Below are 467802 nucleotides of genomic sequence, written 5' to 3'. Positions count from 1 at the left end.
GTGGTGTGTGGAAGTAAAATAAGCATTTCATTTTGCGTTGTCAAGGCAGAATTATGTCCTCCCTCGCGGAATTAAACACCCGTGTTGATGTCGCCCGACGAGGCAGGCCCTGCACGGAACACTGTTCGCGTGTGAGGCGTCGCACCCACGACCTCCCCCCGAGAAAGAGACCACCTTACAGGAGCGGACCCCGGGGCACTCGTTTCATCCCCAAAACGACCGTCTGAAGTGAACACTCTTTTGTTCCTCTACTTCTGATGAGCAGACCGAGATATAAGGAGGTCTGGAGAATTATCTAAGTTCCCAGAGCTAATTTGGGGTAAAACGGGGATTTGAACCCAGGAAATCTAATTCCTTTTATTTTTTTAAGATATTATTTATTTTTAGAGATGGGAAGGGAGGGAGGGAGGGAGAGAGACATCAACGTGTAGTTGTCTCTTGAACACTGGGCACCTGACCCACCACCCAGGCGTGTGCCCTAGGCTGGGGACCGACCCTTTGCTTTGCAGGCTGGCACTCAATCCACGGAGCCGCACCAGCCAGGGCTGATTCTCGAGTTATGCTCTTATCACCAGTGACTCTGTATCTCCTCTAACACTCAAGGGTTAGTACATTAAGTGTAAACCTGTAACTGATGATGGTTAACACTAACCATAAATTATATATTAAACCTTGTACATATTTTACAAAGTTTTTGCCAAAAATTCCTCCCTGTAGATCCAAAGTTGCCATGACATTTTGCCCATGTTTCTCTCTCTTTTTTTTTTTTTTGGATAAGAAAGTAGAAATAACTAATAGTAACTCTAACTTCAAAATATTGCAATCATGTAAGCGTTCCATGTTCTCATGAAAAAACTCTTTGTCCTGCCTCGTGCCCGTTTTCTGTCTGACGCTGCCGGTAAAGAACAGAGGAGGAGCTGCCCACGAGGTCATCTACCCGCAGACGAAACGGCGGGGTTATGAATGGACCTCTTCACAGCCAATTATTTTTGCCCCAAGAAGAAGGTCCTCACTTCCTCGTCCTTGGAAGCAGATACTTGTCGGTGGCAAAATTTGCTATGTCTGCACAAATGCATTTCCAAAACGTAAATGCGGGACATCCACGTCTGTCTGCACACAGACTGGGGGCGGGAGAGGTAAAGATAGATGACCTCACACACAGATGCTAGACCCATGGTGAGGATGACACTGGAGAATGTGTCACTGATTGCACCACCTGGAGTGACGACTGAGTTCAGGGACACCCCCGTCACGGTTCAGCAAAGCCCCCTGGGTCTTCCTGCCTTTTCGTGCCCTACACACACATGTCTGTTAAGAGAGAAGCTGGAAGTCAGAACAGTGTTGACCTTATGTTGGGATGGCCTAAATTCAGAACATCTGCTGCAGCGTAGGGACGTGGTTCTTATCCTTTTAAAGGAAACTGTGATGTTTTAAAATACAAACATTGTAAGACATGGCTGATAAAACTGATGAAGAAAAATATGTAATGTATTTTAAAGTTGATATGCTTTCTTCCATAAGCATACAAATGTATTTCAAGTAGTATATAATCACACCCAAATATCTAGCAAATGCAATATATTCAAAGCATAGCTTAAAATATACCTCAGTTTTAGCTAATCCTCACCTTAATTTCTAAAATATTGAGCATATTCTCTTTTTTATTAGCAAGACAAACGTATTTAACCTTATGATGAAAATTATACATGTCAATTGAAATATGTGCAAAGAAACACGTATTTTTCAAAGTTTTTGTATAATGTTCACAGACACAAAGTTTTAAGATCACCACTCTACAAAATCAAATCCTTGCTCCATAGCAATGACTTTCAAAACCTTGTGTAATCTGACCCCCAACTATCTTTCCAATTTCGGTCTGTGGTAATATCTCGGTGTGAGTTTTTAAGAATCCTAAGCCAGATGAATAAAATTTAAAAATCATACTTACACATATAGTGCTACTGCAGAACAGAACAGTGAAACAGATCTTAGAAGATGGAGAGAAAAAAAAAAACCATTATCTTCAAAGGAATGACTTACCAGTCAAAGCAGATGCCAGAAAATTGTAAAATATTATCTTTAATGGGTTGAGAGAAAATAAGCAAACTAAAACTGTAGAGCCAGCAAAAAAGTATCTTTGAAGAATTGGGAGAGTTTGCCAATTAACTGAAGGAAATTCTAAAACAAATAATAATAAAGAAAGAACATACTTTGAAAAACAAAAAAAAGAATATACTTCAAGTAGATGTAACATAATCCACAATGGAAACTCTGAGATGCAAGAAGAGATGAGGAGAAATAAGTGGTAAGTATGTGAGTAAACATAAACAAATCTAACCTATATAAAATAACAATACCTCAGCAGATAAAAATCAATACAGAATAAAGACACATGTACAATAACAGCATTTAAGTCAAAAAGTGATGACATCTAGAATGTTCAGAGAGTCTTGTTTTGAGAGAAAAGTGAAGGTATCGATAAATGTTAGGCTCCCACAAGTTAAATATTCAGGCCAAACTTTCTTGCACAGCTGTGAGAAAAGCGGGAATACAGTGTATGATTTCCAAACTCTCATGGGGAAAGGCAAATGGAATGAAGAAAGGTATTCAATCTGTCCAAAAGAAGGCAAGAAAAGACAGAAAACCAGAACAGAAAAAGATAAAACAAAGCAGGACGCGGTACGTCTTTGGTGCTTACGTGTGTGAACTGCAAACCACCCTTATTTCCAGCACCTGCTTTTGTTGTGGATCTGCTTTTGAACCAGTTGGACAGCAATGACACAGTATATTGTTGTTTCTGACAGGAGGGATAAACGTAACAGAAGAAGTGCATGACATACCAAAAAATTGTTTTTAAGTTTATTGAAATGGAAATAGAGGCCATATCGTGTTGGAGGTCTCAATTTCATAGGCAGACAAGTTCTCCCCAAATTGTCCTATAAATTCAAGGCAATTTTTAATCAAAGTTACAACAGAGGTTTTGTTTTCCATTTTGGGGATTTGATGAGCTAGTTTAAAACACATGTGTGAAGCAGGATGCCAAGAATAGCTTGGGGAGGGCAAGGTCGAAGGTGGGCCGCAGATTAATCATCTCACATTTCTGAAACAGGAAGTCCAACCTCCTGGCATCTCTGGGCCACACTGGGAGAAGAAGAGTTGACTTGGGCCACACATTGAATACATTGCAACATGTAATCACCAAAAAAAGTCTCATAGTGTTTTAGGTAAACTTATGATTTTGTGTTGGGCCGCATTCACAGCCATCCTGGGCTGCATGCGGCCTGTGGGGGGCGGGGTGGACACCCCTGAAAGATATGGAGACTGAACATAAGCTGTGGTAACTAAGAGTGTGGTGTTAGTTCAGGAATAGCCGAATGACCAACAAAACAGAATCAAGAACTTATAACAGACCCCAGCGATGTGAAAACTTGAATTAGGTCTGTACTGTCAGCACAGGTCGTAGGAAAAGGATCAGCAAGGGGTGCTGGGACAATGGGTTATCCATAGAGAAACAATGAATTTGGATGTCTATCATAGATCATACCCCCTAAATCAATTTTCAAGTGGATTAAATGCATAAGGGTATAAGGCCAAACTATAAAACTTTTACAAAACAACACAGAAGAATATTTTTAGGACCCAAGGGCAAGGAATGATTTCTTGAACAAGATAAAAAAAAAATCCCCAAAGAAAAAGATGAATATATTTAACAGTCTTAAAATACAACCTGGTCATGAAAGACAAACCACAAACTTGGAGAAGATATATGTAAACTATAACTGGCAAACAATTTATAATTAGATATAAAATAATTCCTTCAAAGCAAATAAGAAACACACAGCTCAACAGAAAAATCAGGAAAACATATGGAAGGACGCTCAAACTCATTAGTAATCAGGAAGATGCAAATTAAGATCATAAGCTGACAAGTACCTGGAGCAATAGGAAGGAACTCTCAAATGCAACTGATAGGCATGTGAATTGGTACAATAATGTTTGAAGACTATCGGGATTATCTAGTCAAACTGAAGAGGCACAAAGCCCATAACCCAGCAATTCCATGCTAGTTAGCACCTCAGAGAGACACACGTGCTCCAGGGACACAGAATGACCAGCGTAACATGACTTTCAAAAGCCAAAACCAGGAAGTAGCCTCCACATTTACCAATAATAGTAAATGGATAAATAAATAGCGACGTCTATCAAATAATGAAATAGCGTATGGTGGTAAAAATCAATGAGTCGCCAAAATATGAATGAATCTTAGAAACATAACGTTTAGCAAGGGAGCAGGTCACACCTAGTGACTCCATTTGTGTAAAGATCAGACATCTGCAAAACTAACCAATGTAGTGTTTAGGGAGAAAAGTATAAAGGAAAACAAAGAATGCTGTTTGCATCATTCAGGACACTGCTTATCTCCGAGGGGGAGGGCAGGGCACTGTGTGGGGAGGAAGGCACAGGGTGACTGTTCCAGCGAGGTCGGTGTGCTCACTTTGGCAGCACCAGACTAACACCAGAACAATACAGAGAAGATGACCACGGCCGCTGCATGAGTGACACGCAAATTCATGAGGCATTCTGTATTTTAAATAAATAAATAGTAAATTTAAAAAAAAACTTCAAGTTTGAATACTTGATATGTATCTGTGTGTCTATAACGTGTACTTGATATGCATCCATATATGTATATATTTACACACAACACATGCATGTATATACATCTATAACGTATATTATATATTAACATATTATTCTTTTCAATGTACTCAATAGTTAGGAAAGACTTTGTCAAGTTCTCAGAAATACCACATTTAATCGGGATGATCTCAGGAGGTCAATTTTTAAAGCTGACAGATACTGCACACACAAAATCTTGATTAAAAAATGACATCTGTCTAAATTAACTGCCTAAAACACTTCTATAATTCTATTTTTCCTGTGTTTTAAAATTTGGATAATCTCTATAGAAACAATGTTGCCTTATCACTTTATATAGAGAGAACAGGAAGATAATTCATTCTTCTGGCTTGACCAACAAATTTTTCTTTAATATTGCTAACGGGGGTGCACCAAGTATTCAAATTCCTATACAGATGTATTCGTAGTTTATAACTACTACCATACCCATACAGGTTCTGATGTGTTCCATTTGGGCCTACTTCCATCAAAAAAGGGAAAAAATGTGCGACATGTTTATCACTGAATGCACTGCATAATTCATTATATTCCAGATGGGAAAAACTTTCATTAGGCATGAAAGAGAACTGAATTTTCTAGTTAGAATTTCATATGTGTGAAAACGAAGACATTTCCATGAATGTGCTTCTGACTGAATATTTCAGTCCTTCGTTCTCTTTCAACCGCCATGTACTTTTAAAAAACATATTTTATTGATTATGCTATTACATAATCATATGCCATATTACATATTACATATGCCATTACCCTCCCTTCATTCTCCTCCACCCTGCATGCCCTCTCCCACCCACATTCCCCCCTTTAGTTCATGGCCATGTGTCATAAGTTCTTTAGCTCCTACATTTCCCATACTAATCTTACCACCCCCCTATCTATTTTCTACCTACCATCTATGCTACTTATTCTCTGTACCTTTTACCCTTCTCTCCTCCTCTGATTGTCCTGTCGCTAACCCTCCATGGGATCTCCATTTCTGTGGTTCTGTTCCTGTTCTAGTTGTTTGCTTTTGTTTTTGTTTTAGGTGTGGTTGTTAATAATTGTGAGTTTGCTGTCATTTTACTGTACATGTTTTTTATCTTCTTTTTCTTAGATAAGTCCCTTTCACATTTCATATAATAAGGGCTTGGTGGTAGTGAACTCCTTTAACTTGACCTTATCTGAGAAGCACTTATCTGCCCTTCCATTCTAAATGAAAGCTTTGCTGGATAGAGCAATCTGGGATGTAGGTCCTTGCCTTTCATGACTTGAAATACTACTTTCCAGCTCCCTCCCGCCTGCAAGCTCTCTTTGCCACATACTTTTGATGCAATAGGTCTCTTCTGTCTCATCGCTGGGCGAGCAGGCTCAGTGGGCTGCGGGAGCACTCCCAAAGCTGCTCTGATGTCGGAAAGCCAGCAACGACTTCACTATTCACAGAAGTGATGGCGAGCTACTAATCCCACACAAGATGTATCCCTAAGTCAGCTTCCCCTTTGCCAGATTCCCAAACTGCCTGTGGCAACTCCACTGCCACCCAGCTCAAGAGGGAGTGTGGCTGAGGTGACACAGAGAGATGAAGTCTTAACTGATTCCATTTTCAACACCTATAAAATAAAGTACCTATTTTTGCAAATTTTACAAAAGCATATGAATGTGTAAAGGTATTATGAAGGCCCCTCCCACAGTCTTGAGAGGAGCCAGAAAACTTCCTTTTTAATAGCTTTATAGCAAATCTGTTGGCAGGCTTGCAAAATGTTTGCTGAATGAATAAATGAACCGAATACAAGACACTGCATTCTAGGACTCTCTCTTGTGAATCAGGAATTGTCCTCCTTATCCTGTATGCATCAGGGCTAGGACATGATATCTTTTGTGACTCCATTCTCATCAAATTTTTGGATAAAAAATTTCTGCAGGGGACATGGTGCCTACCTACACATAGCAGCCTTCTGGTTCCGGAGAATACATTTCCCGTCGCAAACAGAGAAGCTGCTAATCTGATTAGACATCCGTCTCTTGGGAGTTTGATTTGTGTAGCAGGGTCCTGAGAACCTGACACCTCCGAGCACCAACAAAACTGAGTCTCAGAACACAGCAAGGTGGCACCCCGCTGTCGTGCCATTCGCAAAGCCTTGTCACAGCAGCATGGTGATAGATGCGGTTTAGGATATTATTTTTAGGCCTATGAAACTCAGAACCGAGTGTCACAGAGGCTGCGCAGGGAGACGCCTAGTGAGCAGCCGCTGTCCCAGATCGTCTGTCCGAGCGGGGGCAGACCCCCCACCTCGGCCAAATTAACAGCTGGTAGCAGTTGGAGGCAACTGTCAGTTCTGAGGATTTTGAGCTTGCAAAAATCTTGCAGTTAATGATATTAGGGAACGGTCGCTCCTCCTGGTCCCATCCATCACCCTTTGGAAGGTGACTGGGCCCGCCAGCTGTCACGTACAGACGTATTCCCAGCTCGAGCAAAAAACTGGAGTTGCATGGAAGAGAAAACCAATGTCACCCAATGTCACCCAATGGCAAACTGGCCTGTGAAAGAGAGTCCTCAAGGGAGGCCAGCCTTGTCCCCCCTAAGAAGAGATAGGAAAGAGAAAGTGTGGCAAAACAAGATAAAATGTCTCAGCTACGCGTCTCCGGGGAAAACATACGACAGTCAGAAAATGATAATCAAATATCTCTGGAAGGATGACTAAGGAAGGGAACGTTGTCTCCCAGGAGGGGAACCAAGTGTTGGGGTTTTAGGTGTAGGAGGGACTTTTCATTGTGTAACCTTCTGTGCATCTAGGCTCTGGAATTATGTGAATTTTTAATCTATTGTTTAAAGAACCATTCGATTTTTAAAAAGACAGTAAGAGAAGCTTTCTTGAAATGATAGCGGTTTGCTAAAGGTCCGAGCCGCTGGGTAGAAGGCAGCCCTCCCCGGGCCTCTGTGGGGGCCCAGGCAGCGTGGCCAGGGCTGTGGCCCGTGAGCCCGGGGAAGGAGCAGCTGCCGCCGGCACTGGCACGGCTTTCTAACAGAACACACGTCCCTCATTCTTTTGCAGTGTTTCTTGCTGTAACTCCTAGATACCTCCCTGAAACGAAATATCTCCTTTTTTGGAGAAGGATTAAGTATAGGCAGAACCTCGTTTTAACAGCCATCATCACGCTGTCTAGTTTAACATAACTAAGGTCCTGTCCTGGCCGACAGCCATACGAGCAGGGTTTTGCTCAGATATTCGTATGTATGAAGGCAATAGTAAGAATTTTACACACATGTGTGCATATATGTAGGTGTATATATACTATTTTTCTTTAAAATTATATATGTGTGTATACATATGTGTGTATAGATTATATGCATACACACATACATGTAATTTTTAAAGAACGATATTTCAGAAACACAGCATTGTAAGAAATCAGGTCCACAGAGGATGGCGTCGAGTAGGATATGAAGTGATGGGTGCAGCGCGTGAGGATGTAGCGACAGAGACAGGTGTGCGGCACTGAAACACACAGCGCTCAAGAGGCCGTAGAGACAGCACAGCGACGCCAAGCATGGATGGGCCCCGGAGCCGGGCGACTCAGGAATCCAGCGTCACCAAGGGACAATGCAGCGTTTACGGAGATGCTCTGAATCCTAACTCGGTCTCAGGTTCAGACATAACACCACATGGCCGCTGAGGCTCACGGGAGGCCTCCGTGGCCGTCACCGGGCCGCACCCATCTAAAGAGAGTAGCAGGGTTTGTTCTGGGGGCCTGGGAGGGCAGCCACTGGCACCCTGGAGTGTGTCCACAGGAAGGCAGCCACGGGAAAGAGCCGTCTCACACGTGTCAGTTGGGATATTTTTAGTCACGAGTTACAGAACTGGGCTAAGCAAAAAAAAGAAAGAAAAAAGATCTTATTGGCTCATGTAACTGAAACCACATAATTCGGAAGAACTGCCTTCAGACAAGGCGTGTCTGGGGGTTTGCACGAGGCCAGTGGGACTCAGATCTCTCCTCTCTCCCCCAGCTTTTTGGATAGTAGTGCCATTTTCAGGAAGGCTCTTCTTTTTACAGCCCGAGTTTCCAAGCATCCTCAACCCATCCTGCACCTTAGAACCAATGGGCTGAAGCCCTGAGATTTACTCTGATTGGACAGGCTGACATCAAGTACCCACACCTCACGTCATCCCAGTGGCCAGGAGAGCGGAGTACTAGCCCTGGTCATGTATTTACACTTGGAGCGGGAGTCAGCTTCTCCAGAACCACAGGGGGTCCCACTTGGACATTAGGGATGTTGGGAAAAGAGAGCAATGGATGCCGCAGAGGTAACAACAGACAGACACTTCATCACGTGAGGGGCGTTGAAAGGAATAGGGGTTCTTAGCTTGCAGAAGAGCAGACATAAAAGGAGCGAGGTAGGTGCCTCTGAAGATTTGAAAGGAACGTGTGGTTGGCACTGGGGGTCAGAGGGGCTCTTGGGCCCTCCAGTCCGTAGTCAGTCTTACACAGGGAGGAGCGGGCTGTGGCTGTGTGCGGGGGCGGGGGACAGTCTTGCGGGACTGAGCTCCTACCCTGTGCAAGCTGCTGCTCCCTCCGGGGAGATAGTGTCAGAATGGAGTTGAACTCTTGTATGCCCTGCGAATGTCTCAGCATCGTTTTTAATGTGGGGGCGCCGCTCAACACATGGGAGCCGGGTCCGGAACCCAGTGCCATTGCTCCTAGAAACAAACACATGTGCACAGGGGCAGAGGTCATTTGCAAAGAAATACGCACGCCCGTGGGATTTCCAGAGAAGCCTCTACGTTCTTTGGTGCTTAGGTGTGTGAGCTGCAAAATAGCCTTCATTTCCCCCTGCTGTTGTGGGCTTGTTTCTAAATGAGCTGGGCAGCAATGACACATCTGATTGCTATTTCCCAGGCTGTGTGCTGAAGCCCTGTGAGCTGTGTGGTTCCTATGGTCACACATTTTTCCTTGATGACTGTTCCACAATGTGTTTTCGCCCCAAAACTCGTGAGGGAGCGCGACCTCATTTAACCAGCAGGCCTTACTTCTCAGAAAATGTTCTTTCTTTTTACGCTAAGCTAGGCGTTCCATTTCCTAGTTTCCCTTTCAATTAGGCAAATCTGCACCTGCTCAGCCTCTATGCTGAGGCCTGTGAGGGTTTCATAAAGAAGACACGGGGGGCTGGGTGAGTTTTATATCATTAGCTCTTCAGAGGGGCCGCCCTTCCTCACACCCACCCTCATTATCCAGTTATCGTGGCACCCTGTTTATTTCCTCTCACAACCTGTGGCTGTTTTGTTGATCTACCTGGGTATCCACGGTCGTGCCCGTAGGATATAAGTTCTAGAGGCAGGCACACCTTTCCGTCTTCCACACTGTTGTGGCCCCAGCAACACAGCAAGGTGCCTGGCAGAGGGGGCTCTGAACAAACGCTTGCTGATTGACTCAGTGAATGAGGTTATCTCCAGAACCCAGCAGTGTCTACCCCATGCCAGGTGCCCCCTGAATCTTTCTTCATCGTGAACGAGCCAGGCCGGAAGTAGTTAAGGACGGAGGCAGGGTTTGATCTGGGTCTACAGGGGGACGTTCAATATTTTGCCTGTTCAGAACTGGCATTATTTTGGGAGATGCTCCTTAAACCACATGGGGGCCACTACTACTAATCACGCAGCGCTTTGAGGAAAGGCTCTCGGCCCACGCTGAGTTCGTCACTGTCCGCCACGCCCCTGGGCACACGGGTCAGTCCCTGGGCAGGCACAAGGCCCAGCCAGGTCAGTCTCTGTCCTTTCACTAATATTTGTCAAGCTTGAGCTAAAGAGAGATGGTCCTTTTGTCTTTGGTCATATGGCTGGAAGGGTGTGCGCCCAAGGTGGCAACCTCTCCTGCTCTCACGGAGGAAGCTGGTCTGAGAGGGTGACGCCAACAGGCTGAGATTCGCAGGCAGGAGACGGCCAGCGAGCCCCAGCGGCCAGGGTCCCCCTGACATGTCCTTTCCAAGGCTTAACTGTTCAGCCTCAGATCTGCGAGCCAATCCAAAGTTTTCTCGTAAGTAATCCCCCTCAAACAAAAAACACTGAGCCGCCGGGCTGAGTCTGAGACGCCCAATGAAGACAAGTGTGAGTAAGTGGACAGGGATAGGGAGGGACTTCTGGACAAACACGCAGAGAGTGGATTAAACAGGGTTGTTAGGAAAGCTCAAAACTAAACACTTACATGATGGATATTTACGACCTGCAGCCAGTGCATATTTCTGCTCTCTCTAGTATGATCCTCGTCTGTAGTTACTGTGCGCCATTAAGATGGTAAATGAGGTGTGAATACACGAGGAAATACGAAGAATATAAAGCTAAGTGGTAAGAGGTGGATGTGAATAAATATACAGCAGCACGACAACTCTCAAGCACAGCGATGCAGTGAAACCGCACAAACTTCAGAGTCACGCACTTGGACTTGAATTCAGTTGATTTACCAGGAGCATGACCTCGGGCACATCGCTTTACACTTTGAGCCTTGGGTTTTCTCATCTGTAAATCAGGGGTAATGTTGCTCAGGGTTGTTGACAGATTAAATAATGAAAAGTATGTGGCTGGTGTCTCTCTCTACACCACGCCCCTCTCCTTTCTTGGAGAGTGAATAAAAACTTTACTCTCTAAAAAATAAATAAATAAATAAATAAATAAATAACAAAAATATGTAAACCCCTTAGATAGTGCCTGGCATTTAATACATGATACCTTTTCCCTTTTATGTTAAAAATAAAACTCACTGCATTAACATTTTAAAAATACTAGAGAAAGCATATCTAACATAATGTTAACGGTACTTGTGTTTGACTTCATTGATTTAGTCAATGAATATTTATTGAATGTTGATAATGGACAGGGACTGGCATACGACCATGAACAAAATGGAAAACGTCCTTGACCTTGTGGCGCTCAAATTCTTCTGGCAGGATATAGACGACACAGAAATAAATACATTAAAGCGTGGGTCACGTGGCCTGAGGTGCCGTGGATGTGGAATGTCTGGTGTTTGTGCGAGTGGTTGGCGGGGGTGGGGCGTGGGGGAGTGGGGGAGGTCGTGCAACAATTGGCAACCAGTTTGAATCCAGTGTCCCAAAAGCCTCATGGAGCGGTGATATTTGAGCAAAGACTTGAAGGTGTCAACTTTTGCAATTTTTCCAATGAGTATCTGCACATTGATTTAAAAAAATAAACTAATTATCTAATAGTGTTTGGCTTTAAAATACATTCTTTCTTATCATTTATTCTCAAAACACCATAACACCATGAAAGGGCAAGTAATATTTTTATCTTTGTTTTACAAATTGAAAATGAACTTCTGAGAGGTCATACAATGAGTGCTAGTATGGATTCCTGGAATTCAGATTCTTATGCTCCAGATCCCGTGTTCTCTGATAAGTTCATATTTCTTACAGTCGGCATATGCAGCATCATCGGTCTTTTCCTGAAGTTTACTTCCTCGCCTGTGCCTTCAGAAGCCCTGCTGGATACCTGCTAACAATTCAACAGTTGTTCCTCGTGGTTGCTGGGGTGGGGATGCAGCAGCTAAATGGTCCTTACACCTAGGAGACTGTATGCAGATTGAGTGCGGTTGTGTTGTTGAATAATACGTGTGTTATTTAGTCTGGTGCTTTTTAAATGTCCTTCTAATTTTTTTCTAAATTGTTTTGTCTAGAATAAAAATCATCAATGACGTACTGCTAACATCATGTCAAGGTCATGTTCTGGAATAATTTGTGTATAGCCATTGTGCTCATTGACAATTTTATACTAAAAATGGAGTTGGAAAAGGTGCCTTGAGCTTATGAGGGGTGAGGGGGTGAGCTGAATAGTTCTCTCTTCTGAGAGCCTTATCCCGGTCAATAGTTCCCCACCCTGACCTCCTCTGCAAACTTTCTGCACACTTTTGTGACAATTTTAGCTCAAACTCAGCATTTTTATTGCAATTCAGAATCAAAACATGCAATTAAACTAAAAACAGTAGCGATGGTCTAACTGAAATGTATAGTTATCATGAAATACAGTTATTAAAAATGTTGGCTTAGAGTTTGATATAATTAACTTTATAGTCTTTCAACAAAGACATGCTATTGCTATTTATTAAAAGGCTGAAAAATGTCTCTGAGTCTTAGAAGCAGTAGATTAAAACAAAGTAGAAATGGCTCTTCTTCCCATAATTCAAAAAAGAGAGCAAAGGGGAGAGAAAATGACTTAGCTGAGAACCAAATCGTTTCTTTCAGAAGTACCACGATTTTCGAACCCATGTAGAGAGATGTGGATGTGGTATAAGTTAAAGGAGATAAACTGTGTAAAAACACTTAAATAGTACAAAGTAAGTGCCCAGTATCCGTCCGTTGCTTCTTCATCTGAACCTACATTTGCACAAATAGCAGAAGATCTGTGACTGATGGCACTCATCACTGCTGCCTTTTACAAACTCTCTTTTATCACTGTTTCCACAATTATATTACCTCACCGACATAGGTGTTAGATTCAGTGTAATGTTTTTTAAATTGGGCACCCAGTGTATCCCTCACATCGTGTGTATTTTTAGAAGGCTTGCATTAATGAGCATCCCTTTGCATTTTTCTCTCGCTCCCAAACCTCAGAGAAGAGTCAGGGCTGGGGCGGAGGCCGTTCCAGGTAGGGTTCGACTCAAGAAAGGCGTGGTGTCGCTAAACGCACGCCAGAGTCACAACCTGTACCCAAGTGCTCACGTACTGAAAAGGCAAACTAGACAGTTGGAAGGGCAGAGAAAAACTGCTCTGATCCAGAATGATTTTACTGTTTGCAGGTTCTGCCTTGTTTGTATGTATTCATTTATCTGTGGATCGCAAAGCATTTTGTGAACAGGGAGTGCTTGAGTAGGCAGAAAACCCCCAGTGGAGATGATTAATGTAGCTCCACCGCCCCCTGCTCATACTCTGTCTCAGACCGCCCCTGAGCTGCGCTCGATAGACCCATCGCTGGCGGGAGGAACTCTTCACCTCGGCTGGACGGAAACCTGAGAACCGCAGGGAATGCACTGCCCTTCGAGGGGGCGGTTCCTAAGCGCCCCGTTGCCACAACACCCCAGCACCCAGCCCAAGATGACTGACGGAGGAATACTTGTACAACACGCAGACGAATTCCTCCCCCTCCCCGCGCCTTTCCCTGGGGGAAATGTGGAAGACCAAATTATTCTCTCATTATTTTTAGAATCTGAGGACTCCGCTTTTGAGCTCTCCGGCGAGAGTGGGGGTGCATGGGGAGGAGGTATGGTGGGAAAGGTTATAACCAAGAGGGCTGCTATTCTTCGTCACCCCCACCGCCCCCCGAAAAACTAAAAACTTGAGTCAAGGAGCTCCGAACCTGATTGCTCCTCCATCAGTTCTGAGGATGAGGAGCTGGTCTGGGCTGACTGGCAGATCTCCTGAGAGAAGAGCAACAGAGGTATTTCAAATACAGCAGCAATGTCAGAAGACGTTTCTAAAACTGTTTCTGTGTGTGGCAAAATACATCTAACACAAAATTCACTGCTTTAACCAATTTCAGAGGTACAAGTCAGTGGCATTAGTACGTTAATTACATTCATGAACAAGTTCATTCATTCATTCATTCATTCAACAAGTCTTAATTGAATGCATACTATGGGGTGGGCACCACGGCTGGGAACACAGCGGAAATCTGGCTGCACAGAAGTTTCCCTCAGTCGAGCAGAGAGAGGCAGAGAACAAGCAGCGAAGAAAATAAACAAATAGACCGTGGGCGTGGTGGACGGTAGTCAGGGGTGTGGCTCGCTGCCAGGTCACGGCGCTCCCAAGCATCCGAAGTCTCTGTGTTCTTCAAGCAGCGCAGAGACCTCTGCTCACCTGTCTCTTCCCCCCCTGCGGTGATTGCTCCTGATCTGGGGGTGTCCACTGGCTACCAGGTGGGGTAATTAATAAAAGGGATGTGTTCATTCGAACTGATCATTTAATCAACACAACGGACTCTGATGTCAGCTGGGCTGTCGATAAAAAAGGGTCAAGGTCTCTGCTGCACATGAACACCGCGGGTTCCCCAGCAGACACTCTCCACTTTGAGAAGACGCGTCGAGGCACAGGATTCAAACAGGAAGGCGTTCTTTCTTCAGTAACGTGATGATTTTTTTTAAGAGGGCGTTGTGTGGAAACATGTGCATTTCGAAAAGCTTTTCTCCTCAGAAACCTGAAGGTGGCCAAGGAGGGAAGGGGTGAGGAGTACAGTTGTTTATTATGGTTGGTAATGACAATGGAAATGGGATCCTGAAATGCTTTGCCAAGTGCCAGCATGTCGCCAGATGTTCCCTATGGAATGTGTACGTCCCACTAAGGTTTTCAGGTTGCAAGGAGCACTTACACATATACAGTGACCGAAGCTTACTTGAAGAGGATATGTGGGGAGGAAAGTAGTAAGCGCATTATTGTAATGCTGGACCAAACCTTGACCATGATCAAAACTAACATACCCCTGGGGGTCAGGGGGAGCCCTGCGCCTCCACGTGCAATGCTCCAGAAGGACGCCCCATCACTAATGTGGTGTTCCAGCCAGAAACGCCAACCCTGGGACGACATCGGATAGAATCAAACTGAGGGGCATGCTATGAAATGACTAAGCTGGCTCCTTTAAAAATGGCAATGAAAGACCAAGAAAGGGTGAGGAACTGTTACAGATCAAAGGGGAGTAAAGAGTAGGGTGACTGACTGTCCCTATTTGCCCAGGAACGAATGGTTCCCCAGGGCACAGAACTCTCAGTGCAAAAACTGCCGAAGTCCAGGTAAACAGGGTTGAGTGAGTCCTTACGTCCCACACAAGGAGACAGAATAATTAAATGTGGCATGTGAAATGCATGGTCCTAGACTGTAGGGGCACGTGCTACGAGAGACATTATTGGGACCATTCACGCAATTTGAACACAAGCTTAAAAATTGTGGTAAAATAGACATAACATAAAATTGATCATTTTGACTATTTTTAGGTGCATAGTTCAGTGGCCTTACGTACGTGCACACTGTTGTGCAACCACCACCACCGCCTATTTCCAGGATGTTTTCATCTTTCCAAACAGAAGCTCTGGACGCATCAGACACCGGCCGCCTGCTTTTCCCTCCCCAGCCCCTGGTAGCTGCCATTCTGTCTCCGTCTCTACAGATTTGACTATTCTGGGTACCTCACATAGTGGAATCATACAGTATTTTTCCTCTTGTAATGGGTGCATTTCATTTAACATGTCCTCAAGTTTCATCCATTTCATAGCATATATAAATCAGAATTTCATTCCTTTTTAAGGCCGAAAAATATTCCATTGTCCGCACATACCACATTGTGCTCGTCCATTCAACTATTGGTGAATATTTGGGTTTTTCCTACCACTTGGCTATTGTAAATAATGCTGCTAAGGACATCGATGTAGAAGCTGGGACTTTTAAACTAAAGTATAACATCAGTGTAAAATTTCCTGAATTTGTTATCTGGACTGTGGTTGCGTGAGAAAGCATCCCATCTAGGACAACACACACTGCAATATTAGGAGGCAGAGCGGTGTGAGATGTGTATCCTAGTCTCAAATGCTTCAGAAAAAAAAGAGACAAAGGAAATGTGGAAAAATGTTAAAAATGGGTGAATCTAGATAAAGAGTATGTGGGTTCTCTAAAAGGTTCTTGCGATCATTCCATAACTTAAGAATTTTAAAAACACACAGGAAAGTGAGGGAGAGCTATTTCGTGACGGCACCCAGGCCTTGCGCAGAAAGCAGAGCCGGAGACAAGCCGGACCTCCCAGAGCCCGGGATGTAACAAGGGGCTCAGAAGGCAAGTCGGGATGCATCACAGCGTCACGGGGAACCTTGTCCCTCCGAGCAGAGGCTGTTCTGGTTTCTCAGCAACTAACTCCCCGCTTCTTCAGCTGCCCCTGTCCCTACCGACCAGTTTCTCCATCACGTCCCCTCTTCCCCTTGCCCTCAGCTTGCTCAGAGCTTCTGCCTCCTCGTGGCCTCTACTTCCTCTTCTCTGTGCGGGTGTTGCTGCTGCTGTCATCTGCTTCTGGTCCCAGCAGCTGTGGTGGGTCAAGCGGTACTGAGAATGTGACGGTCTCCGCACAGAGAGAGCAGCAGCTGTGCCCTGTGAACGCCCTGCCCAGCCAGCGTGGCCCGGCTTAAAGGACCGTGAGGCCTAGGGTGTTGGCATTGGGGGTGTGGTGGGGAGGAAAAACAAATCGTCACATCTCACCCCAGGCATTGTGATTCATGCTTGATTCGTCTTGAAGATGTGTGAGAGAAAGACAATCTGTAAAAGTTCAAGAGAACTGGAGAAAGACAAGATGTCGTTGCAGTCTTGGGGAGAGTTAAGATCGACCATCAGAAAGCCAACCTTTTTCCTTCCTTTTTTTGCTTCCTTCCTTCTTTCCTTCCTTCCACAAAAATTCATTACGTGGAAGGCATTAGAGTTGATGACGTGGGGATCTAAATTGCGTAAGAAGTGGCCCCTGCCACAAGAGGCTGACAGCCTAGGACAACACGTTTTAAACTGAAGTTTGCAACCCGGGGGTGTGCATCCGACCTGCCTCAAAAAATTTAAAATAAAAGGGGAGATTATTATGTTCCATCAGACTTAGCAGTGGCAAATGTTGTTTACTGAATTTTTATATGTGTATGTGTGCACAGGATTGTAATATAAAATGTATTTCTGCTGTGCATTATAGAAAATCTGCCTGCAAACCATCGGTCTGGTAGAATTGAACGTACAGCTTTGGTGGTCACCTTCATTGTGATCCCTCTCTCCCGCCTAGAACTCGGTCCTGAGCTCTAGACAAGGCTATCGCACGGCCAGCTGGACACCTCCAACTCAGTGTGCCCGGCACTGCCCATGTCGTCTTCCTGCCCCAAACCTGCCCTTTCCCCACATTATCTGTTGGTTAGTAATATCAATATTGACCTGGCTGGTGTAGCTCAGTAGTGGAGTGAGCGCGGGCTGCGAACCAAATGATCACTGGTTCAATTCCCAGTCAGGGCACGTGCCTGGGTTGCAGGCCAGGTCCCAGTGGGGGCCACGTGAGAGGCAACCACACATTGATGTTTCTCTCCCTCTCTTTCTCCCTCCTTTCCCTTCTCTCTAAAAATAAATAAATAAAACCTTTAAAAAACTAATACCAACGTTGAACCTGGTAAGTCAGGCCAGCAGCCTGACAGTTTTCTGAGGTGTCTCCTTCTCCACTCACTCCTCCCATTCCACTGGCCCCGCTGCCCGCGGTGTGTGTGCCCCTTCCCCTCTGCCCTCCCTGACGCTCGCGCCTCTGTGTAATTTCTCACCCGGTTTCTTGCCCTGCCTTCTGAACCACCAGTCTGGTTTCCCGACACCTCCCCCACAAGTCTGTATATCATATTGCTTCCCAAGTGATCTTCCAAAGATGCTAACACGGTATTTTTGCTCCTGGCTAAAAACCCTTTGATGGTCCCCCACTGCTTCCGAATTAATGTCCCATCATAGTAATTAGAGTCTTTCTGAATCTGTCCCTGCTGCTTCTGCAGCCTCCGCTGCTGATCCTCGCAGACTGCAGGGCAGCAGCTCGCCCGGGTTCCCAGCAGCTCGGGCACTCTCGGAGTTCAGTAACCGCTACTCCCGTCTCCAGGCACTTTCCTTGTTCGGCCACCTGTGTCGGAATCCTACCCCTTTTTCTGGACGCAGGTCCAGTGTCACCTGGTCTTGGGACCCTTTCTGACTGCCCTGCAAGCCTTCCCTGTCATCCTGTCATCCTGGTCACGTGGCTCTTCCAGCACTGGCCAAGCTGCACGTCATTGCCATTTGGGCTGCTTGACTGTGCGCTGGTGAGCAGCGAGGACTCTGCTTTGCTCATCCCTGCGAAACAGGCCGACTAGCCCGAGGCCTGACGTGCTCAGCATTGGCCACGCATTTGTGGAAGTCACGAATGAAGGTGATATCTTTTCCCGGCCATTCCTGCTTATAGTGCTACTATAGTGACAATGTTAAATAATTTTTGCAAATACCATGCTTTTTCACAAGTCATTAGAACTAGAGTTTTACTGATTGGCCAGATGTGCTTTGTTTAATTCTGACTCAATCATTCCCTTTTCCGTCGCCCCCTTCTCTGTCTGGTTCCTATAACACGAGAATCAGAGAACATTGCCATCTGCTTGTGGAAGCTTCCAGGAATTCTCCCACCAAATTATCTGTTTTGTTTTGTTTTTTAGCAAAAAGGAAAAAGAAAGAAGGGAGGGAGGCAGAGAGGAAGGGAGGAAAAGAGGAAGGAGGGAAGAAGGAAGGGAGGGAAGGGACTACAGAGGAAGGTGGCTGGCACTGGGGGCCATGCCGATGTCATGGAAGACCTCTCTCTCTCTCTGCTTGCCTTACTGCCCGTCTGAGCTCCTGCTCAGGTCACAGGGAGGGAGGCCAGGTCCTTGCTGTTTACTCGGGATGTGAACCTCCTTGGAGGCAGGGCGCCTGGCCCAGCGTGACTCTCGAGGAAACTTCCAGTCCACTCTGTACCGCGAGGGCCCAAAGCCAGCACGAGGATACATTTGTCCCCATAGAACCGTTTCATTTCCTTTTTATCTCAGGCCCCGGGGATAGAGTGACAAAGCAGATGTGGCCCCGTCTGCAGGAGGAAAGGGAAAATTGTCCTTGCTGCTATACACATTCTTTTGTTGCTCTGGACTTTTGTGGGTTGTTGTTTTTGTTTTTTTGAGCGGGGGAGGTGACATAAGTGAGATTTAGCCATTTCTAAACAATTTTGTCTCGAAGTGTTTTGCTTCTACGCCATTAGGCAGAGCTATTCTTAATGCAAAGCTTTGAAGCCCAGAAAGGGGCTCTCCAGGAGTCAATATGTTATTTATTCAAAACAGACAGACCACAGAGGCAGAGCGTTCTCCGAGGGTCGCTTTCTCCTACGTAGCACGAGCGTGATGGGGCCGCCCTCCCATGGGAGGGTTCTCGGAGCTGTAAACTCTGTGAAGTGCCCAGCGGGGAGGCAGCACCCGAGGATGCAGCACCCACTAGATGCCCTTCTCACGCATCAGAAAACAGAGGGGGCCCGAGAGGGGGAAGAGGGAGGCACGGCTCCCTGGGACCGCCGCCCGTGTGATGCTGTGCTGTGTGGCACAGTAAAGGCACAACAAAGGGGCTTTTTTTTTTTTGAAGAGCAGTAAATGGCCGAGTTACAAGCTTGCAAATAAATGCTGAAGCGTTCTTTAAAGGGTTGCTGTGGTGATATATATCATGTGCCTTTGTCATCTTTGAGGGGAGGTGGAAGCTGGGAACTATGACAGGTTTTACCACCTAATTAGCCGCTTGATCTTAATAGAAAAACGACTGGATCCCTGGGGCTTCGCTGCACTCATCTAGGTCATTTCCAGCTTTTTCTCACACCAAGTCAATTCTGCACCACTGGGACCATCGGCAACATCTGGAATGACTGTGATTTCTCCAAAGGTCAGCGTGTGCATCCTGAGAGCAAGGCTACAATACATCACTTCGGATCACACCAAACAGCATTTTTTTTGTGGTTTTTAAGGCAGCTACCATAAAATTAGGGAGGGATTCACTTGAAATTCTGCGGTGGTCATTTTTTTGGTCATTAAAAATCTGCCACATTCTCCACAGTATCTCCGAGGTGTTTTCAGGAAGCCCCCGAGTCCCGTGCCTTCACACAAGGTCCCATACGTCCTGGATTCTAGAGCGACAATTAGTTCCTCCCTGACAGCCGAGTCCTGGGAGGTTCTCCAGGCGGGGCCCGTTCCCAGATTTCTGCCGTGACCTCTGACTTTCCCAGACACATCCCAAGAGCAAAGGGCCTTCCTCCTGGGAGTGTTACCCTGGACTTCAGGCGAGATCTGCTTGAAGACCTTTCTGTCTTTTCCCAAAGGTTTGCCTGAGTAGTGTTCCGGTGGCGGAAATATCCTTTATGCCCAGTTTCCGCCACTACCTCACGCCACCCTTGTCATTGACACCTTACCACCCGCGTGGAAGAAGTCACGTCCCCATCAAGTACGTCTTCTGTGTGACACATTCAACAGTGGCTCTGGCCGAGCCCTTTCCTACGTGTTCGACTTCTGTCTCCTTTTGTGTCTGTCAGGACAGTTTCCTTTTATTGGCCCCCAACTACCACGGCCATATCCGGGCTTTGCTGAGGCTGTGGTCCTACCCTTCTCTTCTTTTTCCATCTGTCCGAATCCTCCCAGCCTTTCAAGGCCCAGATCGACTCTGGTTTTATTGTTGTTGTTGTTTTATGTATTCTAATACTATTCCCCAAACTCCTTTAGTATTAACAGTTGATGTTCATTCATCACTCACTCACTCATTCATTCATTCATTCATTCACTCTTGCCACAAATATTTTCCATTCTAGAACTGACAATGGTGAGTAGGACAACGTCTTGCCCTCCAGAAGCCCTTATTCCCACGTGGAAGACGGACAGTAAGCAGGTAAATAAGCAAGTGCACAGGGTAAATTCTGACTGAGATACATGTTACAAGAAAAATAAAAAATAAAAAGGCAGGGTAGGGGCCGGAGATGACCACGGGAGTGGAGGCTGTTTTCTACACCGTGACCAGGGAAGGCCTCTTTGAGGGGGAGGCATTGGATATTTGAGAAAAAAATCAGCGATGAGCCAACCCAAGAGAAGAGCGCGCTCGGCAAACGGAACAGGAAATGAAGGCCAGGAGGCAGGAATGTTCTAGAAGGATGAGGGGTGTTTTAGAACAGCAACAAGACACAGGTGGGGCAGAGTGTAGTATGAGCTGAGGATGAAGAGGACGCAGAGGTGGGAATCCGTGGGACTTTGAGGGGGAGAAGACAGAGGTGACCCCTTCATGGGACGTCTGTGTATCTGACAGGGAAAGCCCGGGGGAGGAGGTGAACGCAGATTTGAGCAGGGGAGCTGTTCGACGTGTAAATATGTTCCTTTTTAGACGTGCTACGTTTGAGACCTCTTAGGCATCCCAGCGTAGACGCCGAGTAGGCACTTGGATACATACAAATCTGAAACCCAGTGAAGCTCAGGCTGCAGGTGTAAGAAGTCAGAGGCCTGGGTGAAACCACCTGGGACCTGAGTGGAGCCTGAGGAGAGGCCAGAGCCCCAGGGCCCACCAGCTGTTAGAAATCACAAAGGAGGAGCCAGAAAGGAGACCCTGAACTTGTGTGGCCGTCGGAGCTTCCCGCATATCCAAACACACCCACGGTGCTGTGCGGTGCGCTCACAGATGGCGAACTTCTTGTGACCCCTCAGGTCTCCCCCCCTGAGGAGTGGGGGTTAAGGCCCAGAGTGTTTTATCTGCGCCTACAGTCTTTATGCACCACGCATTTCTTAACCGTTCCAAACTTTCTCAAGGAGCAGGCTCCTGGGGAACACGTAGCCACGTCCTTTCTCAAGGACTGGATCTGTGAGTTGGTTAAGAATTCTTTCACCAGCAGCAAACTGACGCACGGAGATGACCTAATGGGTCAGCAGCCCACACTGAGTCGGCAGCTGGCCTGAGGCCACGCTGCAATCCGTGTTCAGTCAAGTGTGGACTGGACCTGCGGTGCGGGCTTTAAAAAAATTGCTAACACACAGGGGTTGTCTACTAAGAGCTTGACAGACAGCAACTGTTGATCCTTACACCTCCATGCGACAGGCAGCATTGTCCCCATTGTCCAGGTGTGGAAACTGAGGCCCGAGAGAGTTCCACAGGTAGTAAAGGGGCAGGTTCGTCTGGCCCCTGAATCCAGGCTCAGCACTGCAGGGTGCTGAAACAGATTCTGAAACAGAATCGCTGGGAATGGCACCCAAGCATAGTCTGTACTTGGCAAAACCTCTGGGACACTTCTATGTATTTGGAAGTTTGAGAACACATGGTTCATGGGATCTCAAGTTTGCTCTTTGGAGCTCAGACACATCTTAATATTTGCTCTTCTAAGTTGCTCTTTTTAACACTGCTACATATACACATTTAACTTTTTAGAGTCTCACAAACTAGTGTGCGCAGCCCTCTGCTGCGTGCGGGCAGCAGCATACCACACAATCTGTCATCCCCAGCGAGGCCAAGCCCGGGACTGGGCCTGGGACCAGCTCGGCGTCTGATATGCTGACAATGTCACCTGACCATGGACAGCCTCGCGCCATGGACCCCGACACAGCCTCCTCTCAGCACAGACAATGTGTCTTTTCCCCTGTACTTATGACTCCACACGTCTGCCCACGCAGACCCACGGACAATAGCGGAATAAAGCAATCTCGTGGCCGGCGCAGTGGCATGCATGGCTCCATGGCGTGTCTGAGAAGAGACGGTGGTGACAGAAAGCCTGTGAGTATGGAATGGCCCAGGGCCCCCAGAGACCTCCTTCCAGGGAGTATTCTCTCTGGCGGCCTCAGCGGGTGGGATCGGCTTCTGGCGTGAAAGGAAAATGAAGTCATAGGAATATTAAAAAAGGAAACAAATCCAGTTCTCAGGTGAAAAAAAAAGAAACACGTTGAGTACGCCAGGCCTGCAGGTCACAGGAGATGACACGTAGTCAACTCATTTCTGTTGACAAGGAGTTGTGTTTTACTGTCACGGGCCTCCACCCACCTTGACCCTGAGTTTGCTTCGTTTGTACAGTGAGACTGGTTTCGCCTGTTTGCAACTGTGAACTATTAGTCACCCATTCAGAGGGTGCGTGAGCCGGTTTCCCCAGCCGCTGATCCTGTACGCGCTCTTTCTCCCACAAAAGAAACCGACGAGGGTTTCCCTGCCTGCTGTAGTTGTCAAAGGAGACAAAAACAAAAATAAATGGGGATAGAAATGAAGCCATTCCAATAGGGAGCGCTGAAATCTGGACCTTGTATCTGAAAAGGACGGAAGAAAACAGACGGGATGGCGGATGGGGAAGGGGTGGGAGGGGGATCGGGACAGACTTCCGAGGTTTATGTCTTACGCGTAGGGCTGCTAGATTATTTCAAAAAGGGAAAGAGAAAGAGAGAAAACTATAAGATGCTAAAATAAACTCAAATTTCAGATAAGCAGTGGATAATTTTTACTCTAAGTCTGTCCCATGTAACTTCTGAGACATACCAGTACGAAAGTATTATTTGCTGTTTATCTGAATTTCCAGTGTAGTTCAGTGTCCTGTATTTTATCTGTCAGCCCTACTTGAGTAGTGCCTTTTAATCTCAGTTTGAAAAAAAATCCTTTTAGAAAACAGATGTCTTCAGAGAACTAGGTCATGGATTCAACAGCATAAATACTTGCTAATTGTGCTGTGCAGTGTGATGGGGTACATATTTAATTAATATACATAAACTAGTCATAGTAAGGACTGAAACTTAGTTATTTCCATTAAAACCCCATCCATGTTATTTAACTATTGGTGTGAGTAAGAATGAACTAAAAACAGACAGCACCAATTCTAAGACTTTTAGAAAAGAAAAGGTCCATCCATTTTACTCATTTACACATTCTCAGCTTCTCCTTTATCCGTACAAGTTCTTTCAGTATGCATGTTTTATTGAATTTTATTTTAACGATCAAAATAATTACCATATAAGGGACTCCCTGACCTAGTTTCTTAAATAATTCTGCATGGTGATAAGTGAAATGTAAAGAGGTAATAGCCCCAGCCTCAGACAAAACAAAGCCCCTCCCGCTGCCCCCAGAAAGAGCCAGTGCCACCTCCTTGCGACTGTGGCGATCTGTCCAATTCCAGTTTGTCCGGCAATAAACTAGCACAATAAACACACCCAGAGGTTGAAACAATAGAGGCTTAGAGTTGGCTGCTAAGACTGGGAGACGCAGTCTGAAGAAGACACAGAGTGTCAGTAAAACAAGTCCCGAAGTGCCCAAGTGCCCGGCGGAGAGGGGGTGGCGGAGGGATGCGGGGGGGGCGGGTGAGGGCAGGAGGTCTGCCCCAGAGCAGCAGCAAGGACAGGGAAGGACGGCAGAGATGGCGGGGAGGATGACGCGTCTGTTGGTTGCCCAATATCAGGAGGGATGTCAAATGAGAGAAAATTGATTTTGTCTAGCTCCAGAGCATAAAACCAAGGCCAATAACTAGACGCAGTAGGAAAACAGATGTTGATACCACTGAGGCAAGAGCTCTCTGAGCATCAGTGCTCACTGCAATGGAAATGGGAAGGGGGCCGGCTGGGCGGCGGCCAGGCCTGGGGCGGAGAGCACTCTGTCTCCGACGAGGAGTGGACCAGCTGCCCACCGCGGTGCATGCTCCAGCCCCTCGGGGCCCGCGCCTCTTACTGATTGCTATGTCCTCGGTGTCTTGAACAGTAGTTGGCACGCAGTAGGGTCTCAGGACATCTGCAGGGTCACAGGGGGACTGCTTTTCAGAGGAGGTGGTACCATTCTGGGCCTTGGTCTTGACATGATGGGGAAAGGGAAATTAGCTTACATCACGTTAACACACAATGAGCATCATCTACATGTGCAGGGGGAGGCTAAAAGGCTACAGTGTGTGCAAGCTACAACTACATACATAACCCGTGTTCCCCCATTCCCTACCAGCCTGGACAGAAAAGTGAGAATAAAATCATATTCAAAAGCAAAACTTCTCTGCTTCCCCCAGGGCCCTAATGTCACATGGCTCGTTCGCCCTTAAGCTGCATCCCACACAAAACCGAGGGGAGGGTATATTTTATTAGGCAAAGAAAATTATGTCAAGAGAAGGGACACAGCAAATTGCGCCCAGGCTGGCGGCTGTAAAGAGGTAAGCCAGAGAGGATTCTTCTGGGATTTCTCAGTGGTTGCTTTTTCCTGGGCTTGATAACCACAGTACTCCAGAGCTGGGGAATCCGAGATAGTGGCGGACTCAGAGGCTGTGTGAACAAATAAAAGACTGTGGCTCCCTTTAAGCAGAGGCAGTAAATTGCCAGGAAAGGTGCCCTGTGCCCGGTTTCACCTCCTCCTGCCAGTACTGCAGCCCCACAGGGTCCTCTGCCCCCCCGGGTGATGGCGCCGTGCAGACACAAGCCGGAACCCGAGCGCTGTGAGAGCGTGGGGGTGCCAGCAAGCCGCAGGCCCCTGACCCCTGCACTGCCTTCCCAGGGGTGGGTGGAGAGGCACCCTGGGCATTAAAGCCACCTGGACGTTCCAGGTAAGCCCCAGGTGTGCTCTGGAGGGGGGGTACAGCGCAGCTGGGGCGTCCCGTGGGGGGTGGCCACCGCAGTGCCAACCAAGAGAACCACGCTCATGCCCACAGAGCAGCTGGCCCTGCACATGCCGGTGGCAGGGGGTGGGGTCAAAGCAGTTCTGATGGCGACACTGGGACCCCTTCTGGTGCTCTGCGGTCGGTCCTGTGGGCCACTGGGCCTTTAACTCGCGACAGTTTTGTGAGGCGCTTTCTACAACAGGCAACATTTACACTTAAACAGTTCCTCTCTTTCCCCCAGGACGGATCTGCAGGCATGACTTGCAGAGAACTTGACGCTGCCCAGGAGTGACAAGGTGTCAACACGCAGGAATGGGTGGAGGTCCTGCCAGGGTGTGTGTTGCTGTGGGGAAGTGACTTGCGGGGTGGCCGTGAAGGCCCTCGGCTTGCCGTAAATGTATAGGGGGTCGTTTGGGAGTGAAGATGTTTCTAACTTGATCTCGGCATTGAACAGTTGGGGCTCTCCATTCCTCCTCCCACCTCAAAGGAATGTGAATCTTAACTGAAGTTATCATTTGCCTTTTTCTTTAGGAGGAAGAGGGGATGGAGGTCTGGGCAGCTTTAATAGAGCATTTACAGTAGCTATTGCATCATGGAATGAGCATCTTAAAATTGCTTTGCCCTCATAGAGAAAACCAGCAGAGAGAGAGGTGCTTGGGTGCGCTCGCGCAGGTGCTACACACAGACGCCTGTGCTTCTGTGTCCCTGTCACGCGTGCTAATGGGAAAGATTTCTAAGATCAAAGAACTATAACCCCATTCTGCGTGGACAAGCAGGGCTAACAGCTTAAATAGTCTTGAAATTTTAGATACATAATCCCACGGACGATCCAGAAACTACTTCCCATCAAAGGAGAGGGCACATACACATTCCCTGGGGAAACAGGTTCCCCGGGGGAGGGATGAGATACACGCCTGCAAGGGGGTGCAGCCGCCGCCCTCAGAGACAAGATGCAAACCGTCAAAGGTGGCAGCGGCCCGGGGCGCGCCTGCGGTGGGGAGCGAGACGTCTTCCTCGCAGGCAGACCAGAAGCCAGGTGATTTACCCAGCTCCCCGTGAGGGCGCGCCTGTCCCTCCCTGAAATCCGATTTTCTTACCATCTGTTCCTTCACGTCAGCCTCGGCTGTAAACAAAGTTCATGCTCAGCAATGCACCAGGGTCCCGGGCAGCTCCCCTTGCTCCCTGAACACAGAGCCAGCCCTGGCCTGAGAGGCCCTGCACCTTGCTGCTATCCATGTGCCCTAACAGTGCAGACTGTGCGAGGGTTGGACGTACCTTTAGGGATGGGGTTTTTAACTTCATCTGGCAAACGTGCTACGATGTAACCACTGGCTTTGAGAATTCGGTGAAGATGCACATCTACATGCGTCGGGATGACTTAGCACACAGCAGAAGCTTTCTCTGCCCTCTAGAACAGTAAGGACATTGTGGGGGGCAGTCCCTACCCCACAGGAAATGGGTCAGGGAGAAGCTGACAGGCAGCTGCGCCCAGAACACACTGCCTCCAAGGTTGCCACTGGCGTAGGGGAGGGGGCGGACTTGGGGGGGGAGGGGGCGGAGAGCGGGAGGAGGGGAGGATCCCTTAAAGATGTGTATCTAGGATGTGAGCCTGTGGCTCTGAGAATGTGCTGGAAGCGCCAACCCCTTGGCAGCTGCGGGGAGGGGTCCGTGACCTCTGGCCCCCGGCTTGGGTTTTCACAGCTCTGCAATATTTATAATGCATTCTTCCCGGGAGAAGCTTGGAGCGCTCCACGGCCCTGAATGGATCCGGGCCATCCTTTGACCGTCCCATGAGTAATGAGAGACGCAAAGCGAAGCCAACAAGGGGAAGAAAAAATTCCACGTTGAAAGAGGTCGCAGCCATGGCAAAGGAGAAAACAACATTCGCTCGGCTAAGTGACAACAGGGAAAGTAAACCTTGTGACTTGTCGCTGAGTCGGAGCCCAGGCAGCAACAAGAGTGGGCAGAATTCACTAAAAAGGTATTCATTCTGGCCATTGTCGATTCAAAGTCCCCTCATGGCAGAGAAAGGGATTTGCCTGTTGCGGGGGCCCACGCTGAGGGGACACGCTTTTGCTCAGTGGCAGCTGCAAGACGGGTGACATGCAGGGAGGACCGAGGAAGTGAGCAAGTGCACTGGGAATTTCTCGCTGTCAGCAGGGGATGATGAGAACGTGGAGAAAGAAAGGCCGGAATAAACCCTGTAATGTCAGATGGGAAGGGGCATAAATGACGCAGCCACAGACAGCCAGAGGCAAAAATATCTTGGTAGCAATAAACACCTACCTTACAAGACTTGGCTTCTAAATATCAGTTATTCTCCATGTAAAGGATGCAGGGTTTCTTAGAGAAAAGCTAGACTCTAGCGAGGGCTGCAGCAGGGAACATAGAAAATAAGACAGGACCGTCTTGTCCTACAAAGTAAAGACGCTCAAAGAATAATGGGGACACGTCAGAGACACAAAGGCTGCCTTAAACGAGCTGCCCCTGGCCAGGCCTGGGACAAACCGAGTACCACAATAAATGACAGTTACTGAGTTTTAACCCTCCAAGTAAAGTTGGAAGTGAGGAGTCCACAATGACCAAACTTAAAAGAACAATGGAAGACAAAGGAGAGCTCCATCAGAAGTCTCCAGGCATCTCCGCACAGAACCCCCAGGCCGGATGCAGGGAGGATCCTGTAAGACGCTCTCTGTGCCACAAGTCACAGAAAGCCAGGAGTGGGCCCGAGGGTGTCACGCGCTTCCCGAGACAATGGGATGAGAGCGGGGCGTGACTTCTGAGGCGTCCCCGCTACAGACGCATGAGTCACGGGAAACATCAGACAAACCCCAACTGCAGGGCATTCTACAAAGTCACCCCGTGCTTTGAAAAATGTCAAGGTCATGGTACAGAAGGAAACACAGAGTACTTTTCCAAAACGAAGCAGATTAAAGAGAAACGAGAGCGATAAAGGACACAGAGCCATACGAGATATCATAGGGACAACAGGTGAGGTTGGAACGGGATGTGTGGGTTACAGGGTGCACGGTGGGCCAAGGCTAGTGTTCTAAGTCCCGCGGTTGCATTGTGTAAGCGAATATCCTTGTTTACAGGAAATACAAATATGTGCACCTAGAGGGTTAGGGGGTGTGGGGGCGTCGTGTCTGCCACTTTTTCTCAAATGGTTCAGCACACAACTTCAGCGTGTGTGTGTGTAAAGAATGAAGCAGATGTAATAAAATGATAACAACTGGTAAACTGAATGAGAGGTGTTTCGAGTACGACGGTTACAATGTCTACAACTTTTCCATAAATTTTAAATGTCAACATAAAAACATAAGAACAGGGGGAAAGGCCTGCTCTGGGCCTCTACGTACACAGGCTGCAGGGAGTCAGACAGAGGGGGTCAATTCAAGTGGAAGGATGATGCTGCTTAGGGCGCTGCACTCCCCGACAGAGACCCCGTCCTCGCCCTCCGTGGGCCCCCCGGGAGAACTCCAGATGCAGGGGAGTTAATGGGGCTGGAAAGGGGGTTTGGGGGCGTGCAAGATACAGGGCACCAATAGTCAAACTGCTACGTGAATTCAGAGGACTGGGAAGCTTCGCGGAGGAGGTGGTCTTGCATGAAGAGGCCCCCGAAGGCAGTGCGGGTGGGGCGTGGGGGTGCGGCGTAGCATCTCATCTTGGCAGTACGGAGAGTTCCGAATGTTTTCTTTCTGATCGCCCTGCGCGCTGATCTGTTTCTTACCTCCACACACTTGCTCCCAGCGCTGCTCCTGCCCAGCACGGGGGCCGTGTATCAATGTGGAGGAGCCGGCCCACCCGTTTTTCGGGATTCAACTCACAGCCCTTCCCTGACCTTTCCTGACAGGCTTGCTCCCCTGCAGACAGAAAAGTCCTTTGCTCTCTGGGCCTCTGCTGTTGTCAGGACATGTGTCACAGCCCATGTGGCCCCCCTGGGCACTTGTCCACCCATCTGTCCGTCCCTCCCAGCCTGCAGTCTCCTGGACGGCCTTGCGTCTCTGAATCTCCAGTCTGGCCATAGCGGGGCCTCGGTCACTGTCAAAATAGTCACACCAACCTGAGACTTCTCCAAACTGAATGTTTTTCCCACCTTTCCATTTTTACCCCTAGGCTAACTGAAGGCTCTGTATTCAGTGGAAACGTGTGCTGGACTTTTCGGTTTCAAGCAGAACGAACCCAAACTCGAGGGCCAACAGTTCCTTCTCTACCCCGAGACCAGCAGCGACAAGCCCTGCCACACCAGTGGCTTCAGTTCTCGTTGCTGACCCAGCCACTAGCCCACACAGGAATACGTGAGCCACTCCTTGGGGCTCTACAGGGGAGGTGCCCTAATGACCATAGCTGACCAGGAGCCAACCTAAACTGTGTCAACCACGGACGCCCGGGAGCCTCTCCCATCAAAGCGGAGTATTTACACGAGCTGCCGTCTGCTGCAGGCCCGCGGACTGCCCGGCCACAGTGTGCCTGCAACAATAATTACCACCCGCCAACATTCCTCTGAGCGCTCCTCAGCCAGGCACCCTCCGCACCCAATGCACGTCACGGACCGCGCTCACAGGTGTCCGGACCAGTCTGCAGGCCGAGACCGAGGCGGCTGCTCCCCCTGGCCTGGCTGTGCTTGAACCCAGACTTGAGTTTTGTTCCTGAAGTTCCCCGTGACAGGGCCCCGCCCCTCCTCCCCTCCTCCATGGTAACTGCCGTTGGAGGTTTGAAAGGACATCTCTGGGAGTCGATTCATGTTCCGTCCCTCGCTGTCTACCGTGTATGAGGTTGCTGCCTCGAGAGTGGGGCGTCATCCACCTGCTGCGGAAGGCGGGGTGCGGGGTTTCTGCCTGGAAGCTGAAGTCCACCTGCGTGCGAGTGCTGAGGCTCTCCTTGGTCGGCCATCGTCGCCCGTTTTAAAGATTTGTTGGCGGGAGCCTTGCTTCACCCGTGAGGGAGCAGCGCCCCCCCACGCCCCGCCCCACCCCCCCTGCCGCTCCCCTGCCAAGGCGAGCTAGCAGCTGTCGGGGGGATTCTCAGCACTCGATTATTCTAAGTCATCTGCAAAGTGTGTGAAAACTAACGCCCGTGAACAATTCTTAAAATGAATGTCTCTAAAGAAACAAATCAGAACAACGGCCAAGCCCTGCAGAACATCTGGCTCCTCGAACACTTAGAATGTCTCCCAGTGCCCGGGCCCGCTGGCCAGGTTCCACCCGGGGAACAGTGCCGCGGGCCACGCTTCGCCAGGAGTAGCACGCAGCGCCAGTTTTCACGTGCCACTCAGCACAGCGACAGCTGACCAAGAGCAGGGCAGCGAAGGGACTGCCGTCGTGGCCGCTTCTAGCGGCAGCGACTTTGCACCGAAACGGTAAAATGAGAAAGCTCGTTGGTACAGGTTATATAATTTTTAAATGTGTGCACTTAGTAGCAAACGCCAGCTTGATTTCAGGGCTTGGAGATAGGGCCTGAAGGCGAACTAGAAAAACAAAACAGTGTTTGTTCCTACACATTTCTCTGCCTAATGGTCCCATCCACCGGCACTGCTCCATACGGAGCCAAAGCACACGGAGAAGCTCACACTTACGGCTGCGGGGTCTGCGGGGCGGCTCCGAGTCAGCCCACCGGAGGGCTGCGTCACCACCCGCTATCTGCAGGGAGGACGTGCAAGGCCTGGGGAAGACGCAAGGCCGCCCGTCCTACGCCGCCGCTCCACGGTCCTCAGTGGAGCCCATCAGGTTGACATCTCCCCTGGCTGGGGATTACGGTTTTAAAAATGATCGCTCCTGCAGCAGTTCATTATTATGAATACTGCCACAGCCCACGAGGAGAGAACAAGAAAACCAGGGCCAGCCACAAGTGCATGACGGCTTGAATTCTCACCAGCTGGAGTCACTGGCCCCGGGCCAGGCTGCCGTCTGACCTTCACGCCGGCCAACCGCGTGGGCGTTTCTTATCAGCCCCCAGAACCCAAACGGCCCTGGGACAGTTTACAGACACAGAAGTCCCTCCGGGAGGGAGCGATACAGATGCCACGTGTTTCAAAACAGACGTTATTTCTCCTTGGACATGGCTCTGAGGGTGGGAAGAACCAGTGCCACTAACTATTTGTTGCGTACGACGTCCTCATGGGTCTAGCCCCGCATACAGGTTTTACGGGGAATGAGGAAACTAAACGTTCAGACACAGTTTCAGGCTCGATGGTTCTCTGTCGGGTCCTGGAGACGGTGAACGTGTGAGATGCAGCCCGAGCCGCGTTGGCAAACTGCAGCCCACGGGGCCACCCCAGAGCCCGCTGCCTGTTCTGAACGGAGCACGAGCTGGAAATGGTTTCCCCCTTTTTCCACGGGTGGGAAAAAGTTAAGAAGAACAATCATCTCCATGTCTGTCAATCAGATTCCACTGGACGCGCTCACTTGCTCGCGCCTCTTCTGTGGCTGCTTTTGCGCTCCAGTGGGCAGCAGAGTTGACTGGTTGTGACAGGGGCCATATGGGCTGCAAACCCTAAAATAGGCTCTGTCTTGTCCTTGACGGAAAGCGTCTGCTGGCCTCGAGGCAGATAATACTCCGGGGGTGCTAAGGGGGGGAGCTGGAGCCGGCTGAAGAACCAGAGGACTTCCGTGAGGGGACAGATGTCTTGGGTGGCAGTGAGATTTCAAGGAGGAAGGGCCTTCCGGTGGAGCTTGGAGGATAAAGACACCGAGCGTGGTGGCAAGGGGGACAGGCCAGCCGGCTGCGGCTGTCAGCTGGGCCGCGTCACCGACAGCGACGGGACCTTGGGAGGTTCTCTGCCTTCTGTACCTCGGTTTCCTCAGCTGGTAAACGGAAGTGGGGACACTCACCTCCCAGGACGGCTGTCGCGGCCACAGTGAGATCGCATTCACAGTTAGCGGGCCGCCTGGCACGGACCGGGTGCCTGTAAATGTCAGCGGTCAGCATCCGTGGCAGTGCCGGCCGCGAGTGCTCACGCTTGCGCACCTGTGAATGAAAACAAGTCCAACTCCACCTGAAAATCAAGCCTTTCAGAGGTGATCGGTGAACAAGCTTTTAAAATCTCAGAAGATAAATTTGAACAATGGAATCTGATGGAGCTGGTAACGATGGCATCATTAACGACTCAGAGCACAGGAAATTGGTCCCGAAGTGTTCTGTGGAAATAAGCTCTACGAGCCCCTACATTTTATTTCGCCAGAGCATCCGGACCGGAAACTGGGCAGGAAAACCTCGTGAAAGCTATCGACCCCTCTCCTTGATGAATGTGCGCCGCACACGCACGCACACGCATTTGCATGCCGTCTCGGTGCTTAATGGATCCCTGGAAGTTCATCCTCGGTTTTCAGCTCGGAACTCCTGTTCCAGCTGCTCACTCATACTTACAAAACCCACGGGATAATTGCTGTGTGAACCAGAATGCCGGATGATTAATTTATGAAGAAGAAGTAATGTCCAGTGGGCTAAAGCCCTGGCATTGGCCGATTAGCTCATTATCTTGCTACACAAAAGCTGCGTGCACAGCCAGGGCACAATTAAAAGCGAGTATGGAATCAGAGCACAGGGAATTCAAGATCGGTCTTAATGGCTCCTGTCGCCAAGCCCGAGAGTCTGATGCATCCGTTTCTGCTGCAGAGGTGCCCTGCCAGGGCTGCTGGGAGAACAGCCAGTGCAGGCCTCTCCCCTGGGCCGGTGTCGCTGCCTGCACTCGCTGCCTGCAGGCGCAGCGAAGGCTGAGCTCCCCCTGGAATCGCTCTCGCCGAATGGGGGTGCAGGACAAGCCGTGAGACCCTACATTCCGACGTGCTGATTTTCTCGCCCTACCCCTGGTCCTTCTCTGTGTGGAATATGTAGGCACACATGTCCCCACCTACAGATTCCAGTTTAGGGTAGGTTTGTTGTGCCGATTTTTCATAATTTCATTTTCATGAAGAATCTTTGTCTTCAAATTTAGGAGGTTCCTTACCGTACCCCGCACCTTCCCCAGCCCTCGTGCATGCTGTCTACAGGAGAAGGGGGCCCTTTGGTTATCCTTCCTCCCTTCCTTCCTCCCTTTCTTTTCTCCCTTCTTACCTTCCTCTTCTTTGCCTCCCTCCCTCCCTTCCTTCCTTTCCTCCTTCCTTCTTAAATAAATTTTTATTTGGAAATAGTTTAAGACTGGCTAGAAATTTCAGAAGTAGTAGAGAGCTCCCCTGTACTTTCCACCCAGCTCCCCCCGGTGAAAACACCTTCCTTACATAACCACAGTACAGGTGGAAACCAGGGAATTACCTGGGTGCAACACTATTAACTCAGGTACAGGCCTCACTCAGATTTCGCCAGTTTGTACGTGCACTCGGTGTGTGTGCGCATGCGCGCAGGTCTATGCTATTTCAGCACACGTGTAGATTGAGAAAGCGAGACCACAATCAGAATGCCACCAAGAAACTCCCTCATGCTACCCGTCAACAGCCAGTGACTTCCTATTACACATACGGGTGACCCTTGAACAACACGGCTGGGACTGTGCGAGTCCTCTTCTACGAGGGTGTTTTCCATCTTGTAAAGAGACAGCACAAACATCTGGTATCGATAAATAGAGCACAGTCCTATAAAGGTATTCTTTCTTCCTTATGAAGCCCTTACTAACGTTTTCTTTTCTCTATGGTAAGAGGACAGTGTCAAATACATATAACATACAAAACAGATGTTAACCAACTCTTCACGCTGTCAGTAAGGCTTCTGAGTCAACAGGAGCCCATTGGTGGTTAAGTCGTGGGGGAGTCAAAAAGTACATGTGGATTTTGCTGTGCGGGATGGGGTAGGGGTTTTGTTGACTGCGGCGGGTGGTGGGGGGGGTGGTCTCTGGTGCCCCTCACTCCCTGTGTCCTTCTTTGTTTTCAGTGTCAGGGATCTTAGTCCAGCAGACTTCTGCTCGCTCAGCACCTGAAGTTCTAAGGCAAATGGCCGCAGGGGACAAGAGCTGTGACCCTGGGTGGGGAGATGCGGTCACTATTACCAAGGCCTCGGTGGCAAGGTTTACACTCAAATTGTCTTGAGTTTTATTTCTAAATCTCTGAGTATTTTCTGTCATCGAGCAAACTTTTTGAATGTATACTCTCGGCTATTGTGTAGAAACAGTCTACTAGGCTTTTAGAAAAAGTTAGAACTTCTGCCCATAATTCCTTTGACTATAATGTCACAACAAAAAATTTCTTAACGTCTGTGGGTTGTGTTGGTACGTACCTTCACACAACCCGGAATTTGTTTTTTTCCCTCCCTTAACCTGTTCCCTCTGGTCTCTGAGTTTTCTCCTACTTACGTCCCTCACGTCAGCTTTTTGCCTGAGTGAGTTTCATTTGGACAAGTTCAGGGCCAATGTACTCTGCTAGAAGACGCCACCTTGGGTTAGACTCTTCTGAAATCCACTTTCAGGGGGTTCAATTTCCCAGCGAGAGGTTATCAGAGCTACCCCCGGCTCACCGCTTTGGCTTCCCAACCCCAGCTTCATCCGGTACCATGAGGGTCAGGCACACACGCATGTGGGCCCCTCCCCCCACACCCCAGACTGCATATCTAGGCTTCCTCCCAGCAGCAGCCCACAACCATTGCCCAGCAATCCCCTTCGGGTGTGTCCCCCAGCTGTGAGGTCCACCTTCAGGATGAACCTAGGAGGAGGGCCTTCTGGGGTCTTAGGCACCCAGACTATGGTCCAGAAGGGGAGTCATGGGGTCTGGTGGGCACATCCCTTTGGTCCGAGGGTTGTATTTCTTGGAAGGAGAGCCCAGTCAAAAGGGAGGTCACAAGGGAGCCCATAAAACATGAGGCTGGCCCCTTGCACCCAGAACAGCCGTGGTCATGGAAACGCAGGGAAAATAACCAAGGCCGGGGGTGGGGAGGCAGGGTCAGGGAGGCTTCCTGGAGGAGGAAGTGCCTGGGCCCAATATTTCTCTGCGGAGGAAGCATCTGCTGCAAAAGTGAGGTGCACGGCCTAATAAATCTAATGTTCCTCGGTCAAACGTGAAATACTGTAGCCAGGTGGCAGATGTTTTAGCTCTGGTTAGGAAGCCGTTTCTCCTTCAACCCCTTTATGGGGCAGGATTAAAATGGCAATTTCGGCTGAGGGGTCTTCCTCCGCGAGGCTCCGACCTGGCTTAGGAGGGCGCCCTTCGAGGGCTGTGCACTCACGTCTGAGTTGTCAGCCAGGGGGTGGGAAAGATTCTTCTATTTAAGTGCTTAAGTACGGAAACTGTTCACGTGACTCATACGTCAGACTGAACCGCGGCCCTCGGTGTGGAATGTGCCAGGAGGCCGAGGGTGGGACTACGGCGGAGGGAACGCAGGTGCGGAGGCAGAAGCGTGAGCATCGGTTCGGTGGGATGCTGACCCGCGCGGCCGCGAGCCCACCCTTCACCCGCATCCCACCCTCACCCCCACGGTCAAGATGGTGGTCCTTTACTTTTATAAGTATTACTTTATATATATATATTTTAAACTTTATTGTTCAAGTACAGTTTACATCCAATACTATTTTGTATTGGTTTTAGGCAACCAGCGTAGTGGTTAGGCAGCCGTCCACTTTACAAAGCGGTCCCTCCCACGTTTCCAGTGCCCACGCGGCACTGCAGGTCGGTACTGCACACTATGGACTCTGCTCCCTAGGCCGTCCTGCACGTATGTCCCCCGACCACTCCGTGACTGCCGATTTGTACTTCTCGGTCCCTCCGCCTTAGTCCCCAGCCCCGCTCCCCACTGTCAGCCATCAGCTCTCTGCATCTGGGAGTCCCTTTTGTTCGCTCACTTGTTTTGTTCCTTCGATTCCACATGTAGGTGACATCACGAGGGATTTGTCTTCCTCTGACTCACTCCACGTAACGTAATGCCCTCTAGGTCCAGGCGGTCCTGTATATCTTAGCGCTAGAATACTTCACAGGTGGAAGGATTTGTGCTAGTGTGTGTGTGTGTTACTGTGCAAAGGAGAACTGTGCATTTGTTTGTGGAAGTCCAGGGAGGGAAAAGTAAGCTATTGTGGAAGATGAAATGCACTGAAGAGAGAGCCAGGAAGCCCTGTATTTTAAAATATAACAATCTCAGTCATTTGACCCCGGGGGGAACAGCAACGTCAGGAATGGACTGCTAATTACCAGCAATGTCCCAGAGGAGAGCCGGGGAGAGTCCGTGCTGGGAGGGGCGAGGGGCAAAGGTGTGCGACCCGTCAGCCGAGTCTCCTCAGCAGCCCTGTCCAAGGGCCTTGGCAAGAAAAGGCCGGCCTCCCAGGGAAGTTTTCTCTAGCTCTAATGGCCCGATCCAAGTCCCATCAAGAAAGGAGTAATTTAAAGCTAGATGAGCCAAAATATTTGGAATGGAGAGAAAGGGGAAAGAGGGAAAACATGAACTCCAGCACTACCAATTTGGAAGATTGGGGGGGAAAGGCAAATGATACTGAGTTATTTAAGGAGAGTTTGTTTATTATTATTATTATTACTATTATTATCATTATCATTATTATAGGGTTATCAATGATGAATTTTTACTGAGGGCTTACTGTGTGCCCAGCAGTGCTCAAGTTTACAAGTATTGGCTATGCAAGGAACATACACACTCTACAAGGAAAGTGCTGTTATTATCCCATTTTACAGATGGAGACAAAGAGGCTTAAAGAGGTCAGGTTCAGGAGAGGAGGGAAGACAATGGATTTGCTTTGGGCAGAGTGGATTTCAGGTGACACTAGTTCTAAAAAGGGGTCCCCAGGTTTGTCAAAAATCAGAAATTGAAGCCGGAGGGGGGACAGTCAGGGGAAGGAGAGAAATGGGCATGTGGAGTTCTACTGTACACATTTTTGTCTCATTTGAGTTTTGGAGCATATGAATGTGTTATCCATTCAATATATTTAAAAGTATATAAAAGCCAAAAAATCAGACACTGGAATTGAGGAAGGGTCCGGACTGAACAAGTAGCTTTGAGAGTCAGGCGCTGTTGAAGACCAGGGAGTGGACGGGAGTGCGCAACCTCTGGGGACTCCAGCCATCGGCAAACTGAAATGGGAGAGGTTTTTGTTTGTTTGTTTTTAATCAGCCAATCAGAAGCCAACTCAATACTCTCTTGGGTCGCAGCTTAGACTCAACAGACAAGAGCCAACACTGGGCTTGGGGAAGCATTTAGAAGGAACTAGAAGGGATCCTTACCACCTGGTCAATCCAAGAAACATTTATCCCAGAGAGAAGGCTGAGGTCAACTTTTCTATAGCTAGTCATAGAGTCTCTCAGAAATGATCTGCAGTCCCGTTCCTTCTAGAAGCAACTGGCTCCAGCATTTTAGTAAGAGGCCAAGGCAGATAAGCCTCTGTGCGGAACTTAATTATGCATTGCCTGGTTTCTGTAATGTTTCCTGACCTAAGTAGGATTATTAAATGTTTTACGTTTAATCTGTACCTATTGCAAGCAGAGGCTGGGTCTGAATGCCTCGGAGAACCATTTCCCCAAACTTCCGGTACTTCCACATCCCTTAAAAGCCCTTTGTCAGCACCAACTAAATGATGAATGAACAGGGAGAGGGGAGGTGCCCTCTTTGAGAAAGGGTTGTCCTCAGTAGGAGAGGCACATGACAGCCACAGAACGTTAAAGCTGGCAGAGTCTCCGAGATGCGCCAGGGCGAGCTTCTCAAACCTGCGCTCGCACCAGAATCTCATGGAGGGTGAGTCTGTACACAGACTCCATCCCCAGAGCTTCCGAGTTGGGCCTGGGGTGGGGCCTGGTGAATCTGCGTTTCTAACAACTTCCCAGAAGAGCTATTTTAGGGACCACACTTGGAGTACCACTGATCTATCGCAGCTTCGTCATCGTACAAATATGAAACCAAGGCCCAGAGGGTTTAAATAACTTGTCCTAGGTCCCTAGGCTAATGGCAGAGCTGGAACAAGACTCTCCATCTCTCTCGCTTTCCCTCGTCTCTAAATATTTCAGCACGTATTTCCTGAGAGAACACTCTTTCATCACCACAGTAGAGTTATAACACCAGTGCTCTCCATGGTCAAGTTAGCATTCTTCTTCTTTGTAATTAATAAGTGTCTTGTGAGGAGATACCTTAAGACCAGGTAGGGATACTTCTCATCACACTTCACACAGTAGTTTTATCACAAATAAATGATTCTTACCTGAAACAACCATCAGTGTGGTGGCTGCCAAGTGGTCATTTTCTAGTTTTATCCTTTTTCCTACATTTGTTCATTGGAACCCTACTGTAATAAAAACTTTCCCTTTCCCATTCATTCATTCATTCATTCATTCATGTATGTCAGTATGAACTCACTCATGGGTTCTTTCTTTCATTCTCGAATCCACCTCTTTTGCCACTTAAGTTGGTTGTCTTCCCACAACGTGGCCCTGCTGCTTATAATGCTGTTACTTTGGAGATGATTTTTTAGTGTGTCCCCCTTGGTTCAAACACCCAACTGAAGTTTTCTTCAGGCCATACACTTGGTGACAGTTCTCCCCTTTCTTGCCAGCACAGGTTCCAAGCTGGTGCCAAGGGGCACCAGTAGTGCAAGGGGAGCGAGAGCTGTTGCTCTGGGCCGCAGTTTCTAGAGCCATAACAACGATTTTCAAAATGCTGCCTTCAAGCCAAAGCCTGTGCCCTTTCCCGCCCACCCTGATTCCTCTTAGGCCGGGGGTGCGGCGAGTCTGAGCGTGTTCGTGCCATGGCCCTGGAGCTAAAGGAGAACCCCACCCTCACGCTCAGATAGCAGGAGAGGGGCGGACAGAGGTGGCCCTGGCCAGACCCAGGTTTTGGTGAAGAAACACAACAACCTTCGTTGACAAGCTCTGTCTTCTGTCACCCTCTCACTCCACTGTCCCCGGGGTGGCGCTGGTACTGGGCTGCAGGGGTCCAAAGGAGAACGCCAGCTCACAAGTGTGTAAATATTTGCCGTTTTGGACGACTAATTATGTTGCACAGGGAGGGACAAAAGTAGGTTTACAGTTGTGAGTGTGCAAAACAAAGATTATTCTTGTGTGATTATTTACCAGTTACTGCATTATCTTCTATATGAACAGCTGTAAACCTACTTTCACCCCCCCCACCCGCCGTACGACGAAAAAGAAATAAACATTTCCCATGTCCTTGATTTCACCACATGCTGTTGTGCAAGGAAAATAAGTCAGCTGTTTAGTGGAAGCAAGATGTGACTCTGGCACGGTCCAAACACATTTTGTTTTAGAAACGAAGGGAGCTGGCTCAGAATCATAAAGAAATAAAAACGTCGTTTTGGGTTCCACACACCTCTGTCCTTCGAGACGTGTTCCAAGGGAAATTCCTCCGGGGGTTTAGCCACTGATAAGCACTGTCAGAAGTCTCTAGCAACAAGACGCCACACTGAACCAGGCTGCATTGGAGTGTCTAATGCGGTGGCTCTCAAACCGAGGCGATACTGCCCCCGCATGAGGCCCCCGGTGGGGCGCGGGTGTGTTTTTATGGATGCCAGGATCAGAAGGGTGGGGGTGCTACTGGCGTTTCATGGGTGCAGGTTAGCAGTGCAACCTCCCTCCGTGCACGGGCAGCACCATGCAGCACGAATCTTCTGGTCCAAAATGCCAACGATGTCCCGGAGAGACAATCAAAGAGGTTTCCCAGGAACGTGAACGAGGCGAAGACTCCAACCGACCGGCGATGGCTGAGACGAGCGGATGCCAAGCCTGGGTCCTCGCCCACCTGTGCCAGAGGGAGCTGGGCCTTGTGCGCCCTGGTCGTAGCAGGGAGTGGGAGGGCTGCCCAAGCTCTCGGTCTCTTGCAACTCTAAAATCGCTGAGAAATAAAATGTTTCGTGGTGCAGGTAGAACTCCGAGCCACTTTTCCAGGTGTGCGTGTAACTTTCTGAGGCTGAGTCGCAGTCTTGGCCCCTACGCCACTCTGCAGTGCGCTCGTGAAATGCCACAGAGGCCCACTCTCGGGTCCTCGAATCGGTCCCGTGCTCCTGCCTCTGAGCACCTGCTGTTGCTGCTCCCTCTGCCCGGGGCGCTTCCCTCCCACACTCTGCAAGGCTGGTGATTCCTACCGCTCGGGCCTCAGCTGAAATGTCATCTCCCGAGAAGTCTTCTGTGACGGCTAATCGCAGGGGCGTCAGACTCATTTTCACCGGGGGCCGCGTCAGCCTTGCGGTTGCCTTCAAAGGGCCGAATGTAATTTTAGGATCGTACAAATGTAACTACTCCTTAACTAGGGGCCAGGAGCCCCTGGAAACGAGGTGCCGGGCCGGATTAAACCAGGTGGAGGGCCGGATTCCGCCGCCGGCCTTGTGTTCGCCACCTGCGGCCTCCAGGAAGCCCGTCCCCCAGGCTGACACTCTCCATGACATGGTCCTGTTTGTGTCTGCGCAGTGCTCATCACACACACCGTGACCCGTGTCCTGCCTTACTACCGCCCTCTGCGCCCAGGCTCCAGGCTCCACGGGGGCTTGGAATTGTCTGCAATCGTGGGCGTGCAACCCATGGCCTACAGGCCGCACGCGGCCCAGGACCGCTATGAATGCGGCCCAACACAAAACCATCAATTTACTTAAAACATTATGAGATTTTTTTTTGTTTTTTGTTAATGTTTATGCATTTAATGTGTAGCCTAAGACAAATCTTCTTCTTCCAGTGTGGCCCAGAGACGCCACAACGTTGGACACCCCTGGACTCTATGAATATATGAACTCTATGAATTTCACTGTATGAATATCTTCACCATACGTAAATATCTTCAGGACAAGACTTCCAGGGATCCATATAAATCTTTTTCTAAAATAGAAAAGGCTGCCTCTTCCTCGAAGGCCGAGCCCCATGCCGGACGCCCGGCTTAGTGAGTCCCGCATGGTCTGGACCTCAGCTGCCCCTTGGCTACGTTCCCCGTCCAGTGAACAGCACCTACAACGGCGCGCACCCTTCCTGGCCAGCCCCATGCAAGGTGTGGGCAGAAACGCAATATTAGTCGGGCAAATGAATCAACTTTGTTGAGGCTTCCATTTACTTCCATTAAAATGCACCATTTTAAGGGTTCAGGCCAATGAATTTTGACAGATACACATACCCGGTAACCACCACCACAATCAAGATACAGGAATTCCCTCATCCCCCGAAGTTCCTGCGTGTCCTGCTGCAGCTGGCCCTCCTCCCACTCACTCCCCACCAAACCTCCAGCAATCGTTGAAGCTTCATTTTATTCTCACCTCTGCGAAAGAATTTAAAATGGCCCTTAAATGGATAAAATATCAAAATCAATGAAAGAGGGAGAATCAAGAGGAGAAAGCAAGGTTGAGAGGAGCGAGGCGAGACGTCCCACTGTGAGGGCCAACGGAGCTCCGGGACTGAGCTGGAGTGAAGGCTGCGGCTGGGCTGCAGCCTCCTGAGAGCTGAGGCAAAGAGGGACACGCGGTTCTCCAGTTATCGCCTGAGCGGGAGACGCATCCCATTTCCCCGGGGAAACGCAGCTCTGCTGGCACGATCTGAGGGAGCCCTGGTGTGAGTCACCAGAGAGAAGTTTCTGGAGGATGCTCTGAATGGTGCCTCTAGTGAGAAGTTCACAGCAGAGGTAGCAGGAATATTGACTTGGGGATTTTATCTAAACAATCTTCTACCCCCATTCCTGTAGCAAATGTTAATGTAGCTAAATAAAGGATCTCCCGGGGGCTTTTTCAGAAAGGTGGGGTCGAAAGCAATTCAAAATTATCCTCCCTAGCAAGGCCCTGGACTCGGAAACTCTTTGCTCGGAAAACCTTCCAGGCAGAGAGACGCATTTGCTTGGAAACCCGGGTAGGCAGGTGGGAGGGTTAGGGCTCCGTTGTGAAACTTAAAAGAGCCTGGCTGGGAGCCCTGTCTACATCAAAGGCCTCCCCATCTCTGCCTGGAGCTGGGCCGTGGGGGTGGGGCCTGTGTCTCAGGAAAAGCCGGGATTTTCTTAGGGAATCAGGCTTGGAGCTGGGCCTGCTGAGATGCCAAATGTCTACACACCAGCCGGCTCAAAGTAACACGAAACCATTGTGGGCAGGTGTTGACAGCTGCTCGCCACAGCCACAGACGCTTCCTGGCGGTGACCCCGGAAGGCTGGGTTCTGAGCCGCACGGCCCTTGCCTGTTGATGGGTTACAAAAGCCCTGGAGGTCCCTCTTCCCCGCCGGCTTCTGAATCAGTTGAGAAATAAGACCAATGAGTCAGGCAAGTGGGAGCAAAACCAAATCTATTGTTGGGAAAAGTGTCCGGTGTCCGTGGGCAAGTGAGTGTTTGGGGGTCTGGGCCCCAGGATTAGACAGCCTTTTCCACCCATCATAGGCAACACCTGGCCAGCACAGGTTTCCGTGAGAAGTGGGACAAGGAGGACCTGAGAACGCCTGGTCCCCAATGGGAACTTGCTCCAAACTGGGGGTCAGGGCTCAGGGGGAAGGTGCCCAGTTTAACTTTCTAAACTCACCAGTCAGGTGAGTTGCTCCCCGTCCACTGGGCTACCAGGAAATTCCCTCCCTGTGCATCTGTCTGTCGGGACAAATCAGCCACAAAAGCACACTGAAGGGCTTGAAGGTACATTGTGGGCTACATTGTGGGTTTGTTTGATTTTGGCCATTTAAATGCGGGTGGCTGCCTGGTCCACACCATGAGCGTTGCAAGGTACCTTTCACGGCTGAGGTTAAGCACATCTTTTTGAAACCAGTAGATACCAGCACTATTCACTTCTCTCTACTTTTCTACAAGACTGTAACAGCTGTTAACTTTGGCAAGCGGTGTATCTATGTTCATCTAAAAACGGTATCAGCCACTAGTATCGATACTAAAAGAAAGAGGAAGAGGGAGGGTCCCAATGCACCTTCGTTTTGCACTACTAAACACTCACTCGGTCTTTCGGGGTTATTTTTGCTGCACCTCGACTCAGGGGGTCGTTTTATAGAAATGACTTTGCCAGAGCATCAAGGACGGTGACCTGACGTGCTCGCATCGCCCGGCCTGCACTTGGCCGTGGCCAACACGTGTGAAAAGGGCTCTCTGACGTGAAGACGTCCTGATGGACCATGTGTTCTGATTCCCAGCTCCTGTGGGGTAAATACTTCCTCTGTGGATGATTTCTTAGCTGCCACCAAATACAGAGCCGGGCAGGGGGACACAGCAGCACAACACACACTTTGTGGTACCACCAGCAAACAGATACAACAGGCCTAAGTAATCTCAAAAGAATATATTACAGATTAGTAAAAGGTTAGTAAATAAAATATCGGTAAATTAATCAGGGTACACTTTGAGTATTGATTACATTTTTAATATAGTTTAAGAAAAGAAGATCACTAAAATATAACCTAAAAAAAAGAAAGTGTGGTGTATCTGTGTGTGCAATGGAGTAAGGTTCGGCCATAGGAAAGAATAAAACCTTGCCCTTTGCGACACTGTGGATGGGCCTGGAGGTGGCTGTGCTGAGTGAAATCAGTCAGAGAAAGACAATGACATATGATTTCACTCACATGTGGCATCTAAAAAAAACCCCAACAAAACAAGTGAATAAACAAAACAAAACAGAAACAGACCCACAGACACAGAGAACGTGCTGATGGTTGCCAAAAAAGAAGGGCATGGAGGGATGGGAATTTTTTAATAAGGAAGTTGATAGAAGCATAAAAAGTATGGCAAACTGCCCCCTTTCTACATGTGTTCCCTATTTTCTTTATACCGCTATTTTTTTTCTTATTTACCCATAGTAAGTTCACCATCTACCATGCAACATGATTTACTTACTTATAAAAAGGAAAGATAAATCTCCTTCACGCCTGTCTTCCAGGTCCTCCTCCTGAACGCTTTATCTATGCTTCCACCTAAACGCCAGCCCTGAGCTCTCCCTGCACGGGTGAGGCCCCACGTCTCACCAGAGAGCATCTCCGTCCTGCGCTTTGGCCCTCACAGAGGACGCCTGGGGTGGTTTGTTTCTCCCTAGGGTCTCCAAATCAAAGCAAGGCAAGCAAACCACAAAGATCCCAAATCCTAGCAGGCTGTCTATCCCTTAATGTGGTGGACGACCCCCAACAGTGACCTGGGGTTCCCCATCAGTTTGGTCTGTTTGCTGAGTTCAAGGTCATTTCAGGTTCAGCAGTATGTCATGCTGTTTTTCCTATCTCTTCGTCGGCAAAAGAATGCAAAGCCCATTTTGCAGACAGCTTCTAAACACATAGGGTTCCAAGATAAATCCAATACATATGTTCTGATTCATTCACATTTTACTCACTAAATAACTATGTGACATCTAAGAAGACTTCAGAGCAGTAATGAAAAATCCCTTCAAAGTGTTCTTGCCTTTGAACCCAGCAGTCATATTTTCCTAAGAACTAATAATGGCCCATAGGGCTGTGGGTGTTTGAAATACCGCCAAGATGCCTCTTCTCTCAACCTCGGGGTTCCTTCAGAATACCTCATGTACACAATCATAGTTTTTTTTAAAGAAACTCGTATATGTGTGGTGTGCCGGAAACTGTGGTAGACACTCTACAGAGATTGTCACTAACATTTACCACAATGTCTAAAGGTTGTCCGTTTCCAGATGCCGGAGCTCAGGCCCAGAAGGTTTTACGACTTGCCCGAGGCCAGGGCTGCCAAGCCACATGCCGAGATTCTATTGAACTCTCTCTCAGAGTCTTTTTAGTTCGTTTTGTTCAATTCAGCAAATATTTATTAAGTGCCTCTATGTGCCAGGTGCTGTTGCAAGCTCCCAGTGAAGGGGGCAGGTAGATGGGGAGGGAGGTTTATGAGGTTGTATCAATTAGTTTGTAGTCGATTATAATGAACGGGAAACCCAACTCAAACCGTCTTAAACAACACGGAGGATACACTGTAGCTGAGAATGCTAGTTACTCCCTAATATCCATTTTCTCCTTCTACCAAGAGCAGAACCCCCAATTTTTAGCCAGGCATATGTCCTCCCAGAACCGGGGAGAGAATTGGTTGTTCCACTTATTTATGCATTCACTGGTTGATTCTTATATGTGCCTGACCCAGGATTGAACCTGCAACCTTGGCGTATCCAGATGCTGCTCTAACCAACTGAGCTACGCAGCTGGGGCAAGTCATGTGATTTTTAATGCACTCTAGCGTCTGAGCATATTGATTCCTAGAGAGTGCCGGTAATGCTACCTTCCAGTTTACCGGGTTGTGCTTTACAAAGACCTGCGTACAACACCTCGCTTGGGCCTTCCCAGCGGCCTCGGGGAAGAACGCCAGAGCAGGTACCAGCTCTGTTTCCTGAAGGAGATGCCTTCAGCTCACTCGCGTGAGGTCGCACGCTCAAAAACGGGGCAGCCTTGTAACTTGGGTCTCAACGCCTGCTCCTGACACTGCCCGAAGGGTGACAACACTGACACTGACTACATGTTTTCTCCCCCGTCTTGGGCCACTGACGGGGGAGAAGACAGGCCTAGTCTGAGCAGCCACAGGAAGAGCATCCTTCGTGGACAGAGAAAATAAAACTATAAAAACTTAGAAGATGTCCATAACCAGCATACACCATCATCGTTAATGATCTGATCAAAATGTTATATTTCTTCAAACTGCAGGTATAATAAAAAATTACTTATATTATTTATTGAGGTCTAGCCCGGCTGACTCAATTAACTGGTCGGAAATTACCAAGTTTCTATGATAGTGGGCCACATGCTCAGAAATGCAATTAAGTGAATGCTAGTACGTTCATTCACTTTTAATGATAACGCTGTTGAAGGAAAGGCATGGAACTCGAACGTGAATCGAGGACAGACCAGGAGTTGTTCTTGCCTACCTTCCTTTTCTCAGCAATCCACAATGTCCCCATTTCATTCTGAAATTTAGTGGAATTAACCCGAGGAATTAAATGCTTTATATCGTGACCTGCAGTTTGATTTAGTTACACGTACCAGCCAATCCAAGCCTGCTGCTGAGACCCAGGTTGACAATGCGCTCTCACAGCCGTAGCGCCGGGCACGTGAGTAATCCCTGCTGCGTCCCTGCATACTTGTGCGATGGTGCATCTTAGGTGCCAACCTGACTGAGCCCAGGGATGACCTGGTACGTAGTTAAACATTATCTCTAGGTGTGTCTAGGTGTTGCTGGAAGAGATTTGCATTTGAATTAGCAGACAGAGTAAAGCAGATCACCCTCCCTAAAGTGGGTCGGCATCATCCAATCTGTTGAGGAATTACATGGAACAACAGGGTGGAGGAAGGGCAAATTCCCTCTCTGCGTGACTGCCTGCTGGGACCTGGGTCCTCTCCTGCACCAGAACTGGGACTCACGTTATTCCCTGCCCTGGTTCTCAGGACTTTGGGTTTGGACTGGAAATGGGTTGGTATTTCTGGGTCTCCGACTGGCAGATGACAGACAGTGGGATTCTCAGCCTCCGTCGTCGTATGGGCCAATTCCTCATTAAATCTCTCTCTCTCTCTGTCTCTCTCTCTCTCTCTCTCACACACACACACACACACACACACACAGAACAAAATTTCAACCGAGTAAATGTAAAGATGTAATTGGTGTGTTGAATAGTTTTTGAATCAGGCAGCATCTCCATCCAGTAAATTAAAAAGTGCACCAGAAAGTTAAAAGAGTGGATTATTTAAGGTCAGGCAGCTTCCCTCCAGGCAAGGCAGAGGGCCTTATCAGGCAGAGGACCTCGGCAGAGCCAGCCAGGACATTCCGGACTGATTGGTTCAAAATGTCTCTCCTGGGTGCGGGGGAGGAGACTGCAGTCAGGTTAGGTATTAAGTCTTGGTGGGGCTCAGCACAACTGACTCCATTTGGGGGTCCTTTCATTTTAGCTCTCCCTTCTAGATCTATAGTTATACCTTCCTGTTGGTTCTGCTTCTCTGGAGAATCCTGACTAATATACCATGTAAACTTTTTTTTTTAAAAACCTCACAATCTCAGTGGCCCAACTGTGGGGGCCAGAGGGGTCACATTTAGCCTTGACCCCTTGCCGAAGGGATGAATGCCAGAGGAGGTACTCTCCCAGGCCCCACTGGGACTGCTGGCTCGGCTCCGTTTCACGGCCTCGGGCTTGGCTCTGCCTCCTGCCCTGGGGCGTGAGTGAGTGCAGGAAGACGGTTCCTGCCAGTCGGAACGGCCAGCCCCGCCCAGCCCCGTCAAGCACTGCTTTGGAACGAAACCTCTGGCAAGACACTGCCCACGCTGAACAAGTCCTCTGCTAACTTGCACTCTGCATGAGTTGTTTTTTTTTTAAGATTTTATTTATTTTTAGACAGAGGGGAAGGGAGGGAGAAAGGGAGAGAAACATCAATGTGTGGTTGCCCCTTGCACACCCCCAACTGGGGGCCTGGCCCACAACCGAGGCATGTGCCCTGACTGGGAATCGAACCAGCGACCTTCTGCTTTGCAGTATGGTGCTCAATCCACTGAGCCACACCAGCCAGGGCAGCACTCTGCATGAGTTTTTATGTCACACGTACTGCAAGATGCACCTGACACTACCAGGCTACACCCCCATCATTGAGAGACATGTTGCAGACAGTCAGGTACGGCTAATTATTGTTGATCCTGCGTTAGGATAGACCCAGACCATTTGGGGGCAGTCTGAGGACAATATGTGATTGCATGTCTCTAAGTGCTGGTCAAGCCCCATACCTTCCCATGACTCCTCTAATGGTCTCTGTTTTCCATTGTTATTGTTTTGATACCCAAATCCCAGAAATGCATCTGTTTTCTGGCCCTGGCATAGTATAGGAGCTTGTTTTCTAGTTTCCAAAATGGTTTGCGGTTGTCGTTGAACAACCCTCTGAGGCTCCCGGGTTTATCAACGTGTGCAAGGCGTGGAATGGGTCTACGCTGTTGTGCCGCATGCGAGGTGCAAAGAATACTGTTTCCTTTTTCCCGCTCAGGATCGAGTCCAGAGCGCAGCAGTAATTATCCAGGGAGGGGTCCCGCTTTCCCTCCCGCTCCCTGGGCTGTGCCTGACCCGTAGGGCTCTTCCAGCCCGGGAAGCGGGGAGAGGCCTCTGGCACTCACCCCGCCGGTTACCTGCATAGAGGTGCTGCTTGCCCGAGCCTACTCCGGCCATTGGGCAGCTGGTCGGTTCGGCAGCTGCGCCTTCTCCTCACCAGGCCAGCCAGCATGGCGGCAGCTCCCAGACTGAGGAGCTCAGTGTCTCTGGCCTTGACGACATCCTTGCACCCACACCCCACTCCAGGTCCCGTCACCTCCTGGGTGCTGCGTGCTCCCCTCTCCTAGGGGACCCTCAAACCGGAGAAGCAACCACTCTTTGCCTGGCATCAAGCCTCTCCCCAACTCTAGACATCTTCTGTCCCCACCCCCCCCAACGCACACCCATCTCCTCCTGCCTGGGAACCAGCGCTCCCAAAACAAGGTTGGTTTCCTTGGCAACCAGGAACACAGGTTGCTTGGCTGCCACTTCTGAGAGGGGTAAGGGGGAAATTCCCTTCGGTCTTTGCTGGTGAGTCCACAGCAGGAAAAAAAAAAAGGCTCCGCAAAACCATAAACCATGCAGACAGGCAAGGCACCAGATACTTTCTCAGGAAGTCACTCTACGTATGACAGATATGTGTGTATAATCATTCCCGTTTTCCTCCAGTTTGCGTAAATCACGTCTCTCCACTTGTCTTCCCTTCCTGCCTCCAAATATTTCGTCCCTGAAGCCGTTGAATCTATTTCTAGAATATCCAGTTTATTCAGTTAGGGATTGTCCTCTCTCCCTGCTTTGACGTCAGCGCCATACAATTTTCATAAAGACTTAGTAATGTTTCAAAGCCTTGATGCATCAATAAACTTAAAAAAACGTTCTGTTACTCTCGACTGCTCTTTCTTTTGGACTAATTTGACGTGATTTGCCAAGCTGTAAAAAACAGCACCTCAGGGGAACTTGAACTGTATCCCATTCACATACTAATCTAAGATGCAGTATCTTGACTGTCCTCTTCACTGGAAGCAAGTTAGAGTCTGCCTTCCTGGTCGCCCTTTCTTTTTCCTATTATGGTGTTTTACATTTCTTTCAATAAGATAATTTTTTTTTCACTCCAAGTTGAGTCAATACTTAAGAATTTGGGGTGGGGTTTTTTTTTTTTTGCTACTCTTGTATAATGGAATCTCTTTCTCTATGGGTATCACCAGTATAAAGCACAGCACCCAATCTGTGGGTTTGCAGCGTGCGCCACTGATCTCTGTCACCTCTCCCTTCCTGGGTCTCATCGTAGAGAATAATGTCGTCGCCCACAGACACTTCGGTTCCCCCTTCCCTGCGCAGGGGCCCCCGTTTCCTGCCCTCCCCAGAACGCTGGTGTCGGGGCTCGACGTGCGCTGAGTGTGGTGACCGCAGGGTGTCCCCTGACGTTGCTTGCGCTTCCAAGGCCTTCCCCGTCTTACAGAATGTTGGCTCACGGCTTTGGTTTCTTCAAGAAAGGGCCTTTACTACAGAAACCCTTCTCGTTCAAAAGTGTGGCATTTTCTAAAGGAATAAAAGTTGACTTCTTGACAGCTATTGAGATGATAAAGTCGTTTTACAAATTTTTCTGATTAAGAGCATGACGATTTAAAACCTGTCTTCGAACGGATATGTGGACAAGGCAGTGTCGTCTGGACCCAGCTCACAACTCCAGGCTGAGACACAAAGGAGCAAGCAAGGAAACCAACCCACCCACCCACCCACCCAGCAGCTCAGAAAGACCCAGGCTTCTTTAAGAAAGAAGTTCAATGTATTGGGGGGCGGGGGGTGTACTCCCAGGAGGCCCAGCACCGGCAGCCGCAGACCACTTCTCAGCTCCTCCTGCCCCTCAGTGTCCTGATACATAGGTCCGGGGACCAGCGAGCACTCAGAGCAGCGGGGGGCCACTCTGCAAAGGACGTGATTTCCTAATCACATGGCTGCACATCTGAAACTAATACAGAAAACTACCAAGTGTAAGCTGGAACTGAAAAAACAAAAAAGCCAGCCTTACGTACATACATCACGATGGTCTTGTGCAGATTAGATGAGGTCTCACGGGCGAAGTGGTCTTTGAACTGTCAGGTCTGGTCAGAGTCTACCCGTAGCCCTGCTCGCTGCTGCCCCCGACCTGCGAGAGTGTGCAGGAGCGCACCCCAGCTGCAGCCCTCCGGCCTGCGAGAGTAAGCAGGAGCGCACCCCCAGCTGCAGCCCCCGACCTGCGAGAGTGAGAAGGAGCTCGCCCCCGGGGCAGGGGCACCAGGCTCCTCCGGTGCCCAAAGACTCTCACGCCTCGTCTCCAGCCCCATCCGTGCACCCCACCAGGCTGGCCCAGGGGGGGTCTCCTCTGCGCACTTTCACGTGGAAACATACATTCTGGGCACCTCGTTCATGTTGCCTTCACCTGTTCTAGGTCCTAGAACACCCTTTCTTCACCCCGGCGCCTGGCGAGACCCTACGCAAGGCCCTGGTGCAGTGCCGACTTTTCTGTGAAGCCTGCCCTGACGACCAAGGCAGAGACGATGGCTTCCTCCTCTGGCCCAGCCGTCGCTGATTGGTCCCCACTCGCCATGTGGTTTGAGAACCTCCTAACGCTTGTGGCAGAACTATCGCCTTTGGGACGTGGGCCCATCTCAAGACTCAATCCCACTTTTTTTGAAGACTTGCCTTCTCATGCTGCAGCCCTATGTAGCCATAGCTGGTTAGAATGGGTGGGGGCGGGAATCCTTGGTCCAGTGCGACTCTTTTCTGGGACTTCGGACCTGACCTTCGGGGTGCTGGTCAGGGTTGGGGCAAGTGAGAACATGTCCCTGCCTTTGCTAAGGGGCCATTTTTGGGCCTTCTGGGCACACAGAAGGGGAGAAGGTTGTTGGCTAAGGAGATCCAAAGGTAATGAACGGGGACCAGAGGCCAGCCAACTGGCATGAGTGACAGAGTGAAGGAGAGACTGAGAGGAGGTGCCCCGGCCCCAGGCAGCTTTCCCACTCGGGGCTCCTGTGCTCCAGAGCCCCAGCTGTGCTTACGGCTACTTTGCTACTTTGCCCTCCTCCGTTTGCCCTTTCGCGTCTGAAGACGCACGCGTAAATCACCACCAAGTACGAGCTGTTCAGGAATCGAGACACGCCCAACGTTCTATGCGCACCAGGGAGGGAGGGAAGGTGCTGCGGCGGGTCGTTGGGAGTGGGAGCTGGGACCTGTCAGTCCCCCGGGAGGGGGGGGTGTCTTCTGCCAGCCGGCCGTGGGAACAGCCTGAGCCGTGGCGAGCAGGTGGGAACCACAGCCGTCCAGTGCTGCTGGAGCAGAAAGGAAGGGAGAGGCCAGGGGCGAGGCTGGCTGGCGGGACAGGTGGGCAGGGGCCCAGGCAGGGAGAGTGTTGGGTGCCTTGGAAGGAGCTTGGACTTCCCCCTGTAAGTCAGTGGTTCTCATTAGAGTTTGCACACCGGAGTTTCCTAGGGAGTTTAAAAGTATGATGTCTTCTCCGTATTAAATCAGTCCAAGCAAACCAGAACCTCTGAGCAGAGAAGCTGGTCACTGAAATTGTTTAAAAAGCTGCCCAGGTGATTCTAGGCTGCAGACAGCGGGGTGGGTCTGGCAGGAAACCTTGAAGGGTTTTAAGCTGGCGGCAGACAGGTTTCAGGAAAGTGGTCCCGGTACTTCAAGTGCATGGTGGCGGGGGTGGGGAGAGCCCGTGGGCACTCGCACTGTGGCCTGTGCAGGTGAGGGCAGAAGAGCGCCTGTGTCGGACAGAGGTCGTGGGAATGACAGAAGCTGATGAACACCTATTTAGGAGATAAACTAGTGTTGGTTTTAAGAGTTGGTGATTGGAGAGGAAGGGGGGTGATCGAGATCGCCCCTGGCTCCTGTGTGGGTGACTGGAGGTGGGCAGACAGGGGTGGACAGACAGGAGGGCAGGGTTTGGAGGCAGCGGGTGAACTCCGCTTGGACCAGTGGGCGTGAGGGGGTACTTGGCTGTCCGGGCGGGGAAAAGGCAGCTGCACAGAGCCGTCTAGGGCTTCGGGGCCAGACCAGGTGGAAACGGCACAGCCGTTTGATGAGGGTTGCTGTTTTGTTTTGATCATTTACCGAGAGTAGCCTTCCCCCAGAGTCACTTTTCTAGCTCACAGAGGTGTTAGGGGTGGTAAAAGCTAGGAGTGGGCCCCACCCCAGAATGCCTCCTGAGATAGGCTGTGAGGAGCATCTCCAAAGTGCCTTGAAGTCAGGTGGCTTCTCGGAGTTCTCCAGTTAGCGGAGCAGCTGTGCTTGGTGGGCGGGGGGGGGGTGGGGGGGTGGGGGGTGGGGGTGTGTGTGTGTGTGTGTGTGTGTGTGTGTGTGTAGGCCAGGGATCCAGCACAAATCTGGTTCTTTGAAGAATTCCCCAGGAGGAGCTGCATGTCACACCAGCGAGCTCTAAGGGGATGGAAAATGTCTTCTGGTGCCAGGTGGATGAAAAAGAATGGGGAGGGGATTCCTCGAAAGGAGCCTCGTGAGAGGATGATTTCTCAAGAAAGTTCACTGTTGGGAACCACCCTGCCTGGTTTCAGAAGCTGTAACCCCCGCCAAGGCTAAGGCCGGAAGAGTGACCTTGGGACCTTAAGCCACTAAGGAGACAAAGCTTATCTCCCTGGCAGAAGCACCACTTCTGCTCCTTTTACTTCATCCATAACTGGCCCCCAATGCTTGGTCGGTTAGACAATGACAGGTAAGATTCTCTAAGGGGGGAACAACCTGAGACAGGCACGATCACGTGGGAGGCCCCCAAGGAAGGACTTTGGGGGCTACAGCAAAAGGGGGTGAGGGACCCTCACACCTCGGCTTTGACAAAGCCTGAGTCCTCATTGTCTGTGAGAAATCTCCTAGTGTCTTGGCTGCCTTACTTCCCTTGCTCCACCTAAGCCTGAAGAAATGACAGAGGGTGGTGCAGCCCTGTGCTGGAAAGGGCAGGTTCCCTGGGTGATCAGGCCTAAGAAAGATTATGTAAAATCCTGTGAAACCTGCTTTGTTTAGAATGCTCTCAATGAAATGATAAGGGTCCAAGCAAGAAGTAAGTTTGTTCCTCAAAGTTTTACAGCTCTTTAGCTATGTGACCCTGACTCAAAATAGGCCCTCAGAGTTCTTTGTTATCTATTGTTTGATCCTTACTTCCTGGCAATGATTAATGAGCTTTACCTGAATTCCTATGCAAACTGAACCCAATAAAAGCCCATTGAGGAAAAGGCTCTTGGCCCTTCTCCTTTGACAGATCGGCCAGCTTTCCTCCCCAAGCAGATCATGTCTTGGTAGACTTATTCTCATCCGTGGCGAACGGGGGACGCCCTGCGGGCAGAGCCCACCCACAGTTCACTATAGAAAAGACATCCCGAAAAGACAGGTGAGGAGGCGGTTCACATGGGCGTGGGGGTCGGGGGTCAGAATCGGGTCCGAAACTGGACACTTGCTGTGGGGCGGGGCGCAGAGGGGCCCCGCGTGGACGCTTCCTGGTGGTGCTCCCCACTCCGGGTGGCTCGACTTGGCGGCCAGATCAGCGCCCTGCCGCCCACCAGAGGGGTGGGGGGGAGGACCAGGATGTAGAAGGAGGAATCTTTCCAGTGCGTATTTTTATTTAAAAAGCATTTATATACATATCAAATTTCAAGACAGACAAATGGCTGGGGAGGAGGCTGGAAGGGGGAGGAGAGTAAACAATGGAAGATTTCGCTGTGGCTGCGTCCTGCCAGGCTCTCCCCTCCTTCAGCTTCTGTTTGCAGGCCCTCACTCAGGTGGGGGAGGGGGACTGGGAAAATCGAGGGCGGCCAGGTGGCAGACACGCTGCCGACTGAAGAATGAGTTGGTGACAGGCTACCGGGTCACTGTACATGCAGCAGCGCCATTGCTGTAGCACGTTTCCACAGGGATGCTTTTTCTACGACACCGCCATAAGCCCAGATAATCCGCAGGATTAAAGAAGGCGTATCTATCGACGGGGCCATTGGGTGAATGCCCTTGATCTGCACAAGGAATCCCCATTTTCTGTCCAAAGAGGCCCCCCGCCATCTCCGTGACTACCGTGGGCACAAGGACACCCAGAGGGGCCGTGAAAGGGATGAGACAGGTGGAATTTGGCCGGAGCAGCGCCCAAGGACGGAGACGGAGGACTTCCCGGCCAGGGAGCCCCGATGTGCGTTGCCCCAGGCCCAGCTGCATCTGCACCCCAGACACTTCCTCTGCTTGGAATGCTCTCTTTGTGATCGTGCTGTGCTTCCTTGGGCATCCTGGGGTGGATTTAAGGTGGAGGGGGGCTTCCATAGCCAGGAGGGCAAGAGAGCAGCAACATCCCCTATGAGGAGGGGCGGAGCCCCAGCTGGGATGAAGACCAGGGGCTGCGGGTGGGGAGGGGGGCCCCTCGGGCTGAGGACTCTGGACAGAGAAAGCAGGAGGTGGGGGGCTGACACTGCCATACGACGCCTTTGGGAAAACACTAACTTCCGTCTTGGTTTTTCTTAATTTGGTTGAATGTTCAACGTTCAGCCCATTTACTTTACTTTTGTAGCTGACGAGGGCCTTTGTCATTCCCACCCGGCGGCTGGGACACCACTGGGCCCGGCGCTCTGTGTCTCCCCGTCATGTCTGATGAGGTGGGCCTGGCACCCCAAACCCAGGGCCCAGGCCTTGGAACCAGGGGTCTCCCCTGGCTCCCCTTCTCCACCCCCTCCGCCCCGACTCTGGGCCTTGGCGGCTTCTCCCTGCTGCCTCCCGGCGAAGGCCTCCGCCCCCTCTTCATCGGCTCTGAGGGGGTGAATGAGCTTCTACGAGAAATGGTTTGGTGTCTAGAACCTGAAGTATCTGTGAGTCTCGCGTTCTCAACTCTGAAGAAAAGAAAGTGGAACAGTTAAAAATCCCGCAGATTCCAAGGGGACAGCTCGGGAATCCTCGAAGGGAGGACAGCGGGCAGGAACATGGGGGTAAGAGGCTGCCAAGGCCCCGCATGGCCGTGGCCCCCCCCCACTGGTGAACGCGGTGGGCACATCGACACAGCGTCTCCCCGCCCAGGAGGGCGCTCCGTCATCACAAAGTGAAGGGTCGTGGTGATCGTGACCATAAGGCGGGCTGTTAGTAAAGGGCTGATGTAGACAGATTTTTTTTTTAAATCCATAGCTGCTCTACAAGGTGCCGTGTGGGGGACAGAGACAGCAGCACGGGTTTCCATCTCCTGCGAGGGGAGCGTTCTCTCTGATCCGAGCCCACCCAGCCGTCCTTGGGCTCGGAGACGCGCCCATTCTCCAGACGTGAGCCAAGCCAGGGGGCCACGCACATGGGCCTCAGTCTGCGGGTGACCGGACGCAGGTCTGGCTGCCTGCCGCTGCCAAAGCCGGTACTGGAGAGGCAGGGGAGAAGGAGAGGGAAGTGCAGGTGCCGGCCATCTGGAAGGGGGGGGTCTCACATCTCAAAGCCCACCTCCACCCCTCAGTGGAGGCAGAGGGTTTTCTAAGCGGGGAGAAGGGAACGGGGAGAAGGGAACGGGGAGAAGGGAACGGAACAGAACGAAGAGGTCAAGGGAGCGAGCTGGACGTTCTCCAAGTGCGGACGAGCGCAGTCCGCTCTGACAAGGCGAGTGACGGTCCGCTGTGTGTCATCCCGGCTTTTCGTCACCCTGGCTCCAAGCTCAAAGATCAGCCAGTCTGCCAGAGCTGAGAGGCCTGAAGGTCGGGGCCTGCGTCTTTTGAAGTGAGTTCCCAGGTTCTCATTCAAACATGCCGTTCGTCTACAAGCTGCATATTAGTCAGAGTCAGCACCCACAGAAACCCTGTCAAAGCAATGGCGGGGGGCTGGGGGGTGGGGGCAGGGTTACAATATCCCGCCGATACAGTTTCCCACTGTTGCACGCCTGAGAAAGTCGCACCGTTCCGGAGGCAGTGTGAGCACTTCACAGAGGCTCTGGGGGTGATAATCCCGGACTCGGACTGCTTTGTGCGGACAGCGAGACCCAGGGCGGCCTTTGAGCTGTGCCGCTCCCGGCGCTCACGCCAGCTTCTCTGGCTGGGCCGGGGTCCCTGCCTGCAGTTCCTCCTTGATCTAAACAGGGATGCACCTTCCCTGTCTGCCCTGGAAAGGCATACGGTCTCCTAGCAGAGTCCTCTGATGGTAAAGGCCCCGGAAGGAGAAAGCCATCCATGATGTTTCCTTTCCACGGTCTAACTCTTTTGGGTAAGACGATGTCCCGTTTGACTTGGCTCCTGTGGGTTAGCTCCAGGGGAAGACGATGGCGGAACCCCTCAGGCCCTCGGCTGAGAGGCCTGGGGCGGGGGCTGGGAACGCAGTGCACAGCCTCGTCCGGGGAGCAGACAGGGGAGTCTCGGGCTCTGAGCTGGGAGGGATGCTGGAGATCACCCGGGGGAGCCAGTCTCTCTGACACCCCCCAGAGAGCCCTGCCTCCTGGTATTCTCTCCCCGGTGTTCTCCCCTCCCTCGGGTGTGGGCTGGATTAGTGAGTCAGTTTGAAGGGCCAGGATACAGCACAAGTGACAGATGTCACAGAGACTGATTTCTGTCTTACTTGCCCTCTCTCTCTCTCTCTTTTTTTTTTTTACCAGTCCTCACCAGAGGATATGTGTACTGATTTTAGAGAGAGAGGAAGGGAGAGAGAAACAGAGAAACACTGATCCATCCCTTCCTGTACGCACCTTAACCAGGGATCAAACCCACAGCCTAGGTATGTGCCCTGAGCGGGAATCGAGCCTGCAACCCTCTGGTGCACGGGACGATGCTCCAGTCCACTGAGCCACCTGGCCAGGGCTTACGCGCCCTGTCTTGCTCCTGCTGAAGATAGCCAGTGGGTCGTGAGCTGCTCTATGCAGAGACCCCGCCCTGTGTCTCCCGCGGGAGGCAGGCCTCCAGCCAACAGCCAGCGAGGAACGGAGGCTCTTATTGCCGCCGAGACCCTTCATCTGCAGACGACCCCCTGAGTGAGCTGGAAAGCAGGCCCTCTCCACGCCGAACCCTGCGACGACCGCCCCTCAGAGACCCGAGTCCGAGGACTTGGCTGCGCGAGAGCCCGGGTTCCTGGCCCACCGAATCCGCGAGATATGAAAGTCTGTGCTGCCTGCCTGCAGCTCAGGTCCGAGTGAACTTGCCACATCACCTCAGGTGACTAATACTTCATCCAACCCAGCCTCGGCATTCTCGGTGAGTTGGCGAACACCTGAGCTTCCCACAGGCTCGAACCAGCCAGAAGCCAGGCCCCTGAGCTCCCAGACAGGGGCCTCTCACCAACGTACCAGGCCCGCCTGCCATGCGGCGTTATAAAAACCTGCCTGGCGTGGCCTCGTTTAAACCCCCTCTACACTCGGCAGCACCCTTTCCTGGTAGGATGTCTCCATTTCCAGCCGGCCGGGAAGGGGACAGGCCGGTCCGGAGGGCTGATCTGGGAGCCAGTCTGCCCACCCTTGGCCCCCGCAGGGCTCCCCTCCCAGCTGCACCCCACTGCAGGCCCTGGGTGCGAGCAGTGGCGTGAGGGTCAGACCCGGACGGAGCGGCAGGAGGACCTGGGAGTCTGGGAGGCGGGACAGCCACCGTGGCATCAGAAAGGCAGGGCCGGGCAGCGGATCGGGAACCAAGGCCTCAATGCAGGTATTGGCGTCACGCAGACAGTGGCGATACTTGATGCCAGACCTTGACACTGAAACAGCTGTCCGCCCACGAGGCCCCTCGGCTCCCGCCCACAGCAGGCACCGACCCCGGGGCAGGGACGTCCTCCCCCTCGGGCGACTCCCCTCCTCACTTCCAGCGCCCTCCCACTCAGAGAAAGGAGGCAGCTGGGGCAGCCTGTTTGCCTTCCACGCTCCACAGACTGGCCCCCCAGGGGCCCTGGGGGGAGGGCGGGGAGCCAGGCAGGGCCGCTGATGGCCGTGGTGTGGCGCCCCATCTCCCTGCGTGTCTGTGTCCAGCGACGACAGAGAACAGCGATGAGGAGAGCGTGTCCTCAGGGCTGGGCTGTGTTAGGGATTCGGGAGCAGGGCTTGGTGAAAGCAAGAGGACAGCTGCTCCCTGAGGTTCCAGATAAACCCACAGAAATCTTCTTAGCCTCCCAAGAGGGCAGCCTGCAGGCGTGGTCGAGTACTTCTTCCTGCTGGACGCTCCACCTGCTGGACGCTCCAGCTGGTTTCAGACCCTTTTACTGAAATGACCCTTGTCTGGCGTGGAGCAGGGGTCACCAAACGGCAGCCCTCTGGATCCTGCCCTCCAATACATTTTATTTGATCAGCCCAATATTTAATTTGTTTTAGATAGAGCCACTTAAAAAAATCAGGATACTTCACTCCAGTCCAGAATTTTCTGGCTTCTCTGGCCACTTCGGGTCTCACTGCCCTTGGGGGATCAGGACGCGGAGGCAGGTGGTGGCCTCCTGCAGACGGGTCACACACGATGGGCACAAACCCTTGAACCCTTGGACCCTTGGACCCTGCCCGTTTCCCTCCTGTACCTGACCTTCCTGGGCCCCGCAGGCATTCGAAACTTTACCCCCTCGAACAGAAGGATCAGCCTGGCCCAGGAGGAGACACAGGCCTCTAACACAAAGACGGACATTCCTAGGCTTCAAATACAATTTGCATACCTGGGGAAGGATTTTAGTAATGTCCCTAATCACAAGGCTGCTCCATTCCATTCTTTCTTCTGTGCTGTGTTTTCAAGAGCTCTCATAATAGAAATCGTCTGAAAGAGCCAACTGCACTTACATAATCAGCGTAACGATATTAGTCAAGATTAATAAGCTTTGCACAAACATGAAACGAACAGAGAGAACCCTTTCTCGTTAACCGGAAGAGGCCACATGGTGTAGATCACACCCAGAGACGCTAGTTTGGTCGAAGCTCATCTGCTCTGGTATAAACAGGAATACCGTAGCGGAATCGTAACAGCGGAGAGGCTGCTAGGCTCACTGCTGATTGCACCAGGAGACCAGGGAGGGGGCAACGAACGGTGATTTCTGCGCCTCAGCCAAGGGGAGGCACCGTGGAGTAATTCCTCTATCTAGTGCACATGGGCAGCTGTTCCAATGAATGTTCCTTGTTAGACCGGATACGTTGGATGGCTTCCTTCTGGTCCACGCTGTTTGTTCCACGCGCACCTTATATGATCGTGCGTAACCTGCCCTACGCAGAACGAATCCCTGCACGCAGCTGCTCAGTGTGTTCCAGTTCACTCTGCAAAAGGGTTTCTCACAAAGACCACTTGGGACCCGTGGATGCCAGTTTCTAGTTGGGCTGGATTGCTGTCTAGCTGTGCAGTCTTGAACAGCTGGTTTCCGTCCTGCGCTCCTGTTCTCCAGGCCCCTCCCTCTCTGGGGAGCACAGGCACGGGGGCCTGAGCCCTGGGTCTGCCACGGAGAACTTTTTCAAATGCGGACGGAGACACGGGAAGAGAGGTCACTTGAGCACGTGGCCCACAAGACCCTCCAAAGGTGCGGAGCTACCCCACTCACGCCGGCCCTCAGAGTACTCTCCTGGCTGTCCCAGGGGGTGTGGGCTTTGGAGGAGCAGCCGAGGAGAGGTAGTTCACTTTAAAAACCCAAGGAATCTTTAAAGTAACCATGTGTATCGAAGTAGAAGCAAAGAACATCGACCAACACGGTGGTTCTAATTAGAATGAGGAACTCGGTTAAGACAGGATTTCATTGTGAAACTGGAACTCATGTTGTTGTTACTCACACATACCCACGGTAGCGTCCCTGTGGGCATGGAAATTTAAGGGGTGCCAGCAACACGACTGTCTCTAAGGAAAGGAGCCGGGTCCGTTTCCACCTGCCGTCCGGGTGCCCTGCGTCCATTCAACCAGCAGACGTGAGGCGCCTCCTGCAGGGCAGGGGTCCTGCCTAGGAGGCGTCGATACCCGGACAGTGACTCGCTCTCAGGTTGGAGTTTCCTCCACGTCATGCCTCTCCTACCCGCCTACCGTAGGGACTGAGGTCTCCCCAACGATGCCCTGCAAGCTGCACGTGTGTGAGAAGGACACGCGCCCGGAAAACAAAACGGTGCCCGAGTCCAGCCCGCCGCACCGAAGCTAAGGTGTGCGTGGCCACGCGACCGCGAACGTCACACTCTCGCTTCGCTGGTGCGCAAGAACTCGCTGCCTACCCTCACCCCAGTCATCTGCTTTCTACCTGGGCTCTGTCTTCAGTGTGAGGGGAACGCAAGGGTTTTCTCCTCCTCCTTCAGAAGACACCAGGGGGTCCATGTGCGCGCCGCGGGGTGTGGGAGACGTGGACGCCTTCCTGGGTTCCCCTGCAGTTTGCCATTTTCTCCTACTCCGAGCATGAACATGACCTCGAACTGAGCCAAAGGTGAAATGCTCAGCACTTTGAGTTCTTTTAAATAATTCATACTTGGTGAGATAGATGGACCGTGTCTGGTTGTGGGGCGGGGGGGGCACCCTCAAGTAAACAAGGGGAAGGCTGATTTTTTTATAGGCTTCCTAGTGGGGGTGATCACGCTGGTGCGGGCAGGACTGAGGTTTGGGGGGATCCCCCCTGGATCACTGCCCAACGTCCATTAGCCCGCCTTGCCCGTGGGAGCCAAGTGCAGAGGCCAGTCCTCACCGCAGCCAAAAAGGATATTTCTTCTGCTCCCTCTGCCTTCTTTCCTTCTTAAAACAACCTCTTCCCGGCTCACTCAGAGGGGGTGGGGCATGCCCTCCCTCTTCTGCTTCGAAAAACACGCACACTCTGCACCTCCAGCTGCGCCATCCGGGCTCATCGCGTCCTCCCTTATCTGCCTCTCTGGCTCGGGGAAGAGTCCCACATTCCAGCCTGATCCCGTTTCTGGGGCACGCCGCCCCACCCGCCGGTCTTGGCGGGGACAGCCCCCTTCCTGAAAAACACGGGCTCTCAGATGCTGCTGAGCCCCCAAGACCAGCTCTCCGTCGCTCTGGGAGCATTTGTTTGAATGCCATCCAGCCTCTCGGATTCCCATGTCCCAAGAAGCTGCTTTCTGTCCCATGGAACATTCTGTTGCTGTTCGCTGGGAGCCAGGCTTATTTTGTTCCTTTCATTAGGAAATGTTCCCGTCGGGGGCCTGGGAGTTGAAAAGGCTCCCCGCTCGGAAAGAGGGTGGCTTTGTCTCGTCCCCTTCCATGACCTCGGTTGGGAGTTCTCCCAAGGCTCCAGACAGACATAACGGGGAGAGATGCTGCACTCATAAAATTTGGGGATTTGCAAGGAAACTGCTAGCCAGGCTGCCTGGCTATACCAAAATGTCATCTCTGTATTTTGGACGTGACTAGCTTGTTGAGTTGATGCTAAGAGGGAAGAACAGAGTTTGTTCTCAAGGGAGAGCGGCAGCAGGAGACAAGAGGCACGTGAGCAGCCAACAGTGTTCCAGCCACTTTGTCGCAAAGAGCCCAATCCACCGTTACCGGGTTTTAAAACCACTGGTGGATCCGAGGTCTCCTGGAGTAACGGTGGGCGCCAGCAGAGGCAGCCCACGGCCCTCATCCTGTGAATGGACCACTAAGCTCTCTGCTCGGTTAACTCAGGCTCTTAGGACTGGCGGGCAGCGGGTCTTCACACATTTGTCACCGACTATGTGCCAGGCACTCTTGGCCTGGTGCTTTTGTGTATGCAGCTTAATTTGATCACAGCAACCTGCAAAACTGGTGTTATTGCTACTGTGCACCCATGAATGTATTTGATTTGCTTTTACTTGTACTCACATCACTCACATCCTCACTCAGCGGGACCACAGCACAAATGTCTCCTCTGACCAGCCTTTCCTGAGCTCCATCCACAACCGTAGCCCTGGCCTCCACTGTCCTGTTTGTGTGACCCCTTTAAAGCTGTGACCTCGAACCCCTCCCATTCCGATTTGTTAGTTCTCTCTTTAACTACGGTTAGAATCTATCCTACTGAGTGTTTTTCTTAAATCTCAGTGGTCCTACTTTTCTTTTTTTTTTTCTTTAAAGATTTCATTTATTTATTTTTACAGAGAGGGGAAGGGAAGGAGAAAGAGAGGGAGAGAAACATTAGTGTGTGGTTGCCTCTTGCACGCTCCATGCTGGAGACCTGGCCTACAACCCAGGTATGTGCCCTGGCTGGGATTTGAACTTGTGACCCTTTGGTTCACAGTCCAGCATTCAATTCACTAAGCCACACCACCCAGGGCTGATCCTACTTTTCTTTGTAATTTCTCATTTCATACCCACCTGTGCTTATTTCATTTCTCTCTGTTTTAGTGGCATCATAGATCGGTGGCCTGTATCTTTTTTAAGGATGCAATGACTGCATTTATCTCTTCAAGGATTCTAAATATACCCATTTCCAAGTTTGTTTTATTTGTATTCCTGGAAAAACTCATATTCCCACTATTAACTGTATTGGCTGTCTCTCTTGGTATAAGGTTTCTTCACGCATTTCAATGCTGGGTTTGTAGGACCGTCATATGTGGGAGGTCTCCCCCGTCTTCCTTGTTCCCTGTCTGTGCATTCCCTGTCTGTCTGAGCCTGGTTCTCGAGGCACCGAGCTACACCCCAGGCAGCGGTCAGTGAGTAGCAGCCTCTCCAGTGTCCTGTCCTGACCCAGGGAAGCCCTGGCCTGGCCTCTGGGTGTGGGCGTGACTCTGGCTCGTGTCCTCCCTGGGAGCCCTTCCCCCCGAGGTGGGCTTTTACCTGACACCCTACTTCCAGACCCGGAGCCTGGTGGGCCCTCAGACCAGTCTCTTCGGTTCCATTCACGCTTTGATTCTATTCTAGGACAAGGGACATGTGTATCTCCCTTTTGAGTGTGGCTACGACTTTTAAAGTTCTCTTTTATATGTTATCTATCATTGGTCTGTGTTGGAGCAGAGGGGGCTTCGAAGAACTCCTTTATAATGCCATGGAATCTGGTGAGCAGGAGCAGGAACTGGGGAACACACGTGTCGTGGGACAGAGCAGGGAGGTGAAAAATGGGCGATTACGTGCAGGTGGGAGAGTCGAGAACCTGAAGAAATGAGGAGTGCATGTGCAGGTGAGCTGATGTGCAGGGACCCCCACTATTCGAATAGAAAGAAAAGCCATCAAGTTTAGGGGCTGGGTCGAATGGCCATGACCTCCCAGGTCCTCCCTCCCTCTCCTTCCTTCTTCCCAGCCCCCTGTCCCTCAGCTCCTTTCTCGTAGGTGACATCCCCTAGGTGACCACCCATCTTGGCTTCCCTAGGGCTGTCCTGGTTTCAGCACCGGAAGCCCTGCTTGCGAGGAAAGCTCAGTCCTGTGCCATCTGGGGTGGTTGGCTGCCTGAACTCCCTACCGTTCGCCCTGTGAGCCCCAGTGGAAGACATTCAACACCAAAATGAACTTTACTAAGGGATGAGCTTAAGAGACAAAAATGGGAGGGGAAGAAACAGGAGTGGGCCAGGGCCCCCTAGAAAGTGCTTACGTTCTAGGCACAGCTGCTGAGTTCTGGAGAGAAATTACACGACGCTCCCCTGAGTCGGTGAAGGAGGCAGGGACCACACCGGGCAAACCACCGCACGTCTCCTGCAGCTCTGCACGTTCGACGCGAGACCCCGAGAAAACCCAGCCTTCTTCAGAAGACCCGCTTCTCCTAGCTTGCGTGGAAGCGCCGGAAGGTACCCAGGAAGAGAGGTAAGGTCGCGAGCTGCAGCCTCAGTCTCGCCAGCACGCAGCCCTTGGGCTGAGCCGTGAGCTCTCTGAGGACCCAGGTGAATGTTCGCACCAGCTCAGGGACACGTCGGGGAAGCTCGCGCACCACTTCCGACGCTGACAACTGTCGCTCAGTCCTGGCCACCGCCACCTCCTCTGAATGGAGCCAGCACACTCAGAACCTCTGAGCTCCTCTTCCTCACCTCCAAGGAAACACCGCTGCACAGTAGAAGGGTGCAGGGGGAAGGGGACAGTCATTCCTCGACCCACTCAGCTCTTCCTACAGGACCTGCCTCTGTGGCCACACTGACGGGCCTACGGGTGGGAATGGGCCATGAGTGGGCCAGTTGCAGAGCACCTGGGCGCAGCACTGGCAAGGGACAGCATGTGACCCAACGGGGCCGCCTGCAGCGTGCCTTTGGGCATGATGGCCTGGAGCACAGCGCTCCCTTTCTGGGTGGGGTGGAGACCAGCGGCCCTGGACTCATCGACACAGTGTCTCCCGTCAGGCAGGAAGCTGGCCTGCCCTGGGAGGAAGGTGCCGACACCCAGAGACTCGCAGGGCCAGGCCCACCTCCAGTCGTCCCCGAGGTGCGGCCACACCTTGACCTTCCTGCAGTCACACGAGCCTTCCAGACACACTTTTGCCTTTGAGTCCAAATGAGTTTCAAGCAGCTTTTGACATTTACAGCAAAACAGTAACGACAAAACCAAACATTGACTTGTATTGTATTATACCCTTTACGTGCTTTGGTTCCCAAAAGAAAAATTTTTTCCTGATTGTAAGACTTGATACTCAGAAAAATTCAAACAGTATTGAAAAGGATAATGCATAAAATTAAAATGAGTATAATTCTACCATTCAGACATAACCACTGCCTTATAATATTCTTCCAGGTATTTCCTTCTTTCGAAAGATAGTTTTATGAGATTGCACTTTCCTAACACACCGTCTTACCTAAAATTATGTGTTGACTATTCTATTTTTAGTGAGCAGTAACTCTAAATCTGCATTTTGAAAACAGGTGCACAGTATTTTATGATACGAAATCACTTTGTTAACATACCCAGTCTCCTTCCTTGGGCATTTAGGTTATTTCAGAAGTTTCACTATTATAGAAAGCACAGCAATGAAGATCTTGGACATACACTTTGCAGCATTTATTACTAAGTCAGGACACATTCCTCCCTTCTCGGATTCTGACGCTGCCTATTGCCCTGTGGGACCCGACTCTCCCTGGGGCCTGCCCGTCAGTTCCGTTGACCCCCTCGTGACTTAGTCCACGCTCGTTCACACTGCCCACGGCCATCCACGGAGAGCATGCTCTGTGCCAGGCGCTGCACTGGACTCTGTGGGTGAGTTGGTTTTTGTCCTTAAGGACGAAGAAGAAACTGGCATCTGTGAAGCTAAGTCTGAGTCAGGCACTGTACGGAACCCTTTATCTTCATTATTCATTCTTCACTGGAAACAACTGCACACCAGTCCCATGCAGTAGTTAGTATTTGTTTATATACACGAGGAAAAAGAAGATCGGAGAGTGTGAGCAGCTTGTCCAAGATCAGGCAGTCAGTCAGTGCAAAGCTGGAACATGAACCCAGGTCTGTCTGGTGTGTCACTCACAGTTTAAGGACAGACATGTGAACACAGATGACAGAGCCAAGCTGTGCGTGCCCTGTAAAGTCTGAACCAAACGGGGTATGCGTATCCGTCCATCAGCTGTGGTGGTCGGCAGATGAGTCTTTTATCTGCAGAGGGACTTTTTCAACACTCGAGGTTTGGGGGGGCAAAGCCCGAACCGAAATGACCCGCCGCACTCCACACGGCTCCAGGAGGCCCCCGGTGGGCGAGCCAGCGTGTCGTCTGCCAGCTGGGAGGCCGGGGGAGTGTGGGAGGCTGTTTCTACACGGTTCCTGTTCAGACACGCTGACACCAGCAGGTGCCATGCAGGGCTCTGGAAGATCAGAGCAGCGGGTGGGGAGCAGACAGGGCCCTTTGAGAGAACAGCGCGGAGGAAGGGCACACACTCTTGGGAGGCCGCAGGGCTCAGGCTGGTGGAGGTGACACCCTGAACAGCCTTGCACCCCCGTCCCAGCCCACCCTTGGGATAAGCACGCAGGTCCCTGGAGGCTGGGTGTGGAGGAGCCGCAGGAGCTGATTGAGCTGGGACACTTCCCTGGGTGATCACGGGGCGCAGCCACCCTAACTGGGACCAGACAGGGTGATCTACTTACTTCTACGGTTTCCAAACAAAAATGGTCATTTTGAAGGTAAACTTTCTCCAATTTTTCTCCCTTCCGTGTTGTTATTCTTGGGTCGCCTTCTCTGCTTTTCTCTGAAGACAGACCCACTCCGTGTCTGTCTCCCGCCCTCGGTCCCAGTGTCTTCCGTGGCTCCTCGTGTGCCAGCTGGTTTTGTCGCTTAGATTGATGACTGTCGGGGAATTCCATCTTAGCAGGAATGACAAGGTCGTTTTCTGCCCTTCTCTAAGCGTACCCCAGGTCCACACAAAGTCAAACGCCAAGTCTCTCCTCCCGGTCGGACCAGAGAAACCGTCACTTCGGATGGTTCCGCCGCTGCTGCTGCACCGCTCGCGGTGCAAGCTCGGCTGAGACCTCAGGGATGAAGGTGGTGCAGGTGGGGACAGCGGCCTATCCGGGGGCTTCACCACAGGGACCCACGTCAGTTCTCAAAGTCATGGGCTTCCTTAGACGGCGGGCTTGACCGGGAGGGTGGCTCGGTCGGTCATGGTGCCCACGCTGCGCTCAGCCGCCCCCGGCCCCTCTCACTGCCCACACTGCCCGGGCGTCTGCTGCAGGTCACCACAGGGTAGGATCTGAGACCGACTTGGGCAATGTGGGTGGAAGCTCCACGTTCCCAGACCGTCACCAGCTGTTGACCAAAGGCACAGGGGTGCGGGGGTTGCGTTTAATTGCATAGACTTTGTTTTCTGGGCAGGAACCAGCTGATATCACTGTGATTTCTACGGGCAGAGCGGCTTCAGGCCCACGGCATCAGTGGCCAGGCCCTCAGTGCGCCAGCTCTCCCGAGGGGCCTGTGGTCCGGATGAGCCCTATGGGCAGGCTAGCAATTGGATTTCAAACAAGGACGATAATTCAGCCCCACATGCCGTCCACCAGCGGAGCTTAAAATAGCAGCTGCTCACTCAGAAGCATTCACTTCCCCCTTTGCACCTGTTTTGACATTTCCTCCAGGTGCCGAGCCCTCTCGACCTCAGTGGAGCCGCAGAGATGCTCTCCGGAAGTGCGCAGCCCTCGTTGCATTTCATTCCGAGCGGCAGGGCCCAGGGAAGACGGGGCGGGGGGTGAATAAGGTGAAAGGAGAGAGGCCACTGGCAGAGAGTCCCAGCCCTGGGATTCCTGGCAGCAAGATCCTCCCCCCTTGCCAAAGGGGCACTGGGGGCTGGCCCGGTGTGGGCCCCTCCCCTGCTCAGGTCTGCTCTCTGATGTCCCACTAAAAGGTGGCCATGCTTGGGCAAGACTGAAGACTCTGGTGTTCCTCCAGAGCTCGACGTAGGAGAGACACTTCTCCACCTCCTTCAGTTTCTCCACTCCTGGGGCCCGTCCCTGTGTCTTTCTGTAGAGACGAGAAGACGTCACACCTCCTCCTGGTAGCTGCTGCCCCGTCCTCTCCACTGGCTGGGCTTCCTGTCCTCCAGCCTGCAGGCACGTGGGTGGTCGCCCAGTGGCCTGGGTCCCAGAGGGGTGTCCTGACCCCCGGGCCCACCAGCCTGCAAGCTGCAGACCGGAGAACTCACAGGTATCAAATGTGTTTTGTGCCTACCCCCAAATTTAACTCAGATCTCAGGCTACGCATCACGGAGGAGCGGGAGAGTGTACGGGAACACTGACATCTCGATTGGTTAACCGGTTTTAACTTCCTTCCCACCAGACCTTTTACCGGAGCTATTCATTTCCTCACTTTCCTCCTTTCATTCTCTCTGTCCAACCTTGTTTAGCGAGCTAATCCTCCAGGACAGAACAGAAGGCTGCAGCCCGAGGGAAGAGGAAATGAGGAGCCTGGGTCACCTGCACACCAAACCACAGACTCCTGAGCTGATCACAGGACCACACACCCCATCTCACAGGGGCGGGGCGAGCCCTTCACCGCGCAGCCCTCCTCCTGGAGGCCCCTCCGCCCACAGGGCCCACCCATCCAGGCGGAAGTGCAGAAAGTGCTGCACTGCTTCTGGGGCGGGGAGGGGAGGAAAGAGCTGGCTGTTGCCAAGGAAACAAGGAGTCCTGTCTAGGATGGTCGCACCCGCAGGACTGGCCAGCAGGCTCTGGGGCATGCAAATGCCCACAGGTGCAGGACGTGAGGCAGAAGCGGCCCTGGGCGAGGCTGATGGGGCCGCTGGCCCCCCACTTTGCATGAGCTCGCAGGAGGCTAAAGCTGGGTTGTGGCTCGCACTGGGTGGAGGGGCCACACTCAGCTGCTCCCCACCAGGCAAGCGCTGGTGGCCTGCCTTTCAGAGACATCCCTGTGTCGGGCAGAGTCAGGGAAAAATCCCAGCTCCTCCTTCCGGTCCCCGGCTGACAAGGACCCGAAGAACTGTGGTGTCTCGCCCAGTCACCGGGATGCCGTCAAGCCCGTCCCCCTGTGCCCTGCTCCAGGCCTGGCGCCTCGCTGGGTCCCGGCCTGGCAGAGCTCCAGCGCTTCACCTGAACCGGTCCCGCGCACCTGCCGTGTCCAGCCTTAGGGGCTGTGCTCGCCCTTCCAAACTCAGACCCCATTATGGGTTCTCCTTTCTGTGGCCTGGCCTCGCCCTGACACCCAATGCTCAGCTTCTCTGGCTTTTGGTTTTGCTTTCTTCCTTAGCCACAGTCTCATTCCACTGCTGTGAGCTGTCCTGAGCCTCGCAGGCCTCCAGGTGTGCCGGGCCCAAGCACCTGGAGGGGGGCAACCACTTCAAAGGCCAAAGGAGGAGGAGGCGTGTCAACCAGAGAGCCCACGGGGGCAGGAAGTTTGTGGGTGGCAGGCATCTCGCCAGCTGCCTTGTGTCTGTGGCTGTCAGCGATGGACGAGGGCTTGCTGGCTGTGGTCTGCGTGACCCCCTGTGGGAGCGCAGTGGGGGAGGGGTGGGACGGGGCAGACACTGGGGGCGGTGCTCAGGCCCCTGCCCCTGCTCCTCCCCAGGGAGCCTGTCCAGACGTCCACATCCGGTCAGTATTCCCTTTATTGGTCTGCGAGGTTAGGGGCTGTTCTCTTGTCAGGAAAAAGCTATAGATTCCCATACTTCCAAAGCCAAGAGGCTGGTTGGGACTGGATTCTGGTCACTAGAACAAGGGCTGGACGAGAGGAGCAGCTGGAGAGGACAGCGGGCATGTTTAGGAAACATCACCCGCAATCCCACTTGGCCCACTTTTTTCTGGTCCTTGTCTGAGGATGCGCTTACTGATTTTAGAGAGGGAGGAAGGGAGAGAAACATCGATCGGTTGCCTCCCATACATGATTCAGCTGGGGACTGAACCCACCACCCAGGCACGTGCCCTGATCAGGAACCGAACCCACGACTTTTTGGTTTACAGGACGACGCTCCAACCAACTGAGCCACACCGGTCATCTGGCCCATTTTTGAACATGGTGTCTTCTCATCGACAGTGCTGCCTACCCGCAGAGCAGACCACGGCGGAGCACGCAGGGCCGTGTACCGCCGCCGACAAATAGCACAGAGGTGCCTGTTCACGGGGAGTTCGGTGTCTCGTGGGGGAGAGGAGCTAGAACCCAGGAACACGCGGCAGGATGTCCGTGAACAAAGACGGAATTACGTCGGGATAGACAGCGAGAGGACAGATGCTTCCCAGAGGCCATCGAGGCCCAGAGACAAGCCCGACTAGGTGGCCCCTTCGGTCGGAGTTCAGTTGGATTCCTCGGCTCCCTGAAACCACCCTGTCCGCTGAAGCGCTCGCTGATGTTTCTGTTCAAACACTGTTTCCAACAGTTTGCTCCGGAAGAGACCCCTCTGGGAACCACTTTGGAGCCCATCCCCTCCGAGACCAACCCCGAGCCTCAGGCGTCGGGTCCCTGCAGAGCAAAACCACTGCATGGGTGGTGGTGGGACAGGTCCTGAGAGAGCAGGGCTGGGAGTGAGCTCGCTTCAAAAAACAGCCCAACGGCCGACCCCCTCCTCCAAACCTCCACTCCTAAATCAAGCCAGTCATGCGCCTGACTGTGTGCGTGTGCTGTGTGGAAGGAAACAGGTGCTGGGTAAGGTTAAGTTACAGAAGCAAACCCCGCCTTGCTCCGATTAACTGGGAGCTGACACGGAGAAGACTTTCTTGTTACGGAAGTTGCAGCCGTCGAGCGCAGACCCAGGCTCTGTCAGCCTGGGCACCGTGGGTGTTGTGGCCTGGGCAGGTCCCTGTCATGGGGGGGGGGCCGCCGTCCTGGGAACTGAAGGATGTTCAGCAGCCTCCCTGGCCTCTACTGACCAGCCCCCACCCCGAGTCATGACAACAGCAAACGTCCCCTGGAGCAAGACTGCCTGTAGCCGAGAGTCACCGCACAGAGGAGAGGGGTCGGGTCCAGGCATGCACACTGCTGCTTGCTTTGGAAAGTGCTTGACTTCCCAAACAAAAGCAGCATTGCAGGAGGGTCAGGGCAGGTCACGGGGGCAGTGTGGCTCATATTCGAATGACGTGTGGTGCCTTCTTCCCAAGGAAACAATTTTTGAGGATTTCCAGTGTTGACGTAAATTCCTTTGTAATGTTGTTAAATACGAGCGAACCTGGGCACGCATCCCACAGGCCTGTGACTTGCACAGCCACAGAATCAAAGCAAGTGCGTGATTTTGACAAGGAAGCATAAAACCAGTACGACTCAAGCTCACAACACTAACTGAATGAGACAGATGATGTGACCAGTCACTGGCGTGACCAGTCCCTTCTTTGGGCCGGGCACTGTCCCGTGACGGCAATCTCACGACATTGTCCTTCAAATTCCTGCGAAAACTTTGGGTGTGAACCTCTCGTGAGGTCACTTAGCGAACACAGACCTGACTCATGAAGGTCACCCGTGTCTTCCTCTCACTGGCTTGAGGCAGGGGAAGGAGCATGCCGGGCCCCACAGTGATCGGGGTGATGGGGGGGCACCCAGGGCCCTGCTGGCACCACGAGCTCCAGGGGGGCATGCGGGGGCCCCGGGAGTGCTCACATTCTTTAGACTGTGGGTGTCAAATGGAGAGAATTTCTTACTAAAAGCCTTTTAAGTCCTCACAGAGACTCCCAAAATACATCAGGAGACGCTCAGAGGAGGTCTGATCCTCTTGACTGAAGAGGGGCGAGGCCCGGAGAACTGCCCCAGGGAAGCAGCTGCAGAGGGTGGGGGCTGGCGGACACCCCCCCGCCCCCGCCCCCCCTCCCCCCCGCTCCCCCCCGCTGCTCAGGGCAGCTAGTGCCTCCTCCTCTCCTCCGCACCCGCCTTCCTGCACGGCACCGTCGCGTTCCGATGTGGAGCTGTGCAAAAGGTTTGGCTTACTGTTTTAAACGTTCATTCAACCCTTGAAGGTCACTTTTCAATCACACTAAATTCAACCAGGGAGGTGTTTTTTTTTTCCTACATCCTGACCTTTTAGTATTGAATACAATGGGTGGAAAGCACTTGGCTCACATGCATGTAAAACACACACAGGTGCCTGCAGTGCATCAAACACCAACGCCCAGTGCAGGGAATGCCTGCAACGGGAAACCACGTGAACCCGCAGGCCGGCCAGGAGCAGAATTTCTCCGGGGCGCGGAGTGTTCGTTCCCTTTGATCACAAGCCTTCCTTTCCTCTAAGAGCAACCACCCGCCCCGACTTTCACTGTGACGGGTTCCCGTTCTTCTTCACTGCTACCATCTCCACGCGCACCCTAAGCAGCAGAGCTCTGCTGCGCCCCCTTGGGAGCTGTCTGTCGCCGGGCCTGGCTCCGCATCTGCGTCTTGCTCACCCCGCTGCTGTGCATGGACCCAGTTCTCACGCAGCCTTCCTGCTCGGGGGCGGGCGGACCTTTGGGCTGTTCCCAGCTCAGGGTGCGGGACGGTGCTGCCACGCACCTTCCTGCGCAGGCGCTGGCCGCAGGGCCTGCCTGCGGGCATTCCCCCCGAGGGGCATTCACTCCTTCAACCGCGAGTAGGGTGTGTGAGACCTCGCCCTCAGCGGGAAGGGCCACGGTTTCCCGAGACGGTTGCTTCAACGTGGTCGCCAAGCGGTAGTGGTTCCCACTCTGTGCCACCCTCGTTAGTGCTTGTTACTGCCCCGCTTTAAAATTTCAACTGATACCGCTCTATGAGTTTAATTTGCATTTCCCTGGTTACTAATAAACTGAAACCCCCTCTACCACAGGCATGGGCCACGTGAACTTCCTCATACATTACGTGCTAGTTCAGGTCCTTTGCCATCTTTCTCCGGTCAGATTTAAATGTTCTTTTACAACGGATCTTATCTCACTCCGGAGGTCCCACGTGACAGAAAAGCGTGCCCCTTTTCCAAGGAGCCTCCGCTCCCCTGAGAACCACGCACAGCTAAAGGCAAACTGGTTAAAATCTGTAAGCTTAGAAGTGATTGTTTGCAACTCTAAGTCGCTGAAAACATAAATTAGAGGGTCACAGAAAAACGCCCAGTCTCCCAGTCTGCTCCCCGCTTATCTCCGTTTTTCAAATCCAACACTATTTTACTGCACTTCGCCCCACCCGCCCCGTCGCTTCCTTACATTTTCATAGAGAACGAACGCACCCTGTACATCGCGGTCCTTTGTTAAAATCCCCAGCGCAGACCAGGGCGTTTATTCCTCTGGTCTGTGCTTCTCGGCGCCGTGTGTGGAATGCATTATCATGAGTTAGCTGACTGTCCGTGGTCAAGTGCTGCCTGTCTTGTACACGTGAGGTCTGCAGCCGAGAGACCTAAAAGCGTAGACATGGCTGGAATTGTTACACTCGCCTAACCAAAAGGTAAACAGCTCGCCCGGGCCTGAGCTCCGGCTCGTGCCAGCGTTCCTCCTTCAGTCACTCCATGTGAGCTCGCTGGCAGAGTGCGGCACGTATAATCCGCCATTAAATAAATTATTCAGTAATCTGTGATGTCCTTGTAACACGAGCATGCCCTATTAAAAAACTAAATGGCTGCACTGCCTACGGGGGGCATGTGCCTGCTATTTATAGTCTCTGCGGAAGGTGCACCACCAGCAGCGAGCGTGCCCGGGCAGGACGCCCCGGTGACGACGCCTGGAGCTGCGGTTTGTCGCAGGGCTTTTACGCTACGTTGTTTGCTGCATGCATCCGTGTGGGCGCGTGATGCGCACACACCCCCGGAGGCCGGCAGGGATGAGCTATTCCTTAGAGCTGTCTCATTCTCCCCGGAATGCCCTGGACGCTCAGAAAGGGACAAAGTGACCACGGGTCACTGCAGATTCAATGCGTGCCCTGACTGTAACCAGGCAACGGGGTCGCTCCTTTTTCTCAAAGTAAACATTTTAGTCATCTGCTAAAAAAAAAAGTTGGATTTCCCTCCCGGAGGAAGAGCAAGCAGCCTGGGAGACGGAGCCTGCCCGCCTACCTCGCCTTCCCCTCGGGCGCGGGCACCGAGACCCAAAACCGGGCTGGGTGGCCACGCAGCGTGGAATCGGGGAGGCAGCTTACACGGATTCTCCTCTGCAAAGGCCGGAAGAGAAACAGACAGGTGTTGACTTCTCTGGGTTTAGTTTCTTCGACGAGAAAAGTATGTGATGATTACAGAAACATGTAACTGGTGTGTGGACAAAGCACTGAGTTCCCTTTATGACAGGCCCACGAAGGACAGAACGGTCAGTTAACTGCATTATTCATACAGGTGTGACTAACTACACCATTCACACGGTCCATGCCACGTCAGCTTTGGGGCTGACAGCTGCTCAAAAGGTTTCGAAATCGTGCATCAAGCCAGCTCTCAAAAGCGGGCGTTGACAGAATTCTTGGCGTGTTGAAAACGCGTGTGGCCTGATGAGTGAGGCGGAATCACGTGAGGTCAGATTTAATTTTTCTAACACTTCACCCATTGTTCAGTGGCACAGAAGCTTCTGAAGACTAGAACACGTAGATGCAGCACAAATGATCAGAAACAATTCAGAGTTGAGATATTTTAAAAATTAAGTTAGTGCAGCGAGATTTCACTGCCGTCTGTCAGAATGACTAAAATAAAACAACAACAGAGGCAGCATCCGTTGCTGACAGGGGTGCAGAGAAACTGGATCGGGTCATCCAGATGTCTGTCCTTCGGGGGTTAACAGTCCAATCAGCATGATGCACCCACGCCCGGGAGCACTGCTCTGCAAAGGAGCCGGCCACCGACACCTGTAAAACCTGGGTGGATCGCAAGGGAACGGGGCTGAGTGGAAACAGCCATCCCCGAAGGCTGCGTATGCGGTGATTTCATTTGCATGGAGTTCGTGGAACAGCAGACACACAGCGATGGGGAGCAGACTGGGGGCGGCCAGGGGCGAGGGCTGGGGTCCGAGGGACGAGGAGTATGTATGAGGAAGACGGGTGGGGTCGGACGAGGGGAACGTAAGAGTTGGTGACTGATACACAAACAACCACATGTGGTGCAATAACAGAACTGAATGAACATGCACACACAAGTGAGTCCATGTAAGACGGGGAAATCTGACAAGACCTGGGGACTGTACCAACGTCAGTACCGGTGCGGGCAGCGGGGTGGGCTCTGTATCATTGTTTTGCAAGATGTTCCTGCTGGTAAAAATCGGGCAAAGAGCACATGGTATCTCCTTGTATTCTTTCTCACCCCTGCATGTGGATCTATAACTATTTAAAAATAAAGTGTTTAATTAAATTTTAAAAGCGAAATGAAACCTGGTATTCTCATGACAGACATCTGTTTACTTTCTGGGGAAACCGGAAAAGAAGTTCAAAGTGAAGGAACAGAGGCAGAGGCTGGAGCTGTTCTTGCACCTGTGTGTGTGCACGCACGGGCGTGCATGAGTGTGTGTGCACACGTGTGCCTGCCTGCCTGTCTGCCTGCACACGCTTCTGCGTGGAAGAAAGGCATCCGCAGAGGTGATTTCGGGGGCACCAGGGCCGGGTGGGGAGGCAGCTCCTGGCAAAGGGGCTCTGCCGTGGGCAGGTGAGGAGGCTCCTAGAGCCGAAGGAAGGGGCAGAGGGCAGCTCCCCGTGGGGCTCAAGGTCCAGCCACAAGCTGTTAACTTCAGGAGCCCAAATGTACACCATTGGATAGAGCTAGAATGACTCCAGCTGCTGGAGTCAAATCTTTTTTTTTTCTTTCTTTTTTTTACAGATTCAAACCACGGAAAACAGAGGATTATCTTTGGGTGGCTGAGAATGGGGCTGCAGCAGTCACCCCCAATTCAGCCGTGCTTCTGTTCGGCCACTGAGCTGCAGTCCCTCAGACACCCTTGGTGAGCGTCCCCCGTGCGAGCACTGTGGGAAGGGGCCCTGCTCGAACTGGGAACCAGCCCTGAATTTGCAATTACAACACGGCCTTCCTCCTTCGGGGCTCAATGAGCTCAGCTTTAGGACAACCCAAGGCGAAGAAAAGTAGAGTTGACGAAGAAAGAAAAAAATTGGTGAGTCAGGGTGGGCACTGGAGTCTTCCCTTAGATCTTGGGTCACCACGATAGACTCTTACCACCTCAGCTCACCGCGGGCCTCAGCCCACCCCAGGGCCAGGTGTGAGGAGAATGGGTTCACAAAGCCTTCTGACGGGGTGGCGGGGGCCTGGGAGTCCAGGACATGAGTGGGAAAATCAAAACAAAATGCACTTAGCTTTCTGTTCAGGACTACAACTTTCAATACTGATTTCTTTTTTTATTTTATTTTATTTATTTTTAGAGAGAGGGGAAGGTAGGGAGAAAGAGAGGGAAAGAAACAGCAATGTGTGGTTGCCTCTCACATGCCCCCTACTGGGGACCTAGCCCGCAACCCATGCATGTGCCTTGACTGGGAATTGAACCAGCAACCATTTGGTTTGCAGGCCGGTGCTCAAGCCACTGAGCTACACCAGCCAGGTCAATACTGATTTCTTAATGGCAAATCATAACTGCACCTTATTGGTTCCATAATCCCACTTCAGAAAGTAAGCAAGTTTCACTGTGTTTGTTTCTCAATGGCTCTATTTTTTAGAAGGTTTTAATTTTTAGACAGAGGGGAAGGGAGGGAGAAAGAGAGGGAGAGAAACATCAGTCGGTTGCCCCTTGACGCCCCTCGCACACTCCCATCCAGGGACCTGGCCCACAACCCAGGCATGTGTCCTGACTGGGAATCGAACCAGAGACCTTTTGGTTGGCAGGTTGGCACTCAACCCACTGAGCCACACCAGCCAGGGCTCAATGGCTCCGTTTCTAGTAATCTATCATCATGGTTCATGTGCCGTCCTGCGTTAAAGGACACACAAGGTGCTTTATTTAGGAATCTTAATGGATCTGTCCAGGGCATTTTCAGCTTGAACAGTAAGATCTGCATTTTTGTGGCGTACCACAGTGAGGCAGATGGTTGAGACAGACAACGGAAAAAGGATGATCTCTGGGGCCAGACAGATCTGCACTTGGCAACTATGTGAACTCATCAAGTTATTTAATGTCTTTGAATCTGAACAGCAAAGTGGTTGGGAGCACAGGCTTTAGGGCCGGCCCTCCCGATTGGAACCCTAGCGCCCCTGCACACTGCCTGGTGTCCTGGATACGACCCTGAACGTCTCCAAACCTCGGTTCATTCCCTGTCAAATGCAGGTGGCAGAGCAGCTGGTTTTCCTCCTTCCTTAGTAATGAGCCCTTGGTTTTTAGCTAGACACATGACCTCCTAAATAAAGACCAAGTTTTTCAACCTCCCCTGTAGCTAGGTGTGGCTATGTGACTACGTTCTGAAATATGTGCACTTGCTGGGAAGTCCTTCAGTGAAGGGTGTGCGTGCTTCGTCACCTCTTCCTCCACCTTGTTTCCCGGAATGCAGACATGATAGCTGGCAACTTGGAAGCTACCTTAGACCATAATGGTGTGTGGCACATTCTAGGGATGATGGAGCTAAAAGCTACAAGAAGCTGATGTCTCTGAACACCCTACACTTTTTGAACTTGCTTTAAAATCTATATGAGAAAGCAGAACTAGTGTGCTTAAGCCACTGTTAATTCAGGTGTTTTTGTCACATGTGGATGATCTTAATCCTAACTGATACAATGGGGATAACAGCTACCAAATGACATGTGTGAAAGAGGCAGAGTCAGGACCCCCCCCAAAATTTCCCTCCCCCAAGGCAATGGTGAGGAAACTGGTGGACGTTGTGGGCATCAACTTTTTCGAAACTATGGAAATGAACCGTAAGCCTTTTTGTTAGCTTCTTTATTTGGTCAGTAGACATTTATTCAAGAAAACTGTTGGGAACCGCCCTGCCTGGTTTCAGAAGCTGTGACCCCCGCCAAGGCTAAGGCTGAGAGAACGACCTTGGACTGTAAGCCCCCAAGGAGACAAAAGCTTATCTCCCTGGCAGGAGCACTGCTTCTGCTCCTTTTACTTCATCCATAACTGGCCCCCAATGCTTGGTCGGTTAGTCAATGACAGGTAAGATTCCCCAAGGGGGGGAACAATCTAAGACAGGCACGATCACGTGGGAGGCCCCCAAGGAAGGACTTTGGGGGCTACAGCAAAAGGGGGTGATGGACCCTCACACCTCGGCTTTGACAAAGCCTGAGTCCTCATTGTCTGTGAGAAAATCTCCTAATCTCTTGGCAGCCTTACTTCCCTTGCTCCACCTAAGCCTGAAACAATGACAGAGGGTGGTGCAGCCCTGTGCTGGAAAGGGCGGGTTCCCTGGGCAATCAGGCCTAAGAAAGATTATGTCAAATCCTGTGAAACCTGCTTTGTTTAGAATGCTCTCAATGAAATGATAAGGGTCCAAGCAAGAAGTAAGTTTGTTCCTCAAAGTTTTACAGCTCTTTAGCTATCTGACCCTGACTCAAAATAGGCCCTCAGAGTTCTTTGTTATCTATTGTTTGATCCTTACTGCCTGGCAATGATTAATGAGCTTTACCTGAATTCCTATGCAAACTGAACCCAATAAAAGCCCATAGAGGAACAGGCTCCTGGCCCTTCTCCTTTGACAGATCGGCCAGCTTTCCTCCCCAAGCAGATCATGTCTTGGTAGACTTATTCTCATCCGTGGTGGCCAAGGGGGGTCTGCGGGTGGAGCCCACAGAAAAACACTGAGTCTCAGCAAGAACAGCAAACTTTGTGGCATTTTCACATGACCCCTCCCCAGCTCCGTGGTGGCCTTATAAACTGGCAGTCCTGGACCGTAGAGAAAACTGGAAAGTAGTCGGCCGCCGGAGGGGGCGGGGCAGGGTTGGTGCACCTTCAGAAGCCCCCTCCCTGGGGCCCATGACTTGGCCTGCCCGGGCACTTCCTCAGAGACCCCACTGGCCAGTCTGTCTTTGCTGAGCCTGTCTCAGCGCTCACCCAGTGCACATGGCCATCTGCCCTGGGGAGCTGGTTGGTAAAAATTAGAAGTGCTGTTTAACTTTACAGCCATTGGCGGTGAAACAATGGGCTAACCCAAAAGTTAAAAGGAAAAGCTGTAGAATAAAATATTTATAAGGGCTTTGAAAACCTCAAACACATTCCTGGGAATCTACAAGGCCACAGGCACATGCAGGGCTGGGTGCATTCCCAGGGCTGTGCACATGTTCAGGAAAGACCCGAGAAGACCAAAAGGTCTCCTCTTTGGCTGACCTGGAGGCTCCGGAAAAGAAGGAGGTAAAGGCTGAGGCAGGGTTGCCAGCTGCCTGGCTTGGTGCTGCAGGTGCGCTCCGCCGCTCGCACCGAGTCCTCGGCAACCCCAGGAGACTTACCCGTTCTGGGCGTTTAAAGAAACCTCTGTGCAATCATCCACTTTCCACAAAGCCACCTAAGCAGACGCTTCAGCGGCCATACACAAGAAAGAAAAAGGACTCAGTTCAGAAAAGCCACTGAACGAACAAACAACAACAAAAACCAGCAACTGCAGAACAAACCTGGGGAGAGTAGAAATTTTGATTTCCAGAGTTACCATGTTATACTATTTAAAATACCAAATTTTCAACAACAAAAAAATCACCAGACCAGCAAGTAAACAAGAAAGCAGGGCTCACGCACAAAAGGACAATCAATAGCAACTGTCCCTGAAAAAGCCCAGCTACTGGATGTACTAGACTTATTAGACAAAGACTTTAAATCAACTGTTTTAAATATATGTAGAGAACCAAAAGGTATCATGTCTACAAAATTAAAGTATGAGAATCACATAGCGCCAGACAGAAATTAGTTTTAAAGAACCAAGTAGGAATTCCGGTGTTGAAATGAAGATTTTGCGAGGGGAGCACAGCAGCAGATGCGAGCGGGGAAGACAGAATTAGATGACCGGAAGGGAGGGCGGGTCAAACGGCCCAGTCTCAGGGACAGACGGAAGGAAGACTGCGTTGCTCAGGGCCCCAGAGGCCCGTGTGATGCACCGTCAAGGGCACCGGCATGTGCAAAACGGAAGTTCCAGGAGGACACAGAAAGGCAAAGGGCAAAAGAAAATGTGAAGAAATAATGGCTGAAAATGTCCCAAATTTGGTGAAAAACATAAATCTCCACACCCAAGAAGCTCAACAAACTCCAAAGTAGTGTAAGCCCAAAAGATTCCCACCTGGACATAGCAAAATCAAAGTGTCAAAAGCCAAAGGCAAAAGAGAATCTCGGAAACAGTGGCAGAGAAGGAACCCAACAGATGCAGGGAATCCTCCGTGAAATGAGCGACTCAGCACTCCAGTTACAAGGCAGGCTTTGGTACAATGGGCGAAAAAGAAACCAACACAATACAACTATATGCTCTCTATTAAGAGAGACATTCTAGATCCAAAGACACAAATAGGTTAAGAGTAAAACAGTAAAAAAAGATATACCACGTACGCAGAGCTGGGGTAGCCATACTGATTCAGATAAAGCACTGTCCCGGGGCTATCATCAGGAAGTCAGCCGGGCCTCCCGGAGGATGAGATGCTGCCTGGAGAAGGCAGACACCCCGGCCGACAGGCACCCCAGCCGACAGGCACCCCGGCCGACAGACACACCGACCAGCAGGCACGTGAATCTAGGACGTTTTAGCCCAGTCGGTCCTCCAACCCAGTGCAGCTGTGTAAGGAAACCCCCGGCAAAACCAGCCAAGCAGCGGCCCAGCCTAGTCACCAAAAGCACGAGACAATACGCTATGTTATTAAAAGCACAATTCGAGGTGGTTTATTTTACAGGAACCAGTAACTGCAACACCTGCCTGCTCGGATCACTGTGGCCCCGGGACTTGCGTTTGCAGATGAAATACGACACACGTAATTTCCAGGGGGGGGACATGTTTCTTTGCTCTCCCTTGCTCCTCCCCAGCGGTGGCAGTCAGGGGAGGGGGAGCGCGTGCTGACGAGGAAGAGCTGTAAGATGAAATGCTGAATCGACGCGTGAGGGTGACTGCCCTGGAGCACTGCCCGCAGCTACAGCAGATAGGTGTGAGCGACAACCTTCTGTTGCGTAATCCTATGATCTGGGGGCTGTCGGTCGCCACAGCAGATCTAGCCTATCCTGCCCACCTATCCAGTGGGAATAGCAGGACCGGAGATTTAAACAGGCATTGTCTACGCAGGACATTTGTCCCACTCTCCCAAGAATCTCTAGATTGATCTGGGAGAAAGAATTTAGACTGATAGCTCAGGGAGGAGTTGGCTGCCTAGAGGAAGGACACACACTAACCGGCCTCCTTGAATCTATTCATTCTGTGCTCATTGGGTGGTGTCTTTACCCGCTAATTGTACAAAAGACGTTCTCGGACCACCCTGGCGCTAATCTGATAGTCTTCGGAGAACAAAGAGGTGATCCCGAACCAGGTCAGGAGGTATAGCATGCCGGGGGAACAGAACACCGGTCAGCTGACCGTGCTGTCTTTGCTGAGCTGTGTCCCATTATCGCAGTCAAGTTCACCTTACAGCTCAACTGGCTTGCAACAATTTTCTCATGTGTCAAGTGAAATGAGAAGTCAAATGTGCCCTGAAATCTAAATGGTTGCTGATTTAAAAAAAAATAAAAAGCCATGGTCCCTTAAAACAGACACCAGATTATTGTAATGTAAGACCTAGTTATGCCTTCCCTACCTCTGATATGTAAATGTGCAATGCATGCATATATATGAAGAGGAATAAATATTTGCATCTTCATTTTTTTAAAACCCACACACACAACCGAGTTACTTCTAAAGGTGGGGTCCTGCATGGAAGCAGACACTGGATAGGTCTGCAGATTGCAGTGCTGCCATAGTCTGAATGTTTGTGTCCTCCCCCACCCCCCAAATCCATGTGAAATCCTGTGCCCAGTGTGGCAGTATTAGGAGGCAGGGCCTCTTCGAGGGGTTGAGGTCGTGAGAGCCGAGCCCTTGTGAATGGGACTGGTGCCCTTACAATAAAAGAGGCGCCAGAGAGCTCCCTAGCCTCTTCCCTCCTGTGAGGACACGGGGAGGGGCCTGTGACCTGGGAGAGGGCCCTCCCCCAACCCTGTCGGCGCCCGGTCTCAGACTTCCAGCCTCCTGAGCTGGGAGAAATAAATTTCTGTTGTGTATAAGCTGCCTCGTCTGTGGTATTTTGTTATAATATCTGAACGGACTGAGACAAGCACTTGACGTGTTTTAGCACAAAACACCCTGAGCTTTCCCAGGTGGGTGTGGACAGCAGGACCAGTAAAATGGCATTGGTCCCCTCGAGAGAACATAAAGTCTATAAAACAAAGTGGAGTCACTCATGTCAACCAAGATGGCTGCCAGCCAGCCAGGACACTTTGGTTCAAGAGGGAAACTACCTAGGGCAGAGCAGACGCAGCTGGCAAGGAGACACACCTGAGATATCTGCACACGTGATCAGCACAGCCGTGTCTGCAGGGCGGGATCACCCGCAGACAAGCTCCTGGGGAAATCCCCCACTTGGCATCAGGAGCACCAAGACACTTATCAAGAGATCCAGAAGGGTGGAGTCCACCACCTGCAAGGTATAATTGAGGCAGCTCCAGACCACTGCGGAGACAGCCGAGCTCTGCACCCCAGAGCACTGCTCCATGCCACGCTGATCTCCCTCGGCATCGGCTGCCGGAGGCTCTGCCCTGCTGGACAGAGGACTTTGTCTGCCCTGCTGCCCACCTGGCTCCGGAGACCCTTCCCTGCAGGACGCTGATGGCTCCCTCGCCCACCCCGCTGTCTCCCGGACCTGCAGCCTGAGACCCTGGGACTCGGGTTCTTATCCCCCCATTGACTGCTCTGCTGTGATTGGTGTGTGTTATGCTTCCCTTAGACTGTTAGACTGTTAGACTGTGAGTAGGATATGAATGCATGTTGCTGGTCTACTCTGAGTGAACCTGCATTCAGTAAAAGCTGAGTGAACGGCACAGTTCCTGTGTGTGACTCTTGCCTGTCCCTTGGTGCCGGGCTGCTCGACAGCCAGGTTCCCGGCTGACTTATGGGAAAGACGGTGTCACGAGCACATGCTCCGGACAGCGGGGCTGTGATAATGAGCAGAACGGTTCCCACTGCTGGGGAGGCAGGCGAGGTCTGGCCGTCAGACACAGAGATGGGAGACGGACTTCCATGTGAGACAGGATGGGGCTGAGGGGGCTGAACCGTGGTTGATGAGTGTTGCATACATCCGAACCCACGGTGAGTGCCGCCATCCAGATGGCGGTCCACATTACTGGCTGCTTCTGATGGGCGTCAATCCACGTGAGAACTTAAACCACTGGAAGAATCAGATACTTCTGACTTACTCTAGAATGTATTTCACCCGGTGGGAATTCACTCTCTTTTCTGCAGAACAGGAATAGCCCCTCCCTGTGGCTGCAGTCCCGGCCTCTGTACCCGTGTAATTCATTTCCCAGAACTGCTTGGTCCACAGTTTCCGTCGACGCTGGCCACGTGATTCTTCCCCAGCTACGCCACGCTCCACAGTTCTGGATTCTGTGGGTCAGAGGTGCAGCTGGAGCCTGACCAGAAGAAAATGGACTTGAGCTGGAGTTAAAAGAAGAATGATTTGGAGCAGATGTAAAGGAGAAATTCTTGATAAACATTTATCTGCAGATTCGGGGACCAGCGCTCCTATGATGTGAGCCAGCAATAGGCCGCCTCTGTCCGGTGAAATCTCCAGTTTGTGACTGGCACAGGACTGCCCCCATTGTCCCCTTGTGCCCAACTAGTCCCACCCCACTTCTGCCCCCACCCCCGCCACCAACTCCAAAAGCACCACATAGTGACATAAATGTGACCGCTGCTTTCATGGGGACACGAAGGAGAACACGCAGCACATCACCCAGCCACACTCTACCCTCTTGTTATCTCTGCTCCTTCTCCCAAGTCCCTCTCCCAGACTCATTTTCTGCCCCTCTAGTCCCTGCTGACTCTACTCCCACCCCCCAGGTCCACTCGCAAAATGCCACCGCCTACCTGCATAGGCCCCCGCAGAAAGACAGAAACCAGCAGAGCAACATTTAGCACAATCAAAGACCTGGAGTTACCCGGTCTGGCCATCACGCCTCTGGGCACAGAGGTGGAGGGTGCAATTCAGGCACCCCCACCCAGGGAGGTCCCCAAACAGGAGGCTGAGTTGGGAGAGACCCTGGACTTCTGCTCTGAACTCTGGGGCAGGTCAAGGGGCAACCCAAGGATCCCTCCCTCGACCAGCTAGGAACCATTGGTTTAGGGCTCCCCTGAGCCTGCGGCTGGAGGCTGGCCACGTGGTCTCGGTGGGCCGCATGGCCTCGGTGGGCCCCTAGGGGCTGCCTGGCCCCATGACTGGCCTTCTTGGTGAGTTAAAGCACCTGTGTTACCAAGAGCTCAAGCACCTGTCAGAAGCCAGGCCGCTGTCCCTGGAGATACAGGTTCTTGTGTGTGCATGTGTGCAGGTGTGTGCCCGTGTATGTACATAAGTGTGCATGTGCATCTATTAAGAAATGACAGCGGTGTTTACCAGGAAATACTGGGAACTGGAAGACCGTTCCCCATCTTGCTGGCCTCACACTGGCCCTTCTGGGCCTTGGGCAAACCGCTCAGCTGTCCCGAACCTCCGCCTTCACTGTGAAGTGGACGTGGCCGCCCTGGCCGGTGTGGCTCAGTCGGTTGGAGCGTCGTCCCATAAACCGAAAGGCTGTGGGTTCGATTCCTGCTCAGAGCACACATCTCGGTTGTGGGTTTGGTCCCGGCAGGGAACACACAAGAGGCAACTGACCAATGTTTTCTCCCACATCGATGTTCCTCTCCTTCCCTTCCCCTCTCTCCAAAGTCAACGAGTGTGTCCCTGGGTGAGGATTTTGTAAAGAAGGATATGGCCTTCCCACTTCATAGGGGTTGAGGCCATGCCTTGGAAAGGGTGTTGGGGTGGGGATGGAGGTGGGAGGAAGCTTAGCAATGAAACGAACAGGCCGACCTGCCTTTCTCTTCAGCCCAAATGCAGAGACTCCACTCCAGCAGCAGCAGCCGTTCCCAGGCCAGCTCTCGTGCTCCCCACACGCTGGTGCTTGCGAGAGCTCACTCGTTGTTTCCAAAGCAAGCTTTTTTTTTTTTCCAAATTGTCTGGGACGGCGCAGCCCCAGCAAACCAGGGTTCCCGAGGTGGAGGCCAGCACTCCCCCCAGTGGAGAGCCAAGGGGAGCGTGTTTCCAGGGGCGGAGGAGCCTGAAGAAGCGAAGGCGTCGGGGCGAGGACTGGAAGGACGCTTGCTACACACACAGCGGGGACCAAGCCCAGGAAGGTCCAAGAAAGCAGCCAGAGGGTCTCAAGAGGAATGGCGGGTGGGCGGTGCTCAGGAAGACGAGGGGAGTAATACGCCCCCCGCCCCGTACGGCGCAGGGTTTTAAAAGTGCTCACACGGTCCCTGTGCCACGACTTCCCAAGGAACGCTGCGTTACGTTACACTGAGGTCGTGCGATTGCCCGCTGGGCTCAGAGAGGTGGAGTGCTTTCACTCGGCCACACAGCGACCGTTACAGACGGCAGAGGGACGAGGTGGTGGAGTTTGTAAAGTGAGCACCTTTGGATTTGCGGCCCCTCGGCGCCTCCACCAGAACAGACGCGAGTCTAGGGGGAGGAGACCTCGTAAACCACATCGGAGATCTGGCCGGGCGCTGCTCTCGTGAGCTCGTGAGCAGGCAAAGGGCACCTTCCCCTGCCAAACCCCTGACTCCCCGTGCCCCGACCCGAGCCCCGCCCCCCACGTGTCTCCCGGTCTGCCGGACTTGCCTGCCCCGCCTGTCCCCGCCCCGGCTGCTGCTCCCAGCAGCCCCGGGGGAACGCGGCGCTGCTGACCCCGGGCCAAACCTTAAAAAATGAAACGTGGGCACAGGGTCTGGCGTCCCCAGTGACCACCTGGAGAGGCGGGGCGACACCGCTCAGGACCGTGAGGGGATGAGCCCTCGGGGAGAGGACTCAGACCGTGGAAGACAGAGGTGGACAGAACGCAGATAAATTCCCGCACTTGCTCCCCCATTCTGAAGGGTGGCCGGGCCACCTGGTCCCCCCGGAAGGCACCCAGCGTGACCCAGACAAAGGCTGCGGTGTTCTCCCCAGGAGCAGGAGCTGGCTTGTGCTTGCTGCCCCCCTCCCTGCCCCCGCCCCCGCCCCGCCCCCACCCCCGCCACCCCACAGGCTTGCTGCCTGGATATTACACGTCCCAGTTAAGCCCGACCCAAACTCGGCCGCGCGTACTTCTTTCTGGGGAGCTAAGAGAATCACTTTGACCCAAATTCCCACTTCCTACCTCGTCGGTGGAAGGATCCCGCGATCTCTGGGCAGTGTGTGGCCGGCAGGCCCAGGCGACAGGCCCCTCCCCTCGGTGACGCCCGACCGGGGGTGAGAAGGAGCGGGCTTGGGCCGGTCCGTCCTCTGGACCCCGCCCTGCGCCACGTGCACCCCGTGAACTCGACGCCGGCAGGGGGCACTGCAATCCTCAGGTGAGGCTCTCTGGGCGCGGTGGTTTGCTGAGGCCCACGGGTCCCACGTGCAGGGGTGTGGCCCTCATTAACACCAAAGGAGGGATCCGTAAGGGAAGAGCAGCTTCCAGTCCGAGTCTGTGAAATCAGCGAGCCGTTCGGACCCAGAAACAATCCGCGTCCAGAGAATGAGAGGGGCGCTCTCCCTGCTGAACACCAAACGGGTGAAAAAGAAAAGTAACGTTCTCACTTCTAACTGACAGCCCATGGATGGCGCATGTCACTGAAACTTAAAGAAGAGCCCCGGGGTCCCAAGCCAGGTGGCCGAGCAGCTGAACGCCCCGGAGGAGGGCGCTCTGGCCACGGCGGCTGCAGGTGTTGGCACCAAGTGGATCCGGGGCCCAGAATACCACCCCTGGGATCAGCGGTGGCTTCCTGTCCCTGTCCTCCTCCCCCAGGAACCTGTCACACATCACATTTGGTGACTTCATCAGGCAGGGGCCAAGGAGAGGCCGTGTTTGAGGCCAGGGCGCAGCTGTAACCCGAGTGCTCGCAGGGAGTGGCCCCGGCTCGTCCAGGCCGAGGGCCGCTGTCAGGGCAGCAGGGCCAGCTGGAGCCGGCAGGAGGCAGGCAGCCCAGGACCCCTGCCTGGACGTGGGAGAGCCCACGTGCCCCTGGAGAAGCCTGGATGCAGACCTCCCCCACCCCCTTCCTCCCTCCCTCCCTCCCCCAGCCAGCCACGCCCCCCTTGAACCCTGCTCCCCTCTCCGTCCCTGGAGCCCACCATCTCCTCTCCCTCTCTCTGGGGGTGCCACCAGGCCTCTGGCTTCTGTCACACACGACACGAGCCCACACCGATCTCCTGGCCCCCAGCTTTGCTTCCCTGGAAACCAGTCGTCTACATGGTCTGAAATCAAGGCACCGGAATCATGGGGGTGGGGTGGGATAGGCTCAGAGTGCAGATTCTCAGGCCTCAGCCTGGCCTGGTCTGGGGAAGGAGCCAACCCGGGATGGGCTCAGGGGTCTGTATGTTCTAATCAGGGCTCCAGGCGACTCCGCTGCAGGTCAAGTCCTCCTGCCCTTGGCTGCCCGTCTAATCATATTCAAAGTCGACCTTGCTCATCTGTCCCCCTTGGTTTAGGCACTGGGACGGGGGTGGGTGGGTGTGTCTAGGTTTGCCAGACGCTCTGCTCCGCCACTCTCGTCACGCCCCTCCTTCCTCTCCTCTCCCTAGAGCCCAGGCTCGCCGGACCCGGCAGAGTAGTATCTGACACATGAACACCCATGCCACCTCTGCCCTACTTCAGGTCTCCCAGCGACTTCCCGCTCCACGTGGAAGAGAATCCAAGAGTCTGGCCACGGCCTGGAGGCCACGTGACCTGGCCTCTGAGACTCCTGCACCCGCACCTGTTGCTCCCTGCAGTCAGCTGTACTGGCCCCGTCGTGCTCATCCTCACATCCACCGAGCTCCTTCCTGCCCCAGGGCCTTTGCACTGGCTCCACCTGGAGCCCTCTCCCCCCACCACCCGGCGCTTCCCGGAGCTGGCCCTTTCCCTGCTAACGTGTCACCTCAGAGAGGCCTTCTCTAATCACCTGTTTAAACAGCCCTCCTGTCCCCCCGGCACCCTCAGTCCCCTTCCTTGCTTCATGTTCTACAGCAAGATCGCCATTTGCCCTTGCACAATTACTTGTCTGCTTCCTTACAGACCGTCTCCTCGGACCAGAATGTCAGCTCTGCAGGCCAGGGACCTGCTCTCCTGGTTCCCGGGCGTGTCCCCTGACTCAGCCCGGCGCCCGACACATAATTAGTGCTGCAGAAACGCTGACTGTGAACAAATGAAACCGGACCTCGAGGAGAGGTGGCTCAGGAGGTGGGCCATGGGGGTGGCACACCCACCGGCGGGCGCTCGGGCGCAGGAGATAACCAGGCCTCAGGGCTCAGGCGGCCGAGCAGGCCTCCTGATAGAGGTGTGCGTGTCAGTCACCAACAGGGGGCGTTCCCCTCGCCCCCCTTCCTAGCCCCTCTGTTTCCTCCGAGCGTCCCGCGGACTCCCTTCTCTGTGTCGTCCAGGTCCCTTCTCGTGCAAACCTGCTCTCTCGCCTTCCTGGCGTCCTACTGCCTGTCTTGTGGATCAGAGTGTGCCCACGCTGCATGTGGAGTCCAGAGGGCCAGATCTTAACCCGCCCGCGGGTACTCAGAGAGAGTGTTCCTCCGTCATTATCAAAAGTTCGAGGTGCTTTTTCTTTTTTGGCTATTTATGAGCCCAGCACAGGTACTATTCAAATGAACTGGGCATTAAAAATCTTATTAAGTGATACAATATATTTATATAATTCCTTGGTTGAACAGCTCTCACACCCTGTCCGACGGAAGGAGGGTCAAAGGGAAATAAGCTGCCACTTAGATACCTCAGCAGTTTTTTTTCTGAGTTTAAAATTCATGCTTGTCTGCAAAATTAAGAACGTCTCCAACTTGCCATTCCTCAGCACCAGACTCTTAATTAAACGAATGCCATTACTACAGGCTGATGAATCAAACGAGCGTTTCCACATGAATGGAAAGTGCCGACTTGTTAATAGCCTCCCCGAGGTTCTGTTATGAAATCATCAGTGTTTTGTCATTGCCGATAAATACCGCCTCCCAGTCTGGAAATGAGCATGCTCCCCAGGCAGGCAGGTCCCCCAGGGCGGCCTGCAGACCCGCCAGCGCCCTCCCCTCGTTCCCATGACAACACAGGACAGCAAATTGTTCAGAAAAATCTCACATGGTTCAATGTTAGTGGAACTCACCGAACTCGGGTCAGCCGGAAGATGAAGCTGGCCTTGAACTGATTCAAACCAGACAACTGACAACATTAAAAATATGCCAGACAGTCAACTTCTTAAAGGCAGGGAGTCTGGTGTGCCTGTCTTTCTTTCCCAAGTGGCAGCCCCAGTGCCTCAGTCTTCTCATCTGTAAAATGGCCACGATCCCCATACCCGACACCTCACGGGCCTGCTGGGAGGGCTGAAGGCTTGGGAAGCACCCAGCCAAGGGCCCCGCGTGCAGTGGACACGCCGCAGATGTAACCTGTTGTTAGGCTTAAAAGGTCCCCCCGCAATTACTACTTGGTGATGACGAGATGCAATTTGCTTCCTTTCAACTCCTCAGAGCGTCCCTCCAAGAAGAGAGCCTGTTCCGCCTCCTTCGAAGAATGTGCAGCTTGTTTATAACCCACAGCGCCGTCCGCACGCCGACAATTATTGCGCTGACGTCCTTTTTAGAGCCAATTTCTTCATTAACCTTAACATCCCCTTACACCGGTGTTTGTCCCCTGAACTTTCTTAGTAAGGCTGTTCAGCGACGCCCACCCTCACCCCTTTGCCCACACTTCACATCAGGGGCGTCTGAAAGAGCGGAGTTCGCTGTGGTTTGAATTTGCACGACAACAACGTGTGGGACGGTTACTACGAAGAGAGCTTGTTTCTGAGATGGACCCTCTGATGATCTCAGTCCCAAGGGGGCTGCCTGCCGCCCCCCTCCCCGCCCCCCCCTACCCCCCCTGCCCCCGCCCACCGCTGCCGGAAGCGCCCTGGTTAACATTATTTCCATCCTGGAACAGAGTCTCTGGATGCATCACACAGACCCGCAGTTTCCACTCCGGTTTTCATCACTTGTTTGTTTAGAAGGTCCCCATGGTTTTGCTTTCCAGCTGAGGCATTCCATTGTTTTGGTGACTTGTCTCTCGGCTCCGGGCAGGTGGCAGCAGACGAGAGGTAAACAGAGCTCTCGGCGGGGCTGAGCTGCCTGGAGGTACCTGGGCCGCCTCAGCCGTGTGTGGGGCCAGAGGGAGGGACTGACGGACGCCCACACTCCCCACGCGGGGACCCTCCCTCGCCCCTCCCGCTGCAAGCCCGGCCACCGGGGCCCATAAGGTGCCCCTCGCAGCTCATTGTCTTTCACGTTCCTCAGAGCGGCAGCAGGCTGGGCAGCCCATTGCAAATGCAGAGTCCCCGGCCCCCTTGGAACTCCGTTCTAGTACGTGGTGGCCACAGGGGGATGGTCCTGCTGCCCGGCCTCAGCCCAGCCCCCTTCTCTTCCCACCAGGAGAAGTCTCACGTGCAGGCACGCGGACACCCAGCCTTGTGTCCAAACCCTCAGACGCCCTGCAAAGAGTTGCCCCTTGGCCATTCCGTGAACTGGCAACATGGTCCTCCTGGGGAGGACAGACCTACGTGGTGCAGGGTATCTGGAGAATGTTCTAGAAGGTGGGATGTGGGTGTATGCTGTGGAAGTGCTGCACTGGGGCCGGAATTCCCCTTGCCTGGATCGAGAGGCGCTCTCATCAGGCACCATCGTTGTTCTGGCTGGAGACGCAGCCCCGGACCCCAACCTGGGTGTCAGAGAAAGAAGCTCGGTCACAGGTAAGAGCGGGCCAGCACGAGTGTTTTCATGGAACACCCCTCTGGCGAGACCTCACTTTCCCTCCCATCTCACTTTGCGTGGCCCTCATCATGAAGACAGCTCAGTACGCGCCGCGCCCCCCACGACCTGCCGTCACTGTGTGCAGGAAAAACGGTTCCCGAAACGTGCGGATGCACCAGCGCTACCACATTCCAGGGCCACGGAGGCTCCCGCAGTCCCAGAAGCAGCAGCTTGTGTCCCGAAAAGGCCGCAGTGGTCATGTCTGCACCACACAGACGCTGCCCGCCCGGCCGTCCCGGAAGGGGCCGGAGCTTCCCCGAGTCATTTGCGCGGTGCTGTGACAAGTAACAAGCCAGGGAGACGACGTCTTACTCTTCTCTATCTCCCAAGTCCCACTCGGGGACTCAGGAAGTGGTCCCCGAGCTCCGTGGGGCTGTCCTGGCGGAGGCAGGCCTGGCCTTGCCCATGGCCAGAGCTTGTCCTCTGCGCCGCTGGGTCCATAGCTGCAGAGTCTGCTCTGTGGTTTGGGCGTGGACTGGTCGTTGGCTTTACGCAGCCCCGGAGTCAAGGCAGAGAGGATGGAGACACAGATTTCTTGGGTCTCCCATGACAAGGCTGAAGATCACTGTCTCGGCTTTTCGAAGGCGGAAGCTGGGAGGAGTGGAAAGAGTTTGGACGGGGACACACAGCCAGTCTGGGTCGCGGAGCCCCCCCGCCCCTGCCGCCCTTCATTGCACACGCACTTCCTGCAGGTGCCAATGCCCGGGGCCCCCCCGGACACCACCCAGCGAGTGGCCCGCCTTGGGTGAGGGCCAGTCTGCTGACCCCCTCACCTCACCGCCCCCCACTGTGCACGGGCAAGGACACACACACACACTTCCCAGGGGTGACAGGCATTCTGAAAGTGGAGACGGCACCACCGGTGCTCGGGTGGTCGAATGAGTCTCGAGGAGTTCGTGCCCTGGGCCCAGGGCTGCGCTCCTGCTCCGGTCCCTTTTGTGCAGCCCTCACGCGGGGACCTGCCCAGCTGGTGGGGCCCCCGGAGAGCCCACAGCTGCCCCAGAGAGGGCTCTCTGCGGTGAGCAACCACGGCACAGAGGATCCCAGCCAGCAAGCTGAGCCCCGTCTGACAGAGAAATGGACCATCTCTCTCCTGAAGCGCCATTAAATACTAGGGGAGGGGAGTTACCACATTTAACTCTAAAATATAATTGGTAGAAAGTGACTAAAGTGTACCCCTCCCAGACTTCTAGAGGGTTCTAGAAGCATCTGGAGGTCGGTGATGACCCTCTCCAAGTTCTCGCACCTCGCACCAAACCCGGCTGCCCTCACGGAGTTGGCGTCTCTCGAGGGGAGTAATGAGGCAGCCAGTGTGGGGACACGAAGTCCGAGGAGGTTCTGGGCGGGACCGTGTTCACCGGGAAGGTGAAGAGACCACTCTCCCTCTCCCGCCTCTGTCTCCAGCGCACAAACCCGGGGCCTGCCAGGCAGCGGCTGCCGTCTGTCTCAGAAGGGCTGCGGCGCCAGCTCTGAGCCGTCTGCCTCGTTAATGCCCCTGCTGATCGCCTCCTGGGGCCGTGTCCCTCCCCCGGGGTGATGAGAGGGCAGATGGCAGCAGGGAAGGTGGTGCTGACGGGCGGGCGCTCCCAAACAACACCGTCCCTGGACTCTCGGAGCAATCCTGAAACACTGCCCTTCCAAACGCGGCAATAAAACACCCAGCCGAGGACTCCGTGTGATGGGCCTATTTTTAGGAGGGAAGGCGGCTTCTGAGGAAAAAACAAACCCCAAGGAAGCACACTTTAAGTCCCAGTAGATAAAGACATTTAGGCCTTTTCTAATGTTCTCCTTCAATCCCTCCCCACCAAAACTGGCCCCCCTGACTCCGTGAGGGATCTAAAAAAGCAAAGACATTGTGAGCGACAGCTCTGAGCTCTGAGCTCAGGAGGCTCAGCGGACCGGGCCTGGGCCTGGTGGGCCTGGTGGGTGTGGCCTAGACTCAGATCTAAACTTCTGCATTTAAGAGAAAAACAAAGGGGTTGGAGAATGCGGGTTCTATAGGAGTGGCTGGAAAACAAAAATTTCATGCCTTTCAGAATTTGTCCAATGCTGCACAACGGTCAAAAGGCTCCTGAAGTCCAGACTCCTAAAACTGAGGAAGGGCTCACCTCCTGCCAGCATCCCAGAGAACCAGGGGGAAAACACACAGGCAGAGACACGCAGACACACACAAACACACATATAAACACACAGACACACAAAACACAGACACACACAGACACACACAAATACACAGGCACACAAACACAGAGAGACACACAAACACACAGGTACACACAAACACACAGGCACACAAACACACAGAGACACACAGACACATAGACACAGGCATACAAACACATACAGACATACAAATACACATAGACATACAAACACACAGGCACATAGGTACACACAGGTACCCAAACACAGAGAGACACATAGGCACACAGAGACACACAGACACACACACAGGCAGAGACATACAGACACACACCAACACACATAAATACACAGGCACACAAAACACAGAGACACACACATACAAACACCCACAGGTACATACACAAACACACAGGCAGAGACACACACACAAGCACACAAACACACACAGGCACACAAGAGACACACACAGGCACACAAACACACAGGCACACACAGGCACACAGAGACACACACAGGCACACAGGCACACAGGGACACACACAGGCACACACAGGCACACACAATCGCACACACAGGCACACAAAGGCACACACACAGGCACACACAGGCACACACAGGCGCACACAGGCGCACACACAGGCACACAGCACACACAGGCGCACAACAGGCACATCACAGGCACACACAGGCACACACAGGCGCACACAGGCACATACACAGGCGCACACAGGCACACAGGCGCACACACAGGCACACACAGGCGCACACAGGCACACACAGGCGCACACAGGCACATACACAGGCGCACACAGGCACACACAGGCACACACAGTCACACACAGGCACGCACAGGCACGGGAAAACTGAAGGGCCGAGGGCAGGGACAAAGTGCCGCAGGAAGCCCGAGGCCACCGGGAGCCGAGGCACTGGTGCGACAGCCGAGTCCCCGCAGCTCCCCACCGCACGGTGGCCCCTGAGAGCTCCGGCTTCTCCAAGGGCGGCCCACTCACCACACCCCAGGATCATCGGGGTTGGGGGTGTGTTAAAAACTCCTGGGCCCCCCACCCTATCTCCCTGAGTCCGGGCCTGGAGGGAGAAGGCGGACTCTGCACGCCGCCCGGGGGCGCAGCATTCGGACGCTGCTCCCCGAGTCCTCTCTCTCGGTCAGACAGTAACCCTGTACTAGGAGCCTGCTGCGTGCACTGGGGCGGTGTGGACGTGCCGGACAGGCAGCCGACAGTTTGCACCCCGAGGGGTCGGGCCCACCCCCAGCTTCCCCTGTAAAGGTTCACAGCGAGCGCCGGTGCCTCGGCTGCCCGCGTCTTCCCACAGGGAGGGAGCCGCACGCACACTGGCTAAACGGCTCCCTGCCCGGGCCTGGGAGGAGGGTCGACTCAGACGTACAGGGAGAGGGCTGGTTCCCACCGGAACCTGAGAAACTCGGAAGATGACAACAAGATGCCCTAGACGGGAGAGGAAAGGGTGGCGAGGGAAGGGGGCGAGCAAGGGCCCCCACTCTGTTGCAGCTGGGCTGCACCCCACCTGACTTCCTGTCTCTGCTGCTCCACCCCTGGCTCCGCCCTTGATTCCCCCACCGGGCAGAGCCCCGCGTCACACCTCCTGTTCTCACCCCACTATCAGCACAAGAACCCCAAGATCAGGACGCAGCAGGCTGGTTAACTGTTAAACCCAGACGGCCGACCATAAGCCTGGCCTGGACCACAGATCACCCTGTGCCTCGTCGCTGCACTCAGAAAGCGCCTCTTTCTCCCCCAAGCCTACCCACTCCACCCCCATTCCAGTCCATCCGTTGCTAAGCCCATGGCTTTGAGCCTGCTCTGTGAGGTGCGAATCCCCCAGTTGCTGGAAAACAGAGGGAAGGCCCTTGTGAACCGAGCAGGGGTGAGGCTGCAGAGCCCCGGGGCTCCTGGGTTTGTGGGCTAGGTTTGCAGGTCAGCCCCGCGGCCTGTGGCCCCAGGCTCGGGGCAAAGTGCTGCGCCTGCGCCCCCCAGTGGGCGCCGCGGGAACTGCACGTCCCTGCGGTCCCGGCTGCCTCCCACCACTCGGGGCTGATCAGCAGACAATTAAGAACAATGCCTGGCGCCTAGTCAATGCCGGTGTAAGGTTGCTATCATTCCGCTGCCGGGAAGGAACGAAGCCACTTTTAGCAAAAGAAGAAGCCGGAATGGTAGTAGAACCTGTAGTGCGGACGAAGACGGCAACATCTACTATTTCAGCGGCGCGTTAAATTTCCTTGAGCGCCCACGTGCGGGTGGACAGCCCGAGGCAGCGGCCAGAGTCTGCAGCGCCGCTACCAGGCCGTGTCTGGGGGTCCTGGGTTAAACGTTACTTAGAAGCACCCATGTATCCACGCAGCTGCCCTTGACCTTCCTGATACTTCAGTCCCTGAAACCTGCAAATGTAGCTCTCCACAAAACCCCTCCTGCGGTCCTGTGGGTCTCGGTGCCCTGCTCTCCGCCTCCAAAAAGCACGCCAAGGAACATTTTCCGCTGGTAACTCCCCCGACCTGCGGAGCACGCAGAGGCCGCGGGAGGCTTCAGAGAAGCGGGGGGGTGGTGTGCGGTTCCCCTGCCCTCCCCGAGGCCGCTGCTTCCAGCCAGCCGCCAGCGGAACGCCTGAGCCCACCGGCTGTCCAGCTGCCCACCAGCTCCTGGCGCTGCGCCCTGGCTGAGGTGACACAGGAAGGGGCGTGACACTGGAAGGTGGCGCTGGGATCTGCGTCCCCATACACCTGAGGCTACCTCACAGCTGTGGCCACCTCCCTGCAGAGGTGTAGGAGCCTCACTGAGCACCAGCAACAGGAAACCAGGTCCCTGTGGGGGAGCATCTGTCGTTTTCGTTCGCGCCCCCACGCCAGGGGGTCCTATGGCTGTGTCCACGTGTCCCCCCCCTCAGAGGGGTTTCCCCTCACCGCCCTAGGCCAACGGCCCCATCCCACCTCCTCGATTCTGGCATTATTATTCTAGGCAGAGGGGACAGCGAGGGTGAGGGAGGGGATCAAGCGACATTCAGAGCCAAGGAGGGAAGGGAACCGGTGGGTGACGAGGGGTGAGCCGTGCACAAGGACCGGGACAGGGAGGGTTCTGTCGGCCGCAGGAAGGGATGTGACTTCCGTGCTGAGCCTGAGGAGGGTGGACATGACCTGACATTTTAAAAAGACCACCACGGCGGCCACTCAGAGAACCGATGTGGGGGGGGACGGGCCTCACAGAAGCAGGGGACCGCTCGGGAGCCACCGGAGGTGACCATGTGGCTTGGAGTCAGCAGCAGCAGTGGAGGTGGAGAGAGGAGGTCGGATGTGGGGCAAGCATCAGGGAGTGGGGTGGACAGGGTCGCTGATGGGTTGGGATGTGGTGTGTGAAGGCAAGAGCAAGACAGCAACGTGGGACGAGCTCAGAGCGTCTGGCGGCTTTGCTAGGAATAAGTGACAGAGATTTATTCAAGGGCCTTAAGAATTTGCAAACTGGGAACACGGCGAGGCAAAACCCCAGAAGTGTTCCAAAAGAGAAAGGAGAGGTAAAAGCCCTTGTAGTAAAAAGAACATTCTTGAGAGTGAACAGTCCTGCAGCCGCAGCCCCAGGGCAGGTCCGGCACGTTTATCAGTCGGAGGTCAGGCAGGCAGGAGGCGGACACCAGGAGGTGTGGTCGCGGCCTGTGGTCTGAGTAATGGACGTCAGGCGGATGTCCACAGGAGCCCCTCGGGGGACTTGGGGGGTTATCTGGGGGTCCAGATGCATATGCAGGAATCGACGCAGGGCCCGAATCTTCACAACAAACTCACGTTCCCAGGCTAGTTAGAACAAGAACGGGCTTTTTCCTCAAGCCTCACCCTGTATAATGTTAACACTTCTAGCAGCTTGGCTACGGTGACTCCATTTAATGGATTCCCTGTCTTCACTCCCCCCTTAGGATCGCTCTCCGCATGTGTCCTGAGCAGCAGGGGGGATGATGACAGCGAATATTCACTGCTGGCTGGGCGCTGTTTTAAAGCCCTGACGTATTTTAGAGCTGCTTAAATTTTGCAGCACTTTCATGAACAAGGTGTTGTTATTGCCCCCATTTTCTAGAGAAGGAAACCGAGGCACAGAGAGTTCGTCCATTGGTGCCAAGTCACACAGCGAGCAAGCGGAGAAGCGGGATGTGCACTCGGTGCGCAGGTCTCCCTCCTGACGGAAAGGAACGTCACTCACTGCAAACGGGATGCTGGGGGAGGACGGGGCTCTGGGAGGGGCCGAATCAGTTCTGGCTTGGCCGCGTGCAGGGAGAGGCCTCTGAACCACCTACGTGAGGGGATGGCTCTGGCTGAGGGAGCCGTGGGGGCTGGACGGTCACCATCGCAAGGAGTGAGGGGCCAGCAGAAGGCTGGAAGGTGGGATTAAAGCCTGCCTCGGATGGAAGGGGATGGGAATCAACCATCCGGGGCATCCCATCGGGCCTTGGGAGCGTCGGGAGAGCGTGGGGAAACACTGTGGCAGGGCAGCGCCTGCTTTCATCCCAGGGTCCCAGGAGGGCCCTGACCTCGCTCCGGAAGAGCGTCGTGTGCACACACGCAACGTTTTCCACACGGTCTCAGGGTGCCCCTGGGCCTCGGGAGACTTCACGGGCCGTGCAGGTGTCCCCGTCACGCTCCTCAGCCTCAGCAACAAGCAGGTGTCTCCACACCCCTGAGGCCCGACACAGCTGCCCGGGGTCCCAGCACTGTCCCTGTCGGCACGAGGTGGGAACTACACCATCCGCGAAGCCTGCTCTCTGCAAGGCGGGAAATGAGTCGTTTTGGAATGCCTGTGTGGAACACAGCTCCCCGCTCACCTGCCCGCCCCCGCAGGTGCTGCGTCGGTGAATGTTCACTTTGGACGGGGCCCGTGTGGAAGAGGGGGCGTATCCACACAAGGTCTTGCCCTTTTATCCGTCTCCAGGTGATGTCTCTAATCTACGTGGTTTCTCAATGTAAAGGCAAGACTAGCTCATCCTACTGTTTCCATCAAGGAACTTGCCTTTCAGGCCTATAACAGGCATTTGTTACTGTGGCTTTGTCTATCGTGGCTGCCCCGTTTCTAGTGCCCTGCTCTTCCGGGGAAGTCCCCCACCTGAGTTTTGAGTTTGGGCAGTGGGTGGTGGGGGGGTGCTGGTGTCGGTCCATTGGGCCCTGCGGGTGCTGAAGGCACCTGGTGCTCCCACTTCTCCCCCTTTCAGAGCTTTCCAGCTTCCTCTCCTGGCCCCGCCCCCTGGGGGGCTCTGGCCTGGGAGGGGAAACGTGTGGGGACAGAGAGAACTTACTTTTGGCCTAGTGTTCCAGAGGCCATGTGCTTGGCTGAGAGGTTACAGACCCCTGCCCGTTGTCCCTGGCAGCAGGGAACTGAGGCTAGGACCTCCGGGGCCAGGGCCGGAGGGGAGAAGGTCCCAGGAAGGCCGGGTCCCAGCTGGGAGGGCTGCCTGAGAAGGGAAGTTCTGGAAAGAGGCCAAGCCGGAAGGCCACCCAGAGCTAGGCAGCCATGAGCAACGCTGAGTAGGTCAGTGGTCAGAGCAGGGAAACTCAGGAGGGGCCAAAGCAAAGGGAAGGTCCAAGGGCGGGGTCCCCCCACCCCGGGAGCAGAATGAGGCGGAGCAGAAGGATGGGATGCTAGGAGGGCAGCTTAGTCACAACCCTGGGGTGGCTGGGGGGGGGGTCGGTGGAGGTAGAAGCCTTCCCTCTAGGCCAAGATGGGCCCAAATGAGACAGACTCCTGCTGGACCAGCACAGAGGCCCAGCAGCACCCACAGCGGCCAGGGAGATGTCCACCCACCTCCGCTTGACAGGCAGCGGCAGGAGGGGGCCCTGCTCTGTGCCACAGCTACTACCGGAGAATGGAATTTCGGAAGCCTGAATCACGTTTTCCCATCATGCGTCATGACTGCTTAGAAACTGCCCTTCCCCCGCCCCCACCACCAGGGATCGGTGGCTCCTGACACATTTGCTTTAAATCCCTCTGTTCCCCGTCAATTAGCCAGTTCAGCTTTCCACTGTGGCACTGATGAAAGTCACTATTCAGAGCTGCACCCAGATCCCGAGGGGAGGGACTCGGTTTCCGTGGAGATGGAGCTGGGCTTGGCGCTGCTGGGGCTGACTCACAGCCTGGCACTTGGCAGGAGGCCAGTCCCCCCCACCCCCGGCTGCGTCCAGACCGCGGCTTCTGCCGACCAGCTGCTCACCGGCGGTACTTGATCTGCGCTGTGGGCACCTGCCGCCCTAGGAGCCGGCACAGCTGAGCCCATGGGAGCCGACCTCCGGCCTACTGGGACCTTAGCCACACCCCAGAGACCCACAGAGAAGTGACTCAGGTTGGACACAGTGGCTCCACATGACCTCAAGTGACTCAGCAAACAGAAGAAAGTTGACACCCCAAATCTCACCTGTCAACTCAGTTTGTCATTGACCTGGCAGCAGCTGCCACCGTTTCCCAGCGCGCTCACGAAGCTGTATTTAAATGCGGGCAGACCCGCTGAAATCCCGACTCTGCCTGCCTAACACCAAGAGCCTCACTCTGACTTCCTGTGGGTCGCATCCCCTGGGAACCCTGGCCACCCTGGTGCCCGCCAAAGCCCCGGGGGACTGGCAGGGTGGTGGTTTCATTGGTCGGGGGTGGGCCCGGGCCCGAGTTCCCAGAGCTCCCCAGGTGGTTCCCGTGTGCAGCTGGGGTGGGGCCCACGGCTCTCACACTCGATTCTGTTAGAGCGAAGGATGCGGACCAAATGCACCGGTCCCACCCCCACGCGGAGGTGAGCAAACGCATCTGCAGCCTGGCTCAGCCTGCAGGCGGCAGGCTTGGGGCCCCCAGCTGCTGCCCCCGAGCGGCTGCCGCGCATCTAACGAGCTCCCAAGGGACGCAGTGACGCAGTGACGCTGGCCCACAGGCCACAGCGAACGGCCAGGCTTTACAAGCAATAAGCGAGCGGGGCGTTGACGTTGAATGCCAAAGGAGCCCAGGACGTGGTGAGGGAGCCTTCCTAGAGGAGGTGGCTTTTTGCTAGGACAGTGGCAGGGAATTTTTTTTAAAAAACCAGAAGCCAGAGTAACAGGAGTGGCACCTTCACTTTAAAAAAATTATTAAGATATACACAGAGCAAAGGGCACACATCATACGGGTACGGATTGACCAATTTTTTGAGGCATAATTCACCGTAAAATAACCATGCAATTCACCCTTTTAAAACATACAATTCAGTTTCAGTTTGGTCACAGAGCCGCACAGCCATCAGCCACGGTCTCATTCCAGAACGCTGTCATCACCCCACAAAGAAACCCCGTGTCCATGAGCTGTCACTCCGCATTGTCCCCTCCCCCAGCCTCCGGCAATCACTCTTTCCTATCTGTGTGGATTTGCCTATTTTGGACTTTTCATAGGAATGAAACCCTACGATACGCAGGCTTTTGCGACTGGCATAATGTTTCCCGAGTTCACCCACGTTGTGGCCGCCGGTGTCCGCCCCGCATCCCTTTTCATGGCGGAGGAATGTTCGTTTGCAGGGGCAGGCCGCCTTTTGCTGGTCCCTTCACCGCCGGCGGACGGGCATTCGGGTTGTCTCCGCCTCTTTGGCTGCCGTGACTAATGCAGCTATGCACGTGCCGTGCACGTGTTTGGGCAGACGCGCTCTTCAGCGGACATCCCTAGGAGGGCAGGACCTTGTCAGAGAACTCTCCCCCGCCAGCCCCCCACCGTAAAGGCGGCCATTAGTTCGACTTCTGTCACCACTGGGGCTGGGACTTGAGTGGGAGGACGCGAAGTCAGGATGGCGTTAGCAAAGGCGCAGTGACCCAGGCCGGGCCATCCCAGCGGGAAAGGCCTCTGCGTGGACAGGGGCCCAGATTTCCCGTTCCCACACCAAGGCCCGGGGGACAAGCCGCCCCTTTCGGAGAAATCACGAGCTGGTGGACTTGTCCACTGAGTCCCCCGGGAGGCCGAGGACGTGCCCGTGCTCACCCGAGGGACCACTCGACTTGGGCTCATCCGAGTGCCGCCGTTACGCCCGCTCCGGGCTGCAATGAAGGGGTCTGCCTAGTTAAGGACCCCGCCACAAGGGTCCCACCCATGGCACACCGTTTCCCCCGCCCCTCTAGCCCGCACTCATCTCGCACGGGTGGGCACTGGAGCGGAGAGTGCTCCCAGACCTCAGGTGGGCCCGGGCCCCGCCCCCAAGCAGGACGTTCCGCGCAGGTTCTGCAGCAGCTGAGAGCTGGAACTGCGCATGCACAGGGGCCACACCGCGCCTGCGTCCTGTAGCGCTCCACGCGGCAGGGCTACAGGGCCGGCTCAGCGAGGGTGGGCTTCCAGATGGTGGCCCTTGTAGAGTCAGGCCTGCAGGTGGCACAGCGAGGCCCCCCACACCTGGAGGCCCTTTCTCCGGCCTCAGCAGTTCTCCAACAGCCAGCCCTTCAATGCATCCTTTTCCCCTGAAGTACCCTTCTCCCTCTGGCCTCGTCCACACAGAATTACACACACGAAGTCGCTGTCACACCCAAGACCGCTCACAGATAGGACCTGCAAATCCTTCACTTGACAATGACCCCAGAAATCCCTCCCGCCAGCTCCTCTAAGAGACTGCGTGAAAGCCCCCTGGCAGGGCTCAGGCTTAGCCCCCCCCCCCCGCCCCACACACAAACAGCCTGAAATTGTCATGTTTCTCCAGCCCACCGTCTGGGAATTGTTCAATCAGAGATGACTTTGGGTACTCTTTCAAGGATGCAACATTTCTGGGGGGGGGGCAGTCTGTCACGCATCAGGGCGCATTAGTCTGATGTCCTACCAACACTGAGCTAAGAAGGGCAGCTGCGGGCACGGGGGTGTAGCCGGGAGTGGAGAAGAGAAAGCCCGTTTCTGGTGGCCACGCGGGCAGGGCAGGCTGTCCTGTGCTGCCGGAGTTCTGGGCATGCCCCGTGAGCTCCCGATTCTCTGCAGAGAGGAGTTCCAACCAGGGTCCGGAAATGGCAATGGGAAGATGCCAAAGACAGCCTTGACTGTTCAGTACTTTACATACAGAGGGCAGGGGTTGGAATCCAACTTCCCTTCTTCTTCCCCAGGGCCTCGTTACTCCTCCTCCTCCGTTCTCGTCCTCCTGCTCTTCTCACACTCTCTCGCCTCTTTACACAGGCCTTTCCCTATGTCTTTTCTCTGACCCCAGGACAGCAAATGGTCTCATTGGTTCATTTTTCTCGTATTAAAGCGTTAAAAGGTTTCTGGGTCCTAGCCTCCAAACCTATGGTTGTAGTATCACTGTATGGGAAAATGCACAAGCTAGCCCTGGGCCTGGTCACAGCAGATGCTCCACAAAGGCTGGTGAAGCAAACAAAGGAGTGAATGAAAGTCATGTCATTGTGAGTTCCAAATATGGATTTGGGGGTGTCCTTTTGGAATGGATCACTCTGTGGGAGACTACTGGCTTTCCTGTGGGCATAAATCAGGGGTGTCCTGAGCTCCCACAAAATTCAAAGATGAAGCCAGGGTGGGACCCAGGGTGGCTCCAGCCTCCTCTGACATCCTTTCTTTCGGGGAATTTTTTTTTTTTTCCCCCTCCACCTTTTCCTTCTGGAGAGGTCAGTGGGCAGAGAATGATGGGGGCCCAGCGCCCTCTGCTGGTGTGTTTTTATAAGCAGCTTTTGCACTTGGGTGAGATCAGGAAGGAGGGTTTCTGGTTTCACGCCAGGTCCATTCCTCATAAATGTCAAGTTGGAAAATAGCTCCCAGTGATAAAAGATGGGTGTCAGAGTGGGCTCCCAGGCATTAATAAGTGACTTGAAAGTAGGTTTTGTTGTGTGTTTTAACACTCCCCCCTCGTCCAAGTACTTAAGTGTCCGGTAGAAAAAGCTTTTACTCCAGGCCCAGCGCAGCATCTCCGGCGCCAGTGGGTCTTCTCACGTGCTCTGGAGAGGGATGGGTCTGGTTTTGCCCGAGCGAACTGAGAGACTTTCCTCTGAGAGCGAGAAGCAACCCTGTCCACGAAGGCCTGTTCCCTGGGCAGAGGCTGGCACCGAGCTTTCAGTGATCAGCGGGACACTCTGGTGCCCCCAGAGGCCCGCGGGGCAGCTGATTTGGGAAGCCAAAGGCCAGACCCTCTCCAGCACCCCTCCAGCGTGTCCACAGCAGGTACAGAAGAGCTCCTGGGTGTGGGGGGAGTGGGCAGGGGAACAACCCATACGGGGTACACAATTCAAGTTCTGGGTCAATTCATGACCCAGACTGTGGGCAGCCCCCTGTTTGGAGTGAGGCTCCTCACGCCCCACCTACATAGCCCAGGGCACTGCTTCTCAGACCTCGGTGGGTGCCGGGGTCACCTGGAGTCTTGCTAAAATGCCGACCGTGGTTCAGCAAGTCTGGGATATAGCCTGAGAATCTGCATTTCTAGCAAGCTCCCAGATAGTGCTGACGCTGCTGGTCTGGGCAACCACATCGTGAGAAGCAAGAATGTAGAGGAAATCGGTTCTGAAGTCAGAATGCTGAGGTTCAAGTTCCAACTCTGTCACTTACTCTGTGACCTTGGACAGATGACTCATTACCTCCTGTCTCCCAGCCCGTTTCATCCTATTCGAGACAGGATGGTTTGAATGAGTTCATAGAATAACAGACAGAAAGGCTTCACAGGTTGTTATAAGAATAAAGTGAAACAACACAGGCAAAGCTCTTAGCACGGAGTGTGCAGTGCCCATCACATGGTCAATATCTGCATATTCAAGCGTCCTTTCAGGAAATGTCCATCTGTCCCCTGCTACACGCCTGGCACTGCCCTGGTCTCTGACACAGAGCAGTGACAGAAACAAAACATCTGTTCCCAGGGAGTTCACACTGCAGCAGAAACAGATGACAAGTAAAATACATGGTATGTAAATTGGTGATAAGTGTGCCGGAGCGAACACTAAGGCAGAGGAAAGATGAGCAGGAATGCTGGGTGGGGGTATTGTTGTGTGTATAGAACACTAGGGAAAGCCACTGAGGGGGTGATTTTGAGGTGAGGGAGCTGGTGGCGTGCAGAGCGGAGGACATGGGAGGGAACACGGTAAGTGCAAAGGCCCTGGGGCAAGCGTGTACCTGGTCCGTGTGAAGACGGGCAGAGAACCAGTGCGGCTGAAGCCCAGAGAGTGCGGGGGAGATAGTGTGTGTTGGGGCGGGTGGCAGGGGCAGGGTAGATCCTGCAGGTCTGTGCAACCCCCTGATTTTGTATTTTGCTCTCACAGAAACGGGAAATCACTGGAAAGTTCTACGTGAGACTGATATGACCTCACGTTTTAATAGGACAGCTTTGGCTTCTTGAGGACAGACTGTGGGGGACTCCGACTACACTCCGAGGCGAGGCCATTGTAACAGCCCAGGAGAGGGTGTGGGTGGCAGAGATGCTGGTAGAAGTGGTGGGAAGGTGCATACTGAATCAGTATCACTCATGGCTGTAAACACACAGCCATTTTCATTGTGTGTCCTATCGTCCTTTCAGCTGGGTTAATTCGCGCCTTCCTCTGGATGATACTTGAACACAGCACGACTTCACTGGTCACCCCCAGGACACAGAAAGGTCGAAGGTGCTTTCCATCAGGAAATATTCCAGGAGATCTCAACTGACTCTGTCTCCGTTCTGCAGGGTCCTTCCTGGGCCACCCATCTCTTTTTTTTAAAACAGCCTAATTGCTTTTATTTTTTAATTTTTATTTATTTATTTGTAGAAAGAGGGGAAGGGAGGGAGAAAGAGAGGGAGAGAAACATTAGTGTGTGGCTGCCTCTCGCAAGCCCCACACTGGGGACCTGGCTGCAACCCAGGCGTGTGCCCTGACTGGGAATTGAACCAGCGACCCTTTGGTTCGCACTAAGCCACACCAGCCAGGGCCTTAATTGCTTTTTATGATACAAATAAGACCTGTCCACTGTAGCAGCATTACAAGTGATAGCCAAGCACGAAGAATGACAGGAAAAGCATTTAACTGCTGCTCTCGTCCTTGTGTTTTCTCCAGGGCTTTGCAGCTCACGTGTGGCTCTGCGCTCATCCCCCACACCTTTCTACCAGAAGTCGGTCAGATTCTAATGCTGTTTTATCATTTGTTTTTTTTTCCTGTTTAACTAATTATATCAACATCTCTTGATGGGGTGAAATACAGTTAGATAAGATACCACTCTTACTGTCAATGGAGCATTCCATTTTAGGGGTGCCCCCCAAGTTACTTAGTCCATTAGCATCCACTTTCATCGTTCCTGGTTTTTCAGCGTCTATTACCAACAACGCGACGCCGAATGCCCTTGCGGTGGACACCTGGCAGCCACCTGCAGTCCGCCCACCCTCTTCAGGCGTCTGGGGCGTCTCACAAGGGCCCTCTCAAGCACTGGGCCAAGTGGGCTCATCCCAGAGCCGCCCATCACCCCACAGAGTCATAGCTCATCAGACAACAAAACAGAGCCCTGGTGCTGGTGTGGCTCAGTGGCCTGAGCACCAGCCTGTGAACCAAAGGGTCGCTGGTTTGATTCCCAGTCAGGGCATACGCCTGGGTTGCAGCCAGGTCCCCAGTGTGGGGCGTGCGAGAGGCAACGACACATGGATGTTTCTTTCCCTTTCTCCCTCCCTTCCCCTCTGTCTAAAAATAAATAAATAAATAAATAGTCTTAAAAAACAAAAAACAGAACCCTCGTTTGCCATCACTTTTGGAAGCTGATATAAATATTAAACATTTCAAATGCACAGAGCCCGACCCCTCGTTCCGTGCTGTCACCCGCTGAGGGTGCTTCTCCACCCTCAGGTCCTCCGCCGTGACAGCTGGGCTTTTGGGCTGGCTGTTTGGTCTCAGACCTGGAGACGGAGCTCACTCTGGCTGCATTTTAATACAAACAGAAGCTGCGAAGGTCACCTTGACCACACAGATAGGAGGATGAATCACCTTTGAAATGCTGAAGCCACGGAATGGAAAGGCAATCAGCATGCCCCCCCCCCCCCCCGCCTTAGGGAGGTGGGTGAGGCGCTCCTTGTCATGGGGAGCGGGTGTGATCAGACCTGTTGAGTCAGAGAGAGACTGGTCTGGGGTCCCCACCAGGAGGGGTGCCAGATGCCTGAGCTCGTGCTCGCCCACCATCGGGGGCTGCTGGTGGCCTGGGACCCAGGGGAATGGAAGCCAGAGCCATGACAAATGGATGACACAGCCTGGCCTCCTGGGGGACCAGCCCTGCCCTCCAGATTGTGGCCGAATGACTCACCTCCCCACACCGCCCCCCATCCCACCGGTGACTGCTGGGGTCAGGGCCTGGGCCGCAGCACCTGTCACCCGTGGGTGGGCTGGGGAGAGCCACCTGCCACTCGAGCTGTGGGAGTCGGGCGCTGAGGTTACAGGAGTGAGATGCTGTGTCACGAGGGACCCGTTCTGTCCCCTAGAACAGCCATCCCAATCCCCACCCATTTGTGTATTTTCCTGTTGTTTGATTTCCTTCCTACACACCCTTCTTCCTGTCAGAGCAGCTATAGGTCATGTGTTTGTTTCTTAATTAAAGTAGAGCAACGTCCCTGCAGCGCATGCCTGGCTGTGGCCGGGGTTGGTCAGGGTGTCAGGACATTGCCATTGAGAACTGGAGGCCTTTTAATCAAGGGAAGGCCATTCTGACCTCGTTGTCATTGTCGTTGCCATGGCATTTCAAAGAACCGAACTCCGCTGCACGGACGCTCGTTCGGCCCTCACAACCCAGGGTGGATGCGGGGTTATATCCCCAGATGGAAACTCGCGGTCTCAGGGAGGTGCAGTGATTCCTGCAGCTGCACCACGGACTTGCCCCAGACCCGGCCCACCGAGTGCTGTGCCCCTGCCTCCCCCCGCACCCCCGCCCCAGGCTGTGCCACCGGCCCAGAGAGCCACAGAGCAAAGGGGGCAAAGGGCGCAGGGCAGAAACAGCGCCTTTGGCAGAAGAGACAGGGCCGAGTAAAATTCTGTTCCCCAGGAGGGGACATTGAGGCCTCCAGAAAAAGCACAGGCTCACTCACTGGACTCCGTAGCGCCATCCGTGACACGTCCCCTCGGTGACTCTCGGGACCTTTCCTGGAAGAGCTGAGGACGAGAGAAGAAGAGGGGCGGTCCTTACCGGCAGAGACCTCGCAGAGTTCATGGACCGCCCACCACCGACGCCTGGCGCCTGCGCGGCTGCAGGGCTGACGCCCCCGTCTCTGGCGTGGGTACCACGCAGGCACTCAACTTGGACATCTTCTCTGTCCCTCTCAGGCAACCGAGCTGCCAATTCCCACGCATCCTTATAACATTCCGGTGCCCGTTCCTGACCCCCAGTTTCCACACACACCCTGACCCGGACTCTCAGCATCGGGATCCCGAACCCCTTGTGACAGCTTCTGACCCACTTCCCTCCACTCCTGCGGTTTCTCCTCCCCCCGCCCCTCGGAGCCCACCGGGCACGCCCCCTCCAGGCGCTTGGCCCTTAATCGCTGCTTTCCACTCCAACTCCCTCCCTTGCTCGAAAATCTTACCCAGCGCCTGCTGCTTATGGGATCCCCACCAAACTCCTCAGCCTGCTAGTCAAGGCCTTGCGCGTCAGATCTGATCTCAGATTTCCCGTGTTTCCTCCCCTGCCCGTTTGTAAACCTGCATTCCAAGGTCCCAGACGTGCCCTGCACATCCCCACGCCCTTGCCTTTGCCCACGGCATTCCCTCACCTCCCTGACGCCCCTATCGCCCCAGCTGGACCGCCGCCTGCCTCCACACAAGTCTTTAAGGGCTGGGCCGCTTGGTCATTCAGAGAAGTTCCCCAGCTCCTTCCTCAGCAGGTGCCACCTGCACGTGTCTGTCCTCTCCATGCAGCTTGTCGGTCCCTAGGGGCGGGACTTATGTTGTCTTCATCTTCCTCCTCAGCGTGGGGGTCCGAGCCCTGGCCTTGGCGGGCACTCAAGAAGTGTTTGTTGCCTGAACATTTGCCACCTTCCCTGTTGGCCCTCCCGACCCCTCAGGACTTGTGGCCTCAGCGCCGTGGACATGCCTAAAGGGTCCCAGGGAGTCAGGAGGGGACTCCTCCCACGTGGGTCCCTCCAGGACCAAGCAGGCGTCGGGGAGGGTGGGGGGATGCTCCCAAGTAAACTCCCCCCCGACCATCCGGATTTCCATGCCGGATGCTGTCTGCAAATGCGCACACCGGCTGTGACCTGTGTGCAGGCTGGCTCATGGGATGAGGGAGACCTGACCAGGGTGGCTCTGGGGACTTGATGTCGTGGCCACCTTGCCCCCCGAGCGTTTCCAGACCTGAGCAGCTGCCCGTTTGAAGAACTAAGGCATGGTCACCAGGGACCCAGAGCTGCCAGGATGCGCTGAGCCGCTGCTGCATCTTCTTTGTGCAAATGACCCTGCGTTGCTCGTCAAGCCCTAGGACTGGTGGCAGTGGTCTCGGCTGTCCCCGTCTCTGGCCCCCTCCCAAGCTCCCCTGTGCCTGAGCTCCACACCATGCAACTCAGAGGGAACAGAAGGACAAGTGCGTGTGTGCATGCGTGTGTGTCGAGGGGACAGGTCTGCCTGGCTGTCAAACCGCTGTCGTCCTCGGGGATGGACCTTCGGGAAGCCACCGCCCGTCACTCCAGCTGATGCTGCACACGCGCCAGCTTTGCTGGCGAGCTTGTGCTTTTTCCTGTAGGTCTCAAGGTCACCTCACCTGGAGTGGAATTACACTTCCTCTTGTCTCTTCCGCCAAAGATGCCATTTCTGTCCTGGGTACAGAGACTCTTGGGGGGCTTCTCCCCAACCTGCACCCCACTTCTTCGTGCCACAGAGCCCAGCTGATCAGACCAGGGTGGACACCCAGCCCAACCTGCCTAGTTAGACTTCCTTTTGGAATGAGTGTCTGAGAGAGAGCAAGACGGGAAGCCACCGCGTCTTAGCTAACCTAGTCATGGGAGCCACACGCCGTCACTTCTGCCATGCGCTGCTCGTCAGAAGCAGGTCAGCGTGTCTCTCGCTCAAGGGGAGCGGACTGAGGCTCTTCTTGAAAGAGCATCAAGTAGTTTGGGGGGCTATTAGAAAACACCACAGCACAGAACTGAGCAATGAGGTGTCCCCAAGTGTTGGGGGGTGTGGTAGGCAAGGGCCAGCGCCTGGGGAGTCCCTTGCGATAGGCAGAAAAGGAGCCCCTGACGATGTCATGTTTTAGAACCTGTGCATATGTCGTGTTAGGCAGCAAAGGGAAAGACGTGTGCTCAGCAACTGACCTTAACACACGGAGAGTCCCTGGTGCTACCAGGGCGGGCCCGGCGCAACCACAAGGGGCCTCAGACGTGGGCGCAGGCGGCCGGGGAAGACCAGCGTCAGAGACGCGGAACGAGCAAGGCTGGCCGGCCATTGCGGGCTCTGAGGGCGGAAGGGGCCTGGGAAGGGGCCGGAAGGAGCCGGAAGGAACCGGAAGGAGCGCAGGCGGCTTCCGGGAGCCGAAAAGGCGAGGACACCGACTCTCCCCAGGGCCTCCCGGAGGCTCGCCGGCGGCCGACGTCTGGGTTTCGGCCCAGAGAGGCCCCTTCCGAGTCGTCCTCGGCCATCAGATGTGCGGCCCCCCGTGACAGCAGCAGGGAGATGACCCAGGCCGCACCCCGCCCCTCTCTTTCCCGCTCCTGCCCACCTCTGCTCTCACCGCGTGTTTGTGATCATTGCGGTTATTTACTTACGGTCCGCATCTTTAATGTACACGTAGACCATCTCCTTTGAAACTATGAGCTCCTTGAGGGCGAGGCCTACGCTTTCTTTTGGTTTTTGTTTGTTTTTTCAACGTATGTCTGAAGCACCCAGTACACCCCTCATCACTAGGTAGCCGTGAAATACTCGATCAGTTATTGACTGCATTGTCTAGAGGCCGAAGCGGCCAGCGTGGCAAAGGGATGAAACAAGCAAGAGCCGCTGTGAAATAAAGTATGAAATCCCATGAATTCCTCCTCCATCGGACGGGGCCAAGAATCACACCCGTGGCAGGATGGTTCACCGAAATCCTGTTTCCTCTGCATCTTTCTGGACTCTCGCTTCAAGCTAGCAGCCAGGCCTCCTCTGCCCAGGACGTGGGGCAAGGACAGAGTGCGCCATGGGAGGTCAAGGGCTCTCCCCCGCCCTTGCAGAGGCCTAAGGCCTCTGAGGGCATCTGCATCCCTTTGGTGGGGGAGGAGGGAGGAAGCCTGCCAGAGGGTAAGGAGGGTGGATCCTCAGAGCCCAAGGGGACCCGTGAGCACCAGGTCCTGAGCCCTCCTGCAAGCTAGACCCTGGGTCTGTGGCTTCCCCACACTGCCCCAAAGTCTCGGGTCTCCCCCCAGCCCACACAATGTAGGAGCCAAGGACATGGAGGGAGGAGGGGGACAGGGCAGCAGGGGTGTCTCCTGTCACCGCACAGAAAGGCGTCTGACGTATTCAGGGCCTCCCCTCTCTTCTGCCCTGGGGCCTTTGCAGAGCCAGGTGGAGTTGAGAGGGAGAGAGCGTTTTGAGGGGAATGACCTCCAAGGACAACTAGGAAGAGGGGCTGGAATCTAAACTACACTGATATAGAATAAGAAAGTAACACCCTTTGTATACTCAAGGTTGGTGACATCCCCTTTGGATTTCGATGAAGCTTTTAATCTGGGTGGAGGGAGGCCTGGGCAGGTGGGAGGGAAGGGGCCACAGCGACAGCCTGTGCTGTGCAGCTCAAGGAGCGGGGAGAGGGCCAACTGGAGCTCTGGCAGGCTCGGCGGCGGTGGCCCTAAGTGGGAAGCATGTCCTCCTCGGTCACGGAGAGGTTGAAGTACATATATATCAGGAAGCAGCTCCAGATGCCGAGGGTGAGAAGGATGCCCAGGCCTGGCGTGAAGGTGTCCTGCTAGAGGGGCAGACGGGCAGACAGCCGAGGCGAGGGCAGGTCAGCCGCTGGCAAGGCACCTGCCCCTCCACGGGGACCTCCAGGCTGGACTGCCCAGCCCTCCGTTCCTGGGGCCGAGCCTCCCCGGAGACTGCATGGAGGTGGTGGGGGTGGGGGGCAGAGTCTGCAGGGGCACAGGTGAGGCCTGATGCGAACGCAGCCTGAGCGCACTGACTGCCTTGGGGACGACGGGACACCCGACTGAGACAAGGCACCTCTCGTCTGGCTCCACCTACCCCTGATTGTAGCTGTTCTTTAGGGCACACAACAAACATTTCTCTTGTAGAGGACAGAAACGGCACAAGAAAGGTCATTTTTCCCTGGTCCAAGATGGCCAGACTGCTGGGCACCCCGTCAGGTTTTGCTACAGGAAAGGACAGAACAATACAGTGGCACTTGGGGGCAGGCACATCCAGAGTTGAGTCCTGCTTGCTCATGACTTGGGGATGTCCCAGGCCTAGAGGGCAAGACCCCAGAGAGGGCTCAGGCTGCAGGGGCCTCCCGGGCCTGCAGAGCGTTGCAGCCACTTCCCTTGCAGCTAGAGGTGCCGGCGTGAGCGCAGAGGCCGAGGGGAGGGGAGGGAGGAGCAGGGGCCCAGGGAGGAGCAGGGGCCCAGCGTGCAGCTCCCGAGCAGGGAGGGGCAGGCATCACTCACACAGCAGGTCCCACATTGATGGAGGGACTCCAGCGGGTCTCTTTTGGGCTTCTGCAGTGCCATATGCTTCTTGTAAACAGCCAGCGATGCTCCGTCAGCTCCCTCCAGTTTCCTGGGCCGGAGATGTGAGTCCATGTCAGGCTTTCCCATCAGCCTGAGGTCTTGATGCTCCTTTGGTCCTCTTCTAAGCAGACTGGGCAGTCGGGGAGGGGCCGAGATGGGGAGACAATTTCCAACATGACAAGGAGATCGCGACAGCACAGGTGGCCGTGGACGGCCCTCACTCCAAGCCACTGGGGCCAGAGACAGCAAGACAGCTCTGTGAAGGGTCTGAGAGTCCTTGAATCCCAAGGACACTTAGTTAAGTGAAGGGGAAGGTTCTTTAGGGACAAGGAGAGAGGGTGCAGGTTATACTTACAGCTTGTTGTTCTTCTGTATATTTATTAAAACTTCCATCTTCTCATCCATATCCTTCTGCATTTCCTTCAAGAGAGAATTCAAAGCGAGAAGCCACATCTTGAAGGGCCTTTGGAGCCCCCTTCCCCCTGCCACTCGGAGATCACACCTCAGCACCTTACTTCCGCAGAATGCCCACTGGCCTCGAGTATGGTGGCTTCTGGGGTGTCCCTGACATGGGCCGCCTCCCCGTTTCCAAGATGGGGCTGAGCAACAGGCAGAGTCACTAGGGGCTTGTCCCAAGTCCCCAGGTGAGTCAGAGACCAGGAGTTGTTGCTTCACCTGAACTCACTCACACTCGGATGAAACCACTATCTGCCTTGGTCCAAGGCCTATGCAATGACAGAACCAAAACGGGAAACTGTACGACACGCTCCCCACCCAATCCCTGCAAAAGACACTTTGATGCCAACGTGTTGACCCCCGCCACACACCCAGATCCCGTGTATTTGTTCGCTCCATCTTTTACCCAGGTGGTGGCAGAAAGGGTCAACACACAATAAAACTGGCAGCAGCTCAAGTGGGCCCTCACGTGTACTATTTACTAGAAACTGAAAGAACAGTAAAATCTTCTTGACAGAGTTGAGGCCTATACATTTGACCTGGGGAAACTGGGTAGGAACAGTGGTCCCTAAAGAGATTCGAAGACAGCAGATGCGATCCTAGACTGTAATGGGCACAACAGGGTTGGAGCAACTATTATAACATATAGACTGAAAATAATTTGCTTCCAGGAAAATAATTGGAATAAAAAAATCAAAGTTGTGGAAACAGTTTACTGAACTGTGGTAAAAACTTGATCAGAAAATTATACTGTCTGGGAGGAGATGATTTCAAAACATACCTTCTTGAGAAGCAGTTTAAAATGCTAGTTTACATTTTGAAGAACATATTTATATTCAGAAGTGGAGTCGAAATATGCCTGAAGTCAAAATTTCTCCTAAGTCCAAAAGAACCAGAGTGGAAACATCCCATAGTCTCACAAGTCTGGCCATCATTTCTAACTCCTTGTGTCCCAGAGTGACCCCCTCGTGGTCTCTTCAAAATTAGTTCTATTTCCCAGCTACCCTCGTCATTGTCACCACTGTCTTCTAATCACACAGACTCAAGCTTTGGAGCCCTCACAGCTGCTGGCCTGTCTTTTGTTCTCCGTATGGAACTGGCCCCCAGCACGCTGTTGTCCCTACACCTGGTCCGGTTTTCTCCACCCTGAGCCGGATGCGGCTGCCTGTCTGATATTTTTGCTCCAGACGACCCCCACCTGCCCCCTGGGGCGCCCAGGCCACGGAGCCAGCAGCTGCCGGGCAGCTTTCTGAAATGCTGCTCCCGGCGTGTTCTTGGATGAGGACTCTCCCGAGGCCCCCGGCTGCTTCCCCCGCCAGGCCCCGGCCCGTCTGCCTGCCTTTCAACAGCCTCCCGGCCCCGCGGCCTCGGTGCGCCGTCCGTCCACTGCGCTTCTCACCGTTTCCCCAGATGACCCCACTTGGAAGACGGGGTCCCCACTGACGGCGATACACCTCGCGTCCCTCCCGCCTCCACGCTGCGCGCAAGCTGTGCCCGCGCCCAAAATAGCCTCCTCCGTGCCTAGTGGCCCTGCCCCCCAGCGAACAAACACCGGAGTCTGCACTTCACTGCCAAAATAGCACCTGCCCTTGCAGAAGCTCTGGGTAACGCGGAGGGACACAAAGGAGAAAATCGTCGCCACCTAGAAACAGCAATAACCCTTTTGGTCTATCTCTTTCCAGTCTTTTTCTCCATGTTCACGCACCTATTTTTTCCCACGGAAGTGAGATCAGCTTGTATGTGTTACTCGTATCTTGCTTTTTTTTTACTTCTCATTATAAGCATTCTTTTTAAACACTGTCTAATAGGTCCTGATTTTCATTTTATGGATGTATCGTCATTTGTTTTTTTTTCTCTACTGTTAAAATTGTGGTTATTTCCAAGTTTTTGCTACTCCGTGTGTGTGTGTGTGTGTATGTGTGTGTGTGTGTGTGTGTGTGTGTGAATATAGGATATATAATATATATATATCCATCCCTCCATGCTGGCACTTCTGATCTTTTAGAGGTTAAATTCTGAGAAGTGGAATTGAAGAATCAAGGGGGTTCAATACTTTTAAAAAAAGATTTTATTTACTTATTTTTAGAGAGAGGGGAAGGGAGGGAGAAAGAGAGGGAGAGCAACACTGACGTGAGAGAGAAACATTGATCGGTTGCCCCTCATACATGCCCAGCTGGGCCCCATCTCGGTCAGGGGGACAGAACCTGCAGCTCAGCATGTGCCCTGACCAGGAATCGAACCGGCGACCTTTTGCTTTGTGGGATGATGCCTAACCCACTGAGCCATGCTGGTCGGGGCTCCTTTTCAGTATTTTACAAGCTCGAACTCTGACCATCAGTACCGAGCGTTCCTCTCTTGTTCCGTAGTCGTCCTAGATTAAAACCGAGTATTCGAATGCGACACTCACCTAATTATCGTTTTCATTGGCATTCATTGGATTACTCATGAGTAAACTCTTTTAATGTTTACTGCTTTTTAGTTATATTCTCCCTGTGGATTTTCCGTTCCCACCCTTCCCCATTTTTCTGTTTGGTTCTCACCAATTTGTGTGAGCTCTACGTGTTACAGATAAAAAATCTGGTGTCTGTGTCTATCCTGTTTGTGGAAAAATTGTTTCTCCAAAACTGTTGTTTGCTTTTAATTGTTTATGGAGCTGTTCTGTTGTAATTTCAATTTTTTAAAAATTGTTCAATATACCAGTATTTCCTTTGTGATTTCTTCCATTGTATTTTTGCTTAGAACCTCTGGTTAAATACTTATGTACACTTTCTTCTTATTCGTTTTTAGCATTTAAATTCACGTGGTAGACTATTCCAGCTTACAGAATTTACTGAATTAAGTTTTCTCTTCATGTATGCAAACAATGTTAATGTTATTACATAACACTTTCCTTCTCACTGGTCTTTAAAAAACCATCTTTCTCCTATTTTAAATGTTATAGAGCCGAGGTTCCCAAACTACAGCATACAATGGAATCACAAGGGGATCTTGAAAAACCACTGACCCTGGACCTCACCCCGAGAGGTTCTGGTGTGGTGCCAGGGCGCAGCCTGGGTACAGGGAGGTCAGAGTGCAGGCGGCTCCCGGGCGCAGCCGCGGTGAGTAACCGCTGCAGCAGCGCTGAGGGCCTGGCTGTCCCCAGCGGCAAGCGTCACAGTCGCTCGAGTGTGAAGCGTCTGCACCCTCCCTGTCCCTCTGGGCCTGGGCCTGGGCCTGGGAGCATGAGTCTTACAAAGCCTCACAGGTATTCTCACTGCATCCCCGGCAGAGAGGCTGTTCCAGGGTTATCTCTGCTGGTTATCCCTGGGCTGAGCCACATTGATTCGATTACTGTGGCTTCTGGATGAGTTTTAATACCTCGTAGATGTAGCTACAACTTGTGAAATGTTCTAGGTATCTGCTTTTAAGCCTTTTATGCTTCCACATTGGTGGCTCTCAAACTTTCACCTGGAGACCGTGAGAAAAACCCAAGGCTACAAGACCTATCTAAAATGGGACCTGGGCTTGCCCTGGCCAGGGGGCTCAGTTGGTTGGAGCGTTGTCCCTCACACCAAAAGATCTGCAGGTTCGATTCCCGTTTGGAGCGTGGACAGGAGGCAACTGATCGATGTTTCACTCTCACATTGATGTCTCTCTCTCCTTCCTCCTCTCTCTCTAAAATGAATAAATATACATCCTCAGGTGAAGATTAAATAATAGTAATAATAAAATTAAATTCAAAATACAAATAAATAAATAAAACTTTAAAATAAGATAAAATAAATGTATAGGACCTGGGCTCTGTTTTCTTTATTTGTGCTGGTGATTCTGAAACACAGCAAAGTGTGAGAACCACGACCCCAGAATCCGATGGTCCTCTCAGTGCCGCTGAGTTTAGAAATAATCTGACTGGGCTTTTGGTTACATTCGCATTAAGCTTCCAAAGCAGTCTTCAAGGCTTACCTGGAGACTCCCTCTCTGGATGGGAACTTTTCTGGCTACCCCAGCCCACGTTCCTCCCTCACTGCTCTAAACTCCACATTAACTGACATCCTGTTATCAACCAGGCCGTCACTCACGTGGTCATTCTTTCCTGCAATAGAGTTTGGGGCATGGTCTGGGATCTCTTTCCACAAATCCTAGTATGGCGCTGGCCCCTGGAAGGCACTCTGTCAATGCTTACCTTCATAATCTCCACAAATTCCTGGAGTTTATCGAAATCCTTGTCCATTACATCTTTTATCTAATGAGGAAGAAAGGCACAGGGCACATCACTGACTGTGGAGTCATTTTGGAGGCATGTTAGCAAAGGGCAGCAGCTGCCTGCTGGGGTGAGCTGGATGAAGCTCATGGAATAGACTAGTCATGGCCCCTTGAAGCCACGTTCTCCCCAAGGGGCCAAAGAAGGGACCAGGGGTGCAGGTACCAGAAAGTGACCACCGCCACTGGCCTCGGCCCAACTCGGACCTGCCCCAGGCTTCTGGCGGAGCTCCGACCACAACGTCAATTACGCCTTCTCGCTGGAGCCTCCCTTGCTCCCTGAGGGTGCTCCGGGCAGTGCCATCGAGCAGGCAGGAAGAGAGGTGCTGCCCTGCGCTTGCTCAGGGCAGGTGAGGAGAATAACTGAACTGGTGTCTGGCCGCCCCTGAGTTCCAATCAGCCCCTATGTGTCTCCCCAACCTCATCCATAAGACCCCTTAGAGAGTCCTTAGCATTCAAACACTGGGTTTACGCATCAGACAAGTAAGAAATGGATACCCTAAGTTGCCTGACATGCAGGGATTTGGGCTGAGTTCATTTGAGAGATTTTTCTATGAAATTCCTGATTTCTGTCACTGTTCAAAGTAAGGATTGCACTTTCCTGGAAGATGCCCTTTACCTCCAACTTCTGATAAGTCTCATCCTGTTACCTGTTTTATCTCCTCCATCTTTTCCTTGAGCTCTTCCTTCACCTCCCTGAGTTCATTCTGAGGAAATGAAAGAGGGAAGAGAAGGAGTCAAGAATGTCTCAGAAGGAAGGGACACTGCCAGAGGAGGAAAGGAAAGGTCCCGGGGTGTGGACAGGGGAGGGGCAGAGAGACACACCCCACTCGGGAGGACAGAAAAGGAGCTGTTAAGAAAACAGGATGGAGGGACACGCAGACGTCGTGTGACTCTGACACTTCTGTGAGGTGACAGTCAAAACTGCACAGGCAGTGCAAATTGAGGATCATTCTACAAAGTGAACGGTCCACGGTCCTCAAAAATGTCACTGTCCCGAGAGACAGAGGGGACGAACTGTTCCACATGTCAGGAGGCGGAAGAGACCGGGAACCTGGATGCACCTGTGATCCCAGGTTGGGTCCCAGATAAAAAAAAGCTGTTTTTTTCTGTTGTCACAAAAGACACCAGTGGATCATTGTGGAAATTAGCATAAGGGCTGTAGAGGAGGATAGTGCCGATGCTAATTTCCTGATTTTAATATTTTGAGAATTTGGCTGTGGCCATGTAAGAGAGTGCCCTTGTTTTTAGGCAACTCACGCTGAAGTTTGAGAAGAAGCGTGCCCTCACCCGGTTCAGGAAACACTGTGTGTGTGTGTGTGTGTGTGTGTGTGTGTGTGTGTGTATGAGGGGTGGGGGAGGACTGTGATAAAATGCCAACAGTTGGGGAATCTGGGTGACAGGACACTACAATTCATTGTGCCATTTTTGAAACTTTTCTGTAAGTCCGAAATTATTTCAAAATAACGAGTTAAACAACCAAAAAGAGCCCGAGGGAATGAAGTCACAGGGCCCAAAGCCCAACCATTGACACCCATGGTTTTTCCCAGTGGGAGCTGTTTTGCTGCACCCCGCCCCAACCCCCCCTCACCAGGGCTGATCCCACCCTGCACCCCCTTTCCGAGGGCTGATCCCACCCTACTGCCTGGGTCCACACACCTACCTTTAGCTCCCGAGTCACTCCCGTTTTGGTAAATGGCCCTTCTGGTTTAATTCCTTTGTAGTCACATGTCTGTTGGTTGAAACCAGAAGCACAGAGTGCTGGAAATCACGGCTGTGGGGTAGGTAGGGCGGGAGGGATCACCCCAGTCTCCGTGTCTCCCTCTGGGCCAGGGCAGACAGGTGACAGCTGGTGGTCCCACTCCACCCTTCAATTCTCTCTGAGCTCCTCCACCCCACTGCCCCCCGCCCCCCCCCCCCCGGGCTTCAGCCCTGGGCCCCAGCCCCCTGCACAGCTGCGTCCTCCGCCCCCTGTGCCTCCAAGTGGCTGGCGTCTCGTCCTCCAGCTCTCGGCTCAAAGGAAGGCCTTTCCTGACCCCTTACCTGCGGCAGCCTTCCTGTCAGGTCTCCCTGTTTTACTTCTCTGCACAGCAGTGACAGTGCTGAATGTTTTCTTATTCATGTATGTATCTGATTAGTTATTAGTGTGATGTTCTAGGTGAGCGGGGAGCTTGTCTGTCTCTCAGCGTACCCCAGCACCTGGGGCAGGCCTTGGCCACCAGCAACAGAGAATGACCCCTGACTCCAAGTCACCTCCCCAGGGCTCTCAGGCCTGGCTGCCAGCACGGCCCCAAAACGGCTTCTTACTTTGATCGGCTCAGGCTTCAATTCCAGGCAAACGGCCTTGTAGTTCTTACTCTGCAGAGGAGGGTGGTGGGGATTCCACCCGTCAGGCATCTGGGCTGGGAGGCTTCCCCGCCCCCGCTTGCAGGAGGAGCCCTCGCCTGGCCCTGCCTGGCCAGCTGTGCTAGAACTCAGGCCTGACTGTCCCCCAGGCCCCGGTCAAGACAACTCGAATTCCATTGTGCATTACGCATCTCAAGGAGCATGTGCCTGTCCCCGCCACCACCACTGCCTCTGCCCCACCACCCCCAGGGCTGCCTGGGCGGGGAAGCACTTCCAGGGAGCTGTAGGGAGGCCATGCAAGCACTGCTTCAGGGGCACAGACTCCGGTTCTAATCTCAGCTGCACCCCCTACAGACTGGTGGGCAAGTTTAGCCTCTCTGGCCTCCACTCCCCCTCTGTAAAGTGGGGGTGATTCCGTGATGAAGTTATGGTACACCCGAGACAGGCCAGGAGGTGTGGGCCTGGCGTGGGGTCACGCCCCCAGAGTGGCCGGGCTGTGGCTCGGTGTCCCGCGTCCTCGTCCCAGAGGGAGTCCTCGGGGGGCCCCTCTCCGTCCCGCCCCAAGGCAAGGGGTCGCCCCACCCTGCTTCCAGGCCGAGAGGCCGCTTCATGCTCAGGACAGATGAAACAAGCCAAGGGGGAGTCATCAGGTGGACTCTGCACGCCCCCCCATCCCCACTCAGTGGGCGCCCAGGGGTGTCTCCTTTACCGGGTTTGTTTTCTTCAGTTCTGCCCTCTTGGCCGACATGGTGGAGGAGGCCAGAGTGTTCTTTTCCCAACCTCCCCACGACGGGCCTGTGACCAGGCCACTGTCCTGTGCCGACTACAGGCCAAGGAGGGGGAGGGACGGCTGCCTCTGTGTGTGGCACAGCTGAGGTCACAATGCCCGGGACCCCCATGCCGGCCTGGGGTGTCACTGCAGCTCTGAGCCTGGGGTGCCTTGGCCCCTGAGGTGAGGGACTCGGGTTGGGTCCCACAGTCCCCCCGGGGACCAAGCCAGCTGTGGCCGAAGCACAGGGCACACCTCCTGAGAAGCAGGAATCGCTGGCTCCTCCCCAGCAGGACCTCCCCGCTGAACAGACCGGGAGGAGGGGTCTGCCCCCCACCCCCCTCACCCGGACTGACTTCTGGGAGCCCGCACACAGTGCCCGCTGCCATGCACTCCCGATGGGGGTGGACCCTTCCTCGGGCTGGAGCTGCCTGGGGCCGAGAAGCCTCTCTGGGTCAAGGTGCACACACCGTGCTGATTCTCTGCACCGCGGGGCCCCAGGGGGTGGGGCGCCAGTCTCAGCCCGAGGATCTCTGATTCCCTGTCTGCATGGCTGGCCCTGTCCCTTCCCCCTGCCGCCCAGTCCCATCTCCTGCTTCTTCTGTCACCCTGGAAGAGGGCGTGACAAGCCGCCACAGGGGCGCGGTGCTAGAGGGGAGAAGCCTCTGGGGGTGCGCGGGCGGGGAGGGGGGCGCTAAAGACAAGGCCATCCTGAGAGTAGCTGTAGTTCGCGCTTGATAAAGAGTCAGAGGAGCACAGCCTCCCGCAGGGACTGAAATCGCTCGGGATCTGGGTGCGAAGCCCAAGTGCTCCTAGTTTGTCCCTGGGCCGCCCACCTTCTCCTTCCGCCTCACTTCAGGCCCAAGTTGCTACCGGAAAGGCCAACTCGGAAACTGAGAACAGGATGGCACAGCGTACAGGAACCAATGCCACCCGCGTGTGAAATTGTGCCCACACCCCCGTGACTCCTCACCCCTCCCTGCGGTCCAGCCCCGCGTGCGCCTGCCCTCCCCCTGCCCGGGCCCCGGGCTCTCCTGGGGAGCCACCTGCAGCCTTCCTGGAGCATTTCCTGGCCGGTCGTCCCATCTCTCAGCCTGGTGACAGCCCTCGATCTCACGGTGTCACAGCCAAAGGGGAATGTGACCGTCACTCCGTTCAGCGTGTGTGGTGGGGCAGAGGGTGGTGGTGAGCGTCCCAGCCCCCTCCCCCCTCCCCATGGTTTCTAGACCCCCTGTAGCCCTGAGCTCGAAACCCCGGTGAAAGGGGCTGACTCCATCTCAACAGTGACCAGCCCCGTGAACCTGGGCACCGTGTCCCCGTCCCGGCCGCCGGCCTGCCTGGACCTGCCGCCCGTTTCCTTTGCTCGGCTACGTGGCTGTCGGGTGAGCCTCCTTCCGGCCGAGCAGGTCGCAGGAGCCCAGGGGCCTGTATATCAGGAACCTGGGTCTTGCAAGAAATCAGGGTCTCCCTGTAAAACGGCTTCACAAATTATACACACATAATGATCCTGGTTTGGACAGAAATGTAACAACACCCGCAGCTCCAGGCTGGTGCCTTCTCACGGCACCGACTCTCGACGTCCCCAGCAGCTCACTGGTGTCTCGGACACGCTCTGGGAGGGCCGAGGACATCCGTGGGCCGACCCCAGACCGGAGCCTCGCGGGGTTTCCTTCTCTACGATTTCCCAATGGGGCGGAGTGCTAGGCCGACACTGATATTGGGGTGTCCCTGCGGGCTGAAGGCTGTTCTTCCCACACAGAGTCAGCCCTGCTCTTCCCAGCCCCCGTCCCAGAGATGTCCAGTGGGAGCGGGGCCAGGGGCACACAGCCCACGCAGGTTCCACGGGAGTCTGGGGGAAAGCAACGCTCACGACTGAGAGGAAGAAGCAACCGAGTGTCTCTCTTCTCCACCTTGACGTCGTTTGGGTTTCCTTTTCCTCACCGGCGTCCTGGTTTCTCAGTTTTGTGAAGACCATGCTGGGATCCCAGCGGGGCAGAATCCCGGGATCTGGCCTGAGACACAGCCCAGAGAACTCGGAGAGAGCGTCTCCCATGCTGAGCACCGGCGTGGGCACCGGCGACCCGGCGTCCCAAAGGCCTCGGACTGGGGCGCAGTGTCTCCTGAAGGCTCCCAGGATCCTGGTGGCTGTGGGCTCCGGTCAGCCTCGGACTGCCCTGACCTAAGTGACTGGCTCTTACCGCATGCTGGCAGTTGGGGTGCTGCCCTGCAGCTCAGGGTCCCCTGGTTCCTGGCCCCAGGGAACCCGCCACACGTCGTACGTCTTTAAGAGACTTAACGTGATGGTGCAGGCACGGCCCTGCTTGACTGATTGGCAGGCGCCTCCCGAATGTCCCCCTTGCTCTCTGACGCGCCGGGGCCCCTGCGCTTTCTGATCGTTTCTATAAATAGAGTGTCCAACCTTGGCTGGAATCGTAATCCTATTATATTGTTCCTATGGAAAAACTGCCCCGTTTCTATCAGGGGAACTCCTAGGACCTCTATTTTAGGAACAAAAGACAATATTCTGGACACATCAATGCAAGCCTCCAGCGAGTTCAGCACGGCCAACGGCAAGCGAAGAGTCGGGGCGAATGTATTGTGTGAGGGTCGCGGGCTCTTTCCTCCCGTGCGTTCCCGTGACAGGGGCGCGTTTGCCAGGGCGCCCCCGCAGCCCCCAGCCATGGGGCAGCCGGCCGCGCGAGATAAAGGGACGCCGACAACCAGAGGCTCCGGCGCGGCTGCCGAATACGGCCCCGGGGCTGCCGCGCCTGACTGCTGTCCCCCTTCCTCCCTGGGTGGCGTCCGGGTGGGGGACGGCGGTCATACTCCTCCTGGCTCTTTCGGCCGCTGCTCCGAGCCTGTCCACAACCTGTCCACAGGCTGTCCACCCTCATCCCTCACAGCCCCCTCCCTGGCGCGGACGCCTCCAGGCCCCCACTTGTCATGGAAGCAATGACCCTGAGCGGCGACCTCTGTGGGTGGCCCTCCTCGTCGGGGATTATAGTTGCTCAACACGGGTTCAAACCGGGGTCACTTCCATGCAGATTTTGTCAATAAATATGCACAATACTGTAAATGCATTTTCCTTGTGATTTTCCTAACATTTTCTTTTGTCTAGTTTTATTATAAGAGCACAGTGTGTAATACAAATACATGCAAAACATTTGTGAACCTACTGTTTACGTTACCGGTAAAGTTTCCTGCTGGCAGCAGACTGTTAGTCTTAGTTTGGGGGGTCAAAAGTGGACTGAAAACTGCACGGGGGTCGGCACCGTGACCCCTACGGCTGAGCTGGCCCTCAACGGTGTTTTCTGCTTGGTGGTCACGGAGGGTCACAGGGAGGATCCCAGTGTTTATCCAGGGAGCAGCCAGCCTCGCCCCCACTTCTGTGGCTAGAACACGACCACCAGGCCACACCTGGCTGCAAAGGAGGCTGGGACCTATGGCCAAGCCTCTCCCAAGAATGAGAGGACATGGGTTTAAGGAGCAGGTGGCCCATCTCCACCACCCCTTCCTAGTGCTTCACACCTGTCTTATCATGAGTGCCCTGGTAAGAACACTTGATTGAGCGTTCTCCGGTGTTCAGTGTGAGGAGGAGACAGCCAAGAAGGTCCACGAGGCAAGGTTACTATGGTGGACACTGGGGCTGGGATTAAACCTCTTTGCAGATGGGAGCTCCAGTTGGAGATTGACCTCTTTGTCCCATGGGTGACCGATGGGCTGGGACGGGAGGCAAGTTGTAATAATGATCCTGTTTGCCCCAAGGTTTATAATCCCACAGTCCCAGCCTCTCCCAGGCCCCTCTGCAGAAGGCCCTGCAGGGCCTCCCTTTCCCGCGGCAGGCACCAGGCCCTGTGACAGAAGGGCCCACGGGGGCCCTGGGCTCCGCCTGAAGCGGAGAGGGGAGGCGCCGTGACATCCCTCCTCTGGCTGGCAAAGCACGTGTGCAAACCGCTCCCTGGGGCGGGACCACTGGCCATGACTCAAACACCGAAGCAAGCCACATGCACGTGCTGCGCCCCCTGAAGCAAGCGTTACTTTATTTGTGTCTAATTAGTGATTAAACAAAAGTGACTCCCTGCTGGTGCCCTTCCTCCTCTAAACGCGGTGACGATGACAGCCCAACCCGGCAGCCGTGAGGCCTGGGCCTGCCTGGTTCCCAGACCCACGCCTCACTGCCGGCCGCCTCGCCCAGGCTCAGGGCTGGGTCTGCACTCAGCACCGGGCCCAGGGTCCCTCTGCAGGGGACCCCACAGTGAGTCCCCTGTGGGTTCAGGACACGTTTACCGAACACTCTGCACGGCCCCGGCCCCTGGAAACCCGCCACTGACGGGCCGACAGCAGTGACAACACAACCACACGAGCCACACGGTGAGAGGGCCCGGCGTGCGGAGGAGGCCCCAGGGAGGGCAGGGCCCAGCTCTGGGAGCAGGCTCTCTGCCAGGTTCCTCCGGGCCCCATTCCCGGCCTTGGGAGCTTCCCAGGACCCTAGTGCTCTAGACCCAGGCTCCTCTCTGATCCCCAGCACAGAGCCAGGCAGGGCCACGAGGTCACCACATGCAGACTTTCCCAGCGCCAACGGCTGCCCGGGCCTCTGAAGAGGACACGCTCCTCCCCTGGTCAGTGACCGAATACTGACCTGTCCCCAGCAGATGGAGGGGGTCTTCCCTGCAGCACAGCCCCCAGCCTTCCCAGCAGGAGCACTGCACCCCCAGTGAGCTTGCTCGGCTCCATCCGGCCCACGTTCGCCCTCACCCGGCCATGCACGGTTCACAATGGTTCGGCCCGGGCTCAGATCTGCACGTCCTCTGAGCTGTGTGCATGTCGAGCTGACACTTCCCACGTCGGAGTGGCTGCAGGTGACACGATCCTGTCCTCTGAGGTCCTGTGGGTTCCTGCCTCAGGAAGTACAGGCACGCCTCGCTTTACAGCGCTTTACAGCGCTTTACAGATGTTGCGTTTTTCACAAACAGAGGGCAAGGCCCTCCTCTGCAAACTTCAAGGAGGTCTGGAACTGAACCCGCAGTATCTCTGAGGGGGACCTGTCACGGGATATTCACAACTGTCCCTGCCCTTGGGGTTTGTGCACAGAGGTACCTCGGCTTTCGGGGCTCAGAGATTGAGGACGAGGGGCCCCCAAGCCCGCAGGGAGGAGAGGCGGTGCCAGTGGGGTCGGTCATGTTCATCGGGGACCCCACTCGCTCACCTCCCCCAGCTTCCTTCCCGCCAGGCCTCTGGAGCGTTCCACAGACCTTCGGTTTCTCCTTCCACTCGGTGCCCTGCGTCAGGGCTCTTCGGAGAGACAACCAACAGGAGATCTGCCTGTCTACCTCTCTCTAAGGAGACTGATTGCAAGGGGCTGACTCACGGGACTGTGGAGTCCCACAGTCTGCCATCGGTGGGCTGGGGACCCGGGAAGGACAATGGTGTAAGTCCCAGTCCAAGGAAAAGGGACCCATGTCCCAGCTCTAACACACACACACACACACACACACACACACACACAGAATTCCTTCTTCTTCAACCTTTAACTCGACTCACAATCTGCACAGACTGGATGGGGCCCGCCCACACCAGGGAGGGCGATCCGCTTTGCTCCGTCTGCCTGTTCGAAGGTTCATCTCACCCAGCAACACCCTCCCAGACACACGAGAATGATCTTCAGCCAGATATCTGGGCACCTGGTGGCTTAGTCCAGTTGACACATACAATGAACTGTGTCACCATGACCTGTCTCTCCTGCCTTCTCGACCCATCGCATCATCTCTGGGCCACAACTCGCTTCCCCCCACCCCCCGTCGGTCTCCCTCAGCTTCTAGAACAACGAAAGCGAGTTGTAAGCCTTTTGCTGGTGGGGGGTCTTGCCTTCAATCTAAAAAATGCAACATCTGTGAAGCACAGCAAAGCAACGCCCAGTCACACAAGGTTTGACTCACAGGTTTGCCTGTGAGTGTTTGCACCTCCTGTTCTTCCGGGAGGGAAGCCCTGTGTTTCAGATTCCCTGGGCACAGCCTTGACCGCCACGGCTCTCCCGTCCCCACCCCCGCTGAGCTCGTTCTCAGACCTGCTCTCAAGAGTGCAGACCCCACTCGAGCCTACCCCGCCCCCCTTGCCACTGCCCAGAGCCTGTTCGCAGCTTGGTTTACACCACACGGGCGTGCGGGCTGCCCGGGCTACGTGGCTTCCTTTCCCTGTGGCAGAACGGGGCGGCCCAGGCACAAGGAGACGCTGGGCTGTCCCCTCGCTGAGGAGGGACTTTGTTCAACCCTGGAGAGGGGTGCTGGGCCCGTGGACCTCGATTCTCGGGGTCAGTGATTTCCTGGAGACCCTGCCAGACTGGCTTACAGGTTGAACTCCGGCGAGGGTTCACCTACGGGGATATGGGAAATGACTGCAATAAAACAGTGCCTTCCCCAAGCATTCGGAATGTTTGTTTAATCCACACAACTACCCTAAGAGGGAGGCGCTATCATTACTCCTGTTTTGTAGGCGAGGACGCGGGGTGACTCAGAGCCGAGCTGTCCCGGAGTCGCGGGGCCTGGCGCGGCAGCTGTGACGGTGGCCCCGGCAGGCCGGCTGCCCAGCCGCACGTTCGGCCTCCTCCCCAGAGCCCCGCAGTCTCGGGACAAGGGCCACCACCTTCCCTGCGGAGGGAGTGCAGGCGTGGCCCACCCCAAACACGCAGCCCGCGTGCCACGTTCGCACTTCCCACCCGACACTTGTAAAATCAGGGTAACAGACACAGGTCCGCGTGAGGCCCCCTGCACACTGCAGAGGGGGCTCCGTCCCTCCCCCTCTGACTCAGTGGCCCCGAGGAGAGGCCTCAGATAGCAGCCTCGGGGGACACAGGCCCACCGGTGGGGGGCCTGCCGTGCAGGGGTCACAGAACCTTCCCCTCGGGCAGAAACGGCCCTGTGACGAGGCCCCTCGGACTTCAACAGGTCGTGCCCCCATCAGGAGGTCCACGACGGTAAATGAGAGGTTCACTTATTCGATACATCTGGGCCAACTGCCCGCTGGACTTGGGCTTGCCCGTGGCCACAGGGCACGTCTCTACCAAGGACCCCAGACAGCCCTGGGCCACCCCTTCACGGAAAGCCCCCGCCTGCCCTGACAGAGCCAGAGTGGGAAGGGCGGCTTCCCCTTGGGGCCCTGGCCGGTCTGAGGGGGAAGGTCTGTCAGGAGCTGGGCGAGTGCGCCTGGTAGACCTGCGCCCGAGGGTGCTGGGTGGGGTGGGGGTGGGGAGGATGCTGCTGAGCTTCCACGAGCCCCTTTGCTTCCCGTGGCTCATGCAAACCCTGTGTTTGTTCCTGGGCCACCGAGGGGCCGCTGCTTCCTCCCCCCTCCGTCCGGTACCTGCGGGGGCTTCCTGACACGACACAGTGACACTCACGTCCTGGAAAGCAGGGCTGCCTTCCTCCCCTCCTCGCCCACCTGTGGCCCCCACCCCCGACCCCCTGCCCCCGACCCCCTGCCCGGCATCAGGATGGCTGGGCACCAGACAGGCTCCTGGGTGGGAGTGGGACCCAGAGAGAAAAATCACGGAAAGTTCTCCTAACACGAACCCTAACGCCGCCCCTGCACCCAGAGGTTGGGCCGTCCTTGGCGCCGGGCCAGTGTTTTGTGTCTAAGGCGCGGCCCCTGCTCTCACGGAGCTCACGGCCTAGAGGCCGGGCCGGCCCCCAGGGCGGCAGAGCCCCTACGCCATGCCGGGGTGCCCCGCGGGACCCTTAAGGCAAGAGAGGTGAGGACACCTGGGTGAACGGCCGAGTGGCCGAGTGACAGGGTCCTGGCAGGGGTGGTGTTTTCCAGGCCGGGACCGCGGGTGCTCTTCTGTCCCCGGCGGCGAGCGGCCCTCAGAGGCCCGGGCACAAGGGGCGGAGCTGCAGGATGAAGTCATCCGAGGCCATCAATGCACAAGAGTATTCTGGCCGGGTGCTGCCGCCGTGGAAGCATGGGTCATTCTTTTCCCTCCCTCTGCCTTTTCAGAGAGCCGCATGCCCTTTCCTGCGGGAAGGGTGTGAAGGGCGAAGGGCAGAACGGAGTCTTCCAGGCTTGGGTTTCCAAAAGCTTAGCCCCTGGGGGATGGAGGGAGCTCTGTGCATAAACAGGATATTGGGGGCAGGGAGGGTGGGAGGGGAGGAGGACGAGGGGGGACGCCTGGGCCTCTGGTCTGTGCCCGTCAGGGAGCACAGCCTGGACCTGTATGTGTGTGTGTGGGGGGGGTGGCTCTGGTCTCCCTGAGGTGGGGCCTGCAGCGCCACTCCCCCCACCCCCACCTTGTGCCTCTCCGTGACCTGAGCTGGAATTGACGCCCTGCTCCTTCCCACCATGCCTTCAGCAAGTTGTTCCACTTCTCCGGGCCCCGGCCTTCTCCCCTGTTGGGCGGGAGCCACGCTGGCCTGCCCCAGTGGGCGATGAGGCTGCCATGAGGGCGGCCGGGGCGGGTCGGGGGGGTAGACTCTGGCCCAGCCTGCCCCTCTGCCCCCGAGGACCCCAGAGGCCTCACCTGGCCTGCCCTCTGCCACCCACTGCCCGCTGCGGCGGCCAGCCCCCAGGGCGCGGCTCCCCTCCCCTGGCTCCGCCCCTCCGTTTCCTGACCCCTGCTGCCTTCCCTGCCCCTTGCAGGGGGACAGGCACCTTTTCTGCTCTCTTCTGGCTGCACCCCCAGCCCCTCGCCCAGTGGCTGGCGGGCAGTAGGCACTGAACACGTATTTGTCTAGTAAAATCTGTCAGTGGGGGTCGGAAAGGGGAGGGAAGCGGAGAGCAGAGGGACCAGAAGAGCAGGTGCAGCCCGCACAGAGGTGAGGAGCCTTTCCACCAGCCGCCTGCCCTGTGCTGCAGCCATGGTGGCCCCGGGGCTGCGAGTGTCCCTCTGCGCAGCTGGTAAGACCCCCCGACCCCCACTACACGCGCGTCTGTGTGCACACCGGGCTCCAAGCACGCCCAGGGCTCCAGTCTGAGGCAAGGGGGCCTTTCCTGAGGTTCCCAGATTTGGAGGCTGACAGGGGAACAAAGCAGAAAGCAATGTTTTCGGCCGTGAGCCCAGGCCCGGTGACGAGCCCTCAGCCCAGGCTGGTGGGCCCAGGCGCTGGCTGCTCCCCTCGCCCTCCCCTCCAGAGTCCTCAGGCCCAGGGTCCAGGGTGCACAGCCTGGGGCCTGCTGTTCTGCGTCTCGGTTCACTCACTCACTCACTCACTCACGTCCTCACTAACCAGCAGGTATTGGTGCTAAGCGTCTGGCAGGTGCCTGGCTTCGCCCGGCTGCCATTCGGCGAGGAGACAGTAAATACAATCACTGCGGAATGTGGCCAGGGAGGGCGGTGAAGGAAATAAGTGGGGCGACCAGAAGGAATATCTTAGAAAGGTCCTACTGGCCGCAGGGGTCGGGGCAGCACAGAGGGACCCGCTGGGGCTGGGGCTGGGGCTGGGGCTGGGGCTGGGGCTGGGGCTGGGGCTGGGAGTCCCAGAGAGAGGCCAGGGACTTGGGCCAGGGCGGCAGCGGGCCTGGAAAGAAGTGGAAAATTCAAGGAGGTTCGAGAGACATGTCGGCTGCAGAACTGGCCACGTTTGCTGTGGGACAGGATGTCAAGAATGAGAGAAAGGGAGGGACCCACGGCGACTCCTGGGTTGGGGCCGGAGATGCCGGAGCGAGGGGTGCCACTCACTGCACTGGGTGGGGGGGGGACCGGACAGAGCAGCCGGGAGGGTGATTCTATGCGTACGGACAGAATGACAGCCGGAGGGACGCACGCGTGGGGCTCAGTGGCAGAGGGCGGAATCTGGAAGGCCTCCGGACGCCGAGTGGCACCGGGAAGCCAGCAGGGGCTCGGGTGTCTCGCTGGAACCCGAAATCCATCGCCTTGGGGGCCACAGCCAGTGATTTTAAACAGTCAAACGGTATGGGATAGAAATGTCAACGTGAACCACACACCATAAGAAAGAGTAATTTTTGTTTCCATTCCGTTTCTCTGACACAGTGATTCTCCAATTCTCCTTGGCGACAGGAAGCCTCTGGAACTCTGGTGGGTGTGAGGGCTCCGTTCCTTTCGGCAGGCGCCTTCCCGGTCCTTCCCCCTGTCCTCCCCGACTCCGTGCACGCCGGACACTCCGTGTGCACAGTTCTTCTGTCTGACTTTCCTCTCCGAGGGCCTCTGGCTGGAGGCCGGTTCCTTAGGGCCCAGGACCCCCAGCACCCCAGCCCCGGGCCCTCATCCCCCTGGACCCCTCGCCCAGGGCACCTGAGCAAAGCAGAGCAGCCCCGAGCAGTTCTGTTCGCTGGGATGCTGGCAAGGGCGTGGAGTCGGGAAGGAAGGAAGGGAACGTGCAGGTCACGGGGTTGGTTTCCAGAAGTTTGATTCGCTCAGTAGTTTGCTCGTTCATTCATCCATTCATTCGTTTTCAGCACATCGAGCCCTTCTAAAGTACTGGGAGCTGGGAATGTAGGAGATGAATACGTGGCTTGTGCTTTGCTCCCACGTTGCCTGGACCTGGTGGTGGTGACACATAAGCAAAAAGGTCCTTTGCCCGGGGCTTTTTAAACGTTCCGATGCGGGTCCCGGAAAACCCAGGCCCTGGCTCAGCGTGGCCCGAGCATCAGCGTGTTTGAAAGGCTCCCCAGGCGATCCTGCGGTGCAGCCCCGATTCCGAGCCCCTGTAACCTACGTCTGGGCAGTTCCTCGGGGTGACTCAGGCTGTGGGCCTGGAGCCACCACACCCGCAGTCCCTGGGTCTGGGCTCTAACCCTTCCCACTGGGTGGTCCTGGCTGAGTCACTTAACTCTGGTCCTGCTTTCCTCAGGTGTCAAACAGGCACAGTGCCACTAGCCTAGGGTGTTGTCAGAAGGATTCAAGGAGCTAAGGGCACATCACTGGTGCTCAGTAAGCACGATCTGTTGTTACTCAGCATGGACTGGGGGGCGCTGCGGCGCATAGGTAGGGCACCTACCCACCCAGAATGGGGTAGAGGGGTAAGGAGTTAGCTGGGCAAAAGGAAGGGGGAGATGAGGGGATTGAGGGAGCACATGGGGGTGGCCAGTCCTTCCAGACCCACCCAGAGAGTAGCTTGTGCAAAGGCCTGGAGACAGAGCCGCGGGCTCCTGGAGGGCCAGCGGCCTGGGGGAGGGGGGTGGGGGGAGAGGAGGCTGGAGAGGGCTGCCTGGGGCCCGGCCGAAAGGTCTCTGGGGACTAGGAGCGGGGTGGACGTGGCCATTGGGTGACAGCCTCTCCCGCACCAGTCAAGCAGCTGGTGAGCAATGACAAGACCTTCTCGCGGGTGGAGGAGGAGCTGAGCTGGCTGGACGCCCTGCAGCACTGCCGGACGCACTACACGGACCTGGCCGACCTGCAGAGCGCGAACAGCCTGGAAGGAATAATGACTCTCTACAGCCTGGCCAAGGGCACCTCGGCGTGGATCGGCCTCTTCTTCGACATGAGCCTCGGCAGCCTGAGGTGGTCCAGCGGCTCCGTCTTCACCACCCCCGTGTGGAGCCCACTGCCCGTCTTCAAGGAGGGCCTCTGTGCCACGCTGTACTCCGTGGCCCTTGTCCCCAGCCTGGGCGCCGCCTCGTGCACAACTCAGAAGCCCTTCATCTGCTACTACGGTGTGTTCCCGGCCGTGCTCCAGGCTGCTCGTCAAGAGCAGACGAAAGCGAGGGAGCTCGGGGCTTTCTGAGGATAACCATTACCTTAGCTCCATCTGCCACCTTCCTCTCTGCGGCCTGACTTTCTATCCCTTCTGAGAAACATTTACCAGTCAGGGCAGAGAAAAAGTAGAATCTGGGAAGTCCCACTTTGTCCCCTTCTTCTGACAATAAAGGGTTTAGGGGAAGAGAAAAAAGAAAGGGAGGAGAAAGGCAAAGACAGTTTGGGGGGGGTCATTTGCACCCATGCAGAAAGGAGGGAATCCAAGGTCTGTCACCTTCTCACCAATCACAGGGTGCTTTTGTCTCACGGGGGTGGGGGAGTGTGGGACAGCCACTCTCTGGGGGACCCCTGCTTCTGGGAAGTAGGTGGGTGCAGCCGGCTCTGGGGGTGTCTCTGCGGGAAATCCACCATCAGCAACTCAGTGCACAAGGTGCTGGTCCCCGTGCCCCCGGCTGGCCCTGCCGCCCAGGCGGCCCACTGCACTGACCGCTGTCTGAGGTCACAGCGGGGGGCGGCGGTAGACCAGGGAGCACTTTCCTGGTGAGAACTGCCAGTCTCTGCTTTTCGCAGTCAGTCACGGCCCAGCTCAACACCATAGCGCCCCAACCCCTCCCACAGAGGCACAGAGGACCGAAGTGATGAGTCCCGTCTCTCCACCGCGCCTGCCCGGGGCCTTGAACTGTCGCCCGCGGTGGCGGCCCAGGTTTAAGTGAGGGTTCCGAATGCAGTGGGAGTGGCAGGCGAGGATGGGAGCCCCCCCCCCCCCCCCCCCCCGCAAGGAAGGGTGTGCGAGGCACTTCCCCACACTCCCTCTGGTGTCCTTGGGCTTCACCCAGACGTCCGACTCCGCCCTCGTCTCCCCTCTCTGCCCAAACGATGAACTCGCAAACATGGAAGCCAGACAGACCACTCCGCTTAGACCCACACATAGGTCCCTTAGAGTCACGCCCCTTTGGTAGCCACCAGGCCCTGCCTGATCTCTGTGGCCTCATCTCCTACTTCTCTCCCTGGCCGCGCTGGTCGCTTGCCGCTTCCCGAACCCTCAGGGCCCCTTCCCGCCTTAGGACCTGGCCCCGGCCTGGCCGGGGTCTCCCTTCCCCGCTCCCGCGCAAGGCGCGTCCTTCCCGAGTTCTCTCTGACCGCAGAGACGCCGCTTGTCTCCTTTCTGCCATTTTTCTCGGGCCTAGAACAGCGTCTGCCACACGACAGAAGCGCCATAGATACATATTCACTAACTACACGTAAATAGGGACACAGGGGCCTGTCTGACCCGAGGTGGGCTTCCCCCAGCTTCAAGGTGGCAGCTCCCAGTGCCCGCGGAGGATCCCTCCCGGGCAGCCCTCTGCTGCCCAGGAACTCGAGCTGTTTCTGTTTTCCAGACCCTGACAAAGGGCACGGCAGCGTCATGGAGTCCGCTCTCAGCCTGACCACCTCTCCAAAGCCAGGTGCGCCCCAGGAGCCCCGCCTTCCCCCGGGCCCACCCACCAGGGCCTGTGGGCGGCCCCCCCCCCCGCCTGGCTGAGGGATCCCCTCCCTGCTTTGCTGCCCCCAGGCTGACGCCCCTGGAGGGAGTCAGTGCCTTTACTATTCAATGGACCCAGAGCGGGAGGTGACTCGATCGAGGCCTCCAGCTAGACTGTGGCCCGGCTCAGGCTGCCTCCCAGCAGTTCGGATGCCCCCCCACCCTACCTTGCTGGCTTGGGGGTGAGGGCGTGGGTGCCACCTCCTCACAGCCCAGGCCCTTCCGTCTGGTGAGGGGGGCTTCCCCTCTGGATGTCACCGCCCTGGTGTTTAAAGATGTTCCCCTCCCTCTCTGGGGTAGAGAAATTCCACGACAAAGGAAATGCACTCCCACTCAGCCCATGCTGTGGAGTCGGTTTTCTGAGTGTTACGGGCCGGGGGGCTGTAGTGCGGAAGTGACCGTTGTCCAAGGCAGGCACACCTGCGTGAGACGCTCACCTTGCCGCGTAACGAGGCCTGAGCTGGGGCCAGTCGCCACCTCCGGGGGCTTTCTTCTCTCCCCTGTAACGTGAGGTCGGTAGGACCCACTTCTCAGGTGATAGTGAGGATTCAAAGGGGATGTGTCCACATGCATCGCTCAGGGCCGGTGAGCAGTAGGTGCTGAATGACGGCTAGCTTTCAGCGCCAGTTTAGAGAGGGAAAGCGAGGGACCGGCAGGCAAAGCCTGATGGGCTCCGGGAAATGGGTTTGGGTCGGAGAGTTGGGGGAGGGGGGACCCATGTGAATCTGAGGACGTGACTCCCAATTCTGCAGACAGAGGTGTTTCCTCTCTCGGGTCTCCGGGATCAACGGCTCAGGCGGTGCCAGAGCACGCCCTCTCCAAACCTCCGCCGCGGGGCATCACAGCTGAGCGGTCTCTCTGTTCTTGGCCCCCAGCGGTGGTCCAGATCGGCCAGCGGACCTTCCGGCGGTATGACCAAGGAGTGACGTGGCTGGCGGCCCTGCTGCGCTGCCGTGCCCACCACACGGACCTGGCCGACCTGCAAGCGGTGACGGAGGAGGACGCCAAGGGGGCCCTGAGGTCCGTCACCAGTGAGACGGAGGCCTGGATCGGCCTCTACTTCGACGCAGCCTCTGGGTCTCTGAACTGGTCCAGCGGCCTGGGCGCCAGCATCCCCGAATGGCTGCGGGTGCCCCAGTTCGGGATGGGGCTGTGTGCGGGGCTCGGCACCTACTACAGCTACGCCCCCAGAGTGCGCTCACAGGCCTGCTCTTCCCTGCGGCCGTTCATCTGCTTCTACGGTGCGTGGGGGTCCGCCCCACTGGCCCTCGGCCCGCCAGGGCCGCACGGGGATGGGGAATGGGCTTGCCCGGCAGCAGGAGACGCTGAGGGTGGACCTAAGGAGGCCCTTCCAGTCTGAGGGTGACGGAGTCCCGGAGCAGTGTGTATGTGAATTCTGGGAGCTCCTTAAAGAGTGGCCTGGGGCCCCCTGCGGCCTCAGGGCATCAGCGGTTAGCGACAGGACTTAGGCATCGGCGACGAGGTAGCTGGAAGCCCGGCTTTGGTCTCACTCACACGGACTGTGCCGCCTGCTAGAAGTAGGTGGGCAGCGGCTCCCAGCCTCCCCTTCCTCCTCCGGAGAACAGATTCCACAAAAGGGACCGAGGACCCACTTCCCCGGGCCCCTCCGAAGCCAGGTGAGGACGTCTGTGCAGACCTGGCAGAGCCCCTGGCACCGAGGAGGCCCCCGCCAGACATCAGGGGCTGTCGTTGCTGTCACCGCGACTGCATGGAGCTGGCCGTGACCCTGCTTCCCCCCCACCCCGCCCCCACCCCGGTCCTTCTGGGTCTGTGTGCAGGATGTCTCCTCAGCAGCAGGCCTCGCACCCTCATCTTTTCTCTCTTTTTTATTTTTCCTCCCGCCCTTCCTTGTAACAGCCTTTTGGGGGTGTGATATAACTAATGAACACACCTTAAAATTCACTCTTTGGAAGTGTCCGGTTCAGTGGGTTTCAGCACAGTCCCAGGATTGTCCAATTAGCACTACCTAATTTTACACATTTTTTTATCAGCCCCAAAGAAACCCCTTCCTCTGTAAAACAAGAACACTGTGTCCTCCCTGGGGGAGCCGTTGTGAGGATTAAAGACGTGAAAGTCCCTCTCCCTCGGTGGGTGCAGGTCGGAGTGCGGTGACACAGGCGCCCTCCTGGGCGTGGTTGCTGTGGCGGAGGCTGGCCCCCCGGCAGTGCCCCTGCCAGGCCTGGCGGGTGTGTCCGACCTGGGGGAGCCGCAGGCCCCTCACACTCCTGTTGGTCTTTGCTTGCAGACCCCGCCATCGGACACCGGGTGTCGGCGGCGCTGCCCCAGCTTAGCTACATCCCCTCCTCAGAAGAGACCGTGGGGACGACGTCCAGGCCAGGTACGCTCCCCGGTGTTCTGCTCTGTAGGGGCGCTGGCCCAGGTCTTGGCTGGGTCCCGGGGTGTCCAGGGCCCGGGAAGAGGAGAGGGTGGTGTGTAGGCAGCAGCGCCCGGTGGGTCCCACAGGTGCTCCCAGAGGGACTGGGGAGAGGCTGGAACAGAGGTGAGCCAAGGGCCACTCACACAGAGAGGGATTTCCCTGTGCCCCCCACCCGGCTGGCGAGCTGGGGTGGGCACAGGGAGGCCTCGGTCACCGTCAACCTCCCCCCATGAACTGGGCCACGGAACGTGCAGTTCCGGGACCAGGGGACCCACGACAGGCAGGGCAGTCTCTCAGGTGAGGGCACCAGGGCCTGAGACAAGAGCAGAAAAATCATCAGAGGCCCCCGAGGCCGGGTGCCCAGAGAGAGGCAGTGAGAGAGGGGCCGCTGGGACCCCTTCCAGTGTCGGGCTCATCTTCTCAGACGGGGGCCGAGCTGTGGGGACGCTGCGCTGGCGACATGGCTGGGGATGACAGCGACGGCATGCTCCTTGAGCGTTTTTTAAATTCCTGCAACGTCTTCACGGCTATTGCCCCGCTTTGCTTCCCCTGGAGTCGAAGCCAAGTAGGATCACTGAGGGCAAACACACAGTTGTCCTGGCTGGCTTCTTCCCAGATTCCTGCCCCAGACAAAAGTGTTACTGCCTTTTTGGAGGACACGGAGAAACCAAGGGGACATGCTCACATCCTGGGGACGCAGGGAGAAGGCAGGGCCCGTTCTGAAGGAGATGACAGCCGCTGGGGAGGCAGTGGTGAAAGGCGGTGTTGCTTGTGTAGTCTCAGGCATGACGGGGACACAGAAGGGACGGGCCCAGCCCTTGGAGGTACCAGGGGATTTCCCTCCCAGAGTGGGTGGTTTTGAACGCAGAGGCGTTAGCTTCCAGTGGGGAGTGGAGGTCGGTTCGGTGGAGCTTGCAGGTAGGAGCTGCAGGTGGACCGGGGCGCTGACGGGAGGCCCAGATCCTGCAGGCGCCACCTTCTCTGAGCGGTCCTTCACCCCGCAGGCCACAGCGCCAGGGGCGTCTGCGGTCAGATTTGGTTCAGGAGCACGGAAGAGCCGTCTTCTGCTCTCCATGTAAGGAAGGTCTCAGCTGACTCCCGGCGGCCCCAGGCCCGCTGGCCACCCAGGCAGGCGGACCCAGCAGGTTTAGGGGGTCCTCCCTCCTCACCTGTCACAGTGGGTGTGTAGGGCCGGGCACCCGGAGCCATAGGGCTGCTGCTAGGCCCTGGGGGCCACAGCCCTGTGTGTGGTTCTTCCCTCCTGTCTGCGCCCTGTGTGTCTCTTCCCCAGCTACGACTGCTGGGCGACCCCGCCGGTATTCACGGAAGCCCCTCTCCGGCCGCAGAGACCAGCGCCCACCCCGAGGCTCCCGCAGCCCGCCCCAGAGCTCTTGCCTCCGAGGTCCCTGCTGCTCCCCGGAAGCCAGGAGCTGTGGCCCCGTGGGACGCCTCTGTCCCCAAGGACGGACCCTAGACCACGCTGCTCACTGCCCAGAGCGTGACCTCGCACACCCACGGGACCCTGTGACCAACTGCAAACCCGTGACTCCGTGGGAGGCAGCGACAGGCCCCTAGCTCAGCTCCCCACCCTTCCCAGTGGTGCCTCAGTTTCTCCCAGGGCAGCGGTACCCCTGCGTCAGCCACGTACCTCCAGCGGGTCACGCGCCCCTGGGCCACCTGGGAGATTTCTGGGGCCTTCCGGTTCAGGGGATCCTGCTGGGCTGGACAGCCCCCTGCGCGCCTCACGCGCGGGGACTGCTGGGAGCTGGCCAGGGCCGCGCCAAGTGCCCTCCCGCATGCAAAACTGGGTCTTACCAACCCCACGTGGCCCGGCCCCAGAGCCGGGCTCCTGTTTTGGGAGCCCCAGCCCTCGCCTCCCTGCCCAGGTGCGGCTGGTTGAGACCCGGCAGGTGGGGGTGTGCCGCGCCACAGGCTCCCGCCCTGGGCTGCACTCCCGTCCACTCTCCAGGGTACTCCGACTGCCAGGGTCCCCACTCACCCTCCCAAACCCCCTGATAATTGTTTAGGGTGGGTGATCTGGGGGAGAAGCAACCTACGTGGCTGCAGGAGAGGGAATGTGGGAATGTCAGCTGTACTGCTCACTGCGTGGCCTCGGTCCAGTTCCCCAACCTCTCGGAACTGCGTCTTCCTCATCTTTGAACTGAAGACAATTACCGTCGCCCAGAGGCATCTTTCAGTGCCTGCCATCTGGCAGATACTCAATGGTAGTCATTACCACTTGAATCTCAATTCACTGGTGAGATGATCAGTGATTCATTCATCTCCTCTGTCCTTACCTTATTGGACAGACAGGGCTGGCCTCGTTCTCGTCTTATTAATTATAAATGATTACGAATGGTTGCAATCACGAATCAGGGAGACTGCGGAGTCTCAGAGGCAGGGACCACGTTACACCCCTCTTGCGTGTTTCCCAAGCCCAGCACAGTGTTTTGCGCGTTGGTAGGTGATTTAATTCAACGATCATTTCCCGAGGGTCTGTTCTGACTGAACAAGGCATTGAGCTGTGGCTACCACGACCACCAGGACCTCTCCCCGTGTTTAAAAGTGCTTAGGCTACCAGGGGCCGACAGAGACCGCCGGGCCGCCTGGGGGCGCTGCACTGTCATTCTGCCCCAAGAAGGGGGTGCGGCAGTCCCCCTGCCCCCCACCCCCATCCAGGCTTTCACCGCCCTGAGTTTGTTAGCTGTGGTCAACCCACGGCTCAAAATAAGCATTCGATGGAAAATTATAGAAATAAACAATTCGGAAGTTTTACATTGTGCCACGGTGCTCTGAGCGGCAGGATGAAATCTCGGGCCGCCCCCCTCTGCCCACACCGGACAGCAGCGGTTATCACCAGGGGCGCCACGAGAATGTTTACAACGTGTGACACCGGGCTGTTCAGTCGGGGCACCCACCCCTTTTCCCTTCGGCTAGCCAAAAAAAAAAAAGAAAAAAAAAAGACAACAGCCAACACAACAATAGCTGTCTGGTGTGAATGAATCAAACTTCTACCCATCTTTTTTGTCAGATTGGCAACATATATATTTTTTGGTGTGCTGCAGAATTTTAGTAATTAGTTCGTGTGCCACGAGATGAAAAAGGTGGGAAATCGCTGAGACAGAAAAGACCGCATCCACAGAACTTTTATGATACTGTATAGTTACAACCGTTTTATTTTCCTAGTTACTGTTGTTAATCAATCTCTTTGCTTAATTTACAAATTAAACTTTATCATAGGTGTGCACATATAGGAGAAACAGCGTGTGTTAGGGTCTGGTCCTCTCCCCGGGTTCAGGCGTCCACAGAGGCAACGGGAGCAACACGTGTTCCCCAGGGATACGGGGGGCCGCCGTCACCGGATGAAAGTTAGCGGGGGACTTCCTCGGGCAGCAAGGAGTAGAGGGGTCCTTCCTGGCAGAGCGATCGGCAGGGACAAAGGCAGGTGGATGGAGGCTGTGTGGTTTGCGAATGGCAGGCAGCCTGGTGTGAGCGGATGTGGGTCAGATTTGGGGGAAGGGCGGGGAAGGGGTGAGTGGAAAGAGGTAGCCTGGGGCCGGATCCCAAGGGCCTGAGCCTGCTGCAGCCCGCACTGGGGCCTTCGGAGGCGCCTGGCCAGTGTGCAGAACGCTCCGATCTGCAGGTAACAGAAGCCGGGGGGAGTCATGGTGACCTGGGACGAAGGACCGTGTTGAGATGCCGGAGAAAGAAGCATGACTCACCCTCCCACAGGCAACACGGTCACAACAGTGATGGAGGGGATATCCGTGGACTGAAAGGACATGTGGGACAGTGTTCACGGTGGTTATATTCGGGCGATGCGATGTGAGTGTTTCCAGACTTCACAGATAATTCATTTAGCCAGAGGCACTCACGGTGCTCGGGCGGGGAAAGAGGAGGTGGCCCGGGCGGAGGTAGGGCTGTCTGTGTGGGACAGACTGACAGATGCGGCTGGCGGTGGGGGGGGTGGGTGGGACCGGGCCAGGTCGGGAGTGGCAGCAGGGGAGGGCACACGAGGGGCCAGATTTCCCGCCGTGTACGAGTGACGGTCACTGAAGCAATGTATATGCAAACACGTTTAGAGAGAAATGCCCGGCTTTGTTCGCTTTATCACAGAAATGCAAATGAAGAGCAAGAGGCATTTTTCCCCGTAACTTTTTTCTACTTACCTGTTCGGCAAAGATTTAAAAGGGCGATAAAGCCGAGGAGAACGTGGGAGAACTGGCGCTCTCAGACACTGGCGAGGGGAGGGGCTGGCGCCGCCACCCCCGCAGCGCGAGTCCGCTCCGGGAGGCGCGCACCCTTCCGCGCAGGAACGCTGCCCGTGGGCCCGTATTCAGGACACGTGTACCAGGAGCACACGTGTCCACGCACTCTCCACACACAGCTTGCTGGGGCAGCCTTGTTTATCACACTGGACAACTGGAGGCAATCTAAGGCCCACTGAAAGCAAACTGGTTAAATGAGTTTGGGTACATTCAATGAAATGCTGCGCGGCCTTGAAGGAGAATAAGGTAAATCTTGCTGCAGTCAAAGGAAAAAAGTTCAAGTTAACAGTGGCTCTCCCTGGGCCGGGGGGAAAAGTACCTTACATACTTAACAACAATATACCCTAAAAGCAAATGGTTATTTCTATACTTTAAATAAAAAGACATCTGCAAGGCACTGACAGGACTTTGGCGGCTGAGCCTGAGAGCCAGTGACCGGGGTGAGGGAGCAGCCGAGGGTGCCCGGTGTCGCTGGCCGGGGCCTCAGCAGATGGGCAGCCACACAGGGCAGAGGAGGCTGCTGGGGGGAGGCTGAGCTTGGCTCTGGAACACTCTGAGTTTGAGGTGCTGCACCTTGATGGAGATGTTGGGGGCCCCTGGGTGCTAGCTATGGTGGGGCAGCAGCATAAGGGCTGGTTCCCCCGCCCCGGGGAGCACGTCAGGACTGGAAGGTTCCTGTCTGCAGCACCTGTGCAGCCCGTGCCCGTCTCCCAGCACGGGGTGGTCACCGACCTCAGACTGCCCTGCTCCCCAAGATCTTTGCCATGACTCCTTTATTCCCCAACCCCCCCGCAGCCGTGAAGCCCAGCGGCAAGCCCAGTGAAGGAGGTGGCACTGGTGTAACAGACACAGCCACGGCCACTCAGGCCCAGCACGTGAGCACATCCAACCACCCGAAGTCGCAAGAAAAAGCTACAGCATCAGAATCAGGTAACGGCTTCTAGTCACCAAGTTCCTACTCTTGTCAACCGAGCAGTTCAGACAGCCACCCTATTTAGCGCAGAGTACCCGAGACCTTGCTTTGAAAGACAGCGTGACACGTTGGGAGGGTTGCGAACAGCTATTAACAGGGGGAACGGGACCAGGGCCCTGACTATGGTGACAACACAGGGAGCATCTTCCTCCCTTCGGAATCTCCCGCTTCTCACCTGCAAAAGGGGACAGCAGGCACCACCCTGCCTACATCCCAGGGCGGCTGCAAACACCCAGGGAGGCGATTACGTGCTTTGTAAACTATCAGCGGCTGGACAAATACACAGCAGTCTGGGGTTGTGGGCCGGTGGTTCCTGGGATGACTTCCAGTGTGGCTCACAGCCCAAGGCCGAGCTTGGTCACAGGCTCAGAGGACTCCGAGCTTCCTGGGGCAGAGTGGCCCTTACAGACGCGGGCCCGGGGAGCGGCGCATACTTCCAGCGCGGCGTGCGGCACCTACTTTCACTCGAGTTATCAAAGGGGAGGGGGAACACACAGAAGGGAAGACTGCTGCCTGGTGGGGGAGGGGGCCAGCATCACCCACGATGTAAGACTCTCCTTCTCGCCACTGGCCAGTCGGTCCCAATCGGGGCTGAGCCTTCCCCTGCTCAGCAGCTTCCCTTGTCCCCCTCGTTGCAACCCTGAATCACCAGGCACCAACTACGGTGCCCAGTGTGTGCTCCCGATGGCCGAGAACTTGACCTTTTCAAGCGGCAAGAAGGTAACTTCCCCCGATCCAGGCAGCACGTGCTTTTCCAGGGCGGACCTTCGGGATCCTGAAGGCAGACTTCGCCCTCCCAGCTACGGCAGACCCAGAGGACATGAAGGAGCAGTTTCTGAGTGAGGTGAGCCTTCTGCCCGCTTCTGATGGGGACCAGTCAGGCCGCTGAACAGGGTGAGGCAATGCTGTCGAAACCCAGACAGTGAGAGTGGGGGGAGGCTCTGCAAAAGGAGCCCGTCTGTCCCCGCCGCCACCACTGTGGCTCAAGGTGAAAGACGGGATCGTGTGCCGAGATCTTTTCAGGCCTTTTTCTTACTCTCGCCCCCAATTTCCCTGAGCTCACAAACGAGCAAACAAATGCAGCATAGTCAGAAGGACCTGAACTGGGGTCTTGCCCTTCCACTTACCAGTTAGTTGAGTGACCTTGGGCGAGTAATGCCATCTTTCTGAGTCTCGGTTTGCCCATGAATTAGGAACGACAGTCCCTAACTCATATGGTTGGTGCTATGATTCAGTGAACTATTCCAAGTGCTTAGCAAACGGGCACGCGGTACGTGCTGAAGAAACATAAACATTGGCTCTAATAATCGTTATCGACATCATTCCCGTTCATGACATGCGTTTCTTCCAGGCTTTTTTCCCCGTTTTTTTGTTTTTTTTTTTTTAAGTATATGAGATAGATTGTCAAGAGGAAGAATTATTCATCAATATTGTGACAAAAACCTCAAGCTGATTTCAAATACGGCCTCAGGGCACACATTTCAGTTACATCAGAGAACCATGTAATATCAGAGCCAGAGCTCCTTGAGGGTCATCCAGCCCAAACCGTAATTTTATGAAGGAGGAAACGGATTGGCATGTATCTGGTCGCTCACGGCACTGTCCTCACGGGCCACAGAGAGACACCCGGACCGTGTATTCTAGAGCCTCACGAACTCGAGATGCTGGAGGGAGCGGCGGGGTGCCGGTGCATGCCCAGCAGGGAACAGGGCGGGGAACTGGAGCGCTCTCACTGCCTTCTGCTCTTGAAGGGAGGACAGGTGCTGGAGATGCAATTCAGCATCTGATACTTTTTCTTTTTTCTTTTTTTTTTGAAAAAGTGCAAGTAATAAGACTGCAGTGCTGAGTACAGGTCTATAAAAGTCAAGGACTTTCTGGGGGAGGGGTGGGAGGACCACACCAGAAGCCATGTACCGTCTGTTTTAATTCAAAGCCAATCACAGGAAGATCGGGGCCAAAACGGGTGATTCTGCCTCCTGGTCACCTTCATTGGACTGCACCTATCCCTTGTTCATGGAGAGAATCTCTACCTCGTAGATTTAAAGAACGGAACTGGTGGGGACCAGGTGGGTGGAGGGGAAGGTGTATCACCAGTTTCAGCAGCATTTTAACATTCCAAACAGAAGGCAAGTACCGGTGGCCAATTGACTGCAGTTCCAGGGACCGGGACAGAGAAATGTTGTCACACACACACACACTTGCGCGTGCTCGCACTCAGGGTGCTCAGAGCCCCACGGGGACGAGTGGCTGTAAACCCTGGCTGAGGCTGGACCCCGCCCCCTGGGGACGCCCACCGGAAGCTTGGCTGCAGCCCCCGCCGCTACTTTCTAACAATTCCGAAGTGACTCTGACGACCAGTCCCGACTGAGAAGCACCGACCGATCGAGTCCTTCGCTGTAGCCTCCTTTGTCATCAGGCTTTCTCATTTTGGCGGGGGTGGGGGCGGGGAGGGCTTGGTGGTGGAGATGACGAGGTCACAGGGAGTAGTAACAGTTTTTCTCCTTTTGGTGTTTCAGATCCAAGAAGTCCTAAAGCTGACGCTGGGTCACCAGCGGTTCAGGCTGACGTGGGTCGGCCACGAAAGAGACAAAAAGTAGCTCACGCCTGCTGATCCGCGGTCTCCTTCTCACGCGGTCTTGTCTGGGTTTGAGTGAATCTGCGTTCTCTTAATGTCAAGCACCTCAGAATGAGAAGGAACCCCAGAGCCCCGGAGAGGCCAGGCTAAGGGTGGACCTTAGATCTCCTCCCGGCTCCAAAGAAAACCACACCCGCAACCTGCACCCTTGGGACTTTGTAGAACTCGGCAGGGGAACCAGAGGAGGGGTTTGGGAACACTAACTTTGAGAACGACACGCAAACAAGAGCAGAAAAACAGAAACTCTGAAACCAACCCCATGGACCTGGGGGACTAGGACAGGACAGTGGTGGCCTGGGACACTAATGGGGCCACGCTTCCAAACACAGTGGGTCCCTTCTTCCCCGGCGACAATCGACTAAAGGGGTTTCAAATTCTCCAGGACGAGGAGCTCTCTAGGGCGTTAGCACAATACCACACCAGATGTTCCTGCTATCTGTCCCGAATCTAAATATTTCTTACCTGTAAGTCGGGGAATTCTGAGGCATTGTTCTTAATGTTAAAATATACCTTCAGAAGAATGATCCTGCGAACACTGTTTTTTTCTGGTTTCTCGCCAAGGGTCCTAATCCCCCAGACGTGCACGAAGTAAGAGAGTAATATGTCACATACCACGGCAATGTTAGTCTGAAATGTTTAAAGTTTATTCATATTCTTTGTAGGATTATCAATAAAAGACCGCAAACGCATCGATATCTGTACATGTACAAGAACCATCAAAATTTATTCACAGAACAAAAATAAATCTTCTTTAGAACAAACCCAGGTAATGAAATGCGGGTATGGGTCTCACATAGGGAGCGGTCTAAGTGCTACCAGCACAAAAATATGGCTTTGAAAAGAAAATAAAACCTTGGCTTTTGTTTTTCTAAGGTGTATATCTCTCTCAAAATAAAAAATAAATTATTTAGAGCTATCGTTGTAAAATAGTTCTGTGTACCAACACACTTTTATTAAGGCCCTGGAGACGAGAAGGGAAAGCGAATTTAGGAGGTGACTTCCTCGCAGGTGTGACTGCGGAGCACCGTGCTGCTGTCCGCTGGGGCCAGTCTCAGGGTGACTGGGGGCTGCCTCAGCACCCACCGCTCGGCGTTCCGGCTCTCCTGTCTGTTTTAGCTTTTCTGCGGGGTGGCGGTCACGGGATTGATGAGCATTTAAAGCTTTGGGTGAACCGGGAACTGAAATCGGCCCCTTGGGAGCTCAGAAACGATGCGGGTGTGATCCTTATACACGCACAGGGGTGCCCCCGGGCAGCTAGCTGCTGGAGGCCTCTACGACACAGCGTCTGTGGGACTCGCTCCAACAACGGGGAAAGCGGGGTTAGGGCCCCAAACTAAAAAACTCCCCGGGGAAAAATGACGGCATCTGAATGGAAAATACGAACCGGGTAAGAAATTAAAATGCATGATGAAATGTGGGCAGAAACCACTATTTTGCGTTTCTTGGGTGGCGTCCTGCATTTGCCAGGTCCGGCCGGGTGACGCCTGAGGATTAACTGATCAGGAACCCGAACCCCACGGGGTTCGGCTGTCTTTCTAGGACTCCCCAGGGTGTCCGTAAGGAGATCTAGGGTTCTTGAGACAAAGTCAGGCCCAATCAACTTCAAGTTACTTTAACTTCTATGTGTACATACAGCACGTACGGTACATTTGGAAAGAGAGAGAACCGCTGTCACCAAACCTAACAAGTGAGAGACGACATTCTGAACCGCCCGAGAAAGTTGGGCATCGCCGCTCCGGGAGGCGGATTAACATCCAAGGAAGGAGGGGCCCTCGGGAGGGCGTGTATCGTGGGTGTGCCCGTGCTGCCATGGAAACCGCCTGTCCACAAACCTGCGTGTTTCAGGAGCAGGCAAAGCTGCCAACCCTCCTGCTCCCTCAAGCCCTTGGGCCCCCGAGAAAGAAGGCCGCTGGGCGGTGTGCCCTTGGGGGTCCCACCGTGTCCCTCAGGCTCTCTTGGGCCTCACAAGAGAATGCCCCTATCTCACGCAGATTTCACCACTTCTGCCTTTTCCTAAACTCGAGAGCTTCCAACGGGGTCCTGACCGTGCGTGGATGTTTCTAGAACTAATACCAATCACTTAAAGGTAAAGAGATTCTATGTAAAAATTCAACACCCCCAATATAGCTTGCTTTAAAAAAACTAATAAAATAGATCCTTTCAAGGGACATACCAATGGAAACATAGTACCCCGGATTCTTGGCCCCCAGGCAGGGGCGGGAAGGTCAGAGGTTACTGCTGGGGCAGGCGGGAGCGTCCCCACCAGCCAGAGGCGGGAAGGGCGGGGAGGAGAAGGCCCTTCCCGAAGTCTGTGGGAGGAGGCGGCCTCTGCAGGGGTGGCCCGGAGTCCAGTGGGGCTGTGGCCTGGGCCCCAGGGTTGCCGGGTCAGGCCCAGCGCCGAGTCCAGGCTGGTGCCAGGCCTGGGGCTCAGGGCCAGGCGGGACTCGGGACCCTGAGCGGGGTGCTGTCCCCAAGCCCAGCCCCACACCCAGCCTTCGTGGGACCTCCCGGCTGGAGACGACTGGAACCGAACTGTGGTGGGACTTCGGAGAAAGGTCCGCGCCCAATGCGTGTGCCTCCGAGGACAGCGCGTGTGCCGGGGGCCACAGATCTACACGTGCACAGAGGCCACGGGCAGAGGAAGACGCGAGAAGCTTGACTTCTTAAGTCAAGCCCGTTCCCAAGGGCGCCCAGCAGACATGCACAGAAAATCCCGCTCCCCCCTGCGCTGTCCCACAGCGGGCGGCACAGGGAGAGGTGGAAGCAGACCCTCGAGAGCCGGCTCTGCCCAGCTCGACACCAGGCGGGAAAAGCCCACGGCTGCAGCCGCACGCACCCCGCCCCCCCGCGGGACGTGGCCCCGGACCCCCAGGCAGTGCTCGGGTGTCTGCCACAGCTGCCTCGTTGGAAGCTCCCCTGTCAGGGCCCGCATGGCACAGACTCCGGGAATGTGTAACCTGATGGGAATCTAACTCTTTTCGCTGCATTGGCCCAGAGAGCGTATTGCTCCAGTGACAGACATGAAGCTCTTTCCCTGAACCCCACCAGCACTGTCCTTGGGAACGGCCACGTCTGGTGGTCGGCTGGCCAAGCACCCAGCCAGCGTGTCCCCTCACCTCCAGATTCCACAGCACCCTGGCGTCTGCTGCGCCCCGCGGTGCGGCGACGTGCTGGGTAGAGGAAGGGCAAGGCCCGGCCATCGGAACCCACCGCTCCTCCGCCAGGCGCCTCCTCCCAGCAGCCCGGAGGCCGGCACCCACCTGGGCCGAGGGGCAGCCAGCTCAGCAACACCGCCACAGAGAGGCGGCTGCTGCGGCCTCCTTTCTCCCACACGTAAGGGGAAAAAGCCTTTTAGCATAAGCTCTGTGGACTGCAGCGTTCTCTACAGAAAAAGCCAGAGAAATATTTGGATAGAAACAGGCTCAGAGGATAACCTAAAATTTAACATCTGGCAACAATGCTGGACTTGCAGCTTACCTTTATGGTTTTTTTACTCTCCTCATTCGAGATAACCTGACGGTAGAGGGCTGCCCAATCCATCCAAACATTTGGGCAGCTTCTAATCTCCCCAAGCAGGCAGCTCCCAGGAGCTCCCTCCCACATGCCAGCGAGATAAACTGCATCCACCAAAAACACAGTCCAGGTTCTGTGCCTCCCCCAGCCCCGCAGCGCAGGTGAGGTCATCGGCTCTCTGTAACCCACAGCCAACCCCCGAGAGCTTCCAAACCTCACGCAAGGCCGCACCAGGTTACACACTTAGGCCCTTGAGAACTGGTGGACCTGTGGTTGCACTCCACCCTCCCAACGACGGGCACTGCTGCAGAATTGGTTACTTCTTTTCCCCATTAAAGTAAGTGATTTCACCAGTGTGCCCTCGGCGTGGCAGGGAGAGACGAGAGTATGTAAAATAACTACCCAGGGTCCAGAGGGCACGGGGGCACTGGGCCCGTGGGCACAATGCCTGCAGGTCAGACACCCGCCACGGGAAACCCGTGTTAGGTGTCTGCCAGGCACCGGTGGGAGTGTGCCGGAGGGGAGTGCTTTCAAGGGCCGTGGGTCGGGCCGTGGGGAGGTGGTGGAGACGCAGGGGTCCGGCGCAAAGACCCACTGCGGGAGGGCGGGGCGAAGGCGTCAGAAGGCGGGCTGGGGCACAGTGGAGGGGACGCCCGGTGCCGCTGCCTGGGCTCCGCCAGGAAGAGGCCCCGACGGCCACCTGCCCTCTGCTCCCTCCCGCACTCCCGTCCCGCAGAAACACCCACTCCACGCCCGCGGCTCCCTCGGGTCGTGCTATTTCCTCCTCTCCTTTTCCTTTTAAAACACTTCCTTACAGCTTATGATTTAAAACAAACATCAATAGCTTATTTGAGAAGTGTTCTTTCTCAATAGAAACTGCTTAGATCTTGCCTAAAGACATTCGAAACCCTTTTAACGTCGTACCTCACAGCACGCAGGGCATGGACGTTTCCTGTCTGTGCGGTTACACGCACACGCGTGTGGCTAGATAGGTAGGCACGTCTGCATTTGTAATGGCTAACAGGTACCACTCCGTGCTTCCGACCATCCGGCGTGCGTTCAGGATGACATTGCGCACACCTTCGGAAAAGAGGAAACCGGTAACTGGCCTCCGTGACCGTTTCTGTCCCGCGATAAAGCCGATGACAGCCGGCGACAGGGGCATTGCTGACATGCCCACTGAGAGCATGGGGACGCGCTGCACCCCTAAAAGGAACTTCTGGGGTTCTTTTTTTACAGAAGTGATCCTCCCTTTTCAGAGAGTGACACCTCAGGTTTCGATTTCCTTTCCAAATTCTACTGCGGGGACTAGAGAAAGAAGCATTTTAAAAGTTAAAGGTTGAGATCAGGTTACCCTGCCTAGAGATACGCTTAATACAATGAACAAACTCTTTATCCCAAATAAAAATTATAATTCACACATAGAAATTTCCTTAAAATAGCAAATACCCCGAGATTCCTGCTACGGTGTGGTTAGCCCTTTTCTGCGTGGAAGAAAGGGGGCCCGTTTGGGAGGGCCCGCGGCCAGCGGGGCAGCGGAGCCTGGCCGCGGAGAGCAGGCCCCGTGGGCGGCGCTGGGCCGCCATGCGGGCGAGGGAAGGGCTGTGGGTCGGGGAAGGTGACGGTGGTGTGTAGACACACAAACGTTTATAGTTCTGTAAACTCTAAAGGAGAAAAAGAACACCCTTTATTAAAACTGGGGTGAAAAAGAGCCCCCCCGTCTGAAGGGGGCCTTCCCCGGCGGCTGCAGACGGAAGGGAATGAGCGTCACCGGGAGTTCGGCGGCCGCGGCTCGGCCGGTCCAGTCTGGGCGCAGGTCTGGGTTCGAAGCAGCGCCTCCCAAATCGGAGTGGCTGTCCGTCCAGAGCCGGTCTTGGCCGATCGGTGGGGTAAAACGTTCTGTTTGGGTCTTAGTTACTTTCATGTTTCCCTAAGGACGAGGGGGTGGGGGTGGGGTTTTTAACTGGCAGATGAATCCCTGAAAAACTCATCCTGACAATGTCCTATTGCACGCTGTGCACCTCTACCAGGCAGACGGACAGAGAGACGGGGAGACAGACACTGGGTTTCTACCTACTAAACCTCGGGGCTCACTTCTCACTCACACACGGTTCCTACCTGCCTTCTCTTCGCAACTGCAGTGCTTTCAACGAGAGGAAAACAATAATAAAAATAGCAATAATTAAAAAGGTAATCTACATTATTAACTTCCAGTGGGTGGGTATATTACAGGGGGGGTTTGCTGTACACGGCCCAGAACTCAGTCCCCTATGTACACGGAGGCATGGGGGAGAGCGGCCACCTCGGAAGTCTTAGCCTCCTGCCCTGGGAGCCAAGGTTCCTCCTTCATCTGGGAGCTTCTCGCCGCACACACGGCTGTTCTGGATGAAGTGGCGACATTCCGGAAACCCGGGCGGGCTGGGTGCAGGCCGGGTGCAGGGCTGGGCGCAGGAGCGTGGGCATGCTTCCCCCCGTCTCCCCCCACGGCCTGGCTGGCCCCCGAGGCCGTCAGCAGCTGCTGTTTTTGAATTCACCATTCTCCGTGATGGAAAGCTTGGTGGGGTGGGTGGGCGAGATGCCATTGCGGACCTGCATGCTGTAGCGCTCCTTCACCTGCGTCAGCGCGCTCATCAGCCTGGTGTTGGCCGAGTCCAGGGACACGATCCGTTTTTCCTGCAACACACCGATCACGGCTTTACTCGGGCTGCACTCGGGGGACCACGCGGACTCGCGCTCTCTGGGGGGACTGTTCTAACGCTCGCTACCACACAGCCGCACGCAGGACGCTTTCCAGGCAAATGGAACGTCTCTGCCTCTTTCTGCACGTGAGTCAGGTTCAGCTGCCCCTGAGCCCGACGGGTCTGTGTTCATTTTCTCTTTTCTTTTTCTCCTTCAGCACAGCGGGGTTTGTTACCAACAACCCCTCGGGACGCTGGGGTACCACATAAAAATGACACCACGCGTTACCTCAGACCACGCGACACAGGGGTCAAGCTGCCTGACTGCGGTAAGGGCTTTTGGTCGGAATGAAAACGTGGAAATTAGGCGGCAAAGAAAGAAGCACCAGAGGTTTCATTTCACGGAGGAGAAGTGCAAGTGATCCGTGGGCTCCGAGCCCCCAGCGCGGGTGGCACGTCAGTCACATTTGCAGAGGACTCACACTGTGCTCAAAATTAAAAACAGGACATGGTGGCAGCCGATAGTCACCGACAAAGTGAGGATGCAACACGCAAGAGGGGGGGAAGCAGCCAGAAGCTCAGACCGGGGAGTTACTCGGATACGGGGAGGGAGATGTGGCCGCAGGGGTCGCCGTCGACGTGACACAGGAAAACAGACAGAGACACACGCTCCTGGACTCATTCCAGCTCAGAGCCACTCCAGGAAAGCCGCCCGACGCGGGGACGGCTTTTCCCTTTAGTTTCGAGTCTCTGAAAAAACAGAAGCTTTAGAACCATATTTTGGAACCAGAGGTTGTTGAACATGCACACACGAAAAATAAAACTGAGGGAAAAAAGGGCCCCAAAAAAGTGTGTGTGGGGAGGGTGCAATCTCAAGAAAAGTAGCCCCATCTAAATGAAAGACGGAAAAAAATCACCCCATCGAAGTATTATCCGCCTCACAAAGATCAGGAGAGAAACCCTAACCCTAGCTTCGGCAGCTAGGTGAGTCATTCCAGGAGGTAACACGGGAAAGCGCTGGCTCTGCCTATGGCCCTGCCTATGGCCCTGAAACTAAAAAGGGAACAGCAGGACGGACCAAGTCTCCTAAGCCCGAGGGCGCTTTCCTCCCCGGGAGTGCCTGCACCCACAGGGCTGGGGCGTGGGGAGGGGAGTCCCTGCCAGGCTCCCGAGGACACAGGACTTCCTGCTGCTCCTCGAAGTTGCAGCAGCAGCCACATAGGGCCCTCGGGGCGTCCTCGGTGGGGACCTTGCTGCAGGGGGTGCAGAGTAAAGACTGCCACCTGGCGGGGGGGTGGTAGGTAAAAGCACCTCCAACAGCAGCCAGTGACGCCTCCCTGCTGTGGGGCGGGGCAGGGTCCGCACACAGCAGTGTGGTCCTCAGTTTCAAAGGTATAAAAAAACCCCAGCTCATGCTATTATCATTAAAAAAAAATTCCTCCTTCCCCTGATGCAGAACTCAGGGAGTCAGGTACCCCAAATCAGCATTATTAAATAACCAATAATCTAGACTAACATGCATTTGACTTTGGGAAGGTGAGTACCTCATTGTAAGGACAAAACTCAAAGAAAGGAAGATCTGTAAGGCTCTTAAAAATAATAATGAAAAAATCACAGCCGACGGAATTTACTGGGATAATAAGTATAGAACGTTTCTGGTCAGCGGGTAAGGACAGGCCAGGGGTTCCCGGAAAACCCGGGGCGGGAGCCACATCTGATGTTTCGGCCTGTGGTTGGGAATGATCCCCACACAGAAAAAAATGTTACTTCTGGAAATGATGAAAAAAGCTATTTCAGCATTAGGATAATCTAGAAGGACCCAATACTAAGGAATGCAGGACTTTCCAGGTCTATCCAAAAAAAAAAAAAACGAGGCGTTCATTAAAAGTTATGTGATTCCTCAGGAGTCACGAAGGAGGCTGGGGTGACTGCCATCCGTTACTGCCTGCGAGGGGAGCGACGGAAGTCCGGCAGCCCCCGCACGGTGGGACATTGCCGAGGGCAGACAGTCCCTCTGTAGTTCCCCTCACTGCCAACCTCTCACGGTGAAACAAAACGGAAAAGGAGAAAAATCGAATGGGGACTTTTGAAAGTCAAGGTACATAGGCAAAAGAGGCTGCGACAGTGCGACTCCGGCCGGACGGGAGGGCAGGGCCCCCCAGTCCGGGCCGCCAGGAGGGCGTGGAGGAGGGGCGCGCGGAGCTGGAATGGGCAGGAGGCGGTGCACCGGGCCGGGGCGGGCTGCTCGGCTGGAGCGCGACAGGGTTTACTTGCCTGGTTGGATAATCTCATCTCCATTTAGGACCTGTAATTTAACACAGTGGAGGTGTCACTTGCCAACAGTAACTAGGCAGCTGCTTGCTTCTCAGAGGAGGGAGCCCTCTCCGTTCTCCACCTGAGCCGCACGGACAGATCCCGGGCGGGGAGGGCGTGAAAGGCGGCGTGGTCCCTGGTCTGACGTTTAAGAAACAGTCCCTTAGTGCCGCCGCCAGGATGCCCGCGGCCGGGCCACGGGATCCAGGACAGGGGGCCTGCCCTCCCTGGCGGAGAGCGCATCCTCTCTGCCCAGTAAGAAAGCCGCTAGCCCAGGCTGCCCTTGCGGCATGGCCTGGCCCTGAGAGGTGGAGAGGCGGCCTTCAGGCACCCGCCAGCCCAGTCAGGGCAGGGCCACCGAGAGAGATGCAAACCACTTCACCGGGCACGGCCTCGGGGTTTCGGGAAATGCCGGGCCCAACTCCAGGGTAAGGGGAGACACTGCACCCGTTTCAGAACTAGTTTTCCCACTAGTGGCCGCACCGAGGCAGCAGTCAGGGACACGGAAGCCTGGGTTCCCTCGCTGGGAAGCTTTCTCCCCCACGAGGGGTTCCTGCTCACCAAGGAAAGGACCTGATGTAAAATGCCATTCGTTACAAAGGGTGCTAAAGGCTGTTCATGGCCTTTCACTATAAAAGAGATTTTAATGTATCAGTACGACAACAGCTAGAACCAGGAAACCTGCCTTTTAAAGCCAGTATAATTAAAAAACAAAACAAAACTGGCTTCAGTGTGTTTGACCTGTGCTGCGCATGGTACAGCGGTTTTCAAATGTGGTCTGGTGAGTTTTCCTCCTATTCTTTAGGGGCCCACAGCGGGCTTCTGGGTGAAGATTTACTGCACAGCAATGCCTATGCTGGGATCGGGAACTGACTGTGCCCAGCCAACTCTGGTGTGATGTGACCTATTATCTGAGAGTGGTTCTTGGTGCTGAGTGGTCAGTAGGAGCTGCTGGGATCTGCTCTCTGGAAGGCGCCCCTGGTTTCACCCAAGTCGTCCATGGAATGGAGCCACCTGGAAAGCATGGCCTCGGGGGACGGACACAGAGCGTCACCCAGCTGAGCTAGAGCACAGGCCTGCTGCTCTGAGGGCGCTGCTGCTCCCGGTGCGGAACAGCCCCGCACGCCCACCTGGTTAACCGAGAGAAGGTCCTCGTTTTCCAGAGCTTTCAAGTCCTGATAAATCTGACGCCTTCTCTTGTTTTCACCTTCTCTGCCTAGGCCCCCTGTTGATACCCTGCCATCTTGCCCTAGGTGCCGAAATAGGAGGTGTGGTGGACCCCCAAGGGAGCTGTCTCAGTAAACGACGGAGAAAAGGAAAATCCTGGGTGCGGAGCCGTGACCACGGCCCCCCCGAGCTCCCTCCGCAGGCTGCGGACCCAGCTGCAGGCCAGCCGGAGCCGGAGCACAGCGGAACCCTCCTGGCTTCAGGGTGTCAACAGAAAATCCCAGGTGCAACGCACCCACTGGCCTTCCGGACCACGCTGCCCTCCTCCTTCTCCAGGCTGTTCCTCTGAAGCCCCGGGGACGGGTTTTCAGGGTACAGACAGCGAGATGGCCTTGCCTCTGCTGCTGCCCTTCCCGCACCCGCCCCAGGGGCGCCTGGCAAGGTGTTTTGTTTAAACAAAGGCCCATGTAAGACAATCACAACAGAGCTTTCTTCTAATACGAAGCAGGTCTAAATATCAGAAACTCTTGAAACGACAGCGTTCAAGAGTCCAGAACACTCTGGGCGCCAAGCTGATGCGAGCGCATGACCACCTGCTCGGCTTCCAGGCCGGGCGTGTGTGGGGGCTGGGCCACGCAGCACCCTCCCCGGGGCGCTGCCTCCAGGCTCACCCCGGTGCCTCCGGAGGACACGCCCACCCCAGGGACCCAGATGGCGGGGGCAGTGCTCGCTCAGGGACCCCGTGCAGGGAAGAGAGCAGGACACGCAGTCCGTGCTCCTGTTTTCACTTCCCTGCTTAGGGGTGTGGCATGCGTTGGAGGGTGACCAACTTGAGCCTGGCTGGGCTGTCTTCAGGGAACGGACACATTTAGTGGGTAGACCAGACATTCTCAAGACCGTCCCTGCCTTTTGCTACTTGTTTTGCTCTAAGAAATGTGACCTTATTTTGTGCCGATAAAATGAAAAGGAATGAGAAGCAATTTCAGCCTGCTGGATTTTGCTCTGACCATTGATGTGTCCCCGGGAGGTGCTCTGGGCGGCCGTCACGCCGTTCCTGGGGCAGGTATGCCCTACGGAGAGCGGAGGCCCGGACTCTGGTTCCCGCCACCGGAAGGGGCTCTGCACGCAGAGCCGACGAAGAAGGGCGACCAAGCAAACCCCGAGCGTCAATGCCGAGCCCAGAACCAAGGGAAGAAGAAGCCCGGAACCAAAGGAGTAACGAGGAAAGGGTCTTCTCCAACCCTGCCTGACCCCTGCGGTCCCATCGCTGTCTGGGGCTGGAGGTCGGTAGCACAGTGGACGTGACTGACAAGACCGTGAACATCGCAGCCAAGCAATGGTCGGTGGAGGTCACAAGCCAGACACATGCAGTGTACTTTTCACAGCTGCCCCCCCAGAGAGCGCCCCGCTTCCCGTCCGGAAGGACGTAAACCCCATCATGCACTGGGCCGGGACTTGTCAAGCAGCTGCGCTGAGAGCACGCTAACACTTCGCTGGGTCAGCAGGCTCGTCACCAGTTGGACAAAGGAGAAGTCAGAGGTCACATGGAAGCTCTTTGTCTTCAAAAGGTAACGCAGAGGACGTTCCCGTGACCCGTTTTCCCAGCACATGCCCGGCGTTTGCAAGGGGCAGGGGGCGTCAGAAAACAGCAGCGATTAGGAACAAGAGCCGACCACCACACTCCGGGCCCGCTTACCTGGGCGTCGATTATTTTCTGCTTTGCGTCGATGACTGCCTGCATCTCAGCGTGGTCCTTCTTCAACTCCTCTTCCACAGCCATTAGCCTAGAAGGGGGCAGGAAGGACCCTTCAGCGTCTTCAGAGAGGGGGCAAGACTGTGTGCGCAGAGGACTCGAACCCCCAGCTCGTCACAGCGCAGTCCTTCCACCCCTTCCCAACCGGAGGTCTGCCACCGTGCGCTCTCCCTTCTCTCCTGCCTCGGGAGACCGCCAGCGATGACTTCTCCGCCCGGGACTCGGTCCCGTACACTTCCTCTGGGACAGTATTCCCACCATCACATCCTCCCTCGGGCCCCTCAGCACCCCTTATTTCATCTTAAAACATCAAACCAGTCAACACAAGCCCAACGACTTCTAATCTCCAGTTACCCTGCGACGGCCGTCCTTTCTTCTCCCTTGCACAGCTGGGTCCTCAGAGAGGACTCTCCACGGAGCGGCTCTAATTTCTTCCTCCTCCGCCACGGACACCTTCCCCTCTGATGCTTAAATCCCACCCAACTGCTCTCGGTGAGACCCCGGACAGCTGACACAACAACCCTCTTCCGTCGTCCATTTATTGACCTGCCCGCAGCCTCTGACAAGACGGATGGAAGCTCGGGGGGTTCTGAGCACAGACTCTGGGGCTTGGCGGCCTGGCCTCAAATCCTGCTCGCACTGCTGGGTGACCTTGGGCACGTGACTTAATCCACCTGCTGCCTGTCTCTTCATTTGTAATATGGGGATGGCAATAATGCCTACCTCAGAGGTTGGCATTAAACAAGTTATTACTACCAGGCTAAACAAATGATCTGTAAAGGACCTGGAAAAGAGCCTGGCCTGTCAGGGCTGCGTGAGCGCTGGGTGCAGCTGGCGCTCACCCCGCACTCCCCTGAGCCACAGGGCACCCTCTCTCAGCCCTTGGCCCTACCGAAGGCCAGTGAAACTCCCCTCCATGTCTTTGGACTTGTTCGTGAGTACTGAGGGTTTTAAAACCCAGTTCCCCTCTAAGGCCTCCCAAGTGCATCACTGAGTGTTTATTTTTTCTAATTGTTGTGATGGAAGGAAACAGACTACCTCTATCTTCAAAGGCAGTGCACGAAGGTCTCACATTTGGAAAACACTGAGACATGGTTGGTCACTGCCCTGCACTAATGAGACCAGGGAGCACGTGCGGAGGTGAGCACGTGCGGAGGTGAGAGCGGCCTTGCTGCTGCGCCTAGAGGAGTCTCCGGCTCCTCTTCCCGCCTCTCGTGCACCTGGCCAGCCCACTCCCAGAGCCGGGGCCCCTCCCACCTGCTGATGATGCTCTTCATCTGGCTGTCCTTCTCCTCCTGCTGCCGGCGCAGCCGCTCCTCGCTGTCCTCCAGCCGCGCCTTGTACTCCAGCAGCAGCTTCTGCATCTGCTGCTCCTGCACCAGCAGCCGGCGCTCGTACTCCTCCAGCCGCCGGCTGGACACTCGCAGGCGCTCCTTCAGCTTGGTGATTTCCTGTTCGTACTAGAGGAGAGAGAGACGCCTTGCACTGGCTGTAGAAATCGGTGATTCGCTTTTATCGAGAAACCGGAGGCAAGGCAGCTGGATGCCGTCGGAGCCTCCATGCCGTGTGCTGCTGCTGTTCTCGGAGGTACAAATGAGAATGGAGCTTTGCCCCTCTCCTCAAAGTACACTTGTGATGTTACCTTGGCATTGCGAACCTATATATTATGTGTCTGTCTCCACATTAAACTACCAGTTGCTGCAAGCCACACCCAACCTATGATGGCATCAAATGGGAGCAGGAAAAAAACCATCAAGCACTCAGAAGCCTGACGGACCACTTGAAATGAGCCAAAAGCCAGCTGTCTACAGAACGGGCTCCATGCTGTCGCCTGTGCTGTGGGATCTCGACCAGGGCCCACGACCTGGCTCAGCAGACGGCCACTCCCTCACGCTACCGGAATCGGCCCTGCAGAGGACGGGCAACGTTTCTGTCGTGTTAAAGTGCTGCTGAATCAATACACAGAATTTTATGGCAGACTGCCAGCAGAACTTTACGGTAGACTGTAGCGTCTTTCTCCCTAACTATGAAAATGTAGAACATTCAGGTCACAAGCATCAGGCCAAAGGCCTACATGTTCTCTAGGGCTGACGAACACTGCCTGTTGGCCCGTTTTCAGGACGTAGTTCACCTGCCCACTTTCCTACTCCTTTCTGGAAGACACAAGTCTGTTTTCTCGCTAATGCTGTGTATGAAGCTTCACACTGGTGACACGGCCCCCTCTCGCACCAAAGTTGCGGTGGGCAGGAGGTGAGGACCCTGGAAGGTCACATGACTAGGTGAGGTGAGAAGCCGGAGCTTCCTGGGAGATGGTCTACATAAGTTCATTAGGAATCAGTGAGAAGTCTGTATGGTGCTTCGTAAAATGCAGTCTGTCTTCATATAATGTCCTGCCAGGCAATTAGCTTCTGCTTACTCAACACCATGGTCCTAAAGGACAATGTGAATCCGGAAGGAAGGTCAAAGATGACTGCCTCGAGGACAGCTGGAGGAGGACGGCTGCAGCAAGGGGCACGTTTAGGATGGCGCTGACGGGTGAGCGGAAGCTAGCTGTCTGGCTGCCAGTCAGATAAGATGACGCCACACAGGACGTCAAGTTCTTGTTCGATCATTTTTTCCATGTCAGCTTGTCTTTAAAAGACAAAACAAAATGAAATTGAACCAACAGAGGGTTAATGTCTTTTCCAAAAATCATCTATAAAGCCAGAAGTTCTTTTCCAGAAAAAGCAAAAGAACAAAAAACAAAAAAAACAAAACACAACAAAACCCAGCACAAAAATCATGACCAAGATATAGAAAGTAAGTCTCGTCCAAGGGGGATTTTGGTCTTGGATGCAGACTACCAACCACTTCACAAAATCACTAAACAATTGCCTAAAATTATTAGAAATGAATATCAGGGTATTCTTCAAATTAAGGCAACCTACATAAATAAAAAAGAAAGAGCTAATGCCCTCCCCCGCAGCTTGACTGACCTCTCCCGCACACTCCCACCTGGAGACACTGCTAGTAACTGCACGGAGGTAGGGGCCTGGCGGTTAGTGAAGGGGGTGGAGCTGAAGCGGGGGCGGGGCAGCTCAGGTCCTCGGCCGGGACTACCCTTTTGGTGGCCTGTGGCCGCGGGGCAGTAAGTCAGTACACACAGGCTGGGTTCTACCTTCTCAGCGTGCTTGGCTTCGTCCTGATTTCGCTCAGCTTCTTCCACATCCTCTTCGTACTGCCCGTTGTTCAGAACCCAGGCCGCTGTCCTCTCCACGGGGGACATTGTGGCCGAGTCCACCGGTGACTGGACCTGCATCGGAAATACTGATTAGCATCTCTCAGAACTGTGCGTCTGCTAGTTCCATTTCCCAAGGAGAGCTGTTCTTGGAAGATGTAACTGTGATTCCTCTGTTTGAGTAAATGCTCTCAGTTCTAACTGATATTTGATGAAGGCCAGGGCTGGAGGAGGAAAAAGAGACCACCTGTTTATTTGCATAAGAAGAAACTATTCTGAACAGAAACCCTGATGCTACACTTCCAAGAACTTGCCTCTTTCTCCCTCCAGAGAAAGACAAGGCCTTAAAGCTGTGAGTCAGCCCAGCGGTCCAGGTCACCCAGCGAAGTAAGGACCACGACAGGATGGGAGGAGGGAAGCGCGCTGCTCGGGGTCACCCTGAGACGGTCGGGACTGAGGAAGTGATTAAAGCCAGACAAGCTCACTAGGGGCCCACTTACACATCGGAATGCTGAATTCTTAATTTCACATTAACCATTGAGAAAGAGAAAAAAACCCCACAAGTGATTTTAGTCATTTTTACACAGTCACGACTTCTTGAAGGGTTAAGCCCACTGAAAGTTCTGTACTAGACCAGAGAGTTTCCTGACAAATACAGGCTCAGAACAACAGGTTGTGAAGTTAGTGTAAGAGATAGTTCTATCCAGTTAGGACAGCTAAATTGTCCTTTTCCAATATAGATATAACACAGAGTGATAGAAATTCTAGCCTTGAGTAGCAACTCGGCCACCTAATTGTCACTTAATCTCTTAAATGCTCTTTTCCTGATGTGCTAAAGAGGACACTTCCAGCATCGCCCTCACCGCTCAGCCCGACCCTCCCCGGAAGCTGTGAGGACTGAGTAAAATCGGGCGTGTGGGAGTTCCTTGAAAACATGGTACCAGAGAGCTCAGGTTGGTACTCATGTACTTCTGTTTAGAAAACTGGTGCTGTACATTACAGTTGAGATGGCACTACTGAACACCAGTGCTTTCTCCACAAACAGTGCTGGAAATACATAACAGATTCGTTTTCTCTGGCCTGCCTCGGAGAAGTGCCCGAGAGAGAATGAGAGAGAGAGGTGGGGAAGCGGGGGCTGGAGAGATAGAGACAGAGAGTGAGTGCGTACAAGCACAAGAACCTTTAAAACACTGTGAGTTAGTTTTTTATTATTAGAATGAATTTCTATTTTGAGGACAAATCCTCCATAATCTTATCGAGGGGAATTTTCTCTTCCATGCAGAGCTGTGTATCTAGAGAATCTTTATATCATTCTGGAATAGAACTGAGTTAGACTCTAAATAGAGATTTTCAGGGAAGGGGTATGATGATGATTTTGAGGTTTACAAGGAGCGGATAAGAAACCCGGCTACAGAGACTGACAGGTTATCGAAGACGATCTGGGTAAAACACGTGCGAACAGAAGCAATGTAAAAGTATTCTTTAAAGGCCGGAAGAATCAGACATGGTTTGTCTGATTTACAAACAGATTAGACATATGTATCAATAAAAAAAAATGGCTTCATGCTTGAGGCACGTGTAGCAATGGTGAGTGAACTTCCGGAATTTCCTTCTTTAAAGCCCCACTCTCCACTGTGGAGTGTGGGTACGTTTCTCACACTTCACTCGTGTGTGCACCACTGTCGTCATGTTGGTCACAAGCACACTATCACTGATATTTATTATCACTTTAAAATCACAGTTAGGCAAGTCCTCACCCTAAGCAATAATATCAGTAAGATGATGAGTTTGATGTGATACAACACATATGTTTCTACATCAGTCATTACATATTTTTCTAAAAATGTGTTGAAATAAACGCCACGTACACTTAAGTAATTCTGAGCATCGCACTGCGGGAACCCTGGCCTGTAGGCTACTGCATCGCCCACGAGAGGAAGGTGACAATCAGCCACACCCAAAGTCACTCTGAGAAACAAGTGAGACGCACACAGAAGCACTCTGCGAGCTGCAGAGCACTTCACGCACCCCCCCCCCCCACCCCGCTGCTGGACTGTAAAGGCAGAGCTGCCACAGAAAAAGCTGCCTGTCTGCGTAACCAGGAGTTTCTGTTCAATAACGGTTTGAGATAAAGTAGCCACTCAAACTAATAACTTTACTCTTTAAAATTTATTACCTCGAGGCAGCTAATTCAATAGCTTTCTGCTTTATGGCGTTAACAAGAGGTTGCCTGAATGAACTTACTCTCCCTCTGATTTGTTACGGGAACTATTTATTGAGTGCCTCTAAGTGGACTGCAAACAAACGATACCCCTAAGGGCACACGGAGGAGAGATCTTAGCCCCTAAAAACATTAGAAACTCCAGTTCCTTCGGGGAATCTTGGCTTGGACTGTTAAGTGCAAAGGTGTGAGAACGAGAGTGGTTTCGTGGACTGGTGATGGTAGCAGCTACCCTATTTTCAGCAGGACAGGCAGTGTCCAGTGAATTACAAGAGACAGTACGATTGGCACCGGGCACTCAGGTGTATTCCTGTCTATGGGCTGAATCTGATTTTCAGCCACCTCCCAGTCCAGCGGCACCTCGGTACTCGTCGTGAATTCATTCTGGAATCTGTGAGGCGTGCCGGGGCCAGCGAGTACCGGGCAGTGAAGTGTTTTCCCCAGGGCGGGGGGCGGGGGGCAGGGGGGCCCGACTCACACGTTCTAGCTCTAACAAGTGTGAGCAGGCGCCGAGTGCGGAACATTTTTTCCGGGTTTGGCCAGTTCAGAAGCCGACGAGTACCGAGGTGTGACTGTGTACCCTGGCACTTTGTGTGACATGTGGTAGGTGGTCAATAACTGCTGAAAAAATAACTCTGACCAATATTAACCATGCCTTGTACTCATTCATTGACCTTTTACACAGTTAAAAAGAGATGGAAAAGGAACACTGGACAAATCAAAATTATTTGCGTTAGATTGGAAGAAAATAGAGGCGATGTTTGTTTCAAAAATTTTTTTTGTTGTAATACCTTCTTCATATGAAAAAACGATATACATTTTTTGCTTTTTTTCCTATTGATCTTATATGTGTGCCGTTCTGATTTCCCCATTAAATCGTCAAGTTTTGAGACATGGCACCATGTCATACATTTTTGGGGGGCGGGCATGGTAGTGATTATGTATTTGTACAAAAGATGCTTGATGAAATATTATTGACTAATACGGAGCAGATTACTGAAGTATGGTTCATTGCTAAGAGAAGGACGCTCTGTCTCCCCTCCCATCCTCCTCTTGGTGAGAAACGATGTCGCCACACCCAGCAACAAAGCGCAGGGAAGGCCATCGCTCCGCCTGCTGCACAAGCCGCGCGGAGAGCACAAGTCACCACCTCCGGCTGCAGTCAGAGACGCCGAGGGGGCGGCTGGGAGGCGGTCAGTTCCCACTCTGCCCCGCCGCACATCCTCGGGAAGAGCTTCCACAGCCGCCGACCGGCAACAGCGGGCCATCGAGGAAATGACGGATGGCAGAGACGAGAGGGAGCGGGAGTTCCCATTGGGAGCGACCCCTCTTGAGACAAAGCTGCTCTGGGAAACACAGCACTCGGGGAGAACCCTGCTCCCTGCCAGCGCCTCCTAGAAATGAGTCAGACCTGCTGGTTTCAGCCCCTCCGCGGTCCGCGAGAGTCCAGTTCCCGCCCGAGAACAACACCGCTGCTGCCACCACCACCACCACCACGGGCCGGGCTGGCGGCTGACCAAGTGGACCCTCAGTTGGGGGGGGGGCTTGAGGGGGCTGGGGAGGGCGCATCACCCCGACGGGCTGCTCAGGCGCCAGTTTTAAGAGCCTCTTCCAGTTCAGATTTCTGAGTCTAGGTAACGTGCTGTATCCGAACGACTCATGTATTGTGCAGAGACTGTCTATGGGGCACGAAGAACAGAATGAGGAGGCAAGTGAGAAAAAAAAAAATCCCAACAGAGGCCGAAGGGGACAAAAGTGACAGCTTCCCGGAAAACATTCCTTCTGTGGATTGTTTCACTGCAATGCTGTTCCCTTCCCACTCAGTCGCGGGAGGAGGCCGAAGCTGGTGGCCGTGCCAATGGGGACCGCTCCTTTGTGCTGAGACACGGACGGAATTTGCAGGGGACAAAGCCACGGGGAGCTGCAGACTCCCACAGAACCATCCCCACAAAGGAGCCCTCTAGTTTGGGGGAGAAAAGAATTCCCTGACACAATCTGCAATTAAAATGTGTAAAGGAATTTGCCTGGAAAATGCGCTGATTATACAGAATCTCAGAGGCTTCATGGGAGCAAGATGAGAAACGCAAGCAAGAAACCAAAAGATAAGGAATTTAAGAAATAACCTAAGTTTGAAAGAATAAACCATCTGCGTTAGAAAAAGCCAGTGGGGAAAAACCAGAAACTGAAGCAATCAGAACAGAGCGACTGCTGGTTTCTCGGCCACGAGGATGGGGGCAGCAGCGAGGGCACAAACAAAGGGGATTATTTAAAGCTGCGCCAGGACGTCTCACTGTGGCCGAGCCCCGCGCCACGCCAGTACACTACGGACCCTCTCCAGCTCATTCATGGCTGTGGCACAGAACACTTCCCAACGGGTTACTTGGAGACGGTAGGCATTTCCTACCTCCCATCTCTCAGGCGGAGAAACACGTCCTGAGCGCTTCTGGGAGAGGGCCCTGTTTCCCTGTAGCACACATGGTACAGGTTACAGTGGGTTCCAGGCGATCACAGAAGAGGCTATTGAGTTTATAACATTGTAAACAATCGGTCAGAGTCGCGGGCCCTGCGAAGGGCTGGCTGCACGACACGGGAGGAAGGGGCGGGCACCCCTCTCTTGCGCCCAGCGCTGGGCCTGTGTCCACTGTCAGCTTCCAAAGTAAGCAGAGGGCCCCCCACCCCCGGGCCCACCCCTCTCCGCTCCCTCCCCAGGGCCCTCACGCCACACTGAGCCCCCAAGCAGGTGTCTGCCTCCACATCTCTAAAACTACCTACCTTTCTTCTCTCCTCGCAACAGACACCTTAGTCCTTGGCAAGGGGGTGATCTCAACTAGAAACCAGCATAAGAGCCAGGTGGGGAAACTGATTCACAATAAGGTGTGAATGACTGCCAGTCTCCTGACACACAAATTAAATGCACAGACAGGAGATCTACAGATGCAGACAGGCAAGCAGTGAAGCACTTTCACTTCAAGGAAAGGAAATACATACTACTCTGTCATAATATTATATGTAATGTTATATATACTCTGCCTTTCCTTGAAATGAAAATGCTTATTAAGTCAAACAAATTGGTGAAATTTGGGGAAATACAGCAAAATGAAAATGAAACATTTCAGACTGGAGAAAACCGTTATTTCTCAGGGGAGAACGCCCAACGAGGAGGTTCCGCCCCGGAAGTCAGCTTCCAGAGTCGGCTGCCGCGAGACGTGTTTTCCCCCCTTCCCCTGCTTCTGTACCCAAGGGTCCTGCAAATCCTGGGCTACTGTTAAACAATAACCAAACAATTATCAAAGGCGGGGCAAGGGCTCCAGTCCCAGTAGAGTGGAGGTAGAAACAGCCAAATTAGTAAATGCCTACCTATAAAAATGCAAATGTATTAAAAATATATTGAGGTTTTATTGCAATCTCCTCTGACAAGTTTTTTTTTTTTTTGACAAAAGAACTTTTTAAATCATGAAGCTCCCTAGTACTTATAAAGTATGATCAGGTTCCCAAAAATATTCAAATACAAAGATTTTTAGGAGAAAATTTTTTTTCAGGTGAAAGTAAGAAATTTCCTCTCTCTCTCTCTCTCTCTCACACACACACATACATATACACACTTCCTAAGGTTATTAACTTGTTTCAAAGAACAAAATATATATTGGGGCCTCTTGGGAAACCTTTGCATCAAGGAAAAAAGGTTTTGTCAACCTTATACTAAGATTGGGCGTGATGCTGGCGGGGTGTGCCCACGTAAAGAGAAGCTGTGAGGAAGCTGTAAATGTTTCAAATACCCACCCACCACCTGCGCAGCCACCTTTTTATTTCTTTCCTTTACTTTGCCTCCATAGGTAGGTGTTCGGTTGTTTATTTTTCCAGCCATTTCCAGGAAAGGGCACCTGGGACTTGCTCATCCAGGGGGAGTTGGGGAGAGTAGAGAGTAGTTAGACTAAACTCTTGGCTCAGAATGCAAAAGAAAAAATATATTTAAGGAGGACTAACGTCCAGATGATCGAAACGCCTTCTAGTTGCTTTGGTCTGTAGATTTCGTGGACTAAGCATCCAATTACTCATTCAACAGGACGGGTCTGCTCTCGGTGCGAGTGAGGGGAAGGCAGGGCCCCTCAGAGGTGTTTACAGAGCGTCCTCAGGGTGGAGTCGAGCTACGTTTGGCTGCCTCACCTGGCCAGGAGCCTCCCAAACCCTTCGCTTCCTCTGCCCACCTACAGGGGGCAGAGATATTTTACGTGGAGACCCTGTTAGCAATGGGGTTTCCCAAAGATCTCTGCAAAAGGACCCGCGGGCACAGAGGACCCGGCAGAGGCCCGGCCATCCCGCTCTCGCGCCCTACCTGCTGCGCCTGCGGCCTCTGGATCGCTCTCACTTTGGGCACTGGGCTCTCCCTGGACGAAGACGACTGCTGTCGGGACCGGCTCCCGTTCTGCGCGGGCTCCGCCGCCAGGGCCGCCGAGGCCACGGACATGCTCCCGGTGCTGCGCAAGGAGGCGCTGTGTGGCAGGGACGGCGGGGCTTTGGCCCGCGCGCCCAGCCCGGCGGGGTCCATTCTGCGGACTGGGGCCTGCCCCGTGCTGTTCTGCCGGGGCAGGGCCAGAGGTGTGTGTCTGTCGGGCACGGTGTGCCGCCTGGAGTAGTCCTCGCTCTGCGTGCTCCGTTTGCTGAAGTCCTCCATGCTGCTGTTGCTGGGTCCGCTGAGTTTGAAGTCCTCACTGTTGCTTTGGCTTCGGGAACTGGCGGTGCTCAGGTTCTCCAGGCTGGAATCCACAGAGGCCTTTGGCATGGCTGGGATCGGGTTGCTGAGGTGATAGACGGGGTTCTGGAACGACAAGGGCTGGAGGGTGCCGGGCTGGCTCAGGGCCGGGTGCAGGGGCCTTCTCACTTGGGGCGCGCTCTGGGGCGTGCTCTGGGTCTCCCGCAGCTGCTTGATGCTGGCCACCTGGGTGATGGACAGCTGGCTCCCGGTCAGGCGCAGCGGCACGTCGAGCATGACGGACGCGTGGTCCGCCGGGGCGGCGTGCGAGTCCTGCAGGTCCATGAGGGAGACGCTCCGCCCGTTCGGAAGGCTGCCGTCCTTCTCCTCCTTCTCAGAGTACGTCATGCTCTGGGAGGAGGCTTGCTGAACCAGCAGCAGGGTCTTCCCCCTGAAGTAGCCATCTGTGTTGTCCTGGCTCGGAGACTTGAGTTTGTGCAAATCACTGCGGGAAAGGAAAGGACCCTTCATTACTCTCGGGACAAACCCAACGTGGTCACGATTCCTCAACTCAGGTACCTGCACTGTTCTGCAGGCTCACGGGCCCAACGAGGATACTTCCATCTGCACTCAGATTCCATCATCACAATTTTTAGAATACAATCCAACAGTTTTTGTTTTTCTCCAAAGGTGGAGAATAATACGGTGTATACCACTCTATCACGGTTTCAGTTTTTACTAGAATTCCAGTGGATTTTTAGTTAGGGTTTAAACCCTCCCAGAGGACTCCCAGTCCTGCCTAACCGGTTCGAGGGGAGAAGCTCTAAGAGCACCACTGAGGGCACCGATCTTGCCAACAGGGGTGGCAAAGGCTAAGCATTAACACTGTGCCCGCTGTCCAGCTACACAGTGGTTCTCCTGAGGTTCTCCAGATTCTCGGGAGCTAAATGCATGAAACCACGAATGCTACGGAGCCCTTGGTCTTCCATTAAGCAGGACACGATGTTTAAAATGCATTTGTTGAGTATAACTCGACAACACCATTCTCAGAAATTAGTGTCTTAGATCCTGTCTATTGTCACGACACCGGATTTATCTCAGGTCAGATGATTCTTGCCTATGGCTCGAGATTTTAAAGTGTGTCGACTCAACAGGTAAGTTAAACAGACTTTCGCCAGCTCTCTAAAACGCGATCTCTGTGGGACGGCACCTCAGACTCTCCTCCCTACCTGTCAGCGGGGTCTTCGAATATCTTCTGCAGCCCAGAGGACAGACTTCCACTGACGTTGGGGCTGGAGCTGTGCTCCGTGAAGCGCCGCAGCTGCTGCTGTATTGGCGTGGGGTTAGTCAGAGACTTGGTGATATCAGCGAGAACACGAGGGAGAGGCCCCAGTTTTGCCACGGTCGCCTGTAGGAAGGAATTTTCACCCTAATTGGATAATAAGCATTGCGACATCCACCACAGATTGTTTTGGGGACAACGATGCCCATTGATGAAGGGGTGCAGGTTGAAGGGAAGGGTAGGTGTTTGCGTGTGGGAGTGGCAGGTTCATAATGCATTGTTATGGAGCAGCAGAACCATGGCGTCGAGATGGATGGAGGAGGCGAAACAAGGTGCAGCAGACATCGAGAAAAGAAAGGAAATAGAAATTAGGATTATGCAAATAAAAATTAAAAGACATGCTCAAAACAACCAAAACATTGCCATTCCAACTAAAATCGGCATGCAAAGCAAACGAGATCTCTGGAAGGCTAGTAAATCGAGGTGGGGGAAGGCAGGAGGAGAACCAAACACCTTCTAACCAAAAAGGACTTCAAAACCGTAAGGCTAATGTGATGAAACCTCCGAAGAAAAGGGGGTATGTGAGGAAAGAAAGGCATGCAATGTAAGGCGCGCGTTGCATGCAGGTCCAGCGCACTCCAGGACACGCCGCTGGCGTCGCCGTCAGCTACCCCATTGAATCTTGGGAGCCCTGACCTATTACTGCCACCTAGGTTTGCGTAATCAGCACTGATGATTCTTTTTAAAACGGAAAAATCGGGTAAACTCTCTCTGTAAAATACGTCTATAGGTACTCCAGGTTTTCAGAACCAAAACAGGTTAAAAAGGAGAAAGTGTGTTGATACAGCAAAGCTTGATGAGAAGACCTTGACCCTGAATAAACCTGGCTGATTTCGCAAGAGAACTTTCTCTGCATCTCACTGATACAGATATTCCACAAGGAACAGTTTTTAGTACTTGCTTTATCCATCTCAATAATTTTTTTCTCTGGGGAGTTCTCCTTCTCATGGGGTCTCAGCTGTTTGGCAGTTTTACACGGCTGCCTCTGGGTCGTCTTGGTTTCCCAACAGCCAACAGCTCCTGCAGTCCTGCTCGGGCGGGCGGGATGCCGGCTCAGGCGCCCCTGAAGAACACCTGTCCAATGCCTGTCCACACTCCACCTCCTTGAGCTGTGATTCACGTTCAAGGAATCTACCCTTCGCTCAGCTGCACCTCAGAGTCCAGCTGGCATTTCTAAAAGTGAAGAAGGGGTCCTCAGGAATAAGGAAGTTCACTGCTTTATGAATGCTTTAAGCAGCAGTGGATACCCTGCCATTTACATTTCCTCAAGAAGGTGGTCTCCATTAACGGGTCTCACACCGCCCCCCCCCCCAATATTATTGGTACGTTTTTAAGGATAATAAGAAAATGAAGAAAACAAATTCTCATCAGAAAAATAACTTGGCCTTCTGAAGTCATTCTAATATAACACCACACATATTTATAAAGTGCCTACAATAAACAAAATGATCAATAGATAATTACTGTGATCAACCTAGCAAAAGTCTGTTAAGACGATTTCCCATGACAAAATCTACTCTTCTTTGCAAAATTCCAGAAGGAAGAAAATGATTGGTATGGTTATTAATATGAAATCCTTATTAAAATGTAATAATGACATTTTTAGCTAATAATAATAAAATTCTTAGGTTATAGTCAGCAAATAAATGATTAAAAATTATAATTGTTTTCTTATTAATTTACATCAACAACAAAAAAAGCAAACCAGGATTTTCAGATCCCATGTAACTCTGTTGTACTAATAGTTATATTAAACCCTTTGACTTGCATTAACAGCAACAAAAATCTCAAGGGTAAAGCTAAAGCATAGTAGTCTCTGTATATTTTGAAGTCTGCACTTTTGCTAGAAATTGCTGTATGAGGCTTCGTCTCATCCTACTATACAAGAATAAGGCCACAAACACCAATATTTGATATTAGTTTCTAGGTAAGTTTTTAGATATGTTACATATACTATATTTATTTACTTATAGAAATATAGACTCTATCAATGCAGATAATTACTTGAAAAAACATGTAAGTGATTTCATGGCTTCCTAGAATTTCTATGGTTTGGGGGTGTATTTCACCCAGAAATGACAGCCAGGTCCTCTCAGACTTCTAGAACAAAAGGCTGCTTTCACCTAAGAGGAGGGCGAGTGCTGGGCCCTGCAGGGGCTCTCCAGCATTCGGGGACCGTCAGCCTCCCTGGCTCCGACCTCCTGCGCCGGCTCCAGCCTACTTTACCTTATCCAGCTGGGACACTACTTCCCACAGTAGGGAGTGCAAAACCGAGAGCTCCCGGCCCAGGTCGATGTAGCCGTCGAAGCCCGGGGTGTTGGAGATGGTGTCCGGGTTGGAGATCTCCAGGAGAAAGCGCTTCATGCCGCCCCACTCGTGCTCTAAAAAATCGTTCATGAACGCCATGTATTCTTCTTTGTTGCCAAATCTGAAGGGGAGGGCAAGACAGTGGGAAAGAACGTACTCAGGAAAAGAGAGGTGAGCGTCTCGAGTTGACTTTACACAGAGCTACACAACTGTTTGGCTTCGGGGAGGGGGCTAAGTGACTGATTCGTTTATTGTCTCTAAATGATAAAGGCTAAAACATACTTTGTTAATATTAACAGCATGAATACTCAGAAACTTTGAATAGCTTTCTATTCTCTACTGTGTAAAGTTAAAAATCTTTTTTCTCGTATATAAAACTCTGTAATACAACCTTCATGTACCTAGCAGACTGACGAAACCAAGGTTTGCCGGCATAAACCTTACTATCACTCGCTTCTCCCAAGTTTCCCAAATGCTTCATGCCCTTTTCCTGCTCCAAGCCTTTGCTCACGCTCTTTATTTCTGCTGGGGAAGAGCTTCCTCTCTTCTGTGCCTGTCTAGATTGCAGCTGCCCTTGCGGGGGTGTCAGACTCATTTTCCCCGGGGGCCACATCAGCCTTGCGGTTGCCTTCGAAGGGCCGAATGTAACTTTAAGACTGTAGGAATGTAACTACTCCTTAACTAGGGGCCAGGAGCTCGGCCGAAACAAGGTGCCGGGCGGGATAAAACAAGGCGGGGGGCCGGATTCAGCCCACCGGCCTTGTGTTCGCCGCCTGCACCTTAGGGCCTAGCCTAGGTCCATAAAACTTGTTCCAAAACAAACTAGAGATAATTTTTAACAAAATTAGCTCAAACGTAGGCCAATATATATATTTCTGCATTGGCTCATATAGAGGATACACAAAATTGAAACAGTGCACTTCTAAAGAGCCACTGTTTAAACCAGAAAACCACCCGCCACACTGAAGCTCTCGTTTTTCCTTCGTTGCATTGCTAATAGAACCCTGTCTTTAGAAGAAGCTTCAACACGGACCCAGTGTGTTGTGGTCGAATTTGCCAGTGTGAACTGCCTCTCCGTGATCTCTTAAAATTATTTTCTGTACGTTATAACAATTATACACACTGAAAAAGACTTGAAAACAATGAAAAGTGCAAGGAAAAAAGTATGGGTGCGCCCACTCTGTCACCCAAATACCCCTGCTATTTACATTCGCGTGCATTTTCTCCAGCTGCTTTCCAGCGTCCTTTAGAAAAGGTTTCAATCCACCGAGAGTTGAAAGAATATACAACGAACAACCATATGTCTTCATCTACATTAACCAACTGTTAACGTTCTGCCAAGTTAGCTTTCACTCTCTCTATATATACACTTTTTCTTTTTGGCTGAACCATTTTAAACTAAGTTGCAGACATAACCTCTAAATATATTAGCCACCACTGCTCCGGAATAAGGAATATCTCTTACATAAACCAATGTCATTATCACACTAAAACTTAAAATTAAATTTCACTAATTGTCCCCAAATGGACTTTTAATTGACTTTTTTTTTTCCCAATTTAGGCCCAAATAGGACCCAAGCGTCTAAACTAGTCTCTTTTAATACACAACAGCCCCTCCCTCTTTCCCGTGGTTCACGGCGCCGGCTTGTTTGAAGGGGCTGAGGTTTCTAACAGCCCCTTTCATCTAAAGTGAGTATATCTCCGTCATTTTCCATGTTATTGGCTTTCCTTTGTGCACACGGCGTGTGGTGGCTGCCAAGGTTCCACGGAATGCATGCACCCTAGCTCACTTAACCCTCCCTCTACGAAATGAATATTTAAGTTGTTCCCAATTTTGTCTGCTACTTTAATAACACCGCCGTGAAGGCCCTGTAACATGAGTGATGGGGCTCCCCGCCCCCGCCTCACTTTTAGACCTCACGCATTGTTTACGCAATGTCTCTTAAAACGTCGTCGAGGCAGCGACACCTACTTGGCGAAGTTCGCCAGGTTCTGGATGACCTTGGCAATCAGAGTCAGAGTCCGAGACGTGCGGTCGTCGGGGTACTCCTGCATGAGGTTGAACAGGCTGGGGGACATGATGGCCGGGCAGAGGAAGCGCAGGAACAGCGAGGCGCTGATGAGCCGCTCGCTGATGTCCTGCTTGCCGCGGGTCAGGCACTGCTGCTTCCAGGACGCGAACACTTCTTTCAGCTCGCGGGGGAAGACGCTGGGGAAGGGAGGAGATCAAAACCTCTGAACAGCAGCCGGGAGAGCACAGGCGACCCCGCTCCGGAGCCGGGTGACGAGGGGCCCTGGGGGAGAGCTCTCTGCCTGAGTCACGGCCGGGAGGTGGCGGGAAATTCGCAGAGGCCCAGATGGAGGCTGGAAACCCAAAGCTGCGAGACTCGGGAGTTAGTGTAAATTTAGCTGTGCGAAGTGGGAAAATGGCATGAGGCTCCCGGCGATACCATCTGTTTAATAAAGATCACCATAATCTCTCTAAAAACTGTTCATCAAAAATCACCCCAAATCTCACCGATTGCTGGGGTTGGGACAATGACCAAGCCGACTAACATATCTGTTTAACACCAGTGACTATTCCAGAGAGCCATTGCAGTACTTTCAGTATTACAAGAATGTGGTGCTAATGTTCTACATAAACATCACATTTATGCAGATAAATCTGAGACTTTTCTGCTTCCACAGAGACTCGGATTTTAGGCAGGACCGTGTTAGGGAAACTTTGTGTCCCCCCCCCACCCCCCCCTCCCTTCGGTTGGGAAATCACAGTTAACACTGGGGTGACTCTGGTCGGGGAAATGAAAGCCCTGTGGGTCCGTGGCGGGGGAGGGCTGACGCCAGCTCACCAGTAAGAGTTGATGATCTTGCAGAAAGCCAGCTCGCAGCACATTTTCAGGTTGCTCTGGTGGTCCAGCAGCTCGCTGGACGAACATTTGCTGGGGTCCACTTCGCAGTTCTCGTCTGACTCATACAAAGCCTTGATGAACTCCCCTGTTTGAAGAGAGAAAGGGCAGGCAGCAGAACTATGAACAGTGTCTTCCTGAATAGAACAAAAGGACTTAGCACTTCGGTCCTTACATGCACAATGGGAGTCTCTCTGAGACCGGCCAGGGGAGGCACAAGAGACTGCCCGGGAAGGGTCGTCACTTTGGAACCCAGGAGCTCCCACCTCCCACCTGTTACATTTATTTTCTTTATCCTGGAAGGGGACGAAGAGCAATCCCTAACAGCATCATCATGGTACTGATAAAAACAACAGTGATTCTACTTTAAACCATGAAGCAACTTTAACTCTTTTATCTGAAACCACAAATAAACGAGCATGGGCTCATTATTTATTATAAAGCCTCTCTACCAGGGTAAATAATATTATTATCATAGAAGAAAAAAAATAACCCAGGATTGACTGAATAGCCCACCTAAGGTTTTAAGTGCTAATGCTGGTACCAAACCTATATTCGAGGAAGACTGCTAGACCTACCTCTTGTAATGGGGACAGTCATTGAACATAGCACACAACGGGAGCAGAACATCCCTTATATAATCTGTACGTATTTTTCCAAATAGATTTAGCTTAGAAGACCTGCTCATATATCCTACCCTCTACAGCACAGTGGGCAAACACAAGGCCCGAGGGCCGAATCCTGCCCTCCACCTTGTTTCATCCGGCCCGGCACCTTGTTTCTACCCGGGGGCGGCAGCACTGAGCTCTAGCCTAACTGTTAAGGAGCAGTTACATTTCTGCAGTCCTAAAGTTACCTCCGGCCCTTTGAAGGCGACCGCGAGGCTGACGTGGCCCCCGGTGAACATGAGTCTGACACCCTGCTCCACAGGGACAAGCCCAGCGTCCTCTGAGAGAACCCGTTCCCTTACCCGCTTATCCCCCACCGTCCCTGTACATAGCCCGCTGTTCCGCGTCTCACTCGGCTTTGTGTTCGTGTGACCACAGCACCTTTGGAGGTGAGGCACCGGTTCTGCTCGTGTTCGGACCCCAGCCTATGAAACAGCGCCCAGAGCACTGCAGGTGCTCAGTAAGTGTTTACGAGCTGGTAGTGTGTGTTCTTGGGTTTTTACAGGCCTTTGTGAAGGGGGAGGTATTTCAAAGACCCTTTCAAATCTGCTTATCTTGCTTCAGGTTCGGTCTAGTTATAACAGACTTCATGAAAGTAAACAATGATGTCTGCAAAACTAGGTAGCAGCAGCGATATAAAGAGCATTTTCCAGCAAAATGGTTAGTAGTGGGGTACAGGAAAGCTTTTAAAAGCAGCTGTGATGGAGGACGGGCCGTGGCTATTTGAGAGGAAAGCGCACGGAGAAGGGGAAACAAAGCGTTGTACCAAAAAGTCAAGGCTCTGGAGCCAGGCCGATCGAGGGTCAAATCCTGGCCCGTCACTCACTGACTGTGGACCTTTGAACGGTCACTGAGCGTCAGCTGCCCTACCTGGGAAACAGCACAACTCCCGCCCTGCAGAGCTGCGGTGAGAGTCGGCAATGATGCACGACAGGAAAGTGTCTGATACGGTCCCTGGTACACGGTCGGGGCTCCGTACAGTAAGTGTGCGTGTGCAAACTGGACAGCTTTAACACAATTTTTCATAGAGTAACACAGCTAAAACTAGTAACAGCTTTTAAAAATGTTTACCAATTCTCACAAGATTTGTATTTGACACGCTCTTGAAGTCTCCTGTGCTATGTGCTTCTACACAATTTATCCCACTTAAAGAGGACCTAAATTTAAAATCAAATCATCATTGTCAAATATTCCATGTAAAAATGGACCCACCTTTAAATTTATGTTATAAATATTGTTTAGTGAGTTCCTTAGGTTACACCAGTTCTGGGGAAATAATACTAATATTAATAAATATTAGTATTATTGTAAACTTTAAGGATATTTTTCTTTTATCCTTCAAGAAAAGAGCCAAATAACTCAAGGGTCTGGAGTTAAACTGTCTATAATTGCAGTCTAAATTTTTCCCCCTGATTATGATATATTTATAATCCTCAACAACAGAGCAAATTATTTTCACTTTTGAAAGTATAATCTGCATCTGATAATGTGGAAAGCACCACACTAAAAGGTAAACTTTTTATAGGTTTGTACCCAGAAGCTGCTTATCCAATCAAAAATTACCAAGATGGATTCAATAATCCATTCACCATATCTCACCGTGTATAATGAGCACCTGTGGTTTTAGTGCGCATTGTACAGAGGATTATTATACCCATGTATAATGCACACCCTTGTGTCTCCCTCAAAAATTTGGGCAAAAAAGTGCGCATTCTACACGGCAAAACACGGTCCACTTTCACTCTTGCCTCTGAGAGAGGTCACAGCCAAAGGGGATTGTGCCCACTATGTGGTCCAGATGGAAGTTCATGTCCAGAATGTTCTGTGTGTTTGCTGTGTAAGTCGCCAACTCGTTACCATCCAAATTTCGTGTGTGGAAATGAGTCGACAGGTATGAATATATTCTTGCTAAAAAAAAGAGTTTGCCTCTGTCACCAAGGATGGAGACCAGGCCTTTTCAGGGACCTCCCCTGTGTCTCACAGGCAGCGTGTGCCGAGTGGCCCGGGGACATCAGCGTGCGATCTGAGTTCAGTCGGACAGGGAACAGGGCTCACGGATGGGAGGTATCGGTCTGGCCCGGGCAGAGCCTGGGCCCTGAACAGCGATGCTTTACTCCAGAGAAGAGGAGACTACGTGATGTGGCCGTTTTCCCTGAGAATTCTTTAAGTCGTCTGGAAATAGCATCTTTTTAAAATAATGTTTCATAATATTTGGTATTCCATACCAAAATGGTGTGAAATAGAGCAAAACTTTTATTCAGAGTGCTCAGCTGTCCTTATGAAAAGTATTTTTGGTACTGAGACTTCACTATAAAGTCTTTTTACTTTATTTAATGCTTATGATGAAAACTTCAACCATATTATTAGAGGCGCTTGCCTCTATATCGGTTGGAATCAATTTCTTTAACTCTTTGGAAAAGCACAGGATTTCTCCCTTTTTTGGTCGTAAGGATATCCTCATTTTTCTGACCTTCCTGTACTGTAAGCTCCTGCAGGGCAGACAGTATCCACTCATTCAACACATTTCATGGTGTACTCCTGACGGTCACCAATGACACTGAACACCTCACATGCAGCTAGTGCAAACTGGAATGTGCAAAAAGTGTAAAACACACACCGAGTTTCAGATAGTGTGAAAAATGTACAATACCCCATTCGTAATGTGTATACTGATTACCTGTTAATATTTGGATACAACGGGCTACATAAAATGTTATTAAACTGAATTTCATTTGTGACGACTAGAAAACTCCGGCTAGTCACGGATGACTCCACTGTGCTTCTGTGGGACAGAGCTGGTCCCCATTCTGGGTGAAGCATGGGGCTACGGAGGCGGGAGAAGTGCCGGCGCCCTTCCAGGAACTCCCATCTGCGTTACCACGACGGGCATCGAGGGGCCCGGCACAGAACCTGACTCTAGTGGTTGACGCCCGAATTTCGTGAGTGACTCTGGACTTGAAGCGAGTGGCCTGGTCAGCGGGAACCACTGAGTGAACAAGAATCGGTTACTGTTGGAAATTCTGGAGGCCCTGAAGACAGAAACCGAGATTTGTGGGACGTGGCAGGAGTTTCTTGGTTTCTGATGCATGATAACGCATGTTAAACACTTTCAAGACAATGTATTTGTATCATGATATAAATACCCGGCACTTTTGGGGGAACGGGCCACCCTCAGAAGTGATACCCACTAACGTTACTGAGTTTCTCAGACACTTGAGGGCTGGGGGGTGGGGACTCATATCCTGCTGGGCTTTCTCCTTCGGTGCAGTCGTACTAAACCCACTGCGCTCCTCGCTGGTGAGCACTGCCGAGAGCCGCCCAAGCTGACACTCACATGTGGGTACCCCTCCAGTCACCTCGACCTGAACAGCACGCAGAAGCCCAGCTCAACCTGTCTGTCTCAGGAGGATGAGGTGACTCACAATCGAAAGGGGCAGAAAAGAAAACACGTCCCCTTCTCCCTACCCAGTGCATCGTGAAGATACTGCTGCCCCACCAGCTTGAGGTACTCCTCGATGGACTTGGTGGCGATGGTGTTCTCCCTGAAGATCAAGACGTCGTGCTCTCCGCAGCGGTCCACCTCGGACATCACCAGGTCGGTCAGGAAGTCCTGGTGGAATAGCGTCCCGTCAGGCAGAAAGCAAGTGAATAAGTACTACACATCGGAGGAGACAGATGAAACGCCAGACAGCCCGGGAACCCTGCTTTAAAACCAACGCTGCCAGATAAAACCAGGTCGGATAAAATCTCAGGGGTCACCGCCCCCAAGTGTGAAAGTCCTTCGCAGATTTTTCCATTGCACCTTTGATACAGACCAGAGTTCTGAGCGCAGCCTACAGGTCTCCGTACGTCTTGGTTTCTGTCTACTTCCTAAGCCTCATCTGGTGCCATCCTCTCTGCATTCTGCTCCAGCCGCCAGGGCCTTCCCCTCAGGTCCTGGACTACACCAAGCCTTTCCCCCCCCTCCATGCTGTCTACTCACCACACAGCTCGTGCAGACGCTGTTCTCAGTTCTGCTTCGCTCCCACCGTCCTTCCTGCCCTGACTGTCACCGAGCCAGTTGCCCGGATCTTTTGGGACTTAGTTCGCACATCCTTGCCTCAGTGAGGCCTGCTCGGACCTGAACCCCAGGAGTCAGGGCCCCGTAATCCATACTTCACAGCGCACGCCTCGGCACTTTTCACTGCAATCACGCTGTTCACTTCTGTAATTACTTGACTAACTTCTATGTCCCTCCCAAGACTTTAAGGCCTATGAGGTCAAAGACAGTGTCTGATTTTGTTTATCTCTACAGTTTTAAGAACTTAACATTTCTGCACATGGTAGGTATTCAATATCCAACAGTCACAAATTGGTCCACAGTTTCAACATGGAATTTCTTGAACGCAACACCTAAACTTGTTTTCTAGGCAATTTGTCTGTGACCCACCCCCACCCCCCCAGTCCCAGCCCATCATCCATGGAGAAGGAAGGCAAAGTGAGAAGTCAAGTCCTTAAGAAATAGCTGCTTCATTTCTCCATGGTCTTAAAGAATTTGATGTAAAACTCAAAGTGTACTGTTCAGTTTGAAAGCTGGTAACATCAAATATTTTGCATGTTATATGTTTTTTGGATATATCGAAGTCTCTAAAATCCAAAAATAGGAACTATGTTGATTTACTTTAGAACTAAGCATTTTAAGCAGTCATGGGATTGCCCTGGGGCGCCTGAGCCACGTGAAAGGAGTTACAGACTTAGGGATCGCCATGGAAACTCTTAGGCTAAGGGGCAGGGGGAGACCTCAGGGTGGTGGAAACATTCTGTGTCTTGATTGTGCTGGAGGTCTCAGTGGGAACATTATCTTGCAAAAATCATTCAATTTTTTCACTTGAAATGGGTACAGTTGACCGTATACAAGTTACACTTCAACGAAGTTGTTTAAAAAGCCCTTCATATACCCTGAGCTTGGAGCAACTGAAAAGCAGGAAGAACAGGTCCATACGACTTCAAACATGACATGCAAAGCTTCAATGACACTTCCCCCCAAATTCTTAAGCGTTTTTAATGCCAGAAAGCTCAAGATTATTATCAGTAAATCCAACCACAAAAATTATAATCAACAGAAAGGCAGTTTAGATAAGGGACTAAATGTTGAATATATCGACATAGTCTGATTTATATCAAGAAATCGTAATAGCACTTTATTTTACTGTTAAGTTCCGAATAAATTATTCTCTCTCTGAGCTCCTCTGGGTCTGAAACACAATTTTTACCACGGCCACTGTGCACGCAGCAGTGACTCAGCCCAGTCAGTGGGTGTGCCTCACAGAGGTGGCGGTCACTCCAGTGCAGTGCAGGCTGCCCAAAGGCCATCATTTGGTGGTGGTTCTTCATACAATTAGCTTATTTCTATTTTCCCATCTTCCTAAAATTTTCTTTCCAGCATGAAATAAGAGAAGGGTCATATTAGACCAATTATATAACATCTGTTGGTATTTTTATTCCCACTATAAATTTCAATCCCATGAAGATGCTTGCTAATTAATACCCAGCATGCTCTGGGACACCTCTTTCTGTGACCTGGGGATGCGTCTCCAGTTATTCTGAACTTAGACAGGACGCTGTGAGGAGTAACACCACCACCGGGCACAGGCCTGGACTGCACATCAACAATCGTGAACGCGCTATGGGGTTATCACGCCAATTCTCCCACGTATTTTGCCCGACAATAAAGAACCTGCTGTGGTATCTATCTTCAATGCACAGGAACCCGAAATACGTATCTGTGGTCTCTCCATTTTATTGCTTTAGTTTTATAATCACCACCTTTTCTTGATCTAAGATCTGCTAATAGGTATCCCTCTTACCTCTTTCCTTCTTACTTGGCCATTAGCAACGTGTCTTCCTCGAGCTGGGGTCTCTGTTCCTGCCTAAAAGGCGGGGAAGAGCGTGGGGGTAGCGTGCCCCTCCCTCCCCACTCACCTTGGCTCGCCCAGTGCTTTGAAGGATGTGGACTAAGGCACACGCCAACTCCTCTTTATTCCTCACGCTGATCACGGGCTCCAGGACGGAGCACAGCATGGTGTAGTTGCTGGTGACGAATTCCGCAAATTCTTTGTATTGCTCCATAGGCAGAATGGTGATGGTTTGGAAGCGCGATTTGATCCGAATGGAAGGCCCCCCCGTCTTTCCTTTGTTGGGCGTGGGTGTGCTCACCGGGTACCACTTTTCCACGAACTGGCGACCGGTCACGCTGGCTGTGGGGATGTTGACCAGACCGACATAGTTATTCTTGTCCTTTTTTTTCTTTTTCTCCACATCTTTATAAATGTGAACGGTGATGCTGTGAAGAGGTGGAAGACTGTAGAATTCGAAATGTTCACCCCAGAAAATGTTGTCTGCTTTGGTCTTGCTGGTTGTCCGGGCAAAGAGGGTATCATCAAGGCACAGTTCACAGAAGTATTTCTTTTTAGGGGCGAGGTCCTTGGCTTCGATGATCCACAAACGGAGAACGTTCTCAGCTCGTCTGCAGTTGTCCTAGAAAAAAGTAACAAAGCGGAGTCTGAGAGGTGAAATCTCAGAGAGACAGTATTTTCCCTTCTTTTCTGTCCTCACCTGAGGACATGGTTTCATTGATTGCAGAGGGGAGGGGGAGGGGAGGGGGAGAGAAGCGTCGACCTGACACCTCCCGTGCGCCTGGACAGCCCAGCCCCTTTTGGCTGGGCTGACGCCTGCGAGCGAGAGATCAGCAGGTGAGAAACTCGTGCTCCAGCTCCGTTTCTGTCACGCGCTGACTTCTGAGTGGGCAGCGCCCCTGACTCCTCTGGGCCTTCTTATCCACACTGGGAAAACCACAGTGAGATCTGAGGTAAGGCTGTTTTCAGCATAAAATGGTATAATGTGTTTGAAATGGCAAATGTGTCGAAAAAAGGTCTATGAAAATTAAGGTCTCATCACTGCATGTATCTTCTGCCAGTCACTGCTGGAGGAGCTATGCATTTTTTTGGGACGCTCGGAGCCACCGTTACCTTGTTTGGTTGAACTGTCCTGCGGAGGTTTTCCATCCACTTGTCTCGCTCTGAGGCGGAGTTGCAGCTGAAGCATTTGCTTCCGCTCAGGTAGGTGACCTTCAACACAAAGCCGGAGATAATGAGGGAAAGAACGCAGAGGGCTCGGGGGCTCTGGTCTCCCAGGGGTATCCCCTGGGAGTCAGGGATGTGCCATGAACGCAAGTCGCGCCACACAAAACCGAAGGGGCGTTCGCCAGCTTTGTGATTTCTGCGTCTACACCTCCATCCACTTTTTGCCTTGCGTCCTCACTCATCTCCAGGTGTGAGAACAAAGACCCCTGAGAATTCAGCTCGGGAACCTAAATCTGTTCAGAAGCATCGGAATTAAAACGCTTTCAGGACACAAATTACCCGCAAATGCGTATGCTCAGCTCTGAGCACGTTAACAGGAAGAGCGTCTCTGCAACGGCTCACCCAGTTTCTGGGACCGCCCTCACTGCACTGTTAGAAGAGGGCACCATGCGGAATGGAGAAGAGTCACCAGTGTCTGATTACTGTCCTTGGAACCCATTTCTCCTCCACTAGGAACCCCCCTGGTGATTTCCAGTCTTCACTAGGTTACCCTGAACACTAGTATCCCCGCCCTTGGAAAATGAGACCCGTTACCTACGTGTCCAGCGCCTAACCCTGGGCGTGGCGCACAGCCTGTAGAGATGAGGCCCCCCAAACACCGGAACGTTCAAGTGGCTTAATAACAAGAACGCTAACAAATGACCTGTCCAAAGTGCTGGGTGTGCTTACGCATTAACTCAGTCTCGGGTTACAACCTAGTGAATGAAATCATACTATATATTCTGGTCAATACGGTAGCTACTAGCCACACACGACTAGCGAGCACCTGAGACGGGTGTGGCTGGTCCAGACGAGATGAACTCTCAGTGTTGAAGGTGCAGTTTGACGACTTGGTACCCCCACAGGAAAGGATGTAAAAACATCTCAGTGATACTTTTTATATTAGTTATATGTTGAAATAGTTAAGGGCAATCTGTCTTTAAGAAATTAAGGCACGTGCAATGTACCAGGGCCTGGGTGAGGGACAGGGGATTATGAAAATAAGATGTAGTTCCAGATCTTGAACTGCCTGTGTTGTAGTTAAAAAAAATTACGCTTTGGTCAATTTTCTCAAAGGATTATTAAAATCGGGGTCTTAGGCTTTCAGGAGAAAAATAGTGTTTGATATCTTTATCAATTTAAAAAAATTGAAACACTCATTTAATGTTATTGTTAGTCTTACGGGTTCTGCTGGGACTGTACTAAGAACCCGTTTATCTGGAAAGCCAAGAGGCAGGAGAAGCCACCATTAATAACTTTAATCACCGATGTAATTAGATTAATAGACTTCCAAATCTTTTCCCTGTAAGCAGGTAATTTTCCATGACTGAAAACCAATTAAGATGATCCAATCAATACCACAGTCGTGAAATCACAGAGCTGCTGGCTAGGACACCTGCTTGTTGCTCGACTGTCCTCCCACCCTCCCTCCTTTCCTACCTCGAAGCAGAAGTCCTGCCCGAGGAGGCTGCTGTGCAGCGGCTTCACGGCGACGGGCTCCCCACGGCCCAGGTCCAGGCACTCCACCGCGCTGCACGGGCTCAGCAGGGACTCGTGAGAACGGGATTCTTTCAGTTTGGGCAGCCCACGGGACCTCCAATAGAGAAGGGCATGTCAGACAGGGTGACCACTCGGCCAACAAAACAATAAATGAAGGTCCAGCACCGTGGAGGCTGACAAGAAATGGATACATGGCTGCAAAAACGGTAAATGAGGAGCCAGTCAGCACAGTGGCCATGGGCGCGTGGCCCGCACCGACCTCACACACGTGTGTGTGTGCGCGCGCATGCACACACACCTTCTTCCTCGCTAAAGCACAAAAACACACTGTAATGTGACCAGTCTCAAGGGAGCTCAAAGCTCCAGTACAGATGTTGTTTGTATCCTCACACCTGGTTTGGAGACGAAGAAACATACACTATCCAGGGTTGTCTTGTGTATTCCTACTCATGCAACGGTATTATCCAAAGACATATTATCTCTTTTTTCTCATACTGTAGCTCTGTCCTCTCCTGTCACTGACAAAATAACGGTGGCTGAATCCTCACTCTGTTTCTTTCTGCTTTGGAAGAACAAAAACACACACACACACACACAGAGTCGAAGCCACGCTTTTCAGTCCAAGACCCTGCCTTTCAAAAGGTCTGATTTCCATCTCAATATGACATTCTTTTCTGGCAGCCTTTTGGTTCTATCCGTGCCGTACTGTATAAATATGAATAAAGAATGAAATGCCTTAAGAAGCCTCCCACCCACAGAAGAAATGTTCAAACGCTCATCTAGAAGAACAGTTCTTTGTCCACACCTCTCCAGCATCCTGACTGGTTTTCTTCCCCGGCTGTTGAAAAAAGCAGGCTGGGAGTCTCGTCCCCAGAGGAGCTAGAACTTCACTGCCTTGCCCTTGGAGGAATTAACAAAATGGAACAATATAAAGCACAATACTTTTGAATCCGGCAATGGACGGCCATGCAGCTTTACTCAGTAATTACAGTATTTATTGACTGAGACATCCAGGATCAACTCTGCATATGTACTTCCAGCACAAATACCTAGTGATGGGGTGGAAAGAGATGCCCTGTGCGAGGACATTTGTTTCTGCAGAGCACATTAAAGAAGCAGCTCTGTCCATTTGCTTGGAACAACCCTGTTAACATGAAAAGGGGCTGAAATACTCGATGCCAGAGCAGCTTTCAGTTCAGTTAGGAAGTAACGAGATGTAGGAAAGCGGCAGTGAAGGCTGCTCTCTCTGTGTCCACCCTGACATCATTTACTCAAACTCTACACAGCAAGAAACATCTTACGCAACAGATTTTACTCCATTCTTCTCTCCCCACACAAATGCCCGACCACCACTTGATGTCTGGTCCAGCAAACGCGTACACTGATACCCAGCAGTCCTTTTAAGGTCGAAAAGCCAATACTTATATTTACTATTGATAATACAAAACGTGCACAAAAGCCACCTAATGTTTGCACATAAAAATATAACAATGTAACAGCTCCACACTTATTTCCTTTTGTTCTCCTGGATGAGACAAAATGCCATGGTACATATGGCAAAGACAGCGGCGCAACTATAAATAACTAAACGCTAAAACCGTTTCGCTTTAATGTAATCACCACACCACCTTTCCCAACGTGCTGCACGGGAAGCCGGGCCGAGGCAACAGGACGCTGCAATCTCTCTGAAACGGAGAGAGGACAGCAGCTCCAGCCCCTGCCCCCGGGGGGGAACCGCGTCTCAAGCTCTGGGACTGAGCCCTCACTCACAGCACGAGAGAAAAAGGCATTGCTTCAAACAGAAGGAGGTACGACCAAAGGCTCACTTTTATTTTTAGCATTCCCTAGGAAGACAGTCTCAAACAGAAATTAATTTTATTTCAGAGAAAACAAACGTCTACCTACATGAAGCAACTGCGCAGCCACCTGGCGGCGCAGCCCCCGAGCATAGCGGAGCCGCGCGTCGGGGCGCGGCCAGGCCCTCTCTGAACTACATCTCAGCAAACACCTCTCGGTTTAGAAGACAAGAACCGGCAGAAGACGGTCTCCCTGCTGCTGCTGCCCTCGGCCACTGATAATAACATCTTCGGATCAATGTTTTCCGGGCGTGATTTCAAGTCCTCAACAGAAGAAGACAAACAACAGAACAAGAAGTCGTCTTCCAGACGGACGCCGGACAGGTGACACTCCCTCCCCTCTCCCCCAGGCTGCTCCAGCCCCGCAGGTGACACAAACACGGCTCCGGGCTCTGGGCTGGGCCTGTTGCCATGGCGCCACGCCCATCCGGAGATCGGAGCTGAAGGCGGCAGGGAGAAGCCTCGGCTTGAAGGACTGGAGGAGCGTGCTCTCTGCAAGCCTGCCCGTTTTAAGGCGGGAAGAAAGGGATGGCAAGGCCCCTACCCATGTCCGTAAACATCTTCTCAGAGTCAAAGGCTGTAGGGAAAAACCGAGGCAACCTGGGGTGGGGAGGAATGTCTTAACTCTACCGGGGGACCAAGTTGAGAAGCTTCGCCTTGCTTCCCCTGCCTCTCCCTGCACGTACCAGAGGGCAACTGCCGCGTCCCAACCGCAAGCCCGCCCTCTCCCACACGTCCGTTCTCTCTCTTGCGCTGTGCTCACCCTCGTTCCATGTTTCTAGGTATGGTTTTACATGACCCTCTCTGGGTTACACATTCTTTTTTCTTTCGGACAAAGTTGGATAAAATTCTTTGTTCACCTTATTTCCAATGCCCAACGAATGTGATTTCGATATTCAGGTCTAACTACCAAACACAGCTATCAAGAGCTTTTGCAACCAAGCCTTCTGGAATTAGAGTTCAAAACTCCTCCCGGTTACTGCAACAGCAGTTACTAATACACAGCTGGGAATCTGCTATTGTTTGGCATTTACGTACCGGATTAACATGTACGTGTGCCCCTGCTTCCACCCACACGGTGAACTGAGCGCCGAAGTCACTGCTGTGTTCAACGTTCCTGCTGAATAAATGAGCGAGCCCTTCCTGCATTGGGCAGAAAGCGTCTCAGAGAAGACACAAGTAATTCCCAGAGAGGTGGGGCTACAGTCAACAGGGAGATGCAGCAGCCTGGGAATGCCCGGGGAGTGGGGGTGGGGTGGGGCGGGGAGGGCCTTATCTGCGCACAGACTTCTGTGTAACAGCATCAGGAATCTCAAGTCGCCTCAAAATCACATTTCCCACCTCCCGTACCTTCAGAATTGATGTCTCTCAGACCTGCCCACTAGAGCGTTTTAGCAGCCTGTACGGCAGCTTACTTCTCGAATAGAAAGCAGAATGTGGATTTACTGAGAGAATAATAAAAGTTTAAAACAATTTGTTCCAGTCCAATTAGACAATGGCCTTCAGCAAGGGCCTCGCCTGGAGAGCGGACACTGTGAATCCCTCGACGACCCGCCAGCCTCTCCCCGGGACCCCACACCCTGACCCCACACCCCGACTCCACGTAAGGGTAATTCAGGGCTCCAATTTGACTGTATCTCACTGTAATCCAGAAACTGCTTCCCAGAAGCACTGTTAGTTCTAACTCAGGAACACCATATATTTTACATTTTTGTTTCAAGGTCAGCGGACAACCTTGACTTCTGTGTAAACCTCCAAGACTTCTACTGGGATAGGTAAGGGTTCACATTCTAACTGCTTTGTAGCTGGAGATTACCTGCTGCTTCTGACCTATTTAAGAGATCATGAACCAGGAGGAAGGGAAAGGCTTTCCAGTACGTGTCCCAGTGAGTGCCACACTGCTTTACCTCACGTCCCTGTCTGGACGGACACGGGAGAAGGGCCGGGGGACGACGGACAGCAACGCACTCCCCACCGGCTACGCGGACGCAGAAGAAAAGGGAGTCAAAGCACTTGGACCGGTGCGTGCTAAGGAAAACACAGCTGGGTTTTACTCGGCTTAACCATCCGACTTTTTAAAAAGCCAGATTTTCCCCAAAGCGCCAGTGGTGCTTGGATGTGCTAGCTCAGTCTGCCACACGTTTAGAGATTCAGCCCCAGACTTGGGGAACTTTTAATTAAAAATGCTTCCTGCCACATGAAATCCGGTATTCCAGTGCAGGTGAGTCTCTGCTTGGCTAGGCAGTTCTGACTCGAGGCTGCTCTGCTGAATTCTGGGAGGGACTGCTCAGCCATCAGGTCGGCGTAGCGACAGACGCATCCATTTGCCAGTAAGCAGTCCTATGGGAGTGTGCCTCGCCTGAAACCTTCCCAGGTGGTATTAACAAAATTTGGTTATCTTTTTTAAAAAGATTTTATTTATTTATTTTTAGAGAGGGAAGGGAGGGAGAAAGAGAGAAACATCAATGTGCGGTTGCTGGGGGCCGTGGCCTGCAACCCAGGTATGTGGCCTGACTGGGAATCGAACCTGCGACACTTTGGTTTGCAGCCCTTGCTCAATCCACTGAGCTACACCAGCCAGGGCTAATTTGGTTATCTTAATACCAGCAAATTTACAAAGGGTCTAATAGTTTTTTTTTAAACTGCATCCGAGATCTCATATTGAGAAAAATGTATCTTCAGCGGTTCCCCGATTTCGATTGTTTTTGAAACCTGGTACCCGTTGACCACACCTCACTCGATGTTTTCTGTGTGAAAGAATAGATCCCTTCCTCTACCATAATCTTAAAGGTTTCCCTCCCTGAGTTAAGGAAGAAAGAAATTAAAGCTCATTCATCCAAGTTCTACTTGTGTGTCAAAAAAAAAAAAAGCCCTCCTGGCTGCACTGGGTTACCTGCTGCAGTTGAAGCTCGTCCCCACGGCTTTTATTACGCACTGCTTTTACGTGAGCTTTTAAAGGACCCTCACACCAGCCACGCGGAGAGCTCTCTGTGGAAGCTAACACACAGAGCCGATCTCTCTTCTCCCTGTTCTCCGATTCCGGGCAGGGTGGTCTAATGAGCCCAGCTGCTGGTGGTAAAAAAGGATACCTGCCAGCCTGAGTTGTCACTTAAACTGAACAAGCGCACGGGCAGGAAATGTATCACCACAGACAAAAATGCCACTCAACCTGTTCCGGTACAAATGCATGCATATGTACAATGAAGGTGGACACAGAAGGAAGACAAGATTATAAATATTAAAACACGCTCTGGAGGGCAGAGCATTCAACCAGCCTCTGATATGAAGTCTCTTCGCAGAAATGGCACAACACTGTAATACACCTTCTTTTTTGTCCTTCAATAGCAAATGGAATAAACTCTACTACGCCTATTAAACAATTTAATATCTATATGGAATTTTTAAAAAATCCATGAAACTAGCCCTGGCTGGCATAGCTCAGTGGATTGAGCGGGGGCTGGGAACCAAAGTGTCCCAGGTTCGATTCCCAGCCAGGGTACATGCCTGGGTTGCAGGCCATAACCCCCAGCAACTGCACATTGATGTTTCTCTCTCTCTCTCACTCCCTCCCTCCCTAAAAATAAATAAAAAATTAAATCTAAAAAAAAATCCATGAAACTAAACTAAGCCACACTCATACTCCAACTCAACTAACAAGCTTACTAAAGGGTGAGTGAAAGACTAACTCTTCTCTCTGAGTTGTTAGACTTTCAGTCTCTTCACGGCCATAAAATGAAGTGTGGGAGAAAAGAGGATGAAGGCACTGATGGAGTTCTGTGACATTTCCTTGTCGATCACTCCTAAATTCACGACTATTTGCTTTCCCATTAGTTTCTAGCTCTGTTAAATAAATGGGTATGTGTATGAGCCCATCCATCCATCCAACAATCGCCTGGAGTGCATGGTGCGGCAGGCACTGTACTAGGAGCGGGGGAAGCGGGGGGCAAGGACGACAAAGGCAGGCGGACTCCCTGGGACTGGCGTGGCCGGGCAGCCCGGCAGTTTTGATTAACATTTGGACTGAACACAAATAAATTCTGAGTCAACAGAGAAGCTAAAAACCATAAAACTTCTAGAGGAAAACATAGGTGAAAACCTTTTGGGACACAAGCTGCACCATAAACATTGCTGGTGGCAGTGTAAAAGAGTACAGTTCCTCTAGAAAAGAGTTTGAGAGTTTCTTATAAACCCAAACGTGTTATTCCGCACAACCCAGCAGCTGCACTCCCGTGTATTGACCCCAGAGGAGTGAACACTTACGTGTACACAACTGTTCACAGCAGCTTAATTCATAAAAGCTAAAAGCCAGAAACAACTCCAACGTTCTCCAGTGGGCGAACGGCTTACCCAGCTGTGACACCTCCATACAGCGGGACACAGGTCAGCAATAACAAGGAGCGACACTACCAAGAGAGGCACTAGCCTGGATGCATTTCGAGGGGGCTCTATTTAGTGAGGGGGAAAAAAAAGCCAATCTGAAGTGGTTACATGCCATATGATTCCATTTATATACCAGTCCTGAAATAAACCTGGAGAGACAAAGCATACATTAGTGGTTGCTAGGGGCAGGGGTGGGTGGGCGAGGCGGATACGATTGCAAAGAGGTGGCAGAGGGAGCTCTTTCTGGCGACGGGACGATTCCCTACCTCGGCCGTGGCGGGGGCTGCACCCATGCACACGTGAGATGAAACTGCACAGGACAATAAACACACGCAAATGAGTGCATGTAAAAAGGGGGGGAAAGGTAAAAATGCCTGTGGTCTAGTTAACAGTACTGCACCCGTGTCGATGGCCTGGTTTTGATGTTGCATTCACAGTGACAAAGGCTCACTCCTGCAGAGGCTGGGAGGAGGGTTCGTAAGACTTCACGTACAATTTTTACAATTCCTTGTGAGTATATACATTCAAAATAATAAGTTAAAAAGATAGTTCTAATTAGGAGAAACTCAAGAACCTGAGTGAATTGTTCCAAAAATCCCCCCTACAGATGAACACCACATTTCGCTTTAGGTATCTCCCGACAAAGAACCAGCAGGCCGACTCCTTTAAAACCACGCTTCGCCAGGGAGCCTCGGAATAGGGGACGTTACTTGGAAGGTTCTGATCGGAGGGACATTAGGAAGGGGTGACGACATTCCACTCCGTGTGCTTATGTTCACCTCGAGACTTCGGAGGATGGACGCCGCACGTCCGGGGAGGGAGACTGGCACCTGACGGGCATCTGGAATCCTGGAGTGCCTGACCATGTCGCTGCACCCCGTTTTCGGGCATTTCCAAAGCACATTTGAGCAAAAGGCAGAAGTGTCAGTCTTCCCCCATCCCGATACCTTCCCACACAACATGGCTTTAATGGGAAGCGCTGCCAGTATTGATTGTCGGAAACCACTTTACTGGCTTTTATCTGACAGACGGCTTTGGGACAATGATGGCTTTGTGACATTCTATTGATTTTGCTTCTAAAATGTTCCTCCTATCTCGTCTCTGCCTCTTCGTGCCCACTGACACCGTCCTCCTTAGAGCCTCCATTATTTCTTCCAAATGGCTTTTTGCTAACTGGTCTCCCAAATTAGTCTCTGCAAACCGAGTCACTTGAAATTCTATTGCTGGATTAATTCACACACAGCACAATTGTGATTAGGTTATTTCCTTACTCAGAAGTAAGTGTTTGAAGGTTTCCCATTGTTTATATGATAAACTAACCCCTCAGTCTGACGTTCAAGGACTGCCCTGCGTAGGGAACGTTGGATTGAAAATTACTTCCACTCAGGATTCTGAGGACACCGCTCCACTGACTGCTGGCTTCCGATACTTCCACTGAGAGCTCCAATGCTGTCCTCCACCCTTCCTTCATGTGTAACCTACTTTTTCCTTCTAGAAGCTTTTAAGATATTTTTTAAGCCTTGGTGTCTGATAGTTCATAATGCTGGGAACTGGTGTGTGTGTGTCGGGGGTGTGTTTGGCGGGGCGTCCTCTGTCTTTTCCCATTCACCGTGCGGGGAACCTGGTGGCCTTCCCAAAGTGGGCGTTCACGTCGTCTCGTGTCGGGAAATTTTCTTGAATTATTTCTTTGACAGTTTCCCCTCCAGAGTTTTTCTCTGCTCTCTTTTACTAGAATCTTCTGGGTTGATTCTTCTCGTTTTCTGCTCCATTTTCCAGGAGAGGGACTTGACTTTAGCATTTATATTTTTAATTTCCAAGTTCTCTTTCTCATTCCACTGGTGTTCCTTCTTGCTATAGTGTCGCAGATGTGCCATCTCATCTTCTGAAAATACACATTATGTTTTGAAGTTGTTTTTGGCTCTGTGCATTGTCTCTGTCTCTTTTGGGTTCTTTTTCCTTCCTCCTGTTTATTTGTCTTTCGTGCTGGAGATTTCCTCAAATATCTGGAGAATCTTGGCTATCTGTTTATATTTGAGAGTAACGCGCTAACGAGTTCAATGGAAGCTTTGTGTGCTGGACCGCAGCTTACAGACTAATGAGCTTCATTGTAGGGCACTTCCTGGCCAACTCTTTAAAAAACATTTTGAGCAGCTTTATTGAGATATAACTCACATACCATAAAACTACCCATTCAAAGCGCATTTCAGTATATTCAGAGTTGCAGCGTTATCACCACGATCTACACTTAAAACGTTTTCACCACTCCAAAAATACAGCCCGCGCACGCCAGCAGTCGGTCCTCATCCATCACTCGCCGTCCACACACGTCTGCAGCGGCTGGCGGCCATGCATCCGCTGTCTCCGCAGACTTGAGAGGTTTGCTTATTCTGGACAGTTCGCGTAAATGGAGTCACACAATATACGGCCTTTTGTGACTGGCTTCATTCGCTTCGCGTAAACTTTTTATCCAAGTTGTACCATGTGTCAGCACTTCGTTCTTTTTTATGGCCGAATAACACTGTATTGTATGACTATATTATGTTTTTTAATCCATTCATCCGTTGATGGGCATACGGGTCATTACGACTTTTTGGCATTTATGAATGTAGCTATAAACCTTCATGTATAAGTGTTTGCAGTGACATGTTTTTTTTAAAAAATCCTCATCTGAAGGTATGGTTATTGATTTTTAGAGACAGGGGAAGGGGGAGGGGAGAGAGAGAAACATCGATGTGAGAGAAGAACACTGACGGGCTGCCTCTCACATGCCTCACAACGGGGGAGCAAATTTGCAACCTAGGTCTGTGTCCTGACCGGCACATCAAACCCCCGACTTCTCGGTGCATGGGACAGTGCTCGACCGAGTCACCCGGCCAGGGCATGGTGACATTTGTTTCTGTTTCTCTTGAATCTGTTTCAATTCTTAGGAGTGAAATCACCAGCTGGGGCTGTCCTGGGGGAACACAAATACCAGTACCTGCAAGTCTTTTTATCTGGGAAGCTTCAGTTGCTCAGATTTGCTATTAGAAAGCCAGGCTGCCGGCTTCCTACGGCTGCATGGGAGCCGAGGCTTTCCAGAGTCCTGGGGCCCAGTGGGTACATCACGCTCCTTCTTCCATCGGAACCTGCTTGCTGTCTTCACAGTGTCCAACCTTCCCCTCTTCCTAGCAACAGACTCTTGTACCAGGGCAGCAGTGGACCGAGGTATAACATTTCCTAGCCTCTCTCGCAAATAAAGATGGCAGGAAACATAAGTAGAAGTCACGGATGGGTTTCAGTAAAATTGCATCAAGGGAAGTAACTTAGCTGGAAGGCAGTGCCCTTTCATGGGTCCCTCTTTCTGACGCCTGAAACTTGGATGCTACGGCTGGAGCTCTGGCAGCCTCTGGTGTTCGTAAGGACAGTGGAGGGAGAGCCCTGACCCCTTAGCCCTGGGCTGCCCACCTTCGGACTTCCACGCAACGAAAACTGATTTTACCTTATTTAAGCCAGTATGATTCTGAATATCTGTTAATTAGCAGCTGACCTGAATCCTAAGTGATAGACTTCGTTTCATAATTTCCTTTTTGCAGGACGCTATACCCGATCTTCCTCTGATTTTAAGTCGTCTATCATTCAGCTTTCTCCTAGTTTCATCAAAGATGGAGTTCATATTTCTTTCTGATACTGAATTATTTTGAAGACAAAAAAAGCAGAAAAGCTTTTACCTATCAACTTAAAAACTGAAGCTTTACCTTCCAGTCTTATTTCCTACCTCATCTCATTGCATACCATGAATCATATTCAGTATTTCTCTTTAAGCGCTGTAATTTCCTACTCTCTGCTTTTGCTCATAAATTCCATTCTGAGGAAATCTCTCTCCCTGTGACTGTGCCGAAGTTCAAATTATGCCTGTGCGTGAAGGTTCACCTCACAGACCACTGCCCTCTAAGGTCTTTCCTGCTCCGCCGACAGGAAGTAATCTCCTCTCACACCATTTCCTCCTGGGCATCTACTTCGTCCACCAGATTCTGTGAGGTCGGGGCTCTGTGTTTCGTTCTCTACATTCCTTGCAGCGTGTGGCTCTGGACTCTGCACAGGGCTGTCACACGTGAAATACGTTACTATATATCAAGACATTTGTTTTTTAGAAATATTATTTGTGCCTATGCCCTACCATTTCACAAAGGAAATTCTGAGTTTAAGGATCCTGACAAATTCACCCCCAAAAGCAACACTGGTACCAAATGCCATCAGGGCCTCAGAGCCGAGTGTGACGTGTGGTCACCGGCCAGACACACCTGGAGCCCCGGGGCCTGTGTGATCGCTCCGGTGTGCGTGTTGAAACACCCTGTGGTGTTTTGCACAGAGAAGCTTTCTGCTCCTATGTAGCAAGCCTTCTTTAGATAAAATTAACTCACTTAGAACTGTTTCTCTGCCATCTTAAAATCGTGACTCAGACCTCAGGAGAGTAATTTTACATTTTAAAAATATGAGTGCAGTTAAGGCTTGTGCTTATCAAAAACCTTCAAGAACTGAAAATAGGATCACTACTTCATTATCCTCTGATACCTCTGGGTAGAATATTTCCTTCTTTTGATAAAGGGAGAGATGAAATTATTTGCACGGCATCATAATGAGAAATTTAATGAGAAACAGATCCCCGGTCAGTTCTGGCCAGGAAAGCCACCGAGGAAAGGACTGGCATGTGGGACCAAGTGAAAAGCGGAAGCGTCTCTATAATTTAGGGACATGGTTTTGAAGTACAAGAAAGAGATTGGGAGAGAATATTAGCAACATGCGTAACAGTGGCTTGCAACCCCTACTACCACAGTGCAGCGAGCCCTGGAATGACGCCCCTTTGTTCAGCGTTGTGTCCTCGTGGCGTGGATGAGATGCTGCAGGAACCGAACTCTTGCTTACACCAAGCAGCCCGGGCTACAACTGGTTTCCTCACATACATCATTACGCTTAAGGGTGCAGAGCCCAGCAACGCTGTTAACTGAGGACTTGCTGCAGTAACACGGCGCTCTCTCCAAATCGTAAGAAAAAGGGCAAAAGGCTTTACAGAAAAATGGGCAACGGAGTGAACAGGGAAGTCATAGAAGAAAATGTGAAAAAAGGTTCAACTTACGAGGTGTTAGAGAAACTCAAATTAAAAGAAAGAAATCCCCCACTCCCCGGCCTTTTGTGAGTGGCAGTGTATGGTGTAAAGGTTAAGTAACAATGCAGGCTCCAGAGCCAGACTTCTTGGATTTGAACCACACTTCCGCCATTTTCTGAGCTGTGTGACCTTGTGCAATTTTTACTAATTTCTGTCTTAGTTTTCTCACCTTCAAAACCAGGTCATGCCAGTGACTCCCTTAGAGGGTTATTCAGATGATGAGATGAGTTAGTTTATGTAAGATGCTTAGCACGGTGTTTGGCACTGAGTAAATGCTATATACATGCTTATGACTGCTATTCATTAGTCATGTCAATCATATGTGAATAGCTGTGTGAAAGATGAAAGTGGTCTTAATCTGTTGGTGGGCGTGAAAATTGAAACAGCTTTCCTGAAGGGGACCTTGTTAAGTGCATACTCTACATCTAGTAGTTCCATTGGAGAAATCTGACCCAATCCCATGGGGACACAAAGGTATCACATACGTTCAAAAATGTTCATTGCATCTCTGTTTTGTGTTGAAAAGGGGGAAACAATTTAAATATCAATCAAGAAGTGAAGTATGTATATTAAAAAAACTGTAGCATACTAAGAAGGCACCACGTGAACAAAATGATGCAGTTTACATGTACTGGCACACAAAGTTGTCCAAAATATTTATAATAAAAGTCACAATCCCACCTATAGCAAAACAAGCAAAACACACATATGTGGGCATTCATGTATGGATTTTTAAGGCAGTTTGAACATATACCAATTGTTAATGAGGTTATTTATATGGGAGATGGGGAAGGTGAAGAGAGACTTTCGTTTTTTCATCCCGTACTTATATATTGAAACTTGAAAAAAAAACAAAGATACATGTGTATTTTACTGTACAATTTAAAAACTGAAAAAGGGGCTGCTCACCAGGTTTACCTAGACTTTCCATAGATTTGATATAAGAGTAGAAACGTTCAGTACTTAGATTCACACACTATCTGTCATTTTGGAAGAACTGGCCAGACTTCAGGAATCTATGCAGACGACCCAGGAAAACCAGGGGTCTTCGGAAAATCTTTGGTCACACCAGTAAGGGCACCGACTCAAAGAACTCCGTTCATTCATACCTTGTGCCTTATTCTATTTATCTGTGTCTTCAGGTGATCTGAAGGCAAGAGAGACTACTTCTCAAACTCTTGTGAGCACACCCCTATACAACAAGAATAAAGTTTTTGAAAAACTTCTCTAGAGAAAACCTCCATGATTCAAATGGATTTTCCAAATGAAAAAGTGTTGGTTAATACTTGAGATGTACCAGTGTCTTTTATTGTGCTGTATTCGAGACAGGAAAGTGCTGCTGTTGCTGAGGCAGAATGTCATGGAAGGCGCATCTAACAGACTCAGACCGCTGGCAAGGCGGTCTTACCGCTACACGGTAGCAACGTAAGAGACTCTGGAGAACAGAGTCTTTTTGTAATTCAATCCAAGAATTCCTGTAGGCTACATAAAGCAAATGGAGTAGAAGAGAGCGCTTTGAGAGTAAGAAAGTGATATCTACTGGCTGGCGTAGCTCAGTGGATTGAGCGCGGGCTGCGAGCCTAAGTCAGGGTACAAGTTCGATTCCCAGTCAGGGTACATGCCTGGGTTGCAGGCCATGAACTCCAGCAACCACACACTGATGTCTCTCTCTCTCTCTCTCTCTCTCTCTCTCTCTCCTTCCCTTCCCTCTCTAAAAATAAATAAATAAAATCTTTTAAAAAAGAATGAAATAAAAAGTGTTTTTAAAAAAAGAAAGTGGTATTTAGTGCAAGTTTAAAAACTGAAGTGCACTTCCGATAAAACTGTCGCCCTGCCCCCGCGTTTACACGCGCTGCCGCAGAGCGGAACGCCCACCGGTGGAACCGGGAGTTTCATTTCAGTTGCTGCATAACGTCCTTGTTGCCAATATTATGAAAAAAATCTGTCGCTCCATTTTATTAACACTTATTTATAAACTGTTTTGCATTCTTAACAATGATGAAAGTTGCAGAATAATAGGAACCCAAGGAAAAGGCAGAAGAAGAGAAAGACTGGATTTTAAAAATTACCTTAATACACAGAGGTATGAAAGAGATAATGAACAACACAATTACGCTGCAGATTGAATAGACTTGCAAATTTCACCAAGCACCTCTAATGTGATCCACGGATAAGAAGGGCAGATAAAGCAGTAGTTTCTTATCAACTCAGTATGCGGGGCAAGTTTTTTCATCCTCAAAAGAAGAAGAGTAATTCCTCCTGGCAAGTCTATAATCCACCATTACAGAGATTATAATCTGTATCTCTGCAGCTGTGATGCAGACAACTGAAAACAATGGATTTGCTGAAACAAAACAAATCCAAGTATAAATAAGAGTATCAAATATGAAAGGCAAATACGAGTTCAAGTCCAAGCTCTACTAGCTGTGTGACTCTGGGCAAGTCTCTCAATCTCTTTTGCCTCAGATCCTCATCCGTAAAGTGAGGATAGTAATAATAGTACCTAGGGTGGTATTACATGGGGAAATACGCAGAATGCTTGGCACATAGTAGGCACTCAATAATCCAGGTGATGGTGGTGACATGCCAAGATACAAAAAGTACTACTTCCTAAATTTTATTTATTAATGATGGAACATGAAGTGTCCAAAATGTGTCCATCCTAGCACACATTCAGAGATTTCTAGAAGGTTGTTAACATATGCATTTGGGGCTTACACAAGCTGGTAGTCCCAGTGATTAAAATCCAGGCTTCCTGGTCATGCGTGCCCTCTGGCCATCACCGCGACGCCACGAGGCCAATCCCGTCCGCTGTACCCGGAGAACCACATGGCAGCAGAGAGCAAGTGCTCCGGAGGCAAACCACCCGAAGTTTCAAATGCTATTTTTGCTATTTGTGGAGGAGCTGTATCACCTTTCACAAAATAACCCAACCTCTTACAGGATTACAAAAGGCTAACTTAGTATCTTACAGGATTATTATACAGATTAAACAGGACAATGTGTATAGTGCTCATAAAAGTGTGAGCTATCATCATCATCATCATCGCTTACAGTCGTTCTACAAAAGACACGAGCTCGGACCACTAGACCTGGATGCTGCAGAAGCAGCACCGTGCACCCACACACTCTCCAATATTCTAAGAGTCTTAAACAGGCTGGGCATTTGAGTTGGCATTTGGACCCCACCTCAATATGAGCAAGACAAAACAGTACATTTGTATTGGATATTTCCAACTGTCAATGGTACCCAAGTATCAAAGTCAGATAAGACCAATATGCCTTATCAAAACCCACTGTAAAACTGCTTTTCCAGTTTTAAGCAAGTTCACTTCCTACCTGTCCTCTGTATTGCGAAGGGATGGCAGCCGGAAGCTCGTGTTTCTGTCCAGCTTCGACTGGCTTTTGGTCCTCTTGATGGAGCCTTTCAGGCGCTTGCTGAAGAACCCCTGGAACGAAAAGGCAGAGGTGACGGGAGAGAGAGCCGGAGGGCACCCCGAGGTCCGTGTGCTCTGCTGCACCGCCTTCGTGGACAACGCTCAGAGTTTTACAGTGAAGACCAGACACAGGGCCCAGCTTTCAATGTTTCAGTTTGTAAATAAGAGTTGCTTGAAACCCCCTGGTAATAAGACCAAAATCGTCTCCTTCTATCATAACTGGGATAATCAAACTTTTTGATAGCATTTAATTTCTTATTTCTTAAATAGGTTCTATACTAGCAATAGTAGAGGAGCTAACTGTAATAATAGATTTCTTAAAAGCCTAACAATACCGAAAAATATACTCCTGCCTGTGAAGATGGTGTCAGCAATTTCAATAGAAATAGCATCCAGGAATTTCCTGAACCGAATTAAAGGAAAACAGGGAAACAGGTACACATGCCCCGAGATCGGAAGTTACTTGGTGCGTCGAAGGAATTAAAAAAAAACGTTATCAGTACAGAGTAATGTGTCGGTGGTCTCAAAAGTGTTAAAATTGGACATGGTATTTGTAAAGTGAAGTTTTAAATGTGGATGAACTATTTTACAAGGAAACAGGTGTCATTTGGGGAACCACGGAAGCACCAAAACTCCTGCCACTTTCCACCAAACCATCTAGGGCTCCTTGAACATCTTCTTGGTCTTGTTGCCTGGCAAATAATGGGCTTTCCAGGAAAGTTGATTGAATAAAAGAATAAACACAAGAATAAATGACGATGATCGCTGCTTTCAAGAAAAAAATTCTATTGTTGGCAGATGAAAGGACATCTAATAAAAGTATGTCAAAATGCTTTGAGAAAATGTTGTTATTCAAAGAAAAGTATTTTGACACATAGAAATTAACACCATGAGATGATCATTATCTTATAAAAGCCGTGTCCAGCAAATCTTTCCATAAGGAAAAAAACCACGGGGCCAGGATCAGCACGTTCAATTTCTTCCATTCTTTTAGTTACTGCCATACCCACTGCTTCGGGGTGAGGACCATAGTAATCCGGGTGAGCTGGGTTGCGTTTATTTAATGACCCTGCAATCTCAGTAGCAGTAAACATGCTACATGTCTGTAAGTGGGTCAGTTAAAGCTGGGGGCCCAGCCTTCCACTGCCTTCACACGGGGCTTTGGTTGAGGGGGGGCTCCAGCCACGTGCTTCTGCACTTGCTGCGGCAGGGTAAAGGAACTGTGACGAATGGCGTACCAGCTCTTAAATCTCCAGGTCTGGTCTCATTGGACAAAAGGTCATGTGACCACACCCAATTTTATTAGGGAAAGGATGTGTAGTCCTACCATGCATCAGAAAGAGAACTGGAAGTATTAGTGGACAGCAGAGTGGACTACTACAGTGCTTTTCTGTGCCATGTGTGTTGAAAACACACAGGCATTGCTCCTTCCACTGGGAAAAACAGAAACAAACTTATTTAAATCAGAAGTAGAACCACTTTGTTGACTGAAAAAATGCTTATGTCATTTCTTGTTGTTCTTGTACCCCAAAGAATAAGGGTAAAAACTCCTAGGAAACGGCACATAGACAAATGCCCCAGGCTGGTTGTTCATTCAGGCTCAGAGCGGCCGATCGGCGGGCGGAAGACAGGGCGTTCATTAAAGCCCTGTATTTCTCGGAGACCGGCATTTGTCCGGCCTCCTGTACGACTGTGGCGTCAGTGAGGACGGCCGCAGTCACCTGTTCTCCGAGGCAAGGGCTTGTTTCCTACTTCCTCTGACTCAGCAAGGACTCGTCTCCCCACCTGCTCAGACCTGGGTTTACAGACTCCACTAGGGCCTGTCTGTGGTCGAGTCAAAACCCACTGGCCCACAGTGACATCCAGCCTACAGCCTGACCAAATACCATGTGTAAATGCATCCTGACAACAACACGGTTGAGCGGTTGACTGGGAACGTACTAGTAGATGTTCGCTCGTGCAGTACTTGAACTCGGCCCTTTGTGGTGCCTAGAGCATACGTCATATTGTAAACCATTTATTTAATACGTATTTATTTTATGTCTATTTGTTGTGAAGTACCATACAAGGTGATGTAAAAAATTCAAAGATAAAACAAACACCACCTCCACCTTCAAGCAGCTTACATAACATAGGATCCGGAAATGAAATATAAATACGCGACACAGTGAAGGTAGACGACAGTTAGGAAGGTGCATGTTCCTAACGCCTGGCATATTTAAGCACAAAAGTCATCCTCTTTCTCTGAATCTAGCACACCAGCGACTGTCACGCCATTATTTTGTGTGTGCTAAGGAAAAAGCTGCCGACGAGACTACAACACGATGCTGTACTGCTTAGACCTTTTATTTCAGACCTTTTAGGGCAGATGTCTTTTAAAAACTCATTCAGGCAGGCTCTGTCACACACCACACAGCGTCTACGCAAGAACACACGCAACACGAACTGGTCAGGGTACTCCTAATGCTTCCCCATTCTCCGAGCTGCTTTTTGACTCAGAGGAGCTGTTTGTGTTTTCCAGACGATTCTCCCGTATCCTTTTAAGAATTTTGATGACAGAGCGTATCTTTCAAGAAGAATCTACACACAGAGATGCTGAAAAGCAAAATCTGTGCACCTCAGAACTGGTGGCACACGGGATTGTTTCAGAGAGGCACGGCGGGAATGGCTTCGGGAACCCGGGCAAGGAGAGGGTACTTCCTCTGGAGGAGAAGGGGAAGTCACACGGAAGATCCCAAGGGCAGACGGGGTTTGGGGCCGCGGTGCCGAGGGGCACGGCATGAGGCAGGGCGTGGGGGTGAGAACCCACGGGGCACACAGTAAGGAGGTCTGGTCTGGCTGGGATATGGTTGGGAACACCTGAAATAAGATGAGAAAGGTGGTTTATCCAGCTACTAGTGTATAATTATGGCTCCCACTGGTCCTTAAACTTGTGAGTATAAGGTTCTGTATCCATCTCAGTATCGACCACAGTGTTTAAAGCCTAGTTAGTGCTAAATATCTGATTAACTATGTACACAAAATTATGGTTGTTTTGGCAACACAGATAAAGGAGAGTCCCAAATAGCCCAGGGATATTGCATGGAGGCACAACAGTATAACGTGCTGTACAAAACTCTGTTTTTCCTCTTGATACGAGCGAAACGTGGCCCTCTCCAGAGAATGCGGTTTAGCTCAGCGCCCCACCCGACAGAAGACTTCCACTCTCCCCTGCCCCATATTCGGCGGTACCCAGGCCGAGGGGCTGGGATTCCCCAAGCTCACCATGACAGCTTCCACACCTTTATTCCATGAAGTACTGGTTTGGAAGGAAGCAAATTCCTTGAGGTCCACACCCTGTTGATTTGGCATCCTGGACTGCTCTTCGCTGTCCTCGTGCATTAGTCTCTCCTTCGCTTTCCCTCCTTCATTCCGGACTCTGGGCCCTAGTTTGCCACATTCTGTCTCTTCACTGCTAACCCCACACTCGTAGTAACCAGACAATGATTCACCTCATACCCCAGCTTCACATTTCCTTGACTCCAAAACCCGTGTCCTCTTCTCCCGCTGCCCGCTCCTACGGCCACACCCCAGAGGTAACACCACTCAGGTAGTCTGCACCTTAGACACCTTAAAGACTCTGCTTTCCGCCCTCCCTTCCTGACCACACAGCCCTTCCTCCCCCGCATCTGCTCTTCAACCGCACAGAAAGCCCCAGTCCCTCGGCCACCCGTCTTCTCCCTGTCGATGATTTTTTCTCTCTCCAACCTGGACCTCACGGCCAATCTCCTAAAGCTATTTTATCACCAACGACCTCCATTCTCTTAGCGACCAACTCCCCCAAATCAAAGCTGGATCAGGGTTTAAATTCTCGTCCCACGACCAAGCTGTTGAAGATGACCACATAGGCAGGCGGACACTCTGATGCGACTGAAAATTCCCTGCCTCCAGCGAGGCGAGGCTCCTACCACGCCTCCGTCCTGGACCACACGTGCGCTGACCTCGTGGCAACATCACACTCGCTGGCAAAGCTCGGAGCGGACGGCATGCCCATGTGCCCTTTGCCCCCTTCTGAGCAACTCCGAAAGTGCAGGTCGCTATGCTTCGTACATGCTGTTCTTCTGGCTATACAGTTCACTGGACCGGGGCAGAAAACTGAAGCAAAGCCACTTACAAGAGTGGCCCTGGTAGGAGTTCTGCCTGTAGAATAGGGTTTCCTCCGGAGGCTACTAACTCCTCCAGCCTGATCCCTGGCCCTGCCTCATGCTGTACACGCCAGCACCTCTAAAAGCCCCCTGTCCTCTGCATTCACCACGCATCTCTGCTGTCGCTCACACTCCTTCCCTTGTCCCTGGCCAAGTCACGCTTTCAGATTTGGCTCAGGGGTGATCTCCGGTGTGTCCTTTTTGACATGTCCTGACCCTGCCGTAGATTAGGTGCTCCTCTTCTGTTTCCCAATATCTATAAATAGCGCCGGCCTTACACTCAGCACACTGCATCCCTGCTCATGCACCAAGAGTTTCCCCACTGAACTCTGAACTCCTCGGGGCAGGGCTTAGACAGTCTCTGTGTTCCCGGCAGGTCACAAGCCTGGCACTTAGGAGGGGCCCCACAAATGCTCGTGGAACTGAAATAGAGCAGGCAGTGGAATGAATGGAAGCCACCCTGGTGTTTCTGCCCCGGCTGCCGTCACAGGAAGAGCAGGGGACCCTGCATCGGACAGTACGGCTTCAAGTCCTGGCCCCAGTGACTCGGAGTTGAATGGCCTCGGACAAGTCACAGCTTCTAGGTTTCTGATTTCTTATCTGTAAAATGAGGATTACAAAAATCCTTTTTCCTAGAACCATTCCAAAGCATAAGATAACTGGATTCAAACTACTTTGAAAGTAACGGGACCTTATAAGTGTCAACCGAATGTGAATCCAGGGTGAGACTCCTGAGTGCGCTAGGTGGCATCGCAACTTCTCCCCCTAGAAACTACCCAGGGAGGGAAGGAGGCTCGCGTGAGTTCCACGGCAGCAGGGAGTTTTGGCTGTTTTGTTCGGGGTTGCACCCTAGTGCCTACTGCGATAGTTGGTGTGTTATACATGTTCCAGTAACATTTGTGGACTGAACGGATCACCTGAAGGCTTCCCGGGTAGGAAGAACCGGCCGGGTGCATTCCCATATGCAATACCACCTAATGGGTGCAACACCTCCACAGACTTGGTACTCAGTTGTTTGCTGTAGGTAATGCGCTTGCATTTGAGCTCCTTGAGATACACCAGCGAACAAAACAAGTGCAATCTTTGCCTTCATTAAGCTTCCATACCAGTGGAACGAGACAGACAGTAAACAAAGAACCTAATCAGTCAGTAAAAGCAAGCACTACAGAACACAGAGCCGTGTCAGAGGACGGGAAACACAAAGTGGCCGCGGTAGGTCTCAGGGAGAAAGATTACACAGAGAAGAGACTTGAGAAGGTGAGTCAGCCCACAGACAGGAGGCGGGAAAAGTGGCCCAGGCACCGGGAGCAGGCTGGGCAAAGCCCTGGAGGCAGAAGCACGCCCCAGTGCTCCAGAAAGAGCCAAGCAGCGAGGGTGGCCGAGTGCAGAAAGCGGTGGGGGAGGGTGTGGGAAAGGAGGGCGGGGCGCAAGCAGGGCGGGGCCAGTGCAGAGCCCGGAGGCCACAGCGAGGGCTTCAACCTGCCACTCTGATCTCCCAGGATGTCACCCACGAGAGGCAAGACCGTTGAAAGCGGTCACACATACACAGGCATTTGCTTTTCTGAGAGAAACACCTTTAGCTGTGAAATCAGACAGGTGCGCTGATTTAATTTGGTTTTGAGCAAGAACACGCAAAAGGCGAACAGCGCGTGTCCTCCGTGCGCAGCAGCGGCACAGCAGTAGCCGAGAGGCGGGGCCGGCGTCTGACGTCCCCAGGCCGCCCGGCTGCAAGGTGGGAGCACGGAACTCCGGTCCAGGCCGCCGGACTCCAGCTCCCCCCTCACCTACCCCCCCCCAACTCTGTAACTGCTCTGCCATGTCGTTTTCCACATTCCAACTCCTCTTCGAATATTCTAGGCACTACAGTAGAATGCATTTTCCTCATGGATGCTATACTTAGCTTCACACAGATCTCATTTTTGAATTATACACCACGAAGAGGCAGAATGCTGCATGATAGTCGCAAAATATGAGAAAATGGAAAAAAAAACCTAGTGTGACAACCTACTTAGAAATATTTGTCCCTGGGACTCCTATTTCTGTTGTGATACTAAATTGAAACTCTATTTAAATTACTTTTATATGTAAGTGATCCTATGGTTACCGAGAGAACAAATCCAAATCCAAAGACAGGTGGAGGCCGAGGAGGAGAAGTTTCTCTCTCCTTCACGGGAAGGTGTGATATCTGTGTCTCGTGCTAACGCGAGGAGCGAAGGGTTTCTGCAAGCATGCTCTAAAGATCCAGCAGTGTACTCGGAAACAAAGGAGGAGACAACAAACGAACCGACCTCATCCTTCCGACACAGACCTCATCGGCACGAATACTGATAAAACCCTTGAACGAGATCCCATCTCATCCAACTCCCCTCTGAAATGCCCATGCTACCGTCTACCATTCTTAAGAGGAGTATAAAGCTTATCATTTTAAACAACAACACTGTCATCGCAATTGACACAACTTTAATTAGTTGGTACTCACTATTTTCTTTCAAAATAAGGCTTAAAACTAGCAACTGCCAGGGAAAGAAAGAGCCCACCGCAGCCTTGCTCGGTCGCTTGGTAAATGTTAAGACAATGGCAGGAGGCGTTCACCACCTGCAAACTGGAGTAACCCCTGAGGACCAGACTCGGCCATCAGGGCACGATCGGTGACTGAAATAAAACTGCTGCCAGGCAACCGGGCTCCGAAGCCTCAGTGGTGGCGATAAGTGACGCCGGGTGTTCTAGCATCTCTGCGGTTCCCTTAAGACGTGGCGCGGTGGAGGCAGAGAAACCTGTCATCACCTTTCCTGCAAAACCTCAGCGCCGTGCAGCAGAACCCTGCTCTGCTCCCGTCTGGGGCTTTCACGGCTGTGACCACACAAGGGACTGTGCGACTTTAGGTGATTAAGGAACTTTAATAGCAGTTCTTCAAACTGTTATATGACTTGCACTCAGAAAATGCCACCCCGTCAACTAGAAAGGACCCAGGTGAGAACTGTTTTCATTCTTGCTTTTTAAGTTCTAGTTTAATAGTAAATGAACCTCTGTGTTTTGCATAGTTGAGCAGTTCATATTATTATGGACTGTAAGCATTCAAGGAGAAGAGCTATGTCATATATAAATTAATTCCCTTCCTTCCTCTTAATATAACTTAGGAACTTGTAGATGTTCAATAAATGTTGACTGAAATCTAATTGTAGGGAATTAACAAGGAGGAAGGGAAAGGAAGGGTAACTGAAAATGCTCAACTCCATTTTCCAATCATTGTATTTTGTTTACTTCATTTATCTTCCAGTTATTGGAAATCCAAACAGGAAGGGAAACTCTAGCTAACAAAAACAATAACAGAACAACAGACAGATGCGAAGTGCATCATTACAGTTCACGGGCAGTTTCCAATTGGGCCACTTCTCCCCTCGTGGGGGTTTCCAGGTCGTGGATAGGTGCTGTTTTGTTTGTCTGGCAATTTTAAACATCAAAGGGAAGAAGAAAGGGTTCTATCGTAAATCAGAATCATTTCCTAGACCGAGCTGATGCTTCAGAATCTTTGCGCATTTTTGACAAGCATCCAATGATTCTCTTTTATGAAGCAGAGTAAAACTTTTATCATGAAACTTTTAAACACACAAAAGCACAGAAATGAACACATTACATTGCATTAACACATTGATCAGATCTAACCAAGGCTAACATACCGATGTCATGAGATTATATTAAAATATAAAAGTAAATATGTATAATTATAATAGCTAACATGTTACAATTTTTATAACGTGATATGTTAAGAAAACTGCTACGTCAAGATCTGCCGTGGGGGCAGACAGAGGACCTGTAGCACACACCTCCTCTGTCTCCGGTAAATATTCTGTGTCTTAGAGGGTCATTTTTAATTGATAGAACACCACTATGTCAGTTTCCTTTCAGTTATTATGTTCTCATTAAATTTTCCCAAACTTTTACTTGGAACTTACATATATTATGTATTAAATGTAGCTTTTCTTTAAAACATTAGGTTTATGGAGGTATAATGTACAAAAAGCAAAATCCACCATTTTCAGTTGGATAACTTGATGAGTTTTGACCAATGTAGTAACTGAGACAGAGAACACGCCCATCACCCCCCAAATTATAAAATGCTTAATAGTCAATCCCTTCCTTGCCCCTTGGCTGCTAGTAAGCCCCGAATCTGCTTTGTCCCTATAGTTTCATCTTTTCCAGACTGCTTTATGAATGGAATCGTGCAGTATGGAGTCTCTTGCACTTGGCATATTGTTTCTGAAATTTCCTGTGTCGTTGCATGCGTGTGTAGTCTGTTCCTTCTTATTCCACTGTATGGACATACCAGCGTTTGTTTACCCACTTACCCACTGATGGACATTTGGGCCTACTATAAATAAATCCCCTTCAAAAACTGAGAACAAGTCTTTATGTGCACACATGGTTTGGGAGCCACTGATTTAAAAGTTTGGTAGGAAATTCACAAACAAATAGCATGGAAGAAACGACGACCTTTTATGAGGATAAGATGTTAATGAGGTACAGTGGGGCAGGGATCTCGTGAAGGAGGGAATCCCTGATGTTTTTACTTTGTAGTTGAAATAATTTTTGATTTATAGCAAATTTGAAAAAGTAGTACAGAGTTTTCTATTGCCTAGCTTCCCCTAGTGTTAACATCTTACATCACTGTGGTATAATTATGAAAACTAGGAAATTAACACAGGCACCATACTGACCAAAATTACAGACCTAATTTATAATCTCACCAGTTTTCCCACTGTATTAGTTTTTTACTGCTGCTGTAACAAATCACCACAAGTATGGTGGCTGAAACTGGACAAGTTTATGCTCTTACAGATCTGTATGTCAGAAGTCCAGCGCAGCTGTCCTCTGGCTAAAATCAAGGGGCCAGCAGGGTGGCCTTCCTTGGTGAAGGCTCTAGGGGGGAATCTGTTCCCTGGCTCTTCCTTCAAAAGGCCACCCCCAGTTCCTGGTGCATGGTCCCTTTCTCCGTCTGCAAAGCCAGCAATATCGCCTCTCTCTGAAAGGGTCTCAGTTTTTAAGGCCTCACGTGATTACATTGGACCCACTTGGATAATCCAGGGTTCTCTTCCCACCTGAAGGTTTCCAGCCATCACATCTGCAAAAGTCGTTTGCCTTATAAGACAGCGTATTCACAGACTCCGTGTGCATGTATTAGGGTTTGGGCACCTCAGGCTGGGGGTGGGAGGTACTGTCTGAAGGTGGAGCAAAGGTACAGTGACCACCAAACCGAGAAGGGGGTACCTTAAGACCGAAGGACGAAGCAGCCAACTCCATTAATCATAACAAAATTTACTGCAGGCTGACTGACGTACAGGGAGACGGGTCAGAGTGGACGGATGACCCAGCACTCTGTACGGATTATTCTCTGCTACTGGACAGTGGTTGCGTCCGTATTTGATAGAGGAGCTGAACTACTAACTGACAAGGCGAAGGAAACCACAATGCAGCAGGAACCACACCTCCTGGTGGTCTTACGATAGACCACCGCTTAGCATTAATGCCAACACGCTGTTTGGTATTTATCTCGGTTGCTATGCCGTCTTGTCTGTGTTCTGACATGCACCTTCCTGATTCCATCGTATAAGCTTACAGGACACAGGCAACCACGAACTCTGCAGCTCTGGTGCAGGCTGAGACGAGTGAGGTCAGAGTTCTCAGGACAGAAAACGCCAGGACCCAAGATGGAGTCAGGTTTGTTTAACTCGACGTATATATGGGCATTATTTAAACTTCCACACATAGCTTATGTAGTTGCTTTCTCATGAGTGGGCCTTTAGGTTGTTTTCAGTATTTTGCAGTTACAAGCAGCGCTGCGAGGCACACCTGGTGCATGCGCATGTTCCTGCTGACGGAGGTGTGTTTCCAGGGATGACTGCTGGGAGCGGGAGGGCGGGTCAGAAGGAAAGTGCGCTGCAGCTTGGCCAGAATCCCGTCCAGAGCGAGGGATGTCCCAGGGTGCGTGGCAGTGCCTGTCCCCACGGCCTCGCCAGCCGAATCTGCTGTCGTACTCGACGGTTCCCGCTGGTCCAAAAGGTGAAAGAGTATCTCTGAGCTGTTTTAATTTGCATTCCTCCGATTATGACTTTGAACGTTATTTGTGCACGTTCAGAACAGTTTTTATAGTTTTTGAGAATTACCTGTTCATATCTTGTTTTATTTCCAATTTTTGTGTATTGGGCTTTTGCACATTTATCAGTTTTTAGTAATTCTACCTATGTTGTGACTATTTGCTCCCAATCAGCCTGCTATCATTAAATTTTGTGATGGTGTTTTTTGCCATGCAATTTTTAAAAGTCATTTTTTGCTTCTGGCCTTTCAGTCACCGTTACAGAAAGTGTTTTTTTTACATTAAGATTAAAGAGGAACGCATCTATGTTTTCGTCTAGTAGTTGTAGTTTGTTTATCCTCCACATTTAGATCCCTAATCCATTTTGAGTTTATTCTCGTGCAAAGTGTGATACATACACATCTAACTTTTCTCTTATCCAAATGGAGTTTGCCTTCATTTTTTATTTCGAGTACAACTCCTCAGGAAACCATTCTCCACTTCCATCTGATAGGAGCTAGTCTCTAGCTTCTCCTTACCTAAGACCTTTCGTTTGTTCTACTGTTTTCCTCTGTCTTGACTCAGCACCCGTTCTGTTCCTATTTTCCACCCCCCACCGAGTCTTACCTCCTGAAGGCAAACACGATCTACCTTACTCTGTGGTTCTCCAATGCTTAGCACCTCCCGGGGTACTTGGTGTGTGCATGTGCGTGTGTGTGTGTGTGCATGCGTGTGTGCGCGCATATGCACAATGCTGAAACGACTAACCTGCATTATTAAGAAAATTCCAATCCACTCCGAGGAGGGAAAATATCTAATATTTCTGAGGAGAAGATGTCAAAACTATTTAGACGGAACCAAATCTTGTGTTTAAAGCGGGAAAGTTTGGTACTGGGAATGCTCACCTCCGCAGCCCCCCGCAGTCCCCGCTAACGAGGTGGAAGCCGATTTTCTCAGGACTGGCGGAGACCGCTGGCCTTCGGATGTGGACATCACGGAGGATGAGCTCAAGGGACAAAATAATGAAGGACGACGGGCCAACACTAAGAAAGAGAACACTCGCCCGCCGTGAGGGTCCCATCAGTCTCCTGGCCACCTACGTCCCCAAGGCCATCACAGCGGCCTGAGAAAGCGCCGTGTGGAGGGCGTCTCTTTTCACTGTCAGGGAGGCGGACCTGGTGCCTCTGATGGAAGCTTCCCGTCTCTCGTTTCCAGGTCTCTGAGAGTAACAGCCCCACAGGTGGAGGTGTGCTGTGGAGCCTGTTCATTATTTTAAAAAATAAAATTCTTACTGCTTCTGGTGAAACAATGCACCCGTCTTATGAAAATGGGGGTGAGTGAGAGGTACAAAGTAGAAAAATATAATTACTCTTCACTAATGTCTATCATGGAAGAGGTTTTATTAGGTGTATTTTTATAACTTCTCAAGGCTATTTCCTAATTACACTGTTTTTAATCACGCCAACATTTCTCCATAATAACTTTAGGGTCCAAAATACTAATAAACTGGTCCTTAATATCCAGTGCCTTTTTATCTGCAAACCTCCAAGGACCTTAGAATACTTGCATAGGGTTTTACTATCACAGAAAAGGCAGTAGGGGCCTTACAGGAGGTCGAACAGTTTCCTCTTTGTCACACAAGTGAGACGCTAGGTGAACATACGTTAAAAGAAAAGGGTTGATCACTTCTTTGCCTGTTCTAAGTACAAATTTTTTAAAAAAGATTTTATTTATTTATTTTTAGACAGATTGAAAGGGAGGGAGAAAGAGAGAGAAATAAACGTCAATGTGTGGTGGCCTCTCGTGCACCCACCATTGGGGACCCAGCCTGCATCCCAGGCATCTGCTCTGACTAGGGAATCGAACCAGCGACCCTTTGGGTTCTCAGGCCAGTACTCAATCCACTGAGCCACACCAGCCAGGGCCTAAGTACAAACTCTTAAATGCTAAAGTGTGAAATCCTTGCCCTGGTACTCAGGCAGAATGAAAGGCAGGTGATCCAGGCCCCAGCCTGAGGGGAGGGGCGCTCCGGAGGGACAGCGGTCTCCCCGCGTGCAGAAGAGAGCGGCCCAGGGAGCGAGAGACAGTTCCGTCAGGGTGTGAACGTCCTCTCTGCTGTCTGGCACGGCCTGTTCAAGACCTGACTTTAAAGGCTCGAGAGGCAGACCACACCCCCTCCTACACACGCGACTACTCCTTGAGCGAGAAACGAACGGCCGAACGGCCGCTCCCGGGAATCCTTCTCCCCACCCCTAATCTCTCAGGGACTCCACAGAAGGCAGGTTCTTCCTCCTACTCACCACAGTCCGCCCTGAATTCTATTCTACTTACCAGATTCACGCAGACCCCTAGAAAAACAGTACACAGTGAGGGGAATTTAAAACCACCAACTCATGATGAAGATGCTGGGGCCAACGAAGTTAACGTCTTTGCCATGCGCACACCTTGGGGGACCACAGATGCCGTCATACAACAGGTCTGGGGGACCACAGATGCCGTCATACAACAGGTTTGGGGGACCACAAATGCCGTCACACAACAGGTTTGGGGGACCACAAATGCGATCATACAACAAGTTTTGATAAACGGACTGGAAAGAGGAAAAAAAATCAGTGCTGGGGTTACACAATCAAAAAGATACACAGTAGTCCCAATCTCCTAGAAGAGTGGTTTCTAAGTGGTACTGACCGTGTATCAAATGAGTAAAATATTGCTGGCATGCATTCCTAAAGTTGTTTACCTATAAAATATAAGAATGTTTTGATGTGTGACTATAAAAGATTCAATAACATAAAAATTTTAAAGGATGAACTAAAAAAATCAAACATTTATTACAGTTTCTCTGCAACACAAATGGATGCTGCTGTGCACCCCCGGAGGTAGGTGCATCCCATCCCGAAGCCGCCAACTGCACTCTCACAGGCCAGGGAGGGCGGCGCCTAGGCGAACAGTGACGCTGTAAGTACCGTAATGGATGAGTGCACGGTCCTACCAAAGGACAGAGAAGGTGAAGGCCAGTGTGGCCTCCAAGGGGTGGAGAGAAACTGGAGCTGAGTGTTAAAGGTAAAAATACACTCAGGAAGCATAGTGGTCCTCTAGGCAGACGTGTACAAGGATTCCAGAGAAGACTCGTTTGGGGAACTCTTCACGTTTGATGGAGAACTCCAAGTCCGGAGGGTTAGAACTCTGGCGGGGATGCGGATGTTGGGTGTTGTGAAATGAGACTTGGGGGGCAGCCAAAAGTAGACAATGAGAGGTTCTCTGTGCTAAGTTAATTTCGCTTTTTTCTCATCCTGTAAAACACCAGTTAAAAGCAAAAGCTTTCAGCAAGTGATGGATGCTTTCTAAAGGCAAAGCTCGATCTGTCTGAAGACATTCAAGTGAGGGGAAGGAAGAAGGCAGAGAAAGAGAGGGGAAGGAACCCTCGAGGAAAGCCGGGCAAGTGCAAAGCTGGGTCGTGGCCATGGGTGTGGGACCAGAGAGAGCTACTGCAGGACTCCAAGCAAGGGAGACGCGAGTGATGATCAGGAGGAGACTTTGAAGAGACCACTCTGGCAGCAGCACGGAGGCTACAGTGGGTGGGGGGGCTGGAGGCCAGGAGATGGGTTATAGTCTCTTTTTGCACTAGATGGGGCCAGCTAACGCTCTGGAAGCACTCGGTGGAAAATACAAGGGCCCTTATTCGAGAAGCAGAAAAAGAGTTTCATGAAAGGTGCTAAAACAGAAGACTCTCCTTTCTTCAGCACTCTCTCTCTCCGTTTTGCCCTGGCGTTTTTAATTTGCTGTTTCAGGTCACGCTCCCTGGGGCACAGGGCAAGTGCAGACCTTCCCGCCGGGGCCCCACAGCCCATGATTCAGCATGCGGGTGGCCCGCTGGCTGCCAGGCCGCCTCTCCTCAGCCTCCACCCCCACCTGCCATGCCCTGGCTGGGGGCAGGAGGTCCGGGCAGGCCTTTCCCTTTCCACGCTGTCGCTGCCTCTCCCTGGGTACTCGGATTAGGGATGGGCAGGAGGCGTGCCCCAACTGAGCTGTGGCCTCTGGTCACCTGCCAGACACCAGTGAAGCTGGCAGGGAGGGGCAAGGAGGGCCCTGCTAACCCCTTCTCCTGCGATGAGACGCCACAGCCGTGGCTGGGTGAGGCGGAGGGGCAGGCTGGCTGGGGCTCCCGGGCGGGCAGGTGGGCAGTGCACGTTCCATCCCAGGGGGCTGCGGGAACGGGGACCGCGCCCACCCCAAGGCCCTGCACGCGCCCACTGGCCCACCGGGCTTCACTCACAAACACAAGCTCAGAGCCGAATCACTGGGACCTGTGAGATGGCAACTGCGGAGCGTGACGCCCGCGGCACAGGCCTCTCCGAGAGCAGGCCTTGCGCTTGGGAAGCCAGGCCTGGGGCTGGTGCAGGGCAAGGATGGTGAGCCTCACCCCCAAAGTCTGTGGGGGGGGGCAGCAAGGCTGGGGTGGATGAACCCGAAGAGAGACAAAGGCCTGACGACTGAATTTGGGGGGAAAGAGAAGAGAACACTATGGCTCTCAGGTGTTCGGCTCTGGGGAATGAACAAACGGTAGTACTACACAGTTAGAAATTCCGGGGGAAAAGAGTTTTGGGGAGAAACGTTAAGCGTGGGGTGAGCTGAACAGAAATTACTGTGGGACATCAGAACCGGGTGTTAGCAGAAAACACAGCACTGGTCAGAAGATTCCCTGGAACAACACTGCTTTCTGTGTCCTGGTGTGTTCGTCACTGATTTCACTCCTGTGCAACGCTGCAAAGTCCTCCTGGTGTGAAAACTCTCAGCATCATCCCACTAAACCGGCCCCCACAGAACACATCCCACAAGAATGTGGAGGCAGAGGTGGACAAAATTAAAAAGGGTAAGCGGTTTAGTTAATGGACATATGGGCAACCGTTTATTTTCTTTCTCTAGGAACTTTCCTATTCTGGACATTTCATATAAATAGAATCATATCATATGTGGCCTGTAGAGTCTGGCTTCATTCCTTCAGCACAGTGTTTTCAAGATTCATCCATGTTGGACCAGGTGTCAGCACCTCACCCTTTTTATGGTGAAGAAATACGCCACTGTGTGGGTGGGCCATGCTCAGCATGTCTTTCTTCAGCTGATGGGCACCTGGGTGGTATCTACATTTTTGCTGTTACAAATAATGGTGCTATGAACATTCACATACAAGATTTTGTATGCACAACTGTTTTCAACTTTCTTGTATATATTCCTAGAAGTAGAATTGCTAGGTCACGTGGTTCTCTCTGTTTCACCTTTTGAGGAATTGTCAAACTGTTTTTTCCAAGTGTCTGCACCATTTTACATTCTCTCCAGCAAGGTATAAGGGTTCCAATTTCTCCACAGCCTTGCCAACACTTATTATTGTCTCCCGTTTAGATTATAGCCATTCTAGTGTGTACAGAGTGGTATTGCATGGTCTTTGTGTACATTTCCCTGAGGACTCATGACGCTGAGCACCTTTCCATGTCTTGAGTGGTCATTTTCATATCTTCTCTGGAGAAATGTCTATTCAAATCCTTTGGGGCCTTTTAATAGCTACTCAACAGCCTGACAAAAATAATTTACATTGCTATCTTAATTAAATAGGCTACTTGGAATGAAGTTCATTTAAAATGAAATTTGTAAGAACCAACTGTATTGGAAAACATATTTGCCAATGATACTTCAGATAAGGGTTTAATTTCCAAAATATACAAAGAACTTACACGACTCCACTCTAAGAAGACAAGCAACCCAATTAAAAAATGGGCAAGGAACTTTAAAAGACACTTCTCCAAGGGGACATACAGAGGATCCAGAGACACGTGAAAAGATGCTTGATGTAGCTTGCTATCAGAGAGATGCAAATTAAAACCACAATGAGATACTACTTTACACCAGTCAAATGGCCACCATAAACAAAGCAACAAATAACAAGTGTTGGAGAGGTTGTGGAGAAAAGGGGACCCTAGTGCAATGTTGGTGGGATTGCAGACTGGTGCAGCCACTATGGAAAACAGCATGGAATTTTCTTAGAAAACTAAAAATGGATCTGCCTTTTGACCCAGCAATTCCACCGCTGGGACTATATCCTAAGAACCCTGAAACATCAATCCAAAAGAACCCATGCACCCCAATGTTCATAGCAGCACAATTTACAATAGCCAAGTGTTGGAAGGAACCTAGGTGCCCATCATTAAATTAATGGATCAAAAAACTATGGTACATTTACACAATGGGATTCTATGAAGCAGAAAGAAAGAAGGAGCTCCTACCCTTTGCGACAGCATGGATGGAATGGAGAGCATTATGCTAAGTGAAACAAGCCAGGCAGTGAAAGACAAATATCATATGATCTCACCTTTAACAGGAATCTAATCAACAAAACAAAGAAACAAGCAAAATATAACCAAAGACACTGAAATAGAGAACAGTGTCCTCTATTTGTCCGCTGACAATGTCCAGAGGAGAGAGGGGAGGGAATTTCTGGGAAATTTCAGGGAAAAAGGAGAAGGGTTTACAGGAACAAGTATAAAGGACACGTGGACAAAAACTAGGGGCGGGTGGAAATGGGAGGGAGGTGGGGAGGGCTGGGTAGGTGGGCTGGGATGGGAGTAAAAGATAAAAAATTGTACTTGAACAGTAATTAAAATAAATTTTTAAAAAGTGAAATTTGTAGATGTTTAATAGAAAACAAATAAAGTGTTTAAAAATCCAGTGGAATGGTACTGGCGCTGGTAATAGAATTAAAGGGCCCGACGGTAGGAAGGGACCTCACGGGCACTACTATGTACCAGCGATGCCTGTACCTTGCTGAGTACAGGTGCAGCTGAGAAGTGCACCTTTCTGTACAGCGAATCCTAGCAAAATCAAGAAGAAGTTGGCAAAGTTTCCTTTCTATCTATCCAGCTCCCTAACTTCTGTGAAAGAGAAAAGCACCTAATATCAGCTATACTTAGTGGCTAATTATATGCTCCCTAAAGCGGGCACTGTCCCTTCAAAACGTTCATCTCTAATTGTGAAATGAAAGGTGGGAAGCCTCCTTCAATGGTAAAGCAGGAGAAAAATCCCCGCGCTTTGAGAAGGAGGAGCTCGTAGTACCGTATCCGCGAGAATGAGCGGTCAGCGAGCCCGTCCCGTCCCTCCCACAGCCCCGGTCTCCGGGGCGGGGTGAGCTGGAGTCTCCGCTCGTTCGCAGCCTGCAAACCCGCTCGCTTCTGGGAAGGACCGCAGACTGCGGCGGGTTTGCACGGTCCCCCGACGGGTTCAAGGGTAACTCGGCGCTGCTCCCTGCCACGCCTGCTCCCTCTCCCACCACGTATTTATTTGGCATGTCCTTTTTATCCCCCTAAGCGGTCATGTCTAATCTCATTTCTTTTTGCTCGGCTCCAAGTTTTATATTTTCTAGGATGTTTATCATGCAGAGATTTTAAAATTACACCCATTCTGATTACAAAATGATTTAAGGGTATAGTTAACATGTAATGTCTTCAGACTATAATTTTTCTTTTCTGACATCCCTATGTTTATTCCATTATTTTTACCTCTGGCAGTAATATTGTGATAGACGTAAATAGGAGTATATATTCAATATATTATACATTCATACATATATGAATATAAATATGCCCTTTATTAAAGGAGGGGTCACTGCAGGGTGATCCTAGTATGGATTTTTCATTCCACGTTGATGGTCAGCAAAGAGAAGGAAGAAAGATGGACACAGAATATTTAAGCCGTAGAGGGCAGAGCTCTAAGGGCCCTGGAACACAATTGCAAAGAGAATACAAAAATTAAAACAGTACATACGCAGCTTGGGTGCTATGAATTCAAATTGGTTACTTCACCCCTGAGACTGAGATTCTGAAGCTGGTCAGAGGTCACCGTGCCACAATAAAACAAGTGTTGTGTAAGTGTAGACAAGTGTTTTGTAAAAAGTGTGTTGTAGAAGGGTCGCCTGACTGACCGGGGCACACGCTTGGAAGGACGACTCCTGCACGCCGCAGCCGTCTGTCCGGGCGGCGCCGGGCCCGCGAGAAAACGCCGGACTCGAAGGCACCAGAGGAAGCACTGGTGTCCATGGCAAAGACACTGACTGCAATGAGTTCCTCGTGTTTTAATCAATCATTTCGACACACAGTTCCAAACCCTGGGCACATGCTACAATCTTCTGGGGGAGTTTTTTTTTTTTAAATATAGAAGATTAGGTTCTAGTCTGGAGACTTCCCTTTAACTGGTCTGGGGTGGAGACATTAGTACTGTTTTTGGTGTTCCTTAGGTGATTTCTCAGGTATAGCCAGAGTTGAAAACCACTGGTTTGGACAACGAACGCTTTCTGGTCTTTATGAAATCAGCATGAAGCTTTCAGTCTCTTCCTTTAACATGGAAAAAACAAAGATCTTATTAAGGATCTTATTGATCTTCCTGACAGTTCTATTCCAAACAGAGACCCATACAAACTGAGCCTAAAATCTTGACACTCGAGAAAGGATGTAACATTTCTCTTAACGCAGGAATTTAACTTCGTCTACATTTATCATTCCCAAGCCTCACTTCCTTCGAAAAACTACGGAAAGGCTTCCCCTCTTGCCATCTTGTGTACCTTGTGCCTGGGAATGCTCAGGTGCCACTGTGACGAGCACACAAGGAGGGTCACACAGGAGAGCCAGCTACTGCTCTCGCTCGACTATGCTTCCTGGTTGTCTTGGCATATATTTTAGTGCCAGAAGCCTTTCAGAGCCAAGCTCAAAGCTAACACAAACGAAGCAGCTGCGACTGCATTGTGTTATGTTCACATGAAAGGCCGGCTCAGACCATTGTGCGACGGAGAGGAGAACGGCGAGCCGAGCACCTGGCCCGGAACACAGCCCGCCTTCTCTCGGCCACAGCTAAACCGAGGGCACCGTCTAAGGAGAAGCGGTAAAAAAATCGTAAATATCAATAGTCACTTTATACATAGGGTGTTCAAGAAAGGAGGCTGTTCCAGAAACTAAGGCAATGGGAAAGAGACACACACATACAATTACAAGACGTGATCATTTTCCCTTTCGGAATTAAATTATATTATAAGCACCTAAATAACTTTTCATTAGTTTACTCATTTCTTCCTAATAACTCCTGTAATATTTTAATGTAGTTTTGACAATGTATAAAACATAGAATGGATACCTTGTTTAAAGGAAAACACAATATGACAGAGGTAAAAAGTGTACCAGGATGGTAAAGAAAAAGTGAAACATAGGATCTTTAAAAAGAGGCAAAAACTATTCAAATGACCAAAACCATTCTTGAGGGATCTAACAGTCAAAACTCAGATCTGCAGAAACATTGTGAGCTTACACAATATATGAAACCTGAATGGATCAGAGTCACAGAAACAAATCACTAATTAAGAAAAAGTCTACCTAGTTTCACTTCCCAATATAAGTCGACATAGTATATCCTGTATACGTAAGACATCATAGCCCTGATTCCAAATACAACTTCAAATCTTGCTTTATTGAGGAAAAAAATGTTAGTATTCTGCACAGGTACACTCACTTATTCCAGATGATCCCTTAGTGGTTATCAAATGGTTTGGTAATCTATTTGACCAGAGACCTCACCAGTAAATACCAAGAGAGTGAGTATAAGAGATACTCTATTCTGGTCCTTCGATAATTCGTGCATATTTCGTTCACTTGCAATTATTTGTTAGGTGTCCATTGTGTGTAAGGTACTGTACTAGGCACTGGGGTGGCAGCAAAGATGAACAGAAGAGGTATCCACTGTCTAATGAGGGACACAGACCTACAAGCAAATACTATTTTCAATCCACTGTTGGGAAACCGTGTATGCACAGTGCTGACTGAAGACGCACACAAAGTTTCGACTGTTGGGTGGCCGGTCCTCCGAACCCCAGCATTGGTCAAGGGCCAACTGTAAGTACAATGGGAATTACAGGGGAGAAACTCGGGGTGAGAGGGAGGAAGAGCAGAACAGCTATCACGCGAATCACTGCTTTTTCTTATGGGTGATTAAAGTACAAATGCACTTAAACATTCCTAAAAACCAGGTCATCGCCTTAACCTGTAGGTTCAGCGTCTATATAAGTTCCCTCTTTCATTTCTCATGCACTTCTTTTCAAACTTACTGACTCTGTTGTCTATACTTGCATAAAGATAGCTTAGACTAAGTAAGAGTCTAAGCCATCTTGCTGTGCTGGATATCCATTTTACATTTTTCAAAATACAAATTTGGGGGAATGAGGAGGCTACACAAAGGTTCCGCCCCCCTGTGGGGGGCTCACTGTTCTGGTTACACACTGTGGCTCATTTCCGCCTCCCCCAGGAGCTCAGCAGGACGGCCTCCCCCGGGTCTCCCAGAAGCTGACCTCGACTCTAGTGCTGTCAGCTGCGAGGTGGCGGCTGGACTGGTCCTCTACTGAATGCCGGCCCCTTACCCCCGACTCTGAGTGCTGGCAAGAGGAAGAAGAGTCACTCGGGAAAGAGGCAAGTAATTTACCGACACTTCACAGTATTTATACAACTTGGTTTAGCTTTATGGGCCAAGACAAATATTTCAATAAACTAATCTCTAATGCTTTAGCAGCCAGCAAAATTTAGGCAAGCTTGACAAACAAAGCCACTCACTTACGTCTTGTCCTAACTCACATTCCCAGGCCCCTCTCTCACCATTTTTGCCTACACGCTTTTCTATTCCCGCCTCACTGAACCCTTTCCATGTTCCCTGATGGCATCGGTTACCTTATGAAGCGTGCCTTCCCAAAATGCTGTTGGCTCAGCCTGGAATACTCCCCTTCCCTTGTCAATTACTTTCATTCAGCCTTTGAAACTAGGCTCAGACACTGGCTCACGGCAAAGCCTTAGCAAACACAGTACGTTTTTAAAAACTCGTGTAACCATACGTATCTACCTCCTTATGAACCTGGCCCCTTTTCTGTCTCTTGCTACTAGATTGTAAGTTCTCTGAGAGTGGAAAATTCTGGGTTCATTTCTGTTCCCTAGCACCACGTACAGTGCCAGGGAAGTATCTATAATTGGCGAATCACCAACACTTTGCCCAAAGTAAGCATTCAACAAGTGTGTCAGTCGTTTCAGTCAAGGCTTGCTAAGATCTCTTTCATCTGCTCTGCTCCGAGTGAGCGTGAAAATGTCGCCAGGAAGGACAGGCTGTTGTGGGGAGCCTACTACTAGCTCCCTTGTGGGTTCAACTGAGGAGCACTGAACCACCTGCCGTTCACCACAGTGAAGACACTTGAACCCTACCTACAACTTCTGCCCCTTCCTCAAGGTAACATGGAGATCGCCATCTTTGTGATACTGTGTCAGTAACTCAAAGTTAAGCATCTCAGAGCTTGGTTCGTTTTTGTACTGCTTTTCTATATTCAGAGAGTCCATTTTGATATTAATTACTACAGTATTTTGTGTTGATCTAAAAAATACACATACTTCTTATTCTTATCGCCAATACATGTAAGCGATGCAAGTCACATTAGCTATTGGTGTTATGCATAAATTAAAAAAAAATACAGTGTACCTCCATAGACATCCAAGTACTACGGTGCCTCCTTTAGCCAGCGTGTTACGGTTTCTCTCAGAAGAATATAAATTATTTATCCAGCATTATCAAGGAATGAGGTACTTCACAAGGCAGATTTTTCTGGTAAGTTTTTTTAAGCATCACAGATCTTCAAGATTTTAAAAACTCCCACTGGCTATATGTTACACAATATAAATGCTCACACTGGATATATATTACACAATATTGTACAGTCCACTTTTTAAAAAGCTCAGAACAACAAATACAACCTCACTTCTTGACTTCACGATTCAGGAGCATTATTAACGTCAATTACTGCACTGTGCACCATCCATCCTGTAACACGATGGTACCATTAAGGGCTATTGATGAATGTAAGGCTCTTTGCCTTTATCCTAAGTGGGTTCAGATTGTTTTTACGGCTCTGCAACCAGTGTGTTCTGATGGTTATTTTTCAAATGACTGTCTAGGCAAGGGCTCGTGGAGGGTTAAATCCTCCTAGAACGAAGCTCATAGGCTCAGTGACCGCAACTGGTTAGGCAAAGGCCTCCTCCTTCCCTCGAGGAGGTGGCGGAGGTGGTCGGGAGCCTCACTGCTGAGCCAGTGGTCTGTACACGGTGCCAGTCTTGGTGTGCACGCGTTGTCAGTGTATTACTTTTACTCGAGAATCATTAGTCTCAGAGTGAAGGTAAACCTTAGACTACCTGTCAACTTATTGCTTAAATCAATTAAAAATTGTTGTTCATACTTAATTCAAATTGTTTAAAGCCCAGACATGAACTTCAGACTGAACTTAGAAGTACTTCAATGCTCCCATTTTGCAGAAGGATGTTCTTCAGCTACTGACTTAAAAATTCTTTTAAAGCATTCACCATTCTATTCCAGCATGATGGTATGAAAACTTCAAATTCTAGTTCAATCCCTTTTTGCCAAACTCTGTATGTGGATAGTTATTTTCAGTACATTTGATCTCTGTCTCATCAGGAAAACAAGGACAGGGGAGAGGAAAAAATGCCTTCTTCATTCACCAAAAAGTTTTAAAGAATAGGGAGCCATACCTATGGAACAGAGAAGTTTAGTAAAAGGCATGAAACCTACTATTTTAATATTCCTGTCATAATTGGGTTAGAATATTAACCCAACATTTGCTTGTGATCTTTAAAAACGAATAAAATTGTAAAAACTTGAAAAGGCACAGTAACAAGTATCCACAAACTACAAGGTACTAAGATACAATAGGGAGAAATCTTGCTCCTTAGGGTTAATCCATAACAAAACATCATTAAAGTTAACTTACTAATGAATGCCTACTTGTATGTCTCAAAATATCAGTTCTACGTAAAACGTCATCCCAACTTAAAAAAAATAGCCCTGGAATAAGTACATAAAGAGAGAATATAAGATATTAACTAGGCTGAATTAAGGTAAAAAAACCTCTTTACTTCCACAGAAAAATCTATTTCTTTTTTATATTGATTTCCATTGTATCTACAATAATGACCAACTTTATGCAGGTCATTCTTGTCAAGTTTAAACACAATGGACTTTAATAATATGATTGGAGGTAACTGCATTTCTTGCTCAATAAACAAAGAAAATGAATGAATGAAGATACGGGTCACTCAGAGTTACATCCAACGGTCCATGACAGGCCTGCAGCTGGTGGTCAGCCGAGGTGTCCACCCCCTGGGGGCTCCCCCCGTCGGCACCCTTTGAACTGAACACTGACTCTCAACACCACCTCATCAGTTTAAGGAGTATTTTACATGGGAGGGTTTCTGCCAGGCTATTTCTTAAGCACTTTAAGGGTCATTTAAAAGATGACTTAAGCAAAGCACAGGCCAGATTTCATGATTAGAACTCACAATTGTTTAAATTCTCTGATTATATGCTTTACAACTTTATAAGTCTCATCATTCTCTACTTATGTCCCAGCTCTAGAAAATTAAAAAAAAATCATACCCCATACCTTAAAAAAATGAAAGAAAGAAATGAATTAATTAATTCTCACCAGCACCTTTATAGAACTATGATAGGTTTTGGCTAGCAACTTGGTAAAAGGTCATTCTGCAAAGATTTGCATTGTATAGTTCACAGGAATTTGAATTTCATGTATTTACTTATATACAGGGTCTGGCACAAATAATGCCCCAGTTTTTATTACAAACTTTTATTACAAAATCATAAGCATGTCACTCTGTAACATAACACTATCACACTCAAGCACACCCTAGGACATTGTAGGTGAAGTGTTCAAATGAAAACTGTAAGTTGTTACATCCATATTGTTACCTGACCGACCACACTCATGCAGGCCTTCCTTCTGCCGGACCCTATAGGTTGGAAGTGACCCACAAGCAAAAATAAAACTCCCTACAACCTAACGAGCCTTTAGCTGAGGGTAGTGGGCATTAGCCACAGTTAATAATCTACAGAAGTTGATAACTTTATCCCTTCAACATAAGTACTGTAAAGAAATTCCTGAGGAACAAAATGGTCATAGTAATTCTCTCGAACTCTAAGAAGAAAGAAGAAAAGCGAAGTATCCCCTGGGAGAAGAGAAACGCTTACTGGTACTTTGAAGGGCGAGGTATATGCAGTGTCCATGGAGCTGGGCTTCTCCGACGTGCTGGTCCCCGAGATGCTCCGTCTGCGGGGGGACCTCTCTGCGGGCACCTCTGGAAGAGAATGGATGGCACATCACTAAGAACTCCGCATTCCAGAGATTTCTCTTTGCAAAATCATTGTTTTTTTCCCCCCTCCCACAAAATCAGTTTGCTTTAAAGGTACATTACATTCTACATCCACACCATTTCTCTCTTTATCTCTGTGGCATTTGACCCATCGAGACACTAGAAGACGGTCACAGTTAAGAATCTGCTGTCGGGCAGCAGCTTATGTCTTATCTGTGCACATATAAAAAGTAATTTCCTCTGAGCTAAGTTTAATATCTGTAAGTTCGCTTAATATTTGCCTCTCACAGGGTATGCATCTACTTCTCCATTTGTCAGCAATATAGGAGTTAACAGAAATTTCTGATGCTCTTGTGAACAAAACACAGTCTAGGGCTGCTCGTGGTGTGATGCTGCTTGCACAAAGGTCAAAGTTCAGCTGTGTGCAGATGCGATGATTCATTCGCCAGGCTGCAAACCAAAGGGCTATGCAAAGACTGAGAGCCGCTGCCAGGGAAAAATATCATATATGCCTGTGCGGATACAAAAATAGATCAGCTTCTCCTTGTTCTGGCAATATGACCTTATTAGGATCTTACTCTGGAATCCTCAATCTATTCACGCTAGTTAACCAGCTTCAGATTTTGCACATAATGTGGTAATCTCAAAGTTAATGACTAGACACTACATTAAGGTTACATTTTCTTCGAAGAGAGATATATGCATAAAGATGCACATACACAAGCACACACAGATGAGAGAGAGATACGTAATTATACCTTTGTCACAACTGCTTCCCATCTCCACTTCAACTGACAGACATATAGGAATCCAGCTTCTCAGGGAACATGAGATAATCTCAACATGGACAAGGAAAAACAAAACACATCCTAAAAAAAGTATTCTGTGGGATCTTCCAGATCTTAAAAAAATAAGGAGTAAGTCGTGACTCCGGAGACTGACATTTTGCTTCCTGCTGTTCTCCCTTTAAAAGACAGATGCGGCTCAAACTTCCATTTCTGGCCTCCTGGCCCCTGGGATCCGTGCTACTTCCACTTAAGAGAAAGCGGGTTTTTTTCCCCTCCCGCTCCCGCCCAGTGTCTTGCTCTCCCCCTCCCTCCCCACAGCTTGCAGAAAGAGTAAGCGAGAGAGAAACACACGACTGCAGCTATTCAATCAATCGCTCCCACCGCACATCCTCATTAGTGATTTTCAGGCTATTAGCAGACGCCCAGCCGCTGCCGCCCCCCCGTTACAGAAAATTTCACTGTGTTGCACTGATCTGCCGCAAGAAAAAAACACTTACTGAAATTTATAGTCAGTGAGTGCCAAAAGGACACCATTTTACACAGACTCGGCGATGCCCACCGATCGGTCCCTCCCACGGCTCACCGACTGCGGGTGCCGACCCTGTTACCATCTCTGCCTCTTGGAGACGGATTTGCTTTCCCTGACTCAACATCGTCGCCGTGACATCCTGACTAGTGAGACAGAAGCCAGCACTCCTAATGACTGAGAGGTTGGTAACACGGTGTCTTACAAGCCTGCAGTACAAGGAAGGTCCACACTATAACTGTGCTTTAAAATCAGGACCAATAACTTAACTGTAAATCTCTCGACTTCTTGCCAACCATCGGCGGTTGGTTAAATGAGCCTTAATGCACGGAGTCATTTTCAGAATGAGGCACACGGGGTTTAGTGCACTTTTCTAAAAAATGGCAGTGTAAGTGGCCAGAATTCATGGGAATGGCACAAAGCACTGAATTTAAACACACCGGTCGGTCGAACACACTGAACCAGACCTTCAGACTCTGGGAACCTGACATTGAGGAGTGAGTGTCCCAGTGGGGCAGGTCCCACGGGGGACAGGCAGGTGAGCAAGGGCGCTGGGGGAGGCGAGGACAGCCTCATCCTCCCTCTGACAATTACCTCTAATTAGCAAGTATGGGCGACTGTTACAATAAAATATGTTTTTAATCTCTGAATAATGGATGGAGAAACAAAACGAGGAGAAAAAGAAGTTCCCTCAGCAAGGAAAGGATGGTCTAGTAAACAGTTTTCTTTGATTTGCAATGTTCTCACTAAGAACAAAAATTGAAACTTATTTCTTCACTTTCTTCCAAACATTTAATTTTACTTTTCAGGCATATGAACTCATTAAGTAAACATATTTGAGTGCTTTTAACTATTTGGAAATTATATGGGCTAAAATGGGCAACCCCATTATCGATCTCTAACACATACATTACTTCTTGCTGTTGTTTTAATTGCAGATTCTCTTTGTGTATCATGAAAAAAGGCAAAACCCCACAATTCTGATGTAGCTTAAGTGTTAGTGGGTTCAAAAGAAGAAGTTAAATTATTCCAGAAGTGTGAATGATTATCCCCAAAGAGGGAAAAGAAAAGACACGAGGTTAGCTAAACAGACTAACGTAAGGGGAATCAGTCCACACTTCTTGACTTTCTCAGCCCCCACAACAATGCAAAGAAGAAAAAAAAATAAAGGCTGTTTACTACCCACGTTCTTTGGTCCTCAGAAGATTCATAACCACTCCAAAGCCAAGGCAAGACTATACACCCCAAGAACCAATCAATGTCCACTTAGAAAGAAGGAAGCAGCAGCAGCAAGGGTGGAACTGACAACTTGCTGGGCTAGTCCCAGGCAGGCCTGCGCACCCAACTGGTCCAGCCACCTCAACATGGAGTCTCCAAGCGGGAAGGAAAACTGCTATTACGCTCTTGAAGTTACATTTCTGCTGAGGCGGATGGAAAATCTATAGTGGTTCCAGTAGGCCAAAATTAGACAGCTTTCTCCTCTACCCCCCTTCCTGCTACATGCTACCGCATTATTTTCACCTGCTGTAAAAATTAATGTTCTTTCCTAGTCACAATATTTAATTATAGTCATTTTAAAATATGCTCGCTTTCTAAGGCTGAGACATATCATATTGTTTCAGTAGATAAAGGTCTGAGATGGTTTTGTTCACTTTCTCATCATCTAAAAATAGTATTTTTTCATCTTCGGATTGAAAGAGCCTGGTTAAGTTTTAAATTTATCTCATCATTTCCTTTGCCACTGGGTATGAGCTGAGACGAGGTGACAGCGTATCATAATGAGAGAGAACCTCCAGCCCAGCCCTGGGTGGAATGATGTATTGAACAAAGAGAACACTGGGCTTTTCTTAGCAGCACCACCACCGGCCGACTGACTGCCCGTGTGCCCTGTGGGAGCCATTTCACCTTGCCCACTCCGCTCTTCATTAGCAAACTGGGTTACTCGGGCCAACCAGAGACGAAGACAAGATAATGAGCTCATGTGCTTCGATGCAGAATTAGCATTTTCGGAGAAAGGGGCTCTCTAAGTACAAAGTGTAGTACTGTGACGTCATTTCCTCAACGCATCGTTTTCCTCTCTGTCAATGTGCTTTCTTTGAAAAGTGCCGCAAAGTGCTCGACAACTGGATAATGATAGGGGCAAAAGGCACTTCTGATAGAGGACGTGCCTGTTCAACAAACAGAACCCGGCCTCTGCCTTTAGGACCTACTAGTGTGTCCGTGGCCTTCAGTGCCACTTACCAGGAAGCAAATGTCAAAAAGTGTGTGTGGGGGGGGAAGAGCAGTCGCTCCACTGTAGCGAGTACAGGGAAGGGGCGGCTGCCCTGAGAAGGTGAGTTTGAGTCGACACCGTGGAGGTGAGGCAGTCACCCTGTGGGTTTCCACGGGGAGGACTCCGCTGGTGGAGGGACGCCAACGCCGGCTTCCAGGGTGACAGCAGCCGGCGGCGGAGGGGGGGGGGCGGCGCTGGAGGGACCCGTGTCGGTGAGCTCGGTGAGCGGGGACAAAATAGCAGCAGAGAGCTCGTGGGCCTGTGCAGAATAACTGGGCGTCTTACTCTCAAAGAAACACCACCTGGTGAAATACACTTCCTGGCCCTTCCTTAATTATTTTCTGTTCAGGATTCTGAATAATAAATGTGACTGAAATAATTCTGGAATATTGTGTTTGGAAAGAGCGTAAAGGGAAATGTTTATCGTATATGTTTGCTAATACAGAAATGTTTAACTGAGGGATAAGGTTAAACCTTATCCCTTATTGCAAAACCCTCTGAAAGTATCAAGAGAAACGTGCCTGTTATATAACATTATTATGGCCAAACATGTATAAGCATCAAATCAAACACATTTACTGTTCGTTCAATCACATTGAACCAAAGTCCGTATATCAACACGCCACACAGGCACACATGGAACATAAATGACACAGCTACCAATGTCACGAATTCTGATGTCTACCACTTTCAGATCAAGTTACACCAGTTTCTTAAAAAGGTAGGTTCGATGATTCATAAATACTTTTCAAAAGAGAAAACGATGTACTATTAAAGTTATTTAAGCACCCGTTTTGCAAACTATCTAGGGTGGAAGTCTTGTCACGATCATGTCAGCCACCACGGGGTGTCTGTTACGTGCTGAGCACCGGGCCTTCTGTCTGTCCTGCTGAGTCCTGGGGACGGCCCCTGCGGTGGCGCCGGCTCCGGCTCTCTGGGGTCAGAGTGGGGCACATTGAGAAGACGGAAACGATTTTACCCACGTGAAAGTCGTTTCAGAAAGTTCAACATGAAACATGAACAAGATGCAGGAGGAGATGTATGGAGCTCTAGTCTGGTGGGCAGTGATGAGAGGAACCAAAATACCCTTCTCGCAGCAAACGTCTCCAGCTGCGACAGCCCAGAAAACACTGTACGCTCACAGACGCAGCCGGTCTGGCCCGCGCTCGTGTCGCCTGTCTAAATATTTCACGTGAATAGCAACCTAGACCGATCCCTACCAATTGTGTTGTCCAGAAGTATAAAATATGAATGAATGTGAATGCTTTCCCAGTTAGAATTATTCACAGGTCCCTTTAATATTTCTGATATTATAGTTAGGAAACACGTGTTCTAATATTCTTAAAAGGGGAATTTTTCAATTCACTTCAAAAACCTTTTTAAAAATCAATAACATTCTAACACGGCATGCCGAGAAAACTGAATACACGCTACGCTGTGTGCGCGCGCGCCCATTCACGCCCCTGAAATTTCAGTGTGTGGGGCTGTCGTGAATGGGCCGGCCTCACTGTCATCTCCCTTCCCTTCTACGGTGTAAACGGTGGTAACAGTGAACAGGTGCGGGTCCAGTTATTAATAAATGAGATCAGCACACAACTTGGCTCTCCGTGCTGTGCATTCTAAATTAGAAGAATTCTCCTTCTATCGGCGGCACATAAGACATTTAAGAAACGGAATAGGAGGGAAGGAGTAGTGTTAGGAAATGGGTTTCTAAGAGGGATTTTAATAACAAGTGCACACTGTGAAAGAAAAAAGGCTTCATGCAAATGGAGTTGCATGCTTTTTGCTGGCGGACTCCTGGAGGTAATGGAAGCTTCGAGGTGCGGTGCGGGTGGAGGAGAATTTTATAAAGGAAACGGGATGAGAGCACAGAGAGGAGACCGGGGCACATGCACACAGCTGCTGACACCACAGCACCTGGGCGTTCCAGAGACCCCACCCGCCTGGCCGTCGGGGACGTCCTCCGCCATGTCCCCTTCCCTGCGTCACAGCCTGCGCACTCACACTCACACTCACTACCGTTCAGCTGCTCTGAAATACTAACCCCAGAGCCACTTAATCCGTCCAATTTGCACCACCCAGGAGGCAGCGCTTCCCTCAGACAGGCAGCCGGGTGAGGCTGGCACGCCCGAGACTCTCCCTCGGCACGTGCGCACTGCGGGTGAGTCAAGAAATGTGGAGGATTCTCAGCACGTACAGCCATCCAGTCTCCCCGCCTTTTTTTTACTTCAACAAATGTATTCTCTATTACTATTATTATCATCATAAATTTCTTCTGGCTAATATAATAGGAGAAGGGATTTCTCTCTGGTCAAGGGTCTGAACACCCACAACTGTTCCACTTCTTCCGCTCAGGGCTCCAGGTGATGGTACTGGACGGGCTGGCAGAGGACAGTGTTAGTGCAACAACACTCTCAACCAGAAAAGCTCAGGAACAACGGCTCAGGGTCACATGGTGTCTTAAGTGTCAAGCACGAAGCATATCTCCGGGTCTTGGTCCTAACAACCAGGGGACTTAAAAGTAATGATGAAAACATAACAAGGATAGCTACAATACCCAACTATTATTTCCTAATCCCGACTACAAAATAAGGGTGTTACACGAGTTCTCTTCAATCCTGATGACAATCTTCTGGAATTGGGATTATCACCCCCATTTTACAGAAAGAAAGAAAACAGTAGGCGTTCCGTGACTCTGCCCACGTGCGCCCAGCTGGTACAGGGCAGAGTCGGGACTAGAACCCGTGTGGTCTGGCTCTAGAGCCTCTACTTTTCATCACTGCGAGAACTATCCTGTTCTCCTTGTGTTTTGTACAATAGGCTGTAATGGAGAAAAGATAAGACAGGTAATCACGGAGACTCCTCCAAACAATAACTCAAAGAACTTTAACAATAGGCGCACAATTCTTTATATTTTAAAAAGAATTAAATCGTACCCTTTAAGCAATAATTTACTGCAAACAAAGCTCATCAAATAAAAGTTTTAATCCTGGGTGGCTGACGCTAAAATGGCTATTCTAGCTCAGTGAGGCAACAGGATACAGACGGAGAAAGGTTATTAGCTTAATGTAATGGTGAAAAATTTTGAACAAAACAGGAAGCAAGCTATCAAGAGTATCTACTACTGATTTCTTGAATAGAAACGCGACAAAGAGCCCTCCAAGATAAACCTGCACTTAGGGCGAATGAACAGGCGAAGCACAGAGGATTTTCAGGGTAGTGGAAACACTCCGTATGATACTGCAACGACGAACACATGCCATACGTTTGTCTAAACCCAGAGAACATACGGCATCAAGAGGGACTCCCAGTGTTAAACCACGGACCCCGGGTGACAATGATGCTGTCAGTGGAGGCTCACCATCTGTAACACACGCACTAGTCCAGCGGGGGTGCTGCTGATGGGGAGGCTGTGCACGTGTGGGGCACGGATGTACGGGGGCCCTCCGAACCTTCCTCTTAACTTGGCTGTTTATCTAAAACTGGAAAAAATAAAATCTTTACCAAAAGCCTTGCCCTTCCATCCCCCTTGGTAATCTTCAGTACCCCTAAATGAAGAGATAACTACTTAGGCCAATTCTATGAGAAAAAAACTAGATAAAAAGCATTACGATCTTAGGTTTTACAAAGAACACGCTCTTAAGTAACCAAGAAAGCACAGTTCAGCATAAAATGACTGTTTTGAACATTTCAGTTCAGTTATTTATAAGATTTTCCTTTTTTAATATTTTATTCATTTTTATGGAGGAAGGGAGGGAGAAAGAGAGGAAGAGAAACATTGATGTGCAAGAGAAACATTGGTTGCCTTTTGCACACCCCCAACTGGGGACCTGGCCCACAACCCAGGCATGTGCCCTGATTGGGAATTGAACCTGAGACCCTTCAGATTGCAGGATGACACCCAATCCACTGAGCCACACCAATCAGGGCTATTTATAAGATTTTCTTAATCTCACAGTTTCATTTAGGTGAGTCATAATTTGTCAACTCGAGAAGACAATTTCTTCTAACTTACAGAGATTTCTAATACCTTTATCTAAACTTTTTCTATAACTGACTTAATATGTTCTCAGGTTTGTATGTTTCATATATAACTGTGAGTTTAATCTTTGATTTATTTATGCCATGATTTCAGTATTCATCATTAAAATCTTTAAAGAAGATTGTGTCCTTGATTATGCCAGGGCCTTCTAAGACTAGTTTGAGATTTATCCTAAATAGACTTTAATAGAAAGTATTGAAAGTGTTGAAAGTGTACAAGTATTTGAGCCCCTAAATAGAAAGAGGAGAAATTCACCATTTACTGAGGACCAATTATGCGTATGAAACTGTGTGAAAACAAATAATGTTTACACGGGACATCACTCACTAGTGGAGGTGACAGAAAAGGGGGGGGCACCTGTGATGCTGATTTGCACCCCTTCTGCCTCCAAACACCACCAGGTCTCTGTAGAAGGGTCTGTCGGCTTCATTTTGTCCTCCTTATTTCCACTACCTTCCTCCAGGACTTTCTACCTGGTCTTGCAGATTCTGGCAGGACCCTCCTAACTGATCTCGCTGCCTCCTGTCTCTCTCTGCTGAAAGCTGTTCTGCTCCCCATTACTGGAGTGATCCCCCTAAAGCGTTATTTTCCTGATGGAGTCACCTCCCTAGAGATCTTAAGGCAGAGAGACCGTGGGCCGACCTTACGCCCATGCTCTCCGACATAGAGCCGTAGTCAAACCAGCCATACGGGCACCCTCGTGTCTGTCTCTGCTGAGGGTTTTCACTCATCTGCCGCATCTTAGGTGACCTTCAATGCAAATTTCAATTCATCTACTTCCACGAAGCCAGGCTTAATCATGACCACTTCCTTGATTTCCAATAAATACATTTACAAATTCCTATTACTTGATTACATGTTCTCCATTTTCAGGTTCCGAGCTATACTTCTATCCAGCACAGTGTTCTGCACCACAGTCTTGTACTGTGAGGTCCGAATAATGGTGATCTTGTCCAAATTTTCCAACGAAACAAATTTAAATAAATAGAATTCTCTCAATTTTAAATATTTCCCCCACAATGTTTTTATATACCATTCACACCCATTCTGGCTTGTCTGTAAGTATTAAAACAAGGTAAAAAATAATAATTAGTAACAAATAAATTTGAACTAAACAACTAAAAAGTAGTTCAGCATACTCTGCACACCTTGCTTTCTCCTTTAATAAACACATGACCATACAGAATTGCCATGTTTGTATGCTAAAATGGTAAAATATGAACAATTTCATATGGTTTAACCTAATACACAATAAAATTCTTTGATAAATTTTCGAGTTACCTCTAATTCAAATGTGGAGTTAAAATGTACCACCTAATCAATCACCTTTCATGTATATTAATTTGAATCTTCAGCTGTAATTAAGATTTTGATAAATAAACGTCATGGGAGACTAGGTTTAAAAGTTCTGAGGGTTTTTCCTCCTATGCATCATTTTATTTGAAAATTCACAAATTTCCAGGTTTTATTAAGAAGCACACTTAAATTATTCAGGTATAAGTCTTGATGTCTTCTTATTCATTTTCTTTTTCTGTAGCTACGTGTTTGGCTTTATTCTCTTTAGTTTTTAATTGCACATCCCAGTAAGAAAAATTTTTGAGAACTTCTTGCTCTTTCCTAAGGAAAGCCCCAAATGGTGATATCACATAAGACGCAAAAGCTTTAAGGGAACTATGACCGCGTGTGGGACTGAAAATGAATTCAGTTGACGTACTTAGGGCTCAGCATGCATGGTGGTATTTTTGTTTTTCAATTTAGATACCAGAATGCCGATTCATTCACTTACAATGAAGAACTGAATTTACCACTGGTTAGAAATATTAATTCAAGCGTGATGCAGCACTGACTCTTTTTTAGAAGTCAGGCTTTATGAGGAATTAAACTATTATCAGTAGTAAATTTTAAACTATTGGTTCAATTACTTGAATGGTTATGAGTAGCAGGGCTCCTTACATTTTTTATTTCTTTTATAGTCAATTTTAATAAGTTACATCTTCCTTTAAAATATCCACTTCTTTACATTTAAACATTTTTAAATACATCACCATAAAGTTTGTCATGATGGTCTTCTATTTTTCAAGTCTCTGATTTTGAGTAATGATGTCCCGTTTTCCATTCTAACATCGATTATTTGTGTTTTCTCCTTTCTCTTGAATGAATCTCGACGGTATTTATCTATTTTCATTGGAGAACTAACTTTTAAGAAACAACTCTTGGGTTTATTGATTTTATTACATTTATTTGTTTTCCATTTCATTATCATCTGCTGTTATCTTCATTATTTCTTTCCCAAAACTTTCTTTGGGTTTATTCTTTCACTTTCTAACTTTTTGAGTTAAATATTTAATTACCTCATTAATTCTCAGCCTTTCTCTTCTTCAATATAAAAGATTAAGACTATAAGTTTCACTTAATAACTATTTTAGCAATAAGTTAATAATTACTTTAGCAATATCCTACAGGTTTTGATATATACTATTTTCAGAATGTTCAGTTTTAAGTATTTTATAATTTCCATTATTATTTCTACTTGGGCTAAAGAATTATACATAAATAAGTTTATAAGTTTCCAAAAGTGAAGGTTTTTAAAGTATATTTTTTGTTACTAACTTCTAACTTAAGTTCAACTATGATCAAGAAAATGCTTTCTGTATGGTACAGACTTTGAAATTTGTTGAGATTTGGTTATACTTCAGTCTATTGTCAGTTTTCACAGATTTTATATATGCTAATGTAGACTATATCCTTGTTGGATTCAGGGTTCTATACATGTCCATTAACTCAAAGTTTTTGTATTGCTTCTTGTATTTTTATATCTTTTGTAGACTTACTCGTTTTTGCAGATAGGATTGTAGTTTAATATTTCTAACTTTCAGTCAATTTTTGCTTTATAAATTTTGAGGCTTTGTTATCAGATACATATAAGATTGCTATATCTTTCTAGTGATTTCTACATTTTATCATTGTGCAGAGACCTTCTTGATTCCTAGTAACGCCTTTTTAAATTTCCATTTTATCTCATTTTCATGGCTTGCTAGCTGTCTTTTAATTAGTATTTGTCTGATAAATCTTTCCCCAAACCTTTGACTTTTGATCCTCCTGGATCCTTATGTATGTGCCTCTCGTTCACAGCATTTCAAACAAACAAACAAACAAACAAACAAACAGAGTCTGACCATCTTTACCTTTTAACAATTTCTTATATTCTGCTTTCTGATATAGTTGGATTTTATTTTTACCATCTTACTGTGTTTTCTGTTTACTTTTCTTTGTTTTTCTGATTTTCTTTGTTTTCTCAGATCAGGTTTTAAAAATTCATTTTCCCTTCCACTGCTTTTGAAATTGTGCACTTGATTTCTACTCTTTTAATCATGTTCTTAACGTGTTAACACACATATTGAGAGTCTAGAGCTAATCCTGATTTCTAGCCTTCTCTTGAATAATTTAAGTGCTCTGAGACTTCAGGGCACTCCAATTCCAATGACCCCCTTTCTGTCTCCAGCAGTACTGCTGTCCCCCAGTTCAGTTGAACCTTACCAGAGCTGGGGCTATGAATTCTCAGGGGACTTTTATCCTCCTCACTACCCCCACCAGTCCAGACTAAGGTTAAGTAAGATTTGACAATTTTTATCAGTGAGCACCTTTTTTTCTTATTTTCATTTTCACTCATCAAGGGAGGCAGTCTTATGGGGAACAATGGAGTGGGGCTTTCAGTTCTAATTCCTCACGTTGTTTAGACCCGAGGCCCATTTCCTGCCTCGTGGTATGAACACTTAGCCTCGGCAATTCCGAGACCAGCAAATGCCAGCGGGACAATTTGCTACCTGGATTTTTAGTTGCTTCCCTTTTTGTCTTCCTGGGGATTTCCTTTCCTTCCCAAGAGGAAAGTTTAGCCATTTAGTTTAAAATGTTTGTTTCATTAACAGGACATTTCTAATATTTTCTGTATAATTTTTTATATCTAGTCTGCCATATTGGCAGAAACGGGATTTTTATTTTTGAATATGCTTTCTCCTGATTTTAGGTGTAACTTTAGTAATCAAATACTAGTCATCAATACCAAATAATTAACTGTAGTCAGTACAGTCAGTTAGAAACTTAGAAATATTTAGGTTTTGTCCAAATTACATTCTTTTATAAAATATTCTATCAGTTAAATGATTTCACTTAATGAAATAAAATCAAATCACTCCAATTCAATTAGGAAAATGTAAAGTAGAACAAAATATTTGTTGAGTATTTTCCTTCTTAGTCTTGAATTTGGGAAACCCAATGATAATCTACTGAATAAAAATTGCAAATGTGGCCAATGCACCTTACGTGGGACTCACAGACATGAGACTAGAGAACAGAAGTAGCAAAGGTGGAGGAGGAATGGAACTGATACAGTAATTTGGGTAACTGTGAAAACGGCTGAATCTCAAACTTTTGGGTATCTGAATAGCATTGATTCATTATAAACAGTATTTATCAAGCACCTATTCAGTGCTCTTTTGGAAAATCCCAAAATATCAAGAGCAGAACTCTATGATGGAGTGGCAGGGGAATGCCAGATGGGGACACAAATAACTAACTACCGTGCAGGACCAGGTAAGAGAAATGTTGTGAGATTAATACAATGGCTGGTTACATTCTTCATCCTCCTTACTTTTCATTGCTAAATCTCTGCATGCATCTTTGATTCCTGTATGAGTTTCTCCATTCTCCCCTCAAAAGCTTATGTCTGCACACCCCTAATCCCACCCTCACCCCCAAACCTGTGAAAGATTTTGTTCTCTGAGTTATTCCCCTTTTTTGTAGGTTCCATATCCTGCTCCCTCTCCTCTACCAAAAATACACACAAGTCTCTCCAATTTTTTTAAAAGGCACCTTTCCTCTTCTATGAGCCACAGATTTCTCCAGGCAAGAGACAGACTCTGCAGCCTTCACTGTTACACCATCGGCTGTCCTTCTAGATATTATAAAACCTGACTCTCTTCCCTCAACTCTGATGAATGAAATAGCACTGGTAGTTTCACAGGCCAGCGGAAGTCTCCCCATTGTCAGATCCAGTGGTCTCTCCTGCCTTCTCTTTGGCTTTTCTAACCACTGGCACTATTGACCGCCATGTTGACCTTTCTGCCTTAGCACGTGCCACACCACATCCCTCCGGCTTTCTTCCTACCATTACGTCATTCCCTCTGTGCTTCCTCTGCTTCGCCACCCACCCCGCCCCACCACGGGTGACTCAAGGCTCAGTCCCCGCCCTCCGTTTCTTCTTGACAGGCTCTCCCAGTAGATCACCTGTTCCTGCTCAGAGTGCCAGCTTTGTCTATTCTCCAGATGGCTCTCGCATGTTGCTCTAGGTGAGTTCATCTCTAACCACCAGAACTGTATCTCAGTCCGCCTGTGTACTAGTGACCTCACGCTCAACATAGCTAAGTAGAGCTCATCTTCTTCCCTCAAAACCTGGGTCCCTTGAACAACTTCTCTACTTTGGTAATAGTAGCGCCATCTTCCCAAGTTCAAAAACAGTTTTTGCCTCAGCATGTTCCCCATTCCTCCAATCGGCCACCAGTGCTGCTGCTAAGATTCTATGTAAGCTGCCCACCTTTTCATCTTCCTCCTCTGAGCTGCACAAAGTTCCATCTGCAGGTAAAGTCTACTAGGAGCTAAAAAGACAGAGGACTGAGCCCCTGAGGTGGACGCATTCACAATCTAATTATAATAATAAACAAGCAAACCGCTGTTTATAATATAAAGGACTAAGCGTTAAAATAGAGGCACTTATTTCAGATCTGTAGTACTGTAATGGCATTCAAACAGGTTTAACTGCTTCTAGTCCCTTCCCCCATTGGGACACTTTCAGACATGCCTTCCTAGAGAGCTGTTTTGACAATGTCTTCTTCTTGCTCAAGAACCTTTAATTCATGATTCCCAACTGCTTTTAGGATAAAACAGTTGCTCATCAGCCTGCTATGAAAGTCCTACACAGTGAGCCACCAAATATCCCGCAAGCATTACCTCTCATCGCTTCTTTACAAATCAGTTTGCTCATTGGACATGAACATTAATTTAACACTCCTCATGGCACTCCTTTCATACAGAAAATGCTGTTCCCATAAAAATCTATCCTATCTTTTAAGTTTCAGATTAAGTCCTATCTCTGTAAAGCAATCTCCGGCGTCCCTAACCAAAAACGATGGTTTCCTTCAAATTCTCAAAGCAAGTTTTGCCTGGATATATCACTTCACAATCATGTACTGCCTTATTTTATTTTATTATTGCCATTAACTTTCCCACTTAATTGTACATAGTTTGTGTTTTCTCCCCAACCGAATTCTCCGCTTTGCACAAGCAGCTCTATCTTACGCTTCCGTGTATCCAGCCCCAGTACCTAGCACGGTCCACCTGTTCATAGGGAGGACGTGAAACAGGGGTAGGGTCTGGGAAAGCGCAGTCCGGGTGAAGGGACACTGCCGAGGAAACAGCACGTGGACAGGTGGGAAAGGGCAATGCTTGCCCAAACTATCGACAGTTAATCAGTTTGGTGGAACGAAGTCCTCCCCACCCAGGTGAATACTGGAATGCCAGGGTGAAGGGTCAGAATGAGTTCCAGGGTCAGGGGTTTTAATCCAATCCGATAGGTGATGAGGGAACCATGGAAGGTTTTAGACGAAAGAACAGGGCACAGGTTTATGAAGTCTTATCAAAGCGGCAGTACACTAAATGCACAGGAAGGCCTGCAGGTCAGGTAAGTGGTACCGCCCGAAAGCGATGCAGCGAAGCCCCACCAACACAACGAGCTTTTCTTGCGGCCCTTCTCCTAGGGAGAGCTCTGCCATGAAATTCCCAGGCAAAGAATGCCCAGTTCAGTAGGTCCTCTGACACGACGTCTCCTTCGGTTCCCTTATCCTAGAGTCACCATAGAGCAGATTCGGTTTTCTTATTTTTCTCTTAGCACCTTCCCCGGGAAAAGCATGTTCTTACTAATGGTAACTAAATCAGCAAATGACTCATCATCACAGGGACTTTGCTTAATCCTCAAGCTATTACAAACTATAACAGTGATAGTTTTGCTTCTTGTTTCTCTAGAGGACTTTAGTAAATTCCTGTTTATCCACAGAAGGAGGCGTTAGCTACTCATGGTCAAGGGTAGCTTCACTCCCCAAAGCAAGACTTGCTGGCACCCAAGGGCTCAGCCCTGCCCCAGCAGAACGTGGGTCACACGGCTCTCCACTCACTCAGCAGCTGAGCGTCTCGTTAGAGCCCCTGAGCGGAGTCATGGCTCCGACTTACCTGTGTTTCATCTATTCCATATGCCAAGGTTTTCTCGCATGAGGTGTCCAATTTGTAGGAATTTGCATTTTTCTTCCGAGCATGGTCTAACATCCTTTGTCTTTATTACCTCCATCTGTGGCTAAAGAGGGATTTACTGATTCTCCTAAACAGAGGACGGGAGTACGGGTGGGAAGGGGCACAGACTGGAGTACTTTTTATTTGCTCCTCTTTATTTTTTAGATCAAATTCTTTCTAAGCATAGTGGGGCAATGGCTCAAAAAACTTTTTTAAAGAAATAAATACATTAATCTTGAGGGAACTAATTAAAATTTATAAAAAAGTATCATGCAAGAGCACGAAAAGACATTTAGTGACGACCCTGCCTTCCTTTCCCATGATGCTGCGGGGTCTAAGTGGTTGGTTTCACTCAGAGATATTTGTGTTTGCTTTTCTTCTCTGATGGTTTTCTATGAGGCTGGGGGGGAGGGGGATGGGGAGCAAGGAGAATGAGACAGGCTTCAGAGAAATGAGGAGTTAAGAAGTCCACATATTTTTTAAAGTCACTCAAATGCCCAAGACATGTAAATCAAGAGTAGGATTAATAGCTAAACATGTATACCTGGGTCTTTATAGAGCTAGAGAACACCTGATTAGAATGACCCTTCACACCTTAACTCCATGAAAAAAGAAATCACTATAAAATGTTAAGACTGACAATATAACTGAGTCAAGTAAAACAAAACAGAAACTTACGCTAAGTATAATAGAAACAATTTAAAAAGAGATATCTTCTGGGATAGCAGAAGGCTACAGGTCATAGAGGATATTCATGAGGAATAAATTAGAAAACCACAAATTTTGCCCACTACGATAAAAGTATACTTATATTTAGGGAATATATTATGAGACAAATCAAATTTATAAAAAAGATAAATTCGAAGACAATCATTAATCTAACAACAGTACTCACAAAATAGGATTTTGTAAGTATCAAGCTCTCCTATTGCATTTAAGACACAAATGGATTTATAATCTAACTTTCCTAGGAATTTGTTTATTACACCAATAATTCCATGATCAATAACTGCTTCACTTAAAAAATTGATCAGAAAGCATCTGTAAATGGGAAGTTAAAGTAATGGCTGGCCCATGCGTCCTATTTTATATACCCCACAGGAATCTTCCACACGAGCAGTACAGATATTTCACACCTTGCATAGAAGCTACTTCTTAAACCATATGTTGGCTTTTCCTGCAAACAAAGCCTACTCCCCCTCTCAGATGGCAAGCCTCGCCATCGCTGTATTAAGAGTTACAGTAAAACAATAACATATTCCGGCTAGCAGAAGTTGTCTCAATAGCACAAACAGCTGCCCAGATGACAGGCTAAGCCTTGCACGGAGCTGGCACCCTTTGTTAAAGCGAAGCCAACTGCCTCGTACTTCTCGTGGCCAATGTTGTTGGCACTATTGCTACAGACATAAGCAAAACCCTTGAACATATTCTCTTCATTCCTCTGCCCCTCCTTTAGAAACCCAAAAGTGGATTTTGGAAAATGGGGGGGTCTTACTCCCCCAAAGTCAGAGCAGCGCAGGCAACAAAGGGTTAAAAGAACAAGCGGCGCCCTACCGTACCCAGAAATGACAGAAGGCTCCTCTCCTCTTCGGTGCTACTATCCAACCACTCGGCCACATCGCCGGGGGAAAGGAGACTCATTCTCCAGCCAGAAAACTTTTCCATACAGAGCACAATGACTGAGTGATGAAGCGGGAAAAGAAAGACACAGAGACTGAATTCTTGGGGGCGCAACACTTAAAATTGCGAGGCAGGCTGTAGCAACGAAAGAGAAACTGTGATCCTCCCTCCACTCCGAATTCTGTCTCTGTGGCATCAATCTGATCCAGCGTGGGGAGGGGAAGGAAAGGGAGAGGGTTAAAAGAGGGTGATAGAAGAGAAGAAAAGAGAGATTTGTCCTGTCTCCTGGCGTTAAGCTTCAGCCTGAGAGAGAAAGCCAGGACAAAATTGAATAATGATTTGTGTTTAACGACAGGGGAGAGAGCGGAGGAAAATAAAGAATAAAGATACTCAAAGAAAAAGAAACAGGTTCCTACGCTGAAGCAGCCTGGATAACCGGACAGCACAATAGCTAATCAGTTAAGTAAAGCATATCATCAAACAGAAACAAAGGCAAAAGAACAAATTCAGCATTTTGTTTTGTTCTGAGAGAGAAAGGTTTTCAAATTTCCTTTCAGTCAGCCTAGAGACCTGCAGCCTCCTAACCCCTTCCTGCTTTAGCGATTGCAACAGCACCCCAGCCCCCTGGACGGAGATTTCCTGCAAGCCGCAAGCCCAGGCAGGTTGACAAATCTGTGAATAGGAAGCTCTCATCCCTCCTTTCTTCTCCTCCTCCTCCATTCCTCCCCCCACCTCGCATGGCGACTGCATTGATCGACAATAATGGAATCTGTAACTGACTGCCAACAGCAACATTAAGGATATTACAAGTCCACTTCATAAGAATTCGAGCCGGTGGTCGGAACTTGGGGGCAACTCTGGGCTTCTAGTCAATAGCTCTGTCTTTCTTAGCGAGAAAGAAGAGAGGAGGCGGGAGAGGGAGCGGGAGCGGGAGCGGGCGAGCGCGAGCTGGAATCTGGAAGGGGAGAAGCTGGGCTTGCTGGGCTGCAGGTCCAGAGATCCACCAGGGAGGCGAGTGACTGCCCTTCAGCCCGGCCGCACTGGCACTGGGACTGTGAAGCAATCAGAACCAGGTGGGTTTTGCAAACCGGATTTACCGTGCGTTACCTATTTACACAGTTTAAGGTTATTCCATAGGCTTGGCTTACGCCTTATTAACAACAGGCAGAGAAAAATACAGCAGAAGATGCATTTTCCCAGACACGTGAATCACTAAAATCTCTGCTCTCTGGAGATTGCTTAGGGTTGTTGCTATAAGAAAAGAGCACTCTTAAAAGGGTGGGGTGTTTTTTTTTGCATTAGCAAAACATTAGCTTTGTTCCCATTAATCTGCTCGCTCTTTCTATTGTAGTGGTCTGCCTGCAGCGAGAGAATTCTCACTGCATATGAGTTACTGCCTCAACACATCCTGAATCCGTCTCCTCCTCTTAGCGCTTACGTTGCTGCTCTTCACCTGGACCGTGCCCACTCCGACTGTAAGTTCCCTGAGGACACAGCAGACACTGTGCTGTACTCATCTCCGTCCCCCAGCGGCCAGAGCAGTGCCTGGCACTCAGGAGGAGTTCGATGTGCACTGAAGTTCTGTTCGGCTGCTTGCAAAGCCTGAACAGCTTCAGCACTGGCAGGAGGTATGAGGCTGAGTATTTTTGAATCTCTTTTTAAGATTACTCATATTGACAGTGACTTACAAGCGGTTGGAGAAATAGCACCAATTGAGAAAATAGAAAGTGTAAAAAAGGGGTATTATGAATTCATAATGTTTAAATAAATCTTTTATTATTCAACATAACTACATAAAAGTGAAAAGCAGTGATAAATATGTATCAAAGACATTCATCAAAATCCACAGACTACGCTTGCTTAGCACCTGAGCACGGCTTGATAACCTCTTTGTGATCGGTAACTTCATGACACACAGCATCCCTGTAGTTCCCGGACTGGAGCCAGTGGCCTAGAGCATCGAGTCCAAACTTCCTGGTGTGAAGGAGCTCCTTGTCCCCTCTTGGGAGGGGACCCCAGACTCTCGGGGCACAGCCACGCTGTACTACTGACCTGGCTCCCAGACCTTGACAGGTTTCCCTAAAAGTAATCGACACAAGGGCAGGGCAAACCCATCTGTCTTGTGCACTGGCGTATCCCCACCGTCTCGAGCACTATCTGGCCACAGCAGGTGCTCAAACCTTTTCATTGACTTTGGCATCTCTGTGAAGTACCATTCTTTCTGCCATGTGCACCTGCAGATACCGAGCCGATCCACTGACACTCGAATACCACCTCTCCAGGTATTCCCCGACAACTTAAGATGGCTTTCCCATCCATACTTCTTGTGATTACCCCTATTACCTTATCGAAATTATTTGTTTACATAGTGATTTCCCCCACTATAGCTTGTGCCTAGAGAAGGCAAAAACTGTGCTCTACTAATTAAAAAATGATTTTTAATGCCTAGCACACAGTGGATGATTAATAAATGCTTATTGAATGATATACTAGTGAAAGTGAGATGTGATTCTACATAGTAAAGGCAGATTAAAGGTAGATAAAGAGTCCTATATATTCCTTTTTTAAAAAGATTTTATTTATTTATTTTTACAGAGAGGGGAAGGTAGAAAGAGAGGGAGAGAAACAATGCTGTTAGAGAGAAACATCAAGGCAGGAAGGAAGGAAGGAAGCAAGCCTGCCTCCTGTATATGCCCACACAGGGGACCGTACCTGCAACCCAGGCATGAGCCCTGACTGGGAATCGAACTCGTGACCTTTCCCTTTGGGGGACAATGCCCAACTAACTAGGTCACACCAGCCAGAGCCCGTATATTCCTGATGTAAGGAACCATACTGTCAGTCTCAAAATCAAAAACCAAAGCAAAACATGATTCTAGAAGAAAAATATTTTAACAAAGACAAGGCAGTGTAGGCAGACAAATATCATTAAAATAACCCAGTACCATAAATCTGCCGTCTGTAAAAAGAGTTAGCCAATGAGGGACCCAAGAAAAAGTTCTAACACATAATACGTAAGCATCACACCGTTTTCCCTGCTTACAATCAGAACAGAGCGTGCACGAGCCCTTGTGTAACATTTTTCTTTGAGATAAAGCAACGAAGCTTACCTGGAGAAGTAACCATTCTACAGGAAGTTATATATTTCGCTACACTATGAGTCAAGGGCATCAAAATACTGTGAGTAGAACTGTTAGAAAGAATGTTTGGTTATAAACTTCTCACCAAATGACGGAACCCCAACCATTGTGGTGGTTTATCATGTGACTTAATGTGTGATAAGTACTTATCAACGTTTACTTTATTCTTTGTTTTCCTAAAAACACTGTAAATATCTAGAAAATATTTGGTAGTAGGAATATGCTTAACATTCCTGGTTTCTGTTACAGCTTGTCCTTACACTTTCAGATTTGCTCATCTGACGACACGAGGCGCAGCAGGTGCCAGCCCTGCTCTGAGCCCTGGGATACAGCTGCGAACGAGAGACGGAAGCTCCGTGCTCACGGAGCACGTGTTCTAGCGGGAAGGGTAACCGGCACGCGAGATGGAAGTGTGCCCGGTGCGCTGCGTTGGAGGGGGAACGGTGCCGAGGAGGAGAGCAGAGCGAGGCCGGGGAGACGTCACGCTGGAGAGGCGCCGGCTGCAGAGGGGAGACAGGGAAGGCATCTCTGAGAGACTAGCTTTCGAGTCGAGGGCTGCTGGGCTCTTAGGGAGAGGAAAACAGCACAATAAAAAGGCCCAGAGCAGCAAGAGTCAGGAGACCAGTGCAGGCAGACTGAGATAAACCAGGGGGAAGTAAAAGGAGACGAGGTCCGAGCGCTAATGAGAAGACAAACCACGTAAAGTCACAAGGTCTTTTCCCCTTGCTTAGGTGGCAAGTCCTGAGACAGGAGTGATTCATTAGGCCTTACTTTTTCTTTATGGAGGAGCTTTACTAAAATATAATTCACACACCATGAAACCCACCCTTCTGAGGGGGTTTTAAACACACTCAGGTAGTTGTGCAACCACCAGTACGCTCTGATTCCAGAACACGCTCGTCACCTCGAAAACAAAGCCCGCACCCACGCGCGGCTACTCCCCGCTGCTGCCAACTGCCAAGTCCCTGGCAACGGCTACTTGAACTTGTTCCTTTGTTGCTCTGCCCGCTCTGGACATTGCATGTAACTAAAATCGCATTGCACGTGGCCTTTTGGACTCAATTTCTTCTTTTTTTTTTTAGATTTTTTTTAAGGATTTTATTTATTTATTTTTAGAGAGGGAAGGGATGGAGAAAGAGAGAGAGAGAGAAACATCAATGTGTGGTTGCTGAGGATCATGGCCTGCAACCCAGGCATGTACCCTGACTGGGAATCGAACCTGCGACACTTTGGTTCGCAGCCTGCACTCAATCCACTGAGCTACGCCAGCCAGGGCTACAACCCGACTTCTTTCCTTCGGTCTCATCCATGCGGTAGCGCGCGCCAAGCACTTCGTTCCTTCTCGTGGCCAAAGACTACTCCACTGACAGACACCGGGCGGTTCCCACTGTTCAATGCCATAGGTGACGCTGCTGTGAACACTCAGGTACGACTTTTTGTGTGAAAGCCTTACACTTTAGAAAGATACCCAAGTAAGGTGTAACAAGTACTCTGCTGTTCATCTGTAGAATTTTAAAATGCTACAGCATTTAAGAGTTACAGCAGGAAGAGTTATTTTCCAATTTTACCAGTACCGTATTTTTCTCCTACTGCAGCTGGGATTTCCATCCTTCTTCAAGAAACCCAAACTGCTGACTCGGGCTCCTTTCTCCTGCTCTACCGTTTCTGCACGAGGGGAAGATTAATACCAGACACTCGGGAAGAAAAAAGGCAGGTGATATATGACAACCAATCTTTTCCTAAATTGATAACTGAGGTTGGTAAAGTTGGTGGAGATTTCGTGAGAGATAATTTTATATTGTGATACAGTTTCAAACTTACCATAAAGGTACAAGAAGAGTACAAGGAACTCAATATGTGTACACACACACATACACACACACACCCTTTATCTGTATTCACCAGCTGTTTACATTTTGCTACCTTTGTTTAATCATTCTTTCTGTGTATATTATTATTATTATTATTATATGCATTTTTCTAAATTATTTGAGAAACTTGGAGACATTATGCTCATTACTGCCAACACCTTTCAGAATGTATTTTCTAAAACAAGGACATTCTCATATGTAACTAAGAACAATGATCAAAATCAAGAAATTTAACAATGATGTTGGTTAATATTTTAAGGATAAAATTAAATATATCATTATGTGCAAAGTCCACTATACAAATTCTATTTCAATATCATACAAAGTCCTTTATTTGAAAAACAAATTGTCTTCAGGTAGTGCTGATTGAGAAATCATAAGTACTAATTAATTGCAAGTATAATTCAAAATAATAGCCTATGTTATATTAAAATGTCTATTAAATTTTTGAAGAATTACTATTGAACTTATTAACATTCAATATACTGTTATAATAAAAAACTGGAAGAATAACTAGTTTTCAAAAAGGCAATTAAAGGGCAAGTGAAGTAAATTTGTTTCCATCTTGATATTCTTTCATATACAACCCTTTGTCTTAGAGAAGTTTAACCTATGTGTCAAACTATAACGTTTCCTTATATTTTGGTGAGGATATATTTAACTGTAATAGGAGTTGAGTTAAGTCCTATGAAATCTATAGCTCAGCACTTTAAATAGTGCCCTAAATACATATATAAACATCAAATCACTTACATATAAATCACGTAACAATGAATACAATGCACGCCCACGTTGTTTTCACTTGCCAGAAATGTTACCATATGTGATGGGAGCTGAACAAACGAATGAAGCTAGGCTGAATTTTCATTCATTTGGATTTACAAAGCAATACTTTTGACACATGAAGCCACCAAATACCAAAGATATTAATATTAATAAGAAGCATTCCTATTACATGATTATTTAAACTATGTAGTAGGTGTTTTGATATCTTCCAGTAAAAAGGGATACCAAAATGTCAAGTAGGTAAAAAAAAAATGTAGTAACAATCATAAAACAGATGCTCAGAAATAATGTGCCAAAGACTAACAGTAAGGTCTGCTTAAGGAAGTCGACAGCTATCTAGAATTAAAGGTAATCAGTTTCCTTAAACACTGAAGCTATTCTTTCATTAAAAAAAAATGTAAATCAACGGGTAAGTGTGGTAAATGAACAGGATATTTTTCAAAAAGATCCAGAATGTGGCTAATGTATACTTTTCCTTGAAAGAATTACTTCTCCCCTAAAATAGAGTTCAGCTTTACAACTAATTTTACGCTACGTACATGCAATTCTTGGAGTCTGCTGAGCACCTACTACAGCATCAGGCAGACGGCAGCTGATCCACGTTCACGGAGCGGACACGTGGATGGGGAAACCTGCACGTCTAAGATACGCACTGCGTGTGCGCACGCTGAGCAACATCCATCAGGATATCTTCTCTAGTCTGTCCCTAGAACCAGCAATCATTTACACATTTCCGTCAAGAATAGTAAAAGATCAAAAACAGAATAATAAAGTCAAGTACATCATACACATCTAGAAGGTACTACGTAGCGCATGAAGTGCGCTACATGTTCAGTCCCATGTCCTCCTCATAACAACCCTGTCCGGTGTCCCCACTTCGCAGCTGGGAAATCTAAGCCCTAGAGACACGACAAGGTCATATTGCCAGTACGGGGTCAAGGGTGAGACACCAGGACTTAGATACACCTGCTCCAGAGCGGGCATTTTTAACCACATTCCGTATTAGAATTTCTTCTATAAAATTTTTAGATATTTTGGGAGAGGTTTGGGGATGAAGGTGAACAGTCAGAAAGAGGGAATTAAAATTGTTTTGTTTCCTCCGTGATCTGAGATGCTACAACAAGGTGAAATAGATTATGCAGGAATCCAAAGATCCCTACGAAGTCAGGACGCCAGACCCTATGAAAAAAATCAACGGGAATTTCAAAGTAGAGACATTTGTTTCATTATTTTCTACCAATAGGTGATTCTGACGGCCTGACTGTCTTCACAAGTATCTCCTAACAAAAGGATTTCATCAAACACTGCAAACCTTGGCACACAGCAGAGTGCTCAGTATTTGTTAAATAAAGGCATAAATAAAAATATTTCTCCATGTATCTTTATGTCTCAGCAGTGATGCATTTAGTCAGCATGAAGAGAGACCAGTTTTCTGCAGACAATTAATAAATAATAAAACTTTAAATCTCCTGGGAGATTTGTTGGTGATGTTTCACAAAGTAAAACTGGATAACTGAATAAAGGACAAATACAAGGTCAGTATGCTGTGCAATGAAACATGTAAACCGTCTAAGGATTTCAGAAAACACGGCCAAGGACGACGTTTATATTACTAACGACTCGCGGGATGTAAGTTTCCTGGCTTTGCATCTGTGACTTGGGAGACATAAGTAAACATCTTAATATGTAAACATCTTATTATGATGATAGACTGAAAAATACAAACCACATAATCATCTCAAGAGATGCTAAAAAGGCAACTGATAATATCCAGTACCACTTCCGATCAGGAATCTTAGAAAGACTGGAACAGATGGTCACTTTCTTAACTTAACAAAGGATAGCCAGGAACCAACAGCAATATAATACACAAATTTAAAACACGGATGGTTTTGATTAAGGTTAAAAGCAACATAAAGATATCCATTAGCACCATCATTTTTCAACAGGATGTGGGTTCACCAGGGTCTGTTATGTGTTACTGGTAGGTTCCAGCCAGCGTGGCAACACAAGACAGACAATAACGACTATGGGTGTTGGAAAGAAAGGCAAACAACAAGTCTTTGCAGAAAGTAAGATGCTGCCCTAAGGGAGGATGGCAGCAGAGGACAAGAGTATTTAGTAAGACGATAAGAATAAGATAAATATACAGAAATGAAGAGTTTTCCCATTTATCAGCACTTATCAATTATACAAGTGAATGGGAGAAAAGATCCCATTTAAGAAAACTATAAACTAACAATAAGCTTAATGAAAGTAATTTAAGCATGGATAAGGGAGGGGAGGATGATTGTGGGGGCGGTGGGGACAGGGCAGGGGAGAGCAATGGGGAAAAAAGGCAGGACTACTGTAACAGAACAACAATACAAACAGTAAAAAACCCCAGATTCTTGGAGGGGACGACACTCTGTAAAGCACATGACTGTCTGACCACTATGCTGTGCACCTGAAATGAATGCAAAGCAATACTGAACATCAACTGCAGTTGCAAAATAAAAATAAAAATAAAGTAGTTTAAGGTATTTGTAGAAAAATATGAAACCGTACACACGACAAATAGCATGCCACTCGATCCATGGGGGAAAGAAATACTGCCCAATAAATACAGCTGGAAAAGTTATTGACCTGAAAAAAGTATCAAAACCAACTCCTGGTGGATTAAGGACTCACATATAAAGAAGAAAAATTTAGAACTTCTAATAAAATACATTTTGAAACCTTGGGGCGAGAGATGATTTTGTAAACAAGAAATAAAAAATATTGATTATAAATGATTGATAGCGGTGTATGCACAATTACCCCGTGACCTTAACAAACGAACAGGCGAGCTACAAACTGAGAACGTACTCACAACACGCACACTGTCCAAGGTCACTGCCGAGAACACAGAGAGAACTCCTGTGTGTTCATGGAAAGAGCACAGCTCGATAAAAAGGGGCAGGAGATACAAAACGTCACAACAGCACTAACACGTGTAGCCACAACCTATGAAAAACGTTCGCTATCACTAATCATCAGGTTTGCACGTTAACCGTTTATCTTTATTACGTGACAAAAGCTAAAAATCCCGGCAATACCAAGTATTAGACAGCATGTGGAACCCTTAGGACTTCATATGTATTACTGATGGGAAAACAGTTTGCCATCATTTGCTGAAACTGAACATGGATACGAGCAAGACCCCGAAGTCCACTCCTCACACGATCGTGAGGAGGAGCTCCTGAGAGTGGACGAGCGCAGGTATGCACGAGAATGTGCTAGAACACACTGACACCAACAGCACAATTCCGCTAACGAATCAAACACCCTTCCACGTGAGATCGAATCCCAATACCAAACCCAACCCAAATTCCAACTCTAAATTAATTTGGTAAATTAATTTAAAATGTAAAAATGTAAAAATCATACAGTAGTCAAATAACAAACCGCAACAACAATATGGAAAGATATTAGTATGTAATATTTAAGTGAAAAAATAAGTCCCAAAAGAATATATAAAACTTGCCCTTTTTTTGTAGTTAAAAAAAAGTGAAACTTAGAAATGTGTATCAATGTTAATTCTCCACCCAAAAATCTTCAGTCATTGTAATTCCAGTTGAAATATCAACACACATTTTTCTTTTTTTGGCTGGGGGGAGAGTAAATGCTTAAGTAAAAAGCCAAACATATTTTGAAAGGAAGAAATAATTAGAGGGAATTTGCTTTATCAGCAAGGGAGAGACATTAAAATCTGTGGTTATTAAAACATTGTGATATTGATGTGGGAATAGAACAATAGGTCCTTGGAACAGAAAAAGAATCCAGAAGAAGACGTATAGACACTTAGTTGATAATAAAGGGTACTTTCAAACCAGCAGAAAAAGAATAGACCATTCAATAAAAGGTATTGAGATAATTGGCTATACAGCTGGAAAAAAATCTCATTTCACAAAACCAAAAATAAATGTCAAAAAAAGGGCCTAATCTTAAATTGGAAAAGGCCTCTCTAGGCCTGACACAAAAGCCACAAATTACAATGGAAATGAGAGGCAAGCCTGAAAAATATAAAAAAATGTTTAAAGCCTCCAATTGCAAAAAAGACACCCTGGACAAATCTGCAAGGCCATTTAGGAGCACCTATCAACATGCGAAATGCAGACCACCTTCCGATTCTATTTCTAGGGACCGATCCCACAGAAACAGCAGCACAAACCCTGGGACCTAGAAATACGTACGGAGACGTTCAACACAACTCGGGCAATGGCTCAGAATCACTAAGGTTCATGACGAGGGAAACGTCTACAAGGAAATGACTAGCAGCCTTTTAGGATCCGCAGGCAGAAACGTAACGAGATAAAAGCTGTCTTCAGGATTAAAATCCTAAGAAGAAGAAGAGAGGCACGGGCTGTCGAGAACTCGGAGGCAGCCCACCACAGGTCGCTGGGGGGTCTGCAGTGAGGTGGCAGCTCTGAAGGCGGACAGGGAACCGTTGGGGCAGCGAGGGTGCACGACATCCTCGAGGGCCTGGGGCCTCCTCGGGGTTCGGACCGTGCTCTGACAGCCAGATCACTCGGGAACGGGTAGGTCTTCAACTTTTTGTTCAGCATTTTAAAAAATTCAGGGCTGTCATTCATCAGTTGATGACAAGTGGGAGGCGGGGTCACAGGCTCATCCACAGTCCATGTGTCGTTAGGATTTGTTCACCACCGCTAACACACTTTGTAGTGTTTTCCAGTGTTTTAATAAAAACAGGTGCTGGGTTGAAGATGCAAATGCTGACATTGCAGAGAAGCGCAGGCCTCATAAAACTAGTGCTAATTTAACTGACACAAAGATAAGGGCTGCTAAGCATGCCATGTTTGGAATACCACTGGCTTCAAGAAAATGCCTACATTCCAATGTGACGGGGGAGGGGAAGGGCGAGCACACGTAAGAGCCGTGCACCAAGGCCCGGTGTTTGCGATGTGGGTCTGTGTCCGGCCCCTGGTACACCCCCCTGCCCCGAGTGTGGGTGGGGCCTGGGCCCTGTTAGAGCGGCGGGACGTGTGGCAAAGGTGAGGATACAGTCGCTCCTGTGGTGACATGGTGTGACACCAGACTCGTCTCAGCAGACCTGAGCAGATTCTCACTCTGGCTCTGAAGAGTCCACTGCCACCTTCTGAAAGTGCCACAGGGGTGGAGCCCGAAGGCCGTCTCGGGGGGGGGGGGGGGCTGCCAGCAAGGGAACGGGGGTCTCACTGCTGCAACTGCAAGAGGAGCCCGAGCTCCAGAGGACAATGCAGCCTGGATGACTCCTGGGTTTTGACCTTGGTTTTGACCGTGGTACTCCGAACAGACCACCAGCTACTCTCCGCTTGGATCTACAGAAACTGCAGTAACGAAGAGGTGTTACTGTGAGCCACTCAGCGTGTGATCGCGCAGCAGTGCACACCTAATGCAGTGTGCTAACTTGAAAACACCGAGTGCGAGCGAACAGGTGAGGAGTGAGGACCCCGGCGGAGAAGGCTGCCATGACCGGGCCCAGACGGGACTCGGCCAGTGACCAGCACCCGGACTGAACAGAACAACAGAGCAGGGCCGCAGCCCTCGTAGGCCCCGCCCCACCCCGCCCCATAAGGGTTGTCACTGTCCTGGCCGCTATCACCTCAGACGAGTGTGAATCACGCTCAAACGGAATCACACAGAACAGACAGTCTTTCGAGACCAACTTTCCACACTCAGCACACATTTCTGCGATGGGTCCATCCCGTGTGTGGCACGAAGCGGTAGTCTGTCGATACTGCGTGGAGTTCCACTGCGTAAGGAGACAAAACACAGCCACGCTACTGCCGATGAGCACGTGGGTGGTCTCGAGTCCAGCTGTTACCCACGTCTCTGTGCAGGTCTTTCGGGGAGCCCGGGATGCAGCTGTACTGCGCACTCCAACTGCAGGGGCGCTGCCGGTCGCAGAGCACTGCTGGGCTTCTGCGGAGACATCAGCGGAGACCACTGCGGAGCTCTCTGCAGCTCCAGCACCAAGTTCTGCTCCCGCCAGAGATGCACGCAAGCTCCTTCCGTTCTAGGTCCTTGTCAACGCTGGGCATTTTCTGTTACTCTCATGTTAGACATTCTGATGCGTATGAGTTCCATGTTGGTTTGAATTGGCACTTCTCTGATGACTAATGAAACCGGGCACCTTTGTCACACACTGCATGGCCATTTGGGTCACCTGTTATGTAAAACGGGCACTCACGTCTTCCCCTTTTTCTCGCTGATGTGTTGAAGTTCATTGCATATTATGACTGGGTATTAAAACATGAAATTTGCTCTTCTCAGATGATTATCAGAGAAAAACATAGTAGAAGCAACGTCTAGACTGGACATACAGAGCCTTAAAACAGCTTCCATTCTCCTGCAACACAGGATTGAGCAGAGAAAGAAAGAAAGAAAAAGTCTACCTTCAAATATTTAGTGCAGAGCCTGAGCAACATGAAAATGGGCTTGTCGCTGCTGACACAGAGAGGAACCCACCGGGAAGCGGTCATAAATCACAGCACTCTACAGCAGTAACATCGCGCGCCCCAGACGCAGACGCTCGCTGTTGCTCGCTGATGACAATTTCACTGTCAGACAGTCTGTCGTTTGTTCACAGGAAGATACGCCTCTGCAAAAACTGGTCAATAATTGGTTGGATTTTCCTTTTAAAGAGGGCTGGGCAGAAGACTGACTTCTGGTTTAAAAACACTACCATGGAGAACCAAACCAAACAAACAAACACCCCCTCCTCCTGCAAACCCCCCCTGAAAGACAGAGGCGGCACCGGGGGTCGGCCCACACAGTTCTGAGGCACAGGGTGCAAGGAGATACACTTCCACGACCTTTCTGCCTCTCACATAGTAATAAACTCCTCTGCAGAGCACTGTCCCTTTTTGTTAAAATATAGGCTAACCAATGTCCCCAAGAGAGACTGGTTTTCAGTTTTTGCAATGACAGCAGTAACTTCTAGGATTTTTTCTTTATACCACGTTTTTGCTTCTGTTAATAAAAATGGTCAACACTGGCTCCAGTTTTTTTAAAAAGAAGCTAGTTTTTTTGGAAAATTCACCTTTCAAAGTTCATCATCAATCAAGTATTTACTCAGTGCTATATTTATAAGTCAAGGAAATGAATAAAACTACTAAAATATCTTTCAAAATTTCAGCAATTGTGGCTGTGCAAATATTTACAAGTAAAGATGATGGCACTCGTAAAACAGGGTGACATTTATTATTTCCAGAAACCACCATTCCGTTCCACTGAGTTTCAAATGTAGGCAAAACGCTTCAGGGAAAATCTCAGAATGTACATTAGCAAATTATCTGGATGATAAAGACTTTCATTTATTAGAAATCTCCTTAAATTTCAGCTGTGTAATAGAAACTCAGAAAAAGTGGACCAAACAGTATAGGATGTAATTCCTCTACCATATGGGGAAAAGCAGTAAAATAATCTACTTCTCTTTGTTTGAGTAATTAGTTTCTCATCCTTGGAGAAAATTCTAATAAGAAATATTCGACAACCATACTGGGGCAACTCTCAGAAATGAGGTCTTCGCAGCAAGCTGCTGGCACACAGAAGGTGACTGTCTTTCCCATCAATAGACTCACTGCTCCGTGTCCTTCTAACTAACAAACCCAATTCTGTGTTTGTGGTCATACGGGCCAGAATTTTTTTTTTTTTGGTGTCTCTTCCTGCTCTCACTTTGACATATCATTCCTTTTTTAAAACAATGATATAAATTATTTCATTCATTTATCTGGTACTATATTCAAGATGTTCCTGGGGGAGGGGGGAGGAGCTACTGAAGTAGGGCCCTTAAGATTCTAACCTTCTCCTGATCTAAGAGACCAGAAATCAAAGCAACCACACACAATGCATTTGAAGTACAATTTAGCAGAAAAGTTACAAATCGAAATATGAAGAAGTGAAAGGCTACCCAGTTTTTTCTAGTCTTCCTATTAACTAAGGGTAGTATCTCTGAATAGATAACCACACAAGTACTGTTAAATTCTTCAAAGATACCCCAACACCTTTGGAATTAGATGCAAGACGCAGTTAGCCACACATCCAACAGGGGGCGCCCGAACCCGAATGCCGCCTGCCTGACCCTGCAGGCCAAGGGGCTCACTTTCTCAGCAGTCTGCCCTAAGAACGAGCACAGAACCGTCTTCTTCTTCCAAGAACAGGTCTACACTAACCTAAACTCACTTCCAGATGCTGTTTCAGCAATTCCTTTACTCACAAAATACTATAAACCCGAGAATGACGGAAGTGTGGCGTTGGCCTCAGATTATTGAAAAGAACTCCTCATTGGCTCCCTCTCCATGTGTCAAGTTCATGGTGCTCCTGATTCAGCCGAACGGTCAAGTCTGAGTAGGGGCAGGCAGGGCCCCAGAGAAGACAGACTTCCATCTGAATTTTAAAGACCGACTCAGTAAGCCTCTCATACTTGTCAAGTACGTACAAAGAAAGTATTCTCCGTGGAGATGTGTAAGGCTTCCAGACACAAGCTGAGCTCATACCCATAATTAAATGTGGAATTTCGATGGACTGAATCTCCATCAGCACTTAAAAAAAAAAAAGACTACTCTAAGGGTTCATATTGCTGAGTCATGGCTCATTTTCTTGAATCACTGTCCCTAGGAAAGCCTCACTCACAGCAGGACACGGTCAGTTTTTTTTCCCCTTCTCTGCACTAAAGAATTAAGTATGTTAAGGAAGTTTATGCAAGTGAAGTGTAAGAACCTGGTGACCTTATTTCATAATGGTCACCTGCCTCTTCACCAAAACTGCCGTTTGGGGAAGTGAAAACAAGGGTTACCACTAGAGGGCGCGCAAGAACGGACAGGAACGGAAAGAACAAAACCGGTCTGGAGGCAAACACAGAGGCAAAACTTGGCCTCTTTATTGGCCACTGGAGGTCGGGGCTGGAACAGAGGGAAGCACAACCATGTCGTCTACACAGAAAGATTCTGCGTTTCGAGTGAACTGTCAGGTAATTTTTACGAGGAATCTGACAGCTCAGAGCAGTTTTACATGCCCAGCCTCAAGCTCCTGTCCCTGGCTAGCCTTGTCTTCATTTTTGTATAAAAGGATTTCGTTCTTACGGCTGTAACTGGGATGCAAAAGGCAGAATTATACCCAAGAGATAAAAAGAAACTGCAGTGGCGGATCTAAAACTCCTTCGAGTGAGACTAACGTTCCAGCCAACGAGCAGCCAACCTGTTACCACAAAAACGTCGTAACTGTATTGCGGAGTTCTTCACCTCCTTTGAGAATGGAATATATATACACTACATGCATGTGGATACAGATGTATGTACTTCATGAAAGAGTTAAAGAGACTAGTACCAAGGGGGAAACCCTAAGTAGTGAAAGTGGGCCTGCCCCCCAGAAAAACACTGCCCGCCAGGAGACTACTTCGCGTGCGCACGGCAGCGGCTGTTCTCGGGGCACGCGTCTCCGCCCTCCACGCGCTCCCCGCGGAGTTCGCCCGGAGTCACACAGTGGGCCCCCTACTGCTGTTCTTCTCTGACAAGGAAAGGGTGAGCCTGTGTCATCTGGCATTTGTATTCAGGAGAGAAAAAGGAATGTGTGACTCCTTCCAATATTTTCCTCTTCGGAGTGCATGGTAGTGAGTTTTATAATGAACACTTTGGGTTAATAAAGTAGTTTCTTCCAGTTAGGCCAGTCAATGAACCAGCAACAGTAGAGTATGACTTCCTACTGTTTCTGACGTGGGGGAAATACACTCAGGCCAAAGGTCCGTATCCATCTGTCCATCCACCCATCCATCCATCCATCCGCCCACCCACCCTCCCACCCCTCTATCACACACACACGTCTATCACGGCGGGCCTCTCCATCACCCACACAGGACAAAAGGCGAGGGAAAAGTCTAAGTCCTGTGCGACCCAACATGAACCCCGTGACACTGGACAGAGCGCTGTGCCCTCACTCTCACAGCCATCCATCCGTCCTCTTACAAACAGCGCGCTTAAGCAATGGGCTCTCCAGTAAGACAGACAGTCTCTTGTTTCCTGCTGGGTGGGGAGTGCACTTTGCAATTTGGCTTCTGATAGCCGAGAGCAACAATGAAACCCGCTGCTATGCCCTTATTCCTTACGACATCACTGCTCATCCCCGGCAGCCCCCTGCAAATCACAACTGCACTTACACAGACCCTGGCGCAGGCGGCAATGAGCAGGTCAAGCTTTAGCACACAACAACAACAACAGGACTTGGCGGCGCTCACAGCCACGTCCCGCTAGCTTGTTCCTAGGGGCTGCGAGGAGCCCCGATGGCCCTCTTGGCAGTGGCTCTCGCCACTGCGGGGCCACTCTCAACCCCACAGTGGTCTCCAGAAAAATGGGATGGGCAGCCACCCTTTTTAGGAACTACATGAAAACGTGTGAAGACAGATGCTCACGGTCGTGGCTCTCGGGATGCCCCTCTTCAATTACCCTGTCGCACAGAGCCCACGAGGTGAAGCCACACAGGGTGTTTACAAACGGAGGGAGACAGGGCCAGGCTTTGGAGAAGGAAGCAACTGGTCCAAGCAGTTGGGACAGTTTTTAAATGTTAGCTTACATTAAAAAAAAAATAAACAGAAAAGGCAGTGACTATGGGATGGTACTTCACTTTCAGGAAGCAGATGCAAGCTACAAAAATGAATATTAGCCTCTGGGAAAACCTTTGCCAACTTATAAAGAAAATTCCTTAGTCCCAAAATCTTTAAAATACATTAAAATCAACTGGAAAGAGTTTTAATTTCATATACAGATATTTGGGCTATCACAGCTATGTAATCATTTATATAAAAGCTGCATATAAACTATAGTCATTTTCCTTAACTGAAAGCCATTTCTCTTCTGTAAATAAGTTATTACATATTTTTGGTTTTGACAAAGAGCACAAAATCAATATGCTTTTGTGACGTGTGTTCCCCCATATTTCCTCTCCACAGATTCCAGTCTAGGTGCAGAGAGCCTTTGGTCTATTTAGGCAACAATTTGTGATACCTGGGGCCTGGAGATACAGCACAGATTACAAATAAGACTTGAATGTAGCTGATTCCGTGAGTGAAACAGTACACCGAAAACCAGGAGATCCGAATCTTCACTTTAGTTCTGTCCCTGACTCTGTGATCTCGAGCGAGATTGAATCCCTTCAGACCTCAATGTTCTCATTGAAAATGGAGAGACGGGACCGTGGGTGACCTCTCTAGTCCCTTTCAGGTTCAACTTTCAACGAGCCGATGAGGTAACTGGTCATCTGCTGGCAGAGGACACCAGAAGCCTGACTCAGGCAGAAACAACAGGCAGAGTTCTCATTTGAATGCTCTCATTGTTGTTTATGGACCCAACCTGTTGAACTTGCAAATGACACAGATGGACGATGTGCCACTAAGATTCAATCAGGGCTGTTAGAACCCTGCTGACGGTCAATACAGTTCGTCTCCCTCGGAAATGAGATGTATCCACTCCCAGGTGTCTTAGTCTCTCGTAAAGAATTTGGGGGGAATGTCCCGAGTAAGAATCCACTTCCAGTGATTCCCAGAACAAGCAAACGCTGCAGGGTTGACACCTGGCTGGGATCATCACCCTCGTCCCCGCTGAGGCTCTCAGCCAGCTGTGCTCGCGCTGGATTTTTTGGGCTGGGCGCTGACAGCCTCCACACTCTATTCATGTGACCTCACAGCAGTGAAAACACACCGATTCTTCAAAAGCCAACCATCGCAAAGGTAAACAGTCATTACCTTTGTGTCATTAAAAAAAAAAAAAGCTGCATTCTCTTTAAATACATACAAACTTTTCTTCCCAGTCTCAGCCGGACGGGAGGAGTTCTTACCTGGAGTCTGCATTCCGGGGAGTCTCGGGGTGTCGCTAACATGGTCCTTCCGACATGCCAGTCACAGACGCGCTCCCCCGTGTGCCCTGCGCCCGCCCGCCCGCGCGGGCTCGCTCTCCCGGGCGCTCGCTCTGTGCCTCAGACAGTTTGGAATGCAGAAAAGCCAGAGCCACGCCAGTCAAGCTCAACCCTTTTTTTTTTTTCCCCTCCCACTTCTTTTGCTCGAGAGCACGGAACAATAGTGCTCCCTGCGCCGCTCTCCCGGCCCTGGGCGCAGGCGGTCGGTCTGCTTCAAGAGCAGCGTGGTGGAGCCGAGCTAGGTAACTCTGGGTTTTTTTTTTTCTGTCCCAAGGGACAGTAGGGTGGGTGAGTGCATCTTTTTTTTTTTTTTTAAAGCAATCTGTTCCAAAATCTGTCCTTTGAGACAGACTTTAGAGATAGAAAAATGAAACAAATTTCAGACATTCTTATTTTTGAATGTTATCAAGCTGAATCAAAATATAAACTTTTCAAAGCACAGAGATCAGGCAGCTAGCTCACAGCCGAAGTACAGACAGAGGGTGCTGGCCCCACGCTGCTCCCTCAGACTCAGCAGATCGCCTTGCTTACCACGCAGGGGCTATTCTAAATTTAGAAGAAAAAATGTTTATTTCCCTAAAACTGTTCGTTCAGGTCTAAGCTAGAACGACCTTTTAAAAAGAAAGAATGACCAGAAATTAATTTTATAAGCTAAGTAGCTCTAATTAAGTCATCTAGATGTGAAGAAATTATAGCTAATATCACTATTGCTAGTCATCATTTTAATTTGTTTCAAAGTCAAATGTATTTCTAGGGTTTTTTTTCCCCCCCTGCATTCCAAAAAAAGCAGGCAGGCCAGTGACATCACCTTCGTTATCGGCAGGATGACCTACCAGCGTGCAGCTGCTCGGCTGCTGAGGCCGGCACGTCAGGGCCGATGGGTCAGGAAACGCGGTCTGCCTCCCTGAGCAGAGAGCACAGCACCGCTCCGCTGGCTGCCACTGAGCACACAGCCGATGGAGCACGCGTATGCGATCTCTGCATGCATGCATGTGTGTTACATGTAATGCATCTCGCACAGTATCTAGGCATGCATACACATATGCATGTGTGTACATGTACGTGCCCACTACATGTGAGTGTAGGTGTGTGAATGCGTGTGTATCCTCTGGCTCCCATTTCTCCTCCCCTTTCCCTCTCCAGCTCTCAGCAGTTTAAAGTCTCCTGCAATTAAGTCACGATGTGTACTTTGTTATCTAGTTTCACCTTCCTTCGAGAATCATAATGCTCGACCATCATGAGTTCCTCTGCCTGCACTTTCAGTTCCTGTTTCTGCTTCAGACGAACCGCTTCTTCACCCTCTTGCTACTCCGGTAAGCGCCACAGAGGAGGAAAGGCACGGACGAACGCTGTGCAGAAGGGAGCGGGCCGAGGGCCCGAGGGCGCGGACTGCCGGGCCACAGACCTCCACCCCGCCCCACGCAAACAGAACGCCGGCAACGCCACCGCCCCCTCACCAAGCTAACACAATGCCTTATCAGCAACTGCCATCTGTAATTGACCTTAGAACGGTACAAAGTACACTGATACTATGTTTACTTGTTACTCCTCAGAATAATTCTAAGAAATAGGTCGTGATTTCTGTAACTTGTCCCAAGAGGCAGGACAAGGAACAGTGAGTCTAAGTGACCAGAGAGACTGCAGCTCAGTAACAGGCAAGTGGGGCCACTGGCGAGAGCCTTCTGCAGCGGCTGCCTGCTGGCGGGGCGGCGGCCCCCACCTCCCCGCACAGGGCAGGCGGGACGCCGGAGGCACACACCACAGTGCAATGCTCTCCCGCTGCGGTCCTGGGCGGTGCCGGTGTCCTGGGGAGAAAACCAAACAAGAGCATTCTTTCCAAAGTGACAGAGAAAGCTCCTGTGTATAATTTTCTCAGGTGTGAGCTTTTATTTTTAAATATTGCAATACTTAAACATACCTAAGAATATTCTTAAATAAACCTTAAAGAAGCCCAGTGGTTTCAAATTCAGATCAATAATGACATTTTCTTAAATCTAAATATGATGTTATTCCATTATTCAACACTTCAAATAATAATAAACTATAATTTATTAATAAGTTAATAATTGTATTTATATATTAACATTAACAATAATTTTATTGCTTTACTAATTATCAAGAAATTAATCAACTTTACTCATTTCTAGGTATCTTTTTTAAATTTATTATTTGAGAAGGGGGCATTTACAGTTCCACTGATTTATGCATTCATTGGCTGCTTCTTGTATGTGCCCTGGCCGGGGATCAAACCCACAGCCTTGGTGTATGGGAATGAGCCGCTAACCAACTGAGCTACCCGGCCAGGGCTGTATGGAATCTTTCTGACAAGTAGGCGTTACTACTGGTAATTCCCTTCCAGGCTTGTTTTATGTCTTCCAGCCTTGGTGTGGCTGCTTCTCCGACTGAAGTTCCTTTCTCACCTGGTCTGCCCGTCATACTCTTATCTACTCTTTTAAACGCAGATTTAAATTATTGTTTTGGTGTGATTTAACTTACTTCCTACCCAGAGCTCTCCTCTGTACTTCCCCCTGCCCCGCCCCAGACTCTCCTTTTCCTCACAGCCCGCCCTCATCACACCTAACACAGCGTGTGCTGATGCGTATCGTCCTCCTCACCACCTGGATGGAGGCAGATTGGGGGGGGGCGGCGCGGGTAGGGGAGGGGAGACAGGGGCTGTGTCTCGTTTCGGCGTACCCCTGGAGCTTAGAACCATGCCTGGCATCAGCAGGTACTCAATACCTGACAGATGAACAACAGATGAGTGAAAGAACACATTTCACGTATCAAACCTTTTGTAAGTATTTAGACTTGGAAGTACTTTAGAGTAATCGCAGGACAGGGAACCATGTACATCCATTCTCTGATGCCAGGGCCCAGCACCGTGAAATAGGGACACGAAGGAGTCTATCTCAGGCTGGCATGGTTTTAAAAAACGAATTGAAGCCCAGAATGACATGCCAAGGGGAAACAGTCATTTGACCATTTACCCAGTCAGGACCACGGGACACGGGTGGGACCCTGACCCGCTGAAGTGGCCTCTCAGAGCACCTCCCACTGTGTGTGCGCCCACAGCCATGTGCCAAGCCACCACGGCCAGGGGAATTCAGCTTCTGAGTCAGAGAAGGAAGAGACTGGCGAAATCGTCATCTCCTCCAACACGAGGGAGTTCCCTAAGAAGCTGGGCAAGTTCGAATAAATGACTCACCCCGTAGCCACTCGTTCGAGTCAGAAAGCAGCTGAAGTCCAGGCCCACGTGGAAAATCCCTCACTGGTTAGGGACAGCTTCAGAGTCAGTCTGAAGGGGTTTTGAGACTGATAAATTGGATCACAACTTCTTGCAGTCACGGTCCAACACTGTACTTAATACATGCCAGTATCAGGATGGCCACATGAAAATGCCGTTTTTATCAAGTCAAAAGCAGTGAAACATCACCCATGATGAAATGAATAATAAAGGCTCACACAGTGAATAAAGGGTTGGCCTAGATAATTTTCAAGGCCTCCTCCAATCCTGGAATTCCATGATGCCATCATCCCAACAAAAGTAAGAAAATCAATTGATTTCAGTGTGTGACCACTTGGTCACACTGTGGTCCTCCTGTTTTCTGCTAACACAGCCCTCACTCTGTCCTCGTCCTTGGGAGCTGCAGCACCTGTGCCTTACTCGTACGCTGGATGCCTCTCTGCTCCTCATCCTGCTGCCTGTAAGCTCCGTGGTGGCAGGGACCGCACCTGCCCTGCTCCCTGTTGCGGCATCGGTGCGAAGTACCGTAAGTGCTTAACAAGTATTTGTTGAATAAACAAGTGGCTCGCAAACAGGTGGAGGTGGGCTCCTGAAGGGCCTGTGTGGGTTTCCAAATGTAGTGTCCACAAAAATCGGTTTTGTTTCTAAAAAGCTAGGGTGATATATTTTTCTAGTTGTGAACCGAATAGTCTCTTTTGTGAATTTTGAAGAACATAGACTGCGTGGTTTCTCCCTACCCCTTACAAAAGTAATTGTGTAAGGAACTCGGACTTTAATATAGATACAGAAATCGAGGTGAGAGCCACGAAGAAACTCTAGAACCAGAATTGCATGGTTTTCTGAAAATTAAATGACACAAAAGAAGGTAGCTGCATATAATAAAAAATTACTTGCACATCTGTTTTATTTCTCACCAAACCAATACATAAAAACCCTGTGAACACCTCTCCTCTGCTCTCCGAACAGAAAACATCTCAGCAGCAGTCGGGCTGAGGTTCACCCTAGATTCTGTGCCTGCGCTTCCCCCTTTGCACAGGTGACCAGAAACACAGCCTTTTCCGACCATAAGCCAGTTTCTTGTAAGGACTCCCCCCCCGCCCCGCACGCCCCCCGCCCATGACCCAGATCGCCATTCCGACACGGGGGTCTTCCCGCTGCAGTCTTTACCGAGTTCATCTTACAGAGGGAACTCACTGTGTATAACTGCAACGAGAAGCACCGAAGTCACTCGTTTCTTCAGAAGTGCCTCTGACATTCTAATTTTTATTTAATTGTATTTGTATATAACGGGACCACAACACATACCCCGCGTACGCATGCACACTTCTCTTCTGAGAAAAAGGCGCTAGAGAGATGAGAAAATCTGCCAGTCACGGGGTTTAGAAAAGGCACAGGCCAGAAGCGACGACCACGACAGCCACGCGGTAGCTCTGCCCTGTCCTCCCAGCCGGCGGAGTGGGTGGCGTTTCCTCACCTGAGACGGCAATCGGCGGGGAGGGAGCAGGAGAGGCGGTAGGCAGGAGAAAAAACCCACCACCTCTCTCACTTCCCAGGCTCTCCCATGGAGAGGACCATATTTCAAAGAAAAATAAGGAAAACTTAAGTGGAAAAATAAAGGCGATCCTTTTTCTTTTTCACATCATACGAGTGAAAACACACCACGGGAGCAAATGCAACACTTCGATTTCTATGAAAAATTCATTAATAAACATCAAAAGCAACTAGAAGCATTTTGGGGGCAGGGCTGTACGTTAGTGGGCGATACCTTTGCATGTGCTCATAGAGCTAAGGACGTGCCTGTGATACTGGCTCTCCTCACTTAAAAAGACAGCTAATGGTACCCTAACAAAGCCGTCAAAAACTCATTTTCATCAGTGGCTCTACACGCATGCACACACACACACACACACGCAAATGTTTGTTAGGCTTGTTGACTTCCTATTAAACTATTCTGGTATCACAACTGAGGGACCATTAGTTACTCGTCCATCTTTGCCAACATGAGTCGTTAGCCATTTGTTTCTGCCTTGGTTTTTTTTTTTTAATTTTTAAAATTTTACGGTATTTTTTCCATTACCAACAATCCCCTCATACCCTCTTTCACCTCCACGCACCCACCTCCCCCCTCAATCGCCACACGAGTTTGTTTTTTTTTTAATTTTTTTGCTGAATCTCTTTACCCCTTCACCCCACCCCTAGAGCTGCCGGCCTGTTCTTTATGAGCCTGTCTGTACTCTGCCGGTTACTTTATTCTGTTGCTTAGATTCCACACGTGAGTGAAATCCTATGGTACGTGTCTTTCCCCGACTGGCTGATTTCTCTAAGCCCACTGATGCTGTTGCAAAGGGTAAGATTTCCTTCTCTTTTTTATGGCCGAGTAGTATTCCATTATGCTCCACACCACTAATCATTAGAGAAATGCAAATTAAAACCACATTGAGATATCATCTCACCCCTGTCAGAATGGCCATCACCAATAAATCAGCAAACAACTACAGGCGAGGATGTGGAGAGAGGGGAGCCCTTGGGCCCTGCTGGTGGGAAACCCCACTGGTGCAGCCACAGTGGAAAAGAGCATGGAGTTAACTCAAAAAAAATTACAGATGGAACTGAACTGCCTGCCTCATGACCCAGCGATTCCACTTCTGGCAATTGAGCCGAAGAAACATGAAACACTGATTCCAGAGAACATAAGCACCCCTATGTTCACTGCAGTGTTATTTACAATCGCCAGGATTTGGAAGCAGCCCGAGTGTCCATGAGCAGATGAGTGTTTCTGCCTTAGTTTGAAAGAATATTTGCGACTGCGAGATACTGTTCCCATAAAATCTACGTAGGAAAACACAGATGCTATGGTACAGTCATCTCTGCCAAACCACCGATACACAACAACATCCACATGTACTACATAATTAGCAATACTGTTGCACGCTGCGGGTAAAGTTCGCCTTGCTTAATTTCCATTACTTTCTTACAATTAACTGAAGCAAGCTAAAATCTAGTACGCTCTAAGAGACAAGTCATGAAGTATGTTTTAAACATTAGAAAACCCTAACAGGAGTCTGCTAGAGCTCAGCGTTCTAGAACAGACACCCTAAGAAGTAAATGCTATTCTCTTGCCCACTTACAGGGGAGGACATGGAGACACAGATGGCTTTGAACTAGTAGCTTGCCCAAGGTCCCACCGCAGCTGGCCCTGAAGTACTTTCTCTTAGCCACCATGGTGTACGAAACCAAACTGGGCCAAATTTATAGATAAGTGCCATTCGGGGGTTATTACTTTTCCTCGTCGCAGCTTTCCCAATTTTCTATAATATCATTCATTTTATAGAAGAGCTTGCGCATTGCTCCAGGTCAGTCCATCAGTGGCCGGGCCCTTGTCGCCAGTGTATGTGAAGCCAGATGTCACAAACCACACTCTCTGTTGGGACAGCCAACTGCGTTTTCCAAAGGACATTCCACGCGTGCTGTCTCATTCATTCATTTCAGCAACCGGAGGTGGCAGTGCTTCCAGAATCTGAGAGGCAGCTCCTGACCGAAAAGGATCATGTGGAGCGATCAAGTGTAAACGTTTTCTTCACACCCGGGCCCTGGGATGCAGGAGGCGGACAGAGAGGGAGCTCATCCTTTTTCTTTCCCTGTGCAGGCAGAAGGGAGTGAGCACGGGACAGGGGAAGGGGAGAGGGTGCTCTGGGCCCCACGCTGGGTTCTGAGGAGGAGATCGGACCGGACATGAGCGAGCGTGAGTGGCCTCTCCCTCGGCTCTGCGGCCACTGTTCTTCCTCTTCCATGTGTAACCTACTTAATGTTACATAGGCCAGGGAAGTTAATCAGACCTTGTCTTTTATATAGAGATAGAAAGGTATCTATCTTCGTATTATGAAGGTATATTCAGTCTTTGGTATGTAAATACTCTGTATTATTTTTCTGTAAGAATATTATCCCTTCGTTAAACATTTAAAATGATGTTCCTGATATTTTAAAAAATAGAAAATCCATTGCCCAAAGGAAAATTTAAATTCTTAAGCAAAGGGAAATTTAATCTGTGGTACTTCTACCCATTACTGCTGAACCATAAGAATAAGAACCTTTTTCAATTATATTCGAGGCTCCAAGAGGGCGATCCTGCCCCATTTGATAACATTAGTCTTATTTTATTTTCATTCACAGTGTTACATTTCCAAAGACATTTCCCTACTTTTTGAGAAGGGTTATTTTTGAAAGTTCCTATGTATGATGTGAGATTTTTTTTCTTTTTTAAAAAGTTGAGATAAATGATCCTCCAATCTGTGAAAGCCAAGTTCAAAACATGTGGGTGTGAAAAAAACACAACAACTCCATAAATCATCATTCTTAGTTCTAGAACGCATCAGTCAATATGAAAAATAACTTTCAAGAGCGAAAGACTTCCCTCTAAATTTCAGCATGTACAGTAAAAAAATTATTACAGTTAACAAAAAAAATTTAAAACAAGTTCGATGTCATAAGAAATGAATTAGATAATCTCCCAGAAAAGGCGAAAGCCTGGTAGAAAAGGCACAGAGCTATGGAACAAGGCACATGGTCGGTTCCCCATCAATTCCAAAACGGGGAACCTACCCAGAAAACACCTGGTAGTGAAGCAACACAGATACTGCACTCCAGAACTGATTCACCGCTGGCTCTGAAAACAAGCCAAATTCTCCTGCTCATCGCAAGGGATAACATCTTTGCTCTTAGCAATGAACACAACATCGAAATCTATTACCGCTGTAGCTAAGGACAAAAAATATCACTACCGGTGAAAAACTTGAAAATCCCGTAGACGAGATTTGTTTCAGTGATAGTAGTGACGTAATTCCAATAAAAAAAGAATTTCACCTTGAGCCTAGTCAAGACTTACGATTACGTAACTGCAGAGCACCCCTTCACATACTTCCCATGGTGGTTACTGTTGACAGACAGACCTGTCCCGCCTACAGTGAAGTCAGCACATGGCGTGGCTGTTTGAACTCATTTACACTAAATAATACATTTAACGTGCTAATCTTAAAATGTTGCATTCATAGGAAACAACAATAAGTGAAAAACAGCGATATTTTGAGGATGTCTGTCTAATATTTGACTGATCTTTCCTGGGTGACAAACTTGAGAGGGGAACGAGATGAGCAAGCCCAAGAAGGAAATGGTCCCTGGTGGCGGGGCGCACTCACACCCGCACTCCCCTGTCTCTGGGGATGGGGGGCATGCAGAGATGGTCCCTGGTGGCAGGGTGCACTCACACCCGCACTCCCCCGTCTCTGGGGTGGGGGGCATGCAGAGATGGTCCCTGGTGGCAGGGTGCACTCACACCCGCAGCCCCACGTCTCTGGGGGTGGGGGGGGCATGCAGAGATGGTCCCTGGTGGTGGGGCGCACTCACACCCGCACTCCCCCGTCTCTGGGGCGGGGGGCATGCAGAGATGGTCCCTGGTGGCAGGGTGCACTCACACCCGCAGCCCCACGTCTCTGGGGCGGGGGGCATGCAGAGATGGTCCCTGGTGGCGGGGCGCACTCACACCCGCAGCCCCCCGTCTCTGGGGATGGGGGGCATGCAGAGAAATGAGAACAGGGCGACGTGGGTGTGGGGGCGGAGGGCGTCCCTTTCCCCCTCCCGTCCGGGAGCAAATGCAATGCTCTGCACCTCACTGACCAGAGAAAATCAAGCCACCACACTGATTTTAACCATGTGGCTCTGTCCTTCGAGTCATTTAGGCATGAATTCATAAAATCTGACTATTGTGCACCATTCTTTATCTTGTGCCGTCAGTTGCTGCATAACTACAATTGTCACCTACAAAACATTAAAAATTTCCTAAAACTTTTTGTGATGCACTTTTAAAGTTCCACACATTCAGGGGTGCCCAACCTTTTGGCATCTCTGGGCCACACTGGAAGAAGAAGAGTTGTCTTGGGCCACACATTAAATGCACAAACATTAATGAAAACTGATGAGCAAAGGAAAGGTTTTAAGTACATTTGTGATTTGGTGCTGGGCCGCATTCGTAGCCACCCTGGGCTGCAGGCGGCCCGCGGGCTGGGCACCCCTGCTACATCATACCCACGCACGTAACGTAAACATATCGTAAAGTTAAAAATAGTACGATGAATTAAAAATGCTAAAAAACATTGTGTCCAATGTTTACTTGGACTCAATATTGATCGAGTGCTATTATTAAGTGCCAGACATGCTGCTTGTAAAAAAGGTTCTCTGATGCCTGAAACTGCATCCTCAGTGAACAGGATTTCATTCATCACGGCTTCCCTCTGACTGCCAAAAGCAACAAAAAGCTTACCCACTATCATTTTTATACAATATTTTTCAAAGAGATGACTACACTTCTTTTTACCATTAAATAACAGTAACACAACGAACCTTGCTAAGGCATTAATTTTCGTAAGGGTGTAGGGACCCAGAGTCCAGAGGTCTGCCTCTGCGGGTCGGCACACGGAGGTCACGGACGGCAGCAAGTGCAAGGGCAGCACGGGGACTGCGGGGCCAGCTGACCAGGTTCACAGGCCAGCTGTGCCATTTACCACCTGCATGGTCTTGGGGAAGCACTGCCTCGGTTTCATTAAATATTTAAGAACAAACAAACAGGGATAATAATAGTATCAAGCTCACGGGATTAAGAGAATAAATATTTGCAAGGTGCTTAGCACACCACCTGGCGCGAACCCCTGCATAAGCACGCGTGGAGTGGAATGAAACACAAACGGTGTTCCGGGAGTTCGGGGGGAGGGGGCACTGTAAACGGGGGGAGTAGGGGGGAGCATGAGAACGATTTCCGTATTTCAGTCCTGACTCGGCATGGTCTTCCCTCCCTCAAAAAGCTTACATCTTCGCTAGAAGCATCTTTATGATTTCTTCATTGACCAGGACTCGCCAGCTATTATCGCCTCAGGTTCTCCGACAGCTTTTTCTTCTCCTTCCCTTTATAGCAATGTTTCATCCTTTTACCAGGAGACACTTTTAAAAACTAAATCCTCACCCCAGGATATGTTTATGGATTTTAGAGAGAGAGGATGGGGGAGGGAGGGAGACAGACAGACAGACAGACACTGGTCGGCCGCCTCCAGCACTGGGGATCGAACCCGCAACCTTTCGGTGCCCAGGACAACGTTCCAACCGATGGCACCACCCAGCCGGGGCCCAAGGGACTCTTTGAACGCGCTGGTGAGCACACTAGTAGCGTGGCCCAGAGTACACCCCACTGCTCCCTGTGAGAAAGTCTGTCCCCTTGTCAAATAGTATTCCTCTTGCCAAGAGAATCATGCAGGCTTCTGGTCCGTCCACAGAGAGTATTGGAAATAAGACACTACACACCCTGTACTAGAGTGACAGACGCCTCGATAAGGCGACGCTGACATTATAAATCACCCAAGGAGAGTGCAAATGGGACCCTTTCGTGAAGTTCTCAGTAGGCAGGAAGGGTGGTGGCTCGCAGAATCTTGGTAAACATTCCAAGCAGCAACACTGAAACAAAATAACACAACACCTATGGTCCTCCCACGGGCTAGCATTTGCCCAGTCTCTTCAACTTACCCCATCAAACGGTTCTGAGAAAAGATGGGTGCAGGGCTTGCTCGCCCCCTGACGATCGCGCTGTCCCTAAGTGGCTACATGACGGACTCAGGCTTTGCGTTTTAGCATTCAACACATTCATGCTTCTCCATCCGCAAAGGACTCTGGTAACTTAAGGCAATTTAGTCAACCGAGATTTATCAAATGTTTAATACGTGCTGATCTAAATGTTGCTGGAGATAAAGTGTCACGTTTTAGTGACAGCAAGACGTGCATCCAAAGTGGCTGAAGGAAAGGGCGTTGAATTTCATCAAATTCATTTGCTGGTGTGCACGTCCTTTCCGATTGCATTTTTGCTTTCTCGGACTTTTTTTTTTAAATGTAAGGAGTCGTTTTCGCCAAAAATCTGGCCTCCCAAGAATGTGTGTCACGATCTATTAAATTATGCATAATGAGTATTTAAAGTCTGAAATTACAGCACCCTGATTAAAAATTTGAGGTTTCTTTTTAAATGTTCATACACTGGTTGGAACTCAAGAAAATCTTCCTGTACATGCGCGACCCTGCAAAACTGGCAGAGAAAAAGAACTAACGTTCAATGGGCAGCCACAGTGAGCCAGAACTCTGCTGGGGAGCTTCCTTTTCATACCCTATTTTCACAGCCGTGCAGTCACTACCACGCTGACTGTACGCACTCGGAAGGCTGTTTTCTGAAACCACACATTACATCATCAAAGGGACACATGTGCCTTGTGGACAAAAACCAGCCACACTTAAAATCCAACAGGCTAACAAAAAGTAGCAGCCCCATCGCCCACCCCACTGAAGGGGTTCCTCTTCTAATTTTTAGCCTTTTCTTTTGGGATTGACAATGTTTACCTCTACGTCTGTAAATGAAAGCCGGTGGTAAAAAGGTGTCATCTGGAAATGCTGCGATTACACTGGGAAGGCCCTGGAGTCCTCCGTCCTCCTGACCCGGTTTGGACGGGCTGCGCTCTCAGCCGGCTCCCCGGCTGTCGTTCCGGGACGCCCCTGCACGGTGATCTGGGGGTGCCTCCGACTCTTTCTGGTCCTCCCCATTCACCCGGTCGTGTGCTGGGCAGGCGCTGCAGCTCGCAGTGCGGCTTCAGTGCAGAGACCACGTCACGTGGAACCCTGCGGTGGCTGGCTGCTCCGTGGTCTTGGCTTCTAGTGCGACTGTCGAGAATTCAGAGGCCCCTCTCGTTCAAACCCTTGATGGAAGATGTTCTGTTCTGCTTTAAATCCTTGACAAGTCTTGGCAGGCTCTCCTCAGCACAGATGTTCCGAAGTTGCCCAGTGATGCTCCTTGAAGTGGGTCCGTCTTTACTCGCATTGAGGAGCACTCAAGAGACCCTTTTAAACTGGCAACTCACACCCTGCCGTGACGGGGCATTTGCTTTCAGGTCTTCACGAAACGTCCCTTAACTAGGGCGACCTTCCCTTATCATCTCATATGAAATAATACCCCTCGGCCCCCTCCTCCACCCACATAGCCCCCAGGTCCTTTACGTCCCCTCACTGTTCTCTACGGCGCCGGTCACTACACAACACACTGCAGAGTTTATTTTTGTTAGTCCGCTCCTCCCAGAACGTAAGCTCCACGAAGGCAGGCGCCTCTGTCTGTGCCGCTGCCGACGGTGTTGCGAACGCCTTGCTCACTCGGGCCAGAGCAGTGTGCGGCACATAACAGGAGCTTACCAAATACGCCTTTGGTGAGTGGCGGGACTGACTCCAGAGAGCACGGTCACCTGCTCAGCCGGTCACGCCGAGGGACTTGGAATCGGGAAGGGGATCTGGCTGGGGCGAGGAGGAAAGCGACAGGAGGTCTCACAGCCGCCCGTCCCGATTCTAGGTCATTCTTAAACCAGAGGTCGCCGACCAGTGATCGGGATTTGTGCGCAGTGATGGGGAAGCACCATAACAAGTGGATTTGAAGGCGTGCAGACCTGGGTTTGAATTCTGGTTCCGCCACTTCCTCCGCATCAGTATGCTATCTACAATGAGGGTCATGCCCGCAGCCGTTTCCCAGGGCCGCTGCCAGGATACGGTTTGCAGAGCATGCCAATTATTTAAGAATGTATTGAATTTTTCGGAGAAAATAACCGAGTGTATTAGCTTCCTGGGGATGCTGTAGCAAATTACGACAAAGTGAGCGGCTTAAAAACAACAGAAATTTCTCTCTCCTGGTTTTCTGGAGGCCAGAAGTCCAAAGTTAAGGTGTAGGCCAAGTGCACCACCCCCCCCAAGGCTGCAGGGGAGAACCTTCCTGGCTTCTCCCAGCATCTGCAGGCTTCAGGCATTCCCTGGCGCGCGTCCACAGAGCTCCTGTCCTCGCTTCTGCTTCACGAGGCCTTCTCCTCTCCTCTGTGTCTGTGTGTCTGTCTCTCACACAGACGCTCAGAGTTGGGTTTGCAACCCGTCAGGACAATCCAGGATGGTCTCACCTTGAGATCCTTAACTCAATTACTTCTGCGAGGACCCTTTTTCCAAACAAGGCCACATGCACGTGTTCTGGAAGTCAGGAGGTGGCATACCTCTCTCAGAGGCCGTCGCCGATCGGCGGCACCAGGCATATATACATTTTGCCCTCCCTGTCGGATTTGGCGGCGTGTGCCCTTCCTGCACTCGCTCCGCCGTCTTCCCGGCTACGAGAGTCAGTCAGCCAGGCTGCCCCATGCCGGGCCCGCCCTCGGACTGGGCAGCAGACTACGCTGTCACGGGTCACCGTCTGCACGGCATTCTAATGTTTTCTGGGATCTAGTTTCTAATTTAAAAATATTTTCTAGCTTGAAGAACGCGCCTTCTAATCTAAGCAGATGCTAGAACATAGTGTGCCTTAAATCAGCTATTTAAGAGGCCCTTGTTAACAGCAACTAAACTGGGACACATAAAAATACTAGAATTTAAGAGTTTGGCTATTGTTTAATTCACAATAGAGACGGAACATACGGTCCTCACAGTGCTTATACGATAGCCTCTTAGTTCTGCTACAGGGATAATGGTATGCTTTTGATTGTCCCTCAGAAGGAAGAACCATCGCTTAAAATATATGACCAAAATCCATAGGAAAGAAGGCAAAATAAGGAAAATGGAGAAAAGGTGGGTTATAGTGAGGGAAATAGAATTGTATTAGATATTTTTTCTGAGGCGCAAACTTTTGGTACGGTCAGTAATTCTGAAATAGCACGGCATTATTAACAATACAGCAGAAATAGTAACCAATAATTTTGAAAAGCAACTATATTCTAAAGGATGACTTCTTGGAGTCTAGTAACATTTCTTCGGAAAACCCATGCATGAATCTCAACAATTAACAAGGAATAAGAGGCAGGTAAATTTCTGCTGATGAAGTTTTTAATCCATTCTTATTCCCTGATAGAACTGATACAACTCTGTCTGATCTAGGGCTCACCATTTCTAATGTGGCAAACGCATAAACCGGCCCTTCACGGGGGCACGAGATTCCACAAGATGAGCTTTTCTTCAAATTGCCGTGTCAGTTACAAGTGACAATAGCACTGCGACGGACAAAACGTTGGTGTCCCTCTGAAACTCACCTGTTGAAACCCTGACCCTTGATATGACGGTGTCAGCAGGCGGGGCCTTCAGAACGTACCGTATCTTGCTGTGTGCGCTGCACACCCATGTTTTTTGGCCCAGACTTTCAGGGGAAAAAAATCTTTCATTTTAATTTGTAAACCTAACTATGTATGTAGTATTTACTTATTTATTTATATTTAGAAATAAAACCAATGATCTTATTCCAGGGTTTTATTTTGCATTATTTTCTGGAGCTACACTTTTAATACATAAGCATAAATAAAAGAATTAAAGACATTTATATAGATACGGAATTAGTAACAGCCATGTATAATGGGCACCCTTATTTTTCCCTTAAAAATGTGGGCAAAAAAAGTGCCCCTTATATACAGCAAAATACGGTGATCAGGTCAAGGGGGTGGCACCCTCAGGGCTGGGATTAGTGCCCTCACCAAGAGGACCCCAGAGGGCTCCCAAGCCTCCTTTCGGTCGTGGGAGGCAGCGTGCGGCCAGGCAGAGGGCCCGCGGCAGGCACCAAATCTCGGACCCCAGCCTCCAGGATGGTGGGGAGCAAACGGGGGTGAAGCCCCCGGTCTGCGGTGTCCTGGTGTGGCGGCCTGAACCAAGACGAGCGCGACACGCGGATGTGTCAGTCAGGCACAGATACGACGGAGCCGCTAAACTCATTGCTAAGGCTTGGGAAAGACCGTTAAGTATCATTCCAACTTACTAATTAAAGTAACACATTTAGTTACAAAAGCTCATCTTTTGTCTGTAACCTATACTCTGTATCTCTGGTGTCGATATTAGAAGAGGCCAGACCCTCTCCCAACTGCTATTCTACGTGCGGTCTCTTCCGAGGAGACATATCATCCATTTGGGGACAGTCTGGCTTGGGCTACTGCAAAGCTACTTTACCTGATTGTTATGTGCATACCCAATGGTATTCTGCTTTGAATGCATTTTCTCTCTCCGCTCACTCTCACTCACGTACTGTTTCACTGGCTCCCTCACCGGCCCACCTGGTTCCTCATGCATACATACATACAGCTACATACTTCTGTGCAATTCCTACTTTTAAGAATTAATTACAAAAGATTTGTTCGAATAAGTTTTTGACTTTTTAGATGTCACCACACTGACTAAAGCGAGAGGAAAAACATCTAAGTGGTCTTTAAGTGGGAAAAAAATAAACTGAGCTAAAATGATCATCTTTATTAGCTATTCTCTTTCGAATTCAGTCTTTTACTTCCGCATACCCCGTGCATCCACGTCGTGTTCACTCTTTTCTACCTGGAACCTTTCCTGCCGCCCTCCTCTCTGGTGCGGGGAAGGACACGCCCGACTCGGACAAAGCAAGATCTGCCAGCAGAAAGAAAACAGTGGAGCCGAGGGTAATTTCCTGTTGTGCTACATTGCAAACCAATTAAAATGAGAAACAAAGTTGCCGTGAAGATTTCTGAAGGAAATAAAACTGGTTTGTGATTTCAGAGAAAAGAATGCAATGGAGACAACCCAGTGAGCGGGAGAGCTTCCCTTCGTGAGCACCGATACTGCAGAGGTCAGAGGGCAGGTGGGGGGTGCCCAGGGTCACGACAAACACGCTTCCTCCCCGGGGGCAGCTCTAGTCTGTTTTGGACACAAACGCAACTAGGTTTTCCACCAACCGGATTTATAAATCCTTGTGTTTGTAACTTAGAGTAAGAAGGCTTTGGTAAAAGCTTAGCCAGTCCTGAACAGCAGGGAGACGGGGACAGAGAGAGGACAGGGAAGGAGGGAGGGAGGAAGGCCACACAACTAAGGTAAGTAATGTTTAGCTCATTGTAGGTAAATCATGTATTCTTCCTTTTGGAAAAGGCCGTATGGCAGCCAAGGGCCGAGATCAAGCCTCAGCAATAAATCTCAAGATGCTTTATAAACACCTCCACCCCTGTGTTCCTACCTCCATTGCGTAACAGAATGGGGAACCAGGCCTGTACTTTGGAAAAAAGGAATTTGCCAAACTATGCAAGTAAAAATGAAAACAAAACTAAAACAACAAAAAAAATCCCAAACAAGTCAAGTCATGACATACAGAGACAGGATGCTTCCTAAAACATCAATGTAATTCATGCCTCCCGTTTATTTCCTGGGTTGGTTTAAACCTGTCCGAGCAAAATGAGAAACAGTAACACCTCCTCTGCTGTATCACCGGTTCCGTGACACTTTTGTCACAGGCACAGCATTTACGAGCCACAGAAAACTTGTTCCCCAGCATGACTGTGGCTAAGTTTTATTTAACAAGAGTCAGGGAGAAGAAAGTATCCTTTTAACATTCCTGAAACATCCAATAGAAGCTACTTTTATAATCTATCAGATTAGAATCACCTAACATAAAAATGTCAACAAGTTCTGTTTAGCCAGATTCAATTTCTCTGCTGCAGAGAAATAAAAAACTAAGCTGTTTTAATGGCCAACTTAATATCCTGCTAGAAACTAACGACTGGAGAGTGAGAAGGAACTGGGCTAATTTTTAAAGCAGTGTGTTTCAGCAGCGTGAGAGCCACGGTTGGCATCAATGTGATAGACACTTCCAGTTAGTTCCCTCGGACTCTAGCTCATCGTTTCCCTGATTCTGAGACACAGCAGGAAGAGCTGAAATGTCCCTTCTGTTCAGGCAGGTTTCTTCTCTCTCTGTCTCTCTCCTTCCTCAGTATAGTTATTAGTATTATTGCCATCATTATTAAGAACAGTAACTCATTCCCTTGACTGAAAACTGAAAGGGCAAAGAGTATCATACAATGAGAAGTTCATCTCCCTCCCCCTCTGACGCACCAGGTCTCTCCAGTTTTCTCCTCGGAAGCACCACTGCTAAAGGTTCTTCTTCTGCACAGCGCCAGTGTCACCCCCACACTGACACACACACGGCACTTCTTACACAGGTCACGGGATAACACACACACGCATGTCTGCACCTGCTCCCCCCTGCCCCTTCACAGTGCATCCTGGACATCGCTTCACCTTATTACACGTGGAGCTCCTTTCTCGTTGATAGGTGCACAGGAGCCCATTCAGAGATGTAACATGATTTATTTACGTAACTTCCTACGGACGCACGTTTAGGTTGTCTGCTCGTGTGTTACTGATGAACACGGATGTGGTGCTGGAGTAAACTCACGATGCAAATTCTTAGATTTTTGCACAGGCTGCTCCTGGGACGAGGGCGATGGACAATTTTGCCAAAATGCCCTCTTCAGAAGCGACTGAACATAAAATGGACTAGTCTTCCAAAACAAACATTTTTGTATTTGCTAATCTCATCGGTAAAAATCAGCAGCTCGTTATGGCTTTAATGTGCTTTTGTTAATTATAAATAGGGTACACCATCTTTTTCTTGTGGTTAAAAGGCATTCAGATTTCCTTTCCTGTGAAATGAATGTGCTTTGCCTATTTTAAAGTTTTCACAGGTTAATAAAGTAATGTATGTGCATAGTTCAGTCTACTTATTTTCAAGACTTGTTTAAAAAATAAAAACGACAGCAATCCCCAGCCCTCCATAGACACATATGTTCTGAACTACTTTTTGTTTCTCCTGTAGTTACTATCTGATTATTCATTTGCTTGGGGTTCTGTGTGCTTACTGTTGAATCAACCCCGGACCCGTCCCCTGATGTTCACACACACTGAGTCACTGTATCAGTCTGTCTCGGAGAAGTCTTCGCTGGGGCCTCCCAACCGCTCCAGTCTGGACCTTGGCCTTCGTTCTCCGGCTGGCACAGGGCCGCTGAACCCGCTCTCTCTGCGACATTCTCCCGAGGGCCCCCTGCCTGGCTTGTCTTAGATCTCCTGCCCGGCACCCCCCACCCGGCTCCGTCTTGGTGAAGGAGATTTCCCACTAGCTTCAGGAGAAGTGTGCACAGGAGGTAATTTTTAAAGATCGTGCATGTCTGGAAATGCCTGTATTTCATCCTCGTGCGTGGTTAATGGCTCGTGGTCAGACACAGAATTCCAGGTGGGAGCTAATCTTCCTCCGGCAGCTGGAGGCCACGCCTCATTGTTTTCCAGCTCCTGGGCTGCCGGCGGGAAGTCGGCAGCCGTTCAGCTTTCTGACCCTTAGTGCGTAATCTGTTTTTCCTTTCTGCGGGGTTCGTAACACTGTCTCTGTCACTGGACGCAACTGAAATTTCCTGAAAAGGCCTGGTCGCCGGCACCGAGGAAGCCCCTTGGATCTGGGAACACCTAACCTTCAGTCGTGGGAGATTTCGTTGAATGATTTGGAGAGTGCTTCCTCCCCTTGTTTTTCTTTTCCTGGAGCTCGCTGTTTCGATATTGGGCTTCCCAAACATGAACTCTAATTATTTAACCACTTTCCCCTCTACCTGCTGAGGTATCTCCTCATTTTCATCTTTGAACCTTCCACTGAGTTTTATTTCTGTTACTTTTAACTGCGCAGCAGCTCCTCGGCTTCGTGTGACGCTCAGTTCCCGTCTCCTGTACGTAACGTTTTCTCTCTCTAAGGGGAGTGGTAACTCTTTTTCAAGTTGTCGTTCCCTGCCTGCCTCTGTTCCTCCGAGTTTCTTTTGTTTGTTTTTGGTTTTTCTTCAGAGGTCTGTTAGTCTTGGGAATGTCAGTGCAGGTCGGCCTTTCCTCCTGGGCTGGTGACGCGCCCCAAATGGCATTCTTCTGACCCGCTGCCGGGAGGGCCAGGCAAGGGAGGGACACGGGTGGTGGGGTCTCACTCCATGAGTGGGTGGATGGTGCTCCCTTCCTTGGTGCTGGAAAGAGCCCTGTGCTCTCAGCTCTGCCTGCTGTGCCCCAGTGCGGGGGCCCTGGGGTCTCCTCTTCAGAGCAACAGCCTGCAGCCTGGGTCAAGGCAGAGGTGGAGTGGGGCCGGAAAACCGTCCAGCGGGAAGAGAGGAGGAGCAGGCGCTGGGCCCACCACCAGGGGGCGCTGACACCACCGACCCTGGGCTACTGGAGGTTGTGCGGGAGGGTTCAGCTCGGTTCTCGGCTTTCCGCAGCGCCAGCCGAGTGTCTGGCTTTCTCAAGCCAGCCAGGCCACTGTCAGCCACACTCCGCTGGCTTCCCCACTCTCAGTTTATTACTGTTTTGGGGTTGCCTTCTCCTCTGTCATTCTCCTTGTCTTTGGAGGACCTTACCTTTAACAAAATTTCTTTACTATTGGTATGGTGGGGTTTCTGGAGGAAATACAACTAGATGCTTACATTAAACTCACCGATTTTATCCCCAGAAGTCCAAGCTGAACCTAAGAACCGTTCCTGACTGTTTATGCCATTCATTTCTTTTCCCCACCCAACTCTCCCACCACCGTAGTGGTTTATGAAGATCAGTGCCGCCCAGGACTGGTCCCGAGGGGCTCCTCCCCCGGGCGCCACGTTTCGGGGGCCTCTGCGCGGTGCTCCCGGGCACCAGCCCCCGCAGGCAGGGCCGGAACGCACAGGCTGCGCTGGGCACACGCCCGCTCACCTGTGGCCCTCTGAGGGCGCGGGGCCGCGTCTGGAAATTCTGTCTGCCTTCCAGATCGCTGTAAAAATATACAGTCAAGGTTGAAGGACAGAATATATTTCAGTTTGTTGATCTGAAAAAAGTTTGCTGGACTAAGTCAAATAGTAAGATATGTGATGCAGCTTTGTACACCTAGCAAGCAGCCGGTCCGCAGCTAAAAAACGTCCCCTCCCTCCCTCCCTTCCTTCTTTCTGGGGTTCACCTTCCCCAGGCCCTTGGGGACCCCGCTGAGACCCTAACAGCAACCCCTACAAATGACTTCCCAAAAGGGAATCTGTTATTTGAGACACTTTACTGCCATCTGTTGGAAATGTTAGGAATAACTACAAATCCACGATGACAGGCGACAGGCCCCCCAGGTGTGGGACAGTGCAGGACCTGCACAGCCCAGGGGCGGCAGGGCGGTGAGGGAGGGTGGGGGCAGGTGACAGAGCGAGTGCGGAGCCCGAACTCCCACTCTCGAGTCACAGGGACGCGGGGTCTGGCACCTTGACTCAGAAGTGAGAACTGCTTTCCTCACTGAAAAGAGATGTTCTCCCTGCTAATCCAGACCTAGCTCATAGAGGAAAACAAAAGCTGGCTTTCGAAGGGTAGCTCGAGAGCTTAAGTACCAGTTTTCATTTTGCTCGTACCAGTTTCGAGCTGCAAATAACGAAGTGCCAAAAGCACCTCAGGAACGTGCTGGGGAGCGGTTTTGGAAACCGATGGGCTGGTAAACACAAGCTGCCTCTTTCGGACGGACGCACCTGATGAAGCCAGGTGGGTGGTGAGTGTGCTCTGTCCCGAGGCTCGCTTTGAAAATGGGGTCGTTCCCCGGCATCCGACACATCGGGGAACCACCTGCAATTACGTGAGTTTGTTTTTTTTCATCACCACCCCAGCTGTGTGAAGCCACAGGTGAACAGAGAAAACTGCGCCCAGCTGGACCCGGCCGCACACCAACGCGCCCGACGGCCCCCGACACAGAGAGCGCGCAGGCGCGTGCCCGCGACCCCGCTTCAGCGCCTGTCCCGAGCCCTCGTCTCCCGCCACCATGCGCCACTCGGTTTCCAAACCCCCCTCCGAGACTTCACAGTGAACTTAAAGACTACTCGGAGGCCCACTGCCTCCGGCAAATTTCGGGATGTTTTCCCAGGTGAAGTACCGTATTTACTGTAGTACGTGTGTACTCAGCACATAGTTCCCATCTGCACGTGCCTTTAAGTACATCGACCCAGGTGTCGAGTGCAGCGCCCCAATCCCTCCCCCGAGGAGCCCCGTGGTCTTCACTGTGCGGTTCTGCGCAGCGTGGGGGTCTGCAGGAGCCCACGTCGTGTTACGGCAAAACGGGCCGCGCGTGGCTGGGTCAGCCCGGACGCCACCCCTTCCTGGCGGACCACTGCCATTGCCGTCACCACGCGTGTCCTGTAGGATGTCACAGGTTCCGAAGACTGACTATATACTGGCTTACGGTTTTTAAAGAAATCTCGAAACTACCCAACTAAAAGCCTCTAGTGAGATGAGTCAGGGTCTTCTTTGCCAGGGGTGGGGGGTGGCGGTGGGGAGGGTGCTGGATAAAGGGGTGAGGGAGGGATTGAGCAAAAAAGAAATAAACTCAACAAAATAATGAATATCCTCTAAAATTGTGGCCTATAAATATTATCCTTTATAATAGTTCCAGGAATGCCTTGGAGAAAATATTCTGCTTTAATATTTATTTTCTTCAAAGTTTCCTCAAATTTTTACCACTTAGATCAATAAACGTAGGAAAACCAGAGCTACAAGGTTGCCCTTCCCTCGGTTTTTCCGTTTGGTTTCCCTTTTTTAATTTTTTTTTGGTGGTGGTATTTTAAATTTGGTTGACTTCTTAATTTACATATAAACATGACTACTTTGGGTGGCTAACTTTGACTCTAAAGGACTTCTAACATATTCTTTCCCAGGACTTGCTAGCACGTGTCAAAGGCATACTACAATGTATATAAGTGTATTCTTCACAAAAATGTTGTCCACTGTTCAGCTTTCCTCTTTCTCCTAAGGTATTTGGAAGCTTCTTTTTTTTAAGTTGAATTCATATAGGTTACATTTCCACTGAAAATGAATATTTACTAGTTCTAGTTTATGTGGTCAATTTATACACCTCCTGTTATTGATTCCATTCAAGGACCCAACAACCTGAAAAAATAACTTCCTTTTGAAAACCCAGCAAATCAAGCTTTGCATGGTTTAAATTTGAAAAGTTTTTATTTATTTTTAAAATTATTTTAATTAATTTTTTACAGATTCTATTTACTTATTTTTAGAGAGGGGAAGGGAAGGAGAAAGAGAGAGAGAGGAACATCAATGTGTGGTTGCCTCTCATGCATCCCCTACTGGGAACCTGGCCTGCAACCCAGGCACATGCCCTGACTGGGAATCGAACTGGCGACCCTATGGTTCACAGGCTGGTACTCAATCCACTGAGCTACACCAGCCAGGGCAAAAAATTTTCATTTTCTGATGGCTAAATTAAAATCTGGGTATTGTCACCAAGGCAAAATAGTTTTTTCTAGGTTTCCCAAATCTGGAAATGGGTGGTTTAGAGATGGTGTTCATATGCCTTACAAAAAACCCCCTCATTTTCAGTGGGGAAAAACTGGAGACACAAAATCCGTGCCAGATGCCGGCGTAAACCCCAGTTCTGGCACCCCGGGGAGCCTGTGGGCTGCTGAGCGCAGGAGCCCGAGAACCTCGGGGAGGGCGTTCTCTCTGTGACTCTCTCTCTCTTTCTCTAAATTCCTGGCCTTTGCCAGGTTTCTCCTCCTTGTGAATTTGCTTGTAGGTACTGTGAAATGCCTTAATTTCTGTTTGAACAATGTGTGACCCCCAAATATGGGCATTTCTATCTTTTTTACATTCAGAAGTTTTTTCGCCAGTTTGTGATCTCTGTGCACGCAAGTTCTTCAGGGATCCCGTGCACTCCTAGAGCTCCTCCCTGCCACGGCTTCTCTGAGGCACAGCGAGAGGGGCCCGTCTTTCGTGAGTGGGCGTCTCCTCGCAGCTGAGTGCGTCACACCTGACACCAACGCGGATGCCGCGGGTGTGCATCGGCACAGCCTGCCGGGCCCTCCAGTCGGTGCCCGTCCTGGGGAAGAACGAAGGGAACCCGGAGGCTGGGAAGTGTGACCACCACACGGACACACACGCCCCCCCCCCCACCCACGCACACGGGACTCGGCTTCCTTATTTGGAAACAGACTTCTGGAATTCTCCTCCTTCTTCTCTGGCCCATCGCCTGCTGGTGCTTCCGTGTCCTCCTACCCTCTCGCCGTGCCGGGGCTCAGTCTCGGACCTCTCGCTCCGACCTGCACACAGTTCCCTGGTGATTCGTCCAACCCCACCCACGGCTTCTTCAAACACCATCTCTGCTGAAACCCTGCACCTGACCTGCTTCCGGGCTGTGCCTCTCCCTTCACTTCCAGGCCCGCATATCCCCACCTGGTTGTCTCCTAGAGCCTCAAACTTAACACGCCCAGAGCTGAGCTCCTGGCTAATCCCCCTTTCCCACCTGCTTCTCCCACAGTCTCTCCCCACTTAAAAATAACAACCGCGTTCTTCTCGCTGCTCCGGCCAAAATTCCCCATTTTCTGTTTCTCACTTCCCACACCGGATCCGGTGAGCAAGTTCTGTGGGCTCTGCCTTCGAGTGCACCCAGAGCCCAGTCACTCCTCAGCCTCCCGCACCGCACCACGGTGGCCGGGGTCTGTCCCCTCCCGTCTGGACCGTCGTGACAGCACTCCAGTCGGCCTCGGAGCCCCGACACTTGCATCCTCGCCCTCAGTCCAGAAGCCAGAGGCTTCCCCACCTCGCAGGGTAAAAGCCACAGCCCCTCCGATGACACACAAGGCCTTCGAGACCTGCTGGGTGACGTCACCTGCTGTCACTCTCCCCTGTGCACTCCACGCCAGCCCCACCAGCGTCTCTGCTGCTCCTGAGCCAGTCCGGGCACACCCCCCTCCACCCCAGCTGTTCCCGGGGGCGGAGACCCTCACGCCCAGGCAGCCGCATGCCTGACTCTCGTACTGTCATCAGATTGTTACTCAAATGTCACTTAACAGTGGGGCATTCTTCGGTCACCCTAGCTAAAATTACACTTCCTTGACACTTTCTATTTCCATTCCCTGCTTATTTTTTCTTTGTACTTACCACCATCTAGCACAGCATACATTTTACTTATTACCCTTGCTTATTGTCTGTCATTGCTCGATAGAATGCAAGCTTCGCAAGGGGAGAGAGTTTCGTCTGTTTGTTCACGTTGTATCTCGAGTGCCTAGAACAGTTTGTGGCACACGGCTGTCACTCAGTAACCGTTTGCCGCATACACAAAGGGGTTTGTTTATAATTAAAAATCAATAAAAGCCACACGAGATACCACAATAATAACACGTACCATGGATAGCCATCAGTACTCTGCCTTCCTAATTAACACAAGACTCTTCTAAAGGCGGAGGTGCTATCTCGCAGGCCTTTTCGTTCTAGGGACTGACGAAAAATATAACATAACCCAGCAATTACTCAACTCAGTATCTGACAGCAGGAAGTTCTGCTTAGAGACGAAGCACCAGGAGACAAAAACAGAACAACAGAACCACGATCTAAGTCCACATTAGACTGGCATGTAAGAAAAAATGGCTCAAGCAGTAGTCTTTCCCCTCGAATATTTATGAGCAAGAGCTTTCCATGCTAATTTAGGACGCCCACTCCAAAACGACCTCGGACTGCCGTGAGCCGAGGCCTGCTGGCCGGGACGGGAGCGGGGCTGGCGCCCAGGCCGCCTCATCTCGCTCTGTCTTTGGGACCAGTGCCTGGGCTGTTGGAGGTGTTTAACAATTTCCGATACAGTTCTCTCTTTTATGAAATCATGACCACTCTTCAGACTCTGAATGCACTTCTGGCGTGGGTCAAAGCTTGTCAAAGGTTCTTAGGGAAGTGACGAGACGGTCATCGGCCTAACACTGTAAACAGTGACACCAACGGAGCGGCAAGAAGGTGGCCCTGACCCAGCCTCATTCACACGGGGCTCGTACGTGAGCCGCAAACGCGACGGTCACACCCAGACAGGTCCGCAGCGCCGTTCACACCGACACCCACGCTGGGTTCAACACACGCCAGAGAAGCACAAGGGAGACAAAATGAGAGGAGAGTTTTGTCTCTCCAAACGTGACTCCTTGGAGAAAAGCGTTTGCTAACCTGACTAAATCCTAGAAAACTGACAAATGTTCCTGGACAAAAACAGGAAGAAAGGATTCAAATTCTGACTAAGATTTCTGAGTTCCATTTAAAATATGAAGAGAAATGAAGAAAAAGGCAAAAATGAAGAGACCAAAACCTACCATTCAAAAACACAAGCAAAATCCCAGAATTATCCTTATTAACCAACATACAAACAGTAAATGGTTGTTTTATCTACTAGCAAATGTCTATGCCTCCATGTCTAGAATCAGTGATACAACAATACAAAACACTTCCTATATTGCAAAACCTTTCATTATTTTATTTAATGTTAATTATGCTTCCTTAAAATTACCAGACCTGTCTAATTACCTGTCTATCCACTGGGAAGCATGCAAACCATGAAACAGAATACGTCTGGCAGGAAACAGGGAAAGCGCTGCTTCGATGCTGACACTAATTCCTTCAATGTATAACAACTCGGTGGGTTTTTTTCTTTTAAATTTCTCTCTTCCGTCACCCACTCTAACCATAGTCCCGAATACAACTTGCATGGGATCTATCAAATCAGCTCAGCCAAAGAAGCCTGATCTAAGGGTACACTGCACGAGGCAGAAGCAGCGCCTACGTGACCAGGACGCAAACCACTCAGTACTAAGCGCCCACACCACGCTGCGCCCCCCGGTGAACCTCAGAACTTCGACAAGATCACCTAATGGGCTTTCCGGACTTAAAGCCAAGCAGCAAGCTCGGAAACAACACACCCCCCAGCGTGTCCAGGACCGCACACAGCCAGCTCACGGTGCTTAGATAAACTGTATCTCTGTCAACTCACTCTGCTGCCACTTGGCTGTAAAGGATAGAACTTTCTAGTGACCTCTAGCTCCTGGATAACATATTATGCTTCCTTAACGGGAAATGCAGGATGTTTTGTTTTATGGTAACACTCAAAAACAAGCCCATTAATTACCACCAGATAAGAGCCAGGAATGTCTTTCCTCCCAGTAGCTTACCCAGTTTAGCGGCGCCCTCTGGCGGGTACTCGGGAAACTGGCCCTCGGAAGGGACGCTGACGGTCCTCCTCAGGCATCTCCCTTTGGTGGAGTCGGCCTGCTGCTCCGGGCCTCCCTCCGCCGGCACCTGGGTAACCGAAAGGAGAAGGAGATGAAACCACGCAGGGAGCGCGCCGCGGCCACCCTCCGATCGAATTCTGGTTTTCGTTAATAAGAACGGGAGCTTGTAATCAATCACCTGAGCAAAGTATAAGACACGTCGAGGCAAAGTATATACAGTGGCAAATAAAGCATTGCTAACCCCTTTTCTGGAAGCTTTTCTTTAGAAAGAAAACCAAGACCAGGAAAGGCGAGTATGTAGATTAGTTTATGTGAGGTATGTACAGATCACACCCAGGTGTGTTCCTGTTTGGGGAGTTCGGGAAACAAAACAAACACCCACACAAATAAAAGCTTCTTTTACAGCAGAAACTGGCTCACAAGCTCCAGTCCTGCCCAGCGCTCGGTGAGGTTAAGTGGGAATAACAGTCAACCAGAGAGATTCAGCTACAACGTTCTCTTAAAAGGTTTTCTTACATAAAAGCAGTAAAATCTCCAAACTATTCTTCAGTCTTAGAATTAAGCACTTAGGGATAGCTCATCAAGTACATGTTCAATGAAAACATATATAGATACTGAAATAAAACGGCACGCTTTCTTCCACAAGTGAGATTAGGTTCTGAGACCCTGAAAAAACATCTTTCCCGGTGCGGTTTCGGAACCACGCCCAGTGCCGCTGGTGCACAGGGAGTGAGGGCTGTGCGTGGCACGGAGGGTCCCTAGCGCCGGCACCTATGTCAAAGCTCACGGGCTGTCACCGCAGAGTGGCGGGAGGGCACTGAGGTCCCTTCACAGTGAGGTCTCCCTAGGAACCTGTATCAACGCTGAGAGCAGTAATGGATCATAATCTCTCCTTTCTCGTGGCTCCAGCACCGGAATTTTGGCGATGTCCGTGATGACGGCTGGCACTGAGTTCTCACTGTGTGCAAGGCTGAGGGACTCACACGTGCGACCTCTCAGACAGCCGTCACTATTACCCCCCTTCACAGCCGGGGAATAGTCTGTTTCTGCCCACGAGTGCAGGGAACAGTCATCACAGCAACCGATCCAGAAACGCTGGGATCCACACGGGCTGCGGCGGCTACGCCTTCTGCTCTGGCCCCGCTGCCCAGCTCCCACGACTGGGGTCCCGGGGCTGATGAGAACAAAGCTCTCTCTCTGTTCCTGAGAATCTGAACAGCGACGTCTGCATAATGGACTGAAAATGTCCACCCCCACCCCCTGCAGGGGGCCCCAGAGTCACCGTCCCCTCACCACCACAACTGTGCGTGCTGCTTGCACACTGAGGAGCCGACAGCAGGGTCAGAGGGGTAAAAATTCTAAACAAACAAGGGGAGGCCCAACAACAACATCGGTAAAGGCAGGAGCTCTTCCACAGGCGCCCTGTAATACAAGACTTTACGAACCGTCACCCAAGTCATCCATCCCTTTCAGGACGGAGATTATTATCGCCGCGACTTAAATAATTAAAAGAGTAGCACCGCGAGGTTAACCTCCCTTCTGGTCAGAGGTGAGGACGTAACCTCCACCTGCCTGACAAGTAGGAAAGAACAGGGGTGAGTTTGGGGGAAAAAAGTTTGTATCTTTGAGTAGACGAACCTACATAAACACAACCATTTTCCTCCTTGTTCTGAATGTATCTGTTATCTGAACCGATGAAGGCCCAAGCCATTAAGAAAAAAGGTGGTAGTTATTTTTGATATTACAGGAGGAAATGACCCGTGATCTTTTCCGTGGAAATTTATAAAGGTTATATTCAGGAAAAAGTAGGAAATGGTTTCTATTATCATATACTTTGTCTCTACCATGTCTAAGGAAGGATAAATAAAATATATCAAACTTCTTATTTGGGCCTAAAATTCACTCACAATTATTTTTTCAAAGTGTTCATGTAGACTCTTTGTTTCCTTCTTTTGTAACTTACAATATAGCCAAAGATTTCATTCAAAGTATCCTGCATAGGTTGGGGTATTTTACCTCTGACTTGGCATATACGGGAAAATAGTTTTGACTTTTATTCTAAATATGAATTTCTTACAAATATTTTACTTTTACAACACTAAGGTTGCTTCTTACCTAAAATATTTTCAAAAGATATTGATCTACTTGAAGATTAGAGGGATCATATTTCAAATATTTTCAAACTAAGCTGGGGCTCACCAATCTTAGTAGACAGCCAAAGAGAATCAGTTTTAGAAACTCAATTTTAGAAAAGCTATTTTATCCATTCTGACTGTCCCGATTCAGTTTACTAGTTCATAGTTCACATTTATTATTTATACCGACTTGCTCTTCAAATGCGTGCACCGTCCAGGTTCTACAACACGGCAGGAATCTTTGTTAACCTCTTTGGCCTTGTACCGTGCCCCCGAGTCTAACTTTTCCTCAGGGAAAAAGACATCAAGCCCTTGAACTCACTCCACGTCAGGGGAGGAACACGGAGCAGGGGAAGGGGTACATGGGCTTCTCGGGTGTCTGAGGCGCGTTCACAACGAAGTCACACTGAGCCGGACTCCCAGCCCCGGTCACAGTTCCGGGCCGTCCGTGACGACGGGAGAGGGACACGCACAAGGAAGTCCGGTTACTTGGAAAACATCATTTATATACGTATGCCTCACGGTTTCTGCAAAACTGCCTTCATTTTGTTTAGAATGCTACAGAAAATCATTTCAATTTCGACCTGTGCACATGCAGATTAAATAAGGTAGCAAAGGAGAGGAAACCGAGGCCATGCTAACTAGCAGAAGTGGTTGGCGTGCTCAGGACGCTCGGGTCCATCGGGTCGGGCATGGGGGATGTGTGTGCTGGGGGAGCGGCCCCAAGCGCTGGGGGAGCGGCCCCAAGCGCTGGGGGAGCAGCCCCCGCTGCAGCCGGAGCGCAGTTCCAAGCCTCCTGTTGCAGGGGCTTCTGCACAAGCTCCTCCACAAGGAAAGAGCCCCTCCGCTGAAAGTGCCCAGCTTCAGACTTCCTGTTCTAGGAACACCACATCGCTTGCATTCCCCTAACCCATTTGCTGCTTTATGGTTCAGTGCCTTTGCTAAATCAAGTCTGTTCTCTCAGCCTGAAATACTCCCCCCACTTTCTTTCCTGTTCTATGCCCAACCGGTGAAACTACTCGTCCTAAGGCTGCCGACAGGCATCGCCTCTGCGGGGAGCCTTCCCTTCCCACCCGTCGCCTAAGAGAAGGTTAAGGTGCACCTTCCCGGGGCGCCTCCGGTAACAGATTGTCCTCTGTCACTGCACTTACCACACTGAATGGTAACTATCCCTCTGTGCAGCTAATTCCATATAAATTAGCAGCTTGCATCTTACCAGTCAATCCCCAAATCTTAAAATAGCTCCAACCACAAATGAATGAATGAATATTTAATAGGTAGAGAGAGGGTGGCCATTTTCGGGAAAGAAGAAAACGTAACATCAGCCAAGAAGTTGGTAAGCATATGACTTTTTTGGTTTGTTTTGGAACAGGAAGCAGGCCAATTTCGTTAGAGCCTCTTACAGGGGAGAAGCTGGGTAGGACGCCGAAATATATCATGACCACGTGGCAAGGGCCTTAGTGCCAAGCCGTGCATAATTCAGGAGGCTCTTGGGAAACCACTCAGGTTTGTGGGTCGGAGGAAAGGCAGTCTTTTCATCCGTCTTTCTCTTCCCTGTCCCTCCCTCTTCTGATACGTCCTACGGGTTAATAATCATAACACACGACTTTGATCAAATCCCTTCCTTTCTTAAGCTTCCTTTGGTAACTGCCCATTCCCAATGACATCTTAATGATATAGAATACGTTCCTTTAGAAAAAATACATTTCTTTTACTCTATACAGTTTATTTGTGCCATTTATCAAATGCTATTTTAAAATTATCTGCCTTATTTCCACAATTAACGAGCACACGGGGGGCCGCTGTGTGTCTGCGGGAGGCCGCGGTGACGGTGCTCTGAATGGTGCACGCCACTCACGGGCAGCCGCCCCAGGAGCAGTCACAGCTGATTTTCGGCTGTTTGCACAAAAGTCTAACTGCTGTTTTCATCAATATAGCTGAGTGTAAACACTGCTCTCCCAACGCATGAAAAACATATTTAATTTTTTTTAAATCGCACTACTGCCCTGCTGCCTGTGCCCCAGCCTCCTGCTTTGAAAACTCCACGCACAGAAGCAGAGTCCGAGTGAGAAAAAACGGGGCCGCAGCTACCCTTCCGAAGGGCGTGTCCTTGCCACAGGACCTCACCCGGCTCTCCTGTGTCTTTTTACTCTGGCTGCACGCACCTCACAGGGGTTTAGGATGGTCTTCTTTGCCATTTCCCCCAAGTCCTTAATCTCTGGTTTGCTCGGTCTTATCTCCTGCGAGCAAAATGGAATTCAAACGGCCTCCTACACCCTCTCTCAAACGGGCTCGGGGCCAAGCCAGCTGGGCCTTTCCTGGCATCCGGGCAGGGAAGTGTACCTCCTATCACACCAGCCACGTCTGTTTACACGAGCGACTCGCTAAACCATCGCGTCACTTCTCAAGGTGACCCTCCTGGCGGACTTCCCTTCCGGCACCCTGCCCAGACCGACCCTGCTGCTACACTCCCACCCTGGCCATCGGTGCATGTAACACTCGTCCCAGGGACACCCCCCACGCAGGCTTTCCCCCGTTTTCCGACGGGACACAAGCAGCGTGAGGAGAGCCCTGGGAGAGCCCACACCCCGAACGCACGGGTGTTGGACGAATGTCGCCCTCCCACGCGCCAGCAGCACCCGGCCGGCTGGCCGCAGGGCCGGTTTCAACCGTCCCCAACCCCTCCTGGTGGGGCTTTTAACACAGCAGTGAACACCCCCGTGATTCCTTGGGGTTGAAAACAACCTTTTTAGATCATTTTAAAAGGAAATTCCTTAAATTCCTTGTTTCAAGGAATCCTAAGCTGCTCAATGCAGACTTCCGAGGGGGAGGGTTACACCCCTCCTGAGAGTGTGGGTGAGAGGCAGCATGAATGCGTATTCCGGCCCTTACACACACACACACACACACACACACACACACACAGAGGCAGGGAGTGGCCGCATATTCTGGTCCTTACACATGTACACACACAGGTGGGAGTCACAGCATATTCCAGTCCTTACACACACACACACAGAGGCAGAGTGACTGCATATTCCGGTCCTTGCACACAGACACATGAGATTTCCAATCATTTCTTGTAATGAAATTAACAGACTATTAAATTTATCATTCACGTGGCCAGGACAGCAATAGCTTAACATTTTCTTATCTAGAGACTTAGTTCAGTTTTCCCAATGTAACGTGGAACATCCCTGTCTCAGGGCGGTAGGCGTTTTGTAAACTGTTTCACGAACTCCTCATCCCTCACCCGGGCTGCTGCAGTCATCTTCCCGTTTCCCTCCGATTCCGTTCACTCGAGTCCCCACGTGAGCACCAGAGCGACTTCTCTGAGAAGCAAGTGTGATGATGTCCCCGCCCTGTGCCTCCCCTGTCCCCGGTCCAGATCGTTTCCGGAATCAGGTCCAAATTCCTCAGATGGCCTGCAAGGCACTTTGTCACTGAATTCTTGACAGCTATCACTTTTCCTCGTGCAAACTATTTTCCGAGAATTTGGAACATTTCACACTTTGCCAAAGAGAGAAGACGCTGCTTGACTCTGTACCCTTGTCCGTGCGTGAAGTGTACCCTCCCTCCTCCTCCTGCAGGCGAGCCCCCCCATTCATGCGTCTCTGGACGCAGCCTCCGCGTAAGCTTCTCTGTCAAACCCTTTCTGACTTTTCCACTTCACCCCTGACCCACTCCAGGGAAGAATGTCGGTTCGACTTTCCCTGTGGTTATATTGTAATCTTAAGAGAAAAAAAAACAGTGTATTGAGGTGAAATCCACTCAACACAAAATTCAGCATTCTGGAGATTAGTACAGCGATGTTCAGTGTATTCACAACGCTGTGCAAACACCACCCGTGTGGGGCTCCACGTGGCTCTCACTTTTCCCACAGCACGTCCCCCCCAAAACTGCAACTGCAACACTGCGCACATAGTAGATGCTCAATAAACAAAGAGGGAATCACAAGTTCAACGATGGTGAAGCATTCTATGGATTGTTTTTATCATCTTTTGTCTACTTTTAGGAAAAAATACAGAATTAAGTCTCATGTCCTGGGAAGATTTACAACAGAAAAAGGAAAGGCAGAAGGAAAGGTTCATCTCCTCTCAAACTTACATTAAGAAATCAGACCTTCGGGAATCAAAGTTTATAACTTCGCTTTTTCAAAATTTATTCAACAAATGTTCATCAAGGATTTGCTTATGTGTCAAGAACTGTTCTAGGTGCTGAGGGTTACAGCATTGGACAAAACAGACAAAATCCTTGCCCTAACGCCTGCATTCTGGAAGAAAGGCAACAGACACGATAAATAAATTCCACGGCATTTTAGAGGGTGGCAGATGCCATACATGGGCCAGAAGAATCAGAGCCACGTAATCAGATCGGATGATCTGGAGGGAGATACGAGGAGGGTCTCTGATTTTAAAGAGGTGGCCGGGTAATCATGAAGGCAAGGAGTGGAAGCAGATGAGAAAGTGGGTCGTTCAGATATTTTAAGGGAAAAACCAGGCCGAGGCCTTGGGGTGGGACGTGCCTGATTTGCTCAAGAACAGTGCCGAAGCCGGACCTACCCGGCCAGAGCTAGCCCCTGGGAACCTGGACGGGTGGAGCTGTCCTTGATGGAGACGGGGTCCCATGGGCGTGGGAGGGAAGACTGGAGGCTGGAGAGGACCCTGGCACATCCACGCAGAGGCGTGCAGTGCGCAGCGGGATGGGTGAGTCTGCAGAGCAGAGCTGTGCAGCCGGAGACACAGGAGCCGGAATCTCAGCACCAGAGGGAGTGCAGAGCCCTGAGGCTGGGCGAGTCGCCAGCAGAAGTGAGACCAGAGGACAGAACTCTGTGGCGCCCCCTGTAGGGATCTGGAGAGAAGAGGAGGGACCTGCAGAGGGGACCGAGGACGAGCAGTCGGAGCGGCAGGCGGAAACCCGAGAGAGCGCCGTGCGGCGGAAGCCCAGTGAAGAGAGCGGCTCTAGAAACAGGAACGAGCCACCGACTGCACTGAATGCCACTGACAAAGGAAGCGAGAGGAGAACTGACCCCTGGGTTTAGGAATCTGGAGGTCACCAGGGCGCTGACTGAGAGCACTTTGGACAGAGTCGTATGGGTGGCAGGGGTGTCCAACCGTCGGCCTCGGGCCGCATGCAGCCCAACACAGAATAGTAATTTCACTTCAAACATGTTCTTTGCTCATCTGTTTTTGCTAGTGTTTGTGTGTTTAATGTGTGGCCCAGAGACGCCAAAAGGCTGGACACCCCTGGAGCGGAGTCTGAGTGGAGCAGGTTTACGAGAGAACGAGAGGCAAGGAATTAGAGGCAACGAGCTTGCAGGTTCCGAGGACTTTTGCTATCAAGGGAAGCAGAGAAATGGATGGACGGTAACCGGAGGCGGGAGGGGGGTTGACACAGGCTTGTTTTCCTGCTGGAGGGAGAAGCAACAGCACGCGGGCGGGAAGGAGCTGCGGAGAGCATGGCGTGGAAGGTGCGGAAGGGGCGGGGGGACTGCTCCTGCGTCTTCCCGGGAACAGGGCCCGTGCAGGGGCTGCCACGGGACCGGACAGCCAGACCACAGTACGGGGGACGGGGGACGGGGTAGAAGGGAAGAGGGGCCGGTGGGCAGGTGGGCACGGTAACAGTAACGCAGTTCTCCTCCGGGGCCCGAGTCATCTCACCGAGGAAAGAGGCGGCAAAGCGGTCTGCTGCGAGGCTGCCAGAGCCAGGGTGAGAGCAGAGGAAGAGACGCAAGAAAAGCCGCCGAGGGAATCACTGTAGACTGTGCTCGGAGTGCGGCCCGAGGTCCCGAGCTGCTCTGCAGACTGCTTGTTGCCAATGGCGGTTTGGGGGCGCGGGAACTGAGAGGGAGTGAGCCTGGGGTGGCCGGGGAGGTGTCTCCTCTCGCGGCACACTGGCCATGAACGTGCGTATCTGTGTGGTTTTGTTCCTTCCTTCCCTATGTGAGGATCGCTCTGCGTATATCTACTGGATTGTAATCTTACTTTTATTAAATCTAATAAAATTTTGGGTTTGTATTTCTATCTTTTTAAAATCTCATTTTTCTTCATTCACGTCATTGTGCCTTACTGTTCACAGTGAGGCGGGGAGAGAAAACGGTCCTGGGCCACGCACTGGTCCCAGAGAGCGGGACGGGAGCTGGCTGAGGAGACTGCTCTGTCATCACTGAGCAGCACGAGGGGCTCGCACGGGGCCTGCAGCCAGGAGTGGAAAGACCCCTGTGCGGTGCACTCCTGCGCTCCAGACGCACGCCGCCGCCTGGAAGCAGGGCAGGGGGACGGATGAGCGGGACTTCGGGGAGCCACCGTGGTGCCAGGTGAGTGGGGTGATGCGAGACAAGGGCCAGGGGGCAGCGTGCAAGGGAGCAGTGTGCAAGGGAGCAGTGTGCAAGGGAGCAGTGTGCAAGGGAGCGAGGACAACGACCGGCCGTAAAACATGGGCCTGGTGACGAGGAAAGAAAGGGCATCAGAGGTACGAGGGGCAAAGGGACGGGATCAATGGACCAGGGGCCCCAAAAGGACTGAAGGGTTTTGGGAACTGGGGATGAGCTAAAAAAGGACAGGAGGTGATGGTCACAGAATAAGGTGCATGCAGCTGAGCACATGACGGAGCTGTAGCCGGGAGGCAGGTGGAGGAAAAGGCTCTTGAAGGAGAGGCGTCCAAGGAGCTGAAAGCCATGTGTTGAAAGAATCACGTCTCCAGATACAGAATCACATATTAAGGCTGGTGCAGTGCTGGAGGAAATGACGACGAGCCAGTAGCACAAATCAACAACCGGGAGACAGGACAGGGGTAGAGTGACAGTGCGAGTGAGAGCGATGAGCGATACGGCTGGGAGTCAGAAGACGCTGCGACAGGAGACTTGGAGTCTGGGCTCTCCAGGGACAACGGGAGGGCAGAGACGGAAGTGCCCTGGACGGAGAGCGCCTACTACAGGCAGCGTGGTCTCAGGGCTACGGGGCGGGGCGGAGAGCCAGCACTTGACGGGACTTCAGAGAAGACAGGGTCCTTTGGGAAGACAGAGGTTCTCGTGAGACCAAGAAGTTAAAAGCCTCCTTCGGGGGAAGGTGGAAGCCGCAGCGGGCTTGCTGCGCACGGACCGCAGGCTGTGGAGGGCGCAGTGGGGGGGTTGCGCGCGGCGGAACAGAGCGAGCGAAGGGCGAGCACAGCACGGGAGAGGCGCAGAGCCCGAGCGCGGAGGAGCCGCAGGGCTCCCCCGGCGTCTGGGTTTCTCACGAGAACCCGAGTTACAAGGGGTAATGCACCTGAGATTCTGTGTTGAAAAATTACTCATTATGGACAGTTATTTTATCAGACAAAAGGGCGCCCAGGCCTGTACTGCTCCATTGATTACTAATACCTAATCAATGGATTATATGTTGTTCTAGATAAGGCATGCTCCTGCCATCTCCCCTCAGGCTGTTACGTTTCTTCCAGCACCAAACGGAATAAAATGCAGGAGACGGCAGGACGACGGCGGATGATCTGTGCATATGGGGCCTGATGCGTGAACAACTCTGATAAACGACTGAGGACAGAGTAGACTGGTTGAAATGTGCATTTTGGATTAGCTGCTTATTCAAATGGGACAACTACAAATCTTCCACACTAATACTCACTTTACCAGTTTTCATTATGTATCTACTCAATATAAACACAACAACGTGTACTAGACCACTCCAGAATAGGATGCAGTGTTAACAATTATTTTAATAAAATGTAATATTAAATATTTTATTTACTGGATTGATATTCCACAGATTATATATGTGGCAACTAATCTTTCTCCTTCACCAATTAGCACATCACCTTCCCTCCCATTTAGCACCTTCCTTCCCTTCCATTTCTCCCTCTGCTTGGTGAAGATCACGGTCACTCTTTTTTCTTTATGTCGTGGGGGTCAGGAGTGAGATGGCTGAATGGCTCCACCCCAGCAGAACGACATCAACTACCTGCCAAACCACCAGTAAGCACGTGAACTGTCTGGGTGGGGAAGGATTTACGCACTGAGCAGTCTGAGGAACAGAGCAGTCACAGTGCACGGTAAGCTGTGTTGTTGGCCTGTTCTAACTCAGAGGGACAGGAGGTGTCCTGGAACCAGAACTAACTACACTCCGCCTGCCTCTCCAGCCCACTCTCCCTCGCTCTGCGTGGCAGGAAGCAAGTGAGAGCAACCTCTTCCTCCGACATCACGTTAGGTTTGGCCAGTGGGTCACCTGGGCGAGAAATCGGGAGGCGGGAGGAGAGAGTGGGAGCGTTGTTCTCCCTGAGTCCCCCTCGCCGTCCCCCTCGCCGTCCCGGGGCACTGGCCGAGGCTGCGGCCTTTGGGTAGAGCCATGGCGACGGGCTTCAGCCCTCTGGGCAGCCGCAGTTCTCGGGGCTCCGGAAACACTGCTTCCCTGCCTCGACCCGAAGGTCCAGAGCGGCACGTAACCGCCTTCTGCTGTTGCTAGTTCATGGGGGCCTCACCACCCTCTGGGGGACCCTCTGGGGGTCCCTTATGTGGCCTATGCCTCTGTAAATAGTCCCTTCATTACATCTCTTTCAATTAACCCACTGACTGTCCCACTAGTCACTGGTTAGGAGCTGGACTGATGTCCTTCCCAGGAGGCCATCTGGGCCACTGTAGGGGCCGGGGCTACACCATCCAATCCGTTCTCTTTCCGAATTACTCGCTCACCTCTCTTTCACTGCTCCTTAATGAAACCCTGGCCTGTCACGTTGAAGGACTCACTTCTGCACGGCACCCACATGTCCTCCCGACACTGGCAGCCTGTTAGACCTGCTCAGCCTTCGTCATTCGCAAAGCCCCCCGTGCTCGTAAGTGCAGATAAAGGCTAGGTCACTCCAGGACCGCGGAGAAGGGACGCAGCCCTCCCCAGTGCCATCCGCCTCACCTCCTTCTCCTTGTTGAGCAGCACCAGCTGGCTGTCCGTGAGGATGCAGTACTTCCGCTCCCATGTCGTCGTCTCGGTGTAGGGCGACTGGCCGCAGGACAGCCGGTGCGTGGGGGGCCCCTTCACATCTGCAAGACGAGGAGGAGAAGCGGCGAATCATTACGCTGCTTAGCAAACAGTGGTATTTCGAGTGCAATGATTTTCAACATCAAATTAAACAGAGATGAGTCTAAACACGAATCTCAGTGAGACACTGAAAATTTTCTCTTAAGAGAATAGAAACTGTTATAATATGTAGAAGTCAACGTGGGCCGGCAGTCTGCAGACAAGACGGCTGAAACGCTCCTGGAAGAACTGTTGGCACACAGCCGACCCAGGACACCCCACTGCACAGGCACCCGAATCACGGGAGGTCGCTTCACAGCTAAACCGGCATTACTCAAAACGAAGAGGAGAGGGCGACTCAGCAACCAGAACACAAGACAGACACAGGCCCTCGTCTCAGGGAGGAAGATGGTGTCGCGTGCACGCTTCGAGAGCACTGTGGACCCAGAACCGAGAGAGGGAAGTTATCAGCAGCCTGAACATTTAACATGGCTTTATTTCCAGTCACTCCTAAGAATTAGAAGTGCTTAAACTGTAGCATATTACCACTAGAGGCCAGTAATGCCTTGAATTCACAGGAAGCAATTTCCTCGAGGAAGATCTAGGCATATCACCGCCATGTCTCCCAGAGGCGGAGGGACACAAGGTCAAAGCTAAACATCTCGACTCTTCTGAATGTCTCATTGCCCCGTAAAATACCGAGTGGTTACTATTACTTTGTCACTTTAACATTTTTTGGTATGGACTGCTCACTCATTTGGGCTGTGTCAGCCTCGGAACAGCATATCTTCATCACGAATACACATCGGGTCCGTTCAATAAGACGTCTGCGGTAGTTCCATGTGTACACTCAAGGTCCTTTAGCCATGAAGGACCAAAGCCTTTTGGAAACAGACGTGCAGGGGCCAGGTAAAGCGCACTAGTCAACACTGTTTATGCCGGGGGAGCACGTCGGACCGAAGACAGGGGGAGACACGCCCCCGAGAGCGGGGGGGGTTTGTAGGTCACAAACAAGCACGTTTCATCTATCAGATGAGTGCCTGCATTGCTGTCACTCTCCACGGACTTTCGGTCTTTTTGTCACAGGACGACAGGTATTCCTGGTTTGGACCGACTGCAAGGAGGTTACAGTGATTTCCTAGACGTTTTATACCGTAACACCCAAACACGCACAACTACAGCCCGAGTACCACAGAAAGTAAACCAGTTGGCCATTCGGGTGGTGCGGTGTGTGTCTGCCTCCCCGCCCCCCCTTCTCCTCAACGCCCCTTCTGCTTAGCTTCCTGTTCTCCCTACAAGTCTGCCTCTGTGCGCGGCTCTGCGTGGTTTGGGGAGCTTATCAACTACCCTCCAAAATAATTCAAAGTCAAAGAACTAAAAATATCACGAGGGCTTGGCTGGACACGTTACTAATTCTCAGACGCTCAAGGATTTCCCCTCTTTTCCCGCTCCATCTCCTCCCCATGTTGCACAGCAGGACGCGCAGCACCCGCAGTGTCTGCCTTCCACGCCAGCTCTTCCCCACCCCCGACTCGCACCTCGTATGCTAAGCATCTTACATTATTTTATTTTAATTGGCTTTTGTCCTCACCCAAGGACAATTGTTATCATTGCTTTTAGAGAGAGAGGCATTGACGTGAGAGAAGAGAAGCGATCAGGTTGCCTTGGTCGCCTCCCCCACATGCCCAGAGCAGGGGTCCGGGAATCAAACCTGCAACCTGGGCGTGTGTGTGCCCTGACCGAGATTCAGACCCGCAACCTCTGGGTTGCGGGATGATGCTCCAACCAACCGAGCCGCAGCAGCCAGGGCGGCATCTTAAACAATTTTTAAGTTTTCTTCATACTTCAGAACGTCCTAAAATTATCACAAAAGGCTTCAAGGGAACTGACCCTCAAGCCTTTCTGACATGATCGGAGATTCTTGCCTACACTTAAAAGCCGAGTCAAAGTTGATCTTCTTAACGTGATTTGGACAAACAACTGGGTTAGATTTCACCACGAAGTAGGCCTATTTTTAGAACAAATACCCAGACGATCTCAACAGAGAGGCTACACCTCCTTTGTGTGGAAATGTGGTGGTTTTGTGGCCCAGACAAGTTTTCATTCAAATGACTAACCTTCTTATGTAAGTTAGTCAGGGGTGACCTAAGCTGCCCACTGCAATTTCATTTGAACAGTAATCTTATGTTCTCTACTGAGCAGGAAGATACTGACCGACTCTGTACGTAAAAGTCAGACTACAGGACACTGTATGTACAGCGTAACTCAGGTCTCCTGACAAAATGTAAGTCAATATCAGCACTGGATTCCCCTGAGTCACGTTCACTGTCCCATGGTCCCCCTCCCCCGACCTGACCTCTGTTCCGAGTTTCTTCATGGTATTGTGAAACAGGACAATAGCTTATAAGACATGTGGGGGACCCCATGTGGGGACCCTGCCTACAGCACAGCATTCCCCAGTGCTGTAGGCAGAATGAAGGAGGGAACAATACTTCTCTCTTTTTTGTCTAAATTATGATATTGATTAACCAGGCTATACAGTTTATAGTTTTCTTTTTTTTTTCTGTGCCCACTTTTTAACAATGCTTTGAGGTGCATACCAAGAAGGAATACAAGAAAGAAGTTAGAATAAGTGATTCTTTGGGATCCTTTTTAGCACTTCTGGATTAAGGTTTAAAAGGCATTTAAATAACAAGGTAAAATAGACTTAAAATAACCTATAGATTCAATGTATTCATTCTATCATGTCCTCATTTCTATGGCTAAACTAAGGTTTAAGAATGTATTTGTAAAGACCGTATACTGAGGCTATATTAACAAGACAAGCTCAGATTAATGCCCTATTTTACCTTACCAATTCTACCAATTAATCTCTCTCTCTCTCTCTCTCGTTCTAGTGACATACTTCTAATTTTTGACTTCCAATTATATTTAGTGTTTAACGTTCACTAGACAAAAGGAAAACTAACTTAGAATGACAACTAAGAATCTTAACAAAAACACTGGCAAAAAATTAGATTTACCCTGTCTCATGCCTACAAGGATGCTAAGGACCCTGGATGACGATGGCCTTGTCACAAAAGTTGAATAATTTTAGAAGCGTTAAGAAGAATCCGAATTTACTGAGTGGATTCTTCTGGAAGGCACTGCACCAACACTGGATACTTTCATGCAGACCAGTCATTCTCATTTTTAAAAAGGCCTCAGAGCCCTGGCTGGCGTAGCCCAGTGGATTGAGCGCGGGCTGTGAACCAAAGCATCGCAGGTTCGATTCCCAATCAGGGTACATGCCTGGGTTGCAGGCCATGACCCCCAGCAACCGCACATTGATGTTTCTCTCTCTCTCTATCTCCCTCCGTCCCTTCTCTAAAAATAAATAAATAAAATCTTTAAAAAAAAAGCCTCAGGATCACTTTAGACTCTTGAAATTGCTGAGGACTTCAAAGAGCTTTTGTTTACGTGGATTATATTTATCAGTATTTACCATATCAGAAATTAAAACAAATTTTAAAAATATTTATTCACTTAAATGATAATAATAAGCCTACTGCATGTTAATATAAATAACACATTTTTAACGAGATGTAACTTCCCCCCTCCAAAAAAATAATAAAAGAAAGAAAAGTAGGTTAGAGGAGTGACACTCTTTTAAGTTTTGCAAATCTCTGTAAAGCCTGGCTGGATTGAAGGCGGCTGGGTTCTTTCATCTGTTTCAACGTTCAATCCACTGCTTTGTGCTGTTTTGGTTCAAGTACACGAAGAAAATCTGGATTCACACAGACATGTAGCTGGAAAAGGGAAGAGTACTTTAATAGCACTTTTAGATAATTGTGGATCATCTTTTTGTAATACGATGCCGAAACCTGACAAGCAGTCGCTTCTCAGAAATGAGTAAAATGAGGAATCTGACATCACATCAATGAACTTTTCTTACTCTGTTAAATTAAAAATCACGGGTCTACTTTGCCTTTTGAATGGATCTTCTATCCATATGCATGAGTCTGCGACATTATGCATCGATCATTTAGAAAACATTGGTTGGTTTAGTTTTGCAGAACTTCTAAATGTTGACACTTTTCATTACATAATATCGAAAACTCACATTCACTGACATTGAGAAAAGTACCGATCTCATCAGAAAAGTCTTTAAGTACTGGGAAGCAGTGGCTGATTCAAGTTTTCAAAAATACTGATTTTCATTTTTCGTCCTGAGTTTTACCACTGGCAATAAATACTGCTGTTTTCCCTCCTTAAACGAGAGGTTTAAGACCGTTTCTTTGTCCAGAAAATGTCTACCAAATAACCAAGACTGAATAACTAACTATGGTTTGTTTATCAGTTGTCCTTTTGAATAAAATCGGTACTGCACAAAAAACGAGTGGCAAGTTTGGCTGGAGACTCCTCTCATTTCGCACAAACGTGTGCCGTGGTGATCACGCTCACACTTCAGCGAGAGGCTCTGAGGACCTCCCACGTCGCCACACAGAATGTTAAAGAGATGTGACCTCTAGGGCTGAGATTTAAGAAAATTCAGGATTTTCAATGAGTCCTCAAGTATAATCTTTTTTTTTAAAAAAAGATTTTATTTATTTATGTTTAGAGAGAGGGGAAGGGAGGAAGAAAGAGAGGGAGAGAAACATCAGTGTGTGGTTGCCTCTTGCAAGCCCCGAACTAGGGACCTGGCCCACAACCCAGGCATGTGCCCTGACTGGGAATGGAACCGGCGACCTTTCGGCTCGAAGGCCAGCGTTCAATCCAGGGAGCCACACCAGCCAGGGCTCAAATATATTCTTCCGTAAAATGGGCTCTCTCCCCTGCCGTGTGTGGCAGAGAAGAGGGCACTAGAGCGCTGCATCAGCTCTACTCCGGGTGCCTTTGCATCGCCAGTGCCAACGTCCACACAGTGAGCAAGAACGAACCAGGCTAGGGCCAAGTTTTGTTATGAACATAATCGGAACCTAGCCGATCGAGGGGGCCCTCGGGTTCTAGGGTTCCACAGACACACTTTAAAAACCACTGCTCAGACGCAAGGAAGCCGATGCAGGAGCCTGAGAAAGCCTGGCAACTGTGTGTGAGGGGCGGTCAGTGGGGAGAGACCAGAGGTCTCACACGGCGGACGGGAGACCAACGAGGGCCATGGGTTCGGGACAGCGGACACGGAACGGGGCCGTGTGAGCCGGAGTCTGCAAGGAGAATCCACAGCGCTGGCGGCTCTCTAGCTGCTTGTGTGGGAGGCACAGCGCAAGAGCGGAAGGAATAAAAGAGCAATTAACACACTGATAAATGCTCGTGAAGCAGGTTACATGCCCTGATCGTACTTTACTGTTAGCGGGGAAATCTACATACAAGTTTTTCAGAAAGGGGGGAAAGAAAACCTGAGGGAAGCTTTTAAATCTGAATTGAACTTGAAAGACATAATGTAAGCCATTAGATCCAAATCATTTCAAGACAGCATTCATTGTCCCCCGGTGTCTGCGGGGGAGTTCCAGGACTCCAGCAGACGGCAAAGCCTTTGGATGCTGGAGCCCATTATAAACGACGGCATAGCATTTGCATATAACCTGTATTTGCATCTAGGCTACAGCACGGTGCTCAGCACACGGCAAATTCAAGTTCTGCTTTATGGAACTTTCTGGGATTTTCTTCCCAAATAGTTTTGATCTGCAGTTGGTTGAATCTGTTAATATAAGCGCGGCCAACTGTACCAGATTATTTTGCCTACCTGTGAATCTAAAAACCAAACTCTGGGCCTCTCCAAATGCCAATATAAATTCAGTACCCACTTGGCAAGGGAACCGCAATAACAGAGCTCCTCTGTACGTAGTAATCCTTCCTTGTAACCAAAGAAGGGCGCATGGAGGCCTGTCATGTTACTTGACGAGGAAGATAAACAACACTGATACGACAGAGCTGGAGATTACATTAGGCACATCTATAAATATCTACGAAGTAACTTTTCTCTTCAAGGGTTAGCATCTCGTCTCTCCCAGACTTAGAAAGCATCTCAAAAGACTTACAGTGGGAGAATAAATAAAGGGTCCCAATAGGAGCAGACATAGGAGTAGAATGGAAAACAGTTAAGTCTATGACCCAGATATGGAGAATGTCAAAGAAAAAAACTGCTGTGGGAAATTTTATTTTTGTCTTACGGCTCCTTAGAAATCCATCTGCATTGCTTTTGAATCACTTCCTTTACAAGCCACACGTTTTTAAAAATTCCAGCATTATAAGTTAAATGCAATTGTTGAAATCCTAAAGCTATTTACTACCATCCAAAACAAGCTTTACAGAGGGTTCAACAGAGAGGTTCCTTCCTCCAGCTAAAACACAAACTCTAATCCTTCATTTGGTCTCAAAGGACTTTCATTGATTCTTAGTACCAACCTAAAGACGAACAAACAAACAAACAAACAATCCCCACAGTTTTGGGAAATCTATGTCGGCGAGACTTTAATACATTAAAAGAAAAGAAACATTTCAGTAGTTGTAAATCGCAGGGGTCTGAACTGTGGAAAGAAAGATCTGTGTGTGTGTGGTTGTGTGTGTGTGTGTGTGTGTGTTCACCCATCTGGTTTAGAAATGGCAAGCTCTTCCCAGCATTCAAATTCCAAGGATCAGACTTGTTTTAGTTCTGAATTTGGTTAGAACTCAAAGTACAAGCATTGCTTTCTAGAGTCTCAGAGATGAAGCGACCGCTTTCTTGTCGAAGTGAAATTACATCTCAATAACTCAAACAGAGCCACAGCACTTTAGCGAAGGACATGTCTCTGTCCCTAAATACACGAAGGGCTATTTTTATCTTTACCAACATGTTTAAAATAGCTTTAACAAAAGTTCAAGTTTAAAAATAACCTATTAATAAGTCAACAAAAAAGCTGTATTTTTGAAAGGAAGTTCTTTATTTTTCTGATAAATAAAATCCTTGCTCTGCCACAGAGCTTCAAAAATGCGGCATATGCCTGGCCATCTTCTACCAGCAACGTCTGCTGCCACAGAAGAAACATCAGAGTTGCCGCGTGGAGACGATTCTTAACAATGTCAGCAACTGCTGACAGGCTGCTCGGGGGCAGCCCACCGGTGTCAGAGACTCGTGACCGAATTGCTCTACACGTGCGCTCATGCTGTCTGCACTAGACCCAGGTGATGCTGTTAACCCACCTAGGGTGGGGCGAAAGTGGTTTGTAGTTGTGAGCACATGAAAGACAGTTCATTCTTATATTATTGTATGTTAATTATTGTATTATTTTCCATACGCACAACAGTAAACCCACTTCTGTATATACTTTGTCATTCTCTTTCATTCCTAAAGCACAGAAAGGAGAAACAAAACCAATCAGGGTATCTTTAACCTTAGGTAACCATTTAAATTTCCTTCTCAACTACAGAGGCTTAATTTCCAAGCTGCTTCATCACTGGTGTCTAGTCAGCCGATCCCCTATGCTTACCGTCACCCTTCCCAAGAGTAAACATGAGGGCAGGCAGGAGACCCCATGTGACCCTTCTGGTGAGTGAGTTCCTTTAGTCTCAAGTTTGCAAAGGAGTCCCTCCACTGCCGCCCCTCAGTCTTAGCAGCACCGAGACCTACGAGACCTACGCACAGGGCTACTAACTTTGCCCCATCACCCCTGGCAAGTTATCTGGCAACAATGTAACAAGTCCCTTGAAAGCATGACTGACTGAACACAGCAGACAATCCGGTGTTTAATAAAGGTAACACTTCCCAAAAGAACCAACAATAGCTTGCTGCTATCACCTAAGTAATAAGATCACCTAAAAGTAACCTTGTAAGAAGGCGGCCAGGATGGGAAACCTCTCCCATCACGGTCCACCTGGTTCTCCCTCCCACGTCACGAGCACACGGTTTGCACCGCACCCAACCGTGTGCGCCGAGCAGGCAGAGCGGATCGGTTTTCCTCCCCTTCCCAGGCGTGCGAGAAGGCGTAAGTCCCGTAACTCCCACGCGGGGCCACGCACGGCTGAAGCAATTACACCGATCAGGTGACTGCATGGAATGTTATGAATGATGTCAGCGTCAGGATGACAGATGGCCGTCAATCACAGCCCGCTCTTCAATCCGAAGAGACCCCTCACATCCACAGTTCAGATTCCTACCCCATCGGAAACACAGAAAACACTCAAAATAGAATTAATTCATTTGTGTGTGAGTCTTTCAGAGGAAAAGATTTTCTTCAACAGTCAAGTACAGTGCAAATTAAGAAAAGTGAAAGACAATAGTCTGGCCCTTAATACAGAGCCATGGTGTTGCACGAATGATCAAAACTCTTGACCCTCTTCAGGTCGGATGCCCCTGGTCCTGGTAGAAAAGGGAACCACACCAGGAATTCATCTCAGACACCATTTCACACTCACTCCTTCTGTTATATTTAGTGCCTCTTCCTATATTAATAGACCCCCACGCGTGCCTCTTTGGGACTGAATCTCATCATTTTTCTTTAGAAACAGCCGCTGTGGGGAAAGAATAAGAGCTTTTAAATGAATATGATTCTCAGTGGAGAAGGGGGAAGAAAAAGCATAGATAGTTTACCGCAGCTGAGAGATCAGTTTCTGAGGTTTCGGCAATCGGCTACACCGCCAGGACTGCGGCGGCGTTATCTCTCTCTCAGGAGCAGAAGGAGGCAGGCTGCATAAATCTCATCAAGAGCCTGGCAGCATTCAAAATTGGTAATAGCTCTACCTCTCTCCACAGCGCCGACGGCAACAGAGCAGAGAGCTCAACACGCACCTTTTCTGTGCTGTGACCTGTTTGAATCACAAGCCGCGGAGCTTATGACAGTGAAAGCTATCGAGGAGATAACAAACCTCTCTAAGGAACCCCATAATCGCTTGCTGGTAAGTCACCAACCCAATTCAATCAGCTAGATCGTGCGACAACTTAGCTGGCTGAGCATTCAAAGTGGAAAACCTCTTTTTATCAAAAACCACTGACCTCAAGTGCGGAGGAGAGAACAAACACCTACACCCAGCAACTGTAGAGCAGGAAAAGCAAGCATTTAGCATTCTCCCAATACGGTCAACACAAACAGACCTGACATCCCTCGTATCCAAACCTAATTCATTCCTGAAAATACGTCGGATGGCACATTTTCACGTTCTGATTTTAAGTGGAAAAAGAATAATACAGTTCAAACACATCTAAAATTCCCAATTAACATCCCCAAGTACTGTTAAGTGTTCTTAAACCCACAAGGACAACCCACCGAAATTTCTAAATTAAAAATAAACGTACAAAACCACTGACATTCAGTGAACTTGCTGGCGGGTCCGTGTGTGCACAGGACACAGCATCCGATGCAAGTCCCGTTTTCCTTCCACCACAAACGCGTACGGAAAGGTAGATAAACAACAATCTGTTCGTAATTCATCACGGATGCAAACAGCACAACAAAATAAAATCAGCTAACGAGTCTTTCTAAACTAACAACACTTTCATCGTTTTGTTTGTTTCTCACGAACAGGTAAAAACCATGGAGAGAGTACATGGGGACCCAGGCCCGGCGAGTTTTTCTGTCTTTAGTCGCTTTGTCTCTCGTCAGCCTTTATCGCTTCCATCCCTTCTCCTCGTGTAGGAGATTTCTAACCCTCCAGGCCCTCCTGCTCGTTCACAGGCTTCCCCAGCCCCTTCAGAGAAACGCGGACTGCGTGGGACCTTTGGACAACCCGACCAGGACACGCAGCCCCGCTGGGAAAACCAGTGACACAGGACGCTCCAGGTCTTCCCGCCCAGAGAGTCACGTGCGGCTCCGTATTTTTGGCCGGAACGATATTTTAATGACGACAGTCCATTTTAGATTAAAACTTCCCAAGTCGCCGTGGCAAATATTTGGATGTTGAAAATTCACATATACAGCCCTGGCTGGCGTAGCTCAGTGGACTGAGTGCGGGCTGGGAACCAAAGTGTCTCAGGTTCGATTCCCAGTCAGGGCACATGCCTGGGTTGCAGGCCATGACCCCCAGCAACCACACATTGATGTTTCTCTCTCTCTCCCTCTCCCTCCCTTCCCTCTCTAAAAATAAATTTAAAAATTTTAAAAATTCACATACACAGACAGTAAAGAGAAAAGAGTGACTATAGGAAAACAAATGATGATGAGTATCGACCAGGAGGAGGAATGAAAATAAAGGCCAAGAGGAGAAGAAACGCAGAGAGGAGGAAGAGGCATGGTCTTGGGGAAGCAAATGAGAAGTGAAAGCTATCTTCAAGGTCAGTACAGCACACTCTCTAGTTCGCAGATGAATTAGATGAGGCTCGGAGATATGAAATTACTTGCTCAAAATGACACATCTAGTTCAGTTATCTCAGAGCTTAGTTATTCTGATGAACGATCTAGGGTTTTCTCCAGCATATTAACATAACTTCTCCTTGTTCTGAATCCTGTAAGTCAGGGGCATCAAACTCACTTTCACCGGGGGCCACATCAGCCTCGCGGTTGCCTTCAAAGGGCCGCATGTAACTTTAGGACTGTGTAAGTGTAACTCCTCAACAATTAAGCGAGAGCTCGGTGCTGCCGCCGGGTAGAAACAAGGTGCTGGGCCGGGAAAAACAAGGTGGCGGGTGGGATTCGGCCCGCGGGCCTTGTGTCTGCCGCCTGTGCTGTAAGTACGTGTGTGCTGTGTGCAAAGCACTGCACTCCAGCCTGGGGATGTGACGGTGACCAAGACAGACCTCGTCACTGAGCCAGAGGAACTTAAACTCGGGAGACGGGTCACAGACTGCACAATTGGCATGTGACTGATTTAAGCAATTATGATAAGCACTGTCAAATGCAGTCCAGGGTGCTGTGAGAGCACATGAAAGAAGCAGTGCGCTTGGTCTGGGGAGTTACTGCGGCTGGGAGCAGTGGGCGGAGGGGAGAGTAAGTACAGACGAGCCTCTGCACACATGGACTCCACCAAAGCACCTGGAAATATTCGGGAAAAAATGTCATTGCTGATGTCTACTCTGCAGTTAGGCCTATGATGGCTGTGTCTGTAGTGAACATAAACAGATTTTTTAATAAACCCAAGATCAAGGTGCTGGCCAATGGCCTTGTCGCCGTGACCACACGTGATGGAGAGAAAGGGGTAACTCTTCCTCTTCTTCTAGAGGCACCAGCCCTGCCAGCTTAAGGCCCCACCCCTGTGACTTCCCTTAACCTTTGTCACCTCCTCCCAGGTCCCATCTCCAAACTACGGTCCCACTGGGGGTTAGGGCTCCACCATCAATTACTCTGGGGAGGACACACACGGTCCATAACAGGAAGTGAACCAAGACAACAGAAAGCAGACAATGAGCAAGCGCACAAACAACAACAACAGAAACAGGCACCCCAGCCCAGGAGAGGAGTGAAAGGCGTCTCGGAATGATGAAGAGAAAAAGAGAACCAGGCGGCGGGTGGCGAGGCACCAGCGGTCCCCGCCGAAGGGGTTCACGCGCTGAAAGCTGTCCTGGCGTGCTTTCCGCCACTCGCCACCTCGTACAACCCCTGGGGGCCGAGCTCGAGTGAAAGCAGGACACAGTCAAAGAGAGCAGGACCCACGGCGATCCAGGGCTCCCAACGAAGAGAAAGGCAAAGGAATGGTGAAGGTGACAGCAAAAGAAATACCCAGGATGACAGCCATTCGGGAAACAGTCCTAAACACAGGAAGACCAGGGCGACGCCATGGAAGATATTACCAAGAAAGAAGAAAAATAAAATGGAATAATGTACAATCTGACAGATTACCTGATACTACTGCCCTTGAGTAAAACTGCAGTGCAAACCTAGAGGAAGGTGGGGGCGGGGGTAGAAGTAACAGGTACAGATAAGAAACCAAGGCCATTCTTAACAAATATATATATATACACTCATATATACATATATATAATGCACAATGATATTCAGCCATGCCTAATGTAGTTGAATACTGATTTTTAAAAATAGGTAAGTATTGAATACTGATTTAAATATATCTTTTTAACACTGAGTACTGATTTTTAAAAGTTGAACTGAATACTGACTTTTTAAAAAATACTAATTGTTTATTAAATACTGGTTGAACACTGGATACTGATTTTTAAATATATATACACATACACATAACTATGGTGAGGAAGTTTAGGATGATCATATGTGACAGCTAAATTCTCAACCACCATAACAGAAAATCAATGAAAAGCTCTAAAATTGATGAATAAAAGAGCAGCAGTATCTACATACTACTTAGAATTAAGATGTATAAATGCTAGAATAAAAATCTAGAAAAGTTTAAAGTTCTTGCTTCAGAAAAAGGGGGAACAGGGTAAGGAAAATCAATATATTCTGTTAAGGGCAGAGAACCCAATCAAAAAAATAAGCCAAAGACTTGAAGAGCGACTTCATAAAAAAGAATATCCGCATGTCCAGTTAACATGTAAAAAGGTGCTCAAGGTGACTGAGCACCAGAGAAATGCACGTTACCAATGCCCCCCCCAGAAGAGCTAACGTGGAGAAGACACCGAGTGCCGTGAGGACGTGGAGCCAGTGCAGGTGGCAGGTGCACTCGGACAACCACACCGGAAAACCCTGTTTGACAGCGTTTCCTAGCACTGAGCATGCGCACACCGAACAGGTCTACCCCTAGATATGCGCCCAGCAGAAATGTGGACACGTCTGCACCGAGAGACACGTACAAGCCTGCCCACAGCACTATCCACAGGGTCAGAAGAAACAACCCCAATGCCCACCAACAGGGGGATGGATGAGAACATTGCAGTGATTCATAAAGTGGAATATTATACACCGATGAGAAGGAAAGCACAACTACACGTAATAACAGGTATGGAGCTCACAAGTGTAATCTTGAGCAAAAGAAGTCAGAGGTGAAAGATACAATTTTGCTTAAAGTTCGAAGCTAAAGAAAACTCATCTGTGGTATGAAAGGCCAGCATTGCAGTTACTCCCCAGATATAACGTGGGCTTCTGGGACTTGAGGAATGTCTGGTGTCGCCTGCAAACTTCTCAGGTTTATCGCCTTTATGCAAATCCATCAATATACACCAGAGCCATAGGACCTGTGCACTCTTCTCTATGCACATCATATTCCAATAACAATTATACTCAAACCTCTTCCACTTACAAGGTGTGTGACCTTGGACCAGTTATTCAACCCAACTGAACCTTGAATTCTGCATCTTTAAAATAAGGATGCCAAAGCACCTCCTTTCTCAGGGATTCTGTGAGGTTCATATTTAATAATACATGTCAAGTGCTTAGCAAAGTGCCTCACACATACTGAATGCAAAATAAAACTCTGTTATTACTATTATTAGCCATTTGAGAACTGAAAAGGAGGGGAAGTCACTGTACATACCCACTTTGAACAAATGTGACTTTTATGAAACGTGAATTTAGCTGTGTGACCAGATTCAAATCTGCCGTTTGCTACTTCCGTTATTTTTGGTGAACGATTTAACCTGAGACTTCATTTTCTCAATTATAAAAGGGAGTAAGATCATGGGTGTGTGTGTGTGTGTGTGTGTGTGTGTGTGTGTGTGTAGAATTTCACAAAGGATTAGAAGTGGAAGACAGCACCAAGCCAAGGGAATGTGGAACTATGGACGTCTGTCTATGTTTTGGTGTGTGCATGCGCACACATGTGAGTGCGTGAGTTATTTGAAAAGTGTGAGGGCAAGCACCGGGGAAAACCTCCGACTGAGAGGAGGGGGAGGGCGCTGCCACGGAGCGGGAGAGAGCTGAGCCCGCGGGCAGGCCTGCTCCTTTTCACCCAGCCCTTGTGGTGCCAACTTGGAACGGTGTGCATCTACTCTGATGTCAGATCAGATTTTAATGGAACATTATTTACTTCTAAAGTATGTAGCCAGGTTCTACCAAGTTGGAAAATGGTTAAAAGGAAGCTTCACACTAAGCTGATCGATACCAGGTTCACGGGGAAAACGACGACGTTTAAACCACTTCAGTACATCCATCATTCAGCTTCTCGACCATGGTGCGGCGTGTGGGTGGCACAGAGACACTGACTTTAAGTGAGTCCACAGATGCTTGACTTCCTCTATTATTAGTTAGAGAACCACCTGTCACTAGGGAACCGCCTATTTTTAACTAATTCAAGTCTACTTAAAGACCCTAGGAATCAGAAAAGACATGCTGGCTGTAACGCTTTTTCTTTCTTTATCTCTTTTTTTTAAAATAAATATCTAAGTAGCATTTGGAACGTGGGGTTGAAACTTACGCTTCATAAGACTCTAAGGTTTTCATTTCCCCCGTAAGTAACACAGTGGTTGAATACACAGGAAGGTGACAATCACTCATGGTTCCCTGACATACACCGACCCCTGTGGTATTCTCATACAGGGCCGCTTAACAGAACTCAATCCTGATTTTCAGCTCACACGAATTGTTTACAAAGATCTTCGAGAAGAGGGTATCAAGCACAGAAACTTGGCAGAGTGAGGCTAAGGGTCATGGCAGGACCCACATGCCCAACTTAAGTTATTTGATTAACACACTAGAAAGAACTGAAAACTTCTCAATCTCTGGCACACAGAAAGTGCCCAATAAACGCTGGCTCTCGTACCACTGTTACTGAGGGACATCACGGTTCAGACGGTTAAACTGCCTGGAAAGGAAGTTAGGCTCTGTCGCTTACCAGCCGTGCAACTCTAGTCAAGATACTAAACCACTGGGTGCCTCAGTTTCCTCATCTTTAGAATGGGAACAACACAGTTTCTGCCTCACAGGGAGGTGGTGAGGATTAAAAGAGAACTTTTAAGCATTTAGAACAGTACCTGGCATATTATAAGCCCTCAGTAAATGTTAGCTCTCATTATTCTTCTTCCTTCACACATTTGAAATAACAAATTCCTTTCTTATTACAATTCAAAACTGCGGATGCTGAAAATACGGTAATAAAATGCCACAGAAAAAAACTGATTTAAACCATACCATAAATCTACACATCCTTATTGATGCAAACCTTTACGAAAGAAGAGCCAAGAAACCTGCAGCCTTTTGGCCACAGAAACCACGAGAAGCAGAAGTAAATACAAGGGCAGAAACACATTCTTTCATTTAAGCATGTTTGGTAAACTTCATGTACATCATTTAGGTCGGCCTACCTATTACCTCGGAAAGGAAGAGGAAGGAAGAAAGAAAATGCTCTTTTTGACGGCACTGTTTTAATCCGATCAATTTGTATAAACGCTCTCAGTTCTACATGCCTCCCACCTACCACTGCGGAGCTGATGGCTAACCTTGAGAAGAGAAGTTCATCCTCATCTGCTTTTCTACAAGTTTCAATTAGGACAAAAATGTGCATATACTTCTCAACTGCAAGCACAAGAATGTAAAACAGTGAGAAATTTTGGTGGGTGTTTTTTTTTTTTTTTTGCTTTCTAAAAATAGTGGAATCCAGGCCCTGGCCCGGTAGCTCAGTTGGCTGAGTGTCATCCCAACACCCCAAGTCACAGGCTGGATGTCCTGTTGGGGCGCGTACAGGAAGCAACCGATGAAGGCATGCTTAAGTGGGACAACAAATCGGTATTTCTCATTCTCTCTCTCTAACATCAATAACTTTTTTTTTAAAAAGTTGAATCCAAACTCAAAGGATTAAAGAATGAATAGTAAGGCCGTCATGCTTCGTAAAATTAAAACCGGAAAGAAAACTCATTCTCCCCCCCCCCCCGCCCCCGCAAACTCCTATGGCTATTCAGGTGCTTTCCCCAAACTATCTGAACTCTGTAGGTCCACAAACAAGAGATCCATTGTGCAGATCTGTAAACTGTATGACATCACTGCAACAGAAGCACCAATCGGTATCACAAACAGTTTATGTCTCCAAGGATACCAGGGACTTGAAGTACCCTGCAGTTACACAAACCCAGGAGCTCCACCGCCCGAACAATACCAGAAGCCTGCCCACTTTCTCTCCATTTAAGTCACTGTTTCCGACGGGGAAAGGACACTGATTTCGCTCCAACAATTCCTCCAAATAATATCCTCAGCAACATTCCTCAATCATTCAATTATTCACTTTTATATCCTCAACATAACGACAGCAAAAAAGGGGATTAAGAACATACACAGCCCTATTAACGGAAAGACTCGGAAGGCAGGCCTGGAGTCCTTTAATGAAAGTTCACAGTATAGATCTTTAAAATGCAGTGCACATAAACACTTCTGACTAATCCGTACAGTAATGTTCCTCTGTGTTAATAGGACCCATTTAGTAACATAAAAAATAATGTGCCTCTGTGTTATGCAGGACCCATTTAGTAGCATAAAAAAATAATTTCTTCCTGTGTGACTTTCGTAGGAACGCTATTTTTCCTTACTTAATATTAGCCTTGAACTCGCATACGAATTTAGTACGTGAACTTGTTTTATTCTAGCTAGAGTAACTACTGCAACGTGGGGACACAGGCTAAGTGCGAGGTGTGACCAGCTATGTTAACTGTTAAAAGTCAAACAGGTTTATAGTCCTTTATAAGGTGGTATTTAGGACTGATTTGTTATAAAAGATATATACCTAAGCTCTTCTCTGTTTACCTGGAGTTAGAACTACATAGTTATGCTGTCTTTACATCAACTTCATTTGTGGAATGTTTTCACTGAATTACGTGTGCCATGTAGAGTTTTGATAGCTCCAAAGTTCTCGTTTTTCTATTTAGGAGATAAGTATTTGAAGCACGCATTTCTCAAATGCAGGCTGGAAACGGACAAGAAGAGGAAGAACCTCCAGGCTGCGGTCCGAGTTCCCAAGAGCTGTCCCACGAGGCCGGCAGCAGCCGGCAGCTCTGAGTGACAGCAGGGCAAAGCCACGCCCTGCGGCTTCTCCCTTCACATTAACTCGCATTAGACGGTTCCAATGCCGGGAGGGACTGCAGGGCAGAGGGAGTTTCTGTTTAGTAATGCTTGCATTTTTAAAAAATATTATTTGTTACGAACTCTTTTGGATAAAAGTTGTGTTAGATGCCTATTTTAAGTCAAGTTGTTAATATATTTTAGGGAGCTTTTTGTAATATATTTTAAAATACATTTTAGGGAGCTTATACATTGCTTGGTACTTTGAAGATGTATCTTACATTGTTCTAATCTTTGAAAAAGTCAGAATCTTATGCAAATGGCTTATTTAATCGTTCTTAAAACTTTTTCTAACAGACAGTAATATGAAAACTGAATATTGTGTGTAAAGGGCGAGTATAAGACCCTCAAAATACAGGAGAAAGATATAAGATCTTACTTTAATTTTAAAAAGCTACTGTGGGCTTTATACAATGTAAGACCCCTAAAGCCTCCAAAAGTAACAAATATTTTGTCATCAGTCTCTTTGTGAGAATTAATCAGAAACTGTGGAGAAAGGTATCTATTAAATTTAGAGAAGCACTAGTATAATTCTGAAGCAAACGGAAGTTTAGAATACACTTCTCACTGGCAATAATCAGAACAAAGAGTCAGATCATGGGTTCTGCGCTCTCTAATTCACTGTCGAGTTGAGTTTTCTGAGGGTGCAACGTTTATATGCAGGTATGTGACTGCGAATGTCTCAGAAATGATGGTGTGACTATTAGAAAATTAACACTCTGGGTATTTTGATGAAGTTACTTACTCAGAACATAGAAAGACTATGAGTTACAGAAATAAAATAACACAAAATAGTTCTACTTGTGAGCTGACATGTCTTTTCTCCTTTGAAAGATGCTAAAAATGGTTTTGTGTGAACTGCACAGCTGATTGATTTTAAAAGCTGAGAGCAAAGTCATAGTGTTAAACATAATGAAAAATTTAAATAAGTATATTAAGACAATATTTAAATTCTAATCAACTTTAGCAAGAGTAAGGTGAATGGCAAGTACCCTAAGATCATAAAATTTAAAAAACACATGCTTATTAAACCCATTTTCTTAACAACAGTTGCCTTTCATTTGTCATTCTTTGGCTTACCATCATGTCATCTTTCATCTGCAGGTTTAAATTTCTACTTGTCAAATGATGTTTTTTGTGTTACTGACACGATTTGATTTGTACAATTTGGTATGACACTGAACAGAAGTCTTAGCAAGAACTCTATAAAACGTTAACAAAAGGTAAGACTGTACAAGAAGATAAGACTAAAAACAAATACACACAAGAGACACCAAACTTTCTTGGGTGCCTGAGTGTGCTAAACCAATGATTATTAAATTTACTTTGAAAGTAACAAAATTGACATCTATTAAGAAAGCAAAACAAACTTCACATTTAGGTCTAAAATAGAATTTTTTTCTCAGTTAACTCAATCTGCAAAGGCTGTATGGAGCTGTACTCCACACTCAAGTCTAAAACGCAGTATAACAGTTTAACGGTATCTGTGACATTGAAACATGTCTGTGACATTGAAACATGTGTAACTTGCTTGGAAGGAGACAGTTCTTTTATAATAGCTTTACTGAAATACAATTCACGGAGAACATAGCCCACCCGATTAAGTGCACAACTGAAGGGTTCGTCGTATATTCCCATCTGGGCAACTACCACCTGCGCTGATTATTAGAACATTTGCATCACTACAAAGAGGAGTCCCATCATGCTTTGCTCTCCATGTCATCTCATTCCCCTCCTCACCCCTAAGAAACCCCTGATCTCTATACATATAGCTCTTATATCTACTTCACATGAACGAAATCACATAATTTGTGGGCTTTTATACTTTGCATAACATTTTTAAAGACTCATCCGTGTGGCAGGCATTAGTGCGCCGTTGTATGGACATACCACACTGAGTTCCAATCGCCAGTCATCGGGCATTTCAACTGTTCCCACCTTTCGGCTCTCACGAACAACGCTGCTATATACGTTCATGCACAAGTTTTTATGTAGACATGTGTTTTCATTCATGCTGAGTAATCATCTAGAAGTACAACTGTTGAGTCACATGGTTATTCTGTGTTTAGTTGTTTGGGGAACTGCCAGGTTCTTTTCCAAAGCAGCTGCACCGTTTTACCTTCCTACAGGCCATGTACGAGGGTTCCAGTTTCTCAACATCCTCACCAATATTTGTTGCTATCCACTCCTTGATTCTAGCCACCCTAATATGTACGAAGGGGTACCTCGTTGTGGGGTTTTGTCAACTTTAACGAGGTGTGATGACATATAAAATTGTAATGTATTTAAGTTGTCCAACATGATTTGATATACATATAAATGGTGAAGGAATTCCCTCCATGAGTTGATTAACATATCCATCACTCCACAGTTACCTTTTTAGTTTGGAATGAGGACACTTAAGCTCCACTGACTCAGAAAATTTCAATTGCACAATGTAGTATTATCTAGCATCGCCATCATGTTACACAATGCCCGATCCAAAGGCCTTATTCATACTATAACCAAAAGTTCGTATGCTTTTACCAACTTCTCTGTATTTCCCCAACCCCAGCCCCTGGCAATAATAATTCTGCTCTCAGTTTCTATGATGTCAACGTTGTTCTCTATTAGAGTCCACTTATGAGTGACACCGCGCAGTGTCTGTTTTCCTGTGTCCGGCTCATTTGACATAGCGCGACGCCCTCCAGGTTCGTCCACACCATGGTAAATGGCAGCACTGCCCTCTTTTCCAAAGTTAAATAACATTCCATTTTATATGAACACACATTTTTTTCTCTATCCATCCATCCATAGACAGACATTGAGGTTGTTTCCAAACCTTTGCTACTGTGAATAATTCTGCCATGAGCACAGGAGTACAGATATATCTTCGGGATAATGATTTTATTTCCTCTGGGTATGCATCTCAGACGTGGGGCTGCTGGATCACGTGGTCCTTCTATTTGTAATTTCCTGGGGAGACTCCAGACGGTTTTCCCCAGTGGCTGCACCAGTGTGCACGCCCATCAGCAGTGGAAAAGGGGTCCCTTTCATCCACTTCCTCAGCAGTGCTCATCACCCTTGTCTTTTAGATACTGGCCGTAGTAGGTGAGAGGTGGCATCTCATGGTTTCAGTTTGAATTTTTCTGATTATTAGTGATCTTGAGCACCTTTTCATATGCCTTTTAATTTTATGTCTTCCTTGGGAACATGTTTATTCAAATCCTTTGCCCAGTTGTTAACTATTTGGTTGGGGATTTTTTTGTTTTGTTTTCTTTTTTCTTTTTCTTTGCTATTGAGTTTCATGAGTTCCTTGGATATTTTGGATATTAACCCCTCATCAGATCCTTGATTTGCATATATTTTCTCCCTTTCTGTGGGGATTGTCTTTTTCATTCTCTCAGTGGTATCCTTTAATGAGCCAAAGTTTAAAGTTTGATGAAGTTCCAATGATGTTTTTTTCTTTTGCTGCTCAAGCTTTTGGTGTTATATCTAGAAATCCTTTGCCAAAGCCAAGGTCATGAAGATATACTTCTCTATTAATTCTTCTGAGAGTATTATGGTTATAGCTCCTACACAAAAGTCTTTGATCCATTTTGAGTTTCTTATATATCTGGTATGGCGGTAAGGGTCCAACTTCAATTTTTCCATGTGCCTATCATGTTGTCCCAGCACCATTTTTGAATATACTTTTCTTCCCCCACTGAATAACCTTCATGCCCTTGTTGAAAATCAGGTGACCATGGTTTTATTTCTGGACTCTCAATTCTATTCCACTGATAACATCTGCAAGCAAGCATTACACTATCTTGTACTGATACTTTGTAATAAACTGTAAGATTGGTCAATGTGAGTACTCCTACTTTGTTCTTCTTCACTTTCAAGACTGCTTTGCATATTCAAGTTCCTTACAATTCCATCTGAATTTTAGAATTAGCTTATCATTAAAAAAATCAGCTAGTGTTCTGATAGGGATTGCATTAAATCTGTAGGTCAGTTTAGGGACTATTGCCATCTTAATGATAAGTCTTCTAATTTATAAACATGAGATTTTAAAAATGTATTTAGATTTTTCACAATTTCTTCCAATTGTGTTTTGAAGTTTTCAGAGTAAAAGTTCTGCACTTCGTTTGTTTAATTCATTCCTAAGTATTTTATTCTTTTCGATGTTATTGTGAATGCAACTGTTTTCTGAATTTCATTTTGGATTGCTCATCACAGGTCTATAAGAAATACCACTGATTTTTCTTTTTGTATATTTATCTTGTACCCTGCAACCTTGTTGAATTCATACACTGCATAAATTTTTAGTTGATTTCTTAGGATACTACTATACTTGAACATGTCATTTTCAAATACAGTTTTATGTCCTTTTTCTCAATCTGGATGCCTTTTCTTTCTTTCTGTTGCCCCACTGCTCTGGCTAGAACTTCCAGCAAAATGTCGAGATAAGAAGAGGTCTCACTGGAGTAGCACTCACGTCCATATGAAAAAGGGGCGATCTGGAGACGCAGAAGAGACACTCAAAGAGGAAGGCCACATGCTGGTGAAGACACAGACTGCAGTGACAGAGCTAGAAGCCACGCAATGCCACGGGCGGGCAGCACACACCTGCAGAGGGGCACAGAGCAGAGTCTCTCCCTCCGCGCCTTCGAAGGGAGCCAGCCCCAGCGGCATCTCGGTTTCAGACTTCCGGTCTCCTGAACTGTGACGAAATAAATTTCTACTGCTCTAAGCCACCCAGTTTGCTGTAATCCGCTACAACAGTCCTAGGAAACGAATACAGAGGTTATTGTGGTAATCCAGGCAAGAGAAATAGTAGATTTGGGCCAGCATGGTGATAGAAAAAAGAAAAGTCGTATTATAGAAATATTCAAGTGGTAAAAAATAAATAAATAAAACCCACAGAACTGGAAGATGAACTAACTAGATCTGGGGACAGAAGGGGAGAATGAGTGCTAATAAAGAAGAACTCAGTTTCTGAATTACCAAACCAGACAGTAGACGGCGATTCTTACTGTTTCTTAGCATTTGATCTAAAAATAACTCTTGTATTGTAAACTTTTTGCCTTTAGTTTCTACCTAAAAATCCCTTCTTGAGCTTTCTGGGTCAAAGCCTGTGCTCCAATCTTAATAACGAATAGTTTATTTCATTCCTCTCTCACTGAGCAGCATTTCAGAGACCTGCCACTGAAACAAACGCAAAACCAGAGAGGGACTGACTGCCGGTCCCAAAGCGTCATACCAAAAGTCCCCTTAGAAAACAGCACTGCACTTCCTAGTCATCATGCAACTACACAAATTAAAGTTCAGAGTTTACATTTCATTTAAATATCAACGTCCATACTCCATGTCACTGGGATAAGAGACTCCTAACGTCTCCTTCAAGGAGAAGTGAATCGCGAGACCCCAGAGGAAGTAAGTACCCTGTGCGGGCCTCCGTCATCCACACCTGGATTTTTACCGCACCAATTTTACACTGGGAGTGCAACAATTCATACGTTTAGAATATAATTTTCCACTTTACTTTACTTTCAAATCTTGAATTTCTTTCAACTCCTCAGGATTACTTTTGAAATGAAAATTATTCAGGCTAATTCATACTCTCAGAGTGAATTATAGGGAAGTTATTTGAACAAAAAGCTTCCCAAGATCCTTTTTTCAAACTACACAAGTTTTCAAAGGAAACGTAACTATTTTCCTTTATTAAAAAAATTACAGCCCTGGCTGGTGTGGCTCAGCGGACTGAGCGCCGGCCGGTGAGCTGGAGGGTCGCCGGTACAGTTCCCAGCTGGGGCACGTGCCTGGGATGCGGGCTGGGTCCCTGGCGCGGGGCACATGAGAGGCAGCCACACACTGGTGTTTCTCCCCCTCTCTTTCTCTCTCCTTTCCCCTCTCTCTAAAAATAAGTAAATAAAAATCTTTAAAAAATTATAAATTAGCCCTGGCTGGAGTGGCTCAGTGGATTGAGCACCGGCCTGTGCACCACAGGGTCGCTGGTTCGATTCCCAGTCAGGGTACATGCCTGGGTTGCGGGCCAGGTATTAGTCATGGGTATGCGAGAGGCAACCACACATTCACATTTCTCTCCCCCTCTCCCTCCCTCCCCCTCTCTAAAATAAATAAGTAAATGATCTAAAAAATTACAAATTAGCGCTAATTCTGGACCCCAATGAGAAATTACTTTGGCAAATTTGAAACCTTTATGTATATATCTTTTCTGAACTGGCGATTTAATTCTTTACAGTTCATAAAAACATTTAGATAAATGTAGCTAATTCAAAGTAGTCAAAATGTTGTATAAAATTTCACTTCACATACTACCTCTACTTGCCACCAATTTTGAAAAGATTAGCTATACCATTAAAGACAATGAAAGAACTAAGTAAATAGTTGTATTTTTATTTTCTCTACTAGACTTTAAGTATGTGAGGGAAAAAATTGTCTCACTTTTTTCCATGACAGCTACTTGATCACTGATTATTCAACTGAGTTCATTAAAACATAATTCTACTGTGGCAGGGGAAAAGGCTAAATGTTCTTTCAAGGTACATTTTAGCCCATATTTTATTCTCATTATAATTAATCTACCATTCCTCATCCCCACTTTCATCCTTTTTCATTTCTTTAGAAAGAATTTAATTAAAAGCTACATTTTAATTAAAACTAAGTAGAAAAATGAGAAATTATTGTTCAGTCATTATCAATAATTTATGTATACTGATTTTTACATGTATTACTGATATAATGTCACTTCAGTGATGAAGGAAACACAACAGGAAATGTTCTAACGTAAGTATCAACACCCCCATGCTATACATTAATATAATTTTGGATTACTAGTTAAACAAATTAGAAACCATACATATTTAATGAGCAAGTTAATGTCAAACTGAGATGAATAGAATTGTAAGCTTTTATAGCACCTTTTCTCCCATAGATCTCAAAGCATTTTCCCAAACTTTCCTCGACCATCTCACATGAAGTGAGCAGATGGCACGATTCTTCGATCTCTAAGACGGCAAGATCCAGACACAAAAAGGTTAAGCAGCTTCCCAGACAGTCCAAGTGATTCGGGATCAAAACAGAAATAGAACCCCAATCTCCTGGCTCTTAACCTCACACTGACGCCGCTAGTCCTCAATGAACTCTTGCCTTTCCCGACGTCGGGATTTAAAAAGCAGCCGTAGTAACAGCACCGGCTCACACAATCTCATGTATGCCTCAGAGCGCCCCTGTGAGGTCAGCACTGTCACTACTCCCATGTGTCAAGTAACAAGACTGGGACACAGAGAATCCGAGTGTACTGGTCCCAGTCACATTGTCAGTAACTGGCCAAGTCAGGATCTGAACTGAAGTTACCTGATTCTGCAGTCCACAGTCATAACCATAATGCAACGCTGTACTGGGCCACCGAAGGAGTCGGAGACTGGGGGGGTCTCACTGAACTACATCTTGTACTAGCTAGCAATTCGATCTGTATAGAATGACCACATGGCCCAGGTTACAACTTGTTGTCCCACAGTAATTAGCGGTGCCCCTTTTCAACCTTTGCAAAGCTTCTCTGTTTAGATCACAAATTATAAGACCTTTATATTAAGCATTTCTTCTATCTTCTCTTGACTTTACTCCTCTGTAAAATAAAGATATTTGACTAGAGGACTTTCCATGTCTTTTAGGTAAAGTATTAAGGACATAGATATGTAGGAGGGCTTTTGCCTATATAAGTATTCGTTGTAGTCCTCACAGATATAAATTTTCATAGAAAAATAAAATTTTACTGAACACAAAAATGTCCACCAGTTAAACGACCCTCTATGTAAATCAGCCCTCACGTGAACACCATACATCCTTGAACCTTCCTTAAATACTCTGAATCCTGCAGGAGTGCAAAGTAGCTGCACAAACTGCTGAACGTGCGAAAGAAACAGGGTTCTACCAAGCGGGTGAGAGCCACGTTGAAAAGGAACTCAGATTTCATGCAGAAGCTCCCATAAGTGGGGCTACAGAGAGAAGGGCTGTGTCATCTAACGACTGCAGAGAATCCGTGTAGATGATGACCGGCCGGGCAGTCTAAGCCCGAATATGAATAACGAAGGATTAAGAAAGCACCTTGGGCCAGACAACGGTACAGGCTCAGTTCTTCATACTGCTCCCTGCTGAATGAAACTATGTAATTTGGAACTTCAAAAGGCAGCCGTAGAACTCTGAAACAGGAAAAGAGACGGACTTGCTAGGACCTGTGGGGCGGGAGGAGCAGCACAGCAGCAGGACACCTTCCAACACCCAGTTCGACAGAAGGAGGTGACCCAGACCCGAAGCCTCACCCCGAACAACAGAAAGGGGTCTGCGTGGGCGCCTTCCTTGCAACACTCGGAACGCCGACAGCACCTGCGTGGCAGACAGTCTGCAGACAGTGAGCAGTAAAGGGAACCCTCGTCCTCCCCCCATCTCCCAGAGGCAGGGCGCTCCTGTCACAGCAGCCTGCCCCACAGAGCCTCTGTCCCGGTGGGCTGGAGACTCCCTCCCCGCTCCCGGAGGACAGACGCCCTGCTCTGGGGAAGCTCACTCTGCGCCCTCAGCCAGCACCGGTGGAGACGAGGAGGAGGCCCACATAAACCAAGCAGACCAAAATAGGACTGCAAAAAGATATGAAAAGTAAATTGTCATAGGAACCATCCCCCTCAACATTAGGCTTGTAGCTACATGCTAAACCTGAAAAGGTTGACAGCCTGCGAAAATCAAAGACTTAAAAAGGACCTACAGTTTCTTAACTTCATAGCCAAAATGTTCCAAATTCGAATAAAAAAAAAACATCCATCACACCAAGAAACAAGAATATCACAACTTGAATGCAGAAAGACAATCATCCGAGATGACTCAGCTGTTGAACTGATCTGAGAAGGGATCTGAAGCAGCCACCACAACAGGCTGCAGAATCGACGGGAAATGACTGCGGAACAAATTTTTAAGAATTGAATACCTCAGCAAAGAAATAAAAGTTATAGAAGAACCGCATGAAAACTGTAGAACTGGAAACGCAGTAACAAATACAGTAGTAAAGCGGAGACGACCGGAGAGAGAACCTGCGAAACTGAGGACAGATCAACAGCATTTGCTGAACGTGAGCGACAGCGAGCCGACAGACCTGAACAAATAGACTTTTTTAAAAAGACCTGTAGGCAATATCAAAGATCCAACATTCACATCAGCGGGGCCCCAGGGCAGGAAAAATCGAGTAGGGACAAACACACACTTGAAAACATAGTGGCTGAAGACCTCCCAAAAGCAGAGCAAAAGACATAAACCCCCAGATTCAAGGAGTTGGGTAAAGCCGAAGAAATCCAAGACGAGATGTGGCATAATTAAACTTCTGAAAGCGAAACACAAACAAATAAATCTTGAAAGCAGTCAGAAAAGGTGACGTGTTACCTCTCGGGGAACACCAACCCAAATGACAGTAGATTTCTCCTCTAAAACCATAGAGAAAGTGACACAATATTCTTCAAGTGCTGAAAGAAAACTGCCAACTGCAAGGCCTACACCTGGTGAAACTAGCCTCGCGGAGAGAAGTGGAAATGAAGGCACTCTCAGATGGAGAAAAACTGAAAGAGCCTGTCCCTAGCAGACTTACCCTTGAAGAGTGGCGAAAGGGAGTTCTTCCAACAGAAATAAAATAAAAGACGGAATTTCAGAGCATCGGAAAGGAAGAAAAAATATTGGAAAGTGCAGGAAAATGAAGACATATTTTATCCTCCTCCTGAATTTATACATATTTGATTAAAATAAAAAATTATAATACCATGTGATACTTACCAAATGTTGATACCAGTAAACTGTGATGTCACATATTAATATTGTAAACACCTCTGAAGCAACCACTAACAAAACTACACAAAAAGGTACACTAAAAAACACTAGGAACAAATCAAGAAAACAGACCTGTGGACGAAATAAGACAACTCTCCACCCTCATGCTCTGAACAGCGGTCCCTGAGTGAGGGACCACTGGACTGATGAGAGCACTAGGTGTGAACACGACAGTGAGAGGACACGGAAAATCCCTACGGAAAGTGCTCTCCAGACGGAGGGGTCCAGTTAAAGCATCTGCGTGTGCCTCTCCGCGCGTGTACATGTGTCTGGGGAGGAGGGTGGCACTCATTTGTACTGTTATCATCTGCACTGAACTGTGAGCAAACGAAGAGTAAGGAAAGCTGCCTGAGATACTGCATCGATGTGTTGGTCAGCTGCTTGCCGCCCTTTGCTCGCTTTCCCAGGGCAATCTCTGTTCATCCATCTCCCATGGAGGAAGGGAAGGGACTGAGTACAGGTTCAAATCTGACCCATGATCAAGCATCGTCTACAGCCCTACCACCCTGACAGTGCCCAGTCTCGTCCTATCAAGGCTCAACTCACCCTAGTGACATTAACGTAAAGACGGACAGAGGTGTCAGACTTGGGAAGGACCCAGACCTAACTCTCAGGGTCATCCTTCTCATTTCCAAATCCATGGCTGTCTTCGAAGAGCAAAGAGCTTCCTTCTGGAAATTTCCCCATATATAAGGTGTTTCTCGCTGTACACAAAGTGAATTTATTACTTTTTTCCCAAGGCACTTATTATCAAATGACACATGTGAAAGGGTTCAAAAACTATAAAGAACTAAAAAAAATAGACAAATACTTTTGCTGCTTATTTTATAACTTGGCTCCTAGATCTCGTGATATTTGTACATCAAGAGCACTTCATTCTTTAACGCTCACTGCTGGGTACCTTCTCCCAAGCACAGACATGATTTACACCAAAAACCTCACTGAGGATATGTAAGTTCTAAATATGCAGCATTCCAGAGGAGCATGAGTATCAAAATGTAAATATTCAGGTGTAGTCACAAATTTATCCTAATTTTTCATTCTATTTAAAAATTGTAAATTATTTATCCTTTTCTGTGTCATATTCCTACACTTTTATTTTAAAACTGTGCTATTACACTAAAATAACTGCAACAGAATATAACAGGACTTAATTTTCCAGTAAACTGAAATAGGTATAAATTAAAAAAAAAAAAGAGCCTTGAAAGAACTAACAAATTCTTTCAGTGATTTTGTTTTTAAAAAATCATTTATTATGTACTATATATAATTGTGCAAAGAAGGTAAAATGTGAAGAAGGATGTCATAACTTACAATCACACACTACTTTTCAGAAAAGAACATTCCAAAGTTCATTTTAATTCTATTTATTTTAATGTGAGTGCATAGTTGCAATTATAACCTAATTTTTGTTTAATAGAGAAAAAGGCTTTTTTCATAAATTGCATTTCATATTTTTTAAAGATACAGTCTCAATAACCTCTTCCTCGACCCCATACACACACGTATATGTTAATATGTTACTTGGTACGAAATTCTGGCAACTGCTTTAAATGACTTACCACATTTTGTCATGTATAATGCGCTCCCATGTTTTGGGCCCAAACTTTCAGAAAAGAAATCTCTCATCTTAATTTTTAAATTAATTATTTATTTATATTTCGAAGCAAAATCGATTATCATATTCCAGGGTATTCTTTTGCATATGGATATCATTACTGCTTTCTAGAATTATACTTTTAACATATGAGCATAAGTAAAAGAATTTAAAACATTTATATAGATACAGAATTAGTTTATCCATGTATAATGCTCATCCTTAGGTTTCCCTCAAAAATTCGGGCAAAAAATGCACATTATACATGGCAAAATACAGTAGTTTAAGTGGTATTACTCCAATACCATTTCATCTTGGATAAAAGGTCCTTTCACATCTAATATTTGAACCAGTCTAATGTAGACAAAGAAAACTGGCTAAAAACAACAAAAATGGCTCTGTTATAGTGTTTAAAGGAACATTCCTCACTGGTTAAAAAATCTAATGAATAGTAGGCCCCAGAAGAGATGGGATTTTCAAGGAAATACTGAGTTCCTTCTGGTTTTAAAAAAAAAATGATACTCTTAGAATTCTATAGAAAATATGAACAGGAAAGCATCACTCAAAGGAATACAGTATCAACCTAGCTGGGGACCAGCAGCAATAGCTGAGACACGGCCGCCACTCTAACAAATTAAAACAAAGGCTAGAGAGGATTAATAAACCACCTACCGTCATGATGTACCACGGTGTTCATAAAACACCATTTGAAAGGCCATGAACCTAAAATTAAGTCACAGGACAAAAAGCAACTCAACAAGTGAATATTAAATATAAAAGTAACCAAATATAGAAATTTGAGTTAAGTTAAATACTTTGCTTGATTATGGATTAAGCTGGACACTGAAATGTTAAGAAATATTTACAAAAAAATTTAAATTTTAATTTAAAAACATAAATTCAACATAAAGAAACATTTTAATGCCATTTATCTGTGTTTAAGAAACTAGGAAGAGGTCTTTTTTTTTTTACTTGATTTCAAGGGCACCTCTGTCCAGCTCAAGAAGCAATACTACAAGAGGGCTTCTCTTTTAAAACTCCTAGTTCAGGATGTTATCGAGAGAACTGGAGTAAACAGAACTTGAACACCAGAAGCAGTGCCTAGCCTCCGCATACCAGAATCATCACATAATCTTCAAGCATGTCCCTTATTCTGAGACTCTGGCAAGTACTACTGTGAGATGGATGAGATCCATTAGGTAGTTCTCAGCAGTCCCTCAAGACAGAGAGTAATGTCTAAACACTTTGAATCCAAAAAATGTTCTTTATAATTTGCTTAAAATACCATCACTACTAGGTAGGAATGTTAATTATGCCTTTTGTAAAGACAGCTGAAAGAATGGAATCATGAAGTACCCATGACAGCTATTATTATTTAACATATATTGTCAGTAATTTATTGTACATTTTTCTGCCACTAATATAGAACCTTCACTGGTATTTATAGTAAATCCATTACATATAAAGTAGTTCATGGAATATATACCAGGCATGGACTCTGCCTATCTTGAAAAAAAAAAAACCTAAAAACTTGAATCTGAGAATAAACCCACAAATGCTGACAACAACTCATGTGTCCTAACCGACAGACACCACTTTATTCCAGAACAACAAACCACACACATAGCATTCAAAATACCCTTTACTTTGACCAAGGTTATGGTTATATGCAGTGCTAAGTTATAGTTGAGTTGGTATCCCATAAGATTCCAACTATTTTGACATTTGGGTGGCAACATCTAAGAGTGTGGGCACCACACGGGATTTCCATTTTGTAAAGGCAAGTGAATAAAATAGTCACCAGCAAATCCAGAAACTCAAAGCTAAGAGGAAAAGAAATTCAGGGTATCTCAGTGAGAAAATTCACATGAGGAAGACAGGAAAAAATGCCTGTGGTTTACTGACTAAAGCTCAGTCACTAAGAACCTGTGGACTCACACGGATAAGGTTTCATAATCATAGAGTCGGAGTCACTGCCCGGCCTACTCCTCTCTCCGCCTCCTCACAAAGACACACAGGCCCTGAGCGTGAGAAACGGACTACAGACTGTCTCAGGCAGAGAAAAATATGACAGTCATCCTGGCAATGAAGACAAATCGCCGTGTTCATTACAACTGAGCTTCTAGTGGGAAACTAAATCACACAGAACCAAAACCATATTTATAGTTATGTTTTCAGCACAGGTGTGGGAAACTGTTAATTGCTGAAACTGTTCGATGAAGACTGAAGTATTCTAAAATACCTGATACAAATATTTATTGCATAAATGGCTGTATAGATATAAAACATGAATTTAAAAGAGCAAGGTTGTCACATGTTTAGAAAACAAATGGAAATCTAAACATGATTTAAGGTCTCAAAACACCAAATCATTATTTTGGACTCCAGATACCTCCTTTACAAAATATAAGGGTAAATGTATCCAAAAGAAATGAAAACATACATCCATGTAAAAATGTGTACATGATTTTTTTATAGTGGCACTGTTTGTAACAGCCCAAAAGTAAGGACAACTCAATGTCCATCAACTGATGAATATGTAAACAAAAATGTGGTAGAGCCACACAATAAAATATTATTTAGTCACGAAAAGAAATGAAGTGTTGCTAGATGTTACAACATGGACGAACCCTGAGAACAGTATGCTAAATGAAAGAGGCCACACGCACAGGCCACACATGTACAGTTCCATTCTGTGAAATCTACAGGCGCATCTAGAGACCTACAGACAGAAAGCACAGTCGTGGTTTCCTGTACTGGGGCAGTGGCAGGGGCGGGTGGTAGCTGGGAGGTAACCGCTAGTATGTGCTGAGGTTTTTGCTGGCGGTGTAACACTGACGGCAGCGTGGCTGTACAACCCTGTGAATATACTCAGAACAACTAAACTGTACGGAAGGACACATACCGTATGATTCCACTCGTGTAAGGTACCTGCAGGAGTCAGATTCGTAGAGACAGAGAGTGGAATGGGGGTAGCAGGGGCTGAGGAGGGAAAAGCAGCTGCTGTTGTTGGATGCGTGCAGAGCTTCTGTGTGGAAAGATGAAAATGTTCTGGAAATGGACATTGGTGATGGTTGCACACCAAAGTGAAGGTACTTAATTCCACAGAACACGACACTTAAAAAGGTTAAAATGGTAAATTTTGCGGTTATGTGTATGTTACCACAATTCCAAAAAACCCAATTGAGCTCTATACTTTAAATGAGTAAATTGTATGGTACATGAACTATATCTCAATAAATATGTAAACAAAAATAAGGTGCATGTGTGTGTAAAGCAGGAACACTACACCTGCCACCACTACCACGGTGGGTAATCAACTCCAAGTCTATCATCCTGAAAGCTGAGTGACTCAGCCGATAGCCTCTGGCTAGCCTGGAATGAGATGGCCAAATGCGCCAAGGTCAGGGTGCTAGTCCTGACACTCCCACTGCCCGCACACTACACGACCCCCTTCCACAGCCGAGTGACTTCCCACATCCCCTCCCGTGGCTCCAACGTCCGTGCCCTGACCGCTTCCTGAGCACGGCATCCCGTGGGACCTGCCCTCCGCTGCTGTGCTCCTGCTCCACTCCTCCTGGGGGCTCAGCGGGCGGGAACTCCCACGTCCTCGAAGACCTCTCACGCATCCCGTGCTCGGAGACCACAAACATGGAGGCGTAAGGACAGGGAATCAGAGAGACCTGGGGCCCACCACGGGCTAGCTGGGTCGTCTTAAGGAAGTACCATGACTGAGCCTTTCTGAGTTTCTACTTCTTTTCGCTTCTCAAGAAGTAAAGAAGAACTCGACGCCCACGGAGGACTCAGAGGATTAAAGCAGCTGAACACGTAAGAAGCGGGCAGAGTCTGGAACATCGAGCACGTAGAAATCACCGCACTTTCACTGTCTTCCCCTTTGGACTCGCTCTGCCTCTCTATTCTCAAATTTAAGTAAAAGCGTCACAATTTTCCAGATCTATAAACCTGTTGCTATGGATTCCTACTGGCCTGCATCACTCAAACTCTGTAAACCTAGCTTCAGAGTGTCTTTTTGTTTGCGTTTCTGTACTCATTTACCATCAACTCTTCTATGCTTTAGGCTTTTGGCATGTCGCGCAAACTCGGGCACAATTTAATTGTATTTCTCCATCATCCGTCTGTTATGAATTTACTATCATTTATTCTGTTATCATGTATTAATAATGTCATCCATGCTACCATCAAAACTATCTTCCTAAAAATTAAGGCTTATATCCTACTTTAAAATCTGTTACCTTTGAAATCCAAAAACCTTGGCTTGGCCCTGAGCACAGACTCTTTAAACAGTGACCCTGCACCCCTCTCCGGCCACATCTATCCACGTTCTCATCCTGTGCGTTTTTCACTGTGTGACGTCCCCCCGCCCCGCCGCCTCGTCCCCTAGGTGTGCCCAGGCCTTCACACTGCCCCCTCTGTCTACAATAATCCTAGAATACTCCCTTCCTTAGCTTGGGAGACTCTGATGAACCCAAATCCACTTCAAATGACATCTTGTCCGCTACTGCTACTCATCTGTTCAGTTATGGGCTTGCTCACTGGGCCGGGCCCCACCCTCTGAGGTGCAGGGGGGTGCATCCCCCACTGAGGGTGCACTCCTGTCTCATCCTCAGTGGCAGGGGACAAAGGAAAACACGAAGGGAGTCCATAAGGGGGAAGATCCAGATCGGCTACATTAAGAAATCAGAGCTCCCTGTGAAGAGCCTCAGATTAACGTTTTGCTCCACAGTAAATGCCAGAGACGCCTCGTGTCTGGTGTAAGGCACGTCATAAAGTTTCAACTAGTGGAATCAACTATTGACCACAATACTTAAAACCAAGTGCCTTCTCATTTGTTGTTATTACTGTTGTATTTTGGGTTTTTGCTTTGCTTTTCAAGATTACTGGAGAGCCACGAGCAACTGCGAACCAAGGAATCACTAACCTCTACAGGCCCGGGGAGCAAAGAAATGGCCCCATTGCGAAATACATCAAAATAATATCAGGTGGATCGCTAGGCAAATTTTAAGAGTGGTCATGGAGAATTCTAGTTTTTAGCTTAGGCACTAAAATTAGAATCTCTTATTTTGGAATCTGGGATTAACAGCAAATTCTAAAGCTGAAGAGACAGGTTCACGGTGTCACACCCCTGAGAAGACCTCAGATGGAACACCTATGAAGAGATAAGTTCTCCTGGCTGGCGTAGCTCAGTGGATTGAGCGCAGGCTGTGAACCAAAGTGTCGCAGGTTCAATTCCCAGTCAGGGCACATGCCTGGGTCGCAGGCTACCAGCAACCGCACATTGATGTTTCTCTCTCTCTCTTTCTCCCACCCTTCCCTCTCTAAATAAATAAATAAATAAATAAAATCTTTAAAAAGAGAGAGATAAATTCTATGCTAGGCTGGGGGTGGCTCAGCACACAAGGAACTAGGCATATTCTAGAAAAAGCACTGTATGGCTGATGTCACCATTAACCACTGGCAATAGTGGGTCAAATCCTTTCCACGGGATATCTAAATACTGGCTTCCGGTTACCTGAGGGTTCAGTAATCAACGGCTCCTCAACTCGAATTTCTCAAAAATGAGCATGGACAAAAATAACGGCAGCCAGGAGAAGGTGGAATAACGGCTAAATAATCTTTTTTGGCAAATGAGCCAGAATATTTTAAACAAATGAAGCAACTGGCTAGGAATTTTTATTCCTTAGGATACTGGCTCTCTCCTATAGATTTATCAATTTACTGACAAGGTGAATTTAAGTTAAATAACTTGGTTTTAGATTAAAAAATCAAACCCGTCCATTATTATTAAGAAAAGTATTTGCATATAAGGCACATATATTTTCTTTTTACTTGTCAGACTGCTCAGAAGTTGCACAACCACACGGAAAGAGTGAAACCCGATCGTGCAAGCATGAGACAAATAGGACAAGAAAATTTTACTTTCAAGAATCGCTTCACTGGAGCCTTTAATACAAATTCAAGGAGTAAAGCAAAGTAAAATATTAAAGTAGGTTTCTTATTGATTATGCCTAACAATTAGCTTAAATTTTATACTAACTTACTTAAATGAGCAAAATTAAATATAAATTGTGTTAATGTTGGAAGTTATTTTATTTAGCACATATTAATAAACTGAAAATACAGAAAATAATTTTAAAAACATAAATCAAAATGAAATGAGAGAAACAGAAAAAGTTATAATTAATAGTGAATGCAAAATTTTAAATCATCTTTAAAAATCACTGAATAATAAAGGTACCAAGAATGAATTCACTAAAGATAATTTCCAAATAGTTATTTATATGATTCTGAAGTCCAGAAGAGGATTACATTTTATTTAGTAAGCTAAAAAGTAATATATAGGTTTGATCTAAAAAAATCTCTCAATAATAGGGTCCTAAAAAATGCTGCATAATCTCAGAGGCAGAAACACAGAGGTGACTTACAAAATAAACAATTCTAAAAAAAGTGCTAGTGTATTTCAGCAAAAAACACCTTAAAATAATTATCCACTATAAATGGGCTATCATAGACATTCGATGCTAGTAAAATAACAGGGAAAAGTGATAAATAAATATATATATAAAAATAAAAGCCAATAAGGCACTTAATACAACCCGATATTCAACTTTGATATTCTAAAATAATAAACATAAATTTTCTTAAATTTATGAAAAAAGTCTTTAAATCTAGAGTCAAAATCATGTTTCCTGTAGTAACACTGGTTATTACCTCTAAAGACTGAAATAATCATAGGTGTTAGCAGTAGTGTGTTGCTAAAAGTTTGACAAAGACCCCTCCTTGAAACACCATCACCTTCGGTTTGCAACATCTCTGGGGCTGAAACAGCCCCACTATGGTTAATTTGAAGCTATCTACGCAGTGTCCCTAAACGGAAGTGGGGACAGACGCACCGCCACTGCAGGGTATCTCCAGCCCTCCACTGGGCACTGCTGCTGGGTTCTTCCTATCAGTTACGTGAAGCACCCGACAAATGAGATCTTATTTAATATTTACAACAACTTGACGTCTGCGTCAGACAGGTTATGTCTACTTCGCAGCTAAAAAGAGGCGGAGCCAGAATTCAACCCCAGGTCTGTCTGACTCCAGCATAAGGACTAACCAGCATCATATTATATAACGATCATCTATCTGTCTGCTTCGTTCTTGAAATTAAAATTAAAAATTTAAAATAATTCGTATTAAAATTAAAATGCTTCATTTGGCAGCTAAGGATTATGACCTACTTTAACGATCTTCCTTATATTATTATCTGTGCTAAAATTTATAAGCTCTTTGACTTTGCAGGAAAAAGCCCTTCCTGCTTTCGAAAACAGAAAAATCTGTTAAATAAGACAAGTTCCAGGGAACATTTTAAAACAGACAGAGACACATTCTGGATATTTTAAACATACGCTGAAATCACGTAGACAGGAATAAGTTCATACGACTGTTATTAATACTGCAAATAATTTGCTTAGTTCTGGATCTCATATCATACGACTAAATTTATCCCAGAAGGAATAATTGAGCATTTCCAAAAATACATTTTAACAATGATGAAGTATAAGAATACATTTGTACTAACTGTGAAGACACATTTTCTGAATAATGAAGAAACAAAGGGGAAATTAGAAACATGTTTTATAAGGTTTGACAAGCTCTATTAAACTGCTCTGATTTTATTTGAAAACAAGAACGTTTGGGATAAATGCAAATAAACTTAAAACCTACAACATAAAATAAGTGAAAATAAAAAAAACAGTGCTACATACACTCAGATTCCACTTGATAAATAATCACAAGAAACAAGAGATTTTACCTGAAAAATAATCAAACATTGTATTATAGATGATTTTATAGAAAAAATGTGCCTCTTCACTCATCAATAACATTAAAATATAACATAAATAGCCCCTCATTAAGCTAGCAATGGTGAAGGCTTTTATTAAGTAAGCACCTAACATGGACTAGACGCCTGGTTTCATAGACTGTTCACAGCCCCACAAGGTCATTATCGCCTCACATTTTGCTGATGAGAAATGGAGGGAGGCTCGGAAAAGTCCCCCGGAACTTCTCCAGTGCTCCACTGGACAGCAGCGCAGGTTGAAGTCTGAACCCGTCTGTCCAGCCCCAGAGATCCCTGCCCCGCCCTCGCCCCGGGCTATGAGAGCGGCGGGGGCAGCAGCAACAACACAAGGACAAAACAGAATGCTCAAGTCCAAGTTCAGTGTGGTCACGAGGGAAAGTCATACTCCTAAATTGCTACAGGCACTATTAATATCTTTCTAATGGAAACCTTTACAATACATAATACACTACAAAACAGTCACATTCCAAAATAAAATTCATTTGTCTTGGTATGCCCCAAGGAAATAAGCCAACAGGAAAAAGGAGATTTCCATAAATGGAAATTGTAATGGAAAAAACTATAAACAACTGCCATGCCCAGTAAAGGCCAGCCTCAACATTTCGGTCCAATGGCTTGTCGGGCGGCCCACCACCCTTGCCACTGGCAGTACTGGCCAGTAGATGTGAATACATGTGGAAGTCTTCAATGAAGACACAGGAAGACAACTTAGCACACAGTTTAGACTGATACAACCATTCTAAAAATACACATATATGTACAGTGAGAAAAATAAAACATAAATTTAAAATGATGTAGCCTATTTTTCTCTAAAGCCACTCAACTCCATAATACATTTTTTAAAGTTTGAGAATGTATGTAGCTCTGTCGCGTCACATTTTACATTTTATGCTAATTCACTGCATTAATAACCTCTTATTTCTTGGAACCTTCATTCGCTGGCGCTGTGGACTGACCTGTGTCCCCCTGGAGATCATACATTGGAACCCCGGCTCCTAGTGTGCCTGCGTTTGGACACAGGGCCTAATTTAAGGAAGTTATTGAGGTCAAATGAGGTCACGGTGAGATGGGGCCCTAACCCAACGGGACTGGTGTCTGTAGGAGAAGAGGAAGAGACACGGAGGCCCTGCGTGCAGACGACAGGCCAAGGGAGAATACAACAGGGTGAGTCCACCTCCTGCCTCGGGAGAGAGCGCCCCACCCGCCCCTTACTCTTCGGATTCCAGCCCGCAGAACTGGGAGAAATCAATGTGTTTTTTCCAGCTACCTAGTCTGTGCTGTTTTGTTATGGCAGATGAATACGCCCAGAATATATTTACTGAAAATGAAATAAATACACAGACATGTTGAATAATTTTAAATATAGTAGAATTATATATAAATAGCCTAAAGAATTAAAGTTCATTGCCTAAATTTTTAAAAACTTATTTATTAACTTCGAAATTGCTTAACGACAGACAACATAAATATCATGAGTGACAAAATATTGGACCAACAACTTCAGGACCGCTTAGATGCAACAGACGGGCGACAAAATGTTGGCTGGGTGGGTGTTATGCACGCTGAAATGCAGATTCTTAAGAGAAACCGCAGGAAGAATGCATTTCTCTGAACTTGCGGAGACCTCTCTTTTAACCGATCATGACGTAAAGCGAACAGAAGGTCCAGTTACAGAAAAGACCTGACGCACCAGGCACATCCTTGCACGAACTGGACCTCACCACTGTTTGTTATGGTGCGTCTTGAGAACTCGGAGCACTTTATTTTCTAATACGGTTGCCGATTCCCTAGAGTAAGCGAGAAAGCGGCACATCAACAAACAACATGCCACGTTCCCAGCACCAAGAACAGCGTCTCGGGGACTCAATAAACAATTGTTGAGTTAATATAAAAAGGACCTTTTCAACAAGATCCGGTGTGAAAAAGGTGTTAGAAACCAAATGAGAACATTCTTTTTAAATTATCCAGAACAAAAAATAAAGTCTTCTAATTCCCAAGTTAGGGGGTCTTTGAAAATACAACCAACACTGGGAAAAGAGGATATTAATGCTATGACATTGTAGACAGAGATAATATACCACACTTTTTGGACTATAAGATGCAACCCCCCTCCCCCCAATTTGGGAGGAAAGGGGTGCGTCTTACAGTCCGAATGTAGCTTTCCTGGCTTGCTGGGGTGGACGGGGCGGCGGTGTGGCGGGGTCACAGGTTATTAAATATTTTACCACATTTTTTGCTTCCAAACTTTTTTCCTATTTTCCTCCTCTAAAACCTAGGTGTATCTTGTAGTCCTAACAATATGGTAAGCCATAACCAGAAAGGAGAACTATCTAAGGTATATTTAGTTTCCTTTCTTATATATTTTCTTCAATTACAGTTTGCATTCAACCCTACGTTCTTATTTATTTAAGCTTTCATTCCTACCTCTGCATACTAACAGAGGGAGAACAATCATTTAGGAATAAAATTGCCTCCCGGTAATTTTTACTTTCTAAGTGTTACACGCATTACATAGATACGGCTTACATCCCGGGTCCCTGTGCCCTTGCGTAGTTCCTTCTAAGCTTCACACAGCCAGTAGGCGGCAGGAACGTAGACTGTCTGGAACTTCGTGGATCTGATACACCATAATCTGTCCAGTTATTGCTCTCTCAGTGGGGGGTTCACTTTATTTCCCCTATTGCAAGCATGTTGACTCCATGCTTAGCCATGGGCCCAATGCAGCTGGAGTTGCTTTTGGCTATTAGAAGAACGCTTAGTTTTTTACTATTGTATCATTGGGCCTGCACATTGTATCGGATGCAGAAACACACACTGCGTGACTGGAGAGCCGAACACAGAACAGTGCTGCAGCCTCTGCGCTTCTCCCTCTTACACTGGGCAGCGACCCTGACACAGCACATACACTCCTTCCCTTGGAGGGTGATTGCGTCCATTTCTAAGAAATGATTATTTGTCTACGCTCAGAACATGCACATGCTCAGAACAAGTTTGAGTTCAGAGAATTTAAGACTTAAATATTACAACTGATTTACATTCAGTATTATAAAAACTCACCAATCAGGTATCCTCTTTTTCCTTATTTTTTAAAAAATAACTATTCAAGCCCTGGCTGGCATAGCTCAGTGGATTGAGTGTGGGCTGCGAACCAAAGTGTTGCAGGTTCGATTCCCAGTCAGGGTACATGCCTGGGTTGCAGGCCATGACCCCCAGCAACCACACATTGATGTTTCTCTCCCTCTCTCTTTCTCCCTCCCTTCTCTCTCTAAAAATAAATAAATAAAATCTTTTAAAAATAATAACTATTCAATTAAGTTCACTTTCTTAGAAACAATGTCTGATAGACATAGAACTAACTGCTCTGTGCCAAAGAGTTTTAAATGCTTTGAATACCTACCACATTATTTAATACCTCTCACACCTTGCAATTCATACCAAAGGAGAAAAGTAACAAACACGAGTGGGTTTCAAATTAATAAATATATTGATTTTTTAAACATAGTCCTAAAGACATCTCTGTTCTAATATTTCCAGACCTTGCCACAATACTGTAATAGCAACTGTTAAGAACCCTTCCATTCACATAGGATTTGTGAAAAAATGGTATGGAAACTGTAATTTACACTGCATTTTCAAATTTCGTTCATCACGTGTGAGGAAGGAACTACTATTCCACAAACATGTAAAGAACAGCGCAGAGATCAAATTTCACAAATGGTAAGTGGCACAGAGGGAAGCAGATGCAGGTCTCCCAGGCCGACCGCAGGGACAGAGAAACGAAGATCACAGCTGCAGGAGGTCGGAATACCACCGACACAGACTCTGCTGGGGAGGAGCTGCTTCCCCAAGGGAAAAGGAGATGTCCTGACAGGAACCAGCTCCAGTCTCTATAGTAAAAAGTACAGTTCCGTCCGAAGAGCTTGACTCTCCACTGGAGAAGCACTGACAGGCTAGCACAGTAACTAACTGCTCAATAAAACTGCTGATCTGACGGACAGGAAGACTGTGTGGTTAAAATCCTTTATAATAAACTAGTACCTTACACTCTGCAAGTGCTTCCACATGCATAATTATGCTATGATTCAAACAGATAAGATACTAGGATGTTTTACTACAGAATATATCTCTTTAAGTAGACCAAAATGTGTAAAAAGCAGTTACACATTCTCAAAACACCTCACACACAGTCGACAGCTGGGCATATTTGCTAAAACTAAAAGTTAACTAATTTATAAATACAAGTATTTTTTTAAACCTCTAGCTTTCTTTTATCAAATGCACGCATGTTAACTACTGAGAGGCACTGATCCTAAGAATTTATTTTAAACTCTTAATTTCCCCTAATGCTCCTGTACCTCAGAGTATGATCATCTGACAAGGAAACAGATAGATTAGCAACCACGGAAATGCGACAATCTAGTCTTCCAAAAATTTTAATGGAATGTTAGTAAGACACATCAAGAAAGATTTTACTCTGGGTAATTATGTGTAAGCCAAGAGTAAGAAGAAAACATAAACATTTAATAGTATCACTAAAACTCACTGAGCAAAGAAAAATCTAGCGAAGACGGAGTTTAGGGAAAACACTGAATCACTGGCACACATGTACTTGGAAAATTACTTAATTCTTCACTGATACGCCACTCTTGGGCATTCTCCAACTCTATCTTAAAAGAGATTTAATGGTACCCCGATAACAACATTCTTTCATTCTCAATTTTAGAGTCCAGAGCTCTGCTGATGTGGTCACTCCCACAGTGAAGACCAGCTGAGGCTGCCCAGCAGTCACAGCTTGTCCAGAAACGATCTCAGCTGGACGGAGGCAGCAGCAACGTCCTAGCACTCACGGCTCAACAGCAAACACCGAGCAAGCAGAGGTCCCGGCGAGGGACTGAAACAACTCATCAGGTTACGTCGGTCACGGCCGAGGCAATCAGATAAACACTGAAGAGGGTTTTTTTTGTGTGTGTGTGGCTTTAACAATACTACCATCAACATAAAACATTTTTAAATTTTAACAGGTCCTAAGGAGATTTTTAAAACTTTGATGACTCTGTTTTCTGGAATGATTCAAACACAAGCTTCAATTTTGTCACCTGAACACCTATTCAAGACTGGCATCTTTCACTCCACATGCAAATTGTGCATTTCTGTGCCACGAGCCAACCAAAATTTCAGTTTTTTAAAACCTGCCAAAACAATTCTGCTGTAAATTGTTCTCCCTAATAACATGTAAAGAGATAATAGTAAAAATTCTGTTTCTTAATCCCCAACTTTGTCATGAGGAAATTATTTGATTATCTCTCCCTCTAAACTGCATTTAACATGGAAAACTTAAAGGTTAAAAAACAAAACAAAACAAAACAAAAGCAACTTCTATATAGGCTCCAAAATAGAGTTAGAATTTAACATAATACAAAAACTCTTTTATTTAACCAAATCCATATTTTACTATTTTTATATATATTATTACTACTCATTTAAAGAGGATCTCTGAAGTACTGTTTATCACTTTTAAAGAAATGCACTGATTAAATTTGGCTTATACTGAGCAAATAGTATGGCTTACTATTGTTTACTTATTATGAAACACAACCCATTAAAATCCCACTAGTGACTAAATCAGTGGTCCCCTCTCCCCCTCACGCATCACAATATACCTTCTCTTACTGGCTCATTGGTTGACTCTCCCTTTAGACTCAGCATCCTCGAGAAGCCATTGGAAAGAGTAGAGAAAATGCCACGGATGAAATATCCCTGCTGCTCAGGCTCCGCTGGAGTCGGCCACGGCCTAACAGATCTGTTTCTGCAGCGAGGTTCTGGCTCCGAAAGAGACCTGCTGAACGGAACCCGGAGTGCCCGGGTGCTGGCCCAGTTCCCCTTCTCCGCTGGTGTTCCAAGGACCTCATGAGCAGAAGCAGCCGCGTGATCTCCAACCATCTTTGGCAGGACCTCTTGTGGTGGTTCATCCAAGTCCTCCTCATTATTCTGCACACTTTCCTTTGTGTCCCCTTTGCACCTAAGGCTGGGACGTGTTTGCCACCGATAAGCACCCAATGGCTTTCCTAGACCGAACACATCGTGTTCATTCTTCTTCCTCTTGCTCTTCACCGGACCACACCATGGGTAACTCTTCGGGCTTGTTCCCCCTGTCCCTGAACTGGCACAAGCAGGTGCTGATAGAGATCTCTCATAGCTCGGAGGACCAGGTGATGTCTGTCTCTTAAAGATGCTCATCTTCCACGACTCCATTTTTTAACAACCTCTCTACGCTGGAAGTTCCCTCCACTCTGCAGTCTTTGCAGCCGAACCACGCTTGTCCGTTCAGTCCAAAACATTCAACTGCTTAAGTAGCTTTCTTTGTGTGGCTTTGAACCACAACACATGTTGCTGCTTAAGAGCTGGTGTCGTGTTATTCTATTACCCCATTTTCCCAGATCTCCGAAATTTCGGCAGCACCCAAAAATCTCCTGCCTGGAGCAAATTACCTTCAGAGTAGAGCAAAAGTAAAGATTTCCAGAAGATTATCTTGCTTCCTTCATCAGGTCACATTTTTGTACTAGGCTTTCAGGAAATGATTTTTTTTTCTTTAAAAAAAAGAAGTGAAATAAAAGCAACCAAAAACCCGCAGACACCTTTATGGACCAATAGTAGTTAAGTGCTCCCCATGCAAATGATGGGGGTTAAAAACAGAATGTGAAAGCGTTCAAGCTGACATTCACACCCGCCGGAAGAAGGAAAAAATTTGACTAAATGTCTGCTCTTTAAGGGACAGCTCTTCAGAATAGTTTTTAAAGTTTGGATTTCAGAAATTTAATTTCAAGAAAATCAATGCTATTTATAGTATTTCTCTCAGAGTTAATATTGTTTCCTAGTCCATAGGTCATCACACACTGTTTGCTTGAGTAGGCAGGGCCATGTGGAGAAAAGGGACAAAAAAAAGGTCAAAATGTAAAGCCATTTTTATTGTGAATGTATAATGGAGAGTGAAAAGAAACAGAAATAGGGAGAAAAAGAGGAGAGGGGTAAAGAAGATTTACTCGGAAAGATAGCAAGGAAAAAGGTCTTGAGGCAAGATCCTGTGGCAACTGGAACATGGGACCCTACATACTTACATGATTTCTAGAAGGGAAAAGTTTGCTTTGTAAATTGAATTGGGGTAAGTTGTCTGGAAAAATATTCCCTATTTATATAACCAAAGAAATTCCTTTATTCCTCTTCGTGCTGCTTACAATTTTAAAAAAGAGCTGACTATTTAAAATTTTGTTACAGTAAGTACCTTCTATTGCACCAAGATCACGAGTGCCAAGATTCTGGTTGGTTAATTTTTTTTCAACTGTCTGCTCATAAACTCCTGAAAATAGGGGTTTTGAATGGAAAGCCTGACAGACTTTAGACCACCAATAAAAGAGATATACCATGGCAATCAAATCACTTTGCAAGTTAAGTAAAAAATGATGATTTCATCTGAAAAACTAAAAATACTATCCATTTATTTGCATAGTGTGTACAATGAAAAGGTTCTCACACTAAGCCTCTTACTAATGTAGAAATAGTAAACTTAGTAATATACCTATTCTTTTGAACATATTAAAATGTTCTAATTATTTCCATGATCATAAAGAAATAAGCTCATTTTCACCTGCTTCTATAGTCTCTAAACTTACAAGTTTCTATATTAATGTTGATGTACTCAGCTTTTCCAAAAGCATAATATATCAAATTAGAGAAACTTAAAATCATAATTTTTTTCTTGTTTAAAAAGAAAACACTCAGAAATGTGGATCTGGGTGTCGATGGCTGGGGTGGAGGGGAGTGGTGGAGGGTAAATGCAGACAACTGTGATTGAACAACAATAAAATAATTAAAAATACATATACATATATAAAAACACACACACATATATATATACATATAAAGAAATGTGGATCTGAACGAAGAGAAAAATAACATTAAGCTCTAGTCTGTATTATGGCACATCAAACCATTCATAAAAATTAATCTGTAATAGAAAATAAACCTGAACAAAAAATATAAAAATAATAATGCTTGTAAAAGAATCCAGAAGAGAATAATTTTTGAACTGAGGGTAGGCAAAGATTTCTTAGAACACAGAAAGCAATAGCCATAACACAGAAAGCAATAGCCATAGCATGTGAATTTATAAAAATCAGAAGTTTCTCTACAAGAGAAGACATTAAGAAAATCACAGTGGCTGCGCCAGTTTGCACTCCCACCAGCAATGCATGGGGGCTCCTTCTCCACAGCCTGCCCAACACCTGTTATTGCTGGTCTTGTTGATCATGGCCATTCACTCTGACAGTTGTCGAGTGGCATTTCACTGTAGTTTTGATGTGCATTTCCCTAACAGCCACTGAAGTTGAGCATCATGTCATATGTCTGTTGGCCATTTGTGTGTATTCTTGGGAGAGGTGTCTGTTCAGGCCCTTTGGCACTATGGAAAACAGTATGGAAGTTCCACAAAAACTTAAAGAATAGTTACCCTATGACCCAGCAACCCCTCTTCTGGGAATCTACCTGGAAAATCTGAAAACATGCATTCGCAAAGATGGATGCACCTCTTCGTTCACTACGACATTATTCACAGTGGCCCAGACAGAACAACAACCAAAGTGCCCCTTGACAGGTGACTGGACGGAGAACATGGTACAGACCTACAGCTCGGCCACAAGCAAAGACGAAACACCGCCATTTGTGACAACATGGATGGGACTCGAGATGATCGTGCTAAGTGAACTAAGTCAGGAAAAGTTAAGAACCACATGATTTCACTCATCTGTGGGACATAAAACTGAAAGTAACAAATGAATAAATAAGAAAAACACTCACAGACACAGACAACAGCATGGTGGTTACCTCCCTTCCCCGCTCTCTAAAAATAAATATATATAATCCTTAAAAAAAAGGAACTATGCGTGTGAAGGCAGATAAAATATGACAGAGCAGATGGGACAAAGTGCACACAACTGCTGAATCTAGGTAAAGAGGTTTTTGCACTTGAAATTTTTCCATAGGTTTGTAATTATATCAAAATAAAAGTACTCAACTTCTTAAGAAAGTGTACAAGGAAATATTCTTAAATTTCACAACTTCCTGTGGGTTTATAACACAGATATTTTTACTATTCATACAGAAATAGTATCTGTGTCAGAGTACCTTTTGGGTAATTAACAAAATATCTACTTTCACAGGTTTTATGGAAAAGTTAATGAAGATCACCCATTAAAATACCTCAATGGAAAATCAAGGCTGTCATTTTGAGAAAAGTTGAACAGTGAGGGTAGAACCTGAGCCCTTTAACCCACACTGACATTCAGAGACTCAGTCTCATATGAGAAAACACTTTTACACACTAAATAGGCAATATCATGGGTAAACATAACTATTGTGGCTTCTAAACTCAGAAACTTGATCCTTTTGAGGAACTACCACAATTCCCCTGAACATAAACGTCCTTATTTGGGGAATATGGACCTGGAAAATACCAAACAGCACAGAAGAAGATTCAAGTGGAGTCAGAAAGCAAAGAGCTACTGACTGAGGCTGTGACAATCTCGAAGCGCGAACAGTCAAAGGCATAAAGGAGAAGGCTCCTCTCCCTCACAGCCGGCGAGGGAGAGGAGGGAGAGGAGCCTGGCCAAATGCTCCTTCTCATTACGAAGGCCGAGGATCGGGTGCGTTACTTATTTCTCTAAGTTTTCACCTTCTATCTGAATTTAAAACAACAACTTGGCACTCTTCGCCTGATGATGGCTTTTCTTCGATTCTATACAGGGGAGGGCAAAGTAGGCTTACTGTTGTCAGTGCGTGAGACAGTTTATTCTTGTGCTATTAGTTATCACATTGATTTCCATGAAACAATACTCCTTTTCCTACTTTTGCCCAACCTTGTACAACGAATTTAAGAATTTTTAAAGAAAATATTCACGGGATTTGTAATTTCTTAGTTAGAAACAATGACGCCCGTTCTACTCCATTATTACGCCCATTATGAAACCTGTAAAAACTGGTTGATTGTTGAAGTGTCAGAACGAGAATGTTTCTGCCATCTCAAGTATCAGCTAACTACCTTAAATTTTCCTTACTAATAATTCGTAGTTTTTATTTTTTCCTTTTCATTGAATTTATGGGGTGACACTGCTAACAAAGTGATGCAAGTTGCAGGTGCTCAATTCCACAGCGCGTCATCTGCACACTGCATTGTGTGTTCACGGCCGCAGGTCCCGTCTCCTTCTGTCACGGTTGTTGCCCCCACCTCCTCCCCCCCCCACCTCTCCCCCCGCCCCCCAGCATAATCTGTAATATTCAAAACACATCATTAACAACCATTCTGGTTGCCAAGTCAAAAGAAACGTCTGAATTCTCTAAATGAGTATGAAAGTCCCTCTATTCACAGTCGCATTTCAGATCATCGCTGAGCACCTACGACGCCTCGGTCGCTGCACTGGGACTGGAGGAACAAGAAAGAGCAGGACAGGCTGTCCCCGCCCCCCTGGAGTGGCGGGCCGGCAGGAACGGGGTACACTGGGAGGCGGAATGCAGGGGCGTTGGAGAGGAGTGTGGGAAGGGCATTTTCACCCAGGCCAAGGCAGAATGGACAGAACCAGTTCCTTCTGAGATTCTCTTGATCTTGAGACTCTACTGTTAGCATCAAGTCCGCTACAATGGGACGTGCATTCCTCAAGATCACCACACGGCACAGAATCGCACAATAAAACTACAGGACTGGTGGGGAAGATGGGGGATTGGGGAGCGATACTCAGAAACTTCAACAACACGTAAGACAGGAAGCTAATAAAAACTGTAGACCACTTTATCTGAATGCCAAATTGAATATGGAACATTACCTTAGAAAAGGCTTACATTGAAAAAAAAACCGTGCAAGTGGGCAACAGGTCTGCACTTCATTGTTTTTGCAAAGTGCCACCTGAAATCCCACGAGCAGCTGTGACCCCACGAGTGGACGGTGTGGCTGAAACCCACACAGAGCATGAGGTGTCTGGTGATTGGCTGAGATGTGGCTGGCTTTTGAGTATTTCCTACGTGGCGCGGTTTCCCTGGGCACAGCTTTCCCCATTCAGCTAGTGTTTCTCAGATGAATGGCACGTAAGCGAACACAAAATTCATAACTGTTTTTGCTTGCGTATAACTGGTATGGCAAAAAAGCAGGTAAAAATCAACAGGAGAACTTACCATCAGAAGGCACAATAAAAGCAAAGGGGAGATGGCTCTTCACCTCAGTAAATTCAGTTCAAGCTTTTTCACTTTTTTCTTTTCTTTTTCTTCTCTTTGTCAGAACAGTAAGAACCAAAGGACCAAATTCATGATGAGGGCCCAGAGGACCAACCACACACACACACAAAAAAAATGAAAAAGAAAAAGCAACAAATCTGCTTGCAGACCGACGCTTCACACTTTGTGCGTGTGGGCGACCACCTGCAGACTGCATTAGAATGCAGAGGGTGCTTCCGTGTGCGTGGGTGAGGGCCAGAGGGTCTGCATGTCTAACAAGCTTCTAGGTGGTTCCTATGGCGCCGAGATGGACACATCTGTGGAGAGCGAGCTGTGCACAGATTTTCAATGGAAGTTCTCAAATCTGCCACGAGACTCAGTGAGGTTCACCAAAATAAAGAACCGTATTGGGATTCGAGGGCAAAGTGAGAACATTTGCCTGAAATATTCTGTGAGAGTCTACATATCTCGTAGAGGTTTAGCAGTTCTCACGGTGGTATGTATGCTGAGAATCAAACATATAGTAATTCTGGCCAAATCGCTTCCTTGCAGACAGTAAAGACTACAACATAACATGTAAATAAAGCCCCACTAAAACTCCTACAATCTCCTGCACTTTATGAATTGCAGCATTTGTTTAATGGAAGGAAGCAAGGAAGAAGGATCCTGCCAACGGCCATCAGCACGAGAGCGACTAAAATACCCCAGTGCACACCCACACAAAAAGAAACCCACCTGTATTTCTATGTGCTATAAAAACATGCACAATTTTTAAGAACAACTATCTCTGTGGGGAGTACAACTGAGAAATCACCTTAGATCTTGAGAGTATTAATTCTGAATTGTAAGTCCACAGTATGTCCACAATGATAAGAAAAACTGAAAACGGGAATTTCTGTGGTGAGAAGGACAAGAGAGGCTTCCAGCCAAGAGGGCAGCGTGGGCCGCAAGCCCTCCCACAGCAACAGCATTGTTACAACGGAACTACAGAACGGCCATCCTTCGGAACCGCCTTATCAGACATCTTGCAACTGAGGACAGAGAGAAGCCCCAGCGAGACTGGAAGGAAGGGCAGAGATGTGGAGCGGGCTGGTCCCACCTCACCTGTGCCAGCTGAGAATCAGAAGGGACATCTCAGCTGTGGGGGTTCCCCCTGAGAAGCGAGGGGTCCCAGGCCCACACCAGGCCCCCCAGTCTAGGACTCCAGTGCCAGGAAGAGGAGTCTCCACTACTTCTGGCATAAACACCAGTGGGGATTGTGGCTGACCGAGACAGGGGACTGCTCAAGTCCAGGCATTCCTCTTAAAGGGCCCACACAAGGACTTTCTTGGACTCACTCACTTGGGCTCCAGTGCTGGGTCAGCAGCTTGAAAGGCACCGGGGACACACAGGGAGACGCTGAATTGTCTAGTATCGGTGCCAGAGCTGGAGAAGCAGCTTCCTCCCACACAGAGTGCTGGCAGAGGCCACTGTTCTTTTCCTGAGCCCTCCCCCAGAGACAATGGGGATGCACCACATCCGAGCCTCCACCGACTGGGGCCTCTCTGTGCACCCCACACTCCCGACTCCCTGAGACCCCGCCCCACGCAACTTCTGGGCCCACCCAAACGGCTTCCAGCCGCTTTGCCACACAAACAGCCTTTCTCGGCTCCTGCGTCAGACTTCCCTACAATCTCTCAAGCAAGGAATATCTGGCCTCAGCATGCCCTGTACCTCTTGCTAAGTGGCCCCGGGCTCGGCACTAGCGGCGGCCAGCCTGGGTTCGCAGCTCGGCCTCTCCTGGGCACCTATCTCCCAGCCCAGCACAAGCAGCAGCTGGCTTTGTAGCTCAGGCTGGGTGGCTCTGGGCAGAACAAAGGCGGTGACTGACGTGGGTCTGCACCTGCTGAGAGGTCCCAGAGCCAGCACACCCAGGGGACAGCTTCGACCACGTCAGAATACCACTCAACCACCTCCACAAGGGACACCCTCAAGAGGCGGACTCCCGGGGCACCAGAGCCCCACTGAAGTAACTCATGCCCTGCGGGGCAAGCCTCCACACAGCTGACCCTCCGGGGCGGCAGGCGGCCACTGGTCACAGACAGTCCTGGCAGCCAGCTGACCTGCGGATACACTGACCTGTTTAATCAAACAGTGCCAGAGATAACAGGCTTGTCCATAATGACTTAGTTCACTGAAAAAAACAAAACAAAACAAAACAAGAATGCACATGTACCCAAGTTGCCCACTCAGGTTCCCTAAGCTGCTTACATTAGCCCTTTCCAAATTATGATTCGTACAACACAGTTGAGAAGTTCAGGCTTAGAAAGCGTTGAGTGTGATATTAAGTTCGGATATCCTAGTGCTTAGTTTAAATACTAAAATTCTTTCCTTTTTAAAGCGTATCAGAGGATATCAGCTTCTCATTAAAATGTCTTTTGAGATTTATTTCAACTAAGGAAAGCAAGTGGAGACGAAAGACAAAACCTGAGCTTGCTCAGGTCACACACAGTCTGCCTCCACTTCCTGTCCTAGGGCGCACCCTCTGCGCGCCGGGACTCTGCCCCATGGGGCTCACGTGCTCTTTGTGACAGAGGGCGCGACGTGTGGGACCGTGGATGGTTCTGCAGTCCTGCTCCTAGAATGAGAGGGTGCGCACCTCTTAGATCAACGCGTGAAAAGCTTTAAAAACATGATTAATTTCTATAAACCAGCAGAAGACATCTTTCGAAAACACAAAGTCCTTGTTTATGCCAAGCTAAGTAATTAATAACAAAACATCCCCTTCCCATCCCCTATCACTGGCGCCCGTCTGCTTCCCGGCGAAACGCTTCCTGCGGTGACCGCCGCCTCCCTTCTGAGCGGTAGGAGCTCACACACGTACCTGACCTGCACGCAACCGCTTCCCACTTAAGGAGACAGAAATACATCTGGAAGGGCTAAATGAAGATTATTTTTTTAAGAGACAAGTGTTGGAATCAATGATTTCTTAAAATAAGAAAACATTTTAAAATAAAAGCAAAAGCACATTAAGACTCCTAATGACAGTTTTCAAGTCTTTTAAAAAATATTTTATTTATTTATTTTTACAGAGGGAAGAGAGCAGGGGAGGGGGGGAGAGAGAGAGAGAGAGAGAGAAACATTAATGTGCGGTTGCTGGGGGTCATGGCCTGCAACCCAGGCATGTGCCCTGACTGGGAATCGAACCTGTGACACTTTGGTTCGCAGCCCGCACTCAATCCACTGAGCTACGCCAGCCAGGCAATCAAGTCTTTTAAAAAATACACACATATAAACTTCTGGTTTTTCTCTAACCTCTCTGATCACACCTTCTCTGTCTCCTTCGGGGCTCGCTCTTCTCCGTCTGGCCTCTCGATGTTGGGAGTTTTTCAGATTGGGTCCTTGGCAGCCCCTCACCCTACTCTCACCACTCACGTCATCCTTCACGGTTACCGTACCAACTCACACCTCCGGGTCAGAACCTGTCTCCTCTGAGCAACACACGCATACGCTCGACCTGCCGTTTTAAGGCTATCTCAAACTCGAGAGCCTGAAACTAAGCCACGATCTTCCCTTTGAAAGCTGGTCTCACTTCGATGTTCCCTGTCCCAAGGAAAGGCTCCATTATTATTCATCCAGCTGCACAAAGCCAAAGTCGGAGTCATCCCCGTCTCTTACCATTCAACATCCAACCCCTGAGCCTTGCTGATTTTCCCTCCTAAGTGTTATTTAATCTATCTACTCCTCACTATTTCCCCTAAATCAACCTACCACCATTTCCCACCTGGATTATAACAGCCTCCTAAATTCATCTACCTGTACCTCCTATTAACCTTGCAAACCACTGTTCTCACTGTTGTCAGAATAATATTTCAAAATACAAATTTACTGCATCCCGTTTTAAACTTTTCAATGGCTTCTTACTGCTCTCATGAAAACAACACAAAGTATGCCCTGGCTGCCGTGGTTCAGATGGTTGGGCGTCGTTCCGCAAAGCGAAAGGTCACCGATTTGATTCCCAGTCCGAGCAAGTGCCTGGGTTGCAGGTTCAGTCCCCAGTCAGGGCGTGTGCAAGAGGCAACCACTTGAGGTTTCTCTCCCTCCCTTCTCCTATCTCTAAAAATAATAAACTCTTTAAAAAAAAAAGAAAACAACACAAAATGAGCCAAAATTCCTTAACATAGCCTGATACTTTTAAAAAGAGAAGGACAGCGAGATAGTAAGGATTCAAAACACAAGACCCAACTGTGTGTTGTCTACAAGAAACCTGCTTTAAATAAAAAGACACAAATAGGTTAAAATAAAGGCACGGAAAAAGCTATAACATGCTAACATGCTCATACACAAGATACGCTGATCAAAGAAAGTTGAAATAGCTATACTATTTTCAGCAGCGAAGAATTCAGAGCAAGGAAAATTACCAGGAATTTTTAAAAGGCCTTCACATAATGACCAAGGAGTCAATTTCTCAAGAAAATAGAAGAATCCTTAATGTGCATGTGCCTAACTGCAGGGCATCAAACTATATGAGGCAAAAAACGGTGGAGCTGCAAGGAGAGCTAGGTGAGCCCAGTATTATGGTCGGGTATCTGAACGCCACGCCATCAGAAATGGACAGACCCAGCAGGCAGAAAATCAGTAAGGACGCAGCTGAACCCCAACATAGCACCAATCAACCGTATATAATTCACACATATAGATTACTTCAACAACAGCAGAAGACACGTTCTTCTCACACTCACATGTAACATGTACCGAGACACATCACACTTTGGGCCATAAACACACCTTCACAAAATTAAAAGACTAGGAATCATACAATGTGTGCTCTCAAACCCCAGTGGAATTAAACTAGAAATCAATACTGGAAAGATTTCTGCAAAATCCCAAAATACATGGAGATGAAACAACACAATTCTAAAGGACACGGTAGTCAAAGAAGAAATGCCAAGAGAAAATTTTTTAAATTTTGAACTGAAATAAAAATAAAACCAAATCGTTGGGACACGACAAAAGAAGTGCTTAGAAGGAAGCACAGTCGTAAAGAAGAAATGTCTAAAATCAGGAATCTGAGTTTCCTCCCAGAACACCAGGAAAGAGGAAATTAAACCCAAAGTGACTACGTGTAAACACAACTCTTAGTGCAACAGGGAGAGTCAAATGCTTTGAATTTATATCTAAAGGGTGAGCTAAAAGATCAAGTCAGACAGAGTCAGCGTGACTCAGGGAAAACAATCCAGACAAGGCAGAGGAGGTCAGGGAGCCGGCCTCTCGAAGAGGCCTGAATTCCAGAAGGAGAAGGTAACCCCAAGCCTGGCTAAGCCGAGCACCGGGAAGAGCCTCCACTAAGTTGTACGGTGTTCTGGCAGGAGATGGAAACCCTTCTGAAGTTTGTTTGGTCCGTGGAAACATGGGATTCCCAGATTATCACTACGCATGGGGCTAAAATCCCTCACTGTCGCCCTGGCCAGTGTGACTCAGCTGGTTGGAACTTGGTCCTGTACACCGAAAGGCCGTGGGTCCCGGGCGCAGGCCTGGGCTGTGGGTTCCGGTCCTGGTCGGGGCGCCTGTGAGAGGTGACAGACAGATGTTTCTCTCCTGCATTGATGTTCCTCTCCCTCTCACTCTTTCTCCCTTCCCTCTCTCTAAAGTAAATAAAGTAAAAAGAAATAAAATGCCTAAATCTCAACGGGCCTTTAACAAGCAGTATTGCCATGAATCAGCTAAAAGTAAAGGATTCCCTTATGTTTTTGCATTTGTGTTTGAAAGTACAGCCCCATCACTAGGCAAAGGAGGCATTCATGAAGACAGCCATATACTGGGTAAATTCTACCGCGTGATATTCTGGGAAATGAAAATTAGCCCAAGTTCCTCTTCATCAGATTCTTCCTTTATCTTCAGTGAATCAGCCACCTTCTGGGACAGGAACAAAGGAGCTGACACTCTGGATCAAAACAATGAAAATTCCATAAAAAATGAGGAGCCCGGGCCAGACAGTCACTTCTCCACTCTGATCTCATTCTCTCAGGAAGTTCTTACAAGGGATTTTAAAAATCCCATATTTGCCATGGCCCTGGCCAGTGTGGCTCAGTTGGTCGGAGCATCATCCCATAACCAAAAGGTTGAGGGTTCAAATCTGCTCAGGGCATATACCTAGGTTGTGGGTTCGATCCCCAGTCCTGGCACTTACAATCCTAGTCTGGGTGTGCATGGGAGGCAACCAATCGATGTTTCTCTCTCACAGCAATGTTTCTCTCTCTCTAAAAGCAGTGGGAAAGTGTCCTCAGGTGGAGATTAATTAAAATTAAATCCTATCCATTTCATGGAAGTCCCTACCCATATTTGATATCCTAAATGAGATTATTCTTCAAGCTTCTCTTTTACACATTATTTTGCATCATTATCATAATTCTCCTGGGAATTACATCCAAAACGTTACCACGTCATTTTTAAGTTCATAGTTGGTAGTAACATTCTACGATTATTAGTCAATATAGATCTCAACATCATTCCTACATTTAAATACCGAATCTCAATTTCATAATAGTTTTTAAAACTAAAATCAGTGTTGTCAACATTGTTTCTGTCACCTAAAAATGAACCCTTTCCCACTTTTGTTTTTCTGTCCTTCACGGTGTGTTTCCACTGAAAGACCCTCGACCTACACCCACGAGCGCCACAGGCCATCTTCCAACAGCGGTCGTGTGGACCTCGAGCATGTGAGTAATAGCCCCAAACTTCTTCATTTCTCGTAGTCACCCTTGCCCTCAGGCTGTTCGCACCTCCACTAACATGCAGTTCTCCTCGCCTCCCCCGCTCGGGATCACTGAGGGCACTGCCACCTCCCGCCCGTCCCCAGCACTGTGTGTCCCTCGCTCCTGGGCGTGCTTGTTGGCATGAGCAACTCGGCAGACCACAGAGCTCAGAGAGGGGAACCTCAGACACAGCGATTGGAAATGCTGTTTTGTCTTTGTTCGGTTACTTAGGCCTGTTACAGTTCACTATACTTTTTGTTGGGTGAGTTCTTCTGTCATCCATTCATTCGACAAATATTTCCTGAATGCCTACTACCTTGTGATAACTGAACTAGTTGCACATATTACTCTGGCAGCTTTTGGTGACTTCCACAATTTTACAGTTTCACTTTAAACGTCCTATTGCAATAGACCATCTCAACATGTACCAGAATCCCAGACACCTAGAGGAACTTCAGAAACTACACACTACATGTCCTCATGTTATAGTTCCCTATGAATATTTAGTGAGAAAGACTTTTAAAAACTGCTACGGTCAAAACATCCATTCGAGTCCATCCACAGATATGTTTGGGGCATTGGCTGTGTGCTCAGAGTTGCCCAAGGACGGGGCACAGAGAACAGCGCATCCTGTGTTCCCTCAGTGACCCAGCAGCCCCGTCGGGGGAGCGGACGTGCGCACTGATGATAACTGAGCGACGGGCTCCTTACTCCCAAGTACAGGTGCGCACGGAATCTCACGGGGACAGAGCGGGAACCACGTCCACTCTGCGGGAAATTGGGGCGGGGAGGAGCTCTTTATTTTACATGTTAATCCTTTGTTTTATATGAATTTATAAATATTTACAAATATCTTTTCTCATTTTATGGCTTGCCTTTTCCCTCTTCTTACAGCGCTACAGTTATGACTTTGACGTGTTTTTAGTGTAAATGGTCCCCAGATTTGCAAAGCAGTAGATTTGTAGGCATATGTGATACTTTGGCAACTATGTGCTTATTTTTTTTTTTAATCAATGAGAACAAGTACCACAAAGCCAGAAAAAAAAACTTTGAAAATTAAAAAGACTCATTTTTATTTTTAAATTGAAAGCCTATAATATTCCTCATTCTTGTTTCATTTTTTAAATTTTCATAGCTCTCTATGAGGTAGGCATTATTCCATTTTATAGATGAAGAAAATAAGGCTCCTTCTCAAAGCCACATAACAAGCACTCAGTAAGTGGTAGAGAAATATTTATTAAGAGGCAGAGCAATAATTCAAACACAAACTTAGTAACTCAGAACCCTTGTAGTAATCCACATTACGTATTTTTGAAAAGCCCCATTTACAATTAGCTGTTCAAATGCAGTTAAACAGTAAATATTTAATGAATTTCCAACTCTAAGGAAAGTAATACATTGACGGCAAGTTAGAAGTGGTCTGGATGATGGAACAGACTGTAAGCTTTAAAATTAAAAAAGAAGAAGAAGAAGAAGTCTGCCTGGTCCCACCCACAACTGTCTCGCTGACTGCCCTCGAGCAAGTCCCTTAATAGCTCTTAGCTCCACTCAAACAAAAGGACTGCGGTGGCCCAGCTTTTGTGTGTGTGTGTGTGTGTGTGTGTGTGTGTGTGTATTGAGTGAAAGGGGAGCAGTGCACACTGGGGTGGTAAAGCGAGCAAGCAAAGCTGAAACTGGGCAGAGTCAGAGGGACCCCCGACAGTTCTCGCATCACCCCAACTACATACAGTAGTTGCCATCAGAGGTGCCATCTCGCACGGTGTCCTACGCCACTGCCTTTATTTTTGTTTTTACTTTGCATCACTTGCACACGGCAGATGGAGCAACAGAAAAACAGCTGGCAAACATGTGGTAGGGGTGCTGAGCCCCAAAAATCTACGTGTGAACCTTAAAATCATTCTTTGTGTCAAGCGCTTCGGTTACATTGATTTCAGTCTCCTGTATCGTGTGGACGAGGCAAGTGTAAGTCAGCAGTTACGAGAAAACAGTCAGCCCCTCTCAGAAAGGACGTTTATTATGTGCGAGCAGAGGGGTGTGTCACATCCAGTGCCCGTGTTAGCTGCTGATGGACAGAGGTATGGGGAGAAGAGGGATGACAGGAAAATACGTGTGGAGGATAAAGAATTTCCAGATACAATTAAATTTTATGAAGCATAACAGCACAAAACTAAGTCCTTGGTGCCTTCAGGACAGTGCTGATGACTTCATTTTGATTCCTTTCAATATAGAGGACTCCAAATGATAAACACAAATCATTTATTTTACAGTTATAAGGCTTTTCAAACAAATAAGCCTCTAATCAGAAAAATAAGACAGGCAAGAGGGTTTGTGGCATTTACTGTGGTCTTTCGCTTTCACTTACTAACGTGACCGGTGCTTCTCCTGTGAACTGTGTTTAATTAAGAAGCATTACGCACCTGGCAGGTGGGGTCAGAATACACCACGAGATTATCAGTCAATATTTGTGAAGGAGAATCAATAAATGTAATTGCCACCTGCATCTACGCTGCTTTATGCCACGGCAGGATAATTCAAAATTGTTAGGATGCATTCCCTCAAATTGATCCTAATGTAAATACACCCTTCATTGCTTCCCGTTTAGCTACAGAAACGTGACCCCATTAAGGGCCTTTATTGCTTTAAAAAATAATCTCTCCGACTCTCAACTTGTGACTCAGTCTGCGGTGTCTATGTGCCTTCTGCCAGGGACCGGCTGCACTGTGGGAACTGGGAGTGTGCGCATACCCAAGGAGTGATGCAAGGTCTGAACTTTCCCCAAGGGCAGTGCCAGCGCCCTGGGACTTCAGACTCTCCGTCCTCTTCCCTCTCCTAAGCCGGGCTCTTGGGGACGGAATGCAAAGGAAATAGTTGAGCAGCCTCAGAGTGGGAAGGACTGAAAATTGTACATTCATTTGCCTACTTCATTACACATTCAAGGCAGAAGACTAGACACTTCTAAATTCCTTACTGTTCTCATCTCTTACAGATTCAGTTCTACCTATGGAAGTTAAAGTTGTCCATTGATTGATGAGTTGTTTAAGCTAGGTCAATATTATCTATCTATGAGGGGGGGACCTGAAAAAAAAACACCCACAGAATTATCTTCCGGAAGGCGGGCCCCTAGTATTCCCTGCTAGGTGAGTGTTCTAGGAACCCATCTGCATCACTGTACCAGCTGGCGTTGTTGTGAGAGACTGTGTTTGGCTTCAGTGAACGTTTTTGAAGACTCTTTGAACACATTTTCCCACTTCATGACGGGTGATTTACGAGCGTCCCTGCCCACACTGCGCTCAGTGTTCAGCGGTTTTTGACCAAAAGCGGCGTGCCCCCCGTGCCCCACCCTCCCTGTTCGCCCGATCTTGCACCGAGTGAGTGACTCTGTGTGTGTTTGTTTCCCTGGATGAAAAAGTCCTCAGAGGGAAACGTTTTGCTGATGTGGAAGAGGTGAAACAAGAAACAGCAGAAGCACTAAAAGGCGTCACAATCAACAAGTTCAAAAACTGTTTTGAGCGGTGGAAAAAGTCTCAGTCGGCATACAGCATCAAATGGAGAGTACTTTGAAGGTGACTGAAGTTGAAACATGTAAAAATAAATACACAATTTTTTATAAGTAAATTCTGTTTTTAAGATCCCCCCTCATATGTATGTACCGTTCTACTCATACATACATACATATAACTCTGACCTATGGGTGTTTTATTTAAGAAAAATATTAAATCTAATTCAATTATAGATGTGTCGTCTACAATAGTCCTAAACACACCCAGACGGACCCGGAAGAAACATGTCACACTGAAAAACATAAATTTAAACAGAACAAGACAAAAACGTATCAACAGAAGTGCTACTGCCTTTTATAACCTGAACTCCAGAGGATTATCCCGAACACCCTCAGGGGTGTACACACCACACTTCTGAGACAACGTATACAGAATACATTCACAGAGAGGAGACACTGTTTTTATTGGCTTAGTTACTGACTGACAGTGAGCTGGAGGCCACTGTGTTATGCCATGTGTAAACCGGATATGACTCCATAGAGAGAGCAACCGAGTTATTATGGCCTCTGTTGAAAAAAGAGAGAATTCCTAAAGTTTCCAAGAAAGTGTATTAACTAAATTCATGCCAAGAAGCATCGAGAGAGAACAATGACTTAGGATGAATTCTTTGGTCGACTATGTACCTGGTATCATCTGCAGATATCACCAGCTCAAGAAAATGAAAGACGTCAGCATGGCCAGCAGTTCTCACAAAGGCACGTGGTCTCTCCTTTCCAACTGACTGTGCTACCGGACCCGTTATTAGTTATTAGAGCCTCATATGACAATTTATATTAAAAATATTTAGGGCACATATACCAAGGCATATCTATAGAACTATAATTACGACTACTGCTGAAAACCCCTTATTTAGGCCATAATGATGTGGCCATACGATAGTGGTTTTGGAGAATATTATGAATCATTCACTTAGAGTAACTCGTGGTTGATAATGATGCAGTTGATATCTGTGTAAATGCTCCAGGTTTTACAAAGGTAACATGAATCAGCATTTGAAGTGGGTAACAATAATTGCTATGGTCACTTTGCCTTTATCGCGGATGCTTCTAACTCCCATACAGCTCTTTATTTTATAATTGGCGTCAGTCAGTGTAGGGCACAGTAACAAAATTCGGTGATCCCATCTATGAATTGCTAGATCAAAACAAAAACAGGCATCGGAGGAGAAGCACTCAATAACTCTAAGAGACAGAGAACAAAACTGAGCGATTAGGTACTCTTAGTGAGTCCTGTAGTTCTTCACCCTAGAATAATGCTATCTAGTTCACGCTCCAGCCAACACACAGATATTCGCAAACACTGAGTATAACTTGCCTTCTAAATTGCAGTTCTCCATGAATGTTTATTGAATTAAACGTACAATCAAAGTGTAAGTTTAGGAATTTTACTATTTTTAGGCTTAATTTAAACATGCTTTTTGATAGGATATATTTTAAATAGTCTGTGAAGTAAAAAGTCCACCACTAACGCAATTAACATATTTGGTAACACAACTAATAGTGTGCTAAAAATGAAATTATAGTTATCCATTTCCTGCCATGACTATCAACTGATATCGAACTTGCCCTCCTGCTATAAACAACTAGAAAACCAGACAAAATATATGAAAGAAGTGTTTTTTTCCAGATATTAGGAAACAGGAAGCACAGGACTATGACCCCTGGGAGAAGAAAAACATATCAGATAAACCTTATGATAATCCTGGATTTGAAGCTGGAGGCATTTCCAAATCTTGGCACAGGGAGCGGGAACACAGGCAGAACACACTGGTCTCACTGGACTTCAGGAGACAGCAATGGGAGTGCGGAGAGACACGGGCTGCTGGAACGTGCAGGGTAAGCACCAGAGCAAAGGAACCCACACGAAGAGACCCGAAATCCGCGTGGGGTTACTCCGAGTGACTGGCTGCATAACTAAGTTGCGTGTGTGTGGAATTCAAGTTCATTACTCCTGATCAAACACACAAACAAAAGTCTTCTAAGATCCTCACAACTCACTCAAGTCTGAAAGACTTTTGAGATGCCTCAAGCCAAAGAAGAAACCTTGTTTAATAACCAAAAACGTTTGTAGGCGCCTCTCCAAAAAGTTGCACGTTGGTACCAGGACAAAATTAGCCCAAGATGAAAAGCCTCCATAGACCCATCCTAACACAGCTTTAAATCAAACCTCAACTAAAACAATGATTCTCAAGAAATATAAACTCACTCATAATTACAGAAAACAAAAAGCAAAAAAGCAACAATGTAAAATTTACAATGTCCAAAACCCAGTAAAAAAAAATTACTGCCCATGTTAAAAAGTAGGAGAATGTGAAACGTAACCAGTAGAAAAATTACTTAGTAGGTATAATAAGAGAAATGACAGAGATGATGAAATGAACAAAGACTACAAAACAGCTATTATAAATATGTTTTAAAATTTAAATGAAGACATGGTAATAAATAAGAGAAATGAAAGAAAAATTTTAAAGGACCAAATGGCATTTATGGAATTGAAAAAATACAAATATCTGAAATGAAAAACTTCGGCTTTGCAAAAAACACTATGAAGAAAAAAGACAAGCCATAAATTGGGGAAAAAATACTTGTAAAACATGTATCTGATAAAGGACTTGTACTCAGAATATACAAAGTAAGAAAACCCAACAGTAAGAAAATATACAACCCAGCTAAAATATGGGCAGGAGATCTGAACCAACACCTCGCCAAAGAAAATACACAGTTAATAGATACGCATATGAAAAGGTGATCGACATCATGTGTCATTGGGGAAATTTAAATTAGAATAACAAGATACCATATTATTACCCCTATACACTCATTGAAATAGTTAAAATCCACCCCCCCACACACACACACACAAAAGAAAACACTGACATTGTACCCATGGCTGACGAGGATGCAGAGCAGGAAGAATTCTCACTCACTGCTGGTAAAAAACGAAAACGGGCACAAACACTGTGAAACACACTCTGGCGATTTCTTAAAGCTACACAAAGCTACACATTTTGTAGCTACAAAGCTACACATAGTCTTACATAGCAAAGCTGCTGGGTATTTTATACGGCTGTTTGAAAACTTATGTCCATACAAAAACCTGGACATGCATGTTTATTGCAGCTTTATTTAAAATCACCAAAATACTAGAAACGACCAAAATAGATAGTAGCTACTAAATAAAAAGGCTGTTCAACAAAAGGAAGGGATGAGCTATCAAGCTGTACAAAGACAGGGATGAATCTTAAATGCATATTATTAAGTGAAGGAAGCCAACCTGAGAATCCTACCCAATCTCTGATTTCAACTGTAGGACACTCTGGAAAAGGCAAAACTATGGAAACGATGAACAGATTCACAGTTGCCAGGACACTGGGGGACAGGAATGTGAAGTAGGTAAAGTGTACGAAATTTTTAGGCAACAGAACTCTTCTGTATGACACTGTAACAGGGTGCAGCCAAGAGGGGGGCCCCAAATAGGGATTTGGAATGGGGCCCAGAACTCAAGGTGTTCAGGAAGTGTTAAGATGTCCTCATCCCCACCGCCCCCCACACAGGTGTGGGTTGGGGGAAGGGACACATAGAGCAAGGCCATTCAGAGCTGTTTTGCATAGCAACAGCCTTGCAGCTAACCTCTGGTGTGGTCATTTAACATATCTATAACCTTTAACTGATTACACAGATGTGTTAAATAGCTGTGGCCTTGCTCTGAGCCAGGGGAATGGAAGTAACTTCCCTGACAAGACATAACTGGGGGGCAGGTCCCCCGAGTTACAGCACCTGTGTGGGAGCTGGGAGATGATTGGCTCCATGACCTGGAGCCACGCCTGCCCAGACTCAGGATGGCAGCCAGTGAAGCTGGAAGGACTGGAGAGTGCTGGCAGGTGTAGCCAATTGTGGGAGGAGTCGGAAATGGGGCTGCAGAGGTAGATTGGCGTGGGGATTTAAACCGAGAAGCAGCAGCCATTGAGGGGACGAATCATGAGGCTTTAGCAGAGAACCACCACTCGGCTTTGGCAGACTGGTGAGCCCCCTCCTCACAGCCACTGTGCAGAGAGGACCATGTGGCTGGGGCAGTGGAGAGAGAACCTTGTGGCTTTGCCAGAGTGGGGACCCCTGCAGCTTTAGAAGGGAGAACCACCGCCTGGCTCTAGCAGAGATCTCGGAGACACAGCTGATGGTGCCAGGAACCGAGGGAGGCCCACCAGCCAAGATGGATTTTACTGAGAAGAACCGGGGGCTGCCTGAGACACGGACTTCTGTTTCTTTTCCTGAGATGCGGTACCCCAGACTGGGCAAAGGGGGAAGGAAGGACTGCGTGTCTTTGTGGGTGTTTTAAGGGACTTTGGGATTTTGATGAAGGCATTAGGTCACTACTTTAAGTCCGTATAGCATTGAATAAACATTTCCTTTCCTTTCCACAAATCTCTGGCATTGAAAGACGTCTTTCCTCTGGTGGCGGACATAACGAACCTGGGGGGTTCCTTTTGGTAATAGTGTATCGCCTCAGGCCCCCCCCCCCCTTGTTGCTCTGTAACAGTTTTTGGCGACTCCGCCGGGACCACAGTGGTCCATGGCAGACCGACCCCCTCAGGTGCGAGAGTGAGACTTCGGAGTTTTCCCAGTCTCGAGAATTTCTCTGCACTCCTCCTGAGGGCATTGGAGGAAAGGTGGAAAGGAAATGAAATGAGAGGGAGCAGAAACGTGAAAATTGTTTGGTTGAAAACTGGTTTCTGAACACCATTTTGGAACAGTGGAGGTGTGCATAATGGTTTGGTTAGCGTGCTGCTCCCAGGTGGCCCCTGTCTGCTCACGTAGTTCCGGTGAGCCCAGGTGGCAGTAAGGGGACCTGCACTCAGGTTTGGGGAGGAAGCAAACCCCTAGGCTCTGTGAGCCGAGCCTGATGTATGGTGGGGATCGGACAGCAAGCCGTGTGGGTGTGCCGCCACTTTGTGTAAGATGGGGACTGAGCCACATGAGTGCCCCACCATGGAGGACAGGGCATGCATGGGTGCCGAGAGAACCACTCGGTCTTTAGCAGAGTGGGGACTCCCTCGGCACGACTCCCTTGGACGACCCGGCGTGCATGGGCACTGCCATCTTGGAACTGGGCAAGGTGGTGAGCCAAGGGTTCTCTCTTCAGATTATGGGCCGTGTGCTGCTGCTGTGTGGGCACCGCGCCAGTCAGGTTCTCTGTGTAACTGGTTCTGATAGGAATGGCTCTGGTTCTGAAGGTCATGAACTGAGGTCCAATGGTGACCATCTGATCTATAGGGTGTTTGCAAGTTCTAAACTTCAGAAAGCTGCAGGATGTCCCTGCGAATCCAGGGACTTTTAGTGGAAGGTACCTGTAGTGCTGGGGACTTCTGGCTGCCACATGCTGAGTGAGTTTAAGTATAGTCCTTCCCAGTGTGGGAAAGGAACCAGGATTAAAAGAGAATGATGGTTAAATCTGGATGAGTAAAATTATGTGTGAAGGATGTGAAAGTTTCAAACCTGGAGTAAAGGAAACCTCAACTACTTGTTTCCTGGTTTTGTGGGAAAAGAGCAAATTTCTCACATCGGTTCTATTTCTGATCAGAAACCTGTATTGTAAGACCTAAGAATGGTTGTTGTAACCGGTTGGGGAGAATGCCTTTGCCACTTGGGACCCAGGAAGGGTCACTTGGGGCTGACGAGTGTTTCAGCCAGAGGCAAAGGGGGCATGTCTCTGCCATGAGACCAGGTCTGGAAGGAGCAAGTCTCTGCAATTTGGGTCTGTTTCTGATCAGAAACCTGTATTTGAGGACCTGTTTAAGGTCACCGTAGGACCTAAGAAAGGTCGCTGTAACTAGTTGGGGAGCATGCCTTTGCCGCTCGGGACCCGGGAAGGGTCATTTGGGGCTGATGAGTGCTTCCGCCAGAGACAAAGCAGCATGTCTCTGCCATGAGACCGGATGGGAAAAGAGCATGTCTGTGAGGCACCGATGGACGCATTGGTGCAAGAGAATGCCTCTACCTGTGTATTGTTCTGGAACTCTGTGTTTTGGATTTTGCTCTGAATCTGCTCTGAAAAGGAAATTAAGGATTCCAGGGAAGGTTGAAACTTCACACTCTGTAGAAAAGTAAATGGGAAAGTATAAGATATGTAAATGAAGAAGGTGTATGGAAAAAAGATTAGAGGGTTTGTGAATGTTGCAGAAGGTCTGTGGGAAACTGTAAAGATAAATGGAAAAGTGAAAGTTTTAGGAAGGAATTATGTAGTGAAAGTTAGTAATGGATTGTATAAGGCATGGAAATGCAATCTTGGTGGATATCAGAAGGGAAAGGATTTTCCTTCACACTTTGTATTTTTCTCCCTAACTGATCCCACCAGAATTTGGCATTCTGAAGGAGTGAGTGATGACATAAGGTTTCTTTGCATAAATCCAATAAGACCAGCCGTTAGTAGTGGTTTTGTTAACCAAGACTTTGACTGGAATGTCACACCTGAAGGAGGCGTGTATGGGTTCTGGTCATCACCAGAAAGCCCTGAGGAACTGAACTGACTTGCGAAGCTAGTGTAAGCCCACGAGAAAAGGCTAGTACTTTGGTGGGTAGTACGGTTCATGGTAGTCTTTCCAGGGAAGGAACGAAGGTTGCTCTCCTGAAAGATGGCCAAAAGGAACCTGTAGGCACAATGGAAGCCTCAAGGATTTGAGTGAAACAACTGGTACAGGCGAAGCCAGATGGTGGATGTGTGGCTCTGCTTCTGTGACCCAAGGTGGGTGGCCTGCGAAGTCAGTCCAAAGGTTCCCTGTGTGAGTTCCAGCAAAGGAGACTTAAAGATCATTAGTGATCCAGGCTGCTCTTGGTGTGTTTATGCAAAAGAAAAGTCAAATTAAAAGCAGGACCCAAAGTAGTCCCTTTAACAACAATGAGGGTGATCTTAAGGAGAAAAACTGTGGTTCAAGGAAAATCACAATACTCAGTATTGGACATCAGAATGGTGCAGCTAACTGTCTTGAAAGTTTGTTTTCATTTGAAAGTTGAAATTGGGTTTGCAATATCACCTAAGATGCACAATTTACAGGTATGGAAGACCTGTCAAATTGCCATTGTTAAATGTCATTGCAGGAAGGGCCTTGCAACTGAATGTCTTCCCAAAAGACAGTCTCACAGGCACAGACACTTGTTCGGGGATTGCTGCGTGAATTAACCTGTGTGTTCTTCTGTTTTCATCGGGCATATGCCTATGACTCCATTGCCTGAGTGACTGGTTGCAATATAGGCCTCACTTAAGGAGCCCATTTTCATCATCGCCACCCGAGACTCAACGGTTTGGCTGAACTGAGTGGTTGGGTTGCTGAAGGGTTTGGGCGGTCTGTGGGCTTCACTTTAGAAATGATTTCCCCTTTTCTGCCTTGATGGCTTGGACAGAAAGGGCCCAGATATCTGAAAGGAGGGAAATCCTAATATAGTCCCCTCAGCCCGAGTGAGGTATAATGGGCCACAAGGGTTTTGGGTAGGTGTAGCATGCCTTGTACACCTTCCTTAAGCCATTCTTTACCTAAGCCCCTGCCTTTGTCATGTAGTGGTTATAATTTCACTGTTTCTTCCAATTCTTCCCAAATCTGTCACCTCCAGAGTATGACCAGGATGCCAACAGTCCAGTAATGCCAGCCTTTGGACACCAAGCCTCCAACTGCCTGGTGACAGCCAACTGACCAGGATTCTGTAAGGTCATTCCCCTTACAAGAAGGACTCCCTCTGTGCTGCACCCCACCCCTTTCAGGGTACCCCTGACCCACGGGTAGGTAGGACAACATCCATGTCCAGCAGGAAGTAGTTACAAGAAGATGAGACCTTCATCCATTGTCCTTTATAAGATTGTAAAGTGGGTGTAAATCTGAAAAAGGGATTATAACAGGGTGCAGCCAAGAGGGGGGCCCCAAATAGGGATTTGGAATGGGGACCAGAACTCCAGGTGTTCAGGAAGTGTTAAGATGTCCTCACCCCCACCCCCCCCACACACAGGTGTGGGTTGGGGGATAGGACACATGGAGCAGGGCCATTGAGAGCTGTTTTGCATAGCAACAGCTTTGCAGCTAACCTCTGGTGTGGTCATTTAACATATCTATAACCTTTAACTGGTTACATAGATGTGTTAAATAGCTGTGGCCTTGCTCTGAGCCAGGGGAATGGAAGTAACTTCCCTGACAAGACATAACTGGGGGGCAGGTGCCCCGAGTTACAGTGCCTGTGTGGGAGCTTGGAGATGATTGGCTCATGACCTGGGGCCACACCTGCCCAGACTCAGGATGGCAGCCAGTGAAGCTGGAATGATTGGAGAGTGCTGGCAGGTGTAGCCAATTGTGGGAGGAGTCGGAAATGGGGCTGCAGAGGAAGATTGGCGCAGGGACTTAAACCGAGAAGCAGCAGCCATTGAGGGGACAACCATGCGGCTTTAGCGGAAAACCACCACTGGGCTTTGGCAGACTGGTGACCCCCCTCCTCGCAGCCACTGTGCAGAGAGGACCATGTGGCTGGGGCAGTGGAGAGAGAACCTTGTGGCTTTGCCAGAGTGGGGACCCCCACAGCTTGAGAAGGGGGAACCACCACCTGGCTCTAGCAGAGATCCCGGAGACACAGCTGACGGTGCCGGGAACCGAGGGAGGCCTACCAGCTGAGACGGATTACTGAGAAGAACTGGAGGCTGCCTGAGCCTCAGACTTCTGTTTCTTTCCCTGAGATGCAGTACCCCAGACTGGGCAAAGGGGGAAGGAAGGACTGTGTGTGTTTGTGGGTGTTTTAAGGGACTTTGGGATTTTGATGAAGACATTAGGTCACTACTTTAAGTCTGTATAGCATTGAATAAACATTTCCTTTCCTTTCCACAAATCTCTGGCATTGAGAGATGTCTTTCCTCTGGTGGCGGACATAACGGACCTGGGGGAGTCCTTTCGGGCAATAGTATATTGCCCTTTGGTCCCCCCTTGTTGTTCTGTAACAATACTGTAATGGTGAATACAGGATACTCTACACTTGTCAAAAGCCATTGAACTTTACAGCACAAAAGAGTGCATCTTCACAATACATATTACATCATTTAGGAAGTCAGGGCATCCCAGGATTAAAGCAGAATGTGATTTTTAAAAAACCTACATCTAACACAAATGTGTGGAACAGTCTCTCTGAAGGGGGGGGGGATGTGCCACCCTCAGTAACTTTGGATATTAACAAAGTCTGTAAGACTAAAAGCAAATGAAATTATACATAAGCACTATACTTTAGTTGATGAAGCTGCTTCCCACAGGGATCTGGGTTAACGATTCTGACACCCTCTGCACATACACTGGAGTTGAGCAATTAGGTAAATGGGTGGCTGACTGGAGCCAGGTTTCTCGCTGTCAGAGTGAGACTTGACCAATAAGCCATGGAAGGAAGTAGAGTAATCCACGTGGTGAGAGATAGGAGGAGACACCAATATAAACTTATGTTTCATCCTATACAGACACAGACAGTTACACTGCTATTTATTGATAGGTGTGGACACAGAAGTCAATACACACACAACCAAACGCTACTCTAACAAGATCTATGAACATCATCAAAAACAAGGAAAGTCTGGGGAACCTCCACAGCAAAAAAGCACTTAAGGAGATACGATGACTAAACGTAATATAATGTAGTATACTGGATGGGATCCTGGATCAGAGAAAGTATGTTAGGTAAAAACTAAGGAAATCTGAATAAAGTATGAACTTTAGTTAACAATAATGTGTTGATCAGTATGGGCTCATTAATTGTGATGAGTGTGCATTAGTAATGTTAGATGTTGATAGAGAAAACAGTTGTGGGGTATATGGGAACTCTGCAGTATCTTTGCAATTCTTTTATAAATTGAAAACTATTCTATAATTAAAATTTATTTAAAGGAATTATAAGTACATCAGTAACAAAAGCTGGTTGCTTGGAAAGATTAAAACAAAAACCTCTAATAAGAGTAATCAAGAAAAAAATACAGTACCACAAATGAAATGGGTACATCGCTACAGAATCTAAAGACACCAAAAGGATGTGAAAATATTATGAATAACATTATGTCACTTAATCCAACAACTTAGAAGGAATGTGTATCTACTTTTTATCTGCTATGGAAACTGGCCAGCAGAATTAAATGTCAGTGGTTTCTTCTCTCCAGCTTCAACTGGTACCTTTGGTTGTGAGCTACGCTTGTTTTTACACAGAGTAAATGATGTTTCTTTTTTATAATAGTCCCCATTTCAATTATCTAATATTTTCTTGCATTAAACATCTTAGATACTTCTAGTTGCAAACTAACTAAAAATTGTGGTTACGATAGCAATTCTGCCTTCTTTTTCCTCTTTTTCACATATCATGCTTGTCGTAGCAATTTTGCAAGAAGGGAAAAGATTTATGAAATTAATAATGCATTTTCTTATTGTGTGTCACTGCTACTTGGCTAAACTTTATATGCTTTATATGCTTTATGAAAGAAGCTAGATATCATTAAGATAACACAGAACGGTTCAGTGAAATACATGGCTTTTATATGACTGGTTATAAACATATGGAAAAACTTTTTAATCAGGCACCTTAAACATTTCAAAACCACATTTAATAGTATTTTACTGTAGAGTATCCACATTAATATTTCATAATCAGCCTCTGAAAAGTTCAAGTGAATGAACAGTCCTGCTGGATGTACTCTGAAACTCTCGAAGCCCTCCCGGCCACACCTTGTTATTTATAAACAAGCAATTTTGTAAATGCTGAATGCACAACAGAGTCTATTGGGCTTTCTTTTTCACTCCCAGAAAACTGTGGTCATTTTCTATGCCCTAAGAATAAGGGATGGATACGCACTGTCTGCATTAGCTACTCTCCTGGACTGTTTCCGTGCGCGGTGATGTGGTCACTGGTTGAACTGGTGTGAACAAGACTAGATCATCAGTCTGAACACGACCGCACTTAAGATGTGGCAACCGCTTTCACCATTCCTGCATGCTGTGTGTCCTCCTGAGAGCGATGAAACCATAGCAGGTTATTGCCTGTTTTGATAAAACTGGAGTTCTCTCTTTAGTAAAACTGGCTTTTCTCTTCACACCTACAAAGTGGTCCGAATCGGTTGCTCTCAATTTTCTCTCTTAAATCTCCCTTCCTCCTCCTCCCTCCTTCCTCCTCCTCCCTCCCTTCTCTTTCCTTCTCTGGCTTGTCCAAGTCTGCTTGCCTCAGGTTGAGTGGCAGTTCTCTGCTATTTTCTATCCAGAAAAAGAAAAGGAGAATTGCAGGGAATACAGTCTTTAGAACTGGGCTGATATGAGGATGAACTTGGGATTTATCAAACAAAAGTCACTGTGTTTTTAAAAGCCTCAGTCAGTGGGGTGCCGCAGCCCACTGATGCCGCTGGGGGGCCACTGTGCCCAGCTGTCCGTCCCCAGGTCCCCTTCACCGGCTCATCTGAAGGCAGGCAGTACCTTGAAATCAGCCGTCATGGGAGCATTTATACCACAGAAATCAGCAAATACTACAAACCAAGACCTGTTGTTTAAGCCAAGGAGTGGTTAAACATTCACCAACACATCATCTGGCTCAGTTTCCATATTTCTCAAGTAGAATAATGTCAACCCTGTAAATCTGTTGTAAGAATTTCAATCATGTAAGTAAAACACTGAGCCAAATTCCGGGCACATAAAAGACACCATATTTTTCAGACCATAAGATGCCCCTAGGTTTTAGAGGCGGAAAATAGGAGAAAAAATTTTGAAGCAAAAAATGTGGTAAAATAGTTAATAACATAAATGACATAATATGTCGCTAATATAAATGTAAACAGAACTCAACAGCAGCATTAACAACCATTATTCCTCCCAAAATGGGGGGGGGTGCATCTTACAGTCTGAAAAATACAGTAGTATGTGATAGGTAGCGATACACTTAAGGCATTACAAATAGAGTGTGGCTAGGTGAAAGTAAAACATTAAAAAACTCTATAAGCCACAAAATCAATAATGCAAAAGTATAATTAAATAGTTGAATTTTATTTTAGTAGGATTGTTGGGTTCTTTAGAATTCATAAATTGAAAAAGTTAGCACACTATTCCACACAATACCCCTTGATGAACAAGAGCAATTTCTCTCCGCACCATCTTTAATTTTCCAGGTTCCCTTTTAATTACGATCTCTGTTCAAGGGGTCGGAACTACTACACATCACGCAGGTGCGGACTTTCCAAGCAGCGCCTTGGAAAGATTTAGAACGCCATCAGGCCACGAGGAAGCGCCAGAAATGGGAAGTGACAGCGCAGACAGAGGTGATGTAGTTAACTGTAATTAAACATACAAAGAACTTGTAGGTGGCCACCTGTTCACCATTTCTTCTGACAGCTCAACCAAGATTTTGGCTTCCACTGGAAAAAGAGAAATTGAGATTAAGGGTGGCAAAGCAATCTCAAAAATTATCCATTATGTTCAACAAAAGATTTTCTCTCTCACAGAAAATATATGAGAACAGAATAGATTGTTAGTAGTACATGTAAGTATACATATGTATAAATGTGCAGTTTATATTCGTACATGCATCATCTGTATAACTAACTAACCTCTTAGCTCCTTGTCCATTCCTGCTCACCATTACAACCTCAGGATATACCATAGTCTCTGCAACATGGTAGGTGAATGAATGAGTGAAATACACAAAGTATTAAAAATTAAGCTTCAAGATATATGAATCAACATTAGATGTAATTTGAGATCATAGCATAATCACTGAATCCCAAATAACACTGACCTGGATATAATATTACCAAAAGTTAAGAAGGTCACATGAAACACTATTGGTACTGTTTGAAGGTATCCGCTTCCGAAGACATAACTCATGTGTTGTATGTTTTTTCCAATAACACAGACATTTTGATAAATTTTCAAGTAGTATCACACCGTGCATTCATGACACTCCTTTTCTCTCAACTACTCATGCTGTCCACTGTCCCTTTAAAATATTGAAGGAAATTCAGATGAAGGAGATTCTAGAGATAGCAAAGTTTAGTTTGGTTTTCAATATGTAGGTCTACCAGCAGTGTCCAACTTTTTGGCATCTGTGGGCCACACATTAAATACATTGTGACACGTAATCACAAAAAAAAATCTCATCATGTTTTAAGTAAATTTGAGATTTTGTGTGGAGTCGCATTCATAGCCATCCTGGGCCGCATGCAGCCCGTGGGCTGCAGGCTGGACACCCCTGGCACAGATAGAACCCCCCAAATAGGCCTTTAAAATTACAACTAATATATATGGTTTAATATTATATAGGGTTTACTACTGTATGGTTACAACCCCCAGGAGTTGGCACCAGCTGTCCAAAACACGTATGAAGAAAGACTCTGAGGCTAAGTCTACTCAGGGAAAAGAGAACTGTGAGGGATCATTAATGCAGTGTCAGCCAGGAGTGCAGAAGCCAGGAGAATGGTGACATCTATGCAATGCATTTGCTCATCTTGGTTCAATGGCATGGATTTATTTTATTTATGACAGAATTAAAAGTATGCCCTGGCTGGTGTCACTCAGTGGATTGAGTGCTGGCCTGCAAACCAAAAGGTTGCAAGTTCAATTCCCAGTCACATACCAGGCACATACCTAGGTTGGGGGCCAGGTCCCCAGCTGGGGGAGTGCAAGAGGTAACTGATTGATATATCTCTTGCACACTGATGTTTCTCTCCTTCTTTCTCTAATAGTAGTAATAGTACTATCACCATTACTACTGTTGTTTGAAAAAGTAAAAGTTCAGAAACACCATATACCTCCGCACCACCTTTAAAATGGAAGAAAAATACTAACTGAGCATAAATTTCTTTCTAATGAAGATCAAAGAATAATAATGGTCTAGCAAAATAAATTGCATGAATTAAATAATTTAGGTATCATTAAATAATCTTAGTTATTAATGTATAATTCATTTCAAACGAATGCCAATGTTAAAATACATATAAACATAAAATGTGATTTAAAAATTAAGTAATTAAATGTTTTGAAAGGGGGACACACGTGCACACATATGTACTTTTATGCACGGAACATTTCTGAATGATGCAGTGGCGACAGCAATTCGCCCTGGGAGAAAGGCCCGAGGAAGTGGTGGGAGGGGGGGTCTGGGGTAGGAAGCGGACTTCCGTCACACATCCTCCTAGGTGCTGCATTTTCCATACTCATGTGACTTTTCCTGAAAAAATCAGTAAAAAATTCAAAGGTAAATGCATGAGGTTAATTAGGACAAGTAACTAACTTGACCAAAAGGGGGGGAAAAACATGTTAAAATCAGGGAAGTGAAAGGAACTTAAGATCATTCTTTTTCGTCGTATTAATGATAAAAAAAAATGAAACAATGAAGAAAACACTGTTCTCTCCAAGTCAGTGGTCAAGTCAGTGCCGTGAGCTCTGGAGTCTGGGACCTCTGGACCAAGCGCGGCACGGCACGGCGCGCACTGCTCGGTCTCGCCCGCCGGCTGCCCTGCGGTGAGGAGGTGCCCGCAGAACAGCCCAGCTCTCCCGAACGCTTCCTGCGACTCTGAGCGAGCGACACACAGCCATCAGGACTGGGCAATAATTTTCACTGATCTGAAAACACTCAACTCAAAAACTGAAATCTGGCAAGGATGATTATTTCTCAAAGCAAGCGCAGGAAGGAGCTGAATTTAGCTCACGGAGGAACTAGCTGCTGCCTGCAATTGTCCTTGGGAAGTCAACGCCAAAGTCAAAAGGTCCGTCGTGCGCAAATCCTTTACGCTGCTTAAATTCCGAAGCAGAAGCAGCACACTAATTAGCCTTTCGTTTATTATCTGATTAGGCCTTTCTGGCTGACCTAATTTTAACCCATCTCCAACATAACCTAATCATTTAGGGGATTTGGTTGAGAAAGTTTAATTTTGTCTAACTTACAGAAACCTCAGTGCCAGCCTGATAAGAAGTCCCCATTAACTGCTTTCCCTGTGATATTCCCACTGAAAGCATGTGTTAGCACACCATTCAGATTATATGTTAGAAAAGGACATACACCTTCTGTCTCAGCAAAAACTGATGAAAAGCATTTAGAATTTTCCAACTCAATATAGTGGAAACTGTATTATCAGGTAAACATTAATTTTAGGTGGCAAATAAAAAGGAAATAGGAAGAATAATAGAAGAAGAATCCTGAACCGACTCCCGAATACTTAGGACACGGAAAGTTGCAGACAGATAAGGGGTATATGTATTCTAAAGACTACCTGGGGAAATACCATATGAGATACCATATCAAGCATTCAAGAATATGACTGGCATTTTCTACCCTGGCCAATGTGACCCAGTTGGTTACAGTAGTGTCTCGCAGACCAAAACGTTGGGGGTTCAACTGCCGGTCAGGGCACAGGCCTAGGTGGAGGGTTTGGTCCAGGCCAGGGCTCACAAGAGAGGCAACTGATCGATGTTTGTCTCTCAGCCTCCCTCTAAAAACCAATGAGCACGACTTTGGGTGAGGATTAAAAAAACAAGAATGTTATTGGCATTTTTGGCATTTTCCAAGAGGAGAAAAAGATTATGTGCTAATGCTTTTTTCATAACATATTTATTAGGAGACAAAGATTTTTCTGAAAACCTCTTAGAATAACAAGCAAAAGGAAGGCTGCATCGATTAAGTAAAATCTGTCCCAATGCTACCGCCTCTGCTACCAGCTCCCTGTGGAAAAGCCATTTCCACAGGGCGCTAACTATGGTCATATATACGGGGACCAATGGAAGGGAGGGTAGGGTTGAAGAAAAAAGTCTGTCACCTTCTTTTCCTGTTTTTAAGTGTCAGACTTGATTACAATATGTGATGCTTATTTTTTTTAAAGCTTGTTTGTCAAAACAGATATTCTGGAAAGCTCTACCCAATAATTAAAATTCTCCTGGAAAGTGGCAGGATAAAGACTCGATGACAATATGTTAGCTTTTCTGAGTTTTAATGCCATGGTTTCAAGAAATCTTAATCATCCAAAATGGATTTCCTCAGTTACAGGACTTTAATCCCCCCACCTTCTTGTCAAAAAGGAACGAATTTAAGGCCACTCTCGTCTCAGTCAACCTCAGGGGGGCCACCGAGCCCCAAGGCTCACAGAGAGAGAACGGACTCCTTCCACCCTTGTCAGCCTTCATCATGACCTCAGGAGCGCCTTTAAGGATCTACTACTCTGAACTGCTGACCATCTGACAAGGAAGAACACACATGCGTGTTGTGTACTCGCACGGAGCACTCAGATCCCCAGTTAGGACCATATGCCCCGAAGAACGAACAGCAGGTTTACACTCTTCACGCCAAGGCACATGCTGTGTTCGGACGTGTACTACGGCGTGAAGATGGCCTCTCAGACTGCGTTTACTCCATGTGCCCGACGAGAAGGATCATCATCGGAATGGGCCACGACGCCTTCCGGGAGACACACACGCCAGGCTGTCAGAACTTCCCCCGCCCCCCCCGACGTCTCCTGCAGGCTGGTGTTCTCAGTAAGGCTGCCCCCTGCCCCTCCCCCGCCAGGCACTTAGGAAAGTCAGGAGGGTGTTTTGAGTTACCACAGTAACCATAGGCTGCTGCTGAGGTTCAGCGCTCCCCCTCCCCCCGCCCTGGGGAGAGAGGAAGCAGAAAGGAGCGTGTACGTATGTTGAACATCTTAGCACAGAGGGATATTCCCACGCAGTGAAGCACACACCGCCGGACATTCACGTGGGCGAAACCATTATCCAAGCCTGAATCTTAAATCTGGTCTGCACAAAAGCATAAAGCATGTCTGCACACTTTTAGCATACACTGAATTTCTAGAAATGAAGTTACCGAATAAACAGATGAAGACTGCATTTTATTTTGTTTTGTTTGGAATGTTACCAAGGTTGTTTTCCCTTTTTGGAAAATCATGTGACCAGTGACAACACTTATCACAAAGAAGCACACCCTTGTCAACCTGCATGGATACACCGCAGTCACATGGTGATGCCATATATACAGGTGTGAGTACCTGAGTACCTCGCTGTGTCTTCTAGGGTAGTCATGCTTGAGCATTTACACATTGCAATGCACATTATTTTATTCTAAGTTACTTTCCTCAATATGTCTCATCTATAATACTTAAGGTACTATAGTTAATTCTAACTCATGTGTGAGGGTAACGTATAAATGTACATTATATAGACATATAGATATAGACATACACACACTGATGTGTGAATTTTGTTTCAGGATAGGATAAAGACAACATCACAAAATACTTGCTATAACAAGTGAACAGTGAATCTGATAGAGTTAAGAATCACTGATCTAGGGATAATAATATGAAATTTAAATGGAAAACCTTCCTGACTTCTTCATAAACAGAATTTAATATTGTTTAGTGGCAGTTTGCAGGGTTAATGTGTGTACGCAAGAGGCAGAGTCAGTCAGCGTCTCTTTGACCACCACCACCTCCAGAAGTTACCTAGGCACACTCGGAAGTGGCCAATCTTCTCACCTCAACCCCTGACGCATTCTTCCCTGGACCAATTTAAAGGTACAACTGACTCTGTGAAATGGGATGGGGAAAGGGTTAAGAAGGCATAAAGGACTTACAAATTCCTTAGAGATGCCATCTCTTTCATCTATCAATTTTCCACTGACAACTTCTCCAAACAGGAGACAGCCAATAATACTTTCTTCTTTAAAATTGTTTATTCTTCCCATTACAGGGGATATTCAACATTATGTTAACCTCGAGTGTACAGCCCAGTGCTCGGACAAGTACACATCTCCCGAAGCGGCCCCTCCGCTGAGTCTAGCACACGGCCGGCACTGCACTCGGTTATTGCAAGGCTAGCCGATCACCAGTCCCAACTTAGGCAGGCCCTGCCCAGGTTCAAGGCTTGCCAAGGGCTTTCATGAAAGAACAGAAGGAAAAGAAGATGCAGGAAGGGAGAAGAAAAGCAAAAGGTGAAAGAAAAAGAATCTTGCTCAGGTTGGTAAGGCAACATATAAAATAGAACATGAAAATACCATCCAGGAACATATAAAATGTATATACCTATAAACGTGTGAATGGTTTGAAAAATATTGAGCATAGTAAATGATTTTTTAAAGCCTTGAATGACCGAACCAAGTAAGAAGGCACATTTATGAGCACGGTTACTCATACTCCCGTAGAGTTGTGAAAACAGGAGGCAGTTAACACTTGCCAGGGTACTGCTCCCAGCATTTCAGCCTCAAATGTCCCTCCTTAGACCAAAACTTCACAAAGCATCTCCAAGTAGGCCATTTGATTAAAATAGCTTGTGATTTCATTGAAAGTGCTTGTATGACGTACTAGGTGAGGAACTTCTGCCACAGAGACTGCGCACCACCCACTCTCTCGGGCAGGACTGGATGGACACTGGTCCGTTCACCCCAACTCCGCAGGCACGGTGCTGTCTCGACGGACAGAGTACGATTTAGCCCCCTTTCAAACAATCAGTCCTTGTCGTCCCCAAATCTACTACCTGCTCAGACTTCCAGCCTGACTCTCCCAGACCAATATTTTAGGCAAATCACTACAGTATCGGTTATGATTTCCATTCTTCTGTAGAGAAAGTTGCGCGGGCAGTAAGAGCTTCCAGGCTTCACTACCATTTCCTTGGCCTCCACTCTGTGGGCAGAAAGCAGTTACCTACCAAACCGCCTGAGCTCAAGACACTGACGCTCCTCAAAGCAAAGCCAGCGCCAGCGTGAGGGTAAGAGGGAGCAGGAACAATGTGCTGATGGGGCAGGTTGTTTCAAAAGGCCTAGGTTTTGTTCCTCATCTTTTGACTCCTACTTTCAACATTAGAAATTGGCCCTGACCAGTGTGGCTCAGTTGACTGGGCATCGTCCCATGACGCAAAAGGTCACCAGTTCGATTCCCGGTCAGGGCACATGTCTGGGTTGCGGGCCAGGTCACCCATTGAGTTGTAGGCAAGAGACAACTGACTGATATTCCTCTCAAACACCAATGTTCCTCTCTCCCTCTTTCACCCTCCCTTCCCCTGTCTCTAAGAATAAATAAATAAAATCTCTTAAAAAATAAAAAATAAAAAAATAGAATTAGAAATTGCTTTTGGATAGCCTAGACATATAATATGTGGATACAAATACCCTATACCCTCAGGAACAATTGGTGTACAATCATGTACAAATTTACTAACTGCTAAGTAATAATTAATTGATTAGCGGATTATTAAAAACTTAAAGACAGGCAAATTTATGTTGAAGAAGTGTATATGCCAAGAAATTTAGCCAAAATGAATTCACTGACCCATTCAAGCTGGCTGAAATAAAGTGTCATAAACGATAAGTAACACTGAAAAGTAACATAAAGAATAAGTGAGAAATGATGAAGGAAAAAATGGAATGATGAACAACTCAAACCAACAAAGCTAAAAAAAAAAATCTGAAACAGAAAAACACCCCGACTGGCACGTATATGCATGTATGTGTGTGTGCACAAATATGTGTTTAATTGTAAACACACGCTGATGCACGCATGTTAACATCTTAAACCTGAAAGTCTGAAAAGGGGCTAAAGATAGGTCAGAATTCCTGAATAAAGAAAGGACATATGTAAAATAAACATACAGTATGAATGGATGGCATGTGCTTCACAGAAAAAAGCAAACAAAATCAACTTTAGAAGTTGACACAGAAGGACCAACTCTAAGAACCACCAAATAAACACCCCTTGAAAAGTATCCTGTAAAACAGAAGAAAATATTTTAAATAGCTGTACATGTGAAAGAAAAAGAAAAATATTTTAATCCCCCTACGAAGTGTGTTTCTAATTAGATACTCCCTTTTCTGATTGTATCTTTTATTGTAATGGAGGAATTAACTATGACTTGGCCCTTCCCACAAAGAGCAGCTGTTCGATTTAACTTAGCAACTTCCTCTTCCTTGCTCCTACCAAAACCTGTAAACTGTGTCTTTGCATACTTCCAGGGGAAGAGCACAGAACTGTATCTCAATACAGCTAGTTTCTAGGGCAACTTGTTGTATCTTTTTCTACGTTAAAATAGAGGAAATCCTTTCATCTACTTCATAAATGTTTAATTCTCTGGTCGACATTTCGGTCCCCATAAAATGCAGGTCAGGAATTCACTTTCAAATGTCGTGGAATCTTTCATAGCAACCAAGCAACAACAGAATACTGCCTGTTTTTATTTTATCTATTCAGAAAAGAGCAGCAGCTTCAACTGAACGAGAGGAGACAAATCTAAAGTGAATCAGGGCGAGGAGGACGGGGAAGGGCGAAGTCACACACTGAGGATTTTAAGAGTGGGAATACATGGATTCATAATCACTGAGGCCAAGCTGCTCATCTCCTTTAAACCTTCCGTTCTTCCACGACGTGCACTTCTTTAAAACGTAAACACTTTAGTAATTTTTCCAAGTTCCTTTTTGTAAAGGCCCACCGACCTAACTCCATCCCCATTTTAAAACTGCCCTGCCCCAATGTCCCATAATTAAATGTTATACTTTTCATTTTAAAGGCCGAAAGTAGAATTGTAACTGTTCTCTACATTTGGAACTCAGCATATGGTTGCAAACCCTAACGGGCTAATCTCAATAATAAATAAAATGGTTGGAAAAGGCACACACTTGAGGGGGAAAAAGTGTAAAAGGGAAAGATCATCTCTTGTACTTTTACATTTAGTACTTAGCATCCTCACTAAACGCCTAAGAAGGGAGGCAATCAGTGTCGAATGTGACGATTAAAAAGAGCACCGTTTAGAAATGAACTCATCCAAGTAAACGAACCTACTGAAAAGTCAAGCAGGCCCTTCTCTAAAATACATATAAAAATAAATGAGCATTCACCGAAATAAAATCGTCTAATAAGAAACGTCGCCCAAGATCTCTTGAATTTTTTCTAAGCTGTGAATAAAACTTGTCAATCATAGATGGAAGAAAAAATAACCATGATAGTTAAGTAAGACTTGCAGATATTCAACTACAAGAATAGATACTAGGTTTTTTTCCTTTAAGTATATATACTGGATAAGAAAAAAAGGAAGTAATCACAACATGAAAAAATTGACACACAGCACCCCGTTAAATGATGAGTACACAACTGTGAAAATATCAATATTCAAAGTAATTTAAATGTCAAAGATTGTATCTTCTATTGTGCTATTACTGCCCCAATAAAAGTGGGAAACTAAGGAGAATTTCATTGATCTTCCTTCATTGTCTTGGAAATCTTGAGTGCTAAATGAAAAATAGTTTTATAGTTAAAAGAATAAATTTAGAGAGCCACCATCAATTTCAACACTATCATACATGTTCAAAAACATATAAAGGACATTGGTTTCCACATGTGAGCTATCCAATACCTAACAAACTTTAAACATATACATGTTCAAAAACATATAAAAGACACTGGTTTCCACATGTGAGCCATACAATGCCTAATCAGCAGTGATGAGAATGACTATAAAAGAGGTCACCGTGTGACCCATGACCCACTTCTCAGGTGCAGAGGCAGCTCTACCGACTGCCTGCGGTCGAACACAGCTTGTAGGCAAAAATCTCAGAAATAGCCCAGCATGCATTGCAACTCGCCTCTCAGCTGGCAATGCCATTGTTAAGACCCTGCAGTCCACATTAAAGATAGAACACACTGCAATCCAAAATTGTAAAGATTTTATTTATTCACTTTATTTATTTACTGGAGAGGGGTAGGGAGAGGGAAAGAAACATTAATGTGAGGTTGCCTCTCATGCACCCCCCACTGGGGACCTGGCCCGAAACCCAGGCATGTGCCCTGACTGGGAATCGAACCGGTGACCCTTTGGTTCATAGGCCGGCGCTCAATCCACTGTGCCACAGCAGCCAGGGCCAAAAATGTTAAAATGAGACATGAAAGTGGGTAGAAAATACTCAAGTTAGGAGTGCCTTCTCACGGGTTACCAGTGAAACTTCTGATTAAAAAGCAGTCCTTAGTATCAATACTTTAAAGGCATAACCTCTAGAAACTAAGCGGAAGGTGTGAAAAGAAGGTGAGATTTCCGGTAATGATATGTCTGATAAATTTCCTCCTCGCGGATATATGCACACGCAATCCTTATGCAGTACTTGCTCGTCGTAAGACCCTCTACTTGCGGCTCTGCAGTTTTCATTTTTAGGTGTGTCACAGGGCTTCAAGTCAGACTAAGTCTCGCCTATTTATGTGCTATCTCCAATTTCGACTTTAATAAATGCTTTTGCTAAAACGGTAGAGAATGTTTGAGTTTAAAAGTGCACAGGACCGTGGGAAGACAAGGACTCAAGGGTGCACGCTTAAGGAATTCCTGCCGTTTGGCCAGAAGCAGGGCGCCATCTGCTTGTGCCGGGAACCACGCCCACCCTCGGTCGTTCCCACTGCTGACAGGAGCGTCTGCCTGTTTAATCAGCACTGAAAACACGCTCCAAATCCAAGATGAACTCTTATTTTTAAAAATGCTCTGAGGCAGTTAAAAACTTGTTTTCCCCTCTAAAAGCAGCTGTCTGTTTTTATAGCCTTTCCTCCTACGACTACTTTAAAAAGAAAAATTAAATTATGCAAACCACTGATTTCAAAACAGCACTCTCAAGAAAGTAAAAAATCTATTATTTTGATTCATTATCTGAAAAATAAGCTCATCTTTTTTATACTGGAAATTATTCCCATCTTGTATGCACAGATAGCAACAAATAAGAAAAAAGGCACAGCAGTATATACCTGACTATGTTTCACAACAGCCAACGTGAAAATACAAATCTACATTCTCATTCTGTCATCGCTTTAGCTTTCTCTCTAAACCTCCAGTGTTCCGCGCAGAGATGAAGTCCATCGTCATCCTATTCCTGTGTTTCAGTAGCTTAAGACACCAACAACCAGTGGCTTATGTACATTCTAACTTAGTGTGCACGATACTAAAAGCCTAAGGAAAACACTGGAGATGAAAAACATCTTGCCAAATATTGGAGGAGAGAAGTCTCATTGGCTATATCAATTAGGAAAGTTTTTTGTTTGTCTGATTGTTTTGGGTAGCAGTTGGAAATACCTCCCTCAGGACAGAGAGTAGAGAGAACTGCAATGTAACTGAAAAAGATATATGTGTTAGTGACGTGACCTTCGGTGATTTTTTTTCTTTCTTTTTTTTTTCTTTTAAATTAATTTTCTTTCCCAGAGATAAGACCTGACAACTAACATACAGCACTGGGGAATCCAAGTGCTAATTTCTATCTATTGCTTGCCTTTTTTCCCTTTTACATAGCATTTCTAAAACTTTTTCTGAAATAGTTTCAGATTTATACAAAGGTTGAAAAAATGGTATAAAGAATTCTCATATACTCTCCACTCAGATTCCTCCAATGTTACTTTTACCACATATGCTTTATCATTCTTCTTTTTCTTTTACAATAGTGTTAAAAAGAATAAAACTGTGAAATAAGCCTAACAAAAAAGCGGAACACTTGTACACTGACACCACCAATGTAAGAAATTAAAGATTAAATAAATAAATGGAAATGTGTCCTGTGCGCATGGACTGGAAGCTTCAGAACCATCACAACGGCAACACCCCAAATGAACCAGATTAACCAAATCCTTATGAACATCCCAGCTGCCTTCACTTTTGCAGAAACTGTTAAGCTGACTCTAAAACTCATACGGAATTGCAAGGGTCCTGACACAGCTAAAGCAATCTAGAAAAAGAGCAAATTTAGAACATACACACTTCCCAATTTCAAGAGACTACAAAAATTAGGACTATGTGATATGGACATAAAGTAGATATATGTGACGGAGGACCCAAAAATGGAATTTATTGATAAAATATTGTGTATTTGTTCTTACATGTGTAAACTTCAGTCACCTTCAAAAGACTCTCCATCTGATGCAATACACCTATCGAGACTTTTTTTCCACTGTGTAAAACAGTTTTCGAACTTGTCCATTTGGATGCCGTTCTGTTCTTCAGTCATTTTTTTGGTTGCACCTCTTCCACCTTTTCCACACTGCCAGGATATTATTTCCCTTTGGGGACTTTTCTTTTATGGGAAGTAGGGGCATAGTTGCTTGGGGTGAGAGCAAGTGAACAGAGAGGGTGGGGCACAGGGGTGATGCCATTTTTGGTCAAAAACTGCTGAACACTCAGTGCAGTGTGGGCAGGTATGCTCGTACATCACCCATTATGATATGGGAAAACATGTTCAGAGTCTTCAAAAAATTCACTGAAGCCAATCGCAGCCTCTCACAACAACGCCAGCTGGTGCACTGAGGCAGATGGGTTCCTAGAACACTCACCTAGCGGGGGAAGCCTGTACTATAAGGGCCCACCCTCCGGAAAATAATTCTGGTTTTTTGGGGATCCACCCTCATAGATCAATGGAATAGAAATAAACCCGTACGTTTACAAAAAAATTGACTTTGACATGGTGCCAAGACATCTTAATGTAGAAAGAATAATCTTTTCAACAACTGATGCTGGAATCGCAGGATATCCATGTGCAACAGTATGAAGATGAACCTAACATCTCACACCATTCAGGAAAACTGGCTCAAAATGGATCTCCTATATTCTGGTCACTATTTCCTCATCAGATACATGATTTAAACACACTTCTCCCATTCTACAGCTTGTCCTTTTACTCTCTTGATATCATTTGAAACTAAAACTATAAATCTTTTGAAGCTAAAACTATAAATCTTTCAGAAAAAAACGTATGTATAATTCTGCATGACAATGGTTTCTTTAACGTGACACCAAAAAAACAAAAGAAAAAATAAATAAAACCATCACAATTAAAAATTTTATGCTTCAAAAGGCATCAAAAAAGTGAAAAGACAACCTGCAGAATGGGAGAAAATATTTTCAAATCATGTATCTGATAAGGTCTAGTGTCTGGAATATACAAAAACAAGGCTTACAACTCAACTATGTTAAAAAATGGGGAAAGAAGGTATACAATGTCCTGTAAGTGCATGGAAAGACGTTCATCATCTTTGGTCACTACGGTGATTCAAATCAAAGCCACAAAGATGCCCCTTCTCGTCCACTAGGATAAGTACAATAAAAGACAGACAGTAACAAGTGTTGACAAGAATGTGGAAAAACTGAAGTCTTCATTTGTAGCTGGTACAAAAGTAAAATGGTACACTTGGCATTTCCTAAAGAAGTTAAGCAGAGTTATCACAGTACCAAGAAATTTCACTCCTAGACATATACCCCCCCCAAAAAAAACCCCTGAAGACAAGTCAACAACAACTCGTTCACAAACGTTCATATCAGCATCATTCATAAATCAGAAAGTGGAAACAACCCACCCGTCTATCAATTGGTGAGTGGGGGATACTCACACAGTGGAATATTGCTCAGTAATGAAACGGACTGATTAGTGGTACATGCTATAATGTGAAGGAAACTTGAAAACACTACGCTAAGTGAAATAAGCCAGTCACAGACGGCCACATTACATGATCCCACACACATGACATGTACAGAACGGGTAATTCCATGGAGACAGAAAGTAAAATAGTAGTTGCCAGGGACGAGGGGCGGGGAAACCAGGCAGTGACTATTAATGCATGCAGGTTTCTCTTTGGGTGATGAATGTTCTACAATTAGATAGCAGTAATGGCTGCACAAGTTATTGTGCAATACACTAAAAACCACCTAATTGTGCATTTTAAAAGGGAAAATTTTATAGTATGTGGATTACATCTCGATTTTCAAATTATTTGAGGGAAACGTGTGGGTGGAAAGAGAACAAAATAAGAAAACAGCAGGGGGGCACTGGGGGGGGGGGAGCCCTTACCCGTGAGGAGGTGAGGAGGGGAGAGAACAAAGAGGCCGGAGAAGCCATCGGACAGAGACGCAGGGTTCACTACGTCCAACGGAACTGGGAACTGACTGTGAGTGACGACCATGCTTACTCCCCCGAGTCTCACCCAGTCTGCTCTTCCTTGCGAAAGAAGCCTGGTTGCTACCTTCTTTCTCCTTCTTTAGTTGGGGCCGACCCTGCGCATTACTGAGAGCAACCCAGCTGTCCTCTTTCGAAAACGCTCCGTAAGTCAGGCTTCTCACCGTCTGACCGACCTTTCCTTTATTAGGCAGGATTAGTAAATGTTTACTCAATAAATGTAATATGAATGGAATCCCTTTATTACCACCCTGATCCGCATCTCATTTCACGGGCTTAGTTATTAAAAGAAAAACTATCCTCTCAACTATGAATGTGACCTATGAAGTGGTAATGGTATTACTTTATTGCTTTATGACATTAGTACGCTTCTGCTCGTATGCCTCTGCCCGAGTTCCACGGGCGTTTTCAAACCACAGAACCACCGCACCAGAGAAAGACTGAAAATGAAAAGTTTTGATCATTTCGATTTTTTTTTTCTGAACACAGATATCCAAAGAGGTATTTTACGGAATATAGGCAGAAGGGGGGAAAAAGAAGAAGAAGAAAGATTTCCTTATTCTTCAGTAATTGCTTAGAAAGTGAAAGCATTTTAGAAAAGAGCAGGTGGAGGTCCGATCTGCTTTGAAACACTTTCCCTGCATTACTTTGTTTTCATTTTATTTCTAGGGCATCTGAAAAGTACTAGGCTGCGCGCAGACTGTCCGGTCAGCCAAGACAAAGCCTTGGCACTGCTCTGAAATGAGATAGGCCAGGTCTGCTCTCCCGTATTATGTGACTGGCCTACTTAGGAGATACATATCCGTGATAGTCAGGGAGGCATCATCAGCGCGGACAGTACGGTGTCATCGCCTCCTGAGCGATGGTCCCCGGGGCAATGATATGCGTGCCAAGGTTAAAAGGCTGAACTATGACGAGTAAAGGACTCAAGAATAAAATCCAAAATATCCAGAGTAACGCCAATTAGCACAATTTAGTTTGAGACATCAAACAATGCAGGCTTTAAACTTTCACTCTTTTAAAGCTATATTTTATAAGAATAATTTCTAAATTCAGTCTTCCAGTGTTTATACGCCAAACCTGAAGTTATATTTTACCTTACTGGTTCCAGTATAATTAAGAGTTTTTAAGACTATATTTTGACAATAGAGAGCTCACAAATATTACCCAGTAATGTGAATTTGAGACTTAGGATCAGTCGCCAAGAAATGTTTTACTATAATACTTTTTAAGACTTGAATGTTGTCCTATGTTCTATGACCTCAGGAGGACTGGAATAAAATTGATACCTATTAAAAGCAGCATCGAGTGAACTTTAAGGGACCAATCCATTCACATACCTCCACGAAGAGCAACCCGGGGATTCGAACCACAAGCACAGAAGACGCGGCAGATCGAAGTAACAGGAAGCACTAACACGGCGAGAAAGCTGCCGGGAGACGAGCGGCTCTTCTGTTAACACCGTCCACCGCAAAAATCACTACCACGTGGGACGTCTGCCATAGGGTCAACAGTAAAAATGTTTTAATTCTTAAAAATAACGCCATTTCCCCCGGTTTACAAACGAGGGAAAGAAGACCTGACCAACCACTCTGTCCTGGGACGGACACACACACACACACACACACACACACACACACACACACGAGCTACCAGGCGGAGCGGCGTTCTCAACCCACGGCGCTCTAGTTCCGAAGTCCATCCCCACGCTGCCCTGCGACGCCTCACCCAGTTCCCCTGAAGCAGAGTCGTGAGCTTCATTGCCAACCGGAGTCTTGTGATTAAGATAAAATGTATGCAGTAAGTTAAAAAAATAAACAAGGTGGTTTTGCAACCACGCAAACACCTGCCTAGCTGACCTGGCTCTTGATCCACATATTGTGCAAACATAACAAAGCAGCCAGAGTATGTCCACCGGTCACTAACTTGCTGGACCCATGTAAAACAAAATACCATTTAGAAATCAGCAGAAGATGAAAAGCAATCCCAGTAAGAAAGCACTTCTCAAAAAATTTGTGATTTTCATGAGATCTATAGGGCTGAAACCAGTCACCACTGAACTGAATAAAACACTATTTACATGGTAACGCCTTCACTTTTAAGCCTTATATACAAACCTTGAAGCAACAGTAAACTCTGTAGTAAAGCCTCATTTAATACTGGCAGTCCCCTACTTTTACGTAAAACATTCCACAGATGCCCTTGAAGGCTGAGTGTATGCAAGTCAATGCACACGCTCTCACGGTGGCTACGTTCTCATGGTGGTAAAAGACTTAACCGAATCCCTATGTAAGGCTTTGAGGGCAATACCATCCTTACCCCAAGCCAGCAAGCACCCCAGGGAGCAGCAGATAACCTTCAGAGGCACCTCAACAACCTGTGACCTTGCAAATCAGAACGAGGTATTTGCCCTTCGTACAGTTCTATGGCCTTCCCATCGACCAGGCCCAACTCCCCACAAGAGCAAAACCTGGGCGGTAAGATGGCGCAGGGGTGACAGAAAGGAGAGGGTGGCTGGGGCAAAACCTGGGTGACGGGCACTACCGAAAGCAAACCAACCGCAGGCTCTGGCTGAGCAGGGATCCGGAGAAGCGCCTGGCGATCTAGGATTTCTGGGAGGCTGCCTCCACAAGGCAGGACACCGGGAAAATATTTAGACGACTGCCAGCCAGATTGCCTAAGCTAAACAACACTGCCGATTTTATCTGGGGCAAGAAGCAAGCACGATGCAAGTTCAAAATGATCAAGACTTGGGAGACAGACTATGGAAGATTCCATCTCACACGCAGAAAGGAGTTTGGGAAGTCAGTAAAATGCTCAAAATAGGAGTTATGAAAGTCAAGGCCCACCAAATATGGGCTAACATTTTTTTGTCAATCTAAATGCATTTTATTTCCTTATCTTTTTTTATTGTTGTTCTGTAACAGTTGTCCCAATTTTCCCCATTGCCCTCCCCTGCCCCATCCCCCTAACAGTCAATCCCCACCCTATTGTTCATGTCCATGGGTCATTTGTACCTGTTTGTTAATTAGACACTTCCCCTTCCTTCCCCTCTTGTCCCCCTGACACCTGGTCGCTGTCAGTCTATTCCTTGTTTCCATGTCTCTGGTTCTACTTTGCCCATTTGTTTGTTTTCTTCATTAGGTTCCTATTATAGGTGAGATCATATGGTATTTGTCTTTCATAGCCTGGCTTATTTCGCTTACCATAATACTCTCCAGTTCCATCCATGCTGTCGTGAAAGGTAAGAGTTCCTTCTTTCTTTCTGATGCATTGTATTCCATTGTGTAAATGTACCACAGTTTTTGATCCACTCATTTACTGCTGGGCATTTAGGCTGTTTCCAGCGCTTGGCCATTGTAAATGACGCTGCTATGAACACAGGGTGTGCTAACACTGTGTGCACACAGAGGAGGCTACCCCTAACGTTAAGTATTGTAAGAAGCAATGATAATCATGAGTAGGTATTTCCAGCTAAAAAGAATTACTACATTGGTCTAGGCATTCATAAAATGACATTACCAAGAATTTTATTCACATTTTTCAGCTAATTTTAATGAACGTCATCCACCTATACATCATTTCATCAGGTTTTTAACACTGACCTGTTTTATCATTTTATTTAAGAAGAGAATGTATTAGAAAATCTAAGAATGTTTGATGCCTTTAGCTCATTTCTGTCCCCTCCACGCAGGACCTGTTAAATGCCAACTATCCAAAAATCCATCACTTGGTCTCCTAAACAAAACTGCCGAGTAGCTCTAAGGAAGTCTAATACTGTAGCTAACACTGATGACCGAGCCACTGTAACTTCATGTATGTTTCTCCCAAATAAAATAGTATACATCTGAGCACAGCTGACACTTGGACAAGAAAAAACATGAACAGGGGAGGTCCCTAATCCCACCCACAATTTATTGTTATAACCACCAAAGTTTCACATTAACACTGATATCACATTCTGTTTGTGGTTTACAAAGAACTCACTAAACCAACATATTACTCATGTGCATTCTAAAGAGACTTGATACAACGAGAAGGAAAAGAGGGTAGAAATCACACAATTACTGTCTACTTAGAGATGAATGATTTTTATAATATACAAAAATAAAAAGTAAGTTTAGGTAAATGAGAGAACGTTCTCAAAACAAATCATTTAAATCACTACTGTTCCTCAGTCGATAGCTTGATTTCTTTGTAGTTACGTATGTGCTTTCAGCAGCAAATCTGAATAATTTGGTGGCTCAATTCCAGTATTTAATCTGCCTCAAATGAAATAATTTTAAACTTCAGTTAGAAATTTCAGGGCTGCAAATTTCTATTACAAGGAACTAATTGCAAGCTCACAGGTGTGAAGTAAACATTACCTAAACAGAACTTCTTAAAATACACTTTGTAATTGGACCTAGTAATCATTAAACGAGGCAAGACTTACAAGGTTTATGGTGGGGGGGTGGCAATCAAACACTTTTACAACAGGTTTCTGGAAACTCTGAACTCCCCTGGCGGATGACCCATTACCAGGAAGAAGGGCTCGGTTCTAGGAATCCCTGTGACCACTCACGCAGAGCTGTAAGGAGACCTAACTAAATTGCTCCTTGCACAGAGCAGAGGCACGATACCCTCAACAAAGTCCTGCTGAGTACCCCCACCGTCTGCTGAAAGATTACCATCAGTGGTAAAGTCCTTTACGGGAATTGAAGTAAAGCAGACAGGAAGTCCAGCGTATCCAGCATATTCTCTCAAGAGAAAGAAAAAGTTAGACTGGCAAGATGACAGTGACCGAACAAGACCTGTTCTCCTGTGCCACAAAAGACGTAGGTTCAGAGCTAACTTGGAACCCCCCCCCCCCCACTCCCTGGAAGACAGTAACAGGTGCTTCAAAGGCAACATAAACTATTACAGCAGGTGTCACCGCCACATTTCTAGTCCTTTCTTCTTCTGGTCTATGAGTACCTAGTGAGTGATGTTCTTGCTTAACGTATCTTAAATTTTAAAAATAAAGGCAAGTTTATTCGGGGAAGTACGCATTAATTATAATTAAGAGATCTTGCTAGAGGGTGAAGCATGCAACCTGATGACCGAGACCGGGGCCGAGCGCCTGACATCGGAAGGGTGTGTGTCTGAAACCCTCTCCTGTGCGAAGGGCTAACAGAGGATGTAGAATCGAGACCCTGCTCCCCGGGACTACATCTAGATCACCTGTCTACACCTTGTTTATTGTTTGTAAAACTGGATTTTAGTGCAGAAATACTGAATCAATCCCAGAACCAAAGTGAATGACTATTTCAACACTGTAACCACTCACCCAACCTCAAAATCTGGATGTCTCTGCTCCTTTTAATGCCTTGTAATTAATCAATTTCTAAAAACTGGTAAGTCCTCTCTCAAAATGTTTCTTATGTAATTAGCCTAGCCTCAAAATTCCTCCCTCAAATATTGTCCGACTCTGTGGTAGGCTTACCATAGGCCCACAAATTCTTCGCTGCTCTTCCTTCCAGGAGGCGGAGTTTGCCTCCCCCTGCCCCTCCCCCCTGGGCTGTGAATGGGACTGACTGACTTGCTTCTACTGAGCACCCCAGTAAAAACAGCAGCTCCAGAGGGGAACCTGGCATGGATCACCTTAACAAGTGATCGAAGTTGCATCCTAGTGGTATCATGCACCCCTCGAGGTGACTCGATGAGAAGTGTTTTTCACGTTTGTGGGGTTCTTCGCCAAGATGCGTAAGCCCGGTCTAATGATGAGAAGACACCAGCCAACCCCAAACTGAGGGGGATACTATGAAACATCTAAGAAGCAGTTCTTCAACTATACTGAGGTCGTGAAACACAAGGAAAGCCTGAGAAAGCATCAGAGATTGAGGAGACTGAGGAGATCTGACGATTAAATGCAACATGATACCCAGGACTGGGTCCGAGAATATAAAAAGGGTACGAGTGGGAAAACTGGCGAAATCTGAATAAAGTCTGTAGTTCAGTCAGTAGTATTATACGGATGTTAATTTCTTCATCTTGATCTAAGGTTATAGGGGAAGCTAGGGAAAGATATATGGGAACTCACTATACTATTTTTACAGCACTTACTATAAATTATTTCAAAATAATTATTTCAAAATAAAGGATTTTTTCCAATTTCTTAACCATTTCTGCCCGTACTTTTAGAGAACTACCACCCCAGCTCACAGGCCTTACCACTACTGCTGACTTTCTAGGCTCCCACGTCTTTAGGGCCTGCCCTCCCCAGTTTGTCTGCGACATGCCTGTACTGAAGAACCAATCTTAATTCACACATCCTCCTTATCAAAAGCCATCGACTCTCCTGTTCAAAACTGCACAGGACTCCTCAGGGCCTCGGTACCCCTCACCTCCAAGTGTGTCACTAAAGGACATCAGCAAAATAGCCACACACTGCTTATCTGGCCTTATTTTTCTACAAGAGAGTCTCATGCTTGATTTTTAATCACACACCAATGAAAATTTAATTTTTAAAAATTCAATAACAACACTCGGCATTCCAGACAATGATGGAGAATTTAAAAGAAAATAAAAATTTTGCTTTTAGAAAATTTACACTCTTGTTAGGTACATTATGGTTATTTGTTTTGCATTTATCTGATTTATTATTACTTTATTGAATTTTTCATAGTTTTTTAAATTGATTTAGGGAGATAGGAGAGAGGGAAAGGGAGCAAAGGGGAGGGGGAGAGTGAAAGAAACATCAATACGAGAGACAAACACCAGTCAGTGGCCTCCTGTACACACACCCTGACCAAGGATCGAACCCAAAACCTAGATGTGTGCCCTGACCAGGAATCACACCTGCACGCAGCCTTTTGTGTGCGGGCTGATGTTCCAACCAACTGAGCCACCTGGCCAGGGCATTTTCTGAACATTTTAAAGTAATTTTAATGGTTTTGTTCAATTGATTCCTTTGTTTTCTAAATATTTAATCCTATCTGCTATAATAAAACATAATTTTATATTTCCCCATATTTATATCTACTTCTGACAATGGTTAAGAGTCTAAATTAGTTGGTTTTCACTTGAAAGCAATGATCAAATTCTCAGCAGTTACCAATGACGGTGATCGAGAGTGCCACAGTAAGACCGCGCTAACCTGGAAGGGGTAACTGGGCACAGATTTCCTGAATCTTCCCTACACACCTTAAAAAGCCTCCCTTTTCCAATCCACTTTAATGGAAAAATAGTTTTCTCACTATCTATCTCAAAAATGTTTTACTTATATCCACCAGTTTTTTATGGGTATCAATACACTAATTCTACAGTTCAAGTGGAGAGACAATAGCCCCCAAATCACCCATACTGGAGGAGAAGAACGAAGGTGGAGGATGGATGCCACCTGCTTCACGGCTCCCTGCAAAACCACAGAATTCATGACAGTGCGGTATTGACAAAAGTACAGATACACAGATCATGAGAACGGAACCGAAAGCCCAGGAATAGACCCACATAAATACGGTCAACTGATCCCTGACAAAGGAGCAAAGGCAACACAATGCAAAAAAGATGGGACCTTCAACAGTAAGTGCTGGAACACGCGCACGGGTACATGCCAAATATAAATCTAGACACCGCCCTTACAGTCTTCACAAAGGTTGACTCAAAATGGGTCATAGTCCTAAATGTAAAACGCAAAACCACAGAGCTCCTACAATATAATACAGGAGGAAATCTAGATGACCTCGCATATGGTGATCCTTTTTAGATACAATGCCAAAGACACAATCTATGAAAAACTAGTTGAGGAGTGGGATTTTGTGAACATTAAAAACTTCTGCTCTGTGAAGACAGTATCAAGGCAATTAGAAGGCAAGCCAGCGACCAGGAGAAAATTCCTGCGAGATACATTTCATCAAGGACTGTTGTCCGAAACATACAAAGAACTCTTAAACCTCAACCACAAAAAATACAAACAACCTGAATAAATATGAACAAAGACCTTAAAAGACAGCTCACCAAAGAAGGTATACGGACGGCACATAGGCACACGAAACGATGCTCCACATCACCCATCATCAGGAAAACGCCAATTAAAACAAGGCGACACAACCCGTTAGAATGGTCACAATCCGGAGCAAAGACAGCACCCGGCGCTGGTGCGGATGTGGAGCAACAGAAAGCCGCGCTCAGGGCTGGCGGGACCGCCGAAGGCACCGCCACGTCGGAAGATGGTCGGGCACTTTCTTACAGAACTAAACGCCCTTCCCGTATGAGCCAGCACTTGTGCTCCTCGGTATTTACCCTAAGGAATTAAACACTTATGTCCACACAAAGACCTACATATGGGTGTTTGTTTATAGCATATTTATTCATAATTGCCAAAACTTAGAACCGCCCAAGATGTCCTTCAGTCGGTTACAGGACACTGTGGTACAGTCACACAGTGGAATGGTATTCGGCGCTAAAAAGAAAAGAGCCGTCGAGCCATGAAAAGACAAGAAGGAACATTAAATGCATACCATTAAGTGAAAGAAGGAAGTGTGAAAGGCTACATATACATGCAGCCTATTAATCTAACTATGTGACATTCCAGAAAAGGCAGAACTATGGAAGCAGTAAAAAGACCTGCGGCCATGGTGGAGGAGGGAACCCAGTAGGCAGATCACAGGATGTCAGGGCAGTGGGAATACGATGTATGGCATTATACTGATGGATTTATGGCACTATACATTTCTCCAAAACCACAGAATGTACAGCACCAAGAGTAAACCCTAAGGCAGACCATGAACTTTAAGTGATTATGATGTGTCAGTGTAGGTTTATTGGTAAAAATGTCCATCATGGTGAGTGACAAGGGGGGCGGGGGGAGGCTATGCATGTGTGGCCGCAGGGAGCACATGGGAAATCTCTGTACCTCGCTTTCCATTTCGCTGTAAACTTAAATCTTCTCTAAATAAAAAACCTTTAAAATTTTTTAACTATATTTACACACACACTATACATATATATATATAACCTTATATCTGATCTTTATAGCTGTTTCAATCGGTTACTTTGGTGCCCTTTCCCTCACTTCATTTGATCTTATGAGCCAATTAAATCCGAACATCCGTGCTGTCTTTGTAAGTGATCCATCTCCCCTTCCATTTTGCCCTTTGTCTCAATGCTACAGACACGGGGAAAAGCAGTGACGAGAGCCAAGCAAACTGGGGTGTGGATCTGACACTTCTCACAAACACATAACTTCTCCAGGTTTTAGATTCTTCATCTCTAAAATGGAGTTTATGAATTAAATGACTTCCTGGTTCCTTCTAGCTCTAACTTTTTTACAATTCTCAGTTAACAGGTACAATTAAAATGAATGTGAAGCAATTCTGGGAAATGGTGATGAAGAATTGGTAAGCATTAAATAGCTAAATAAAGCTTACAGGGCTATACCTACATCAATATGCAAGGGATAATGTCAAACTTCTGTGCAGACATATGCTATCTTTTCCTTGTGTAGATACGTAGGAGTAGAATTGCTGAGTAATGTTATTAATTCCATAATTAACTTTTTAAAACCCTGCCAAACTATTTTCCAGACTGGTGATGCCATTTTACATTCCTACCAGTAATGTACGAAGGTTTCAATTTCTCCACATCCTCAATGACACTTGTAAATATATGTCTTTTTGATTATAGCCATTCTAGTGGGTAAGAAATTATGCAATATCGCTGTTTTGAATTGCATTTCGCAAATGAGTTATGACTCTAAGCATCTTTATATGTGCTTACTGGCCATCTGTATATCTTTTTTAGAAAAACGTTGCAATTTCACTTCTTAAGTTATTGTGTGCGCTTCCACCAGGAGAAACAGAGCATATGATCATTCTTCTTTGGGGAATTTTATCAACTATTGGTAGACTCATAACCAATCAATCAGTGAATTCATTCACTTTGTTTGAGTCTGCCTTCCCTTCTTCATTCACTATCTGGAACACTCTGCCTGTCCTTGCGGCCCGCCCCTCATCTCAGCTGTCTAACGCTCATTCGATCGCGGCACCATCAGACACTGGCCACACGGCTACTTAACTAAAGTGAAATAAAAATTTTAATTTCTTCACTGCACTAGCCGCATTTCAAGTCACCTGTGGCTAGATACTTCCTACTGAACTGCACAGAAAGACAACATTCCCCTCACTGCAAAAACGTCCCCGAACACTGCCGTCTGACAGTGCGTTTCCAGGAACGGCTCAAGGGAGCACTACGCCCTGGACTCTCGTGCAATCATGGAAGTATGTGCTGTCCTACCTCAAAGTCAGTTTGTGTTGATGCGGAATCTTTGGTTTTACATGTCTTGTGGCTGTTGGTGTTATTTCCTTGTCTGCTTATATTTTGAGGTTCATGGGAATTTTATCTAGTTTTGTTATAAATACTGTCTGTGAATGATTGGCTTAGTTATTCTGTTTTTATGAAGGAACTCCGGGAAATTAAAATATGCAGCCTCCATCACCAATGTGAAAACATCTCAGAAAAATCTGTAAAAGGTGACGTGTCTAAGGAACAAGCTCTTGGAATGACCTGACAAGGAGTGAATTTACATTCTAACTCTCCTAAAATAGGACAATACTTTTCAAAGTGGAAAGATTATGAGTTGAACCATCTGAAGCAGAAACCAACACTGGCAGAAATCACAAAGTCACATCACAATGTTTGTATACTGGGGGTCATGGCCGTTTCCAAATCCAGTCCAATAAAAGCCATTTCTAGTCTAATTGTTTCCATTAGCTAATGAAGCAGTATAACCAATGTTCAGACAATAGATAACTATCTGAGTGATCCTATTTGCATGTTAGATGTAATTTATTTTAAGTGCAACAGAAAATCATTCAGACTGCACTATTTGATCAAATCTGCCTTCTATTTAGACAGTTGGGAGAAGGAAAGATGGTGGGAAAGTGTTTAAGTAGAACATAGGACAGTTTTGATTTCATATATAGCACAGAACCCTTTTCAAAGTGACTACTTTGTTCCAATGTGGCTCACAGAGGAAACATAAAATCTCTCTCCAGCTGATACTCAGAAAGTTTGGCAAAAAGGGAAATCAATGATTAAGGCAAAATAATGGAGAAAGGCAAAGACAATAAAAAGACTACAGAGTAAACAGCAGACAAGTAGGAAGAGACAAGCAGAAGCAAAGACTGCCGTGGTCGAGGAGGCACTGGCAAAAACACTGGAGTTAAGGAAAAAACGGAAATAAAACCACCCCAGTTTTAGAATCCCTTGTATGGACAATATGTATAACAACCAGAAACAAACAAAAATCCACTTTATGATACGTGTTTTACTTAATCAGATTTGGCATGCTCCTTAATATAAAAGCTTAAAATTCCTACAAGTGCCTAGTATATTCTCTTGTGTATAGTAAATACTTGAAAAATGTCTTAAGAATATAAACTCATTTTATTCCCTGTTACTTAGAAATACCAGAAAGGCTTCCTGATTTTCAAATCAATTTCTAGCACATAAATCAGCGAATAGTTTAGATAGCTTGTGTCGCTTTTACATTGGTTTAGATCATTCACTTGGCATAATACTTTTTATCATCTATATTTAATAGAAGGAAGGAAGGAAGGCAGGAGGGAAGGAGAAGGGGGGGAAGAAGGGAGGAGGGAAAGAGAAAGGGCGGGGACATCGACTTGCTGTCCTACCCACTTACACATTCACTGGGTGACCCGACAGGGAATCGAACCCCCTCCCAACCTGGGGTGCATCGGGACGACACTCCAACCAACTTAGCTACTCAGCCAGGGCTGATTATGCTTTTAATAAAACCATCGTGCTTAAATTTATCACTTAGGGGACAGTAATTAAATGGTTTTCCTTCAGACAATTTAAGGTATATATCTGAAACTTACCCTTTATGGGTCAAAATTAAAAGTCAAAGCAGTCTACCAAGCCTTGCCCTTTTCTGTCACTTCTTTTCTCTAATCCTGCACTGATGGTTTTATATCCCTTTTCTAAAAAATGAGTAAAGAAAAAATAGATAAACGTCAGAGAATACCAGTTACTCCAGTACAGACGCTTGTGGTGCACTAACCATTCATTTTAGAGCGAGACTCAAAAATGAAAGCACGGCACTCCAGGAGGAAAGGTGCTCTCAGCCAGGTGCGCTCTCTCTGGTTCCGCACGTGCACAAACCTCGCTCTGTCACTGCGTCTCAGCCCACCGGGGAGAGACCCCGTGCTCGTGCAGTGTCATCTGTCTGCCCACGGGAGCCTGTGTGCGCACAGGCGCTTGCTTGAGTGGCCTGTTCACATTCACTTACCCATTTCACTCACGTCAACAAACCGAAGATAAGGAGAGCAGAGTGGAAGCAAAAAGTGAAGACAATTCAAATAGCCAATCCTGCTATTATAAAAGCTCAAAAATAAAACAATTTGAGTCATCTACCATAAGCATCTGCTTTGGCATAACCAATTTAAAGGAAGATTTAATTATAGAAGTAATTTGCAACTTCATAAATAATCCAAGTTGCAGGAAGGAAATGAACCAATCTCAAGATAGCTGGAAATAGCCAAAGGCTAAATGGAAGCATTTTGTGCTATTCAGTCACTTTGGCACTCATACCGATCCTTTATGTGGACATCCCCCCCCCACAGCTTAGCCTGCCGTCCACCATGCTGAGACGAGGTCGGTGTGAGAAAGGTTACTGCCACCCAGCATTGAGAAAATTAATAGCTTTATAATAGCCGAAGGAATAAAGGTATGGCACAGCAACCTTGAGGCAAATATATTTTGCTACCCAAAAAAGCGTAGGCAAAATCCATTCATAACATTCTCTTCCCATGGCCACCTACGAGTTAATTCATTATTCAAATGCCAAAGACAGCAGCAGGTGCACACGCTCAGCCAATAAGTCACCATGATAAAAGCTGCACAAACGCTTCCAGCTCAATCCTCTAAGAATAATAGAATGAGACAGGAACATGTTCCCCAAGCATCTCGGCAATAAAACTTGCCACGGCTTTAAAGGCAACGTGACTGCACGCCAAAATGGGCTCAACAAATATTTTTGAGTGTCCTGTGGAATAATGTATATATCCCAAGCTTTTTTAAATTTTCTTTTTGAACACCAGAAAACAAAGAAGGCAATCTGGCCAGACCTGGTAAGCATTTAATAGCTAAATAAAGCTACTCTGACATCAACTTACAAAAACAATGTCAGAACCCCCTCAGGACTCCACAGCTTGAGTATGAGGAGCAAAAAATAAGAAAGAACATTCCTCTTTACAGTAAAAGATCAAAGTATAATCTGTCTTATTTCCCAGAAGCAACAATTTAAAGCCCTCTGAATATAAGTCCATAGCAATCTCCTTTTTTCTTTAATTGTACTGTGTGTTCGCCACCCAAAGTCAGGTCTCCTTCTGTCGCCATTTACTCCCTCCCACCCTGCTCCGCCTCCCCACCCCCGTTTCCCTCTACTAATCACTCTACTGTTGTCTGTGTCTACGAGATTTATCTGTGTATGTTTTTGCTTAATACCATCATCTTTTTCCTAATCCCCTCACTATTTATTGTTAGGTGGCTAAAATTAATTTATTGAAAACTTTCAATAATCAACAAAAATGTCCACAATTACCTACGGTACCTCAATGGAAACCAAAGCTGTTATTTCCCTCACTAGGGAAGAAAACGCTACTCTCCTGTCCACGATACGTACACTCTTCTTCTTCTCCTGCCTTAACAATGGAACCCCGCTCTCTCGGGGCGGCGATGCACTGGGTTCAGTCCCTTACAGCTGGTGCAGCCTCACGTCTCTGCTCCAGCTAATGAGATGAGGTGGCGACGCCGTGCGGAACCCTCTGGGAAGGCTGCTTGTATGCGCTGGCTCGGCTGAATGGTGGGGTCTTCTGGCCCCTTCCCCTTCCTCTCTGCTGCCACCTGGAACAGTAACACGTGGCTGAGCTCCCGTGGCGACACGGGTCACTTAAAGGTCACTTAAAGATGGTTCTTCAAAGATGAAAAACTTAGCTATTAAAATGGTCGATGGCCCTCAAAAGGGCCACAGCATATACACAAACACACATTACACCTATGATATTACAGTTTCGTGGTGGGTGTCTAAAAGACTCCTTGAGATTTTGCTCTACCTGTTTCACAAGTGAGGTGCTCACAAACACATAACTGCCAAAAACTGGAAGCAAACAAGATACCCTTTGACAGGTACGTGTATAAACAAACTGCTGTATATGCATAAAGAGGAGCATTATTCTACAGCAAAAAGAAATGAACTAGAAAGCCATGAAAAGACAGAGAGGAACCGTAAACATCCATCACTAAGTAAATAAGCCAGTCTGGAAAGGCTACATAATGTATGATGCTAACCATGTAACATTCTGAAAAGGGCAAAACTACAGAGACAGTAAAAAGATCAATAATTGCTGGGGATTCAAGGCGAGAAGGGGGGGGGGCAGAGATGAAGAGGTGGAACAGAGGACCCACTGGGGTCCTGCGTGAAGCTATTCTGCATGAATAGTGTAACAGCGGACACGTGACATCAGGCACTTGTCAAAACCCACAGCCCTGTACAACACCAAGGGTGAAACCTAATGTGAACTTGGGACTTTCGTGAATAATAATACGCCAGCACTGGCTCCACAATGATGACAAACGTCCCACCGAAACGACAGAAGGATTGTGCATGTGTTTGAAAGGTTGTGCATGTACTTTCTGCAAAGTTTTTCTACAAACCTAAAACTGATACTCTGGTTTCTCTTCAAATCATATAAATCTTTTGCCTTTTTACTAAAACTGCTCTAAAAAAAATAAAGTATATATTTTTAAAGGCTGCAGGGTGGTCATGGTGTGGGGCAAGACAATGAAGAAAAGGTTGAAAAGCTACTTAGGTTTTAAACTGGAATCAGCTTTCAGAGGTTTCAGACTAATGCAGAACTGGGTTCAAATCCTGGCATTTACCAAGAAAATGACAAGCTTTTTAACCTGTTCCAGCAAAAAGGTAGCCTTCTACTTTCTTATCATGAGACAGCAAAATTGGGTGTATTTCATCACCATAAAATGTAATAAGGCACCTAGATTATTTTACCACTTTAACTTACCACAAAGGAAATCACCCTGGAAAAATCTGCGTTTATTGAAAAAACATGACAACTGATGATAGTATATGATAATTTTCACATAAAGTTCACGTGACTTAGTGAGCAGCACGGCACCACACCAAAAGAAATAGCCTCCCTGTGCTCTGCCCCCCATCACAGGCAACTTCTATACTTGGTAAACACTCAATCGCTCGTCTACAACACTGCATCAAGTTCTTCACAGTGAAGAAGGCAATAATGGCAAGGAGTTACTCAGAAAAGCTCAAAAGCTCTTATTATCACTCTGAATTTCTATTTTTAAGTCAGTGCAGTACAAGTATCAGGAAAGAGTCCAGTGAAAAGGCTTTCAAAGATGATCAGATAATGACTAATTATAATGCCAATCAATCCAATTTAGTCTGGGCCTTCACAATTAGAATGAAAATTTAAGTGCTCAATTTTTCATAACTATGGTCCCCTGCGGAAAAAAGTTGTCTTAGTCCCATCAAAAAGAGAAAGAAATCTAAATGGAAAATTTGCACCCATAAAGACTGACAATCTCCCAAAAAGTCAGAATCCACTATTTTAAAATCTACTCCCTAATAACAATATAAAAGAAACAAATAGAAGAAACTTATGTTTCTTATATTAAGTATAAATCATAAAGTCTTCTGCATATTATTGCCACTTTTAATACCCTTATTTACCTCTTCTGCCTAGTAAACTTCTCTCCATTTTATTTATTATATACCTATAACATTAAGAAATTTAGTTTTCCTGGCTGGCATAACTCAGTGGATTGAGCGTGGGCTGTGAACCAAAGTGTCACAGGTTCGATTCCCAGCCAGGGTACATGCCTGGGTTGCAGGCCATAACCCCCAGCAACCGCACATTGATGTTTCTCTCTCTCTCTCTATCACCCTCACTTCCCTCTCTAAAAATAAATAAATAAAATCTTTAAAAAAAAAAGAAATTTAGTTTTTTCCCCACAATGTCCAATAGAAAATGCTTTGTGTCCCATAAAGAAAAGGTATTATATAATCTTAGAATTATAAACAACCAGAAATAACTAATACTTGTATAGCATTTACTAGGGGGGAGGCACTAAGTACTTTTCATATATTCACTAATTCGAGGCTCCAAAGAGCCCTTGGAGGTAAGTGTTATCATCACATCTATGACGGTGGCTGGGTGCTTCAGTCTTAGAAGATATCAACAAAATAATTTTATATAACCACATCTCTGCTGTCATCTGGCTGACGGCTGAGACACAGCAATCATTAAGATACATCCTGATTACAGAGCAGTTAGAATGTGAAAAGCGTTTGCCGCTCAGACCCGAAGGCAACAGGGCGTTTCCATCCCGTTGCAGAAATGAGGGAACGGATGGGAACACGGCTCTGCTGCTTGTTCCGAGCTACACGGCTCCCAGATACAAGCTCACCACCACCATCCACGCTGAACAGAGACCGGCACAACGCTGTCCATGATGCATTACAGAGAGAACGTGCACCGTAAAACCAGTTCTGATTCTTGCCACTATTCTGAAAAAGTATTTTGTGAAAAACTTTTACATTTGAGATACATTCGTATGAGGCATAAAAAGAACCATCATTATGATAGCAAGATATTGATACAAGAGTGTGTGATGGTGTCCAGCTGACGACGTCAAGGCACTTCAGGGAAATTAGCTCATGACTTTAAAATGGTCATCAATAAATAACTATTCTCCCTCTTTTATAAAGGTAGCCAAAAGATCTTCAGATTCCAAACACATTCCCTGCCTGTGCAGTCAAATGCAGACATCGATCATTATTTTTCCACTCCTACAAAAACCTAAATACTTCACTCATGTGTCTAAAAATACTTAACCTTAACTTTAACTCTGACATTCATGTAGAATGTTAAAGCATAAGAGTGACAGAAAATTTAGATTAACCAGCTTTAGGACCTAATATGTAAATTTCCTCTCAATTGAATCTTGCCAGTGACTTTATTCTCTAGGACTTTATCTGGGAACTTTTCAAACGATGTAACAAGTAGATAAAATGCATGACACTAGACTGATACTGCTTTGACCAAATCACTGTGAAGGAACCTTTGGGGTTACTCAGCTCATTACATGAGATGAAACTTTACTGAAATGTAGAGAGTCAGCCAGGAAAAAAGCCAGTGAACATTAAGAGTCATACAATAATAAGCTCTAAGTGGTGGGTAATTGTTTTTGCTTATCTAAATATTTAAATAAAATATAAATTATGTATTTCATAATTTTCAGCAATGCACCTGGACTACTTCTATAATAATAAAAGGTTATTTTTCTTAAGGAAGGGGACAGAAGGAAACAGGAGAAGGTAAAAAGACAGGAAAGGGAAGAAGGGAAAGAGGAAGGCTAGAGGAGGAGAGGAAGAGGAAGGAAAAAGAAAGAAGGAGGGAAGGGAAGGGAAAAGAGAAAAGGACAGACAGCTTCAGAATTAGACAGAACTGGGTTCAAATCTCCACAGCGCTATGTAAGACATGCGTGACTATGGGCCATTTCCTCTCAGTGTCTAGAGGATATCCCCTGTGTTACAAAAAAATGTTGATAAGAATTAAATGAGAAAACTAAGTACCTTAAACACAGTAGCTAACAGTTAAAGAGTAATTAAATATTAGTCATCCTCTTCCTTCTGCAGAGCCAACAAAAGCCAGGAAAACACACCTGCCCCTCTCCTGGCTGCTTCTGGAAGGTGCAAAGTGGGAGCGAAGTGAGCGCATCCCCACTTCCGCGGCGGCGTCCGTGCTAACCCAGAAGAGCAGCCACAGTGAAGAGAAATGGTGCCCACTCCAGACACATTACGTATTTTTACTTAATTAAAAAATTATTCAGTACTGGTTTAACCAAATCATCCAAGTCACAGCGACAATTTTTTGGCCACACACAAATCATTTCGCAAAATCCTTAACTCTGCTGTTGACTATTTTGAAAGTCAAAATATTTGATGATTTGAAAGTGTCAGTCAGCTTCTAAAGCTGACTCTCTTCTTAAAAGCACTGACGAGATTTTTCATTCCGTGGCAAAAAATTCCCAAACTTTCAAAAAGTCATTTAAGAGTGAGCAGGCTAATAAATCAACACCCCACCCCCTGACCAGTGTGGCTCAGTTGGTTGGACGTCGGTCCACAGAGCGAAAGGTCACTGGTTCAATTCTTGGTCGGGGCACATGCCAGGGATGTGGGTTAGATCCCAGGTCAGGGCGAGAGCGGGAGGCCATCAATCGGAGTTTCTCTCCTCCTCTTCCCCTCTCTCTAAAAAATAAAATAAAATCTTTAAAAAGCATAGAATAAAGCCCTGGCTGGCGTAGCTCAGTGGATTGAGCTCGGGCTGCAAACCAAAGTGTCGCAGGTTCGATTCCCAGTCAGGGCACATGCCTGGGTTGCAGGCCATGACCCCCAGCAACCGTACATTGATGTTTCTCTCTCTCTCTCTCTCTCTCTCTCTCTCCCCCTCCCTTCCCTCTCTAAAAATAAATAAATAAAATCTTTTTAAAAAAGCTTAGAATAAAAAAATTAACTAACCACCAATATTATTCCCTACTATATAACCCAGACGAGAGATGCAGAGCAATAGAATATTATCAGCATGAACACAAAAAAAGGCAATGGGAGTATATGTGCCTTATAAGTGTTCCAGAAAATCTGCTTAGCCAACAGTAAAGACTGCGCAACGTGCCACAGAAAAACAACAGAGGGAGACGGCAGAATGACTTCGAATGCTCAATCCCTAACTTCCTGAAAAATGCAGTAACTGGAAAACAGAGGGAAGGGGAAAAAATAACTTCTGGGAGCAGAAACAGAACAGAGGAGGGGGAGGCTCTATCCCAGTGCCTGCCGTTATTTTGAAGTTCTCACTGAGAAACGATCGCAGATCTACATGAATCTCCCCTGCAAAAGTTTATTCATCGGATTTTGAAAGAAGAAAAAAGATCTTGAAACCAAATCGTAAACACAAGAATCTCAGATTCTGAATGAAAGGAAAGGAAATCCCTCCTCAAGGATTAACTGCAGCCTACTGGGTCAAACCTTGGGAAGGTGGAGTTAGAGCCCTGTGCACTTGAACTCTCCGATGGTGTCCACTGCATTCCCAAGTAAATACAAATGAATGCTCGCCCTGGGGGCCTTCAGACCTGGCTCCAGCCTGCCTCCCCAGTCCCAACCCCACTCCGTGCAGCACAAGGCCTGTGCTTTGGTCCTCAAACTCTCGGGCGTGTCTTCGCACACAGCTCTGCAAATGTTACTCCCACCGCCTGGATGGAGCTGCACCTTCAGGTCTTAGTTTAAATAAGTCTGAAGGAAACATCTCCTGACCGCCTTCCTCTTCGCTCCTGAAGGGAAATGAGGGAAAGGAAGGTAACAAATTTGCCGAGCATCTGAAAGGCACTGGGCAGGCCCGTGCACGATTTCCACTTCATCCTCACAGTCAACCTCGAGACGGAGGCGGAAGCAGACTCTCGGGGAAGAGAAATAGACTCAGTGACTGAATAGCTGGTCCAAGGTCACAGAGGTGACATATTATAACAAAGCAAATATCCGAGCCCAAATTTATCCAATCCCAAACACACCATCTTTCTGTGCACTGTATTGCCTCTCTGTTTAAACAGAAATGGTCTTACTAGGAGATGATGCTTAATTAAATTCAAAGCTACAAAAAAGGACAATAGTTTACATAAACTGACAGTCTGGATTATTCAGAACTCTCACTTGGTATCTGTATTTCTTTTGTGTTAGCAATTAGCTAACTGGGACAATGAAAGGAACAATAGCTATTTCCTCTAAGACTCAAAGAGTTCTTAAGATTACATTTACAATGCTGCTATTTCTTTTCTATACGTTTTACATTCGGCATAATAGGTAGATCAAGTAGTTACATTACAGAGTTCCTGAGTTTACCCTAGAGAGTTCAATTCATAGATACTAAGGAACAGCATAGTTTTTTGTTTGTTTTTAATGAGACAAGATTTTTAACAGTCTCCAATTAAGATTAATAAATTGGATCGATATTGAGGCAATGCTAACTTGAAAAAAACAAATCACAAGTACTCTGGGAATATATTGTGTGTATAGATAGATATCTATCTATACACATACATATGTATATACACATACATATGTGTGTGTGTGTATACCTAACTTTCCCAACTAGAACTATAATATTCTAGACATCAGAGCCTTTTTTAAAAAACTACTCTTTCTTTTCTAAGATTTTATATTTGTTTTTAGAGAGAAGAAGAGAGGGAGAAAGAGAGGGAGAGAAACATCAATGTGTGGTTGCCTCTTGCACATCCCCAACCCAAGACCCGGCCCACAGCCCAGGCACGTGCCCTCACTGGGAATCGAACCTGCAGCTCTTTGGTTTGCAGGCCAGCATTCAATCCACTGAGCCACATCAGCCAGGGCTAGACAACAGAGTGTTTTACCTATACAAATCCATAATATCTGGCAATGGAAGATCGATATTTTTTTAAATGCTAATTATTAGAAAAAAGAAATCAATTTTCTTTTAAATCCCATTTAGTTTTAAAATATATGTCCACAAATTCTTTATCATTCCTCCCATTAAAATATGACACCTAAAGTTCTGTATAGGGAATACATCGTTACTACTATAATAGCTATGTATGGTGCCAGATGGCTACTGAAAATATTGGGAGGGTCGCTCTGTACTTACATAGTTGTCTAGCCACTATGCTATACACCTGAAACGAACGTATAAATACTGAATGTCAACTGCAGTTGAAAAATAAAATTAAAAAAAGGAATAAGCTGTTTTTGTTCCAGCCCTGTGCGTCACCTCATTACCCTTCAAATATTTTACCTGCGAGGAATTCCGTGGAGAAGTAAATCTAAATGCAACCTTAGTGTCAGCACAAACAAACACACCCCATCTCCCTGCGTGACTCCCTTCGGAGGAAAAGACTGGGGCAGCAGTCACGGTGTCAGACTACAAGACTGTCCCCTCTGTGGGCGCACTCACTCTGGGGGCTCCACAGCGAGGCCCCCAGAGCACTCAAACAGCCCTACGGGAGGTCCCACGGCAGGAACTGAGGCTTCCTGCCAGCAGCCAGTGAGGAAGGAAGTCCCGCAGCAGCGAGGAGAGCGAGCTGTCCTCGGGCCCACACCAGCCTTCCGAGGACTGCGGCCTGCACTACAAGTTAGGACCCCACCCCCCTCCCCACGCCCAGCCAGAACCACCCTGCTCACTGGCTCCTGAAATTCTGATGCACAGAACTGAGTGAGTCCTTGTTGTTTTAAACTGCTGAGCTTCGGGGAGTGGTTAGCTATACAACAATAGAGAAAGAAGAAAGAAATATCTCAAGTATTAAATTCCCCACTTGGTTTCTTACGAACATCTGCCTCAACGTTTTTCCTTTCCCAACGCTCTCCAGAACCTCGGGGAGCGACACAGCTGTTTATTCAGAAAAGTGCGCACACCCCACCCCCCTCCCCGCCATGATCCTGTTACACCTCTCCCTGATTTGATGATCGCTGATAAAATACATAATCATCTGAAAATAACTGGCAGGCCCTTTAGAAGCTGAGTACAGTAAGAAAGCGGCTTTGCCCGACACCTGGCGCCCGGGCTCTCCCAGGGTTCCTAACGGGCACGCCGCACCTGCACCCCAGAGGGAGCCCCCGTGCCCTCTCCCTCACAGGCTGTCACGGAGCAGGGCAAGGGGCCTGCCCAGCATTTCTGTGGAAACTCCAGTACACTCACATGTGTGAGTACATATAAGACATATTTTCAAAATATTTTTTTAAAGATTTTATTTATGTATTTTTAGAGAACAAAAGGGAGAGGGAAAGAGAAGGAGAGAAACATCAATGTTTCCCCTACTGGGGACCTGCACTGCAACCCAGGCCTGTGCCCTGACTGGGAATCGAACTGGTCACCTGTTGATTCGCAGGCCGGCACTCAGTTCACTGAGCCATACCAGCCAGGGTGTCATATTTTCAAAATTTTTTTTTACACAGCAACTTAAATCAGTATCCCTCCCACCAAACTCCCTGTGCCCCCCCCACCAAAAAAAAGAAAACAACTAAGAACAGGGAGCTGTTTTCTGATGGCACTTTTTTAGACCAAGAAAAGTCAATCAACTCTTGGCCCATGTGCCACATTCAAGTTCATCCTGCTGTTCACAGAACAGCCAGCTTCAACAGCGGCTGACACAGTGTGACCAAAGTGATCACGGAGAGGTGCACGACAGGCATTTTGTTCCGTGCCATTTAGACTTACCCCCACACACAAACCCCCAAAGCAAAGCAAAACAGGAGAGGGAAGCTCCGTCCTCAGCCAGTGCGCAGGGGAGCCGGAGGGAAGGGGAGGGCAGGGGAGGGCGCGGCACTGAGCTCTCACAGGCTCCGGGTGACACTCTCAGCTCGCGGATTCCACTTCCCGCCCAAGCCGGAGGAAAGTCTCATTTAAATTTCTCAACTGCAAAAGGTGAATGGAAGCAACATAAGAGATGTACAAATCATACAGTCACAGCGCTCCTCCTCCAAACTTCAAGAAAAACCCATCCTTCTGCTCAACTTCTAAGCCCAAGTTAAACATCCAGGGAGGCTTCCCCCCACTGTAAATGGGAATCGTTGGCCGATTCATCAATGGGGAACTGCTTCTACTGAAGCACCGAACTGTTACTTAAAATTATTGTTATTTACTTCCTCTCCTTTTAAGCATGTATTTACAGTATATTGTGAAAGTAAAACAAGCTCATAGCAAAAATTCTGGAATGTAAAAATTAACATTCTCCCACATCCAGACCTTACTTCTATTGATACAGTGTCTTGTATGTCCACTCAGTTAGAAACTATTTACTTTCCACACGCTTGCATTCTGTTTACTTCTGAAGGGAGGAGCCATGCTTTATATGTATTTGTATCCCACCCAGCCCCTTGCATAGAGCAGAAAATAAATATTTGTGGGTTTGATTTAATTGTGACTACAAAGTACCTGCTGTTCATTTATTCCTGGAATTAACAATTCCGATAAACAAAGTTTGCTTGTTTGCATACATTTCATGAAATGAAAAAATCTAAAAAAATCATGTCGTTGTGCCAAGACAACTGGAACAAAAAATAAAAGCTGTGTGTTTAAATGCAACGAGAAAGTATTTGATGCTACATGGTATCTTACCACAGTACCACTCTGCATATCTGGAGGTAAATCACCTGGTAATTTATGCTGTCCTCACATAGACCAGAGGCAACTCTAACGAGTTTGCTTATCTGATCTGCAGGCCCACAGAAGATTAGAAAGAAACAAGAATGTGATAACACCTGGTATGTTATATTGACAGCAGGAAATTACTTCTTTAAAGCCTCAAAAAAAGAAAAAAGAAATGAAAAAAGAACAGAAAAGAAAAGCCTCAAAATGAAGACACAAAAATTAGAAAAGCAGATGCAAAGACTCAAAAAAAGAAAAGGCGTGGTTGGATTTTAACATAAGGATGGACAGTCTTATGGTGTGAAAACCCGCCGAGGACACAAGGCCATGAAGGACATGAAGGACAGTGTGGTGCGGGCTGGGGTAGGAGGGGGGAGAATAGGGGGGAATAAATGGTGGCAGAAGGAAACCCGACTTGGGGTGGCGAACACACAGTATGGCGTACAGATGATGCGCTGTGGAACTGTGCAGGTGAAACCTGTATAATTTTGTTAACCAGTGTCACCCCAATAAAGTCAACAAAAACAAAAACAAAATAACCACTGAGGGCATTCTAGTAGGCAGCAACTGCTGGTTTTTATGATGACATCAAGGTAATGCCGCCAAGTGATTAAGATTTAGACTCTGCGGTCAGAGTGCCCAGAGTTCAGCTGTACTCTGCCACTCACGAGTCACGGGACCTTGAAACAATCAAAATTACTTTACTTCCCTGGGGATAGATAGCTCTCCTAATACTTGGTCTAAAGATATCAATGTCTAATTTGTGGGCTGATGAGGAAATAAGACAATTTAATGCAAAATGCTCAGCTTAATGCCAAGTTTCTGGGAAAACTATCACCACCACTATTTCCAACATTTATAAAAAGAATGTTAAATTAAATTTGGTGTATACTTTCCAAAAGGGCAAAATAATGGATTTGAATATTCCCATCCAAGAAGCTTGCCATAAAAGGGCCTTGGCACTTAATGGGTTACACTGTATCTGGAAATTTAATTACACAAATTCCTCTCATAACCTGAAAAAGAATACTTCCTGTAATTGGGTTTTAAATGTAAAAAAAGAAGAAAGGAAGGGAAGGAGGAAGGAAAAAGGAAGGGAAAAATATATGACAGGAAAAGCAAAGTCAGAAGACAAAGATTAATATTTGATCACATCTGCCCAATAAGGTACAGAAAAAAATATTTAACCTTGACCTTTTTTCCCCAAAGGTAACAGGCAAAGACTGGGACTAAACCATAAATACTGGATGTGACATTGGCTTCTTTATATTTCCCATATGATAAACCATTCAAGTCAACATACACTGTAGTCAAGTTAGTATTCAAGATTTGATTTATACAAAAAGCACCAAAAAAAAAAGGTGAATTCTCTCGCACATAAGAGGAGATATGGTTGAGGTTACATTCCACTTCCTCTGTAACTCTTGGGTTTCATTTATATCATGTATGTATCTCAAGTGAAGTTCCCAAAAGAGGTGCTCTTCCCAAATAATCTATCCTTGAAATTTTAAAAATGGGAGGAAGCACCATCAGTTACACAAAGGAATGCTGTGTCATGATTACTCACCATTTGGGGACAGATAGAGTTGATGCTGGTTTTGTTATTCCCAGAAGGAAAAGGGGACTTCCACTTTCTTATGCTTTTAAATGCTTCTACTACACAACAGAAAGCATTTTTTTCATGCCACCTAATTTTTAAGAGGCTATACATCTCTCTAAAACTTAATAATAATCCAAAGCCAATAGAAAATGCTGAAGTTAACATGTACTGCCATTAAACCCTAGATAATAGTGATTGTTAGAAGGAAAGTTACTTTAAAAATATGAATAATCTTTGATGAGACTCTACCTTCAAACCCCTGTACCCCCCTATCTACTATGACACATTCTGGAAATAAAATTAATCGAAGATGAGTAGACTCAACCTATAAACCATAATATGACTGAGGGGAAAAGCAGCTATAAAAACGGAGGCTCGACAAATGAAAAACAGCCCGAGTCTCCTGGCTGCTCTGAGTGCCTGTCTGCCTCTCCTGCGCCGAAGGCCGGCCCCGGGCAGACCCCTGAGTCAGGCCGGCTCAGACGGTCATGAGGCGGCAGACCGCACATGACAGCACGCTGTGTAATGCATGACACACCCCGCTGCCGAGCACGGACCTGAAGCGTTGCACAAGGCTACCAGGAGTCATTTATGGGGCCTGAATGAATGGACTGTTCCCTTCTTCTCCGCCCTCCCCCCACCATCGCCGGTGGGTCATAAAGAACAACTTTCAGAGGAGAGTGAGCGCAAGTAGAAAATCCCTTTACAAGGCAGCTAGGTTTGTAAAATAGACTTACTCTTGAGGCTTTCCTGCAGTTTTATTTAAATACTTCAAATAACAAGCGAGAGAATTTTATTAAACTATTCAACATAACTACATGTACATGGCTAAATTTTTTTTTTTAAGGAAGAAAACAGTACTTCCTAAAAGAACGGTGTTTCTTTCCATCTTGCTCATAGAGAGCATATAACGCAGGGCGCAGCCCATTCCGGCTGCTCTGCAGTGCTAGGCTCCCATACCGTTGGACTATATACAGGATGTGAGTTCCACCTTGATTTGCCAATCTAGTCAACTAACTGGATGCAATTTTTCTACTTAGAACATTCCCAGACGACAACGTTTACAGACACACACTACATATCTCTGCATGTCCTTGAGACTTAGCACAATGACCAGGCCCCAGGCTATCTGAGAGCAGGAACCACTCCAGGAGAGTCCGAGTTAAGAGCACAGGACCTGGGCCATGCGTCCTGGGTTCAGGCGGAAGCTCCCCAATCAGCTTTGTGACCTTGACCAAGATACCCACCTTCCTTATGCCTAGTTTTCTCATCTGCAAAACGAGGATTATAGCATATGGTTGTTGTAAAAAAAAAACACATCAGTAATAAGTTCTGAGCACCTAAAAAGGTGTCTGACACACAGGGATCACTGTCAAGTATCAGTGATTACAATTGTCTAAATCCCCTCCGATACACAGCACCAGCCCTGCTCCTCCAGTAGATGCTCGAGTGTCTGCCAATTGGCTAAAAAATGTGCCACTATATGAACAATACCATCTCTCTCATCACCACCATATGTTTATGAACAACGCCGTCTCTACTGTTCAAGAATACCTTTCCTTGGAAGTTTTCAAAATGTTTTGCTCAGTCTAAAATGCAGCATCATATCCTATCCCTACTTTTCGAGGCAGTGCTAGAGTGCTTTTCGTACGCAGTTTTTAACAGCAAACTGCTGTGACAGAAAATGTTAAATACGTTATACGTTTTGCTGTAGTTGGGAGATTATCCTTGACCCAGTCCAATATTTTTGTGGCTCTAACTCACAAGACAATATACCCTTAAGAACTTGAACTCATGGGACGTTTGCACAGAATGACTAATCGTGACAAAACTTGACACTAAGGGTAGGAGAGATGTGAGAAAGTCATTTGCTTCGTAACAGAATTAGAATTACAGCTTTTAAAACCAGCGAGTAAGATACTAGCATGGAAGGATGCAGATGTGAATGCTGGGAGAGCTGGAGGAGCGGGGACTGGAGAATAACCACTAAGGCACAGAACAAACTCTTCCGTTGTTCATTCTGCAACTGCTCGGCAGTGCCACCCACTGTATGAGGGAGCAGGACCCTGAGGCAATTTGACTTTAAGCTGGTTAGAATATCACAGACATTATCAGAATATAGGAAAGTCTACCGTCACGCTTTTGAAAAATAAGTTCTTAATTTCAAAGGCAAAACAAAATAAGATAGTTTTAGAGACAAAAAAAAGTTGTGGTATTAAAACCACAGTGAGATACTACTTCACACACATTAGGAAGCTGCTATCAAAAAAAAAAAAACGAGTAACAAGTGTAAGAATGTGAAAAGATGGAATCCTCGTGCATTGCTGGTGAGAATGTAAAACGGTACAGTCGCAGTGAAGACAGTACAGCAGTGCCTCAAAACATTAAACACAGGATTAATACATGCTCCGCCAATTCCACTCCTGGACAGACACCCAAATGAATATTGAAAGAGGGACTCTGACAAACATTTGTACACCAACCTTCATAACAGCACCAGTACGCTAGCCAAAAGGTGCAAGCAACCCCGATGCACACTGACAAAGAAATGGATACACAAAATGTGGCCTTTACGTACACTAGGACATTACTGCTTTAAAAAGGAAGTCCATTCTGACACTTGCTACACGGTGGATGAACCTTGAAGACATTAAGTGAAACAGGTCAGCCACAAAGGACAGATAACATGTGACTCCACTTCTGAGAGGCACCTAAAACGGTCGAGCTCACAAAGACAGAAAGTAGGACTGTGGTTGCCGGGGCTGGGGGAAGGAAGAATGGGAAGCCACCATTTAACGCTTCAGGGTCACAGTCTGAGACGGGGATACAGCTACGGAGATGCGCAGTAACGCAAGTGCACCGAACACCTCTGAGGTGCACACTGAAGAACGGTTTGGGAGAGTGGGTGCTCGGGACTGGGCACCCTTTCTGTGCCGCTAGCAAATGTCACATAAGACGGGGCGAAAATGCATTCTATTGCATGTAAAATGTTAATTCTCCAGTGCCTTCTGTTTCTACTGAATGAGATGATTTTCCACCACTCCAACGCTGACACAAAACAACAGACATTAAGTGAAACCTGTGTCAGCCGCTGCGGCTGACCAGAAATCTGGGTGCGATAATAACTGCTAGTTCTTTTCCACACACACAGAGAGCACTGAGGCAGTCAATTTCCTACGAGATCACTGAAAAACCCCATGCCTAGTTATCCGAGTCCTAACTGACCCACATTAATAAATACACATTATTTATTGCATATGAAGAGATACCATCCCAATGCTATATGTGAAAAGAAAACCTAGGGAAAAACTCTTAGATACGGTGATGACTATATAGTTTTAGTAATCCTCGCCAATCAGAGATGCTTGTTTCGGCTGAAATAAAGCAAAAATCTGAAATGTGGTAAATATACTAAATAAATAATGCCACAGGATTTGACTAAAATGGTGCAAATCTACTAAAGAGGAAATAAGTTCGAAGGAAGCATTTTGGGTCACCAGAACTTCCTTAACGTTCTTTTCCAGACTAACGTTTTGGCACCGAGTCCTCCAGCACAAACCCGTGACCCGCTGTTAGGAAGGAGCTGAGGAAGGGTGGGAGACAGCTTCTCAGAGGCTAAAACACAACGTCCTAAGCTTCAGTTTTTATCTCTCTGTAGCATTTCCTTGGGATGAATTAGCCCGGACGGTGTGGCTCACTTGGCTGGGTGTTGTCCTGTAAAGTGAAAGGTCATGGGTTCAATTCCCTTCACTCCCTGGTCAGGGCGCCTGCCTGGATTGCGGGTCCTATCAGAGTCGGGGCGAGTGTCAGAGGCAACCAACCAACATTTCTCTCTCACATCGACTTTCTCTCTCTCTTTTCCCTCCTTTCCCCTCTCTCTAAAACTAAATAAATAAAGTCTTAAAAAATAATGAGTTAAAATGATGGTGTATTAACAGAAACAACTTATCCAGAAAGGAGACTCGACAACTAAGACTATTTCCATTTTTTAAAGAAGTCACTTCAGTAAAAGTCATTTTTTAAAAACTCAAATTGGCTGACGAAAAGCTGGCATGAAATGAAAGAGAGCCACCCTGAAGCTGGGGCAGGCATTTCCCCGAGAGGGGCCGTTGTCACCTCCTACTGCGCACACCTAGTAGGTTGTTATACGTAAAACAAAACATTTTCTAACTAAAGATTTTGCTAAAACTGTCGAAAGACAACTTATGTGTAACCAAAACATCTGCAAAATAAACACCGTGATGACAGAGTGACCTAACAGTAACAGCACCAGTCACATAAACAAAATAAAGATAAAAACCACATGATCATATCAACAGATGCAGAAAAAAGCATTAGATAAAACTGAGCACCCATTTATGATAAAAAGTCTCAGCAAAGTGGGATTAGAGGGAACAAACCCAAACATAATAAAGGTCATATATGACAATCCCACTGCCAGCATCTTATTTAATGGGCAAAAGCTACAAGTGTTCCCCTTAAGGTTGGGAATAAGACAGGGATGTCTGCTTTCACTTCTTATTCAGCAGAGTACTCAAAGTCCTAGACACAGTGTTCAGACAAGAAAAAATAAAAGGCAACCAAATTGGAAAGGAAGAAGTAAAACTGTCATTATTTGTATGTGACATGATACTGTATATACAGAACCCTAAAGATTCCACAAAAAAACTATTGGAACTGATAAATGAATTCAGTAAAGAAGCGGAATACAAAATTAATATCCAGAAACTAGTTGCATTTTTATATACCAATAATGAACTATCAAAAAAGGGAAACTAAGAGAACAATCCCATAAAAAATAAAGTACTAGGAATAAATTTAACCAAGGAGGTAAAATACATCTACTCAAAAAATTATAAGACACTGAGGAAGATACAAATAAGTGGAAGCATATACCACATGCATGGATAGGAAGAATTAACATCATTAGAATGTCCATATTACCCAAAGCAATCTATAGATTCAACATAATTTCTATCAAGATACCAATGACATATTTCGCAGAACTAGAATAAATATTCCAAAAATTTCTATGGAACCACAAAAGACCCTGAATAGCCTCAGCAGCCTTGGGAAAGAAGAACAAAGTTGGAGAAATCATGTTACCTAATATCAAAGTATACTACAAGGCCATACTAATCAAAACAGCATAGTACTGGCATAAAAACAAACATAGAGATCAATGAAAAAGAACAGAGAACCCAGAAATTAACTCACACCTTTATGGTCAAATAACATTTGGCAAAGGAGACAAAAACATACAATAGGGTAAAGATAATCTACTCAATAAATGATATTGGGAATACTGGACAGATATGTGCAAAAAAAATTAATAAATAATAAAACCAGACTGCCTTCTTACAGCATATATAAGAATAAACTCAAATGGATTAAAGACTTCACTATAAGGTTTGACACCATAAAACTCCCAGAAGAAAACATAGATAGTAAATCTGTGATATTTTCGTAGCAATATTTTTTCTGATGTATCTCCTCAAACAAAGGAAAACAAAAGAAAAAATAAACAAATGGGACTACAGCAAACTGAAAAGTGTTTGCACAGCAAAGGAAACCACTGACAAAACATGAAGACAACCCACTGGATGGAGAACGTTCACCAATGATACATTTGATAAGGGATTAATACCCAAAATTTACGAAGAACTTATAAAACACCCCAAAGAACAAGCAATACAGTTTAAAAAAATGGGAAAAGGACCCGATAGGCACTTCTCCAAAGAGGACATAGAGACAGTCAATAGACATATGAAAAGATGCTCAGTGTCACTAATTATCAGAGAAATGCAAACTGGAACCACAATGAGGTCACCACAGCCTGTCAGAATGGCTGTCCTCGATAAATCCACAAACAACAAGTGCTGGTGAGCGCGTGAAGAAAGAGGAACCCTCATTCACGCACTGCTGGTGGGAATGCAGACTGGTGCAGCCACTGTGGAAAGTAGTATGGAGATACCTCAAAAATTAAAAATGGAACTGCCTTATGACTCAGCAATTCCACTTGTAGGAATTTACCCAAAGAAACCCAACACACTAATTCGGAAGAATATCTGCCCCCTTATGTTCACTGCAGCATTGTTTACAATAGCCAAGATCTGGAAGCAGCCCGAGTGCCCATCAGTAGGTGAGTGAATAAAAAAGCTGTGGTACGTTTACACAATGGAATACCACTTGGCCATAACAAAAAAGAAAGAAATCTCACCCTCTGCGACATATGGATGGACCTAGAGAGCATTATGCTCAGTGAAATAAGCCGGTGAGAGAAAGACAAATGCCACATGATTTCACTTTCACATGTGGAATCTAATGAACAAAATTAACTAGTACACAAAACAGAAACAGACTCATTGCTAGAGAACAGGCTGACAGCTGTCAGAGGGGATTGTGGGGCTGGGTGAAAAGGGTGGAGGGACTAAGCAAAAACAAAACAAAACAAACTCACAGACTTAAGACAACAGTAGGTGATTACCAGAGGGAACGGGGCTTGGGGGGTGGCAGAAGAGTGTGTAAGGGGGTCAAACGGTTACAAACGAACTTGGAAAGGGGCTTGACTTGGGGCGGTAAACATACAACACAATATACAGACGATGTGTTATGGAACTGTACACCTGAAACCAATACAATTATATTAACCAATGTCACCCCAATATATTCAAGAAAAAAATGAAAAAATAAAGAATAAAATTAAATTCGACAAATCTGTATTGTTAATTATTTAATTATTCCCTCATGCAAAAACTATACTTATCTTGGCCATAATCCTATATATTATAAGATATACCAAAAAATAAAGAAAACATTACTGGTAATAAAAATCCTAGCTCTCCAATATAGGTTTTTCATGCACCACAAAGATACAATTCTTGCCTCTAACAAACAGTAGTCATTTCATGAATCATTGGTTCTGATTCATTTTCTTCCTGGGTACACATTAAGATGACATGCTAGGATGCAAACAGATAAATCACTTCTCGTGTCATTTTTGACATCCAATCACTTTTACTGAATTCCTACTACAATATTTATTCCCAAAGACCTGGAAATATTATTTAAGCAAACAGCCCTGTCAATTTCATTTTCTCCATCTGGACTTAAGTAGATAGCATCGTTTTCTTTTTGATTTAAAGTGTCCCCCAAAATATTCAAGGTTTTCAACTCTCATGCTGGCTTCACAAAACAAACGGACGGTCCCATACGTGTCTATGTTTTCTTACTCAGGAACCAAACTAGGGGTGCTGACCAAGCTTCCTAACGTTTTCACACTTGCCGAACACCCCAGGGCCCCTGGGCTGAGCGTCCCGTGAGTCTCAGGCCGGCGGCACACTCAGCCGCTGACCGTTCTCAGCAGATAACAAGGGGCAGCTCCGCAGATTCTGTGCTCCTTTCAGAAGACTCCGCGTGATCTTGTCTTCAAGGCACAGGACACCATAAATAAAAACAAGGGAGTCCCACAGCCAGGCTTAGCTTTTGAAAAACATCTACCTCCAAAAGTTTCCCAACGAAACTCAGAAATGAAAAAAACCGTAGTAGGAAGACTAAAACCAAAAATGAGGTGAGGCTAGTGAGAAATGCTGAAGGTAAAAAAGCAGGGATGTGTTTTTTGTTTGTGCTTTTGTTTTAAGCTGTGTCCAGAGAAATACGAACACAGCAGAGAGAAATCTAAGGCTTCGGGGGAAAGAGTTCAATGACAAGAAAGGACAAAAAGAAAGCAGAACCAGTCGACTTCCGCTGGTCAAAGGTGAATCGGACCCCGGGTTGGAGTCCAACGGCGAGCGGGTCACAGCCGGCTTCAGACCCAGTGTCTCCGTCTGCAGCCCCGCTTCACAAGGTCGCCACAGGTGACACTGAGGGAAATGCTGTGTCACGCACGCCCAAGAGCTACACAAATACAAGTGTTTCATCCCTTAGTGAACAAAATGCATCTTTTAAAAAAGAATTATTAAGAGGAAAGTGGAAAAAGATAAAATTTTGTTCACAAAACTTCTGAAGCTGACCTTATATACAGAAAATGCGGTGCTGATTTTCAGAAAGCAGTTAGGAATACTTCTCAGAAAGTAGAGGCCAAGTACGTCTGCTGACACTCACCTGAAAAGCTTGAAGATGTACCACCATGAAACAGGTGATGTATGAAAAGTTGGAGAAGGGGGGTTCCCTGGACCCTGTTCTGACTCTGCACACATTAAAGGAACTCAAGAGAATCCTATCATCACATTCCACATCTTAATTGTGCTTTACGTAAAAGATATTGCTATTTCCTTCACTCAAGGTGTATTTTAACCTTAAATGCTAGTACATATATTTCAAGTTACTTGGAAGACACATTTAAAGGATTTTTTAAAATATGAGGGCACTATACAATGCTCAAACAGAATGGGTTAGAGCATTTATTTTGACTGAGACGGTATCCCAAAAAGCAACTCAGGTCAAAACATCAGAAAATCACTATTTACAGCTGTTATCAGTTACTTTATTACCTAAAGGTCCCCAGGTAGCTCTGTTAGAAAAAGTTAAGAGGAATATTTTGATTTCTGAAAGCACAAAAAAGTTAAGGGAAATATTTTGAGATTTCAAATCATAAAACCTTTAGAAGAAAACATTGGAAAAAACCTTTGTGCTCTTTGGCTAGATAATAATTTCTTAAGTAAATACCAAAAACACAATCCACAAAAAAAAGAAAATATTGATAAATCAACTTCATCAAAATTAAGAACTTCTATTCTTTGAAGACACTGTTAAGAGCATGATAAGGCCAGTCACAGATGTGAAAAAGACAATTGCAAATCATATATCTGACTAATGACTTCCATCCACACTATATGAAGAACTCATACAATTCAATGAACAAATCCAACTTACAAATGGACAAAAGATGTCTTTGACATTCATTAAAGAGGATGCCTCAATGTCTGACATGCACAAGATGCTCAACATCATCAGTCACGAGAAAAATGCCAACTAAAGCCACGATCAACATCACTATACACCTGTTTGAATGACGAAATCAGAAAGTCTAACCAAAGCCAGTGCTGGTGAGGCAGTGGAGCTGGTGATCTGAGAGCCTGCTGGTGGGGTCACAGAAGCACCTAGAAGCCCTTCCCGGCAGCTTCTTAAAATGGTGGACATACACCTACCATCTGACTCAGCTGTTCCACTCTCCCGGGTTTGCTAGAGAGAAATAAAAACGAACGTCTACAGAAAGACTTGTATGCAGATGTTAACATACAGTCGACACAGTCAAAAAGTTAAAAATAACCCAAATTTCATCAAAAGGGGACCTGATCAATAATGGTGGGATATCCATTCAGTGAAATACTACTCAGCAGTACAAAGAAATTAACTACTGATACATGCAATAACATGGAGGAATCTCCCAACATGCCCAATAAAAGAAGCCAGACTGGGGATAAGCCTGTATTGGATGATTCCATTCATATAAAATTCTTGGAACTCCACAGACGGAAGGCAGGTCAGTGGTGGTCTGGCCATGGTGGGGGGGGGGCGGGGCGCCAGGATTACAAAGGGACTGCAAACCAACTTTTTTTTTTTTTTTGCAAACCAACTTTTTAGAGGAAATAGATGTTAATTTCTTGACTGTAGTGATGATTTCAGGGTTATTTACTTATTTCAAAACATATCGGATTACACTTTAAACATGTATAGTTTGTTGTATGTCAAATATATTGTTTTTAAAGATGTATAAATTGATCTGAACGTAAGACTATATAGAACTCACTTCCTATTGCTAAATTGCCTATAGCTCAAAAGAATCACAGATTCTGAAAAACTCTGTGAATAGGAAAGAAGTTAAATTTCAGAACTGATTCACACAGGCTATGGTGTATAAATCGTGCTTTAAGTTCCCAAGCCCTGGAAACACAAACCTTGGGACAGGTGTAAATCAGAAAGCACGGGCACCACAAGGGCAGCCGGGTCCGGGAGGAACTAGGATGAAGGCAGCCAGGACCACCAATAAGCCGTACTCCTGGGCTTTGGGGAAAAGACATGAGACTTGGATAAATATCCTAAAATGTCTGTGACATGGCCAACCTGTGATCAATGTCTGGGTTTACCTGGTACTATAAAAGTGGACCCCCCTTTTAGAATGACTGATATTACAGTGGAGAGACTCTTCAAATGTAAATCCTGGAATAATTAAGCTGTGCCCCAGATGAAGATAACTCATGGTCCTTAAGACTGCGTGTTCCCTTAAATTTTGGTGGTGTCACTGGCGGGATCAAACATAAATAATAGGCTTAGAAAGGCATTTTCATATTTTGTATTCCTGCTAAAAAATAAATTTTAGATCCCTAACAGACTCTGTTTCAGCTGTTTTAAATCCAGAAGTATTCGCACCACTCGCCCACACGCAGCTTTCTCGTGCTGTTGTCCACAATTAACGGACTTGGGCAGCTCTGCAAAGACGCTCGACAGCCCCGGGACGTCCAGAGCGTATCCCGCAGAGCGGACGGGATTACTCCGCAGTCACGGCGCTACATAAAACACGCGCTCACACTGCAGCTCCGAGGTGCAAATGAACAAACGCCACAGGCCATGCTTTCTACAGCAAGAGTTTGGATTTCTCACCTGCGAGAAGCCAGATTACACAGCACTTAAGAGCACAGGCTCGAGCACCTGGACTCAAACCCAACGTCAGACACTTAGGCAAGTCTCTGATTCCTCATCTATGACATACAGGCATTCAAAGTATCTACCTCAGAGGATAGTCACGCAGATTCAATATCAATACATGAATAGGCATAAAGCACCTAGAACTATGCCTCACTCATGGGAAGCACCCAAGAAGTTTTACTTTGTCGTTGCTGTCGTTAAAATTATGCTCATGTTTGTCACTGTTAATATCTAGGATAATGAACATTGCCACTGACAATTGGAAAACTGCAACTGTATCTACCAAGAATTAATATAAAAATATCTGAGTAGACATTTTGTCAAAGAAAGTATACAAATGGCCAATAAGCACATGAAAAGACGCCCAACATCGCTACTCACTAGGGAAACGGACATCAAAACCACACTGACACACCGCTTCACACCTACTGAGATTGCTCTAATCAGAGAGAATTTAAAAAACACGAGTGGCCAAGGATGCAGAGAGGCTCAAGCCCTTCAGCAGTGCTGGTGGGAGTGAGAAAGGTGCCGATGCTATGAGAAAGCTCGGCTGCTGTTAGAAAGCTCGGTGGTTTTTCAAAGGGTTAATCAGAATTACCCTAAGAACCAGCAATTCCGCTTCCAGGCAGGCATTCAAAAGACCTGAAAGCAGGATCTCAAAGAGATATTTGCATATCAATGTTCAGCAGCATTATTCATCATAACCAAAAGGTGAAAACGACCCAGTGTCCACTGACAAAATAATGGATCAAAGAAAATGTGGTGTATACATACAAATGAGGACAAACACTGTGTGATTCTGCTTTGCAAAACTCCATGAAAGCGTGGAATTCTACATGACATGCTCGCAGGTCAATGAAATAACAGGGCTGGCTACATAAGAGAAGCAGGATCACTGCCAGTTAAGCTACAGGGAAAGAAAGATGATCAGCCCATAGACATTGCAACATAAAGCCTCCCGAGAGTTAACTCTCAGCCATGACTACCCAGGTGTACACCGAAAATCGCCACCTAAAAATCTCCTCGGAAACTGATTTCGGGTATACTTGCAAAAGGCCATGACTACCCAGGTGTACACCAAAAAACGCCACCTAAAAATCTCCTCTAAACTGATTTCAGGTATACTTGCAAAAGAACGATTCAGGGCTCTCTGGCCCTAACGAAAGAGCAAGAACTGTGGCCACGTCAAATCCCCTGGAGCATCTTTCTGTATCAAAAGGGAGAACCATACATGACACTCTTCTTTCTTAACTGTGTTATCAAGCTAGGTGCAAAAATAAGCATGCATGCCTCCATTTCTGTAAAAAGGAAAACTACTAGGAAGTCTTTATGCAATGAGGAAAATACGAAAGCAGAGTCATTTTTCAGGTATTGAAACATGTCTTTCGTTAGCTGGCAGCTGCGGTGCTGGCCGCGGTTTTCTGAGGTCGGCCTGCTGGGGCAGACTCATCACCATCCACTCGGGGAGAACCAGCCCGTTTCTACACAGGAACACGCCCTGGAAAGTCTTTGGGCTTCCTCACGCAGGGGCATTCTTGCAACTTACAAACACACAGAAAGTTGTACGCAGTCAATTTACATATTATAGCCTGCCCAATTTAATTCAAACAAAATTTCCTACTAACCTCCATTATGTTAACTGGATACCAGAATCTTCATTTTACTCTCAAACTGATCTATATCATAGTTAAATGTTAAACTATTTTGTTCTTTCCTAAGTTTGAACTTCCTAAGTTCCTAAGTTTGCTACTTTCTGACTTAGCAAGGCAAGCTCATGAGTCTGTTACATAGTAAACAAGACAGTTAGTTAATAAAAGAATATCTGGGTATGATTCTGACTATACTCGTATAGCGTTCTGGAAAAGGCGAAAGCATGGAAGCAGTAAGAGTATCAGTGGTCGCCAGGGGTTAAGGGTTCGGGATATGGAGGAGTGAAGAGACAAAGAACAGAGGGTTTCGGGGGCACTGAAAATACTCTGTATGAGACGCTACAGTGGTGGATACATATCATTATATATTTGTCCAAACCCACAGCCTGTACAACACCAAGAGTGAACCCTGATGTAAACTGCGGATTTGGGGTGATAATGACTTCATCAATGTGAACAAATGTGCCACTCTGGTTAGGGATGATGATAATGGGGGCGGGGGGGGGGGGCTATACATGTGTAGGGGCGGAGGCATATGGGAAATTTCTGTACTTTCCTCTGGATTTTGCTGTGAATCTAAATCTGCTCTTTAAAAAAATAAAGTCCTTTAAAAAAGAAAATTTAGCCCTGGCTGCTGTAGTTCAGTGAATTGAGTGCCGGCCTGCAAACCAAAGGGTCACTGGCTTGATTACCAGTCAGGGCACATGCCTGGGTTATGGGCCAGGTCCCCAGTAGGGGGCGCATGAGGGGCAACCACACATTTATGTGTCTCTCCCTCACTTTCCCTCTCTCTAAAAAAAAATTAATAAAATCTTTTTTAAAAAAGGAGTACCATTGGAAAAACAACTCAGTTTTTGAAGGGCAGCCTTACAAGCATTAGAACTCTGAGGACATTTAATATGTGTTAAATAATGTTTAAGACACCTCATGAAATCTATGAAAAATATTTCACTACGTTAAAAGTAGCATCATAGAAGTAGGACTTAAAACTATAAACCATACTTTCATATACTTTGTAGCAGGAACTGCTTTCCAGGAAAGTCACAATAATTTGGCACTAAGTCTCATGCCTTTAAAAATACTCTTCTAGAAATCCAGCCTAAGGAAAAAAGTCAGAAGTTCAATTCAAAGACTTGTGCAAAAAGATAATTAGTAGACTGTTAATATAAAAATTTTCGCCTTGGCTGGCAAAGCTCAGTGGATTGAGCGCGGGCTGCGAATCAAAGCAGGCAGGTTCGATTCCCAGTCAGGGCACATGCCTGGTTTGCAGGCCATGGCCCCCAGCAACCGCACATTGATGTTTCTCTCTCTCTCTCTCTCTCTCTCTCTCTCTCTCTCTCCCCCCCTTCCCTCTCTAAAAATAAATAAATAAAATCTTTACATTTTTTTTTCCTAAAGTGTTAATGTCTAAAATAGGATAATGGTTAGATAAGTTATGTTCAATTAGAGTCATTAACAAGTTATATTTTCATATTACAAAGCCTCAAAAATAAAGCATACTGGCACATGACTATAGACAGACCAATAGAGCAGAGTAGAAAATCCTGAAATACACCAAAATCCAAAGGGCAACCCTTAAAGGATAGAGGAGTCACCTTAAATCAGTGGGGAAGATGGATTACTCCGCAAATGATGCCAGGACCACTGGAAAGCCGTCTTTCTAAAAACAAAGCTGTATTCGTATCGCATCCCTTACACTGGGATGAATTCCAAAGGATTGAAAATGTAAACACAAAAAATGAAAACAAAGAAGGACTAGACCATGGTAAAATAATTTTCAACCTCTGAACAGGAAAGGCCATTTTCACTATAACATAAACCAAAGGCCATAAAAGAAAAACACATACTCAACTGCATAAAAATAATTTCCTCACGGGGGCCGGGGGACCCAAGAGAAAATACGGACAACTCATCACAGGTAAAAGGTTCTTTATTTAACATACTAAGAGTTCCTACAAATCACTAAGAAAAAGATCCAACAACCTATTAAAAAATGGTCAAAAGATACGTACGGTTCACAGAAATGGATATACTGAAATGACTCTGTAAGATATTCAATTACACCTAATATAAGAAATACAAAAAATTAAAATCAAACTAACACTATTTTTTACCTTTTAGAGTGTCAGATTCAGAAAGTCTTGATAATTTCCTATCTATGGAAGAATAGACACTCTTACAACCTGCTGATGAAATATAAATAGGCACAATCCCTGAGAAAAGCAATTTGCAAATATCTGCCCAAATTACAAATACGTACACCTTTGCCCTAACAATTTTATGAATTTTTCTTGCAGATATACTCACACACAAGCAAAATGGCTTATAGTCAAGATTATTCACTGCAGTATCACTTGTACCGGAAGACTTGGGGAATGGTTAAATTATGATTCACCCAGGCATTATGCAACCATAAGAAGAATAAGGAACTGCTTTACAAATTGATGGGAAAAATATATCCGAGATTATTAATAAGTGTGTGTAGAGGGGGGATGTGAAACAGGAATAACACAAGGTGAATATCAATTCTATCATTTGTGTAAAAAAGAAACAAAGCAGCCCTGACTGGTGTGGCTCAGTGGGTTGGGTGTTGTCCTGCAAACCAAAAGGTTGCTGGTTCGATTCCAGGTCAGGGCACATGCTGGGTCACAGGCCAGGTCACTGACTGGGGGCATGTGAAAGGCAACTGATTGATGTTTCATGTGTTGATGTTTCTCTCCCTCTTTTTCCCCTCCCTTCCCTTCTTTCTAAAAATAAATAAATGAAATCTTTTAAAAAAAAAAAAGGAAAAAAGCAGGTGTGTAGTAAAAGTCACAACAGCATTAATTCAGATATGAAGCGATTAACAACTGGCTCCAGACCCCACAGCACCGAGCCAACCTCTTTTGCAAGCCTACTCCAGTCATTTCATTGGCCTCGCAGAAAACATGGAATGTTTTTTTATCTAAATTTCTGGACCCCACTCCTTGCAGTTGTTGCTTACCTATTTATCTGCTTCCGTGTGCTTAAATAGATATGGAAGACTACACAAGCATTTCAAACATGTATTGATTATGGGGGGGGGGGGGGGACAACGATTGCCTGCCAGATGGCAAGGGTGGGTCAGAGGGGAGGGGTAGAAGGGACCCCATGTTGTCGTGAGACAGTCGGTCTGGAGCCCCAGGGAGTCTCCCGCATTGTCCAAGACCACTGCAGGGGGAGGTTCTCACACTGAGCGGGTGGAAAGCTAGAAATACCCAATAGAAAATTGGACGGGGCATGAGCAAGAGAAGCTAGCAAGATCACTGAATAAAGGAAAAAGCCTTCCTGCCCACTCCACTCCAGGACCAGGCTGGGGGTGGGACCCGGGGAAGACAGGTACATGCGCCACAGAAGTCAAAATGGTGTGGGGCGGGGGGCGGGCGCGGGGGCGGGGGGGGGGTAGGTGCTGGACCAAAGAGGCCCGGCCCGTCGGTCCAGCCTGGGGAGAGAGGGGTTTGGCTGGGAGGAGGACCCGCACAGTGTGAGAAAGTCTGGGGAGTTGGTCATTTTGAGAAAGCATCTGGCCTGTCCCACACTCAAGCTCCTATAATCCCAGGGGAACAAAGAGGCTCTTGGGCTGGTGACTCACTCTTGCTCATGACCTGAACTCACACTGTGGGCTCCCCGTTCTGTCCATGAGCCACTCGGCCTTAGCAGCCACGCAGCCTTAGCAGCCAGGTGGCCATGGCCTACAGGAGGGAGCCTCTCTCTTTGGAGCACCTGGTGACACTCTTGCCCGTGGGTTCGAGTGCTCTCTTGCCCAGGAGTACAGAGACCATGTGGCTCCCGCAGTGACATGGACCATGGACTCCAGGAGGGACTCTCCCCCCTTCTTGCCCACCTGGGGATGCACTGACTGGAGCGTTCACACCCTGGAGCACATGGCCGTGGGGCCCTAGCAGCCACAGGGCCCACAGTCACGTGGGCAGCCTGAAATAAACAACAGCCATGAACAGGCTAAGCTTCCTGAATGGGGACTGGGACCGCTTAGCAGCCACCTGTGGGCTCCAGAGGTCTACAATTCAAAGTGGAGCAGGGACCCCAGAGGCTGGCTTTGTCCAGGTCTTGCTGGGAAGACGGGCGTCGAGACCGGAGTCCGCCCCTCCCCCGGACCACGCAGTACCGCAGTCCCTGGACACCAGCGTCCGCCTCGCCAGTGCGGCTTGGGCGGCAAGGGGAGCCCGAACCCCCATTTTTTGTTCAGTTACACTCATGAAAGTACCCTTCTATACCTTCTGAATTTTTAAATAAGATATACTACATATTTTTAAAATTAAATTTAAAGATAAAAATATTTGAAAAGTTTTTAACGTCTTCAAAAACTGTAAGAAGATGCACTGTTAGGAAAAAGACAGGATATAAAATATATATATAGTATGATACCAAATATGTACAAGAAAAAGTACATCTGTACACAGAAAAGACTAGAATGAAATAAAATATTACAAGAATAGTTATCTCTGAGGGGTGGAATTATAGGTGATTTTAATTTTCTGTGCATTTTCCTGTAATTCAAATCATATTCACAGGTTATACTCACAATGAGAAAAAACAGTACTAATTCTCCAGTGTCACAAATCAAAGGGGTTAGAAATTAAAAGGAAAGGTAGAAAGTTATTAGGGATTATCCAGGGCTCTAAGCATCATGGGAAACATTCAAATCTTCCTAAAACATCACTTCCAAAAGCAGAATCCAGAATCTAAGGACGAAGACTTTAGGAAAGCAGACGACAAAAGCTCCTAGGCCTCTCTGGTCTACCTCTTCAGGGTCGCTGTGAGAGCAGGCTCATCCTGCCACTTTCTGGCTGCTCTGTCCGTTTCTGTTTTCCGTTACCTAGGTAATGGTACTTCCAGCCCTTCCCTCCAAGACTGTGAAACTAACAATCTGGCATTTCTCAGTGTCCCGCGTTCCTGACCTCCGGCTTCGAAAGGCCATCTCCCTCAGGGAAAACCGTGGGCTCTAGAAGCTAAAACAGGAGGCTGAGGAATCTGAGGTTGAGTTCTACTCCTGACAAACTGTGGCATTTGTCTCCAATATTGGGAATAAACTAAAATTCCTCAGCCAGTTTCCTTAGTGCAGAAACTTAAAGGACTGTTCTGAAAACTATTTAGGACTATCAACCTTCACGTTTCTTTTTAACTTTTTGCACTACACCTCTGAATTTTGTTTCCTTGCCTGATGTTAATAAGTCTTTCCCTCTCTAAATTTTCACTTTTCCAAACATCATTTGCAAGTCTTACCCATCTCTGAGACCCAGGAGTACGGTAGAAGGTACTTTCAGAAAGCTTACTGAGAATGATGCCGTGTGAACAGAATTTGAACAATGTTGAAGACAACTTATGGAGAAATAGGAATGCAGTCAGGATCTAAAGTGGATCCTTATGAGCAAAGTACATGCTGCCAACTACTTACTGGAACCAACACTTGGAAAGGGAAGGTAACCCCTAACATCCGAACCCTGCTGTGAGATAAAGAAGATGATAGCTTCTGTATGACCACCTGGCAAAAGAAGTTTTGTCATGCCTTCAAGCGCTCAATTTTAAGTTCCTTTTCTCCTTGCAGGATACCCACGAACACCTGGGCTTTACTGGGCTTTAAGACACCTCGCTGTTTTTCCTACCATTTCTGTATCGTGTACTTCTTGACGGCTACCTTCACACTAGATAATAAGCTCCATCAAATTTGTAAAGGATACTCTACCTACAGGCCTGGAGGAGCACTTGATAGCCTTTGGGAAGAAAGGTGTTTTCACAAACATCAGAGAGCGATTATCCCTGTGCCAAAACAGGGTGAAGCAATTTCAGCTGTGCCCTCAGCCCGCTGCAAACCCCTCCTCCTGGTTAACAAGACCAAACACCTCTGTGGTTACTTTAAAAATTATTCCAACAGGGAGGGACGAGGGAGCAGCCGCCGAATTTTTTCTGGATTAACTCAGTCATTCACTGAATGCTTTTTTTGTGGTTCACCTACTTAAAAGGTGATCAAATCACTTTGTGCTACTGATGAGAGCAACCTGCAAAGAACAATTACATAAACTCTCCGCTTCAATTTACCTCCTCCTTCTTTCCAATGAAACAAAGCTCTGGGAACCACTGCCTGGCCGCCAGCTATTTCCTCGGCAATCTCAGCAAAGCCCACTTTCTTCTTCGTGTGAATCCCTTTTCCTCGGCAAATCAGAGACATTTACTTCATTCAACGGAACAGGGCACAACTGTACACCATTTTTAAAGTGTGTGCACTGAATTTTATTGTCTGAAAAAGATAAAGGAAATCCTTACAAATAGGCCGTTCTTAAATACACACGGGCGCTCCAGAACTTCGTATTTATTTAAGTCAGAAAGTTTGTACAGAACCTCAATTCCATACCCAGAAAGTTCTCCAAGTACTTATTTCATAACTTCTTTAGCAGTAAAACCTGACCAGCGCTGACAGAACACTACTGATAGCCTTATACAACACTGAGTGTGAATATTCATTTGCTTAGCTGCAGAAATGTCACCACGGCTGACTCCCGAATGTTGCTCCACACCCCACTAGGGGGTTCATGTCACAGTAGATATACCCGCCATATTTTCTAAAATTTAAAAAAAAATCGAATTCTGAAACACCCTAGTCCAAAGAGTTCTGGAAAAGAGATTGTGGATGTATCGTTTCCGTCTCCAAAAACATTTTTATTCTTTGAAAACAAAATAGCAATAAACCAACAGGACAGAGGATAGAAAAATACTAAGATGCTATAAGGGAAATTATCTTTCATCTGTAAACATTTACAGAGCGCATGATTTCAATGACAGCACATTCTCTCTCGGAGGAAGAAAAAAGGGGCGAACTGAACTCAATATGAGTTAGAAGAAGCAGGACAGGCCTCGGCCTCCTGCGAGCTCTCTCATTCCAGCGGAGACCTGTCTGCTCCCGGCGAACGTCTCTACAATGTACTTGGAGTTGACAGGAAATTGTGTCAACATGCATAGTCAACGCCACTCAAGCTTAAGATCCCAAGAGTCCCTGAAGTATTAATACTCATTTGTAAAGTTCAATTAACAATATTTGAGGAAATTAAAACACTGAAATAACATGGACACACTTGGGGATGTACTGGGCACACTCTCACCGATGTCCTAGCAAGCAATGAGCTAGAGCACACAAAACTTTTAGTCTTGCTCGAACAATTCCATTCATTTACCCATTAAAACAAAACAGAAGTCTGGAGGCTCATATTTAAGACGTGTAGGAATGGGCGCTTTGCTAAGAATATTCAAAGTTAATTGTGTGAAGAACATTTCTGTGCAAGGTCAGTCAGTCACATCTAATTCAAGCGGACCAAAAGGAAACAACTTCCTGGGCTTGTTACTACTTGCAACATTTTAGGTAAATATAGAGACACAGTATCTACAAGTGCAACAGGATATATCTCAGCCTTTGTCTCTTCATCCCTGAAGTACAAGCAGTATTACTTACTGCCACAGGTAAAACTGCCCCCTTCAACTCATACCCAGTGCATGAGCAATTCCTACCAAGTTCCCACTGTCATATTTCTAGGATTATATGGTATTTGATGCGGTATAATTAATTCTCTTTTTCCTCTCCTTGCTGAAATAGGACCAGCCTTTAGAAATGTTAATAAACAGTGAGCTATATACTAGCTTAATGGCAATCAATAATGTTGATACTATGTACTTTATTAACTGAGTATGTTAGACAAACCATACTGATATTATTAAAATTTAAAGCTACGTGATTTCTCGGTGATCGCTTCATCGTGATGACCACATTCCCCGTCTAACTATCCAAGAGCACTTCTGTGCACACACTTGCAGACCTGTCGGGCTGACGAGTGCAGCGCTCCGGTCCAGGCACCGCTACAGACGGTGTCTCCCGAAGGGCGTCCTAGGCTCGCTATCCATTCATGGCAAAGTAGTTAATTTTAATGTTCTCATTGTTTACCAGAATGCACAGGCAGTGAGGCTGGCTCTGCTGCTCCCCGTTTCCTTTCGCTAGCCTGCTGAGCTTTTTCAGCCAATTGACTTTGCTTTGAGGCTATAAATATCTGAAAAATGTTCTGCATTTGATGCTGTTGGATTCTGCATCCATATTTAGCTGTTTGTGGCATGCCTTTGTGTAAGCGGCTCCACCACCCATACAGTCAGGCAGGTTGAGATCTGGACGGTCGAAGGACAGATGGACCAACATGCAGCAGACACCAACTTACTGTGAGCAAGGTACCAATCTGCTAGACACGGCGATGATGACGGGGGTGGCAGAAGAGGAATGCAAAGATAAACAAGACAGCTCCTTGGTGTCAGAAATTTTATAGTCTTGACAGGGCGTGGGCAAAACTAATTGTAATACTGAAATACAACAAATGAAACATTTTTACAACGAAAAGAAAATGAAGACTAGGGCAGAATAAATTTTTCTTAGCTGTGTCTCAAAGATGTGCATTTGTGCTCTAAATATAAACCCATCTATTGTAAAGGCTCTGAACATATTCCAAAAAAGTTTTCCAATCATGGCACTACACAAAACTCAGGATTGTGTGTGTGTGGGTGCTCAACTTCCCAAGAGCAAACTTAAAACTGTGCCTGGTCTCCCAGTTCTGTGAGGTAAGCGAATGAAATATCACTTCTAAAAGTTTCTGTTAAGATCATTTTAGGGCGGGGAGGGGGGTACTTTTGTTGCTGTTTGTTTGCATACTAGTTTCAAACAGAAGTGTTCTGCAGAGGATGTAAACCCCAGCCAGAAGCCAGCAACACTTAATAGAGCTCCTTATTTTGCACCCTATCCTAAAACCCATGTGGCTATTTTAGGTTTGGTCTCCAAACTGAGTGAGCTGGACCTGGGTGAGACCCCCATCCCCACCTTCCTGTCTTATGAAAACATTCCAAACAAACATACGTCTGTCCTCGACATTCCTCCTTTCAAAACTCAGTTCACTGACCTTTTGATAAAAGTGATCCCCGGATCCTCTGACAATAATGATTTGAATGCATTACGGCTTGCTCGAGGCCTCGCCCCAAGAGTCAGGCTGCAAATGGTAGGCCGGTGTAGATAAAATAATAGGGCAGGACATAGAATCAGACAAGTCTACAGCTAAAATGGACCACAGATACCAATTACTCCAGATTCCACATTTTACATAGAAACGCAGGCCCACAGAGTTAAAATTACTCGCCCAAAGTTAGACAACCAATTTGTGGCAAAGCCAGAATGAAAAACCAAGTTCTCAACCCCCAGTTTTATACTCTAGACTAGGTTTCCCAGTTTCTGGATTTCTTTTAAAAAAACACATTAGACTACATGCATCAAAGTCTCTTTAAATTGTGTGGAAAAATCCAGATGTTCCAAAAACAATGAGGACTTTTAAAGCCCCAAACAAACAAGCAAACAAGAACATCCACATAAACTAGAGTTTTTTCAAATTGATTTTCTACATTCTATTATTTTTACTTCAAACTTTTCAAAGAGTTATACAACAGGCAACTTAAAAACAGTACCTAAGAACACAGAAAAGCCAACAGTCATTCAGGTAGTTCTGGAATATTTACATCCACCCAAGGCAACAAAGCAGTATCCAGGATGAGCTGCTTCAGAGGAAGGAAAGTAGCAGTTCTACACAATAAATAAAAACGACTTCTGGTTAATGGGCAGGGAAGACAAAAAAGTTGCAGGGCAGTAGAAAGTCTGCAACTTGACACTGAAATGCACGCTGTGTGTGTGAGACAACGAATATGTACGTGTCTATGTACATGTCTATTTAAGAATACATACCCACATACATACACCTCACAAATCCAGCCTTAGGAATGGACTCCAAAAACAAGCACATATTTTTATGGGTTTCATGCAAAAATTGATAGTTAACCTAGGTCTAGACAACCCAGACAGAACAGTTTTGGACACGGCAATACTGAATTATCACACATACCTATTCTTGCAGCAACATAGCCCTACCTCTAACTTCATATAAAAATAATATGCCAAGGAAATGTGTAAGGACAGGAAAAGGGCTACAATGGGAAAGTGTTGTGACCACGATATATACTCTAGTTCAAGCTTATTTTCAGATTCTCATCAACCTTTGCTACTTTGCTATAAACTATTGGCTAAGCGGGATTAGCAGGTGGATGGAAAATCAGGCACTAACATTTTTAATCTGCTGAGAATAAACTGGGAGACTTTGCATCCTCTCCCACTTCTTTGCTCTAATTCTTTCAGTTAATTCGAATAACATCAAGAAACACATACACATCGAGCAAAACACAAAGCGGTACCTACATATAAAAATTGGTTATAGGAACTGCTGGATTTTTAGAACTGGAAGGGCCATTAAGAGGTTATTTAACCCAATCCACTCATTTCACAGGTGAGGAATCAGAGGCTGAAAAAGTGATTCGATGCCCCAGGTCACACAGCCCCTCAGGGGTGAACTGAGACAAAAATTCCAATCTCCGGACTCTGAGCTCCCTGATCTTTCGCAGGGTAGTAGACGTAACATCTTGAAACCAACTGAACTATGTAGAGAGACAACTTCTAAGTCTTGGTCGCTCTGGAACGGAAAACACGTACCCTGTTCACAAGTGTGAAAAAAGGAAGCATGATGGACTTGGCCACTACAGGCTTAGACACAGGTAACTGCCGCCCATCACGGTGCCTGGGCCCAGGTGCTCCAAGGGTGCCGTGTCAGACTCAGCCCCTTGAGAATGCCTTTTGTGTTCATGCGAACTCAGTGATAAACATCGTGACGTTTCGATATTTTGGGGAGCCACTGCTCAGCACCGAACCTCGGGCTATAAATCCTCAGGCTATGAGTTTTCAAAAGCAGCATGGTTTTAAAGGCTGCCACCAGGCTGCCCCTAACAGGATCTCATCATTCCGTTTTAATTAAAGAGGTGGTTACTAGGAATGCAGAAAGGGAAAGTTTTGGTGTGTGCATCACTTTTAACTTGCTGAGTGGCAACCCAGGCACTGCACAGAGAGAGCCCGAGACAACAGGGCATTCTGCAGCAGCCCCCACCCCCGGGTCTAAGCGGTGGTCTGTGGAGAGCGAGGTTCAGAGAGAGGTTACAGATCAGTCTTTCCCCACCGAATGCAGAGTTTTACTAAGCCTTCTCACAATGTCTTGGTCTCCAGCCTCGCCTCCGTCAAGAGGGAGAAATGAAATCCCGTGCCCTGGACGGCACGGTGTGCTCCGCCAGACCTCCGTGGAGACCGGGCGACAGCTCCCTAAGCCGTCACCGGAGAAGGAAGGCTGAGCGGCCCAACACCACCTTGAACTTACTACACAGGCGCCTGAAAAGGTCCAAAGACCACGCCGAGTCCCATCCCTCCACCCACGGGGCTGGTCGGGGGGACGTGTCAGAAACACGCCCCAGCACAAAAAGGGACGTGGGAAACTGACCCCGCGTGGACGGGGGCTGAGATCGGGGCCGACACTAACCCGGGGATGGCTTCCAGCCTGAGCAAAGAGAGGAAACCCCGGCCCCTGCGACGGCCCGCGCGCCCTTACCGTACACCCGGACCCAGCTCTGCTGCTGGCACACCGACTCCAGCAGGATCCGGTCCAGCATGCCCCCGGCCACGGCCCCGCTGACGGGCACCGCCGCGTCCAGCTCCTCCGGGGGCAGCGGCGAGTCGGACTCCAGTCCCGGGAACATCTCCGGCCAGGACAGCGCCTCCGCGGCTCCTCCGGACGCCGGCGAGAGCTCCATGGTGCCCCGGAGCGACGCGGCGGCGGGGCGGGCGGCTCCGCGCCCTGCCTGCGGCGAGGGGCGGCGGCGGGCGGCAGCCGGCGCGGACGCGGCTCACCTCCTTCTCCGCCGCCCGCTGTCCGCGCCCCGGGCGCCGCAGCCCACCTGCAGCCGGCGGGCGGGACCCAGGCCGGGAGGCGGACCCAGCGTGGCCCCGGCCGGGGGTGCGTCCGGGCTCAGGTGTGGGTCCCTCCGCGGCGAGGGCGAGGAAGAGCCCGGGAGGGGCGGCTCGCCCGCCGGTCCCCTCGGAGCCGGAGCCGCCTCCCTAAACCCCGGCCGGCGTGCCCCGCGGCCGGAGCGGGCTCGGGCTCGGGCTCGGGCTCGGGCTGGGGATGGAGCGGGGCGGGCTGGGCGGGGGGCACCGCCGCCAGGGGCCGCCCCCTCTGACCGGCTCCCGCCGCCGCCGCCGCCGCCGCCGCCGAGGGGGCTCCAAGCGTCCGCGCCCTCAGCCAGGGGGCGGGGGGCGTCGGCCCCGGGTTCTCCCCCTCCTGCCCTCAGCCCCCACCCCAGGAATGAGCCGGCCCGCCCCCCGCTAACTCTCAGGCCACGGCTGCCGTCGCGGCTCCGGCTCCGGCTCCGGCTCCGCCGCAGACCTCAGCAGACCGGCAGCCGCGGCGGTGGCGGCGGCGGCGGCGGCGGCGGCGGGCGGCATCCCAGGGTGATAGGCCGGAGCAATCGAGGGCCGAGCGCCGAGCCGCGTGTGCAATCGAGTAATGTAGCGGAGGAGGAACTGCCGCCCAAGGCAGGAGAAATCGGACACCGAGTCGTTCATCCGGCCAGCCCCGCCCCCTTTTCAACTACAGTCTTCGCGACCGCCCAGCGCGGCGTGGTCCGGGTCTCCCCAGCAGCTGCTTAAGCCTACAGTGGAGGCGGCGTGGGAGGCGGAGAGGGAGAGGGGTGCGGGAAATTTAAAAAGAAAGAAAAAGAGCTTCCCTTTCCTGCTTTCCCTCCCTTTCCCTTTTGTGCCTTTACTGATGCGTTTGTGAATTTAAACCGGTATTTCTTACTGGACGCAGGATTGGAGAGGCTGTTTTATTTTACAGTCGCCCTGGGGGGAACGCCTTTCTTAGCACAGAGGAAAGTTGGCGACCGGGTCCAGCACTCTGAGAGCCGTGTGGGCTCAGCGTTCGGAGCCCTGTCCGCGCTGAAGCTGGACTTGTCATTGGCTTGGAATAGCGTGGTTAAGAAGTGTGGTGTGGATGGATGGACGGGCCTCGCAACCAAGCACTCGAATTGTCCAAAAGCCCAGTATTAAACAAACATGTTTCTCTTTTTTTTTTTTTTTAGCTTTTGATCTTTGTGCAAGATGTTGGCTTTTTTTCCTCTAATGATGTCACTTGCGTTTTATTTTGGGTCTATTTGTAGACTGTCTCCCTTGGTCTTGGCTTCGGTTTTATGCCCACCCAAGGCGGTATCCACTAGTTCCGATTTAAGAGGTTGCTGACAAATTTAAAACAGCAACGGAGTGCCTTGTACACAGCAGGTCTTCAACAATGTTTTGGGCATGGCTACTGAAGACGGAGCAGGAATTCCACAAGTATATGGTTTGAGGGTTGTTGCTTGTTTGTTTGTTTTTTACATTTTTTTGGAGAATTTTCCTTAGCATTCTTCCCTCATTTCTCTCTATTTTGCACAGAGACTGGTTTACAAGGAGACATTTTCATGTTCTGGTTCTGTGGTATTCTGGCGTGTTGTTTGGGTTTATCAAGAGCTGTGAGGAGCACTTGTAACTTTCTCCAAATTCTTATTTAGAGTAACAGTATTTCTAAGCAGGAAGTGACCTTAGAGATAATTTCACTCTGCCTCTTGTTTAACAGGTGAGGAAACTGAGGAACAGCCAGGTAACCTGGCAAATCAACCACCAGTACAGATGGGTCTGCAGTATCTCAATGATAATGGTAACTTCAGCTTTATTGTCTCAAGAACCTTTTTGTGGTTAAGCTTGCTGATGTGTGGCTTGGTGATGTATTTGTGATAGGCATTTCAAGTATCTAGAACCCTGATTTCTTACTATCTGACCCCACGGTCCGACTTCTAAGTCTAAACCATTGCATTTTTTTCAGTGCTTGAGTGGACAAGGGATGATGTTGAAGCTAAGAGAGTATAGGGCCCAGCATTGCATAGAACCAGCATTTTTATTTATACCGAGTCACCACTGAAGCCATGGTAACAGAAGTCAGAAAGCAAGTGAATAATGGGCATCAGATGTACAAATGTGAGTGTCTCTTCATTAGTCGAGATAGGTAAGGAATTTATTTACCCAGGCAATTATCTCAACGCAGCCTTAGGAGTGGTGTGTAAAAACAGGGTTCTTGGCTGTTTTTGTTTTTGTTTTAAGCTTACTCTCTCAGTGGCATCAGCCATTCTGGAGCTGAAGAAAAAGTTTCTGCCAATTCCCAGCCATCCTACTTTCTTCATCCAGATTCTCCAGATCCTGGACCCTGCTTCTCATCCCTGTTCTGACCTCTGACTAGCTGCAGTGGTTTTCTGCTTGTCCAAGTAACAGTATGTCTGGAATTTACCTAATGTTAACGATGTGAACAGAAAATACTTTAACCAACTGAACAATAATACTATGAGATAAACAAAACCATTATTTTTGAAATTGCCATTTAGCCACTGGAAACATAGAATTCTATTGAGCAACCTACCTAAACATAGCTAGTTGGACAGATTAAAACCCTAATCTTCTAATTTTTTAATTCACTGATGGATCTTCATGCTTTAAGAGTTCCATTCACCCCTTGGTACATAGAGTTGTTCTAACATGTGTGAAGCCAAGAGTAAATGCTTCATGTTTTTTTTTCAATTATTATTTGATAGGGGAACTAACAGTTCAAGTTTTTAGTCTTAGTTCATAGGCTTAAGTGTTCAATGCTTGCAGAAAGCTGTTACTCCAGGAAGTGGAATGCAGGACCCATGACTCCAGGAGGTGGGCAAGCAATTCAACCTTTGTGCCTCAGGGTGTCTGCAAACGATGGAGATGGCATCTGTCAATCAACAGGTAAAGAGGTATGAGGAAAATCACCACTTTGCTGCAACTCTTATCCAACTAACCTTTTTTCCAACCCCCTTACCTACTGTTTCTTCTTATGAAAAGATCACCTTGAAATGAGATGTTAAGATGGTTTTTGAGGGCACACAACCCACCGTCTTCTCAGATCACTGGCCACCTGAATAAAGTGCCCATAAAGATGCAATCTTTGCCTCTACTTACTGGCTTTCGTAGTGACAGGCGGCACGAACATCAACTTGTCTGGGTTCATTATCACTTAAGAAACATTTTGAAGAAAAACAAAAACAAATAAAAGTGATAAACCAGTTTGCATTGTTGGGAGGCAGCTATACTCCTGCTTGGATTTATATGTGGTATCTCCCCGGCCCACTCCCAGATTGTGAAGATAAATCCTTGGCTGATAAAGTCTTCATTTACATTGTATTCACAAACTGGGCCTTTGTGTGCAAAGTACAATAGAGCTAAAGTCTCCTTTCTGCCTACCCTAACTAACCCCTCCTCCTTTTTCCTCCCTCTGGAGCTTTAGACACTAAGCCTTCAGAGGTGATATTATCCTTAGAATTCAACCCCAACAATCAACCCCAAGACCCAGGGCAAGTGGGAACTAAAAACTGGGGAAGAAGAAAAATAATAATAAATTCCTCAGGTTACAGTCTGTAAAATAAAGGCTATAATCTAAGATTTCCAAAAGAAAGACAGAGGCCTTGGATTCTGAGCATAGACATTGTCCATATTAAGGAGAAATGAGGATTTGGAGTCTTGGCCATCACAGCCTGAAGACCAGGTATGGCTCTTATTTTCTCCTCTGTTTATCTGTCAGAACACACACACACACACACACACACACACACACACACACACACAAGAGGTTCCCTCATCACAAAGGCTCTTAACTATTTTCTTATAGCCAATCCCCTCCAAGCTACCTAGACACCACCTCCAAGCAGCTAATCCCCCCGCAGTAATACAATTTTTAAACTGTGGCTCACCAGCCTCTCCCTTTCAATATTCCCTTTCCACTTGGACACAATGACACAGCATTCTCCTGATTACACAGGGCTGGGCAAAAGTACTTTTACAGTTGTTTGTATGGAAAAGGACATGCAGGTTGTGATGATTACAATAGCTTTATTAACTCAAAAGAATATCACAATGCAGCTGCAAACCTGCTTTTGCCCAGCCCTGTATTCTATAACGTCAACCGTGTCCAGTTCATCGTAAAGGAAGACTTTAGATGTTTCTCAAGATCCTGTTGTCTGTGTTTCTCCTGCCTCACTCTCCAGTTCCCCGGTGATGTATTCACATTTACAATTTCATTTCTCACCTGGATGACATTGGCTTTGAGAACACCCATCTCGAGCCCCATCCACCGTACTGAGGTGCAGTCAGCAGTGTGTAAACGTTCAGCACCTCCACTAAGACACGCTGCCTGTACTTTAGGGAACTCTTTTCCCTTTTTCCCTCCCCAAACGCCCTTCCCTCCTTGAATGTCCTTGTGATATTAGAGGAACTAGAGGGTTCTACCTCAGAGGTGCTTAAACATGGAGTTACCGCTGCATTCTTGCCTCCACCCTAGCTTGCATAAATGCTACCCCTGCGTTCCATTCCCACTGACACCACCCCAGCTCCAGCCTGGTTAGCTTTCACAAGGATGATGCACTCATTCTCTAACTGTCCTCCTTCCCCCGAGGCCTTTCCACCCCCAGCTCATCCTACACTCCGCTGGAGGTGAATTATCCAAAAACAGTTCAGACCAGGTCACATCCAAACTAAAAAAAAAAAAAAAACCCAGCTCCCTGCTGCCTCCTAAGTAAGATGCATACTCTACTGAAATGAAAAGGGCCTCCCAGATGTGGTCCCAAGCCACCATTGCTATCCAACTCATTGCCTGTGCTCAGCCAACCCAGAGGGCTCACTGTTCCCCAAATACACCCAGCACTGTCCTTGGCCCTTGCTTCTGCTTGTTTCTTACATGAGGAATATCCTCTGCATCATCTCTGCCTGCCCCCAACCCACCAACTCTCAAACCCACCCCCCACCCCACCTCCCACAAATGCCAATGCCCCCTTCCCACAAGTCATTTCCTGACACCAAGCTGGCAGTGATCTCTGAGTTCCCATGGCATTTGTTCCTGTCTTTCTTCTGGAACCAGTCACAGAATATATTGTGATAGAGTCCTTTGTGTGACTCCAGTACCTACTGTTAGGTAACAAACATCTTGAGGGCAGAGGCCTTGTGTCATCCCCCACAATGGCTTTCACATACCAGCCCCTCCATGAGAGCGGAAGCCGGGAAATGATACATTAAAATGGGAAAGACTACCTGGTGGGATTCTAGATGTCTGGGGCTGCAAGAGACACTGAAACAATCAACTTAACAAACCCAGCCATGCAACCCCCACTCTCTTTCCTGCCCCTCCCCCATTTAAAAAATAGACATACCTAGACCCAGGAAAAGGACATGGCTTGCCCAAGGTCACACAGCTAGTGACGGAGGAATGGCTAGAATTCAGATCTCCTGAATCTCGGATCATCGGCCCTGTCGACACATTGTTGGCTTCCTGCCCCTTTTCAGGCCTTTCCTCAATGAACATTTTCCTTGTTAATAAACGTTTCCTCAGTCATGTTATTTCTCGCTACGTTACTTAAGCTTAAAGGATTGATGCTACATTCCCGGCCCCACATATAATTTTAGCAAAATTATACTTTTTTTTTTAAGCCAAAGGACAAAACAGAGACATCAGAGAAACATCTGGTCTGATTCATCAGGGTAGGAGCAACTTTTCTATTTATACACAAGCGCAGCCCTATCTTTGTAGCACTCAGCTGTTCCTCATGGCTCAGTATGTCCCCCTTTTCAACCCTGTCTGTCCCTCGTCAAGACAGCATCCTGCATCCTGAGTCCTCAGCAGAATCTAATGTAATAAAAGAAAATATATTCCCTACTCCCTAGAACGGGTCTGTATTTAACAGGAACTATTTCCTTCCTTTCTGTCTCTTTGTTCAAGAGCCTAGGACACTGAGTCTCAAGTGGTGGTGGGGTGGCTGCCTTTCATCCCACTGCATTCTGGGTAGAAAGAAGTTAGATAAAAAACCAAAGCTGTGGCACCAATGAAATCTGGAAGCAGGTCAGGTAGAAAGGAAGTGAGTATTCTCAACAGGGAAATTGAGGTTGACACAGAAAACTAAGGGATCTCTCATTCTCCACACAGCAACATTTGACAGTGATTTAAATCAGAAACTGTTTCATCTTAGGCATTCATCTGTACCAGGAAAGACATGGGAATCTTCTTGGGTTTTATGGGTACCACGACCCCTAGGGGAAGGTCACTGTTTGTTCCAACCAATGACAATATTGTTTGGGAAAGCAGTGGAACAGGCCAGAGACAAAGAGACCTCCACTGGACACTCCTTCTTGACAAAGCTCCTCCAGAGAATGACCTCACCTCAGCATTCAACCACTGAAATGCAAAAAGAATACAAATTCTCAGATGGGGCCACAGGGGCTCCTGACATCAGCGCCTAATTAAAACCTTGAGTGGTTCTAAGCACTGAAAATAATAAGGTGCCTCACCTCACCCTGTGTAAATTAAAAAAAATTGTAAAGTGTTAGAAAAACCAACAAAGTTCTGATTATTCTTTAGTTATGAGCACTATAGGACTTGTTTTAGCAATGGCAAATATCAAACTCTTAAAATTTTTATGTGAGCTTTTGTTTGCCCTTGCTTTCGCCGCGGCTCCAAACACCACCCCCTGTCTTGAGCAACCCAGCTCCGCCTGGAATACACAGCACCAACCATCTATTAACTAGCGCAGTCTTTGAAGGGGGTGATCTTTAGCAAAGTAATTTCTGTGTTCTTTCAGTAACTATAGAAACACCAAGTTGTTCACTCTAGCCAAAGAAAATGATCACTTCCTTAGTTCTATGGTTCTAATGAGTTCTCAAAAGATACAATAAAAAAACAAAGACAAATTATGCTAGAAGGGAGACTTTGAAAATGATTCCACTGTCCTCATGTTACCGTGGGAGCAATGTTATCATAATTGATCCGCATGTGGAGGCCACACTAGCCCATTTTCGTCTGGCCTCTGGTATAATAAAGGTGTCACAGTATCAGTTAAAATGGGTGAAGCATATCTGAGACTCTCATCAAAGACAAAAATTATCCAAAGTATATCCCTAGTAATCTGTCATCTAAATATGGATGAAGACGGTCATAGCGGCTCCTGAATATCTTACCATTATTGATCAGGTTTGATTGCTGGTATTGAGCGTAAGAAATCTAGAAGGTTTTGGGTTTCTTCTGGTTTTGTTTTTTTTTTTTTGGAGGCAGGATCATTTTCCCATTGGTCCCATTGGTCCTTGGCAGGACATTCAGGAAAGAGCTAGAGTTTAGAAGCCGGTAGTCGGAAAGTGGGATATTGCAATACATCTATGAGATTGCTGAAGCGTAATGGCTGAGTGGTCACAAGACACGGAATGTGGCTCTGACAAGTAGGTAACTAAAGCAGAGTGGAGGAGAAGGCCACCGGGGTTCCGGCTCCAAGCATCAGGAAGCTGTGTCGGCGCGTTCCCAGGATGGCAGCAGGGTGTGCGACAGAGAGAACTGTGCATCAGGCCTCACGGTCCTCTGGGGGTGACAGGAAGCAACAAGGAGATTGGTTGGTAGCCAGGGGAAGGAGAGGGTGGAGCTCCTCCTTAAAAGAAGGCTGAGCTTTTACAGGAGAGTTAAGAAGTGATGATCTGGAAGTGGGGGGGGGGGGTGGGGGCGGGGGACCTGCCACATGCCAACCCTGGCCCCCCAACTCCCTCTACGGCACAACAGAGCAAAATTGTATGAGGTGGTGAACAGCCCCAACTGGTGGGCTTTGCAGGGCAAATCCTAGCCTTGAAGGAGACATCTTAATCCAAAGCAAGAAGTGGAGAGTACACTTCCTAGAAGAAATATCAAGACTGTGGAGTATTTACAATGAAATAATGTTTTCAGATGGCTCTGTGGAAAGGCCCAAGGGGTGAGGAGGAGGAGGGGGTTCACGGCGGTAAGCTGAAGAAGTGAGGAAGCACTGAACCATGAAGGGGACAAGGGTAAAGGCCGATAGATGGATGACAAGAAGCATTTCCCTGTTAACCAGTGCCCGAGGATTGTGGCTGCGAGAGAGATGGGCCCCAAGCACACTTTGGCATACGCTTTCTGACATCCACGTCAGATAAAGATTCCGTCAAAGTGCAGGGGTGTGGTGAGGGCTGCCACGAAGGTTTTAAATGGGGTGTCAGCACTTTGTTCTTCTCTGAGCTGTGTCTCTGCGTTCTGAGTGGCACCGGCGAGCCTAGTTAGAACAGAGTCTCTCTCTAAGTTTGTGGCTCAGCCACGGGGCCATTTCTCCGTTTCATGAGAACTCAAATCTGTGGCTCCCTTCATTTTATTCCTAGACGCTTCTTGCCTCCTGCCCTGCCCGGGACTAATGATTGCTCATCGGGAATATTCTCACACCAGCCTCTTCCATTCCCTCGCACCCTGTCCTGGTGCATCACTTCTGGGTCATTCTTACAGTCTGTTTTTTGCTCCTCCTTCTTCTCGAGTGGTCCTCAGAGACTCCATCAATCGCTTAACTTGTCTTTGATCAACTCCCTCTCTCATTCTCTCCAGTAAATACACCTAATCATTGTCTCTTTCCTCAAGACCTGGTCAACTCCCAACTGTCATTATCAACAAATGTTTCTGAGCCCTATTTCAAGGAGAAAAATTGAGGGTTCTGAGCAAGATCTTCAACATCCCCGCCCCACCACCATATTTTCCTTCAGCTTCAGAGATGAGCGATCCCTCCTATTTTTCAAAAGCCAAACCCTCCCACCTCTTTTAGGGTTTTCACCAACGTGCATGCGTGCTCTCTCTCTCTCTCTCTCTCTCTCTCTCTCTCTCTCTCTCTCTCTCTCTCCCTCTCTCTTCAATTACAATTTCAACACTGGCTCCTTCCCTCCATGTGTGTACTCACCTCTCCCATCTAATCAAAAAGCTCCTACCAATGAAGGGCACTGATGCTTGCAACTTTCTTTATGTGTTAATGAATGGATAGATATGTGATAAAGCAAACATAGCAAAATCCTCTTTGTAGAATTTATGTGACAGCTACCTAGATATTCACTATGCAGTTCTGTTGAGTTTTCTGTGTATTTAAAAACTGTCACAATAAAAATGTTAGAAGGGGACTCACAACTCAGCATCTTCCTCAAATCACCTATCTTTTTTCTTCCTTTTTCCACCTTTAAAAAAACTACACTATTCTTACTGTCTTTACTTCCTCCCTACCTCCCAGTCATTTTTTGTTTTCAGATCTTTAAAAAAGAGATGAAATGTTGTAAACAGAGGTGACATTCCCTTTACACCCATCCAATCCCTCTCTCCCAACTACCAAGATGTCACGATTACTCTGACACGATACACATTGGTGTATATCTTTCCCACAGGTGAATGTGTACATGTGTGTCTGCAAATTCTTTCATGATTTTTTCTATCGAATTTTTGCTTCATGTCTTTATGAAATTTACATATATATATATATAATATATTCTGAAATTTACTTTTTGCATTTAGTATCCTGTTTGCAAGATTTATCTACATTGATACTCATGGATCTAATCCATTCACTTTAACTGCTGTCCAGTTTTGCATCATGTAAATAGTCCATTATTAATTTACACAGCCCACTGTTGATAGTGGTCCCCAGTTTTTTACGATGGCAAACAATAAAGCAGTGACCATACTTTAGGCAATTCTCTTCATGCGTACACATAAGAGTTTCTCAGCCCTGGCTGGCGTAGCTCAGTGGATTGAGTGCAGGCTGTGAACCAAAGTGTCGCAGGTTCGATTCCCAGTCAGGGTATATGCCTGGGTTACAGGCCATGACCCCCAGCAACTGCACATTGATGTTTCTCTCTCTCTCTCTATCTCCCTCCCTTCCCTCTCTAAAAATAAATAAATAAAATCTTTAAAAAAAAGAGTTTCTCTAGAAATATGTCCAGAAATTGAATTGCTATGGAATAAGGTATGCACTTAGCCCATTCTACAAAACATTGGCAAGTTGCTTCTTATCATGCTTATAAAAATTTATTTTCCCATCACCAGAGTATGAGAGTATCTTATCTTTACATCCTTGCCAATATTTAGCATTATCAAATTTTAAATTCTGCTTTCTCATGTATATGAAAAGCGATCCAATTTTACATTTTGCATTTTCCTCTGGAGAAGGTAAGCATCTTTCCATATGCTATTGGCAATTTGGACTTCACTTCTCTGAACTGTCTCTTCACCTTCATTGACAATTCTTTTCTACTGCATTTTTGTCTCCTTTTTATTGATTTATAGACGTCCCCTCTGCATACATCTTCTGCCAGTTATTTGAATTGCAAATGTTTTCTCCTCGTCTTGTTTTTTTTTTAACATTCTTTATGGTATCTTTTCTCAAATAAAAATTTAATTTTAAGTTAGCATTTTTTGTTTACGGTTTAAATTTCTCATGCCTTAAAAAAAGCCCTTCATACTCTGAAGTAATGAATATATTCTCCTCTATTATCTTCTGAAAGCTTTATTACTCTGCCCTTCACAGTGAAGTCCTCAATCTACTTGATATTTATTTATGTGTACAGTGGGAAGAATCTAATTTTTCCTTTAGCTAGCTCATTGACCCAGTACCATTTATTGAATAGTCCAGCTTTTTCTCATTGCTTTTTACTTTCATGTACATCATATACCAGGTTCTCATATATATTAATCTCTCTCTTCTTCTGTTGGTTCATTTATCTATTGATGATCTAGCACCACACGTGTGAGTTTCTCCTGCTTCTCACTTTTCTTTTGCAAAGTCGCCTTGCCCATCCTTGGCCCTGAAGTCTCCATGCGAATTTTAGAATCAACGGGTAAAATTCCGCAAAGCGCTCTGTTTTGATTCTGATGATGACTGAACAATATTTATACATTAAGGAGAATTTGCTGATGTATAGACACACTATTGGTTTTTAAACATTGATTGTATGTCCATTAACCTTGAAGCACATTTTCATAAATATTGATTACTTGTCAAAAGATTGTTTTGAATTTTCTGTGTAATAATCATATTTTCATATATTGATTATTTTGTTTCTTCCTTTCCATTCCTTTTTTTTTTTCCTTGTCTTCCTGTCTTGGTTAGGATCTGCAGGATGGTGCGGAACAGACACAATAGCTACATCCTGTTCGTGACTTTAAAGGGAACGTTTCCATGATTTCGCTATTAAGTATGAGGTCTGCTGTAGGTCTTTGATATCAAGGGTTATTTTATCTATTTCTAGCTTTCTATGAAGGCTATTTTAAAATCTATAAAGTGACTATAAAGTAACTATAAAGTGATGGTTCAATTTTATTCAATGCTTCTTTTTGTATTTACTGAAGTGATTACACAGGTTTCTCCCTGAATTGAATAAGATTGTGAATTATGTTAATAGAGTTCAAAAAAGAAAGTATCATTTCATTTCTGAAATTAAACCCTCCTTGATTACCTTGTATTTTCAATGAATTATAAGTATTTCACTTTAGTTTTTGTGTATCTATCGCTATATGTGGCAATAGCCAATAATTTTCCTTTTTGGCACTGTTCCTGTCCGGTTTGAGCAACCTTCCTGGATATTCAAGGGGATTGCCTCCCTAATCAGCTTTCCCTGTGTTACACTCTATGAGAGCTGTTCTCCAAATGGTATCTCAGTGAATACATTTAAAGTACTTTGCTTGAGCCCTGGCTGGTGTGGTTCAGTGGACTGAGCATTGGACTACGAAGCAAAGGATTGCTGGTTCAATTCCCAGTCAGGGCACATGCCTGGGTTGCAGGCCAGATCCCCAATAGGGAGCGCTCAAGAGGCAACCACATTGATGTTTCCCTCCCTCTCTTTCTCCCTCCCTTCCCCTCTCTCTAAAAATAAACAAATGAAATCTTTTAAAAATAAAAATTAAAAAAAAGTATTTTCCTTGATCCCTATGTTGCAATACTTCTGTTACATATAACAACATAATTGGTCTCCGTCTTCTTAAAATGTACTCTTTATTCTAATGACATCACATTCTCCTGTTCTCTCTTAAATCTCTGAACATTCCTTCTCTACTTCCTTTTTTTAACCTTTTTTTAATAAAGGAAAAGAGTGTGTGTCAAATGGATAAATTTATTCATATGAAATAATAGTATTCAACAGTTAAAATACATGCACAAATATGGATACATCTCATTCTCTACTTCCTTTTGGGCATCACTCCTTCCTGGAGTCTCCCTGGCTAGCACTCCTCTCTACCTATGTTCCCTGAGTGACCTGCCGCCCACTCCGTGTTTCAGCTACCACTCTTTCGGCGATGAATTGCAGTGTCGTGCCTTTGTGTCAGGTCTCTCCCCTCAGTTCTAGTTTATTCTGGCTTATTTCGGCTGTCCCAAAGGCACCGGGGACTTCACGTGTTTAGAATAGAATTCATCTTTTCCATTAAATTAGTTTCTCCTCCTGACGACACAATCTTAGCTCGTGACCCCATTATCTGTATTTGTCATCCAAGAGAGAATTCTTTGATAGCCTCCTTCAGTTCTCAGATCCAGTCAATTACCATGCCCTGACAGTTTCACTTCCTAAACATTGCTTAATCTGGCCCCGCCCCTCCATCTGCACTATCCGTGCCTCAGATGGGGCTCATTTCATTTTTTTTTTTTTACCTGGACTAGAATGGCAGTTTGCTAACAAATCTTCTTTGTTAGCAAAGGAGATCTGTACAACCACAGATGCCACTGCAACCCCTTTCTGATTGTTCTCTTTACAGCCACTGAAGTAGTTCCTTTAAATCTCTAAACTTGTCATGTCATTTTATGCTTGAAAACCCTTTAGTGTTTTGCCCTGGCCAGGTGGCTCAGTTGATTGGAGCATCATCCCATACATTAAGAGGTTGGGGCTTCAGCCCTTGCTGGCGTAGCTCAGTGGACTGAGTGCAGGCTGTGGACCAGCGTCGCATGTTTGATTCCCAGTGAGGGCACATGCCTGGGTTGCAGGCCATGGCCCCCAGCAACCGCACATTGATGTTTCTCTCTCCCTCTCTATCTCTCTTTCTCCCTCCCTTCCCTCTCTAAAAATAAATAAATAAAATCTAAAAAAAAAAAAAAGAGGTTGGGGCTTCAATTCCTGATCAGGGCACATACCAAGGCTGCGGGCTCAGTCCCTAGTCAGGATGCGTGTGGAAGGCAACCAACTGATGTTTCTCTCTCTCCCCACCTTCCTCTCTCTCTAAAACCAATAGACATATTAGCCCTGGCTGGTGTAGCTCAGTGGATTGAGCGTGGGCTGCAAACCAAAGTGTCGCAGGTTCGATTCCCAGTTAGGGCACATGCCTGGGTTGCAGGCCATGACCCCCAGCAACTGCACATTGATGTTTCTCTCTCTCTTTCTATCTCCCTACCTTCCCTCTCTAAAAATAAATAAATAAAATCTTTAAAAAATTAAAAAAAAACAAAAACCTATACCTATTGGTATAGGCATATTAAAAAAAAAATAAAACCCTTCAATGTGTCTCCATTGCAGGCAGCAAGGTCAATACATTTTAACATGGCATTCAGAGCCCACCATGTTTAGGCCTTACCTTCTTCCCTAGCTTCATTTACATCTTACTCTTGTCTTCAGCAACTCAAAACTGCTTGTAGTTCCCTCTGTAAGCTATGCATTTCATTTCTTTCCCTGCCTTTGCCTATGCTGTCCTTGCGAGAAGACCCATCTCCCCTTCCATTCGCCTCTCCCACTCATCACCCAGATCTAATTTTTCTTCCCTTCTTCACCTGACTAACCCACCATGTCCTTTAAAATCCAGATCAACTGTCAGCTCATTCAAAAAGCCGTCCACAACCCTGACCCCTCCCACAGGCTTAGCTAAGGGTCTGTGTTCAGTGATCTCATAAATGCCATGATTATTCCTACATTTTATACTTACTATATTGTATTGTAATTATTTCTTCATTTGTCCCCTACTGGACTGTGAACTCATCAAGAGAATTGGGTTTTTATATTTAAAGTTTGAGAACTTAGCAGAATATCTGGCACATAAATATTTCTGAGTTAAAGGAATAAGTGATTTAGTTGAATTGAATGTTCTTTGCAAAAACTTTTGTTTTTTCATCTGTTATTGCTTAAAATTTAGTTTTTGCAGAATTTTTCCCACCACGTTGACTTCATAAATTTAATTTTTTTCCCTCTGGCTAACCATTTCTAAGGGGGGGAAAAAAAACAGTGACCTATCAGTGTGGCCAGCACGGTCTAGATTGGAATATGAAACCACAGGGGAAAATACAAAGAGAATAGGATGATAAAAGAAAAGGATCCAAGTTCAAACACATACTATCCTTCCTAACTAGAGTCTTCACTAACACTACGGTGAGAAGTGATTAACATTTATCAGCAGAATCTCAGCTGTCAACAGCCCCTGGATTATCTGTGAAGTCAGATACCACACTGAGATCTACATAAACTCATCTGGAAACCCCATCTCATATCTTACAGGAAAACCAACGTGCTCCCCAAATTCCCTGCAGGTTTTTTTTTTTTTTTTGAGGGGCAGGGGCTCCTTATTCTCTTGATAACCTCAGGGTTTGATTTCTGGCTTCGGCTGAATGCCCATTCTTCACTCCGTACAGGGCAGCTGTTCCTTTATCTTCCTTTGGCACCGCCCCAAGGGCGGGTTACAGCCCCTCCCCCTGGGTTTCCCGCCCCAAATTCAGGACGGGCAGCTGCGGGTGGTAGACTCTTCCTGAAGACTCGCAGATAGCGTTTGCCACACAAAGGGCTGTGGCAAATACGCAGCCCTCTCCAGCACATTTGAACTTGACACTGACAACTCGGTTTCCTTGCTCCGTGTCCGCCGACCCAAAGTCAAGCCTTCTGACCTCTTGCTCCTCTACTTCTTTTCTTTTCTTCCCATGTTTCCCAATTTCTTTTGCAGAAGGATTTTGTAATCTTTTCGTTGTTTTTTTTGCAACCCAGATGGAACCTCTACTTCCACTTCTTAGGCGTCTCTCAGACATTATTCTAATCAAAGACAATTCTGTACCTTAGAAGAATCCTTGTGCCAGTTTGCAAAATAATGTGTTCTCATTCCCCGGCTGCATTTCTGTTGACAGGGTGTGTGTGTGTTCATGTGTCAGGTAACTAAAAATTCCATGTCACTCATTCTAATCTATGTGGTTATTTCTTCCCATTAAATCTTTCCTAAAAATCTGTGTAAAAGAACATCTTTAGTTATTGCTTTAGTTATTCATGTCTGAACCAGGCAGTACCAACCAACACAAATAGTCATCATCCTGGTGTGCAGTTTGGGGCAAACCAAGGAGTAATTGTTACAGAATTATGTCTGAACTGGGCCTTAAAACACTCTCAACTCAACAATGCCTTTAAACAAACATTCCTCATAGTTGATCTATGGCTGGTCTGAATGGAATGTTACAGAAAAACAGCAAATGCTGATGGTTCCTATACCTCTGGAATCCCAGAGAGATTTTCCCTCTTGGAAAGGCTTGATTCTCTTCAGCAAATATTATTTGCCAAGAGCCTCCAGTGGGTCAGGCACTGTGACAGACCTTGGGGACTGAGTGGAGAAGAGAAGAGTTGAGCTCCCTACGCCCATGGAGCTTACATTCTAGTAGGGAACACACTCAGTGGGAAGGAAACAGATAATTACACAGTGTGGTATGCTCTATGAAGAAAGCCAACATGGTGCATTGACAGAGAACAAGTGGGGACAAAGGGGGGAAATCGGGACAACTGTAATAGAACAACAACAACAGGTGGAGGGGAGGGAGGGACTCCTGACTGTACTTTGGAAAGTCTTCTTTGAGCCTTGGCCTGTTATCTGAAAGATGAATGATGAGAAGGAGCCAGTCGCGCCAAACAAAAGGGGAGACCAGGTAAGAGGCCATTGCAGTAGCCCCGGTAAGAGATGATGGCGCTTAGATTAAGGTTGTAGCAGCGGGGAGAAAAGGAAGGAGATGTAGTCCAGATAAGTTTTAGAGGCAGAACCGTAGCAGTGTTTGCTAATGGGAGGTAGATCGATGGACAGATAGCCAGCCGAGGGGAGAGGAGGATGAGAAGGAGGAGAAGGAGAAGGAGAAGAAGAAATGAATCGAGGATGACTTCATAGTGTATTAGACACAAATATAGAAAAGAAGACGAGGAAAAACAGTCTTGGTAGGGAAATCTAGTGTTCCATTTTGGACTTACACATTTGAGATGACTCTTGGACATTCAAATGGGAATACTGAATATATGAATCTGGAGTTCTGAGAGAGGTGAAGGCTGAAACTATATATACTTGCAGTAATCAGCACCGCAGATGCTGTCTGAAGTCACAGCACTGAGTGACTCCTCCCAGGGAAAGAGTTATTCTTAGAGGAGCAGGCCTAGGACTGAGCGCTGAGGCACTTCAGCGTTGAGAGGTCAGACAGAGAAATGGGAGAAGGGGAGGCCAGTGAGGCAGGATGAAGCCAAGAGAGCATGGTGGCTTGGAAGTCAAAGAAGAGGTGGGCAGGTTCAGTTAGGGAGAGAGCTAGGTCCACTATCCACTGCACACCCAGGGCAAGACGCCACCTAATCTGTTAGCTTTCTGAGCCTGAAGATGCAGGCCAAGAAAGGTTTCTAACATCAGATCTCCCCGGAAAAAGGTTTCGCGATCTGGTTGGGTGTCTGAAGAGGCAGTGTGTCCGGGAATTTGCATGTGGTCTTCCCAGCCTGTGACCGAACTCACCGTGGTGGTAGGCAGTGCACAAGTCACCCCAGGCTGCCTTAATATAGGCATAAATGTGTTGGCTGATTCTTAGCAGAGAATAATACCAAAAGACCTTCCGGATGAGAACAAAGTGTGTAATCATGATTATAAAACCAGGATGGGTATTTCACAATTTCCGTGGTAAAAGCAGGATTCTCTGTGTTAATTTGTGCCTAATTCCTTTCTGCAGAAGGGATCGATCCCTAGAAGTAAAGAGTGGTGCCTCTCTGCCATTCAGTTGCCTGTGGTTAAGTCCAGCTTCCAACTGAAGGGGGAAACATCAATAGAAAGACATGCCCTGGCTGGCCTAGCTCAGTGGATTGAGCGCGGGCTGCGAACCAAAGTGTCGTAGGTTCGATTCCCAGTCAGGGTACATGCCTGGGTTGCAGGCCACGACCCCCAGCAACCACACATTGATGTTTCTCTCTCTCTCTTTCTCCCTCCCTTCCCTCTCTAAAAATAAATAAATAAAATATTAAAAAAAAAGAAAGAAAGACACGACTTTTTATCTTCTTATATACAGCACTGACGTCCTAGAAAACATTCCTTTGATGGCAAGTCCTGTGCCGATGTAGGGTACAGCCGTTTTGATACAGGCTGTTTTGTCACAGTCAATTTGCTTACACACAGCTTCGACACAGTCATTTTGATGCCAGGAACATCTTGATGTGGCTGCCTTGAAGTGGCTGTTTTGATATGGGAACATTTTGACTCTGCCTAAAAACAAACCCATAAACTTTTCGCTTCAAAAATATTATTGCCAAGTCATGTGCATTGACAGAGCTCCTCACCCACTCCCTGAGGCCTGTCTTCACCCACTCCTTGAGCCCCAGCTTATCCCCTACCCCCCAGATTATAAGCCAGACTGCAGAGGTGGACCGTGGGACCCTTGGACGGAAACAATCACCATAAGGGACGGGGGAGTTCCAGAACAGTGGACCCAGATCAGCTTTAACACTGGAAGAAAGAGAAAAGTAATTCTGCTCTTGAACCCACCCGGACTCAGCCCCTTAAAACCAGCAGGGCGTGTCCACACACTGAGCCGGGCTCAAGGGGTTTTGCTGCAAAACCCCCCATCTCCTCCCAAGAGCTGAGCCATCACCAGGAATTTCTATTCTTTACTTTAAACAGGAGAAAAACAAACAGAAGGTAAACACGTATACCTCCAGCGTACCAGGAGATACCCAGGAAAACCAGGTATTTCCAGCCAGGTGTGTCTGCGAGTGGACGTGTACCGTTGAACAAAGGACAGTGACCATTCAGCAGGGAGGTTACAAAGAGCCCCAGCTCCGCTCACCCAAACAGGAGGCAGCAACCCAGGTGGCCAAGTGACAGGTGTGAGCATGGGGGGGATCAGGTAGCGGGGTTGATTGGGTTTGATGTTTTGTCTCGTTGAGGTGTGACTAGACAATAGGTAAGGGAAAGTAAAATGCCCTGGACTCCTTGCCGCACTGCCGTTATCAGGGAGCTGTTGGGGGGGGGGGGGCTATTACCGAGTGTCCTCCGGGCTGAAAGGAGAATATAAACAGACTTCCTCCCCAGCAACTTCTGTTTCTCCCTCCGAGTCCTTTCTTCTCAGCAACAGCAGAACGGAAACACTCACGCTGTAAAGTAAGTGAAATCATTAATGTGATGAATGGTATAATTTTTCTAGTACAGGGTATTCATATCATTTAAGCTAGTGAACTAAAACATTAAATATTTTCAAAAGATGAATCTGTCTATTTCTGCCACCATTATCTCTTCAAAGAATTGAAGTGTTATTTAATTGAATCAGAAGATGTACGTGGAGAGTGTTCAATGATATGTAATATGAAAATCTGGAAGATATGGGGGTGGGGATAAATGGTGATGGGAAAAAAAAATTTAAAATTAAAAAAAATCTATACAGTGCACGTGATTTGTTTCCTGGAAATACGAATTTCCCCTCTCCCGAAACCCATTTACTTCACCTCATTGCAAGCATTCCCTATTTTGTTTTTGTTTCAATTCTTTCCACACGCTCTGACTTCAATGTAGGTCAGCAGATACGTATTAAATACTAGTATGTTAGACACTGCAGGGAACTACATTCTAACTATGAATAAGAAATAGTCTCTGCTCTCAGGGATATCTTGGGGGAGATTAGACTTGAATATAAACAATATATAAAGCAGATAGAGATATCACTAGGCACTCATACGCATTTAAATATCATCTGACAAATTTCAGATGTCATAAGCTGGCACAATCAAAATGATTTGGGACCGCGGCTAGAGCAATTAAACCCTACTGAGAGAAGGAAAGGGAAAATGGCATTTAATTATGGATGGCCTGCTCTGTGATAGGCACTGTGCCAGGCGTTTTACATAGCTTGTCTCCTTCAGCCCCTCCCCCCGCCACGGTCCCATTTTACCAGGCAGGGAACCGCAGCCCTCCAACACTCAGTACCTCCCCTGAGGTCCCACAGCTCAGACTTGGTGGGGGGGCCAAATTCAAACCTGGCAGAACCCACACTCATTTCAGTGGCTTCAGGGAAGGCAGCAGAGAGGGTGTTTGAGGGAAGGACTTTGGGTTTTTAAACCCGCATCCACAGAAGGTGAAAAACAGAAGGCAGCCCGAGCCAATCCGGATCCACCGCTGAGCGATCCGGTGGCACATTTGGAAAGCGTAACTTTTTATAAGCTTCGTTGAGTTGTCAATGAGAGTAACCAAAAAAAAAAAAAAAAAAGCAATACAAACTTTTTAAAATGACTGTACCAGTTCTTGAGCCTACTGAGTCTAGAAAGTTCCCTATTCCTGTCATAAGAAATATGACTAACAATAACCACCATTTGTTGAATACTTACTGACTCTGGGCTCTGTGCTGAATATTTAAAGGCTGAGATCACACATTTAGAACCAAGCTGAGAGGGTTCAAAGGGCGGTTTCACCACATATTAGTTACTACCTTTGCCAGGTTACTTAAAACCTCTGGGCTTTAATTTCCTCATTGGAAAGGGGAGTCCACTTCATATTATCTGATAAACAAACACCTGGTAAAATTAGCTTTTATCATGAGATTGGAGTATGTTTGACTACTCTCCCAGGCAGGAAGGGAGTTTCCTAGGTACACCCATCCACGGGTGAATCCAGGCCTGCCTCTTCGGGGCTCCTGGCAAGTGGGGGGCATGCACACAGGGTGAGCAGGAGCCAGCCACGGTCTGGAGCCCGGTGGCCGTCACTCCTGCTGGAAGGCCCTGCACGCTGAGGGGAAGTCCGCTGTGGGAGAGAAGTCAGTCCTCAAACGATGGCAGGTGGAAATGAGCTGGCAGAGCCAGATATGCTGAACACGATTCCAGGGAAGTCACGTGGTCCACTCCCACGCGTGTCTGGCTGACCCTACGAACCCCTGAGAGCCTCTCCTTTCACACCCCCATGAGGTGGATGTGCTTACCATCCCCATGTTACAGACGAGAGGTTATCCTGCTTTAGGTCACATAGCTGTTCGGTAGGTAGCCCAACCAGGACTGAACCCCTGGGTGTTTCACTGTCCGACAAGACCACTCCTTATGCCAGTTATCCCAGTGTTGTGAAATTAGGATCCGATGAAGAGATGAGATTTGTGAAGTCTGCATATCCACTCTGAGCACAGCACTTAAAACACACACATCAATACACATGAATTCTAAGAAATATTTATTTATTCTAAGTCCAGTCAAGAAGTCGACATGTCCACCTGTGTTTTGAACTCTCCTGGGCAGTAGGATAAAGAAAGGACTTTTCCAGGCAAGCTCCTGGGTCTTATAGAGGGAATGGGTCTAAAAGTGCACCTCCCTGCCGGCAAAGCCCTCCAGCCTCACGCCAGAGCCAGCTGGGACCCTTGTGACGTGTTCCTTTCCTTCTTCCCGAGCAGCTCTCGCACAGGTCTTCCGCTCTCCATGCAGCTCCCACCCACACATGTCCCTTCCCCTTCACTCTCAGCAAATGACTCAACACCCACCGACCGGGAAAGGAGGAGCCACCCAGTGATAACCGCCTCAAGTTCCCGCTCCCAATCCTGTAAGCCTGCCCCCCACCCCCTTCTGTGGTTACAATGGACTGAGCTCCTCTCTGCAGCTAAAGCCGCTGCCTGTCCTTTGGGTCCCCAACCCTCCCGCTCTCTCAGGAATCTCGCTCGGTGGACTGCTCCCACTCTTCACTGTCCACCGTTCCTTCCCCTGCGAAATCCTTCCACCCCTGTTTAAAACGCTCAAGTCTCTGTTTAAGGAACAAAAACAAACACACACCCTCCCACAGCCCCTGCCCTTCTCTTCCCCTTCTCAGCCACGCATCTTAAGGGATGGTCTACACTCGGTGTCACTGCTTTGCAGCGTCCTGCTCACTCCCCACTCCACCACAGCTCGGCTTATGACATCAGCACTTGTCTCGATCTGCGCCACCGAGGACACCAGTGCCCTCCCTATGGCCACATCCTAGGGACACTGCTCACCCCGTTTACTTCCTCACCTGTCAGTGTTCCCATTATTTCTCACCGTCTCTTAAATGGCTCTCCTTGCTCGGCTGAATTCTCTTTGCACCTCTCCGGGTGCATGTTCTCCTTTTAAAGCTCCCCTTCCCCTGGCCGTCCCTTTCCCCAGAGGTTCCGTGCTGGGGCCCTTCCGTGCCTCAGTCCACACGCCTTCCCCGGGGGCCCATCCTCTGCCTTGGCTCTAGTTACCCGCTGTTTGCCTGGGATCCCCAAGTCCATCATTCTGGCCTAGACCCCCCTTTTGAGCTTTTTTCTAAAAGATTTTATTTGCTTTTAGAGAGAAGGGAAGGGAAGGAGAAAGAGAGGGAGAGAAACATCTACGTGAGAGAGAATCATCTATAGGTTGCCTCTCATATATGCCCCAACTGGGGGCCAAACCCCCAACCTATGCATGTGCCCTGACCGGGAGTCAAACCTGTGACCTTCCGGTTTACAGGGCGATGCCTAACCCACCACACCAGTCAGGGGCCTTTCCTGAGTTTTATACGTAAATATACAGCAGTGGACAAAAGTAGGCATACAGTTGTTTGTATGGAAAGTAATACAATACTTGATAAATAATAATACAAGAATAAACTGTTTCTCGTACTCACAACTGTAAACCTAGTTTTGCCACGCCTTGTGTATCGGTGTCCCCTGAATGTTTCCACCTAGATGTTCTAAAGACGCCTCATGCTCTTTCAGCTCAACTGCTCCAGACCCGCTGGCTTTTCCCTCCCAACGTGCACTCCCTCCCGGTTCTCCCCTCCAACCCGCTGCTCAGCCTGAGAGGTGAGTGGCATTCGCAGCTTCCTCTCCCTCATCTGCACTGTTTTCCCAATCAGTCTGGCAATTAATGATACCTTTAAATACTCTGGCATCCACTCACTTATTTCTAGTTCCACTGCCACCACTTGGACCCCACCTCCTCTGACCGGGATACCGCAAGCATCTTCTCAGAGGCTGCCTGCCTCCTCTCTTGTCCTTCTCTGACCCATTCTCAGTCCTGTAGCCAGAGTGACCTCTCCAAAGTGCAGACCCTTCAAGGCGAAAGCCCCAACTTCTTGGCATGGCATGGCTGGCCTCTTATGACCTTGATGTCTTATGACCTTGAAGCTCTCCTTTGACCCTGCGTTCCCCGCCCCAGTCTTCTATTTGGTGTTGTTGACTTGTTAATGGATTCTGTGCTAGAGCAGTGCCCTTCATGTCAATGTAGCTAGCTAATTCCCGCTTTGGGGCATCTCTCTTCCACCAAGCCCTGTGTCTATATCTCTCTACCTGCTGTGGATCAGGCTGAAGTACTTTTCCAGGCATGCTTTTGAGTCCCACACAAAGCAGGGAATGTGGTAAAAAATGTATGTCACAGCGATATGAGTAGGTAGACGGGGTCAGTATATTCCTTACACATGGCACTCTCTGATTTCCTATACCTCCTTCCATCACGGCGTATTTGTCGGTTTTCCGTCTTTAAACACAAGACAGGTGAGACCATGGCAATTGAGTGCAGTGGTTAAGGATTTGGGCTCTGGCCCTGACCGGTGTGGCTCAGTTGGCTGGAGTGTCATCTTGTAACCAGAAAGTTGAGGGCTCAGTTTCTGGTCAGGGCACACGCCTAGGCTGCGGGTTCAATCCCCGATCCGGGCACATACAAGAGGCAACCAATTGCTGTTTCTCTTTCACATCGATGTTTCTCCCTCTCCCTCCCTCCCTCTCTAAAAGCAATGAAAAAATGTCCTCGGTGAATATTTGAAGAAAAAAAAATGCACTCAGGCTCTGGAGCAAGATCACCTGGCTTCAGATTCAGGCGCTGCAGTGTCCTGGTTCTGTGACAGCGGACAACTTGTCAACCTGTGCTTCATCTTCGTCCTCTGCGAAACAGAGATCGCGGCTGTGTCTATCAGACACAGTTGCGACAATTGAATGAGTGAAAGTAAGTGAAGCATTTTGAATGGGGCCGACACTCGGCAAGCACCCCAAAGAGGGCTGTTATGACTTCCGAAGGCAGGTACTGCACCACTGACCTCCACAGAGGTACTCCCTAAATATTTTTGACATGAACAAAGGAAATGTTTGTATCTAAACTCGTCACCCAGATTCTCAGCAGTAACCCAGAACTGAATATTCAATACATGACACCAAGCACCATGCACAAAAATGACACCGGAGTGGTCGTTGGTCACCTGGAAACTTCGGGAAATGAGGTCACCGTGTTTCTACCCGGGCACCCAGGGAATGACACTCCCGTGGGGGGGGGGTGTCTGAATCCAACAGGACACCTCAAGGTTCCCGAGGGCGTCATTACTGACTCTGAGGTAATGTCTCCTTTGTGGGAACATGGCTGTTGAAAGCAAGGACACGTTAAGGTAACTGTTTGAACAGGTTTTCCAGCTGTGGAAGGCTCCTGGGCCCTCCGTTCTCCCTGTGCCGCAGACGCCTGCACTGGTGCGCGTCTTGCCTAAGGAGCGGGCGCTGTTCTGCGGGTGCTTCGCCTTCCCCAGCCCCACAGGCTCGGCTTCATGGAGCTCCAGCCTCGCAAGGCGGTGTCATTGAGAAGTCAGCTTTTAAGAACGGAAGTAGTGCCACCGGATGCTCAGTTTGGTCAGGGGGGAGACAGAAGCAGAATAATGTTGTTTAACAGAAGTGGGTTTGTACCCCTGGCTGGCGTAGCTCAGTGGATTGAGCTCGGACTGAGAACCACAGTATCACAGGTTCGATTCCCAACCAGGGTACATGCCTGGGTTGCAGGCCACAGCCCCCAGCAACAGCACATTGATGTTTCTCTCTCTCTCTCTCTTTCTCCCTCCCTTCCCTCTCTAAAAATAAACAAATAAATCTTTAAAAAAAAGAAGTGGGTTTGTTTCCAAAGAAGTGGACTGAGAGGGAACTGAGATGACCTAGGAGAAGTCTTAGAGTTTCAGAGAAAAACAGGACCAGGCATGTGCACGGCACCATGCTGCCAAACGCATATTTATAAATAAATGTGCATCCCACTCTTATCACCGCTTGCCTTCCTCACTGGCTTCCTGCCGGTTGTAGGGTTAGACAGGCAGTGACACAGTATTTCTGTCTCCAGCAAGATAGGCTGGCATCTAGGGAAATGACCTTGATAGACTGAACTATAAATACAATATTAATCAGAGCAATTTGCTCTTGAATCGTGCCCCCTTTCCCAATATCCCAGAGCAGCTCAGGGAGAGAGGCAAAAAAGCACCATCAGTAGCCACGGAGTGAGCGTGCAAGAAAGCAAAGGTCGAATACTCCAACACGGTGGGAGAATAACAACCTGAATCCTGTCTCCAGAGAAAGTTATTTCCCTGGGTCGGCGAAGTCTGAGCAGATCCACAGGCACAGATGCCTCTGTGCCTAACAGCCTCTGTCTGGGTGTCACAGAGCCAGGTACTAAGCAAAACAAGGTTAGGGGCTTAATCCATAAATAACTCATCACCTTTGCTCTCCGCAAGAGTGACAAGCACAACCTTTACGCCTGAGCCAGCGATCTTGCAAACGGCTGTCCAGGAGCATGCCAGGGGCGGGGAGAGGACCGAGAATGAGGACCAACATACTGTCATTAACGGGGAAACGAAGCAGCCACTCACAAGCCCAGGCTATCGGCAATAAGAATAGTGCATTACATTAATGTATTCTAAACTCTCACCAGGCGTGAGAACTATTTTTCAGGTCAAATAAATGCTTGATTTCCACAAGACCGATACTCGAAACATCCCCCCTGCCACCACCCGTGAGTGTCATTTAAAGGACCTCCCTTCCAGGGAAAAGAATATTTTCAGCTGAAAGGTTGAGCAAGAAAAGGGGAGCCCCCTGGCTTCTCCCTGCAGAAGCGCCTCTGAGGCCAACTGAGTTGCTGTTTTGTAAGTCAAACGATGGCCTTTCTGGGCCGGCCCTGCTCCCTCCATGTGCGACTGGAGAATTTAGCTGCTCTGTCTCTGGCCCCACTGACCTGCTGACTGAGTAATAAAGGTTTGTGGAGTTGCTTTCTCTCTCTCTCTCTCTCTCTCTCTCTCTCTCTCTCTCTCTCTCTCTTTTGCCTTAAAATCAGAACTAAGCTGACAGTCCTCACCACGAAGGGGAGGGCAAGGGCAAGTGAGAATCCACCCCCAGCTCCGCGGGGAATGAAGACGCTGTGGCTCCTTCCTGTCAGCAGGTGTGAGTCAGACACGCAGGGAGCAGCAGAATTGAGTAAGAAGGTGCCATTTTATCGTCAGTGTTCCCACCACCACCGCACGGAAATAAATAGTTTGAGAAAATGATCCAGGATAAAAGAGCGATCTGGCCGGGAGTCAGATTGAATAGAAGGTTCCCGATGAATGCGGCTTCATTATGCAACTTTTCCTTTCACGGAGGGATTCCAGCTCTTGGTGGAACCAATTGTGATGGGGAAGTGCTGACAGCCCTGGGAACCGGCAACCCTGGCCTTTGATTTGCGGCTTTGAAGCACAGTTCTCCTGTCACTGAACTGTTAGTCGAGTGTATAAGCAAGTGAACTTGGCCTCCTCCACTCTCAGTGTTTAAGTTGGGATACTGGGACCTGTAAACTTTCTTATTAGATTAATGCTTATACACAGGCATACTTTGGAGCTGTTGTAGGTTCAGTTCCGGACCACCGTGATGAAGAAAATATTGCAATAAAGTAAGTTGCACAAATATTTTTGGTTTCCCATGCATCTAAAACTTCTGTTTACACTCTACTGTGCTGTAGTCAGTGTGCAATATCACTAGGTCTAAAAAACCAAAAATGTGCATACCGTAATTTAAAAAACTTCATTGCTAAAAAAATGCTATCCATCATCTGAGCCTTCAGCGAGTTGTACTCTTTTTGCTGGTGGAGGGTCTTACCTTCAGTTTGTGAAAAACAGTGCAGCATCTGCAAAACGCAGTGAAGTGGAGCGCCATTAAATGAGGTATGCCTGTGTAGTGCCTGAGTGAGACATGCCACCACGCCACGTGTCGGCCATCCACCCAAACCTCCCTGGAGATGCTCTTCTTGTCTCCCTGTTTCCTCTACTCAAAGGCTTGCCTTTCCGTCTCCTGTCTGCTGGAAGGGTGGTGATCAGCGTGATGATTATAGAGCCCACACCAGGTGAGCAGCAAAGGTACCTAATGCACTTAGACCATAACTGTCTCATCACCAAGTTCCCAGCAACAGAGGCTGGAATTTAACCTCACAGCTTCGTCCTGCGTTCTTTCTCATTTCTGCGTGCTTCAGCTTTGACTGCTCAGTGAGCTATCCACAGATCATTGGACTGCGTTTTGAAAGGAGGACCTGCAGATATCCCAAGCGTGTTTTTTTTTTTTCCTACAGAGCAGCCATGGTGATTCTGTTAAAATGTGTCTAATCATTTCATTCCTTTGCTTCCTCTTTCACTCTGACTGAAAGGCAGCCCTCATCATGGCATTCAGAGCGCTGCTGACCTAGAACCTGCCGCCCGGCCTGTCTGCCTGCCTGCTCCCCCCCACCCCGTGTTCTGGGACTCCGGCCACAGTGGCCTCCTGGCTGGTCTGGGCGCACTCTCGTAGGATGTCCTTTGCACTGGCTCGTCTCTCTTTCAGGAAAGTTGTCCTCCATCGACACCCACGCGGCTAACTCCACCGTGTCCGTCAGGTCACTGGTCAGCCCCTGCCTGCTCAGTAGCACCGCATGACTACCCTGGGCGTCCTCTTTCAACTGCTGTCTCCTTCCTTCACCGCCGCTCTCCCAGTTGTTTATATTTGGACCTACTTTTTCTCCCCCGCCAAAACCCTTCTTACCTTTAATATATAATCTGTTGTGCTTTGTTTATTGTGTATCTTCCTCGGCTAAAATATAAGCCCCACAAGGGTAGAAATCTATGTGTGTTTTGATTTCTAATGTATCCCAAGCACCCAGAATACCAGCTAGCACATAGCAAATTGGCAATAAATATTTGTAGTATTTAATGAATGAAGATTCTGGAATCTGCAGAGAGAGTAAACCACGTGAGTGAGACACCTCGCATAATGGTGCCTCCACGAAGTACAGAGCTCAGGTGATATTTTAAGAACATGGCAGTGCTGTATCCTACCAATGCCTTAAGATACACTACCCCTGCCCTGACTGGTGTGGCTCAACTGGTTGGGTGTCACCTGCAGAGCCAAAGGTCATCAGTTCAATTCCCAGTCAGGGCACATGCCTGAGTTGCAGGTCTGGTCCCTGGTTGGGGCACGTTCAAGAGGCAAATGATTGATCTTTTTCTCTCACGTGGCTATTTCTCTCCCTTCTCCTTTCTCCCTTCCTTCCCCTCTTTCTAAAAATAAAATAAATAAAATCTTTAAAAATATATAGGACTCCTGTTTTTCAGATCAAGAAGAGCAGTTCAACCTCTTCTATGCGGATAGCCAACAGCTCTATCAAAATCGTTGCTGGGAATTTCACTTGAGTGCAAGCCTGTGTGTTGTTATGTAGGAAACGGGGTGAAACAGAACATGGCTTTCATCCTGTGACCTCCAGTTCTCCCAGGTGGGGGAGGGGGATGGGTCAAAAATCAAGCTGTGGGAGGGCCGTTCTCTGAAATGAGTTAGTAAAACTCAAGTTGTCGCAGAGAATGTGTTAAGAGAGAGAGAAAGAGATTTCACTTCGAGTATCTATTTTTATTTTATCGGGCTTTATCACAGTTCCCCTGAAAATGGCTAGCCCAGCAGGGCAGAGAGGTCACGGGACCTCGGAGCGGTGATCAGCAGCACTTACACTCCCCACTGGGATACGCCCCCTCCCAAAAGACAATGCTCTCAACGAGCCACGCACCGCATTTCCCCCGAGAACAAAGGCTCCCCACCCGTCACCGGAAGAGCTTTTCCAGGAGATATGTAACTGGGGAAGCGCCAGGCACACAACAGGGAGAAGAGAACAGACAGGCTGTTCCGAGCGCTGCAAAGAGACACACATTCTGGATTCTCTGGGGAGGCGCAGAGGTTAGCTGGCACATTTTTCCGCCACGTGACAAACATGTGCTTCGCACACCCCGAGGTGGGCCGACTTCAGAGGGCCCCTCTGCTCCTCCCTCCCCCCCCCAGTCACTAGCTGGGCTCAGGACCCTGGGGGGTGGACACGGGAGCTGGAATAACATGGAGAACCGAGCATCTGGGGAGCAGTAGGGAAGGAACTGGGAGTTTATTTCAGGTGACAGACACAGAGCAGGCTCCTGTTTTTTTTTTTCCTGAGACGATAATAATATTTCTGGAATGGGGATGGTTGAATCATATGTCTCTTCATATCGCTGTGTGGGAAGTCTCAGTTCTGAACCCAACAATGGAAGGGATGTGGTGCTTTCAGGGTTTGGGGGTGCGGGGCACAGGCAAAGGGGTGTGGGAAGCATGGCGGCGGGGGTGGGAGGGTGGAGTGGCAGCAGAAAAGGAATGGGGGGGGGGGCGGGGAGCCCAGCTCAGCCCGTTTGGGGAATCAAGAGAATCAGGGGCTGAAAAGTCTTCTCTCCACAACAGTTTTGCTCCCCCACCCTCCCCCATCCAATGTGTGTTTTGAAAAACACACAGCGAGAAAAAAAAAAGTTTTGTTTAAGCGCCTCTTCCTGAGTGAGTCCACTGTCAGGAAAGGAAAATCCAAACGCTCCCAAATTCTATTTTTGTGTCCAGAGGCTCCAGGCTCTGCACACACACTCTTCCTCAGGCCGAAGGGAAGGAAGCTGGGCGGGTGGGCGGCCTCCCCGGGGCTGGGGCCGGGCCCGCGTTTGCTCGGAGGCCGGTTCTCCGCTGCGGGAGACGAGGATCTGGGTGCAGGATGCGGCAGGCACTGGCCTGAGGGGGGAGTTGGTTAAAAAAAAAAAGGAGAGAAAAGAAAAAAAAATGCTTCTCGGATCATTCTGCAGGCAAACGAGACTTTAATCGGAAGTTCAATCAGCCGCAGGAACAGGAGGCTTCCTCTGGTCGTTAAGGTTTACGGCCGTCACCTGCCTCTCCCGCTGCCACCACGTAGATTAGGATGCGAGGACCGGAGAAGGGTTCTACTACGTTTTGATGTGTGGGCCGGGTGGGAACCGTAAGTCGGTAATAAGGGCAACAGAACAGCAGGCACCTGGGTAGATAAGGACCTCCGTGTGTGCGTTGTGCACGCAATGTGTGCACAGGACCGCAGGCTGGTCGGTTCCCATCTGTGTGGCCTTTAAGCCGTTCAGTGAGGGCGCTGAGGGCGGGTGACCTAGTAATGGGGTTGGGCCACTCTTCCTCTCCGTCCAGGGTGACCCCGCCTCCCTGTCCACTTGGCCACAGATGCTTTTACGAGGGCCACGGGGTAGCCCGGGAAGGGCCATGCAGCTTACAAAGGACAGTCACACCTCTGAGGCTACTCTTGCTCCCTCTGCTATCCAGCGTAGGGCACAAACCTTGAAAAGAGACCTCCTCTTTAAAAAGGCTTCTCCCATGAAGGGCAGCTGGTGATTAGGGACGGAGGGAGGAAAGTGGACAGGTCCAATGAAAGGGGAAGACTGATTTCTCTGGCTTAGCTGGTTTATGAATGTACCAAGGTAGCAGTGACCTGGCGCAGGCAGATCCTCCTGAAACGCAGCTCTCATCATGGTGCCATTTCTGCTCGTAACCCCTCTGTGGCTCCCTAGCACCCTTTGGGGAACATCTAGATATCCCCATTAGGGTGCACAAGGCTCCTCGTGAGCCGGCGTCTGCTCCACGCTGCCTAGCACACTTCCCCTGGCCGCTCCACCAGCTCTGCTGAATTTCTTTCAGTTCCTCAAATAGCTGCCTCCTTTCTTCCCCAGCTTTCAAAGACTATTTTTCTTGCTGCTCCTGACTTACCCTTTAAATTATTTTTTTTTTCAAAAAATTCTCACCTGAGGATATTTTTTCATTGCTTTGAGAGAGAGAAGATAGGAGAGAGAGAGAAAGAGAGAGAAACGTTCCATATGAGCCCCGACAGAGGCTCGAACCCGCAACCCAGGTAATGTGCCCTGACTGGGGATTGAACCCACAATTTTTTGGTTTATGGGATGATGCTCCAACCAACTGAGCCATGCTGGCCGGGCCTAAGTTCTTCCATTGAACGTTTCTACCCCTTCCCCACCCCGACTCAGGGTTAGATTTCTCTCTCCTGTGCTCCCACAAACCTCCTACTGAATCCGCCACTTACACACTGCTTTGTAATCACCTCTGTGTTTGTCCCCCTGAATTTAAACACCTGCCGGCAGCACTAAGGTATCCGTCTGTCTTGTCCACCTTCGTCTTCCCAGCGCAAGGCTGGTCCCTGGCACACGGTGATGCTCCGTAAGTATTTGTTGGGTAAAGGGGGTCTAGGCCAATATGACAATAAACCCAGCGGTCCTTCCCAAACTTGCAGTTGCCGTGCTTATTTTGGTTAAATGCCTGTGAAAAGATAAGAAGGGGCCCTGAGTTGGAGAGACTTGTTGTAGGTGGGCCGCCAGGCCTCCCTTCTCCTTCCCCCTCCCACCCCCTTCCCACAATCACCCTCAGGGGTCCCAGGTGCAGTGTCCCAGCCAGCTCCGGGGCCGCCGGTGGAGCTCCTTGTCTGCGCAAATACTGGCACCCGTCTGTGCCAGAGTCAGTGATCTACCCTATTTTCTCATAAATTCAAACATGGATTCACTTTTAATTACAACCATTTTCACATGACTTCATTTTCATGCCTTCTCTTTCCCATATTTTTCTTGAAAGTAGGAGGGGCACCTTCGTTTATCAGTCCTCTTAACACCTAATGCGGATGCAGTACAACACGTGTACGTGTTCCGTGAATAGACGTAGGACGACTTCAAGTCTAATTCATCTTTAGAAATTGAATTTATTACAGCGCCTCTGTGGAAATGCATGCCGGACGTATTTGGTGATGTGGCAGCTGGACTACATTTCTTAGAGAAAACTGTGGTTCCAGGACGGGCTTGGAAACTGCAGCCCAGAACTATGTGGGCGCCGCAGCCTCGAGGTTGGCAGGAGCAGGAAGCCCGCAGCTGGGAAAAACTGTTGTTCTGGGGTGCCCTCTAGTGATCCGAGGCACCGCTAGGTCAGAAGCTGAGGCCAGAGGCTCTTGAACTTCACATTCAGCAGGAGGCAGGGTCATGGGGGTGCAGAATGGGTAGGGGAGCCTGATGAAAGTATCGATGTCAGGATGCCACGCCAGCCAGCAGACCATTCCTCTTAGTCAGCCTCTTCACTGATCTGGTGCACAGTCCTTAGATCACATTTTGTGCTTCAGCAGCACTCATCAAACAATCAACAAAAGTCATGCTCCAGCTATGTAGCCTGAGAACACCCAGTCTCCTCCTCCTGCCGCTAGGGGTGGACCAAGGACTCCTCGCTGATTACTCAAGCGCAGACTTGAGTGAGAGAGAGACACACACAGAGAAGGCCTAGGGCCTCCGGTATGAAGCACAGCCCAGCACACGTAAGGACAGCCATCAGCATGAAAATGCTGGATCACTGAGCAAATGCTTCGGGGAGAATGGTGTCATCTTCTCTTGATGTCTGTATTCCAGTGTGTGTTGGGGCGTGGGCAGCCCTATTCCTCTTTTTGTGCCCTTCCTGACAAGGGGCACCTGGTTCCCAACGTGCACATACTCCACGGCCAACACTGTGTCAGACCGTTTGTGTATGTCACCGCCGGAAGTCACTGGAATTGTCGCGAGTAAAGCATTCCTCAAGCCATGCAAGCAGGTTTGCTGAACAGCTGGTTCGAGCACAGGCAGCAGCTAGAATTTGCTTTCGTGAATTCTGTACGTATGTTCTGTGAAGCAGACATGCTGGGAGATGAATAAAGCAACAGCCGCATCCTTTCTCTATTGCAAAAAGAGATCCCTGTTCAGAAACCCAACAGACAACGTCCATCAGTGATTTTTAAAAAAAAAAACGCATCTCTGAATCCCCGCCATGCTTTCTTTCTTCCTCCCTCTCGCTCATTTCAGTGGAAGGCCACCGCTTTAATTAGGGGCTGTTAGCACGTTAAAATGTTTGTTGAACCTTGCGAGGTGATAAATTACTCTGATTTGCAGTCTATACTCAGGTCTAATTATTTTCTCTTTCTCTCCCATGTACTAATAACACCTAATGAATTCAGTTAAATGGTGAAGTCTCACTGAGTATCTACCACGTGTCTGAATAGCGTACTGGGCTGCGGAAGCGTGAAGGAGGCTAGGTCAGGCTGAGTGCCTCCCGCTCAGGGTCAGAGCCAAGAGGGCACGTTGTCTCCCTTGTCTCCGGTGCAATGCTACGAGTGGCCTACCAGCAATATGAGCCTGGGGCTAGGATAGCGCGGGAGGATCACTTCCCTCCCTGGGAACTGGTGAACAGAGCCATGCTATCACCATTACACTCTAATATTCTAATAATTGATGAACATTAGTCTTTTCATGGTGATGGGGGAAAGCCACATCATTCATTTCCAAATTACCGTGAACAAAACGGTGATCAAATCTCTCTTCCCACAAACAACAATGTTTTCTTTCATGGCTCCCCCCTCCCCATTACCGTAGCTTTACCACCAAACACGAGGGGCTGGCCTGCTGCCACTCGATTTCAGTCCTGCTCGTTGGCTTGTCCGGAAAACTTTCAGCATCAGCTCACAGAACCCTTAATGAGAAAGCTCGTTAAAAAGCCGTCTGAAATGGGGAAACGAATTACATGCACAGCGCAGCCTGCTCCTCATTTCCTTCTCCCCTTCCCAGACCGGCAGCGGCACAAACGACCAGGCCGAGTGAGTCATCAGGCTGGGAAAAGGCACTGCCCGGTGGGTCTGCCGTCTTAACCTTCCTTGCTGCTCTGATGGACATTTATCTTGCTTCACTGCCGCGCTGAAATGTTGCCCAAACAGCAGGAGGGCCCTGTGCATGTAATGATGGCCTTGGTAAAGCCTTTGATTGTGTGTATTTGGGTGGAACTAGAACTCGTAATTGGTGAATGCACGCATTGTCTGATCTCAGAGCCTCTCCCTAGAAAGCTTGTTTATTCCTGGGGAAGGAGGACCTCTCTTCCCTTCCAGGTGTGTCTGTGGTCAGCTTAGAAAGGCTTCCTCAGTATTGCTTCGGGACAGTCGTGATTGTACCCAGGGCTGGCCCTGCTACGACGAAGTGTCTTCTAAGGTCACTCTTCACTCCTCTCAAGCCTGGAATGTCACGAGGCAGGGCAGCTTCCTGCCCCTGGCTCAAAAGGAAGTGATGGTGGTGATTTCCACTGGGAGGAAGACATGGGAGGTGGTGGGTTTTGTTTTTTTTTTTTCCTTCCTTCTCTTATCCTGGAGTTTGCAAAAGGAAGGTTACAAATACCAAACAATCCTTCCACACCTGGTAGCCAGGGCAATGTTTGTGGAGAAAAGGAAATCCTCCCCACCACCTTGCCCCTTGCCCCTTGCCCCAGAGAATTAAGTAATTCTCTGGGGTTGAGACTCTTACAGTAAATACTTGCAATCTGTGGTGAGGTAGAGACACTACCGCCTTTAAGTCAGAAGACCAGGGTTTAGGCGTTGCTTGCCAGCTGTTGGACTTTTGAGAATTTGCAAAACACCTTTAAAGTGCAGTGACTACCGTGTGCTGGGCTCTGGGCCAGGCCCTGAGAATAAAAGAATAGAGAAGTCACCAGCTCCACCCTGAAGTTCTTCATAATCTCCTGGGAAGACAGAGGTATACACAGTCCCAACACAATGAGATGCGTGCTTTACTAAGGCTGCAGAGGAGCTGCCGTGAAGACAAAAGGAGGGTGTTGTGTCTGTTTCGGAGGTGGCAGAGGCGAGTGGGAAGATGAGAAGTGATGAGACTAGGGTTAGGAAAGCCCTCCCAGGTCAGAAGGTTGAGCAGGAATTTGAAGGAAAAAAGAGAGTTCAGTTAAAAACACAATACAGTGTACAGATGATGTGTTGTAGAATTATGTGCTTAAAACCTGTATAATTTTGCCCTAGCTGATGTGACTCAGTGGACTGAGCATTGGCCTGTGAACCAAAGGGTCTCTGGTTCGATTCCCAGTCAGGGCACAGGCCTGGGTTGTGGGCCAGGTCCCCAGTAAGGGGCACATGAGAGGCAACCACACATTGATGTCTCTCTCCTTTTCTTTCTCCCTCTCTTCCCCTCTCTCTAAAAATTAAAAAAAAACCTGTATAATTTTGTTAACCAAATTATGATAAATTTTGATAAATTTAATAAGAAGAAAAAAACAAAAGAGAGAGCACTTAGAAAGAGAAAGTACAGTGATAGAAAGATCTGTCAGCAAAAATTCCCCAGAAGAATATTAGAGAGCCAAGAGACTTTGAACAGTTTGTAAAACAGGAAGACACAGCCCTGGTGGAATCCGAACGTGTGCTCCACTGTGCGGAGGTCACCTTTTATAGAAAAAGATCCTGCCGGAGTTTCCAATTGGTCCAGTTTTATGCAAAGGAGGTTTCCAAATTCATACAGTTCTCATTAGTCCAAATCCTGCAGTTTTGATGAGTTGGTATTGTGTGTTCTGATTGGCAGTTATAGAGCAGTTCTGGTTGGTCAGCACAGATGCAAATGAGGATATGGTTGTGCAGTTCTGATTGGATGGGGCAGGTGTCAGCCCGCTGGTCGGGAGACAAAGCCAGGGCATCCCCGAGGTGGCTGACTCAGACCCCCAAACAAGCGGGGTCTAGTGCAGGGGCAGTCTGGAGTTTAGTCTGAGGTTTTCCCCGCATACAGAGCCCATGACGAGCCCCTGTCAACAAATGGTCGCTAGGCTGTTACCGAATGGCTGCTAGACTGGGGCTATTTAGAACATTTGGATCTTCGGTTGACCATGGGAAGTCCACCTGAACAGATACATTCCTTCTCGGGGCTTACATCAAATGAATCTGTCTTCTCGGAGTCCATAGAACCCTGGCTGGGGGGTGGCAGAGGATACAGGATCTTTGGACTAGACTGCGAAGGAGGGGGTTGAGAAGTAGGAGGATCAGCACAGACTGGCTTTGCATGCTGGAGAGGCCAGCGGCGATGGGGACTGACGAGCACCCACTGGACTGGGCAAATGGGAGACCACTGGTGACTCCCACAAGAACAGTGTCAGTGGCATTTAGGGGAAGGTCACGGTGGAGAGTGGATGGAAGGAAAACAAGGGAGTTAGCACACATGGTCTTGACCTTCAGTAGACTTGGCTACGGGTTGGAAGTGAATGAGCTATTGGCTAGAATGGGTTGAGGGATTGAGGAAATAGTTTTGTTTTTGTTTATGATTGAAACTTGGGCATAGTTTCATACCACAGGGAAGGACACAGTGGGGCGGGAAGAGTTAATTCAAAAGAGAGACGGATTAAACGGGGTTAAGCCCTACCTCTAGAGTCCTCAGGAGGATTAGAGGCGGGCCCTAGGCAAACCCTTTTTATAAAGAGGTGTATCCGTGCGACTCTGATTATCCTGCTATTGAAATACAACCCGCAGGCCTCGGGAGGCATTTGAGCTCACTTATCACTGGGCTGCCAAGAGAGGCCAATGTCCCTCTCCATAGCCTGTTTGTGAGCTGCTTTCCCATTTCCTCCTGCCCATCTCTCTGGACTGAGGGCCCAAGAATGAACCGAGCCCTCCTTGACATTTCTTCCTGCCAAACACCACCGCTCACCGGCTCCCCCGGATCACAACAGGAAGCTGGGGGGTGATAAGTGAGACGCGATTCAGGGAGGGACAGGAGCGTCCCCATTGTTAGGAGGTGGGACGCATATCCAGACCTCCAGGGAACCTTGCTTCGTCAGTGTATTAGCTCTTCATCAGATAAGCCTGGAGCCACGGGAGCTGTGAAGCAGACGGTCCCTGACCCTCAGGGACACGGGACACCGGTGGCCTCCTCTCCAGCCCTGGTCGTGAACTGCAGGTTCTGCGAGGGCAGCGATTTTTGTGTGTGTCGTTCCCTGCCGTATGTATCCCCAGGGGCTAGAGCTGGGTCTGGCCCACGGATGGTGTCTAGTAAATGTGTGAAATGAATGAGTTCACCCATTCGTCCGTCCCTCCATTGGCTCAATCAAAATGGGTATATACCATGGGACAACTCCCCAGCTCATCTCAGAGACGCAGAGATAAATAATACCTGTTGTCATTTTGAAAATGCGTGTTCTGTGCCAGGCACTTTACAGACATTAGTTCATGTAATTACAACCACCTTCCAGTTGGGGGAGCTGAGCCTCAGGTAGCGGTCACTTGGTGGAGGGTATATGGCTGGAAAGGGAGGAAGCTCTTGGTCGCTGCCTCATTCCAACACGTCTGTTCTCTCTGCACCGCCACTTGTTGCTCACCGTTCTCCAGCTCAAACCATGACTCCGGCTCTACCTGACCGCTTACAGCGCCTTCAACACGCCCCGTGCTCCCTCATGCCCTTCTCTGCCTGGGACACACTGAGCTGTGCCCTCTGGCTAGCTCTTCCTCATCCTCCCTCTGGGACGTTTTCTTGAAATGATGCTCTCCGAATGGAGTGGGGTGGCCATCTCTGTGCTCTCACAGGCCCTTTTGCAGCCCTCACTCACAGGATATCTCCCGGGCATTTTAGATGCCAGTTTGTGCACCTCTCTCCACGAGATCGTGAGGGGTTCAAGGGCAGCGACTGCCTTCCTGAGAGCCGCCATTCATTGATGCTGCCATGTACTCACTGATCTTGTCTCATTCTTAGCCATCCTCTGAGACGGGTATCATTATGCTTGTTTTACAGATGAGGTAAGAGACGCACGCGGAGGTTAAATAACGTTCTCAAGGTTTCAATAAGTAAGTGGCCAAACCAGGAACTGAACATGGGAGCACCGGATTCCAAGGCTCCAACTCTGTTCCCTTCGTCAGAACCAGCCCCAGTGCCCACAGCTTAGCTGCTGGGACAGACGGGAAAATAGCCCCGGACCATGAGCTCAGAGAGCTAGGACAGGTCTACACGAAGTTCTTGGGGGGATCATAAGGAAGGGAAGGAATCACTCTTTCTGGGGAGGTGCGGTCGGAAAGGCTCCATGAAGTTGCCAGAAAGCTTGGGACCTTGTAAATTGGTTCCATAATAATGATTCAAGGTGGAAAACAGATCCCGGCATCCAATCCTGGGGGTTTGGTTTTGGGGGCCACAGCAGCTATTGCTGAGGTCACCGGTGCTTCCGTATTGGTCCAACACCGTGCTTAAAATTTAGCCCAAATGCCCACCTGAGCCTGTGGGCATAAGTCAGGACTGATGCCCAGGCAACTCACTCAACAATCGCTTCATTAAAATTGTGTGTTTGTGTGTGCGTATAATCTACCGTACATAAGCATCAATTTAGTCTTACACACTATACTTTAAATTTCAATGAGATCAGCATGTTTTCGAGCCCATCGCTGTGTGGAATAGGGTACTACTAACTCCTAATTATGGTTCACCTTCTCTTCCTGCTCCTGTCCCGTCACAAGCAGTCTGAGGCTGGTCTCTCTATATTCCCCCCTTCAGGGAATTCACCTACATTCTAGGCTTGAACTGCTGTACAATGCCTATAAAATTAATCTTAAAACTACGGGCAAAGCATGGCTTTGAAATGCATGGCACAATACCTTCTTTGTCCGCTCCGGAGGCTGTTTGTGAGGAGGCACCGTGGGCGGCCGGATACCGACGTCTTTGGGACTCTGGCAGCAGGCAATGGGGAAACTTCCACACCGCTCCATGTCCTAGCCGTGTGGCCTCGGGCAAGTTACTCAGCCTCCTTCCAGCCTACATCCCTGATCCACAAAAGAGGGAAAATAATAATATCCTAGCAAGAGGAGTATTGTGAGGACTAATGAAATAATTCGAAAGCATGTAGTTGTGACTGACTTGCTTGAAGTTGCTAGCAAGCGCTCGTTGCGGTAATAATTATCATTACTGTCATCTTTGGCAATCTAGGCGACAGTGATTCGCAAGCTTTGAAGTGCCTTGAAGATGTGAAATAGTGTTATTATTGTGCACACTGTCGAGTGACAGCCAAAGGGCTTGGTAGAAAGAGACGTGGACAGGAAAGCAGGAACGCTGGGTCCTTAATGGTGCTCCTGCCACTTAGTCCCAGTGTGACCTTGGGCCAGGCTCTCCGTCAGCCTCCACTGTCTGCTTGTGAAGGAAGCGGTTTGATTGGATTATCTTTTGGACATATCTGTGGGAAATACTTTTGTATGTTCCGCATAGTTCAGTAAGGTGCTTCCACTGTTCTGTATTGTCTGTCTATCACTCTGTGAACACGTAGCTGTTTGTGTGTTCTGCTCTGGGCTGCTTCTCCGCCCTCAGCCCATCCAGCAGGTCCTGGATGTCAAACATTATCTCTTCATGCGAGCTGTACCAGGAGGAAGAGTCATCTGTCACTCTTTCACTTGCGAAAGGGTCCTCAGACTGGTTTGCAGGGCAGTTATTGATTCTTTCTCTTTCTTCCCAGAAGACTGATGGGTTCAGATTTAGCTGCTTGGTCTTCTTCTTCAGGACTCACATTTTATATTCTTTCTGTCCGTTTTTCCACCTTTGCCCCCAATAAAACAAAATAACCAGAAATGATAACAAAAACTAGACATGATGGCATGGTGGCAGCGCTTTGAGGGAGAGGCTACATACTTTTTTTGCTACTACATCAACTACTATTACATGCTTTGCCACTTACCTTTGAAGCTCTTTGGAAATGTGCAAGCTATTTTGCATAGGCTGGTAAGTGTTTAAAATCACCTCAATTACCTGAGATACTTTCATCTCCCTCTAAGGTTCTTCTTAAAGGGACTTTTACTATGGTCTTCAGACATTGTGACAAATGTAGAGTGCAGTATTGATAGAGCTTTCCAAACTCACTGATTCTCATATTTCCTGAGAATGATAAGGACATTCCGAAGACCACAATAGAAAAAATTTTCATAAAAATACTTAATCAGCCCTGGCTGGTGTGGCTCAGTGGTTGGACACTGGCCTGTGAATCAGGGGTTGCTGGTTCAATTCCCAGTCTCGGGCACATGCCTGGGTTGCAGTCCAGGTCCCCAGTAGGGGGTGTGCAAGAGGCAACCACACATTCATATTTCTGTCACTCTTTCTCCCTTCCCTTCTCTAAAAAATAAAATAAAATCTTACAAAAAACTTAGTAGCCCTGGCTGGCGTAGCTCAGTGGATTGAGCGCGGGCTGTGAACCAAAGTGTCGCAGGTTTGATTCCCAGTCAGGGCACATGCCTGGGTTGCAGGCCACAGCCCCCAGCAACCCCACATTGATGTTTCTCTCTCTCTCTCTTTCTCCCTCCCTTCCTTCTCTAAAAATAAATAAATAAAATCTTTAAAAAAACTTAATAAAAAATAAAAGACTCAGTGCTTCAAGATACTTCCAGTTGTCTGGAAGATAACCCAGGACTCATTCAACAATTCGTTGGAGAAACATGTATTAAATTCCTGAAAGTGCTACATTGTGCAAAGTCCTGCAAACACAGGGAGACTGAGAAGTGGTTGCTGCTTTCAAGAAGCTCCATTAAAAACTGCTTGCTTTATATCTTGTGTAAGTACCTAATATTTTACAAAACATTTTCCACATGTAACAACCCATTTGACCCTCCATACAGTCAATCCTGGTTTCACCCTTCATAAACTTGAGATTTCTCATTGTTCACTGCTATTTGGCAAGCAGAGTATTCATTTTGAGGATGGCAGTGTTAGTGTTTCTCCACCATTGCTGGTTCGATTTTACATGGCTAATGACTAAGAGTTTGCGGAGGGTCTGATTGAAAATAATCGTTCGTGAATCTTCTCACCTTCTAGGCCCTGTTCCTCGCAGGTGTGAGTTTCCTCCAGAGAGGGACAGGGGCTAAACTGCTTTCTCACATTCCCTGGGAGTGCTCTTCGGATAACGGCAGGGACCTAGTCCTTGGGTTTCTTTCCCACCAGAGCCCGTGGGCTGTAACCTCAGAAGTTCATTTCTCCTTCATGTTTGCTCTCTCGTTTTCCTTTATTCCAGCTCATTGGCTATCTGGCACTATTGTTTCCATCAAAAAAATAGAAACAGCATTTAGTGACTTGGGGATAATCCTGCCCAACCCTTTCACTTTATAGAGGGGGAAACTGGGGCCCACAGCCCTCAGGTGTCAATGCCAAAGCCACACAAATAGATGGGAGAGCTGGACTTGAACCTGAGAGGCTATATCTAAGACCAGATGTCTTAGAAAGACATCATTCTACTTCTAAAACTACCTGCCAGATGAAACATACTCCCCAGGATAATATGTACTTCCCTTCTACTGCCGGTGTATGTATATTTAGAAAGGTACAGGTAATGCTCCTGGGAGGAGGGTGCGTTGGGGAGGGGCGGAGCGGAGACGGGGATGGGGAAGGCCCTGCAGGCCCTGCTCTAGAGGGAGAGTGCTCTGGGCCCTCCTTCCCAAGGGCTTTAAAAGTGGGGGTTTTAGGGGAGGTCCCAATCCAGGTGCGGCCTTTCAGGGCCGTGGTCTGCACTGATTGGCCCGCACCAGGGCAGGGGGTCATTAGTCATTGCAGCCGCTCCTGCTGTCTGCCCTGTCATCCCTGTCTGGTTTTGCTGTTTTTCTGGGCCTGGAGCTGAAACACCACGGAGTCCTAGGCGTTATCTATCCCCAGGGGTTAATGCTTAAGGGAGCTGTTGGGCGGGCCCTTAAGGGAGCTGTCGGGCGAGGGCCCGCATGGCAGTCACGTAGGCCACTCTTCCATCCCTCTTCTCCTCCAAGGGGCCCTGTTGCAGGACTGGCACTGTTCTGGGGAGGAAAGGTCGGGGGAGGGCCGAAACCGCATGACCAGCCTCAGCCTTGGGGGTTTTGCCTGTTGCTAGGCACCCAGGGCTTTCCACTGGTGACCTTCCGCACCCAGCCCAGGGTCCTGGCCTCTGCTCATGTCTAACTGCCTACCACAGTCTGGGTACTGTTGCAGCAGCGGTCCACCCAGTTTTATAATATGTCACGGGTTACACTGTGATGTCTTCTGTTTTCCCAGAGTGTACACCTTCCCCTGGGAATGATGCTATTGGCACCCACATGTGCCAGGCATAATGCAGGCATGGGCACTATGGACACGCCCAGGATTTGGTACGACTTGAATTGGAAACACTCCTTGGATTTGTGTAGGATCATTCCACACTGGATTACCAGTAACCGCATGGTTTTCATGTAAACGATCGTGTACGTGCAGAGAATGTGGTGACAACAGTTGAACTCTACGGACGCGCTGAATGCGGACTTGAAAGCCTTTGCCTGTGCCTTCGGGATTTCGCACGGGCGCAGGACCCAAGAACCGCTCCTCAAATGCCACCAAGTGTGGTTTTAAAAGTGTCCCAAACTTGCTACAAAAATGCCAACATGTGGGATTTTCTTTCACACGTTTTCTTTCCTTTCCAGGGGGCTCCACCTCCGGGAACCAGCCGGAGGAAGGGACGGGCACCCTGCGGGCCGGCCGGCCCAGGGTGCAATCCTCGCCTCCGCCAACGCCAGCCCGGGCGGGGGGCCTGTCCCCAGACGCCGGTCCCTCTTCCGCTTCCAGGGGCACAGCAGGGGCGGGGCCGGCGCCTTCCGCTTTTCCTGACCCGCCGGGACCCTCGCGCAAGTCTCTGCGCGGGGTCATGGCGGCGGCGGCGTTCTGGGGACGGTGCTTCTCTCCCGTGCGGCTCTGCAGGTGTGACCCCGACTCCTCCCTGAGCCTCAAAACGCAGCAGCTGCGTGGGTCGCCCCGAGTAACCCGGTCCCTGTCCCGTGTTGCAGGAGGGCCTGGCGAGGCAGCAACCGCCACTACCGTGCCGCGCGGTGCAACGAGTTGCAGCAGCCCCTGGTCATTGAGGAGCTCGCCCCCCGCCCTGTCCTGCCCCACGAGGTAGGGTGACGGGCCTCTCCCCGGGGCCCCTTGCACTTCCCCCTCCTCCCCCGCGCCTCCGCCGCAGGTTCAGTTCTGGATCGGATTCCCAAGCGCTCAGCTAGGGGGCGAACCGGACACCTGAGCGCAACTTCGTCCTGGGCTGTATGGGCCCCGTCACGGTTCGCCTAAAACAGACAAAAAACGGCTAAAGAAAGATTGTCCCCCAACACCGCAAAGGGAGGCCTCTTTCCGAAGTGCCCAGAGCTGTTGCCTTAGAAACAGAGAATTCTGATTTGCACACAATTTTGCATAACTACCTGCAAGATACTGATTGAACACGGATTAATGGACCCTGTCCTTTGTCCTTTGCTTCCTCTTCGGTGGTGTCGGCATCTAATTATCCGCCCGCCCTCCTTCCTCCCGCAAACCAGCCTGGGGACCATATTCCCTACGAATAAGTGCCTGGGGCTCTCCTCTGCTGTTCTGCAGCCACTGGGGATCGAGGGGTGCGGACAGTTCCAGTGAAGTGTGGAGGTCACTCTGGCTTGTGGGTTAACCACTCTGGTGACACAGCCTCGGCTGGCAGGGCCCATGAGAACGTCCGACAGGGTGCAGCAGGCAGCTAACCTCAGGGTGGGGGACCCCTGGTGGGAGAGGGTAATGTGGCTGCTGCCCTGAAGTGCCCCCAACAGGGACCCTGTGGCTACATGGATTATTTCCCTGACCACAGGATGGCAGCCATTGGGCTTCCCGGGGCTCAGGTGCTCAGAGATGTTCGTCCTCCAATCATCCTTGAATCATCCTCGCATCAGGGTGGAGTGGCTGGAGGTCGTGCGTGTGCCGTACACGCTCACAACTAGTGTGTCCCATACAGAATGTGCTCGGGCTGAAGGCTGGACTCCTTTTTTCTGTGTTTTGCCCAGACACTGCCTTGTCAGGGGTTAGCTTGTGAGAGCTGGGACTACGTGAGTTTCCCTACCATGAAATAAATCCCCCTAATCTGGAATGGTGCCTGGCACGTGGCAGATGCTTAAAACATTGTTGAGTGAATGCAATTTGTCGATAAAATATGTCTCCTCACCAATACAGCCACCTCAGTGCGGTGCTGGAAATTGCAAGGAAACAGATAAATGAACGTTACCGACTCGGTCCCTCGGCCTTCCTTTCCTTCCCTGTGGTTCCTAGCCCCGTCCAGACGGGTGGGTCCGTGGCAATAGCACTTTCGCTTCAGCCTGCCTGTCACAGCCACCGTGGGCTTGTTAGGACACTTTGCTGGGCTGTGTCCCCAGAGTTTCTGATCTAGTCGGTAGGGGAGGAGTGGAGCTGAGAATGTGAAATTGTAACAAGTTCCCAGGTGATGGTAATGCCGGCGGTCTGGGACCACATGGAGAAGGACTGGCTTGCAGGGTCGGGAAACTGCTGGCTGCGCCGCCCCGGGCCTGCCTCAGCTCTAGAGTTGCCAGAAAACACAGCAGCTGGTGATCTAGGTAGGACTAGCCTCCAGGGTGATTCCTGAGTCCCAAGGCAGCCGGCCATGTTACTGTCCTGCTTAAAATCCTTTCATGGCTTCCCCGTACCCCCGCTATGGAGACTGCGATGCTCAGTAAAGCCTGCCGACCCTTGGATGGCGTGGGCCCTTCTCTCTAACCCCATCTGCTTGTCGTCTTCGTGCTCCAGGTCTGCTGGGTGTTCTTTTGTCCCCCCACAGGGCCTTTGCACATGCCATCGCTTTGGGCGGTGCCAGGCTTCTCCGCCTGCTTTGAATAGTTAACTCCTCACTGTTCTTAGTTCAAGTGTTATTTTCTCAAGGATTCCTCCTGCCTCCCCCAGAAGGTCCAGTCCCTCCATTATATGCTTTCATGGCATTTCTATCTTTATTTTTAACATCTTGTGGAGGAGGTGTACGCATTAGTTAACGCAGTAGTCCTCACAGTTATTGGTTGATGTCTGTCTTTTCGACTGTTCTTTGTGCTCCACGGAGGCAGGAAACTTGTCCGTTGGGCCTCATGCTTGTGCAGTGGGACCTAGTTCAGTACCTGGCATACAGCAGGGACTAGTAAATATTTTGGTGCAATTGAGTGATCGTCTCCACAGATATGTACGGCTCTGCTCTATTTCCTTTCCAGGTCAGGGTCGATGTCCATTTCTGCGGACTGAACTTTGCTGATATTTTGGTTTGCCGTGGCCAGTATCAGAAAAAGCCCCCTCTTCCCTTCACACCTGGTGAGTATGAGGGGCCGAGTGACGGCTGCAGGAGGAGAAAGCACAATCTTCAGAACCGTGTGCTTCCTCTCAGACTCTACCCTGGCGGTGCTTGCCCGCTGTCAGGGGCATCTCAGC

At 48.1% G+C, this 467802-nt stretch overlaps 4 protein-coding genes, 1 long non-coding RNA gene and 1 other non-coding gene across 13 annotated transcripts in view; 3 read left to right on the top strand and 3 right to left on the bottom strand.

The window, feature by feature from the left end:
- The first annotated feature begins 4488 nt into the window (after positions 1-4488).
- On the top strand, positions 4489-4591 carry LOC123818580. The gene has a single exon (XR_006785650.1). It is a non-coding gene; the product is annotated as a U6 spliceosomal RNA (small nuclear RNA).
- A 105951-nt stretch (positions 4592-110542) lies between these two features.
- Positions 110543-119229, bottom strand: TEX35 (testis expressed 35). The gene is made up of 8 exons (XM_045838727.1): positions 119191-119229; positions 118443-118493; positions 117799-117867; positions 116786-116842; positions 116059-116118; positions 111796-111860; positions 111374-111570; positions 110543-111001 (listed from the first exon to the last, which is right to left on the bottom strand). The coding sequence occupies exons 1-8, from the start codon at positions 119227-119229 to the stop codon at positions 110955-110957; spliced, it is 585 nt and encodes a 194-aa protein (XP_045694683.1). The 3' UTR covers positions 110543-110954.
- A 10926-nt stretch (positions 119230-130155) lies between these two features.
- On the top strand, positions 130156-143153 carry CLEC20A (C-type lectin domain containing 20A). The gene is made up of 8 exons (XM_045838365.1): positions 130156-130183; positions 130486-130851; positions 132274-132339; positions 133292-133657; positions 134683-134775; positions 139878-140012; positions 140814-140899; positions 142572-143153. The coding sequence occupies exons 1-8, from the start codon at positions 130156-130158 to the stop codon at positions 142650-142652; spliced, it is 1221 nt and encodes a 406-aa protein (XP_045694321.1). The 3' UTR covers positions 142653-143153.
- Positions 143154-145558: 2405 nt separating this feature from the next.
- On the bottom strand, positions 145559-424056 carry RASAL2 (RAS protein activator like 2). 8 transcript variants are annotated; one of them, XM_045838806.1, is made up of 19 exons: positions 423202-424056; positions 290825-290952; positions 279733-279859; positions 219251-219357; positions 194784-194893; positions 180006-180159; positions 178473-178571; positions 177427-177981; positions 174931-175075; positions 170741-170885; positions 169864-170100; positions 167811-168012; positions 165472-165671; positions 163886-164747; positions 157272-157406; positions 155372-155574; positions 154058-154145; positions 151156-151186; positions 145559-148876 (listed from the first exon to the last, which is right to left on the bottom strand). In XM_045838806.1, exons 1-19 carry the CDS (start codon positions 423401-423403, stop codon positions 148734-148736), a joined length of 3873 nt encoding a protein of 1290 aa, XP_045694762.1. In that variant the 5' UTR covers positions 423404-424056; the 3' UTR covers positions 145559-148733. The 8 variants fall into 8 exon arrangements, with proteins under 8 accessions (XP_045694762.1, XP_045694758.1, XP_045694765.1 ...); XM_045838802.1 differs by lacking the exon at positions 423202-424056 and adding an exon at positions 332744-333625 and having other exon boundaries at positions 165472-165650; XM_045838800.1 differs by lacking the exon at positions 423202-424056 and adding an exon at positions 332744-333625 and having other exon boundaries at positions 145560-148876.
- LOC123818550 lies at positions 360666-376258 on the bottom strand. The gene is made up of 3 exons (XR_006785646.1): positions 376188-376258; positions 375875-376030; positions 360666-361017 (listed from the first exon to the last, which is right to left on the bottom strand). It is a non-coding gene; the product is annotated as an uncharacterized LOC123818550 (long non-coding RNA).
- Positions 424057-465174: 41118 nt separating the features above from the next.
- The window catches only part of LOC123818388 (quinone oxidoreductase-like protein 2), a 21639-nt gene continuing 19011 nt past the window's right edge, over positions 465175-467802 (top strand). Inside the window, exons 1-3 of the mRNA XM_045838540.1 lie at positions 465175-465285; positions 465372-465480; positions 467589-467685. Coding sequence (XP_045694496.1) covers positions 465233-465285; positions 465372-465480; positions 467589-467685 — 259 coding nt within the window. The 5' untranslated portion in view covers positions 465175-465232. The remainder of the gene's footprint in view (positions 465286-465371; positions 465481-467588; positions 467686-467802) is intronic.

This window comes from Phyllostomus hastatus, unplaced genomic scaffold (assembly GCF_019186645.2).
Source record: "Phyllostomus hastatus isolate PE091 unplaced genomic scaffold, TTU_PhHast_1.1 phas_contig_283, whole genome shotgun sequence".
Classification (NCBI taxonomy): Eukaryota; Metazoa; Chordata; class Mammalia; order Chiroptera; family Phyllostomidae; genus Phyllostomus; species Phyllostomus hastatus.
The sequence above is the reverse complement of the archived record's forward strand: the minus strand, read 5'-3'. Positions and strand labels throughout refer to the sequence as shown.

Coding starts and splice junctions, on each gene's coding strand:
- TEX35 (XM_045838727.1), bottom strand. CDS start 119,229: ATGTCGGCCAAGAGGGCAGAACTGAAGAAAACAAACCCG. Junction 117,868..118,442: donor TGAAGCCTGAGCCGATCAAA/GTAAGAAGCCGT, acceptor TTCAACCAACAG/ACATGTGACTACAAAGGAAT. Junction 111,571..111,795: donor ATACAGAAGAACAACAAGCT/GTAAGTATAACC, acceptor CCGACTGCCCAG/TCTGCTTAGAAGAGGACCAA.
- CLEC20A (XM_045838365.1), top strand. CDS start 130,156: ATGGACTGGGGGGCGCTGCGGCGCATAG. Junction 130,184..130,485: donor GGGGGCGCTGCGGCGCATAG/GTAGGGCACCTA, acceptor CTCCCGCACCAG/TCAAGCAGCTGGTGAGCAAT. Junction 130,852..132,273: donor GCCCTTCATCTGCTACTACG/GTGTGTTCCCGG, acceptor TCTGTTTTCCAG/ACCCTGACAAAGGGCACGGC.
- RASAL2 (XM_045838800.1), bottom strand. CDS start 333,335: ATGGAGTCGTGGAAGATGAGCATCTTTAAGAGACAGACATCACCTGGT. Junction 194,894..219,250: donor CCTCGCCCTTCAAAGTACCA/GTAAGCGTTTCT, acceptor TTTTCGTTCCAG/GGGTTCTTCAGCAAGCGCCT. Junction 177,982..178,472: donor GGACAGTTCAACCAAACAAG/GTAACGGTGGCT, acceptor ACTTTTTTCTAG/GACAACTGCAGACGAGCTGA.